At 50.7% G+C, this 574,550-nt stretch overlaps 2 non-coding genes across 2 annotated transcripts; one reads left to right on the forward strand and one right to left on the reverse strand.

Moving 5' to 3' along the window:
- Window positions 1-394,524: 394,524 nt before the first annotated feature.
- On the reverse strand, window positions 394,525-394,728 carry LOC134413870 (small nucleolar RNA SNORA74). The gene has a single exon (XR_010026602.1). It is a non-coding gene; the product is annotated as a small nucleolar RNA SNORA74 (small nucleolar RNA).
- A 45,214-nt stretch (window positions 394,729-439,942) lies between these two features.
- LOC134413871 (small nucleolar RNA SNORA74) lies at window positions 439,943-440,146 on the forward strand. The gene has a single exon (XR_010026603.1). It is a non-coding gene; the product is annotated as a small nucleolar RNA SNORA74 (small nucleolar RNA).
- Window positions 440,147-574,550: the final 134,404 nt, after the last annotated feature.

Raw genomic sequence — 574,550 nt, forward strand, 5'->3', positions numbered from 1 at the left:
GTCCATGCCACCAAGGGCACAGAGCAGCCTCCTCTCTGGGCCACTTGCCTGTTTGCAATGCCTTGCACAGGCACTGGCCCTGCCCCACAAGGCCTGGCCTGAGTCCTGCCCCTGCACACTCAGCCAGGCTGAGATGGACACTGATGGTTTCTGGGCCAGGCTCTCTGAGCCCAGCCCAGCTCCCTGCAAGCTCTTCCAGCTGCCCTGAACTCTGGGCAGCAGCAAGAGCCTCTCCCCAGCCCAGCCCAGCTGGCTCTGGCCCCACAGCTCTGCTCAGGCCAGGCTTTTCTGGGCACTGCCGCACAGCCTCAGCCCCTGGCAAGGGCACAGCAGCAGCTGCAGTTGCCGCAGGACTCAGCCCCAGCCATGGGGGAAGGTGCTGGGCCAAGGCCAAAGGAGGCTCTCTGGTGGCCCTGCTGCCCTCGGGCTGAGGTGCTGAGAGCTCTGCAGCCCCTGCTGCCATCCCATTTGCCCAGGGCAGCACAAGAGCCCCCTGGCCCTTGGGGCCCTCAAGAGCTGTTCCTGCTGCAGGCCCAGGGCCCATCCCAGAGCTGGGCAGCCAAAAAGCTGTGCCCATTTCTGTTCATTGCTGCTCTGATGGGGATGGATCCTCAGCCACTTTGAGGTTGCTGTTGAATTTTACTATTCCAGAGGCCCCTTCTTTCTAGAGCTCTTCAGTTCAGGAATTCAGTGGAAAAGGCTCATATATTTGTGATATGTCAACAAGCGAATAAGAAAATCATGAGGAAAACACCCAGAGGAGGGCAAGAACTAGCCTTATGTCCCTTTCCAATTATCCAAGTGGACTTTACTGAGCTTTCCCAGGTACAACAGTGGAAGATTTTTTCCAGTGATAGTAGATCATGTGACTCATTGGAAAGAGGTGCTACCCACTGTGAAAGCCAATGCCAATGTTGTGAGTAAAACAGTTCTACAACCAATCATTCCCTGATATGGGATGGCAAACAGGATTGATTCAGAGAGGAGAACTCATTGCACATTGAAGATATTGCAGAAAGTTGTTCTGGCCCTGGAGTTAAATAGGAATTACACACTCCATGGCATCCACAGAGTTCCAGTAGGGTTGAGAGAATGAGTCAAGCTCTTATGTTAGCTCTAGTTAAGCTAATGATTGAAACCCAAATGTCATGGATAAAATGTCTCCCTTTGGCCTTATTAAGAATTAGAACCCAACCCTAGTTAGATCTGAGGGTGTCATCCTATGAAATGGTGTTTGGGTTACCCTTCCTGACCTCACCCTAGAAGGTTGCCACCTATGAGGAAGGGGAAGCCAGTGCCAAGAAATAAGTTATGTCTATAGCACAAACCTTAGAAGGACTAAGACATAAAGGGGCAATTCCTCAAACTACCACCCTGGATTTCAGAATCCATAATATTAATCCTGGGGATTGGGTGATGATTAAGTCATGGAGAGATCAGCCACTAACTCCTCAGTGGGAAGGTCCCTTTCAGGTACTGCTCACCACTGAATTGGCTGTGCGAACTGCAGAGTGGGGATGGACTCATGCCAACAGAGGCAAAGGCCCACTAGAAGAACCCAAAGAGTGGACTGTAACATCCAGGCTGGGTGAAACAAGATTGACTCTCAAGCCGAGACTGAAAGACAACCAGAAAAACACCAAGACGCCCCAAAGCAGAGTCAAACTTCCCCCAACCAGCTTGAGAACTGTCTTCCTGTTTTCATGGGTGAGAATTACCAGCATGTGTTGAGGAGAAGTACACATGGGGATATAAAAGGTAATGGGACAGCTTCTTTAGGCAAAAAAGTAAAGGAAGACTGGGTTGGCCCCTTTGTTTGCTACCAAGAAGGTTCCATAGCCCTCCTGCGATCACCAAGCCCGTAGGCATGGTAAGATGGGGACAAAAGGCCATACCAGACCTCTGTCATTCATCAGTTGTTTTTTAATTCAACAGGGACTGAAGGACAAGACTGAGTTGGCCTCTGTACTGACCCCTAAGATACACTGACTATTGGTAGCAGCCACATAGACACAGTAGATGGGAGTCAAAGCCATACCGGACCTCCGTGATGCCCTTTTGTCCATTCCAATTAAGTGTGTCTAAGGAAAATTTGAGGTTTTTTCTCCTTTTCCCACTGTCCTTGCCCATATCAACAGATGCTGGTATGACTCATTCAAGAAAGAGAGAAAATTTTTTTGCTTCATTATTTGAGCAAAATGACTTAGAGAAAAAGAAAAGGGGGGGTTGTTATAGATGAGTAATCCTATGGTTGACTCTCACAATTAAGAGGTGAATATTGAGTATATGTTAAGAGAAGTTTTGTAGATGTATAGTTATCCTTCCCCTCCCCCTTGCATTGTTATCACAGGATGGCCTCAGTAGTTGGGACATTTGGGAGGGTCGGCTTGTTACTATGGCCGCACCTGACCTCCAATCAAGGTGTAAGACAATGATCTCCACCACTGGACAGTAAAGAAGTAGTTGATTGACAAGATTTTGGGAGGGGCTAGAGGTGTAAAAGACAGAGCATTCATTTTGTGGAAAACCACATGACGACTGAATCCTTTGCTTCTGGCGCTGTATCCTTTTCTGTATTCAGTATTCTGCTGTATTTTGATAAGGTCTTAATAAAGCATTTTTTTTGAAAGTAAAAATTGTTTCTCACGTGGGGTTGGGGAATGTGAGGCAAGGATGTTCACACTGGGTCAGCTCTCAAGGTAAAACTTCTCTGACCTGGCCAGACCTCCTTAGGTGTGGCCCTACATCAATATCAATCACAGCATGCTGAAATCACTTCTTCTCTAAAGAAAACAGTAATAAAATACACTGTTTAAAATAGGATTACATATTTTTTAGAACCTCTTTGAAATATTTCGCCATAACTATAAAAGGAAACCTTCCAAATGAACTACATGAGATCAGAGGAAAATCAAGGCAGAGCCATGGTTTGTCAGGACTTGCTTGATCCTAATGAGCCCCGTGGTGCATTTGGAGCTGAGCGCTGGAACTTCAGGGCCTGAGAGGAGATGGCACAAACCTTTCCAAAAGTCAAAGTCAGAAGAAAACCCCAAAGTGTCTCGAGGCATGAATGGGTCCCACTGAGGTCCATCCCCAACACAGGCTCCACATGGATTCCTTGGAGGAGAGAATTGGAGGCCAGGATTGCACAACAAGTCTCTCAGATACTCAGTGTGGAAAGAAAAATCCAAAGCACCTTAAAAACCTTGACTATCTTTAAGTATTAATGAGCCCCACTGAGTGTCAGTACAAAGCTCTCAAGGGACTCATTAAAGCAGATAATTGGGGCCATGATTTCACAAACATCTCACAGAGTCTGCATCAAAGGGGAAAAACCAAATACCTTAAAATAACTGGAGTACCTTGAAGCATTAATGAGACCACTGAGTGCCATTGCCTATAAAGCCTCTCCAGGGACTAATTACAGCAGATAATAGGAGGCTGTGGCGGCACAATCTTTCTCACAGAGTCTGTATCAAAAGGGAAACACCAAACACCTTAAAAACTGAAGTACCATGCAGAACTAATAAGCCCCACTGAGTGTTGTTACTGACAAAGCCTCTCCAGGGATTAATTACAGCAGATAATTGGAGGCTATGATTGCACAAATCTCTCAGAGACTCCAAGGCAAAAAAAAACCGCAAAAAAATTCTTTGAAAATGCTGCAGTCCCTGAGAGCATTAGGGAGCCCCCAGGGCCATTCCTGAGCAAGGCTCTCCAGGGACTCCTTCCAGCAGATCCTTGAGGCCATTGAGATGTGCGCTAGAAGGAGAATGCTGAGGGCAGGACAAGGGGCTGACAGTGCCCAGCCTGGCTGGGGCTGTGCCAGGAGGCCCTAGGGCCTCAGGACAAGGTGTCTCCTCACAGCCCTTGGTGGCACAGATCCTGCTGCTGTGCCCCAGAGCACCAAGACTTGGCTTCTCTTTGTCCCCAGCTGTCATCACTGCCTCCAGTTCTCTGCTCTGCCTGGGGCCTGGGGACACTTTCACAGTTGTGTCCCTTAGTGGGACCCATTAAAAGTCCATGAAAGTTTGGAGTTGTATTCTGACTTGGAGTTCTGGAGAAGTTTCTTCAGCTCCCTCTCAGGGACTGATGTTCAGGGCCACAAAGCCCCAAAGGCTCATTAAAGTCCTTGTGCTGTGTCTGTGCTGCTGAGCTGGGCTGGGCTTCTGGCACAGAGGCAGCTCCTGGTAACCAAGAAGAGCTTCAAAAGCACATTTCTCTTGATGAGAAGCTCTTCTGCCAGCCCAGCAAGGCTGGGACACTGCCTGCAACCACCCTGGGCACAGCACAGAGGCACAGAGAGCTTAAATCATTCAGGGCTGGGAAGGTGCTGAGAAGTGCCTGGGGCAGAATCACTGCCAGCCCTTGGCACAGGAACCTCTGGCTGCAAGACAATGCAGCTGCAGCTCCTGGAGCCATCTCCTAAAGCTGGAACACCCCAATGCCTACAGAGCCTGTGAGTACATTCTCTGATTGTCTCTTGTGCAGAGCAGCCAGGGGTGCCCGGGGCTGTCCTGCAGAGCAGGGTCCTGCAGCCGAGGGCGCTGTGCTGGGGCAGGGACTCTGCTGCCTGCCAGGGACAGCTCTCAGCCAGCCCTGGCAGCTGCTCCCAGCAGTGGGGGACAAGATCTGGGTGGAAGGAGAGAGCTCGTAAGGCTTGGTAGTGTTCTCCTTGTGTGTTGTGGATGCTGCATTGATCAGGACTGCTCCCAGCATGGCATTTAACTGCAGAACATTTTCAAGTAGATTTTAGAGGGGGCACAGCAAGGCAGAGGCTGCATAAAAGGGAAAATCCTGCTTTATTAATCTACTGCACTGGGTTGCATGGATGAGAAATTAAACATAGATATCCATCTCTCAGTTCAGGTTGAGAATTAAAAAAAAATAATCTCACAAATCTGAATGTTCCAGGCAGTGACAGAAATGAGCCCTTAGAGGCACCATCACTATTGCTTTTCCAGCCTCCTCAGGGGTGCTCTGATGTTGCCATCAGAGCCTGCAGAGCCAGAGCTGCCGCTGGTCAGTGCCAGAGCTGGGAGGGGTCTGCAGGGCAGAGCTGAGCTCCCAGGGCTGGGCTGGGCTCTGGCAGCACAGGCAGGGCCCATCCCTGGGCACAGGGAAGCAGCTGCTGGCAGGGACAGCTCCAGGCATCAGAGCCCTGGGCAGGCAGTAGGGGGAAAGTGACCCCAGGCTGAGCTGGGATATTTAAAGTCCTCTCCAAACCCAAATATTCCATGATTACTTTTTTTACAGATCCCCATGCCAAGGCACAGCAAATGTCCTACAACAGCTCCATCAGGCACTTCCTCCTGCTGGCATTGGAGACATGCGGCAGCTGCAGCTCCTGCACTTCTGCCTCTTGCTGGGCATCTCCCTGGCTGCCCTCCTGGGCAGTGGCCTCATCATCAGCGCCGTAGCCTGCGGCCACCACCTGCACATGCCCATGTTCTTCTTCCTGCTCAACCTGGCCCTCACTGACCTGGGCTCCATCTGCACCACTGTCCCCAAAGCCATGCACAATTCCCTCTAGGACACCAGGAACATCTCCTACACAGGATGTGCTGCACAGCTCTTTTTTTTTGTTTTCTATGCTATAACAGAATTTTATCTCCTGACGATCATGTGCTACGACCGCTATGTGTCCATCTGCAAACCCCTGCACTATGGGACCCTCCTGGGCAGAAGAGCTTGTGCCACCATGGCAGCAGCTGCCTGGGCCAGTGGCTTTCTCAATGCTTTGCTGCAAACAGCCAATACATTTTCCCTGCCCCTGTGCCGAGGCAATGCCCTTGGACAGTTTTCCTGTGAAATCCCACAGATCCTCAAGCTCTCCTGCTCAAAATCCTGTTTCAGGGAATTTGAGCTCGTCGTTGCAAGTGCCTGTTTATCATTTAGTTGTTTTGTGTTCATTGTTTTCTCCTATGTGCAGATCTTCAGGGCTGTGCTGACGATCCCCTCTGAGCATGGATGGCACAAAGCCTTTTCCACCTGCCTCCCTCACCTGGCCATGCTCTCCCTGTTCTTCAGCACTGCAGCAATTGCTCACCTGAAACCTTCGTCCATCTCCTCCCCATCCCTGGATCTGGCCTGTCATTTTTGTACTCTGTGGTGCCTCCAGCCCTGAACCCCCTTATCTACAGCCTGAGGAACCAGGAACTCAAGGCTGAAGTGAAGAGACTGACAAGTGGATGCTTTTGGAAACATTAAAATGCTGGTCAATTTCTGCAAAACACTTGAAATAAAAATCGTCTTTAATACTTCTTGTTGGTTTGGTTGTGGTGGTATTTTTTCCGTTGTTTTAGGTATTAATATTTTCCACCAAATTGTCACTGTTTTTACCGATTCTCATTTTGTTTCTCTCCACCTGCCCTGTGACAACAACCTGTGTCAATAAGGGGCTGCACTCTCAGTGGCTTTAAAGGAACTAAAGGAACTTCCAGCAGAGTTTTCTGCAGAAATTCCCATATGTTGGCTTCTCTGGAGCTGCAGCAGCAATGTCTGTGGGCAAATCTGGGGACAGATCAGGGCTGACACAGCAGCTGTGCACAGCAGCAGCTTGAACTTGGTGTTGCCAGTGCTGCTGCCGTGGCCCTGCCCCGCTGCCCTGGTGGCCCTGGTGTTTCTGTAGGGCCTGAGTGCTCTCAGGACTGGGCACAGCCGTGGGGGTGGCAGTGCCAACGCTGCAGCAGGGACAGGCCATGGACTCTGCTGGGGCAGCGCTGACGTCTCAGGCCAGGCCCTGGGGGCTCCAGGCTCCTTGCCCAGGCTCACTCAAGAACATGGAGAGGCCAATGCTCAGCACAGAAAAGCCCCATGAGCAGCCTCAGGCTGGCTGTGGGCAGGCTGGGGGCAAACAGCATGGCTGGGGCTCTGAAAGGGCCCTGGGTGAGATGAGAAGGAGCAGCAGAGCAGGGGCTGATCCATCCCCAGTGCGCTGGACAGCCTAGGGCAGCGTCCCAGACCATCCTCATGGAGCTGCCAACAACATCCCCCCTCTGCAGGCCTGGCATCTCCCCCAGCTCACACAGGTGCCCCATCCTTGCAGGCACCGACAAGGCAGCACTGGCTCAGCAGCCCCTGTTTGCATTGCACAGAGCAGGCAGGAGCAACCCCCATGCTGTTGGTGTGGGGACATGAACTTGAGGGAGCACAAATGCCATCAGCCCCTGGGGCCAGCAATGGCTGTGAGACACCAGGGAAACCACTCAGCTTTGTCCTGGCCTCTGCAGTCAGCCAGAAAGTTTGTTCCCATCAGCTGGGAGTTTCCTGTGCCACTGCAGATGCTGTTGCTCAGAGCCAGGGCTGCCTGGCAGCCACCCCGAAACAGCCCTGAGCATTTCCTTTGCTTCACCTTTGCTTTCTTTCTTCTTCCCTTGTCTAAATTTCTTCCTCTTGCCCATCCCTGTTCCCTCCTCTGCAAACAGGCCATCTCTGTTTGCCCTTTCCTCTCCGGCCCCACTCCCCATTGCAGTTCCTGACTTGGCACCATGGGAACGTCTCTTGGGGAGCAGGATCATCCTACAAGTGCTGCAGGAATTGTCTGCAGGCTCTTGCAGTGCCTGGTGCTGCTCCCTTGCCAGAGGCACCCCAGGCCAGGGGGGCACATCTGGGCTGCTGTGTCTGGCTCTGGGGCTCCCTGTTCTGGGCAGTGAGGAGGAGCTGCAGAGGCTCTGCAGGACTGACAGGATGGGCTTTGGGGCTGGCAGGAGAAGCTGAGGGACCTGGGCTGCTGGAGCTTCTGAAGAGGAGGCCCAGGGCTCATTGTGCAACTCTTCCAAGGGTCGTTCCAGAGAATCCCAGAATCAGCAAGGGTGGAACAGGCCATGGAGATCATCAAGTCCATCCTGTGCCCTGACATTTCCTTGTCTCTCCTGAGCCTTCTTTTCTCCAGGATAAACAACCCCAGCTCCCTCAGCCACTCCTCACAGGACTTGTGTTTCAGACTCCTCCCCAGACTTGTTTCCCTTCTCTGGACATGCTCCAGCCCCTCCATATCCTTCCTAAATTTGGGGGCCCAGAACTGCAAACAGCACTGGAGGTGCTGCCCAACCTGTGCTGAGCACAGGGGAAGAATCCCTACCCTGCTCCTGCTGGCCACACCATTCCTGATCCAGGCCAGTAGCCATTGGCCTTCTTGGCCCCCTGGGCACACTGCTGCCTCATGTCCAGCCTGCTGTCCATCAGTCCCTGCAGGTCCCTTTCTGCCTGGCTGCTCTCCAGCCACTCTGTCCTCAGCCTGTAGTGCTGCAGGGGTTGTTTTGGCCAAAGTGCAGGACCTGGCACTTGGACTTGTTAAACCTCACCTTTTTGGATTTGGGCCCTGTGCAGAGCCTACCTACCCTCCAGCAGATCAACACTCCTAGCCAGCTTGTTTTCACCACGGTTCCATGAGGCCCCAGAATGTTCCAATGGTCTCCATGATTCCATGAGGCTTCCCAGTGCCACAGTGTCACTTTGGTTCCATGGGAGCACCTTGGTGTCCCCAGGTCTCTTGAATCCTTGGGCCCTGCAGTGTCACAATGTTACCGTGGTCCTCCAAGACCCTGCAGTGTCACAGTGGTTCCTTGATTCCATGAAGTCTGGCAGTGCAACAATGCTCTCCTTGGTTCCACAGTCTCACAATGGCCCCTAGGTTCCAAAAGGCCCAGCAGGGTCACAGTAGCCTCCATGGTTCCAGGAGGACCCAGACTGTCACAATGGACTTCTTGGTTCTATTTAGCTCCACAGTGTCACAGTGGCCCCTTGCCTCTGTGCTGCCATGTCTTACACAGTGTCACCATGGTCCTCTTAGTGCCACCAGGCCCCACAGTGTCACAATGGCCCCTTGCTTCCCCAGGGCCCTGCAGTGTCACAATCATCAGGGAATCAACCAGGCTGGAAAAGACCTTGGAGAGCATCAAGTCAATCCTGGAACCCAACACCACCTTTTCACCCAGACCATGGCACTGGGTGCCAAATCCAGTCTTTCCTTAAACACTTCCAGGGATGGTGAGTCACTCACCTCTCTTGGCAGTTCATTGCAATGCCCAATCACCCTTTGTATGAAGAATATTTCCTAATGTCCAGTGTAAATGTCTCCTGGAGCAGCTGAAGGCTGTGTCTTGTTGTCCTGTCACTGTTCCCTGGGTAAAGAGCCTGATCCCTACCTGGCTGCATCCCCCTGTCAGGGAGTTGTACAGAGTGATGAGGTCTCCCCTGGGCCTCCTCTTCTCCAGGATAAACAACCCCAGCTCCCTCAGCTGCTCCTCACAGGACTTGTGTTCCAGACCCCTCCCCAGCCTTGTTGCCTTCTCTGGACAAACTCCAGCCCCTCCATGTCCTTCCTAAACTGCGGGGCCCAGACCTCGACAGAGCACTCGAGGTGCTGCCCAACCAGTGCTGAGCACAGGGGAAGATTCACTGCCCTGGTCCTGTGTGGTGGTGTTCGCAGTGGTCCCAGGACGAGGGAAGAGATGAGAATCTTGACTCCATATTTCAGAAGGCTGATTTATTATTGTATGATATATATTACAATAAAATAAAATGATATATTAAAACTAAACTAAAAGAATGGAAAAAGGATTTCATTGGATGTCTAGAAAGTAAAGGAATAGAATGTTATGAAAATCTTGTGACTGACCAGAGTCCAAACAAAACTGGACCTGTGATTGGTCATCAAGTAAGAACAGTTTCACCTGCTGCGTAAACAATTAGTCAAATCACATTCCAAAGCAGCAAAATGTGGAGAAGGTGAACCTTCTCAACTGCTCAGGAGAAAAGATCCTGGTGTGATGCTGGCCAAACAGTTCCTGATCAATAGGAGTGCCAGGGGCTGGATGAAGGAAATGATGGGGAGGGGGTGGGGACAAAATCTTGATTGGCAGCCATGAAAGGTTTGATCTTCTTATCTATTCAGATTACATTAGGAGTTGCTGGGGTCAATATCAATTGAATAATGCTGATACAAAAATATAAAAAGGAAAAGAAAATATGAGAAAGCAGTCCTCTTTGTTTGTTTTTTTTTTTAATATATAATATTCAACTTGTATACACTACTGCAATGTGTCTAATTTGCCACAGAAGAATTGAAAACTTCAGTTATACCCATGGGCTTTTCTTCTGCTGTTCTGAAGAAATGTTTCTGAGCCTTTTTCAGAGAATTCATGAAGTGAAGAGCTTAAGAAAGAACAGGCTTCTGGAATAGTAAAAACTCATCAACAACCTCCAAGTGGCTGAGGATCCATCCCCATCAGAGCAGCAATGAACAGAAATGGGCACAGTTTTTGGCTGCCCCAGCTCTGGCATGGGCCCTGGGCCTGGAGCAGGAGCAGCTCTTGAGGGCCCCAAGGGCCAGGGGGCTCTTGTGCTGCCCTGGGCAGATGGGATGGCAGCAGGGGCTGCAGAGCTCTCAGCACCTCAGCCCGAAGGCAGCAGGGCCGCCAGAGAGCCTCCTTTGGCCTTGGCCCAGCACCTTCCCCCATGGCTGGGGTTGAGTCCTGTGGCAGCTGCAGCTGCTGCTGTGCCCTTGCCAGGGGCTGAGGCTGTGCGGCAGTACCCAGAAAAGCCTGGCCTGAGCAGAGCTGTGGGGCCAGAGCCAGCTGGGCTGGGCTGGGCTGGGCTGGGGAGAGGCTCTTGCTGCTGCCCAGAGTTCAGGGCAGCTGGCAGAGCTTGCAGGGAGCTGGGCTGGGCTCAGAGAGCCTGGCCCAGAAACCATCAGTGTCCATCTCAGCCTGGCTGAGCGTGCAGGGGCAGGACTCAGGCCAGGCCTTGTGGGGCAGGGCCAGTGCCTGTGCAAGGCATTGCAAACAGGCAAGTGGCCCAGAGAGGAGGCTGCTCTGTGCCCTTGGTGGCATGGACAGAGCAGGGAGGGGGCCCAGGACATTTGTCAGCACCAGCTTCTGTGCCCATGTGTTGGCAGCCCTGGCAGCTGAGCCCAGCTTTGGCCTTGGTTGAGTTTGGCTGTGGCCCAGCTCCATCCTCCTGCAGGGCTCAGGGCCTGTTCTGGGCCATGGCCAGCCCTGGCTGCCTCTCTGCTGGCCCAGAGGCCAGCAGAGCCCGGGGCAGTTCTGTCTGTGCAGCCTCACAGGTGCCACAGGCTCTGCAGGAGCTAGCAGAGGCTGTCCAGCAGGGAGGCCATGGGGCATAGAGCCCCAAGGCTGCTGTGGGCACCACGGCACCGGGGCCGTTCCCAGCCGCAATGCTCCTGGCCTGGGCTGGGCCTTCACAGGGGCTGGGCCACCATGGCTGGGCCAGCACAGGGCCACAAAGGGGCCACGCAGCCACTGCCGGGGCTGACAGCAAGGCCAGGCACACACAAGCAATTGCTGAGCATGTCCTGTGCTGGCCAGGCCTGACTTTGCCAAAGGCAGAGCTCAGCTGCCCTTGGGTGCTGCAGGAACAGTCCAGAGCCCAAAGAGCCTCCATGGCTGTGCTGGAGACCAAGGCTGCAGGAGGGAAATGCAGGGCTGCTGTGGGATGAGAGAGCATTGAATTCCAGCACACACCTCGGCTCCCATGGGTTTGTTGGCTGACAATAAATGAACATCCCATTGTGTCTCGGGCAGCTCCTTCTCCAAGGAAAGCAGGTGGGAGTTGGAGCCAAGGAGCTGAAAGCTGCAGGTGCAGCCTGAACTGGAGGGAGCTCAGATTTGCACAAGGCTGCTCTGAGGGCCAGGGCTTGGATGGGGGAAATGGTGGGGTGGGGTTAGGGACAGAGTCTGATTGTCAGCCATGAAGGTTCTTGATTTTCATATCTATTCAAACTGCATGAGGAGGTACTTGGATTCAATGTCAGCTGGAGACTGCACATATCAATAAATTGACAGGGAAAAACCCCTAAACTTGAGCTAAGAAAACTTTTCTCACTATCTTTTTAAATAGAATCTATTTAGTTTGAATACACTACTGGAATTCATCTAATTAAGCACAAAAGATTTGAAAATTAGAATCGAATTATTCCCAGGGCCTTGGCTTTTTAAGGTGTTCTGAATGTTAATGATCCCTGGGACACTGAATTCCTGCACTGAAGAGCTGAAGACTGAAAAAGCCTCTGGAGCAGGAAAATTCAGCAGCAGCCTCCAAGTTGCTGAGGATGTCAGAATCCCCCACTGAGGCCATCCCTGCCCAGAGACCGTGGGGGAATGGGCAGACAAGGAGAGCGTCCCTGGGGCTGGGGCAGCACAACTCAGAGGCACCAGCGGCTCCAGCTGGAGAATGGAGTGTGGAATGTGGCTGGGAAAGCCCTGCCTGGGCTGTGCCAAGCAGGAGAGACAAGCCCTGATGCCCATCCACTAAAAAACTCTCTCAGGAGACATTTTAAAGGATTTACAATTGCTTGTGTACTGTGAGGCGGACTCCCTGGAGAAATATCAACTGGAGATTCTCAGGAGCTAAAAACAACAAAACAGCCTTAACTGGCAACTTTAGAAAATCAGAAAAACTTTGTCGAACGCTTGTTGTGACATTGTAATGTGTTTAATTTTTTAGTTTAAGATTTTTCCATTCTTGAGATTTCTTAATTAATAGATTGATGAGTGTGGTGGGTTTTACTGTCAATTAATTATGTATTATTTTGTTGTGAGATAGGATTAGAAGAAAGGTAAAGTAGGCTTAAATTTTTAAAAGGGTATAAAGAAAATTTTATTAAAAATAAATTAAAAAAGAAGAAAGTAGTAAGAATACTCTTTAATACACTTTTTTTTCTTTACAACTTTTTCTGACAATGTGAAGAAACTATATTTAAAATTTATAGTTAGTTTACTATTTCCAGAATAGTCTTTTTTCAGATTACTTTGGGAGAGAAGTTTTTCTTGTTAAACTTCTGGAGTTTTTTTACAAGAGGAAAAAGTAAGGTTTTTTTGTTTCTTAATTTTTTCATGGATACAGTTGTCTGGGAAACTTAGATATTGTAAAGTTGTTTTTATTGCTACAAGCCTTTTTACAGCTTGTTGATGGGTCATGCTGACTTATAAAGTATTGTTTTAAAGATTAATTGTTTAAAGGTAAAAGTTTTCATTATTTACTTTTAAAATTATTTTTATCTTCTGGAATGGAGTTTTTCTCTTGGAGGTATTGGATGATGGTTTTTTTCTTTTCCTTTTTAAACTTTTTATGAAATTACAGTAAGTTTAACATTTGTTTATTTTAGTATGCAGGTATTTGTTTGATATTAATTTGATTATTTTTTATATTTTTCTGTGTTATAAAAAAGAGGGGTTTTTTTATAATTTATAGGAGGATTTAAGATTTAAGGATAAGATATTTTTTCTTCTTTTTAATTTGGGATTGCATTTATTTTTTACTGACTTTGATGGGTTTTTTTTAATATGTTTGCATTTTGTTTTTTTTCTTGTACTCAATGGAGGATTGATGTATTAAAAGGAATAACACCTGACCTGCCAGTAACTTGTAGTGAGAGTCGGTTTTGGGCTGTCTTAGAATTGGTTTTATGGTTGGTTGGTTTTGTTTTGTTTAATTTTAGTTGTAGGGGTTTTTTTTTTTTTGATTATAGGTTGTAGGCGGTTTTGGTTTGAGTTGTGTTCGGAGGGGGAGGACAACGACTTGATGATAAGATTTTAAGAGCTGTGGCTGGCTTTGTTCTGGTTGGGGTTTTGTACCTTTTTTTGTTTTCCTGTTTGGTAATTGTTGGGGTTTGGTTTGGTTAGAACGGGGCCGATGGAGGAGGGCAGCCTGGGGAGAGGGGAAGGGGCTCGGCCCAGGGCAGGGTTTCTTGGTTTGGTTTGGTTTGGTTTGGTTTGGTTTGGTTTGGTTTGGTTTGGTTTGGTTTGGTTTGGTTTGGTTTGGTTTGGTTTGGTTTGGTTTGGTTTGGTTTGGTTTGGTGTGGTTTGGATGAAATGGGGGCTGGAGCTGGGGCCCGCTACTTATTTGTTGACTGAAAAAGAAAGAGGAGGTTCCTTGTTTTTTTCATCTTTAACATTTGTGTTTCACAGAGGCATGTTCAGTATCTAAGTGGTTTAACAGATTGTCAGCTACACAAAAAGTTTTATATTACTTTTTAAAATTCTTCTCATGTCAAAATACGACAGACATTCAATCAACAAAAAACACTTCTCAAAGCATTGACTTGGCCCATTCAACTTCACAAACTCTCAGCATGTTCAATGTAATGTTAATCAAAATTTGCAGGAGCACAGAAACAGAAGAAGAAGACACAGAAAGACAAAAAAGATACAGAGTCACACACACAGCTGCCAACTCCTGGATTCTATTACTGCGCCTGAGTGGGTCGCTGCTGGTGAGAGAGAGATGGTGAGTCTTGTTTCTTGAATCGGAAGGCTGAATTTATTATATATTATATAGAATACATTTTACTTATACTAAATAGAATAAGGAGATAGGTTTGCAGAGCAGCTAGGCTAGGCTAAGAACAGATAGAAAGAATCTATAACAAAGTTATCTCCAGGGACCCAGTCCCCTAGCTTGCACTGGTGATTGTCCCTTAATTATAAACATAGAAAATGAGCCAATCAAGAAACCCCTGTTATATGCCACAGCAGCTGATAATAATTGTTTACCTTCCCTTCTGAGGCTTCTACCCTCCAGAAGACGCAGAAATCCGAAAGAAAGGATTTCTGTGAAGAAATGTCTGCGACAGGATTCCAGCACTGTTCAGATGGAAATTCCAAGAGGAGGCAGGGTCAGGATGTGGGTTTGTCTTGTGGTCAGCCTTCAATACCCCTTGGTCTTCCTGGGCCCTTCCCCCAGGTGGGACTTGGGCTCATTTGGTCCCTCAGGAGTTGGCTGGGGGCTGCAGAGGTGGCTGTGGAGCATTGCCTGTGCTGTGCCAGGGACTGGCAGCCACTGCTGGGCTGGAATAGAGGCTCTGGGGGGATTGGGGTTCCAGGGCAGGGCAGGGCTGGCGTTCCATGGCAGGGCAAGGCTGGACCTGCCCCTTCCTCCTTTACACACAAAATGTTTCAAGCCAAGAATCTCCTCCAGTCTGTCACAATAGCGAATGTTGGAAGATGAAAATCCCAATTCTGGCCATGGGTGTCTGACCGAGTAGGACAGTTCTTTTCCATGGGAAGGAAAGCACAGGACCCCAGTGTTTGGAGAACCTCACTAGTCAAAGGCCAGCCTGACTTGTTAGGAATGGCAGATTTTGTCTGGAAGTAGTCTTTGGATTCAAGGAATTTTGTAGGTGGAACTGAATCCCAGCAATGGCTATCTGGAAAAGCAGGACAGTTCTTTCCCACAGGAAGGAAAGTACGGAGCCTTCCCCAATGTTTTGGGGACAGATGGAAAGTGACCTTTGTGAAACCACTCCAAGACAGACTTGTCCTGGCAATATTCCTATGGGAACAATCCCTGGATATAAAGAAACTTGGAGGTGAAATCCCAATTCAGGCCATGGGTGCCTGGAGGAGAAGAACAGTTATTTTCCATTGGGAAGGAAAGCACAGAGCCGTGGTGTTTCAATAGCAGATGAGAAGAGACCCTGAACATGAGCAAGGTCAGCTGGACCCACCAGGCAGTCCATGGGAGGCCAAACATGCCAGAGCTGTTCTGTCTTGCCTTGGTTTTATGGGGCCCCATGGTGTCAAAGTAGCCCATTGATTACAAGAAGACCTGCAGTGTCACAATGGACCCTTGGTTTGATGGGGTCCCAGAGTGTCACAGTGGCCCCTACGTTCCGGAAGGCCCCAAAGAGTCACAATGGTCCCAACAACTCGATGAGGCCTTGCAGTGTCACAATGGTCTCTGTGTTTCCATAGGCCCCACAATGGCACATGTCTCCTCTATTCCATGAGCACTACAATGTCACAATGGACCTTTGGACCCTGGGGGTTTACAGTGTCACAATGGTCTCCTGTGGCTCCACAGTGTCACAATGGACCATTGATGACTGGAGCCCTCTCTGTGTCAACCTGGACCTTTGGTTCCATGCATCCCTGCGTTGTCACAAAGGCCTCTGCGTTTCATCAGGCACCACAGTATCACCATGGTCCTCTTGATACTGTAGGAACCCCCAGTGTCACAATGGTCTGAGTGGTTCCATGGTGTCCCTCAGTGTCACAATGGCCCGTTGGTTCCATGAGGCTGTGAAGTGTCCTAACGGTGTCTCCACAGTTCCATGACACCTTGCAATGTCACAATGAACATTTGGCTCCATGGGGTCTCACAGTGTCACAATGGCCCCTTGGTTCCATTACACCCCAAAGTGCCATAACGGTCTAAACAGTTCCACAAGGCCCCGCAATGTCACAATGGACCCTTGGTTTGATGGGGCCTCTCAGTGTCACAATGAACCCTACATTCCATGGAGCCAACCAGCGTCAGTACGGTTCCCTTAGTTCCATGAGGCCCAGCAATATCACAGTGCTCTCCATGATTCCATGAGGCCCCACAGTGTCACCATGGTCCCTTGGTCTCACAAGGCCCCACAGTGTCACAATGGTCCCTTGGTCTCACAGACCCCGTAGTGTCACAATGGTCCCATGGTCTCACAGGGCCCCACAGTGTCACCATGGTCCCTTGGTCTCACAGGGCCCCACAGAGTCACAACGCTCCCTTGGTTCCATGGCCCTGTGCTGCTGCATTCCCCCCTCCCCTACTCAGCCGCCCTGCCAGCTGAGAAATGCTCCTTGGGCCTGGGCCTTGGCCAACAGCCCCTGGGCTCAGCTCCTCTGCAGCTCATCACAAACACTGTCTTCTCCAGGCACTGCTGATGCACAACCAGCTCCTGCTTTCTGTAGGAGCAGCCCTGGGAACTGTTTTTGTTTGGTTTTGTTGGTGCTTTGCTTCCTTGGTGTGCCTGAAGTGTCCACTCAGGAGCAGAGTGACTCTTGCCAAGGAACTTTGCCATGCTGTCCTTTAATATTAAATCTAGTTTTTGCTGATCTTTTGCTGGGGATTTTTGCAGCGCTCTCAAGGCCTCTTTGGTAGCACGGTGAAGGAGCCCTGGCCCAGGCTCTGGCCCTGGGGGACACAGAGATGCTGCCAGGCGTTCCCTGTCCCCCTGTGCCACCCCCAGGGCCCCGGCCCCCCATCCCCATGTCAGGCTCTGGGGTCGATCTCGTGGAACATCCTCTGGGGGAGGTTGCGGGTCCAGGGGCAGGGGGACCCAGGGGGACAGGGAACTTCGCTGTGCATGAGCAGGGTTGGACTGCTCTGGGGGGAGCTGTGAGGGGGGCCGGGTCAGAGTGACCTATCCAGTGACCTCACACAGCCCCTGTGATGTCGCACAGTCCCCTGTGGTGTCACACAGCCCCTGTGATCTCACATCCCCTATAATGTTACAGATTCCTGTGATGTCACTCAGTCCCTGTGATGTCATACAACCAACTCTACATCACATAGCTCTTGTGATGTCACACAGCCACCTGTTATGTCACACAGCCCCTGTGATGTCACAGAGCCAATTCTATGGTGTTACCCTTTGATGTCATGCAGCAATGCTGTGATGTCACAGAAGATGGTAATGCTGCAAAGTCACCCTGTGATATCACAGTCTTTTCTGTGATGCCACAGCCTTCTCTATGATGTTACACAGCCATCCAGGGATGTCACAACCCATTCTCTGATGCCACAGAGCCACCCTCTCTGATGGCAGAGTCTGCTCTATGGCCTCACATCCTGCTCTGTGATGTCACAGCCAGCTCTGTGATGTGACAAAACTCTCAAGAACTCAGTTTCATTGAAATACTGAAGTTTCTTGTACTTTGAAGAGATCCCTGTCAGAGACACAACTGACAAACTGTCCCCAGTGTCCAGTCAGAGCAGAACACTGGAGGCAGTGATGACAGCTGGGGACAAACAAGGCAAAGGTGTCTTTGGTGCTGAGCAAAGCTGGATGTGTTTCAGGAATGCAGTGGGCCAAGGCCTGAGCCCCAGCCCCTGGCCAGGCAGATCCTGTCTCTCCCTCCTTGCTCAGGGCTCTTCCCGGGATGGGCACTGGCATGTGGGGATGTGCAATGCCAAGGGCAGGAGCATGAGGCGGCCCCTGCCAGGCTGCTGAGCAGGGACAAGGAGGCAATGAGGCCCCAGGCCTGCAAGGATCACTTGTCCCCTCATGGCCTCAGGCCCAGGCCCAGCAGCCATGGCCAAAGTGCTGCCAAGTTGGCTCTGCCATCCCTGTGCCCTGTGCAGCCCAGGCTGTGCTACGGTGTCCCTGCCCTGCTCCTCTGTCCCTGCAGGCTGTTGGCATCCCCCGGCTGCCCCACCTGGCTGGGCCCTTCCTTTGCTGACAGCTCTGCCTCCTGCCTGACTTTACGTTCCCCCGAGGACCTCAAGTTGCGGCTCGGATGCAGAAGTGTCTCCCAAGAGCCTTCCCGGACCCCCAAACGCCCCGTTTGAGCCACTTCCGGGACTGCGGCTCCTGTCATGCCCCACGCCCCACCGAGAGCCATTGCAGCTGCGTCTCGAACTCCCATGATGCTCCACAGCCATGTTGAACTGTATTAGACCCATGCCTTCAACTCCCATCACCTCCTGCGACCCAGAGAGCCCCATCAGAGCCTCCCAAAGGCCCACCCGGACCCTGAAGCGCCCTAAATTTCCATCCCTGACCTCCAAGGGACCCCCAAGTGCTGCCCCAGACCCCGAACTGTCCCTCAGAATCCCTGAGTGCCCCTCTAAGATCTCACCTGCCTCTCCCAAGTGTCCTCCAGACCCTCAAGTTCTCTCTGAATTCCCTCCCCAGACCCAAAACTGCCCCAAATGTGCCCCAGAAATGTCTCCACGGACCCCAAAGTGGCCCCTTTTGTCCTGTCTGTGAAAATGATGAAAAAGCTGTCAAAAGGATTTAAAATAGGACTAATTAGCATAAAGAAGGAGAAATCAATAGCACACTGGTCAAAGAATAAATGAAGGGAATTGTGATACTTAGAACCAACGACCAATAAATTTTTTGCTTGCTAAATAGGTATTGATTTTTTAATATAAATAATAAAATTTGGTAATACAAATACAGAAGAATAATTTTATAAATAAGAAAAAATATTGATTATTTTATTAATTCAAGAATTTGTATTTTTAAGAGGAAATGCATAATTATTTTTATGTTTTGGGATGTCAGTCTTTAAGAGACGGTCCAAAGATCCCTCATCTGCCTCACAGCCACCGTCAAGGATGGATATTGAAGCCCTCCCCAAGGACTGAGACTGAGACCCTTCAAATTCTAACCCAGGGGTGCTGGCCTGACTGGAGCGAGATGTCTGCCATGGGAAGCAGGATGTTTCCCATAGGAACCAGTCCTGAAACAACGGGCCCCACTCACTCCTGGCACCATTTTGTGCTGTTCAGAACTGGACTGTCTGTACCTGTTCCCAATGGATTTATTCTCCACTGTTCCCTCCATGTGCCGTCCTGCTCCCCTCCCGGTGGCAGATTATAAAAGAGCCCCGAGTTAACCAAAGGCTTTGAGACTCTCCCCGAAGTGACCAGACGGATCTATTGGCCGGACCACGAGGATTTCATCTCTCTGTTGGTAGCTATTCCCCCCTCCTTTTCTCTGTCTCTCTATCCTTTATCTCCTTTCTAATCCTTCTGTTGCATCTGATGTGGCACTCCATAAAAAGTGCATTTGTTTTGGTTAATACTGAAAGTCTCCTGCTGTGTGTCTTTGCACCCTGAGATCAGTGAAACAAACCATCGTGACCCCCATTGTACCAGGGGATGGTGGCACGGCCTGAGGGGGTTGCTGCCCACAACCTGTGAACGTGATCTTCTTGGTGGTGACTGCACTGGTTCATCTGCTCTTGCTTTCTGGTCTCCCTATCCCAGAATTACCTGTGCCACCTAATTTTGTCACAGACATCTTTTCATAAAAATCCTTTCTTTAGGATTTTTCCCCCTTCTGAGAAGCTGTGGCCTCAGCAACAAAATGTAAACAATAGTTATTTGCTGCTGTGGAATGCAACAGGTGGATCCATGATTGGTCTCCTGTGGATGTGTGGATTTACTGACCACTCACGGCAGAGCTGGGACTCACTCTCTGCTGGGACACAGAACTTTGTTATTCATTCCGTTTCTATTCTTAGCTTAAGAGCTTCTGAGGAAACTTTTCCTTTCCTTTTCTTTTTAGTATAGTTATAATGTAATATATATATAATAAAATAATAAATCAAGCCTTCTGAACATGAGGTCAACATTCTCATCTCTCTCTTCACCCTGAAAACTCCTGCAGCCTTTGCAGGCTCTGTAACAATTGGTGAACCCTGAGTGAATGAGGAGGACAGAACCATCAATCGGTGACCCCTAGAGGAGCAATTGCTGCACTGGGTAAACCCCGAATGTATGGCCTTCATGGTTGCTACACAAGTGACCACAGCAGTGGATTCTAGCCGGGAGCTGAAGAACTGAAGATCCTGATTTGGACAGAGTTCACAGCAAGGCTGACCACAAAGAGAACCTTCTGAAAAGCCTCCAGGTAGATGTTTGGACAGCACAGCAGTACCTTGGAGCTGGCCAGAGCATGCTGTACTCTTTTTCAAGGTACTGTTGGCTTTTCCCTTCCTGAAAATGCAGCCCTTCATAGTTTGTGGCTGCTGATGTGGAGGATTTCTCCCACAGATGATGAGGTTCCTTTCTCTCCTTCAGAGGAGAACCTTATTGCCCTCTGGCAAAAATGGGATGAAGAGGACGGAATTCTCCTGTTGGAGACAGATTTCTATGAGATTTTTTGATGGGCAAAGCCTTTTGGGTTCTTTACAAATGTGCTATATGCCCTCGATGTTTTCGTATGTGAGTGCATGGACTCCATTTTCCAATTAATTTTGGACCGTGGGTATGGATATCCTGGGATCTATCCAGCATTCAGAATGCTCCTTCCAGTTTTGAAACAGAGAGCAGCTGTTTTTCCCTGGATTGCTAACTGCAAGGGGCAAGCTCCATTTCCCCTGGATTCAGCAGGAGAAGACCCTTTGGGGAATGATTTTCTGCTTTCCAGACCCCTGCATCCCAGCGAGGGGGCGAAGTTTCACCGCGAGCCGAAGAAGTTTTTTTACTGCGTCTTTGGAGCATGTTTAGATGGAGCCATCCCTTCCCCCCCCTTCTCTCTCTCCGGGGGAATGGGAGTGGGTGGCGCCGCCCCGGGCAGCCCCGCAAGCAGTGCCCCTGGCAGCCCTGCAGGGCCCGCCACAGCCGGCCTCTTGGAGCCCCACCCACTCAGAGATGGGGACGGCACTGGTCTCCGAGGCCCCCCTTGCCGGGACGGCGCAGCCGTCTCCGGACCCGCCCCCTGGCCGCCTCCCCCGGCGGTCCCGCCGGCACCTCTGACGGCTTCCCTGCCTGTGCCTGAGAGCTCAGAAACACCGCTCCCTGCGGCTGCGCCGATGTTGCTAAGCAACAGCGATCCTCCGCCGCTGCCCCTCCTGGCTGTTCCGCCTCTGCCCGTGCCAGCCCCACCGCCTCCCATGCGCACTCTGCCAGAGACTGCAACTGTGCCTCCGCAGCTGACCAGAGCCAGCGGCAGAAGACGCTGCCGACCCCGTGCTGTGCTTGCTGCCGCTCCCGGAGCCAAGGGACACAGCAGCAGCGTGTTCCCGCGTACCCCCACCACCTCCACCGGCCGTCCCAGCAGTTCTGCTGCCGTCAGGGACTTTGTCCTCCGTGTCTGCGTCAGAGGCTGTCCTGGAACCAGCCACAGGTTTGAGCTTGGACCATCCCGGGGTGGCTGCCTTTGCAGCAGTATCCCCGGTGGCCGCCCTCCCCTTCCGTGGAGGCGGGGTTCACCAGCTGGCTGTGGGTGCAGCCCGTCTGCCTGCGTTCAAGATCAGCGTTCTCAGTGGGTTAGGTGTGTTTGGTCAGTTGCTGTCCCTTGGAGGTTGCCATCTCTGCCGCCCCTCGTGCGCCCCAGCGGTGGGGGGCAGGTGGGTCCCGAGAGTTCTGCCTTTGATCCCCAGCCCAGAGGAGGTGGTGCCATGAGGCAGATGGGAGACACACCTGTTGCATTTGCATTGCAGAGGCAGAGGGCACAGTGGGAAGCAATCATGGCTTGCTTGCTGTGGGGAGCAAACATTCCTAGACCCGAGATGAGGTTGCTTGGGGCTTATATTCACCTGCTGCTGGCATCCCTCAGTGATTTTGGGGAAAAGAAGCGTGAGGCCACCGATTCTGCCATTGTACTGGCAGCAGAGTGCAGGCCTGTTATGGAGAGAGTCCCTGTAAGATCTATGTGTGGGTCCTGGTTACTCCAAACAAGCTACAGCTGCAAAGTCCTTAGTTAGGCAGCAGCTGTAGCTCGTGAAGGTAACTGGAATGAAAAGGGGTGGGCTGAGAGCCCAGGAGGAGCCCTTGAGAAGACAAGAAGAACTGTGCTGCAGAGAAGAACAGCTTGGTACAGTATGGGACTTGAGAAACATGAAGTACAATAAGAAATGCAACAGCCTGTGGCAAGGCAGAGCCTGCCTCGTGGTTTTGCCTGGGCTGTTGTCCCTGGGTCGGGGCCACCGCCCGGCCTCCTGATAGCTTTGGGGGTTTTGCTTTCTCCTTCTGGTCCTGGCCTGCCTTTTTTTGGGCCAGTTCTGGGGTTCCTGGTCCCTGTCCATGGGCTAGGGCCTCCCAGGGCCTTTCTCTCGCTGCTCTGCTGCTGCTACTCTTTTGGATCAAAAACCAGAAAAAAACCAAAAAACCAAACAAAAAAAAAATTAAATAAAGACAGTTGAACAGCTGGCAGCAGCTCTGAATCATTGAAGGCCCAAAAATTAGCTCCAGCAAAGTTGTTCAATAAATAAAAGGCTGTGGCAAGACATTCCAGAATTTGTAGTTGTCTCAAATAGTTTGAAATTGTTTGATGACTGTCAATGGACTTTTGATAACTATTGATGGACTTTTCTGCAGCAAGCTTGTTTCAGGACCAAAAAGGGACTTTCAGAGATGGCAAAGAGGAAGATCTTCAGCCCATGGACTGTTCCTGAAGCTCAGCTGCTTGGACTTGAATTTTCTTTGCATTGTTTTTGCATTTTCTTATATTGTAAGATTGTTTTAGTGATTTGTTAGAATTTTATGTTCTACAGGTGAAGAAATAACCTGTTCATTCCACAGCAGCACTTGAGTAAGGTTTTGATTTGCAATAGATAACCTGTCAAGTGTTTGTTCTTTCCTCTGCATGTGCTCAGCAGAGCAAATTACAAACACTTTTCTTTTTAATTAAACAAAATTAAAAAGCTGACATGGCACAGACATCTTTTCATAAAAATCCTTTCTTTAGGATTTTTCCCCCTTCTGAGAAGCTGTGGCCTCAGCAACAAAATGTAAACAATAGTTATCTGCTGCTGTGGAATGCAACAGGTGGATCCATGATTGGTCTCCTGTGGATGTGTGGATTTACTGACCACTCACGGCAGAGCTGGGACTCACTCTCTGCTGGGACACAGAACTTTGTTATTCATTCCTTTTCTATTCTTAGCTTAGGAGCTTCTGAGGAAACTTTTCCTTTCCTATTCTTTTTATTATAGTTATAATGTAATATATATATATAATAAAATAATAAATCAAGCCTTCTGAACATGAGGTCAACATTCTCATCTCTCTCTTCACCCTGGAAACTCCTGCAGCCCTTGCAGGCTCTGTAACAGCTTTTCTTATACTGTAGTTCTCTGCAGTTCCTTCAATACTCAGCCCTCCTTAAGTTCACTCTTGGAATAGGGGATCATGACCTCCCCATCATAGCGAGTGCATTCGAATGCATTTGAATGCATTTTGCCTGCTTTCAAAATATGGTCCCTGTTTTTGATTTGCTGTGGAATCTCTGTTTGTATTTTCTAATTCTGTCAAGGCTGGGATTGAATGTACTTGAGATGATATTTCGCATTCAGATTCAGGTGGTGTTTGTTTCTTATCAGTGACACAGCCTCACAACCATGAGTTCTGCAGCCTTTCATCTAAGGCACAAAATGGCTCCCTATCTCTTGCTACAAGGCCTGGATGGTACAAAGGAGAACATGGTGATACTGGGGATCCAAGGAGACCGTAGACACCATGGACACTCATGGAACCATGGGCATTGTGACACAGCAGGGCTTCATGGAACCAAGGAGTCAATTGGGATTCTACCAAACCTCGTGGAACCAAGGGCCCATTGTGACACGGAAGAACTTCAGGGAACCAAAACTCTCTTGTGACACAGGGGGTACTCATGAAACCATGGAGACCATTTTGAAACTTCAAGGCCTGATGGAACCAAAAGGTCATTCTGGCACTTCTGAGCCTTGGAACCAAAGAGACCACAGTGACACAGTGGGGCTCTGAGGAACCAAGGGGCCATGGTGACAGTGTGGAGTGTCATTGAACCAACTGTCCATGGTGACACTGCAGGGACTGATGGAATCATGGACACCATTGTGACACTACAGGGCGTCATGGAAGCAAGGGGCCATTGTCGCACTCAGGGGCCTATTGGGATCCAAGGGCAGTTGTGATACCATGGAAATTATGGCAACTGTGGCACCACGAAACCAAGGAGACCATTGTGACCCTACAGGACCCCATGGAACTAAGGATTCATGGAACCGTGCAGGACACATGGAACCGAGGGGCCATTGTGAAGCTGTAGAACCAAAAGAGCCCATTGTGACACTGTGGGCCCCCATGGATCCAAAGGTCCATTTTGACATTGCAGGGCCTCACGGAATCCTGGAGACCACTGTGAAACTTTGGGGCCTTGTTGAATTAAGTGGCCCAGCAGGGCCTGGTGGAACCAATGAGACCCCATAGAACCAAGGGTCCACTGTGACCCTGTGGTACCAAGGTGTCGTGGGTTGACCCAGGCCAAATGCCAGGCATCCATGTGGGCTGCTCACTCACTCCCCTCTGCAGCTGGACAAAGAAAATTTAATAAAGGGTTCATGGGTTGAGATAAGGACTGGGCGAGATCACTCATCAAATATTGTCCTGGGAAAAACAGGCTTAGCTTAGAGATGTGAAATTCATTTATTACTAACAAAGTGAGAGCAGGAAAAGGGGAAATAAAATAAGCCCCTCAGCTCCCTCCTTCCAGCTCTACCTCCCACCCCAGCAGTGCAGGGAGACAGGGAATGGGGGTTATGGTCAGTTCATCACCCATGGCTTCTGCCCCTGCTCAGGGAGAGGAGTGGTTCCCCTGCTGCACCGTGGGTGCCTCCCAAGGGAGACAGTTCTGCAGGAGCTTCTCCCATGTGAGTCCATTTCAGGGGCAGCAGCCCTCTGCAAACTGCTGCAGTGTGAGTCCATGCCAGGGACAACAGTCCTTCCCAAACTGCTGCAGCATGGGTCACTCTTCCAGGGGGTGCATTCCTCCAGGGACAGGCTGCTCCAGCCTGGGAACAGGGCCCCTCTCTCCATGGCTCTCCTGCAGGGTGCCTGGGTCTCCAGTGCCTGGAGCACCTCCTGCCCCTCCTTCTGCACTGACCTCGATGTCTGCAGAGTTGTTCTTCTCACATGTTCTCCCTCTGATCTCCTCTGACTGGAGTTTAAACTGCGTCACAATCTCTATTTTGATTTCTTTTTAAATCTGATATCACAGAGGCATTGCCACCATTTGTAACTGGCCCATCCTTTGCCAGCAGCATGTCCATCTTTGAAGCCACCAGGAATTGGCTGTGCCAGACACGGTGGAAGCTTCCAGCAGCTTTTCAAAGGAGCCATCTCTGTGCCCCCCTGTGAAATACAGAGCTGTGTTTCGTGCCAGGTACATACAGGCAACGTGTGTATTTGTGATTGTAATTTGTGTGGAAACTGACCATGGGACAGGTATAAAGACGAATTCTAATAATTACTGAGGAAAGCAAAGCTTGGAAGAAGGCCTTTGAACCTATCCTTTGTTTGTAATTGTCCTTGATAAGTCTTAAAGTGATATAGGAGCATTTGAATTAACACTTTTAGGATATTGCTTTTTGACAGGAACTTTCTGCTTGTAGATAAGCCTTAAAGAGTTTTGCAATAATAATACCCTTTTGAAGTATAATTTGAGAATACTGCTTGTAGTAAGGATCTTTAAAACTATAGCTTTAGAATATATAAAAGGGAACATGCTTATCACACACTTAAAACTGTGAAAAGCAGCATGAGAAAGGAAGATGAACATCAACTCAAGGATTTATGGTTTGGACCAAGGGTAGCTAGACATCACTGTTATGAGATTTATAGTCCTTGCAATTAAAAGGTGGACCCACATCACGAGAGCTGGACCACACCATCTGGGAGATTTCTTCCTTCTTTCGGAAACCAAACCACCACCGTCTGGGGATACTCCTTTCTGGGATGCATCCTGAGAAAAATTAATTCACAATAAGTATAGAATTGGGATGTAAAAATTGGGAATAGAAACTGCTGAGAAAGCTGATGAGTACCCACTAGAAATACCTGTAAGCCTCAACTATTGGTGTGCAGTTGGAGGGAAAACTTCCCCTACTGTAGCCAGTGCTGTATTGCTCATACTTTACCATATTAATTAATAAATTGATTGCTGCTTGAATATTGGCCCAGTCAAGCTTCTCATTTATAACACAGTGCCCAGTGGATGCTTGAGGGGTCTCTGTACCTCATGCCCTGGGAATGCTTGGGAGGGGCTGGAGGGGGTTGTCCCAGTCCCTGTCACCCCAGGCCATTCCCAGGGGGTCTCCATCGTTCTCACCCCAGGGAATGCCTGGGGGGTTTCCCTCCCCCTCATACCCTGTGCCAGGGGGTACTCAGGGCAGTCTCTGTCCCTCTCAGCCCAGGGGATGCTCGGGGGTCTCTGTCCCCTCACCCTGGGGGATGCCTGGGGGGTCTCCATCCCTCTGGCCTCAGGCAATGCCTGTGCAGGGCTGGGGACCAGGGGCTCTGTGTCCCTCTCACCGCTGAGGGTGCTGGGACTGGGGGCGTTCTCCAACCTTCTCACACCTGAGTGAAGGTGCAAATGAGATCATGGGAACGCAACCTGCGGATCTGCTCGAACTTGGATTGTACTGAACAAGAAATGAAAAGGAGGGAGGGAGAGAAATAAATCAGAAATGTTCTCAGAGAGAAAGAAATATGAAAAGGCTCCGGCCCCAACTCCGCGGCTCCCGGGGACACCCGCAGGGCGCAGCGCCTTTCAAAATTCCAGCCAATCAGAGGAGGCGCTAACCAAATTCCAGCCAACCAGAGCTTTTCTCGCCGATGACTCACCGGTTGCCAGGCGGGCCCGCAGAGCCCAGCGGCCCCGGAGCGGAATTTGGGGCTCGGGCCGGGGGGACGGATCCGCCCGGGGGGGTCCCCGAGCCCCTGCCCAGCCCTGGGGCCGATCGGGGGCTCCCCCACCCAGCAGCCGGTGCTGCGGGGCCGCGGGGCAGAGCGGTGGGAAAGGGGGGTCCGGGCTGGCAGCGGAGGAAATGCGGGAGGAAGAGGAGGGAGAGGAGGAGCAGGAGCAGGAGGGGGAGAATCGCGGCGCTCGCAGCGCCCGCACGCCGAGCCTGCAGCACCCCCTGCCCCGGGAGCATCGCCCCCAGCCCCGAGCCGCAGGTGAGGGCGGAGGCCGAGCTCGCCCCAGCTCCAGCCAGGGGTCTCCGGGAGGATTTTTTGGAGAGTGTTCGGAGCCGGCAGATCCCGCAGTCGAGCCCCGGGTATCTCCGGGCACCCTAAGAGGAGCTTTTTCGGGGAGAGAGGAGCCGCGATCGCCCCTCGGGGCGGGACACTGGTTTTGGGGATCCCCGTGAGAGCCGGGGCTGTGGAACGGGGGACCCCCGGGGCGGGGAGAGGGAAAGGGGCGATACCGGAGCTGGGGGACCCCCGGCAGCCCGGAGATGAGGCGGGGACGGGACCCCCTGACCCTGAGAGGGGCGTGTCCTGGGGTGACTTCATGATGCTCGTACCCCATCGGTCTGTTTAGCCCAGAAATGAGTTCTGCACCTTTCAGGCCGGTTCTGAGAGCGAAGGGGAGGAGGGAGAAGCTGCAGTTTGTTTTCAGACACTGCACTCACTCCTCCACATTCCTGCTCCTGGACTGTTGTGATGCCTTAAGGAGCTGGAACAGAGGCCAGACGGAGTTAAGAGGAATAAAGTTGATTTTTATTGAAGTGCCTTCAAAGGCCACACCCTGGCAGCAGAGGAGCCACAGCTGTGGCTCTGCCTGGATGGCTCCAAGATGGGAGCAAAAGAGGGCTTGGTCATGAGATCTCACATTTAAACAAGTTTTAGTCCATTTGTATATAGAAGTTAACTGCTCAATTAATAGTTTCAAATTATGAAGTTACATCTTCCTTGCTTGCATGCCTGCTGTCCTCTTTTCACATTGTTTATGCTTTGGGCCTGAAGTTTTAAGAGATTGTCCTTGAGTCTCCAGCTAGAACAGGATTGTTTTGTCTTCACCACCCTGTGAAAAGATCCCAGTAACGCTTAATATAAAGCTAAAAGCTGCACACCAAAACAGAATGGAAAAATTTAAAACCTAAGGTATCAGTTGTCTGCAGTTGGACAGACAGCAGGACAGAGCTCTCCTTTGCTTTTAGTTAGTTTTAACTCTCTGAGGCAGAGAAGTTCCCCCAACTGTGGTTTTTCTTTTTCTTTGGAGCTGTTTAAAGCTGCTCTGGACTGAACACCCAGAACACCACTGGCAGCTCCCACCTGTGGCCCACCAGGCTGAGCCTGGGCCGCGGCAGTTCCAGTGCTGGAGGGGCCCTTAACAGACTGATAAGAGACTGATAAGAGACTGAGTGAGCCGAGCTACAGCCTCCGGAGGGACTTTCTGAGTTTGTCATCTCTTTTGGAGCGGCAAGAGGTTTTAATTTTTAATATTGTTCATTTTTTTTGTGCTAGTGAATGCTGTGCCTGTTAAATAAATAGGTTTTTCCCCTTTTCTCCATGGAAATATTTTCTCGATCTGGTTGGAGAAGGGGCCGCTTGAATCTGCTTTCTAGAGGAAACGCTTTTGGAGATTTTCTTCCAAATTTGCCCTAAACCAGGAGAGGGTGGTGGGAAGAGGGGAGAGCCCCTAGTGACAGGACTGGGGTGAGGCTGGAGAAGGGGACCCCAAAACCCCCCAACATCCCTAAGCAGGACCCTGGAGAGGGGAGATCCCCAGTGTCCATGGAATCTCCAACAGCCCTGAGGCAGGGGATCATCAGAACCCCAGAGACTGGAAATGGGAAAATCCTGGTGGCTTTTTTTGATTCACTCTTGACTTTTCAAGGATTTTATGGACACCAGATGACTTCTAGTGATGGACTTGGGTGGGAAGAATCCCCAAACCAGAGCATTCACACTTTGTTTTTCCCCAGACCAGGATTTCCCATTCCCAAACCTTGGCAATATGGAGGAGGAGAAGGCTTGGAGCAAGAGGAAGATACCCCGGGACACCCAGGCAGGTGAGGAGGAAGTCAGAACCCCTTTCCCCTTCTCTCCTGCTCCATCTCCCAGCCCAGCAGAGCCCCCGGCTGCAGGACAACCCTGCTGCCAACACCATCCTGCTGGGGATGCACTGGGGGGGATCTCCTTCCCCTTCCCTCTGGCACGGAGGCAAATCCCATCCTCTCCTTGTCCTTCTTTCCTCAGGGAAGGAGCTGAGGATGGAGACCAGGGAGGACAAATCCCCAGGGATGAACCTCATGGAAGAGGCTGTTTTGAGTGACTCCACAGTGCAGGAACCCAATGGGGAGGAAAAGCCCCGGCAATTCCGCACAAGGAGGGGCTGCAAACCCAGCCCAGGGTGCTCTGAGGAGGAAAGACCCACCCTGAACCAGGAAGGTGGACAGAGCTTCAGCCAGAGCACAGAGCTGGGGGCCCATGAGCAGCTTCATGCCTGCGAGAGGCGCTATGAGTGCTTGGAGTGTGGGAAGAGCTTCAGGAAGAGATTCAACCTGATCAGCCACCAGAGGATCCACACTGGGGAACGGGCCTACGAGTGCTTGGAATGTGGGATGAACTTCAGCCACAGATCCGACCTGGTTGTCCACCAGAGGTTCCACACCGGGGAGAGGCCCTACGAGTGTCCCCGGTGTCAGAAGAGGTTTCACACCAGCACCCACCTCCTTGTACATGAGCGGATTCACAGGGATGAGAGGCCCTTCTGCTGCCCTGACTGCAGGATGGGCTTCAGGCACAACTCCAGCCTCGTCACCCACCGGCGCATCCACACCGGGGAGAGGCCCTACGAGTGTCCCCAGTGTGGGAAGAGCTTCTCAGACCGCTCGTTCTTTACCCGACACCAACGGAGGCACCGGTAAGGGCAGCCCTGTGAGTGCCCCAACTGCAGGGGGAGCTTCATGCACTGCTCCAGCTTCATCCCACATGGGAGGACCCACGTTGGTCAGAGCCCTGGCGATCCACATTCCTGGTGATCTGCATTGGGAAGGCGGTTGGACTTTCTTTTGTTTTGACCCTAATTTTCTTTGGATTCATCTTCATCCCTTTAAAACAGAGAAAATTGGGGTAAAACTCAATACATTCATCAAAGGCATCTAAAGCCTCACTTTTTACTTGTGTTTCAGGGCAATTTGGGATTCAGGGAGATAATTGGGAGAATTTGGGGGTATTTGATGTACTTGTTTCCCTTTCTTGGCACTGAAAGAGACAAGAGGGTTCAATCTGTCACCTCAATGCCACTGAAAACTACTCAATCCCACCCCAAAACTCCTTGATTCCACAGCTCTTTGGTGTGGAATGGGGTTGGAAGGGGATTGAGCAAAATGGTCTTCAAATCAGGAGGCTTGACATGGGCATTAGGTGGGGCAGGATGGGTGGGATGGGGTTTGGGAGGTGGGAAATGGGGGAAATATGGCTTGGGAAGGGGCTCATGATGTCCACGAGGGGTGGGATGAGTTTGGGTTGGGATTGGGGAGGTGGGCTGGGGTCTGGAATGAGACAGCCAAAGTTTGGGAATGATGAAGGGAAGGGGACCCCATTACTGAATGAGTTCTTGAATAATCCACATTCCTGAAGAGATTTTGGAGTATCTCATGTTTCTGAGGCAGTTTTGGGGCACTCCCCAGCTCTCAGGGTCTTTCCTGAGAGCAGCTCCATGGAGCCCCATTGCCAGGGGTAGTTGCCTTGGGCATGAGCTCAGAGCTGTAGCCAGAGTCCGTTGCCTCGGTGCTGGAGAGCAGAGAAATGATGAATGGCCCCAGACATCTCCAGTGTGTGTTTGGGGCAGGAAGAGTTCTGCATAGGTGGGGTGGTCACTACTCCACCCCAGCCACTGCAGCCTCTGCTGCAGCCCCAAAGTGGCTGCCAAGCCCCTGGCACCCCAAAAACCCCAATTGTTAGAGGGACCAGAGCAGGTCAGGCTGTGACACGGGTGTGACACTGACACATCCCACAGCCCCGGAGCTCACAGCAGCTGAGATCCAAGACTGACTGTGGATCTCTCTCTCCCTCTCTTTCTTCTCCTGACTTCCTCTTCTCGAAATCTGCATAACTTGAAGTTGGACAGGTTAGAGTTTGCTCAGTCAGTGCTTTGTCAAGTGATTTACTGTAATTCAATGCTGTTTAAGATTTCCCAAGTACCTCATTCTCTTAAGTTTGCAACTAAAAGTTTGTTCTCCACCCTCCTGAGCAGTTTGTTGTTTTCTCCCCCTGGCCATGTGTCCTGCAGGCTGCGCCCCCTGTGTGTGCTGCTCCTCTGCCCTGGCCGGCTGCACTCGCCCATCTCGCTGTGCCCCAGCATTTCTCACCCAGCGTTTCTGTGCCCTCCCTGGGCTCCCTGCACCCAGCGCTGCCGGCTCCTGGCACACAGAGCCAGGGCAGGAGCCCACCCTGCCAGGGGGCTCTGGAGCAGGGCGGGGGCTGCGATGGCTTCTGAGCTCAGCAGCTGCTCCTGGCATGGTTCCATGGAGACCGAGCACAGCAGCGCTGCTGAGCATTGTCCCTGCTGAAGGTCACACACTGCCGGGGCACATTCCCTGCCTGCAGGATTGCTGAGCATTGTCCCTGCTGAGGGTCACACACTGCCGGGGCACATTCCCTGCCTGCAGGATTGCTGAGCATTGTCCCTGCTGAGGGTCACACACTGCCAGGGCACATTCCCTGCCTGCAGGATTGCTGAGCATTGTCCCTGCTGAGGGTCACACACTGCCGGGGCACATTCCCTGCCTGCAGGATTCGTGCCCGAACCAAGCCCTGCACTGATGGCTCCAGTGCTGCTTTCCAAGAAAAACAGGGGAAGGCAAACTGTGTGCAGCTCATGGTATTTTAGAGTGTCTAAAACTCGCTAAGTCATTGATCTTAGAGGTGAGATGCATTTGGAACTCATGGCATGGAGAAGTAGTGCAAGATGGAAAAGGGGAGCATAGAAAAAAACTGAGGAAAACATTTCAGATGATTTCTTTCCATTTTCGTTGCACTTCTGGAAAGCTGGTTCAGTTTTCCAGGAATCTTCTCCACAGTCCTGTCTGCTCTTAAAAACTTTTCCTGAAGAATGAGGTCAAGCTCCTGTCACACGATGTGCCACCAACTGCAGCTTCTCTTGGTCTTCCACACTGTGCGTGCAGCAGGACTCTTGCAGCAAAGCAGGACAAATGTTTGGAGAATTTGACAACTTGTCCTTTCTTTTCCTGGTGGACTGGGGAGTTGTGCCATTGGTGAGGTTTTCATTGTGACTGTTCCACCCTTGGAAAACAGGACGTGGTACCAGGACTCGTTGGGGAATGCGACCCTGACTGAATTCAGAGAATTTCCAGAAGTTGCAGTCAGAAATGGAGAGTTGTGTGATAATCATTCACACATCTCCATAGACACCTGGAAAGTAATCTAGAACATGAAAATTGGTTGTCAGAGGCAGTTTCTTTCTGTTTTCAGTTTAGATGATTCTACATCTCTTGTGCTGGTATAAATCAAGAGCATGAAAACAATCAGTTCATGATAAGCAGCAGAACAAACTGCATCTCCCAGAGTAGAAGACTGAAAGAATCTGAAAAGGAGAAATGCAGGGAATGATTTGGTGAACTTTGTCTGTAAGAAGGGTAATTTTTTCTAAGAGTTTCTAATCCATTTCCTCTGCTTTTCTCCTTCTTAATGTGGCGATTTCCATCCCAGATTCCTCATGAAATGAGAAGCCTGAGCTTGCAGACGTGCATGAAAGATGTCCTGTTCCTCTGCAGGGACAGTCAGGCTGAAACAGGAAACAGTTTTGAAATAATTGTGTGATAGATGAGTAATGCAATGGCTGAGTCTCACAATTAAAAGGCAGATATTATGGATATCTTAAGACAAGTTTTATAGACTTATAGTTGTTTTACCCCCCCTTATATTGTTATCACAGGGTTACCTGGTAGTTGGGGTATTTGGGAGGGTTGGCTTGTTACTATGGCAACACCTGACTGCCAATCAAGATGTAAGGAAGTGACCTCCACCACTGGACAGTGAAGAAAGAGTTGATTAACAAGATTTTGAGAGGGGCTAAAGGGTTAAAAGGCGAAACATCCATTGTGTGGACGAGCATATGTTGGGAAAAATCCTTTGCTCCCTGTGCCATAATATTTCCTGTGTTCAGTCTTCTGTTGTACTTTTTGATAAGGTTTCAACAATCCTTTTAAATTTTTGGAAGTGAGCATAATTTCTTACAAATGGGGACTCGTCTGGGAAATACACATGGTGTCCTTAGGAATTTTCAAAAGGGTCACCCCCTGCCACAGATTTGGTGGAGTCTATCAGACTCTCCCAGTTCCACCAGTGATTGCAGGTTGGAAGCCCAAAGACACCAGGAGACTGGATAAAGAAAAGAGTGGAAGGGGGGTGAGCACCATCCACATAACTCTTTTGGCCAGACTGTGACTCTGTAATTCCAGTGTATGAAAGTGAGCTTCACATTAGTAATATCCTGGATCCATCTTGGTCCCTTAAGTGTCAGGATATTGAATGGTAGAAAGAAAAAAGGAACAGCGTGACGCATGGGAGGGAGGAAAGCGGGGATCCCATAGACAAGGACCCCATGGCCGGTAGGACATGTAGGATTGAAGGGTTTGTGGGGACTTGGGAACTGGGTTCACCCATTGGGGACCCACAGCGGGATTCCCATCCAGAGCACACCAAGAGAGCCGGTGAGCTTCAAATGGTGCGGTGGCTCCTGCATCGCTCAGAGCGGGGGCAGCCTCTGGGGTGCAGCCAGCGCTGTAATTTCCAGGGCCAGCCGAAGCCGGGGTGTAGTGGGCTGACTGCCGAGGGGTTTGCTGCAGGGGGTCATCCAGGAGCCGGTGCAGCAGTTCATGTGCTGCCGAGACAAGGGGGTCGGGGCAGTCCGGCCACCAAGCCAAGTCACGTCAGGGCAGAGCTGCCAAACCAAGGGGGTCAGGCTGGGCCGGCTGCTGAGCCGAGCCAAATCGGGGCAGGCAGAGCCGCTGAGGCTGAGCCGAGTCCGGCCAGGAGCAGGAACTCCTGAACTGGGGCAGGCTGAGCCTCTGAATTGAATTGTGGTAAGCGGAGCCACCGAAGCTGAATCAAGTTGAGTCAGCAGTTGGATGGAAGCCGCATAGTCGAATCGGGCCCTGCGGAGCTGCCGAAGCCGAGCCAGGTTGGCCCAGGGGTGGGACTGCAGCTACTGAGGGGAATTGGGCCGGGGCAGGCCACAGCCAAGCTGAGCCAGGTGGGACAGGGAGCAAAGTGCGACCGTGGGACCAGAGTATTGAACTGAGGAGAGGAAGGGCAGGGACCAATCCAGTGATATGGAAGCCCCTGGATTGTAAGATTTTTTTTACTTTTACTTGTTAAAAGAGAAGTACAGTTTTTTGGTTTTTCTCTCTCTCCCCTTTTATTCTCTTTCCTCTTTTCTTTGTTTCTTTTTTTCCCACTCCCCCTTCCCTTTTCCTTTCTGAGAGAGGCAGGCTCTGCCCGGAGGGCCTGTGGTTGGAAAGGTGGGCTCTGCCAGAGCAGGGCCTGTGATCGGCCAGTCAGGATGGGACTGTGGGCAAATAGAGAATCCCCAAGGGGAGGAGTAGAAATTGAAGAGGTACCAATAGGTATATCCCCAGATAGCCCACTGGGAAGGAAACTAGCCGGGTGGAAATATGACCCAAATACCACAGATAAGGATGAGCTAAAAATGAGCTCATTTTGAGCTCATCCTTATCTCTGGTATTGCATGGTAGAATGGATCAGAAGGGAAATGTATACTGGCTGAGATATGGGTCAGACAAAGGATGGATGTGTCAGGCATTAAACATCCATGTAAGAGCTAAGAGACTAATCAGGAAGAGAGTGACTACCCTGCCTGCTGGGAGGGGGAGAGTTCACCCTCAAAGGTGAGCATGTTTAAGGTATCAGAAAATAAAGAATGTGACCCATTAGAACACTTAGCCCCTCCAACTCCAATAGCCCCAGATGCACCTCCCTTACCCCTGATGGGCCTAGTGAAAACACCAGAAACAGGGTGGCACAATGAGAGGAAAGCAGATCAGGGGATGGGAACCAAGCAGTGGGATTATATTCCCTGAGGGAAGTACTCCTGTGTGGGATGCAGGGAGGAATTAGATTTGTAATCGTGCCTCTCAGTTCTTCTGATGTGAGAATGTTCAAGAAATAATTGAAAAGATTACTAGAGGACCTCACTGGATTAGTGGAACAGTTAGATCAGTTTCTGGGGCCCAATATTTATACATGGGAAGAGATGCAATCAATAATGACCATGCTATTCACACCAGAAGAAAGATGATCTGGGAAGCTGGGATATAGATATGGGAAAGGGAGCATGTGCAAGGACCACCTGGGGCTAGTACTCCATATGCTACCCCTCCTTCTACATCTATCTGAAAATGCCCATAGTGAACGCCACCTGGGACCACAACAGCACTGGGGGTAGGCAAGACATGGAGGAATATAGAACATTGATTATAAGAGGCATCAAAGAAGCAGCTCCACTTGACCAAAATGCCCAAATGCCTATGAGGTTCTCAATGAGCAGCAAAAGAGGGAAGAAACCCCCACAGAGGGTTTAGAAAGGTTGAGGAAAAATATAAGGCAGTATTCAGGAGTTGATCCTGACACAGTGACCAGACAGATCTTACTGAAGATAAATTTTGTCACTCATACCTGGCCAGATATAGGAGAAAGTTAGAAAAGTTAGATGGCTGGCAAGAAAGGAGGTTAGAGAAACTTTTAAGGGAAGCACAGAAGGTGTATGTAAAAAGGGACTAAGAGAAGGCCAAGGCAAAAGCCAAAGTAATGGTAACTGCCATTAGGGAAGGAAACCAGCATGTAAAGAACAACCCTGGTAAGATAGGAGGATTCAGAGTGCAGGAAGATAGATGGAGGGGGGATGCAGCTCCTTGGGTCTGGGCACAAAAAGGAGAGTTTGGGAAACAGGGGAACCTTTGACCAGTTTGGTTTTACTGTAAAGAGAGTGGGCATATCAGAAAGAATTGCCCCCACATGGAAAAGGAGCTGAGGGTCTACGAGATTGAGCAAAAAGGAGAAGTGGAAGACTAGGGGTGGCAGGGGGTCTACCTCCTGGGGACAGGATACCATCAGGAACCCTTGATAACTTTAAAAATAGATCCCCAGGAGGAAGCATTTGAATTCTTAGTAGACACAGGGGCTGAAAGAACTTGTGTTTGTAGAATCCCAAAGGGGGGCAAAAAAGGTAAAGATACTGTGCAAGTAGTAGGTGCTAAAGGGGAAGGGTTCAAAGCCTCAGTTATAAAGCAAATAAAGTTTGAAGGAACAAACAAAATAGGAATTGGGGATATTCTGTTAATTCCAGAAGCAGGGTGAAATTTATCAGGAAAGGATTTACAGGTGCAGTTTCACATTGGAATGCTTCCAGAGGAAGGGAAAATGGTAGTTAGGCTTCTCCAATTAAGGGAAGAAGATGAGGACAAAATTCATGAGATGAATTCTCGGCAAAACCAAAAGAACAAGGTAAATTGAACATGAAACCTATAGTAATAGAATAGTTAATGAGAACCATCCAGTTCGGGTATGACAATATCCACTCTCCCTGGAAGGGAGATGAGTGCTGCAGCCACTGATCCAGGACTTACTTGAGGACAGGACCTTAGAACCATGGATGTCCCCCCATACTACACCCATATTACCAGTAAAGAAGTCAGATGGGACTTACAGGCTTGTTCAAGATTTGAGAGAAGTGAACAAAAGAACAGTGAATCGGTACCCAGTAGTGCCTAACCCCTCTACAGTACTGAGTAACATCCCAGTGGTTTAGTGTGATAGACCTAAAAGATGCTTTTTGGGTGTGCTCACCGGCAGAGGAAAGTGGGATATATTTACCTTTGAATGGAAGGACCCCAGTTCTGGGAGGAAGCAACAGGTTTGGTGGACAAGTTTACCCCAAGGGGTTTCTGAATTCCCAAACCTCTTCAGTCAAGCCTTGAGAGAAGAACTACAACTCTTTTCCATTAAACCCGAGTTAAAGCTCATCCAATATGTAAATTATTTGCTTTTCTCAGGACAGGAAGAAAAAGAAATTTGGGAATCCACTATAGTATTGTTAAATTTTCTGGGGGATCAGGGACTTTGGGTATCAAAAGGGAAACTACAATTTGTAGAGTAGGAAGTAAAATTCCTAGGACATGTGATTTGTCAAGGGAGCTGGCAGCTGAACCCTGACAGAATTACAGGGATAGTCTCACTCCCATGACCAAAAACTAAGAGGAAAGTCAGAAGATTTTTAGGCCTGTTGGGATATTGTAGGCTATGGATTGAAGGATACATGCAGGCCATCCAGTTCTTGTATGAAAAGTTAGTTGAAGAAGAGATTAGGTGGGGAAAAGACGATGAACAAAAATTTGAAGCTTTAAAGCGAAAATTAGTCAGTGCACAAGCACTGAGTCTTCCTGCCTCAGACAAACCTTTCTATTGCTTGTGGCTATAGAAAAAGGGGTAGCACATGGAATATTAGCCCAGGACTGGGGAGGATCCAGGAAACCAGTGGCCAATTTATCAGAATTATAATATCACCACCCTGTCAGCCAGGGGTGGCCGAGCTGCATTCAGGCTGTGGCAGTGACTGCCCTACTCATAGCAGAAAGCAAAAATTTACACTTTTGGGGGAAAATTGAAGATATATATCCCAAACTCAGTAAGGAGTATCCTGAGCCAAAAGGCTGAGAAATCGCTCACTGACTCCCGAGTGCTTAAGTATGAAGACATCTTAATACAAAATGGTTTAGAGGTAATTGTGAGTAACCAACTCAACCCTGCCCAGTTTTTGTATGGAGAAATAGATGAGAAACTAATACATAATTGCCTAGAGGTTATAAATCATCAAACTAGAGTAGAAGAGAACCTAACAGATCAACCACTCCAAGGTGGAAAATGATTGTACCTCGATGGATCTTCCTGGGTAATAAAGGGGCACAGGATATCGGGGTACACTATAGTGCATGAAGGGTTAGTGGCCATAGAAAAGAGAAAGTCACCTTCCAAATGGTCAGTCCAAGTGTATGAGCTGTATGTCCTAAAACGATCTCTGGAAATATTAGCACAGAAAAGGGGAACAATAGATACAGACTGAAAATATGCTTTTGGCATATTTTGCATATCTTTGGAAAATTTTGGGAAGAGAGGGGGCTATTAAATTCAAAGCAAAGGGACTGATTAAAGTGTTAGAAATGTTACAATTAGCAGAGGAAGTAGCAGTGGTAAATGTTAAAGGACATAAAAAGGAGCAACTCAGCGGGCATGAGGGAACAATTTAGCTGATTTAGAAGCTTAAAACTGAATCAGAGACAGAAAAGCTAATAACAGTATTAGCACCCATGAGAGAAATGCAAAAAATCCCTGTATTCAGTGGGACAGAAAAGGAAGAACTCCTTAAAATAGGAGCCAAGAAAGATAACGAAGGGAAGTGGAGATTCGCAGATGGGAGGCAAACGTTGAATAAACACCTTGCCAGTAAAATGCTAGAAGGCATATGTGGAACAACACATTGGTGTACACAAGTGCTAAGTGATCAATTTCTAAGGGATTAGGGCTGCATAGGAATTTTCAGAATAGCTAAGCAAGTAATTAAACAGCGTATGATATGTCAACAAGCGAATAAGAAAATCATGAGGAAAACACCCAGAGGAGGTTGAGAACTAGCCTTAAGACCCTTTCAAAACATCCAAGTAGACTTTACTGAGCTCCCCCAGGTACAACGGTGGAAGTTTTTGCCAGTGATAGTAGATCACATGACTCATTGGGTAGAGCTGGTACCCACTGTTAAAGCCAGTGCCAATGCTGTGAGTAAAACACTTCTGGAATCAATTATTCCCCAATATGGGACAGCAAATATTGATTCAGACCAGGGAACTCATTTCATATCAAGGATATGAAAATCAAGACCCTTCGGTTGTAGTTTGATAAGGTCTTAATAAACCACTTAAATTTTTGAAAGTGAAAATGATTTCTCACAAGGGGTTAGGGAATGTGAGGAAAGGTTGTCCACACTGGGTCAGCTTAAAGGTACAACTTCTCTGACCTGGCCAGACCTCCTTAGGAGTGGCCCTACATCAATATGAAGCACAGAATGCTGCAATAACCTCTTCTCAAAAGAGAACATTAATAAAATACAATCTTTAAAATAGGATTGCACATTTCTTAGAAGCTCATTGAAATATTTCTCCATAACTGTAAAAGGAAAACTTCCTGATGAATAGGAAAAGACCAAAGGGAAATCAAGGCAGAGCCATGACTTTTCAGGACTTGCTTGATCCTAATGACCCCTATGGTGCATTTGGAGCTGAGCCCTTCAACATCAGGGCCTGAAAGGAGATTGCACAAAGCTTTCCAGTAGTCAAAGTCAGAAGAAAACCCCAAAGTGTCTCAAGGCATGAATGGGTCCCACTGAGGTCCATCGCGGCACAGGCTCCCCATGGACTCCTGGAAGAGAGAATTGGAGGCCAGGATAGCAGAAAAATCTTCTCAGAGAGTAGGTGTAGAAAGGAAAATCCAAAGTACCTTAAAAACCTTCAGTACCTCAAAGCATTAATGAGCCCCACTGAGTGTCAGTACAAAGCTCTCAAGGGACTTGTTAAAGCAGATAATTGGGGCCATGATTGCAAAAACATCTCACAGAGTCTGTATCAAAAGGGAATCACCAAGTACCTTAAAATAACTAAAGTACCTTGAAGCATTAATGAGCCCCACTGAATGTTGCTAGTGACTAAGAATCTCAAGGGACAAAGTACAGCTGATAATTGGAGGCCATCATTCCACAAATCTCTCAGAGACTCCAAGGCAAAAGCCAAACCTAAAGTCCTTTGAAAAACCTGCAGTCCCTGCAGGGAGCATGAAGGAGCCCCCAGGCCCATTCCTGAGCAAGGCTCCCCAGGGACTCCTTACAGCAGATCCTTGAGGCCACTGGGATGTGGGCTAGGGGGGGATGCTGAGGGCAGGACAAGGGGCTGACAGTGCCAGCCTGGCTGGGGCTGTGCCAGGAGGCCCCAGTGCCTCAGGACAAGGTGTCTCTTCACAGCCCTTGGTGGCACAGACCCTGCTGTGCCCCAGGGCACCAAGACTTGGCTTCTCTTTGTCCCCACCTGTCAGCACTGCCTCCAATTCTCTGCTATGCCTGGGGCCTGGGGACAATTTCTCAGTCGTGTCCTTCAGTGGGACCCATTAAAATCCAAGAAATTTTAGAGTTGGATTCTGCCTAGGAGTTCTGGAGAGGTTTCTTCAGCTCTCTCTCAGGGACTGATGTTCAGGGCCTGAGCACAAAGCCCCAGAGGCTCATTAAAATCCTTGTGCTGTGTCTGTGCTGATGAGCTGGGCAGGGCTAGTGGCACAGAGGCAGCTCCTGGTAACCAAGCAGAGCTTCAAAAGCACATTTCTCTTGATGAGCAGCTCTTCTTCCAGCCCAGCAGGGCTGGGACACTGCCTGCAGCCCCTGTGCGGATAGCACAGAGGCACAGAGATCTTCAATCAGTCAGGGCTGGGAAGGTGCTGAGAAGTGCCTGGGGCAGAATCACTGCCAGCCCTTGGCACAGGAACCTCTGGCTGCAGGACAATGCAGCTGCAGCTCTTGGAGCCATCTCGAAGAGCTGAAACATACCAATGCCTACAGGCTCTGTGAGTACAACTCTGAGTATTTCCGGTGCAGGGGAGGTGAAATGCTCATGAAGCTCTGATATGTTGAGGATTTCTGATCAGTCATAAAATATTTCTAATACAATGATTTTGATTAAGATGAGGAAATTTCCTAAGACTTTGTATTCAGTTTCGTACTATTGGAGAATGGCAGGGAGGGGGCATATAATATTAAGGTCTGAATATGAAATATTTATTAGGAATTTTGACAAGTGCCTGAGTAATCCAAACTGTTACTTTTAGTGATCAATAGGTTCACAGGAGATCCTAATGTGCTTTCAGCTACTCTGCCCATGGACAGCACCAGCATCACCTTTGCTGGAGCCATCAGGCTCAGTCTGAGCTGTCCTTTCTCCAAGCTGCAAACAGAAGATCCCTCAGCCAGTGTCCTGCAAACAGGCAGGGTTCTGTCAGGCCAAAGAGAGTGCACAGAGATTTGGGGTCTTTGAGTGCTGGCAGGGAGAGATCAGGCACAGGGAAAAACCTCCAGCAGGAAAATATGCAGAAAGCAGAGAGAAGATCAGGCAATGAGAGAAAACAAAACCCAGAATTGCTGTGGCAGGGAGAGTTTAGAGATGTCCACAGGATCCTCTCCAGTGCAGCCCCTCCCTCTGAACAAGCCCCCTCCCTCCTCTGTCCCCAGCCAAACCTCTGCCCTCGGGGCCGGGGCTCCAAGGCGTGCAGCCTCTCCTGGGCAGGCAGAGCTGTAGCAGAGCCGTGGGGCAGCTCTGCAGCCCTGGGCCTGTCGGTTTCTCGGCTGTTTAGATGACCTGGAAAGGCCCGGGGTGGTCTTGGACAGCCCGTGCTTCAAAGGACGAGAAAAGGCTTCAGATCTTTTCTCGGTCTTGGTGTTTATTAATTGTTTATCTAAAAGATTTTCTCTTGGCCCGACAGAGGTCTGCACAGCAGCCAGCCATGAGCACACTGAGAGCCCCCGGGGCGGTCACCTATCTTTATACTCAAAATTACGTATACAATATTTATAATTTTTCCCCGATACCTTTTACCCTCATTAACCAGTGCACTTTTAGTAATAACCAATCCCAAAGCGCCAACATCACCACAGAAGATGGAGGCCAAGAAGAAGAAGAAGAAGAAGAAGGACAGGACACGCCCCAATTCCTCCATCTTACTTCTTTAGACCCCCCTGTACAGAAATCTTAAACCCTGTGTTTCACTCTAACTAACTTATCCCTTCACCATTCACCCCAGTGAAATCCTCCCATCCTCATACAGGTGTCGTCTCCTGTGTAGGATCAAAGTCCAACCACCAGACACTTCTGGCAACATTCCAGGACTCCCGAGCCCCCCAAGGGTGGTCTTGGTCACTCTGCACCTCAGTCCTGAGGTGCTGAGATCCCACACGGGCCCAGTTCCCTCTGCAGAGCACAGAGCTGGGAGCAGCTGCCCAGCCCTGGGTGCTCTAGCAGGGGGCACAGCTGACTCAGGATGACGCTGTCCCCAGTGCCCGGCTCTGGGCAATGCTCTCAGTGCAGCCAGGGAAAGAGCTGCATCTCCCTCATCCAATGTCATCATAAGAACACTTGGAAGTCTCTCTGAGACTTAAGTCCAAGCTGGGAGCTTCAATTCAGGGTGCAAACCTGTCCTAGAGCATCTCTGAGTTATAAGATTGATGGGGAGAGGCAGAGGTGCTGTGACACTGAAAATGCTGCTGGGTTGGTGGAATGAGCAACGTGAGTCCTTGGCTACAAATGTGGAGCTGGCCTGTGTTGGATCCATCTGCTCTCAGCTGTGCCGGGTGACATTTTAGGGGAATCATTGGAAGGTGACCCCCCCTCCACCTGAGAAAGATTAAAGCCCAGAGAAACTCTAAACAGGTCAGAATGGGAGACCATCTACCCTCACTCTCCAGTCATCACTTTGCCTCACAGAACGCACTCTGTTTCCCTGGGGGCAACAGACATTCTGAGACTTTCTGATATCCAAGAACAGCAGCAGAGATAGGGGGAAGCTTTTTAAAAGAACCCCAGAACTCCTATAAATAAAAGAGAGAGAGAGAGAGAGTGTGTGTGTGTGTGTGTGTGTGTGTGTGTGTGTGTGTGTGTGTGTGTGTGTTCCAGGGGAGGGTATATAAGAAATAGATTTGATTTTGGTGACAGGCATCTCCTCTAAATCTTTGCTGTCCTTTCTTCATGAACAGGTGCCCATGTGCAGCCAGAACAAATGTCCAAAGGCAGCTCCATCAGGCACTTCCTCCTGCTGGCATTGGCAGACACGCGGCAGCTGCAGCTCCTGCACTTCTGCCTTTTGCTGGGCATCTCCCTGGCTGCCCTCCTGGGCAACGGCCTCATCATCAGCGCCGTAGCCTGCGGCCAGCACCTGCACACACCCATGTTCTTCTTCCTGCTCAACCTGGCCCTCACTGACCTGGGCTCCATCTGCACCACTGTCCCCAAAGCCATGCACAATTCCCCCTGGGACACCAGGAACATCTCCTACAAAGGATGTGTTGCTCAGGTCTTTCTGATTTTCTTTTTTCTTGCAACAGAGTTTTGCCTCCTGACCATCATGTGCTATGACCGCTACGTGTCCATCTGCAAACCCCTGCACTATGGGACCCTCCTGGGCAGCAGAGCTTGTGCCCACATGGCAGCAGCTGCCTGGGCCAGTGCCTTTTTCAATGCTCTGTTGCAAACAGCCAATACATTTTCCCTGCCCTTGTGCCATGGCAATGCCCTCGGCCAGTTCTTCTGTGAAATCCCCCAGATCCTCAAGCTCTCCTGCTCCAAATCCCACCTCAGGGAATTTGGGCTGCTTGCTGTTAGTGCCTGTTTATCATTGGGTTGTTTTGTGTTCATTGTTTTTACCTATGTACAGATCTTCAGGGCTGTGCTGAGGATCCCCTCTGAGCAGGGACGGCACAAAGCCTTTTCCACCTGCCTCCCTCACCTGGCCGTGGCCTCCCTGTTGCTCAGCACTGGCACATTTGCCTACCTGAAGCCCCCCTCCATGTCCTCCCCATCACTGGATCTGGCCCTGTCATTTCTGTACTCGGTGGTGCCTCCAGCCCTGAACCCCCTCATCTACAGCCTGAGGAACCAGGAGCTCAAGGCTGCAGTGTGGACACTGATGACTAGATGGTTTCAGGAACATTAAACTGCTGGCCAGTGTTCGCAAATCGCTTGTAATAAAAGTAATCTTTGATACTTCTTCTTGGTTTCATTTTAGAGTTTCTTTACCTTTGTTTTACTTTTTTCTTATTGTCCAAAAAGAAATGTCATTGTTTGTTCCATTGGTCATTTTGATCCTCTCCACCATTCCTGTGGCCACAGACTGTGGCAATGAGGGGCTGTGTTCTTGGTGCCCTTAAATGAAATGATGATCTCTACCAACAAAATTTTCAGCAGAAAATGGCAGAACTTTTCTGCCCTTTTGTTCCCTTCTCTGGAGCTGCAGCAGCAATGTCTACTGGGGGCAGATCAGTGCTGGCCCAGCAGCTGTGCCCAGCAGCAGCAGCAGCACTTGGTGTTGCCAGAGCTGCTGCCGTGGCCCTGCCCCGCTGCCCTGGTGGCCCTGGTGTTGCTGTAGGGCCTGAGTGCTCTCAGGGCCGGGCACAGCCCTGGGGGTGCCAGTGCTGGGGCTGCAGCAGGGACAGGCCATGGGCACTGCTGGGGCAGCGCTGACGCCTCAGCCCAGGGCCTGGGGGCTCCAGGCTCCTTGCCCAGGCTGTCTCAAGAACACACCCAGGCCAATGCTCAGCACAGAAAACCCCCGTGAGCAGCCCCAGCCTGGCCGTGGGCAGGCTGGGGGCAAACAGCATGGCTGGGGCTCTGCAAGGGCCTTGGGGCAGATGGGAAGGACCAGCAGAGCAGGGGCTGATCCATCCCCAGTGCGCTGGACAGCCCAGGGCAGCGTCCCAGAGCGTCCTCATGGAGCTGCCAACAACATCCCCCCTCTGCAGCCCTGGTCTCTCCCCCAGCTCACAGTGGTGCCCCATCCTTGCAGGCACAGACACGGCAGCACTGGCTCAGCAGCCCCTGTTTGCTGAGCATCTCACACAGCAGGCAGGAGCACCCCCATGCTGTTTGTGTGCGGACGTGAACCTGAGGGAGCACAAATTCCATCAGCCCCTGGGGCCAGCAAGGGCTGGGGGACACCAGGGAAACCACTTAGCTTTGTCCTGGCCTCTGCAGTCAGCCAGAAAGTTTGTTCCCATCAGCTGGGAGTTTGTTCCCATCAGTGGGAGTCCCACTGCAGACGCTGTTGCTCAGAGCCAGGGCTGCCTGGCAGCTACCCCAAAACTGCTCTGAGCATTTCCTTGGCTTCAGCTTTGCTTACTTTACTCTTCCTGCTACAAATTTCTTTCTATTGCCCACCCAAGGGAGCCTAGAATCGGACAGCACTGGAGGTGCTGCCCAACCAGTGCTGAGCACAGAGGAAGATTCACTGCCCTGTTCCTGCTGGCCAAACTATTCTTGATCCATAGGAATGCCAGGGGTTGGATGAGGAAAATGGTGGAGCGGGGGTAGGGACAAAATCTGATTGATTGTCAGCCATGTAGAGTCTTGATTTTCCTATCTCTTCAGGCTGCGTTAGAAGGTGTTGGGGGTCCATATAAATTTGACATTGTTGATATCTATTTATAAACCGGAAAATAAAGAGGACAAAACAGTTCTCTTTGCATTGTTCTCAATAGTGTATATTCAATTTGAATACACTTTGGAAATTTTTTTAGTTAACCACAGTAGAATTGAACATTTAGATAACTCTTTGAGGCTTTTATTCTTCGGGTGTTTTAGAACAAATGTTTATGACCCGTTTTTACTGAATTCCATAATTGAAGATCTCAAGAATGAAGGGGCCTCTGGAGTATTAAAATTCATCATCAACCTCCAAGTGGCTGAGGAGCCATCCTAATCAGAGCAGCAATGAACAGAAATGGGCACAGCTTTGTGACTGCCCCAGCTTTGGCACGGGCCCTGGGCCTGGAGCAGGACCAGCTCTTGAGGGCCCCAAGGCCAGGCTCTTGTGCTGCCCTGGGCAGGTGGGATGGCAGCAGGGGCTGCAGAGCTCTCAGCACCTCAGCCAGAGGGGAGCAGGGCAGCCAGGGAGCCTCCTTTGGCCTTGGCCAAGCACCTTCCCCCATGGCTGGGGCTGAGTCCTGTGGCAGCTGCAGCTGCTGCTGTGCCCTTGCCAGGGGCTGAGGCTGTGCAGCAGTGCCCACAGCAGCCTGGCCTGAGCAGAGCTGTGGGGCCAGAGCCGGCTGGGCTGGGCTGGGGAGAGGCCCTTGGTGCTGCCCAGAGCTCAGGGCAGCTGGCAGAGCTTGCAGGGAGCTGGGTGGGCTCAGAGAGCCTGGCCCAGAAACCATCAGTGTCCATCTCAGCCTGGCTGAGCGTGCAGGGGCAGGACTCAGGCCAGGCCTTGTGGGGCAGGGCCAGCACCTGTGCAAGGCATTGCAAACAGGCAAGTGGCCCAGAGAGAAGGCTGCTCTGTGTCCTTGGAGGCATGGACAAAGCAGGGAGGGGGCGCAGGACATTTGCCAGCGCCAGCCTCTGTCCCTATGTGTTGGCAGCCCTGGCTACTGAGCCCAGCTTTGGCCTGGGCTGAGTTTGGCTGTGGCCCAGCTCCATCCTCCTGCGTGGCTCAGGGCCTGTTCTGGGCCATGGCCAGCCCTGGCTGCCTCTCTGCTGGCCCAGAGGCTGGCAGAGCCCAGGGCAGGGCTGTCTGTGCAGCCCCACAGGAGCTGACAGAGGCTGCCCAGCAGGGAGGCCATGGGGCACAGAGCCCCAAGGCTGCTGTGGGCACCACGGCGCAGGGGCCGTTCCCAGCCGCAATGCTCCTGGCCTGGGCTGGGCCTGCACGGGGGCTGGGCCACCCTGGCTGGGCCAGCACAGGGCCACAAAGGGGCCACGCAGGCAGCAGGCAGGGGCAGACAGCAAGGCCAGGCTCACACAAACAATTGCTGAGCATGGCCTGCACTGGCCAGGCCTGACTGTGCCAAAGGCAGAGCTCAGCTGCCCTTGGGCGCTGCAGCAACAGTCCAGAGCCCAAAGAGTCTCCATGGCTGTGCTGGATACCAAGGCTGCAGGAGGGAAATGCAGGGCTGCTGCGGGATGGGGAAGGCATTGAATTCCATCACACACCTAAGATCTCTGATGAGCCTGGCTCTATGCTGGGCCCTGTTTCAGACTGGAACAAGAGTGACCTAAAACTACAAGTAAGATGTCTTTTTCTAAAATCCTTTCTGTATGGAAATCCCTCGTGGATGGTGCACATGTTATATGTTGCTGGAATGTCACAAGGAGAAGAGGGAAGGGTTTTGGTGTTTATTAAATTTTATCATGTTCACATCTTTATGTGTGCCATGGAGAGATACATTTCTGTGCCTCTGAGTCTCACCAGTTCCTAACCCTCAAAGGACACAAACCTGCTGAGTTGTGGTTCCCACTCCAGGGCTGCACTTAGACCGCTCTCCGTAGCCAGAGCAGAGCTCCCTTGTCCCACAAAATTCCTGCAAATGAGGGATGAAGTAAACAGGAGAGGCTGTGGGGATCAAGTGCAGGGCAGAGCCCAGCAGAGGAATGACTTTTGCATTTGATGGAGCTGTGCCTTGCCTTGGCTTTGTTGGCTGACAATAAATGAACATCCCTCTGCATCTCGGGCAGCTCCTTCTCCAAGGAAAGCAGGTGGGAGTTGGAGCCAAGGAGCTGAAAGCTGCAGGTGCAGCCTGGGCTGGAGGAAGCTCAGATTTGCACAAGGCTGCTCTGAGTGCCAGGGCTTGGATGGGGGAAATGGTGGGGTGGGGGTAGGGACAGAGTCTGATTGATTGTAAGCCATGAAGGGTCTTGATTTTCATATCTATTCAAACTGCATTAGGTGATAATTGGATTCGGTGTCAATTGGAGATTGCACATGTCAATGCATTAACAGGGGAAAAAAACTTAAACAGGACCTAAAACAAATATTTCTCACTGTCTTTGTAAATATAATATCTTCACTTTGAATACACTTATGAAATGTGTTGAATTAACCACAAAAGGTTTGGAAATTACATCACATTGTCGCCAGGGGCTTGGCTTGTTAAAGTGTTCAGAATGTTGATGAGCCCTGGGACACTGAATTCCTGCACTGAAGAGCTGAAGGCTGAACAAGCCTCTGCAGCAGTGAAATCCAGCAGCAGCCTCCAAGTTGCTGAGGATGTCAGCAGCCCCCACTGAGGCCATCCCTGCCCAGAGATCGCGGGGGAATGGGCAGACAAGGAGAGTTTCCCTGGGGCTGGGGCAGCACAACTCAGAGGCAGCAGCGGCTCCAGCAGGGAAATGGAGTGTGGAATGTGGCTGGGAAAGCCCTGCCTGGGCTGTGCCAAGCAGGACAGACAAGCCCTGACTCCCATCCCCCAAACAACTCTCTCAAGGAGACATTTAAAAGGAATTACAATTGTTTGTGTCCTCTGAGTTGGACTCCCTGGAGACGGACCAACAAGAGATTCTCAGGAGCGCAAAAGAATCAAACAGCATTTACTGGCAATTTTAGAAAATTAGAGGACCTTGGCCAAAGGTTTACTGCCACATTCCATTAGCATAAAACACTTCCCAAAGCATTACCTTGGCACATTCAACTTCACAAACTCTTAGCTCATTCAATTTTAAGTTAATCAAAATTTGCAAGAGGAGAGTATTAGAAGAAGACACAGAGAGAAAGTCAAAAACGATACAGAGAAGCATACACACAGCTTCCAAATCCTGGATTCCAGCAGTGTTCAGGTGGAAATTCCAAGAGGAGGTAGACTCAAGATGTGTGCTTGCCTTGTGGTCAGCCTTCAATACCCCTTGGTCTCCCTGGGCCCTTCCCCCAGGTGGGACTTGGGCTCATTTGGTCCCTCAGGAGCTAGGCTGGGGGCTGCAGAGGTGGCTGTGGAGCATTGCCTGTGCTGTGCCAGGGACTGGCAGCCACTGCTGGGCTGGGATAGAGGCTCTGGGGGGATTGGGGCTCCAGGGCAGGGCAGGGGTTCTAAGGCAGGACAGGGCTGGACCTTCCCTGTCGTCCCCCACACATGAAATGTTTTGAGCCAACAATCTTCTCCAACTCTCACAATAGGCAGTGTTGGAGGTGAAATCTCAATTCAGGCCATGGGCCCCTGGGGGAGAAGGACAGTTCTTTTCCATAGCAATGAAAGCATTGAGCCCCAGTGTTACAGTAGCAGATGAGAAGGGACCTTCAACATGCCAAGGTCAGCTGGACCAGTAAGGAGGCCCAGGAGGCCAAAGCAGCCAGATCTGTTCTGTGTTCCCTTAGTTTTATGCTGCCCTAAAGTGTCACAATGACACCTTGGTTCCATCAGGCCCTGCAGTGTCACAATGGTCTCTGTGGGTTCCCCAGGCCCCACAAATTCACAGGACTCCTCTCTTCCATGAGCCCTGCAATGTCACAATGGACTTTTGGACCCTGGGTGTTTGCAGTGTCACAATGGTCTCCTTTGGCTCCACAGTGTCATAATGGACCATGGATGATATGAGGCCCTGCAATGTCACAAGGAGCCTTGGTTCCATGCAGCACTAAGTGTCACAATGGCCTCTTGGTTTAAGAAGCCCCCACAGTATCACAATGGCCCTCTTGGATCTGTGGGGACCCCAGGGTCACAATGGTCTCACTGGTTCCATGAGGCCTCACAGTGTCACAATGCTTTGCTTATTCCGTGGGGCCTCATAGTGTCACCATGGTCTCCATGATTCCATGAGTCCCCTCAGTGTTACAATGGTCTCCTTGGTGCCATGGCGCTTCAAGGTGTCACAATAGTGCCTTGGTATCATAAGGCTGTGAAATGTCTTAATGGTCTCTCCATGTTTCCATGAGGCCTTCCAATCTCACAATGGACCTTTGGCTCCATGGGATCTCGCAGTGCCACAATTGTCCCATGGTCCCATGACACCCCAAAGTGTCACAATTGTCTCCATGGTTCCATGAGACCCCGTGTTGTCACAATGGACCCTTGGTTTGATGGGGCCTCTCAGTGTCACAGTGATCCCTACAATCCATGGAGCCACACAGCGTCAGTACAGTCGCCTTGGTTCCATGACACCCAGCAATGTCACAGTGCTCTCCATGATTCCATGAGGCCCCACAGTGTCACAATGGTCTCTTGGTCTCACAGGACCCCACAGAGTCACAATGGTCCCTTGGTCTCACAGGGCCCCACAGTGTCACAATGGTCCCTTGGTTCCATGGGCCCTGTGCTGCTGCATTCCCCCCTCCCCTTCTCAGGCAGCCCTGCCAGCTGAGAAATGCTCCTTGGGGCTCAGCCTTGGCCAACAGCCCCTGGGCTCAGCTCCTCTGCAGCTCATCACAAACACTGTCTGCCAAAGGCACTGCTGCTGCCCAACCAGCTCCTGGTTTCTGTAGGAGCATCACTGGGAACTGTTGTTGTTCCCTCAGTAGCACAACATCCCTGTTCTCACCGTGCCAAAGAAAGGTGCTGATGCCATGTGCGGCCAGGATGAACCATTGCTGGGACTGCAGCCCCTCCTTGGGGCCCTGCAAACAGCGCTCCAAAAGGAGCCCTTGGAGCTCTCCTGGGCCAGCGACTCCCTCTGAGCAGGGCCTCCCCCAGCCAGGAACTCTCCCGTTTGCTGCACTCAGGGATCCTGAACAACGACGGAGCCTGGGCCAATTCCCCCACTCCTACAGGCTCAACCCTTCACCTGCTGGGGAGATGCCAAAGGATCCACAGTGGGCATTTCCTGCCCTCAGGGGAATTTCTCACAGGTGCCTTGCACTGACTCTTTGTGTCTGTGTGCACACAGGAATGCCTGTGCTGGGGAAATGTGGCAGAAATGCTGCTCTCTGAGGGGTCTGAGTGCCTTGGATAGCTGAGTCAGTCAGGCCTGTAGGGAAGGTTAAGTCACAAGGTCTAAGTGAAGTTAAATGTTTCTAAGAGTTGTTCTTTTGTGAAGTTGTTATTTTTAATATTAGATGAGTCAAATACAGTTAGGTGTTATTCCTCTGTCAAATTAGTAAGTCATGGGTTATAAGGTAGGTCAAATACTGTTAAGTGCTGTTCTTTTAAGGTATCAGTTAGCGTTAAGTTCAGTTCTGTTAAGTTTGATCTCTGTTAAGCTTTTGGGCCATATTCCTTTCGTCCTTGTCCTTGTCCTTGTCCTTGTCCTTGTCCTTTTGTGTCACACATACATACATACATACACACACACACACGGAAAGTTCTTTGTTCATTTGTGGTTTGATTGCCTGGATTTGCTTTGGTTTTGTTGTTGCTTTGTTTCCTTGGTGTGCCTGAAGTGTCCACTCAGGAGCAGAGTGATTCTTGCCAAGGAACTTTGTGCTGCTATCCCTTAATATTCAATCTGGTTTTTGGTGATCCCTTGCTGGGGATTTTTTCAGGCTCTCAAGGCCTCGTTCGTAACAGGGTGAAGGAGCCCTGGCCCAGGCTCTGGGCCTGGGGGACACGGGGACGGTGCCAGGGGGTCCCTGTCCCCCTGTGCCACCCCCAGGGCCCCGGCCCCTCATCCCGGTGTCAGGCTCTGGGGTCGATCTCGTGGAACATCCTCTGGGGGAGGCTGCGGGGCCTGGGGGACCCAGGGGGACAGGGGACCCCACTGTGCACGAGCAGGGTCGAACTGTGCTGGGGGAAGCTGTGAGGGGGGCTGGGGCAGAGTGACCACCCCAATGACCTCACACAGCCCCTGTGATGTCACACAGCCCCCTGTTATGTCATACAGCCACCTGTGATGTCACACATCCCCTTATGATGCCACACAGCTCTTCTGCAATGTCACATAGACACCAAAGATGTCACAGTCCACTCTGGGATGTCACACATCACCCTTGTGATGCCACAGAACCAAATTTGGGATGCTGTCAAGTCCGCCCGAATGAACAGGTGATGGATGATTTTTTGGTGCAAAAAATAACCAACAAGGCACAGGGGCTTTGCAGTAACAAATCAACAAAATGCAATTTTATTGATAATAACCACAGCTGAATATGTGTTTGGTTAGGGGATCCAGGGAAGAGAAGGGTAAGACAAGGGAAAAGGGAGGTAAGAAGGTTAGGGAGGGGCTATAGCTACCGAAACGTGATGTCTTCGGGGTCCCGCTGCCGAAGCTCACTGGTGTATGTCTCGGTGAGATCTCAGAGGACGATCAGATCGCACCCCAAAATATACCGTTTTTCGTTGGGGGAAGGGTGGCTGAAATTAGGTTTCCATGGAGGGGAGAAGAATAGGAACAGTAAGAGGGGGATGTCATTCCATTGTTTTCATGGCCGAATGTTAGCAGGTACGTTTATTCTGGTCAGTTTTTCCCCCCTCCTCGAGCTGGGGGGGGGGGGTCAGTCCAGGGGATTGCCAGGAGGGTGCCAGGGGGGTGCCAAGAGGGTGCCAAGGGGGTTTCTTGTCTTGTCTTCGTTCCTTTATGAGAGGATTCGCATCTCTGTTTGTCTGTCACGATAGTTGAAGTCAGGCAAGAGGGGTCTTCTCTTGGAGGGGGGAGCCACCCCAGAGCTCAGACTGGGCAAGTCAGGAAGTATTGAGAAAGTCCAGTTCCATTGTTCAGAAAAGGGCAGCATGCCCCTTCGAGTTCAGCATGGCATGTTCTGCAAACACCACCTGTGAACACACTGAATACGCATGAGGCTTTCTTTCCCAATTGGCTCAACAGTTTTTAACCTTTCGGTGGTCTTTTCTCATGAAAATTGTGAGGCAAAAATGAAAGATTTTTGGATAGACTCTCACAGATGTCACCCTGCAATATCAGGCAGCTGCACTGTGATGTCACAGAAAACACTGTGATGTCAGAAAGGCACCCTGTGATGTCACTGTCTGTTCTGTGTTGACACCACCTGCTCTGTGATGTTACACAGCCAACCAGTGATGTGACAACCCATTCTCTGATGTCACAGAGACATCCTCCATGATGGCAGGATCTGCTCTATGGCCTCACACCCTACTCTTTATTGTCACAGGCAGCTGTGTGATATCACAACAGTCTCAGTGATGTCACAAAACCCACTCTGTGATTTCATACTGCAGCTCTGTAATGTCACAGCACATACTCTGACCTCACAGCCTGCTCAATGATGTCATACAGCCATACCATGATGTCACAACCTGCTCTGTGATGTCACACAATCCCCTCTGTGATCCTGTAGCTGCTCAATGACCTCACACAATAAACTCTGTGATGTCAGAGCCCAATCTGTGACCTCACACAGCGCACTCTGTGCTGTCACACAGCCCTTTGCTGACATCCCAGCTGCTCTGTGCCTCTGTGACACAGCCACAGAGGTGCTGCTGTGACACAGCCCCCTCGGGGCCATCCCACAGCCCCTGCCAGTGCTGAGCCCCTGTGAGCTCTGTCTGTGCCCTGCTGGTGTCCCTGAGGGGCCCTGGCAGTGCCCCAGCCCTGCTGGGCTGTGCACAGGAGCTGCTTCTGGCCAGAGCTGTCTCTCTGCAGAGCTGCCCTTGCCAGGAGCTGCCTCTGTGCCAGGAGCCCGGCCCAGCTCAGCAGCACAGACACAGCACAGGGACTTTAATGACCCTCTGGGGCTTTGCTGCTCTTTGCATCAGACCCATCACCCAGAATGTGCTCAAAGAACTTCTCAAGAGCTCAAAGTCAGATTGAAATACTGAAGTTTCTTGTACTTTAAGTAGATCCCTGTGAGGGACAGGACTGAGAAAGTGTCTCCAGGTTCCAGTTAAAGCAGAACACTGGAGGCAGTGATGACAGGTGGGGACAAGCAAGGCAAAGGTGTCCCAGTGCTGAGCAAAGCTGGATGTGTTTCAGGAATGCAAAGGGCCAAGGCCTGAGCCCCAGCCCCTGCCCAGGCAGAACCTTTCCCTCCCTCCTTGCTCAGGGCTATTCCTGGGATGGGCACTGGCATGTAGGGATGTGCAATGGCAAGGGCAGGAGCATGGGGTGCCCCCTGCCAGGCTGCTGAGCAGGGACAAGGAGGCAATGAGGCCCCAGCCCTGCAAGGGTCACTTGTCCCCTCATGGCCTCAAGCCCAGGCCCAGCAGCCATGGCCAAAGTGCTGCCCAAGTTGGCTCTGGCAGGGCTGTCTTGCAGCTGCTGCCCATCCCTGTGCCCTGTGCAGCCCAGGCTGTCCCACGGTGTCCCTGCCCTGCGCCTCTGTCCCTGCAGGCTGTCGGCATCCCCCAGCTGCCCCACCTGGCTGGCCCCTTCCTTTGCTGACAGCTCTGCCTCCTGCCTGCCCCTGCCTGCCCACACAGAGCCTTGGGCTGACCCAGACTCCTTCTGGGGGACCTGCTGCACCACAGCCCTGCCCTGCCAGGGAAATTCCTTTCTGCTGCTGCCCAGTCTGGGCCTGCACAGCTGCCCTTGGTGCCATTATTTCCTTCTCATGGTTATATCCTCTATGAAGAAAAGCTCCAGCCTCACTGAAACCACCATTTACCCCCTGCCAGGCTACTCCTGTTCTGTCCTCAGTTTCCACCCCACTGAGCCCAGAGTCTGCAGCCTCCACCTGCTAGTTATGTGATGAGGCCTCCAAACCCCATCTTGAGAGATGTTTGGGTCCTCTCCAAGGTTTGTGAAAATGGAAAAAAAGTGGTTAAAGGTATTTTCTCCCAAATCTTGCAGTGGCAGAACAAGGGTCAATATGTCTAAAGTGAATGAGGTTGTATTTACATTTGTTAGAAGGAGGAAATATTTTACAAAGTTGAGAGTGGAACGAAACTGCAACTGTTTCTCCAGAGAAGTGGATGCCGCATCCCAGGAATTGTCCAGGAGCAGGAGCTTTGTGCAACCTTACATAGGGAAACCCCATCCCCTCCCCAAGGATGGAATTCCTGTTGTGTGGATTCTTTGTTGTGTTCACAAGGCTTCTGGCCAGAATGTCAGCTGAGGGCAGCCAGGCTGCTGCAGCAATTCAGAGGCATCTCCCTAATAATTTTAATAACCAGATGATAACAACTGACTTAAACTGGAACAGAACTCATTCACGTTTAAACAGTTTAAGCAATCACTATAGGGAAAAAAATGTATAGACCAGTACATTTAGAAAATCTCGCATTTCTTCAGTGCAAAAAAAAGCACAATCAGTAGAGCATATATTGTTCATCCACTCAGATGTGCACAGCCCCCCTGTGATGGTGGGGCTGGGGGCTGAGTGCTGGTGCCCCCTGCCTGCAGCAGGTCCAGCGCTGAGGGGAGTTCGGGGGTCCCTCACCATTTGGGGTCCCCTGGGTGTTGGGGTGACCCCCAGGGCCCCCAGGATCCCCCTGAACATGCTGACGCTGCCTGTGCCCAGTTTTTACATCAGAGGGGCAGTGACCAGAATAGCTATCCTGCTGGGCTTGGTGGCAATGATTTGCAAGAAGTTTATAAACATGCTAGGGTCTGCTCCAGGTACGAAAGGTTCATGGCTGTGGTTATGCATCCAGTTTGTTAGAGGAGGAGCAGCAGGGAATGAGGTTTTTCAGCCTCTGCTTTCCTTCTTCTCCTATGAATCAGTTGCATCACTAGTGAAGGATGTTCAGTTTCCCCTCAATGTTAAAGAAACCATCTTTCTGGTATTCAATCTGGTAACCTTCCTCTATACAGCCTGCTGCTTCTCTAGAATGAGAGCTGAGATTTCTAGACAGGCTGATGAGACCTTTGACTCAGGAGTAGACCCCGGTGTGGAAAATCCTAAGTGGTGTGGAAAATGGGAGGATATGGGCCAAATCCTGAGGGAATTCTCTGACCCTATAGTCTGGGATTTTCCCGATGAACGAATTCAGAACCCAGCTGAGGTGGGGAAATATCTGAAAGAGAAGTACCAGGATGAGCCTAAGGAGAGGAAGGTCATTGCAGTGAGCTGGGCCCTGGCATATGTTTATCACACACTGCTAGATACTGTCAGGCAGCAGACAGAGGCAGGGGGGAAGGGAGATAAATCAGCAACTGTCCCGGTGACTCAGGCTGCAGCCAGCAGCCCAGGCTCTAAGCCAGCATCTAAACCCATGGCTGTTGCTACCAGCACTAGAAGTGGGAAATGCACGGACAAGACCAATCGACCAGTGGATGATGATGATGATGATGATGAAGGAGAAGGAACCTCGATGCCTCCTGACATAAAATCAGGAGTCAAAGCAGCAGGTGCAAGATCAGATGCAAATATTGAGTCCTTTTCCCTGAAGGACCTCCGTGGCCTACGGAAGGATTACACTCGAAGGTCTGATGAATCCATAATTAGTTGGCTGGTCCGTCTCTGTGATGCTGCAGGCGAGGCTACAATTCTGGACGGCACTGAAGCGAGGCATTTGGGATCCCTGTCACAGGATCCTGTCATAGACCAAGGAATGATGAGGGGGGCTAACTCTCACAGCCTCTGGGAATGGGTCCTAAGAAGTGTAGCAGAAAGATACCTGTGTGCAGACGATCTCTATATGCAGCAAACTCAGTGGAAGACAATAGAGAAAGGGATCCAACACCTGAGAGAAATGGCAGTGGCAGAGATTATCTTCTCAGATGATGTAACAACTAGGAACCCAGACTTAGTACCATGCACGTCTGTGATGTGCTGAAAACTCGTATGACTTGGGCCACATGAATATGCTTCCGCCTTAGCCATCATGAAGAGGAATGAGAGGGGTGAGACTGTGCTTGACAGGGCAAGGAAGCTCCGAGCATATGCAGATGCTGTACATGGCCCGACACATGCCAGAATCGCAGCGGTAGAAACACATCTGCAGAACTTAGAGGATAAGATAGAGGAGAACCATAAGAAGCTTAGAGAGGAGATTAAAGAAGACCTTCTCCAAATTTCAGCAGTACAGATCAGAGGTTCTGGTACCAAAGGCAGACGTTTCTCAGATGGTGGGAGAAGGTACACCCCATGAGCTGAGCTGTGGTTTTACCTGCGTGATTGTGGGGAAAACATGAGAAGGTGGGATAGGAAACCTACTACTGTTCTGGCACGATGGGTGCGTGAACTGAAGGAAACCACCAGGAGGAAAGCAGCTCCAGTTGCCTGTAGCTGAACGGCCAGGTATGATGATGATGACATGTCTGATCCCCTCAAAGAAACATCCAAAACATATGCCCAGGGAAAGAAGGATAACCAGGCTTAGAGGGGCCCTGCCTCTAGCCAGGTAGAGGCCAGGGAAAATCGTGTTTTCTGGTCTGTGTGGATTCGTTGGCCTGGCACATCGGAACCACAAGAGTACAAAGCTTTGGTCGATACTGGTGCGCAATGTACATTAATCATATCAAGACGTGGGGACAGAGTCTGTTTCTATTGTTGGTGTGACAGGGGGATCCTAGGATTTCACTTTGGTGGAAGCTGATGTGAGCCTAACGAGAAATGAGTGGAAGAAGCATCCTATTGTGACTGGCCCAGAGGCCCCATGTATTTTGGGCATCGACTACCTTCGGAGTGGGTACTTCAAAGACCCAAAAGGACTCAGATGGACATTTGGAATAGCTGCTGTAGAGACAGAGGTCATCCAGCAATTGAACACCTTGCCTGGGTTATCTGAGAATCCATCTGCAGTAGGATGCCTGACGGGAGAAGAGCAACGAGTGCCAATTGCCACTTCCATAGTGCATCGACGACAGTATAGGACCACTCGAGATGCTGTGATCCCCATCCATAAGATGATCCGAGAGCTGGAGAGCCAAGGGGTGGTCAGCAAGACCCACTCACCCTTCAACAGCCCCATCTGGCCTGTGCAAAAATCTGAAGGAGAATGGAGATTGACTGTGGACTACTGTGCATTGAATGAAGTGACTCCACCACTGAGTGCTGCCATGCCAGACATATTAGAATTCCAGTATGAGCTTGAGTCCAAGGCAGCAAAGTGGTATGCCACTATAGACATTGCCAATGCATTTTTCTCCATTCCTCTGGCAGCAGAATTCAGGCCTCAGTTTGCTATCACATGGATGGGAGTGCAGTACACCTGGAACCAACTGCCCCAGGTGGGGAACTACAGCCCCACCATCTGCCATGGACTGATCCAGACTGCACTAGAAAGGGGTGAGGCTCCAGAACATCTGCAGTATATTGATGACATCATTGTGTGTGGGAACACAGCTGCGGAAGTGTTTGAGAAAGGGAAGGAAATCATCCAGATCCTCCTGGGAGCTGGTTTCGCCATTAAAAAGAGCAAAGTAAAGGGACCAGCTTGTGAGTTTCAATTCCTGGGAGTGAAGTGTAGAAGTCCATCCGAAAATCCTTCATTTTTTGCCTCACAATTGTCATGAGGAAAAGACTACTGAAGGGTTAAAACTGTTGAGCCACTTGGGAAAGAAAGTCTCATGCTTATCTAGTGTGTTCACAAGTGATGTTTGCAGAACACGCCATGCTGTACTCGAAGGGGGCATGCTGCCCTTTTCTGGACAATTGAACTGGACTTCCAAACTCCTGGCCTGGCTGGACTGAGCTCTGGGGTGGCTCTCCCCCACTCCATGAGAAGACCCCTCTTGCCTGTCTTCAACCACCGTGACGGACCAACAGAGATGCAAATCCCCTCATCAAGGAACCAAGAACCCCTCTGTCACCCTATTGGCACCCCCATGGCAACCTCCTTCCAGAGACTGGGACTGTACCCCCTCCCAACTCAGGGAGGGGGGAAAAACCTGCCCAGGGTAAATGTACCTGTGAGCATTTGGCCATGAAAACAATGGAACTGTCTCACCCCCTCCTCCTGTTCCTCTTCTTCTCCCCTCCATGGAAACCTAATTTCAGCCGCCTTTCCCCCAACCAAGAAGAGTATATCTTGGGGTTCGGTTTGACTGCCCTTCGAGATCTCCCCAAAGTGTGCACCAGCGAGTTTCAGCGGCAGGACCCTGAAGACATCACGTTTTGGTAGCTATACCCCATTCCCTGACCTTCTTTCCTCCCTTTTTCCTTGTCCTACCCTTCTCTTCCCCGGATCCCCTAACCAAATGCATATTTAGCTGTGGTTATCATCAATAAAATTGCATTTTGTTGATTTGTTACTGAAAAACCCCTGTGCCTTTATTGGTTATTTTTGAACCCAAAAATCATTCATCACCCGTTAATTACGGGCAGACCTTCACATGAAGTGGCAAGATGGATGGCGTCAGATTCCTACAGATGTCATCAACAAGATCACAGCAATGTCTCCACCCACCAATAAGAAAGAGACACAAGCTTTCTTGGGTGCAATAGGTTTTTGGAGGATGCATATTCCTGAGTACAGTCAGATTGTGAGCCCTCTTTACCTGGTCACCCGCAAGAAGAATGATTTCCAGTGGGGCCCTGAGCAGCAACAAGCCTTTGTCCAGATCAAGCAGGAGATTGCTCATGCAGTAGCCCTTGGCCCAGTCAGGACAGGACCAGTGGTAAAGAACATGCTCTGCTCTGCAGCCGGGAACCATGGCTTGTCCTGGAGCGTTTGGCAGAAGGTGCCTGAGGAGACTCGGGGTCGACCACTGGGATTTTGGAGTCGAAGCTACAGAGGGTCTGAAGCCAACTATACTCCAACAGAGAAAGAAATCCTGGCTGCCTGTGAAGGAGTCCAGGCTGCCTCGGAGGTAATAGGCACTGAAGCAATACTCCTCCTGGCACTCCGACTACTGGTGCTGAGGTGGATGTTCAAAGGCAAGGTTCCTTCCACTCACCATGCCACCAGTGCTACATGGAGCAAGTGGATTGCTCTCATCACTCAGCGCGCCCGTATAGGTAAACTGAATCGCCCTGGGATTTTGGAGGTAATTACAAATTGGCCCGAAGGTGAGAATTTTGGTGTCACAGATGAAGAGGAACAAGAACCAGTGACACGTGCTGAAGAGGCTCCTCCCTATAACCAACTGCCACCAGAGGAAACACGCTACGCTCTTTTCACTGACGGTTCCTGTCGCATCGTAGGGATTAACCGGAAGTGGAAAGCAGCCGTATGGAGCCCCACAGGACAGGTTGCACAAGCTACCGAAGGAGAAGTTGGATCAAGCCAACTTGCTGAACTCAAAGCTGTTCAACTGGCCCTAGACATTGCTGAGAGAGAGAAGTGGCCAAAGCTCTGCCTCTACACTGATTCATGGATGGTAGCCAATGCTCTGTGGGGATGGCTGGAGAGGTGGAAAAAGGCTAACTGGCAACGTAGAGGGAAACCAATTTGGGCTGCTGATGAGTGGAAAGACATTGCTACCAGGGTAGGGAGGCTACCTGTGAAAGTCTGCCATGTTGATGCCCGTGTCCCCAAGAGTAGGGGCAATGAGGAGCACCAAACCAATGAGCAGGTAGACCAAGCTGCAAAGATAGGGGTGTCCAAAATACACCTAGATTGGGAACATAAGGGAGAGTTGTTCCTAGCTCGATGGGCCCATGATGCCTCAGGCCATCAGGGCAGAGATGCCACCTATAAATGGGCACGAGACCGAGGGATGGATCTAACCATGGACAGTATTTCTCAGGTTATCCATGACTGTGAGACGTGTGCTGCCATCAAGCAGGCCAAGCGAGTGAAGCCCCTCTGGTACGGTGGGTGGTGGTCGAAGTACAAGTATAGGAAGGCCTGGCAGATTGACTACATCACACTGTCCCAGACACGCCAGGGCAAACGCTACGTGCTGACCATGGTGGAAGCCACCACTGGATGGTTGGAAACCTACCCTGTGTCTCATGCTACAGCCCGGAACACCATCCTGGGCCTTGAAAAGCAAGTTCTGTGGAGACATGGCACCCCTGAGAGGATCGAGTCAGACAACAGGACTCATTTCAAGAACAGCCTTATCAACACCTTAGGCTAGGGAACATGGCATTGAGTGGGTGTACCATATCCCTTACCATGCACCAGCTGCAGGAAAAGTGGAGAGGTACAATGGACTACTAAAAACCCAGTTGAAAGCTTTGGGTGGGGGATCTTTCAAGAATTGGGAGCAGCATTTAGCAAAGGCCACCTGGTTAGTTAACACCCGAGGTTCCACCAACTGAGCAGGTCCTGCCCAGTCTGAGTCCCTGAATGCAATAGAAGGAGACAAAGTCCCAGTGGTACATATCAGAGTTTTGTTAGGGAAGACTGTGTGGATCAATTCGGCCTCGAGTACAGGCAAACCCATTCATGGGGTTGTCTTTGCTCAGGGACCAGGTTGCACGTGGTGTATAATGCAAAGAGATGGAACAACACGATGCGTACCTCCAGGAGATCTGATTGTGGGGTAAGAATGATATGCAATATCACTGTTCATTGGATGTTACTGCCATTGTCTGTACATTAAACCATACAGACATGAGATAGAAGGAAATGTGTAAGAGTTGAAGGTCTGGGCAAGTGGAAGATGGAGAAGGAAATGTGTAAGTGTCGAAGGTCTGAGCAAGTGATAGATGGATCTTTAAGTGACTAAAGTGACAAGGGGGAATCCTGCAGCTCTGTAATATAGGGCCTGGATTCAGTGGTCCAGTGTGGGGATGTGATGAAGGCATGATGGGTATTGCTTGTAATTTTGGGGAAACAGATGGAAATTTTGTATGAATAATGCATGATGTGTTGTAGTATGTTGATGATATGGGGATAAGGGGTGGAATGTCCTGGGGTGACGTTATGATGCTTGTATCCCCATTCATCTGTTCGGTGCCTTTAAGACCGGCTCTGAAGAGTGGAAGTTTTGTTTGGATTTCTCTTATCAGGGACACAGAGACAGGCAGTACATAGGGCTGTTTTTCACTTCTTGCTTGCAGCTTGCTGGTTTGCTTGCTTGCTTTTCTGCTCTCGCTTTTACTTCTGCTTATTAGCTAGTCTAGCTAAACAGTCCAAATTCCTTCCCGGACTGTTTCTCCTCTCCTGTTCCTGTGACCATCTCGAACCTGCCCCGGACTGGGACCCAGGAACACCGTTTGGCTGCAACAGTTGGCCCAGCGCTGGAGGGACTGAGAACAGAGCAACCACCCCCAGAAGAGACTTTCTGATTTGTCATCTTTCTCAGAGCGGTGTCATCGGGTATTGTTCATTTTGTGTGCTGGGGGGTGCTGTGCCTGAAATAAACAGGTTCTTTCCACCTCTCTCCAAGGAATTCTTTCCCGAACCGGTTGGGGGGAGGGGCTGTGTGGGTTTTGCTTTCTGGAGGGGCCCTCCTTTGCAGATTCTTTAACAAATTTGCCCTAAACCAGGACAGCCTCTGTTCCCAGCCTGGGCCAGTGTCTCAGTGGATCTAAGCAGCTTCCTTAGATCCAGCTTCAATCAATTGGCACTTGAAAGCCATCCCCCTTGTCCTGTAACCACAGGCCCTGTTGAACACTCTGTCCTCTTCTTTCCTGTGGGACTCTCCCAGTCCTGCACAGCCACAGTGGAGCCTCCCAGTGTCTCCTCTTTTCAGGCTGAGCATCCCCAGTCCCACTTGGACAGCAGTCAGTCAGATCAGGGGATGTCAAGGCTGAAGGGTAGCAAATAGCATCAGGAACTGAGAGATGGAAGTTTTAGACCCAGGTTTGCCTCTAAATGTACAAAATTAATAACAGTGGAGGGAAAGATGGTGGGACACTTGTTCTAACTGGTGAATTTTATTTTTTTCTTCTTCTCTGTCATGCTGATGGTTTTTCTGTTTGAAAGGAAGCTTGGCACAATGTCCACTGTCTTCTCCATTTGTGAAACACCAAGCAGAGTCTGGGCAGGCTGATGATGCAGAGCAAAACCTGCAAATATACTGGTGATCCTGAGTCTAGGGATGCAGTTAAACCCAGCCAAAATAATTTCTGGAAAGTTAAGCCTGGTTTACATTTTCTTGAGTTTGGCTATGCCAACTTAACCAGTCATTTATAAAAAAAAATAAATAAAAAGCCCAAACCAAAACAGACAAAAACCCAAATAAACAAACCCATGCAAACCAACCAAGCAAATAAAAAACCCCAAATAAAACCAAAGGATATGAGGAGTTAGTGTTAGTTGTGAGGATATCACAGCAGGCAAATGGCTGCTTCCCACAGGATCACCATAAAAAGCCACATAAAACAGCTGCTCTAAAATATACCCAACAGGAGAAAAATAAGAAGTGATACATGGCAACTTTGGGGGCAGCTCCACATGAAGGTGAAGGATGAGCAGTGGTTCAGACCCAGCATTCCCCATCCTCCAGGCTGCTGTTTGCTCCCGATAAAAGACTCTTGCAGGACTGTGGCCCCTCTCAGTGCAGTGTAAATCATCCCCACAGCTCTCAGCTGAGCCACTGGCATTTCCAGAGCAAGATCCAGGCACAGTCCTGAGCATCTGTGGAAGATCCTGAGCATCTTCATGCCTAGAACCACAAAACAGCTCAGGCTCTCCCTGGACTGGGTTTTCAGGGGAGGTTTCCATATGCCTGTGAGATCTGTTCATCCCTCAACACATCTGACTTTATGTACAATGATGCATTTTTGTTCCTTCCTTGCTCCTGTGTGCCAGAGAGGAAGCATCCATGTGAATGGAGGATGCTGTGCACAGGAACATTTATTCCTGGATTGCCATTTTGCTTCACTGTCACTCAGGTGAACATGGTCCTTTTCTAAGAAGGACTTAGAAGAAATGTGTAGGAATTTTGGCTCTGAGAGGAGCAGAAAGCACATTTTCTACACTCCATTCCCAGCAGATGCAGTTTCCCTGGCAGAACAGTGATTGCCATTCATCTTCCTGGGAAGATTGTGAAGACATTCAGAGATCACAGGTTCAGCTGGCTTTTGGCTTTGTGTCCCTCATTTCACATGGCCAGTTTCAAGGGCCATTAAAAGATGCTCATGTTTGCCTTGCTACCCAGAAGTGCTGTAGTTATTTCCAGGAGAAAACAATAAAATTGATTGTCCTCTGGTGTGGTAGAAATCCCACCACAATTGTGACTCTGTGAGCAAAGACAGCCTGTGCTTTTTGGGGCTGTAACAGCTGAGAGCGTGGCACAGCAGTTTTTATATTATTTTTAGAGTGCTGAAAACATTGTTCTTGTCGCAGTCAAGGTGGTCACGACATTAAAGCAGAGACCACAAGCAGTCTCAATCTCAGTCTCAGTCTCAGTCTCAGTCTCAGTCTCAGTCTCAGTCTCAGTCTCAGTCTCAGTCTCAGTCTCAGTCTCAGTTGTCAACCGTTAGCAACCTTTTTCAACCGTTGGCAACCATTGGCAACAGTTGGTAACACTTTATTAGTGAAAATGGCTGATCTTTTATACACTTTCCAGTTGTTTCCCATCCAGCTGCAGAATGCTCTTATCTTTCTTCTCTCGATCTCCTTGGTTCAGCTTCTTCTTCTTACTTCTCACTCCTTTAGCTAACAGGCCCACTGCTAGCCCCTTCCACAATTCCCCCTTTTTTTTGTTTTTTGAACTGTAAATACAGCTGCTATGGATTTTTGCAGGGCTCTTTGCAAAAACCCAAGCTGAGAGGGGACACACAAAATCACAATTACAACCATCAACAAAGTTCCCATTCTTAATACAATTGTTCCTGTCCTTCATCCATCTTTAAGTACTGATATATGGTCTTAGCCAGTGTCATCCGCACGTTCTGCTTCAGCTGCGGAACCATCGATCCTGTCCTTTCCCGCATGCTCTAGGTAAGGTTTAACACAGCGAGCAGGAACCTATCAAGGACCATTATCTGTCAAAACACAATCATAACCCCTTCCCCAGGTTACCAGTTCCACATGACCAGACCATATACCAGTAATCAAATCCTTGACCCATACCTTGACATTTCTATGAAAATTTGGTTGCTTAGAATTCAAAGAAGAAAAATGGCAAAAGATTGGAGATAACTGTGAGTCAGGTAAGGGACGCAAGAAGTTTAACACATAAACAGCTTTATCTAATCTCACTTGAGGTGACTTCTGTTGCATTCCCCCTTTTTGTTTTTGAACCTGACGTTTAAGAAGTCCATGAGCTCTTTCAATAATTGCTTGGCCCGTGGGGACATGTGGAATACCTGTTGAATGCTCAATGCCCCAGGCACGAAGGAATGCTTGCATTTTTTGCGAAGCATATGCTGGGCCGTTATCTGTTTTTACGTGACACGGAACACCTAAAATAGAAAAAGCATGATAAAAATGACGAATAGCATCTCGAATTTTTTCTCCCGTGAATGCTGAAGCAACCATTGCATGAGAAAAAGTATCAACTGTAACATGAACATACTTAAAGTGACCAAATTCTGGCATTTTTGTAACATCAGTTTGCCATTCTTCTAACGCAGAAAGACCTCTAGGGTTGGTACCATATTACTGAGTGACATGAGTCATATGACAGTCAGGACAAGAGGAAAGAATAGATTTTGCTTCAGCAGTAGACAATTTGAATTGCTGCTGTAAAGCTTGAGCTTTCTGATGAAAAAATTGATGGGATAAAATTGCCTGCTGCAACACATTGGGTATAGTTTTGATTGCAGCAGCAGCTACTAAAGAGTCTACATAGGCCTTGCCTTCAGCAAAAAATCCTGGCAAATGATGTATGGCTGCGAATGTGCATGATGAAGTAAGGATGTTTTCCAGCACCAATAACTGTCCATAACTTCACTAATATGGTAAATAATGGTTTCTCTTGAATATTGTACAGCACTGCTTGATCTAAATGCTTAACCAAATTGGCAACATAAACTGAATCAGTAACTATATTTACAGAACCAGGAAACAAAGTAAAAGCCAAAAGAACAGCAGAAAGTTCAACCAGTTGAGGAGATCCCTGCTGAATCACTGTCTGATATTCCCAGTGATCATCCTTTCTCCAAGCCACAGCTGCTTTTCCAGTTTTCCTGGACCCATCTGTAAAAACCGTTATACCTTCCACTGGAACAGGAGAACAAATTTGCTTGCCTTCAAAAGGAATCTCTTTAGTCAGTGTTAGAACAGGATGAGAAGGCAAATGATATGAGATTTGGCCTGTAAAACAAGATAAGGCAGATTGCAATTCATGATTATTTTGAAAGCACCATTCAAAATACCACTGTTGTACAGGTATCACAATGGTCACAGGGTCCCGTCCCAAAATCTCATGACAACGCCTGCGGCCCTTGATGATAATATATGCAAAAGGCTCATAAAGTCCTGGAGCTGTTTTCCGAGATCTGAAAGATAAAAATATCCATTCCAGAATATGCAATTGACCTTCCCAATTATCATTCCATTGACACAGTATTCCACATGGTATTTCATGGTCTTTCAAAATAAACGATTGAACACAAACAGAGGTATCTATCCTGTTAACAAATTTGTGTGCTAGGGCTAATTCAACTTCTTAGGTCTTTTTTGCTGCTGAGGTCAATTGCCTCTCATCAGTAGAGGAAGTGATGCCTGAAAGCAAATCAAACAATGGCTGCATCTGATGATTAGTTATGCCTAAATATGATCGAATACAACCTATTAAACCAACCAATTTCTGTACATCAGTAGATGTTTTAACATCAATGTCTAACTTTACAGGTTGAGGCATAACTTGAGTGTTGGTCACCAACATATCTAGGTATGTCAAAGGCATGTGTTCCTGCACTTTCTCTGGAGCAATGATCAGGCCAAAAGCTTTCAAATTTGTCACAGCACATTGTTTAAGAGCTGACAACTGTTGTTTGTTGTCAGATGCCAACAAGATATCATCCATGTAATGATAGCAGTAGCAGTTTTTAAATTGCTCCCGGACTTTCCACAAGGCCTGTGCCACAAACCATTGACAAATAGTTGGCAAATTTTTCATGCCTTGTGGGAGTACCTTCCATTAATCTTTAATCAGGTTCAGCATGATTTATAGAAGGCACCGTAAAAGCGAATTTTTCTTTGTCCTGCTCAGCCAACAGAATAGTGAAGAAACAATCTTTTAGGTCAATAACAACTATTTGCCATTCCTGTGGAATCATCATAGGTTTAGGAAGGCCTGGTTGTAAAGCTCCCATTGTTGCCATCACAGCATTTATCTGCCATAAATCATGTAAAAGTCTCCATTTTCCTGCTTTCTTTTTTATTACAAAAACAGGGGTGTTCAAGGGACTGAATGATTCCTCAATGTGTCCTGCTTGCAATTGTTCTGTAACTAATTCTTGAAGGGCAGTAAGCTTTTCAGTAGTCGGGGCCACTGGTGAACCCGGACAGGCTTATCTGTCAACCATGTCAGGGGTACAACTGGACGTTCATTGCCCTGCAACACAGTGGCCCCCATTAAAAATTCGTAGTAATTTTGACGCCCCATTGAGATAAACAATCTCGTCCCCACAAACTTTGAGGAGCATCAGCAACATAGGGTCTGATGTTAGCTTGTTGGCCATCAGGATGTTTCACATTAATTACAATGGCTGACAGGCCACCTGTTGTAGCACCACCCAATCCCAGGAGTTCAAAACTTGCATGAGTGAGAGGCCACGATTGAGGCCAGCAAAGTCACGAGAGTGTTGTGACATCTACTTCAGTGTCACTCAAACCTGTTACTGATATAGTTCCTGGATGACATCCACTGGCGGTGAGAGTGCATGTCTTTTCTGGACGGCTCTCTGTTACTTTCTCAGTCCAGAACACTTGAGGTACTCCTGTCGATCCAAAGCTTCCTGTGCCGTGACTTTGGTCCACTGTATTTGGAACAGAACTCACAAACAGTATAAGTTGAGCAATGCAAGTTCCTTTCTGAATAGTGACAGGAGGATCATCAATGGATACCATGGCATGAATCTGCCCTAAATAATCAGCATCAATAAGCCCTAGATGCACATGAATACCTCTAAGTGTAGTACTTGATCTCCCTATCAAAAATGCACTCAATCCCCATCCTATTGGAATATGAATCCCAATATTACCAGGTAGATAGTGCCTGGGCTAGTCTGACCCTTGCTGCTGGGCCAAAGGAAGCAACTGTGGTGTTTCACCCCAGAGACACCTTTAGCTTGCTGGAGGTTGCAGCTGGGCAGCTGAAAAAGTCCAGGCTTGTTAGGAACTCCGTTTACCTCAGGAGAGAAGGCTTCAGGCTATGGTGAGGAGGAAGGAGATGGATTCTGTCAGAGGGTTAATATCCAGAGTTTTATTCCATGGTCACAGAGGTCTGAATTGTAGTAACAGCTCCAACAGAATCCCGACTGCATGGCTTGATTGGGCTTTTAAGCTCCGGGACAGGGGGAGGGGAAGGGACAGGTGAGCCACCAACCAGGTGGGAGGGGCAGGGTCTCAGGGGAGGATGACACTCAGACAGGCCAATGACCTCTGGGCATAGGGGTATCTTTTGAACTTGACCAACCACAGGACGACCTTCCTGGAACGTTAAGCCTGATTTACAGGACTCACTCAGTCAGGGGGTGAGGGGGAAGGGAGAGAGGTATTGGCACACCTGGGGAAGGGACCCGGAAGTTTAAAACAGGATATTACAACACACTGCAACACCGTCCTATTGGACCATAGGCATCAAGGGGTACCTTACATATTTCTTTTGTTAAAATGGTTGCTGGGTCAGCAGTGGGTGTATCAATCTCTGCGGACCTGCTTGTTGCCCCTGAGTATTGTTCACAAATGGGTAGCTTTGCAGGGCTGGGAAGGCCTGCATTTGCTGTTGTGGTTGTTGGGGTATTTTTTTCCCCATGTGCCCCCTCACGCTCCTCTTTGGGTTTCCCAGCAATAGCTGACCATTTGCATGATATTTACTCCTGCATTGCTTAGCATAGTGCCCAGATTTAGCACAAGGATTGCATACAACATCGCTGCTTGCACTTGGCCTAAATGTTGTTTTCCGGACAGTGCACTGTGACTTTATGTGCCCCCGTTGTCCACAATTATAACACTTCGCTGGAGGTCTTAGCACTGCAGCAAAAGCTGCCATTTTATGCTCAACTGAACCAGCTTTCAAGCAAGCAGTAACCATTTCAGACAAGGTGGGTTCCCCAGGCAAAGTATCAATAATCTTTCTGCAATCTGGGTTTGCATTTTCCTTAGCCAATTGTACGCACAATTTGTCTCGCAAAGTTTCATCATCTACCTGTTTCTCAATAGCGGCAGCAGGTATTTCTGCAAACTGCAAAAATGGTTCTCTCATCCCTTGTTGTATAGTGATATATTTCTGTTTTGGAGCTGCCATTTCCATTGTTTTAGTTAAAGCACCCATGCCAATTTGCTGAGCTTGTGCCAAAATCGAAGGATCCCACCTTGCCTGTAAACAACACCCACAGCATGACGAGGGTCGTGTTGAGGCAACTGCATATTTGTTAAAGCGGTGTGCTCAGCCACTCGCCTCCAAGTTTCTTGAAATACACCATATTGTCCTGGCTGGAACAGAATTGTAGCAAGATGAGTGATGTCATAAGGTGCAAGCAAATCTGCATTAATTACACATATTAATTTCATTACCTCAGAGGAATTAATACCATACTGAGCTACTTTGGATTGGAGGTCTTGCGCAACCCTCCAGGCAAAGATGTGATGAATGTCGTTCTGTCCTGTTCCAGGAACTGCTTTGAAAACTTTCTATGATGTCCCAATTCTTTTCTTCAACTGCTTTCCTCCTAACAAATTCCCAAAACTCCTGAGGGTGTCGAGGAAGCACAGTTACTTGGCATGGAGGAAAGTCCATGGGGCAGTAAGACTAGAGCTCTTAGGAGATGAAGGGACCAGAGCTCCCTGCCCCAACTCAGGTGTTACTGCGGGCGACTCATCACTTGACTCACTGTTGCTGTCACTGTCAGGTAAAGAAGGATACGGTCTTACAGATTGTTCAAGCCACTCAGAGGGGAGCAGGGGGACAGGCGGCTGGACCAGAGAGGAGGGAAGCGGCGGGGCAGATGGCTGGGTTTCTCTCTCTGCTAAAGACATTTCAGCTAACTGGCGTAGCAGTGTAGTATATACAGGCACCATCATGAGCTGCTGTGCAGGTGTGAGATAAGGAGGCTTAGGGGTCTGATAAGAAGAGGCTAGGGAAGGTTGCCCAGAAGTTTTGGCAGCTTTCCCAGAAGCTTTGGCAGCGTGCCAGGTAACTCCCATGGCATCAGAACTCTCTTCACCAAGTTCCCCATCAGAGCCCCCTTCTACCTCAGAGGCCCCCCCGTCAGGTTCTGTTATCAGTCCTGACTCTTCGTCTGCATCTTGCTCCGTTTCTCTATTTTCCGTTCCTTTAAAGCCTCAAAGAGCAAGTTCCAAGTAACTGCTAAATCAACAGCTGTTTTATCTCCCGCTCAAATGACTTGCCAAAGTCTGTCCCTGACTTTTTTCCATGCCTTAACACTAAATGCTGTGTCGGGATCAGTGCCAAAATTCTGTGATTTAGCCCACAGCAATATATTACGAAGTGCATAGTCTGATGTATTAATTCCCTTATTTCTTAACAAAACATTCCATGCAGTCAGAACATTTTCTTCCTCTTTAGATAAATTTTGTCCCATTATTACTAGTGGGTGGCTCACCTACTTCCAGGTGTCTTGATTGGAGGGAATCAAGTCCGGACCTCCCTGTGGCTTACACCTGCCACTCTCAGCTGCACCAACGCCGCCTCCCCCACTACATCCCAGTGGGTCATGGTTGCCAATTGCTAGGACCCCGTATGGGCCCCCACCGACTATGTTCTTATCATGTTGGGGATCACCAAAATGTCGCAGTCGAGGCGGTCACGACATAAAGCAGAGACCACAAGCAATCTCAGTTGGCAACAGTTGGCAACATTTTATTAGTGAAAATTGCTGATCTTTTATACACTTTCCATTTGTTTACCCTTCTTCTACCTTAACTATTGGCCACAATAATTCAATACCATGCCATTGGTGAAAAGTTATTCTGACTCCACCTAACTTTCTAAAAATGCCTCATCCAGCTGCAGAATGCTCTTATCTTCCTTCTCTCGATCTCCTTGGTTACAGCCTTGGAGAAAGCTCCTTATCAGCTTCTTCTTACTTCTCACTCCTTTAGCTAACAGGCCTGCTGCTAGCCCCTTCCACATCTCTGCACCCTGACCATGCCCTATCTCTGCCGGTGCCCTCACGGGAGTGCAGGTGCTCTTGCCCTGACCACGCCTCCTCAGCGCTCGTCTCAGCGCAGGCGCAATCTTGGGAACACTCCTTCTGCCTGTGACCGACACTTGTGCTGCCCCAATCTCGATCTGGCTCCATCCCCGCTCAGCGGTGTCTGTGCCGGGTCTGCGAACTGGGGAAATCCCCTCCCCTCTTTCCTGCCCGCACGTGTCTGCAGTGTCCTGCAAACCTTCTCTATTCCCGCCGACTGCTTCCGCATTCCCCCGCCTCTGGGGTTCGCCACTCTGTGGGGCATAAAGTGGAGACCCTGTCCAGGCTCCCTTTGACTCCGGGCTAACGGCGGTGCCTCGCGCCTCCTCTGACAGCCAATCTCAAAACGGCTGCGCCTGCTCTTTTCCCTCAGCCAGCGCGCCTGGGCTCGGGAGCCGTGAAGAGCGTCCCTGTGGCTGTGAATCCCTGTATTTGGCAAAATCACAATCACCAGCAGTCTGTCCCCACCCCCAGCTGGGGCACGGGCAGCAAACAGTCCCACGCAGCTTTCCAGGTTTCCTGCACTTGCCCAACTTTTTGTAGAACCTGTATGACTCTCCTCCATGATTTGAGATTCTGCCTCAAGCCTGAGGACATGGTTTCTTCGGCTAGAGCCTTGGTAAACTTATCCCATATTTCCGGGTGGAGAATATCCACCGGCTGTTCAATAACCCCAATCTGCAGCAGCCTCGATACTACAAGGGTAAAATCTTTTGGCTTACAGTCAATACTCCACTGCCTGTGAATTTTAAAAACGACCTTCACTAGGGCTTCTATTCCTCTCTCTGGTCTGGGCGCGTCCTCCCTGCCAAGTTGGTCTAGCGCTACGGCTGCCGTTCACCCATCCAGGCGATTCCCGTCCCCCGGGCAGTGTCCCGGGTTTTGGCACCACTTTGTTGTCTCTGCTTGAGGCGTGATGACCTGGATCGGGAACAGCATGGCAGAAAGCCCCCTGCCGCTCGGGCCACGTACTCCCAGACACCAATATGGTGGACGGCAAATGGCGTTTATCAATGGTTACACAGGGTTATATATCCTTGCTTCTGCTTGCATCACAGAACGAGAGTTAACGGCCAACAAAACAGGGGGCTAAGTAACTTTAACAGTAAAGGTGAGGGGTTCTGTTTACCCGAACACCGCGAGAACTTGCAGTCTCCTGTCCCTAATCTCCCACACCCAGATAGTAAAAATGTGCTTGTATATTATGAGATGAATGGGTATTAACACCTGTGCCCCTTTCCAGGCAGGCATCAGCTGTGTGCCCATGAACAGGCAGTGCCACTTGTGCCCTTAGGTGCCCAGCTGCAATTGGATCTCTCAGAGAGCACCTGAGGGAGAGCAGAGCATCTTGCAAGCTGCAGGTCCCTAACAGACCCACAGGGCTCCTGTCCCATTAAGATCTGCTCTGCTCCAGTCTGAAAAAGGGCCCAGCATAGTGCCAGGATCATCAGAGAGCTGAGGTGTGTGCTGGAATTCAATGCCCTCCCCATCCTGCAGCAGCCCTGCATTTCCCTCCTGCAGCCTTGGTCTCCAGCACAGCCATGGAGGCTCTTTGGGCTCTGGACGGTTGCTGCAGCCCCCAAGGGCAGCTGAGCTCTGCCTTTGGCACAGTCAGGCCTGGCCAGTGCAGGCCATGCTCAGCAATTGCTTGTGTGTGCCTGGCCTTGCTTTCAGCCCCAGCAGCGGCTGCGTGGCCCCTTTGTGGCCCTTTGCTCAACCAGCCATGGTGGCCCAGACCCTGTGCAGGCCCAGCCCAGGCCAGAAGCAATGCGGCTGGGAACGGCCCCTGTGCCGTGGTGCCCACAGCAGCCTTGAGGCTCTGTGCCCCATGGCCTCCCTGCTGGGCAGCCTCTGCCAGCTGCTGCAGAGCCCCTGGCACCTGTGGGCCTGCACAGACAGCCCTGCCCTGGGCTCTACCAACCTCTAGGCCAGTAGAGAGGCAGCCAGGGCTGGCCATGTTTGGGAACAGGCCCTGAGCCACACAGGAGGATGGAGCTGGGCCACAGCCAAACTCAGCCCAGGCCAAAGCTGGGCTCAGCAGCCAGGGCTGCCAAGGGCTGGGCACAGAGGCTGGCGCTGACAGATGTCCTGGGCCCCCTCCCTGCTTAGTCCATGACACCAAGGGCACAGAGCAGCCTCCTCTCTGGGCCACCTGCCTGTTTGCAATGCCTTGCACAGGTGCTGGCCCTGCCCCACAAGGCCTGGCCTGAGTCCTGCCCCTGCACGCTCAGCCAGGCTGAGATGGACACTGATGGTTTCTGGGCCAGGTTCTCTGAGCCCAGCCCAGCTCCCTGCAAGCTCTGCCAGCTGCCCTGAGCTCTGAGCAGCACCAAGGGCCTCTCCCCAGCCCAGCCCAGCCGGCTCTGGCCCCACAGCTCTGCTCAGGCCAGGCTGCTCTGGCCACTGCCCCACGGCCTCAGCCCCTGGCAAGGGCACAGCAGCAGCTGCAGCTGCCACAGGACTCAGCCCCAGCCATGGGGGAAGGTGCTTGGCCAAGGCCAAAGGAGGCTCCCTGGCTGCCCTGCTCCCCACTGGCTGAGGTGCTGAGAGCTCTGCAGCCCCTGCTGCCGTCCCATCTGCCCAGGGCAGCACAAGAGCTCCAGCCTTGGAGCCCTCAAGAGCTGCTCCTGCTCAGGGCCCAGGGCCCATGCCAAAGCTGGGGCAGCCACAAAGCTGTGCCCATTTCTGTTCATTGCTGCTCTGATGGGGGTGGATCCTCAGCCACTTAGAGGCTGATGATGAATTTTAATCCTCCAGAGGGCTTTTCTTTCTTGAGTACTTCAGTTCAGGAATTCAGTGAGACAAGCTCACAAAAATTTGCTCAGAACACCAGAACAAGAAAAGCCAGTGGGAATAATTTTCGTTTTCAATTCTTCTGTGGTCAATTAGACAAATTTCAGAAATGTATTCAAAGTGAATCTGCTAAATTGAAAAAAAGAAAAATAGTGAGAATTATCCCGGTCTGTTAAATTTTTTTTCCTGTTTATAGATTGATATTAGCAATGTCCAATTGATATTGACCCCCAGCACCTTCTAATTCAGCCTGAATAGATATGAAAATCAAGACCCTTCATGGCTGACAATCAATCACACTTTGTCCCCACCTCCTCCTCACCATTTCCCTCATCCAACTCCTGGAACTCCAATGGATCAGGAATGGCGTGGGCAGCATGACCAGGGCACTGATTCTTCCCCTGTGCTCAGAACTTCTTGGGCAGCACCTCAACTTCTGTGTCCAGTTCTGGGCCCCTCAGTTTAGGAAGGACATGGAGGGGCTGGAGCATGTCCAGAGAAGGGCAACAAGGCTGGGGAGGGGTCTGGAACACAAGTCCTGTGAGGAGTGGCTGAGGGAGCTGGGGCTGTTTATCCTGGAGAAGAGGTTCAGGGGAGACAAGGTGGTGTCAGGGCACAGGTTGGACTTGATGATCTCCACGGCCTGTTCCACCCTTGCTGATTCTGGGATTCTTTGAAAGAACCCTTGGAGCAGTTGCAGGATGAGCCCTGGGCCTCCTCTGCAGAAGCTCCAGCAGCCCAGGTCCCTCAGCTTCTCCTGCCAGCCCCAAAGCCCATCCTGTCAGTCCTGCAGAGCCTCTGCAGCTCCTCCTCATTGCCCAGAACAAGGAGCCCCAGAGCCAGACACAGCAGCCCAGATGTGCCCCCCTGGCCTGGGGTGCCTCTGGCAAGGGAGCAGCACCAGGCACTGCAGGAGCCTGCAGACAATTCCTGCAGCACTTGTAGGATGATCCTGCTCCCCAAGGGACGTTCCCATAGTGCTAAGTCAGGAACTGCAATGGGGAGTGGGGCCAGAGAGGAAAGGGCAAACAGGGATGGGCTGTTTGCAGGGCAGTGAACAGAGGTGGGCAAGAGCAAGAAATTTATACTGGGGAAAGAGTAAAGAAAGCAAAGGTGAAGCCGAGGAAATGCTGAGGGCACTTCGGTGGTGGCTGCCACACAGCCCTGGCTCTAAGCAACAGCACCTGCAGTGGGACAGGAAACTCCCAGCTGATGGGAACAAACTTTCTGGCTGACTACAGGGGCCAGGACAAAGCTGAGTGGTTTCCCTGGTGTCCTCCAGCCCTTGCTGGCCCCAGGGGCTGATGGCATTTGTGCTCTCTCAGGTTCATGTCCCCACAGCAACAGCATGGGGGTGCTCCTGCCTGCTGTGTGCAATGCAAACAGGGGCTGCTGAGCCAGTGCTGCCGTGTCTGTGCCTGCAAGGATGGGGCACTTTTGTCAGTTGGGGGAGAGGCCAGGGCTGCAGAGGGGAGATGTTGTTGGCAGCTCCATCAGGACGCTCTGGGACGCTGCCCTGGGCTGTGCAGCGCACTGGGGATGGATCAGCCCCTGCTCTGCTGCTCCTTCCCATCTGCCCCAGGGCCCTTGCAGAGCCCCAGCCATGCTGTTTGCCCCCAGCCTGCCCACGGCCAGCCTGGGGCTGCTCACAGGGCTTTTCTGTGCTGAGCATTGGCCTGGGTGTGTTCTTGAGAGAGCCTGGGCAAGGAGCCTGGTGCTCCCAGACCCTGGCCTGAGGCCTCAGCGCTGTCCCAGCAGTGCCCATGGCCTGTCCCTGCTGCAGCCCTGGCACTGCCACCCCCAGGGCTGTGCCTGGCCCTGTGAGCACTCAGGCCTACAGAAACACCAGGGCCAGCAGGGCAGCGGGGCAGGGCCACGGCAGCAGCACTGGCAACACCAAGTGCTGCTGCTGCTGGGCACAGCTGCTGGGCCAGCACTGATCTGCCCCCAGCTCTGCACACAGACATTGCTGCTGCAGCTCCAGGGAAGGCAACAAAAGGGGGATCTTCAGTGAAAACTTTGCTGGGAGATCCTTTAGTTAATTTAAAGCCACCAAGAGTGCAGCCCCTCATCGACACAGTCTGTGGCCACAAGGAAGGTGGAGAGAAACAAAATGAGAAATGGCACGAGGAGTGGCTTTTCTTTGTTAATGTCACAGACATCTTTTGTGGAAAATCCTTTCTTTAGGATTTTTCCCCTACTGGGAGGCCCCAGAAAGAGAATATAAACAATTGCTGTCTGCTGCTGTGGAATGCAATAGCTGCACCTGTGATTGGCCCATGTTCCATGTTTACAATTAAGGGCCAATCAGAGACTGAGCTTTCTCTGGGACAGAATCAGAGAGAGCTCTTTTGTTTATTCTATTCCTATTCTATTCTTAACTTAGCAGCTTCTGAACTTTTCTCTCTATTCCTTTTAGTATAGTCATAATGTATCATATATATCATAATTAATAAATCCAGCCTTCTGATCATGAGTCAAGATTCTCGTCTATCTCTCTCACCCCTGAGGAACCCTTGCAAACCATGCAACATGTCGACAATATGAAAAAACTTAAACAAAGAAAAAGAACCTCCAAAATGAAACTAACAAAAAGTATCAAAGATTACAAGTGATTTGCAGAAATTGACCAGCAGTTTAATGTTTCTGAAACCATCCAGTCATCAGTGTCCACACTGCAGCCTTGTGCTCCTGGTTCCTCAGGCTGTAGATGAGGGGGTTCAGGGCTGGAGGCACCACTGAGTACAGAACTGACAGGGTCAGATCCAGGGATGGGGAGGAGATCCGGGAGGCCTTTAGGTGAGCAAACCTAAAGGAACAGGGAGAGCAGGTGAGGGAGGCAGGTGGAAAAGGCTTTGTGCTGTCCCTGCTCAGAGGGGATCCTCAGCACAGCCCTGAAGATCTGCACATAGGAGAAAACAATGAACTCAAACCAGACAAGTCCTAAACAGGCACAAACTGCAATGAGCCTTAAGATTCCACTCCATAATTCCTACAGGACATTGAAGCCCCTGCAAGGAGAAGGCACTTGCCTCATCAACCTGAAAAACATCTCCAACTGCAATCAGCAACAACCCATGGCTGAGGCAGCTCTCCTGTGCAGCACAGCTGGGCCCTCCTGGGGCTCCATGGTTGCACACCCCAGCTTAGCTCTGGTCTCAGAAGAGATTTCTGGGTGAGCAGCTGAATCCAGCACTTTCTGTCCTTCCCATGAACTCAGGAGAAGTGTCAAGAGAGCAAGAGGTTTAGGCTTAACACATCTTTCCTTTTCCAGTTTTAGGCTAAAAGACACTTGACTGAGATTGAATTGGTTCTGGTCATTGTTCCTTCTGCCTTGATGTTCTCCATGCCAGCTGTGTCCTCGCAGAGAGGAAAGAGTGCTTGTGAAGAGTTGGCAAAGAATGGCTTTTGCCTAGGAAGAGAGAAATGAAGGGCTGAGCTGTGATCAGAGATGGTTTGCAGTGTCCTGACCCTCCCCCTACCTCCCCCCAAACCAGTGGGACAACAGGTCTACCCCAAATGCAGAGGAACAACAGGTCTACCACAAATGCAGAGGGACAACAAGTCTACCCAAGCTCTGGGGGCACAACAGGTCTACCACAGCTATGGGGGAACAACAGGTCTACTCCAAATCTAGAGGGACAACAAGTCTACCTGGGCTCCAAAAGGACAACAGGTCTACCTCAGCTCTGGGGGGACAATAAGTCTACCCCAAATCCGGAGTGACAAAAGGTCTACCCCAAATCTTGAGGGACCACAGGTCTACGCCAGCTCCCAGGGGGACAACAGGTCTACCCTAAATCTGGAGAGACAACAGGTCTACCTCAGCTCCATAGAGACAACATGTCTACGCCAGCTCCATAGAGACAACAATTCTACCCCTGCTCCGTAGGGACAACAGGTTTACCCCAAATCTAGAGGGACAACAGGTCCACCCAAAACCCTGCTATATAACAGATATACCCCAGCTCCATAGGGACACCAGGTCTACCCTGGCTCCGGAGAGACACCAGGTCTACCCCAGTGACCGCAGACAGCAGCAAACGGGTTCCCTCGCACCCTGCTCCTGGCAATGGGAGAGCCAGGGCCGCTACCGGCTGCGTGGCCAAGCCCCCGGCCCGCGTCTCGGGCCTGGGGGCCGCGCAGAGGAGAGCGCCAAGGCAGAGCCCGCCGACAGAGACCTTGGAGCAGGAGGAGGAGGAGGCGGAGGAGGAGCGCACCACAGACCGGAGCAGCGGGCCGGCCGCTGGTGTGAGAGAGAGCGAGAAAAGCTTGTGTGGAGGGCTGATTGTCAATAGATAGCAGCGAGGGAGCTGCTGTGCTCCATCTGAAAGCCTGAGGCAGAATCAGGTGGTCTAGAATGATTTAGCACCAGGTGCCCCAGGATCATGTGGTCGGCGCCGGGAGAGAGGCAGCTCCACATTTGTCCAGCCCTGCGGTGCCAAGCAGGAGCGGCGCTCTTGAACATGTCATCCTAGGGCGGGTGGGCACCACGGGTGGGCTCTGGCCCTGAACAATTGTGTCCGCCAAGGCGGGTCCTCGACTTAAGGGCGGGCAGAAAAGGGACAAGGTGCCACCACCTCGGCCGACAGCAGTGCCCAGGGGGGCCAACCCCAATGCGAATGGGCTGGCAGAAGCCAGGCTGGAGTGAGACACGCTGGCGGCTTCTGTGTCCACCTGGCCTCAGCCAGCGAACAGCTCTGGGATGGTCTTTGGCCCTTCTCTCTTGACCTCTCAGGATCCTCTTTGGCTCCTCTCTCTCGGCCTCTCTGGATCCTCTTTCTCCCTTCTCTCTCGCCTCTCCAGATCCGCTCTTTCGCGCCCCCTTGGTGAACTTGCGGAGCCGGCCGTGACAATAGGTCTACCCATCACCTGCTGAAATTGCACCAAGTCCCGCCGGAGTGAGGTAGACCTGTTGTCGCTGGCCGGCACCCGCCACCCAGGGGCAAGGCTGACCCCCGGCGGCCCCGGAGCCGGGGTAGACCTGTTGTCCCACTGGAGCCAGGGTAGACCTGGTGTCTCTACAGAGCTGGGGTAGACTTGTTGTCCCTATGGAGCCAGGTTAGACCTGTTGCCCCTCCAGATTCTGGGTAGACCTCTTGTCCCCTGTGGCTGGGGTAGACCTGTTGTTTTGTTTGCGTGCTCAATTGTGCCAAAGTCTCCTGTCACCTGAATCATCTGCTGCAAGCGTGGGGTACCAGTGCAGAGCCTGAAAGGCCAAGAGGGGCAGGAGAGCTACTTGATGCCCTTGAGCATGCTGAGGGGGAGCCCAGGGACACTGCCATGTGGATCTCAGCATCCAAGCAAGAGTGACTTAGTGGGGAACTTTGTCCTCAGTGCTGCCCTGAATCCAAGTGTCCCAGGTGAGCTGTGGCACTGGGGCACATCGAGGAAACACTGCCAGGCCCCCCAGAGCCCCAGTGAGGCAGGGGAGCCTGGCCTGCCCCATGGCATGTGCCCGGGCAGTTGAGATGCTGGGGATGAGGGTGCACTTCAGCACAGCCTTTGTCAGCAGGGACACAGCTGCCAGTGCCACGAGAGCCTCCTGCTCCTCTCCTGGCCCAGCATGACAGAAAGGGGAGAGTGGTGCTGCCAGATGTGATGAACAGCCCCAGCTAAGCAGGGCATTCATGATGCATGGCTTTGAAAGGGTTCCTCAGGGTGAGAGAGATAGACAAGAATCTTGCTTCATGATCAGGAGGCTGGATTTATTAATTTATGATATAAAATACATTATGACTGTACTAATAGGAATAGAGAGAAAAGTTCACAAGCTGCTAAGCTAAGAAAAGAATAGCAAAAGAGACAATAAACAAGAGAGCTTTCTGTGAATCTGTCCCAGAGAAAGCTCAGTCTCTGATTGGCCCTTAATTGTAAACATGGAACATGGGCCAATCACAGATTCACCTGTTACATTCCACAGCAGCAGATAATATTTGTTTACATTCTTCTTCTAGGGCCTCAGCTTCCCAGAAGGGGAAAAATCCTAAAAGAAAGGATTTTTATGAAAGGATGTCGGTGATACATTCATTTATTGATCCTGGCAATAGACAGAGCGTGGAGCAGGGGGTGCCCACAGGGGATGAGTCTGTGCAGTCCCTGGGGCAGCTGCAGACTGTCTCCCTTTCATTTTCTCCTGCCAGACAGTGCATCCAGCTCCTAAGCAGGAACATGCACTGATGGGGAGTGATTCCCTCCCTGCACAGCCAGTGCCCATCAGCTTTGGGCCAAGGCTGCCCAGCTGCCAACACCATGACATGGAGAGTTTAAACAGACAGAATCTGGCTTGTCTCTAAGGGCCTATTCTGCTCCAAACTTCCCTTCTCCAGAATGTCCCTTTTCCCACAACAGCTTCTGTTTCTTCACTTACCAATCCTCCATGTTTCCACAAGTCTCACCAAGATATCGTGATAGAGTAGGTGGTCATCTTTCTCTTCCTCCTGGCTGCAAGGACCTCTTTGTTGCTGAGGGAAAGGTGAATGATTTCTGGAGATTGAGTGTGAAGTCGCACTCTGCTGCAGGGCTGTTGCTGTCTGACTCCTGCTTCTTTAGAATGGCCAGGTGCTTAGCCTATTTCCAAGGAAGCTGAGTCCCTCAGGCTTTTCTTTTCTCACCTGAGGAATGCAAAGCTGAGAAGATGATCAAGACTTTCTCCAAGGGGTGACTGCCCTTCAATCTCGGAGGTCTCTGTGGTCAGGATGACTCCATGATGTGTTAGAGAGTCTCTTTTCCCAGCTGAAGAATGACTCAGAATTCCTTGGCTCTCATTCTCAAGGTTGCTTATTATCTCTTATCTACATCCTTCTTTCTCCAACCCATGTAGGTCTGTCTGGCAGGTCAGGTTGAGGCACGCTGACCGCCTTCAGAGGTGGTGTTATCTTTTATACCAAAAACCATGTGTACATTATTTACAATAATTTCTGAATACCTATGTGGACAGTGTGTTTCTACTCTAAACCAATCTAAAAGTGCCAACATCACCCAGAAGATGCAGGCTAAGAAGAAGAAAGAAGAAGGTTCCTCCAGGCCCAGATTCCTCCAACTTGCTTCCTGAACCCCCATTCTAAGGATCTTAAAATTCTACTTTTCTATCTTGGAACAAACTAACTATCATTCTACTTAAACTTTCATGGCTTGTGATTCCTCATATAAGGTTGGTAATTGTTTTTTCCAAGGGCTAAAATCAAAGGCACAGGTTGTTTGGACTCTGTGCCAAGGTCTTTGAGCCCCCTGTCAGGGCCTTGAGTCCTGCAGGGCAGCCAGAGGAATTCCTGGGTTCCAACACTTTAACAGGAAAGTGGGGAGGAAGAGATCAAGTGCATCCCTGTGCCAGGCACACATTGGCTTCCATCCTGTGGGCACAACAAGTGAGGCTGTGAGCTGGCTTGAATGCAGCCAGCACAGCTCCTGCACACTCTGGCTGCGCACAGCAGCTGACAGCTCCTGGGAAAGGGCATTTGCAGTTCTTTCTGCTGGGCTTGAAGAATCCCTGTGCCAGTGAGGTGAGGAGGTTCAGCCCATCATCTTGACAGCAGAAGCTAGAGAAGAGAAGGGCAGTATTTTTTTTATCTATAAAATTCTTTCTCTTGGCCTGCTGAGGTCTGTTCAGGGCCACCCTCGGAGTGGTGTTATCTTTTTATACTAAAAACTACATGTACATTATTTACCATAACTTCCCAATACCTATCACCTATGTTAGACAGTGAGCTTCTACTCTAAACCAATCCAAAAGTGCCAGCATCACAGCAGAAGATGGAGGCCAAGAAGAAGAAGGAGAAAGACTGGACACACCCAGATTCCTCCATCTTGCCTCCTGAACCCCCATTCTAAAAACCCCAAAAATCTATTTTTCACCCCATGACAAACTATTGTTCTACTTAGAATTTCGTGGCTTGCAGATCCTCATATAAGGTTGGAAAGTTTTTTTTCCATGGATCAAAATCAAAGTCACAGGGGTCTTGGACTCTGTGCCAAGGTCTCTGAGCCCCCTGGGCAGGGGCTGCAGCCATCCAAGACAGCCAGAGGAATTTCCTGGGTTCTGACACTTACCAGTAACTCTATGTGGGGATTTGCATCCCTTGTCAATAACCCAAAGGAAAATAATTTAAATTCTGCCTTCACTTACACCAGGGATGTTGCCTCGAGTCCCTGAAGGTCTAAAGTTGAGGTTCTCCCTGAAAATTCCTCAGTGCTGGCTTGAGATCTGTAGATTCATTGAAGCTCTAGGCTGATCTTCTGGCTGCCACAAAAATTCCATATTGTTGGAACAAGCCTCCTTAACACTTATTTGGTTTAAACAGGCATAATTTATTCAGGACTGAGGTCACACAAAGGAAACTCCTAACCATTTGTGTACACACGATTTTACAAGTAAGCAATTTACATATCACAACTTATCCATTACCATAAAGCCCAGAATCAGTCCTTGTTTTGTTTATTTATTCTATTGCTACATTCTTGAGCTGGGTGTTTTCTTCTTCTCTTCCAACTGTTCTTGCTGGGAAAAGCAGTTTTTGTGTGCCTGGTTTCTCTGTTCACAAGCCCAGTAAAATTTAAATTAATTCCTTTGCTGTCACATAGCATGGAAGCCTCTCTCCAGCTTCCTTCCCTGAGCCCTCCTGCTCCTGCAGAACTACCCTGATAATGGACCTCCGTGTGTTGGACATGGTGGCTGTCACCTTGGCGTGGCCAACACTCACCTGGACGGGCTCCTGGCAGATGTCCAGGGTGACGTGGCAGCACGCAGTGCTCCCGTTGGTGGTGAAGGACGTCCTCATCTGGGACATGCGGCTGTAGGTGTCCTCCAAGCTGCCCAGGTGAGCTTTGACCAGGGACAGCTCCAGGCCCAGCTCCATGGCAAAGCGGTTGTAGTCCAGGGGGTTGGAGAAGAAGATGGCCATGGTGAAGGTGGTGGCCTCATAGACCAGGACTCCACAGCAGCCGCAGAACAGGGGGCTGGAGAACTGGCAGGTGTCAGAGGAGCCTGGGGGCACAGAAGGGCTGGGGGGGACGGAGCTGTGCCCGCTGTAGAAGTAGGTCCTGGGGAGGAGAAACAGGGCTGTGCCATCAGGGGAGCATGGTGAGACCACCAGTGCCACAGACATTTTTTAATTAAAAACTCTTTCTTTAGGATTTTTCCTCTTGAGACTAAACGAAATGTAAAATGTTCCTGAGAGGCCTCAGGAACAAAATGTAAACAATGGTTATCTGCTGCTGTGGGATGCAATAGGTGCATCTGTGATTGGTCTCATGTGGTTGTTTCTAATTAATGGCCAATCACAGTCAGCTGGCTCAGACTCTCTTTCTGAGACAGAACCTTTTGTTATTCATTCTTTCTTTTTCTATTCTTAGCTAGCCTTCTAATGAAATCCTTTCTTCTATTCTTTTAGTATAGTTTTAATATATTATATATCATAAAATAATAAATCAAGCCTTCTGAAACATGGAGTCAGATCCTCATCTCTTCCCTCATTCTTGGGCCCCTGTGAACACGGTCACACACCAGGAGATCATCATGGAGCAAGTGGCGAGTGCTGGAACTGGGAAGTGATGGGAGCACCACTGGGAGGTGCTGGGGGCATTGGGAGGTGATGGTGGCTCTGCTGGGAGGTGCTGGGAGCACTGGGAGGTGATGGGAGCACTGGTGGACAAGTATGAGATGGACCAAGCCCTAGGAGATGCTCCCATCGTGGAATGATGACACCACCCCGTGGTGATGTTTACAGGGGTCTCAGGACAAAGGAAGACATGAGAATGTTGACTTTATGTTTCAGAAGGCTGGTTTATTATTTTGTGATATATATTAAAAGAAAATTATATATTAAAACTTACTAAAATGATAGGAGAAAAGATTTTATCAGAAACTTGGCAGAAAATAGAAAAGAATAGAATGATAATAAAATCTTGTCTGAGATAGCTGGAATGTGATTAGCCATTAATTTAAAACAACTACATGAGACCAATCAAAGATGCACTTGTTGCATTCTACAGTAGCAAATTTATTATTTTATTATATATATTATATAAAAAGAAAATGATATATTAAAACTTACTAAAATAATAGGAGAAAAGATTTAATCAGAAAGCTAGCAAAGAATAGAAAAGGATAGAATGATAATAAAATCTTGTGACTGACTAGAGAGTCTGAGACAGCAGGACCATGATTAGCTATTAATTAAAACCAATGAGATGAAACCAAACAATGATGCACTTGCTGCATTTACAGCAGCAAATAATTATTGTTTACATTTAGTTTTTGAAGTCTCTCAACTTCTCAAGAGAAAAAATCTTAATGAAAAGATTTTTCATAAAATATGTCTGCGACACCACCCTGTCCTGGTTTGGAATGGGAGGAAAATTCAGGGAAGTGATGCAAAGCTTTTTGTGTAACTGACGGTCTGCTGAACCACTGAGAATGTGGGCACAACTCTGTGAAGCACACATGTTAAAAACCAAAAACCTCCAAAATTCTCTCTTTCCTTTCCAATCAACAAAAAAGCAGCAAACCCCAACCTCAACCCCCATCTCAGCCAAACCAAGCCAAACAGTGTCACTGTGATATTTTATGGAAAATCCCTTTGCCAGGATTTCTTCTCCTGGGAAGCTGGGAAGCCTCAGCTTCTCTCTGTTTTGCTGCTTTGGAATGTGATTTGGAGAATTGTTTACCCAGCATATGGATTGTTTTTAATAATGACCAATCCCAGTCCAGCTGGGTCAGGACTCTGGTCAGTCACGGGTTTTTATTATTCATTCTTTTACAGCCTTCTGATATCTCCTTTCTCTTTCTTTAGTGTAGTTTTAGTATATAATTTCTTTTAATATAATACTGAGGGAACCCAGGAAATTCCTCTGGCTGCCCTGGAGGGCTCCAGCCCCTGCATGGGGGGCTCAGAGACCTTGGCACAGAGCCCAAGACACCTGTGCCTTTGATTTAGCCCTTGGAAAAAACAATTACCAGCCTTTATAGGAAGGATTACAAGTCAAGAGAGTTTAGGTAGAATAATAGTTTGTCATGGGGCGAAAAATAGATTTTTGAGATTTTTAGAATGAGGGCTTGAAGTCCCAAGATAGAAGAATTTAAGCGTGCCTTGTCGATTTTCAGTGTTTCTCTTTGCCCTCTTAGGCTGATTTATGACTGTCGGTTTTCTGTTCTGTTTCTCCCGGCTGTTTTATGTCCGGAGATAGCTCAGGGATGCCACTTGCTCGGTTTCTCGGCTATTTCAAAGACCTGGAAAGGCCCAGGGTGGCCTTGGGCAGCCCGCGCTTCAAAGGACGAGGAGAGACTTCTGATCTTTTTTCAGTCTCGGTGTTTATTAATTGTTTATCTAAAAGATTTTCTTTCAGCCCGACAGAGGTCTGCACAGCAAGTCAGCCATGGGCACACTCCGCAGCCCCTGGGGCGGTCACTTATCTTTATACCCAAAGTTACGTGTACAATATTTATAATTTTTCTCCAATACCTTCTACTCTTATTAACCGGTGCACTTCTAGTAAAGACCAATCCCAAAGTGCCACCATCACCACAGAAGATGGAGGCCAAGAAGAAGAAGAAGAAGGACAGGACACGCCCCAATTCCTCCATCTTACTTCTCTAGACCCCCCTGTACAGAAATCCTAAACCCTGTGTTTTATACTCTAACTAACTTATCCCTTCACCATTCACCCAGTAAAATCCTCCCAGTCCTCATACAGGTGTCGTCTCCTGTGTAGGATCAAAGTCCTGTCACCAGACACTTCTGGCAACATTCCAGGACTCCCGAGCCCCCCAAGGGTGGTCTCGGTCACTCTGCACCTCCATCCTGAGGTGCTGAGATCCCACAGTGCCTTGTTCTTCCTTCCTTCCTTCACTTCCTTTCCTTCCTTTCCTTCCTTTCCTTGCTTTCCTTCCTTTCCTTCCTTTCCTTCTTCCTCCCTCTTTTAAGTGTTGTTGGCATATTTAGATTAGTTTAGAGTAAAAACTCACTGTCTAATATAGGTGATAAGTATTTAGAAGTTATTGTAAATATTTTACACGTAGTTTTTAGTATAAAAAGATAACACCACCTCAAGGACGGGCAATGTGCCTCAACCCAACCTGCCAGACAGACCTCAGTGAGTAAAAAAAAAATTATAGATAAAAAACCAATAAACAACCTTAAGAACAAGAATAGAAGAGTTCTGACTCCTTTTTCTAATGCCGGTCTGGGAAAAGAGACTTTCTGACACATCTTAGGGTCACTATGATCAGCAGAGATTCTGAGATAATATAATATAATATAATATCATAAAATAATAAATCAGCCTTCTGAGGACATGGAGTCAAATTCAACGTAATGTTAACCCTTCCAGTGCCTCAGTCCTCTCTCAAGTGAGAAAAAAACCCCAAAATACAAACATGTAAAAGCACAGCATAAAGACATCAAAGGTGGTGTAGAAGAAGTCCCAAATAAGAAAGAAAAAGAAATTATTTGCTTTTATGAGCTAAAATCCTCTTATAAGCTATAGATAAAAGACTGCTTTTCCTTACAGCACATAAAGCTATAAAGAAATAAGAGTGTAAAAAGTTGATAGCAAACAAAAGCCTCCATACTAGAATAAACAAATGCTAAATTAGTTGTAATCCTAGAAAAAGTTAAACAGAAAAAAAGCATATTCCTATGCTTCGGGGGAAAAAAAAGAAAATTTCTATTCCTAAAAACAAAAATAATTTTAAAAATAGACAATAAAGAGAATTTTCACCTTGAAACAACACATCTTCAAAACAATACCCCCTAAATCAACATAACCCATTAACAAGCTATAAAAATGCTTATAACAATAAGAAAAACTTCATCATAGCAAAATTCCCCAAACAACTGCTGTTTGTAACAAATTAAGAACCACAAAAAAACTGTTTCCTTTGTCTCTTATAACAAAGTCTCCATAACCTTAACAAAAAAGACTTCTCTCCCTCAATAAACTAAAGAAAAACTATTTTAAAAATTATAAACTAACTAAAAATCTTAAGTGTAATTTCTTCACATTATCAGTGAGGAAGAAAAGTTGTGAGAAGAAGAAAAGTGTTCTAAAAGGTTTGTTTTAGTTCTTACTACTTTTTTCCTTCTAATTACTTTTAATAACATTTTCTTTATACCCTCTTGAAGTTTTAAACCTGCTTTACCTTTCTCCTAATCCTATCTCACAACAAAAAGTAAGTGTATCAGGAATCAGCCAACACCAAACTTACCACATTCTTTAGTACATCAGCAAAAAAAAAAAAAAATTCAAATTAAAAAAATCTTAAATTAGCAAACCTAAACCACAACACAAAATTGGTGTTTCCACCCAATTTCAAACTAAAACTACCACACACCCTGCACCCCAGGGGTCCTCCTGCACCTTCCCCTCACCTGGGGTTCTCCAGGGTGACATTCTGGGTGCTGTTGGATATCTGGATCTCCACAGTCCTCTCCAGGAAATTCCACATCTTGGCACGCGATTGGCTGCTCCAGGGGGACAGAATCTATTCCTCCCGTCTGGGGTTTCCTCAGCTCTGGGATCTTGGCCTTGGAGACAGAATTTTCTCAGCTCTGAAGTCTCCTTGAATCCGTGATCTTCTCACTCCAAGGTCTCCTCCTCAGCTCCAGAGTCTCTTTGTTCCAGAATCTTCTTCTTCGATCCAGGATCTTTTCCTCAGCTCTGGGGTCTCCTTGGGTTCAGAATCTTCTCAGCTCTGGAATCTTGCTCCTATCTCTGTAAATTTATTGGATCTGGAATCCTCTCAGATTGGGTGTCTCTTTGGATCCAGGGTCTCCTCAGCACTGAAATCTTCTCCTCTGCTCTGGGATTTCCTCAGTCCCAGGCTCTCCTCAGTACTCCTTGGATCCAGAATCTCCACCTTGATCTCCTTTGATCCAGGTAGACCCTGGATCCAGCATCTCCAGCTCAGGCCCCAAATTTCCCTGTGGTCTCGCCCTCTGAGCACCTTCTGGGTCTCCACGCTGCTGGGAATGTCCCGGGGCAGGCAAATCCCTCCCCTGTCTGAAAAAATCCTAGATTACAACTTCCTGGTGGTTAAATAGAACCAACTTCCTGGTGGTGAATCCGGGGCAAAGTCCCCCAGGGCCTGGCACCTTTAGCTGGGGTAACTGGTTTAACTGGCTGAATTGTCTAATTGATTTCTCTAATTTATGTAATTTAATTCAGTCTATCTAACTCAGCTGGTTTAAATGTGTCACCGACATCTTTTCATAAAAATCCTTTCTTTCGGATTTTTTTCCCTTCTGAGAAGCTGTGGCCTCAGCAACAAAATGTAAACAATGGTTATCTGCTGCTGTGGAATGCAACAGGTGGATCCATGATTGGTCTCATGTGGATGTTTGGATTTACTGACGACTCACAGCAGAGCTGGGTCTCACTCCCTGCTGAGACACAGCCCTTTGTTATTCATTCCTTTTCTATTCTTAGCTTAGCTAGTCTTCTGAGAACTTTTCCTTCTATCCTATTAGTATAGTCATAATGTAATATATATCATAAAATAATAAATCAAGCCTTCTGAACATGAGGTCAACATTCTCGCGTCTCTCTCACCATGCAACCCTTTCAAGCCCTGTGACAATTGGTGAACCCTGAGTGAATGAGGAGGACAAAACCATCAATTGGTGACCCCAGAGGAGAAATTGCTGCACTGTGTAAACCCCGAATGTGTGACATTGATGGTTGCCTCACAAGTGACCACAGAAGTGGATTCTAGCCAGGAGCTGAAGAACTGAAGATCCTGATTTGGACAGAGTTCACAGCCAAGGCTGACCACAAAGAGAACCGCCTGAAAAGCCTCCAGGAAGATGTTCGGAAAATGCAGCAGCACAATGGAGCTGGCCAGAGCATGCTGGACTCTTTCAAAAGGTACTGTTGGCTTTTCCCTTCCTGACGATCCTGGCCTTCAAAGGTTGTCATAGGAAGGGGACCAGGACACCAGGTGGTTCATCACAGGTCCAGTTTATTAAAGAAAGCATCAAACACTTATACAGCAAATAATAAGCTTATGAATATTCTATAAGCCAAGCAATCTATTAGTTAAACTATACCATGAACTCTTCCTCATTCCTTAGGGGTTACATCTCTCTTTTCTCATGTCTCTTTCACTATTTGTTATCCTACAACAGCTAGGCCCAAGGACACGCTATCTCACAGGTGCAGGACTTGGAATTGGACACAGCTTTGTATTTTTCCAGTCTCTAGCAGCTAAATTCCCAACAACAGGTTATGGCTGCAAAGGTGGTGGGGCATTCCCACCAGGGCTGAGGTTCAATTCTCCCCTTCAGAGGAGAAGCTTATTGCCCTCTGGCACAAATGGAGTGAAGAGGATGGATTTTGCCTGTTGGAGACACATTTCCATGAGTTTTTTCAATGGGCAAAGCTCTTTGGGTTTTTCACGGATGTGCTGTATGCACTTGATATGTTCATATGAGAGTGCATTGAAACCATTTTCCAATTCGTTTGGGACCGTGGTTTGGGACACCCCCGTGTTTACCCAGTCTTCTGTGTACTCTTTTCTATCTTGAAATGGAGAGCAGTTGTTTTTCCCTGGATTGCTAAATGCAACGGGCAAGCCCCAGTTCCCCTGTCTCCAGCAGGAGAAGACCCTTTGCAGGGGGAAGACGATCCACTGCTTCAAAGCCCCCCTGCATCCCAATGGAGGGGGGATGTTTCAATCGGAGCCAAAGTTTTTTCTCTGCCTCTTTGGAGCATGCTCAGATGGAGCGGTCTTTCTCCCCCCCTTCTCTCTCTCTGGGGTAATGAAGAGTGAGTGGCTCTACCCCGGCCGGCACCACGAGCACCGCCCCGGCCAGTCCTGTGAGCACCGCTGGGACCCCCCCCGACAGCCGCCTCCTCGGGCGGTCCTGCCTGCCCCTTCACCGGCCTTGCCACCTCTGCCAGCCCCCTCTCTGCCCTTGCCGCCTCCGCAGCCGATCTCAGAGCCAGCAGAAGACGCTGCCGACCCCATACCTTGCCCGCCAGCCTCTCCCGCAGAGGCAGAGCAGCCTGCGGTCCCGCCGCTCCCAGCAGCAGCTGCTGCGGCGGCTCCTGCACCCAGCGAGATTTCCCCCCCAAGTTTTTCGGACTGTCCCGGGGCTGCCCCTGCGGGGGCAGCTGGGACAGGGGAAGAGGGTGTCGGCCTCTCCTTCCATGGAGGCATGGCCTGACATCTGGGCAGGGGCAGCCCATCTGCCGGCATTCAAAATCAGCATTCTCGGTGGGTTGGGGAGTGGTTGGTCAGTTGCTTTCCCTTGGAGGTTGCCATCTCTGCCGCCCATCGTGCGCCCCAGCGGCGAGGGGCAGGTGGGTCCCGAGAGTTCTGCCTTTTGTGGGCCAGATCTGGGGTTCCTGGTCCATCCACATGGGCCAGGGCCCCCAGGGCCTCTCTGGCTCCTCTACTGCTGCTTTTTCTGATTTAAAAAAAAAAATTAATTAAATAAAAAGACTTGAAATAGCTGGCAGCAGCTCTGAAGCATTGAAGGGCCAAAAACTTGGCTTCAGCCCAAAAGTGTTCAAAAAAGGGCTGTGGCGAAGACATTCCAGAAGTCTCAAAATTGTTTGAAATTGTTTTGTGGCTGTCAATGGACTTTTGATAACTATTGATGGACTTTTCTGCAGCAAGCCTGTTTCAGGACCAAAAGGGACTTTCAGATATGTCCAAGATGAATATCTTCAGTCCATGGACTTTTTCCTGAAACTCAGCTGTTTGGACTTGGACTCTCTTTGCATTGTTTTTTTGTATTTTCTTATACTGTAAGATTGTTTTAGTGATTTGATAGAATTGTATGTTCTACAGGTGAAGAAATTCCCTGTTCATTCCACACCAGCACTTGAGTGAGGTTTTGATTGGCAACAGATAACCTGTCAAGTGTTTGTACTTTCCTCGGCATGTGCCCAGCAGAGAAAATTACAAACACTTTTCTTTTTAATTAAACTAAATTTAAAAGGGTGACATGTCACAGACATCTTTTGTGAAAAATCCTTTCTTTAGGATTTTTTCCCCTTCTGGGAAACTGTGGCCTCAGCAACAAAATGAAAACAATGGTTATCTGCTGCTGTGGAATGCAACAGGTGGATGCGTGATTGGTCTTGGATGGATGTTTGGATTTACTGACCACTCACAGCAGAGCTGTTCTTGCTTTCTGCCTGGACACAGACCTTTGTTATTCATTCCTTTTCTATTCTTAGCTTAGCTAGCATTCTGAGAACTTTCTCTCTATTTCTTTTTAATATAGTTATAATGTCATATATATCATAAAATAATAAATCAAGTCTTCTGAACATGAGGTCAACATTCTCGTCTCTCTCTTCACCCTGAAAAACCCTTGCAAGCCCTGTAACAAATCTGCTATTACTGACAAGTCTAGCTGGCCTTGGCCTACTGAGGCTCTCACCTACCTTCAAAACCTTGGAGCTCTGTGCTTTCCTTCCTATGGAAAAGAACTGTCCTTCTCAGCCAGGTGCCCATGGCCACAATTGTGATTTCACTTCCAGCATTCCCTGTTGTGACACACTGGAGATTGTTGGCTCTAAACATTTTGTGTGTGAAGGAGGAAGGGGCAGGTCCAGCCTTGCCCTGCCCTGGAACCCCAATCCCCCCAGAGCCTCTATCCCAGCCCAGCAGTGGCTGCCAGTCCCTGGCACAGCACAGGCAATGCTCCACAGCCACCTTTGCAGCCCCAGCCCAGCTCCTGAGGGACCAAATGACCCACAGTCCCACCTGGGGGAAGGGCCCAGGGAGACCAAGGGGTATTTGAGGCTGACCACAAGGCAAGCAGACATCTTGACCCTACCTCCTCTTGGAATTTCTATCTGAACACTGCTGGAATCCAGGAATTGGTAGCTGTGTGTGTGCTCCTCTGTATCTTTTCAGCCAACAAAGCCAAGGGGAAGCACAGCTCCATCAAATGCAAAAGTCATTCCTCTGGTGGATATTAAATCCACTTTCCACAGCAGACAGTCTCAGAGCAATGGAAAACATCTTCTGTGCCCAGCACAGATCCCAAGGTCTCCCCAAACCCTCCCTGCACCAATTCTGCCCAGATTTGCTCTTTGCACACGAGTCACACACTGAAGTCAGGAGCTCCCTCCATGCCCAGAGGGAGGAAAAGAGAGAAAGGGGATGAAGAGCTCTCCTGTGCAGAGCCCAGGTCCAAGTGCTCTGGGATGTCCCAGCAGCATCTGACATGTCCACTATCCTCCAGAGATTTCTGTGCAGTAACAGTTTTAGACAAACACAAAAGAAAAGGCAATTCTGTGAGACAGAAACACAATTAAGATGTTGACTAATATGATATTTATTTGAGCTTCAGAAAGATTGAACAAGTCCCTGAAGCTCAAAGCATGAAACCAGTCAGCTGAAGGGCACTTCAATGACAAGAAAGCATTGGGAGGAGTGTTGAGGGGTTTTTGCAGGACAATGGACTATGCAACATATGCACAATCCAGCCTTCATAGAAACTGACTAAGGTCACCATGCCCTTGAAAGACACAAAAGAACAAGAACACGCTCAGCAGCAGATGGTTCAGGATGCAAAGGCAGACAAGAAAACCTGCAGCGAGATGCATGAAGAAGAAAGACCAACTAAAATTAACTGAAATGTCAAAATGCGAGCGTAAAAAGGATTTAACCAATCACGCATTAGCTTGAGGTGTGAACAATCGAGAACAGTATAAAAATGGCTTGCTTTTTGTAATAAATTGGCTTCACTTGATCATATTTATCATGGTGTGATGTCCCATTAATTATCCTCCGCACATAGGGACCAGAAATGCGTGCAAGCCTCCACCCCAAGAGACATTATGAATTCAAAAAACATGGCCATTAACTGCTTGATAACAACACAGAGTAATGGCAACCAAAATGCAGTCAGACCAAGGTTTTTTCCACTCTCTCTCAAGCCCCATGCGTTGGGCACCAAATTTTGTCCTGGTTTAAGGCAAATTTGGGAGAAAACCTCCAAAGGGGCCCCTCCAGAAAGCAAACCCACATGACCCCTCCTGCCAAACGGTTCGGGAAGGATTCCTTGGAGAGAAGTGGAAAGAACCTGTTCATTTTACAGGCAAAACACTCCCCAGCACACAAAATGATCAATACCGGGTGGCAACACTCTTTCACCACTCTGAAAAACATGACAAATTCAGAAAGTCTCTCTTGGGGTGGTCGCTCTGTTATCAGTCCCTCCGGTGCTGGGGCGGCTGCTGCAGCCACAAGGTGCAAACTCTCGGTGTTTCCCAGGTCCCAGTGCAGAGCAGGTTATAGTGGTTCCAACAAAGGGAAAGGAAAACCAGTCCAGGGAAAAATTCGGACTGCTTAGATAAACTAACTAATGAGCAGAAACAAAAGCAAGAGCAAAGTAAAAAGCCAAGCAAAAAGCAAAAGCAGCACCATGTACTGCCCTGTCTCTGTGTCCTGCCAGCCATGGGGGAGCAGGCTGATAAGAAAACCAAAAACAAAACTTCACTCTTCAGAGCCAGTCTTGAAGGCACGGAACATGATATCCAGCATAAACAGAACAGAGGGATGGGGATACAAGCATCATAACGTCACCTTAGGACAGTCCTGCACCCAAAATTCTGTCCTGCACCCACTGCTGCATCCTGAGTCCCGTCCTGCACCCCGAGTCCCATCTTGTACCCAAATTCTGTACTGTCCCATACCCCAAACACCAAGCTGCCCCCAAATCCCAACCCCACCCCTCGTTCATCACCACATCCCTGTTCTACACTCACTCCCCACTCTTCCCCCTCTCCCACTCCTGTCCCACCCCCCCATTTATACCCTCTCTCCTGTCCCTGATCCCCTCCCTGTTCCCTCCCCAACCCAGTCCTTCCCCACAGGCCAAGTGGGCAGCAGCAGCAGTGGCAGCTGGTGGGGGCCAGTGGAGTTGGAGGTGCTACAGCCCCTGAGCCTCCTCACCCTGGACACGCTCCAGAAGTGCATCTTCAGCTATGAGACCCACGGCTAGGAGTGATTGACACCTGTCCCCATTGATCATCTGTAAGAGACAGTCTGAAGTTTCCCTCATCTACCTCACGACCACTGTGATGGACGGAGACTGAAGCCCCCCCCCAATTGAGACCCCTATAACTCTAACACAGGGGGCTGGCCGGACTGAAGCCAGATGTTTGCCAAGTGTTGCCTGCAGGTGTGTTCCCTGGACCACGAAAACAATTGGTCTCGCTCACTGCTGAGAACGTGGACTGTCTGTAAATGTACCTGTTCCCTCTCGGTGGTTTCAATAGACTTACCTGTTCCCCCTTTGGTGGCGGACTAGAATAGAACCAAGACTTTGAGATTCTCCCTGACGTGACAAGACGGATCTATTGGCTGGACCATGAGGGTTTCGTCTCTCCATTGGTAGCTATTCCTCCCCTCTTTCTCTCTCCCTCTCTCTCTATCCTTTATTCTCCTTTCTAATCCTTCTATCACATCTGCTGTGGGAACTCAACAAGAGGTGGATTTGTTTTGATTATTTCCAAAATCCCCTTCCATGTTGCTTTTGCACTTAGATCAGTTAACGAACCATCATGACCCCTGCTTGTATGAGGGGATCATGACACCATCCTGGTGGCCCTGGTGACCCTACCATTGTCCCTGCTGGCCATCCTGGTGGCCCTGGTGACCCTACCATTGTCCCTGCTGGCCATCCTGGTGGCTGTGCTGGCTCTGCCATGGTCCCCACTGGCCATCCTTTCCCATCACTGTCCCTGTTGGCCACTCTGGTGGCCCCAATGGTCCTGCTATCATCCATGCTGGTGGCTACAGTGTCCCCCCATTGTCCCTGGTGCAGACGGCCCAGCAAGTACATCCTGCTGCTCACCAAGGTGGGGCTGGGGTGGTGGCCATTGAACATGGAAGTGATCAAGAGGGTGGTGGTGGCCATGGGGAGATGATGGTGACCATTAGAGGAAGGTGGTCAAGGGGATCGTAGTTGCCATGGAAGGGTTGGCCATAGAGGCCAGTACCATGGTGGTGGCCATGGGGGGTTGGGCATAGACAGGTGGCCACAGGGGAGCAGTGGTGGCCATGGGCAGCATTGACCATAGAGCTGGTGGCCAGTGGGATGGTGGTGCCATAGGGTGGTGGCCATGGATGGGATTTGGCCCCAGGGGGCCCACAGACTGGTGGCCCCAGTGGCCCGTGGCTCATCTTGCCTCTGCAGGCCACACCCTGTCGGAGGAGGACATCGTGGCTGAGGCTGACACCTTCATGTTTGAGGGTGAGCACGAGCTCCCAGGTGCCATTGGGGAGGAGCCACTCCAGTGTCCCCTCACTCACCCATTGTCCCCACAGGCCATGACACCACGGCCAGTGGCCTGGCATGGCTCTTCTACAACCTGGCCGGCCATCCTGAGCACCAGGAGCGATGCTGCCAGGAGGTCCATGAGCTCCTGGCTGGCCGGGACAGTGCAGACATTGAATGGTGAGATGTCCTGAGGGCCACCCCGGTCATGTGCCTTGGGAGCATGGTGCCACCCCCCGCTTGTCCCCAGGGAGGACCTGTCTCAGCTGCCCTTCACCACCATGTGCATCAAGGAGAGCCTGTGGCTGCACCCTCCTGTCACTGCTGTGTCCCGGCGCTGCACCGAGGACATCCCCCTGTGTGATGGCCGTGTCATCCCCAAGGGTATGGCATGGCCAGGGTGTCCCCAGTGTCACCACCCACCCTCATCTGCTGTCCCTAAAGTGGCCATTCCCATCCCACCAGGGGTCATCTTCCTGATGAGCACCTATGGGACCCACCACAACCCAGACCTCTGGCCCAAGCCTGAGGTAGGGCTATTCTATGAGGCGTCCCTGTCACCATGGTGGTGACAGCTGTGTCCCCTCGGTGTGACTGTGTCGGTGTCACCCCAGGTGTTCAGTCCTCTGAGGTTCAGTCTGGAAAACAGCAAGGAACAGTCCCCGTTGTCCTTCATCCCTTTTTCTGCTGGCCCCAGGTATGTGCTGGAGTGGGAACAGGAGTGTCCCCAAGTGCCACCCCTGTCCCTGGCTGGTTCACAGTGGGGTGACAGTGGGGAGGAGCAGGGAATAAATGGTAGCATGAAAGGGACGGTATCATGGTGGTGGTGGGGATGTGTTGTCCTTGGCCATGGGACACCACATGGCATGGACATGTCAACCCATGGACTTGTCTCTAGGTCACTTGTGTCACCATCCATGACCATGTCCCCCATGTCCTCTTCCATGGTCATAGAGCCCCATGTCAGCATCTCTATCTGTGACACCCTGTCCTGGTTTAGGACAAATTAGGGGAAATCTCCAAAAGGGAGCCCCCCAAACAAAACAAACCTCCAACCACCCCTCCCCCAACACCGGGTTCGGGAAGGAATTTCTCGGAGGAGCAAAGTGGAAAACAAAACCTATTTATTTACAAGTAACAAAAGAACACTCCCCAACACAAGAAAAGGAAAGAAACAGACTGTGTGTGGTGAGGGCGTCAAGCTTCTCTTGCAAGCTCCAGGTGTCCTGGACGTCTCAGGTCAGGTCCGGAGCCGGTCCAGTATCTTCAGGGGAGGGTAAGAAAGAGGGAACAAAAGAAAAGAAAAAAACCAGTGCAAAAAGCAGAAAGCAAGCAAGCAAAGCGGCTAGCCAAGCCAAGCAGCAAAAAGCCAAAAGCCAGAAAGGCCTGGTCAAACACTCCCCCCCTCTCTTCCCTGCCCCGCCGCAGCAAGACGGCCGGGGGGAGGGGGGAGGAAGAGAGAAAAGGCACAGCTGCCAGACACAACACACGATATTGGGATAAAGGCTGTCAACCTACGACACTCCACCCCTTATCCCATATCATGAATATACAATAAAAACTTTCATTTCACTTACTCACACCTTTGACACTTACGCATTCCTCTCATCTTACTTGCTCAGACCTTTGACACTTACAGTTTCCTTCTGTCTCACATTCAACAAACAATGACATTCATATATGAGTCTCATTCCCCAATCAGGTCTCCCTGAGGTACACACCGTGTTGTTCCATCTTTCTGCATTATCCACCATGTATAACCTGGTCCTTGAGCAAAGACAATCCCACGGATGGGTTTGTCTGTACTCGAGGCAGGGTTGATCCATACTGTCTTTCCCAACAAACCTCTGACATGGGCCACTGGGGCTTTATCCCCATCTACTATATTAAGGAGCTCAGACTGAGCAGGACCCGCTCAGTTGGTGGAACCTTGAGTGTTAACTAACCAGGTAGCCTTTGCCAAATGCTGCTCCCAGTTTTTTAAAGACCCCCCACCCAATGCTTTTAAGGTGGTTTTAACAATCCATTGTACCTTTCCACTTTCCCTGCAGCTGGTGCATGATAGGGGATATGGTATACCCACTCGATGCCATGTTCCCTAGCCCAAGTATTAATAAGATTGTTTTTAAAATGAGTCCCATTATCCGACTCAATTCTCTCGGGAGTACCGTGCCTCCAAAGGACCTGCTTTTCAAGGCCCAAGATAGTGTTACGGGCTGTAGCATGAGACACAGGATAGGTTTCCAACCATCCCATGGTGGCTTCTACCATGGTTAGTACATAGCGCTTGCCCTGGCGGGTTTAAGGCAGTGTGATGTAATCAATCTGCCAGGCCTCCCCGTATTTGTTCTTAGACCACCGCCCCCCATACCAGAGGGGCTTCACCCGCTTGGCCTGCTTAATGGCAGCACACGTCTCACAGTCACGAATAACCTGAGAGATACTGTCCATGGTTAGATCCACCCCTCGGTCTCGTGCCCACTTATAGGTGGCATCTCTACCCTGGTGGCCTGAGGCATCATGGGCCCATCGTGCTAAGAATAACTCTCCCTTATGCTCTCAGTCGAGATCTATCTTCAACTCCCCTATCTTTGCAGCCTGATGTACTTGCTGGTTGTTTTGCTGCTCTTCATTAGCTCTACTTCTGGGGACATGGGCATCTACATGGCGAACCTTCACAGGTAACTTCTCTAACCGAGTAGCGATATCTTTCCACTCTTCCGCAGCCCAAATTGGTTTTCCTCTTCGCTGCCAGTTCGCTTCTTTCCATCTCTTCAGCCATCCCCATAGAGCGTTGGCTACCATCTAAGAATCGGTATACAAATAGAGCCTTGGCCACTTCTCTCTCTCTGCAATACCTAGGGCCAGTTGAATAGCTTTGTTTTCAGCAAATTGACTGGATTCGCCTTCTCCTTCAGTAGCCTCTGCAACTCGTCGAGTGGGACTCCATACAGCTGCTTTCCACCTCCGTTTCATCCCTATGACGCGACAAGAACCATCGGTGAATAGAGCGTAACGTGTTTCTTCTGCTGGTAACTGATTGTATGGCGGAGCTTCCTCAACCCGGGTCACTGGCTCTTGTTCCTCATCCGCGACACTAAAGCTTTCACCTTCGGGCCAATTTGTAATTATTTCCAGGATCCCAGGGCGATTTAACTTCCCAATTCGAGCGCGCTGCGTAATGAGGGCAATCCACTTACTCCAAGTAGCATTGGTGGCATGGTGGGTAGAGGGAACCTTTCCTCTGAACATCCATCCCAGCACCGGTAGTCGGGGTGCCAGAAGGAGTTGTGCCTCTGTACCAATCACCTCCGAGGCGGCTTGGACTCCTTCATAGGCGGCCAAGATTTCTTTTTCTGTTGGGGTATAATTATCTTCAGACCCCCTGTAGCTCCGACTCCAAAATCCCAATGGCCGGCCTCAGGTCTCGCCAGGCACCTTCTGCCAAAGGCTCCAAGACAGACCATGGCTCCTGGCTGCAGAGTAGAGCACGTTCTTCACATCTGGTCCCGTCCTGACTGGACCAAGGGCTACAGCATGAGCGATCTCCTGCTTGATCTGGATGAAAGCTTGCTGCTGCTCAGGGCCCCAATGGAAGTTGTTCTTCTTGCGGGTAACCAGATAAAGGGGTCTCACAATCTGACTATACTCAGGGATGTGCATCCTCCAGAAACCTATAGCACCTAAGAAAGCTTGTGTTTCCTTCTTATCAGTTGGTGGGGACATAGCAGTGATTTTGTTAATAACTTCCGCAGGAATCTGACGCCGTCCATCTTGCCACTTCACCCCCAAAAACTGAATTTCTCGGGCAGGTCCCTTGACTTTGCTCTTCTTAATGGCAAATCCGGCTTCCAAGAGAATATGAATTATCTTCTCTCCTTTCTTGAACACTTCTATTGCCGTGTTCCCCCAAACAATGATATCATCAATATATTGTAAATGTTCTGGAGCCTCACCCTCTTCTAGTGCAGCCTGGATCAGTCCATGACAGATGGTAGAACTGTGTTTCCACCCCTGGGGCAGTCGGTTCCAGGTATACTGCACTCCCCTCCATGTAAAAGCAAACTGGGGCCTGCATTCTGCTGCCAGAGGGATGGAGAAAAACGCGTTAGCAATATCGATGGTCGCGTACCACTTGGCTGCCTTGGACTCCAGCTCGTACTGCAGTTGCAGTATGTCCGGTACAGCCGCACTCAGTGGTGGAGTCACTTCATTCAAGGCACGATAGTCCACAGTCAGTCTCCATTCTCCATCAGATTTTCGCACAGGCCAGATAGGGCTGTTGAAGGGTGAGTGGGTTTTACTGACCACCCCTTGGCTCTCCAGCTCTCGGATCATTTTGTGGATGGGGATCACAGCATCTCGATTCGTCCGGTACTGCCTGTGGTGCACTGTTGAGGTGGCAATTGGCACTCATTGTTCCTCTACCTTCAAGAGTCCTACTGCAGATGGGTTTTCTGATAGTCCAGACAAGGTATTCAATTGTTTAATACCCTCTATCTCCACTGCAGCTATTCCAAAAGCCCACCTGAATCCCTTAGGATCTTTGTAATAGCCATTCCGGAGGAAGTCTATGCCCAAAATACACGGAGCCTCTGGACCAGTCACAATCGGATGTTCCTGCCACTCCTTCCCAGTCAAGCTCACCTCAGCTTCCAACAAAGTCAACTGTTGTGATCCCCCCGTCACTCCAGCAATGGAAACAGGTTCTGTCCCCACGTGTTCCGATGGCATCAAGGTACACTGTGATCCAGTGTCAACCAATGCTTCATAGTCTTGTGGCTCTGATGTGCCAGGCCATCTGATCCACACCTTCCAGAAAACCCGGTTCTCCCGTGCCTCTTCCTGGCTGGAGGCAGGGCCCCTCTAAGCCAGATTGTCCTTCTTTCCTTGGGCATATGCCTTAGAAGTTCCTTCAAGGGGATCGGACATGTCATCGTCATCAGCATACTTAACATCTCGGCTACGAGCGACCGGAGCTGCTATCCTTTTGGTGATACTTTTTCTTTTCTTCAAATCACGCACCCGTTGTGCCAAAGCAGCGGTGGGTTTTCCATCCCATCTCCTCATGTCTTCTCCAGACTCACAAAGAAAAGCCCATAACTCAGCCCGTGGGATGTACCTTCTCTCCCCATCAAAGGAGCGCCAGCGTTGGACACCAGGGCCTCTAATTTGTACAGCTGAGATTTGAATAAGGTCCTCCTTAATCTCTTCCCGGAGTTTCTTATGATTCTCCTCTATTTTGTCCTCTAGTTTCTGCAGTCGGGTTTCCACTGCTGCAATTCTGGCATGAGTTGGGCCATGCACAGCATCTGCATACGCTCGAAGCTTCTTTGCCATATCGAGCACAGTCTCATATGTATCATCCCGCTTCATTATTGCTAGGGCAGAAGCGTATTCAGGTGGCCCAAGTCGCACAAGTTTCCTCCACATTACAGGTGTGCATGGTACCAAGTCCGGATTCCTAGTTGTTGTATCATCTGAGAAAATGAGCTCTGCCACCGCCATCTCTCTCAGGCGTTGGATCCCCTGTTCTATGGTCTTCCACCGTGTCTGCTGCATATAGAGATCATCTGTACACAGGTATCGTTCTGCTACGCTTCTTAGGACCTGTTCCCATAGGCTGTGAGGGTTATCCCCCCTCATCATACCTTGATCAATGACAGGATCATGTGACAGGGATCCCAAATGCCTCGCTTCAGTACCATCCAAAATCGTAACCTCCCCTGCAGCATCCCAAAGGCGGACTAACCAACTACTTATAGATTTGTCAGGTTGTCGTCTGTAATCCTTTCTTAGGCCTCTGAGGTTCTTCAGAGAAAAGGAGTCAATATTAGCTCCAGATTCTGTGCCCCTTGATGTGGCCTCTGATTTTGGTGAGGGTCCTTCTCCTGCATCATCATCATCATCCTCCACCTTTCGATCAGTCTTGCCTTTACACTTTCCACCTCTTGTATTAGCTGCAACAGCCATGGTTTGGGGCCTAATGTCTGATTCAGCTGCTAGCCTGGAGCCTGGGATGTTAGCTGCAGCCTGGGTCACTGGGATAGTAACTAACTTATCTCCCTGTTCCCTTTCTGCTATCTGCTGCTCCACAGTATCTAGCAGAGTACGGTAAACAAACACCAAGGCCCAGCTCACTGCAGTAACCCTTTCCTCCTTAGTATTACCATGGCACTTCTCCCTCAAATACTTTGCCACCTCTACTGGATCCTGAATTTGATTAGACGGAAAGTCCCAGTCTATAGGATCGGAAAATTCCTTTAAAGTCTGGCCCATGTCCTCCCATTTCCCACTCCAGTCAAGATTTTTCCTGCTTTGTTTTACTCCTAAGTCAGGAGTGTCTCTAAACCCTCTAGAAATCTCAGTCTTCATTTTATACACACTCCAGACAGTATAGAAAAGGCTTAATAAATTAAATGCCAGAAAGATGGTTTCTTTCAAACTCAGGGGAATTTCAGTATTTTCTAATAGAGATGTCAACAATTTGGAGGAGAAGAAGGAAGACAAAGGCTGAAAAGCCCCTTCCCCTTCTTCTCCCCAAACAAACTGAGTAAACAACCATAACAGCAATCCATACATTCTTGAAATAAAGTCCAGCATTTTTATCCGACACATCATCACACATAAGACCAGCACAATGACTATTCTAGTTAGTGCCCCCCGCTTACAAAAGCTACTTATTAGGGACAACATCAGAGCTATTTTTGGGTAAGGAAATAACCCCAGGGACCACAAAAGTATTAAAACTTCAAAAACCCCTAGGGACCAGAAATATCGGCAAGCTTCCACTCCAAAGGACATTATGAATCACCAATATGCCCACCAAAATAGCCAAAACCAAAATATTATTGTTATAGGGTTTTTTTCCACTGTTTTTTTTTTTTTTGGCCTCCGTTTCCCGGCCAACGCACCAAAAAGTATATTGTCCTGGTTTAGGACAAATTAGGGGAAATCTCCAAAAGGGAGCCCCCCAAACAAAACAAACCTCCAACCACCCCTCCCCCAACACCGGGTTCGGGAAGGAATTTCTCGGAGGAGCAAAGTGGAAAACAAAACCTATTTATTTACAAGTAACAAAAGAACACTCCCCAACACAAGAAAAGGAAAGAAACAGACTGTGTGTGGTGAGGGCGTCAAGCTTCTCTTGCAAGCTCCAGGTGTCCTGGACATCTCAGGTCAGGTCCGGAGCCGGTCCAGTATCTTCAGGGGAGGGTAAGAAAGAGGGTACAAAAGAAAAGAAAAAAACCAGCACAAAAAGCAGAAAGCAAGCAAGCAAAGCGGCTAGCCAAGCCAAGCAGCAAAAAGCCAAAAGCCAGAAAGGCCTGGTCAAACACTCCCCCCCTCTCTTTCCCGCCCCGCCGCAGCAAGACGGCCGGGGGGGGGGGGGGGGGGGGGGGAAGAGAGAAAAGGCACAGCTGCCAGACACAACACACGATATTGGGATAAAGGCTGTCAACCCACGACACACCCCCCCCTTCCCAATATCGCCATCCACACCCACGTCCTTGTCCCCATCCCCACCATGTCCCCACCCAGGTCCTTGTCCCCATGCCCACCATGTCCCCACCCATGTCCCACAATGTCACCATCCGTGTGTTAGTTAAATGTCTTTATATTTACCCCAATGTTGGATGAAGGATAATGAAAAATGAAAGAAAATAAAGGCCAAAATAAAAGCATTTACGTGTCCATGCTGGCTAAGTATCCATGTGCTTGGGTGGGTAGAAAGGACCTTTTTTAAGAGGAGTGTCCACTCCATTGTCTCCAAAATCCTGGTTTTTTGCCCCACTCCATCACCATTTGGCTGTGGAAGATGCCGGTGGGCCAGAGAGAATTAGAATCATGGAATGATTCAGGTTGGAAAAGACCTCCAACACCATTTGGAGTTCCTGGATGCCACCCGAAGAACGATAGGATGCAAAAGGTGAGACTTTTTTGGTGTCAAAAGTAAAAAACTGTGCTGTCCCCTGTGAAATTCTGATGTCGGTTTGCATTCCAATGAATTTTTCTCTGGCCGTGTCCAAGTGCCCAAGCGGAGCCAGGAAAACGTGGAGACCACCAGCCAGGTGTCTTCCCAACATGGATCACCAGGACCATGGATGACCAAGTCTCTGCCTAGCGAGGGTCGCTGTGGACCATCCAGTGGGGGTCCCCAATGGGGGATGGAGTTGAAGCAGCGCTCAAAGCTCTTCCTGTCACTGTAGGACACAAAACAACATGAGCGCACACACTGCTGCTCTCAAGGGGAAGAAAAGGGCAGTTTATTTCCTGACTCCAACATTCGTAATTTTCTAAAAGTGACCATGGATTGGAGGGTGAAAGTGCCACCTCTCCAATGACACTGGACAAACTAACAGTCCATCAAATTTTTCTTCTTCTATAAAAGAATGCAAAAAAAGTTATTTACAGAAAGTGTTTGAGAAAGTTTGCTACAAGAATGTAGACATCAGCAGGCTCAAAAAATCTTAAAAAATAAAGGCAACACTCTTCCTGCACACAGGGCACTTGTAGGGCATCCCTTACTGCTGCCTCCCTTGGTGTTGGGTCACGGCAGAGTTCTGGGAGAAGCTCTTCCCACACTTGGAACACTGTCAGGGCCTCTCCCCAGTGTGGATCTGCTGGTGGGTGACGAGGGTGGAGTTTTTCTAAAAGCCCTTCCTGCAGTCAGGGCAGCAGAAGGGCCTCTATTCTGTGTGAATCTGCTGATGCTTGAGGAGACGGTATCGGCTCTGAAACCTCTCCCCACACTAAGAACACTCATAGGGTCTCTCCCCAGTGTGGATCCTCTGGTTGGCAATCAGCCTAGAGTTCTGCCTGAAGCTTTTCCCACATCCCTCACACTTGTAGGGCCTCTCCCCAGTGTGGATCCTGTGGTGCAGAATCAGCCTAGTGCTCTGACTGAAGCTTTTCCCACAGTCCCCGCACTTGTAGGGCCTCTCCCCAGTGTGGATCTTCTGGTGGACACTCAGGCCGGAGGGGTCGATGAAGCTTTTCCCACATTCCCTGCACTTATAGGGCCTCTCCCCAGTGTGGATCCTCTGGTGCAGAATCAGGCTGGAGTTCTCAATGAAGCTCTTCCCACACTCTGAGCACGTGTAGGGGCATTCCCCAGTATGCATTGTCTGGTGGATGATCAGGCGGGAGCTGTCACAGAAGCCCTTCCCACATTCCCCACATACAAAGAGTCATATCCCAGTGTGGATCATCTGGTGGAGTTTCAGGCCGGAGCTCCTCCTGAAGCCCTTCCCACATTCTCCACATTTATAAGGCCGTTCATTAGTGTGGATCCTCTGGTGGACAATGAGGTGGAAGCTGAACTTGAAGCTCTTCCCACATTCCCCACACTCATAGGGCCGTTCCCCGGTGTGGGTCCTCTGGTGGATGAGCAGGTGGTCGCTCCTGCCGAAACTCTTCCCACATTCCAAGCACTGGTGGGGCTTCTTGCCATTGTCAATCTGCTCATGGACCACCACTTCAGAGATCTGGCCAGATCTCTGGCTGCCTTCCTGGCACAGGCTGAGTCTTTCCTCCTCAGAGCACCCTGGGCTGGGTTTGCAGCCTCTCCTCCTGAGGGATCTCTGTGGCTTTTCCTCCCCGTTGGATTCCTGTGCCCTGGAGCTGCTCAAAACAGCCTCTGCCACAAGGTTCTGCCGTGGGGATTTGTCCTCCCTGGTCTCCATCCTCAGCTCCTTCCCTGGGGGAGGAAGGACAAGGAAAGGATGAGATTTACCTCCGTGCCAAAGGGAAGGGGAACGAGATCCCCCCAGTGCATCCCTGGCTGGACAGCATCAGCAGTGGGGCTGTGCTGCAGCCGGGGACCATGCTGGGCTGGGAGATGGAGCAGGAGAGAGGGGGAAAGGGGCACTGACTTCCTCCTCACCTGCCTCAGTGCCCTGGGGCATCTTCCTCTTCTTCACAGCCCTCTCCATCCAGATGAGGTTTGGGAATGGGAAATCCTGGTTTGGGGAAAAAACAAGATGTGAGTGCATTGCCTTTGATGGTCCCACTGGCCAAGTCCATCTCTAGAAGTCACCGTGTGTCTGGTGGCCAGAAATACCTCCAAAAATCAAGGAGTCCAAAAACCTCTCCCAGGAGTTCCCTGTTTCCAGTGTCCTCACTTTGGGGTTATGGGGGTCCCTCTTCTCAGAGCTGCTGGGGGGCCCGTGGGTCCTGGGCATCCCCCCCTTCTCCCAGGTCCTGCTCAGATATGATGAGGGGGTTTTGGGGGGTCCCAGGGCTCACCCTCCCCTGATTCTGTGGAAATTGTTTTTGTGATTCTTGCCAATTGGCAATGGAATCAGCAAATGCTTCTATCTGCTGTGTCCAAAATAGACACAAAAAAAGGTTTTGAAACTTTCTGACCAAACAGCCAAAAAAAGCATCAAAATCAAAGAAGTATAGTAGAGCAAAAGAGATGAGGTAGAAAGATGACTGATGCTTAGAATAAATTAGAGGAAGTTGAGGTAAAGCTAAGAGATATTGCAACAAAGCAATTAAAAGCTTATGTATAATAAAAAGCTTGATGCACTACAAAATCATGTAGCAGACACCAGTGTAAGGCCTCCCTCCAGACAACCACAAGGATAGGAATCAAGGACAACCTAGAAATATTATGAAATTACTGCTCCCAGCTTATTGATATTTGCTAATTTGGACTAACCAAGCACATTAGAAACTGTTTCGTAGGCTTAAAAACAGTATATATACTTTACTGAACTGTGTGTGCTGTGAGTGGAGCAGTGACTTCCCGGCCACCCAGCGCTGCTTGCTCGCTTTAAAATAAAATGTATAGAAGTAAAATTTGGATTGACCATTGAAATTTTATATCAGGTATTCCAGGGTCTCCTTTCCTCAGCATCCCTCCACTCCAGGCACTCAACGCTTCCCCTGCTCCCCTTTGCATTCCTGAGAGATCCAAAAATATCCCCTCATCAAATGAATTAAAAATACCTCTCTCAGCGACACCAAAATATATTTGGGACTCAACTCCTGTGAAAAACGCCAATCACTTGTTTTAAAAATTTTAAAAGTTTATTAGTAATAAAATAGTTTTACAAATAGTAATACAATTAGAGTAATAATAATTTGGACAATTTGAATTAGGACAATACGAGACAACAAATATAAAGAGTTACGGACATCTGGGTACCTTTTTCTGGGCAGCACAAGCCTGAAAAAGGACACCCGTTAGCAAAGGATTAACCCTTAAAAACAATAACCCGTTGCATATTCATACACTTCACACATGATGCATAAATTCCATTCTAACACAGGATTCTGTCTGGCCATCATCAACCTCTTCTCTCTAATCCTAACAGCCCCTTTGAGGTGGGAAGAAGTTTTTTTCTTCTGATAAGAGAGCAATAAATTCTTTTCTCTGAATGATTTAGGTGTCCGGTGGCTGCTATCTGGTGCGAGTGCCTCATTCCTTTCTTTAAAAAACCCCACTAACATATTTCTTCTTTTAACTTCAAAAGTTACATTTAATTACAAGACTACATTTATTATTAAACTGTTAATACAGCACTACTGATCAATACATCAAAATACATATGGTAAATGTGAAAATGCCTGTATTTTATGATTGGCTTTTTGCAAATATTAAAATGAATATTATATGTGTTGTGTTAGAAAGTAATGCTGTATTAATTCTATTAAGTACCGTGTTAAATACAGTTTTAGGTTATAAAAATTGTTAACATAGAAACGATGCTATGTAGGATACTGTTTTAAAGAAAGGACTTGCAGCAATATAGCAGCCACAGGACACCTAAATCTTTCAGAGAAAAAGAATTTATTGCTCTCTTATCAGAAGAAACGAACTTCTTCCCGCCTCAAAGGCGCTGTTAGGATTCAGAGAAAGAAGCTGACACTGACCAGAACCACAGAATCCTGTGTTTGAATGGAATTTATGCATCATCTATGAGGTGTATGAATATGCAATGGGCTATTGTTTTTAAGGGTTAATCTTCGTTAGCGGGGGTCCTTTTTTGGGCTTGTGCTGCTCAGAAAAAGGAACCCAGACGTCCGTAACTCTTTATATTTGTTGTCTCGTATTGTCCTAATTCAAATTGTCCAAATTATTATTACTCTAATTGTATTACTATTTGTAGAACTATTTTATTACTATTAAACTTTTAAAATTTTAAAAACAAGTGATTGCCGTTTTTCACACACCATGTTTGCTTAAAACAATGCTTGCTTATTTCGAATACAATACCTGCTTGTAAGCCTTAAAACACAACGCACAGAGCTCCATTCTTAAGCTTCAACTTTCCTAATATCTTGCTAAATAAACTTTCTGCAGCTTAGAGAGCTATTCAGACAAGCGTTAATACACAGGTCATTGTTCTATTTGCCCTTGCTTTTTCTACAGTTTAAATAATTTTTCTGCTGACCTATCTCATGGCTGCGCTCTGCTCACAGTTCTGCTGTCTCTGAGGCCTGCCTTTTGCAGCTTTCCCAAAAGCCTCTGATTCTATGGATTCCCACAGTAAATATCTGCATAGAGCCCTACAATACGCACTTTTCACAATTCCGGAATCGGCAAGGTCCAAACCCCAGCAGAATCCCCCTCTTCCCCCAGAAAACCCTCCCGGAGCTGCCGCTTCCCCTCGGTGCTCACCTGTGGGACGCGGGGCAATGCGACGCTGCCGGGCCCAGCCGAGCTGCGGGCTCGCCATGGAACCCCGCAATGCTCCTTGCCCTGCTGCTGCTCCTCCTCGGGCTGCTCCCCTTCTTGCTGCTCCTGTTCCTGCTCCTCCCCTTCTCCTCTCTCTCCCCTTCCTCCCGCTCCAATGCCGGATCCCCCTTTCGCACCCCCTCTGCCCCACGGCCGCAGCAGCGCCGGCTCTGGGGTGTTGGGGAAGATGAAACAGGAAAGCCTTACAAATATGATTGTTTGGCAAAAGATTTTGAGAATATGGAAACTATAAGCGAGATTGAAATGAAAGCAAGCTTTGAGATCCCTCAGTTACTGAACAACGGGAAAATAACAGTGAGGCCGCTGAAAGTAATCCCCTTTTGATGAAACAATTCCCTCTGCTTGCAGGCAGGTCCCAGGGTCAGAGCAGCCTCTACAGAAGGGGTCCACAGAGGAGATTTTAGGGTTTAAAATGTAGCACTATATGGTAATGTAGTGATTCTTTCAGACGGTATGGAAATGCTGTAGGATTTCTATATTGTACTAGATTAGTTAGTGAGAATCAGAATATTCAACACAGAAGAAGATTTATTGTATTGAAACGGGAACTTCGCTGTCTTAGCTCTTACCTCTCTTACTCTTGCTCTTACCTCTTGTCTCTTAGCTCTTGCCTTTGATGCTCTTACCCCTTTTACTCTCTCATGCTTTTACTCTCTTACCCTCTCATCCTCTCTCCCCCTCTCTTCTCTCGGGCCTGCTCTGAGCTGTGGCTGCAGCTCCCAGTAGGGCCCTGCACCCAGGCCCTTTGCAATAAACCCCAAATCCCAAAAGGTCCCTGCACGCAGGCCCTTTGCAATACAACCCCAAATCCCAGCAGGGCCCTGCACCCAGGCCCTTTGCAATAAACCCCAAATCCCAGCAGGGCCCTGCACCCAGGCCCTTTGCAATACAACCCCAAATCCCAGCAGGACCCTGCACCCAGGCCCTCTGCAATAAACCCCAAATCCCAGCAGGGCCCTGCACCCAGGCCCTTTGCAATAAACCCCAAATCCCAGCAGGGCCCTGCACCCAGGCCCTTTGCAATAAACCCCAAATCCCAGCAGGGCCCTGCACCCAGGCCCTTTGCAATAAACCCCAAATCTCATCAGGGCCCTGCACCCAGGCCCTCTGCAATAAACCCCAAGTTCCAATGTTGTATTCATGTTGTTATATAATTATATTTCCTGAGTCTCATACCTTCTTTCGATGTTTTTCTCATGTCAGATCTTCACAGCAGTGATGCTGTTGCTTCTCGGTCAGGGCTCCTCTCCCCCCAGCTCTCAGGCTGCCATACATATATCTGTCCCAGCTCTCAGGCTGCCACAGCTCGCAGCTGTCCGGGGGATTCCATACCTTCCTTCGATGTTCGGCTGTCCTATCTTCTGTCCCAGCTCTCTGGCTGCCACAGCTCGCAGCTGTCCGGGGGATTCCATACCTTCCTTCGATGTTCGGCTGTCCTATCTTCTGTCCCAGCTCTCTGGCTGCCACAGCTCGCAGCTGTCCGGGGGATTCCATACCTTCTTTCGATGTTCGGCTGTCCTATCTTCTGTCCCAGCTCTCTGGCTGCCACAGCTCGCAGCTGTCCGGAGGATTCCATACCTTCTTTCGATGTTCGTTGTGGCTGCATGTTCTTAATCACGTCGGGGTCACCAGATGTTGTATTCATGTTGTTATATAATTATATTTCCTGAGTCTCATACCTTCTTTCGATGTTTTTCTCATGTCAGATCTTCACAGCAGTGATGCTGTTGCTTCTCGGTCAGGGCTCCTCTCCCCAGGCTCTCCCTGACCACCCCGCCCCCTTTTATCTCAGCTCTTTCCATGGGCTACAGCTGCTGCCCAATCAAGGACATCACAGCTGCAGCCCATTTACAATAACTAGAACCAGGGCGGGGTCACTAATACAATAGAGAGATCTTCAACTGCCATACATATACTTAGAGTACATAAGTTAACTCAGGCCCCCACATTTCCCCCTTTACTTTTACCAATTCTACAATTACAATATACATATCTGTCCCAGCTCTCAGGCTGCCACAGCTCGCAGCTGTCTAGTCCCAGCTCTCTGGCTGCCCCCTACATTTCCCCCTTTACTTTTACCAATTTTACAGTTACAATATACATATCTGTCCCAGCTCTCAGGCTGCCACAGCTCGCAGCTGTCTAGTCCCAGCTCTCTGGCTGCCTTTTCTTTTAGAGTCCCAGCTCTCAGGCTGCCACAGCTCATACATAGAATATATACATATCCTCCTTTTTCTTTTTTTTTCTTTTCTCTTTTTTTTCTCTTTTTTTTCTCTTTTTTTTTCTCTTTTTTTTCTCTTTTTTTTCTCTTTTTTTTTTTTCTCTTTTCTCTTTTTTTTTTCTTTTTTTTCCTTTTTTTTTTTTTTTTTTTTTTTTTTTTTTTTTTTTATATACATATCTGTCCCAGCTCTCAGGCTGCCATACATATATCTGTCCCAGCTCTCAGGCTGCCACAGCTCGCAGCTGTCCGGGGGATTCCATACCTTCTTTCGATGTTCGGCTGTCCTATCTTCTGTCCCAGCTCTCTGGCTGCCACAGCTCGCAGCTGTCCGGGGGATTCCATACCTTCTTTCGATGTTCGTTGTGGCTGCATGTTCTTAATCACGTCGGGGTCACCAGATGTTGTATTCATGTTGTTATATAATTATATTTCCTGAGTCTCATACCTTCTTTCGATGTTTTTCTCATGTCAGATCTTCACAGCAGTGATGCTGTTGCTTCTCGGTCAGGGCTCCTCTCCCAGGCTCTCCCTGACCACCCCGCCCCCTTTTATCTCAGCTACCTCCATGGGCTACAGCTGCTGCCCAATCAAGGACATCACAGCTGCAGCCCATTTACAATAACTAGAACCAGGGCGGGGTCACTAATACAATAGAGAGATCTTCAACTGCCATACATATACTTAGAGTACATAAGTTAACTCAGGCCCCCACATTTCCCCCTTTACTTTTACCAATTCTACAATTACAATATACATATCTGTCCCAGCTCTCAGGCTGCCACAGCTCGCAGCTGTCTAGTCCCAGCTCTCTGGCTGCCCCCTACATTCCAAGACCTGGCTGCAGTGTTCTCTCATCTCCATGCGTCCCGACCGTGCTACCCCCATCAGTCCTACACTGGGACAGGGGGAGAAACCCCCACAGCCCCCAGCGATGGGCAGGGGGCTCAGGGCTCGGGGATTAAGATGTACTTGTAGTTTTGTTGTTATGTCTAGTCTCTGAAGCAGGGTTTGTCATTGTTGTGAAACCAAGATTTGTCAGGACCCAGGACATCCCTCTGGCTGTCCTGAGCAGCCCAGACTCCTGCCAGGGGGCTCAGAGACCCTGACACAGAGCCCAGGATGCCCCTGTGGTTTTGATTATGACCCATGGAGCAAGTTACCAACCTTCTATGAAGATCAGCAAGCCACAACAGTTTAGGTAGCATATTAGTGAAGCTATTACGGGGTGAAAAAGTAGATTTTGGGGTTTCTGGTATGGGGGGTTCTGGTATGGGGGTTCAGGGGGCAAGATGGAGGGAACTATGTGTGTCCAGCTTTCTCCTTCTTCTTCTGCTGTGATGGTGGCACTTACAGATTGGTTTAGAGTAGAAGCTCACTGTCTAACATAGATGATAGGTATTGGAAAGTAATTGTAAACATTGTACACATAGTTTGTAGTATAAAGACATAACACTGCCCCGGGAGAGGCAGAATGCCTCAGACTGTCCTGCTGAGCTGACCTTGGCAGGGCAGGAGAAAACTTTTTACAGATAAGATAAATGAAACAACCTTGAGACTGAGAAATGAAGAGCCCTGACTCCTTCTTCAAGCGCCGGGCTGGGAAAAGAGACTTTGGAACTTTTCTCGGGGTCACTCTGACCAGCCAGAGACCCTGACACAGAGTAATCAAGGATTAATACAGAAATAGATGTTCTGATCTATCCTTGCACTTCTGCAGGTCCTAGGAAGGCTGGTGGGTGATTTCTGTCTGTGTTCAAATATTTAAAGCAACAACAAATAGTCCCACACTTTATATTTCAGATAAAGAATTTAATGGCATCTTAACATTGTTTTCACAATTTTATAATGTGCGTATTTTACTCCTTGTGAAGCTGAAATCTTTTTAAATACAAGTAATTCTACTGAAATTTTAGAAGTTTCAAAACCATTTTAACATAATGAAAACAAAACAGTGTAAAAAGACAGGTCTAACAGCCATTAAAATGCAGGAAAAAGCAAGAGGACTTCAGGTAAAAGAACATTCATTTAACAGCTACATTTCTTCCACTAAGTATTTATGTGTTAAGAAAAACAGAGCAAATGTAAAAGAACAGAAGTTTTTAAAACCAGAGTTTATAATGCCAGAAACAGCTTTGAAACAACTTTCCATGTAGTTCATTTATTTCAAAATTCAAAATTGGCTCATTTTTGTCCCAACATTTTGAAGTATTAAACACACTGAATATGACAGAAAAAAGCAACAAATTCCTAACTCTGAGAGAAGAACAACTGTGCAAGCAATGCCACAGCACTGGGCGTTTCTGCATTTTAAGCAAAGAGCATTACAGCATCTTTAATTTTCCTTCTCCTGCCCATTTTGGAGAGTGCAGTCCAGCCCGCCTCACGCATCCTCCTCATGGTTTTGAGTTTCAGAGCAGAGCCTGGAGATTTCACGCTGCATGGAGCTGGGCTCTGGGAAGGAAAATAAATCCATCCTTTAGTTTCTGTAAACAATCTGATTAACTGCTTGCTTTAATCTTAGGAAAGGCTAACATACCTTTTTTGGTGCTGTGGAATGTAACTGTGAAGCTTGTGGATAATATTTGTACAAATTTTTAAATGTTTCTTCTTCCGTGTCTATGCTCTATATGATTAAAAGTTGAAAGTTAAATTAAAAGTTACTTAGTCACTTTAACTATATTAAAATTACTTTTTCTTTCCGCCTAAGGATATTAAATTATGAAAAAGAAAAGATGTCATTATGAGGCATAACAGTTCAATAAAAAGAATGTTAATTATGTACATACAACTACGATTCCAGAAAGAACCAATGAATTAAAAATATACACAAATATTGGCTGGAATGTGGAAGTCCAAGCTCTTTATTTCCAATCTCAGCCCCAGCAGTGAGCACAAAGAGCTGCTCAGCACATGATTTGTTCTCTGGCTCTTACCAGGAGGTCAGTGTGCTCAGAGCTGTCTGACTGAGTGTCCAGCTGCACAAGCACTTTCTGCTTTTTCCTGCTGCTCTGCTCTGCAGGCAGGTTTGTGCTTCTTCCACTCTGCATTTTATCCACTGGAGGAGTCTTTATAACACATGTCTAGGAAAGAAAATGTTTCTATTTTTAGATCATATTTTATGGGGTAAATATGGAATCTAAAGCCAAAATCAGGACCCAGTTTACAGTCTGAATGTCCAAGAATTCACCTGAGAGAAATGGTGGAACTCTTCTCTTTCCATCCAAACAAGGAGTAAAGACCCAAACAAAGTGGGGTGGGATGGAAATATCATGTTTTATTCTATTTTTGTTGCCAAATGAGGAGAATGAAGGGGAAGCTATGGAAGAGCTGAGTTTCGTGGCATATTGTATTTAAGTTCTCCATGCTTATCTGCAGAAATTCAGATTATTCTGAACTGTAGCCACTACATTGGACTCTATCAAACATCAAAGAAAATGGGAACAAACAAAACTGCAGGAAAAGGCTTTCAGAGAAAGATTGATAGCTATATCAAGATTGGTGTTACTTAAAATAGTTTTTTCATTAGAAGTTAAACAGAGAAGCATTGAATGGTCTAGTGCAGTCCTTTTTTAGACAGGTAACATCAAAATGGTGCTGGATTCCATTGCTGCAATGTGAAAACCACAAGTGAACTCCTGACAGGAAGAAGGGTGAGTTCTGCAGTCAGGACTACTTTGACCATTTTTACAGCTATATCAGTTTTTTTCTCTACCATAGAGGAAATGTGCCTTTACAAATGGACACTTGTAAGCCTAAGTAAAACAATTCTAGAGACATAAAAAATCAGCAACTGAGCAAGAAAAATTACACACTGGGAGCCCTTCCAGAAACTGCTGTCTAATATCTCCATGGAATGGTGTGACCCTTTAAAATCCCTTCTTATCCCGGGGGGAAAAAAAAATAAATCATCTACAGAGAAGTAAGAAACACAGGCAGAAAAATGCAACAAGAAAAATTCACTGTTAGGAGTTACAAAACTTCAATTTTGGACTGTCCAAGGGACTTCCTGTTCTGAAGAACACATTTTTTATTTTTACTTTTTTTTAATTTTAGGAATATAATTTGGAGACTTTCTATTTTTTACATGAATAGATTCACTGTATAGATCTAAAAAAGGTTTAGGAGTCCCAGGAACATAAGTTTGTATTTTCTATAATTTAAAAAGTTTGAAGTCAAAAGCATTCCAATGTCTTTTGTTGAATGCAAATAAATTCTCATGGCACTTCAATTGATTCTACACATAAAAACACTCCCAAATTCTAAAAGCAATTAAAAAGTTAAAGTTACCTTGTGTTTCTTTTCACTTTCAGCAATCATACTGCCAGAGTGCTCTTTTACAAGATTCTCCTACAAAGAGTTATGTGACAGCAAGGAAATATTGATTTGAATTCAGTTGTTAAAAATCTTCTTGATGTAATGACAGAGCACAGTCTATAATCACAGACTGTTACAAAGTTCACACAAAAATATGACCAGGTTTGGTACAACCTCAGCATTCAAAAGTCACTGAAAAAAACTCTGCAGTTTAGGGAACTTTTTTGCTTTAGCTAGTTAAAATTACCAAAAATAAAGGAGAGTTTTGTTTTGTTGTTTATTTATTTATATATAATCTATAATCACAGACTGTTACAAAGTTCACACAAATACATGACCAGATTTAGCACAAGCCCGGCATTCCAAAGTCACTGTTTTTCTGTTCAGTTTCATTTCTTACCCAACTCCTCCCACAGCACAAGCCCAGGCCACACCTCTCACCCCCACTGCTCAGGGAATAAAAAACTCCACCTTTTCTTCCATTTCTGCTTTCAGTTGTTCCTTAAGGGAGGACAGTTCCCTTTTCAAACATGACAGCTCATTTTCCTAAAAAACAATTAAATAAAGGACAGGGTTAACTATGCACAGCCCAGAAAAAGGAAAACAGTCCCAAGTGAGGCAGTAATTAACAGGGACACTCATTAGATACACAAGATAATTCTATGTGCTTTTCAGCCTGATACTTGAAGCTTTGCTTTAGCTTGTTTAACAAAGACTGAAGCACTGTAAGAAACAGGTACTTGATCAGAAGTGTTCAAGGTAATACCTTATAACCCTTGGGAGAGCAGGGGTAAGAGGGCACAGTCTAAATATTTAAAACAGAAGTTTCCTAATCAAAATGGGAAGTCAGAACATGACACACTATCTGGAAGAGCAGACACAAACACACTGCTACTGCAATTTATTTTCAGAAACATTTTGAGTTTTTAGTGCCCAGAATAAGATCTGTTGCAGCAGGTTTCGTGGCACTGCTACTGGTAAAAATTCAAACCACACTGGAAAAGTTCCCAGAGAACTGTCTTGGTGGGAAAGACCCCAGAGCACAGCAGGAAAAGGAACTCTCTAAGCAAACTCAAAAAAGATTTTAGAAGTCACAGAGTGACTGAAGATCACATCTTTTGTCTCTCTGTGCTGTCTGTGGGCAAGAGAGAGGGACTGGGAAAAAAGATGTTTTAAAGGTTTATTTTAATTCTCATTACTCACTTTTAATTCTATTAATAATTATTATTTTATACTATTTAAGTTTCAATGTGCTTTACCCTCAAAGTGTTTTCCCCTAATCCTTATCTGAACTCAGTCCTTGAATTTTTCTTTCCCCTCCTCTGCTCAACTACAGCAGAGAAAAATGACTGAATGTTTTTTTGTGTGTGTGCCTGGCACTTAGCCAGTATAAAACCACTACACAAGGACATCAGCCCCTTCACTGAATTACTGACCATTGCAAAGTGCTCCTTACCAGGGCTCTTTCTGATGAGAACTGCTTTTGCTGTTTCATTTTATATACTTTTAACTCTGCATCTTTTTCTTCAACCATTTTATCATATTCATTCTGTGTTAAAAAAACCAAACCAACAACAAACTCGAAACATGTGACTAAATGTTGCAATTATAGAGTTATCCAGCCTTAAAACATTTTTTTCAAACCAGGCCCTTAAGATTCAGAAAGAAAAGATTCATTGATGCTTCTGCAGAAACTGTAAAACAGGAAATGCTCAATTCAAGTATTATTTTGTGGACTGGCAGAGAGTGCTTTATTTCTGTGCAGCAATATCTGCTCAGCGCTAAGAGCCAGCTGTGCCATCTTTATTAATGCATCTGCTAAAGATATTGCAAAATGAGGAATAGAAAGGTAAACTAAAATGTGTCAGGCTAAACTGCTGACAGTCACTAGGTAACCTCTGAGAAAGAGCCAAACTGATACTGAAATATATTGCATTCACATGGTATCAAAGGAAGCCTGAATTGAAAGAAAATATAAAAATCCCAGAAGTTTAGATGCCCATAGAAATGTGTTCGTAATCTTCAAATGAATTTGATTTTAGATGATGCAAAGTGCAGCATGTGTTCAGCTTCCTTTTCCCAGACTCAGACCTGTTTCTGCTTTTGAAAGGTCATTAACATGGTGTCACAAGTTATAAACATGGTATTGACATGGTATCACACATTGCAAACCACAGCAAGCAGGAAAATCTCTGACCTTGTGCTTTTCCATCAGTGCCACCATCTCAGTTATCTTGTGCTGACATCTGGCATCAGTTTCTCTCTGTATCATTGCAGTTTCATCACAAAGCAACCTCATCTTTTCTACCTGTCAGTAATAAATTGCATTTCATTCATCAACATAATAATATATTTCTTTTAAATCTTAATTTCTTCTTCCCCCTGTGGGTGCAAAGTTTGCAGTCCCACTTGGGCTTCGTTTGCTTTTAAGATCCCTTTCCAATCCCTCATCTTTTCTGCAGATTGTTAAAATGGGCAAGATCAAAGGTACAGCCGTGGCAGGCAAGCTCACTGCAAACCAAAAGGCCATTTCAAGCACTCTGCCCTAACATTTCTTAGCATTGCCATCAAAATATGTGTGGGCAAAAAAATACTAACATGGGAGAAGTTATAATCTAATTTAACTGGGCTGACCTTATACCAAGGGTGGAATTTCTTTGAACTATATCTTGAAAGAAAGAATTTTTAATGGAGTCCTCATTTTCAAAGACATATTCAAATACTTCAACCTAACCACCTAATGTACTAAAGCTTTGCTCTCAGGCAAACACAAGTTCCATTTATGTTAATAAGACTGAAATATGAGCAAGGACTCTGGCCAATAAAGCTTCATAAAAACATTTTAAATTTAAAAAAAAATTAAATTGCAGTAAAAATTAACACCTCTCACCTCTTCACAAAGTTTATTTTCATTTACTTTTCTTGTTTCTATGTCTTTTTTATAGATGTCAACTTCTTCCTTATGTTGCTTGTTCATCTTTTCCATCTCTAACTGCAATTTATTCACCTTTGGAGAATGCAGAATTGCTGCTGTTATTTGTTTAGGAATTACTATGTTAATGATTTTTTCTTACCTCTTATTTTTGAGCACAAACACTGTTACTTTTCAGGTATATGATTCAAGTGTTTCCTATTTAAAAGTTCAGTTGTTTTTTTTTTTTTTAATAAAGAGTTGAACTTTGGCCTGAAGTGAGTTAGAAAATACTCAAATGAACAATGTCAACAGCACAGTGGGGAAGACTGCCCTAAGCAGTCACCCTAAATGCTTTGAATGCCTCAGGAAAAAACAAACACAGATGTTTGTTTTTTCTCTCTTGTAAATCTGTATCAGATTTTCACAGGTTTTATGGTACATTTTTCTCCCAGCAGTGCATTTTGATTACAGTTTTTCCTTTTAAGTTTATCATATGAATATCCTCAAAAAAGTCCACTTTGCTCCAAGTGCAGTACACAAAGCTGGACACAGTATTCCCATCAGAGGGATTGCCACTGCAGAACACATTTAAAGAACAGCCTAAAAAGATATATATACACACACACATATATATATATATATATATACACATATATATATATATACACACACACATATACATATATGTCTTTTAAATGCTTTTCTGTTACAATGAGGTTGCTGAACCCTGTTCAGTCCACTATCAACAAAAGAAAAAAAAGTAAAGGAACAGATTGGAAACACCATTAATTGCAATGTGAATCCATCTCTTAAATGTCCAATAGTCAGCGCCCAATGATTAAAAATGGAAGCATCTTCTAAAAACTATGAGCTCATTCTGGCAAAGTCTGTATCCCAGATCCAAAAACCAGTTCAGAATGTATTTAATAAGTATTATCATTATTTACAGTGGGACTTAAAAACACTCACCTTGTCTTCTACATGATGTTATTTAAACCTACCTTCCCTTCATAAGTATTGCTTTTCTTGCTTTCTGCAGTAATTTTCTTCTTCAGCACCTTATTCTGTTGAAATTAAACAAAACAAGCACTGTATCTTAATAAATCAATAGAATTATGTCATGGTTTAACTGCATCAAGAAATTCCAGCTTTCATCGGGCAAATACCTCTCAGCTGTTGTGCAGCTCAGGTTCCAGAACAATTCTTCAAACAAATGAATGTTCAGCTAATTTCTGTGATAATTACTATTTCTTCATGGCCTTAAGAAAGGCTCCTCCTGAGCAGCAGCAGGGAATAACCAATAAGGTGCAGAATGGGAATTAAAACTAAGATGCTGCTGACAGAAGGTGTGAAGATGTTCATGACCAAAACCACAAGTTATTTATTTTTACAGTGAAGTTACTACAGTTTGTGCCAGTGCAGAATTCTTTTCTACTAGTGGTAACTGAGGTACTCATTACAAGTACATAAATAACACTATGCACTCAATGAAAAAGAGCAGAAGTTTATTAAAGATATTATTTTTGTAATTGCTTTTTTCAAATTAAGGCTCATTTAACAAATTAAGTGATCCCTAAGATGACTCCCTAGTTTGCTCAGGGTTGGGATAAGAAAGGAGAATTTTTAAATTACATAGGTGTATCTAAAGACATCACAGCAGACACAAACCTGCTGAAAAGCAACCCAAACTATAATGTGTTTATGTATTTGTGACATTTAAAATCTCAACACACCTCCTGCTGCAACTCTTCAATGCATTTGGTTTTATTTTCCATGTGTTTCTTTAAATTATTCATCTGAAAGAGATATTTCAGACATGAATTAGTAAGTTCTACAAATGGCTCCCTATGTGAGCAATTCCTGCAGATGTTCTCAAACCTGCCCTTGCACCAATCTGGTTTGTTCCAATGGGACTGAAACACCAGCTGACATGTTAGAATAATCAGAGTTTTAGCCATAAAGTACCATAAGATGTTAATTAATAGCAGTGAACCAGTTCCTTAGTGGTTATAGAGTTAAGAAAGAAGAAGAAAAAAACCCCAGTATCTTCACAATTTAAAAAATGCACTTGTATGAAGTTCCCTACATCCATGAAAAAATGAATTTTCCCAATTATTCTCTAGAATCTTCAATGGCTTTTCCTCTCTTGAAGTTTCATTTTCAATACTCTTAACCTGAAATGACAATTGTAAATCTTTGACTTTTACAATGAAATGTTGAAATTTGCTAAAAACCCCAGGTTGCTTTGAACCAATAGAAAGAAAAGTAAAAATGTTTGAATCTATTTAAGCTCAAACTCACACTACATATAAAAAGCTAATCCAGAGCCCATCCATCACTGAGTGGGTATATGAAAAAACAAAAGCAGGTTATCTGTTTGCCTGAAAACAAACAAATCTTTAATATTAAACTTTCAGCACAGAGTGAACATCCCAGTGACTGTGCTTGTCTTTTGAAATACCAGGGCTCACATGGGGACACACAAGGGCACAGCTGGCAGCAGCTGGGAAAGAAGAAACCTCTGGCAGAGATCACATCCCCCAGGCAGAGCTTTGCAGAAAAAACCCCAACAAAGATTTTACATTGAATGCTGCCCTGCAGGTTCTGTAAGATAGTTTCCTGACACATTACATACATTTTCTTCTCTTTCATCCAGTGTACTTTTCATCTCCTCACCTGTCTTTGCCATTTTCTCCTTCAAAGACTCCAGTTCATTTCTAAGTGCCAAATTAACAAGCATTAGTAAATATTTCCTTATTGCCTTTAACTTATTTTCAGTACTTCTAATAAACCCATATTTTATTTTCTGAAAAGAGCTGCTAATGTTGATGGGAACTTCATAACCTGCTCAACGAAAATGTTCTTAAAATGCAGCAACATGCCCAGTAAGTCAATATGTGAACTGTCCATACTTCTTTTAAGTAGGAAAAGATGTTCCAAGAACCCAAGGAAAATACATCCTGACCTGGACTATTGCAATGCAGCTGTGGAACATGGGAGCTGCCTGTCTGTTGAATTGGGGAGGATACAGAGAATAACTCTGATCCAGTTTTGCCTTGTCACATTTAATCCATAACCTTCAGCTTCCATTTGAATTTCCTTCACACCTGAGATGTCTAATGCAAAACAAGACAGCTCCTACCGTGTAATACAAAATGATGGCAAACATTGTTCCTGGAGCAATTGGTATTTCTAATCTGAGACAATTTGTACTTGGCCAACAGCAATTCTGAATAGTTTGTTTTGCTATGTAATCTAGAAAAGCATTAATCAAAAAATCCCAGAAAGCAGCATTTGAACAGAACAAACTGAGTCTACTTCCTTTAACAATATCAGTTATTATTATTTGTTTTTACTTGTCTTAGCTGGCTATTTGCCTCTTCTAGGTTTTCAACTAACTGCTTTGTATTTTCTTCTTCTTTCTTACTATCCTAAATAAAGACCCACGTGTCAGCAAAGAAATAAAATTCAAAGTGACTTCTTAAAAAATTCAAACACATCCAGAGCACACTGACCTGCCTTGTTCAGAAGTGTAATATACTTCCTTTCCAATTCAAATACAAAAAATAGCTCAGGTACTCTACAGACCCAAGTCATGTTGCAGCTCATCATCTAATTTGTGAAACTGAGTAATTTGTCAAATTGAATGTTGTGCTTTCAAGAAAGCTGGAAGTTTACAACTTGCCTCTTGTTGTTCTTGCAGCTTCTGGAGTTCTGCAGCCACAGCATTTTTCTCTTGTGCTGTTTGTTCTTTCTCTAGTGAAAGCTTACTGAGATACACTGTTAGCTGTTCATTCTTTAACCTAATTTAAACCAAATGGCCAAGAGGAATAAGAAGATGCATTTTGAATCTCCTTTTAAATTAAACTTACCCATTATCAAGTGTTATTCCATGCTGAAAAAAAGTCCAGGCCTTTATCTACAAATATAAGCTTTGCAGCAGAGTCAAAGAGATGTAAAAAGGGGACAGAAGAAGGAAAGAAACTCAGAGTCAACTTTTATATAAATATAATGGTTAGTGAAGGTGATGTAGTTCAAAGCAAGATTAGCAATGAATTCAGAAACTTGCTCTTCTTGTTAAATAAGTCAGAGAGATATGGAACAACTACATATGCCATAGAATATATACAAATAGAGAAAGTGGAATTTAGAAATGTAAGTATATAATTAATGGCACATACGTGGTTCAAAACTTCCATTAGAAAACAATCATAGTTCATTTCACTGTGGATTAAAGCAACTTCTATATTACACCAAAACTAATTCAATATTATATTTTCAAAATGGTCATACGGCTCTTGTTCAAGATCTGTTTTCAGAGTCGCAAGCTGCTTTAAATAATCTTGTTCCTTCTCAGCTGTACATGTCAGCTGTGCTTTCAAATCCTGCAATTCTTTCTGCAAAATGAAAAGGAAGAGTTTTCAGTATCCATGAGCAAACTCCAACTGCTGGAGGTTATCAGACATGAACTAAGAGCACAAGGCTTTCAGAAGAACTCAACAACATCCATGCCATGGATTATCCAGATTGGATCTTTGCAGTCTCTGCTGGGATCTGGAAGTGGTGTGAGACAGTGAACTGTGACACCAGTGCTGTTCATGTCTGTCCCCTGCTGTGAGTTTCATTACCTGGGCTGCAGAATTAGGGTGGGACCCTGCTCTGGGTGCTGTTTCTTATGTATAAACTTGAATCCAAGTCATGATGTGTAACTTCACTATTTCTAAAAACATGTTACTGTTGCCCTGCTTCAGACCTCTCTCATTTGGAGAGCATTTTCATTTCTCTCTCCACATTTTTCTCTCTCTGCATATTTTCTACAGTAGCCTCAAGATTCTTCTTCAATAAAAGTCCTCCAATTTACCCATTTTAGAAAATGAGTGAAACTCAGTTCAGAACACTCAATGCACAGATTATAACAACAAGCAGACACAGTAAAATGCACACATGATTTCAGACTATCTTAACTTTAGTTGATATGGATTCTTGTTAGGCTTGTAAATATAAAATCATAATGAAAATAAACCTCTGTTAAGAGTGTATTTCATATAGCTTAGACTGCTGTGACAGAAAATGGGCCTGTGTCACAGCACAGCAGGGTTCACAGAGGCAAGAGCTAATTACCTTCCTGGAAGGAAGAAAAAATGGGAAAACTTTATATGCAGAGAGAGTAGCATTTGAATGGGCATGAACAAAGAAGGAAATAACCAAAAACCTTGATAAGGAAAACCAAAAACATGGGAGACAAGAAAAACCAAAAGCACAGGAGACAAGAAAAACAGAGGCAATAAAGAAGTTCTTCAAAGAAAACACTGAAATTGTATGTGAGAAAGTTTAGTAGAAATGTTAAGGTTGACTAGATGGAGTTTATTTAAGGCATTTAAGATACTTACAAAGCAAGAGGAATTTCATATGAAGAGCAAATGCCATGAGATTAATAAAATGAACATTTACCAGAGTTTCTGACAGCTCTTCAAGTTGCACTTCTTTATCACATTTCACTTTAGTCATCTCTTCTACAGCACATGGAATGTAAAATGAACGGAACATAAATGATTTTTCATATTTAGCAGGCAGTATAAAACATTTCCCCTTTTGCAATACCCAGTTCTCAAAACTTGTTGGATTAAGTTAAGAAACTGAAAAGCTAATTTATGACTTAATCTAAATGTAGACTTGAGGAAATGATTCAGACATTAGCAAATCTATATCTGAAGAGAAACTAAATATTTATCCTAAATAAAATTTAGAGCCCATTATGTTTTCCACAAATATAGCTTCAAATAAACCATGGACTGTAAGACTAGAGTATTCTCCAAGTATTGATGCACCTGCATTGTTCCAGAAAAAAAATCTGAACTGCTGAAGGTATCAGATGGATATGCTGAGAAAGGAAACCAGTTGTTACTAACTTCCAGATGGTTTCTATGTGCACATCCACAATTCTGGTATTTTTTGCAAGTTCTCAACGGCAAGACAGAGCTCTTACTCTAGGGACTAAGGAGCACATCCCTAGAAACCACAGGATATCAAATTGATGATATTTAAAGACAATCCCTGCCAGCATCATTCCACTTCCAGCATGGGGAGGGTCACAGAAACCTCCATGGGTTTTATCTCTGCTGCAGAAGTCACTCTTGGCACCTGCAGTGCTGCTGCTCTGAGCTGCAAACCAAAATTACCTCCAGAGGAATTCATGCATGAATGGTCTGACTATTGGAGCTGTGCACAGCACTGCCCTTTGGCTGCTGCCAGCACCAACGACCCCCAAAGAAAACGGATCAGCTGAGTAAAAATAAATCCAGGCATTCCTGACAGGTACAGTACTGTAAAATCACTTCCCAACTACCAGAGACAGTCAATATCCAGAAAAGAGCAGAAAACATTTTTATTACTGCCCAGCTCATTTTCTGGCTTTCTACAAGCCTTACCCAGTTCAGCAGATTTATTCTGGAGCTCCAAGGTAAGTAGCTTTGAATCATCTTCAGATTTCTTTAATCTAAGAAAATGGTAAATTAAAAATCCCAGATGTAGAGTACAAAGCACTGCATTTGAAACTTCAAGGACAATAAGACAAAGTCTTACCACAAGCACTTTAAGAACATTTGCCTTTCAACAGACAGGTGATAGATCTGCCTGCAACACACATCAAATTTCACTTTTACAACCTCAGAACAGTAGACATAAAAGTAAACAAATATATACGTACAGAAATCTGTATTTCTTAAAGAGAGAATTGTGAAAATTGGAGGGGGCAAAAATTTACTTTTTATACAGTATCAACTATCACAAACAAAAAAAAAATTACATTAAACTCTCTGCATTTAGACCACTGTGGGGAAAAAACCTCCAAATTTCAGCTTCATTTCCAATTGTTCTTGGTTTTGTCATAGACTGCAACCTGTAAGATCCCTCTTGGAATTTAAACTCATTCATTTACCTATTTTGCTCTTCTTGCAGCAAGCTTTTCAAATTGGCAACAGAAGTCTCAAACTCCTCTGTCAGGGCTGCAAGCAAAGCCTTCAGTTTTTTACATTCTTCCTCCTGCTCTTCCTTTTCTCCAGTGACCTGAATTAATGTTTTCACTGTAGTTTGGAATTCAGTTTCCAAGTTCTTCTGAGCAACCTTCAAGATATCGTTTCTAAACATCTTTTGCAACAAACAGCTACAGCTGTTTCATGTCTAAACTATCCATAATTACTTATGCAAATACTCATCCAATCTATTTCTACTGTAAAACTATAAGCAAGGGGTACCTCTGCCTTTTGCAATGAAATTTTACCCTCTTCCAGCTCTGCCCTCAAATGTTCTTTACTGCCCTGGGATTCCTTTAACATTTCTTCATTATGTACTAAACAAAAAAAGATGTTTATATTTTAAAAAATAGGATATTTACTAAAAAATACTGCTAAAAATGGAAAATTACATACATTTAATGAATGTAACAAAGACCAATGGTACTAATATAATCTACTATGAAATAATATATAAAATTTGAATATAGATGGCTTGAAAATACTGACAATCAAGTTCTGAAAAGTAAGTTTCCTCAGTGACATCTGCCTGACTGTACATTTGCAAAACTGAAGCAACATATTTTCCCCTTGCAATTTTCAAAAGCTCTTAATGCTTGACTCACCCTAAAAACTGCCCTGCCAGTCCTGCTCCCACATGAGCAGCTCCTGCTCCAAACAAAAATAAGGCCTTCAAAGTCCCAAAATTCTGCTGCCAACCAGCAACAGAATAAGACTATCATGGCCCTGTTTCCTATGCTTCTATAAACAATTACATATAATAAATAAACAATCATAAACAATTACATTTAAATTCTATAAACAATTACATTTAAACAGGCAGAACTCTTACATTTTGCTTCCATTAAGTCAGCAATCTTATTTTGTGATGTCTGCAGCTGAGCCTCGATGTCTTTTATGACATCATCTTTTTCATCTCTCTGTATGGTAAGAGCTGAAATCTAGAAAAATGCAAGAAGTATCATTATTAAGTCTGGAAAAGGGACAGATATTAATTTTCATTTGTACCCAGGTATAAAAAGCAGCCATTTTGCTGTCATTCAAGTTAGATTAGACAGATAGATAGACAGAGATAGATAGATAGATAGACAGATAGATAGATAGATAGATAGATAGATAGATAGATAGATAGATAGATAGATAGATAGATAGACAGACAGAAAGACAGACAGACAGAAAGACAGACAGATAGATAATATTTGTTTAGATATAATCTTAGCCAAATATTGATCAAGTCACATAACTCTAAACAAAAAAGTTCTCCAATTCAAAATCAAACCATAAATTCCAGGAGACTAAAGGTACTGAAACACCACTAAACTTAGCAGAATTTGACTTAAATGCAGCTTCAGATGTTATTTTGTCTTTTTTACTAATACCCAGAAACACTTCTTGGCTCTTGCATTGCCCCTTTAGGCACAAATAAAGCTCTACATGTTAGATGGTAAAATGAGCAAACCTGCTTTTCCTTTTGACTGACTTCCAGTTTGCATTCTTTCTCAAACTTGTCCACTTTTTTTGCTTCTTCTTTTACTTTGGAGATACAGTAACATCCATAGTTAACATTCTAGCTGAAATATACTCCAAGTTCAATATAACTTCCACTTTAAGACTGCTTGGAATTGTACAGCTGTACCATTTGTTTCCCAAGAGTAATTGCTGAGGCAATGTTTGATTTTATAATCAAAATACAAACAGAAAAGAGCATGTGAAAATGAAACAGGAACATACCAGACTATACATACAGAGAGAGAGCATTTAGATAAAGTTTCTGTAGCTATACACTAGTGCATCGTCATTTAAATAAACAAACTATGGGAAGTAAGTATTGATCTTTAGACTGTACTTCACAGACAAAACTTCAATTTTGAGTGACTGTTTGAGAAATAAAATTCCAGCTTTGGCCCAGTGGAACAGCAACAGAAAGGGCCAGGCAGTGACCAAAGGCAGCATGAATAAAAGAAGGGTCCCAGTGTCTCAGTGTGAGCTGCTCACCATTCCAGCACTTAACATTTCTCTGCCCTGACACTGCATGAGTAACACAAGCTATGAAGTACAAAACTGAGCCAGCTGCATAAACTCAATAAACAGAATTCTCACATTTGAAACTCATTTCCAATCTGTCGTTCTCTGCTTGCACACGAAGCTCTTCAAATGCCACTGTCATTCTCTAAAAACAAAATTTAATATTTGAAGTTCAATACTGGAAACCCTGGAACTTCTCCAGGGGCTGCTGCCCACCTCAGCCATTCTAAGGAACCAGCAGGGAGATGAAACAGAGCCCAGAAAGAAGCCAGAAGTTGTGGCAGTGACCCAGCACTAAGCACACATCACCCAGATCACAGGATCTACATCCCACACACTGGCTGCACCTTCTCCATTGAATGTGTTTGATAGAACACAAAAATAATTCTTGAAAAGGGATTGAAAACCCAACTTCCTGCATCACACATGACATGATACCCACACAGGATGGATAAAAACAGTATCCCAACATAAACATGGAACTCAGCTCAGCTCACATAACTCACATTCCTTTCATCGAGCTTGGTAACTTACTTCTATGTTGCTGTGAAGTTCCTCATACAATTGTATTGTTGCTTCCTTTTCCTGTTCATCTATCAAAGCAAGAACATATGAGAAAGTTTTTCTTTTGAACAAGAATGCCAGCTGCCCAAGTCATTATACTTAATCAGCAAAATGAATTCAAAAAGGAATTCTCAGCTCCATTCTTATTAAATAAGTCATTATGAAACATGGTGCCAGAAGTTACAGAATCTAGGGAAAATATGTATTTCATTGAAACACTGAGCAAGCTCAGCTTTTAAATTTCCTTCCTAAGATATTTTTTTCTGTGAAAAGTGTAATTCTAGATCAGTTTACGTGACCATATTAATTATTATAGTATTAATGCTGTTTAATAATAATGTATCATAACTGTTAGTATTTATAAACTGTAATCTAGGGTTTAGCACGGAATTTCTTCCTATCCGCAGATACCTATAACCACAGAGCTGTCATTATAAAATTGCAACACTCCATGTCCATATTTTCCTTCTTTCCTTTCACTTTTGTAATTGATACTCTTTTTTCCTAAGAAAACAATTTAAAAGAGAACAGTAAAAGAAACAGCTATCAAAAAAGAACAGTACATCTATATACAATTGTTTCTAGAATTAAGGCTAAAAAGAATAGACATTTCTTAGTATCCAGGATCAAGTTAGTAAAATTCTAATTATCATAATAACAATTCAAAATTGCATATAAAGTAGAATTTCCAATCAAGAACATATTTAAAACCTCAAGAATTTAAACTTCAATAAGTTATCCAACTGACTTGGCTTGTTGAGTTTCATGAGAAGAATTCCAGTTACTCATTACACCTTGGGGTTCAGACCCTTTTTCCCCATAAATGTGTATGGCTGAAAACAGGAAATGTCAGCTCTGGAAATCCCAGAGTGCTGGGAATTCAGAGTAGATTCTACTGCCTAAAACCAGGCATGAAGTGTCACTTCTCATGTCTGAATATATTCCCAGAGTGTGGCTGGGACTGCAAAGCTTCAATGGGCTGGGCAGCCTTGGGGAGCCCTGCCCTGCTCTGCAGTGGCTCCAGTGCCAGTCGGGGCTGTGGGCACTGCCTCAAACCTGGAGCACTGTTTGGGCACCCAAAGAGCTCCCAGGCTGGCAACCTTGCAGCAAGCAATTTCACAGCCTTCAAAAGCCCTCTGCATTTAGCACTACAAACCACAAGTCTGTTAGACCTGGGGCTTCATTTCCAATTTTGTGAGCCACTTAAAATTCACTTTTCACTCTGAGAGCCACATCCAGTCAATCTCAGCTGGAGAACTTTTCTGAACAGCACGAGAATTTCTTCTTCTTGCTTCTGTTTGTGAATTTAGAGCAAGCTAGAAGCACATTTACTCTGATAAATAAAAACTAAAAAAGCATTTACATTTGCTGGTCTTCTCTGTGAGTACAGGTTTCCTTGAGCAGATTACACAGATGCCTCAAAGCAGCAGCTCTAAAGGAGGGAAAAATATCATGTTTGCACAGGAGTGCACAGTGCTTTGTTTACCTAAGGAGTAACAATGGAAATGACCTTCAAACTTTAACAGCTGCATAAAACTGCCCACATGGAAACTGATTATTTCCACCACAAAAATATATCCTTGGTTCTATTACTTACTCTTTCAAGATCTTTATTGTCACATATCTCATCTTCCAGTTTCAAATGGAGTTTTTCATTTTCAAACTGATTTCATAGGGAACAAATGCAAAAAGACGTTATTGAAAAATATATTAGAAATGCACTTTGACTTCTCAAATCCCTCATGAAAAAGTCATTTGGGGCATCAGTAGACAGAAATCTGTTTTATCTGGTATTACATGCTGAGTCATCTTTTGCATGAAAGATGTAATAATTAATGAACAATAATTTACCAGCAAATGAGACACTGACAGGTATATTCTTCATACACACCCTCACACAGGACAGGTGCTTGCAACTTCTCAAAATAATAATTTTCTCAAGGCACAAACCAAACTGCAACAGTCTTTAATATTTAATTGTATCAATAATAGTGTCATACTGAATCAGGAAGCACTGAACTTCATCTATTCAATGTACACTATACAATACTGGCCTGCAGTCCTTGAATGGCTTTATTCTGTGCTTCAATAATCTTTCTGTTCTCTTGGAGTTTTCTTTCTTTCTGGTTTAGTTCCGTTTCCACAGTCAGTTTCCACTGCTTGATCTTCTCAGCCTCTTTGTAGAGTTTTGAGAACAATTAATTCATTGTTTCTGGATTCTAATAAAACAGGTTCCACAATTTAATCTCGAATACTATCTAATTAATAAGATATAATATGTAATTAATACTGTTGTAGATAATGTATTTATCTCTTAGAAACATCACAAGAGTAATATTTTTCTACAGATGGTGATATAAGCTTAGATATGATCAGGAGCCCAAGTTTAAATCTTTGTGCCTCCTCTGTGTATGTATCAAAAGGCATTACAGAGCACATAGGAGAAACAATGAAATATCCCAAACCCCCTTCAGACATCACCAAATATATGGGCTTAAAGACACAGATAACTGCAGTCCACCAAAATCAATAAATGTTTTGCCAGAATTATCAGTGAAGCCAAAATTCCTTCTAGCAGGCTCTTCACACATTTCTGTCCTCTCCTTCTGACAGACACTGCTGAGTTAAGTAAAAGCAGCTTCAGAGACTTTGCCCAGGAGTATCTGTGATATTGCCATGGACACACACAGAATCACAGAATCACAGAATCACAGAATAATGAGGTTGGAAGAGACCTCTCAGATCATCGAGTCCAACCTATGCCCTGACACCTCAACTGCAGCACCAAGTGCCATGTCCAGGCTTTTTTAAACACATCCAGAGATGGAGATTCTACCACCTCCCTGGGAAGAGCATTCCAGTGCTTCATTATTCCTTTGGTGAAAATTTTTTCCCTAACATCCAACCTATCCCTTCCCTGCTGTAGCTTGAGACTGTGTCCTCTGGTTCTGTCAGTGCTGCCCAGTGGAAGAGACCAACCCCACCTGGCTCCAACCTCCCTGCAGGAAGCTGCAGAGAGCAATAAGGTCACCCCTGAGCCTCCTCTTCTCCAGGCTAAACAGCCCCAGCTCCTTCAAACGTTCCTCACAGGGCTTGTGTTCCAAACCCCTTACCAGCCTTGCTGCCCTCCTCTGGATGTGCTCCAGCATCTCAACGTCCTTCCTAAGCTGAGGGCCCAGAGCTGGACACAGCACTCAAGGTGCAGCCTCAGCAGTGCCCATACAGGGGCAGAGTGAGCTCCCTGCTCCTGCTGGCCACACCATTCCTGATCCAGGCCAGGAGCCATTGGCCTTCTTGGCCACCAGGGCACACTGCTGCCTCATGTTCAACCGGCTGTCACCAGCACCCCCAGGGCCCTTTCTGCCTGAGCACTGTCCAGACACACTGTCCCCAGCTTGGAACGTTGTAGGGGACTTCTGTGGCCAAAATGTGGAACTCAGCTCTTGGACTGATTAAACTTCATGCTGCTGAACTCTGCCCATCCATCCCACTGATCTAAGTCTCTCTGCAGAGCCCTCCTTCCTTCCAATAGATCAACACAAGCTCCCAGCTTAGTGTCCTCTGCAAATTTACTGATGAAGGACTCAATGCCCTCACCCATGTCGCCTATAAAAATATTGAACAGAACTGGTCCCAGTACAGCCCTGAGGGACAGCACTGGTGCCTGGCTGCCAGCTGGATGCAGCACCATTCACCATCACTCTCTGGGCCCATGAAGCCAGTTCTGAGCCCAGCACAGAGTGCTCCTGTCCCAGCCCTGGCTGCAGCTTCTCCAGGAGTGTGCTGTGGGAGACAGTGCCAAAGGCCTTGCTGGAGCCCAGATACACAACGCCCACAGCCTTTCCTGCATGCACCAGGCAGTCACCTGCTCACAGACGGAGCCCAGGTTGGTCAGACATGACCCACCCTTGGTAAAGCCCTGCTGCCTGGGTCTGATAGCCTGGCCATGATGGGAGTGCAGTGTGATAGCACTCACTATGAACTGCTCCATTATCTCACCTGCTACTGAGTCCAGGCTGACTGGCCTGGAATTACCAGGATCCTCCTTCCTACCTTTTCTGTACATGGGTGTCACACTGGCCAGTGTCCAATCATCTGGAACCTCACAGTGAGCCACAACTCCTGATGAAGAGAGGCTTGGCAAGCTCATCTGCCAGCTCCCTCATCACCCTGGCATGGATCCCATCTGGACCCATGGGTTCATAAATACCCAAGTGTCCCAGCAGTTCTCTGCTCACACATGGAGCAAGAAGGAAAACCACCACCCTTGGCACCCTTGTGCCCTTAGAACACCTTGAAAGTTCCCTACAAGCAGTGCTGGGCCAGTGGTTGAGGCAGGGAGAGCAACACACAAGCCCCAAGGGCCCTTTGGTTCACTTACAACAGCCCCAAACAACATCCTTGTTCTGGCTGCACCACAGTTTTGTTACAGTCCTGATGGTACTTTAATAGCTTAGGATTTAAAAAATCTAAAAAGTTGTCAGGGATATGAAAATCAGCAGAGAGAGCACAAGAAATGTGTTTTATTTTGTGCTAGCAAACAGTGTTTTGTAGCTGCAAAGTACAGAAGCTATTGCAAAAAAACTGAGCTGTACTGAGTTGTGCTAAAGCAGAGATCTGCTGGTAGAGACACTGTGAAAAGAACCCAGTACTTGAGGAAACTACTGAATTCATTGTTTTACAGATAAAATAAAGCCAGACAAGGCAATTGGGATAATCCACTTCAGTTTTCCAAAGAATACTCTGACTTCAACCCTTCTGCCCCTCAACAGAATATTCAGAACCAGTTCCACAAGGATATTTAAGTGTTTAAATCTTACTCTAATTAAAGCTCATAGGCTTTGCAGACACTTCAAACAAAGAAAAAAACAACAACAATATTGCAATCACCTTAATTTTTAAAGATTAATTTCCAGGCATGATCACTAAATCACAAGTATCTCCTCTAAGTGATTCAGCTTTAAACAGGAGACAGAAAACATTATTCCCTTCTGACTACTTCCTTTAGCCCTCAAATATCTACTGAATAATGCTTTAGGCACTGTTTGGGAACAAATTCAAAAGACCCCAAGGAATGAGATGTGCAGAGCTGATACTTAGCTGACCTCTTCATCTACTTCAGAGCAAAGTTTCACTTGCTGTCAAATTGTATCTGAAACATGAAGAGATTTTGATCAATTTATTTCTAAAAAAAGTAACAGTGAAACTGTATTTAACAGTTACAGATATGAAACTGTGGGACTACTCATGAAAATTAAAACTTGACAATATATACAAATCTAAAGAAGGTGCATGGCAAATATTCCAATCGTACTTGAATCAGTGATTTCGCCACGGCTCAACACATCGAATGGCAACTTAAAGTCATCATCTGAGCGCCTGTTAAAACCCTGCACAAATTTAAGAATTTTTAGTTTCTTAGTTTCTTATGGGTAAATTTGTAAAGAGGAATTATAAAATCCTGGGGAAAAAAATCCCTACAGATGATGTGAAAATAGAATTGTCATTAATAAAACAGCTGCCTACAATTTTCAAAGCCCAGGGGATTGGTAATGGCTTTGGAACTCACTTCTTACTTCCCAGTGGTTGATCAAACTGTTGGTGTCCTGCAGTTTGATTTACAGACTGTGGCCAAAGGGGAGCTTTCAATGCAGGGAACTCAGCAGCTCCTGCCTGTCTGGGCATTGCTGCATGGCAAAGGACTCAAGGAGATAAATTACTTTTTTGAAGACCAGTAGTTGATATTTCTTTGCTTTACTTCCAAGGGCACTTCTAAACCATATCTGGTTATGTTTCAGCATGAAAATACCCTTTTACAAGGTTTTTAAGTCACAGAAGTTCATCCTGTAAACAGCTAACTCATCTGCTGTCAGAATATCTCATCCCTAATCTCAAAATATTTCATTAGGAGCTTCGACATGAAAAAATAACTTGTTGAATTCCCATAACTCAGCATGGGGACAGAACATTTTCACTGCACACCTGATCCGATGAGACCAAGACACCAATGCCAGTGTGAGCATCTGAGTGGGGCCTGTGGGAATCCATAAAATCAGAAGGGTTTGGGAAAGCTGCAAAAGGCAGGCCTCAGAGAGAGCAGAACTGTGATTAGAGCCAAGCAGCAGCCATGAGATAGGTCAGCAGAAAAATTATGTAAAAAGTAGAAAAGCAAGGACAAATAGAACAATGGTCTGTGTATTAACGCTTGGCTAGAACAACTCCCTAAGTTACGGAAAAGTTCATCTAGCAAGGTATTAGGAAGTTTTAAGCTTAATAATGGAGCTCTGTGCATTGTGTTTTAAGGCTTACAAGCAGGTATTGTATTCAAAATAAGCAAGCATTGTTTTAACCAAAGGTATGTGTGCTTATAGTGGTTGGATAGAATTACTGTCAGTGTGCTTTTGCTTTGTGTGATTGGTCAAAAAACTTTTCAAGTAAGTTGTACCATTAAGTTCTTGGTCGGCTGCCTGGGATGTGAGCTGCTGGCATCTTCCCATTGTCATAACCATGTAATGAGACTGATGCTGGAAAATAAAACAGCTCAAGGCAGTTCCTCAGCAGTCCTGTCCCGTTGGTGATTTGTTAAGAGACCCTGGCCAGCGATAGAGCCCTGCTTGCTCTCTGGGCTGAATTACCCACAGCAAACGTAGACTTACAGCACAGAGCGGATGCTCCAGAAGATTATTCCCTTCAGTTTTGATAGAAAACAACAACAAAAGTCTTTAAAATTCAAACCGAAGATGTCTGTGCGCACGCCACTCAAGGCACACGCACAGAAATGAGTCGAGTGCAGGAGCCGTCCTGGCCTATGCAGGGGCAGGTGTGTGTCTGCTCCAGCTCGGGACAAGGGGACAGGTGTGTGTGTGTGTGCTCCAGCCCGGGGCTCTTTGGGGGCAAGGAGCAGGTGTGTGCGTGCTCCAGCCCGGGGCTGTGCCCATGCAAGGGGCAAGTGTGTGTGTGCTCCAGCCTGGGGCAAGGGGCAGGTGTGTGTGTGCTCCAGCTCGGGGCTGTGCCCATGCAAGGGGCAGGTGTGTGTGTGCTCCAGCCCGGGGCTCTGCCGGGGCACTCCCCGGGCCCAGCACTGTCCCCGTGTCCCCGGGGAAGGGCCCTGCGCTTTCCCCCCGTCCCCTCCTCAGCCGCGGCCTCCAGAGCAGCACAGCCCGAGGAGGCGGCTGGGGTCGGGGTGTGCGATATGGGCTGCCCTCAGCGGCCCCGCGGCCGAGCGCTCACCTGGGATGTGCCCGCAGACACCTGCCCAGCACTCAGGCGCGGCGGCATGAACAATTTAAAGCGGTTTTCCTTCTCCATGGCTCCGATAAAAGGGCAGCCGGGGCAGCCCCAGCTCCCGGCAGCCGCTGAGGGCGAGCGCGAAGGGCGGGAAGCGGCAGCGGCCCCTCAGCGCGGGAGAGCTCTGAGGGGAAGGGAGGGGTCCCGCCTGCACAGGGAATAACTGGGGGAGCCCAGTCCTCCCGTGGGAAAAATGTGTGTTTTATGATTGCCTTTTCGCAAATATTAAAATGAATATTATATGTGTTGTGTCAGAAAGTTATGCTGTATTAATTTTCTTAAGTAGTGTGTTAAATCTAGTTTTAGGGTATAACATAATGTTAAAATAAAAACTATGCTATGTGAGATACTTTTTTTAAAGAAAGGACTCGCAACGAGATAGCGGCCACAGGACACCTAAATCTTTCAGAGAAAGAGAATTTATTGCTCTCTTATCAGAAGAAACGAACTTCTTCCTGCCTGCTCTGCCATGAAGACGCCGTCAGGATTCAGAGGAAGAAGCTGACATTGATCAGACAGAATCCTGTGTTTGAATGGAATTTATGCATCGTGTATGAGGGGTATGAATATGCAACAGGCTGTTGTTTTTAAGGGTTAACCCTCTGTTAATGTGTGTCCTTTTTCAGGCTTATGCTGCCCAGAAGAAGTTACCCAGACGTCTGTAACTCTTTGTTTCTATTATCTCATATTGTCCTAATTCAAATTGTCCAAATTATTAATACTCTAAGTATAAAAGTATCTTACGTAGCATAGTTTCTATTTTAACATTATATTATAACCTAAAACTAGATTTAACACACTACTGAAGAAAATTAGTACAACATAACTGTCTAACACAACACATATAATATTCATTTTAATATTTGTGAAAAGCCAGTCATACAATATGCATTTTTCACACAGGTAATGCAGGCCCTGGAGGCATCTCCTGAACTGGCACAGCCCCAGCAGATGGCATCGGTGAGGAGGGGGCTGCTGGGGGTCAGTTTGGAGTAACTGTGCTGTCCTAGGGTGACATTAGGATGCTTGTATCCCTAGCTGTCTGTTCTGTTTGTGCTGGATATTATGTTCTGTGCCTTCAAGACTGGCTCTGAAGAGCGAAGTTTTGTTTTGGTTTTGTTATCAGCTGCTCCCCCATGGCTGGCAGGACACAGAGACAGGGCAGTACATGGTGCTGCTTTGGCTTTTTGTTTGGCTTTTTGCTTTGCTTTTGCTTTTGTTTCTGCTCATTAGTTAGTTTAGTTAAGCAGTCTGAATTTTTGCCTGGACTGTTTTTCTTTCCCTTTTTTGGAACCACTCAAGCCTGCTCTGGACTGGGACCTGGGAAACACCGAGAGTTTGCACCTTGTGGCTGCAGCAGCTGCCCCAGCACCGGAGGGACTGATAACAGAGCGACCACTCCCAAGAGAGACTTTCTGAATTTGTCATCTTTTTCAGAGTGGTGAAAGAGTGTTGTCCCCTGGTATTGTTCATTTTGTGTCCTGGGGGTGCTTTGCCTGTTAAATAAACAGGTTCTTTCCACTTCTCCCCAAGGAATCCTTCCCAACCCGGCTGGGGAGAGGGGCTGTGTGGGTTTCCTTTCTGGAGGGGCCCCTTTGGAGGTTTTCTCCCAAATTTGCCCTAAACCAGGACAAAATTTGGTGCCCAACGCATGGGGCTTGAGAGAGAGTGGAAAAACCCCTGGTCTGACTGCATTTTGGTTGCCATTACTCTGTGTTGGTATCAAGCAGTTAATGGCCATTTTTTCTGAATTCATAATGTCTCTCGGGGTGGAGGCTTGCATGCATTTCTGGTCCCCAGGTGCGGAGGATCATTGACGGGACATCACACAATGATCAATATGATCAAGTGAAGCCAATTTATTACAAAAAGCAAGCCATTTTTATACTGTTCTCTATTGTTCACACCTCAAGCTAATGCATGATTGGTTAAATCCTTTTTACGCATGCATTTTGACAGTTAATTTTAGTTAGTCTTTCTTCTTCGTGCATCTTGCTGCAGGTTTTCTTGTGTGCCTTTGCATCCTGAACCGTCGCTGCTGAGCATGTTCTTCTCCTTTTGTGTCCTTTAAGGGCATAGAGACCTTACTCAGTTTCTATGAAGGCTGGATTGTGCACATGTTGCATATGTCCATTGTCCTGCAAAAAACCCTCAGCACTTCTCCCAATGCTTTCTTGTCATTGAAGTGCCCTTCAGCTGACTGGTTTCATGCTTCAAGCTTCAGGGAATTGCCTAATATTTCTGAAGCTCAAATAAATATCATATTAGTCAACATCTTAATTGTGTTTATATCTCACAGAATTACCTTTTCTTTTGTCTTTGTCTGAAACTGTTGCTGTACGGAAATCTCTGGGGGATGGTGGACATATGGTTTTGGGACATCCCAGAGCACTTGGACCTGGGCTCTGCACAGGAGAGCTCTTCATCCCCTTTCTCTCTTTTCCTCCCTCTGGGCATGGAGGGAGCTCCTGACTTCAGCCTGTGACTCATGTGTGCAAAGAGCAAATCTGGGCAAAATTGGGGCAGGGAGGGTTTGGGGAGACCTTGGGATCTGTGCTGGGCACAGAAGGTGTTTTCCATTGCTCTGAGGCTGTCTGCAGTGGAAAGTGGATTTAATATCCAGCAGAGGAATGACTGTTGCATTTGATGGAGCTGTGCCTTCCCTTGGCTTTGTTGGCTGACAAGAAATGAACATCCCTCTGTGTCTCAGGCAGCTCCTTCTCCAAGGAAAGCAGGTGGGAGTTGAAGCCAAGGAGCTGAAAGCTGCAGGTGCAGCCTGGGCTGGAGGGAGCTCAGATTTGCACAAGGCTGCTCTGAGTGCCAGGGCTTGGATGGGGGAAATGGTGGGGTGGGAGTAGGGACAGAGTCTGATTGATTGTCAGCCATAAAGGGTCTTGATTTTCATATCTATTCAAACTGCACGAGGATGTACTTGGATTCAGTGTCAATTGAAGATTGCACATATCAATTTATTAACAGGGAATAAAACCTAAACGGGACCTAAGAAATCTTTTCTCACTGTTTTTTAAAATAGAATATATTCAGTTTGAATGCACTTCTGAAATCTGCCTAATTAACCACACAAGATTTGAAAACTGAAATCAAATTATCCCCAGAGGCTTGGCTTGTTAAAGTGTTCTGAATGTTAATGAGCCCTGGGACACTGAATTCCTGCACTGAAGAGCTGAAGGCTTAACAAGCCTCTGGAGCAGGAAAATTCAGCAGCAGCCTCCAAGTTGGTGAGGATGTCAGCAGCCCCCACTGAGGCCATCCCTGCCCAGAGATCGTGGGGGAATGAGCAGACAAGGAGAGCGTCCCTGGGGCTGGGGCAGCACAACTCAGAGGCACCAGCGGCTCCAGCTGGGAAATGGAGTGTGGAATGGGGCTGGGAGCTCAAAAGAACAAAACAGCCTTTACTGGGAACTTTAGAAAAATCAGAGAATCTTTGGCAAAAGGTTTAGTATGACATTCAATCAAAAAAAACCAATTCTCAAAGCACTGACTTGGCCCATTCACCTTCACAAACTCTTAGCTTGATCAATTTTAAGTTACTCAAATTTTACAAGAAGTGTGAATTAAAAAGAGAAAGACAAAAAAGATACAGAGAAGCACACACATAGCTACCAACTCCTGGATTCCAGCAGTGTTCAGATAGAAATTCCAAGAGGAGGTTGGGTCAAGATGTGTGCTTGCCTTGTGGTCAGCCTTAAATACCCCTTGGTCTGCCTGGGCCCTTCCCCCAGGTGGGCCTTGGGCTCATTTGGTCCCTCAGGAGCTGGGCTGGGGGCGGCAGAGGTGGGTGTGGAACATTGCCTGTGCTGTGCCAGGGACTGGCAGACACTGCTGGGCTGAGATAGAGGCTCTGGGGGGATTGGGGTTCCAGGGTAGGGCAGAGCTGGGCTTACAGGGCAGGGCAAGGCTGGACCTGCCCCTTCCTCCCCCCCATACAAAATGTTTCGAGCCAACAATCTCCTCCAGTCTGTCACAACAGGGAATGCTGGAAATCAAATCCCATTTGTGGTCATGGGCACCTGGTTCAGAAGGACAGTTCTTTTCCATAGGAAGGAAAGCACAGAGCTCCAAGGTTTGGAAGGCAGGTGAGAACCTCAGTAGGCCAAGGCCAGCCAGACGTGTCAGGAATGGCAGATTTTTTTTGGGAGCAGTCTTTGAATTTAGGGAATTTTGGGGGTGGAAACCAAATCTCGGCCATGGGCACCTGGAGAGGCAGGACAGTTCTTTCCCATGGGAAGGAGAGCATGGACCCTCCCTCAGTGTTTTGGGGACAGATGAGAAGTGACTATTGTGAAACCACTGCCAGCCAGACTTGTCCTGGCAATATTCCTATGGGAACAATCTCGGGATATAAGGAAATTTGGAGGTGAAATCCCAATTCTGGCAATGGGTGCCTGGAGCAGGACAGTTCTTTTCCATTGGGAAGGAAAGCACAGAGCCGCAGTGTTTCAGCAGCAGATGAGAAGTCACCCTCAACATACACAGGTCAGCTGGACCAGTCAGGCAGTCCATGGGAGGCCAAACCAGCCAGAGCTGTTCTGTGTTCCCTTGGTTTTATGGGGCTCCATAATGTCACAATGGTGCCTTGGATCCATGGGGCCCCGCAGTGTCATCATGGTGACTTGATTCCATGGTTTCCAGCAGTGTCACAATGGCCCCCTGATTACAAGAAGACCTGCAGTGCCACAATGGCCCCTAGGTTCCATGGGGTCCCACAATGTCACAGTGGCCCCTAGGTGTCATAAGGCCCCACAGTGTCACAATGGTCCCAAGGATTCCATGAGCCCTTGCAGTGTCACAATGGTCTCCATGGTTCCACAGGCCCCAAATGTCATGAGACTCCTCTGTTCCATGAGGTCTGCAATGTCACAATGGACCTTTGTATCCTGGGGCTTTGCTGTGTCATAATGGTCCCCTCTGGTATTACCGCGCCTGAGTGGGTCGCAGCTGGTGAGAGAGAGACAGTGAATCTTGTTTCTTGAATCAGAAGGCTTGATTTATTAATATAAGATATTATATATAATGCATTATTACTATACTAATAGAATAAGGAGAGAGGTTTGCAGAGCAGCTAGGCTAGGCTAAGAATAGAAAGAAAGAATCTAAAACAAAGTTGTGGCCAAGGACTCAGTCCCTAGCTTGTTCCTTGTGATTGGCCCTTAATTATAAACATGGGAACATGAACCAATCACCAATCAAAATAGGTGCCCCTGTTGCATTCCCCAGCAGCTGATAATAATTGTTTACCTTGTCTTCTGAGGCCTCCAGAAGACGCAGAAATCCGAAAGAAAGGATTTCTGTGGAGAAATATGTCTGAGACACTCTGGCTTCACAGTGTCACAATGGACCACTGATGACATGAGGCCACTCTGTGTTGCCCTGGAGCTTTAGTTCCATGCAGCCCTGCAGTGTCACAAAGGCCTCTTGATTTCATGAGGCCCCACAGTATCACAATGGTCCTCCCAGGGCCACCATGAGGAGGTCCATAGTATCACAATGGACTTCCTCATGGTCTCACTGGTTCCATGAAGCCTCATTGTGTCCCAATGGTTTGCTAATTCCACGGGGCCTCATAGTGTCACAATGGTCTCCATGTTTACATGAGGCCCAGCAATGTCACAGTGCTCTCCATGATTCCATGGTGCCCCACAGTGTCACAATGGTCCCTTGATGTCACAGGGCCCCACAGTGTTACACTGGCTCTTTGGTCTGACAGGGCCCCACAGTGTCGCAATGGTCCCATGGTCTCATAGGGCCCCACAATGTCACGGTGGCCCCTTGGTCTCACAGGGCACCACAGTATCACAATGGTCCCTTGGTCTCATGGGGCCCCACAGTGTCACAATGGTCCCTTGGTTCCATGGCCCTGTGCTGCTGCATTCCCCCCTCCCCTTCTCAGGCCACCCTGCCAGCTAAGAAATTCTTCTTGGGCCTGGGCCTTGGCCAACAGCCCCTGGGCTCAGCTCCTCTGCAGCTCATCACAAACACTGTCTGCTCCAGGCACTGCTGCTGCCCAACCAGCTCCTGGTTTCTCTAGGAACAGCCCTGGGAACTGTTTTTGTTCCCTCAGTGGCACAACATCCCTGTTCTCACACTGCCAAAGAAAGCTGTTGGTGCCAAGTGCGGCCAGGATGAGCCATTGCTGGGACTGCAGCCCCTCTCTTGGGGCCCTACAAACAGCGCTCCAAAAGGAGCCCTTGGAGCTCTCCTGGGCCAGCCACTCCCTCTGAGTGGGGCCTCTCCCAGCCGGGAACTCTCCCGTTTGCTGCACTCGGGGATCCTGAACAACGATGGAGCCTGGGCCGATCCCCCCACTCCTCCAGGCTCAACCCTTCACCTTTTGGGGAGATGCCAAAGGATCCACAGTGAGCATTTCCTGCCCTCAGGGGAATTTCTCACAGGTGCCTTGCCTTGACTCTTTGTGTCTGTGTGCGCACAGGAGTGCCTGTGCTGGGGAAATGTGGCAGAAATGCTGCTCTCTGAGGGGTTGGAGTGCTTTGGATAGCTGAGTCAGTAAGATATCCAGGTATCAGTAAGTAAGGTTTTGTCACAAGCTCTAAGCTAAGTTAAATGCTGCTAAGAGCTGTTCTTTTGCTAAGATATAAAGTTTATTTTAAGTTATTACCTAATTATTTAAAGTGGTATTCCTGTTTTAAATTGTTAAGTCATAAGTTATAAGTTAGGTTAAATAGTGTTAAGTAGCATTCTTCTGCCAAATTGTGAAGTTGAAGGTATCACTTAAGGTTAAGGTGTAAGTTAAATTCTGTTAGGTTTGAGCTCTATTAAGCTTTTAGGCTGTATCCCTTTTATCCTTGCCTTCACTGTGCTTGTGTCATAGACACACACAGGGACAGTTCTCAGCTCATTTCTGGTTTGATTGCCTGGACTTTGGTTTGGTTTTGTTGTTGCTTTGTTTCCTTGGTGTGCCTGAAGTGCCCAGTCAGGAGCAGAGTGACTCTTGCCAAGGAACTTTGTGCTGCTGTCCCTTAATATTAAATCTGATTTTTGCTGATCCCTTGCTGGGGATTTTTTTCAGCGCTCTCAAGGCCTTGTTTGTAACAGGGTAAAGGAGCCCTGGCCCAGGCTCTGGCCCTGGGGGACACGGGGACGCTGCTGGAGGGTCCCTGTCCCCCTGTGCCACCCCCAGGGCCCCGGCCCCCCATCCCCATGTCAGGATCTGGGGTCGATCTCGTGGAACATCCTCTGGGGGAGGCTGCGGGGCCGGGGGCAAGGGGACCTGGGGGGACAGGGGACCCCACTGTGCACGAGCAAGGTTGGACTGATCTTGGGGGGAACTGTGAGGGAGGCCACCTGTTCATGGAGAAAAGGATAGTGAAGGGTTAGAGGAGATCCCTGTATCCAAAATCAAAGCCAATTCCCATACACCCTCCTCTGTAATACACAGACAGTGTCTTTAGTTTTTTTTAGTTAGGAGGTTTTCTATATATGCTCCCCCATATCTCTGCTGCTGCTCCTGCATATCAGAAACCCTCAGCATTTCTGAGGGACTCAGGGAGAGCAGAGAAAGTGGAGACGGGGGGGGAGATGGTCTGTCACTTCATTCTGTTTGGAGTTTGTCTGGGCTTTCACTGTTCTCAAATGGAGGATGTTCACACTCCCACATTTTCCTTAAAATTCCTCAGGTACTGCAGAGAGCAGATGGATGCACCACAGCCCAGCTCCAGATTTGTAGACAAGGACTCACATTGCTCATTTCACCAACCCAGAAGCATTTCAGTGTCAGAACACCTCTGCCTTTCCTCATCAATCTTAAAACCCAGAGATGTTACAGGACAGGTTTGCACCCTGCTTAGAGCATTGAAGCTCCAAGCTTGGACTGAAATCTCAGAGGGACTTCCAAGTGTCCTTATGATGGCATTGGATGAAGGGAGATGCAGCTCCTTCCCTGGCTGCACTGACAGCATTGCCCAGAGCTGGGCACTGGGGACAGCATCATCCTGAGCCAGCTGTGCCCCCTCCAGAGCCCCCATGCCAGGCAGCTGCTCCCCGCCCTGTGCTCTGCAGAGGGAACTGGGCCCAGGGCTGCAGAGCTGCCCCATGGCTCTGCTGCAGCTCTGCCTGCACAGGAGGGGCTGCACGCCTTGGAGCCCCGGCCCTGAGGGCAGAGGCTTGACTGGGGCACAGGAGGGAGGGGGCTTGTTCAGAGGGAGGGGCTGCACTGGAGGGGATCCTGTGGACATCTCTAAACTCTCCCTGCCACAGCATTTCTGGGTTTTGTTTTCTCTCCTTGCCTGCTCTTCTCTCTGCTTCCTGGGGATTTTCCTCCTGCAGGTGTTCCCCTGTGCCTGATCTCTCCCTGTCAGCACTCACAGACCCCAAATCTCTGGGCACTCTCCCTGGCCTGACAGAACCCTGCCTCTTTGCAGGGCACTGGCTGGGAGCAGGTTCTGTTGGCAGCTTGGAGAAAGGACTGCACAGACTGAGACTGACGGGAACAGCAAAGGCGATGCTGGTGCTGTCCATGGGCAGAGTAGCTGAAAGAAAATTAGATATCTCCTACTAATCACTAAAACGTATAGTTTGCATTGTCTCAGGCACTTGTCAAAGTTAAAAATAAATATTAATAATCAACCTTTAATATTTATCTCCCCCTCCCTGCCATTGTCCAATATTAGGAAACTGAATACAATGTCTTAGGAAATTACCTCATTTTTTACAAAGTCCTTGTTTTGGAAATATTCTATGACTGATCAGAAACCGTCAGCATGTAAGAGATTCAAGAGCATTTCACCTCCCCCACACCAGAAATATTGAGAGTTGTACTCACAAAGTCTGTAGGCACTGGGATGTTCCAGCTTGAGGAGATGGCTCCAGGAGCTGCAGCTGCATTGTCCTGCAGCCAGAGGTTCCTGTGCCAAGGGCTGGCAGTGATTCTGCCCCAGGCACTTCTCAGCACCTTCCCAGCCCTGACTGATTGAAGCTCTCTGTGCCTCTGTGCTGTGCCCAGGCTGGCTGCAGGCAGTGCCCCAGCCCTGCTGGGCTGGCAGAAGAGCTGCTCATCAAGAGAAATGTGCTTTTGAAGTTCTTCTTGTTTATCAGGAGCTGCCTCTGTGCTGGGAGCCCAGCCCAGCTCAGCAGCACAGACACAAAACAAGGAATTTAATGAGCCTCTGGGGCTTTGTGCTCAGGCCCTGAACATCACTCCCTGAGAGGGAGCTGAAGAAACCTCTCCAGAGCTCCAAGTCAGAATCCAACTCCGAAGTTTCTTGGACTTTTAAAGGGTCCCACTGAGGGACACAACTGAGAAAGTGTCCCCAGGCCCCAGGAAGAGCAGAAAACTGGAGGCAGTGATGACAGGTGGGGACAAAGAGAAGCCAAGTCTTGGTGCCCTGAGGCACAGCAGAGTGTGTGCCACCAAGGGCTGTGAGGAGACACCTTGTCCTGAGGCCCTGGGGCCTCCTGGCACAGCCCCAGCCAGGCTGGGCACTGTCAGCCCCTTGTCCTGCCCTCAGCATCCCTCCCTAGCCCACATCCCAGTGGCCTCAAGGATCTGCTGGAAGGAGTCCCTGGGGAGCCTTGCTCAGCAATGGCCCTGGAGGCTCCTTCATGCACCCTGCAGGGACTGCAGGTTTTTCAAAGGCCTTGGGGTTTTGCTTTTGCCTTGGAGTCTCTGAGAGGTTTGTGCAATCCTGGCCTCCAATTATCTGCTGTAATTAGTCCCTGCAGAGGCTTTGTCAGTAACAATACTGAGCGGGGCTCATTAATACTTCAAGGTACTTCAGTTATTTTAAGGTACTTGGTGTTTCCCTTTTGATACAGACTCTGTGAGAGGTTTGTGCAATCATGGCCCCAATTATCTGCTTTAACCAGTCCCTTGAGGGCTTTGTACTGACACTCAGTGGGGCTCATTAATGCTTTGAGATACTCAAGGTTTTTAAGGTAGTATGGATTTTTCCTTTCTACACTGAATTTCTCAGAGATTTTTTTGCCATCCTGGCCTCAAGTTCTCTCCTTCAATGAGTCCATGAGGATCCTGTGTTGGGGATGGACCTCAATGAGACCCATTCATGCTTTGAGACACTTTGGGGTTTTTCTCTGACTTTGACTCCTGGCAAGGTTTGTGCAATCTCCTCTCAAGCCCTGATGTTCAAGGGCTCAGCTCCAAATGCACCACGGGGCTCATTAGGATCGAGCCTGTCCTGACAAACCATGGCTCTGCCTTGATTTCTCTCTTGTCTGGAGCAGTTCTTTAGGAAGTATTCCTTTTACAGTTATGGAGAATTATTTTAAACAGCTCCTAAGAAATATGTATTCCTGTCTTAAAGGGTGTCTTTTATTGCTGTTCTTACTATACAAGAGGTGATTGCAGCATTCTGTGATTGATATTGATCCAGGGTCTCTCCTAAGTTGGTCTGGCCAAGTCAGGGAAGTTGTACATTGGAGCTGACCCAGTGTGGACAACCTTGCCCTACATTCCCCAACCCCATGTGAGAAACAATTTTTAATTTCAAATATTTTAAATGGTTTATTAAGGCCATATCAAAATACAACAGAAGACTGAATAAAGAAAAGGATACAGCACCAGGAGCAAAAGATTCAGTCACTGTGTGCTCATCTACAAAATGGATGTTTTGTCTTTTACACCTCTAGCCCCTCCCAAGGTCATGTCAATCGACTCCTCCTCCACTGTCCAGTGGTGGAGATCACTGTCTAACACCTTGATTGGAGGTCAGGCACTGCCATAGTAACAAGCCCACCCTCCCAAATGCCCCAACTACTGAGGCCATCCTGTGATAACAATGCAAGGGGGAGGGGAAGGATAACTATACATCTAAAAAACTTTTCTTAACATATATTTAATATTCACCCCTTAATTATGATAGTCAACCATAGAATTACTCATCTATAACAAGCTCCCCTTTTCTTTTTCTGTAAGTCCTTTTGCTTGAACTATTAGGTAAAAACTTTCTCTCTCTCTTGAATGAGTCATACCAGCATCTGTTGATGTGGGCAAGGACAGTGGGACAGGAGAAAAAAATCTCAGTTTTTTCTTAGACACACTTATTTGGTATGGACAAAAGGGCATCACAGAGGTCCAGTATGGCTTTGACTCCCATCTGCCGTGCCTATGTGGCTGCTAGCCATAGTTAGTGTATCTTAGGGGTGAGTACAGAGGCCAACTTGGTCCTGCCCTCCAGTCCCTGGTAAATTAAAAGGCATCTGAGCAATGATAGAGGTCTGGTATGGCCTTTTGTCCCTTCCTTATCATGCCTTAGGGGTTGCTACCCACAGCAGAGCTATGGAGCCTTCTTGGTAGTGAACAAAGGGGCCAACCTGATCTTGCCCTCTATTCCTTGTCTTACTTATTAAAGATGCTGCCCCATTATGTTTTACAGTCCTTTGTGTACTTCTCCTCAACAGATGCTGGTAATTCTCACCCACTAAAACAGGAAGACAGCTCTCGAGCTGTTTGGTGGAAGCTTGACTCCACTTTTTGGGCATCTTGGTGTTTTTTTCTGGTTGTCTTTCAGTCTCTGCTTGAAAGTCAATCTTGTTTCACCCAGCCTGGAGGTTATACTCCATTCTTTGATTTCTTCTATGGGGCCTTTGACTCTGTTGCCATGAGTCCATGCCCGCTCTGCAGTTCACACGGCCAATTCGGTGGTGAGTGGTACCTGAAAGGGACCTTCCCACTCAGGAGTTAGAGGCTGATCTCTCCATGGCCTAATCAACACCCAATCCCCAGGATTAATATTATGGATTCTGAAATCCGGGGTGGTAGTTTGACGAATTGTCCCTTTATGTCTTAGCCCTTCTAAGGTTTGTGCTATAGACATAACATATTTCTTGGCGTTGGCTTCCCTTTCCTCATGGGTGGCAACCTTCTGGGGTGAGGTCAGGAATGGAAACTCAAACATCATTTCATAGGGTGACACCCCCAGATCTGACTGGGGGTGGCTTCTAATTCTTAATAAGGCCAAAGGGAGACATTTTATCCATGACATTTGGGTTTCAGTCATTAGCTTAACTAGAGCTCTTTTAAGAGTTTGAATCATTCTCTCAACCCAACCGGAGCTCTGTGGATGCCGTGGAGTGTGTAATTCCTAATTTTCTTCCAAGGCCTGAACAACTTTCTGCAATATCGTAGATATGAAATGTGTTCCCCGGTCTGAATCAATCCTGTTTGCCATCTCATATTGGGGAATGATTGATTCTAGAAGTGTTTTCCTCACAACATTTTGGCTTTCACAGTGGGTACCACCTCTACCCAATGAGTCACGTGATCTACTATCACTGGCAAAAACTTCCACCGTTTTTGAACTGGGGGAGCTCAGTAAAGTCTACTTGGATGTTTTGAAAGGGCTGTAAGGCAGTTCTCACCCTCCTCTGGGTGTTTTCCTCATGATTTTCTTATTCACTTGTTGACTTATCACAGACTGATCAGCTACTTGCTTAGCTATTCTGAAAATTCCTATGCATCCCCAGTCCCTCAGAAACCGATCACTTAGCGCTTCGGTCCTCCAATGTGTTGTTCCATGTATGCCTTCTAGCATTTTCCTGGCAAAAGGTTTATTCAACATTTGCCTCCCATCTGCTAATCTCCACTTCCCTTCATTATCTTTCTTCTCTCCTGTTTTGAGGAGCTCTTCCTTTTCTGTCCCACTCAATTCGGTGACTTTTTGCATATCTCTCATGGGTGTTAATACTAACCTTAGTTTTTATGTCTCTTAAAACTGGTGGCAGACCCAGAACTTCCCCAAATGTGCCCCAGAAATGTCACCAGGGACCCCAAAGCGGCCTCTTTTACCCTGTCTGTTAAAATGATATAAAAGATAACAAAAGGATTTAAAATAGGACTGATTAGCATAAAGAAGGAAAAATCAATAGCCACACTGCTCAATTAATTAATGAAGGGAATTGTGTTACTTAGAAACAATGACCAATAAATTTTTTGCTTGCTAAAAAGGTATGGACTTTATAATATTAAATATAAAATTTGGTAGTACAAATATCGAATTATACTATTATAAATAAGAAAAATAATTATAATTTTATCAATTCAGTAATTTTTTTTAAGGGGAAATGCATAATTATTTTTATGTTTTGGGATGTCAGTCTGTTAGAGACGGTCCAAAGATCCCTCATCTGCCTCACAGCCGCCATCAAGGATGGAGATTAAAGCCCTCCCCAAGGACTGAGACTGAGACCCTTCAAATTCTAACCCAGGGCGCTGGCCTGACTGGAGCGAGATGTCTGCCATGGGAAGCGGGATGTTTCCCATAGGAACCAGTCCTGAAACAACGGGCCCCGCTCACTGCTGGCACCGGTTTGTGCTGTTCAGAATTGAACTGTCTGTACCTGTTCCCAATGGATTTATTCTCCACTGTTCCCTCCACGTGCCGTCTTGCTCCCTCCCAGAGGTAGATTATAAAAGAGTCCTGAGTTAACCAAAGACTTTGAGACTCTCCCTGATGTGACCAGACGGATCTATTGGTCAGACCACGAGGATTTCATCTCTCTGTTGGCAGCCATTCCCCCCCTCCTTTTCTCTGTCTCTCTGTCCTTTATCTCCTTTCTAATCCTTGTGTTGCATCTGCTGTGGGCACTCAATAAAAGGTGCATTTGTTTTGGTTAATACTGAAAGTCCCCTGCTGTGTGTCTTTGCACCCTGAGATCAGTGAAACGAAACATCGTGACCCCCCTTGTACCAGGGGATTGTGACACGGCCTGATGGGGTGGCTGCCCACAGCATGTGAACGTGATCTTCTCGGTGGCGACTGCACTGGTTCATCTGCTCTTGCTTTCTGGTCTCCCTATCCCAGAATCACCTGTGCCACCTGCCTTTCTTATATTGTGGTTCTCTGAAGTTCCTTCCTAAGCTCATTCTTGGAATAGGGGATCATCACCTCCCCATCATAGCGAGTGCATTCGAATGCACTTGAATGCATTTTGCCTGCATTCCAAATATGGTCCCTGTTTTTGATTTACTGTAGAATCCCTGTTTGTATTTTCTACCTCTGTCGAGGCTGGGATTGAAGGTACTTGAGATGATATTTGGCGTTCAGATTCAGGTGGTTTTTGTTTCTTATCAGTGACACAGCCTCACAACCATGAGTGCTGCAGCTTTTCATCTAAGGCACAAAATGGCTCACTGTCTCTTGTTACAAGGCCTGCATGGTGCCAAGGAGACCATGGTGATACTGGGGATCCAAGGAGACCGTGGTGACACCATGGACACTCATGGAACTATGGGCATTGTGACACAGCAAGGCTTCATGGAACCAAGGAGTCAATTGGGATTCTACCAAACCTCATGGAAGCAAGGGCCCATTGTGACAGTGGAGAACTTCAGGGAACCAAGAGTCTCTTGTGACACAGGGGGTACTCATGAAACCGTGAAGACCATTTTGGAACTTCAAGGCCTGATGGAACCAAAGGGTCATTCTGGCACTTCTGAGTCTTGGAACCAAAGGGACCACAGTGACACAGTGGGGCTCTGGGGAACCATGGGGCCATGGTGCCATGGTGAAATTGTGGAGTGTCACTGAACCAACTGTCCATGGTGTCACTGCAGGGCCTGATGGAATCATGGACACTATTGTGACACTACAGGGTGTCATGGAAGCAAGAGGCCATTGTCACACTCTGGGGCCTCTTGGGATCCAAGGCCAGTTGTGATATCATGGAAATTATGGCAACTGTGGCACCACGAAACCAAGGAGACCATTGTGACACTACAGGACCCTGTGGAACTAGGGATTCATGGAACAGTGCAGGACACATGGAACCGAGGGGCCATTGTGAAGCTGTAGAACCAAAAGAGCCCATTGTGACACTCTGGGCCCCTGTGGATCCAAAGGTCTTTTTTGCCATTGCAGGGCCCCATGGAATCCTGGAGACCACTGTGAAACTTTGGGGCCTTGTTGAATTAAGTGTCCCTGCAGGGCCTGATGGAACCAATGAGACCCCATTGAACCAAGGCTCCATTGTGACCCTGTGGTACCAAGGTGTCGTGGGTTGACCCAGGCCAAATGCCAGGCATCCATGTGGGCTGCTCACTCACTCCCCTCTGCAGCTGGACAAAGAAAATTTAATAAAGGGTTTGTGGGTTGAGATAAGGACTGGGCGAGATCACTCATCAAATACTGTCCTGGGAAAAACACGCTTAGCTTAGAGATGTGAAATTCTTTTATTACTAACAAAGTCAGAGGAGGAAAAGGGGAAATAAAATAAGCCCCTCCCCTCTCTCCAGCTCTGCCTCCCACCCCAGCAGTGCAGGGAGTCAGGGAATGGGGGTTATGGTCAGTTCATCACCCATGGCTTCTGCCCCTGCTCAGGGAGCGGAGTGGTTCCCCTGCTGCACCGTGGGTCCCTCCCAAGGGAGACAGCTCTGCAGGAGCTTCTCCCATGTGAGTCCATTTCAGGGACAGCAGCCCTCTGCAAACTGCTGCAGTGTGAGTCCATGCCAGGGACAACAGTCCTTCCCAAACTGCTGCAGCATGGGTCACTCTTCCAGGGGGTGCATTCCTCCAGGGACAGGCTGCTCCAGCCTGGGAGCAGGGCCCCTCTCTCCATGGCTCTCCTGCAGGGTGCCTGGGTCTCCAGGGCCTGGAGCACCTCCTGCCCCTCCTTCTGCACTGACCTTGATGTCTGCAGAGTTGTTCTTCTCACATGTTCTCCCTCTGCTCTCCTCTGACTGGAGTTAAAACTGCCCCACAATCTCCATTTTGATTTCTTTTTAAATCTGTTATCACAGAGGCATTGCCACCATTTGTAACTGGCCCAGTCTTTGGCAACAGCAGGTCCATCTTTGAAGCCACCAGGAACTGGCTGTGCCAGACACAGTGGAAGCTTCCAGCAGCTTCTCACAGGAGCCGTCCCTGTGCCCCCCTGTGAAATACAAAGCTGTGTTTCGTGTCAGGTACATACTGGCAACGTGGTATTTGTGATTGTAATATGGGTGGAAACCGACCATGGGACAGGTATAAAGACAAATTCTAATAATTACTCAGGAAAGTAAAGCATGGAAGAAGGCCTTTGAGCCTATCTTTTGTTCGTAATTAACCTTTATAAGTCTTAAGTTGATTTAGGAGCGTTTTAAGGAGTTTTGCAATAATAACCTTTTGAAGTATAATTTTAGAATATTGCTTGTAGTAAGGGTCTTTGAAACTATAGCTTTAGAATATATGAAAGGAAACATGCTTATCTCACATCTTAACAAAACAGTGAAAAGCAGCTTGAGAAAGGAAGATTAACATCAACTCAAGGATTAATAGTTTCGACCAAGGGAAGCTGGACATCACTGTTTTGAGATTTATAGTCTCTGCAATTAAAAGGTGGACCCACATCTGGAATCTGGACCACACCATCTGGGAGATTAATTCCTTCTTTCGGAAACCGAACCACCACCATCTGGGGATACTCCTTTCTGAGATACATCCTGAGAAAAAATACATCACAATAGGTATAGAATTGTGACAAAAAATTGGGAATAGAAACTGCTGAGAAAGCTGAGTACCCCTATAAATACCTGTTTGCCTCAACTATCGGTGTGCAGTTGGAGTGAAAACATCCCCCACTGTACCCAGCGCTGTATTGCTCTTACTTTACCATATTAATTAATTAATTGCTGCTTGAATATTGGCCTAGTCAAGCTTCTCATATATAACACCCCTGTGGTGGGAGCTGGGAGACAAGAAGGGGACGCTGGCCTGTCCCTCAGGGGAGGCACGGCTCATTTGCTAACTGCCCGTGCCTCCCAGCTGAAAACTTTCAAACTCAGTGTTTTTCTGGGACATAACATTTTTCACAGGCTGATTCACGTTTGGTCAGGGGGTTTTCACTGGGATTTGGGGTGCCTGACTCCCCTCACGTGCGCCAGCGGTGTGGGGGATGTGGCTCCCAGAGGCGCTGCCTCTGGCCACAAGCCCGGAGGGGATGGGGGTGATGTTGAGGAGCAGAAAACAGGAACACGGGAATGTGAATCATGGGGTTCAGTGGGGGGGTGGACAGCGAGCATCGCTCACTTGTTCTGGGGAAAGAAGACCTGCAGATCCGGGATGGAGATCCCTGGGAAAGCTTCTCCTTCCCAGCTGCCAGTGTGCACTGGTGGTTCTGGGGGAAGAGGGAAAAAGCGTTCGGTCACTCCTGCTGCCGAGGCACTGGCAGCATGGTGGGGGTGGGCTGTGAGAACAAAGACCCTGCCCTGCAGGCCAGGTCTGGGCTGTTTGGCCTGCCCACCGCCAGGTTTGGGGGCTTTGATCCCCCTACTCAGACCTGGGGCTCTGTTCTGTGGGCCAGGTCTGGGGTCCTTGGTCTGCCCACTCGGACTGGGGCTAGGGACTCTGTCCCACCCAGTGGTGCAGGTCCAAAAAATCCTCTGCTGCTGCTGCTGCTGATCGTTCTGGAAAAAAAAAAAAAAAAAAAAAGAAAATAAAGAAAGAATAAAAAGGTGGTCAGAGCTACCAGCTCAAAGTACTGGAAAGCCACGAGTCAGACTCAGCCTAAGTGATTCAAGTAAGGGCTGTGGCCAAGGCATTCCAGAAATTTTCTCAATATTGTTTCATAAATATCAATGGATTTTTTTTTTTTTTTTTTTTTTTTTTTTTTTTAGTTATTGGTGATTTTTCTTTAGCAGTTCTTTGTTTCAGGATTCTGCAAGTCTGCTTCAGGACCAAAAGGGATCATTCAGGGATGTCAAAGATCAACATCTCCAATGACTGGGATTGTACTGGGATACTACACGGATCATACTGGGAGCAGCTGGGCCCATGCTGGGGCAGACTGTGGTCACACGGAGGGAGACTGGATCATACTGGGATCATACTGGGATCATACTGGGATGGAGTAGGAGCCTGCAGGGGGCAATTGAGACCATACTGGGGACAGATGGGATATACTGGGAGTGACTGGGATCATTCTGAGGGTGACCAGGAGCAGCTCTGAGCAACTGGGATCATGCAAGGAGCAACTGGGAGGAACTGGGAGTCACTGGGTGCATGTTGGGGGTGATTGAAAGCAACTGGACTTACACTGGGATGAACTGGGATCATGCTGGAGGTGACTGGGATCATACTGGTAGTGTGAGTGCAGCTACACTGAGGCTGACTGGGAGTGGTTGTGAGCAAATGGGATCATGCTGGAAGGAACTGGGAGTGACTGGGAACCTGCTGGGAGTAACTGGAATATGCTGGGAGAGATTGAAACCACAGTGGGGGGAAATGGGAGCAACTGGAACCACATTGGATGATGATGGGAGGAGCTGTGCCCGTGCTGGGGTCATACTGGAACTGACTGTGATCATACTTGGAGTGACTTGAAAAGTATTAGGGATATCTGAGAATGACTGGGATCCTACTGGAATCTGACTGGGAGTATCTAGAAAGGTGCTGGCTGTAACCGGAACCATGGTGGAGGTGAGTGGCAGCAACTGGGCGCATACTGGGAATGACAGAGGGTCACAGGGCAGGACTGGAATCATACTGGGAGAATCTGGGAGTGACTGGAGTCATACTGGGGGGGACTGGGTGCAACTGGGATCATCCTGAGAGCCGCTGGGATCCTGACTGGAGGGTACTGGGAGCTACTGGGCCCATGTTAAGAGGAAAATGTGGACATATTTTCAAAAGTTTGGAGCAACTGGGATCAACTGGAAGGTATTGGAACCATGTTAAGGGGACTAAGGACACAACTGGGGCAACTGGGTTCGTACTGGGAGCAACTGGGACCACACTTTGGGCAACTGCCAGAAACTGGGATCATGCTGGAGGCAACTGGGAGGAACTGGGAGTAACTGGGATCATTCTGAGCTAACCAAAACATCACTTGGCCATCTGGGATATACTGGGAGAGTCTGTGACCATACTGGGGGCACTGGAGCCACACTGCAAACAGCTGGGACCATGCTGGGGGCAACTGGGAGTGAGTGGGACCATGCTGAGAGGGACTGGAACTATTCTAGAGAAAACTGGGATCATACTGGGAGGAACTGGGAACAACTGGGACTATTCTGGCAGCAGCTGGGATCATACTGGGATAACAGTGGGAGCAGCTGGGTCCATGCTGGCTGAGACTGGGATCACACTGTGGGTGACTGGAATCGTACTGGGATTGACTGGGAGGGGCTGTGGGCAACTGGAATCATGCTGAAAGCAACTGGGAGGAAGTGGGAGTGACTGGGAGCATGCTGGGGGCAACTGGGATATACTGGGAGAGACTGGGAGTCATGAGGATCATACTGGGGTCCTGCTGGCATTGACAGGGAGCAACTGGGATCCCACTGGGGGCCACTGGCATCATACTGGGAGTGACTGGGATCCTACTGGGACTATAGTGGGTGTCAATAGACCCTGACTGGGGTTACTGGGAGCTACCAGGCCCATGTTGGGAGCTGCCTGCGCACACACTGGGAGGAACTGGGAACAACTGGGAATGACAGGATGCATGCTGGTGACAACTGGGATGTCCTGGCAGTGACTGGGATAAAACTGGGGCCAGCTGAACCACGCTCAGGTAACTGGGAGTGCCTGGCAATGACTGTGAGAATGTTCAGGCAACTGGGATATGCTGGGAGTGCCTGAGACCATGCAGGTGGTGACTGGGACCAAAGTGGGAGCCACTGGGAATGTGCTGGGGGAACTGGGACCATGCTGGCGGCAACTGGGGGCAAGTGTGAGTGACTGGGGTCCTGCTGGGAGAGACTGGGATCATACTGGGAGATACTGGGACTATACTAGGGGCAACTGGGAGAACTGGGAATACACTGGATGAAAGTGGGAGCAACTGGGAGAAACTGGGGTCATGTTGGGGACAAATTGCATCATAATTGGGAATGACTGTGGGTGCCTGGGTTCATACTGGGAAGAGGAGGGATCCTGCCAGGAGTGAGGGGAAGTGACCAGGATCATCCTGGGAGTGACAAGGAAACTGGAAGGACACAGGGGCAGCAACTGGGTTCATGCTGGGAGCAGGGCTCCTGGACATGATAGATGCAGGGGCCAAACCCAACAAGGTGAGGTTGAACAAGTCCAAGTGCCAGGTCCTGCACTTTGGCCACAGCAACCCCTGCAGTGCTACAGGCTGGGGACAGAGTGGCTGGAGAGCAGCCAGGCAGAAAGGGACCTGCAGGGACTGATGGACAGCAGGCTGGACATGAGCCAGCAGTGTGCCCGGGTGGGCAAGAAGGCCAATGGCTCCTGGCCTGGATCAGGAATGGTGTGGCCAGCAGGAGCAGGGCAGGGATTCTTCCCCTGCACTCAGTACTGCTTGAGCAGCACCTTGAGTGCTCTTTGCAGTTCTGGGGCCCCCAATTTAGGAAGGCCATGCAGGGGCTGGAGTGTGTCCAGAGAAGGGCAACAAGGCTCGGGAGGGGTCTGGAACACAAGTCCTGTGAGGAGCAGCTGAGGGAGTTGTGGTTGTTTATCCGGGGGAAGAAGAGGATCAGAGGGCGCAACGCAGTGCCAGGGCACAGGGTGGACTTGAGAATGTCCAAGGCCTTATCCAACCTTGCTGATTCTGGGATTCTCTGAAACCACACTTGGAGCAGTTGCAAGAGGAGCCCTGGGCCTCCTCTGCAGAAGCTCCAGCAGCCCAGGTCCCTCAGCTTCTCCTGCCAGCTCCAAAGCCCATCCTGTCAGTCCTGCAGAGCCTCTGCAGCTCCTCCTCACTGCCCAGAAAAGGGAGCCCCAGAGCCAGACACAGCAGCCCAGATGTACCCTCCTGGCCTGGGGTGCCTCTGGCAAGGGAGGAGCAGGAGGCACTGCAGACAGGAGCCTGCAGACAATTCCTGCAGGACTTGTAGGATGGTCCTGCTGCCCAAGGGACGTTCCCATGGTGCCAAGTCAGGAACTGCAAGGGGAGTGAGGCCAGAGAGGCAAGGGCAAACAGGGATGGGCTGTTTGCAGGGGAGGGGACAGCAATGGGCAACAGGAAGGAATCTGGAACAGGGACGAGGAAAGAAAGCAAAGGTGAAGCCAAGGAAATGCTGAGGGCAGTTTGGGAGTGGCTGCCAGGCAGCCCTGGCTCTGAGCAACAGCGTCTGCAGTGGGACAGGAAACTCCCAGCTGATGGGAACACACTTTCTGGCTGACTGCAGAGGGCAGGACAAAGCTAAGTGTTTTCCCTGGTGTCCCCCAGCCCTTGCTGGCCCCAGGGGCTGATGGCATTTGTGCTCCCTCAGGTTCATGTCTCCACACCAACAGCATGGGGGTGCTCCCCCTGCTCTGTGCAATGCAAACAGGGGCTGCTGAGCCAGTGCTGCTGTGTCTGTGCCTGCAAGGATGGGGCACCTGTGTGAGCTGGGAGAGAGGCCAGGGCTGCAGAGGGGGGATGTTGTTGGCAGCTCCATGAGGACGCTCTGGGACGCTGCCCTGGGCTGTGCAGCGCACTGCGGATGGATCAGCCCCTGCTCTGCTGCTCCTTCCCATCTGCCCCAGGGCCCTTGCAGAGCCCCAGCCATGCTGTTTGCCCCCAGCCTTCCCACGGCCAGCCTGGGGCTACTCACGGGGGTTTTCTGTGCTGAGCATTGGCCTGGGTGTGTTCTTGAGAGAGCCTGGGCAAGGAGTCTGGAGCCCCTAGGCCCTGGGCTGAGGCGTCAGCACTGCCCCAGCAGTGCCCATGGCCTGTCCCTGCTGCAGCCCCGGCACTGCCACCCCCAGGGCTGTGCCCGGCCCCGAGAGCACTCAGGCCCTGCAGCAACACCAGGGCCACCAGGGCAGCGGGGCAGGGCCACGGCAGCAGCACTGGCAACACCAAGTGCTGCTGCTGCTGCTGGGCACAGCTACTGGGCCAGCACTGCTCTGCCCCCAGCTCTGCACACCGACATTGCTGCTGCAGCTCCAGAGAAGGCAATAATAGGGGGATCTTCTGTGAAAACTGTGCTGTGAGACCGTTTAGCTCCTTTAAAGCCACCAAGAGACCAGCTTCTCATTGACACAGTATGAGGCCATAGTGAAGATTAGAGAAACAAAATAAGAAATTGCAGAAAAAATGGCCTTGGATTAGGGAGAATATTAAAAAATGAAAACAGAATAAAAACATAACCAATCCAACAAGTAGTATCAAAGATCACTTTTATTTCAAGAGATATGCAGAAATTGGCAACCACTTTAATGTTTCCTAAATGGTCCACTCATCAGTGTCCACACCGCCGCCTTGAGCTCCTGGTTCCTCAGGCTGTAGATGAGGGGGTTAAGTACTGGAGGCACCACCGAGTACAGAACTGACAGGGCGAGATCTAGGGGTGGGGAGGAGATGGAAGGGGGCTTCAGGTAGGCAAAAAAGGCACTGCTGAGGTACAGGGAGACCACAGCCAGGTGAGGGAGGCAGGTGGAAAAGGCTTTGTGCCTTCCCTGCTCAGAGGGGATCCTCAGCACAGCCCTGAAGATCTGCACATAGGAGAAAACAATGAACACAAAACAACCAAAACTTAAACAGACACCAAGCAATGAAATTCGAATATTTCGGAAGGTGGAGTGTGAGCAGGAGAGCTTGAGGATCTGGGGGATATCACAGAAGAACTGGCCCAGGGCATTGCCATGGCACAGGGGCAGGGAAAATGTATTGGCTGTATACAGCAGAGCATAGAGAAAGCCAGTGGCCCATGCAGCTGCTGCCATGTGGGCACAAGCTCTGCTGCCCAGGAGGGTCCCGTAGTGCAGGGGTTTGCAGATGGACACGTAGCGGTCGTAGCACATGACGGTCAGAAGGGAAAACTCTGCTGCAATGAAGAAGATAAAGAAAAACACCTGTGCAGCACATCCTTTGTAGGAGATGTCCCTGGTGTCCCAGAGGGAATTGTGCATGGCTTTGGGGACAGTGGTGCAGATGCAGCCCAGGTCACTGAGGGCCAGGTTTAGCAGGAAGAAGAACATGGGCGTGTGCAGGTGGTGGCTGCAGGCTACGGCGCTGATGATGAGGCCGTTGCCCAGGAGGGCAGCCAGGGAGATGCCCAGCAAGAGGCAGAAGTGCAGGAGCTGCAGCTGCCGCGTATCTGCCAATGCCAGCAGGAGGAAGTACCTGATGGAGCTGCTGTTCGACATTCCTAACTCTGGGCATTGTGGACTGTAGAAACGAGACATTGAAAAGCTGAGACCAAGCTCTTGGAATCAACCCTATAGGGTTATTTTAGGAATTCCCTCAAAACTACTTCTCTACCTGTAGGGATACTTCACTCAATATGTTTATTCTTGAGCTTGGGTTTATGCTCCTGAGTTACTGATTCATCTTAATCACTGCTCTCAGCCTGAACCCTGGGAAAGCCCACAGGGAAAACAGGGCTCCCTCTGCCCCATTGCAGTCAGACTTTCTGGTCCCCACACAGGTGCACTTTGCCCATTCCACCTCCCTCTCATTCAGGGTGATCCAACATAAACTGAGCTTGAAAAATAAGTCGAGTTTTTAAAGACTCCAGTTTAAAAGTCAATTTCTCTAAGCCCTTCTCTCTTTCTGACACAGCTGGACAGGGAGGGATGCCAAGGGTTGGTCTGGCTCTCTGCTGCCTCGAGTTGTGCCTACTGGGAGCTGTTTCTCTCTCTCTGTTTCTCTCCCTGCCAGTGCTGCCAGAGCCCAGCCCAGCCCTGGGGGCTCAGCTCTGCCCTGCAGACCCCTCCCAGCACAGGGCACTACCCAGGGGCATCACCCTGGCAGCAGGGCCTTAAGGGCAGGCCAGACAAACAGAGATGCAGCAAGCCAAGGAGCTGCTGCTTCTGTCTTTAGGGAGAGGAGGCTGAGGAGGCACTTTCTGATGAAGATGTGAGGCACATCTGCTGATGCCCAGGGTGACAGTGCAGGAGTATGTGACACAGCCAAAGCTGACAGCCCCTTTCCCTTCCCTTTAGGAGAAAGGTGAGAGCAGCCCTGGCCGTGCAGCACCATCTCCACAGCAGGAAGAATCTGCCCTGATGGGGGTGGCTCCTTCCACTTCCAGCTTCTCCCCAGCAGCGTCCATGGGGAGCTGCCAGGCAGGCTGAGAGCTGCCCCTGTCAGGTGGCACATGCCCTGGGCTGGCCAAGAGCCCTGAGGGCTGCAGGAGGTGCTCTGCAGGACAGCCCTGGGCAGCCCTGGCTGCAGACCCAGCTTCAGCCTCTGCAGCCCTCCCTGGCAGCAGGAGCTGTCCTGCCCTGTCCCTCTGACGGTGCCCAGGGCAGCCCCGCTCTGCAGCACATCCTCCTCCTGCTCTTCAGAAGATCCCTCCAGGAGCACAGGGGACATTGCCCTGCGCCCACACACTCACCATGCACAGGGCTGTGAAGATCTTTCCCCAGGTGAAGTCTCAGCTCAATGTCTTCCCAATCCTGATTGCCTTCAGCCTGTCTCAGCCTGGCTCCTGTCCCCTCAGTGTCTTCAGGCAGAGCCCTCAGCCCTGCTGGGCTGGGAGAGGAGCTGGCTCTGGGAAGAGCTGTTCCTTTAAAGCTCCGTAGCGCAGACACAGCACAAGAACTTTAATGAGCCTCTTGGGGATTTAGTGTTGTTTACATCAGACTCAGTCCCTGAGAGAGTGCTCAAAAACTTCTCAAGAACTCAAAATTAAATTGAAACTCTGAAACTTCTTGAAGTTTTAATGGTTCTCACTGAGGAAAATGACTGAGAAAGTGTTGCCAACTTCCAGTTAGTGCAGAACACTGGAGGCAGTGATGACAGCTGGGCACAAACAAGTCAGTGCTGTCTCTGGTGCTGAGCACACCTGGATGTGTTTTAGGAATGCCAAGGGCCAAGGCCTGAGCCCCAGCCCCTGGCCCGGGAGATCCTGTCCCTCCCTCCTTGCTCAGGGCTCTTCCCGGGATGGGCACTGGCATGTGGGGATGTGCAGTGCCAAGGGCAGGAGCATGGGGCGGCCCCGGCCAGGCTGCTGAGCAGGGACAAGGAGGCAATGAGGCCCCAGCCCTGCAAGGGTCACTTGTCTCCTGCTCCTGCCTCAGGCCCAGGGCCAGCAGCCATGGCCAAAGTGCTGCCCAAGTTGGCTCTGGCAGGGCTGTCTTGCAGCTGCTGCCCATTCCTGTGCCCTGTGCCGCCCAGGCTGTCCCACGGTGTCCCTGCCCTGCGCCTCTGTCCCTGCAGGCTGTCGGCATCCCCCGGCTGCCCCACCTGGCTGGACCCTTCCTTTGCTGCCAGCTCTGCCTCCTGCCTGCCTCTGCCTGCCCACACAAAGCCTTGAGCTGCTTCAGGCTCCTTCTGGGGGATGTGCTGCACCACAGCCCTGCCCTGGGAGGGAAATTCCTTTGTCCTTCTGTCCAGTCCTGATCTCCTCAGTGGCAATTTACTTTAAGTTTTTCCATTTTTCTTCCTGTTTACTATTATATTAATAAGATCCACATCTCTGAAGCCTCCCTTCAATGCCTCCCAGGGCTCTCCTCTGCTGTCCTCCGTCCCGACCCCACTGAGCACAGAGCTCCTCTGTCCCTTTACAGTGCTCATGTGCTCTAGGCCATGGGTGCCTGGACAAGAAGGATGGTTCTTTTCTACAAGAAGGAAACCACAGAGCACCAGAGTTTTGAAGGCCGATCAGAGGCAGCCTCAAGGAGGCCAAGGCCAGCCAGACCTGTTTGTCTTCAGAGCTTTTGTCTGGGAGCAATCCTTGGATAGACAGAGTTTGGGACGCCAAATCCTAGTTTTTTCCATGAGCACCTGGACAAGAAGGACAGTTCTTTTCCATAGGAAGGAAAGTACAGAGCTCAAGTATTTCACAGGCAGGTGAGAGCTGGCCCTCAGGAAGCCAAGGGAACCTAGACAGTCCTGGCAGCTTTTGTCTGGGAGCTATCCTTGGATATAAGGAATTTTGGAGGCAGATTCCCAATTTTGGTCAGAGACACCTGCATCGAAAGATGTTTTTTTCAATGGAAAGGGAAGCACATTCCTCCAGTGTTTTGAAGGCAGATGAGAGGTGGCCCCCAAGATGCCAAGGCCATCCAGAGGAGTCTGTTCTGGCACGTTTTATATAGAAAGAATCTTTGGATTTAATGAAATATAGAGATAAAATCCTAATTTTGGCTAAGAACACCTGGAGGAAAAGGAGAGTTCTTTCCCACAGGAAGGAAAGCACGGAACTCCAGAGTTTTAAGGGCAGATGAGAAGCAACCTTTAACATGCAAGGTCAGCTGGACCAGTCAGGCCAAGCCAACCAGACCTCCTTGGGGCCCTGCAGCACCACAATTGTCCCTGGGTTCCATAAGCCCCCATAGTATCAAAAAAGATCTTTGTTTTCATGAGGCCCAGTGACACCACAAGCAGAGGTCTTGGTTTTGAAGATGTGGGAATATGCTCTGAGCCCAGTGCCCATGGTGCTGGTCTCTTCCTGCCGAATTTTCTTGATGAATTGGCAAACCAGCTGTAGAAGAAGGGCAAGAAGCCAGGGATGTTGCAGGGAATGCTCCAAGCACGGTGCCAGCAGGCCCAGCCCAGGTGGGGATGGCTGCAGGTACCTGGGCTGTTCTGCGGAAGAGGCCACGGGCAGGGTCCTGCTCCAGTGTGCGCTACAGGGCTGCACCTGGCAAAGAGCGAGCGCATCCAGAGCTGAGGGGCTGCGGGAGAGGCCGGAGAACACAGCCCAGCCCTGCGCTCCCCAGGCAGGGACAGCCCCGGGATGCCCAAGGGGATGGAGCACGGCCCCTGTGGGGTGTCTGCCCGGCCCCTCTTCCGTCCTGTCCGTGGGAATGGGATGGGATTGGGTGGGATGGGATAAAATGGGGTGGGATGGAATGGTGCCAAGTTGGCTGCGGGCACCAACCCTGTGGCCCCCCTCTGCCACTCACCCTCCTGCGGCAGCTCAAACGGCACCACCTCTTTGGTTTCATGTGCTGAGGAAGCTCCAGGGCCTTCTTCCTCCTCTTCCCCCCAGGCCACCTTGGGCGCTTTCAGGAGTCTCTGCTCCATGATAATGACTGATTTTGTGCGGGCACCTGCAGAAGAGAAGCCTCGGGAAAGCCATGGGTCACCAAGTCCTGTAGTCTGGCCTCGAGGTCAGCTGCAGGAATAACGCCTTGGAAAGGCTCTGGGTCAGACAGGAACGAGTGCGCTGTGCGGGGGCTCCTCACAGCACCGCTTTGTCCCGTTCTGCCCCGTTGTGTGTTCCCAGCAGCTGGGCAAGCTTCTATTTCCCACGTGTAAAAAAAAGGGCCCTTGGTCACCGGGTTCCGTTCCATGGCACAGAGACCATGCTGCAGCGTGCCACCCAGGGCCCTCGCACACACTGCCTTCTGCCCTGGGCCTGCCCCCAGCCCAGCCAAAGTGGCCCAGCTTGGAAGGAATGCCTGGCCCCAGGTGTCTAAGACAGCCCGCACAGGATCTTTAGGAAGGGCTCAGACCATCAGCAAACGCTGCCTGGCTCTGCGGGCTCAGTCCTATCCCCATATCTTTCCCTGAGAGCATTTGAATTTCTAAATGAGAATCATTTGAAGGGAGGGCCTTCTGCCTTCATTAGCCAACACCTCTCTCTTCAAACCAAGACAATTGTTTACCATCTTGCAGATGCGCAGTTCCTGGGGAGCCCCGTTTTACACCAGGGACCTGGAGAACCATTCCCAGCAATTGGGAAAATCCTAGGTGGAACATCCACCCATAGACGAGGTCTCCAAATGTGCCCCGAAATTTGGTCCAGCTCTTAGAGGCCTAAAAGAGCAAGTCCAAGTGACTTGATGATATTTTTAGCTCAGAAAGCCCTGCAGCTGATGGCACACTTCACAGTCAGCAGGGGACACAGCTAGGCCAAAGCCCAGACCTCTGCTGGGAGCCTTTCTCCTCAAATACCCTTCAGACAAACCTCCATGCAAGTCAGTTGGGAAAGTTTCTTTAAACGATCCATTTCTGGCACATGACTACACAGGGTTATGGGAAAGATTCTAAAGCAGCTGCTCTGGAGTCAAAGAGCCAGCACTAAGAGTCCTTGTCATCTATTTGTAGCTAAATCCCACTTTGGGGGATTTGAGGGAGTTTGGAACAAGCTAGAGAGCACACCTCTGAGTTTTTTAGATGATGCCGTTGCATTTTCTTCTCTTCTACATAGACAGGAAGGGTGAGTTTGTCTCACATCTGCACTGCATGGCTCACAAGGCCGCAAGACTTGTAGTTACAAGAGCTTTGAAGGATTTCTTGGCCAAGAAGACACTGCCAACAAGGATATTTATGTTTTGCAGACAATCCTTCAATATTTCATCTTAGGGACTCATGCTACAGTGTAAGCTTCCTTAGCCAATCATGTTATGACACACAAACCTACAGCACTGCATCCTAAGCTTCTTGTTTACCATTGTAACTACTTGTATTTTTTCTAGATCTTCAGCCCTAAAACTCTAAACTTTCCTCCACTTCAACCTTCCTCCCCGTGTCTCTGCTATAATAAACTAGAAATCTTCATTCTCGCTTCTAGCACCTAAGTTTGGAAGCCCTTTCCAAGGTCTCCGATCAAATCCTGTGTTTCATTCTAAGCTTTGCTGACAAGACCAAAGGTCTGAGATTTCCCTGCATTTGCGTTTCCAACAACACTGATGCTGTTAGTTCCAGAGTGCCCAGGATCCCTCTTGCAAGTCAACTCTGGCAGGAACAAGGCGGCTGCCGGGGGGCTGCTTATGGCCTCTGACAGCCCATTGCTCAGGGCTTGCCAGCGCCCCAGCCCCTCAGGGGCTGCCCCAGCCCGACCAAGCTGCCCGGCAGCAGCGCCGCAGCCCCACAGCCGCTCCAGAGCAGCCCCATCCAGAGGCACCTGGGAGCCCTCAGCAAGGCAGCCAGCAGCACACGGGCAGGAGGACACGGAGGGTGGTTCCTTCCTGGCACAGGGCTTGTGGCCATCTCCAGGCACCACTCTGGCAGGGATCCCCGCAGCCCCGGGCCCTGCCCAGCTGCTCTGTCACCAGCACAAAGGCTTCAGCAGTACCACCACAGGACAAGGGGCTTCTGGCCATTTTCCTTTGACCACTGCATGCCTGGGCAGCTGGCTGAGCCAAGGTACCTTTCTCCCCCTCTTCCCCTATGCCCTGCAGACCCTGGGTAGCAAAAGAAAGCTCCTGGGAGTCTGTGTATTATAACACTCTATATTCATATACTAAAAAAAAAAAAAAAACAAAAAGAAGAAAAGAACAATCTTGAAGAAATGGAAAATTCCCGCTGGCTCAGGTGGCCCCAGCAGACAGAGCCTCTGGCATCAGCTCTCTGCAGAGCTGCAGCAGCGCAGCCAGCCGAGCCCCGACAGACGAGGCCGTGTCCTCCATGTCCTGCGGAGCTGATCTTGCAGCCTCTGGAAGAGGGAATATCGCTCATTCTGCAGTGCCTGGAGGCCATACAGTGTTTCTAGTGCCAGGTCCGACACGGCACTGCTGATGTCCTTGGTCAGAATTTCAAGGGCTGCAAGAGAGGGGGACAGAGCCACGGTCAGATCCCGGATCTGCGGGGAGCCGAGAAGAGCCCCCTGCCAGGGCCATCCCAGCCGGCTCTGGCCATGGCCAGGAGGGAGCAGGGACCAAGGGCTTCATTGCTTCCTTGGAGCAGCAGAAAATGGAGATGCCCAGAGGTATTTTGCACTGCTGCTGATCCCACTTGGAGCCCAGCCCTCTGCAGAGTCCCAGCGGGAACCTGAGCCCAGCCCAGGTACCTCCCAGAGTGTCCTGGAGATTCTCTCTGCATTTGATCAGGCTTGCATTCCCCAGCAAGTCCCCAACAAAACCTCCTGTTCTCTTGGGTTAGAACAGGCACAATGAAAAACTCAGCAATGGCACAACTGCCCAGCCCACAAGGAGAAGTAAGAACAAGTTGCCAAGGAATCCAAACATTTGTCTTGCTTTGCTGCAGAAGTCGTGCTTCACTCACAGTGTGGAAAGCCAAGAGAAGCTGCAGTTGGGGGCACATCTTGTGACAGAAGCTGCGCCTCGTTCTCCAGGAAAGGTTCTTGAAAAGGGCAGACAGGACTGTGGAGAAGATTCCTGGGGAATTGAAACAGCTTTCCAGAGGTGAAATGAAAATGGAAAGGAACAATCCGAGATGTTTTCCTCTATTTATTCCTATGCTCCCCCTTTCCATGTTGCACTGCTTCTCCATGCCATGAACTCCAAATGCATCTCACCTCTCAGATTGGTGACTTAGTGAGTTTTAGACACTGCAAAATACCATGAGCTACACCCAGTTTGCCTTGCCCTGGTTTTGTTGGAAAGCAATGCTGGAGCCATCAGTGCAGTGCTCGGGTCGGGCACGAATCCTGCAGGCAGGGAATGTGCCCGGCAGTGTCTGAGCCTCAGCAGGGACAGTGCATAGCAGCGAGCGGGGGATTTGCTGTGCCCTGTGCAGGAGTCAGGACTCTGGATCTGGGCTCAGCACGGCGAAGTTGCCGTGTTTGGACAGACTCAGGGGCTGCCCCGAGGGCAGCGAACGGGAGAGTTCCTGGCTGGGAGAGGCCCCAGCAAAGGAGGGGATCTTGTCCCTCCTCCAGGCCCTTTAAGGGTCTCCAGGCCCCTTTGAAGTGGAGGTTTTATCTTTTGAGGGTTTTTTTGGGGGGGATCCCACCACTCCAAGGGTGTTTTTTCCTTCCCATTTTAGGGTGTTTGTGGGGCCGCAGCCACACAAGCCCCTTTCAAGGGGGGATCATGACAGCTTTAATTGGCATTTTTATGGGGCCCCCACTCCAAGCCCCTGTAGGGGATGTTTTGCCTCCCAGGGTGGATTTTTGGGGTTCTCTCTACCATCGCCGCTTTAAGGGCCCCACTATGGTCGGGTCCCACTATAAGTCTCCTAGAAAGGGCAACACTGCTCCCATTGATTCCGACAGTGGAGCCTGGGAGGGGGAGTTGGAGATCCTGGGAATGTTGGGGGTCCCAAGGGGGTTTGGGGGTCCCGGGAGGGTTTGAGAGTCCCTGGGTGATGGCAATGGGGACTCAGTGCTGGGTATAAACTGTTGTGAGGGGTTCCTGGGGAGGTTTTGTGTATACCGGGGATTTTGGGGGGTCATGGTGGATTTTTGGGGGTTCCCAAGAAGGGGTTTTTGGGCGTCCAAAGGGGGGATTAGGCGATGCCAGGGGGAACCCAAGGCTGTTTTGGGGTACCTGCCAGTGACAGAGATGGGGATCCTGTGCCAGGTATGAACCTTCTCAGGGGGATCTGGAGGGATGTTGGGGGACCTCCTGTGGGAATTTTGATGTCCTGGGAGGGATTGGGGGGATCTGTATGGGGTTTTGTGGTGTTGGGGAGCTTTTGGAGAGCCCAGGGATGATTTTGGTGTGTTCCAGGGGGTATGGGGGTCCCAGGAGGTTTTGGGGGTACCTAGGCAATGCTGGTGACAGAGCTGGGACCCCGTGCTGGGAATGAGCCCCCTCACTGAGCACAGGCAGCGTCAGCGTGTTCAGGGGGATCCTGGGGGCCCGGGGGTCACCCCAAACCCCAGGGGACCCCAAATGCAAAGGGACCCCCGAACTCCCCTCAGCGCTGGACCTGCTGCAGGCAAGGGGCACCAGCACTCAGCCCCCAGCCCCACCATCACAGTGGGGCTGTGGAAGAAATCTGGGGGGGCACGGACAGGTCGGGGGGGACCCCCCCAAAATCCTGGGAATGGGGGAGCACTCGGGAACTCCCAGGAATCCCCATGTGTGGCTTATGGGGGACCCAGGAGGAGTTTAGGGGGGCTGGGTGGGACATGGGGGACCCCCAGAAGTCTTGGGAGGGTGAACCCCAGGAAGGGTTTGGGGGGAAGCGGATTGGAGCCTCCAGACGCCGAATCCCATGAGGAGAACAACGCCGATGGCAGCGCGGACAGACCCAGGGAGCACCAGGGTGAGATTCCCGCTGGATTCCGGCTCTGGGAAGCGCGGCATGGTGAGGCGGGGAGGGGAACCCCCATCCCGCTGCTCCACATTCCCAAAGGGAGGAATAGAGGTCCGGGGGGTCTCTGGGTGAAGGAAGATGGGGCTCTGGGGGCTGGGAGAGGGGGGATGGCCGGGAAGGGGGTGCAGGTTGTTGGTGCCGGATAAGGGGGCGCAGGGTGGAACCCATGCCCGGGAATGGGGGTGCGGGGGGATGGCGGCGCCAAGGAATGGGCGTTCAGGGGCCCCTCGGTGCTCCGGAACGGGCGATCACAGAGTCCCGGTGCCGGGGGTCCCCCTCAGCTCTCGCCGCCCCCCGGGGCCCAGGAGCGCCCCCAGCCCCAGCGCTGGAGCCATCGCGCTGCTCTGCTGCGGCCCCGCCCCCTGAGCCGCCTCCGGCCCCGCCATTGGCGCCGCTCTTTGCTGCCCGCCAATGGCGGCCCGAGGCTTTGGTGGCGTCACCGGTCGCCGGGCAAAGGGAGGCCTGGGGGTGAGGGGCCCCCGGCTGGCCGGGAATGGGGTCCGGGGGTCCTCGGGCTCATGGAAACGGGGGATCCAGGGGCTGCCAGAGGAGGATACCCGGGAAAGGGGGTGCAGGGGGTGTGGGGGCAGGATAAGGGAGTGCAGGGGGTCCTGCAGCTGTGGAAGGAGATGCGGGGGGTCCCAGTGCCCAGGAATGGGCATTCAAGGGGGTCCCCGGGGGGCTCCCCAAAGCCCCTCCCGGGGGGCAGCAGGAGCTGGCTCAGGAGCTCTGGGCAGAGAAAAGGGGGTGACCCCGGCTTGGGGGCACATTGGGGACTCACACACGCCCCCGGGGGTCGTGTCCCCCCCCTCACCTTGTCCCGCAGGGGAGGCCCAGCCCCAGCCCGGGCAGACGAAGCCCCCGAGCCCCGGCAGCATCTTGGGGAGCGTCCGGGGCCGGGAGGGGCAGGATCCGGGAAACGGCGGCGGCTGCCGGGGCCGCGGGTGCCTGGGAACCGCGAACGGGGCGGCGGCGTCTGCGACAGCGGCGCGGCCTCAGCTGCCCGAGAACGCGGCCCTGGCTGGGTGTGCGCAGCCTGGGCTCCTGCAGGCGGCTTCCCTGGGCGATTCGCCAAGGGAATTGTTCGCGGAGCATTGGCCTGCGCAGGGAATTCCTAAAGGTGCAGAGCATTGGCCTCTGCAAAGTTCTTACACCTGCAGAGCATTGGCCTCTGTGAAGATTTCATCAACGTGCAGAGCATTGGCCTCTGCCAAAGGTTCCCGAATTTCCTTTGAAGGTAAAGATTGACTCAAGTTGAACTTTTTGGTTTTGTGTCATCTGCACTCTGAGAGAGAATGGCAAAGGGAAGTATAGGATGGGATAGGGCCCGTCTTCTGGTGCAGCAGTTCAGTGGTTTGCCCAGCTGAGTGGATGAACAATATATGCTCTACTGATTGTGCTTTTTTTTTTTGCAATGAAGAAATGCAACATTTTCTAAATGTACTGGTCTATACATTTTTTTTTCCTATAGTGATTGCTTAACTGCTTAAATGTGAACGAGTTCTGTTCAAGTTTCAGTGGGTTGTTATCATCTGGTTATTAAAATTATTAGGGAGATGCCTCTGAATTGCTGCAGCAGCCTGGCTGCCCTCAGCTGACATTCTGACCAGAAGCCTTGTGAGCTCACCCAGCACATCAGAGAACCCACACAACAGGAATTCCATCCTTGGGTAGGGGATGGGGTTTCACTATGTCAGGTTGCACAAAGCTCCCGCTCCTGGACAATTCCTGGGATGGCACACCCACTTCTCTGAAGAAACAGTTTCAGTTTTGTTCCACTCTCATAATTGCAAATTATTTCCTCCTTCTAACAAATGTAAATCCCGCCTCGTTCACATTAGAGATATTGACCGTGTTCTGCCACTGCAAGATTTGCCTGAAAATAGCTTTGACCTCTATTTTCCCATTTTCACAGACCTTGGAGAGGACCCAAAAACCTCCCAAGATGGGATTTTGAGGCGTCATTACATAACCAGCAGGTGGAGGCTGCAGGCTCTGGGCTCAGTGGGGTGGAGACTGAGGACAGAACAGGAGTAGCCTGGCAGGGACTGAAGGGTGGTTTCAGAGAGGCTGGAGCTTTTCTTCCTGGAGGATATAAGCATGAGAAGGAAATAATGGCAGCAAGGGCAGCTGGGGAGGTCCAGCCTGGGCAGCAGCAGAAAGGAATTTCCCTGCCAGAGCCTGGAGCAGCCCCAGGCTCTGTGTGGGCAGGCAGGGGCAGGCAGGAGGCAGAGCTGTCAGCAAAGGAAGGGCCCAGCCAGGTGGGGCAGCCGGGGGATGCCGACAGCCTGCAGGGACAGAGGCGCAGGGCAGGGACACCGTGGGACAGCCTGGGCTGCACAGGGCACAGGGATGGGCAGCAGCTGCAAGACAGCCCTGCCAGAGCCAACTTGGGCAGCACTTTGGCCATGGCTGCTGGCCCTGGGGCCAGGAGGGGACAAGTGACCCTTGCAGGGCTGGGGCCTCATTGCCTCCTTGTCCCTGCTCAGCAGCCTGGCTGGGGCCGCCCCATGCTCCTGCCCTTGGCATTGCACGTGCCCACATGCCAGTGCCCATCCCGGGAAGAGCCCTGAGCAAGGAGGGAGGGACAGGATCTGCTTGCGGCTCTTTGCATTCCTGAAACACATCAAGCTTTGCTCAGCACCAGAGACACCTTTGCCTTGCTTGTCCCCAGCTGTCATCACTGCCTCCAGTGTTCTGCTCTACCTGGAACTTGGGGACACTTTCTCACTTGTGTCCCTGACAGGGATCTCTTCAAAGTCCAAGAGACTTCAGGGTTTCAATATAACTGAGTTCTTGAGTGTTCTATGAGATCACAGAGCTGCATGTGTCATCACATATTAGGATGTGAGGCCATAGAGCAGACTCTGCCATCATAGAGTGTGGCTCTGTGGCATCAGAGAGTGGGTTGTGACTTCACCGGGTGGCTGTGTAACATCATAGAGCAGGCTGTGACATCACAGAACAAACTGTGACATCACAGTCTTTTGTGACATCACAGCACTGCTGTATGACGTTACAGGGTAACTGAGTTAGCTGTGTGACATCACAGGAGCTGTGTGACATCACAGGAGCTGTGTGACATCACAGGTGATGTATGACATCACAGGGGCAGTGTGACATCACAAGGGGGCTATGTGACATTAAAGGAGCTGTGCGAAGTCACTGAGGATGTCAATCCTCCCCAGCCCCCCCCCCCACAGTTTACTCCAGAGAAATCCAACCCTGTTCATGCACAGTGGGGTCTCCTGTCCCCCCGGGTCCCCCTCCGCCAGTGTCACAATGATCCCTCCATTCCATGGAGCCACACACCTCTATTCCATGTGTGCAATGCCAGCTCTGTGGCCCCATGGAATGGACGGATCATTGTGACACTGAGAGGCCCCATGAAATCAAGGCTGCATTTTGACATTGCAGGGCCTCCTGTCATCAGTGGTCCATTGTGACGATTGGGAACCAAACAAGACCATTGTGACACTGCAAACCCCCTGTGCCCAAAGGTCCATTGTGACATTGCAGGGCTCATGGAATAGAAGAGTCACGTGACACTGTGGGGCCTGGGGAACCACGGAGACCATTGTGATACTGCAAGGCCTCATGGAATCCTTGGGACCATTGTGACACTGCAAGGCCTCATGGAATCCTTGGGACCATTGTGACACTGCAAGGCCTCATGGAATCCTTGGCACCATTGTGACACTGCAAGGCCTCATGGAATCCTTGGGACCATTGTGACACTGCAAGGCCTCATGGAATCCTTGGGACCATTGTGACACTGCAAGGCCTCATGGAATCCTTGGGACCACTGTGATACTGCAAGGCCTCATGGAATCCTTGGGACCATTGTGATACTGCAAGGCCTCATGGAATCCTTGGCACCATTGTGACACTGCAAGGCCTCATGGAATCCTTGGGACCATTGTGACACTGCAAGGCCTCATGGAATCCTTGGCACCATTGTGACACTGCAAGGCCTCATGGAATGCAGTGCCCCTTGGTGCCAAGATCATCAAGAATTCAGTTGTCTCTTCTGCTAATAAAACTTGGGGCTCCGTGCTTTCCTTCCTATAGAAAAAGAACTCTCCTTCTCCAAGCATCCATTTCCAAAACTGGGATTTCACCTCCAAATTTCCTTATGTCCAGGTATTGTTCCAATAGGAATGTTGCCAGGACAAGTCTGGCTGGCAGTGGTTTCACAAGGTTCAGCTCTCATCTGTCCCCAAAACAGTGGGGAAGGCTCCGTACTGTCTTTCCTATGGGAAAACAATGTCCTGATTCTTCAGGTGCCCATGACTGAGATTGAGCATCCACCTCCAAAATTCCCTAAGTCCAAAGACTGCTCCCAGACAAAATCTGCCATTCCAGTCTGACTGGCCTTGGCCTAGTGAGGCTCTCACCTGCCTTCTAAACACTGGGGCTCTGTGCTTTCCTTCCTATGGAAAAGAACTGTCCTTCTCAGCCAGGTGCCCATGGCTAGAATTGGGATTTCACTTCCAGCATTCACTGTTGTGACAGACTGGAGGAGATTGTTGGCTGGAAACATTTTGTGTGTGGGGAGGAAGGGGCAGGTCCAGCCCTGCCCTGCCCTGGAACACCAATCCCCCAGAGCCTCTATCCCAGCCCAGCAGTGTCTGCCAGTCCCTGGCACAGCACAGGCAATGCTCCACAGCCACCTCTGCAGCCCCAGCCCAGCTCCTGAGGGACCAAATGACCCACAGTCTATTACAGCATCCTGAGTGGGTCGCTGCTGGTGAGAGAAGGACGAGAATCTTGTTTCTTGATCAGAAGGCTGGATTTATTGATATATGCTATATAGTACATTATAACTATACTAAATAGAATATAGAGACAAGTTGCAGAGCTGCTGCTAGGCTAAGACTAGAAAAGAAAGAATCTATAACAAAATTGTGTCCAGGGACTCTGTCCCTAGCTTGCACTTTGTGATTGGCCCTTAATTATAAACAAGAAGCATGAGCCAATCAAGAAACCCCTGTTGCATTCCACAGCAGCTGATAATAATTGTCTTCTGAGGCCTCTGCCTTCCAGAAGACGCAGAAATCTGAAAGAAAGGATTTATGTGAAAAAATGTCTGCGACAACAGTCCCACCTGGGGGAAGGGCCCAGGAAGACCAAGGGGTATTGAAGGCTGACCACAAGGCAAGCACACATCTTGACCATACCTCTTCGTGGAATTTCCATCTGAACATAGCTGGACTCCATCGACTGGCAGCTGTGTGTGTGCTTCTCTAATATTTTTTGGTTTTTTTCTCTCTTTCTGTGTCTTCTTCTAATTTCCTCTTCTTGCAAATTTCGATTAACTTAAAATTGAATACGCTTAGAGTTCGTGAAGTTGAATGGGCCAAGTCAATGTAATGAGAAGTGTTTCTTTTTGATTGAATGTCATGTTAAAGATTTTGTCAAAGTTTCTCTGATTTTCTAAAGTTCCCAGTAAAGACTGTTTTGTTGTTTTGAGCTCCTGAGGATCTCTTGTTGGTATTTCTCCAGGAAGTCCAATTCAGAATACAGAAACAATTGTAATTCCTTTTAAATATCTCCTTGACAGTTTTCTACTGGATGGGAGTCAGGGCTTGTCTGTCCTGCTCGGCACAGCCCAGGCAGGGCTTTCCCAGCCCCATTCCACACTCCATTTTCCAGCTGGAGCCGCTGGTGCCTCTGAGTTGTGCTGCCCCAGCCCCAGGGACGCTCTCCTTGTCTGCCCATTCCCCCACGGTCTCTGGGCAGGGATGGCCTCAGTGGGGGCTGCTGACATCCTCAGCACCTTGGAGGCTGCTGCTGAATTTTCCTGCTCCAGGGGCTTGTTCAGCCTTCAGAGCTTCAGTGCAGGAATTCAGTGTCCCAGGGCTCATTAACATTCAGAACAGCTAAACAAACTAAGCTTCTCGGAATAATTTGATTTAAGCGTTCAAATCAAATGTGTGGTTAATTAGTCAGATTTCAGAAGCCAATTCAATGTGAATACCCTGAATTTAAAAAAACAGCAAGAAAATATTTTTTTAGGTGCTGTAATTTTTTTTTACTAGTAATTCATTGAAATGTGCAATCTCCAATTGACATTGAATCCAAGTACCTCCTCATGCAGTTTGACTGGGTATGAAAATCAGGACCTTTCATGGCTGACAATCAACCCCCACCCCACCATTTTCCCCATCCAAGGCTGGCACTCAGAGCAGCCTTGTGCAAATCTGAGCTCCCTCCAGCCCACACTGGACCTAGCCAACAGACCACAGTTGAACAGGTTATAACTTAATAAAAATTACACCATTAAAATAACAATCACACAATTACAAACTCTTCCCTGAGCTATGTGCAATGTCCCAGCATGTCTGATGAGTCCACTGTTAACAACTGATTTGCATACTAAAATTAATTTTTGACTAGTGTGGTTCTGTGATAGATATAAACACAATTAAGTTCTTGTATCAGGATTCTTGTCCTGGACTGAGGACAGAACAGCTCAAACAATTCCTGATTTGCAAATCTATCAGTGGTGGATGGAGAAGGGAGGTCAGGCTGCTCTTGGTGTTGAGGAAATGCTGAAAGCAGCCTGACTTATTTCATTTCCTCATGCCCTGGTGGATCTCCCCTCTCTCCCCTCCCACCCATTGGCTTTTGTCTCCCCCCAGCCCCCTGTGAAGAGCCTGGCTCTGTGTTCTCCATCCCCTCCTGGCTGGCACTGCCAGGCTGGGATGAGGAGCCCCTCAGCCTTCCCTGCTATGGGCTGGACCAGCCCAGCTCCCTCAGCCTCTGCTCACAGCCCAAGGGCTCCAGCCCCACCTTGGAGGCCCTTCCCAGACCCTGCTCCAGCTGCCAGACATCTTTCCTGCCCTGGGGAACCCAACCCAGGCCACAGTGACCTGGATAATCCCAGTCCTTGATGTCCTGGTCACACAGCCCTGGCCCCTTGTCCCCTGTCAGGCTCTGGGGTGGATCCTGTGGAACATCCTTTGGTGGAGGCTGTGGCTCCAGGTGGGCTGGGGGGATCCCGGGGACAGGGACCCTGCTGGGCATGAACAGCATTGGACTTGCTGGGAGAAACTGTGAGGGGGAGCTGGGGCAGAGTGACCAACCCAGTGACCTGACAGAGCCCTGCTGGGATGTCACACAGCCCCTCTGGGATGTCACAGCCTGCTCTGGGATGTCACAGCCCTTTCTCCAGTGTCACACAGCTGGTCTCTGATGTCACACCAGAGTCTGTGATGAAATAGTCTGCACTGTGATGGCAGACCTCTGCCCTGTGATGTCACAGCTGGATCTCTGATGTCACAAAGGCAGACTATGATGCCATGGCTGCTCGATGACCTCACATAACCCACTCTGTGATGTCATAGCCCACTCTGTGACCACATGGTACCAGATGATAAATTGTCTTCACCAGGTGAGCTCACACCTGGAGCTTGTTCTCCACAACCCCAGGCCTGTGGAAACCACACAGTGCCCATTGTGTGAGAAGGGGAACTGGAAGTTCAGCAGCCTCAGTGTCCTGCTAGCTCAGCCAGGCCCACGGGAACATTGGGGTCCACGACCACCAGAGACCACCAGGGAGACCCCCAGGACAGGAGAATGCATGGGTAAAGGGGAGGGGAAATATATTAATGATTTTGAGGAAATGATTATCATATGTATTTTTAGTCCAGGACAATCAATGAATATGTATGCAAAATACAGAATATAAACAGAAACTTTCCTGTACTCAGCATGCACAGCTTTGGGAGGAGCTCTCCCCCGTGCATCCAGCTGAATAAAGAATGCTACTTCTTAATGCTACATTGGGTTTAAGGAATTTTCTGTTTTACTAAATTTTTGGTAGCACTCCCACTGCCAAGGAAAGCTCTGTCTGCTGCTGTTCACAAACAGAGAAGGGCTGGTGGCAGATGTGGGGCTCAGAGGCTGCCTGGGGCACAGTGACCATGAAATAATTAAGTGTTCAATGTTCTGTGAAAGAGGGAGGGGCAGTAACAAAACTTCTGCACTGGAATTAGGAAGGGCAGACTTTGATCTATTTAGGCTGCAGATTTGGGGAATACATAATCAGGTACTGATTGCTTTCAGGGAAACAGCCATTAACAACAAAGGGATCCAGGAAGGATGGACACATTTCAAGAAAGTAATCATAAGGGGGAAGAAGCAGGCTGTCCCAGTGTGGCAGAAGATGAGCTAGTGAGGAAAATTACTGGCCTGGCTGCCCATGGAGCTTTTCTGGAGACTCAGGGGTGGAAAAAGGACCAGCAACTCAGGAAGTCTTTAAGGATGTTGCTGGGTCATACAGAAAAAAAAGCTGAGAGTTGAAAACTCTATTAAAACTTAACCTGGAGGGTTCTGCAAAAAGAATAAAAATGTTTTTATTAAAAAATAATAGCAAAAAGGAGGAGTAGGAGAACCTCTACTCTTTATTGGTTGCAGTGGAGAATATAGTAACACAAGATAAGGAAAAGGCTGAGCTACTTTACCCCTAGTTTGTTTCAATTTTCAATATTAGGGGAGGATATCCTCAGGACAAGTGTTCTCCTGAGCTGGTAGATGGGCACAGGGAGCAGAACAGCCCCTGGAATCCAGTAGGAAGCAGTGGGTGACCTGCTGAGCCACTCAGATGCTCACAGGTGAATGGGATCAGACAGGATCCATCCTAGGGCAATGAGGGAGCTGTAGATGAGCTCCCCAGGCTGCGCTCCATCATTTACCATCAGTGCTGGCTCAGCAGGGAGGGCCCAGAGCACTGGAGGTGCCAGTGTGAGCCCATCCTCAAGAAGGGCTGGAAGGAGGATCTGGGGACCTCGAGGCCTGTCAGCCTGACCTGGGTGCCCAGCAAGGTTATGGAACAGATCACCTTGAGTGCCATCCCAGGGCACCCACAGGATGGCACTCACAGGGCACTCCCAGCTGATGGGAACAAACTTTCTGGCTGAGTGCAGAGGCCAGGACAAAGCTGAGTGGTTTCCCTGCCATCCCCCAGCCCTTGCTGGCCCCAGGGGCTGATGGCATTTGTGCTCCCTCAGGTTCATGTCCCCACACCAACAGCATGGGGGTGCTCCCCCTGCTCTGTGCAACGCAAACAGGGGCTGCTGAGCCAGTGCTGCCGTGTCTGTGCCTGCAAGGATGGAGCACCTGTGTGAGCTGGGGAGAGGCCAGGGCTGCAGAGGGGGGATGTTGTTGGCAACTCCATGAGGACGCTCTGGGACGCTGCCCTGGGCTGTGCAGCGCAGTGGGGATGGATCAGCCCCTGCTCTGCTGCTCCTTCCCGTCTGCCCCAGGGCCCTTGCAGAGCACCAGCCATGCTGCCCTCAGCTGCCATGGCAACCCTGGGACAAAGCGCTGCCAGGGCTGTTCCAGGTACAATGGCAGTGACACTCCTTGGTGCCACCAGGTGCCATGGCAACAGCGATGGGGACGTGTTCCTTGGTTCGGTGCCATAGCAACCAATGCCCAGAGCCGTTGTGATGGTTGGTGGCCATGGAAAGCTGCCCTGGGCCCTTGCTCAGGGCTGGTGTCAGTGCCCAGAGCCAGAGGGGATTCCTTGCTGGGGGCTGTGCCATGGCCACCTGCCCTGTGCCGCGCTGGCCGCTCAGGCACCAGGAACCACCAGCCACCGGCACTGCCAGGGCCAAAGGCCAGGTCAGCCAGACAGAAAGGGGCAGGGCTGGGCACTGTTTCCATGGCAACCGGCACTGGGGGGACACCTGGGTCACCTGGCCTGGCAGTTGCCATGGAAACCCCTGGCAGGGACTGAGGGCACAGCCCCTGGCACTGAGACACTGCTGGGCCGGGTGCTGAGCACAGGGCTGAGCACGCAGAGATGGTTTTGTTCTTGCTGAGCTGCAGCACAGCCAAGGCCTGTCCTGCCCCTCGTCAGCCACGCTGGGCAGGGGCTGGGGCTGCGGGGGAGCTGGGCAGGGGACACAGCCAGGACAGGGGACCCCAACTGAGCCCGGGCACACCCCAGACCAGAGCACATCATGCTCAGGGTGTGAAGGGGGGAACAGGGAGGAAGGGGGGAATTTTGGAGGGAGGGCTTTTGCCTTCCCAGGGAACACTTAGGCAAGAGGGGGCCTTGTGTCCCCAGTGGGCAGGGTCATTACCAAAGATACAGACACCAACTGAAGGAATTGTAATTTATATCATGCACAGCTGCAAAGATTTACAAAAGGATAAGCTCAGCAATCCATCATAACTCATCATTACATTTTGATGACCAATCCCTTGGTGAAACACCAGAGGTGTTTGTGGCAGACAAAGATTCTGGCTGACTTTCAAGGTACACCTTACAGACATCAGTAGTACTTTAGTGACACCGTTCTTCATTCTTTTTTCTCAGTCTCATTCCAATTAGGAACAAGAATTCTGTTGTGCCTGGAGCTGGCACCTTTTTAATTCCAGAATAATGCCCCCAGGCCCTTTGCTGTTCAGCTTTACCATGCTGTCTGTGGCTGACAAGGCTTGGGGGGCCCTTTCCCCTCTGGCTGGAAGGGGTCGGGTCCCAGTCCCTGAGGGGCACTCAGGCTCCTGGATGGAATTCCTGTGCAAGTCCCTCAGTGTCACAGCAGCCTTCCCATGGAGCCCCGTGGATCAGAGCATGTTCCACAGGGGCCCTTGGGGCAAACAGGGAGATTTGGTCTGGCAGGATGTGTAAAACAATATCCTGTCAGATCTCCTTGTTCTCACACAGAATCCCTGGCTGCAGGGACACATTCCCATTGTTCCTGCCCAGGTTTCAGGACTCAGAGTTGTCTTTCCCAGGAGCTGCTCCTTCAGCTGCCTCGGAAGGGCCTTTTGGCCTCTGGACCCACACTCTGGCTTCATTATTAGGGCTGCTGCATCCAAACCCTTTATCTCCACAAACGGTGGTGATTGGAGGTGAATCTCCTTTTTTCAAAATCGTTCTTAAAATTGCAAGATCAATAATTGTCCTACCCTGTCATGGGGTTGAATAATCCAATCCTGGTCACTATAGTTTACCAGAATTACTGTAATTTCTCCTTGATATTCTGCATCAATTCCTCCTGCCATGACAGGAACACTTTGCAAGGCCAAGCTCCAAGGGAGCAGTCACCAAAGCAAAGTGTCCTGGAGGAATCTGAATTCCTGTTTCAGGATTGATAGCTCTCATTTGCTTTGAATTTCTCGACATTAATTCCAATGCATGGAGGCCCAGCCCTGCAGCCTCATGGCTGGCCCTGCCAGGGGCTATCACAGCCAGAACAATTTCCCAGGCAGCCCAAGTCTCACTGCCCATGGTTGGATTTGCAAACTGGGGGCAGCCGTGCACAGCCAGGGGGTTTCATTTCCCCAGTGGGACACTGCTAAGGGCATGGAGCACATCTGGGAGATGGGTTCACCGTGGACAAAGGTTCCCATCTCCTCATTTTTTACACTGCTCTTTAAACAACCTGTTCAACCAGTCCTGTAGCTTGTGCACAGTCTGGTACATGAAAAACCCTGCAGGCTTAATCACTGTATTTTTCATAGGAACAAACAAAGCACTCTGCATCACAGAATCAGCAAACCCTGTAAAAATAGCCAATTTCCTCCCTTCCTCCTTTTTCATTGTATACAATCTCACAAAGTTGGCCACTGACATTAGGGTCCTGGCCAATCCTGTTCTGTAGGGTATTTAGTGCTACATCCCTCAGCACCCAAAGCTACCAAATTAGCATTGTCAGCACTACTTCACATTATGATAATTTTACATGTAGACAGTGATAGAGAAATATAGATATAGATTGATATAGACATATATAAAAGATAAATATATATATTAAGGTATTATTATCCTATAAATATATATATATAGTTATTTATTATATTAATATTTCACTTGCACAAATGCATCTGAGCTCCAGATTAGAACCTTCTTCTGTTGCTCCATGTGGGAGCATTCCAACAATAATTGTTCCTTCTGAAGGTGCTGTTTCCAATGTACTCTTAACAAATTCATCTTTGTCTGCCCAAACCCACAAGGTCTTTTCCTTTTCCATTTGCAATTTTTGGATGCATTTGAAGCCATCCAGGGGTGCAGCTTCTTTTACCCGACTGCCCCACTGCTCCCACGGGGCTCCGACCTCAGCCTACTCCAGAGCCAGGGAACTCCATGGAAGGGCTTCCCAGCTGGGAATTTCTGATGGGACTGATTCCTCACATTGACACTGAACAAGTGACATTTTGTTGGGATCTGGTCAGACTGTGCCAGTTTTGTTTTACCAGTGGGCAGGGTCAGCACCAAAGACACAGACTCCAACTGAAGGAATCAGTGTCATTCACTGCAGCTCCAAGCAGCAAAGAATCACAAAAGGAGCAGCTCAGCAATGCACCCAACCATCCCCACCAAAGATTGCCTGCAGTGATTAAGAAAGATCCAGCAGCATTTACCCTCAGCCTTTACCATCCCGCAGACCCACACAGCAGCTGGGGAAGCTGTCACAGCCAAGGGCTGCAGAGCCACTCCTGGGCACTGGCAATTCCTGCAGGTGCCTCCAGCCCCAGGTGAGGCTCCAACCCCGCTGGGAGAGGGCCCAGCTCTGACAGTGCTGAATGAACAAACTGACAGCACTGCTAGTGTGGCAACATCTGCTTTCATCCTCCTCTTGGGTGCCTCCCAAAGCCTGGCCAGGGCTCAAGGAGGAACCAAGGGAGCTGACTTTGACCATACAGCCCCAAACAAGGCCAGATGTCAGATTTCATGGCCTTGTCTGGCTTCTAAATACACAAAGGTCAATACATGTCTCACTAATGAGTGGCTACATCTATTACAGGGCCTAATGACCATGCATATTTCATTAGGGAGCAGATACAAAGACAACCTTTGGTTGGAAGGTTCATCCAGAGGCCACCTTTGGCTCAGGGCCTGCTGTCCAGGCCTCACTCAGGGCTGGTGTCCAGGCCTTGGCACTCCAGGGACGTGGTTTAGTGCTGGGCATGGCACTGCTGGGTGACCAGCTGCACTGGGTGAGCTCAGAGGGCTTTTCCAACAGAAAGGATTCTGTGATTCCATGATTCTATCCACTGCATTCAGCTGGGGCTATTTTAACAGCATTACTTTGCTCCAAAAGCTCCCTCTTGCCCAGCTCCTGTGGCCTGAGGCTTCAGCTCCTTCAGCTCCTGGTGCTGAGCTGCTCATGCTGAACGAGACGGCTCGGAGAGAAGAACACAGTCCATGCAATTCCTTCTGGGACACGGAGAGGGGAGGCTGTGCAAGCAGGAGCATTGTTTGCTGTGGCCTCCTCTCTGCCCTTCACGCCTTTCAGCGCTTTGAACCAGCCAAGAGCTTTCTCCAAGAGTGCAATGGAGCAGCTGTTCCTGCTCCCAGGCCTGGCTCTCTCCAGTCTCTGCCCTTGCCTGGTTCTGTCCCTCTTGCTGTGCCCTCTGTTCCCCCAGGGCTCACTGGCTGCTGCTCAGGACTGTGGCACTGGCACAGATCCAGTGCTCCAGAGCCTCCTTTCTGTGCCCTTGCAGCTGCCTGGGCACAGCAGCCTTTTCCATCTGGAAGCTCCCCATGCACAGGGAGTGCCCAGCTCCGTTCCTTGCACAGCCTCCAGGAGCCCAGGGCTGCCCTCTCCAGTCCCTGCTGCCACTGGGGGCTCCCAGGTGCCTCAGGCTGCTGTGACACCGCTGCACATGGGAGGGAAGAGGGGCAGGGGCTGTGCTCAAAGTCAGCTCCATCTGCTGCTGCTGCTGTGGGGTCATTTGTGCAGCCCTGGCCCAGAGTCAGGGATCAGATCCTGACAGTCTCTTCCAGCCCTGGCTGCTCAGAGTTTGGGCCTTGGAGCCTCAGGTGGCCAAAGGCAGCTGCTGCTGGTCCCTCTGTGTGCCCGTGTTCAGCAGTGCTGCTCCATCAGTCTGTGCCCAGCAACGGGGAAAAGCCTCAGCCCTGCAGGGCCAGGAGCTGCCGGGCTCTGCCTGAGCAGCTCAGCCAGCAGGAAGGGAGCTGCTCCACACGGGAACCAGGAGCAAAGCACATTGCTTTGACAGGACATGTTTTCTAATGAAAGGAAAAAACAGGAAAAAAGAAAAAATTAGGTTAATTGTAAAAGATAAGAATAAAATCCAAGTTTTAGTGAAAAAACATAACATAATATTAGTGAAAAAACCAAAACATAAATGCAAAGTTACATTCTTTGCATTAAGAAGTAAATGATCTTTTGAAAAAGAGAACTCAGTTATTTCCATTGAAAATGTGCTGATGGCATGGATCCATCTTACTGACCTCAGCAACCTCTTAAAAGATTTTGGGCTTTGTTTCCAACATTGGTATTTGAAACTGTGGTCGAAGCAAGAGGAAATTGCTTTGTGCCCTTCCAGCTCCAAGCAGGACTGGGAATGGAAACTCTGTCAAAGCCCAAATCCCTTAGATGACCTTCCTTCTCAGCCTGGAAATGAGCTGCACATTCCCTTTGAAACTGTCAGGGATTTCAAAGAGAAACTAAGTCCCACTGACAGCTTTTTGCTCTGGTTTGGCAGTGCAGAAGGGCAATTCTCCATCCACCAGCTCCAGACTGCACTGCCTCAGGAGCACGGCCCACTCGCCAGCTTTGGCCCACTCGTGGCACTTCTAGAGGAGGAAGAAAGTGCAGTTGCACAATTCCAGCTAATCAAGAAGGAAGAATGGGACAGACAAAACATCCTGGGGAGATCCAGGTGTTCAGCTGGGACTGTGGAGAGTTTGGGTCCTTGCCAGTTGGATGTGTGTCCCCAGCTGCAATCTCTGGGCCTGCAGCAGAGTCTCACTCACCGACCAAAGCAGAAAGCTCAGGCGCTGTGCTCGCAACGGGCTCGTCTGATGCAGAGCTGTCAGAGCAATGTGAGGGCAGAGCCAGCCCAGCTGGGCCCAGGGCTGAGCCCAGCAGAGCCCTGGCAGAGCCCAGAGCAGCCTCAGCACCCGCAGAGCCCGGCTGCAAGGAGAGAAAGCAGAAAGCGCCCGTCAGCTGAGGGCTCCTGTGCCCTTGTGCCAAGGCCTGCAGTGCCCAGGCCATGCTGGCTGTGCCCAGAGCTGTGCCCAGAGCTGCCCATCCCTGCTGCCTTTGGCACAGAGCAGGAGGGCAGGGCATGTGCCCAGCCTGCAGCCAGCCACGGCACATCCAGCCCTCAGCAGCTGCCCAGAGCAGGATGCTCCTGTGCTCGCTGCCAGCCCCCAAAAGCTCTGATCTCACCCTGCCAAGCACACAGGGACCCACCTCACGCCAGCTACATCTGCAAGAAAAGCTGCTCCCAAACCATGGCCCCAGCCTTCTCCAAGGGCACGGCCCATCCACGCCACAGCTGCTCCCCAGCACTTCCCCTTCCACACTGGACCACCTGGAACGCTTCCTCTGGAAAAACAAACAACACATTATTGAAAAGAGATTAGATGCAAAAAGGGAAAACAAGGAAAAATGGAAAAACTCTTATCTCTGTCAGGGCCTTGAGGAAGGCCCAACTCCTACATGGTAGGGAAAAACCCAGCCATGGCTGAGGAAAGCCCACATTTTCTCTCTTCCCCCCTGCACTGCCCCGAAAATCACGGTGATCCCAAAGCAAACAAGGGCTGCTTATGGCCTCTGACAGCCCATTGCTCAGGGCTTGCCAGCGCCCCAGCCCCTCAGGGGCTGCCCCAGCCCGGCCAAGCTGCCCGGCAGCAGCGCCGCAGCCCCACAGCAGCTCCAGAGGAGCCCCATCCAGAGGCACCTGGGAGCCCTCAGCAAGGCAGCCGGCAGCACACGGGCAGGAGGATACAGAGGGTGGTTCCTGCCTGGCACAGGGCTTGTGGCCATCTCCAGGCACCGCTCTGGCTGGGATCCCCGCAGCCCCGGGCCCTGCCCAGCCGCTCTGTGGGCAGCACAAAGGCTTCAGCAGAACCACCACAGGCCAAGGGCCTTCTGGCCATTTCCCTTTACCCACTGCACGCCTGGGCAGCTGGCTGAGCGCAAGCACCCTTTTCCCCCTTCAGGGCCTCACCACCCCTCAGCCTGCTGTGCTGCTGAGCACAAGCTCCCTTTTCCCCCTTTCCTGCCTCTTGCCCTGCAGACCCTGAACAGCAAAGAAAAGCTCCTGGCAGTCTGTGTATCATAACACATTCTAGAATTGAGTTATTTACAATAATCTATAATATATACAAATATATATATAATGAAATATACTCTATATTATTTATTTACAATCTAGATAAAAAATGGAAAAGAAGAAAAGAAAAATCTTCAAGAAAAGGAAAATTACCCCTGGCTCAGGTTGCCCCAGCAAAGACAGCCTCCCAGATCAGCTCTCCTCCTCAGTCATCTGGCAGTGCAGCAGCCAAGCCCCGGCAGGCGAGGCCGAGTCCGCCATGCCCTGCGCAGCTGATTGTGCAGCCTCCAGATGGTGGAATATCGCCCACGCTGTATTGCCCGGAGGACATGCAGTGTTTCAAGTGCCAGCTGCGACACGGCACTGCTCGTGTCCTCTGTCAGGGGGTCCAGGGCTGCAAGAGAGGGAGACAGAGGCACGGTCAGAGCCGGATCTGCGGGGAGCCCAGGAGAGCCCCCTGCAAGGGCCATCCCAGCCCGGTCTTTCCATGGCCAGGAGGGAGCAGGGAGCAAGGGGATCAGCCCGAAGCTGCTGGCCACCAATGGCCCACGCGGCCCTGAAAGCTCCGTGTGCTCTGCCCACGGGAGCAGAGCCCTCTGCAGCTGGGGCAGGGCTTGCAGCTCCCCTCGGCAGCCCCCGCTGTCAGCCCGCTGCCCTCACTCACCAGTGCAGATCAGCTGCAGCTCCTGCTGCTGCCCTCTCAGGCGCCGCGCGGCCATGCCTGTGAACACAGAGCCTGTCACGGCCCCAGCGGCACAGCTCCCTGCCAGCGGCGCTGCCGGCGCTGTGGCCACACGGGCTGCTGGCCCGGCAGGGCTCAGCCCGGCCCCTGCCGCACGCTGCCGCCCCAGGGCACGGCTGCCAGAGGGCGGCAGCAGCAATGCCCAGGCCAGGCGGGGCTCCACGGCGCCCGAGGGCACGGCTGGCGCTGCCGGGGCAGCAGGCGGGGCTGGGGCCGAGCTGCGGCGGGCCGGGGAGGGGAGGGGCAGCCCGGGCTCGGGACTCACCCATGAACCTGATGGCCGCCTCTCGCAGGGGCTCCTGTGGGCTCTTCACGTAGGGCAGGGCCCGGAGCAGGTGCTCGGCCGCTCGGCTCCTGTCCTCTGCCAGCTGCAGAGAGCGGCAGGGAGGAAGGGTTGGCGCGGGCTCAGCCCCTGGGCCCGGCGCTGCCTGCGCCCAGCCCTGGCCTCCCCTGCCCGCACAGCCTTGAGGCGCGGCCAGCAGCCGCTGGCCAAGGGCTCCCGAGGGGAAGGGGCAGAGGGCCGGCTGCTGCCCGGGGAGCCGCGGTGCCGGCCCGCCCCCCAGCCCCGCCGGGCCGGGGCTCCATGGGCACCCGGCTCGGGCCCACGGGAGCCTGGAGAAGAGCCCGCGGGGCCTCTGCGTGCAGCACCGGGCCAGGGCACAGCTGCCAGCCCCGCACACTGAGCACCGCCCTCAGGGGCCTTCTCCAGAGTGAGGCTGGGGCTTGCAGGCCATCCTTACCAGGAGCTCAGTGAACTTTGAGAGTTTCTCTTTCTTCACAGTTTTTTCAAGAGCTTTCCTTTTCAGGAACTTGACCGCACAAAGCAGCGTTTCCCGAGAAGTCTGGAGAGCAGCAGAGATGCGGAGATGGCCCCAGAGCCCAAGGCACAGGAGCTGCAGCCTGGAGGAGGCTGCAGTCCAACAGCGCAGGGCAGGAGGCAGCTGAGCCCCCTGCCAGGGGGACAGCAGCAGCCCACGAGTCCTCACCTCTGCCACACGCAGATTCTCATTATGGCAGTGGAAGAGCAGTGGGAGCAGGCTCTCACACACTTGTGTCATCAGGGGCGTTTTTCCTTCTTCTTCTACAGCAGACATCAAGTTTTGAAAGACAGTCATGGAGAGCTGCTGCACCTGGCTGTCACCCTGTAGAACAGGAAGGCAGCAAGAGCTCAGCAGCAGCTGGTTCTGGTCCACATTGGCACAGGCCTGCATCTGCACAGGGCACCCAAGTGTCCGGGAGCAGCCAGTGGCCGTGGCTGGGGGCACAGAGCCTTACGTGGTCAAAGAGTGGCAGGAACACCTTAGCCAGCTGCAGGGCCATGGGGCTGGGTATTGGGGCACCGTTATCCAGGAACAGATAGTCCAGTAGCATGGTGGTCACCCTGACCTGCGGGAGCTCCACGAGCCCTTCAGTCAGGCCCCGCATTCTTTCGGCCTGCATGGAAGGCAAGTTTGTGAAAGGCCGCCCTGCTGCCGCAGGGCCCAGAGGCCAAAGGCCTGTCCTGAAGCACTTGGGCAGCTGAAGCGGGAGGCAGGAGAGCTGGGAGCAGCTGCCCCAGCGCCCAAAGCCCAGGCAGGGCCAAGCGACTGCGTGCCCAGCCCCACGCTGCCTGCACGGCTTCAGCCACTGCCCCCTTCTCACCAGCGGGGAATGGTCCCTGCGCGGGAGGAGGACCCTGAGCAGCTGGCTGCCAATGTCTGCACGCTCCCTCCGCAGCTCCCATGACAAGACATCCATGATGCTGTCCCTGCAGTCCCTCAAGTCCAGGCACTCGAGGACCTGCAAGGCACAGGGCAGTGACGGGGGAGCCGGCCGGCAGGAGCCCAGAGCCGCACGGGGCTGGGCCCAGGCAGCAGCGCAGGACATGGGCACCGTCCCAGGCATCTGAGAGGGCAGAGAGCTGGGAGGCAGCTCAGCCAGGTCATGCTGGCCTTCAGGCTCACCTCATCAAGGAATGCCAGGGCAGGGAAATCCCAGTATGGCATCTCTTCACTGAGCATGTCAAGGAGGCAGCATAAGATGCTTTTACACAAGGGCCTGGATGCATGGCGCATCTCCCTGCAAGGCAGAAAATGGCATTAAGATCCTGAGCTGGGGGGCGGGGGGGGGAGCCTCTCCCAGCACTGACTCACACGGTTCTTGTCTTTCCCCACCACCCACTGCCAGGGGACCTGGGCCCTTTGAGATGTGGCCGCTCCTAGGCAGCCTCCTTTCCCAGCCTTTTCCAGTCTGCTTGGCTGTCCCTCGTCCCTTTGGCCCCAGCCACGGGGACTGTGTGGGACAGCCCAGGCACAGGGCACAAATGCCAGGAGCAATGGGGAGAAGGGGGGTCTCACCCAGCCAGCAGAGCCACGGCAGAGTGGTGGGTATCAACGCAGAGCAGCGTGTCCCAGCCACGCTTGCCTTCCATGGACACCACCACCTGCTCACACTGAAGAAGGCAGAGCAGGGACTGCAGGGTCTGCACTGCAAACCTGTGGGCAGAGAGCAAAGCCCAGGTCACACTGGCAGCACTGGCTCCTTTGCAGGCCACATGGCAGGGACAGGAGGAGTGGGATGGAGCACCTGTTGGGGCTGGTGGCAAGGCCGTGCTCTTCCTGGCATTTCTTCCAGAAGGTATCCACCTCCTCTGGCATCTCTTCTGTGCTGAAGAACACTTGGAAGAGCAGATGCACAAACAGGTGGGGGAAATACAGCGTCACTACACGTGGGACACGGGGCTCCTGGAGGATCTTCCACATCACCACGGTTGCCTGCAATGGACAAAGCCCCACGAGACAGCGCTCAGTGCCCAGGTGTCTGTGTGGCAGAGCCTGAGCAGGGCAGGGAGAGACCCGGAGAGACCTTGGCAGGGGGAGCACGGGGCCTGGTGGGCCTGAAGCTGCCACTGGGGCAGGTTTCAGGCCAGCGCCTGAGGCAGGGAGATGCAGTGGGGGAAGGAGGAAGGAGAGCTGCTGGAGAGGCAGCCTTGGGGCCAGCAAAGGCCAGTGTCAGAAACTCACAGCCAGGCCAAAGACACCCGTTTCGTCCCCATCGGAGGTGCACGTGCTGCGCTCTGGCCAGCTCCCCAGCACATCCAGGAGTATCAGCTGCACTGGCTCTGCAGTCCTGGGTGAGCACATGATGGTCTTCCACATGGTGATGGCAGCTCTGCAGGGTTAGAGCTCTGTCTCAGGGCAGGTCTCAGACACAGCACCGTGGCCTGGGCATCCCTAGGGGCCTGGGCTGACCACCGGCTCTGCCTCTGCCCACTGGCCCTTGCCAGCAGCAGCCAGGCAGCCCAGCCCTGTGGGGACAGAGCCCTGAGGGGCGGCAAGGGAGCATGGCAGCAGGCTTGGGGGCTGATGTGCCAGGGCTAGGAAAGGCAGCAGCCAGAGGGCCCTGGAACTCTCTGTTGGTCACACACCTGGGCCAGGCCGTATAGGGTGATGGGCTGGGGAGGCCTGAGCCCTCTGGGCAGGTGACCCCATACCTGTTACAGGACGGGGCCACACGCAGGAGCGTCACCACTGCGTCATCCGGGTGTGCTCTGGTGAGATTCAGCAGGGCCTTGTCCAGCCTCTGCTCGGCAGAATCATTGGCCACAAGCCACTGGTGGATGTACCTCACCATGGCAGGCACCTGGAGAAGGCAGGGGAGACTTGGAAAGCTGCCAGAGGGAGTCATGTGCCCAGCTGCCCCAGAAAAGTGCTTCCCTTGCCACCACACTGCCATGGCCTCAAGGCTTACAGTAAGCAGCAGGCGTGGCTTGGGAGGCCAAGCAATTGTTGGGAGGATGGAAGTCAGGCCACAGGCTGCTTACTTGCTTTGCACGGGAAGGACCCTCCTCCACAAGCATATCCAGCAGGGCAGCACTGGTGTTGGTTTTGAAGATGGGAGGGTATGCTCTGAGCTCAGTGCCCATGACGCTGGTCTCTTCCTCCCGAATCCTCTTCAGGAATTTGCCAACAATCTGTAGCAGAAGGGCAAGAAGCCGGGGATGTTGCATGGAGTGCTGCACACACGGTGCTGGGCTGAGCAGGGACAACAAGCCCAGCCCAGGTGGGGGTGGCTGCAGGTACCTGGGCTGTGCTGCGGAAGAGGCCACGGGTGCGTTCCTGCTCCTGTGTGCGCTCCAGGGCTGCATCTGGCAAAGAGCGAGCGCAGCCAGAGCTGAGGGGCTGCAGGAGAGGCCGGAGAACACAGCCCAGCCCTGTGCTACCCCGGCAGGGAGAGCCCCGGGACGCCCCAGGGGATGGAGCACGGCCCCTGCAGGGTGTATGCCCGGCCCCTCTTCCGTTCTGTCCATGGGCATTTCCCCAGGGGATGGGATCGGATGGGATGGGGTGGGATGGGGCCAAGTTGGCTGCAGGCTCCAGCCCTGCAGCCCAGCTCTGCCACTCACCCTCCTGCGGTGGAATGAACGGCACCACCTCTTCAATCTCCTGCGCTGGGGTAGCTCCAGGGCCTTCTTCCTCCTCCTTCTCCACCCAGGCCAGCTTGGGCGCTCTCGGGGCTCTCTGCTCCATGGCTGTGCCTGGAGCGCGCCCCAGCAGCGAGCCCAGCCGGTGCCGCTCCTGCAGGGCCTCCTGCGCCTCACCTGCGGGAGGGACGCGGCGGTCAGCGCTCGGCCCGGGGCCAGCAACGGCCCCCGAGCGCCTCTCACCCGCCCCGGGCCGGCCATGCCCCGGCGTTCCATCTTCGGAACGCGGCACGGGAGGCTCGGGGCCGGCGGCCGCGCTGCCGAGCGGCGGAGCTCGGGCCGGGGAAGCCGCAGCGGAGGCGGCGGGAGCGGCCGCGCCGCGTGTGTGCTCCGCGGGCCCCGGGAGGAGCCGGGGCCGGGACCGGGACCGGGCCTGGAGCCTGCCTCGGGGCCGGGGCCGGGGCCGGGCTCGGGCCAGGCGGAGCCGAAGGGCGGCGGTGCCGCCCCGGCCCCCGGCACCGATGCTCGCCCGGCAACGCCACCGCCAGCACGGCCAGAGCCGGGAGGAGGCGAGACCGCGGCGGGACGGCCGGGGCCGGGCACGGAGCAGCCCCGCCCGGGGCCGGGGGCGGGCCGGCGGCATGGCCCGGCCCATCACGGGGAGAGGGAGGCGGGGAGAGGGGAGGGACGCCGGGCAAGGGACCCCGAGGGAGAAGGGTGCCCGACAGAGGCAAAGGGAGAGAAAGAGAAAGAAAGAGAATAAGAGAAAGAAAGAGAGAAAACGAATCTGTTTTTGCTGCTTCTTCCGCTGCTGCTGCCGCTGCTGCCGCCGCCGCTGCCGCCGCTGCAACTGAGGCACCGGGGCCGTTCGTCCCCGTGTCCGTTCCCCGCTCGCCCCACGAGCCCCACGTTCGAGCCCCGCGCGCCCCGGGGACAGCCCCTCCGTCTGCCCAAACACGGGAACTTTGCAGCGCTGAGCCCAGATGCAGAGCCCTGACTCCTGCACACTGGCACAGCGATCCCCTCGCTTGCTGCTGGGCATTGTCCTTGCTGAGGGGCAAACACTGTCGGGCCGCCTTCCCTTGGGGTAGGACTCCTACCTGACCCGAGCACTGCACTTACATCTCCAGTGTTGCTTTCCAGTAAAAACAGGGGAAGGAAAACTGTGTGTGGCTCATGGTATTTTAGTGCCTAAAAATCACTAAGTCACAGATCTTAGAGGTGCTATGCATCTGGAATTACTGGGATGGAGAAGTAGTGCAACATGGAAAAGGGGAGCATAGAATTTAATAGAGGAAAACATCTTGGATTGTTTGTTTCATTTTCATTTCCCTTCTGGAAAGCTGTTTCAGTTTTCCAGGAATCTTCTCCTGTCTGCTCTTCCCAAGAATCTGTCACGGAGAGCAAGGTCGAGCTTCGGTCACAGGACTTTCCATCAGGAAATTATGCCACTGGTGAAATTTTCATTGTGACTGTTTGTGCTGGTTTAGGGCAAATTTTGGGAGGAAACCTCCAAAAGGGGTCCGTCTAGAAAGCAAGTTCAAGCGGCCTCTCCCCCTACTAGTTCAGGAAAAGACTTCCCTGGAGAAAAGTGAAAAAACCCCAATTTATTTCACAAGTAAAGTATTCACAAGCATGAAAAATGAATAATATTAAATCAAACCTCTGACAGTGCTGAAGAGATGGCCAATTCAGAAAGTCCTTTTTGTGGGTTTTAGTTGGCTCACTCGGTCTCTTCTAAGTCCCTCTGGTGCTGGAATGCAGCGTCCCAGAGCTTGGGGGGCCACAGGTGTGAGCTGCTGCTGGTGTTTTTCTGGGTTTTCAGTCCAGAGCAGGTTTAAACAATTCCAAGAGAAAGCAAAGTCACAGTCCAAAGGAACTTCTCTGTCTAAGCTAGCTAAAACCAAATTGCTAGACCTGGGCTGTGAAGGCATCGGGAAATTTCCAAATCTGGGCACTGGCAGTCCCAGCAACCACCAGAGCTGGATGATGCTGGGGCCAGAACCTGCAGATTTCAAAATTATGGCTTTCTGTGCCAGCAAATCACTGGACTTGGGCTGTGCTGGCACCAGGTATTTTCCAAATCTGGGTACTGGGGCAGCAAACACAAGATGTGGTCGGTGCCAGACCCAGTAGCAGAAAGTTGCCGGGTTTTGGCTTTCTGTGCCAGCAAATTGCTGCACTTGGGCAATTTCCCAGCACTGGGAAATTTCCAGATCTGGGCACTTGTGCAGCAAACACCAAATCTGGGTGGTGCTGGTGGCAGCATTGGGAAGCTGCTGGGTTCTGGCTTTCTTTGCCAGAAAATTGCTGCATTTGGGTTGTGCTGGCACTGAGAAATTGCCAAATATTAACTTTCTGTGCCAGGAAATTGCTGGAATTATGCTGTGCAGGCATCTGAAAAATTCCAGATCTGGGCACTGACGGTGTCAGCAAACACAAGATCGGAGTAGTGTAGGCACCAGGTATTTGCCTGGTTTTGCTTTCTTTGCCAGCAAATTGCTGCACTTGGGCTGTGGCAGCACAGGGAAATATCCAGATCTGGGCATGGGCGGTGCCATCAAACACCAGGTCTGGGTGGTGACAGTCTTGGCACCAGGAAATTGCTGCCTTTTGTCTTCTTTTTCCAAAAAATTGCTGCACTTGGGCTGTGTTGGAATAAGAAATGTCCAGACTGGGGTACGGGCAGTGGCAGCAAACACCAGATCTTGGCATTGCCGGTGCCGGCAGCAGAAATTGCCAGATTTTGGCTTTCTTTACCAGAAAATTGCTGGACTTGGCTCTGCCAGAACAAGGGAATTTCCAGATCTGGGCACTGGTGGTGGCAGCAAACACCAGATCTGGGTGGTGCCAGGCCCAGTAATGTTGGAAATGAATTTGTAGAGAATTTTTAAGGTTTGATAGAAGGTTTCTATAGTATGTATACAAGTGTCACGATCCGTCCTTACGAACGGGTTTTGTGGTAGTTTGTGGGTTGATCTCAGAATGCAAAAAACACCGACACGGTGCAGGGAGTTGCTGCTATAACCAAAACAAATGTACCTTTATTGAATAGCCACAGCAAAATGCATTGAGGAGGAACTGGGGGAAAAGGGAAAAATAAGGAAAAAGAGGGAGGAAGAGAAAGGAAGGTATAGAGCTACCAACTGTTTTACTAGGCCAGGACTAGACCCAGAGCTAAGCAAACTCATTCAGCCAGGTGACATTCTGTAACAACAGAAGCTGGCAACCATGAGGACTTGGCTGCCAAAAGGTGACAGTTTGCACTGGGCCCAGAAGTCTTTTTCCCTAAGGCAAAGCAAATTGAAATGTGAAGTTTAAAATCTTCAAATGACTATGAAAGGAAACTGCAGAATAATTTCTGGAAGGGCATCATTGTCAATGATCATGCAGCCCACCAAGAGCTGGAGCTGAATCCAGAATTGCTTCTTCCAGCTGTGCAGGAATTCATTCCACTGGCAAGCACTGGTCCTTTGGAACACATGATCCCCTAGCTCTGGGCTGAATGGCAGCAAGGCTGCAGTGCAGATTGGAGGAGCCCTTGTCACTTGTTATTGGCCTCCCAGTGCACTCATCCTTCTGCAAACAAGGTGCAAACAACACAGCTGGACTGCTGTCCTGGGTAAATATACATACAGGTGATTGCCAAAGCAGTGCATCATTTCCCAGTGAAATCCATGACCTCGTCTTACCGGTGGAATTGTGATTGAAGACACCTGTGAGCCAGATCTGTGGGAGATTGCAAAGGAGCAAAGCTTTGGGATTTGGGCACACTTCTCTTGGTTTCTTTGCTCAGGCCTTTGGTGAGCACAGAACACACCTAGGTAGAAAACCTTTGACTAGACAGGATCTTTTGGATCCATTGTCCCCCAAACATGTCAATGTGTGGCCCTGTTACAATGACAAGTTGAAAACAGCAGCACAAATGACACAAAGAAACCATGGCCAAAGAGGAAGAGGAGAGGCCCAATGAGGAAAGGATGTGGTGAGACACTGGCACACTGAATGAGCTGCACTCCCATAATCTCTAGGCTAGCAGGTCATGGTCTCACATTCTCCTCCTGGTTTATTTAAATGTTATTTATTTTTTTTTGTTTTTCATCATCAAAATAAAATATATACCATTAAAAGTATGTCATCAAAAATTAAAGACAGAATCAAAAGACATTAATTCAAAATTACATCCAAAGATCAGAACATATGTACAGCTGTAACTATCAAGCCTAACGCATCAATCCTATTCTTCAAACACTCTTCATACAGGCAGCAGCTTCTTCCTGAGCTTGGAGGACAGAGAGCTCTTCTGGACGGGAGGCGAGGACTTTGTGGGTGAGGGAACATGGGAAGTGTCCGGAGAAAACTTCTCGGTAGGACTGTAACCAGCCAGATCTACAATATGGAGACACAAAGTTTAACAGAGAGGCAAAGTTTAACAGAGGCCACCATGTAAACCTTAAGCATCTGAAGCTCCATAATTCCTGGGACACATTTCCTGGAAATGTCCAAACAGCTGCACAGGGAAACATGCTCCTGCTGGCAGACACTGAGGCAGGCCAGGGCAAACCCTGAGCCACTTGCCCAGAGCTGGCACAGGCCCAGCCTGGCCCCTGGGCTGCCCTGGGACAGCAGGGAGCCCAGAGCCCTGTGCTCCCCAGGAATGGCTCAGCTGCACATGCACCCTCCTGCTCCTCTGCCTGCCCCACAGCTCAGCAGCCCCACAGCTCCAGGGGCACTGGCAGCAGCACAGCTCATTGCAGGGGCACATGCAGGGCACAGCTGTTCCCTGGCAATGTGCACAGCCTCTCTGGGCTGCCACAAGACCCTTCCTGCCAGCAGAGATTGGCCCAGCTCCCCCCTCACCTCTGTGTGAGGCTGAGCCATGACTGCCCTTCATCTTGTCCTCAATCTGGAGCTGCTTCAGGCCCCCCATGCCATGACTAGGAAATGTGGTGGAGAGAGTGGGGGCAGATGCACACCCTTCCTTAGGACTTTGTCATTTTTGGCACAGCACAAAAGGCAAATCCAGAGGTGTCCAACTCAGCGCTTCCTCAGCTTTCTGGAGAACATCTTGCCTTCACCAGCCCAGCATTTTGGAGAGGTTTTCCTGCACGTGTGGAGGCTTGCTGGCAGCACATTCCTTCAGCTGGGTGCCCATCACCTTGCAGAGGGCAGAGGCGAGCTTGGTGGCCACAGTGCGGATGTTGGCGCTCTGCACAGGCAGCGCCTTGTTCCCCAGGCAGGGCCAGAGCACGGGCAGGGCGTCGCGCTGGGTGACTTCAGGGCTCCTGGCATGAAGCCCCTGCACAAGCACTGCCGGGACAGAGACACAGCTCCTTATCCACCAGCCTCACTGCAAACAGGGATCTACCTCTGCTTCTGCTTCTTGCCAGCCTCTCTGGCCAAGAGCAGCAAAACAGCACCCAGAGCCCCTTGGTCCAGAAACGGGCAAAGCAGCTGAGCATCCTGGAAACAGAACCACCAACCCCTCAGCACTAATTTCTCCAACCAGAGCCTTGTCCCTGCAGCAGACTTCCTACCTTTACTAAATTATTTCACAATCTCTGCATGAACAATGAATGAAATGTCCAATTGCCTTTGATTTCCATTAAGAAGTTGTCTAAACCCGCACTGAAGATTTGGAAATGCACCATAGAGAGGAAATGGAGAGATTTCTAATAAAAGGGATGATTCAATTTTTGTAACTTTGATGTCAAGTGCCAGATGCTTAATCTGGCTCTTCCCTTTGCTCAGTGGCCCACAGCAAAGGACAGGATTAGAACACACCTCAAAACTCCAGCCCACCAGAGATGGCTGCTGCCTGACAGCTGGATGAGAAACATCAGTGACCAGCTGGGGTCTTTGGCAGAATGCTTTTGGGGCTTCCAACAAAGAGCTGTTTCAAACCTCAGGGCATCTCTAGAGAATTACCCAGACCCCATTGCCTTGGCATTTGGGCATCTCCACATTTTAATGCCACTTCCCCTCCCAATGTTAATGGCACTTTTTCTTATATGTCCACTGAAATAGGGGCATAGAGAAAGAAAAACGCTACACAGGGGACTGAAATGTAACTAAAACACGAGTGTTTTCTCATATTGTCTCTGAAATCTCTCTGCCCATTTTCTGAACTGAACTGTATCAAACACGGACAAATGTTTACTACCAACAGGCTCCTTGCAACAGGCAGATTTGGCTAAGAGATGAAAACCTGAAATGCTCTGGAGACCATTCTTATTTTCTGATCGGACAAAATGTTATTCAGCAGCAATTTAATATTCTGCGGCGGAAGAGACTTGATTTTCTCTATGCTGTTAATCCACCAGCAGACATCAACATTCAAAGAGCTCCTGCAAGTACCCAAAACCAATTCTGCTAAGCAAGAAAGGGTTATGGTACCCATTTTAAAATGGGAATTCATTTGAATTTAAATGCAATTAAAGACATCAGTGACTACTGAATGTGAGGAACAGCTGTCCGGTCCTGCTAAATCTCAGAGAGAACATCTGCTTTTTCTAAAGTAGTCCTAATTTATGGGTAATTCCTTTATTTGAAAAAGAGATCAAAAGAAGTGCTAAACTAAATGTCCTATTGCTGGAGATCTATATTTTTCAAATGCTCTTTAAAGGGCCTTTGACATTCCCAATCACTGAACATGCCCTTTTGAGATTCCTAATGAAGACACAAAGAGTATTAAACCTTGCATTCAAAGATGTTGGCATAATTAGCAGTGGATTTAGCCCCAGTTGAAGCAAGGCTATCAATCATCTTCTCTGCTATATATTGAGATTATCCTTTTTCCATTCCTTGGCTCTTGCTGACACAGCAAGCTCCTCTGAGGAATCAATTATCAGCTGCATTTGTAGCATTTTGGGCAGCGCTGACACAGGCAGACACTGTTTGCACACCCTGAAAGGCTCAGTCCAAGGCCCCTCTGACAGCACAGGCAGGGAGCCTCAGCACTCTGCTTCTGTCCCTGTGCCCAGAGGCTGCCTTGCACTGAACCCGTGCCTCTGGTACCTCTGTTGAGTTCTGGCCTAAGCTGTGACCCCCAGGCTCTGCATGGTTCAGCCTCAAAACTTTCCAAGAGTAAAACAAGAATTCTGTGAGGACAAAACAAAGTGATGCCCTGAAACAGCATTTGCCACCATTTCCCCTCAAAGATCACAGACGTCCCTGAGCTCCCCAGAGAGGAGCCAGCTGGGGCATTTTTAGCCCTCCCTTTGTTGGAGGTGGTTCTGAGATGCCCCAGTGAGAGCTCAGCCCCAGGCCGAGCGCCGCCCCCATCTCAGGTGCTGCCCAGCTCTGCAGCAGCCAGGGAAAACCTGCCAAACCCACCTGCCTTGGCCATGGGGCAGCAGGGACAAGCTCAGCACCTCCTGGTTTGGAGGAGCTGCTCTGCTGTCTGCTCACAGGCATTCCCTGTAAATGCTCCCTGGGAAGAGCTCTTGGCTCAGAAGGGGAGGCCAAACCTGTGATACGCTCGGTGACATCCAGCAGGGCTTGGCCACTCAGGTGATTCCATTGGTAGCTGAACTCTTTCAGCAGGGACACTTTATCTACAAGGGAAACACATGTTTCTGCTCACTTTCCTCAGGTCATAGGAGAAAGGGCAGGGCCAACTCCATTTTATAAAATCAAGCACACTTCTGCAGATGTTTGAATCCTATTCTTCTTTCCTTCCAGCATACGTGGCAGAGTTTTAAATTCCAAAAGAAAAGCTCTCCTCTCGCATTTGTAAATCCAAAGTTGTCTGCTGTAGCAGGAGCTGTGTTAAAACATTTCACATCAGGGACCTCAAGAGTTCAGTCACATGGAAGCAGTGAAAAGGTTTTGCATCCCAGAGCACAAAGGAAGAGCCCCACCCTTGGGTCACAGAAAGGCACTGAGTCAGACAGTTCCTGAGATCACAGAGCAGCTGGGGAGGAGAAAGTGGAAACTCCTCTTGAAGACCTGCCTCTTCAACACACCTTTTTTCAGGCATATTCCCCCAGTATGGAATTTTCAGAGCTGACATAAATGTGTGTGACAAAGGAATTTAGAGCAGCCCTTGCCTATGTAGTTAATTGCTGTGGCCATCTTGCCCCATGCAAAACAACAGGTGGAACAAGGCGTCATTGACAGCTGGGTTTATACCTGTTTGTTCTAAAGAAATTAACTTGGTGAATCACAAGTTCCCCTTTGAAAATAGAAGACAAAGAAGAAAAGTGGAAAATAGGCAGCTAATGCCTCTAATGTAGAGCCTCCCAGGTGGCTGCCCTGCAGAAGCTCTGATGGGTCAGTGTCCCTTCATGCCAACAGCAAAGCTGTTCATTTGGGAAGTCAGACGGGGCCCAAGCAAACTCCAAACCCCCTTTGCCTCTGAACTGTAGCAGAGCTGCAGTCCAGGATTTGCTCTTCAGACAAGCAGCACAGAGCCAAGGGCTCCTGGGCCTGTTGGGAAATGCTGATCCCATTCCAGCCTGTTGGGGATGGTGCATAAGGACTGCACCTGCACAGCCTCTGGTGGGTGTCAGCTGGAGTGTTCCACAGACAAGAGCAGCTGTCAAGGCACTCAGCGCTCTCTTGTGCAGGAGAGACAGAGACGAAGCTGAGGAGAGTCCCTGCCAGGGCTCAGCCTTACCCAAATGAGCAATGGATTCTCCCAGTGCTTTCACAGCTGCCCCACGAACCCTGGGATCCTTTGAGTTCAGGTTCTTTGTTATTCCCTCCACCAAACCAATGATCACCGGGTTCAAGGCATCTTTCAGGGCTCCTGTGATTTCAGCCAGCACGTCCAGCACCCTCTGCTTCACTTTCTTGTGGCTGTCAGATATTCTCAGGACAAAATAATCAAAAATCTGTGAAGAGAACAAGCAACGTGAAAGCTGGATTCAAATGTCCTTGTTTGAAGAGTGGATGGAGCAGTCACCAATAACAAAGATGAAAGTGATCCTTTCTGTCAGGTCAGCACTCATTTGCACAATTTCACTGTTTTCCTGTGGGCCACTCACTGCAATGGTGGCGCAACCTCATGCTGGTTGAAAGATTTTCTTCTGTTTTTAGGAGGTTTGGCTGGGGACTGAATGGTTCCTATGGTATTTCTCTCCATCTATAAATCATTAAATCAATTCCATTTATTAATGCTAAAGAGTACCTTTGCTTTGAATGGAATCAGGTGTTTACAATGCCTGGTTTTCTATACAGTTGCCTCAAGTACTGAGGGCAATTATGATTTTGCCAAAACTATGGCTGGAGGAGATCTAAGTTTTCTTTTTTTTGTCTCAGAGGCAATGTCTGGAGAATTGCAGGGCTCTGATCAACTCTTCCAGGATCCAGACCATTTCTGTAAGTAACAGGTGAACTCGGAAATGTAATGTGCTGTACAGCTCTCATTAGAGCAGGTTCAGTCCCTTGACAGCCTCATTATCAGGCAGCTTTCCCTGGAAAAAGGGAAAAAGCAGCTTCTGGGAGGAGAAGGCAGAGATGAGTCCTTAGCTGTTTTCCTCCTTTTCCAAAGAGAAAAAAAGACCCCCAGGAAGGGTGAGCAGTGTCTTTACCAAGAGGAATAGGAACAAGGATGGAAATGAGTAGCCAGAGCTGTGCCTGTGTAAGACAAGATGGAGTATATAGAAGTATTCTTAAAAAAATCAACAGGGTTTAAACCAACCCAGCCTGATACTTCTCTTCCCTATGCAAACCCATTTTTGGTCTAGAGAACAATTGCCATGCTTTCAGGGGCTGGATTCCCTTCACTTAACCCAACTGGGAGTAGGAGAGAGCAGCTGTTACACCAGCAGAAAATTCTGTCATCATCTGATGAACAGCAGCAATAGGCACCTGCCAGACAAATACAGCTGGACTGAAATAACTTGTCCTGAAGCCTGGACCTGAATTACATTTGTCTGGGTAAGAGGGACCAGCGTGTCCCAAACAGCCAGGACAGAGTGCCAAGACACTGAATTAACTTTGCTGCTACAGGCTTAGGAAAGGAGCCAAAGGAAAGGAGCAGTGAAGATACCCTACATACTTGGGCAATGTTAGTGGAGATGAGCTGGGGGCTGGTTTTGCACAGGTCTCAAAGGACTTCCACTCCTTCCATCCTGGTCTGAAACCCCTTGGCTTCCAGGAGATGGTAAAGCTTCTGGAGCAGCTCCGTTTCTTCCACAGCTGGAGGTGACGTGACCTGGGCTTTTGCACAGTGTAGGAGGTGTCCTTCAGAGGGAGATTTCACCCTGGAAAATAAAACCAAATGAGGACCTGTTGGTTATAATTATCGTAGCACGGCATCCCCGTCAAGGAAATAATTAGCATTGACTCCATAATTTCAGAAGGCTGATCAATCGCTATGCTATGCTATGCTATGCTAAAATTCATTGCCCTTAGAGACAGTCTGATAGAGACAGACCAGATTGGTCAATTGAATCCAAAACACTATCACCAGTGGCCAATTAAGAAATTACCCTTTGGTAAACAAATCTCCATATCACATTCCACATGTTCACAACAACAGGTGCAGCAAGTGAAGATAAGAATTGTTTCTCACTCTTTTCTCTGATCTTCTAACATCCTTCCCCAGGACAATGCCTGGCAAAGTTGTGCCTGCTGCTCTCTATGGAGAGAGCTGCAGCCACAGACAATACCTTCAGTTAATTGTGAGCAAAACATCTTGAGCAGCTTTCCTAATCATGTGATTTCAAGCTGGAAAATCATGAGGCTCTGATGAACAACGTGGACCTCAAGATAATCATTACAGCAGACAATCTGCAAGTGACATTCTCACCAGTGCTCACTCAGGAAAACCAAGGATGAGATGCATCTGATCTATCTTCAGATGGCTGCCAGGGCACACAGGTCACATTGCTTTGTGGAGAAAGAGAGACACTACTGCCAAGTTAAAATGCCTCCTCATATGGGACGTGTGTGTCTTAGAATAAGGGAACTCATCACTCTGGAGAAGTGTCTCTACAACCAGGCATGACAATCTGGAAAAGTAGCTCAGATGCATCTGAACAGATAAACAGGGCCATATTTGAAGGATTCAGAAAATCAGTAACAGAGATAAAAACAGAAGCCAAACATCCCAGACCTACGCTCACATTTCATTTGCTTCCCTGGAGATCAGATGCAAAGCTTCACAACCCCACTGGGAACAATTCTCCTGATCAACCTGTCTCTTCCATGAGCACAGGAAGATGCCAGCTGTGCTACTGAGGCATGTGGTCACTTTCCTGCCACTGCTGAGCAGTTCAGAGCTAAATAAATCCCCTCTGCTATCAAAGGAGAACGGGTACAAGCAGCTCTGCAACTGCCATGAAGAGACAGCAAGGAGCAAATTACTGTCTTAAATGCCGATTGCAGCACAGGGGGACATAAACCAAACATGCTGTCCATCAAGCAGATTACATGAAGAACAGGAATATCAAGGCATAAAGTCCACATTCAGACACCTGTTGACTGAAGTTGTTCAGGAATTGCCTTGCTACTTACTACTCAAACTTGGTACTGTTTAAAGGAAAGAGCCATGATTCAGCCAGGCCAAACCTCACAGATGAGAACTGCATCTTTGTGGAATGGCATCTTGCTTCCAAACTGAGATTTCTCATCAAAACACCCATCTGAAAATTACTCCACTCAGATGAAAAAAAAAAAAAAGCCCTGTTTTATAGGGGCCTGAGTAAATATACGTATGGCAGTAAAAGATCTCTGTATTGGATAAGTGACCCTGCCCTGATTCTAGTTATTGTAAATGGGCTGCAGTTGCAATGTCCTTGATTGGGCAGCAGCTTTGGCCCGTGGAGGTAGCTGGGATAAAAGGGGGTGAGGCATTCAGGGAGGGCTGCAGAGGAGCCCTGGCTGAGAAGCAACAACAACACTGCTGTGAGAAAACCACCCAGAAGATATGAGACTCTGGAAATATGATATACAACAATATGATTATAACACTGTTTGAATTTACTTGTCCCAAGTCAGGCAGCAGAAACTTGGCCCTCTCCCAGCCTCCACAACACTGCCCTTGCCACTGCACTGGATCGTCTGAGCTGCAGCCAATGGGTGTCTTTTTGTCTCTCCATTTTTGTGGACACCCCTCCAGAGAAGTTGTGTTCAGCACAATGCAGAAGTAGGCACTTTTTATCCTAGAGCATATCCTAGAGTAGGGAAAGGAAACAATCTGTGGCATTGGTCATCTCTGCCAGAAAGTTTTTCCTGAAGAAGAGGCATGTAAAGCCTGTCATGTGCTTTGTCACATCTAAGAAAAGTGCTCAGTACCTTTTGCAAGATGACAATGTGGCCTGGGGCTCCTCTGAGCCATCGTTCCTCTCCTCCACCGGCTCCTTGACAGATGGGCCTTCAGCCTTCTGGTTTTCCATCCCCTACAAAGACATAGAGAAACCTCATCAATCTTTAGAATATAAAACAGGAAATTCCCTGTTGAAAACATAAGTTAGAACCAGGATCACTGCTACCAAGGCTTAGGGAAACATTTCCTCACTTACAGATGGAAACACACCAGAGATTCAGTGATGCCAACTCTTTGTTTTCAATAGCCCAAGGCAGGTTATGGGTGCTACCAGAGTGAGCAGCAGTCTAAAACCCCAAATTCCTTAGTCTTGAGCATAAATGGGAGTAATGCAAACTGGTAGGCAACAAGTGTTTGTAAAGGAATCAACAGAATAAATTGGACTCTTTTGGGGGGGTTGGCCCATTGTGTTGGAAGTCAATTTGGTTCAACGCTCACTCTCCTTGCTCCTGCATAAAGGCAGGCTCACTTCTATAATGTCGATAACAAAATATAAAATCCTCCCCCAAACAAACAAAGGATTTTTCACTCGATGCTGCTGAATTCACCAAGCTTCTTCCAGCCCCACAGGGCTGCACAGCAGGGCAGTATTCTCAAAAGACAGACAGTCATTGTAGTAACTAGGATTGACTTGGATATCTTTTGTAAATTTGGGAATTTTCTTGGCACTACTACTTCCAGTGTCCTTTGCAAAGACTCTGTTATCTTCAGAAGCACAATTCTCACTTAATTGCTTTACAGGGGGCAGAGTAGGGCAAGCATGGTGGGGGCTTACACTTAAATGTAAACCCATTTTCTCCTCTTTCCCTTTCCTCTTTGTGACCGATATTGAAAATATTCAAAACCTCACTTTTTCCCTAATAATATCAGTTCCTTTGTGGTCTGCAGATGAACAGGCTGAGGATTAACAGCTCATTCCCAGGAGCAAAATGATTCAGCAGAAGAGGAATGAGCTAAAGACAGATTGGGTATCTTTGATTTCATATTAACAGAGGCAATACTTGCACAAAGGAGTAATTTCTCCTGCCAATCACTTACTTTCTTCTTAATTCTTGTCAGAATATCTTCCAGGTCACGGGGGGAAAGAGATTGTTCCAAAAGCATTTTAAATTGTTGATGATTGAGCAACATCTTCACCATCTCCTGTCCATAATGCCTAAGGAAGGAAGGCAGGAAGGGAGGAAACAAAAGTGAACTAACACAGGAAGAGTGTTAGCAGAAGGGGCTGATCCCTTAAACTCATCAGGTGCAATCCCTGCACGAGAAGGCATTACCTACTCAGCAAAGAGGGAGATTTACCTCACTGGACACTGCACAGTGCTGTCAGCTGAACACAAGAGGCAAGAGGAGAATATGGGGCAACAGAAAAATACCATTTCACTCTGAAACTGGGGGTGTGCTTCTGTGGCATCAAAGGATCCCAGGGAACAAGCAAAACACATCTGCTTTGTTGTCAAAGCTTATTAGCAGTGTCTTGCTGCCATTGCACAGTAATTTGCCTTTCTTTAACAGGCAGGGAAGCCAGGACAAAACACCTCATGCATCCTATTGATTATTCTATATTATGTGTATGCCCAGGGACACCTAGCTGCTCTGCTAGTTGCTCTGGGCAGCTATTAATTGGAATTTCATCACCAAAGGAAGGGGATTTTTGTGGTTTGGGTTGATTTTGCTACTAGGAAACCACAGTTTTCTTCAAGAAGAAATGTGGAGCTCACTGAGCCACAGATAACAGCGTTTTAGAAATCTGCAGAACAGGTTTAGAAAGACTGAATATGTTGGCTAAAGACCCCTGATATATTTCTAGGCAAGTCTGAAGTTAATGAGAAATGGATGTTTGGGATCCTTCAGTGATGAACATCAGCCAACACTTTGTCTTCTTCTTGTGCACCTAAGGCCAAACAAAAGTGTTGGACTGGCTGATCTGAGATCTTTTGATCTCAGTAAAGAATCCTTCAAGCCACAGGAAAAAGGTGGCAATGTTCCTTTTTGCTGGCCAACCCAAGGTTTCTCAGTACAGCCATTTGCCCAGGCAGCCCAGAGCAGTGATCACACTGCCAAGGCTGACAGAGCTCAAGAAGAGTTTGGACAATGCTCTCAAGCACATGGAGTGACTCTTGGGGTCACTGCACATGGCCAGGAGATGGACTTGATGATCCTGATGGGCCCCTTCCAACTCAGCATATTCCATGATTCTATGGCCCTTATTCACACGATGAGGTAACTTCATATTCCCTTTAGTTTCCACTCTTGTGTGGTTTCACCTTTATAGCCAGACACAAAGCGGTTTTCCTGTTCTGGGAGGTGAAATGAAGATCATTACCTTGTGTCCTTGTGGCAGTCCTGAGCAAGCTTCCCTGCCACGTGTGGCAGCCTCTCAGCCCTGGGGGTGCCTGCGAGCTGGGTGACTCCAATTCTCTCCACCAGGGACAGGAGGAGCTGGGCCGCACACTCGCGCACCGGGGCGGGGCGGCTGCTGGGGAGGAGGGAGCAAACCCTGGGCACAGGGACAAGGAGCAGCGGCAGCGCCGGCCTTGGCCAGAGCTGCTCCCTGCCCTTGCTGGGGGAAGGAGCCTGGGCTCTCCCTGCACCTTCAGACACCTGCACAAGGCTCTGTCCTCAGCTAAACACAAAGGCAGCATTGCACACTAGGCCTGCCTGCACGGAAGAGGGAGAATTCAGTCTCCCTGCACTGTCTGATACTCAGTTTCTTTCACAGTATTTACTCTGAGAAAGATTAAAGAAATAGATGACAGATTAGAATACTTAGAAATTAATTTAGAAATTAAGAACAATTGATGCTGACCCATCAGAGGGCACCCACTACACAGAGACCTGCAGCAGGACTGAGCCTCTTTCCACCCATGTATCCCTAAATCTGCAGAACTTTGGAAAACAACAAATGCAGGGAAAACACGTTGTGGGCCGTGAAGTTGCAGAATATCCAGCAATGCAGCCTGTTTCTTCTCTGGGGCTTGGCAATGGATCCATCTGAATGTTTTACCCTATTGCAAAGCTGAGGAAAGGGTGGCAGGCAGTTTAGCCAGGCTGTCCTGTTCTAGAGAGTGTCTCTTGGGAACTATCAGGCCCAGCACCAACATTTAAGGCAGCATTTGCTCCAACTGTCCCATGGCAGTCAGCCTGTGAAGGTGACTGTAAATTGATCCATCATCTCAAGGCTAACATGAAACATCAGTTTGGATAGAAAGTAGAGCTCTAAGGCCATGACAGTCATACAAGACTCCTTTGGCAGGAGCTGCACCTGCTGTGCAGGCTGTGCCACACCCAGCAGATTGTCCCCCATGTGCTCCATGCCCCAGCAAGGACCCTCCTCATTTCTCAAGTTAGTGGCATCATGAGGAGACGTGGTTTTCCCAGGGCCTCTGTGATTAGCACTGTGAAATACCAAACACTGCTCACAGCTGCAATTGCAATTGCCCCTCTGCCCACAGAAGCACAAGGCTCTATCCTTGGCCTTTGCAGGCACTTTCCCTTCCCCACTGATCACCACATCTAGGAAAATCTGACAGACTGGGAGAACCCCAGGAAGCAGCAGGAAGCTGAGTCAGAGGAGCTTTAGTTTGGATATCAGGAAAAAGGGTTTTTCACCCAGAGGGTGGTTGGGCACTGGAACAGGCTCCCCAGGGCAGTGGTCACAGCACCAAGCCTGACAGGGCTGAAGGAGCATTTGGACAGCAATCTCAGGCACTTGGTGTGACCCTTGGGCTGTTCTGGGCAAGGCCAGGAGCTGGACACGATGGTCCTGATGGGCCCATCCAACTCCCCATATTCTACACTTCTGTGATTCTGACAAGTAATGGGCTGCAGGAGGGCAGAAATAGGTGACAAGGGGAAAGAAGTGAGGTAGGTTAGAGAATCAAGTCACTGAGTTCACAGAAGATGCAGGATACAGGACCCTTCCCTCCCAGCATTCCCATTCTCTCTCTCATCCCTTCTCCCTCCCACACACACGAAGGTGAAGAATATCACTAAAAGAAGAAGAACCTACTTGACTCCCATGTCCATGAGAGCAGTCATTGCTCGTGCAGGAGTCACATTCTCCACCATGATCCCCAGGGTCTGACTGGCTGCTTTCTGAACAAATTCTGGGGACTTGGACACCATCTGGAGAAGGACCCGAGCAACCTCATCCACCTCAGAGTCCATGTCCTTCTTCAAGGTCACAGAGAGCTCTCCCAGAGTGACAGTGGCAGAGCAGGACAACTTGGAACGGAGGTTGGTCACCTGGGGAAGTTATGAGGAGAAACATAAGAATCACCTTGAAAAGAAAACCAGTTGCCTTCAACAGAAGTCCCAGGAAATGACAACACATCCCACTGTGTCCAGAGGAACATAAAATTACAAGCAGAGCAGAAGAGCACAAGCACAGAAAGGCACTTACTCTGGCACCAATTTCTGGACTCAGACCTGCTCACTGCAGGCCTAAAATAAAAATTTCATTCAGTGTTCTACTTAACCCTACTAAAATGTCCACAGCTTTGATTTTAGGCCCTTTTACTAGAAAATTAAAGCAAGGGCTGCTTTCAAATCATAAAGGCAAAAGTCATAAAGATAAAAGAGTCAGGTGCTCCTTTTCAAAAAGCCAACACCAGCAGTTGAAGCACTCAGCCAGGAAACAGAAAACACAGTCAGAGGTCTACAGAATAATTTGCAGTGTTGAATCACAGCTTGGGCAGAGATTGGGACTCTGGCAAATACCATGATCAGTGTCTCAGTTTCTGCATTTGCACATTGCATTATAAAGGCACCACAGTCAAAGATGAGTGTCAGATACCCGACCTGCCAGTAAATACAGCTGCATGTGCCCACAGATCCTACAGATAGCTGACAGACACTAGAAATATCAGGTCTAAAACCAGAAATGAAGGCAGACCCTGAGCACACATGGAGATGAGCAAGCACATACCTACTCTACACACCGTGTATGAAGTATGGGGGACAATTCAGAACAATGTTCTCACCTCGCTGGTAACTGCCAAGCAAACCTCACCAAGTCCACAAAGCAGGACCTCTGAATGGGACCCAGCCAGGTGTCTGATGGTGAAGAGTCCCTTCTCCTTCAGCTCCCGGAAAGGCAGAAGATTGATTTTTCTCTCCACCAAGGCAGCACCCTCTGAAATGACCAGGCTGGCAGCTCAGTTGAACAATGGGAGGTGCTTTTCAAGGAGAGCTTAATGAAATCATGGAATGCGTTGCCCCAGGATGCTGTGGCTGTCAAAAGCATTCACAAACCCAAGAGGCAAAGAGAGGGGTTTCAGAGTGGCCATTTGAGAAGACAGCCTTTCTGAAATCTCTGGCACATGAGGCCCCTCTGTCACTGCTTCCTAGAAGCTGTGAGACTGGGCCATGCTGCTGTTTGTTGTCACCTCCCTGTACCTGTCCCTGAGACACAGTGCCACCAGGCTGTTATTGGGGCATTTTCCAGCAGGCATTCAGCAGGCATTCAGCAGGGACAGTCTGCACTGCCTCTCTGGAGCTGAGTTTCCGCTCTATGATCTCGGCCTCTCTGTCTCCCCCTCCACTCCCCCTCACACATTCCCCAAAAAAGCAGCAGGATGTCTGCTTGGACCACCTCAGCCTGCAGGAAGGACAAGTGGGTCCTGGCCTCTCCTGACCCACAGCACAGCTTTCTTTCATCCCAGCATGGAAATATAAAAACTGTATTATCACATCACACAGAGGGCCAGCAGCTTTTTATTTTGGCTGCAAGTGTCCACAGGGCATTGGGGAAGAGGAGAAGAAGAGTGTTTTGCAGTAAGCAACCCAGCTACTCAGGCAGGGTGGTAGGAAAAGTGTCTGGAAGCTGCTTTTAGGACTTTGGTTGTTCTGCTGAAGCTTCTGACAGAGCTGATGGGCAGATCCCAGAGCTGTGGAGAGTTCCTGGGAAATTTGTCCTTGGATATGTCTAAGAATGCTCTCCCAGCCATGAACTGCCATGTGTGTCCTGTCCATATGTTACTGCCTTGACTGTTGAGTGTCTGAGGTGCCTCTTGAGGCTGCTATGGACCTCCTTCACCAAGGAATGGATTGTGATACAACATCCCTTTCTGCTTATGTTTGGGCACTGACAGAGTCTGGACCACTCTGCCTCGAGCTTGGGCTCTGGCCAAGCAAGATTGCTGATGAGAGCAGCTCATGGTCCTCAGCTCTTCCCTGCTGCTGTGACAGACAGACATGGCCATGGGGACAGAATGGAGCTGCCCCATCTGCCAGGTATCTAAGAAGGATGTGAATTTTTCTCTGCCCTGTCACCACCAGTTCTGCCTGGGCTGCATCCTGCAGTGGGCAAAGAGAAATCCAGTGTGACCACTCTGCAGAAGAATGATAGAAGCTGTCAGGTTTTCTGAGTAGGATGAACAGGACTACATACAATTTGCCATCAGCTCCCCCAAACAATTGCTAGAGTCCAGCAGGGAGAGAGCCTGGCCACCTTGCTGAAAGCAGCCCCCAAGACCCTGTGATGGCTGCTCCATCTTCCCCACAGGGAACACTGTCCCCAGCTGAGCAGGGGCTGCAGGACCAGAGCCTGTGGATGGCCTCCTGCCCAAGGAGTGGGCCAAATTTTTCAAATAACAATGTCATCTACTGGACCCAAGGTGGCCCTGGCTGCACCAGAAGCTGGAGGGAATATGCCAGCACCAGAGATGGCTGGTTAAGGAATTCATAGAGCAGCATCCTGCACGCCCTCTGTGCCTATGGTCAAGTTGCCAAAATCTTGGTGCCAGTACTGCAGCTTCTCCTCTGGAGCAGTCTGAATTGCTGCTAGCACAGTCCAGGGTAGAGAAGCAAAAAGGACCTTTGCATGATCTCCACAGATGTTTTATTCAGCTGTGCAGGGAGATGTTCAGGTCCCAGCATCCACACACAGAGGGTCTCACTTTGTCTCCACAGGGGCCTGGGGGCTGACCCTCATCTCGGGGCAGTACAAAGATAAGGGGGCCGATCAGGGAATAGGGAAGGTGTGGCTCAGGAACACAGGAACAGACACAGGAACAGGGGAAGGAGCCAATGGGGTCTAACAGCTTTTTGAGGGAAGCTTCTGGTGTCTCCCTAGACCAGGGAATGCCCCCCCAGGGTCTCCACAATTCCCTGTGTTTTATATTATTAGGAAAGCTTCTCTGAAGGATCAACTGAATCAACACAAAATGACAAAAACAATCAAAAGCACTCATAGGACAATTGTTCAAAATGCAAACAATTCTGAGCTCCCAAAGTGCCAACAGGTTTCTTGGAGTGTCTTAGATCTGGCAGGAGGGATGCAGGGTTTTCTTAGCACAGTTTATCAGGAAACTGAGTCATACATACTGAACCTCTGGTCCATGGCCTGCTCACTGCCATGGTGCAGCAAGGAGGCCCAGAGGCTGCTGTGCTCTGGGCCTGTCAGGGATGAACACAGCGGCTCTGTGGCCAGTGCCAGCTCCAGCTCCAGCAGCTCACAAGAGGAGACTCCTTCCAGGAGCTCTGCTGGCTCCAGTGTGGCAGACAAACAGAGCCCACTGGAAGCCCCCCTCCATTGCAGCCCCCCCAGCTGCGCCCATCATCGCTGCAGAGCAGGAGCTGCCCCAGAGGAGCCGTGGCAGGAGCTCATGGCAGTGGCAGGTCCCTGTGCCCGGGGCAGAGCCACAGAACCTCTGCTCCTGGCTGGGACAGGGGCTGCTCACCCTGGTGTCCCACCAAGAGGAGGGATCCTGGGCCCCAAACTCTGCCCAGCCCTGCCAAAGGCCACCCCGCCAGCAGTGCCAGCAAGGTTCCTGCAGCCATTCAGTCAAATCAGAGGAACAAATTTCTCTTCAGCTGACACAGTCTCTGCACACAGCTTCCTCCCCCTTCTCCTGGTGCCTTTCCCTGGCTCCAGCAAGAGCTGCAGGAAATGCTGTGTGAGCCATGATGATGGAAGAGCTACTGATAAAAACAATGGGGTGATGTTTTCAGAGGAGTCATGAATGGAAGATTGACCAACCTTCCAGCCAATGATATGCCAAAAGTTTCCATTCTTTAAATAATAGACTGCAATAAATTAGTAAAAAGAAAGATATGGAAACAAATCTCCCACAGCTGCTGGCTTTCCTCAGGCTCCATGGTCTATGTATTGCTAGACTTAGTTCATCTAGGCAGAATATTAACTACCCTCACTTGTTGGAGACTGACCACAAGGTCTCATCTGTGGTGAGCAGTCACTAAACTTAGCTCAGCAGAGGCATCTTCAGCTGTCCAAGTGTAGCAGAAATACATATTCTCTGCTTCATGGCTGTGTGGCAGCAGCTGCTGGTGTGGATTTGTCAGCGTTGCTTCATGGATTACTCCTGGGAAGGAATTGTGTGCACAGGCACAGTATGATGGCTTCCATCTCCTCTAATTACTCCAATCAGATGATGGCCAAAACTTTTAGGCAAAAAGCATCATAACAGAATAATTTACAATATTCTTCAAACTACTCCTGTGGTTTGGATTTTCTTACTGATTAGGTTCAGTGTCTGGCCTCAAGAAATCAGTCCAGAAAGAACAGGCAAACCTCAGCTTGCAAGCTAGAGTGCAAGTCTTTAATCTGCTGGTTTTGCAGCATGTACAAACAACCTTCCAGCATATTTGCAAAAAAACTCTTAGTTTTTGCTATACCTATCCAGAACCTGACTCTCTCCTCATTTTATTTTGATTTGAGATCCAAGCATGATTTTTTTATGGACAGGAAGGTAAGAACCAGCTGCACATACAGACTACAAGTGTGCATCTATACTGCAGGAACTGAGCTGTAGCTTGGAATTAAAGGCAAGAAGTGATGCCATGGTAAATGTGAACGTTTAGTGCTGGCATAGGAGCCTTCTGCAATGCCCCACCAACCCATGGTTCACATTGCTACAAATTCTCTTTCTGATGTTACAAAGAGTGTTGAAGAGCTGGTTGTAAGTAAAAAAAAAAAAACAGCCAGAATGTTAATTTTTGTTAATATGGCAAACAATGACTATCTAATACATCAGAGCTCATAGGAGTGAGTATTCAGATTTCCACTTAGTATGTGCTGGCAGTTTTAATTTGTAATCAACAGGTTTATCCAAATCAAGTTATCCATAGGAATTAATTTGCTCTTTGATCTACCTAAAAATGCCTCATTGTCTGATAAATTTAGTAGAAATTTGCAAAGTCAACAGTCCACAGATTTTCATTTCTTGTTTAGTGGCTATTCTGCAGGAAGGCTTTTACAGACTAATCAGTTTGGATGCAATTAAAATGCCAGTACATTTCATTTAGCCATCTTGGTATTAGAACAAAACCATATGACTGTGCAGCCTTTTAAAAATATTTTCAAATAAATTTTCAGATCAACAGTCTTAGTAGGACTCAGAATAAAATCTCTACCAAACTTCAACTCCATTGGAAGATTCCCTTGTCACCCTGTGAATCAGCTCTACATTCAGAAGATTAAAAGTCCCAATGATGGTGGTTTTGGTATGGTTAGGAATTGGGGAAGGGTCTTCTTCCTTCTCAGCTCCATGCTGCAGTGCCTTTGGGATGTGGCCTGCTGGCCGTTGTTTGTGCAGCCCTGGTGTTTCTCCATGAGGCAGAAAGTGCAATTGCATTTCCAGCCCAAAGCCCGTGAGGAGTGGGGCATGCAGAGCTGTGCCAGACCCAGGCCAGCAGCTGTGCCGCCAGAGGGATTTGGTTCCTGCCCAGTGCAGCTGGTGCATCTCTGCCGTGAGTGCCTCCCCTTGCCAGGTGCCCATGGACAGCAGGTGCAGGGTTCTGCAAGGGGCATGGAACAGGGTGGGGATGTCTGCTGGCAACAGAGTGCAGCGGAGAGCAAACAGTCCAGGATGGTCCTGCAGTGTGTGACAGAGAACTCCTGACACAGCTGGTGACTGAGCCAGTGAGGGAAGGCACTGCTGGGCCTGCTGTTTGTGAGGAGAGAAGGGCTGCTGGGTGACGGGAGGGTTGGAGGCAGCCTTGGGCTCAGGGATCATAAAATGCTTGTGTTTGATTCCCAGAGAAGGAACGAGAGACATTGGGGAAGTGTTGACCTGCAACAAATTGTGAATTTGTTAAGCTTTAACAGGCAGTGCTTAGTTGTACCTTCCCTCACACCAGTGGTTAATGTGTGCAAGTGGATGTCTTAGCCTTGAGAATAAAGACAGTGGGCCTACTGAGGAGGTAGCTGCAATGCATTCAAGCAGAAGAAGGCTCTTAACCATGGAAGGAGAATTTGAGGAACAGGATGTTCACCCCGTGACCACCAGAGACCCTCAAGAGACCCCTACTCTAAATGTCAGTAATTTTGGGGAAGTGATTTAAACATGTCAAACACTTTGTGCGAATGTTTAGCCTGTGAGTTTGAGCAAAGGAATGAATAAAAGTAATGAAAGTAATGTCTTAGTTCCGTGGATACTAACCCGTGGGTGTGCATGTTTCAGGGAAGTGATTCCTCACGCACCCAGCACTGAAATAAAGTAATGCCTCTTTTCTCACACTGAGCTGGCAGTGTGGATTGGGCCCTGCTCGGTGACGTTCATTTTGGTCATTTCTATTGAAGCATAAGGAATGGTTCAAATGAAATCTTTTCCAGCTGTTTCCCTTTGGTTTACCTGTTTGAGGGTTAAAATTGTGTGCTGCAGGTGTGCTGGGTGTGTGCAGAGCAGTGCAGCCCCAGAAACCCCTTGGCTTGCCCACAGGTTGTCATGCCTTGTTGCCAGGTGTGCCCAGCTGTGGCAGGAGAAGGAGCCCGCAGCGCAGTGGGCACCGTGCCCTGCCCAGCCGGGGCTCTCTGGCACAGAGCAGCAGCAGCGCCAGCACCGTTCAACCCGCTCCTGCCTTGGCTTCCCCTGGCACACAGAAGCCTCTGGAAATCACCACGGCCAGCGGCGTTCCCAGCTTGGAGCAGCTGCTGCTGGCGGGCAGATGGTGCCGGTTTGACCTCTGCCAAAGGGGAAGAAAGGCAGAGATGTACACGCACCGGAGCCCTGGGCATGTCCAATAAAGGTGCAAATATGTGGGGAGATTTGTTAGGAAACATTTCAGCTGTGATGCCAACAGTGGCTTCTCTCCTGGTTCTGTGTGTTCTAGACGAGTAATGCAATGGTTGGCTCTGACAATTAAGAAGCAGATGTTATGTGGATGTTCAAATGTGTAGTGATGGTATTGTAATATATCCTCCCATAGTCCTCTTTCCTGTCCCCCTTGTAATAGCCTTGGTAGTCAGGGCATTTGGGGAGGGCTGGCTTGTGACCAGCAGGCAGGGTGTAACAACACCTGACCTCCAGTCAGGATGCAAGAAAGTAATCTCCACCAATGGACAGCAGAGAAAGAGTTGACTGACAAAACTTTTGGAGGGGATAAGGGTATAAAAGGCAGAACATCCTTTTTGTAGATGAGAACGTGGCTACTAGTCACAGAGACTTCCAATGCTGCAATTTTTCCTTATTCAGTCCTTTGTTAAGGTTTACTAAACCTTTAAAATGTTAAAAGTGAGAGTCATTTCTCACATGTGCAATGCTGTGGGCCATTGTCTTGGTCTGGTTTCATTTGCTTGGGTCCCATCTGAGTGCTCAACTGGGGTACAGGCTGTAGGTGCTTGGGGCACCCTTGGAGTTCCTCTTGGATCCCCTGAACAATAGGGTTTGGCCCATGAGGGGAATTTGTGCTGCTTTGTGACAGAGAAGAACTTCCCAGGCTCTTTTGTGTTTGCTGTAGGGAAGGTTGATTATTGCTTTGCATAAATTCACAGATCAACATGCTTTGTGATGCTTTTCTTTGTCATACTTTGCTTTGTGATGTCACGGCATGGTTGCCACATCGTTGTGGTGACATCAGAAGGTTGCCTTGTGCACAGAAGGCCTGAGTGTCAGAGCAGCCTTGCTCACATCAGGAGAACCCTCCTGGCTGGAGCATTGGTCAGTGGGTAGTTGCACTCTGAGAGGCCATTTGTTTTTCTAGTGTTGGAGAAGACTGGCACAGCTCTGGGAATATGATCCACCATCTGGCCACAGCAGCTTTTGCTGCTTATGGTGTTTGTTTTTCCGCGTATTACGTTACACACTTTGCACGTAAGTAGAGTTTTCCATTCTACTTAGGTTAGGGTGTATCCTAACCTGGCTTTTGTATGTCTTCCTGCTGGTGGCTGAGTTTCTGATTTTGAAAGAGAAAGAGCATTAGGATGCCACTGGTGTGGTAAAGCTCCTGTCATGACGTTCAGCTAAAAAGGGGGTGTCTGCAGCCACAGGGGCAGCATTTGCAGGGGAACCTGCAGGGCTTCTGTTCCCTCCAGGGGAGAGTCTGTGGCAGCAGAGTCTGCCATTTCCTCAGTTTGCTGGGACAAGCAAGACACCTTTGAGATTGTAGACTGGCAGAGCTTCTTGGAAGGCCTTCTAAAAACTCTGAAGTTGTTCCCAGAATTCAGAGAAAGCTTATTTCTTTTTAAATTTTATCATGAAAGGATTTTACTGTCTAACTTGACCTTTTTCAAAGTACTAAAATAGTGATTCCCTTTGCAAGGAAATGCAAACTCCAAAGCAGTGAGTGTCTGCCACAGCTCAGGGGGATTTTAGGGAAGCTTTTCTGAGCAACTGTTTCAAGCAAGTTAATGAGAACCGGTGCATGCAACTGATTAAAAAAAAAAAAAAGAACCTCAAGGAGAGGATTTCAGAAGCTGTTTTATGTCTTTGGTAGAACAGGAGCACTGAGTGTTAAAGAACAATTTGCATTTTCTTGGTCATATTTGTGTTCATTTACTGGCAAAACAGGCCAAATTGTACGCACAAGCAAGAATATTGTCCTGATCCCTTGCTGGCTGTGTGAATGAAATGTGTCTGCTGGAGGGATGTTGTGAAACGGGAAATCATCTCTGTTTGGGTTGACTTGTTCTGTGGGATTCAGCAGCCCAGGCAGTTTTCTGACAGCATCTGGTTCATTTTCCCTTCCCACTACAGGTCACCTGAAGCGTGTATTCAGCAGTGCTGAAGATCCTGAGGTGAGTGAGAAAGGAACATTTCATGCTCCTGGTGTTTAAGAATTGTGGAGCAAGCTGAGAGCTTGGCCAGTAGCAACAGAGTGTAGAGAGCCAGCTAGGAAGGCTGAAAGAAAATCCATTTTCATGCCTGAAGAAAAATAACAAAGTGCGAAATGGATATTTTAAATTTCTATATCAGAGCCTTGAAGAACTACAAACCTAGTGTTGCAGAGAGAACCTTGCTTGCTGACGACAGATAGGGTGAAATATTTACTTAGGAGCAATTTCCTGTACAGTTGAATTAGACCATTTTAATTTAGTCAGAGTCCCTTAGAATTCTATTCCTATCAAACTTTATGATATCTACTTCGAAGATATTGTTGTAGAACAGGAAGGCCATCTTGCAATGGTGCCTGCAGTATCTGAAGTGCAATGGGCACCTCTGTGGCTGGGGAGCTGTGTGGGCCCAAAGGACGCAGGGCTGGCGGCCGTGAGCAGCTGAAGATGAGGCAGCGTGGGGCCAGGGGCCAAGAAGGCCAAAGGCACGGTGGCTGTGCCAGCAGCAGTGGGGCAGCAGGAGCAGGGCAGGGAGCGTGGCCCTGTGCTGGGCAGCGCTGCGGCCACAGCTGGAGTGCTGTGTGCAGCTGTGGGCCCTGGGAAGCAGAAAGTCATGGAGGGGCTGCAGCGTGGGCACAGAGGGACAGGGGAGCTGGGCAAGGGGTGCAGCACAAGGCCAGGGAGGAGGTGCTGAGGGAGCTTTAGCCTGGACAATGGGGGCTCATGAGGGACCTTCAGGCAGACTTCCATAGATCCCTGCAAGAGATCCATAGCGCCAATGCTCATCACAAGGCCTGTTTCCCTGCCAAACATCCCTTCACTGCATCCAAGTGCTTTAGACACTGGAGTGGGTAACACTTTCATATTTTGTTTGTTCATTTGTTTGTTTGTTTGCTAGAAGGGGAAGCCTTGTGTAATTTCTCCTTCTCCAGGGAGCTTTTTCTCAGTCTTTTCTGCCCTTTTCCAGCACTGGCAGAAACGCATCACTTTCAGGTTTACAGCTCCCGTCTCTTTTGGCAGCCCAGGGAATCAGTGTGTGTTGTGTTTGGGAACTGAGCAGGAAATCAATGCCCTGGCATTCCAGCTGGTGCTCAGAGATTAGAGGAGCTGGGAGGGGCTGGGCTGCATTTCTGATTCCAGCCACTTTACCACCATCAGTGTGGTCAAGTCCAAGAGAAGAACTTGTCGAGCACAGATGCACAAAGAGTGCAGTTCCCAGTGCAATGCTCTGGGTCTGATTGCATTTCCATAAGGACCAACACGCTCCAGATTCCCCAAGAGTGTGGGTTACTGAAGCAACATGAGAGCAAGTTCAGGATGGCTGCTGATTGGGACACTGCTACCGAGTGTGATGTGTGTAGCGACAGAAAGGACAGTATTGATTCAGGGTGACCCCCACGTGGCGAATAATGTGCTTTGACTCTATGATTTAGAAGGTTAAACAAATGCTTTCTTAACTATGTTATATTACACTAGTACTATATTAACACTATACTATAGAGATACTATACTAAAAAGCTACTAAAGAAAAACTCGTGACTGTCTCCAGACAGTCACAACACAGATTTTATCTTATTAGCTAATCAAGCTAAACAACTATCACTAAAATCCACTTAACAAATCACTTTCAGTAAACAATCACTATAACACATTCTACATGTACTAAACAACAAGAACAGCCAGTAGAGATAATTGTTTTCTCTTCTTCTCTAAGTTTCTCACTACCATCCTTTAAAAAAAACCTAGGAGAGAGAGAGGAACTATATCTCTCTGTATTCAAAGAATGTAAATGCCCCAGCACAGTAAAGAGAGATTAAAAAAGTGAGATCTGTCTATCTGTCTGTCTATTGAATCTTCCTGGCTCAGCTCCAAACCAGTGGAAGATGCAAAGTTCACCTAAAGGCATCCCTTCAGGAGAGAAGTAGAGACAAGTTCCATTGACTGATCCTGAGCAGACAGAGATGTTTCCCCCTCCAGAGATGGTTGTTTTTTCCCTTCATGTTTTCCTCCTCCAGCCTCTTGTGCCCTGAAGCCTTCTTTTTATCCTTTAAATTTTTGCATGTCCTAAGGGAGTGGAACTATCCCATGCTGTATCTGGGGTCTGGTGACTTTGCTCATACATGACACATGGTTTGCATTACATGACACATGGTTTCCTACGCTGGCATCCCCAGGACTGTGTGAGTGCATTCATTAATGGGGCCTTATGAGAAACTCTGTTAGTGCTGGTCAGAATTCTCCGTTGACAAAAGAGGGAGAAGAAACACCTTGGTCCTCCTCCATATAATGAGGTGGCCGTAGGGGTTCTCTGACTTCCATCAGAGATCTTTGCATGCATCCTTATCTCCTGAATGACCCGGTTTTCTAATGAGAGTGTGGATGTCAGGAGGGAGGAATGCTGGTGCAGGCCTGGAGAGAAGGTGAACTCCAGAAGTGTCTCTCACAAGGAGTGAGCTCACCCAGGAAGCCCCTGCAGAGCCAGGAGGGAGCTGTGGGACAGGGCGGGGTGTCAGTCACTACTGAGAGACAAACAGGACATGGCAGAAGCAGAGGGAGGCCCTCACCAGACCCTTGAGAAATGCCACCCCTTCCCTGTCAGCTGCCTGAGAGGCTGTTGGAGCTTCAGTCCCAGTGGCCCCTGATTGTAGGGCCAGGGTCACTTTGGAATCTGTGCCCCCCCTTGGGCAGAGAACGACCCAGGAGAGCAGCAGCACAGTGCTCTGGGAACGTGTGAGCCCAGCAGCCTTTGAGTCTTGGCCCACAAAGGGCGTATGGGAAGTTGAAACCCATCTTCTCTTGCTTTCTGTGCAGGTGCTTCTAGAGAAAGAGCAGGAGCACACTGCCTTATCTGAGATGCCATGCCAGACTCAGGGAGAGCTGTTCCCTGCCCGAGGGCAGGAAGAGCAGCTCAGGCAGCAGGTGGAAGAGCCACAGGAGAATGGCCAGGTGAGCCTGACTGGCCAGGGCACAGAGGGAAGGGCAGGAAGAGGGGCATAAACCAGAGCTCTTGGGACTGAGGAGGCCAGGAGTCCCACAGGCACTGGAAGCACAGAGCCTTGGAATCTGCAGAGATCAGCACCAGGACAGGAAGGTTACAATGGAAGCAGAGCTGAGTGGAAAAGCAGAAAGAAGGGGCTGAATAAATGTGATTTTGAGGCTAAAAGAGGGAAAAGCTGAGCTTGATGTCAGCTCTCAGTCACTGGCTCTGCTTTTGTGTGCACAGAATATCAAAGCAGAGCCACAAGCAGAGCTGCCTGAAGTTCAGAGTGCCATCATGGCAGTGAAGAGGAGGAATGAAGACATCCAAGAGGAGAAGAATCTCCCTATGCAGAGGGGCAATCAACAAAAACAGGTGAATGAAGGAATGGCAGCCACTCCACTCATGAAAGAGAGTCCTTTCCGTTGTTGTTTACAGAAAATTGACGAACAGATGGAGGCACAGCTGCAAGAAACTGAGACTAGGATAAAGACAAGGAAGAAGAGGCTAGATGAAAAAATTAAAATCGTCAAAGAGAAAATGAATCACCTCCTTCAGGAGCAAAAGGCTCTAGAAAAGCGAGTGAAATAGCACTAGGCACTGCAGTCACCCAAGGGGTGGTTTCTGCCTGCCCTGCCTTTCCAGTGCAGAGCAGCAGCAGGGGGTGGGTGATGCCTCTGAGTGCCATCCTGATGAGGCCTCTGTCAGAGCTGCTCTCAAGGACACTTCCTGCTCTGCTGGATCTCAGATGATGCTCTAGGCAGTGGCATTACTCCTCTGGCCATTTAGCCAGCAGTCACCCGAATGAACTCCTCCTGGCTTCTTCCAGGTGACCTTGTTTCTTGAGGTGTTTTTGCAGGTGAACATGGTCACTCACATAGATTTGGAATACGAGCTACAAGCTGTCTGTATTCCTTGCTAATCTGCTCCTGTCCTTTACTTTCTTCCCAGTCGATGACTCCTGGCTGACGGGCACAAGCTGTAGTCTCTGACTGCTTTGTTCTGTTTGACTTGAGGTGGAAGTGTCGCCATCCTACCTGGCAGCCTGCAGAGAGTTCCAGCAAATGACGGGCAACCAAGAGCCCCGAGGCTGGCATGAGGCTCAGGATATGACCCATCCAGAGATGCTGCAGGATAAGCACATCCCGAGGAAGGTGCAGAAAAAGAGAATTTCATGGCAGGAGGTAGAATATTAGAATGAGGAGCTGCAAATGTATCTGCAGACCTATGAGGGGGAAAGGAGTCTTTGGGAGAAGTGGAGCGGTCGTTGCTGCAGTCATCCTTCAGAACAAGAAACTGGCTATGAACTCGAGTCAAACCAGCCTTTGGTTTTGACCATTTGGTTTCACAAGTGGACATCCAAAGCAATCCAGTTGAAGAGCTCTGCATGTGGCTGACAGCAGCTTCCTTAGGGCTTGCATTTCAAATGGCAATCTCTCTTGCATTTCAGGGCAATCTCTGCCACACCTTCCTGACATCAACTCATTTCTTGTCTCAGATCTACACCGACTTTGACACTGAAGCTGCTGCAGAAGCAGCAGTGCCATCCCAAGGAGCTTTTGCTCTCCAGCTGAAGAAGTGGAGCCTGAGCCCTTGGTTTATCTCCCATGCTGACCCAGCTGCTGCTCAGCAACAGGAGATGGCGGGTGACTCTCTGGAGCAGCAGAGTACGTCTGGTATCTTTCTTATCTGAGGGACAGTGTGTTGTGTGCACGTGTCAGCACAGCTGTACCAAAGGGTTCTGCTCAGTTTAGTGTCACAGAAGTGCTGGCAGTGCTCCGAGGCAGCAAGAGAGAGCTCTGGGTGTTCCTGCTGCCTCTGAGGGCAGCTTAGACTGGCTGGAGTTTCCCTGGGTTTCCCTTCTCTCTCCCGAAGGCAGAAGCAGGGATTGTTCCTGGATCAGCAGAAGGCTGTGACTGCTTGAGTCCTAGCCATTGGCAGAAGCCCTGCTGAGATCAGTCTCTAGGAGAACACATCAAGCCCTTTGTGATTCTGCAGCACAACTCAATGAATCTGCTTCTTGCCCTTAACAGCTGCCAGTGCTGTGCTCTCAGATAAGATCTGGTAGGGTTGAGAACACAGCCCAGTGGATTCTGTGTCTACCATCACCTGTTGGGACAAAAAGGGCACTGATCTGCGCCTCGGCGTGGCTGATCTCAGAGCCCATCCTGTTGTATCCTGAATGGGGGCAACAGCTTGTCCGGGGCTCAGACTCACTCTGGCTTCTTCCCATCAGTGCCTGTCAGTGCTCATGCTTGGGCTTTGCCAGCCTTGTTGTGGTCGCTGCCCTGCCCCTGAGGGCTGTGGGAATGCAGAGGCTGGAGCCTTCCTTAGCTGGGAGGGTCCCGCTGCTGCCCGGCTGCTGCAGTGCGGAGCTGCCTGAGGCAGCAGCCCCTGCTCTGGGCCGGCTTCTGCCTCGCACATCCTGGACTCACAAGAGGGTCAGCATCTCCTCTGGGCAGCTCTCTGTGTCACAGGGACGCCTGAGGAGCACTGCTGTCCTCTGTGCCCGTGCCCGCCGTGCCGGGTTGGGAAGATGGGGACGTGTGCGGTGCCGAGAGGGCGAGTGCAATGGGAGCGACTGAGCCGCGCTGTCAGGGTGAAGAGAAGCGGCGCGGTTCTTCACGTGGGGCACGGGCAAGGGCGTCTTTGGGCTCAGCCTGCTCATAAAGGGTGAGGGTCCTGATGCTGAAAGCCCCGTGGGGATTGGTTCTAGCATGAGCTGCTCTGGTTTACAAACGCAGAGGCATTCTTCTGGCAAACTGCTGCAAGGTGGAAAAGATGGGAACACTTGGCAATATTCTGAACTTGGCATCTGTTCAGAGGAATTGATTCTAGATGTCCAGGTGCATTTAATCTTAGCAAGTAGGAAACCTTTTCTAAATCTCACAGTGTTTATTCCCAAGAAAACAAAGGCACTGTTAGTTCCAGCTCTCCTTAATGTTTCTAGATGACAAACTTACTTGCCTAGGTAGGTATTCTCTTCTGGTCTCAGTCTCCTCTGAATGTATCTCCCTGTGCTTCCCTGTGTGTCTGCTGTCAAGAGGTCTCTCCCTTCAAAGGATGCTGGAAATCAGTCTCTGTGCCAGTCACTTGTGCTGGGGGCCTGCTGTTCTTTTCTTGGTGTTCCAGTTGCTGTTCCTGTTGTTGGCCAGCTGTCCACCAAGGGAGGCTCAGAGCTCCAGACAGTGGGGCTGCCTTTTGTATCTCCTGGAAGCTGGGATCTCTGCTTTAAAGTGAACATCTTGCCTTTTGTTTCCCTCAGGGAGAATGGTGAAGATGGAAGGTCCTATTCTAAAATACATTGAACTGGAAAATATTGGCAGTGGGTGAGTCCAAGCAATGTTAATGGTACAAAACTATGCATCAGGTGTTTTGCTGGTGGAATAGGTATCAAGTGTGAAGTCAGACAAACTGCAAATGTGTTCAGGCACTGGGCTTAGATTGTCAGTGCTGATCAGAATTTCTAGGTGTGCTCAGAAGGCATTGTCAAAGACATCTTCATGCTTCCAGTGTCCTGCAGGCATTTACAGCAGAGATCTCCTGTGTGGGCTGGCTTTCACTGCAAGATCTAAATGGCTTCTCCTTTCTCTGCTTCTGTTTTGTTTCTAGGAGTTTTGGAGACGTTTATAGAGCGCTCGACACTGCCACAGGAGGAGAGGTAAATGTCAACAGCCCCTGCAGGCTCTGCTGCACTCGAGGGCTTTCCCCTCTGGTGTGAGCTGTGGCTGGAGCTCTGGGCAGAGCTGTGCTGAAAAGGCACAAGAAGCACAGACTGGTGCCAGCCCACAAAACACATTTGGGACTTTGTCCTCCTCAGCTGCCGGAAGGAAGGCACGGAGGGCAGCGGTTCCTTTCAGAGAAGGACGCGCTCACTCACTCTCCATTGCTAAAACAAAGGTGGTGCCTTCGAGCACCTCACTGCTCTTTGGGGCTACAGCTTCAGAGTCCTGAATTCTCATTTCTGGCTGCCAGCAAATCCATCTGAAAGTTACTGGCAGATCCTTAGCCACCTGCAGTGCTGCACTTGGGAACTGCACATAGGGAGAGATCTGCAAGGCGTCCCTGAAAGCCCTAAGCCCTGCCCATATCACAAGATGTATCCACAGAGTATTAAGGCATGGATTACTTCTTCTGAATCCCAAGCCAAGCAGCAGAGAGTGTGGTCAGAGCTTTGTGGGTGATAACTGAGACACTGCTGTTACCAAGTGGTCAAGGCAAAATGTCTGTGACCCCACGTGTCCTGTAACTGGCTCTCAAGGGAGCAGAGAAATGGGCTGTTGGAATGTCAGTTCCTGATTACTGCACTGCCTAATCACAAGGCAGTTTGGCAAAGCTCAGCTGTGTCATTGCAAAATCACTCGCTCCATGTGCCTTGTGGTCTTGTGCCACCAACTTCTCAAGTTACTGATTTTCAATGTCATTTTAGGTGGCCATAAAAAAAATACAGCTTCAAGGACTGAGAAAGGAGGAACTAAAAGTAAATGAACTCATGGTCATGAAGGTGAATAGAAATCCCAACCTGGTCAACTGTTTAGACAGGTGAGTTTTGCTTTTGTCCCATGAATGTTTGTTCACATATTGCAAACATGCAAGTTAAAATCCCACTTTGGTCACTGGCAGAAAATAGAGCTGTAATTATTGGCTAATTATTATTGCTCTTTTCATCTCCAGTGGGTGGGAAGAGATTGCATTTTGTCTGCATGGGTCTTCGCTGGCACATGGTATTTGAAAATTGTTCAAAAACCCGGATGAGTCGTGTCTTACTAAATCAATGATCTCTATATTCACAGCCACCACTTTGTTTTAGAGCTTGATTTTTTTCAAGTGTCTTCTTATGTCCAGGTAAACTAACAAGGATTTCCCTTGGATTGTTGCCACTGGTTTTCATTGCCATGCATGCCAGGAAGATTAGGTGCTTTTTTCCAGAAACACCATGCCTGACACGTTTTTTATCTGGGCTGTTACTAAACTGCACATTTTGCTTACTGCCCATCTAAGACATCTCCTTTTTTGCAGCTGTGCCTTTCTCCTTGAGACTGCACAGATGGCAAACAATGCACAGCGAAGAGGGAATGTCTATTCCTCTTTTTTGTCTTTGTCTCAAAGGGACCTGAAAAGAAGAATCAACCCATGTTTTCCAAACAGCAACCTAGCCATGTACATTCATCTCCACGCCCTTGTTTTCCCTCTTTCAGCTACCTTGTGGGTGAGGAACTGTCCCTGGTTATGGAGTACATGGATGGAGGCACTCTGAGCAATGTCATCAGCCAGGTCTACCTGTCGGAAGATGAGATGGCAGCCATCAGTCGGGAGGTCTGCAATCCCATCTGTGTTTCCAGGGCTTGGGCAGGATTGTCTGGGAAACGGGGGCTCAGAGCTGGAGTGATTTCCTGTGCCAAGCTTTGTTTCTGTGTTGCTGCTATTCTATGGGCAAGTAAAAGCATCTCAAGTGAAAGGCCTGCCAGTGCCCCTTCACTCCCTGTACTCAGTGCCAGTACTCTTATCTCCTGCTGTAATATTCTCACTCTGTCTCTTGTATTTTTATTTGCTGTTCTCCACCTTGCCTCTCTAAACATTTGCCTGGAGTCTGTCTTCACTCATTCCTTGCCTGTAAAAGCAAAGGTGCTGGTGGCAGTATTTGAAATGACCAGCAAAGAAAAAAGACTCATTTCTCATAGTCCTCAGCTGAAAAGAATAAAAGTGCAGCCAAAAATGCTCTTTGCTTCCACAAAGTGACTGGTGTGATACTTCCAAGCCTGTGCTGAGGCCAGCAAGAAAATCTTTTCCATGCAGCCTCCCACCCAAAAGTGATCCACTAAAGACCGAAGGGAGAGACTTTTCCTTTCCAAACCCCTCCTTTGTCCTCTGCATGGAAAAAGCACGTCCACTGCAGCAGGAGTCACCCTGGCTGGTTTGCAGGGGACAGCCTACAACAACAGGTGCTGTTGCTCTTTCAAAAGCTGACGTGCCTTTCCTCAGAAAGGTCCTGCTCTGAAAGTGTTGGAGCAGCAAGCTCTTCCTCTCAGTGGCCATTACTGTTCTGCCATTACTCCCCATTCCCCTGGAGAGGGAATCTTTTCGATTCTTTGTTTCCTTTCTTTTGTGATGAAATCACATCACTCATTTTTGCCCTCCTCTTTCTGTTTTCTCTCTCAGTGCCTGCAAGGACTGGATTTTCTTCATTCAAACCATGTCATCCACCAAGATGTGAAGAGCAGCAACATCCTTCTCAGAACTGACGGTTCTGTCAAGCTGGGTCAGTATATTCTTGGTCAGGTGCAGCGTTCCAGGGATGTGGGTGTGGGGCTGCTTGGAGTGACTGCCAGCTCCCCAAAAATGGTGCTGGTGGCAGTGCAGGGACCCCTGCTGCGAGCTGAGGGCACAGTTGCAACGTGCACAGAGGTATAAGGAACCACAAGCAGTCAAGAGTGGCCTTGCTCTGTGTGTGTCCCTTCTAGACAGAGGGAGCTACAATCTAAAGCTTCAGGGGAATGAAGTCCACTGCTGTGAGGAGCGTTAAGAAACCTAGGATTTTTTGGAAGTGGCCAATTCCATACTCCCTTGGCTAAATCCCCAAGGAAATCGAGCATGGACAGTTCTCCAGGAGATCCAACAGCACATTCTTAGCCGGAGAGTGGGGAATTCAGTTGCTTGGTTTCCTAACTGGAGCTGGCTTTCATGGTTTGTTGTTTTCTCCACAGCTGACTTTGGCCTCTTTGCTCAGCTCAGCCCTGAGCAGGGCAGACGGAGCTCCGTGGCCGGCGCTGCTGGGTGGCTGGCGCCTGAAGTGGTGACAGGTCAACCATGTGGCCCCAAAGTGGACATATGGTCTTTGGGAATCGTGGGCATCGAAATGGTGGAACGAGAAGTTCCTTCCTGGAATGCAACTCCTGTCTTGGTAAGGTGCAAATACTCACTGATCCCACTGTCTTTCTCACCTGTCCCGTGTTCTGTGTGCCATAGGACAAAATCCCATTGCCATCTGCTGGCACCACTTCCACCAAGGTCCCCTTCTAAAAATGCCCCTGCAGCACAACAGCATCTGCTGTAGCTGTGGTTGTATCAGAAAGGGAAGTGGCAGTTCAGAAACCTAACCAGTTCAGAAACCTGCCATTTTGGCCTCCAGCCATGCCTGACATTTCCCACTTGTTTTTTGAACAATGTTGGAACTCTGTTTCTGAAGGACAAGAATTTTTCAGTGGACAAGGTAGACATGTGATAAACATCCTGAGAAATGGAGGTTAGACCTTCCCAGTTTCAATTTTATAGAAAACATAGGAAAAAAGGAAAAAGAAAACTAAACAAAAAAGGAAAAGAGAAAAAAACCTACTACCAAAGCAATGCCCAAGCAGTTCTGCTTGCTTTTTCATTTTTTAAACACAGCTCTTCTCTTCCATTCTGTAGCACCTTTTCCAAATCCCGTGGTCGTTGAAACTTTCAGGCTTTCAAGTCATCTGTACATTCTTCAGTCACGTGTGTGAGTGGCCTGGATAAGTTTAGGATGTGTTTTTCTCCGACTGCAGTTAGAATTGTTTGCCAAACCCTTGGCTGTTTCTTGGTACTTTAACAAGTTGATGAGCTTGCAGGCAGGTGCCTGGGCTGGAATCCAACGTGGGCAGTTGACACCGGTGCTGTGTTTCTTTACCTCAGGAGCAGGGCCATCCCTGGCCTGCACAGTTCTAATGACAGGGAGGGCTCCAGCTCCCCACCATGGCCAGTGGCTGAGCTCAGCTGAGAGTCAGGATAAAACCCTCTTTGTCACCTCTGGTGATGTGGGAAAAGGACAGAAAGCCGCATCAATTATTTGTACACAAGGGGAGTGCATTGCCATTTCTGGCTTTGAAATTCTCCTTTGGCTTAAAGAGGATAATAGCAAAGTCACTTTGGTCACCATCTATTTCAGTGCCATGAGCACAGAGTTATCATTACAGTGGTGGGCATTTTTATGGAGACTCCAAGACCTCTTGCCACTGTTATTTTTGTCTATTTGAGATGGATTCTGCAAGTTGAGGTTTGAATAGTTCCAAGTCAGTGTCTTATGTTTCTAAATACCATCTTGCAAAAGCAGAATGAGCTCTCTCCCTCTGACTTGTCAGCGTGTTAGAGCTTGGTTCCACATGAACCACACTGGATAATGATCAGTCGATGTCTTGCCAATATATACTGTAATTCCTTGGCCTGTGGAGTATCAGAAAGACCTGCTGAGCTCCACGGACACTTTCAGCTGCATGGAAGTGAGCATCCTTGGCCTTGCTAACTGGAGCTCAGCTTAGGTTAGATGCTCTTGAGCAGGAGAAAGGCTGGAATCGTCAGGTGTTTCCAGAGGCCTGCGTGCCCAGAGGGACTGAGTTCTGGGGAGCAGCTGGATGTTTCTGCACATCATGGAAGGGGATTGCCAGACAGCTCAAGCCTCACCACAGGCAAACACTCCCCAGCTCTTCTCAGGCAACATTTGCTTTGGGTTTCAAGTTGTTCCCACTTGTCTGTCTGTGAAGATGCCCCTCAAACACAAGGCAAGCCTCTCAGAAGTGGTGTTACATTTCCAGAAATGAAGAAAAGAAGCCCAAACACAAGAAAGTTGATAAGGCACTGGTTTTTAGAGAGGAACTTAACCCCCTGTGCAGTTTCTTCTCACTGGGAAACGTGCCTGAAACCTGGGCATGAGGGTGTAAAGGCCACAGAGTCTCTTCTGCTTCTTGTGCAGTGCTGCTGAAACACTCAGTGACCACGTTTCTCTCCTAGCCCAAGCCACACCCTGCACGTCACCAAGCCAGAGCCTGGTGATGTGGAGAGCCTGCCAAAACCTCCCGTTTGTTTCCTGGCACTTTCTGGGATGGACCTACCATTCATGCATTCACTTGAGTGGCCAAAGGAGTAGAGGGTGACCATAGGGATGGAACCTCTCCTTCTGATTTGACCATGAAAGGTTTTACTTTTCCATGTAAGGAAAGCAGAAATTTTCAGACTGCTGAGAGACAGAGCTGCAGGTGGCTCCTGTGTGTCCAAGCAGGCATTTTCATCCCAGTACATTTGTGCATGGATCTTAATGTATCTGTATTGAAGCTGAGATTCCAAAGATTTGTTTCCTTACCTGAGGAATACCTGGTGGATTTCCTTTCTTTTTTTCCAATTCCCATTCTTTTCAAGAACAAAGCAAAAAGATTGTTTCGTTTTGTTTTATGGCAGCTGTGCTTAAGGGACAAGAAGCACTGCAGAAATACTTTTCATGTATTAACCCTTGGATAGAGTAGAGTTAGTATAGCAAAGTCCTTCTTCCAAAAAGCCTCTCAAGCTGGTGTGAATCCTCAAGGAAGGAAATGTGCTTGTGCTGATGTAGTTCCCACTAACTAGGTCAGTCAATGAAATCAGCTGCCAAGGCAAGATCTGTGGGATGTTGGAGAGGCTGTGCATCAGGGTTTGGGTTTTTGGTTGGTAAAGGAAAGTAATCTCTGGGTCTCTGCCAGGGCAGAAACTGCCACTGCAGAGTGGAGCTTAATCAATGGGATCTGGGAGAGCGGTTACAGGTGGGAAAGAAGCAGGTGGAGCCTGGTGTCTCCTTTTTCCCCAGCCCCAACTCCTGATAGCCACAGGAGGAAGACAAAAGCTGAAGCAGCCCAACCTATTTTCATCCTGCCTGTGTGACTTCCTCAGCTGCTGCCTGCAGAGAGACGAGGCGCGGCGCTGGTCTGCCAAGGAGCTCCTGCAGGTAAAATGTGAAGGGGCTGCAGGTGAAACAGGCTCTGAGGGATGGGCTCCTCCTCCACTCAAGCCCAAGGCATCAGATGAGCCCCCTTCCTCCTCACCTCCACTCTTGGTGCTCTTCAAATGAAAACAGTGAGGAATCCTAGACTGGGCTGGGCTGGCAGGGTCCTGTAAAGGTCCTCTGGTGCAAGTGTCCTGCAATGAGCAGGGACATCTTTAAAGAGATCAGGTTGCTCAGAGCCCTTTGCCACCGGAGCTGGAATGGTTGCAGGGATGGGGCTCCTACAAGCTCTTGGGGCAAGCTGTGCCAGGGTCACACCATGCTCCGAGTAAACAAGATCCTATTTGTGTTAAAAAATATTCACCCCCATCCTATTGTAACTGGCCCTGTTAAAAAAGATGTCCTCCACTTTCCTCAAAGCCACTCTGAAGTCTTGGAAATTGGCAATAAAGTCTCCCTGGGGCCTGTTCTTCACAAAACTGAATAACCTCACCTCTCTCTGCATTTCCTGAGTCAGAGAGGTCCTCTGGCTGTTTCTGTCACCTTCTTTTGTAATTTGGTGGGGTGTTCAATTTTATGTAATGGCAAAAGAATTGAAGTAGAGCAATGCAGGGTTCAGAGACATTAAATGGTGGTGGAGGAACCCAAGGAAGCCAGTCCCGGCCTAGGGGTCAGAGATTTGGCTGTGGGCAGGAGGGGCTGTGGGGGGCTCACTCTGAGGGGCCCTGGTTGGTGCCCCCCAGCCCACCCTCAGAGGTTTCTGCCATGCAAACAGGGACAGCTGGGAGGGACTTGTCCCAGCCCCATCTGCTGCCTGGCACGCTCAAGCAGACGGGAACTGTGCCAGGGTTACTGCCAGGTTGTGTGGCAGAGAGGGAACTGCAGGGCCCAGTGCCACTGGGCTGGCCCTGCTGGGAAGGAAGGTGCCATCCAGCACATGAGGGGCAAGGCATGGAATGGTAGACACTGCTCTGTCTCCCAGTAGAAATCAGCACAGTGCCTGTCTGTGGGAGGGACCAGTGTGAGGCTTTGGAGTTTCCTGAAAAGTAGAAACTCCAAGGACAAAGAAAGCACCATTTCTAGAGCACTGGCAGGACAAAAATCTCAGCAAGATGAAGACAACTGGATAAATGGATGAGTGGGATTCTGGGCCAGGTTTGCCTGTGATGGCAAATTCCTGCACATAAAGTTGGAGGTGTAGATGGTCCTCTTCCTGTATCCTTCTAGGAGCCAGAGGAATCCTGTGAAGCACTGAGCTTGGAAAGTCATGGTCCATTGTTTTTTGTTGATTTGTTTATTTTCCCTTTGGGCAGCATCCATTTGTAACATTTGCTGAGCCTGCGTCCAGCCTGGTGCCACTGATTGTTTCAGTGAAGAAGAGGAGGGAGACAAGAACGTGACAATCACATCAGGACCATTTATTCCTCAACCAGTTTAGAGTAGAATTGTAGGTTAGGACTAGGATTAGGATTAGGATTAGGATTAGGATTAGGATTAGGATTAGGATTAGGATTAGGATTAGGATTAGGATTAGGATTCAGGATAGGGTTAGGGTTAGGGTTAGAGTAGGATTGTCTAATAGGACTGCAGAGTAGGACTGGAAATGAATAAAGTTTCTGAAACCACACCTAACCTTGAAGATTCCCTTCCTTCTCACTCTGTGAATAAGCTCAAAAATTCCTTCTGAATTGTCTGTTGTTTCTTAAAGGTGGATAGTGACACAGTGTCTTTGGCATCGTGTCAAAGAGGGGAAGGATGTTCTTCATTCATCCTCTCCAGACCACACTGCCTTTGGAATATGGCCCACTAGTCTATTTTTGGCCAGCTTTGGTACTTCTATTTGAGGCAGAAAGGGCAATGGCATTTGAAGGCAAAACCAAAAGAAGAATGAGGCAGCCCAAACACCCTGTGCAGATGCAGGCCTTCAGCTGTGACTGGAGAGCATTGGGATTCCTGCCAGTTGTATTTGGATCCCTAAATGCAATAATCTCTTTGGCTGGAGGAAAGCCTTGCTCAAGTGAGAAAGCAGAAAGATCAGAGAGGGTGCTCGGAAAGGTCTCCTGTGGTGCAGAGCTGTTAGCACCTGTGAGGTGAGAGCGGGCCCGGCCTTGCCCGGGCTGGAGCCCCAGCAGAGCCCCGGCAGAGGCCGGAGCAGGCTGAGCCCCGGCAGAGGCAGGCTGGAAGGAGGCCCTTGGAGCTGCAAGAGGCAGCAGCCGGGCCCTGGGTGCCTCTTCCTGGGAGCTGGCAAATCCTCCGCCCTCAGAGCCCAGGTGGCAGCTGGCTGCTGCCAAGGGGAAGCGCAGCCGTGCTGGGCACAGCCCAGCCTGGAGGCCATGGCCGTCTGGAGTGTGCCCAGTGTGAAGGTCCGCCCGAAATGAATGGGTGACGAATGATTTTTGGGTGCAAAAATAACCAACACAAGGCACAGGGGTTTTGCAGTAACAAATCAACAAGGTGCAATTTTATTGATTATAACCACAGCTAAATATGAGTTTGGTTGAGGGATCAGGGGAAGAGAAGGGTAAGACAAGGAAAAAAGGGAGGAAAGAAGGTCCGGGAATGGGGTATAGCTACCAAAACGTGATGTCTTCGGGGTCCCGCCGCCGAAACTCGCTGGTACACATCTTGGGGAGATCTCAAAGGACAGTCGGGCTGAACCCCAATATATATACTGTTCTTGGTTGGGGGAAGGTAGCTGAAATTAGGTTTCCATGGAGGGGAGAAGTCCATTGTTTTCATGGCCGAATGCTCACAGGTACGTTAGGTTTTTCCCCCTCCCTGAGTGTGGAGGGAGAACAGTCCCAGTCTCTGGAAGGAGGTTACCATGGGGGTGCCATGGGGGTGCCAGGGGGGTGCCATGGGGGTGTCAATAGGGTGCCAGAGGGGTTCTTGGTTCCTTGATGAGGGGATTCGCATCTCTGTTGGTCTGTCACGGTGGTTGAAGACAGACAAGAGGGGTCTTCTTATGGAGCGGAGGGGAACCACCCCAGAGCTCAGTCCAGCCAGGTCAGGAGTTTGGAAGAAAGTCCAGTTCAATTGTCCAGAAAAGGGCAGCATGCCCCCTTTAAGTACAGCATGGCGTGTTCTGCAAACATCACTTGTGAACACACTAGATAAGCAGGAGACTTTCTTTCCCAACCGGCTCAGCAGCTTTAACCCTTCGGTAGTCTTTTCTCATGACAATTGTGAGGCAAAAAATGAAGGATTTTCGGATGGACTTCTACACCCAGGAGCAGAGAAAGGCCAAGGGCAGCCGCAGGCCGCTGGGCTGCCTGAGGATTCCTCCTCTTCTGCCGGCTGCCCTGCAACTCCTGGCAAAGGCCAGCAGTGTGTGCAGCACTCTGGGCACCGGGGCAGGGAGCTGGGCTGCTCGGCAGGCTGGAGCACAGGGCAGCTCCTTCAGGCCCAGCAATTGTGCCAGGGAAGCGAGGCCAGTGTGAGGCAGGGACAGCTTGGCAGGGCACATCTGCAGGAGCCAGTGCCTCACGCAGCTCTGGGAGGAAGCGCCTGCAATCCTGCAGTTCTGCACTGAGCCAGAGCAAAGGTGTGAGATTGAGACAGAGTAGGAATTTATTTTGAATTAGGTGAAGTGTTTGGAAGAGGTGAGGGGTCTGTGGGGCTAAAGTTGAAAGAAAAGCTGAATTTTAGAGACAATAAAGAGATAGAGAAAGAAAAACAGAAATGACTACAAAGTTAATCTGTTTTAGACTTAGAAATTTTTTTGATAAAGAAGAACTGGTGCTAAATGTCACGCAGAATGAATATGTATGAACTTATTTTGAAACTGCATGCATATGCATTTAGAAGGGAGATAAAAGAAGACCCGAGGTCTTCAGAGGTACGCTTGCCTTTATGGGGACTTGCGTCCAGCGTGCATCGTAATTAAAGCATACCGGGCTTTACAACTTTTACAAAGTTGTGAGGTTTCTTCTTTTCTCTGCAAAACATTCTTGGTGAGCCAGGCAGGAGAAAGAGATACTTTCCGTCTCCATCTCTGCCCCCACAGGGACAGGGGGGGACCGACGGACTCCTAGGCCCGCCCCAAGATTTTCCTGGAGGAGGCTCCGCTCCTCTCAACTTGCCTCCTGCTGGGACAGACAAGGACCTGCTGGCCTGCGGAGGAAGATACAGTATGTACTGAGGGGCCCCTGGGGGAGAGGAAGGAGAGCAAAGGAGTAAACCACCCAGAGATGTCTGGGTTCAGCTGATAGAGTAGCTGTATTAGAGACGGGGTTCATCGTTCGGATAGAGCGGAACCGCCAGCAGCTCTGGGGGGGAGCCGGGTGAACCCGTGTATGCGTGTATTAAGGTTCATTGTTCTGATAGGGTAGAGCTGAACCCGCGTATGTTTTCTTTGTTTGTGTGTGAGTGGTGTCCAGACACTGTGTTGCTGTATGTTGCATTGAGTGATCGGCGCGCTGTATTTGTAATTGTGCAAGTGTATAAAGTGTATGTTGTATAAAAGAGAGTAGATCCATAGTGCTCTACTGCACGGGGGGAGGAAGTCCTACCTGCCGCTGAAGAAGCTGAGTAAACACAGGCCGAGGCAAGCTGTGGGGGCGGGGAGCGCCTGACAGAGAAGACAGAGTAAACTGTAGAAAAGCGTAGGTGAAGACGTTTCTTGAGTAAAAGTAGTAAATTGTAGTGTAAGTTGTGCATACTTTCACCGTCGCTAGACGAACCCGAGGGGTTCCTCTGCCTCAGTGGTTTAGACTCGACCCCTGAGAGTTTGTGAATCCGGTAGATTATTGGATAGATAGGGGAGATGAACAAATTCATTTAAAAAAACTCTACCAGACTTCAGCTAACACTCTTGTAAGTCTAGACTGAGAACAACTTGCCGTAAAAGATTTAGAGCTCCCTGTAATAAATAGAATAGCTTGCCTTTGCGAAAAATTTCGGGTAGCCTTTGGTACATCAAGGGGCTGGCACGCTGCGTAAGTATTATTACAGTGTATAGTTTGTGAGAAACACTGGTATTGCTGTTCTAACAAGCGACAGAGCACGTGCCCCAAGTGTAGATTAGAAGTTTCTGATCAAGCTGATTCAGAGGCTAAGATCTTAAAACTTGTGTGTGGGAAATCGCATCTGATACCTGCCACTTGGAGTGTGTGGGAGGAAGATTGAGAAGCTACTGTGAAGTCCTCTGAAAAGAGGTTTGGGTGGGAGCGAGATAGGGCAAGAAGGAAATAATGAGAACTAACCAGAGCAAAAAAGTTCCACAGGCCAACCCCTTAGGGTGCATCTTAGCCCACTAGAAAGAAGTCACTAGCCGGGGGAGCTCTGAGAATAAAAAAATTCTAATCCAGTATTGCACACACTAATAACCCTTATACAAGTTAGAAGACAGAGCAAAGTGGCCACCCACTGGAACCCTAGACTATAATACTTTACTGCAGTTAATGTTGTTTTTAAGACGAGAAAGTTAATGAGATGAGGTCTCGTATGCTGATAAGTTTTTTGTTTTAGGAAATCACCAAGAGTAGCAAAAAGACTGTGAGATTAAATCACCCTCAGACCTACTGGTCTTAGCCCTTGAAAAAGATAACAAGGCAAAGAGAATGCAAATCAAACGCTGTTGTTCAGCATGCAGTATAGGACAACGGTGTATGAGATCAGATAAGGTCTATCGTTCTGAGGAGCAAGAACGAGACACATTTGAGTGAGTGAAAGCTCCTCCACCTCCTCCCCGAGGGGGGGAGGTTAGAGAAGTTGAAGCTGAAACTGAAGATGAAGAGGAAGAGTACTTCCCCAAAAAGGAGGAGGACTCAAGTAGAGAAAGCACATCTACTAGAACCCACCCCACCCGTGGGAGTCCAGTTGCATCTAGAACTAAGAAGCAAGTAGTGCTACAGGCCCCTCTGCGACAGGCAGTGGGACCAGAAGGAGCCAAATTAATGATTAAAGTGCCATTTACCACCCTTGATTTAGAAACATGAGAAAAGATTGCGAAGAATTATTGTGTTGACCTGATACTCACTGCCAAATGCCTATGATATGTTATCAAACAACACAATCCAGACTGGGCTGACATCCAGCTACTACTAGATGCTTTCACTGAAACAGAGAAACAGCTGATCCTAAAGACAGCAGAGAATTTGGCAGAAGATTACTGTAAAGCCACACAGCTAGATGTGAAAGAACATTTCCCCCTCCAAGACCCAGAATGAGATCCTAATGTGTCGGCAGAGGTAAAGAAATTAGCAGAGTATCAAGAGTAGATAGCAACAGGAGTAGAAAGAGCTATTCCAAAAACCATAAACTGGTCTGCCTTATATTCCCTTAAGCAGAAGCGTTCTGAGACTCCATCTGAATTTCTAGAGCGTTTAAGGAATACTATGCGTCGTCATACATCATTAGATCTGGAGTCTGAGATAGGGACAAATCAACTAGTTAATTCATTTTTAAAGCAGTCTGCTAGAGATATCAGGCATAAACTTCAGAAAATTCAGAGACCAGATGAGAAGAATCTTGAAGCCTTGTTAGAAGAAGCCTAGAGAGTATTTAGTAACCAAGAAGAAAGATATAAACAAAGAATGAAAAAGTTAGTGGCAGTAGTACAAGAAGAAAAGCAGAAGAAATACAACCAGAGACCGCCAAGACAAAGACCACCACAGCTGAGCAAGAACCAGTGTGCAATCTGCAAAAGAATTAGTCACTAGAAAAGCCAATGCCCAGAACGAAGAAGGAGTGACCAACAGATAGCTGCACACGTACAAAACAACTGAAGAGGACCGGGGGATTCTACGCCAGCAGATCCATAACAATGAAGCTAAGAGAAGAAAAGAGTAGGATTTTTAGTTGACACAAGAGCTACATATTCAGTCTTAAATAAAGCTTTAGTACCTGTAGAAAATGATTATGTTGTAGTGCAAAGAGCAACTAGCCAGTCTGAAAGGGCATATTTTTGTAAACCTTTGAAGTATAAATTGAGAAAACAATAGAGTATTCATAAATTCTTGTACATGCCTAATTTGGTGAATTAAGCACTTTTAGGGAGAGATTTATTGGAACAATTACAAGCAACCATTACATTCAAAAATGGGGAAATTACTCTGGAGGTGAATGATCAAAAGTACATGGAGGTATTAAGTTTAACTCTGACAGCTACTGGCATTAAGGAAGAAAGTGATGAAGAAATACTAGGTCAGGTATTTCCTGGGGTATGGGCCTCTGATGTGCCAGGGAGGGTGAAAAATGCCTTCCCCATAGTAATCAAACTCAAGGAGGGGGCGCAACCAGTGAGAATCAAGCAGTACCTCCTAAAGAAAGAGGATAGGAAAGGAATCAGCCCAATAATCGAAAATTTTCTGCAGTTAGGATTACTGAAAGAATGCCAATCTGATTTCAATACTCCAATTTTACCTGTTTGGAAATCTGATGGGTCATACCGGATAGTACAGGATTTGAGGGCTGTCAATAAAATAACAGAAGATCTGTATCCGGTGGTAGCCAATCCATACACTTTATTAACTTGCCTAACACCTGAACTAACCTGGTTTACTGTTTTAGATTTAAAGGATGCCTTCTTTTGCCTCCCCATCCATGAAGCCAGCCAAAAAATCTTTGCATTCAAATGGGAAAGCCCTAAAAGTGGGCTGTGGGTTTATAACTATGGACTGCTCATCAGACCCCTCTATGCTCTGATTGCCAATGGAAGCAGAGATCTCCAGTGGACAAAAGAAGCAACACGGGCCTTTCACCAGCTGAAGAATGCTCTCATGTCAGCTCCAGCTCTGGGACTTCCAGATGTGAGTAAACCATTCTTCCTATTTTCCCATGAGAAACAGGGAATTGCCCTGGGAATACTGGCTCAGGACTTGGGTCCATACCGGAGGGCAGTTGCTTACCTCTCTAAGCAGCTAGATGCAACAGCCAAAGGATGGCCAGGTTGCCTCAGAGCTGTAGCAGCAGTTGTGCTGAACATTCAAGAGGCACGCAAGTTTACTCTGGGACAAAAATTGACTGTGCTAGTGTCCCACACAGTGTCCGCAGTACTGGAAGTAAAGGGTGGCCACTGGCTTTCACCACAGAGGTTTCTGAAATACCAGGCCATCATGGTAGAGCAAGATGATGTAGAGATCGTGGTGACTAATATTGTCAACCCAGCTTCCTTTCTCAGTGGAAACCAAGGAGAAGCAGTACACCATGATTGCCTGGAGACCATTGAAGCTACCTACTCGAGCCACCCAGACTTAAAGGATACCCCTCTGGATGATGCAGAGACCTGGTTCACTGACAGGAGCAGCTATGTTGCCAATGGGAAGCGACATGCTGGGTATGCAGTGACCATCTGCAGAGAGGTAATGGAGTCTGGACCCTTACCAACAGGTTCCTCCGCGCAGAAGGCTGAGATAATTGCCCTGACCTGTGCCTTGAAAAGGGCAAAAGGGAGGAGAATAAACATCTACACAGACTCGAGGTATGCATTTGGAGTTGTACATGCACATGGGGCCATCTGGAAGGAGAGGGGACTGCTTACCTCACAGGGAAAGAACATCAAACATGCACAAGAGATAATCCAGCTGCTGGAAGCAGTTCAGCTGCCTGAAAAGGTAGCAATTATGCACATTAAGGCACACCAAAAAGTGAGCTCAGAATTGGAAGAAGGAAATGAGCTGGTGGATAGAGAGGCAAAAGAAGCAGCAAAAGGTGAGGTAGCTACTGAAGGAGTCCTTATTCCAGATGGACAAATCTCCCTTGAAGGTAAGCCAGAATACAACAAGAGAGATAGGAAATTAATTGAAGATCAAAAAGGGACGTATAACCAAGAAGGGTGGGCTACCATTGAAAAGAAACTGGTAATCCCTTCCCATTTATTGTGGTCACTAGTAAGGGAAGAACACCAGAAAACGCACTGGGGAATAAATGCCCTATACACATACCTGATTGAAAGAATTGTTGCTAGGAATTTATATGCCACTATTACTCAGGTGACCCGACAGTGTGATCTTTGCCTCCAGACTAATCCCAAAAATACCCCCAGACTGAAACTCGGTCAGAGTGGGAGAGGCCATGGGCCTGGACAGCAGTGGCAAATTGACTTTTCAGAACTCACAAGGAAAGGGGGGTATCGGTATTTGCTGGTATTGACAGATACATTTTCAGGGTGGCCGGAAGCGTTCCCCACCAGAACTGTCAAAGCTCGAGAAGTGACCAGAGTATTATTACAAGAAATAATACCGCACTTCGGAGTTCCAGCCACAATATCCTCAGATAGAGGATCACATTTCATTTCCAAGATAGTGCAACAGATTAGTAGCCACCTGGGCATAGACTGGTGTGAAGGTCCGCCCAAAATGAACGGGTGACGAATGATTTTTGGGTGCAAAAATAACCAACAAGAGGCACAGGGGTTTTGCAGTAACAAATCAACAATGTACAATTTATTGATTATAACCACAGCTAAATATGCGTTTGGTTAAGGGATCCAGGGAAGAGAAGGGTAAGACAAGGAAAAAGGGAGGAAAGGAGGTCCGGGAATGGGGTATAGCTACCAAAACGTGATGTCTTCGGGGTCCCACCGCCGAAACTCACTGGTACACGTCTTGGGGAGATCTCAAAGGACAGTTGGGCCGAACCCCAATATATATACTGTTCTTGGTTGGGGGAAGGTAACTGAAATTAGGTTTCCATGGAGGGGAGAAGTCCATTGTTTTCATGGCCGAATGCTCACATGTACGTTAAGTTTTCCCCCTCCCTGAGTGTGGAGGGAGTACAGTCCCAGTCTCTGGAAGGAGGTTGCCAGGGGGGTGCCATGGGGGTGCCATGGGGGTGCCATGGGGGTGTCAATAGGGTGCCAGAGGGGTTCTTGGTTCCTTGATGAGGGGATTCGCATCTCTGTTGGTCTGTCACGGTGGTTGAAGACAGGCAAGAGGGGTCTTCTCATGGAGCGGGGGAGGAGCCACCCCAGAGCTCAGTCCAGCCAGCTCAGGAGTTTGGAAGAAAGTCCAGTTCAATTGTCCAGAAAAGGGCAGCATGCCCCCTTCGAGTACAGCATGGCGTGTTCTGCAAACATCACTTGTGAACACACTAGATAAGCAGGAGACTTTCTTTCCCAACCGGCTTAGCAGCTTTAACCCTTCGGTAGTCTTTTCTCATGACAATTGTGAGGCAAAAAATGAAGGATTTTCGGATGGACTTCTACACGACCCCGTGACTCACGATTGTCTTGAGGAATCTTCATCAGCAGAGCTCTAGAGTGTCTTTGAAACTCGTTGCATGTCGGTAGCATAACCCCGGAAAAGTAGGGATGACAGGAGAGAGGGGATAAAAGGGGAAGAGAAGGAAAAGAAAGAGGGAAAAGGGGAACCAATAAACATAAACATAATTAATATTGATCATCATAACAACTTCACACGTGGTTATTTGTTATAACAATTTCAAAAATTATGATAATTTTAACAATTTCAAAAAATATTTATCAGTTAAAGCAATATCATTTAACAATTTCAAAATGATTAAAACAAATCACAACAAACAAATCATAATATTATCATCGTCTTTTAAAATTATTTTCTAAGAAGTAAAGTAACTTTCTGTAAGTCACACTTGATATTTAAGAAGTTGTTCTAGGGCACATATGCTTGATTCATAGCTGTTTCGTATCAAGTGTTTTGGGGACATCTATTGTATCGAGTACATCAGCTAAGCGGTGTGCATTGACTACAGCTGACAGTCTCTTAAGCTTTTTCATCATTCTCCAATTCAAAATGAATAGGGCTGCTGACAAGATAAAGCCAAGCGTAACTAGGATCAAAAGAACAACAATTGGATGGCACACACTGTTCAGAACACCTGTGGCAGTAGGTGACCACCCAAAAAGAGTATCCCTCCACCTATGCTCAACATCCTGCTTTGCCCTCTCCATAACCCGGTGTATTTGTTTCACATTGTGATGAACAGTCACCAGGGTCTTCTGTCCGCTCTCCTTGATTTTCTCGAGGATGTCCATCAGGTCCTGATGGAGCAATAGTTGTCTCACGAGGGTGAGGTTCATTCCGATAGGAGTGGGCATCAGCTTCTGGATCAGCGTGTAGTTGGATTGCAGTAGGTGGTGAGAAGTAACTGGAGCTTCATAAGAGAAATCGCGTTCTACTATCTTAGTAAAGTTACAAGCACAAAAATTTGAATGATTCTTTGCATCTACCACAACATCTTCTACAAAGACAGAATCACATGTCGTTCTAAAGCATGCACAGCCATTGCCTATGTATATAAGAGCTGTCTGGGTATCCTCATGTGGACGAATCTTGAAATGACAGATATTTTGCTCTACGTCTAAACAAATATTTGATCTATGATTGCATTGCTTTCACAGATGAACTCTTGTTGTTCTCGGACAACACAAGTTTCCAGGTTAACAGTTTGCCATTTGTCATCAACCTGACGGGCCCATCCCCTATGTTCAGTAGGATAGAGAACAGCTCCGTCATGGTTTAATCCTAATGCAATAACAGGGAAGACCAAATGTACAGAGGCATTGCGTATGGTTAGGACAAAAGCAGTGGCTATGTTTGAAATGGGATCATAGGTAAAGTTCACCAGGTTCCACCAGGATTGGAATTCTCTTTCAAATTCAGTGGCACTGTCCCAGATTATTTTCCGAATTTCTGTGGGGAAGGTGCCTTCCTCGCCCTCTCTTCGAATTGCAGCAGAGACAGATTGCATCTACAATTGTGCCTGGATACAGCTGAGGGCTAAGGAAACATTGTTCTGTGTAGCACTAAGTGCATCAATTACCAATTTGTGATCATCCACATTCACTCTTTCCCAATTTGGTAATATGCTTGATAGCAGCCACTGGTGTGTTCGCAAAAGCCAATAAGAATGACTGCAGTAGTTGCTGTAATTTGGTCAAATCTCTAATTGTGACAGCCAATTTATTCAAGTTCAATTAATTTACATGTTATGTATAATATCATCACCTGGTGTTACCATAAGGGGAAGGAAAAACATTATTTCTGTTATTCATCACTAGTGTTATCATGGTTTGTCAGGTCTTCATGTCCCTTGGAGTTCTTCTGAAAAAGTAAACACAACAGACTCTGCCACGAAGAGGCAGAAAAGGTTAGAACAATGGAATTGCCAGAGAGGTTTTGAACAGCAGTGGTACTTCCCCTACAGCAGCAGGGGGTCCACCAAAAACAGGTTGTCCAGGGTAATGCCCTGGGTTCTTGAAATCATCTGCTCCCTGTAGTGAAGGAATTGTGCTTGGAGCTGTCTGGCAAAAAGCAGTGATTTTGGAACACTGATTTACCCCCCATCTATAGTAAGAGGTGTGAGAAGTCCATTTAATCTTTTCACCTTCTGCCCTATCCTGCACACTTTTGACAGTAAAGTGAGAAACATTACCAGATTGAATTTCCTGTGGGTTTAGGAAAATCCCAAACCATCCCTGCATTGCTTTTACAGTATTATCTCCTGTAGCTCTTTTAAAAGCATCAGCCTGGAGCAACCCAAATATAAACATAGCATAGGACTTGGTGTTAATACAGACAAGAAAGTAATTCTGTCCCTCACTTTGGAAAATACTCCAAACAGTTAACAGTTCCCCAACCTGGGCATTGTCCTGTTCCTCTCTGTTAGCAGAAGTGGGGGAGAGAGGAGGGGTTGCTTTAGTCACAGAGGCAGGTTTATTTTGGCTGCTACCCAAGCTCCCAGTTTCTTGGATTGCCCAGTTCTCCTCCACCTCCCTGGGAGCCAAGCCAACCACAAACACCCCTTCCCAGGTAGTGTACCTTTTCTCAGCATCTTTGAAACCATAGGAATAAAACCCAACAGGCTTTGTCAGACCCTCGGGACCCTGCTGCCAAATGTTTACTGAAAGTTGTGAGGAGGCAAATCCCCACTCCACCTGAAAGGGGTCTGTAGGATAGATAGGGTCCAGTGCTTGGTGAGCTGTCACTTCAAGAATCAGCAATTGCAATGTTTCCTTCTGAGAAGAAGTCCAATCCCATTTTATTCTTTTTCTCAGCAAGTCATAAAGGGGAACAAAAGGGTCATTCTGGTTACTAAGAAGTTTATCTGGTCTTTCTATAGGAGACAGAGCTACTATGGTTTTCTGAAGGAGAATTGCTGTAGGTTTAAGTGTTCCCGGAAGCCTTTGAGTTAAAGAGGTCATAATTTCAGGCTTTACAGGTGATTGGATTGGAGATTCAAAACCAGGAATTAATTTCTTTTCATGAATCAATTGCAGGCAGCCAGATTTGTGAATGTTTTCCAGGAGTTGGTCAAGGATACCAACCAAAGGGTCTCTCCTTTCCAAGGGGTTAAGCCCCTCAGCCCAATGAGCTGTGTGCTGATTTGGGGACCATGGGATGCGTCTGTCTGCTGTTGTTAGGAACACCCCATGTCTCCAGCACCCTCCAGCTTCTTGTTCTGACAAAAGAATCTGATCTCTCCCAGTGAGAGACACTTGACAAATGTGTTCTGTTTCAGATTTTTGGGGGCGAAGCCCATACTGCTTTGCAAGTTTTGTTAATTCAGTAGCAGTGTACGGGATTTCTTTAGTGGTTTTGTGCGGGCTAAAATCTTCATTATTGATATAGTTGTATTCTGTTTTAATTAGAGGTTTTGTGTTGTTACAGCAGTGTTTCCCGCAATTTTTCATCAGGGTTAATTCTGTTTGAGAACAATTTTGACTAGTGTGAGGAGTTTCTTTCTCCTCTGTTTCTTTTGAGGAATCAGAGTTCTGTGAATTTTTAACATGTTCCTCTCTCAGGGCAGTCCGTAACAAGTTATTTACATTTCTTTCTTCATCCAATTGTTTTTGCAAAACTTCAACTAGGTTTTGGAGGGAGTCTATGATAGCATTTTCCTCACTTTTTTGCTTAAAGCGAGTTTCTATGGCTGCTGTGAGACAGGCACCCAAGACTGAGCAGAGGACGGTTTTATTTTTGCCCAGTTTAAATTTTGTTTCATGTTGCAAAGAAGATATTCTATCAATAACATTTTCTAAGTTAAACCAATTGCAGTTTGCCCATCCTTCTCCCTCCGGAGAAGGTGTGGCATTGTATTTAGCAAGCAGAGCATAAAATTCAGCTTTACCTTTTGCACTGAAGTTTTTAGTCATTTTGTGAGGGGAACAAAGCTACACCAGGGAGTTAACTTAAGTTACACAAATCACACAGCCTTTCCACTGTCCCCTGGCTTCCCTGGGTAGTTGAAGAGATAGAATCAGTCTGGGAGGCCCTGTGAGGTTGCTTCAAATTTGTCTCTTCCTTCCCAGACAGTACAGATACGCACTCACATGAACACAGGCACACACAAATGTTTTCTTTGTGAGGGGACCAGAACCTAGAACAGGGAAAAAGCCACTCAGCCTTCGCTGGGCCACCCCTCGCTCCCTGTGTAGGTGAAGTGACAATATCTGTCTAAAAGGCACTGCTTAATTACTTCAAGTCTGCCCCTTCCCTTTTAGACAGTCCAGGTACACAAAATACAGCAGTAAAAAACAGTTAACAGGTTCAAATTCACCTCAAAAACAACAGTAACAGGTTCAGATTCAATTCAAATACAACAACAACAACAACGGTATCAGTATCAGTATCAATATCAGTAAGAGCATCAATATCAGGATCAGGAGAAGTATCAGTGTCAGTGTCCGTGCCGGTAAAATCAGTAACAGAAATGACAGTAACAATTTCCCCTGCTTTTGCACCGAAAAATCTTTTGTGTCAATTCCGGAGCCTGTGTGCTCAATCGAGCATGAGATTTGGCTTTGGCGTGTGTAGTTTGTGAGAGGTTACAAACTACACAAAACCTGCAAAATCTCACTGGCTGCTGGAATCCTTGTCCGTGACGCCAATTATGTGAAGGTCCGCCCGAAATAAACGGGTGACGAATGATTTTTGGGTGCAAAAATAACCAACAAGAGGCACAGGGGTTTTGCAGTAACAAATCAACAAGGTGCAATTTATTGATTATAACCACAGTTAAATATGCATTTGCTTAAGGGATCCGGGGAAGAGAAGGGTAAGACAAGGAAAAAAAAAGGGAGGAAAGAAGGTCAGGGAATGGGGTATAGCTACCAAGACGTGATGTCTTCGGGGTCCCGCTGCCGAAACTCGCTGGTACACGTCTTGGGGAGATCTCAAAGGACAGTCGGGCCGAACCCCAATATATATACTGTTCTTGGTTGGGGGAAGGTAACTGAAATTCCATTGTTTTCATGGCCGAATGCTTCCCAGTCTCTGGGAGGAGGTTGCCAGGGGGGTGCCATGGGGGTGTCAATAGGGTGCCAGAGGGGTTCTTGGTTCCTTGATGAGGGGATTCGCATCTCTGTTGGTCTGTCACGGTGGTTTAAGACAGACAAGAGGGGTCTTCTTATGGAGCGGAGGGGAACCACCCCAGAGCTCAGTCCAGCCAGGTCAGGAGTTTGGAAGAAAGTCCAGTTCAATTGTCCAGAAAAGGGCAGCATGCCCCCTTCGAGTACAGCACGGCGTGTTCTGCAAACATCACTTGTGAACACACTAGATAAGCAGGAGACTTTCTTTCCCAACCGGCTCAGCACTTTTAACTCTTCGGTAGTCTTTTCTCATGACAATTGTGAGGCAAAAAATGAAGGATTTTCGGATGGACTTCTACAGCATGGCCTGCGCTGGCCAGGCCTGACTGTGCCAAAGGCAGAGCTCAGCTGCCCTTGGGGGCTGCAGGAACAGTCCTGAGCCCAAAGAGCCTCCATGGCTGTGCTGGAGACCAAGGCTGCAGGAGGGAAATGCAGGGCTGCTGCAGGATGGGGAGGGCATTGAATTCCAGCACACACCTCAGCTCTCTGATGATCCCGACACCATGCTGGGCTCTGTTTCAGACTGGAGCAGAGCAGATGATGATGGGTCAAGAGCCCTGCAGGGCCATCAGGGACCTGCAACTTACAAGGTGCTCTGTTCTCCCTCAAGTGCTCTCTGAGAGATCCAATCCCAGCTGGGCATCTCAGGGCACAAGTGGCACTGGCTGTTCATGGGCACATAACTGATGTCAGCCTGGATAGGGGCACAGCTTTTATTACCTGTTAGTTTCATAATATACAAGCAAATCTTTATTATCTGGATCATTTAAGTACTGTTAAGAAATGGCACAGTTTTCCCATCTGGAACAGGAATTTCCTGGAGGTGTACAGATGGCAGGAGGAAAAATACTGATCTTGCCTTCTACTGGTGTGACCAATATTTTGTCTATTACTTCCTCTCCATTTTTCTTCAGGTGTTTTCAGCTCTTCTGTTGAAATGGCCATGTCTAAGCACATCTCTTCCTTTACAGCAGGTGGATCTATGTACTTCTACTGCTCTCTGTTTTCCTCCTCTAGATGCTGTCTGGTCATTCAAGTGCCTCTCAATGACTGGCTTCATGCTTTGAGCTGGATGAAATTGCTCAATATTTCTGAAGTTCAAATAAATATATAATAAATATCATCTTAATTGTGTTTTTATCTATCACAGAATTACCTTATGTCTTTGTCTAAAACTGTTCCTGTACAGAAATCTCTTGGGGATGGTGGACATGTCAGATACCGCTGGGACATCACAGAGAGCTGAGGAAAGAGCTGTGATGGTTATTAAACTGTTCAAATACTTAATTTGTGTTTGTTTGCAAGAAACCTTTCTGTTCCTCTGAGTGTCACCAGTCCCTGACACCAAAGGACACAAACCTGCTGAGTTGTGGCTCCCACTGCAGGGGCACTTGGACCTTGGCTCTGCACAGGAGAGCTCTTCATCTCCTTTCCCTCATTTCCTCCCCCTGGGCATGGAGGGAGCTCCTGACTTCAGCCTGTGACTCGTGTGTGCAAAGAGCAAATCTGGGCAGAATTGGGGCAGGGAGGGTTTGGGGGGACCTTGGGATCTGTGCTGGGCACAGAAGGTGTTTTCCATTGCTCTGAGACTGTCTGCTGTAGAATGTGGATTTAATACCCAGCAGAGGAATGACTTTTGCATTTGATGGAGCTGTGGCTTGCCTTGGCTTTGTTGGCTGACAATAAATGAACATCCCTCTGTGTCTCAGGCAGCTCCTTCTCCAAGGAAAGCAGGTGGGAGTTGGAGCCAAGGAGCTGAAAGCTGCAGGTGCAGCCTGGGCTGGAGGGAGCTCAGATTTGCACAAGGCTGCTCTGAGTGCCAGGGCTTGGATGGGGGAAATGGTGGGGTGGGGGTATGGACAGAGTCTGATTGATTGTCAGCCATGAAGGGTCTTGATTTTCATATCTATTCAAACTGAATGAGGAACTACTTGGATTCACTGTCAATAAGAGACTGCACAGACTGATTTGTGAACAGGAAATGTCCCAAACAGGACCTTAAAAATCTTTTCTCACTGTCTTTTTAAATATAAGGCATTCACTTAGAACACACTACTGAAATCTATCAAATTAACCACAAACATTTGAACACTTAAATCAAATCAACACTTAAATCAAACTCCAGAGGCTTGGGTTCTTAAGGTGTTCTGAATGTTAATGATCTTTGGGACACTGAATTCCTGCACTGAAGAGCTGAAGGCTGAACAAGCATCTGCATCAGGAAAATTCAACCGCAGCCTCCAAGTTGCTGAGGATGTCAGCAGCCCCCACTGAGGCCATCCCTGCCCAGAGACCGTGGGGGAATGGGCAGACAAGGAGAGCGTCCCTGGGGCTGGGGCAGCACAACTCAGAGGCACCAGCGGCTCCAGCTGGAAAATGGAGTGTGGAATGTGGCTGGGGAAGCCCTGCCTGGGCTGTGCCAAGCAGGACAGACAAGCCCTGCTCCCATCCACTAAAAAACAACTCTCTCAATGAGATATTTAAAAGAAATTACAATTGTTTGTGTACTCTGAGATGGACTCTCGTGAGAAATACCAACAAGATATTCTCAGGAGCTTAAAACAACAAATCAGCCTTTACTGACAACTTTAGAAAATCAGACAAGCTTTGCCAAAAGATTTATTATGACAGTGTAGTGGTTTTTAGTTTGTTAATTTAAGATTTTTCTAACCTTGAGATTTTTTAATTAATTTATTGATGAGCGTTCTGGGTTTTAGTTTCAGTTAATTATTTATCAATTTACTTTTATTACTTTTTAAAACTCTTCTATGTCAAACTATGGCAGATATTTGATCAACAAAAAACACTTCTCAAAAGCATTGACTTGGCCCATTCAACTTCACACTCTAAGCCTGATTAACTTAATGTTAATCAAAATTTGCATGAGCACAGAAACAGAAGAAGAAGACATAGAATGAGAAAGACCAAAAAGATACTGAGAAGCACACAGACAGCTACCACCTCCTGGATTCCAGCACTGTTCAAATGGAAATTCCAAGAGGAGGTGGGATCAAGATGTGTGCTTGCCTTGTCATCAGCCTAAAATACCCCTTGATCTTGCTGGGCCCTTCCCCCAGGTGGGTCTTGGGGTCATTTGGTCCCTCAGGAGCTGGGCTGGGGCTGCAGAGGTGGCTGTGGAGCATTGCCTCTGCTGTGCCAGGGACTGGCAGACACTGCTGGGCTGGGATAGAGGCTCTGGGGGGATTGGGGTCACAGGGCAGGGCAGTGCTGGGGTTCCAGGGCAGGGCAAGGCTGGACCTGCCCCTTCCTCCCCCACACACTAAAAGTTTCAAGCCAAAAAATCTTCTCCAGTCTGCCACAGTAAGGCAATGTTGGACGTGAAATCCCTATTCTGGTCATGGGCACCTGGCCGAGAAGGACAGCTCTTTTCCATAGGAAGGAAAGCACAGAATCTTGCCAAGTGTTTTGCAAGATGAGAGGTGACCCTCATGAAACCACTGCCAGCCAGACTTTTCCTGGCAATATTCCTATGGGAACAATCCCTGGATATAAGGAAATTTGGAGGTGAAACTGCAATTCTGGCATACGTGCCTGGAGCAGCATGTCAGATCTTTTCCATAGGAAGGAAAGCACGGAGCACCACTGTTTCAATAGTGGATGAGACCCTCAACATGCCAAGGTCAGCCTGACCTCTTGGGCGGTCAAACCAGCCAGACCTGCACTGTATTCCTTTGTTTTTATGGGGCCCTGAAGTGCCACAATGGTGCCTTGGTTCTGTGGGGCTCCACACTGCCACAATGGCTCCTTGATTACAAGAAGATCTGAAATGTCACAATGGACCCCTTGTTTGATGGGATCCCACAGTGTCACAGTGGCTCCCAGGTTTCAAAATTGTCCCAATGATTCCATGAGGCCTTGCAGTGTCACAATGGTCTCCATGGTTCCCCAGGCCCCACAATGTCTCAGGACTCCTCTGTTCCATGAGCCCTGCAATGTCACAATGGAGCTTTAGACCCTGGAGTTTTGCAGTGTCACAATGGTCTCATTTTGGTTCCACAGTCTCACAATGGTCCATTGATGACAGGAGGTCCTGCAATGTCACAATAGACCTTTGGCTCCATGCAGCCGTGCAGTGTCACAAAGGCCTCTTGGTTTCACCAGGCCCCATAGTATCAAAATAGTCCTCTTGGTTTTGTGGTGACCCCCAGGGTCACAATGGTCTCACTGGTTCCATGAGGCCTCACAGTGTCGCAATGCTTTGCTTATGGATCCTCATAGTGTCACAATGATCTCCATGATTCCATGAGTCCCCTCAGTGTAACAATGATCTTCTTGGCTCCATGGTGCCCCACAGTGTCACAATGGCCCCTGGGTTCCATGAGGCTGTGAAGTGTCACAATGGCCTCTCCATGATTACATAAGGACTTGCAATGTCTCAATGAACCTTTGGCTCCATGGGGTCTTGCTGTATCACAATGATCCCTACATTCCATGGAGCCACACAGAGTCAGCACGATCCCCTTGGATCCATGAGGACCAGCAATGTCACGGTGCTCTCCATGATTCCATGAGGCCCCACAGTGTCACAGTGGTCCCTTGGTCTCACAGGCCCCACAGTGTCACAATGGTCCCTTGGTTCTATTTGCCCTGTGCTGCTGCATTCCCCCTTCCCCTTCTCAGGCCACCCTGCCAGCTGAGAAATGCTCCTTGGGTCTGGGCCTTGGCCAACAGCCCCTGGGCTCAGCTCCTCTGCAGCTCATCACAAACACTGTCTGCTCCAGGCACTGCCGCTGCCCAACCAGCTCCTGGTTCCTTAGCAGCAGCCCTGGGAAGTGTTTGTGTTCCCTCAGTGGCACAACATCCCTGTTCTCACACTGCCAAAGAAAGCTGTTGATGTCAAGTGTGGCCAGGATGAACCATTGCTGGGACTGAAGCCCCTCTCTTGGGGCCCTGCAAACAGCGCTCCAAAAGGAGCCCTTGGAGCTCTCCTGGGCCAGCCACTCCCTCTGAGTGGGGCCTCTCCCAGCTGGGAACTCTCCCGTTTGCTGCACTCGGGGATCCTGAACAACGACGGAGCCTGGGCCGATCCCCCCACTCCTCCAGGCTCAATCCTTGACCCACTGGAGAGATGCCAAAGGATCCCCAGTGAGCATTCTCTGCCCTCAGGGGAATTGCTCACAGGTGCCTTGCACTGACTCTTTGTGTCTGTGTGCACACAGGCGTGCCTGTGCTGGGGAAATGTGGCAGAAATGCTGCTCCCTGAGGGGTTTGAGTGCCTTTGATAGCTGAGCCACTCAGGCCTGTAAGGGTGAGTCACAAGCTGTAAGGTATGTTAAATGCTCCTAAGGGTTGTTCTTTTACTAAGTAATGAAGTTTAGTATAAGTTATAAGCTAAGCTGAATATTGTTAAGTGTTATTCAACTGTGAAATCATTAAGTCCTAGGTTATAAGTAAGGTTAAATACTGTCAAGTGCTGTTCTTTTGCTAAATGCTGAAGTCTAAGGTATCAGTCAAGATCTGTTAAGTTTGGGCTCTGTTTAGCTTTTTGGCTGCATTCCTTTTTTCCTTGCCCACACTGTCCTTTAGCCACACACACATGCATGCACACACACATGGACATTTCATGGTTCATTTCTGGTTTGGTTGCCTGAATTTTGTTTGGTTTTGTAGTTGCTTTGTTTCCTTGGTGTGCCTGAAGTGTCCAGTCAGGAGCAGAGTGACTCTTGCCAAGGAACTCTGTGGTGCTGTCCCTTAATATTAAATCTGCTTTTTGATGATCCCTTGCTGGGGATATTTTCAGCACTCTCAGCCCCTCGTTGGTAACAGGGTGAAGGAGCCCTGGCCCAGGCTCTGGCCCTGGGGGACACGGGGATGCTGCTGGGGGGTCCCTGTCCCCCTGTGCCACTCCCAGGGCCCCGGCCCCCCGTCCCCGTGTCAGGCTCTGGGGTTGGTCTTGTGGAACATCCTCTGGGGGAGGCTGTGGGGCCGGGGGAACCCGTGGGGACAGGGGACCCCGCTGTGCACAAGCAGGGTTGGACTGCTCTGGGGGGACCTGTGAGAGGGGCTGGGGCAGAGTGACCTCCCCAGTGACCTCACACAGCCCCTGTGATATCACACAGCCTCCTGTGATGTCACACTGCTACCTGTGATGTCACACAACCACTCTGTTATGTCACACACAGTCTCCATATGATGGCATTCAGCTGCTGTGTGATGTCAGAGAGCAGCTTTGTGATGTCAGTCACCCTGTGATGTCACAGCCTTCTCTGTAACATCACACAGCTGCTCTGTGATATCATACTCCATGTCACAACCCACACTGTGATGTCACAGAGCCGCCTTCTATGATGTCACAGCTAGCTCTGTGATGTCACACCTCCCTCAGTGCTGTCATACAGCCCCTTGCTGACATCCCAGCTGCTCTGTTGCCCCATGACATAGTCCCAGAGGTGCTGCTGTGAGACAGCCCCCTCTGGGACATGCCACAGCCCCTGCCAGTGCTGAGCCCCTGTGAGCTCTGTCTGTGCCCTGCTGGTGTCCCTGAGGGGCCCTGGCAGTGCCCCAGCCCTGCTGGGCTGTGCACAGGAGCTGCTCCTGGCCAGAGTTGTCTCTCTGCAGGGCTGCCCTTGCCAGGAGCTGCCTCTGGGCCAGGAGCCCGGCCCAGCTCAGCAGCACAGACACAGCACAGGGACTTTAATGACCCTCTGGGGCTTTGCTGCTCTTTGCATCAGACACAGTCCCTCAGAGTGTGCTCAAAGAACTTCTCAAGAGCTCAAAGGGAGACTGAAGCACTGAAGTTTCTTGTACTTTAAAGAGATCCCTTTGAGGGACAGGACTGAGAAAGTGTTCCCAGGTTCCAGGGAGAGCAGAACACTGGAGGCAGTGATGACAGCTGGGGACAAGCAAGGGAAACGTGTCTCTGTTCTGAGCACACCTGGATGTTTTTCAGGAATGCAAAGGGCCCAGGCCTGAGCCCCAGCCCCTGGCCAGGCAGATCCTGTCCCTCCCTCCTTGCTCAGGGCTCTTCCCGGGATGGGCACTGGCATGTGGGGATGTGAAATGGCAAAGGCAGGAGCATGGGGCGGCCCCTGCCAGGCTGCTGAGCAGGGACAAGGAGGCAATGAGGCCCCAGGCCTGCAAGGGTCACTTGTCCCCTCGTGGCCTCAGGCCCAGGCCCAGCAGCCATGGCCAAAGTGCTGTCCAAGTTGGCTCTGGCAGGGCTGTCTTGCAGCTGCTGCCCATCCCTGTGCCCTGTGCAGCCCAGGCTGTCCCACGGTGTCCCTGCCCTGCGCCTCTGTCCCTGCAGGCTGTCGGCATCCCCCGGCTGCCCCACCCGGCTGGGCCTTTCCTTTGCTGACAGCTCTGCCTCCTGCCTGCCTCTGCCTGCCCACACAGAGCCTTGGGCTGCTCCAGGCTCCTGCTGGGGACGTGCTGCACCACAGCCCTGCCCTGGCAGGGAAATTCCTTTTTCCTGGTGCCAGTCTGGGCCTTCCCAGCTGCCCTTAGCATTAATTCTTCGTCTCTCTGGGTGTTTTCCATTATATCAAAAGGATCCACCATCCCTGAAGTTGCTCTTTAAACACTCTCATGGCTCTGCTCCACTGTCCTCTGTCTCCAACCCACTGAGCACAGAGCTCCATTGTCCCTATACAGTGCTCATGTGCCCAAGGCCTCCAAACCCCTCCTTGGGACACCTCTGGGCCCTCTCCAAGGTGTTTCCAAATGAAGACATTCAGTTCATAGTCTAAAAAAATCACCAGAGGACAGGGCCAGCCTGACCTGTCTGTCCTGTCTACTTTTGTCTGGGAGCAATCCTTGGATATATGGAATTTGGGAGGCCAAATTCTAATTTTGGCCATGGTCCCTGGACAAGAAGGCTGGTTCTTTTCCAGAGGAATGAAGGAACAGAGACCCTCTGTTTCAGGGGCAGATGAGAAGTGACCACCAGAGGCCAAGGCCAGCCAGGGCTGGCAGGTTTTGTTTTGCAAGATACCCTTGCATAGAGGAAATTTTTTAGGGAGAGTACCAATTTTGGCAATGGGCATCTGAAAAGTGAGATAGTTCTTTTCCATAGCAAGGAAAGCATGAGCCCCAGTGCTCCAGGAGCTGATGAGAGGCAGCCCTTGACTTCCCAAGATCAGCCAGAGCTGTCATCACGTGGCCCCTGGGAGGCCAAGCCAGCCAGACCTGTTCCATGTTCCCTGGGTTCCATGGGGCCCCACAGTGTCCCAACGGTCCCTTGCTTCCAGGTGGCCCTTGGGGACGTGGTTTTGCGGTGATGATGGTGCTGCCAGGGTGCCGTGGCACTAGGTGAGCATCAGGGTCTCTTCCCACCTCGATGACTCTGGGATTCCCTGCTGAGCGCTCTGTCACCAATCGTGTCCCACGCGTGCTGTTTAGGGCCAGCCCCAGCAGTGACTGTGGGTGCTGGGGAGATGCTCCAGGCGGGCCGGGGCAGCTGAGGCTGTGGGGCCATGTCCAGGCCGAGGCTGCCCGTGTGGCTCCCTGGGGCCCCGCGCAGGGAGTAGCCGCCATCGGCTGGCCCAGGCTGGGCAGGGCCATGGGCACTGCTCCTGCAGCTGCCGCGCCAGGCAGGCCCAGCAGAGCAGCGCCCACAGTGCCCGCCTGAGGCGGCCGGGCCGTTTGCTCGGGGCAGCGCTGCTGCCTGTGGGCCTGCGCTCCCAGCTGGCCAGCTGAGGCGCCGCCAGGGCTCTGCGGGGCAGGTCCCTGGCTCTGTGGCCCTGCCTTGGGCCCCTGCTGGCCCACGGAGCCTTCGCTGCACAGGGAGGGAAGTGAGGCACACAGGGACTCCGCTGCCTGCTCCCCAACCCAGACCTCCTGAGGGATGGGTAGTGGTAGCCCATCTGCCACAAGATCTGCCAGCCTTTGGGCCCTGCCTTCTCCTTTGGACAGTTCGTGGATGCTGACTTCATCCCAGTCACTGTCCTCCTCCTCCTACAGCAAGGGAGTGGGCCCGAAGCTGAAGATGCTGTTACCTTCACAGCAGTCCTGTGGCAGGTCTGTGCTGCTGCTTTCTTCCTCCGTGGAATCATCTCGGAGTTCTCTGAGCTCTGGTTCACTGCAGTCTTCCCAGCTGGAGAGGTCTTGGGAGCTGCTGAACTCTCCTTGGGACAGCTCTGGCTCTGCCTCACCTTGGCAGTCTTGGGACAGCTCAGTCTGGCTGTGGGATTCCCAGTCTTCATCATTGCCAGCTGAGGTGCCCTCCTCACTCTCCTTCTCTGCCAGCACTGAGCTCTGCTCTGCCTCTTCCAGCTGCTCCCTGGGGGTTTGGACTCCCAGTGGACTGGGTGAGGGGCTGGAGGGCAGCAGGGGCTGTCTGGAGGAGCAACTGGGCTCTGTGTCCCTGCTGATGGCACCTCCTCCCTGGGGGCAGGAGAATGTGCCTGGTTCTCCTGGCTGTTCACACTTCCTTCCCCTCACTGGCTCAGCTTTGGCTCAGTCACCTCCTTTTCCATTGGGGGCAGCTCCTGGACTGTTGCCCTTTGTTGCCACTGGCGGGGCTGTTGCTGTGCCCGATCTCCCCACAGCACCCTCACAGCCACCTTCCACTGCTGCAACTCATGGGCACTCATTGCTCTGCATGGGGACGCTTCCTTGGCTGCCATTGCTGGCACCGACTGGGAGAATTCATAGCTTGTGGCCTCTTCCCTCAGGCCAAGCTCTCGGGCCCCAACATCTCCCCACTTGTTATCTCTCTCAGGTTTCTTCTCTTCCTCCTCCTCCTCAGTGTCTGACCGTGGCCACGCTGAGGCACCCACTGCCCCCACCAAGTGCCCGCTGAGGGCCTGGTCTTGCCCCCAGCTGGGCAGGGGGCTGGGTGACTGGAAGGAGTTGAGCTTTGTCTTGCTCTCTTCCATCTTGGAGCTCCTGTAGCACGGACAGATCCCGGGAGCTGCTTCCTTCCAAGAGAGCAGCTGTCACGGGACTGGGCACCCCAGGGCTCTGCGCCCCTTATATACACCCTCAGTCACGGTGGGGCTCTCTGATGTCACAATGGTCTCTGGGCACTACCATGTCCTACATCATCAAGGGCCCTGTGTGACAAAGGGCCACACCCAGCAACCCTTCAGCGGCTGAGCCCACTGGAAGCTGCATGGAGAAGCCCCTGGCCTTGGGCACTTGCAGCCCTTGCTGTGCCTAGGCCCTTCCCACAGTCCCACTGTGCACCCACTGTGTCATGGTCCTACTTGACAGCCTGACCTGCACCCTCAAAGCCCTGCCTTGGCAGAGTGGGCACGAGCCATTGGCCAGATGGACGCAGCCGGGCACTTGTGGGCAGTGGCTCCATGTGCAGCATCAGACTGAGTATGGGGGACTGTTGAGAGTTTTTTGCAGATTGAGGAGTTCTTGCTAGACAATGGCCATATTCAGCCGATGCACAATCCAGCCGGCTTGTACTAATGGACAATGGACACATCCACAAACAATGAATAATGGACATATTCAGAAATGGGGCCGGTACATCCTTGAAGAAGATACAAGAAGAAGAGTTGTTAAGACTCAGAAGGTTTGTCAGTGAGCTTGGGAAAGAAAGAAGAAAGTGAGCCATGGTTGGGCCAGATGACCACAGCAAGACACATGAAAAATTAGGTGATCCAAACAGCATTCTAATTTAGATGCGTGAGCAGCTAGGATTAACCAATCATGTATTAGCTAGAGACGCATGGACAGTAGAGATTTATTATAAATATAGTCTTTTTAGGGATAATAAATTTGGCTTCACTGGATCATATTGGTTATGGTGTGATGTCCCTGAACCTCCACACCGCACATTTCTAGTGAGAATGCAGGCAGGCCCAATGTCACAGCACTAAAGGGACTCAAGGTCGGCAATTTTGCTGATGTGCAGAGGATCGGAGCCAACGCTCGAGGAGTGGAGAAGCTGGTCGAAAGTATCCTCACTGTCCCAGGGAGAGGGAAAGGTTACTGGAGCTCCGGTCGTAGATGACTTGAATCTCACTCTGATCAAGGTGAGCGGCCGGGGAGGAGATGGGGTCTGAACATGAAAGGGAAGGTGTTCAGAAACTCCTCCAACATGTCCTCTCTAAGAGAGAACAAAAGTATGATGCTTCCAATTTGAAGGGACTACTGCACTGGGATTGGGACCATAATCTCATAGCAGGAGCACAAGTTTCTTTTGAGATTTCGACATGGGAAGCTGTGGGGCGGATGTTGTGGGATAGCATTGCATCTGGCAGGAGTGAGGCAAAAGAGGGGTCTAAATATGCTATTTTGGGGAAAATTATCATAGAGGTGTTGCAAGCCTTAAAGGCAGAGAGGAAAGCTGCTGCTGTGGCTTGCGGAGCCCTTGCCTCCGAGCCAGAACAGCCTCAGACATTTCCATAACTTCAGTTCAGCAACTGTTTTCTACCACCTTAGATATTCCCTCACACAGCCCACAACCCCTCAGCTCAGCATCGAGCATTACACCGACTGCGCCTCCAGCTCAGAGCAGGAATAAGGAAGCTGCTGCCTCTTTGGGGGGGTTAGCCTGCAGACCAAAGGACAGTTGTATTTAGAGTTTAACAGCTGTTGACCACAGAAACGAAACATGCTGTAAGGGAAAAGGATAAGGAAGGAGATGTTATTATGAATAGTGCTTCTATTGAAGAGGATTTAAAATCTTTAGTGGACAATTTGCAAAAAATGGTAATTCAACAAAAGGATTCAGTTGTCTCCAAAAGAGACTATTCTTTTGAGAAAATGGACTTGTCAATGACAGTGGGTTCAGACAGACAACCAGGAAAGTGGTTACCACCCTCTCAGTTTGTCTCTGAGCCAGCGTTCTTACCGGTTAAACGAAATCCTCCTTGTCATGCTGTAAAGAATGTGGAATTAGAGTTGGAATGTGACCCTGAAATTGAAGCAGCTCATAAACAAAAGTGAAAGGGAGTTATTACAGAAGCTATTGTAGAAGGGACTTTTCTCTCCAATGATGTAGAGGCTTTTCCTGTAGTAACTAATGCTGCAAGTAGAGTTTGAGAACCTTTCAACTGGAAGATTTTAGAAAAATTGAGAGCTGCAATTTCACAATTTGCTTGAAAATCCCAATGTGCACAGTCACTTCTGCAGTATATTTTTACAACTATCACATTAATTCCAGCTGATGTGCATACCCTAATAAGACTTAGAATGCCACCCCATCAGCAGGTGATGTTTCATAAAAGCTGGGAGGAAAAGTGTGCTCAAGAAGCAGCAAGACCTAGAGTGCAGGGTGATCCTCTGTATGGTTTAACAGCACAACAGTTACTTGTCAAGTGACCCTGGGCTACTGCCCCTGCCCAGGCTAGGAGCATTGATCAAGTCTTACAGATGAGCCAACAACTAGCATATAATGCTATCCTTGCACTTCCAGATAAGTTACACCCCATGTCTTTTACACAAATTCACCAAAGAAGAATGAAGACTTTGATAAATTTTTAGACAAATTGCATGAAGCTATCTATAATAATTCTGATTTAAATTCAGACACAAAGATACAATTGGATGGACTTTGGGATCATTTCTCCATTCCAAATGGCTTTCCCTTCAGTCACAAGAGCCTTCCATCTCTTCCAAAAATTGCCTGCTGAAACTCTTTTTCTCCCATCCAAATCAGTTCACTACTCCAGCATAACCCTTGAAGCATGGACAGACAACTCTTCAACAAATTATAGTAGAAAAGAAGGGTATTTATTGCAGCCCTGGTCACATGTGAACTAGTTTCCAAAGACATGTGCAAGGAGTTGCAGACTCCTGCTCTCTATTTCTACAGAAAAGGTTTTACATTAGGTTTCTAAGGACCCATAATACATAATTATTACCTGCCTGCTTCACATTTTTATCAGCTGAATATATATTACAGCTGCGCAATTGTATTCCCTTAACTGGATTGGTGGGATTTTGAAATGAGGGAGTGGTTGTATGGGAGGAAGAAAGAAGTCTTCCTCATGGTGAACTCTCCTCCCATGGCCAGTTGGCAAGGCCTTTTGACCTGCTGCTCATGGTCCAAGCCTCTCCTAACTGTTCAATTATTCTTAAGGCAAGGTCTTTCTATGGTCTCTGCTTCTTCACAATTGCTTCCTCTATCCCTGTCACGCCTAGCTTTATGTTCCTAATATATTTGGTACTCTTTAACTAAGGCACATGATTTCTGCTAGCTGTATTACTAACTTAGCTTCTTACCTCATTTTAAAATCTTAACTAAAATATGCAATCTTCTACTATCCCAATTCTATTCCCAGCTGGGCCCTCGACCCATCTGCACTTTTCAATTGTCCTCATTACACTTTCAGCTAACCCCTTGACTCACCTCAGGCCCATCCCCGACTGCCTCTCTCCCAGCAGCTCAGAGCTGCATTGCACAGCGCTTGCTGTGCACCACAGAGCACAAAGCAGGCTGGCCTGGTGGGCCTGAATATTTCTGCCAAACACTCTGCATCTCACACCTTTGCTCTGTCTCAGTGCAGAACTGCAGGATTGCAAGTGATTCCTCCCAGAGCTGCGTGAGGCACTGGCTCCTGCAGATGGGCCCTGCCAAGCTGTCCCTGCCTCACGCTGGCCTCGCTTCCCTGGCACAAGTGCTGGGCCTGAAGGAGCTGCCCTGTGCTCCAGCCTGCCGAGCAGCCCGGCTCCCTGCCCCGGTGCCCAGAGTGCTGCACACACTGCTGGCCTTTGCCAGGAGTTGCAGGGCAGCCGGCAGAAGAGGAGGAATCCTCAGGCAGCCCAGTGGCCCACGGCTGCCCTTGGCCTTTCTCTGCTCCTGGGCACACTCCAGACGGCCATGGCCTCCAGGCCGGGCTGTGCCCAGCACGGCTGCGCTTCCCCTCGGCAGCAGCCAGCTGCCACCTGGGCTCTGAGAGCAGAGGATTCACCCGCTCCCAGCAAGAGGCACCCAGGGCCCGGCTGCTGCCTCTTGCAGCTCCAAGGGCCTCCTTCCAGCCTGCCTCTGCCGGGGCTCAGGCTGCTCCAGCCTCTGCCGGGGCTCTGCTGGGGCTCCAGCCCGGGCAAGGCTGGGCCCGCTCTCACCTCACAGGCGCTGACAGCTCTGCACCACAGGAGACCTTCCCGAGCACCCTCTCTGATCTTTCTGCTTTCTCACTTGAGCAAGGCTCTCCTCCAGCCAAAGAGATTATTGCATTTAGGGATCCAAATCCAAGTGGCAGGAGCCCAAATGCTCTCCAGTCACAGCTGAAGGCCTGCATCTGCACAGGGTGTTTGGGATGCCTCATTCTTCTTTTGGTTTTGCTTTCAAATGCCATTGCCCTTTCTGCCTCAAATAGAAGTACCAAAGCTGGCCAAAAACAGACCAGTGGTCCATATTCCAAAGGCAGTGTGGTCTGGAGAGGATGAATGAAGAACATCCTTCCCCAGTTTCACACCATGCCAAAGACACTGTGTCACTTTCCACCTTTAAGAAACAACAGACAATTCAGAAGGAATTTTTGAGCTTATTCGCAGAGTGAGAAGGAAGGGAATCTTCAAGGTGAGGTGTGGTTTCAGAAACTTTATTCATTTCCAATCCTACTCTGCAGTCCTATTAGACAATCCTACTCTAACCCTAACCCTAAACCTATCCCAAATCCTAATCCTAATCCTAATCCTAATCCTAATCCTAATCCTAATCCTAATCCTAATCCTAATCCTAATCCTAATCCTAATCCTAATCCTAACCTACTCTAAACTGGTTGAGGAATAAATGGTCCTGATGGCATTGTCACGTTCTTGTCTCCCTCCTCTTCTTCACTGAAACAATCAGCGGCACCAGGCTGGACGCAGGCTCAGCAAATGTTACAAATGGATGCTGCCCAAAGGGAAAAAAAACAAATCAACAAAAAACAATGGACCATGACTTTCCAAGATCAGTGCTTCACAGGATTCCTCTGGCTCCTAGAAGGATACAGGAGGAGGACCAATGGGACCATCTACACCTCCAACTTTATGTGCAGGAATTTGCCATCACAGGCAAACCTGGTCCAGAATCCCACTCATCCATTTATCCAGGTGTCTTCATCTTGCTGAGATTTTTGCCTTGCCAGTGCTCTAGAAATTGTGCTTTCTTTGTCCTTGGAGTTTCAACTTTTCAGGAAACTCCAAAGCCTCACACTGGTCCCTCTCTTTGAAAGACAGGCACTGTGCTGATTTCCACAGGGAGACAGAGCAGTGTCTACCATTCCATGCCCTGCCCCTCGTGTGCTGGATGGCACCTTCCTTCCCAGCAGGGCCAGCCCAGTGGCACTGGGCCCTGCAGTTCCCTCTCTGCCACACAACCTGGCAGTAACCCTGGCACAGTTCCCGTCTGCTTGAGCGTGCCAGGCAGCAGATGGGGCTGGGCCAAGTCCCTCCCAGCTGTCCCTGTTTGCGTGGCAGAAACCTCTGAGGGTGGGCTGGGGGGCACAAACCAGGGCCCCTCAGAGTGAGCCCCCCACAGCCCCTCCTGCCCACAGCCAAATCTCTGACCCCTAGGCTGGGACTGGCTTCCTTGGGTTCCTTCACCACCATTTCATGTCTCTGAATCCTGCATTGCTCTACTTCAATTCTTTTGCCATTAGATAAAACTGAACACCCCACAAAATTACAAAAGAAGGTGACAGAAACAGCCAGAGGACCTCTCTGACTCAGGAAATGCAGAGGGAGCTGGAGTTATTCAGTTTTGTGAAGAACGGGCCCCAGGGAGACTTTATTGCCACTTTCCAAGACTTCAGAGTGGCTTTGAAGAAAGTGGGCGACACCTTTTTTAACAGGGCCAGACACAATAGGATGGGGGTGAATATTTTTAAACACAAATAGGATCTAATCAGAACTTGTTTACTCGGAGCATGGTGTGACCCTGGCACAGCTTGCCCCAAGAGCTTGTAGGAGCCCCATCCCTGCAACCATTCCGGCTCCGGTGGCAAAGGGCTCTGAGCAACCTGATCTCTATTTAAAGATGTCCCTGCTCATTGCAGGACACTTGCACCAGAGGACCTTTACAGGACCCTGCCAGCCCAGCCCAGTCTAGGATTCCTCACTGTTTTCATTTGAAGAGCACCAAGAGTGGAGGTGAGGAGGAAGGGGGCTCATCTGATGCCTTGGACTTGAGTGGAGGAGGAGCCCATCCCTCAGAGCCTGTTTCACCTGCAGCCCCTTCACATTTTACCTGCAGGAGCTCCTTGGCAGACCAGCGCCGCGCCTCGTCTCTCTGCAGGCAGCAGCTGAGGAAGTCACGCAGGCAGGATGAAAATAGGTTGGGCTGCTGCAGCTTTTGTCTTCCTCCTGTGGCTATCAGGAGTTGGGGCTGGGGGAAAAGGAGACACCAGGCTCCACCTGCTTCTTTCCCATCTGTCACTGCTTTCCCAGATCCCATTGATTAAGCTCCACTCTGCAGTGGCAGTTTCTGCCCTGGCAGAGACCCGGAGATGACTTTTCTTTACCAACCAAAACCCCAAACCCCGATGCACCACAGCCTCTCCAACATCCCACAGATCTTGCCTTGGCAGCTGATTTCATATACTGACCTAGTTAGTGGGAACTACATCATCACAATCACATTTCCTTCCCTGAGGATTCATATCAACTTGAGAGGCTTTTTGGAAGAAGGACTTTGCTATACTAACTCTACTCTATCCAAGGGTTAGTATACGAAAAGTATTTCTGCAGTGCTTCTTGGTCCCTTAAGCACAGCTGCCATAAAACAAAATGAATCAAGCTTTTTGCTTTGTTCTTGAAAACAATGGGAATTGGAAGGAAAGAAAGGAAATGCACCAGGTATTCCTCAGGTAAGGAAACAAACATTGGGAATCTCATCTTCAACACAGACACATTAAGATGCATACACAAATGTACTGGCATGAAAACACCTGCTTGGACATACAGGAGCCACCTGCAACTCTAACTCTCAGCAGTCTGAAAACTTCTGCTTTCCTTACATGGAAAAGAAAAACCTTTCATGGTCAAATCAGAAGGAGAGGTTCCATCCCTACAGTCACCCTCTGCTCAATTGGCTACTCAAGTCAATGCATGAATGCTAGGCCCATCCCAGAAAGTGCCAGGAAACAAATGGGGGGTTCTGACAGGCTCTCCACATCACCAGGCTCTGGCTTGGTGACGGGCAGAATGTGGCTTGGGCTAGGAGAGAAACACGGTCACTGAGTGTTTCAGCAGCACTGCACAAGAAGCAGAAGAGACTCTGTGGCCTTTACACCCTCATGCCCAGGTTTCAGGCACGTTTCCCAGTGAGAAGAAACTGCACAGGGGGTTAAGTTCCTCCCTAAAAACCAGTGCCTTATCAACTTTCTTGTGTTTGGGCTTCTTTTCTTCATTTCTGGAAATGTAACACCACTTCTGAGAGGCTTGCCTTGTGGTTTTAGGGGCATCTTCGCAGCCAGATAAGTGGGAACAACTTGAAACCCAAAGCAAATGTTGCCTGAGAAGAGCTGGGGAGTGTTTGCCTGTGGTGAGGCTTGAGCTGTCTGTCAGTCCCCTTCCATGATGTGCAGAAACATCCAGCTGCTCCCCAGAACTCAGTCCCTCTGGGCACGCAGGCCTCTGGAAACACCTGACGATTCCAGCCTTTCTCCTGCTCAAGAGCATCTAACGTAAACTGAGCTCCAGTTTCTTCAGCAAGGCCAAGGATGCTCACTTCCATGCAGCTGACAGTGTCCATGGAGCTCAGCAGGTCTTTCTGATACTCCTCAGGCCAAGGAATTACAGTGTAGATTGGCAAGACATCGACTGATCATTATCCAGTGTGGATCATGTGGAACCAAGCTCTAACACGCTGACAAGTCAGAAGGAGAGAGCTCATTCTGCTTTTGCAAGATGGTATTTAGAAACATAAGACACCGACTTGGAACTATTCAAACCTCAACTTGCAGAATCCATCTCAAATAGACAAAAATAGCAATGGCAAGAGGCCTTGCAGTCTCCATAAAAATGACCACCACTGTAATGATAACTCTGTGCTCATGGCGCTGAAATAGATGGTGACCAAAGTGACTTTGCTATTATCCTCTTTAAGCCAAAGGAGAATTTCAAAGCCAGAAATGGCAATGCACTCCCCTTGTGTACAAATAATTGATGCGGCTATCTGTCCTTTTCCCACATCACCAGAGGTGACAAAGAGGGTTTTATCCTGACTCTCAGCTGAGCTCAGCCACTGGCCATGGTGGGGAGCTGGAGCCCTCCCTGTCATTAGAACTGTGCAGGCCAGGGATGGCCCTGCTCCTGTGGTAAAGAAACACAGCACCGGTGTCAACTGCCCACGCTGGATCCCTGCCCAGGCACCTGCCTGCGAGCTCATCAACTTGTTAAAGTACCAAGAAACAGCCAAGGGTTTGGCAAACAATTCTAACTACAGTCGGAGAAAAACACATCCTACACTTATCCAGGCCACTCACACACGTGACTGAAGAATGTACAGATGACTTGAAAGCCTGAAAGTTTCAACGACCACAGGATTTGGAAAAGATGCTACAGAATGGAAGAGAAGAGCTGTGTTTAAAAAATGAAAAAGCAAGCAGAACTGCTTGGGCATTGCTTTGGTAGTAGGTTTTTTTCTCTTTTCCTTTTTTGTTTAGTTTTCTTTTTCCTTTTTTCCTATGTTTTCTATGAAATTTAAACTGGAAAGGTCTAACCTCTATTTCTCGGGATATTTATCGCATGTCTACCTTGTCCACTGAAAAATTCTTGTCCTTCAGAAACAGAGTTCCAACATTGTTCAAAAAACAAGTGGGAAATGTCAGGCATGGCTGGAGGCCAAAATGACAGGTTTCTGAACTGGTTAGGTTTCTGAACTGCCACTTCCCTTTCTGATACAACCACAGCTACAGCAGATGCTGCTGTGCTGCAGGGGCATTTTTAGAAGGGGACCTTGGTGGAAGTGGTGCCAGCAGATGGCAATGGGATTTTGTCCTATGGCACACAGAACACGGGACAGGTGAGAAAGACAGTGGGATCAGTGAGTATTTGCACCTTACCAAGACAGGAGTTGCATTCCAGGAAGGAACTTCTCGTTCCACCATTTCGATGCCCACGATTCCCAAAGACCATATGTCCACTTTGGGGCCACATGGTTGACCTGTCACCACTTCAGGTGCCAGCCACCCAGCAGCGCCGGCCACGGAGCTCCGTCTGTCCTGCTCAGGGCTGAGCTGAGCAAAGAGGCCAAAGTCAGCTGTGGAGAAAACAACAAACCATGAAACCAGCTCCAATTTGGAAACCAAGCAACTGAATTCCCCACTCTCAGGCTAAGAATGTGCTGTTGGATCTCCTGGAGAACTGTCCATGCTCGATTTCCTTGGGGCTTTCCAAAAAAACCCAGGTTTCTTAATGCTGCTCACAGCAGTGGACTTCTTTCCCCTGAAGCTTTAGATTGTAGCTCCCTCTGTCTGGAAGGGACACACACAGAGCAAGGCCACTCTTGACTGCTTGTGGTTCCTTATACCTCTGTGCACGTTGCAACTGTGCCCTCAGCTCGCAGCAGGGGTCCCTGCACTGCCACCAGCACCATTTCTGGGGAGCTGGCAGTCACTCCAAGCAGCCCCACACCCACATCCCTGGAACGCTGCACCTGACCAAGAATATACTGACCCAGCTTGACAGAACCGTCAGTTCTGAGAAGGATGTTGCTGCTTTTCACATCTTGGTGGATGATGTGGTTTGAATGAAGAAAATCCAGTCCTTGCAGGCACTGAGAGAGAAAACAGAAAGAGGAGGGCAAAAATGAGTGATGTGATTTCATCACAAAAGAAAGGAAACAAAGAATCTAAAAGATTCCCTCTCCAGGGGAATGGGGAGCAATGGCAGAACAGTAATGGCCACTGAGAGGAAGAGCTTGCTGCTCCAACACTTTCAGAGCAGGACCTTTCTGAGGAAAGGCACGTCAGCTTTTGAAAGAGCAACAGCACCTGTTGTTGTAGGCTGTGCCCTGCAAACCAGCCAGGATGACTCCTGCTGCAGTGGACGTGCTTTTCCCATGCAGAGGACAAAGGAGGGGTTTGGAAAGGAAAAGTCTCTCCCTTTGGTGTTTAGTGGATCACTTTTGGGTGGGAGGCTGCATGACAAAGATTTTCTTGCTGGCCTCAGCACAGGCTTGGATGTATCACACCAGTCACTTTCCAGAAGCAAAGAGCATTTTGGCTGCACTACTATCTTTTTCAGCTGAGGACTGTGAGAAATGAGTCTTTTTTCTTTGCTGATCATTTCAAATCCTTCCACCAGCACCTTTGCTTTCACAGGCAAGGAATGCAGTGAAGACAGACTCCAGGCAAACATTTAGAGAGGCAAGGTGGAGAACAGCAAATACAAATACATGAGACAGAGCGAGAATACAACAGCAGGAGATAAGAATACTGGCAGTGAGTACAGGGAGTGCAGAGGCACTGGCAGGCCTTTCCCTTGAGATGCTTTTACTTGCCCATAGAATAGCAGCAACACAGAAACAAAGCTTGGCACAGGAAATCACTCCAGCTCTGAGGCCCTGTTTCCCAGACAATGCTGCCCAAGCCCTTGGAAACACAGATGGGATTGCAGACCTCCCTACTGATGGCTGCCATCTCATCTTCCGACAGGTAGGTCTGGCTGATGACATTGCTCAGAGTGCCTCCATCCATGTACTCCATAACCAGGGACAATTCCTCACCCACAAAGTTGCTGAAAGAAGGAAACAAGGGCGTGGAGATGAATGTACATTGCTGGGTTGCTGTTTGGAAAAGACAGGTTGACTCTTTTTTCAGATCCCTTTGAGACAAAGACAAAATAAAGGAATATACATCCCCTCTTGGCTGTGCATTGTTTGCCATCTGTGCAGTCTCAAAGAGAAAGGTGCAGCTGCAAAAAAGGAGATGTCTTAGATGGGCAGCAAGCAAAATGTGCAGTTTAGTAACAGCCCAGATAAAAATCCTGTCACGCATGGTGTTTCTGGAAAAAAGCACCTAGTCTTCCTGGCAGGCATAGCAATGGAAAACAGTGGCAACAATCCAAGGGAAATCCTTGTTAGTTTACCTGGATGTAAGAAGACACTTGAATAAAATCAAGCTCCAAAACAAAGTGGTGGCTGTGAATATAGACATCATTGATTTAGTAAGACACGACTCATCGTGTCTTACTAAATCAATGATCTCTATATTCACAACAATTTTTTGAACAATTTTCAAATGCCATGTGCCAGCAAAGACTCATGCAGACAAAATGCAATCTCTTACCACCCACTTGAGATGAAAAGAGCAATAATAATTAGCCAATAATTACAGCTCTATTTTCTGCCAGTGACCAAAGTGGGATTTTACCTTGCATGTTTGCAATATGTGAACAAACATTCATTGGACAAAAGCACAACTCACCTGTCTAAACAGTTGACCAGGTTGGAATTTCTGTTCACCTTCAAGACCATGAGTTCATTGACTTTTAGTTCCTTCTTCCTCAGTCCTTGAAGACGTATTTTCTTGATGGCCACCTAAAATGACATTGAAAATCAGTAACTTGAGAGGTTGGTGGCACGAGACCACAAGGCACGTGGAGCGAGTGATTTTGCAATGGCACAGCTGAGCTGTGCCAAACTGCCTTGTGATCAGCCACTGCAGTAATTAGGAACTGACATTCCAACAGCCCATTTCTCTGCTCCCTTGAGAGCCAGTTACAGGACATGTGGGGCCACTGACATTTTGCCTTGACCACTTGGTAACAGCAGTGTCTCAGTTATCACCCACAAACCTCTGACCACACTCTCTGCTGCTTTGTTTGGGACTCAGAAGAAGTAATCCATGCCTTAATACTCTGTGGATACATCCTGGGCTATGGGCAGGGCTTAGGGCTTTCAGGGACGCCTTGCAGATCTCTCCCTATGTGCAGTTCCCAAGTGCAGCACTGCAGGTGGCTAAGGATCTGCCAGTAACTTTCAGATGGATTTGCTGGCAGCCAGAAATGAGAATTCAGGACTCTGAAGCTGTAGCCCCAAAGAGGAGTGAGGTGCTCGAAGGCACCACCTTTGTTTAAGCAATGGAGAGCGAGTGAGCGCGTCCTTCTCTGAAAGGAACCGCTGCCCTCCGTGCCTTCCTTCCGGCAGCTGAGGAGGACAAAGTCCCAAATGTGTTCTGTGGGCTGGCACCAGTCTCTGCTTCTTGTGCCTTTTCAGCACAGCTCTGGCCAAAGCTCCAGCCACAGCTCACACCAGAGGGGAAAGCCCTCAAGTGCAGCAGAGTCTGCAGGGGCTGTTCACATTTACCTCTCCTCCTGTGGCAGTGTCGAGTGCTTTACAAACATCTCCAAAAGTCCTAGGACCAAAACAGAAGCAGAGAAAGGAGAAGCCATTTAGATCTTGCAGTGAAAGCCAGCCCACACAGGAGATCTGTGCTGCCAATGCCTAAGACCTGCAGGATACTGGAAGCATGGAGATGTCTTTGACAATGACTTCTAAGCACACTTAGAAATTCTGATCAGCATTGACAATCTAAGCTCAGTGCCTGAACACATTTGCAGCTTGTCTGACTTCACACTTGATACCTATTCCACCAGCAAAACACCTGATGCATAGTTTTGTACAATTAACATTGCTTGGACTCACCCACTGCCAATATTTTCCAGTTCAATGTATTTTAGAATGGGATTTTCCATCTTCACCATTCTCCCTGAGGGAAACAAAATGCAAGATGTTCGCTTTAAAGCAGAGATCCCACCTTCTAGGAGATACAAAAGGCAGCCCCACTGTCTGGGGCTCTGAGCCCTCCCTTTGTGGACAGCTGGCTAACAACAACAGGAACAGCAACTGGAACAACAAGAAAAGAACAGCAGGCCCACAGCACAAGTAGCTGACACAGAGACTGATTTCCAGCATCCTTTGAATTGAGAGACCTCTTGAAAGCAGGCACACAGGGAAGCACAGGGAGATACATTCAGAGGACACTGAGACCAGAAGAGAATACCTACCAAGGCAAGTAAGTTTGTCACCTAGAAATATTAAGGAGAGCTGGAACTAACAGTGCCTTTGTTTTCTTGGGAATAAACACTGTGAGATTTAGAAAAGGTTTCCTACTTGCTAAGATTAAATGCACCTGGACATCTAGAATCAATTCCTCTGAACAGATGCCAAGTTCAGAATATTGCCAAGTGTTCCCATCTTTTCCACCTTGCAGCAGTTTGCCAGAAGAATGCCTCTGCGTTTGTAAACCAGAGCAGCTCATGCTAGAACCAATCCCCACGGGGCTTTCAGCATCAGGACCCTCACCCTTTATGAGCAGGCTGAGCCCAAAGACGCCCTTGCCCGTGCCCTGCGTGAAGAACCGCGCCGCTTCTCTTCACCCTGACAGCGCGGCTCAGTCGCTCCCATTGCACTCGCCCTCTCGGCACCGCACACGTCCCCATCTTCCCAACTCGGCACGGCAGGCACGGGCACAGAGGACAGCAGTGCTCCTCAGGCGTCCCTGTGACACAGAGAGCTGCCCAGAGGAGATGCTTAACCTCTTGTGAGTCCAGGCCGTGCGAGGCAGAAGCCGGCCCAGAGCAGGGGCTGCTGCCTCAGGCAGCTCCGCACTGCAGCAGCCGGGCAGCAGTGGGACCCTCCCAGCTAAGGAAGGCTCCAGCCTCTGCAGTCCCACCAGCCCTCAGGGGCAGGGCAGCGACCACAACAAGGCTGGCAAAGCCCAAGCATGAGCACTGACAGGCACTGATGGGAAGAAGCCAGAGTGAGCCTTAGCCCCGGACAAGCTGTTGCCCCCATTCAGGACACAACAGGATGGGCTTTGAGATCAGCTACGCCGAGGCGCAGATCAGTGCCTTTTTGTCCCAACTGGTGATGGTAGACACAGAATCCACTGGGCTCCCTTCTCAACCCTACCAGAACTTATCTGAGAGCACAGCACTGGCAGCTGTTCAGGGCAAGAAGCAGATTCATTGGGTTGTGCTGCAGAATCACAAAGGGCTTGATGTGTTCTCCTAGAGACTGATTTCAGCAGGGCTTCTGCCAGTGGCTAGGACTCAAGCAGTCACAGCCTTCTGCTGATCCAGGAACAATCCCTGCTTCTGCCTTCGGGAGAGAGAAGGGAAACCCAGGGAAACTCCAGCCAGTCTAAGCTGCCCTCAGAGGCAGCAGGAACACCCAGAGCTCTCTCTTGCTGCCTCGGAGCAATGCCAGCACTTCTGTGACACTAAACTGAGCAGAACCCTTGGTACAGCTATGCTGACACATGCACACAACACACTGTCCCTCAGATGAGAAAGATACCAGACGTACTCTGCTGCTCCAGGGAGTCACCCGCCGTCTCCTGTTGCTGAGCAGCAGCTGGGTCAGCACGGCAGGTGAACCAAGGGCTCAGGCTCCACTTCTTCAGCTGGAGAGCAAAGGCTCCTTTGGATGGCACTGCTGCTTCTGCAGCAGCTTCAGTGTCAGAGTCGATGTAGATCTGAGACAAGAAATGAGTTGATGTCAGAAAGGTGTGGCAGAGATTGCCCTGAAATGCAAGAGAGATTGCCATTTGAAATGCAAGCCCTTAGGAAGCTGCTGTCAGCCACATGCAGAGCTCCTCAACTGGATTGCTTTGGATGTCCACTTGTGAAACCAAATGGTCAAAAGCAAAGGCTGCTTTTACTCGAGTTCATAGCCAGTTTCTTGTACTGAAGGATGACTGCAGCAATGACTGCTCCACTTCCTCCCAAAGACTCCTTTCCCCCTCCTAGGTCTGCAGATACATTTGCAGCTCCTCATTCTAATGTTCTACCTCCTGCCATGAAATTCTCTTTTTCTGCACCTTCCTCGGGACGAGCTTATCCTGCAGCATCTCTGGATGGTTCAGTTCCTGGGCCTCATGCCAGCCTCGGGGCTCTTGGCTGCCCGTCATTTGCTGGAACTCTCTGCAGGCTGCCGGGTAGGATGGCGACACTTCCACCTCAAGTCAAACAGAACAAACAGTCAGAGACTACAGCTTGTCCCCGTCAGCCAGGAGTCATCGACTGGGAAGAAAGTAAAGAAAAGGACAGGAGCATTCACAAGGGATACAGACAGCTTGTAGCTCGTATTCCAAATCTATGTGAGTGACCATGTTCACCTGCAAAAACACCTCAAGAAACAAGGTCACCTGGAAGAAGCCAGAAGGAGTTCATTCAGATGACTGCTGGCTAAATGGCCAGAGGAGTAATGCCACTGTCTAGAGCATCAGCTGAGATCCAGCAGAGCAGGAAGTGTCCCTGAGAGCAGCTCTGACAGAGGCCTCATCAGGATGGCACTCAGAGGCATCACCCACCCCTGCTGCTCTGCACTGGAAAGGCAGGGCAGGCAGAAACCAACCCTTGGGTGACTGCAGTGCTGATTGCTATTTCCCTCACTTGCTTTTCTAGAGCCTTTTGCTCCTGAAGGAGGCGATTAATTTTCTCTTTGATGATTTTAATTTTTTCGTCTAGCCTCGTCTTCCTTACCTTGATCCTAGCCTCAGTTTCCTGCAGCTGGGCCTCCAGCTGTTCAGCAATTTTCTGTAAACAACAACGGAAAGGACTCTCTTTGATGAGTGGAGTGGCTGCCATTCCTTCATTCACCTGTTTTTGTTGATTGCCCCTCTGCATAGAGAGATTCTTCTCCTCTTGGATGTCTTCATTCCTCCTCTTCGCTGCCATGATGGCACTCTGAGCTTCAGGCAGCTCTGTTTGTGGCTCTGCCTTGATGTTCTGTGCACACAAATGCAGAGCAAGTGACTGAGAGCTGCCATCAGGCTCAGCTTTTCCCTCTTTTAGCCTCAAAATCACATTTATTCAGCCCCTTCTTTCTGCTTCCCTACCCAGCTCTGTTTCCACTGTAACCATCCTGTCCTGGTGCTGATCTCTGCAGATTCCAAGGCTCTGTGCTTCCAGTGTCTGTGGGACTCCTGGCCTCCTCAGTCCCAGGAGCTCTGGTTTATGCCCCTCTTCCTGCCCTTCCCTCTGTGCCCTGGCCAGTCAGGCTCACCTGGCCATTCTCCTGTGGCTCTTCCACCTGCTGCCTGAGCTGCTCTTCCTGCTCTCGGGCAGGGAACAGCTCTCCCTGAGTCTGGCATGGCAGCTCAGATGAGGCAGTGTGCTCCTGCTCTTTCCCTAGAAGCACCTGCACAGAAAGCAAGAGAAGATGGGTTTCAACTTCCCATACGCCCTTTGTGGGCCAAGACTCACAGACTGCTGGGCTCACACGTTCCCAAAGCACTGTGCTGCTGCTCTCCTGGGTCGTTCTCTGCCCAAGGGGAGGCACAGATTCCACAGTGACCCTGGCCCTACAATCAGGGGCCATCTAGGACTGAAGCTCCAGCAGCCTCTCAGGCAGCTGACAGGGAAGGGGTGGCATTTCTCAAGGGTCTGGTGAGGGCCTCCCTCTGCTTCTGCCATGTCCTGTTTGTCTCTCAGTAGTGACTGACACCCCGCCCTGTCCCACAGCTCCATCCTGGCTCTGCAGGGGCTTCCTGGGTGAGCTCACTCCTTGTGAGAGACACTTCTGGAGTTCACCTTCTCTTCAGGCCTGCACCAGCATTCCTTCTTCCTGACATCCACACTCTTGTTAGAAAACCAGGTCATCCAGGAGATGAGGATGCATGCAAAGATCTCTGATGGAAGTCAGAGAACCTCTATGGCCATCTCAGTATATGGAGGAGGACCAAGGTGTTTCTTCTCCCTCTTTTGTCAACTGAGAATTCTGACCAGCAGTAACAGAGTTTCTCATAAGGCCCCATTAATGAATGCACTCACACAGCCCTGGGGATGCCAGTGAAGGAAACCATGTGTCATGTAATGCGTGTATGAGCAAAGTCACCAGACCCCAGCTACAGCAGGGGATAGTTCCCTTAGGACATGCAAAAATTTAAAGGACAAATGAAGGCTTCAGGTCAGAAAAGGCTGGAGCAGGAAAGCTTTAGGGGAAAAAACAACCATCTCTGGAGGGGGAAACATCTCTGCCTGCTCAGGATCAGTCAGTGGAACATGTCACTACTCCTCTCCTGAAGGGATGGCTTTAGGTGAGCTTTGCATCTTCCACTGCTTTGGAGCAGAGCCAGAAAGATTCAAATAGATAGACAGACAGATCTCACTTTTATAATCTCTCTTTACTGTGCTGTGGTATTTACATTCTTTGAACACAGAGAGATATAATTCCCTCTCCTAGGTTTTTTTTAAGGCAAGGTAGTGAGAAACTTAGAGAAGAAGCGAAAACAATTATTATCTCTACTGGCTGTTCTTTTTGTTTAGTACATGTAGAATGTGTCACAGTGATTGTTTACTGAAAGTGATTTGTTAATTGGATTTTAGTGATAGTTGTTTAGCTTGATTAGCTAATTAGATAAAAGCTGTGTCATGACTTTCTGGAGACAGTCACGAGTTTTTCTTTAGTAGCTTTTTAGTATAGTATCTCTTTAGTATAGTTTTAATATAGTACTAGTGTAATATAACATAGCTTAAGAAAGCATTTCTTTAACCTTCTAAATCATAGAGTCAAAGCACATTATTCCCCACGTGAGGGTCACCCTGAATCAATTCTGTCCTTTCTGTCGCTACACACATCAGCACTCGGTAGCAGTGCCCCATTCAGCAGCCATCCTGAACTTGCTCTCATGTTGCTTCAGTAACCCACACTCTTGGGGAATCTGGAGCATGTGGGTCCCTATGGAATGCAACCAGACCCAGAGCATTGCACTGGGAACTGCACTCTTTGTGCATCTGTGCTTGGGCAAGTTCTTCTCTTGGACTCGGCCACACTGATGGTGCTAAAGTGGCTGGAATCAAAAATGCAGCCCAGCCCCTCCCAGCTCCTCTAATCTCTGAGCACCAGCTGGAATGCAAGGGCATTGATTTCCTGCTCAATTCCCAAACACAACACACACTGATTCCCTGGGCTGCCAAAAGACACAGGAGTCATTAACCTGAAAGTGATGTGTTTCTGTCAGTGCTGGAAAAGGGCAGGAAAGATTGAGAAAAAGCTCCCTTGCTCCCTGGAGAAGGAGAAATTACCCAAGGCTTGTCCTTCTAGCAAACAAACAAATAAACAAAATATGAAAGTGTTACCTACTCCAGTGTCTAAAGCACTTGGATGCAGTGAAGGGATGTTTGGCAGGGAAACAGCCCTCGTGCTGAGCACTGGCTCTATGGATCCAAGCCAGGGATCTATGGAAGTCTGCCTGAAGGTCCCTCAAGAGCCCCCATTTTCCAGGCTAAAGCTCCCTCAGCCCCTCCTCCCTGGCCTTGTGCTGCACCCCTTGCCCAGCTCCCCTGTCTGTCTGTGCCCACGCTGCAGCCCCTCCATGACTTTCTGCTTCCCAGGGCCCACAGCTGCACACAGCACTCCAGCTGTGGCCGCAGCGCTGCCCAGCACAGGGCCACACTCCCTGCCCTGCTCCTGCTGCCCCACTGCTGCTGGCACAGCCACCGTGCCCTTGGCCTTCTTGGCCCCCTGGCCCCACGCTGCCTCATCTTCAGCTGCTCACGGCCGCCAGCCCTGCGTCCTTTGGGCCCACGCAGCTCCCCAGCCACAAAGGTGCCCACTGCACTTCAGATACTGCAGGCACCATTGCAAGATGGCCTTCCTGTTCTATAACCACATCTTCTAAGTAGATATCATAAAGTTTGATAAGAATAGAATTGTAAGGCACTCTGACTAAATCAAAATGGTCTAACTCAACTGTACAGGAAATTGCTCTTAAGTAAATATTCCACTCTATCTGCCGTCAGCAAGCAAGGTTCTCTCTGCAAAACTGGATTTGTAGTTCTTCAAAGCTCTGAGATGGAAATTTTAAAATATCCACTTATGCCTTTGTTATTTTTGTTGCAGGCATGAAAATGGATTTTCTTTCAGCCTTCCTAGCTGGCTCTCTACACTCTGTTGCTACTGGCCAAGCTCTCAGCTTGCTCCACAATTCTTAAACACCAGGAGCATGAAATGTTCCTTTCTCACTCACCTCAGGATCTTCAGCACTGCTGAATACACGCTTCAGGTGACCTGTAGTGGGCAGGGAAAATGAACCAGATGGTGTGTGAAAACTGCTTGGGCTGCTGAATCCAACAGAAAAGTCAACCCAAACAGAGAAGATTTCCCATTTTGTAACATCCCTCCAGGAGGTATATTTCATTCACACAGCCAGCAAGGAATCAGGACAGTATTCTTGCTTTTGCCTATACTTCAACCTGTTTAGCCAGTAAATGAATACAAACATGACCAAGAAAATCCAAATTGTTCTTTAACACTCAATGCTCCTGTTCTAGAAAACACATAAAACAGCTTTTTAAATCCACTCCTTCAGGTCTTTTTTTTTGTTGTTTTTGTGTTTTTGGTTTTTTTAAATCAACTGCATGCACTAATTCTCTTTTATTTGCTGGAAATGCTTGCCCAGAAATGCTTCCCCAAAATCCCCCTGAGCTGTGGCAGACACTCACTGCTTTAGAGTTTGCATTTCCTTGCAAAGAGAATCACTAGTTAAGCACTTGGTAAAGGGTCAAGTTAGACAGTTAAATCCTTTCATGACAAAATTTAAACAGAAATAAGCTTTCCCTGAATTCTGGGAACAACTGCAGAGATTTTAAAAGGCATTCCAAGAAGGTCTGCCAGTCTGCATTTTCAAAGGTGTCTTGCTTGTCCCAGCAAACTGAGGAAATGACAGACTGTGCTGCCACAGACTCTCCCGTGCAGGGAACGGAAGCCCTGCAGGTTCCCCTGCAAATGCTGCCCCTGTGGCTACAGACACCCCCTTCTTAGCTGAACCTCTTGACAGGAGCTTTACCAAACCAGTGGCATCCTGATGCTCTTTCTGTTTCAAAATCAGAAACTCAGTCACTAAGAAAGAGCAGGAAGACATACAAAAGCCAGGTTAGTTTACACCCTAACCAAGCAGAAGGGAAACCTCTACTTACGTGCAAAGTGCGTTATATAATAAATAGAAAAGGAAACGCCATAAGCAGCAAAAGCTGCTTTGGCAAGGTGGTGAATCATGCTATTAGTGTTGTGCAAGTTTGCCCCAACACTAAAAGAACAAGCCTCTTGTCAGTGGGCAGCTTCCCACTGACAAACACCCAGACCAGGAGGGGACTCCTGCTCTCAGCAGGCCTTGGGCTGCTCTGACACTCAGGCCTTCCGTGCACCAAGGCAACCTTCTGATGCCACTATGACAACGTGGCAACCATGGCCTGACATCACAAAGGGACAGCTCTTTGTTGGTCTGTGAGTTTATGCACAGCAATAACTAACCTTCCCTACAGCAAACACAAAATAGCCTGGGAAGTTCTTCTCTGTCACAAAGCAGCACAAATTCCCCTCATGAGCCAAACCCTATTGTTCAGGGGATCCAAGAGGAACTCCAAGAGTGTCTCAAGCACCTACAGCCTGTACCCCAGCTGAGCACTCAGATGGGACACAAGCAAAGGAAACCAGACCAAGACAATGGGCCACAGCATTGCACATGTGAGAAATGACTCTCACTTTTAAAATTTTAAAGGTTTAGTAAACCTTAACAAAGGACTGAATAAGAAAAATTATGGCAATGGGAGACTCTGTGACTAGCAGCCACCTGGTCATTTACAAAAAGGACGCTCTGCCTTTCATACTCTCAGCTCCTCCAAAAGTTTTGTCAGTCAACTCTTTCTCTGCTGTCCATTGGTGGAGATTACATTCCTGCATCCTGACTGGAGGTCAGGTGTTGTTACACCCTGCCTGCTGGTCACAAGCCAGGGCTCTGGTGCATGTACATCTCTGCCTTTCTTCCCCTTTGGCAGCAGTTGAAATGGCAGCATTTGCCCGCCAGCAGCAGCTGCTCCCAGGTGGGAACGCCGCTGGCTGTGCTGATTTCCAGAGGCTTCTGTGTGCCAGGGGAAGCCAAGGAGGGAGTGGGTTGAACGGTGCTGGCGCTGCTGCTGCTCTGTGCCAGAGAGCCCCGGCTGGGCAGGGCACGGTGCCCACTGCGCTGCGGGCTCCTTCTCCTGCCACAGCCGGGCACACCTGGCAACCAGGCATGACAACCTGTGGGCAAGCCAAGGGGTTTCTGGGGCTGCACTGCTCTGCACACACCCAGCACACCTGCAGCACACAATTTTATTCCTCAAACAGGTAAACCAAAGGGAAACAGCTGGAAAAGATTTCATTTCAACCATTCCTTATGCTTCAATAGAAATGACCAAAATGAAGGTTACCGAGCAGGGCCCAATCCACACTGCCAGCTCAGTGTGAGAAAAGAGGCATTACTTTATTTCAGTGCTGGGTGCGTGAGGAATCACTTCCCTGAAACATGCACACCCACGTGTTAGTATCCATGGAACTAAGACATTACTTTCATTGCTTTTATTCATTACTTTGCTCAAACTCACAGGCTAAATATTCTCACAAAGTGTTTGACATGTTTAAATCACTTCCCCAAAATTACTGACATTTAGAGTAGGGGTCTCTTGCGGGTCTCTGGTGGTCATGTGGTGAACATCCCGTTCCTCAAATTCTCCTTCCATGGTTAAGAGCCTTCTTCTGCTTGAATGCATTGCAGCTACCTCCTCAGCAGGCCCACTGTCTTTATTCTCAAGGCTAAGACATCCACTTGCACACATTAACCACTGCTGTGAGGGAAGGTACGACTAAGCATTGCCTGTTAAAGCTTAACAAATTCACAATTTGTTGCAGGTCAACACTTCCCCAACATCTCTCGTTCCTTCTCTGGGAATCAAACACAAGCATTTTGTGATCCCTGAGTCCAAGGCCGCCTCCAGCCCTCCTGTCACCCAGCAGCCCTTCTCCCCTCACAAACAGCAGGCCCAGCAGTGCCTTCCCTCACTGGCTCAGTCACCAGCTGTGTCAGTGTGGGATCTCAGCACCTCAGGATGAGGGTGCAGAGTGACCGAGAGCACCATTGGGGGGCTCGGGAGTCCTGGAATGTTGCCAGAAGTGTCTGGTGACAGGACTTTGATCCTACACAGGAGATGACACCTGTATGAGGACTGGGAGGATTTCACTGGGTGAATGGTGAAGGGATAAGTTAATTAAGGTGTAGAACACAGGGTTTAGGATTTCTGTACAGGGGGGTCTAGAGAAGTAAGATGGAGGAATTGGGGCGTGTCCTGTCCTTCTTCTTCTTCTTCTTGGCCTCCATCTTCTGTGGTGATGGTGGCACTTTGGGATTGGTCTTTACTAGAAGTGCACCGGTTAATAAGAGTAGAAGGTATTGGAGAAAAATCATAAATATTGTACACGTAACTTCAAGTATAAAGATAAGTGACCGCCCCGGAGGCTGGGGAGTGTGCCCATGGCTGACTTGCTGTGCAGACCTCTGTTGGGCTGAAAGAAAATCTTTTAGATAAACAATTAATAAACACTAAGACCGAAACAAGATCAGAAGTCTCTCCTCGTCCTTTGAAGCGCGGGCTGTCCAAGGCCACTCTGGGCCTTTCCAGGTCTTTGAAACAGCCGAGAAACCGAGGAAGTGGCATCCCTGAGCTATCTCCGAACATAAAACAGCCGGGAAGAGAAACCGACAACCAGCAAACATAAATCAACCATAAAACTGAAGAGAAAGAGAAAAATGGGATCCGACATGTCAGGAGTTCTCTGTCACACACTCCAGGACCATCCTGGACTGTTTGCTCTCCGCTGCACTCTGTTGCCAGCAGACATCCCCACCCTGTTCCATGCCCCGTGCAGAACCCTGCACCTGCTATCCATGGGCACCTGGCAAGGGGAGGCACTCACGGCAGAGATGCACCAGCTGCCCTGGGCAGGAACCAAAACCCTCTGGCAGCACAGCTGCTGGCCTGGGTCTGGCACAGCCCTGCACGCCCCACTCCTCACGGGCTTTGGGCTGGAAATGCAATTGCACTTTCTGCCCCATGGAGAAACACCGGGGCTGCACAAACAACGGCCAGCAGGCCACATCCCAAAGGCACTGCAGCATGGAGCTGAGAAGGAAGAAGACCCTTCCCCAATTCCTAACCATACCAAAACCACCATAATGGGGACTTTAAATCTTCTGAATGTAGAGCTGATTCACAGGTGACAAGGGAATCTTCCAATGGAGTTGAAGTTTGGTAGAGTTTTTTTTCTGAGTCCTATTAAGACTGTTGATCTGAAAATTTATTTGAAAATATTTTTAAAAGGCTGCACAGTCATATGGTTTTGTTCTAATACCAAGATGGCTAAATGAAATGTACTGGCATTTTAATTGCATCCAAACTGATTAGTCTGTAAAAGCCTTCCTGCAGAATAGCCACTAAACAAGAAATGAAAATCTGTGGACTGTTGACTTTGCAAATTTCTACTAAATTTATCAGACAATGAGGCATTTTTAGGTAGATCAAAGAGCAAATTAATTCCTATGGATAACTTGATTTGGATAAACCTGTTGATTACAAATTAAAACTGCCAGCACGTACTAAGTGGAAATCTGAATACTCACTCCTATGAGCTCTGATGTATTAGATAGTCATTGTTTGCCATATTAACAAAAATTAACATTCTGGCTGTTTTTTTTTTTTTACTTACAACCAGCTCTTCAACACTCTTTGTAACATCAGAAAGAGAATTTGTAGCAATGTGAACCATGGGTTGGTGGGGCATTGCAGAAGGCTCCTATGCCAGCACTAAACGTTCACATTTACCATGGCATCACTTCTTGCCTTTAATTCCAAGCTACAGCTCAGTTCCTGCAGTATAGATTCACACTTGTAGTCTGTATTTGCAGCTGGTTCTTACCTTCCTGTCCATAAAAAAATCATGCTTGGATCTCAAATCAAAATAAAATGAGGAGAGAGTCAGGTTCTGGATAGGTATAGCAAAAACTAAGAGTTTTTTTGCAAATATGCTGGAAAGTTGTTTGCACATGCTGCAAAAACGGCAGATTAAAGACTTGCACTCTTACTTGCAAGCTGAGGTTTGCCTCTTCTTTCTGGACTGATTTCTTGAGGGCAGACACTGAATCTAATCAGTAAGAAAATCCAAACCACAGGAGCAGTTTGAAGAATATTGTAAATTATTCTGTTGTGATGCTTTTTGCCTAAAAGTTTTGGCCATCATCTGATTGGAGTAATTAGAGGAGATGGAAGCCATCACACTGTGCCTGTGCACACAATTCCTTCCCAGGAGTAATCCATGAAGCAACGCTGACAAACCCACACCAGCAGCTGCTGCCACACAGCCATGAAGCAGAGAATATGTATTTCTGCTACACTAGGACAGCTGAAGATGCCTCTGTTGAGCTAATTTTAGTGACTGCTCACCACAGATGAGACCTTGTGGTCAGTCTCCAACAAGTCAGGGCAGTTCATATTCTGCCTAGATGAAGTAAGTCTAGCCATGGAGCCTGAGGAAAGCCAGCAGCTGTGGGAGATTTGTTTCCATATCTTTCTTTTTACTAATTTATTGCAGTCTATTATTTAAAGAATGGAAACTTTTGGCATATCATTGGCTGGAAGGTTGGTCAATCTTCCATTCATGACTCCTCTGAAAGCATCACCGCTGTGTTTTTATCAGTAGCTCTTCCATCATCATGGCTCACACAGCATTTCCTGCAGCTCTTGCTGGAGTCAGGGAAAGGCACCAGGAGAAGGGGGAGAAAGCTGTGTGCAGAGACTGTGTCAGCTGAGGACACATTTGTTTCCACTGATTTGGCCGAATGGCTGCAGGAACCTTGCTGGCACTGCTGGCGGGGTGGCCTTTTGCAGGGCAGGGCAGAGTTTGGGGCCCAGGATCCCTCCTCTCGGTGGGACACCGGGGTGAGCAGCCCCTGTCCCAGCCAGGAGCAGAGGTTCTGTGGCTCTGCCCTGGGCACAGGGACCTGCCACTGCCACGAGCTCCTGCCGCGGCTCCTCTGGGGCAGCTCCTGCTCTGCAGCGATGATGGGCGCAGCTGGGGGGGCTGCAATGGAGGGGGGCTTCCAGTGGGCTCTGTTTGTCTGCCACACTGGAGCCAGCAGAGCTCCTGGAAGGAGTCTCCTCTTGTGAGCTGCTGGAGCTGGAGCTGGCACTGGCCACAGAGCCACTGTGTTCATCCCTGACAGGCCCAGAGCACAGCAGCCTCTGGGCCTCCTTGCTGCACGATGGCAGTGAGGAGGCCATGGACCAGAGGTTCAGTATGTGTGACTCAGTTTCCTGATAAACTGTGCTAAGAAAACCCTGCATCCGTTCTGCCAGATCTAAGACACTCCAAGAAATCTGTTGGCACATTGGGAACTCAGAATTGTTTGAATTTTGAACAGTTGTCCTGTGAGCGCTTTTGATGGTTTTTGTCATTTTGTGTTGATTCAGTTGATCCTTCAGAGAAGCTTTCCTAATAATATAAAACAGGAGAAATTGTGGAGACCCTGGGGGGGCATTCCCTGGTCTAGGGAGACACAAGAAGCTTCCCTCAAAAAGCTGTTAGACCCCATTGGCTCCTTCCCCTGTTCCTGTGTCTGTTCCTGCATTCCTGAGCCACACCTTCCCTATTCCCTGATTGACCCCCTTATCTTTGTACTGCCCCGAGATCAGGGTCAGCCCCCAGGCCCCTGTGGAGACAAAGTGAGACCCTCTGTGTGTGGGTGCTGGGAGCTGAACATCTCCCTGCACAGCTGAATAAAACATCTGTGGAGATTATGCAAAGGTCCTTTTTGCTTCTTTACCCTGGACTATGCTAGCAGCAATTCAGACTGCTACAGAGGAGAAGCTGCAGTACTGGCACCAAGGTTTTGGCAACTTGACCATAGGCACAGAGGGCGTGCAGGATGCTGCTCTATGAATTCCTTAACCAGCCATCTCTGGTGCTGGCATATTCCCTCCAGCTTCTGGTGCAGCCAGGGCCACCTTGGGTCCAGCAGATGACATTGTTATTTGAAAAATTCGGCCCACTCCTTGGGCAGGAGACCATCCACAGGCTCTGGTCCTGCAGCCCCCGGCTCAGCTGGGGACAGTGTTCCCTGTGGGGAAGATGGAGCAGCCATCACAGGGTCTGGGGGGCTGCTTTCAGCAAGGTGGCCAGGCTCTCTCCCTGCTGGACTCCAGCAATTGTTTGGGGGAGCTGATGGCACATTGTATGCAGTCCTGTTCATCCTACTCAGAAAACCTGACAGCTTCTATCATTCTTCTGCAGAGTGGGCACGCTGGATTTCTCTTTGCCCACTGCAGGATGCAGCCCAGGCAGAACTGGTGGTGACAGGGCAGAGAAAAATTCACATCCTTCTTAGTGCCCTGGCAGATGGGGCAGCTCCGTTCTGTCCCCATGGCCATGTCTGTGTGTCACAGCAGCAGGGAAGAGCTGAGGACCATGAGCTGCTCTCATTCGCAGTCTTGCTTGGCCAGAGCCCAAGCTCCAGCCAGAGTGGTCCAGGCTCTGTCAGTGCCCAAACATGAGCAGAAAGGGATGTTGTATCACAATGCATTCCTTGGTGAAGGAGGTCCATAGCAGCCTCAAGAGGCACCTCAGACACTCAACAGTCAAGGCAGTAACATATGGACAGGACACAGATGGCAGTTCATGGCTGGGAGAGTATTCGTAGGCATATCCAAGGACAAATTTCCCAGGAACTCTCCACAGCTCTGAGATCTGCCCATCAGCTCTGTCAGAAGCTTCAGCAGAACAACCAAAGTCCTAAAAAGCAGCTTCCAGAAACTTTTCCTACCATCCTGCCTGAGTAGCCTGGTTGCTTGCTGCAAAACACTCTTTTTCTCCTCTTCCCCAATGCCCTGTGGACACTTAAAGCCAAAATAAAAAGCTCCTGGCCCTCTGTGTGATGTGATAATACAGTTTTTATATTTCCATGCTGGGATGAAAGAAAGCTGTGCTGTGGGTCAGGAGAGGCCAGGACCCACTTGGCCTTCATACAGGCTGAGGTGGTCCCAGCAGACATCCTGCTGCTTTTTTGGGGAATGTGTGAGGGGGAGTGGAGGGGGTGACAGAGAGGCCGAGATCATAGAGTGGAAACTCAGCTCCAGAGTGGCAGTGCAGACTCTCCCTGCTGAATGCCTCCTGGGGCTGGCAAAGAAGGAAAATGCCCCAATAACAGCCCAGTGGCACTGTGTCTCAGGGACAGGTACAGGGAGGTGACAACAAACAGCAGCATGGCCCGGTCTCACAGCTCCTAGGAAGCAGTGACAGAGGGGCCTCATGTGCCAGAGATTTCAGAAAGGCTGTCTTCTCAAATGGCCACTCTGAAACCCCTCTCTTTGCCTCTTGAGTTTGTGAATGCTTTTGACAGCCACCGCATCCTGGGGCAACGCGTTCCACAATTTCATTAAGCGCTCCTTGAAAAGCACCTCCCATTGTTCAACTGAGCTGCCAGCCTGGTCATTTCAGAGGGTGCTGCCTTGGTGGAGAGAAAAATCAATCTTCTGCCTTTCAGGGAGCTGAAGGAGAAGGGACTCTGCACCATCAGACACCTGGCTGGGTCCCATTCAGAGCTCCTGCTTTGTAGACTTGGTGAGGTTTGCTTGGCAGTTACCAGTGAGGTGAGAACATTGTTCTGAATTGTCCCCCATACTTCATACACAGTGGGTAGAGTAGGTATGTGCTTGCTCACCTCCATGTGTGCTCAGGGTGTGCCTTCATTTCTGGTTTTAGACCTGATATTTCTAATGTCTGTCAGCTGTCTGTAGGATCTGTGGGTACATGCAGCTGTATTTACTGGCAGGTCGGGTATCTGACACTCATCTTTGACTGTGGTGCCTTTATAATGCAATGTGCAAATGCAGAAACTGAGACACTAATGATGTTATTTGCCAGAGTCCCAGTCTCTGCCCAAGCTGTGATTCAACACTGCAAATTATTCTGTAGACCTCTGACTGTGTTTTCTGTTTCCTGGCTGAGTGCTTCAACTGCTGGTGTTGGCTTTTTGAAAAGGAGCACCTGACTCTTTTATCTTTATCACTTGTCCCTTTATGATTTGAAAGCAGCCCTTGCTTTAATTTTCTAGTAAAAGGGCCTAAAATCAAAGCTGTGGACATTTTAGTAGGGTTAAGTAGAACACTGAATGAAACTTTTATTTTAGGCCTGCAGTGAGCAGGTCTGAGGCCAGAAATTGGTGGCAGAGTAAGTGCCTTTCTGTGCTTGTGCTCTCCTGCTCTTCTTGTAATTTTATGTTCCTCTGGACACGGTGGGATGTGTTGTCATTTCCTGGGACTTCTGTTGAAGGCAACTGGTTTTCTTTTCAAGGTGATTCTTATGTTTCCCCTCATGGCTTCCCCAGGTGACCAACCTCCGTTCCAAGGTGTCCTGCTCTGCCATTGTCACTCTGGGAGAGCTCTCTGTGACCTTGAAGAAGGACATGGACTCTGAGGTGGATGAGGTTGCTCGGGTCCTTCTCCAGATGGTGTCCAGCTCCCCAGAATTTGTTCAGAAGGCAGGCAGTCAGACCCTGGGGATCATGGTGGAGAATGTGACTCCTGCACGAGCAATGATTGCTCTCATGGACATGGGAGTCAAGTAGGTTCTTCTTCTTTTAGAAATTCTTCACCTTTGTGTGTGTGGGAGGGAGAAGGGATGAGACAGAGAATGGGAATGGTTGGAGGGAAGGGTCCTGTATCCTACATCTTCTGTGAACTCAGTGACTTAATTCTCCAACAAACCTCACTTCTTTCCTCTTGTCACCTATTTCTGCCCTCCTGCAGCCCATTACTTCTCAGAATCACAGAAGTGTAGAATATGGGGAGTTGGAAGGGGCCCATCAGGACCATCGAGTCCAGCTCCTGGCCTTGCCCAGAACAGCCCAAGGGTCACACCAAGTTCCTGAGACTGTTGCCCAAATGTTTCTTCAATTCTGTCAGGCTTGGTGCTGTGACCACTGCCCTGGGGAGCCCAATCACCCTCTGGGTGAAAAACCCTTTTTCCTGATGTCCAAACTAAAGCTCCTCTGACTCAGCTTCCTGCTGCTTCCTGGAGTTCTCCCAGTCTGTCAGATTTTCCTAGATGTGGTGATCAGTGGGAAAGGGAAAGTGCCTGCAAAGGCCAAGGATAGAGCCTTGTGCTTTTGTGGGCAGAGGGACAATTGCAATTGCAGCTGTGAGCAGTGTTTGCTATTTCACAGTGCTAACCACCGAGGCCCTGGGAAAACCATGTCTCCTCATGATGCCATTAACTTGAGAAATGAGGAGGGTCCTTGCGGGGGCGTGGAGCACATGGGGGACAATCTGCTGGGTGTGGCACAGCCTGCACAGCAGGTGCAGCTCCTGCCAAAGGAGTCTTGTATGACTGTGCTGGCCTTAGAGCTCTACTTTCTATTCAGACTGATGTTTCATGTTAGCCTTGAGATGATGAATCACTTTACAGGCACCTTCACAGGCTGACTGCCATGGGACAGTTGGAAAAAAAGCTGCCTTAAATGTTGGTGCTGGGCCTGATAGTTCCCAAGAGACACTCTCTAGAACAGGACAGCCTGGCTAAACTGCCTGCCACCCTTTCCTCAGCTTTGCAATAGGGTAAAAAATTCAGATGGATCCATTGCCAAGCCCCACGGAAGAAACAGGCTGCATTGTTGGATATTCTGAAACTTCACTGCCCACAACGTGTTTCCCCTTCAGTTGTTGTTTTCCAAAAGTCTGCAGATTTGGGGATAAATGGGTGGAAAGAGCCTCAATCCTGCTGCAGCTCTGTGTAGTGGGTGCCCTCTGATGGGTCAGCATCAATTGTTCTTAAATTCTAAATTATTCATCTGTCAACTATTTCTTTAATCTATCTCAGAGTAAATACTGTGAAAGAAATTGAGTATCAGACAGTGCAGGGAGATTGAATTCCCCCTCTTCCGTGCAGGCAGGCCTAGTGTGCAATGCTACCTTTGTGTTTAGCTGAGGACAGAGCCTTGTGCAGGTGTCTGAAGGTGCAGGGAGAGCCCAGGCTCCTTCCCCCAGCAAGGGCAGGGAGCAGCTCTGGCCAAGGCCGGCGCTGCCGCTGCTCCTTGTCCCTGTGCCCAGGGTTTGCTCTCTCCTCCCCAGCAGCCGCCCCGCCCCGGTGCGCGAGTGTGCGGCCCAACTCCTCCTGTCCCTGGTGGAGAGAATTGGAGTCACCCAGCTCGCAGGCACCCCCAGGGCTGAGAGGCTGCCACACGTGGCAGGGAAGCTTGCTCAGGACTGTCACAAGGACACAAGTAATGATCTTCATTTCACCTCACAAAACAGGAAAACCGTTTTGTGTCTGGCTGTAAAGGTGAAACCACGCAAGAGTGGAAACTAAAGGGAATATGAAGTTACCTCACAGTGTGAATAAGGGTCATAGAATCATGGAATATGCTGAGTTGGAAGGGGCCCATCAGGATCATCAAGTCCATCTCCTGGCCATGTGCAGTGACCCCAAGAGTCACTCCATGTGCTTGAGAGCATTGTCCAAACTCTTCTTGAGCTCTGTCAGCCTTGGCACTGTGACCACTGCTCTGGGCTGCCTGGGCAAATGGCTGTACTGGGAAACCCGAGGTCGGCCAGCAAAAGGAGCATTGCCAACTTTTTGCTGTGGCTTGAAGGATTCTTTACTGAGATCAAAAGATCTCAGATCTGCCAGTCCAACACTTTTGTTTGGCCTTAGGTGCACAAGAAAAAGACAAAGTGTTGGCTGATGTTCATCACTGAAGGATCCCAAACATCCATTTCTCCTTAACTTCAGACTTTCCTAGAAATATTTCAGGGGTCTTTAGCCAACATATTCAGTCTTTCTAAACCTGTTCTGCAGATTTCTAAAACGCTGTTATCTGTGGCTCAGTGAGCTCCACATTTCTTCTTGAAGAACACTGTGGTTTCCTAGTAGCAAAATCAACCCAAACCACAAAAATCCCCTTCCTTTGGTGATGAAATTCCAATTAATAGCTGCCAAGAGCAACTAGCAGAGCAACTAGGTGTCCCTGGGCATACACATAATATAGAATAATCAATAGGATGCATGAGGTGTTTTGTCCTGACTTCCCTGCCAGTTAAAGAAAGGCAAATTACTGTGCAATGGCAGCAAGACACTGCTAATAAGCTTTGACAACAAAGCAGATGTGTTTTGCTTGGTCCCTGGGATCCTTTGAAGCCACAGAAGCACACCCCCAGTTTCAGAGTGAAATGGTATTTTTCTGTTGCCCCATATTCTCCTCTTGCCTCTTGTGTTCAGCTGACAGCACTGTGCAGTGTCCAGTGGGGTAAATCTCCCTCTTTGCTGAGTAGGTAAGGCCTTCTCATGCAAAAATTGCACCTGATGAGTTTAAGGGATCAGCCCCTTCTGTTAACACTCTTCCTGTGTTTGTTCACTTTTCTTTTGTTTCCTTCCTTCCTGCCTTCCGTCCTTAGGCATTATGGACAGGAGATGGTGAAAATGTTGCACAATCATCAACAATTTAAAATGCTTTTGGAACAATCTCTTTCCACCCATGGCCTGGAAGATATTCTGACAAGAATTAAGAAGAAAGTAAGTGCTTGGCAAGAGAAATGTCTCCTTTGTGCAAGTATTGCCTCTGCTAATATGAGATCAAAGATACCCAATCTGTCTTTAGCTCATTCCTCTTCTGCTGAATCATTTTGCTCCTGGGAATGAGCTGTTAATCCTCAGCCTGTTCATCTGCAGACCACAAAGGAACTGATATTATTAGGGAAAAAGTGGGGTTTTGAATATTTTCAATATCAGTCACAAAAAGGAAAGGGAAAGAGGAGAAAATGGGTTTACATTTAAGTGTAAGCCCCCACCATGCTCTCCCTACTCTGCCCCCTGTAAAGCAATTAAGTGAGAATTGTGCTTCTGAAGATAACAGAGTCTTTGCAAAGGACACTGGAAGTAGTCGTGCCAAGAAAATTCCCAAATTTACAAAAGATGTCCAAGTCAATCCTAGTTACTACAATGACTGTCTGTCTTTTGGGAATACTGCCCTGCTGTCCAGCCCTGTGGAGCTGGAAGAAGCTTGGTGAATTCAGCAGCATCGAGTGAAAAATCCTTTGTTTGTTTGGGGGAGGATTTTATATTTTGTTATCGACATTACAGAAGGGAGCCTGCCTTTGTGCAGGAGCAAGGAGAGTGAGTGTTGAACCAAATTGACTTCCAACACAATGGGCCAACCCCCAAAAGAGTCCAATTTATTCTGTTGATTCCTTTACAAACACTTGTTGCCTACCTGTTTGCATTATTCCCATTTATGGTCAAGACTAAGGAATTTGGGATTTTAGACTGCTGCTCAGTCTGGTAGCACCCATAACCTGCCTTGGGCTATTGAAAACAAAGAGTTGGCATCGCTGAATCTCTGGTCTGTTTCCATCTGTAAGTTAGGAAATGTTTCCCTAAGCCTTGGTAGCAGTGATCCTGGTTCTAACTTATGTTATCAACAGGGAATTTCCTGTTTTATATTCTAAAGATTGATGAGGTTTCTCTATGTCTTTGTAGGGGATGGAAAACCAGAAGGCTGAAGGCCCATCTGTCAAGGAGCCAGTGAAGGAGAGGAAGGATGGCTCAAAGGAGCCTCAGGCCACATTGTCTGCTGGCAAACGGTACTGAGCACTTTTGTCAGATGTGACAAAGCACATGACAGGCTTTACATGTCTCTTCGTCAGGAAAAACTTTCTGGCAGAGATGATCAATGCCACAGATTGTTTCCTTTCCCTACTCTAGGATATGCTCTAGGATAAAAAATGTCTACTTCTGCATTGTGCTGAACACAACTTCTCTGGAGGGGTTTCCACAAAAATGGAGAGACAAAAAGACACCCATTGGTTGCAGCTCAGAGGATCCAGTGCAGTGGCAAGGGCAGTGTTGTGGAGGCTGGGAGAGGGCCAAGTTTCTGCTGCCTGACTTGGGACAAGTAAATTCAAACAGTGTTGTAATCATATTGTTGTATATCATATTTCCACAGTCTCATACCTTCTGGGTGGAACATGTGGAATGTGCTATGGAGATTTGTTTACCAAAGGGTAATTTCTTAATTGGCCACTGGTGATGGTGTTTTGGATTCAATTGACCAATCTGGTCTGTCTGTATCAGACTGTCTCTAAGGGCAATGAGTTTTAGCGTAGCATAGCGTAGCATAGCAATTGATCAGCCTTCTGGAATCATGGAGTCCATGCTAATTATTTCCTCGACAGGGATGCCATGCTACGATAATTATAACCAACAGGTCCTCATTTGGTTTTATTTTCCAGGGTGAAATCTCCCTCTGATGGACACCTCCTACCCCATGCAAAAGCTCAGGTCACGTCACATCCAGCTGTGGAAGAAACAGAGCTGCTCCAGAAGCTTCACCATCTCCTGGAAGCCAAGGAGTCTCAGACAAGGATGGAAGGAGTGGAACTCCTCCTAGACCTGTGCAAAAACAGCCCCCAGCTCATCTCCACTAACATTGCCCAAGTATCTTCACTGCTCCTTTCCTTTAGCTCCTTTCCTAAGCCTGTAGCAGCAAAGTTAATTCAGTGTGTCTTGGCACTCTGTCCTGGCTGTTTGGGACACGCTGGTCCCTCTTACCCAGAAGAAATTTAATTCAGGTCCAGGCTTCAGGACAAGTTGTTTCAGTCCAGCTGTATTTGTCTGGCGGGTGCCTATTGATGCTGTTTATCAGATGATGGCAGAATTTTCTGCTGGTGTAACTGCTGCTCTCTCCTACTCCCAGCTGGGTGAAGTGAAGGGAATCCAGCCCCTGAAAGCATGGCAATTGTTCTCTAGACCAAAAATGGGTTTGCACAGGGAAGAGAAGTATCAGGCTGGGTTGGTTTAAACCCAGCTGCTTTTTTTAAGAACACTTCTATATACTCCATTTTGTCTTACACAGGCACAGCTCTGGCTACTCATTTCCATCCTTGTTCCTATTCCTCTTGGTAAAGACAGTGCTCTCCCTTCTTGGGGGTCTCTTTTTCTCTTTGGAAAAGGAGAAAACACAGCTAAGGACTCATCTCTGCCTTCTCCTCCCAGTAGCTGCTTTTTCCCTTTTTCCAGGAAAAGGTGCCTGATAATGAGGCTGTCAAGGGACTGAACCTGCTCTAATGAGAGCTGTACAGCACATGACATTTCAGAAGTCTACTTGTTACTTAGAAAAATGGTCTGGATCCTGGAAGAGTTGATCAGAGCCCTGCTCTTCTCCAGACACTGGCTCAGAAACAAACAAAAGAAAACTTAGATCTCCTCCAGCCGTAGTTTTGGCAAAATCATAATTGCCGTCAGTACTTGAGGCAACTGTATAGAAAACCGGGCATTGTAAAAATCTGCTTCCATTCAAAGCAAAGGTACTCTTTAGCATTTAGAAATGGAATTGATTTAATGATTTATAGATGGAGAGAAATACCATAGGAACTATTCTGTCCCCAGCCAAACCTCTTAAAAACAGAAGAAAATCTTTCAACTAGCATGAGGTTGTGCCACCATTCCAGTGAGTTGCCCCCAGGAAAACAGTGAAATTGTGCAAGCGAGTGCTGACCTGACAGAAAGGATCACTCTCATCTTTGACATTGCTGACTGCTACATCCACTCTTCAAACAAGGACATTTCAATCCAGCCTTCACGTTGCTTGTTCTCTTCACAGATTTTTGAATATTTTGTCCTGAGAATATCTGACAGCCACAAGAAAGTGAAGCAGAGGGCACTGGATGTGCTGGCTGAAATCACAGGAGCCCTGAAAGATGCCTTGAACCCGGTGATCATTGGTTTGGTGGAGGGAATAACAAAGAACCTGAACTCAAAGGATCCCAGGGTTGGTGGGGCAGCTGTGAAAGCACTGGGAGAATCCATTGCTCATTTGGGTAAGGCTGAGCCCTGGCAGGGACTCTCCTCAGCTTCGTCTCTGTCTCTCCTGCACAAGAGAGCGCTGAGTGCCTCGACAGCTGCTCTTGTCTGTGGAACACTCCAGCTGACACCCACCAGAGGCTGTGCAGGTGCAGTCCTTATGCACCATCCCCAACTGGCTGGAATGGGATCAGCATTTCCCAACAGTCCCAGGAGCCCTTGGCTCTGTGCTGCTTGTCTGAAGAGCAAGTCCTGGGCTGCAGCTCTGCTACAGTTCAGAGGCAAAGGGGGTTTGGAGTTTGCTTGGGCCCCGTCTGACTTCCCAAATGAACAGCTTTGCTGTTGGCATGAAGGGACACTGACCCATCAGAGCTCCTGCAGAGCAGCCACCTGGGAGGCTCTACATTAGAGGCATTAGCTGCCTATTTTCCACTTTTCTTCTTTGTCTTCTATTTTCAAAGGGGAACTTGTGATTCACCAAGTTCATTTCTTTAGAACAAACAGGTATAAACCCAGCTGTCAATGATGCCTTGTTCCACCTGTTGTTTTGCATGGGGCAAGATGGCCACAGCAATTAACTACATAGGCAAGGGCTGCTCTAAATTCCTTTGCCACACACATTTATGTCAGTTCTGAAAATTCCATACTGGGGGAATATGCCTGAAAAAAGGAATGTTGAAGAGGCAGATCTTCAAGGGGAGTTTCCACTTTCTCCTCCCCAGCTGCTCTGTGATCTCAGGAACTGCCTGACTCAGTGCCTTTCTGTGTCCCAAGCATGGGGCTCTTCCTTTGTGCTCTGGGATGCAAAACCTTTCCACTGCTTCCATGTGACTGAACTCTCAAGGTCCCTGATGTGAAATGTTTTAACACAGCTCCTGCTACAGCAGACAACTTTGGATTTTCAAATGTGAAAGGAGAGTTTTTCTTTTGGAATTTAAAACCCTGCCAAGTATGCTGGAAGGAAAGAAGAATAGGATTCAAACATCTGCAGAAATGTGCTTGATTTTATAAAATGGGGTTGGCCCTGCCCTTCATCCTATGACCTGAGAAAAGTGAGCAGAAACGTGTGTTTCCCTTGTAGATAAAGTGTCCCTGCTGAAAGAGTTCAGCTACCAATGGAATCACCTGAGTGGCCAAGACCTGCTGGATGTCACCGAGCGTATCACAGGTTTGGCCTCCCCTTCTGAGCCCAGAGCTCTTCCCAGGGAGCATTTACAGGGAATGCCTGTGAGCAGACAGCAGAGCAGCTCCTCCAAACCAGGAGGTGCTGAGCTTGTCCCTGCTGCCCCATGGCCAAGGCAGGTGGGTTTGGCAGGTTTTCCCTGGCTGCTGCAGAGCTGGGCAGCACCTGAGATGGGGGCAGCGCTCGGCCTGGGGCTGAGCTCTCACTGGGGCATCTCAGAACCACCTCCAGCAAAGGGAGGGCTAAAAATGCCCCAGCTGGCTCCTCTCTGGGGAGCTCAGGGACATCTGTGATCTTTGAGGGGAAATGGTGGCAAATGCTGTTTCAGGGCATCAGTTTGTTTTGTCCTCACAGAATTCTTGTTTTCCTCTTTGAAAGTTTTGAGGCTGAACCGTGCAGAGCCTGGGGGTCACAGCTTAGGCCAGAACTCAACAGAGGTATCAGAGGCACGGGTTCAGTGCAAGGCAGCCTCTGGGGCACAGGGACAGAAGCAGAGTGCTGAGGCTCCCTGCCTGTGCTGTCAGAGGGGCCTTGGACTGAGCCTTTCAGGGTGTGCAAACAGTGTCTGCCCGTGTCAGCGCTATCTGAAATGCTACAAATGCAGCTGCTAATTGATTCCTCAGAGGAGCTTGCTGTGTCAGCAATAGCCAAGGAATGGAAAAAGGATAATCTCAATATATAGCAGAGAAGATGATTGATAGCCTTGCTTTAACTGGGGCTAAATCCACTGCTCATTATGCCAACATCTTTAAATGCAAGGCTTAATACACTTTGTGTCTTCATTAGGAATCTCAAAAGGGCATGTTCAGCGATTGGGAATGTCAAAGGCCCTTTAAAGAGCATTTGAAAAATATAGATCTCCAGCAATAGGACATTTAGTTTAGCACTTCTTTTGATCTCTTTTTCAAATAAAGGAATTAACCATAAATTAGGACTCCTTTAGAAAAAGCAGATGTTCTCTCTGAGATTTAGCAGGACCGGACAGCTGTTCCTCACATTCAGTAGTCACTGATGTCTTTAATTGCATTTAAATTCAAAGGAATTCCCATTTTAAAATGGGTACCTTTCTTGCTTAGCAGAATTGGTTTTGGGTACTTGCAGGACGACTTTCAATGTTGATGTCTGCTGGTGGATTAACAGCATAGAGAAAATCAAGTCTCTTCCGCCACAGAATATTAAATTGCTGCTGAATAACATTTTGTCCGATCAGAAAATAAGAATGGTCTCCAGAGCATTTCAGGTTTTCATCTCTTAGCCAAATCTGCCTGTTGCAAGGAGCCTGTTGCTAGTAAACATTTGTCCGTGTTTGATACAGTTCAGTTCACAAAATGGGCAGAGAGATTTCAGAGACAATATGAGAAAACACTCATGTTTTGGTTACATTTCAGTCCCCTGTGTAGCATTTTTCTTTCTCTATGCCCCTATTTCAGTGGACATATAAGAAAAAGTGCCATTACCATTGGGAGGGGAAGTGGCAATAAAATGTGGAGATGCCCAAATGCCAAGGCAATGGGGTCTGGGTAATTCTCTAGAGATGCCCTGAGGTTTGAAACAGCTCTTTGTTGGAAGCCCCAAAAGCATTCTGCCAAAGACCCCAGCTGGTCACTGATGTTTCTCATCCAGCTGTCAGGCAGCAGCCATCGCTGGTGGGCTGGAGTTTAGAGGTGTGTTCTAATCCTGCCCTTTGCTGTGTGCCACTGAGCAAAGGGAAGAGCCAGATTAGGCATCTGGCACTTGACATCAAAGTTACAAAAATTGAATCATCCCTTTTATTAGAAATCTCTCCATTTCCTCTCTATGGTACATTTCCAAATCTTCAGTGCGGGTTTAGACAACTTCTTAATGGAAATCAAAGGCAATTGGACATTTGATTCATTGTTCATGCAGAGATTGTGAAATAATTTAGTAAAGGTAGGAAGTCTGCCACGGGGACAAGGGCTCTGGTTGGAGCAATTAGTGCTGAGGGGTTGGTGGTTCTGTTTCCAGGATGCTCAGCTGCTTTTCCCGTTTCTGGATCAAGGGGCCCTGGGTGCTGTTTTGCTGCTCTTGGCCAGAGAGGCTGGCAAGAAGCAGAAGCAGAGGCAGATCCTTGTTGCAGTGAGGCTGGTGGGTAAGGAGCTGTGTCTCTGTCCCAGCAGTGCTTGTGCAGGGGGTTCATGCCAGGAGCCCTGAAGTCGTCCAGCGCGACGCCCTGCCCGTGCTCTGGCCCTGCCTGGGGAACAAGGCGCTGCCTGTGCGGAGCGCCAACGTCCGCACCGTGGCCACCAAGCTGGCCTCTGCCCTCTGCAAGGTGATGGGCACCCAGCTGAAGGAATGTGCTGCCAGCAAGCCTCCACATGTGCGGGAAAACCTCTCCAGAATGCTGGGCTGGTGAAGGAGAGATGTTCTCCAGAAGGCTGAGGAAGCACTGAGTTGGACACCTCTGGATTTGCCTTTTGAGCTGTGCCAAAAATGACAGAATCCTAAGGAAGGGTGTGCATCTGCCCCCACTCTCTCCACCACATTTCCTAGTCATGGCATGGGGGGCCTGAAGCAGCTCCAGATTGAGGACAAGATGAAGGGCAGTCATGGCTCAGCCTCACACAGAGGTGAGGGGGGAGCTGGGCTAATCTCTGCTGGCAGGAAGGGTCTTGTGGCAGCCCAGAGAGGCTGTGCACATTGCCAGGGAACAGCTGTGCCCAGCACGTGCCCCTGCAATGAGCTGTTCTGCTGCCAGTGCCCCTGGAGCTGTGGGGCTGCTGAGCTGTGGGGCAGGCAGAGGAGCAGGAGGGTGCATGTGCAGCTGAGCCATTCCTGGGGAGCACAGGGCTCTGGGCTCCCTGCTGTCCCAGGGCAGCCCAGAGGCCAGGCTGGGCCTGTGCCGGCTCTGGGCAAGTGGCTCAGGGTTTGCCCTGGCCTGCCTCAGTGTCTGCCAGCAGGAGCATGTTTCCCTGTGCAGCTGTTTGGACATTTCCAGGAAATGTGTCCCAGGAATTATGGAGCTTCAGATGCTTTAGATTTACATGGTGGCCTCTGTTAAACTTTGCCTCTCTGTTAAACTTTGTGTCTCCATTTTGCAGATCTGGCTGGTTACAGTCCTACCGAGAAGTTTTCTCCGGACACTTCCCATGTTCCCTCACCCACAAAGTCCTCGCCTCCCGTCCAGAAGAGCTCTCTTTCCTCCAAGCTCAGGAAGAAGCTGCCGCCTGTGTGAAGAGTGTTTGAAGATTAGGATTGATGCGTTAGGCTTGATAGTTATAGCTGTACATATGTTCTGATCTTTGGATGTAATTTTGAATTAATGTCTTTTGATTCTGTCTTTAAGTTTTGATGACATACTTTTAATGGTATATATTTTATTTTGATGATGAAAAACAAAAAAAAAATAAATAACATTTAAATAAACCAGGAGGAGAATGTGAGACCATGACCTGCTAGCCTAGAGATTATGGGAGTGCAGCTCATTCAGTGTGCCAGTGTCTCACCACATCCTTTCCTCATTGGGCCTCTCCTCTTCCTCTTTGGCCATGGTTTCTTTGTGTCATTTGTGCTGCTGTTTTCAACTTGTCATTGTAACAGTGCCACACATTGACATGTTTGGGAGACAATGGATCCAAAAGATCCTGTCTACTCAAAGGTTTTCTACCTAGGTGTGTTCTGTGCTCACCAAAGACCTGAGCAAAGAAACCAAGAGAAGTGTGCCCAGATCCCAAAGCTTTGCTCCTTTGCAATCTCCCACAGATCTGGCTCACAGGTGTCTTCAATCACAATTCCATAGGTAAGAAGAGGTCATGGATTTCACTGGGAAATGATGCACTGCTTTGGCAATCACCTGTATGTATATTTACCCAGGACAGCACTCCAGCTGTGTTGTTTGCCCCTTGTTTGCAGAAGGATGAGTGCACTGGGAGGCCAATAACAAGTGACAAGGGCTCCTCCAATCTGCACTGCAGCTTGGGCGCCATTCAGCCCAGAGCTAGGGGATCATTTGTTCCCATGGACCAGTGCTTGCCAGTGGAATGAATTCCTGCACAGCTGGAAGAAGCAATTCTGGATTCAGCTCCAGCTCTTGGTGGGCTGCATGATCATTGACAATGATGCCCTTCCAGAAATTATTCTGCAGTTTCCTTTCATAGTCATTTGAAGCTTTGAAACTTCACATTTCAATTTGCTTTGCCTTAGGGAAAAACACTTCTGGGCCCAGTGCAAACTGTAACCTTTTGGCAGCCAAGTCCTCATGGTTGCCAGCTTCTGTTGTTACAGAATGTCACCTGGCTGAATGAGTTTGCTTAGCTTTGGGTCTAGTCCTGGCCTAGTAAAACAGTTGGTAGCTCTATACCTTCCTTTCTCTTCCTCCCTCTTTTTCCTTATTTTTCCCTTTTCCCCCAGTTCCTCCTCAATGCATTTTGCTGTGGCTATTCAATAAAGGTACATTTGTTTTGGTTATAGCAGCAACTCCCTGCACCGTGTCGGTGTTTTTTGCATTCTGAGATCAACCCACAAACTACCACAAAACCCGTTCGTAAGGATGGATCATGACATTTGTATACATACTACAAAAACCTTCTATCAAACCTTAAAAATTCTCTACAAATTCATTTCCAACATTACTGGGCCTGGCACCGCCCAGATCTGGTGTTTGCTGCCACCACCAGTGCCCAGATCTGGAAATTCCCTTGTTCTGGCAGAGCCAAGTCCAGCAATTTTCTGGTAAAGAAAGCCAAAATCCGGCAATTTCTGCTGCCGGCACCGGCAATGCCAAGATCTGGTGTTTGCTGCCACTGCCCGTACCCCAGTCTGGACATTTCTTATTCCAACACAGCCCAAGTGCAGCAATTTTTTGGAAAAAGAAGACAAAAGGCAGCAATTTCCTGGTGCCAAGACTGTCACCACCCAGACCTGGTGTTTGATGGCACCGCCCATGCCCAGATCTGGACATTTCCCTGTGCCGCCACAGCCCAAGTGCAGCAATTTGCTGGCAAAGAAAGCAAAACCAGGCAAATACCTGGTGCCTACACTACTCCGATCTTGTGTTTGCTGACACCGTCAGTGCCCAGATCTGGAATTTTTCAGATGCCTGCACAGCATAATTCCAGCAATTTCCTGGCACAGAAAGTTAATATTTGGCAATTTCTCAGTGCCAGCAACACCCAAATGCAGCAATTTTCTGGCAAAGAAAGCCAGAACCCAGCAGCTTCCCAGTGCTGCCACCAGCACCACCCAGATCTGGTGTTTGCTGCGCAAGTGCCCAGATCTGGAAATTTCCCAGTGCTGGGAAATTGCCCAAGTGCAGCAATTTGCTGGCACAGAAAGCCAAAACCCGGCAAGTTTCTGCTACTGGGTCTGGCATTGACCACATCTTGTGTTTGCTGTCCCAGTACCCAGATTTGGAAAATACCTGGTGCCAGCACAGCCCAAGTGCAGTGATTTGCTGGCACAGAAAGCCATAATTTTGAAATTTGAAGGTTCTGGCTCCAGCACCATCCAGCTCTGGTGTTTGCTGGGACCGCCAGTGCCCAGATTTGGAAATTTCCCGATGCCTTCACAGCCCAGGTCTAGCAATTTGGTTTTAGCTAGCTTAGGCAGAGAAGTTCCTTTGGACTGTGACTTTCCTTTCTCTTGGAATTGTTTAAACCTGCTCTGGACTCAAAACCCAGAAAAACACCGGCAGCAGCTCACACCTGTGGCCCACCGAGCTCTGAGACACTGCATTCCAGCACCAGAGGGACTCAGGAGAGACCGAGTGAGCCAACTAAAACCCACAAAAAGGACTTTCTGAATTTGCCATCTCTTCAGCACTGTCAGAGGTTTGATTTAATATTATTCATTTTTCATGCTTGTGAATACTTTACTTGTGAAATAAACTGGGTTTTTTTCCACTTTTCTCAAGGGAAGTCTTTTCCTGAACTAGTAGGGGGAGAGGCCGCTTGAACTTGCTTTCTAGACGGACCCCTTTTGGAGATTTCCTCCCAAAATTTGCCCTAAACCAGCACAAACAGTCACAATGAAAATTTCACCAGTGCCATAATTTCCTGATGGAAAGTCCTGTGACCGAAGCTCGACCTTGCTCTCCGTGAAAGATTCTTGGGAAGAGCAGACAGGAGAAGATTCCTGGAAAACTGAAACAGCTTTCCAGAAGGGAAATGAAAATGAAACAAACAATCCAAGATGTTTTCCTCTATTAATTTCTATCCTCCCCTTTTCCATGTTGCACTACTTCTCCATCCCAGTAATTCCAGATGCACTGCACCTCTAAGATCTGTGACTTAGTGATTTTTAGACGCTCTAAAATACCATGAGCCACACACAGTTTTCCTTCCCCTGCTTTATTGGAAAGCAACACTGGAGGTGTAAGTGCAGTGCTGGGGTCAGGTAGGAATCCTACCCCAAGGGAAGGGGCCCCGACAGTGTTTGCCCCTCAGCAAGGACAATGCACAGCAGGAAGCGAGGGGATCGCTGTGCCAGTGTGCAGGAGTCAGGGCTCTGCATCCGGGCTCAGCGCTGCAAAGTTCCCGTGTTTGGGCAGACGGAGGGGCTGTCCCCGGGGCGCGCGGGGCTCGAACGTGGGGCTCGTGGGGCGAGCGGGGAACGGACACGGGGACGAACGGCCCCGGTGCTTCAGTTGCAGCGGCGGCAGCGGCAGCGGAAGAAGCAGCAAAAACAGATTCGTTTTCTCTCTTTCTTTCTCTTATTCTCTTTCTTTCTTTCTCTCTCTCTCCCTTTCCCTCTGTCGGGCACCCTTCCCTCGGGGTCCCTTGCCCGACGTCCCTCCCCTCTCCCCGCCTCCCTCTCCCCTGCAGGGCCGGGCCATGCCCCCGGCCCGCCCCCGGCCCCGGGCGGGGCTGCCCCGTGCCCGGCCCCGGCCGTCCCGCCGCGGTCTCGCCTCCGCCCGGCTCTGGCCGTGCTGGCGGTGGCGCTGCCGGGCGAGCATCGGTGCCGGGGGCCGGGGCGGCACCGCCACCCTTCGGCTCCGCCTGGCCCGAGCCCGGCCCCGGCCCCGAGGCAGGCTCCAGGCCCGGCCCCGGTCCCGGCCCCGGCTCCTCCCGGGGCCCGCGGAGGACACACGCGGCGGGGCCGCTCCCGCCGCCTCCGCTGCGGCTTTCCCGGCCCGAGCTCCCCCCCTCGGCAGCGCGGCCGCCGGCCCCGAGCCTCCCATGCCGCGTTCCGAAGATGGAACGCCTGGGCATGGCCGGCCCGGGGCGGGTGAGGGGCGCTCGGGGGCCGTTGCTGGCCCCGGGCCGAGCGCTGACCGCCGCGTCCCGCCCGCAGGGACGGCGCAGGAGGCCCTGCAGGAGCGGCACCGGCTGGGCTCGCTGCTGGGGCGCGCTCCAGGCACAGCCATGGAGCAGAGACCCCCGAGAGTGCCCAAGCTGGCCTGGGTGGAGGAGGAGGAGGAAGAAGGCCCTGGAGCTGCCCCAGTAGAGGAGACTGAAGAGGTGGTGCCGTTCCAACCACCGCAGGAGGGTGAGGGGCAGAGCTGGGCTGCAGGGCTGGAGCCTGCAGCCAACTTGGCCCCATCCCATCCCATCCCATCCCATCCCATCCCATCCCATCCCATCCCATCCCATCCCATCCCATCCCATCCCATCCCATCCCATCCCATCCCATCCCATCCCATCCCATCCCCTGGGGAAATGCCCACGGACAGGACGGAAGAGGGGCCTGGTAGACACCCCGCAGTGGCTGTGCTCCATCCCCTGGAGCACCCCGGGGCTCTCTCTGCCTGGGCAGCGCAGGGCTGGGCCGTGCTCTCCGGCCTCTCCCGCAGCCCCTCAGCTCTGGCTGCGCTTGCTCTTTGCCAGATGCAGCCCTGGAGCGCACACAAGAGCAGGAGTCCAGCCGTGGCCGTTTCCGCTGTACAGGGCAGGTACCTGCAGCCCCCCCGACCTGGGCCTGCTGTCCCTGCTCAGCCCAGCACTGTGTGTGCAGCACTCCATGCAACATCCCCGGTTTCTTGCCCTTCTGCTACAGATGGCTGGCAAATTCATGAAGAGGATTCAAGAGGAAGAGACCAGCGTCATGGGCACTGTGGTCAGAGCATACCCTCCCATCTTCAAAACCAAGAGCAGTGCTGCCCTGCTGGATATGCTTGTGGAGGAGGGTCCTTCCAGTCCAAAGCAAGTAAGCAGCCTGTGGCCTGGCATCCATCCTCCCAGCAATTGCTTGGCCTCCTAAACCACGCTTGCTGCTCACTGTAAGCCTTGAGGCCATGGCAGTGTGGTGGCAAGGGAAGCACTTTTCTGGGGCAGCTGGGCACATGACTCCCTCTGGCAGCTTTCCAAGTCTCCTCTCCCTTCTCCAGGTGCCTGCCATTGTCAGGTACATCCACCAGTGGCTTGTGGCCAGTGAGTTTCCTGAGTACAACCTGCACAGGCCCCTTCTGGATCTGACAGAGGCACAGCCCGCTGATGTGGTGATGGCTCTCCTGCGTGTGGCCCCATCATGTGACAGGTACAGGGCCCATGTGCCCACAAGGCTCAGGGCTCAGCAGCCCATCACCCTGTACAGCCTGTCCCAGTGGTCTGACACACAGAGAATTCCAGGGTCCTCTGGCTCCCCCCTTTGCCAGCCCGCAGCATGCTGCCATAGTCCCTCCCTGCTTCTCAGGGGCCAGTCCCCACGGGCTGGGCTGCCTGTGTGCTGAGGGCCAGTGGGCAGAGGCAGAGCTGGCAGTCAGCTCAGTTCCCCACTGCAGCCCAGGCCATAGTGCTGTGTCTGAGACCCCCCTGAGACAGAGCTCTAACCCCACAGAGCTGCTTTGACCATGTGGAAGAGCATCATGTGCTCGCCCCGGACTGCAGAGCCAGTGCAGCTGATACTCCTGGATGTGCTGGGGAGCTGGCCAGAGCACAGCACGCGCACCTCTGATGGGGACAGAACGGGTGTCTTTGGCCTGGCTGTGAGTTTCTGCAACTGGCCTTTGCTGGCCCTAAAGCCGGCCGCCTCTCCAGTAGCTCTCCATCCTCCTTCCCCCACTGCATCTCCCTGCCTCAGGTGCTGGCCTGAAACCTGGCCCAGGGGCAGCTTCAGGCCCACCAGGCCCCGTGCTCTCCCTGCCACGGTCTCTCCGGGCCTCTCCCTGCCACACTTGGGCCCTGCCACACGGACACCTCGGCACTGAGTGCTGTCTCGGGGGGCTTTGTCCTTTGCAGGCAACTGTGGTGATGTGGAAGATCCTCCAGGAGCCCCGTGTCCCACGTGTAGTGAGGCTGTATTTCCCTCGCCTATTTGTGCATCTGCTCTTCCAAGTGTTCTTCAGCACAGAAGAGATGGCAGAGGAGGTGGATACCTTCTGGAAGGGATGCCAGGAAGAGCACGGCCTTGCCACCAGCCCCAACAGGTGCTCCATCCCACTCCTCCTGTCCCTGCCACGTCCCTGGGCAGGAGCCCGTGTTCCCAGCATGACCTGGGCTTTGCTGTGCACACAGGTTTGCAGTGCAGACTCTGAAGTCCCTGCTCTGCCGAATGCAGCACGAGGATGTGGTGGTGTCAATGGAAGGCAAGCGTGCCTGGGACACGCTGCTGTGTGCTGACACCCACCACTATGCCGTGGGTCTGCTGGCCAGGTGAGACCCTCTTCTTCCCACTGCCTCTGACATTTGTGCTCTGTGCCCAGGGAGCACCACACGGTCCCCGAGGTCGTGGGCCAGAGGGCCTTGTCACTGAGGGATGGCCAAGCAGATTGGAAAAGGCTGGGAGAGGAGGGTGCCCACCAGGAGCTGCCTCCCAAATAGCCCAGGGCCCCTTGCAGGATGCTGGGGAAAGACCAGACCTGTGTGTGTAAGTCCTGGCAGAGGTTGGTCCCCCTGTCCCACAGTCTTGGTTACTTTATCTCCTGCCAGGAAGATGTGCTGTGTCTCCATCCCCTTGTGTTCCCGGATCGCTCGCTACCTGCTCCGGCTGCTCAGAACACAGGAGCCACGCTGGGAGCTGCCCGCCCTGGCGTTCCTTGTGGAGGTGAGCCTGATGGACAGCGCTGCCTGGCTGAGCTGCCTCCCAGTTCTCTGCCCTCTCGGAGCCGCAGCTGCCTGGCACGGTGCCCGCACCCTGTGCTGCTGCCTGGGCCCAGCCCCGTGCGGCTCCAGGCTCCTGCCAGCCGGGTCCCTGTCACTGCCCTGTGCCTTTCAGGTCCTTGAGTGCCTGGACTTGAGTGAACGCGGTGCTAAAAGAGTCCTGAAAATCTTGTCAAGGCAGCTGCAGAGCGAGTGCAGGGAGAGGCGTCGCCTGGCGCTCAGGGGCCTTCTCAAGCTCACTGATGATCCCTGCATGGTGAGAAGGGGTCAGCAGCTGAGGCTGAGCTGGGGAATGCAGTCACTTGGGCTTGGCAGGGCTTTGGGTGCTGGGGCAGCTGCTCCCAGCTCTCCTGCCTCCTGGTTCAGCTGCCCAAGTGCTTTAGGACAGGCCTTTGGCCTCCAGGCCCTGCGGCAGCAGGATGGCATTTCATAAACTTGTGTTCTGCACAGACCAAAAACATGCAGAGCCTGACTGAAAGTCTTGTGGAGCTCCTGTGGGATGGAGAGATAGTTATCATGACAGTCATGCTACTCAACTCTATCATCTTGGACAGTGACAGGCTGCTGCCCAGCCCCATCACACTGCAGCTCCTTGAGGCGCTGCTGCCACTCTTTGACCACGTAAGGCTCACTGCTCCCAGTCACAGCCACTGGGTGCTGCCCAGACACTTTATGCCCTGTGGATTTACAGGCTTGCGCCAAGCTGAGCTCCGTGCAGCCAATGCTGAGGTCTTTTTTTCTTCCTTTCATACAGGACAATAGCCAGGTGCAGCTGATCTCCATACTGCTCTTCCAAACATTGGTGACTCATCCAGAGGAAAAGGCAAAAAAGGACCTGAAGACACCCCTGCGCAAGAGCCTGCTGCCCCTGTTCTTCCACTGCCATGATGAGAATCAGCGTGTGGCAGAGGTGAGGACTCGTGGGCTGCTGCTGTCCCCCTGGCAGGGGACTCGGCTGCCTCCTGCCCTGTGCCTGCCGGGCTGCAGCCTCCTCAAGGCCTTGGCACAGGGACACGGGTGCTGTGTCCTGCACTGTGGAGCCATCTCCATGTCTCTACTGCTCTCCAGGCTTCTCAGGAAACGCTGCTTTGTGTGGCTGAGTTCCTGAAGAGGAGGGATTTTGAAAGACTGCTGAAGAACAAGAAGGTGTGGAAGTTCGCTGAGTTCCTGGTAAGGAGGGCCTGCAAGCCCCAGCCTCAGCCTGGAGAAGGCCCCTGAGGGAGGTGGTCTCAGGGGTGTGCGGGGCTGGCAGCTGTGCCCGCAGCTGCACCCAGAGGCCGCGCAGGCTGTTCTCCAGGCTCCCATGGGCCTGAGTCGGGTGCCCATGGAGCCACGGCCCAGCGGGGCTGTAGGGCGGCACCGCGGCTCCCCGGGCAGCAGCCGGCCCTTTGCCCCTTCCCCTCGGGAGCCCTTGGCCAGCGGCTGCTGGCTGCGCCTCAGGGCTGTGCGGGCAGGGAAGGCCGGGGATGGGCGCAGGCAGCGCCCGGCCCAGGGGCTGAGCCCGCGCCAACCCTTCCCTCCTGTCGCTCTCTGCAGCTGGCAGAGGACAGGAGCCGAGCGGCCGAGCACCTGCGCCGGGCCCTGCACTACCTGGAGAGCCCACAGGAGCCCCTGCGAGAGGCGGCCATCAGGTTCATGGGTGAGCCACGTGCCTGAGCTGCCCTTCCCCTCCCCTCCCCGGCCCGCCGCAGCTCGGCCCCAGCCCCGCCTGCTGCCCCGGCAGCGCCAGCCGTGCCCTGGGGCGCCGTGGAGCCCCGCCTGGCCTGGGCATTGCTGCTGCCGCCCTCTGGCAGCCGTGCCCTGGGGCGGCAGCGTGCGGCAATGGCCGGGCTGAGCCCTGCTGGGCCAGCAGCCTGTGTGGCCACAGCGCCGGCAGCGCCGCTGGCAGGGAGCTGTGCCGCTGGGGCCGTGACAGGCTCTGTGTTCACAGGCATGGCGGGGCGGCACCTGAGGGGGCAGCAGCAAGAGCTGCAGCTGATCTGCACTGGTGAGTGAGGGCAGCGGGCTGACAGCGGGGGCTGGAGGGGGCAGCTGCAAGCCCTGCCCCGGCTGCGGAGGGCTCTGCTCCCATGGGCAGAGCATGCGGAGCTTTCAGGGCCACGTGGGCCATTGGTGGCCAGCAGCTTCGGGCTGATCCCCTTCCTCCCTGCTCCCTCCTGGCCATGGAAAGACCCGGCTGGGATGGCCCTGACATGGGGCTCTCCTGGGCTCCCCGCAGATCTGGCTCTGACCGTGCCTCGGTCTCCCTCTCTTGCAGCCCTGGAACCCCTGACAGAGGACACGAGCAATGCCGTGTCGCAGCTGGCACTTGAAACACTGCATGTCCTCCGGGCAATACAGCGTGGGCGATATTCCACCATCTGGAGGCTGCACGATCAGCTGCGCAGGGCATGGCGGAGTCGGCCTCGCCTGCCGGGGCTTGGCTGCTGCACTGCCAGATGACTGAGGAGGAGAGCTGATCTGGGAGGCTGTCTTTGCTGGGGCAACCTGAGCCAGGGGTAATTTTCCTTTTCTTGAAGATTTTTCATTTCTTCTTTTCCATTTTTTATCTAGATTGTAAATAAATAATATAGAGTATATGTCATTATATATATATTTGTATATATTATAGATTATTGTAAATAACTCAATTCTAGAATGTGTTATGATACACAGACTGCCAGGAGCTTTTCTTTGCTGCCCAGGGTCTGCAGGGCAAGAGGCAGGAAAGGGTGAAAAGGGAGCTTGTGCTCAGCAGCACAGCAGGCTGAGGGGTGGTGAGGCCCTGAAGGGGGCAAAGGGTGCTTGCGCTCAGCCAGCTGCCCAGGCGTGCAGTGGGTAAAGGGAAATGGCCAGAAGGCCCTTGGCCTGTGGTGGTTCTGCTGAAGCCTTTGTGCTGCCCACAGAGCGGCTGGGAGGGGCCGGGGCTGCAGGGATCCCTGCCAGAGCGGTGCCTGGAGATGGCCACAAGCCCTGTGCCAGGCAGGAACCACCCTCTGTATCCTCCTGCCCGTGTGCTGCTGGCTGCCTTGCTGAGGGCTCCCAGGTGCCTCTGGATGGGGCTGCTCTGGAACTGCTGTGGGGCTGCGGCGCTGCTGCCGGGCAGCTTGGCCGGGCTGGGGCAGCCCCTGAGGGGCTGGGGTGCTGGCAAGCCCTGAGCAATGGGCTCTCAGAGGCCATAAGCAGCCCTTGTTTGCTTTGGGATCACCGTGATTTTGGGGGGCAGTGCAGGGGGGAAGAGAGAAAATGTGGGCTTTCCTCAGCCATGGCTGGGTTTTTCCCTACCATGTAGGAGTTGGGCCTTCCTCATGGCTCTGACAGAGATAAGAGTTTTTCCATTTTTCCTTGTTTTCCCTTTTTGCATCTAATCTCTTTTCAATAATGTGTTGTTTGTTTTTCCAGAGGAAGCGTTCCAGGTGGTCCAGTGTGGATGGGGAAGTGCTGGGGAGCAGCTGTGGCGTGGATGGGCCATGCCCTTGGAGAAGGCTGAGGCCATGGTTTGGGAGCAGCTTTTCTTGCAGATGTAGCTGGCATGAGGTGGGTCCCTGTGTGCTTGGCAGGGTGGGATCAGAGCTTTTGGGAGCTGGCAGTGAGCACAGGAGCATCCTGTTCTGGGCAGCTGCTGAGGGCTGGATGTGCCCGGCTGGCTGCAGGCTGAGCACATGCCCTGCCCTCCTGCTCTGTGCCAAAGGCATCAGGGATGGGCAGCTCTGGGCACAGCTCTGGGCACAGCCAGCATGGCCTGGGCACCGCAGGCCTTGGCACAAGGGCACAGGAGCCCTCAGCTGACGGGCGCTTTCTGCTTTCTCTCCTTGCAGCTGGGCTCTGCAGGTGCTGAGGCTGCTCTGGGCTCTTCCAGGGCTCTGCTGGGCTCAGCCCTGGGCCCAGCTGGGCTGGCTCTGCCCTCACATTGCTCTGACAGCTCTGCATCAGACGAGCCCCTTGCGAGCACAGCGCCTGAGCTTTCTGCTTTGGCAGGTGAGTGAGACTCTGCTGCAGGCCCAGAGATTGCAGCTGGGGACACACATCCAACTGGCAAGGACCCAAACTCTCCACAGTCCCGGCTGAACGCCTGGATCTCCCCAGGATGTTTTGTCTGTCCCATTCTTCCTTCTTGATTGGCTGGAATTGTGCTATTGCACTTTCTTCCTCCTCTAGAAGTGCCATGAGTGGGCCAAAGCTGGTGAGTGGGCCGTGCTCCTGAGGCAGTGCAGTCTGGAGCTGGTGGATGGAGAATTGCCCTTCTGCACTGCCAAGCCAGAGCAAAAAGCCGTAAGTGGGACTTTGTGTCTCTAAGAAATCCCTGACAGTTTCAAAGGGAATGTGCAGCTCATTTCCAGGCTGAGAAGGAAGGTCATCTAAGGGATTTGGGCTTTGACAGAGTTTCCATTCCCAGTCCTGCTTGGAGCTGGAAGGGCACAAAGCAATTTCCTCTTGCTTCGACCACAGTTTCAAATACCAATGTTGGAAACAAAGCCCAAAATCTTTTAAGAGGTTGCTGAGGTCAGTAAGATGGATCCATGCCATCAGCACATTTTCAATGGAAATAACTGAGTTCTCTTTTTCAAAAGATCATTTACTTCTTAATGCAAAGAATGTAACTTTGCATTTATGTTTTGGTTTTTTCACTAATATTATGTAATGTTTTTTCACTAAAACTTGGATTTTATTCTTATCTTTTACAATTAACCTAATTTTTTTTTTTTTCCTATTTTTTTCCTTTCAATAGAAAACATGTCCTGTCAAAGCAATGTGCTTTGCTCCTGGTTCCCGTGTGGAGCAGCTCCCTTCCTGCTGGCTGAACTGCTCAGGCAGAGCCCGGCAGCTCCTGGCCCTGCAGGGCTGAGGCTTTTCCCCATTGCTGGGCACAGACTGATGGAGCAGCACTGCTGAACACGGGCACACAGAGGGACCAGCAGCAGCTGCCTTTGGCCACCTGAGGCTCCAAGGCCCAAACTCTGAGCAGCCAGGGCTGGAAGAGACTGTCAGGATCTGATCCCTGACTCTGGGCCAGGGCTGCACAAATGACCCCACAGCAGCAGCAGCAGCAGATGGAGCTGACTTTGAGCACAGCCCCTGCCCCTCTTCCCTCCCGTGTGCAGCGGTGTCACAGCAGCCTGAGGCACCTGGGAGCCCCCAGTGCCAGCAGGGACTGGAGATGGCAGCCCTGGGCTCCTGGAGGCTGTGCAAGGAATGGAGCTGGGCACTCCCTGTCCATGGGGAGCTTCCAGATGGAAAAGGCTGCTGTGCCCAGGCAGCTGCAAGGGCACAGAAAGGAGGCTCTGGAGCACTGGATCTGTGCCAGTGCCACAGTCCTGGGCAGCAGCCAGCGAGCCCTGGGGGAACAGAGGGCACAGCAAGAGGGACAGAACCAGGCAAGGGCAGAGACTGGAGAGAGCCAGGCCTGGGAGCAGGAACAGCTGCTCCATTGCACTCTTGGAGAAAGCTCTTGGCTGGTTCGAAGCGCTGAAAGGCATGAAGGGCAGAGAGGAGGCCACAGCAAACAATGCTCCTGCTTGCACAGCCTCCCCTCTCCGTGTCCCAGAAGGAATTGCATGGACTGTGTTCTTCTCTCTGAGCCGTCTCGTTCAGCATGAGCAGCTCAGCACCAGGAGCTGAAGGAGCTGAAGCCTCAGGCCACAGGAGCTGGGCAAGAGGGAGCTTTTGGAGCAAAGTAATGCTGTTAAAATAGCCCCAGCTGAATGCAGTGGATATAATCATGGAATCACAGAATCCTTTCTGTTGGAAAAGCCCTCTGAGCTCACCCAGTGCAGCCGCTCACCCAGCAGTGCCAAGCCCAGCACTAAACCACGTCCCTGAAGTGCCAAGGCCTGGACACCAGCCCTGAGTGAGGCCTGGACAGCAGGCCCTGAGCCAAAGGTGGCCTCTGGATGAACCTTCCAAGCAAAGGTTATCTTTGTATCTGCTCCCTAATGAAATATGCATGGTCATTAGGCCCTGTAATAGATGTAGCCACTCATTAGTGAGACATGTATTGACCTTTGTGTATTTAGAAGCCAGACAAGGCCATGAAATCTGACATCTGGCCTTATTTGAGCCTGTATGGTCTAAGTCAGCTCCCTTGGTTCCTCCTTGAGTCCTGGCCAGGCTTTGGGAGGCACCCAAGAGGAGGATGAAAGCAGATGTTGCCACACTAGCAGTGCTCTCAGTTTGTTCATTCAGCAGTGTCAGAGCTTGGCCCTCTCCCAGCGGGGCTGGAGCCTCACCTGGGGCTGGAGGCACCTGCAGGAATTCCCAGTGCCCAGGAGTGGCTCTGCAGCCCTTGGCTGTGACAGCTTCCCCAGCTGCTGTGTGGGTCTGGGGGATGGTAAAGCCTGAGGGTAGATGCTGCTGGATCTTTCTTAATCACTGCAGGCAATCTGTGGTGGGGATGGTTGGGTGCATTGCTGAGTTGCTCCTTTTGTGATTCTTTGCTGCTTGGAGCTGCAGTGAATAACACTGTTTCCTTCAGTTGGAGTCTGTGTCTTTGGTGCTGACCCTGCCCACTGGTAAAACAAAACTGGCACAGTCTAGCCAGATGCCAACAAAATGTCACTTGTTCAGTGTCAATGTGAATAATCAGTCCCATCAGAAATTCCCAGCTGGGAAGCCCTTCCCTGGAGTTCCCTGGCTCTGGAGTGGGCTGAGGTCAGAGCCCCGTGGGAGCAGTGGGGCAGTCGGGTAAAAGAAGCTGCACCCCTGGATGGCTTCAAATGCATCCAAAAATTGCATATGTAATAGGAAAAGACCTTGTGGGTTTAGGCAGACAAAGATGAATTTGTTAAGAGTCCATTGGAAACAGCACCTTCAGAAGGAACAATTATTGTTGGAATGCTCCCACATGGAGCAACAGAAGAAGGTTTTAATCTTGAGCTCATATGCACCTGTGCAAGTGAAATAACAATATAATAAATAAGTATCTATATATTTATGGGATAATAAGACCTTCATGTTTATATTTATAGATTTTTATAGATATATGTGTCTATATCTACATATCTATATCTACATTTCTATATCACTATCTACATATAAAATAAGAATAATGTGAAATAGTGCTGACAATACTAATTTGGTAGCTTTGAGTGCTGAGGGATGTAGCACTAAATACCCTACAGAACAGGATTGGCCAGGACCCTAATGTCAGTGGTCAACTTTGTGAGATTGTATACAATGGAAAAGGAGGAAGAGATGAAATTGGCTATTTTTACAGGGTATGCTGAGTCTGTGATGCAGAGTGCTTTGTCTGTTCCTGTGAAAAATACAGTGATTAAGCCTGCAGGGTTTTTCATGTACCAGACTATGCACAAGCTGCAGGAATGGTTGCATGGGTGAAGGGGTTGTTAAAAGAGCAGTTGGAAAAATGAGGAGATGGGAACCTTTGCCCATGGAGAACCCATCTCCCAGATGTGCTCCATGGCCTTCACAATGGCCCACTGTGGAAATGGAAACCCCCTGGCTGTGCACGGCTGCCCCCAATTTGCAAATCCAGCCCTGGGCAGTGAGACTTGGGCTGCCTGGGAAATTGTTCTGGCTGTGATGGCCCCTGGCAGGGTCAGCCCAGAGGCTGCAGGGCTGGGCCTTCATGCATTGGAATTAATGAGGAGAAATTCAAAGCAAATGAGAGCTATCAGTACTGAAACAGGAATTCAGATTCCTCCAGGACACTTTGCTTTGGTAACTGCTCCCTTGGAGCTTGGCCTTGCAAAGTATTCCTGTCATGGCAGGAGGAACTGATGCAGAATATCAAGGAGAAATTACAGTAATTCTGTTAAACAATAGTGACCAGGATTGGATTATTCAACCCCATGACAGGGTAGCACAATTACTGATCTTGCAATATTAAGAACGATTCTGAAAAAAAGGAGATGCACCTCCAGTCACCACCGTTTGTGGAGATAAAGGGTTTGAATCCAGCAGCCCTAATAATGGAGCCAGAGTGTGAGTCCAGAGGCCAAATGGCCCTCCCGAGGCAGCTGAAGGAGCAGCTCCTAGGAGAGACAACTCTGAGTCCTGAACCCTGGGCAGGAACAATGGGAATGTGTCCCTGCAGCCAGGGATTCTGTGTGAGAACAAGTAGATCTGACGGGAGATTGTTTTACACATCCTGCCAGACCAAATCTCCCTGTTTGTCCCAAGGGTCCCTTTGGAACATGCTCTGATCCATGGGGCTCCATGTGAAGGCTGCTGTGACACTGAGGGACTTGCACAGGAATTCCATCCAGGAGCCTGGGTGCCCCTCAGGGACTGGGACCCGGCCCCTTCCAGCCAGAGGGGAAAGGGCCCCCCAAGCCTTGTTAGCCACAGACAGCATGGGAAAGCTGAACAGCAAAGGGCCTGGGGGCATTATTCTGGAATTAAAAAGGTGCCAGCTCCAGGCACAACAGAATTCTTGTTCCTAACTCAAATGGGATTGAGAAAAAAAAATGAAGAACGGTGTCACTAAAGTACTCCTGATGTCTGTAAGTTGTACCTTGATAGTCAGCCAGAATCTTTGTCTGTCACAAACACCTCCAGTGTTTCACCAAGGGATTGGTCATCAAAATGTAATAATGAGTTATGATGGATTGCTGAGCTTATCCTTTTGTAATTCTTTGCAGCTGTGCATGATATAAATGACACAATTCCTTAAGTTGGTGTCTGTGTTTTTGGTAGTGACCCTGCCCACTGGGGACACAGGGCCCCCTCTTGCCTAAGTGTTACCTGGGAAGGCAAAAGCCCTCCCTCCAAAATTCCCCCCTTCCTCCTTGTTCCCCCCTTCACACCCTGAGCATGATGTGCTCTGGTCTGGGCTATGCCCGGGGTCAGTTGGGGTCCCCTGTCCTGGCTGTGTCCCCTGCCCAGCTCCCCCACAGCCCCAGCCCCTCCCCAGCGTGGCTGGACGAGGGGCAGGACAGGCCTTGGCTGTGCTGCAGCTCAGCAAGAACAAAACCATCTCTGCGTGCCCAGCCCTGTGCTCAGCACCCGGCCCAGCAGTGTCTCAGTGCCAGGGGCTGTGCCCTCAGTCCCTGCCCGGGGTTTCTGTGGCAACTGCAGGCCAGGTGACCCAGGTGTCCCCCCAGTGCCGGTTGCCATGGAAACAGTGCCCAGCCCTGCCCCTTTCTGTCTGGCTGACCTGGCCTTTGGCCCTGGCAGTGCCGGTGGCTGCTGGTTCCTGGTGCCTGAGCGGCCAGCGCGGCACAGGGCAGGTGGCCATGGCACAGCCCCCAGCAAGGGATCCCCTCTGGCTCTGGGCACTGACACCAGCCCTGAGCACGGGGCCAGGGCAGCTTTCCATGGCCACCAACCATCACAACGGGTCCAGGCATTGGTTGCCATGGCACCAAACCAAGGAACGGGTCCCTGTGGCCATTGCTATGGCACCTGGTGGCACCAACGAGTGTCACTGCAATTGTACCTGGAGCAGCCCTGGCAGCGCTTTGTCCCAGGGTTGCCATGGCAGCTGGGGGCAAACAGCATGGCTGGGGCTCTGCAAGGGCCCTGGGGCAGACGGGAAGGAGCAGCAGAGCAGGGGCTGATCCATCCCCAGTGCGCGGCACAGCCCAGGGCAGCGTCCCAGAGCGTCCTCATGGAGCTGCCAACAACATCCTCCCTCTGCAGCCCTGGCCTCTCCCCAGCTCACACAGGTGCCCCATCCTTGCAGGCACAGACACGGCAGCACTGGCTCAGCAGCCCCTGTTTGCATTGCACAAAGCAGGGGGAGCACCCCCATGCTGTTGCTGTGGGGACATGAACCTGAGGGAGCACAAATGCCATCAGCCCTGGGGCCAGCAAGGGCTGGGGGATGGCAAGGAAACCACCCAGGTTTGTCCTGGCCTCTGCAGTCAGCCAGAAAGTTTGTTCCCATCAGCTGGGAGTGCCTGTGAGTGCCATCCTGTGGGTGCCCTGTGATGGCACTCAGGGTGATCTGTTCCATAACCTTGCCGGGCACCCAGGTCAGGCTGACAGGCCTGGAGGTCCCCAGATCCTCCTTCCAGCCCTTCTTGGGGATGGGCTCACACTGTCACCTCCAGTCCTCTGGGCCCTCCCTGCTGAGTCAGCACTGATGGTAAATGATGGAGCGCAGCTTGGGGAGCTCATCCACAGCTCCCTCATTGCCCTAGGATGGATCCTGTCTGCTCCCATTCACCTGTGAGCATCTGAGTGGCTCAGCAGGTCACCCACTGCTTCCTCCTGGATTCCAGGGGCTGTTCTGCTCCCTGTGCCCATCTACCAGCTCAGGAGAACACTTGTCCTGAGGATATCCTCCCCTAATATTGAAAATTGAAACAAACTAGGGGTAAAGTAGCTCAGCCTTTTCCTTATCTTGTGTTAGTATATTCTCCTCTGCAACCAATAAAGAGTAGAGGTTCTCCTACTCCTCCTTTTTGCTATTATTTTTTTATAAAAGCATTTTTATTCTTTTTGCAGAACCCTCCAGGTTAAGTTTTAATAGAGTTTTCAACTCTCAGCTTTTCTTTCTGTATGACCCAGCAACATCCTTAAAGACTTCCTGAGTTGCTGGTCCTTTTTCCACCCCTGAGTCTCCAGAAAAGCTCCACGGGCAGCCAGGCCAGTCATTTTCCTCACTAGCTCATCTTCTGCCGCACTGGGACAGGCTGCTTCTTCCCCCTTATGATTACTTTCTTGAAATGTGTCCATCCTTCCTGGATCCCTTTGTTGTTAAGGGCTGTTTCCCTTAAAGAATCAGTACCTGATTAGGTATTCCCCAAATCTGCAGCTTAAACAGGCCAAAGTCTGCCCTTCCTATTTCCAGTGCAGAAGTTTTGTTGCTGCCCCTTCCTCTTTCACAGAACATTGAACACTTCATTGTTTCATGGTCACTTTGCCCCAGGCAGCCTCTGAGCCCCACATCTGCCACCAGCCCTTCTCTGTTTGTGAACAGCAGCAGACAGAGCTTTCCTTGGCAGTGGGAGTGCTACTAAAAATTCAGTAAAACAGAAAATTCCTTAACCCCAATGTAGCATTAAGAAGCTGCATTCTTTATTCAGCTGGATGCACGGGGGAGAGCTCCTCCCAAATCTGTGCATGCTGAGTACAGGAAAGTTTCTGTTTATATTCTGTATTTTGCACACATATTCATTGATTGTCCTGGACTAAAAATACATATGATAATCATTTCCCCAAAATCATTAATATATTTCCCCTCCCCTTTACCCATGCATTCTCCTGTCCTGGGGGTCTCCCTGGTGGTCCCTGGTGGTCGTGGACCCCAATGTTCCCGTGGGCCTGGCTGAGCTGGCAGGACACTGAGGCTGCTGAACTTCCAGTTCCCCTTTGTCACACAATGGGCACTGTGTGGTTTCCACAGGCCTGGGGTTGTGGAGAACAAGCTCCAGGTGTGAGCTCACCTGGTGGAGACAATTTATCATCTGGTACCGTGTGGTCAGAGTGGGCTTGACATCACAGAGTGGGTTAGGTGAGGTCATCGAGCAGCCATGGCATCATAGTCTGCCTTTGTGACATCAGAGATCCAGCTATGACATCACAGGGCAGCGGTCTGACATCACAGTGCAGACTATGGCATCACAGACTCTGGTGTGACATCAGAGACCAGCTGTGTGACACTGGAGAATGGGCTGTGACATCCCAGAGGGCCTGTGTGACATCCCAGAGGGGCTGTGTGACATCCCAGCAGGGCTGTGTCAGGTCACTGGGATGGTCACTCTGCCCCAGCTCCCCCTCAGTTTCTCCCAACAACTCCAACGCTGTCCATGCCCAGCAGGGTCCCTGTCCCCCGGGATCCCCCCGGCCCACCTGGAGCCACAGCCTCCACCTAAGGATGTTCCACAGGATCCACCCCAGAGCCTGACAGGGGACAAGGGGCCAGGGCTGTGTGACCAGGACATTAAGGACTGGGATTATCCAGGTCCCTGTGGCCTGGTTTGGATTGCCCAGGGCAGGAAAGATGTCTGGCAGCTGGAGCAGGGTCTGGGAAGGGCCTCCAAGGTGGGGCTGGAGCCCCTGGGCTGTGAGCAGAGGCTGAGGGAGCTGGGCTGGTCCAGCCTGGAGCAGGGAAGGCTGAGGGGCTCCTCATCCCAGCCTGGCAGTGCCAGCAAGGAGGGGATGGAGAACACAGAGCCAGGCTCTTCACAGGGGGCTGGGGGGAGACAAAAGCCAATGGGTGGAAGGGGAAAGAGGGGAGATCAGCCAGGGCATGAGCAGATGAAATGAGTCAGGCTGCTTTCAGCATTTCCTCAACACCAAGAGCAGCCTGACCCGCTTCTCCATCCACCACTGATAGATTTGCAAATCAGGAATTGTTTAAACTGTTCTGTCCTCAGTCCAGGACAAGAATCCTGATACAAGAACTCAATTGTGTTTATATCTATCACAGAACCACAATAGTCAAAAATTAATTTTAGTATGCAAATCAGTTGTTAACAGTGGACTCATCAGACATGCTGGGACATTGCACATAGCTCAGGGAAGGGTTTCTAATTGTGTGATTGTTATTTTAATGGTGTAATTTTTATTAGAGTATATCCTGTTCAACTGTGGTCTGTTGGCTAGGTCCAGTGTGGGCTGGAGGGAGCTCAGATTTGCACAAGGCTGCTCTGAGTGCCAGCCTTGGATGGGGAAAATGGTGGGGTGGGGGTTGATTGATTGATTGTCAGCCATGAAAGGTCCTGATTTTCATACCCAGTCAAACTGCATGAGGAGGTACTTGGATTCAATGTCAATTGGAGATTGCACATTTCAATGAATTACTAGTAAAAAAAAATTAAAGGACCTAAAAAAATATTTTCTTGCTGTTTTTTTAAATTCAGGGTATACACATTGAATTGGCTTCTGAAATCTGACTAATTAACCACACATTTGATTTGAACGCTTAAATCAAATTATTCCCAGAAGCTTAGCTTGTTTAGCTGTTCTGAATGGTAATGAGTCCTGGGACACTGAATTCCTGCACTGAAGAGCTGAAGGCTGAACAAGCCTCTGCAGCAGGAAAATTCAGCAGCAGCCTCCAAGGTGCTGAGGATGTCAGCAGCCCCCACTGAGGCCATCCCTGCCCAGAGACCGTGGGGGAATGGGCAGACAAGGAGAGCGTCCCTGGGGCTGGGGCAGCACAACTCAGAGGCACCAGCGGCTCCAGCTGGGAAATGGAGTGTGGAATGTGGCTGGGAAAGCCCTGCCTGGGCTGTGCCAAGCAGGACACACAAGCCCTGACTTCCATCCAGTAGAAAACTCTGTCAAGGAGATATTTAAAAGGAATTGCAATTGTTTCTGTATTCTGAATTGGACTTCCTGGAGAAATACCAACAAGAGATACTCAGGAGCTCAAAACAACAAAACAGTCTTTACTGGGAACTTTAGAAAATCAGAGAAACTTTGGTAAAATCTTTAATATGACATTCAATCAAAAAGAAACACTTCTCATTACATTGACTTGGCCCATTCAACTTCACGAACTCTAAGCCTATTCAATTTTAGGTTAATCGAAATTTGCAAGAAGAGGAAATAAGAAGAAGACACAGAAAGAGAGAAAGAAACAAAAAATATTAGAGATGCACACACACAGCTGCCAGTTGATGGAGTCCAGCTATGTTCAGATGGAAATTTCACGAAGAGGTAGGGCCAAGATGTGTGCTTGCCTTGTGGTCAGCCTTCAATACCCCTTGGTCTTCCCGGGCCCTTCCCCTAGGTGGGACTGTTGTCGCAGACATTTTTTCACATAAATCCTTTCTTTCAGATTTCTGCGTCTTCTGGAAGGCAGAGGCCTCAGAAGACAATGTAAACAATTATTATCAGCTGCTGTGGAATGCAACAGGGGTTTCTTGATTGGCTCATGCTTCTTGTTTATAATTAAGGGCCAATCGCAAAGTGCAAGCTAGGGACAGAGTCCCTGGACACAACTTTGTTATAGATTCTTTCTTTTCTATTCTTAGCCTAGCAGCAGCTCTGCAACTTGTCTCTATATTCTATTTAGTATAGTTATAATGTACTATATAGCATATATCAATAAATCCAGCCTTCTGATCAAGAAACAAGATTCTTGTCCTTCTCTCTCCAGCAGCGACCCACTCAGGACGCTGTAATAGACTGTGGGTCATTTGGTCCCTCAGGAGCTGGGCTGGGGCTGCAGAGGTGGCTGTGGAGCATTGCCTGTGCTGTGCCAGGGACTGGCAGACACTGCTGGGCTGGGATAGAGGCTCTGGGGGGGATTGGGGTTCCAGGGCAGGGCAGGGCTGGACCTGCCCCTTCCTCCCCACACACAAAATGTTTCCAGCCAACAATCTCCTCCAGTCTGTCACAACAGTGAATGCTGGAAGTGAAATCCCAATTCTAGCCATGGACACCTGGCTGAGAAGGACAGTTCTTTTCCATAGGAAGGAAAGCACAGAGCCCCAGTGTTTAGAAGGCAGGTGAGAGCCTCACTAGGCCAAGGCCAATCAGACTGGAATGGCAGATTTTGTCTGGGAGCAGTCTTTGGATTTAGGGAATTTTGGAGGTGGATGCTCAATCTCAGCCATGGGCACCTGAAGAATCAGGACATTGTTTTCCCATAGGAAAGAGAGTACGGAGCCTTCCCCACTGTTTTGGGGACAGATGAGAGCTGAACCTTGTGAAACCACTGCCAGCCAGACTTGTCCTGGCAACATTCCTATTGGAACAATACCTGGACATAAGGAAATTTGGAGGTGAAATCCCAGTTTTGGAAATGGATGCTTGGAGAAGAAGGAGAGTTCTTTTTCTATAGGAAGGAAAGCACAGAGCCCCAAGTTTTATTAGCAGAAGAGACAACTGAATTCTTGATGATCTTGGCACCAAGGGGCACTGCATTCCATGAGCCCTTGCAGTGTCACAATGGTCCCAAGGATTCCATGAGGCCTTGCAGTGTCACAATGGTGTCAAGGATTCCATGAGGCCTTGCAGCGTCACAATGGTGCCAAGGATTCCATGAGGCCTTGCAGTGTCACAATGGTCCCAAGGATTCCATGAGGCCTTGCAGTGTCACAATGGTGCCAAGGATTCCATGAGGCCTTGCAGTGTCACAATGGTCTCCATGGTTCACCAGGCCCCACAGTGTCACGTGACTCTTCTATTCCATGAGCCCTGCAATGTCACAATGGACCTTTGGGCACAGGGGGTTTGCAGTGTCACAATGGTCTTGTTTGGTTCCCAATCATCACAATGGACCACTGATGACAGGAGGCCCTGCAATGTCACAATGCAGCCTTGATTTTATGGGGCCTCTCAGTGTCACAATGATCCCTCCATTCCATGGGGCCACAGAGCTGGCATTGCACACATGGAATAGAGGTGTGTGGCTCCATGGAATGTAGGGATCATTGTGACACTGGCGGGGGGGACCCGGGGGGCAGGGGACCCCACTGTGCATGAACAGGTTTGGATTTCTCTGGAGTAAACTGTGAGGGGAAGCTGGGGAGGATTGACCTCCTCAGTGACTTCAGACAGCTCCTTTGATGTCACATAGCCCCCTTGTGATGTCACACTGCCCCTGTGATGTCATACATCACCTGTGATGTCACACAGCTCCTGTGATGTCACACAGCTAACTCAGTTACCCTGTAACATCATACAGCAGTGCTGTGATGTCATAAAAGACTGTGATGTCACAGTCTGTTCTGTGATGTCACAGCCTGCTCTATGATGTTACACAGCCACCCGGTGAAGTCACAACCCACTCTCTGATGCCACAGAGCCACACTCTATGATGGTAGAGTCTGCTCTATGGTCAAACATCCTACTATGTGATGACACATCCAGCTCTGTGATCTCATAGAACACTCAAGAACTCAGTTACATTGAAACCCTGAAGTCTCTTGGACTTTGAAGAGATCCCTGTCAGGGACACAAGTGAGAAAGTGTCCCCAAATTCCAGGTAGAGCAGAACATTGGAGGCAGTGATGACAGCTGGGGACAAGCAAGGCAAAGGTGTCTGTGGTGCTGAGCAAAGCTGGATGTGTTTGAGGAATGCAAAGGGCCAAGGCCTGGGCCCCAGCCCCTGGCCAGGCAGATCCTGTCCCTCCCTCCTTGCTCAGGGCTCTTCCCAGGATGGGCACTGGCATGTGGGGATGTGCAATGGCAAGGGCAGGAGCATGGGGCGGCCCCTGCCAGGCTGCTGAGCAGGGACAAGGAGGCAATGAGGCCCCAGCCCTGCAAGGGTCACTTGTCCCCTCGTGGCCTCAGGCCCAGGCCCAGCAGCCATGGCCAAAGTGCTGCCCAAGTTGGCTCTGGCAGGGCTGTCTTGCAGCTGCTGCCCATCCCTGTGCCCTGTGCAGCCCAGGCTGTCCCACGGTGTCCCTGCCCTGCGCCTCTGTCCCTGCAGGCTGTCGGCATCCCCCGGCTGCCCCACCTGGCTGGGCCCTTCCTTTGCTGGCAGCTCTGCCTCCTGCCTGCCTCTGCCTGCCCACACAGAGCCTGGGGCTGCTCCAGGCTCTGGCAGGGAAATTCCTTTCTGCTGCTGCCCAGGCTGGACCTCCCCAGCTGCCCTTGCTGCCATTATTTCCTTCTCATGCTTACATCCTCCAGGAAGAAAAGCTCCAGCCTCTCTGAAACCACCCTTCAGTCCCTGCCAGGCTACTCCTGTTCTGTCCTCAGTCTCCACCCCACTGAGCCCAGAGCCTGCAGCCTCCACCTGCTGGTTATGTAATAAGGCCTCAAAACCCCATCTTGGGAGGTTTTTGCATCCTCTCCAAGGTCTGTGAAAATGGGAAAATAGAGGTCAAAGCTATTTTCAGGCAAATCTTGCAGTGGCAGAACACAGTCAATATCTCTAATGTGAATGAGGCGGGATTTACATTTGTTAGAAGGAGGAAATAATTTGCAATGATGACAGTGGAACAAAACTGAAACTGTTTCTTCAGAGAAGTGGATGTGCCATCCCAGGAATTGTCCAGGAGCGGGAGCTTTGTGCAACCTGACATAGTGAAACCCCATTCCCTACCCAAGGATGGAATTCCTGTTGTGTGGGTTCTCTGATGTGCTGGGTGAGCTCACAAGGCTTCTGGTCAGAATGTCAACTGAGGGCAGCAAGACTGCTGCAGCAATTCAGAGGCATCTCCCTAATAATTTTAATAACCAGATGATAACAACCCACTGAAACTTGAACAGAACTCGTTCACTCTTAAGCAGTTAAGCAATCACTATAGGGAAAAAAAATGTATAGACCAGTACATTTAGAAAATGTTGCATTTCTTCATTGCAAAAAAAAAGCACAATCAGTAGAGCATATATTGTTCATCCACTCAGCTGGGCAAACCACTAAACTGCTGCACCAGAAGACGGGCCCTATCCCATCCTATATTTCCCTTTGACATTCTCTCTCAGAGTGCAGATGAGACAAAACCAAAAAGTTCAACTTGAGTCAATCTTTACCTTCAAAGGAAATTCAGGAACCTTTGCCAGAGGCCAATGCTCTGCACGTTGATGAAATCTTCACAGAGGCCAATGCTCCGCAGGTGTAAGAACTTTGCAGAGGCCAATGCTCTGCACCTTTAGGAATTCTCTGCGCAGGCCAATGCTCCGCGAACAATTCCCTTGGCGAATCGCCCAGGGAAGCCGCCTGCAGGAGCCCAGGCTGCGCACACCCATCCAGGGCCGCGTTCTCGGGCAGCTGAGGCCGCGCCGCTGTCACAGACGCCGCCGCCGCGTTGGCGGTTCCCAGGCACCCGCGGCCCCGCAGCCGCCGCCGTTTCCCGGATCCTGCCCCTCCCGGCCCAGCACGGCCCCCCAAGATGCTGCCGGGGCTCGGGGGCTTCGTCTGCCCGGGCTGGGGCTGGGCCTCCCCTGCGGGACAAGGTGAGGGGGGGGACACGACCCCCGGGGGTATGTGTGTGTCCCCACTGTGCCCCCAAGCCGGGGTCACCCCCTTTTCTATACCCAGAGCTCCTGAGCCAGCTCCTGCTGCCCCCCGGGAGGGGCTTTGGGGAGCCTCCCGGGGACCCCCTTGAATGCCCATTCCTGGGCACTGGGACCCCCCGCATCTCCTTCCACAACTGCAGGACCACCTGCACCCCCTTATCCTGCCCCCACACCCCCTGCACCCCCTTTCCCGGGTATCCTCCTCTGGCAGCCCCTGGATCCCCCGTTTCCGTGAGCCCGGGGACCCCCGGACCCCATTCCCGGCCAGCCGGGGGCCCCTCACCCCCAGGCCTCCCTTTGCCCGGCGACCGGTGACGCCACCAAAGACTCGGGCCGCCATTGGCGGGCAGCAAAGAGCGGCGCCAATGGCGGGGCCGGAGGCGGCTCAGGGGGCGGGGCCGCAGGAGAGCAGCGCGATGGCTCCAGCGCTGGGGCTGGGGGCGCTCCTGGGCCCCGGGGGCCGGCGAGAGCTGAGGGGGACCCCCGGCACCGGGACTCTGTGATCGCCCGTTCCGGAGCACTGAGGGGCCCCTGAACCCCCATTCCTTGGCGCCGCCATCCCCCCGCACCCCCATTCCCGGGCATGGGTTCCACCCTGCGCCCCCTTATCCGGCACCAACAACCCCCGCACCCCCTTCCCGGCCATTCCCCCTCTCCCAGCCCCCAGAGCCCCATCTTCCTTCACCCAGAGACCCCCGGACCTCTATTCCTCCCTTTGGGAATGTGGAGCAGCGGGATGGGGGTTCCCCTCCCCACCTCACCATGCCGTGCTTCCCAGAGCCGGAATCCAGCGCGAATCTCACCCTGGTGCTCCCTGGGTCTGTCCGCGCTGCCATCGGCGTTGTTCTCCTCATCGGATTCGGCGTCTGGAGGCTCCAATCCGCTTCCCCCCATCCCTTCCTGGGGTTCACCCTCCCAAGACTTCTGGGGGTCCCCCATGTCCCACCCAGCCCTCCAAACTCCTCCTGGGTCCCCCATAAGCCACACATGGGGATTCCTGGGAGTTCCCCTGTGCTCCCCCATTCCCAGGATTTTGGGGGGTCCCCCCCGACCTGTCCGTGCCCCCCCAGATTTCTTCCACAGCCCCACTGTGATGGTGGGGCTGGGGGCTGACTGCTGGTGCCCCTTGCCTGCAGCAGATCCAGTGCTGAGGGCAGTTCGGGGGTCCCTTTGCATTTGGGGTCTCCTGGGGGTTGGGTGACCCGCCGGGCCCCCAGGATCCCCCTGAACACGCTGACGCTGCCTGTGCTCAGTGAGCAGGCTCATTCCCAGCACGGGATCCCAGCTCTGTCACCGGCATTGCCTAGGTACCCCCAAAACCTCCCGGGACCCCCAAACCCCCTGGAACACCCCAAAATCATCCCTGGGCTCTCCAAAAGCTCCCCAACACCACAAAACCCCATACAGATCCCCCCAAACCCTCCCAGGACATCAAAATTCCCACAGGAGGTCCCCCAACATCCCTCCAGATCCCCCTGAGAAGGTTCATACCTGGCATGGGATCCCCATCTCTGTCACTGGCAGGTACCCCAAAACAGCCTTGGGTTCCCCCTGGCATCGCCTAATCCCCCCTTTGGACGCCCAAAAACCCCTCCTTGGGAACCCCCAAAAATCCACCATGACCCCCCAAAATCCCCGGTATACACAAAACCTCCCCAGGAACCCCTCACAACAGTTTATACCCAGCACTGAGTCCCCATTGCCATCACCCAGGAACTCTCAAACCCTCCCGGGACCCCCAAACCCCCTTGGGACCCCCAACATTCCCAGGATCTCCAACTCCCCCTCCCAGGCTCCACTGTCGGAATCAATGGGAGCAGTGGTTTCCTTTCTAGGAGACTTATAGTGGGACCCGACCAAAGTGGGGCCCTTAAAGCGGTGATGGTAGAGAGAACCCCAAAAATCCACCCTGGGAGGCAAAACATCCCCTACAGGGGCTTGGAGTGGGGGCCCCATAAAAATGCCAATTAAAGCTGTCATGATCCCCCCTTGAAAGGGGCTTGTGTGGCTGCAGCCCCACAAACACCCTAAAATGGGAAGGAAAAAACACCCTTGGAGTGGTGGGATCCCCCCCAAAAAACCCTCAAAAGATAAAACCTCCACTTCAAAGGGGCCTGGAGACCCTTAAAGGGCCTTGAGGAGGGACAAGATCCCCTCCTTTGCTGGGGCCTCTCCCAGCCAGGAACTCTCCCGTTCGCTGCCCTCGGGGCAGCCCCTGAGTCTGTCCAAACACGAGAACTTCGCCGTGCTGAGCCCAGATCCAGAGTCCTGACTCCTGCACAGGGCACAGCAAATCCCCCGCTCGCTGCTGTGCACTGTCCCTGCTGAGGCTCAGACACTGCCGGGCACATTCCCTGCCTGCAGGATTCGTGCCCGACCCGAGCACTGCACTGATGGCTCCAGCATTGCTTTCCAACAAAACCAGGGCAAGGCAAACTGGGTGTAGCTCATGGTATTTTGCAGTGTCTAAAACTCGCTAAGTCACCAGTCTGAGAGGTGAGATGCATTTGGAGTTCATGGCATGGAGAAGCAGTGCAACATGGAAAGGGGGAGCACAGAATAAATAGAGGAAAACATCTCAGATTGTTCCTTTCCATTTTCATTTCACCTCTGGAAAGCTGTTTCAATTCCCCAGGAATCTTCTCCACAGTCCTGTCTGCCCTTTTCAAGAGCCTTTCCTGGAGAACGAGGCGCAGCTTCTGTCACAAGATGTGCCCCCAACTGCAGCTTCTCTTGGCTTTCCACACTGTGAGTGAAGCACGACTTCTGCAGCAAAGCAAGACAAATGTTTGGATTCCTTGGCAACTTGTTCTTACTTTTCCTTGTGGGCTGGGCAGTTGTGTCATTGCTGAGTTTTTCATTGTGCCTGTTCTAACCCAAGAGAACAGGAGGTTTTGTTGGGCACTTGCTGGGGAATGCAAGCCTGACCGAATGCAGAGAGAATCTCCAGGACACTCTGGGAGCTCCCTGGGCTGGGCTCGGGTTCCCGCTGGGACTCTGCAGAGGGCTGGGCTCCAAGTGGGATCAGCAGCAGTGCAAAATACCTCTGGGCATCTCCATTTTCTGCTGCTCCAAGGAAGCAATGAAGGCAGTCAAGTTCTGTTTTTTCCTTCTCCTGGTGGATTTTTTCATTTGATTTGCCACTCCAGAGGCAATTTCTGTGATGGTCTCTGTAGGTTGATTCTATTTCAACAGCACCAGCAGCAAGGTGGTGTTTGAGTGCTGCAAATGAGATCTGTGAGGCTTTCATTCCCCTCGACTTAATACTCAAGGACTTGTGAGCATTTCAGTCTCTGCTAATCATGATGCCTGTGACAAAAACACTGAGTTCACCATCACAAAAGCACAGTGGGCAGCAGTGATTGAAAGCGGGAAGTGCAGTTGTACTGGTAAAATTCAGGTGGCAAGCACAAGAGGGCCAAGAGCAGCCGTGATCTCCAATTGCCAAGGCAAAGGCACCAGCAGCCTCCTGCTGTCAGCTCAGGGTGAGTAAAAGAGAGCTGAAAACCGTGCTGGAACCCGATCCTTTCTTCCTCTGAGGGCTGCCTCAGGGCAGCAAAGGCGGGCCCTGAGCAGTCAGGGCTGTGTGTGGGTGTTGGCTGCTCTGCTCCAGAATAAAGCTGGAAAAAGCCCTTGGGAGCCGAGGCAGGAGCAGGGGGGAAGGGGCCGGCGCTGCTGCTGCTCCTGGCCGGGAGCCCCGGCTGGGCCGGGCCGGCGCCCCCTGCGCTGCCATTGCTGCTGTGAAGAGGCAGAAACTGTGGAAGTTCAGCGAATGTCTGGTAAGGACAGCCTGCGAGCCCCAGCCTCAGCCTGGAGAAGCCCCCCGAGCTCGGTGCTCACTGTGCGGGGCTGGCAGCTGTGCCCCCGCCCGGTGCTGCACGCAGAGGCCGCGCGGGCTCTTCTCCAGGCTCCCGTGGGCCCGAGCCGGGTGCCCATGGAGCCCCGGCCCGGCGGGGCTGCAGGGCGGCACCGCGGCTCCCCGGGCAGCAGCCGGCCCTCTGCCCCTTCCCCTCGGGAGCCCTTGGCCAGCGGCTGCTGGCCGCGCCTCAGGGCTGTGCGGGCAGGGAAGGCCGGGGATGGGCGCAGGCAGCGCCCGGCCCAGGAGCTGAGCCCGCGCCAACCCTTCCCTCCTGCCGCTCTCTGCAGCTGGCAGAGGACAGGAGCCGAGCGGCCGAGCACCTGCGCCGGGCCCTGCACTACCTGGAGAGCCCACAGGAGTCCCTGCGAGAGGCGGCCATCAGGTTCATGGGTGAGCCACGAGCCCGGGCTGCCCCTCCCCTCCCCGGCCCGCCGCAGCTCGGCCCCAGCCCCGCCTGCTGCCCCGGCAGCGCCAGCCGTGCCCTGGGGCGCCGTGGAGCCCCGCCTGGCCTGGGCATTGCTGCTGCCGCCCTCTGGCAGCCGTGCCCTGGGGCGGCAGCGTGCGGCAAGGGCCGGGCTGAGCCCTGCCGGGCCAGCAGCCCGTGTGGCCACAGCGCCGGCAGCGCCGCTGGCGGGGAGCTGTGCCGCTGGGGCCGTGACAGGCTCTGTGTTCACAGGCATGGCCGGGCGGCGCCTGAGGGGGCAGCAGCAGGAGCTGCAGCTGATCTGCACTGGTGAGTGAGGGCAGCGGGCTGGCAGCGGGGGCTGCCGGGGCAGCTGCAAGCCCTGCCCCGGCTGCAGAGCGCTCTGCTCCTTGTGCGGACATGGGGCGGCGTGGGCAGAGCACACAGAGATTTCAGGGCCACCTTGGGGATCCGTGGCCAGCAGCTTCGGGCCGGTGCCCTTGGTCCCTGCTCCCTCCTGGCCATGGCTAGAGCCGGCTGGGATGGCCCTGGCAGGGGGCTCTCCTCGGCTCCCCGCAGATCCGGGATCTGACCGTGGCTCTGTCCCCCTCTCTTGCAGCCCTTGAACTTCTGACCAAGGACATCAGCAGTGCCGTGTCGGATGTGGCACTAGAAACACTGTATGGCCTCCAGGCACTGCAGAGTGAGCGATATTCCCTCTTCCAGAGGCTGCAAGATCAGCTCCGCAGGACATGGAGGACACGGCCTCGTCTGTCGGGGCTCGGCTGGCTGCGCTGCTGCAGCTCTGCAGAGAGCTGATGCCAGAGGCTCTGTCTGCTGGGGCCACCTGAGCCAGCGGGAATTTTCCATTTCTTCAAGATTGTTCTTTTCTTCTTTTTGTTTTTTTTTTTTTTTTTTTTTTCCTTTGGTATATGAATATAGAGTGTGCTATAATACACAGACTCCCAGGAGCTTTCTTTTGCTACCCAGAATCTGCAGGGCATAGGGGAAGAGGGAGAGAAAGGTACCTTGACTCAGCCAGCTGCCCAGGCGTGCAGTGGTCAAGGGAAAATGGCCAGAAGCCCCTTGTCCTGTGGTGGTACTGCTGAAGCCTTTGGGCTGGTGACAGAGCGGGTGGGCAGGGCCCGGGGCTGCGGGGATCCCTGCCAGAGCGGAGCCTGGAGATGGCCACAAGCCCTGTGCCAGGCAGGAACCACCCTCTGTATCCTCCTGCCCGTGTGCTGCTGGCTGCCTTGCTGAGGGCTCCCAGGTGCCTCTGGATGGGGCTCCTCTGGAGCTGCTGTGGGGCTGCGGCGCTGCTGCCGGGCAGCTTGGCCGGGCTGGGGCAGCCCCTGAGGGGCTGGGGCGCTGGCAAGCCCTGAGCAATGGGCTGTCAGAGGCCACAAGCAGCCCCCCGGCAGCCGCCTTGTTCCTGCCAGAGCTGACTTGCAAGAGGGATCCTGGGCACTCTGGAACCAACAGCATCAGTGTTGTTGGAAACCCAAATGCAGGGAAATCTCAGACCTTTGGTCTTGTCAGCAAAGCTTAGAATTAAACACAGGATTTGATCGGAGACCTTGGAAAGGGCTTCCAAACTTAGGTGCTAGAAGCGACAATGAAGATTTCTAGTTTATTATAGCAGAGACACGGGGAGGAAAGTTGAAGTGGAGGAAAGTTTAGAGTTTTAGGGCTGAAGATCTAGAAAAAATACAAGTAGTTAGAATGGTAAACAAGAAGCTTAGGATGCAGTGCTGTAGGTTTGTGTGTCATAACATGATTGGCTAAGGAAGCTTACACTGTAGCATGAGTCCCTAAGATGAAATATTGAAGGATTGTCTGCAAAACATAAATGTCCTTGTTGGCAGTGTCTTCTTGGCCAAGAAATCCTTCAAAGCTCTTGTAACTACAAGTCTTGCGGCCTTGTGAGCCATGCAGTGCAGATGTGAGCCAAACTCACCCTTCCTGTCTCTGTAGAAGAGAAGAAAAAGCAATGGCATCATCTAAAACACTCAGAGGTGTGCTCTCTAGCTTGTTCCAAACTCCCTCAAATCCCCCAAAGTGGGATTTAGCTACAAAGAGATGACAAGGACTCTTAGTGCTGGCTCTTTGACTCCAGAGCAGCTGCTTTAGAATCTTTCCCATAACCCTGTGTAGTCATGTGCCAGAAATGGATCATTTGAAGAAACTTTCCCAACTGACTTGCATGGAGGTTTGTCTGAAGGGTATTTGAGGAGAAAGGCTCCCAGCAGAGGTCTGGGCTTTGGCCTAGCTGTGTCCCCTGCTGATTGTGAAGTGTGCCATCAGCTGCAGGGCTTTCTGGGCTAAAAATATCATCAAGTCACTTGGACTTGCTCTTTTAGGCCTCTGAGAGCTGGACCAAATTTCGGGGCACATTTGGAGACCTCGTCTATGGGTGGATGTTCCACATAGGATTTTCCCAATTGCTGGGAATGGTTCTCCAGGTCCCTAGTGTAAAACGGGGCTCCGCAGGAACTGCACATCTGCAAGATGGTAAACAATTGTCTTGGTTTGAAGAGAGAGGTGTTGGCTAATGAAGGCAGAAGGCTTCTCTGAAATGGAAAATGTAAATCCCCTCCCTTCAAATGATTCTCATTTAGAAATTCAAATGCTCTCAGGGAAAGATATGGGGATAGGACTGAGCCCGCAGAGGCGGGCAGCGTTTGCTGATGATCTGAGCCCTTCCTAAAGATCCTGTGCGGGCTGTCTTAGACACCTGGGGCCAGGCATTCCTTCCAGCCTGGGCCACTTTGGCTGGGCTGGGGGCGGCCCCAGGGCAGAAGGCAGTGTGTGCAAGGGCCCTGGGTGGAATGCTGCAGCACGGTCTCTGTGCCATGGAACGGAACCCGGTGACCAAGGGCCCTTTGTGACACGTGGGAAATAGAAGCTTGCCCAGTGCTGGGAACGCACAATGGGGCAGAACGGGACAGAGCCGTGCCGTGAGGAGCCCCCGCACAGCACACTCGTTCCCATCAGACCCGGAGCCTTTCGGAGGCGTTGTTCCTGCAGCTGAGCTCGAGGCCAGACCACAGGACTTGTTGACCCGTGGCCTTCCCGAGGCTTCTCTTCTGCAGGTGCCCTCACAAATCCCGTCATTAACATGGAGCAGAGACCCCTGAAAGTGCCCAAGGTGGCCTGGGGGGAAGAGGAGGAAGAAGGCCTTGGAGCTGTCCCAGCACATCAAACCAAAGAGGTGGTGCGGTTTGAGCTGCTGCAGGAGGGTGAGTGGCAGAGCTGGGCCACAGGGTCGGTGCCTGCAGCCAGCTTGGCGCCATTCCATTCCATCCCATCCCATCCCATTTTATCCCATCCCATCCAATCCCATCCCATTCCCATGGACAGGACAGAAGAGGGGCCGGGCAGACACCCCGCAGGGGCCGTGCTCCATCCCCTGGGGCATCCTGGGACTGTCCCTGCCTGGGGAGCACAGGGCTGGGCTGTGTTCTCTGGCCTCTCCCGCAGCCCCTCACCTCTGGCTGCGCTCGCTCTTTGCCAGGTGCAGCCCTGCAGCGCACACAAGAGCAGGAGTCCAGCCGTGGCCTCTTCCGCAGAAGAGCGCAGGTACCTGCAGCCGTCCCCACCTGGGCTGGGCCTGCTGGCACCGTGCTTTGTGCATTCCCTGCAACATCCCTGACTTCTTGCCCTCTCCTACAGCTGGTTTGCAAATTCATCAAGAAAATTCGGCAGGAAGAGACAAGCACCATGGGCACTGGGCTCAGAGCATATTCGCACATCTTCCAAACCAAGACCAGTGCTGCCCTGCTGGATATGCTCGTAGAGGAGGGCTTTTCCAATCCAAAGCAAGTAAGCAGCCAGTGGCCAGGGTTTGATCCTCCCAGCAATTGCTTGGTCTACCAAGCCATTCCCGCTGGTCACTGTAAGTCTTTGAGGCCATGGCAGTGTGCTGGGAAGGGAAGCACTTCTCTGGGGAAGCTGGGGACATTCCTCCCTCTGGCAGCTTTCCAAGTCTCCCCTGCCTTCTCCAGGTGCCCGCCCTGGTCAGGTACATCCACCAGTGGCTCCTGGCCAATCAGTTTGCCAAACACAGGCTGGACAGGACCCTGCTGGATCTCACCGAAGCACAGCCCGCTGATGTGGTCATGACGCTCTTGCGTGTGGCCCCGTCCTGTGACAGGTATGGGGCCAACCTGCCCAGAGGATTTTGTGGGTTTTATTGGGACTTTCACGACTTTTAAGGAGATTTTGGTGCCTCTGAGCCCTTCCCCTCACCCAGGCAATGTCCCAAAGTCCCCCTAAAATTCCACTAAAACCCCACAAAATCCTCCAAAATTACAAGAAAACCCTCAAAACCCCCACAGAATCTTCGAAAATCCCAGTGGAACTCACCAAAATTTTAAAAAACTCCCAAAAATTTTAATAAATCCCACCTCCCAAGAAACCCTTCACAACGCCAATAAAATGCCCTAAAATCCAAAACCCCCCAAATCACGTAGCTCCCACCAAAACCCAGTAATTCTCCCCCAAAAGCTCCAATAATTCCTCCTAAACTCAAAATAAAATCCCCCAAAGCCCAAAAAAGCCTCCCCAAAATCTCCAAAAAACCCCCAGAAGCCCCCCAGGCTCAGTGGGGATGTCCTGGCGGCAGGCATTGCTGAGGGGAGCCATGCTGTGATTGGTTATTTCAGGGACTTGCAGGGCGGTGGTTGGTTGGTTCGGGGCGGGGCGCTTTGCCATTCTTGAGAGTCCGCGCGCGCGGCAGGGGAGGGAGATTGTGAGGGGAGAGCGGAGCTGAGGTGGGGACGGGGGGAAACTGGGGCGGTTTGGGGCGGGTCTGAGGGGAAATTGGGAATTTTTGGGGGCATCGACGGGAAACACAGGGGTGTGCGATGGGTTTGGGGTGAATGAGGGAGTCTGAGGGGGCTTTGGTTGGTCAGAAGGAGCTTTAGGGAGGTTGGGGGGGAGCTTGAGATGGTCTGGAGCGTTCTCAGATGGGTTTAGGGGGATCTCAGGAGAATTGGGCGGGTCTGAGGGGATTTTGGGGGATTGTGAAAGGAACTGGGGTGTTGTGAGGGCATCTGGGGGGTTCTGAGGTGGCTCTAGAGTTAATTTTGGGGAGTCTGCAGGGGATTTCATAGGGTTTGGGAGGGGTCTGAGGGGGATGTGGGGCATTCTGATGGATTTGGGGGGGGTCTCAGGTGGGTCTGGGGTGAACTTTGGGGGAAATGGGGTGGTCTGAGAGTCCTGGGGAGGTTTTTGGGGTCCAGGGTGGTTCTGGGCCAACACTGGGGGAGCTCTGGGGGGTTTGGGGTTCCTGGAGGGGTCCTGGGGGAGATTTGAGGGTCCCAGGGGGTCCCAGGCCCACCCTGAACCGGGGTCTGGGGGTTTCGGGAGGAGGGGGCACAGCAATTGTTCCCCCCCCCCCGGTTTTTGGGGGGTCTCCCATGGTGCCCCCTCCCCAAAGAGCTCCGAGGGCCCCCTGAAGTGGCTCCTGTTCCACCGGCCGGTGCCCCCTGATCCAGGACGGCCCCACTGAGCCTGGGGGGCTTCTGGGGAATTTTGGGTTTTGAGAGGGTTTTTGGGGATTTCAGAGTTGCTGTTTTGGGCTTTGTGGGATTTTTTGGGGAGTTTGGGGGAAATTATTGGGGTTTTGGGGAGAATTATTGGGTTTTGGGATGGTTAGAGGATTTTTGGGGGTTTTGGATTTCTGGTGTTTTGTTGAGGTTGTAGGGGTTTTTTGGATGGGGAGGGGATTTATTGAAATTTTTGGGAGTTTTTTATAATTTTGGTGAGTTCCACTGGGATTTTTGGAGATTCTCTGGGGGTTTTGAGGGTTTTCTTGTGACTTTTGGGGATTTTGTGGGGTATTAGTGGAATTTTAGGGGGGCTGTGGGGCATTCCATGGGTGTGGGGAAGGGCTGAGATGCACCAAAATCTCCTTGAAACCCCTGAAAGTCCCAATAAAACCCAATAAATCCCAATTAAATCTCTCAAAATCTCATTAAAACACCCTAGAATCCCAATAACAGCCCACAAAATCATTTGAAATCCCAATAACCCCAAAAAACCTGATTAAACTCCACAAATCCCCCAAAAATGTCCTCAAAACCATAAAAGGTCCCACAAAATCTCCACCAAATCCAAAGAAATCCTGGCAACACCCAAAAAACCCCACTAAACCCTCCAAATCCCACCAAAAATCCAAACTCCCCAAATCCCCAACGAATCCCACTAAATACCACCACAATTCCAATAAAATCCCCACAAAATCTCCTAAAAATCCCAATAAAACCCCTGGAATTTCTGAGAATCCCAAAAATCCCCACAAAATCTCAGTAAAACCCCCAAAATTCAAAAAAAGCCACAAAAAATTCAATAAACCCGCAAACACCCCCAGAAAAACTCCCCCTCATACTGCCAATAGAATCCCCCAAAATCTAAACCCCCCAAAATCCACAAAACCAGCCACTCCCAGTCAATCCCAGTATGATTCCAGTCGCTCTCTATGTGATCCCAGTGTAACCCAGCATGGACTCAGCTGCTCTCACTGTGATCCCAGTTGCTCCCAGCATAATTCCAGTTGTTCCCAGTTCCTCCCATTATGATCCCAGTTGCTCCAAGAATACTCCCAGTCCCTCCCAGCAGGGTCCCAGTCGTGCCCAGTTGCCTCCAGGATAGATTCAGTTTCCCCCAGCATCATCCCAGTTGCTCCCAGCATGATCCCAGCTGTTCCCAGTGCCCCCAGGATGGTTAGAGACACTCCCAGTTTGTTTTAGTTACCTCAGAATGATCCCAGTCTTGCCCAGTTACTCCCAGTTTCCTCTAGCATAATCCCAGTTTCCATCTGTTGCTCAAAGGGTGGCCCCAGTTGCTCCCAGTATGGTCCCAGTTGCCCCAGTTATAGTCTCAGTCCTCTCAGCACGGTTCCAGTTCCTTCCAGCTGTTCCCAGTTGCTCCCAGTGTGTCACATTTTCCTCCCAACATGGCCCAGTAGCTCCCAGTAACCCCCAGTCAGGTTCCATTCACACCCAGTATAATCCCAGTATGAGTGCAGCCACTCCAGTATGAACCCAGTCACCTGCAGTCTAATCCCAGTGTCTCCCAGTCACTCCCAGTCTGATGCCAGTGCCCCCAGTGTGATCCCAGTTGCTCCCAGCATGGGCCCAGCTGTTCCCAGTGTGGTGCCATCACTCCCCTATGGTTACAGACACTCCCAGTATGGTCCCAGTTGAACCCAGTTGCCCCTGCTATAGTCCCAGTCACTCCCCAGATGATCCCAGTTGCTCCCAGCATGGTCCCACTCACTCCCAGTTGCCCCCAGTGTGGTTCTAGTCCCCCCAGAGTGGTTTCAGACACTCCCAGTATATCCCAGTTGTCCCCAGCATGTCTGTAGTCATTTCCAGGCACTGCCAGTGGCCCCAGTAAGGTGTCAGTTATCCCAGTATGATTCCCCAGTCATGCCCATTGTATCCCAGTTGCCTCCAGCATGCATCCAGTCCTTCCCAGTTCCTTCAGTTTGCTTGCAGCATCATCCCAGTTTCCCTCAGTTGCTCCCAGTAGCCCAAAGTGTGATCCCAGTTGCTCCCTTTCAACCCCAATATGATCCCAGTAAGCTCCAGTTTGAACCCAGTCACATGCCAGCCCTCCCAGTGTTGTGCCAGTATAATCCCAGTTGCTTCCAATCTCTCCCAGTATGGTCCCAGCTGCCTCCAGCATGGTTCCAGTTGCTTCCTAGATCAGCCCAGTCAGTCCCAGTATGATGCCATTTGCTCCCAGTTGCTCCCAGTCAGGCCCAGTATGGGGGATGATGTGCAGGGTGTGTTCCCAGTCGCTCTCAGATCCTCCCAGTATTAGTCCAGTCCCTCCCAGTATGATCCAAAGGTGAGCCCAGTGTGCTCCCAGTCCTTGCCACTATGAACCACTTGTGCTCCACATGGTTCCAGTTGCTCTCTTTCACCTTCACTTTTGTTCCAGTCACTCCCAGTATCTCCCAGTGTATCCCAGTTCCCTCCAGCATGTTCCCAGTCACTCCCAGTTGCTCCCAGTTGGGTTTTTGGGGGGATGTTTGGAGAATGAAGCAGTCCAAGGCTGAGCGGAAAAGGCCCCTTGGGGGGACATCGGGGGGTGGCGGTGGTGGCTGCCGGCAGAGGCAGCCTGGAGGAGCAGAGCCCTGTGTGCCCCAGGAGCCCAAAGTGGGGAGCCCAGAGAGGGGGGAGCGCCGCCATTGGCGGGAGCCTCAAGAGCCTGGAGAGGGACAGGGGGGACTCCTTGGAGCCGCTGCAGCCCAGAGCAGAGAATGAGGGGAGAAGGGAGCCCAGGAGCCCAAACAGCTGCGGCATCCCGGAATGGGGAGAGCGAAGAGGGGGGATCTTTGGGCATTGCTGGGACTGCCAGCAGCCTGGGCAGGGCGGGCACCGAGCACAAGGGGGACCCCGAATCCAAGCGTGACCCCAGCAGCTGGGACAGGGGGAACCCCCGAACACCAATGGGGAGGGACCAGAGATGGGGAGGCTTTTCCATGGCTGAATCTTGGTGTTTGAGAGGTTTTTATGGAGCTCAGATGGCCAGTGACTTGTAGAGATGGACTTGGGCAGAGGGAACTTCAAACTCAATGTGCCTATACCTTGTTGTCCTCAAACCAGGATTTCCCATTTGCAGTGCTTGGGAGGCTGCAAGAAACAGGAAAATTGTGCCCCTGCCCCGAGACACTGAGGCAGGTGAGGAGGAAGTCAGTGCCTCTTTCCCCTCTGTGCTGCTCCCTCTCCCAGCCCAGCACGGCCCTGGCTGCAGCTCAGCCCTGGGGGGATCTCCTTGCCCTTGCCTGTGGCATGGAGGCAAATCCCATCCTGTCCTTGTCCTTCCTCCCCCAGAGCAGGAGCTGAGCATGGAGAGCAGGGAGGACAAATGCCCGTGGCAGAACCTGGTGGAAGAGGCCGTTTTGAGTGGCTCCACGGTGCAGGATGCCAACGGGGAGGAAAAGGCCCGGAGATGCCGCACGAGGAGGGGCTGCAAACGCAGCTGGCGGGGATCTGAGGGGGAAAGAGCCAGCCTGGGCCGGGAAGGCGGCTGGAGATGGAGCCAGAGCTCGGAGCTGGTGCTCCATGAGCAGCTTCATGATGGGGAGAAGCCCCACACCTGCTTGGAGTGTGGGAAGAGCTTCAGGAGGAACTGCAACCTGATCAGGCACCAGAGGACCCACACTGGAGAACGGCCCTATGAGTGTGATCAGTGTAGAAGAGGTTTCAGACCAGCTCCAATCTCCTCGATCACCAGCGCACGCACACAAAGGAGAGGCCCTTCCGCTGCCCCTACTGCGGGCAGGGCTTCAGGTACAGCTCCTGTCTTGTTGTGCACCGACAGTCCCACACTGGGGATAGGCCCCACGAGTGTGAGGAATGTGGGAAGAGCTTCAGCCATAGCTCCCAACTGATCCGCCACCAAAAGATCCAAACGGGGGAGAGGCCCTACGAGTGTTCTAAGTGTGGGGAGGGTTTCGGATCAAGTCAGATCTCCTCCGGCACAATTGGATTCACACAGAGGAGAGGCCTTTCCAATGCCCCCGCTGTGGGAAGGGATTCCAGCACAACTACACAACTACACCCTCATCAAGCACCGGCGCATCCACACTGGGGAGAGGCCCTGCGAGTGTCCCCAGTGTGGGAAGAGCTTCTCCAGCAGCTCTAACTTGACCCAACACCAACGGAGGCACCGGTAAGGGAAGCCCTGCGAGTGCCCCGAGTGCGGCAGAGCTTCGTGTGCTGCTCCAGCTCCATCCCCCGCTGGAGGAGGCACTTTGGGCACAGCCCTGGTCACTCACATTCCCTGTGATCTGTTTTGGGAGCACACCTGGCTGCTTCTCCTTTTGGTTTGGCTTAAATTTTTTTCTCTTCTCCATGTCTTTGCACTCCAAAAGCCAAGAGGGATCAATCTGTCACCTCAAAACCACTCAAATCCCAATGAAAACAACTGCATTTTAACCCAACAGGGCTCAATCTCACCTCAAATTGCTGGTTCCCACCTCACAAAAACTCAATCCTGTGCCAGACTCACTCCATTCCACAGCCACCAGGGTGAGTTGGGGTTGGGAGGTGATTGGTAGAAATGGGATCCCAATTTGGAGCAGTGGGATGGGGATTGTGTGGGGTAGCTGGTGGGATGTATTTGACAGCAAATAAAACTTTCAGTTACTGATTTCTGTCCCATTCATTTTCAGTCACTTCTGTGTGCAGAGTGCTGCCTTCTCAGTGGTTTCAATTCCTATAAAAATCTCATTTTTTAAATCATCTAACCCAAACAATTCAAAAACCAATATCCAAATAAAACCACACACCTGAAATTAGAATTTTGAAAAAAAAAAAAATTTTTAGAGTACTTAAGGATGTTGATAAAGTTTAATTGTTTGGTTCAAATGTGTGAGAAATTATAGTGGTGTTTGGTTTTGTGTTTAGTATATTTGTAATAGGAATTTTTTACTAAGGTGTGTTAGATTTTATGATAGTTTTTTAGATATTTTTTATCTAAAGTATATTGGTTACTGAGTTAAAACTTACAAAAGGTATTTCTTTGTATATAATTTGTTTATTTATATTTTTTGGTAATGTATATAATTAGTTTACTGTTCTTTTGGCTTGAGTCATTATTGGAGTATTGTAAGGAAGAGTTGAAATTATATTTCATTTTTATATTTCATTTTTATTCTGATGTATTTCATTTTAATTATAATTTCTTGATTTTTAATTTATTGTAATTTGCTGAGAGAATAAGAAGGAAGTTCAAGGGCAGGAACATTTTTTCCTGGCTGGGAACTGGAATTCCAGACCCTGGGAGTGTGTGCTGGACCACACACACTGCAATCAAATATGGATTGGGATCAAATATGGACTGGGATCCTATGGGTTAGGACGGCACAGAATGGGACCATAGGGATCGGGACCACAGAACTTGGGATAAACTGGACTGGGATCAAATATGGGCTGGGACCATATGGAATGGGACCGTAGAGATCAGGATGAGACAGACTGGGATACACTGGGTTGAGATTATATGGACTGGGCCATATGGACTGGGATTGCACAGACTGGGATTGCACAGACTGGAATCACACGGACTGGGAAAAAGCTTTGCCTACCATAGGCTACCTTTGGCTGCCATGCACGTCTGAAGGCAGCCACATCAAGTTGGCCATATCCTGTTTGGGGGTCCCATCCCCCTCTTTCCCCCGCTCTCCCGCCCCTTCCCCATCGTTCCCTCAGTCCCCAGTCCCCTCCCCCGTGCTTGGTTTTGCGGGTTCCAGGCGCCTCCTGCTCCCTTTGGGGGTCCCGACCCCCCTTTGGGTTAATTTGGGGCCCTGCCCCCTTCTCACCGCGCCCTCCCCTCCCCCCGCGGCCGGGGGGCTCCGAGCACCCCCAGTGCCACCAGTGCGGCCCCGGCTGCCCCCGCACGCCCCATCCCCATCGCCGGGGTCACCTCCCCCCGCCCCAAATTCCGCTCCTGGCAACTGATGAGTCATCGGCGACAAACGCTCTGATTGCCTGGAAATGGCCCTGGAGCAGCGGGACAGGCACCTTTGCAGCCTGAGCTGCCCTTGTTCCTCTCTGTCCGTGCCCGGAACACAGCAGGCAGGAGAAGGGCAGCAGGGCCCTGCGTGTCCCCGGGCTCAGGTTTTGCGCCGCTTCAGCTCCACGGAGACGCGGGTCAAGTGAAAAACACAAACAGTTTATTAAGGGAAAGCGAAGGTAAGGGGTGAGCTGGGAGGCAGAAAAGGGGATGGGCAGGGCCTGAGGGCTGCAGGGAGGGAGGTGCCAAGAGGGAGAGAGATGGCAGGAGCTGCTGGAGCTTAACACAGGCTCAGCTGTGAGCAGCCAGAGCCGTGCGTGGAGCTCCAGCTGGTCACTTCTGCTCTGCAGGTGCTCCCATCTTCAATGGGCACTGGAAATCGCCGATGGATGCTGGTACATCTCATCCAGCTGATGAACAAAGTCGTGCACATCTTCTTTCAAAGGTCATCTAAAGCAGTTTGCTCATGTATGATGGATTCTCATCTTCCTTCAGGGCTTGAGGAGCTGGAAGAGTGGAACAGAGCCAAGGTCAGAGGCCAGATTGAGGGAATCCAAGGAAAGCCTCCTGCCAGGGCCATCCCAGCCGGCTCTTGCCATGGCCAGGAGGGAGCAGGAGACAAGGGCTTCGGCCGGAAGGTGCTGGCCACGGATCCCCCATGTGTTCCTGAAAGCTCTCCGGGCTGTGCCCCTGCCACCCCTGGTCCACACAGGCAGCAGAGCCCTGCGCAGCCCGGGCACAGATTGTAGCTGCAGGGCCGGCATTTGCAGCGGGCGTGGGCGGCCTCCCAGGCGGCTGCAGGTACCAGAGGCCCGAGAGCTGGTAGGCAGCTCAGCCAGGCAGCGCTGGCCATCAGGCTCACCTCCACAAAGAACGCCAGGGCAGGCAGATGCCAGCGGGGCTGCTTCCCAACGAGCAGGCTGAGCAGGTGCGAGGCCATGAAGGGACACAAGGGGGTCAAGCCACAGCGCATCTCCCTGCCAGGGGAAAAAGGCACCAAGGCCCTGAGCCGGGCGGGCAGACCTCTCCCAGGTGTGGTCTCACAGAGGTCTGATCTTTCCCCAGCACTCTGCAAGGGCACATGGGCCCCTTGGGAGGTGGCTTCTGCTGGGCATCCTCCTCTCCCAGCCTGTTGCAGTCTGCTCGGCCCTCCCTCGCTGACAAGGCCCTCTCGCTTACAGCCCCAGGGACTGTGTGGGCCACTCCGGGCAGGGGGCACAAATGCTGGTGGTGGCAGCGGGGACTAGGAGATCTCACCTGGCCAGCAGACCCGCTGCATAGTGCTGGGTGTCAGCACAGAGCAGGCTGTCCCAGAGCTGCTTGTGCTCCAGAGCCACCAGCTTCTTGTCAAAGCCCATGCGGGAGAGCAGAGCCTTCATGGTCTGCGCTGCAAACCTGCGTGCCGAGCCAAGGCCAGGTCACTCTGGGAGCACTGGCCCTGGCCGAAAGGGCGTGGGAAGGACAGGGCGACTGGCACCTGTTGGGCTTGCTGGGAAGGTCGTGTTCCTCCCGGCACGCTCTCCAGAAGCGCTGGGTCTCCACATCCTCTGGTCTCTGCTCCGTGGTGGTAAAAATTTGCAAGAACAGAGCCACGAGCAGGTGAGGAGAATGAAGGAGGATTGCGTAGTGCCACTCGGGCATGCTTGCAATCTTCCACAGCACCAGAGTTGCCTGCAAGAGACAAAGCAGCCCGAGGCAGGACTCAGTGCCGAGGTGTCCATGAGGCAGGGCCTGAGGGGAGAGGCAAGGGGAGCACCCAGCCTGCTGTCCCTAGCCCAGCTTTCAGCCCAGGCAGGGAGCTGCAGGCTAGGGAGAGCATGGAGAGCTTCTGAGAAGGTGACCTGGAGGGCGAGCATAGGCCAGCTCCAGAAACTCACAGCCAGGGCAAGGATGGCCTTCTTGTCCCCGCTGCAGAGGAAGCCGCCGTACGGTGGCTGCTCCTCTATCGCAGAAAGCAGCACTAGAAGCACCTCCTCCACGGCTGCTTCTGAGGTCCCCACGGCTCTCCAGATCAGCGCAGCAGCTCTGTGGGACCAGAGCTGTGCGTCAGTACCAAGCCCTGTGCAGCTGCATGGGGCCGCGAGGGAGCATGGCAGCAGGCTCAGGAAACAGAGGGGCCCGAGGGTGCCGGTGCTCTCCGCCTGTCTGGCAGAGCCCGCTGGACAGGCTGTACAGGGCAAGGGGCCCTACGGGCCGGTGAGCTCCGAGCTCTCGAGGCAGTTGTGCCCCGTACCTGTCACACGTTGGGGCACAGCGCAGGAGGCTCATCACCACGGGGGCAGGGTGTTCTTCAGTCAGGCTGACAATGGCCATTTGCAGCCCGGCATCCACAGACTCATGGGACGTGAGTCTCTGCAGCATGGCACTCACCACAGCTTGCACCTGGAGGAAGCATCATGGGGAAGACTTGGAGTGCTGTCCAGGGCAGCAACTTTCCCAGCTTCCCCCAAGAAGCTTTTGCCTTCCCAGCACACTGGGATGGGGCTGAGGGGGGCCAGGGGACATGGCTTGAGGGGCCACGTTATCCTGAGAGGCCTTCAGCCCTGGCCCCAGGCTGCTGCAGAGAATAAAAACCCTTCTGGAATAACTCCAGAGTGGGTCCAGCACTCACAGTGAACGTGGGCATGGCCTCAGTCTCTGGGATGCCCTGTGGGATGGTGTTGGTGGTGGCCATGCCCTCCGTCAGGGCCATGTCAGCCTCCTCCCAGCCCTCATCGGTTTCCCAGTCGGAGCTGGCAGCCAGGTCAGAGGAGCCTGTGCTGGCAGCAGCCTCTGCCCACAGCTCGCTGGGCCTGGGGTCGGGCTCGGCCTTGCCCTTGGGTGCGGAGCCGCTGGCCTTTGTGTGCCGAAGGCGCAGGAGCCTTCGCAGTGTCTGCAGCAGAAGGAAGGGCGGGAAGAAAGGGACGTTCCATGGCCTGCTCCAAGCGCAGGGCCTGGCCGAGCAGTGCCAGCAGGCCCGGCCCAGGTGGGGATGGCCACAGGTACCTGCGCGGCTCCATGGAAGGGGCCACAGCTGGGCTTCTGCTCTTGAGTTGGGTCCCTGGCTGCATCTGTTAAAGAGCAAGCGCATGCAGAGCTAAGGGGCTGCGGGAGAGGCTGGAGAACACAGCCCAGCCCTGTGCTGCCCAGGCAGGGAGAGCTCCACGGGAGCCCAGGGGATGGAGCACGGCCATTCGGGGGAGCAGCCCTGGCCTCTGTCCCATCTCGTCCATGGGCATGTCCACAGGGATGGGATGGGATGGGATGGGATGGGATGGGATGGGATGGGATGGGATGGGATGGGATGGGATGGGATGGGATGGGATGGGATGGGATGGGATGGGATGGGATGGGGCAGGGCCAGGCCAGCTGCAGGCACCAGCCCAGCAGCCCAGCTCCACCACTCACCGTCCTGCAGCATCTGCAACTGCTCTGGCTCTGCAGGCTTCTGCGCTGGGGCAGCTGCAGGGCCTTTGCTTTTCTTGCCCCCAAGCCCCTTGAACAGACTGAGCAGTCTGCCTGCTATCCTGCTGTCTAACCTTTCAAATGCCTTGGCAAAGGCCTGAGTAACCAGGGGCTGCACTCTTGCCTTGAAAGCATCTGCAACAGAGGAGCCTAAGAAGGCTACAGGACAGCAAGTCCTGCACTCGAAGACTCCTGCCACAATGACAGGAGACTCCTGGTGAACGATGGAGGTCACCAAGTCCCATGGCCTGGCAGAGAGGGCACCAGCCACAGGGATGGGAGATGCCTCGGAAAAGCTCCGAGTCACCAAATGCCGAGGTCTGGCCATGAGGCCAGCCGCAGGAGGAATGCCTTGGAAAAGCTCCAGGTCAGCAGCCAATGAGCCAGCTGTGCGGGGACACCTCACAGCACCGCTCTGTCACCTCCTGTCCCATCGCGTGCACTGAGCACTGTGGCGTGGCCTGCCTGCCTGCCCAGAACGCTCTTGGCACAGCAGAGCACAAGCTGGCCGGCTCTGGGCTCAGCACAGCCCAAACACAGGCACGGGAAGACACAGCTGCGGCTGTTTTGCAGCCATGCCCCAGAGGGATGGGAAGGGGCCCCTGCCTCTGGTCTCACTGCCCTCTTCCTGTCCCTGTGTAGGGATGGAGCATTGCTGTGCTTTCAGGAAGCTCTTTGTGGAAACTTCCGCCATTGCAGCTCCTTTGCCCTCCGTGGATGCCTGCACTGGAATCCCTCACAGCTGGGTTCAGAGCACACTCAAGCTGGCTCTTCTACAACTCAGGGTCCTTGTCCCCTTCAGCGTGCTCAGCACGCCCTTTACTCCACGCTGCTGTGCAACTGGAGCAGCGGGACAGGCACCTTTGCAGCCTGAGCTGCCCTTGTTCCTCTCTGTCCATGCCCAGAACACAGCAGGCAGGAGAAGGGCAGCAGGGCCCTGCGTGTCCCCGGGCTCAGGTTTTGCGCCGCTCCAGCTCCACGGAGACGCGGGTCAAGTGAAAAACACAAACAGTTTATTAAGGGGAAGCAAAGGGAAGGGGCGAACTGGGAGGTAAAATAGGGCATGGGCAGGGCCTGAGGGCTGCAGGGAGGTGCCAAGAGGGAGAGAGATGGCAGGAGCTGCTGGAGCTTAACACAGGCTCAGCTGTGAGCAGCCAGAGCTGTGCCTGGAGCTGCAGCTGGTCCCTTCTGCTCTGTAGATTCTCCCATCTTCGATGGGAACTGGAAATCATCGAAGGAGGCCGATACAGGTATATCTGATGCAGGAGACAAATGAAATTCTGCAGATCTTCCTTCGAATTTCATCTGAATCCATGTGTTCATGCAGGATGGGCTCTTGTCTTCCTGAGGGCTTGAAGAGCTGGAAGAGAGAGGAACAGAGCCACGGTCAGAGACCAGATTGAGGGAATCCAAGGAAAGCCTCCTGCCAGGGCCATCCCAGCCGGCTCTTGCCATGGCCAGGAGGGAGCAGCAGACAAGGGCTTCGGCCGGAAGGTGCTGGCCACGGATCCCCCATGTGTCCCCGAAAGCTCTCCGGGCTGTGCCCCTGCCACCCCTGGTCCGCACAGGCAGCAGAGCCCTGCGCAGCCTGGGCACGGATTGTAGCTGCGGAGCCGGGATGTGCAGCTGCCCCCGGCGGTGCTCGCTGCCACGCGGCTGCCCTGACTCACCCTCAGTGAGGACCTGGAGCTCCTCCTGCTGCCCCATCACGAGCACTCCGGCCACCCCTGGCAAGACAGAGCATGTGGCGGCGCCAGGCGGCATAGCTGCCCGACACGGGCTCTGCCAGCCCTGCAGCCGCACGCCCTCCTGGCGGGCAGGGCTGCTGCCGGGCCCCGCCGCACGCTGCCGCCCCATCCAGAGGGCACGGCTGCGGGAGGGCGGCGGCAGCAATGCCCAGGGCGGGCGGGGCTGCAGCGGCCCGGGCGCGGCTCCCGCTGTAGCCGGGGCAGCAGCCGGGCCGGGGGCAGGGAGGGGCGCGGGGCTGCCGGCTCACCCATGGACCTGACGGCCGCCTCTCGCAGGGGCCTCTGTGGGCTCTGCAGGTGCGGCAGGGCCCAGCGCAGGCGCTCGGCCGCTCGGCTCTCGTCCTGCAGCACTGCGGGGAGCGCCGGCAGGGAAGGCTCGGCGCGGGCTCTGCCCCTGGGCAGAGTACTATACAGTAAACAGTACTATAATGTTAGAAATGAGAAGCATGACTAGGTCATTATTCAAGCAGCAATCAATTTATTAATTATTTTGGTAAAGTATGAGCAATACAGCTCTGAGTACAGTGGGGGAAGTTTTCCCTCCAACTGCACACGGATAGTTGAGGCTCCCCAGTATTTATAGGGGCACTCCTAAGCTTTCTCAGCACTTTCTAGTCCAAATTTTTACTCATCAGTAGTTTCTCTGCCCAATTTTTACATCACAATTCTATACAGTATTGTGATCATTTTTTCTCAGGATGTATCCCAGAAAAGGAATATCCCAGGTGGTGGGGGGTCCAACTTCTGAACGAAGAAAGAAGTCTCCCAGCTGGTGGGGTCCAGATTCCATACATGGCTTTACCTTTTGATTGCAAGGACTATAAATCTCACAACAGTGATGTCCAGCTTCCCTTGGTCAAAATTGTTAGTCCTTGCGTTGATATTCATATTCATTTCTCAAGCTGCTTTTCACTGTTTTGTCAAGGCGTAAGATAGGCATATTTCCTTTTTATATATTCTAAAGCTATAGTTTCAAAGATCCTTACTACAAGCAATATTTGGAAATTATACTTCAAAAGGTTATTATTGCAAAACTCTTTAAGGCTTAGCTACAAGCAGAAAGTTCCTGTCAAAAAGCAACATTCTCAAAGCTTTAATTCAAATGCTTCTAAATCAACTTAAGACTTATAAAAGCTAATTAGGAACAAAGGATAGGTTCAAAGGCCTTCTTGCATGCTTTACTTTCCTCAGTTATATTAGAATTCGTCTTTATAAGTGTCCCAAGGTTGGTTTCCACACATATCAAAATCACAAATACGCACGTTGCCGCCATGTACCTGACACAAAATACAGCTTTGTATTTGACAAAAGGAGAGAAAGGAAAGCCATTTAGAAAGATGCATCACCAATTGCCTAAATTGTTTATCATCTCGCAGATCTGCACTTGCTGGGGAGCCTGATTTTACACCAAGGACCTGGGGAACCATTCCCAGCAATTGGGAAAATCCGAGGTCGTCCACCCGCTCATAGATGAGGTCTCCAAATTTGCCCCGAAAGTGGGTCCAGCTTTTATAGGCCAAAAAGAGGAAGTACAAATGACTCAATTATATTTTCAGCCCAGAAAGCCCTGCAGCTGATGGCACACTTCACAGTCAGCAGGGGACACAGCTAGGCCAAAGCCCAGACCTCTGCTGGGAGCCTTTCTCCTCAAACACCCTTCAGACAAACCTCCATGCAAGTCAATTGGGAAAGTTTCTTCAAATGATCCATTTCTGGCACATAACTACAGAGGGTTATGGGAAAGATGCTAAAGCAGCCACTCTGGAGTCAAAGAGCGAGCACTAAGAGTCCTTGTCATCTCTTTGTAGCTAAATCACAATTTCGGGAGTTGAAGGAGTTTCGAACAAGCTAGAGAGCACACCTCTGAGTGTTTTAGATTATGCCGTTTATGTTTCTTCTCTTCTACAGAGACAGGAAGGGTGAGTTTGGCTCACATCTCCACTGCATGGCTCAGAAGGTAACAAGACTTCAAGTTACAAGATCTTTAAATGATTTATTAGCCAATAAACATTGCAACAAAGATATGTATGTTTCTGACCCAATCCTTCAGTATTTCAACAGTGTAAGATTTTTCAGCCAATCATGTTCTGACACACAAACCTACAGCACTGCAGTCTAAACTAGGTGTTTACGGTTGCAACTACTTTTATTTTCTCTATAACTTAAACTCTAAAATGCTAAACTTTCCTCCAATTAGCTTAAGGTGTCTCTGTTTTATACTATGAATCTGCATTCTCGCTTCTAGCACCCAAGTTTGGAAACCCTTTCTAAGGTCTCCGATCAAATCCTGTGTTTCATTCTAAGCTTTGCTGACAAGACCAAAGGTCTGAGATTTCCCTGCATTTGGGTTTCCAACAACACTGATGCTGTTAGTTCCAGAGTGCCCAGGATCCCTCTTGCAAGTCAGCTCTGGCAGGATCAAGGCGGCTGCCGGGGGGCTGCTTGTGGCCTCTGCCAGCCCATTGCTCAGGGCTTGCCAGCGCCCAAGCCCCTCAGGGGCTGCCCCAGCTCGGCCAAGCTGCCCGGCAGCAGCGCCGCAGCCCCACAGCAGCTCCAGAGCAGCCCCATCCGGAGGCGCCTGGGAGCCCTCAGCAAGGCAGCCAGCAGCACCCGGGCAGGAGGATACAGAGGGTGATTCCTTCCTGGCACAGGGCTTGTGGCCATCTCCAGGCTCCACTCTGGCAGGGATCCCCGCAGCCCCGGACCCTGCCCAGCCGCTCTGTCACCAGCACAAAGGCTTCAGCAGAACCACCACAGGACAAGGGGCTTCTGGCCATTTTTCCTTGACCACTGCAGGCCTGGGCAGCTGGCTGAGCGAGGGTACCCTTCTCCCCCTCTTCTCCTATGCCCTGCAGATTCTGGGTAGCAAAAGAAAGCTCCTGGGAGTCTGTGTATTATAGCACACTCTATATTCATATACTAAAGAAAAAAAAACAAAAAGAAGAAAAGAACAATCTTGAAGAAATGGAAAATTCCCGCTGGCTCAGGTGGCCCCAGCAGACAGAGCCTCTGGCATCAGCTCTCTGCAGAGCTGCAGCAGCGCAGCCAGCCGAGCCCCGACAGACGAGGCCGTGTCCTCCATGTCCTGCGGAGCTGATCTTGCAGCCTCTGGAAGAGGGAATATCGCTCACTCTGCAGTGCCTGGAGGCCATACAGTGTTTCTAGTGCCACGTCCAACACGGCACTGCTGATGTCCGCTGTCAGCAGTTCAAGGGCTGCAAGAGAGAGGGACAGAGCCGCGGTCAGATCCCGGATCTGCGGGGAGCCGAGGAGAGCCCCCTGCCAGGGCCATCCCAGCCGGCTCTAGCCATGGCCAGGAGGGAGCAGGGACCAAGGGCACCGGCCCGAAGCTGCTGGCCATGGATCCCCAAGGTGGCCCTGAAATCTCTGTGTGCTCTGCCCACGCCGCCCCATGTCCGCACAAAGGAGCAGAGCCCTCTGCAGCCGGGGCAGGGCTTGCAGCTCCCCCGGCAGCCCCCGCTGTCAGCCCGCTGCCCTCACTCACCAGTGCAGATCAGCTGCAGCTCTTGCTGCTGCCCCCTCAGGTGCCGCCCGGCCATGCCTGTGAACACAGAGCCTGTCACGGCCCCAGCGGCACAGCTCCCTGCCAGCGGCGCTGCTGGCGCTGTGGCCACACGGGCTGCTGGCCCGGCAGGGCTCAGCCCGGCCCTTGCTGCACGCTGCTGCCCCAGGGCACGGCTGCCAGAGGGCGGCAGCAGCAATGCCCAGGCCAGGTGGGGCTCCACGGCGCCCCAGGGCACAGCTGCCAAAGGGCGGCAGCAGCAATGCCCAGGCCAGGCGGGGCTCCACGGACATTACAGAGTGGCAGTATGACATCACAGAGAGGGTTCTGTGATATTACTGAGGGTTTATGACATCACAGTTGTTGCTGTGACATCACAGAGTAGGGTATTAGGCCATACTGCAGACTCTATTATCATGGAGGGTGGCTCTGCGACATCAGAGAGTGGGTTGTGACATCACTGGGTGTCTGAGTGACATCACAGAACAGGCTGTGACATCCCAGGACAGTGACATCATTGTGTTCCTTTGTGATATCACAGAGCTTTCTGTGACATCACAGCACAGCTGTATGACATCAAAGAGGGATATGCCAGTGTTGGCTCTGTGACACAGGATGGCTTTGTGACATTCCACAGTGGGCTGTGGACATCACAGGAGGCTGTGTGACATCACAGGGGCAGTGTGACATCACAGGGGAGCTCTGCGACATCACAGGGACTGTGTGACATCACAGGGGCAGTGTGACATCACAGGGGTAGCGTGAGGGCACTGGGGAGGTCACTCTGCCCCGGCCCCCCTCACAGCTCCCCCCAGAGCAGTCCAACCCTGCTCGTGCACAGCAGGGTCCCCTGTCCCCCCGGGTCCCCCCTGCCCCCGGCCCCGCAGCCTCCCCCAGAGGATGTTCCACGAGATCGACCCCAGAGCCTGACACGGGGACGGGGGGCCGGGGCCATGGGGGTGGCACAGGGGGACAGGGACCCCCCGGCAGCGTCCCCATGTCCCCCAGGGCCAGAGCCTGGGCCAGGGCTCCTTCACCCTGCTACCAACGAGGCCTTGAGAGTGCTGAAAAAATCCCCAGCAAGTGAGCAGCAAAAACCAGACTGAATATTCAGGGACAGCAGCACAGAGTTTCATGGTAAGAGTCACTCTGCTCCTGACTGGACACTTCAGGCACACCAAGGAAACAAAGCAACAACAAAACCAATCAAAATCCAGGCAATCAAACCAGAAATTCGAACTAAGAGCTGTCGAAATTTGTGCACCTGAATGTGTGCCTAAAGGACAGTGAGGGCAAGGATAAAATGAATGCAGCCTAAAAGCGAAACAGAACTCAAATTTAACAGGCCTTGATTGATACCTTAGACTTCAGTATTTAGCAAAATAACAGCACTTGACAGTACTTAACCTTACTTATAACCTAGGACTTAATGATTTTACAGTGGAAAAACACTTAACAATATTCAGCTTAGCTTATAACTTATGTTAAACTTCACTACTTAGCAAAAGAAAAACTCTTAGTAGCATTTAACTTAGCTTACAGTTTGTCACTCACCCTTACCTACAGGCCTGACTGGCTCAGCCATCCAAGGCACTCAGACCCCTCAGAGAGCAGCATTTCTGCCACATTTCCCCAGCACAGGCACTCCTGTGTGCACACAGACACCAAGAGTCAGTGCAAGGCACCTGTGAGCAATTCCCCTGAGGGCAGGCAATGCTCCCTGTGGATCCTTTGGCATCTCCCCAGCAAAGGGCTGGAGGAGTGGGGGGATCGGCCCAGGCTCCGAGAGTTCCCGGCTGGGAGAGGCCCCACTCAGAGGGAGTCGCAGGCCCAGGAGAGCTCCAAGGGCTCCTTTTGGAGCGCTGTGTGCAGGGCCCCAAGAGAGGGGCTTCAGTCCCAGCAATGGTTCATCCTGGCCGCTCTTGGCACCAACAGCTTTCTTTGGCAGTGTGAGAACAGAGATCTTACGCCACTGAGGGAATAAAACCAGGTCCCAGGGCTGCTGCTAAAGGACCCAGGAGCTGGTTGGGCAGCAGCAGTGCCTGGAGCAGACAGTGTTTGTGATGAGCTGCAGAGGAGCTGAGCCCAGGGGCTGTTGGCCAAGGCACAGGCCCAAGGAGCATTTCTGAGCTGGCAGAGCAGCCTGAGAAGGGGAGGGGGAATGCAGCAGCACAGGGCCATGGAACCAAGGGACCATTGTGACACTGTGCGCCCTGTGAGACCAAGGGACCATTGTGAACACTGTGGGGCCTCATGGAACCATGGAGACCACGGTAACATTGCTGGGCCCCATGGAACCAAGGGGACAGTACTGACACTGTGTGACTCCATGGAATGTAGGGATCATTGTGACACTGAGGGGCCCCATCAAACCAAGGGTCCATTGTGACACCAAGGGGCCTCATGGAACTGTGGAGACCATTATGGCACTTTGGGGTGTCATGGAAACAAGGGGCCATTGTGACACTGTGAGACCCCATGGAACCAAATGTCCACTGTGACGTTGCAAGGCCTCATGCAACCATGGAACCATGGAAAGAGCATTAAGTCACTTCACAGCCTCATGGAACCAGGGAGCCATTGTGACACTGAGGGGACTCTTGGAATCCTGGAGACCATTGTGACACTGTGAGGCCTCATGGAATAAGCAAAGCATTGTGACACTGTGGGGCACCACAGAACCAAGGAGACTATTGTGACACTGTGGGGTACCATGAAACAAGAGGCCTTTGTGACACTGTAGGGCTGCATGGAACCAAGGGGCCATTGTGACATTGTCAGGCCTTCTGTCATCAGTGTTCCTGGGTCCCTGTGGTTCCATGAGGCCCCATGATGTCTCAAGGATCACTGGATACCACAAGGCCCTGAGGTATCCCAAAGGATCCTTGTTTCCAACTGGTCTCACTGAGTCAAAAGGGCCTCTGGATTCCATGAGAACCCACAGTGTCATAGTGTCCCTTTGGTTCCATTTCATCCTGTAGTGTCACGAGGATTCCTGGGAACCATGAGGCCCTGAGGTATCACAATGGATGGTTCCATGAAGCCCCAGAGTTTCACAGTCTCCTCTTGGTTCCATGGAGGACCATGGTCCCAAAGGAGTCTCTGGATTCTACAAGACCCTGGAGTGTCACACGGCCGCTATAGTCCCATGAGGGTTTGCAGTGTGACAATGTCCCCAGGAGACACTGCAATGTGACAATGTCCCCAGGAGGCCCTGCAGTGTCACAGAGGAGCAGCACTGGAGTGGGCAGAGCACCAGGGGAGGTTTGGCAGTGTTCCCGTGTCTGTGACACAACAGTGGTGGCAACATCAACGTTCCCCTCTCTATGATACCACAGCGGTTCAAGACTGAGCATTGCCCTGTCTGTGACACCACAGGGGTGGCAGCCACAGTGTTCCCCACTCTGTGACACCACGGCTCTGGCAGGACCATGTCCCCCTCTATGTGACACCACAGCAGTGACAATTCCAACGGTCCCCTCTCTGTCCCATAGGTGGCAATTCCTATGTTCTCCTCTCTGTGACACCATAGCTGTGGTAGCTCTAAAATTCCACTCTCTGTGACACCACAGCAGTGGCTGCCCTAAATTCCTTCTCTGTGACACCACAATAGTGAGAGCCACAATATTCTCCTCTCTGTGACACCACAGTGGTTGCAGCCCCTGTGTTCCTGTCTCTGTGACAACACAGCTGTGCCACCCCTCTTCCCCCTCTCTGTGACACCACAGAGGTGGCACCCCCAGCGTTCCCCTCTGTATGACACCAACACAGTGACAGATCAAATATTCCCCTTTCTATGAGAAAACAGTGCTGGCAGCACCAATGTTCCAATCTCTCTGACACCACATCGGTGGCACACCCAACATTGCCCTGTCTATGAAAACACAGTAGTAGCAGCCCCAACGTTCCCCTCTCTGTGACACCACAGCAGTTGAAGCCACAGCTTTCTCCTCTTTGTGACACTGCAGCTGTGGAAGCCCCACGTCCCTCTCTCTCTGACACCACAGCAGTGGCTGCCCCAACCTTCCCCTGTCTGTGATACCACAGTGGTGGCAGCCCCAAAGTTCTCCCAGTGACACCACCGCTGTGGCAGTCCCAATGTCCCCTTCTCTGTGGCACCGCAGCAGTGGAAGCCCCAAAGTTCCCCTCTCTATGACACTGCAGGGATGGCCGTCCAAAGTTCTACTCTCTATGGCAGCGCCACAGTGGCAGTTCCAACATTCCCCTCTCTGTGACTCCTCAACATTTGCAGCCCCAGTGTTTCCCTGTCAGTGACACCCCAGTGGTGGCAACTTCAAAGTTCCCCTGTTTGTGACATGACAGCAGTGGCAATACCAATGTCCCCCTGTCTATGACAGCAAAGCAATTGCAACTCCAGTGTTTCCCTGACAGTGACACCACAGAGGTGGCACCCACAGCGTTCTCCTCTCTATGACAGCACCACAGTGGCAGCCCCAACATTCCCCTCTCTATGACACTGCAGGGGTGGCAGCCCCAAATGCTCGCCTGTCTGTGACACCACAGCGGTGACTCCCCCAACATTCCCCTCTCTGTGATACCACTGAGTTGGCAGTCCCAACATTGACTTCTGTATGACACCACAGCGGTGGCAGCCCCAAGATTACCCTCTCTATGTAAAACAGGGATATGACAAAACAGGGGTAGCAGCCCCAAGGTTCCCCTGTCTTTGAGCCCACAAGGATGGCAGCCCAAACACTCCCCTCTCTATGATACCACAGCAGTGGGAGCCCCAGCATCCCCTGCCTGTGACACCACAGCTTTGACAGCCCCAACATTGCCCTGTCTGTGATATCACAGTGGTGGGAGCTCCAGCATCCCCTGTCTGTGACACCTCAGCTTTGGCAGCCCCAACATTGTCCTCTCTATGACTCCACAGCAGAGGCAGCACCAATATTCTCCTCTCAATGACAAGACAGCCCTGGAAGCCCCAGCGTTCCCATGTGTATGATACCACTGTGGTGTCAGCCATAAAGATCCCCTCACTATGGCACCACAGCAGCGGCAGCCCCAGTGTTCCCCTCTCTAAGAAACCACAGCTGTGCCAGTCCCATTTTCCCGGTCTCTGTGACACCACAGTGGTGCTGCCCGAATGTTCCCCACTCTGTGACTCTGCAGCTGTGGCAGCAGCACTAGAACAGAAGCAGCATCTGTGGAACACCAGGGGTGCAGGGGAGGAGCAGAGAAGGAGCAGTGGAACAGTGGGAGATGAGCAGTGTTGGAGCAGCAGTGGAGCAGCCGTGAAAGAGCAGAGGAACTGTGCTGAAACAGCACAGCACAGCTTCTGAGCAGCAGTGGAGTGAGCATAGAAAAGGAAGAACAGTGGTGGCACAGGAACTGCAGCCATGGAACAGTGGTGGCACAGGAACTGCAGCCATGGAACAGTGGTGGCACAGGAGCTACAGCCATGGAACAGTGGTGGCACAGGAACTGCAGCTATGGAACAGTGGTGGCACAGGAGCTTACAGCCATGGAACAGTGGTGGCACAGGAACTGCAGCCATGGAACAGTGGTGGCACAGGAGCTACAGTCATGGAACAGTGGTGGCACAGGAACTCCAGCCATGGAACAGTGGTGGCACAGCCCCACAGCTGTGGAGCGGCGCCTGAGATGCTGAAGCTGCGGGACACAGAGCGGCTCCCAGTGCTGTGTCCTGCAGGAGCCGGCCCCGCACACACCAGAGCGATGCCCCTCAGGCTGAGCCAGAGCTGTGGGCACAGGCAGGAATTGCTGCTGGGCTGTGCAAGGTGTGGATCGAGTGCATTTAATGGTGACCTGGGGATTTGATCCTGCTCATTGCAGCTGCTTTTGTGCTGTTGTGGCTGTTCCTGATCATCTGAAGTCATGAACTCAGGAGAAACTTGGGACAAAAGGAATCAAAGTGCCTTCTGTCCTGCTGTCTTGGTTTGGAAAGACAGGTGCCTGCTAAGGAAGGCAGGAGCCTCCCCTGAAATGGAGAATGTAAAATCCCCACCACCACCGAATTGCTAGAAATTTTAAATTAAGGGGAGCTCTCAGGCAAAAAATATGGGAAGAGGAAATAACAGTTCTTTCATAGAGAAGAAAATAAAAGGATAAAATAAACAATGCAGTAAACTAAAACAGCACTTAGAGAGTCAGAACACAACCTGACACCCTGTTGGTCAGGGTGTTGGTAGCAATCCAAGTGGAAATGTGGCTGTAGTCCTCCTGGAGTGTCAGGTTCTGTTGGAGCAGGGGGTCCTGTAGAAAAGGGTGTAGTCTTTCTCTGAGGATCCAGTGGAAGAAGAGGCAGCCGCTGTTCCTCTGGGAAATCCAGTGGAGAAGTGCTGCTATTCCAGAATCTCCAGATTCTAGCTGGCTAGAATGCTTGGCTCTTCCCTTTCGGCAGAGCATCTCCCAATGGGATGCTGTAGTTCTTATCAGTCATGCAGTGACATTCAATAGCCTGTTATCAGCAGATGTCCCCCCAGGAGGGAGGCGTGGTTGTGGAAGAGATAAGGAAAACTGCCATACAGATGGCAAATAGAATGCATCTTGCCTTGCAATCCGGGACACCTGCAGAGAAAGACATCTTGGTAGAATTTGAATGATTTCTGATTTGGGAAATCATTAAAAAAAAAGTGGGTCAGTTATTGGCCTGTGGTTTGTCCTCATCCAGAAAGATATTCCAAAGTACTGCAATTTGGCATTAAAAACCAGGAATGTGCCTCTTCATCTGGATATTGCACATGGACTACAGAGCTATTTGTCGTCATTATGATAGGAAAACAATTGGAGATCTTTTCCCAATTTAACTCTTTCTTCCTGTCTCTGGGATTAGGCCTCCAACACCCGCTGTTGGAGTCTTCTTTCCATAATCTGCTCCTTTGGAGTTGGGATGTGACAAATCAGTGGGAGGAGGGAGAGACCATTAAAACTGCAAACTCTGTTTTTATAGTCTCTGGATTTCCAGTGCTTAGAAATTGTCATGTTTTCAACTGTCTGAACAAATCCCACATTGCTTACTTTTTCTGTGGCAGGAAACCTTCCTTTGACCCCATTTAGGAACTGACCCTGGGAAACACCTCATTCCAGATGCTTTTTTGTTGGTTTTGCTAAGAGATGACAAGAAAATCAGCACACGGGGCAGGGATGAGAGAAAGGGAAGAAACAATTCCTTTCTTTATCTTCCTTGTGGGAACTCTCCTCTAGAGATTGTGCTCCAGCCAGAGACTTCCCAGGCCAAGGGTTGAGGGGATCAATTCAGCTGAGGCAGTTGAGGCATCTCCTCCCTGGTCTGTAGCCCTGGGGCTGGGAGGGGACACGGGTGCCCCCCTTACACCCCCTGGAATGGGGGATTCCTCCTGCCTCTGCCAGGTGCTCCTGATCCTGGCATTAGCCCCGGCCTGGCTGCTCCTGCTCTGAGCTCCCTGCCATGGTCATTGCTGGTGCTGGAGGGCAGGAGGGAGGGATTCAGTGCAAACCTGGGAGGCGCCAGGTGGGCTCAGAGATGTGTGGAGGTGACAGTGACAGAGTGACATAGGGAGGTGCAGATGGACACAGGGACAAGACAACACCCCTGGGAAAACTTCTTGGAAATTTGGGGGACTTTGAGTGTAAAATACACACGAACACAGAGACACAGACACAGAATGCTGCAAAGCATTTCCCAGCTATCTTAAGTTGAACATGGGGCGTGTATTCTATTCCTATCTGATGGGGCAGTTACCTTCTGTTAATTGGGAAGTTTTCTTTATCTCTTCCTGCAAAGCATTTCCCAGCTATCTTAAGTTGAACATGGGGCGTGTATTCTATTCCTATCTGATGGGGCAGTTACCTTCTGTTAATTGGGAAGTTTTCTTTATCTCTTCCAAAACCCATCCTCCCTCCCAGGAGATATCTTCTGTTAATGGGCCATTGAGTGCCACTGCATGACTGATAAAATCCCATCATCCCATTGTGAGAAGCTCCGCCCAGAGGGAGGAGCCAAGCATTCCTACCTGGATATAATCAGAGGGCTGGAAGACCAGAGTCAGCCTTTTCCACAGGATTCCCATAGGAAGACCAGGCCAAACACCACCACCACTGGATCTTTAGAGGAAAACGCCACCCTCCTACAGGATCCCTGCTTCAACAGAGCCACACCTGTCACTGCAGGCGGACTGTAGCCACCATTTATTGGGACTGCCACCGCCACTGTGACCCACAGGGTGTCAGGTCGTATTCTGAATCTGTTGGTGTTTTTTCTCTGTACTATTGCATTTATATTTTAATTTTCCGGCTACATAACTGTTATTCCTAGTCCCATATCTGTTGCCTTAGAGCCCCATAATTTCAAAATTATAACAGTTAGGAAGGAGGTTGTTTACTTTTTTCCATTTCAAGGGAGGCTCTTGCCTTTCTTAGCAGACACCTGTCTATTTAAAATGAGACAATGCCCCCGGACACCCAGGCAGGTGAGGAAGAAGTCAGTGCCCCTTTCCCCCTCTCTCCTGCTCCATCTCCCAGCCCAACATGGCCCCCGGCTGCAGGACAACCCTGCTGCCAATGCCATCCTGCCGGGGAAGCACTGGGGACATCTCCTTCTCCTTCCCTGTGGCACAGAGGCAAATCCCATCCTGTCCTTGTCCTTCCTCCTGCAGGCAAGAAGCAGAGGATGGAGACCAGGGAGGACAAATCCCCACAGCAGAACCTCATGGAAGAGGCCACTTTGAGTGGCTCTACTGTGCAGGAATCCAATGGAGAGGAAAAGTCCCAGAGGTCCCACAGGACGAGGGGCACCAAACCCAGCCTGGGTTGTTCTGAGGAGGAAAGACCCAGACTGGGCCAGGAAGGTGGACAGAGCTTCAGCCAGGGCTTGGAGCTGGTGGCCCAGGAGCAGCTTCACGATGGGGAGAAGCCCTACAAGTGTTCGGAGTGTGGGAAGGGCTTCAGGTGCAGCTCTGAGCTCGTCACCTACCAACACATCCACACCGGGCAACGGCCCTATGAGTGCCTCGAGTGTCCAAAAATGTTTCACACCATTTCCACTCTTGTCAGGCACCAGCAGATTTACACAGAGGAGAGGCCCTTCCACTGCACTGAGTGCGGGAAGGGCTTTAGAGAAAACATCAGCCTTGTTACCCACTGGTGCATCCAAACCAGGGAGAGGCTCTACGATTGTCCCAAGTCTGGGAAGAGCTTCACCCAGAGCTCTCATTTGACCAAACACCGAGGCATCGGTAAGGGAAGTCCTGCAAATGCCCCCACTGCAGGAAAAGCTTCTTGCACTGCTCCAGCTTCATCCCCCATTGGAAGATCCCCTTTGGGAAGACCCCTGGTGATCCATGTTCCCTGTCATCAATGCTGGGAAGACAGCTGTCCCTTTTCCTGTCCCTGCCAATGACATGATATGGGTCCAAGAACATGAGGGTCTGGCCATGGTTGTGTTTATTATATTCACTCCCACATCAGGTTATTGCTAGGGGCAGGAAAGGGACTGTCTCTCTCCCTCCCCTGAGGAGAAGGGCATCCTTTCCAGGCAGGAGTGAATATGTGGCTGGAAAGAGACAGTCAGTGGTGTTGTAGTTTTCCCTGTAAATAGTTTTTCTGATCCTTTCTGTTACCAGTGTTGTTGCTGTTCCAGTTTGTTCCTTATCTGGTTGCTGTTCCCAATAAATTGTTCTTATCCCATGCTGGGATCTTTGCCTTTTGTGCTTTCCATGGGAGGCGGCAGGGCAGCAAGGGCAGCGCGGTTTTAGCAAGAGCAGAAAATTGGGGAATCCCATTCCTGAATCCTGGCCCCTGGAAACTGAGCATCCCAGCTGGTCCCAGCCCTGGTGGCCACGGCAACAGCCTTGGGAGCGGGTCCCTGGCTGGGGCTGTGGGAACCTCTTCCCTCTGGTGCCCAGGGACAGGAGGGGAGGGAACGGCTGCAGCTGAGTCGGGGCAGGCTCCGGTTGGATGTCAGGGAAAGGTTTTTGGCCAGAGGCTGCTGGGGCCCTGCCCAGGCTCCCCAGGGAAGGGTCCCAGCTCCAGGGCTCTCTGAGCTGCAGCAGCATTTGGACAGCGCTGCCAGGCCCAGGCTGGCATTGTTGGGGTGTCCTGTGCAGGGCCAGCAGTTGGACTGGAGGATCCTGATGGGTCCCTCCCAGCTCAGCCAATTCTGTGGTTCTGGGACCCCATGAGCCTGGGGATGGGGCTGCCAATGGTTGCCATGGCAACTGGCTCTGGCTGCAGGCCTGAGCTGGTGTCCATGGCAACCACCCCTGGCATGGGGTCTCCATGGAGCTGCCAGGGGACTGAGCATAGCAACAGGGGGCTGGTGATGGTTGCCATGGAAACGGCACATAGCAACAGGGAGCTGGTGATGGTTGCCATGGAAACTGACCATAGCAACAGGGGGCTGGGGAGGGTTGCCATAGAAACTGTCCCGAGCAACAGGGGGCTGGGGAGGTTTGTCATGGAAACTGTCCAGAGCAATGGGTTCTGGTGATGGGTGCCTGCTAAGAACTGAGTTGCCACAGGCACTCAGAAGGGTTCCATGGAAAGTTCCCTGATTTTTTAAGACTTTCTAAGATATTGACATTCTTGTAGCGAACTTTCTCACACACTTGCTGTAAACAACTCATTGTTTTGCATTCCTTTATGGAGGAGGAGAAAGTTGATGGATTCTTAGTTCGTCCAGTGTCATTGGAGAGGTGGCACTGTCACCCTCCAATCCACTGTCACTCTTGGGAAACTATAAATGTTGCAGTCAGAAAATAAACTTCCTTTTTTTTTCACCATGAGAACAGTGGTGTGCGCTTGTGTTCTTTTGTGTCCTATAGCAACACATGGGGACATTCCAAGAGTCTCCAGCCTGTTCCAGAGCTGGAATGTCACACACAGAGACAGGGGCTCCATGGAGACCTCCCAGAGCTTTCTGGGGATGGTAAAGAGCCCTGTGCTCAGAGGCAGTCTCAGCCATTCCATGGTGACATCCGAGGCGACCTTGTGCTGCAAAGGCACTGATCTGTCACAGGCACTCACGGGGCTCCAGGGTGACATCCCAGGAGTCCCCAGGCTGCCAAAGGGCCAGGATGTCCCAGACACTCACAGGGGTTCCTGTCATGGGCCAAGTGGGAGCTTCAGGCAAAAGCTTTGTTTCTTCCTTGGAGAAACTCCTGCTGAGTCATGGGGTGGAGAAATGGCACACAGCAGCCACATAGAACTTATAAAACCCTCCAGAACCCCATGACTTCTAAAATTCCATCTCAGAGAGGAGACTGGGAGTGGCTGGATCCAATCCCAGCCCCAGACATTGACAAAGGTGCAAAAGATTGGACAGGGGGAATTGAACTTGTCCCACAGGATTAATGATGGTATACCAGACAGATTTCTAGAAATTCTGATCATGCTTAGACAGAAAGATCTTGATAAGAGTTATCTCCTCCACAGCATTGGAGCTCTAGCAATTAGAATATTCTTCCCTGGGAAGAAATTCTGAAGTCAACGGGGCCTTGCTGGAGTTGTTGGAGCCCATTGCAGGCAGAGCCTCCTGCTCCAGCAGGAACTGCCTTTCCTGTGCCATCAGCAGGGCAGGTCCCGCTGCAGGAAAAGCCCCAGACCAGCCCAAGTACAGGGAAGGGCTCGGGCACAAGGGCAGAGTGCCGTGCTGGGAGCTGTGCCAGGGAGAGCCTTAGGCACCAAAGGCACCTTGGCAGCAGCAGCTGCTTGCAGGCCATGGCCAGAAGCCTCCCTTGGCAGCCCGGCCTGGTGGCCACCACTGCAGAGCTGCTGCCTCAGGGCTCATTCCTGGCTTGGCTCTGAAAAGCCACTTCTGCTCCAGGAGCCTGACTGGGAAGCCACTGGCCCCAGCACCTCAGGGACAAGATATTAACGACAAAACTCTTCATGGCAGCAGAGCCAAGGCAGGGGCAGAGGAAAGGGCAGAGCCAGGCCCAGGGGACAGGGCTGCCATGGTGATGGCTTTGAGGTCACTGCCCCTGCAGCAGCCTGGCTGCCCTCAGCAGACATTCTGGCCAGAAGCCTTGTGAGGGCACCCAGCACATCAGAGAACCCACAATGCAGGAATTCTGTCACTGGGGATGAGAGGGTTTCAATGGGCAAGGCTACACAAATCTCCTGCTCTTGGACAATTCCTGGGATGGGGAATCCACTTCTCTGGAAAAACGGTTGCCATTTTGTGCCACTCTCGTAATTATAAAATATTTCCTCTTTCTAACAAATGTAAATCTACCCTCATTCAATTTAGAAACATTGAGCCTGTCACTGCAAGATTTGGGAGAAAAAGCCTTTGACCATATTTTTCCATTTTCACAGTCCTTCGAGAGGAAACAAAAATCTCCCAAGATGGGATTTGGAGGCCTCATCACATAACCAGCAGAGATGGGCTGATGGCTCTGGGGTTGCTCCAGATTGCAAGGCAAGACGTACTCTATTGCCATCTCTATGGCAGTTGTCTTGTCAAGTTGCCAGTTTTCCTTCTCTCTCTGACTGGACATCTGCTTATAATGGGCTATTGAATGTCACTGCATGACTGATAAGAACTACAGCATCCCATTGTGAGATGTAAGCCCAGAGGGAGGAGCCAAGCATTGCTACCCAGATATAATCTGGAGATTCTGGAATACCAGAACAGCTTTCTCCACTGGATTCCCCAGAGGAACAGCAGCTGTCTCTTCTTCCACTGGATTTTCAGAGGAAGAATACATCCTTTTCTACAGGACCGCCTGCTCCAACAGAACCACCCCTGACACTGCAGGAGGGCTGCAGCCACATTTCCAATTGGACTGCTGCCAACACCCTGACCCTCAGGGTGTCAGGTTGAGTTGTGACTCTATCAATGTTTTTCCAATGTACTGCATTGTTTATTTGTTTAATTTTCTTCCCTAATAAAGAAATGTTATTTCCTGCTCCCATATCTGTGCCTGAGAGCCCCCTATATTTCAAAATTATAACAATGTGGAGGGAAGAGGGCTTACATTTTCCATTTCAGGGGAGGCTCCTGCCTTCATTAGCTGACACCTGTCTTTTCAAACATTAACAAGGGGAAAGTTTCACAACCTCAGTTATAAAGCAAACAAAGTTTGGAGGAACAAATAAAATAGGAATTGGGGATGTTCTATAAGTTCCAGAAGCAGGATGAAATTTATTAGGACAGGATTTACAGGTGCATTTTGACATTCTCTGGAGTGCTCCCAGAGAAAGGGAAAATGGTAGTTAAGCTTCTCCAATTAAGGGAAGAAATCGAGGAGAAAATTCAAGAGATGAATTGGGCAAAACCAAAAAACTGAGGTAAATTGAACATGAAACCTATAGTAATAAAAATAGTTAATGCGAACCATCCAGTTCAGCTATGACAATATCCACTCGCCCTGGAGGGGAGATGGGGACTGCAGCCACTGATCCAGGACCTACTTGAGGACAGGATCTTAAAACCATGTATGTCCCCCCATAATACACCCATATTACCAGTAAAGAAGTCAGATGGGGCTTACAGGCTTGTCTAAGATTGGAGAGAAGTGAATAAAAGAACAGTGAATCGGTACCCAGTAGTGCCTAATCCCTATACACTCCTAAGTAACATCCCAGTGGTTTAGCGCGATAGACCTAAAAGATGCTTTTTGGGCATACCCACTGGCAGAGGAAAGTGGGTTATATGTGCTTTTGAATGGGAGGACCCCAATTCTGGGAGAAAGCAACAGCTTCGGTGGACTGGGTTACTCCAAGGGTTTTCTGAATACCCAAACTGTTGCTATCTTGTTGTATTTCATATTTCTAAAGTCCCATATTGTCACAAACATATTTCTGAAGTCTCATACCTTCTCAGTGATATTTCTTGGGGGCAGTTCTTCACATCACAGACTTCACCTTCTTCTTGTTGCTGCTTCTTAGTCAGGACTCCTTCCAGGGTCTCCCTGACTGGCCAAGCCCAGCCCCTTTTATCTCAGTTTTCTTCACTAGCTACAGCTGCAGCCCAATTAAGGACATCGCAGCTGCAGCCCATCAAGAACAACTGGGGCTTATTGGGGCAAGGCCTATATACAGATATTCAAATACAATACAGATATTTTACTAGGCCTCCTTCTATACCAAACCTCTTTGGTCAAGCCCTAGGAGAAGTAACACAACTCTACTCCATTAAACCTGAGCATTAAGGCACGCCCAGGGCCATTCCTGGCCAAGGCTCCCCCAGGAGTCCTTCCAGCAGATCCTTGAGGCCACTGGGATGTGGGCTAGGGGGGATGCTGAGGGCAGGACAAGGGGCTGACAGTGCCCAGCCTGGCTGGGGGTGTGCCAGGAGGCCCCAGGGCCTCAGGACAAGGTGTCTCCTCCCAGCCCTTGGTGGCACGGACCCTGCTGTGCCCCAGGGCACCAAGACTGGTCTTCTCTTTGTCCCCACCTGTCATCACTGCCTCCAGTTCTCTGCTCTGCCTGGGGCCTGGGGACACTTTCTCAGTCATGTCCCTCACTGGGACCCATTAAAAGTCTAAGAAAGTTTGGAGTTGGATTCTGACTTGGAGTTCTGGAGAGGTTTCTTCAGCTCCCTCTCAGGGACTGATGTTCAGGGCCTGAGCACAAAGCCCCAGAGGCTCATTAAAGTCCTGGTGCTGTGTCTGTGCTGCTGAGCTGGGCTGGGCTCCTGGCACAGAGGCAGCTCTTGGTAACCAAGAAGAGTTTCAAAAGCACATTTCTCTTAATGAGCAGCTCTTCTGCCAGCCCAGCAGGGCTGGGGCACTGCCTGCAGCCACCCTGGGCACAGCACAGAGGCACAGAGAGTTTCAATCAGTCAGGGCTGGGAAGAGGCTGAGAAGTGCCTGGGGCAGAATCACTGCCAGCCCTTGGCACAGGAACCTCTGGCTGCAGGACAATGCAGCTGCAGCTCCTGGAATGATCTCCTCAAGCTGGAACATCCCAATGCCTACACACCCTGTGAGTACATTCTCTGATTGTCTTTTGTGCAGAGCAGCCAGGGGTGCCCAGGGCCGTCCTGCAGAGCAGGGTCCTGCAGCCCAGGGCGCTGTGCTGGGTCAGGGACTCTGCTGCTGCCAGGGACAGCTGTCAGCCAGCCCTGGCAGCTGCTCCCAGCACTGCGGGACAAGATCTGGGTGGGAGGAGACAGCTGGTAAGGCTTGGAAGTGTTCTGCTTGTGTGGTGAGGATGCTGCATTGTTCAGGGCTGCTCTTAGCATGGCATTTAACTGCAGCACATTTCCAAGTATATTATACAGGGAGCATAGCAAGGCAGGGGCTGCATAAAAGTGAAAATCCTGCTTTTTTAATATACTGCTCTGGGTTGCCTGGATGGAGCCTATAGATTTTCATCTCTCAGTTCAGAATGGAATAATAAAAACATTTTGTCTCAGATCCGAATGAAGCAGGCAGTGACAAATATCTGCACAGGGCCCCTTTGAGGCAGCATCAGTGTTGCTTTTCCAGCCTCCTCAGGGTTGCTCTGAAATTCCTGTCAGAGCCTGCAGAGCCAGAGCATCCCCTGGGCAGTGCCAGAGCTGGGAAGGGTCTGCAGGGCAGAGCTGAGCCCCCAGGGCTGGGCTGGGCTCTGGCAGCACAGGCAGTGGGGGGAAAGTGACCCCAAGATGTGCTGGGATATTTAAAGTCCTCTCCAAACCCAACTATTCCTTGATTACTTTTCTTAAAGATCCCGATGCCAAGACAGCTCAAATGTCCAACAGCAGCTCCATCAGCCACTTCCTCCTGCTAGCATTGGCAAACACGCAGCAGCTGCAGTTCCTGCACTTCTGCCTCTTGCTGGGCATCTCCCTGGCTGCCCTCCTGGGCAACGGCCTCATCATCAGCGCCATAGCCTGCAGCCACCACCTGCACATGCCCGTGTTCTTCTTCCTGCTCAACCTGGCCCTTAGCGACCTGGGCTCCATCTGCACCATTGTCCCCAAAGCCATGCACAATTCCCTTTGGGACACCAGGAACATCTCCTACAAAGGATGTGCTACACAGCTCTTTTTCTTTCTCTTCTTTATTGTGGCAGAGTTTTATCTCCTGACCATCTTGTGCTACGACCGCTACGTGTCCATCTGCAAACCCCTGCACTACGGGACCCTCCTGGGCAGCAGAGCTTGTGCCCACATGGCAGCAGCTGCCTGGGCCAGTGCCTTTCTCTATTCGCTGCTGCACACAGCCAATACATTTTCCCTGCCCCTGTGCCATGGCAATGTCCTGGGCCAGTTCTTCTGTGAAATCCCACAGATCCTCAAGCTCTCCTGCTCAAATTCCTCACTCAGGGAACTGGGGCTAATTGCAGTTAGTGCCTGCTTTCTATTTGGTTGTTTTGTTTTCATTGTTTTCTCCTATGTGCAGATCTTCAGGGTCGTGCTGAGGATCCCCTCTGAGCAGGGACGGCATAAAGCCTTTTCCACCTGCCTCCCTCACCTGGCTGTGGTCGCTCTGTTCGTCAGCACTGGTGCATTTGCCTACCTGAAGCCCCCCTCCCTCTCCTCCCCATCCCTGGATCTGGCTGTGTCAGTTCTGTACTCAGTGGTGCCTCCAGCCCTGAACCCCCTCATCTACAGCCTGAGGAACCAGGAGCTCAAGGCTGCAGTGAGGAGAATGATGACTGGATGCTTTCAGGAACATTAAACTGCTGACCAATTGCTGCAAATGACTTGTAATAAAAGTCATCTTTGATGCTTCTTGTTGGTTTCATTTTCAAAGTTCTTTTTCTTTGTTTTACTTTTGAAATAACATCTACAAAAAAAGTCATTGTTTGTGCTATTTATAATTTTGTTCCTCTCTACCTTCCCTGTAACCACAGACTGTGTCAATGAGGGGCTGTCCACTCAGTGGCTTTAAAGGAACTAAAGGATTTCCCTGCAAAGTTTCCTGCAGAGATGCCCTTTTGTTGCCTTCTCTGGAGCTGCAGCAGCAATGTCTGTGTGCAGAGCTGGGGGCAGGTCAGTGCTGGCACAGCAGCTGTGCCCAGCAGCAGCAGCACTTGGTGTTGCCAGTGCTGCTGCCGTGGCCCTGCCCCGCTGCCCTGGTGGCCCTTGTGTTGCTGTAGGGCCTGAGTGCTCTCGGGGCCGGGCACAGCCCTAGGGGTGGCAGTGCCAGGGCTGCAGCAGGGACAGGCCATGGGCACTGCTGAGGCAGCGCTGACGCCTCAGGCCAGGGCCTGGGGGCTCCAGGCTCCTTGCCCAGGCTCTCTCAAGAACACAGCCAGGCCAATGCTCAGCACAGAAAACCCCCGTGAGCAGCCCCAGGCTGGCTGTGGGCAGGCTGGGGGCAAACAGCATGGCTGGGGCTCTGCAAGGGCCCTGGGGGAGATGGTAAGGAGCAGCAGAGCAGGGGCTGATCCATCCCCAGTGTGCTGGACAGTCCAGGGCAGCGTCCCAGAGCGTCCTGATGGAGCTGCCAACAACATCCCCTCTCTGCAGCCCTGGCCTCTCCCCCAGCTCACACAGGTGTCCCATCCTTGCAGGCACAGACACGGCAGCACTGGCTCAGCAGCCCCTGTTTGCATTGCACAGAGCAGGGGGAGCACTCTCCTGCTGTTGGTGTGGGGACATGAATCTGAGGGAGCACAAATGCCATCAGCCCCTGGGGCCAGCAAGGGCTGGGGAACACCAGGGAAACCACTCAGCTTTGTCCTGGCCTCTGCAGTCAGCCAGCAAGTTTGTTCCCATCAGCTGGGAGTTTCCTGTCCCACTGCAGACGCTGTTGCTCAGAGCCAGGGCTGCCTGGCAGCCACCCCCAAACTGCCCTGAGCATTTCCTGTGTTTCACCTTGGTTTTCTTTCCTCTTCCTGCTACAAATTTCTTCCTCTTGCCCACTTCAGTGGGCCCAGAACTGGACACAGCACTCGAGGTGCTGCCTAAGCAGTGCTGGGCTCAGGGGAAGAATCCCTGCCCTGCTCCTGCTGGCCACACCATTCCTGATCCAGGCCAGGAGCCATTGGCCTTCTTGGCCAGCTGGGCACACTGGCTGCCTCATGTCCAGCCTGCTGTCCATCAGTCTCTGCAGGTCCCTTTCTGCCTGGCTGCTCTCCAGCCACTCTGTCCCCAGTCTGTAGCACTGCAGGGGTTGTTGTGGCCAAAGTGCAGGACCCGGCACTTGGTCTTGTTAAACCTCAGCTTGTTGGATTTGGGCCCTGGATCCAGCCTGTCCAGCGCCCTCTGCAGAGCCCCCCTACCCTGCAGCAGATCCACACTCACACCCAGCTTGGTGTCATCTGCAAATTTGCTGATGCTGGACTCAATCCCCTCATCCAGATCATCAGTGCAAACATTGAAATTCACGCTGGCTGTTCTGCTCCCTGTGGACATCTACCAGCTCAGTTGAACTCTTGTCCTGAGGGCAACCTGTTCTAATATTGACAGTTGAGACAGACACTGTGTTTAGTAGCTTGGCCATTTCCTTATCTTTGGTTACTATGTTCTCCACTGCATCCAAAAAAGAGTACAGGTTCTCCTTGTCCCTACTTTTGCTATAATTTTTTCTTAATAAAACAATTTAATATTCTTTTTTTTTTACAGAGGTGGCCAGGTTACACTCTACTTGAGCTTTCACCTCTCAACTTTTTTTTCTGCATAACATAAGGACATCCTTAAAGACTTCCTGAGTTGCTGGTCCTTTTTACCCTGAGTTCCCAGAAAAGTTCCATGGGCAGCCAGGCCATATCGCTGGCCAGGGGCTATTTATAATTCACAAATGGGACGGGACTGCTAGGAACTTTCCTTGAGCTGTTTTAATTTTCATCACCAGTCTGATTACATGGTTATGGCAATGGGAAGATGCCATCAGCTCACAGCCCAGGCAGCAGACAAAGAACTTAATGTTACAACTTCTTTTAAAAGTTTTTTGAACCAATCACACAAAGCAAAAGCATATTGACAGTAGTTGTATCCAACCACTTTAAGCAGATGTACATTTGGTTAAAACAATGCTTGCTTATTTCGAATACAATACCTGCATGTAAGCCTTAAAACACAATGCATTTAGCTCCATTATTAAGCTTCAAACTTCCTAATATCTTGCTAGATAAACTTCTCTGCAGCTTGGGGAGTTATTCTAGATGAGCGTTAATACACAGACTATTGTTCTATTTGTCCTTAGTTTTCTACTTTTTACATAATTTTCCTGCTGACCTATCTCATGGCTACTGCTTAGCTCAAATCACAATTCCACTGTCTATGTGGCCTGCCTTTTGCAGCTTTCCAAAAACCCTCTGATTTTAAGGATTCCCACATGGCAGTAATATTCCTCACCAGCTCATCTTTTGCCACACTGGGACAGGCTGCTCCTTCCCCCTAAGATTACTTTCTTGAAATGTGTCCATCCTTCCTGGATCCCCCTTTGTTTTTAAGGGCTGTTTCCCTTCAAAAAATCAGGATCTGATTTGGTTCCCCCCAAATCTGCATCCTAAATAGGCCAAAGTCTGCCCTTCCTAATTCCAGTGTAGAAGCTTTGTTGCTGCCCCTCCTTCTTTCACAGAACATTGAAAACTTGATTATTTCATGGTCACTGTGTCCCAGGCAGCCTCTGAGCCCCACATCTGCCACCAGCCCTTCTCTGTTTGTGAACAACAGGAGACAGAGCTTTCCTTGGCAGTGGGAGTGTTACCAAAAATTTGGTAAAACAGAAAACTCCTTAACCCCAATGTAGCATTAAGAAGAAGCATTCTTTATTCATGGGGGATGCATGGGGGAGAGCTCCTCCCAAAGCCATGCATGCTGAGTGCAGGAAAGGTTCTGTTTATTTTCTGTATTTTGCACACATATTAATTGATTTTCCTTGACTAAACACACATATGATGATCATTTCCCCAAAATCATTAACATATTTCCTCTCCCCTTTACCCATGTGTTCTTCTCTCCTGGGGGTCTCTGGTGGTGCTTGGTGCTCATGGACCCCAATGTTCCAGTGGGCCTGGTTGAGCTGGCAGGACACTGAGGCTGCTGAACTTCCAGTTACCTTCTCACACAATGGGCACTGTGTAGTTTCCATAGGCCTGGGGCTGTGGAGAACAAGCTCCAGGTGTGAGCTCACCTGGTATACACAATTGATCATCTGGAAACATGAGGTCACAGAGTGGGCTATGACATCACAGAGTGGGTTATGTGAGGTCATCGAGAACTATGACCTCATAGACTGCATCTGTGACATCACATGGCAGAGATCTGATATCACAGAGAACGCTGTGACATCACAAAGTTGGCTGTGTCATCAGAGACCAATGTGTGACATTAGAGAAGGGGCTGTGACCTCACAGAGGGGCTATGTGACATCCCAGAGGGGCTGTGTGACATCCCAGCAGGGCTGTGTCAGGTCACGGGGTTGGTCACTCTGCCCCAGCTCCCCCTCACAATTTCTCCCAACAAGTCCAATGCTGTCCATGCCCAGCAGGGTCCCTGTGCCCCAGGATCCTCCCGGCCCACCTGGAGCCACAGCCTCCACCAAAGGATGTTCCACAGGATCCACCCCAGAGCCTGACATGGGGACAAGGTGCCAGGGCTGTGTGACCAGGACAGCAAGGACTGAGATTATCCAGGTCACTGTGGCCTGGGTTGGGTTCCCCAGGGCAGGAAAGATGTCTGGCAGCTGGAGCAGGGTCTGGGAAGGGCCTCCAAGGTGGGGCTGGAGCCCTTGGGCTGTGAGCAGAGGCTGAGGGAGCTGGGCTTGTCCAGCCTGGAGCAGGGAAGGCTGAGGGGCTCCTCATGCCAGCCTGGCAGTGCCAGCAAGGAGGGGATGGAGAACACAGAGCCAGGCTCTTCACAGGGGGCTGGGGGGAGACAAACACCAATGGATGGAAGGAGAAAGAGAAGAGATCAGCCAGGGCATGAGGAGATGAAAGGAGTCAGGCTGGTTTCAGCATTTCCTCAACACAAAAAGCAGCCTGACACCCCTTCTCCATCCACCACTGAAAGCTTTGCAAATCAGGAATTTTGGGCTCTTTTGCACCCACTCCAGAAGGAGCATCCTGATACAAGAACTTAATTGTGTTTATATCTATTACCACATATGTCTAAAATTACTTTTAGTATGGAAATCACTTGTGAATGGTGGACTCATCAGACACTGCTGGGACATTGCACATAGCTCAGGGAAGAGTGTGATTGTTATTAAATTGCGTCCTGTTCAACTGTGGTCTGTTGGCCATGAAGAGAAACTTTCTGTGCCTCAGAGTCCCACCAGTTCCTGACCCCCAAAGGACACAAACCTGATGAGTTGTGGTTCCCACTCCAGGGGTTGCACCTGGACCTCCTTCCACCCCAGAGCAGAGCTCCCTTGTCCCAGAAAGTCCCTGGCAATGCAGGGATGAAGGAGACAGAACAGGCTGTGGGGATCAGGGATTTGGGGTGGTTGTAAGCCGAGGGTAGGACTCAGCCCTTGGCTGTGGTGAACCTCATCCCATTGTCCTGGGCCCATGGCTCCAGCCTGGCCAGATCCCTCTGCAGAGCTTCCTGCCCCCCAGCACAGCCACACTGCCACCCAGCTTGGGCTCACCTGGGAACTGACTGAGGGTGCCCTCGATGGCCTCATCCAGATCAGCAATAAAGAGATTTCACTGACCTGGCCAAAATCCTGAGCCCTGGGGACACCCCTGGATGTGACTCCATTGCTCAGATGCTCTGAGTGCCAGGGGCTGGATGAGGGAAATGGTGGTGCGATAAATGAATAGGATTCATGCCAGCAATGGTAACTGTATCGATATTTTAGAAAAAAGTAATAGAGGAAAAGAATATATAATTAGTGTCACAAAACAGATGTTTTCAGATGTTCATGAGATTATAGGATCCAGGATGTAGATTGAGACAAGTAGCATCTGAAAACGGAGTATGTCTTGGGATAATTAGAGAATCAACCTTGAAATAAACAGAATTGAAATTATTTCAGGTGTCTATGAAATGAAAAGGCTTTCTTTTGGAATATAATGCTGGCTTCTACATGACTTGGGGCGCATCTGCAACATGTGGGGTTGTTCAAAGAATAGTGACAATAAAGAGAAGCCTTCATTGGATGTGACCACCAAAGAGCCAAAAGACCCCTTAGCAATAGTGCGAGCATGCGCTGTGAAGTACAGTGACATAGATTTCAAGAATCAAAAAGAGGAAGAGATTTATGGGAAAATATTGATGAATCTGTATTAGCATACAGTATATAGTATATAAACTTGTGTTTGGATTCCTGTGCTTTTTGTACAGGAGAGTGAGAAAAACCCTCCCCATATCCTGATTGATCAGTTTTGCTTATGCTTTATCAGAACCACTGAGAAATTTTTTGGTATCTGTTAGAGTTTATTTGACTGTAGTATTTTATATAAAATTGCTGCTCAGTTAAAATTGCTGCTAAATTCAACTTTGTTGTTTATTGAATTAGACGTGTAGAAATTCTTTCGTAACAGTGGGAAAGAGGTAGGGACAAAGTGTTATTCATAGCAATAAAAGGTGTTGATTTTCATATCTATTCTGACAGCATTAGAAGGTGCTTGGGGTCAGTATCAATTGGACATTGCTGATACCAATCTATAAAGAGGAAAAGAGAACTTAACAAGACAAAACAATTCTCTCCTAATTGTTTTCAATACAGTATATTCACTTTGAATACACTTCTGAAATTTGTCTAATTAACCGCAAAAGAATTTAGAACTTAAATGATTCTCAGGGGCTTTTCTTGGCATTTTGGGCAAATGTTTATGAGCCTTTGTCAGTGAATTCCTGAACTGAAGAGCTCAAGAAAGAAGAGGCCTCAGAAGGAGTAAAATTCATCAGCAACCTCCAAGTGGCTGAGGATCCATCCCCATAAGAGCAGCAATTTACAGAAAGGGGCACAGCTTTGTGGCTGCCCCAGCTCTGGCATGGGCCCTGGGCCTGGAGCAGGAGCAGCTCTTGAGGGCCCCAAGGCCGCGGCTCTTGTGCTGCCCTGGGCAGATGGGATGGCAGCAGGGGCTGCAGAGCTCTCAGTACCTCAGCCCGAGGGCAGCAGGGCAGCCAGGGAGCCTCCTTTGGCCTTGGCCAAGCACCTTTCCCCATGGCTGGGGCTGAGTCCTGTGGCAGCTGCAGCTGCTGCTGTGCCCTTGCCAGGGGCTGAGGCCGTGGGGCAGTGCCCAGAGCAGCCTGGCCTGAGCAGAGCTGTGGGGCCAGAGCCGGCTGGGCTGGGCTGGAGAGAGGCCCTTGGTGCTGCCCAGAGCTCAGGACAGCTGGCAGAGCTTGCAGGGAGCTGGGCTGGGCTCAGAGAGCCTGGCCCAGAAACCATCAGTGTCCATCTCAGCCTGGCTGAGCGTGCAGATACCAAGAAGAGCAGCCCAGAGTCCACAAGTTCTCTGGGTGGGAGCTGAGCTTGTGAGCCCCTGAGCCCTGCCAAGTGCTGGGGCTGCACCTCCATCTCCAGAGATGTGATAGATGGGAGCAGCGATAAATAATTCCTGCTGGATTGTTTCTTGTGTTTGCTTATACAGGTGACCTGCATCCATATGTAGAGGAGGAGTTTTGTGTCAGATACACTGGTAGAGTGATAAGATTAATATTTTTTAGCAGAATAAATTATTTAATGGATAATACACAATAAGGGAAAAAAAGACACATATGATGAGAAGAGCATCTGAGTTTTTAAGAGCATGAGACCCATTGATGTTCCAGCAGTCAAACCTGTTCAAATATTTTCCTCAGGGCTTCCTTGAGATGAGGATGACCACAAGAGGCCAAGGCCAGTCAGAGCTCTCTGTCCTGTCTCTCCTGGCAGCTTTTATCTGGGAGATACCCTTACATACAGGAAATTTTTCAGGGGGAGTATTCATTTTGGCTGTGGGCACCTGTAAAGATGGACAGTTCTTTTCCATAAGAAGGAAAGCATGGAGCCCCAGTTCTCCAGAGGCTGATGAGAGGCAGCCCTCAACATTCCAAGATCAGCTGGACCTGTCAGGTGGCTCCTGGGAGGCCAAGCTAGCCAGATCTGTTCCATGTTGCCTTGGTTTCATGGTGCTCTGCTGTATCACAATGTTCTCCTTGCTTCTGCAGTGTCACAATGGCCCCGTGCTTCCATGAGTCCCTGCAGGGTCACAGTGGCCCTTTCGTTCCCTGGGGCCCCACAGTGTCAAAATGGTCTCCATGATTCCATGGGGCCTTGCAATGCCACAATGCTCTCCATGGATCCACGGTGCCCCGCAGGATCACAATGGCCCTTTGGCTCCACGAGGCCCTGAAATGCAGCAATGGCCTCTTGGTTCCACAAAGCTCTGCTGTTTCACACTGGCCCCTTGGGACCATGCAGCCCAACAGAGTCCCAATGATGTCCTTGGTTCCATGAGGCCACACAGTGTCACAATGGTCCCTTGGATCCATGAGGCCCTGAAGTGTCATCATGGTTCCACAGGAAGGAAAGCAGGAAGGAAAGCGTGGAGCCCCAGTCTTCCAGGAGCTGATAAACAGCAGCCACTGGAGGCCAAGGCCAGCCAGATCTGTCTGTCCTGGCAGCTTTCACCTGGGAGCAACAGAATAAATATCTTGTATCTCAGATATAACTATTCTGTATCTCAGATTTACGGAATTTTGGGGGAAGAATCCCAATTTCAGCCCATGAGCACCTGGATGAGAAGGCCAGTTCTTTCCCTCAGGAAGGAAAGGACAGAGCCCCAGTGTTTAGATTAGAGGCAACCACCAGAGGCCAAATTGAGCCAGGCCTGTCTGTCCTTGCAGCTTTTGTCTGGGAGAAACCCTTGCATGTAGGGAATTATGGAGAAGTACCAATTTTGTCTGGAGCTGTGAGCAGAGGCTGAGGGAGCTGGGCTGGTCCAGCCTGGAGCAGGGAAGGCTGAGGGGCTCCTCATCCCAGCCTGGCAGTGCCAGCAAGGAGGGGATGGAGAACACAGAGCCAGGCTCTTCACGAGGGGGCCTGGTGGGAAAAAAAAGCCAATGGGTGGGAGGGGAAAGAGGGGAGATCAGCCAGGACAGGAGGAGATGAAAGGAGACAGGCTGGTTTCAGCATTTCCTCAACACCAAGAGCAGCCTGACCTCCCTTCTCCATCCACCACTGACAGCTTTGCAAATCAGGAATTGTTCAAGCTGTTCTGTCCTCACTCCAGAAGGGGCATCCTGATATAAGATCTTAATTGTGTTTATATCTATCACAGAACCACGTTTGTGTGAAATAAATTTTAGTATGGAAATCACTTGTGAATGGTGGACTCATCAGACCCTGCTGGGACATTGCACATGGCTCAGGGAAGAGTTTGTAATTGTGTGATTGTTATTTTAATTGTGTGATTGTTATTAAAATGTATCCTGTTCATCTGTGGTCAGTTGGCTAGGTCCAGTGTGGAGTGGAAGGAGCTCAGATTTGCACAAGGCTGCTCTGAGTCCCAGGGCTTGGATAGGGGAAATGGTGGGGTTGGGGTAGGCACAGAGTCTGATTGATTGTCAGCCATGAAGGGTCTTGATTTTCATATCCATTCAAACTGCATGAGGAGGTACAGGGATTCAGTCTGAACATTGCACATGTCAATGAATTACTAGTGAAAAAAAAATTATAGGACCTAAAAAAATATTTTCTTTCTGTCTTTTTAATCTCAGGGTATTCACATTGAATAGGCTTCTGAAATCTGACTAATCAACCACAAAAGATTAGAACACTTAAATCAAATGACTCCCAGAGGCTCGGGTTTTTCAGGTGTTCTGAATGTTAATGAGCCCTGGGACACTGAATTCCTGCACTCAAGAGCTGAAGGCTGAACAAGCCTCTGCAGCAGGAAAATTCAGCAGCAGCCTCCAAGCTGCTGAGGATGTCAGCAGCCCCCACTGAGGCCATCCCTGCCCAGAGACCGTGGGGGAATGGGCAGACAAGGAGAGCGTCCCTGGGGCTGGGGCAGCACAACTCAGAGGCAGCAGCAGCTCCAGCTGGGAAATGGAGTGTGGAATGTGGCTGGGAAAGCCCTGCCTGGGCTGTGCCCAGCAGGACAGTGAAGCCCTGACTGCCATCTCCCAAAACAACTCACTCAAGGAGACATTTAAAAGAAATCACAATTGTCTGTGTCTTCTGATTTGGATTCACTGGAGAAATACTATCAAGAGATTCTCAAGACCTCAAAAGAGGAAAACAGCCTTTACTGGGAACTTTAGAAATTCAGAGAAATTTTGGCAAAAGGTTTAATACAACATTCAATCAACAAGAAACACTTCTCAAACCATTACCTTGGCCCATTCAACTTCACAAACTCTAAGCCTGTTGCATTTTAAGTTAATAAAAATTTGCAAGAAGAGGGAATTAGAAAGAGGAAAATAAAAATAAGATTTAGAGAAGCACAGACAGAGTTACCAACTCCTGGATTCCAGCACAGTTCAGATGGAAATTCCAAGAGAAGGTAGGGCCAAGATGTGTGCTTGCCTTGTGGTCAACCTTCAATACCCCTTGGTCTCCCTGGGCCCTTCCCCCACGTGGGACTGTGGCTCATTTGATCCCTCAGGAGCTGGGCTGGGGGCTGCAGAGGTGGCTGTGGAGCATTGCCTGGGCTGTGCCAGGGACTGGCAGACACTGCTGGGCTGGGGTAGAGGCTCTGGGGGGATTGGGGTTCCAGGGTAGGGCAGGGCTGGCGTTCCAGGGCAAGGCAAGGCTGGACCTGCCCCTTACTGCCTGACACATGAAATGTTTGTAGCCAACAATCTCCTCCAGTCTGTCACAACAGGGAATGTTGGAGGTGGAACCCAAATTTGGCCATGGGCACCTGGAGGAGAAGGACAGTTCTTTTCCATAGCACAGATCCCCAGTGTTTGGAAGGCAGGTGAGAGCCTCACTAGTCCAAGGTCAGCCAGACTTATCAGGAATGGCAGATTTTGTCTGAGAGCAGTCTTTAGATTTATGGAATTTTGGAGGTAGAATCTCAATCTCAGCCATTGGCACCTGGAGAAGCAGCACAATTCTTTTCCATAGAAAGGAAAGCATGGAGCCTTCCCCTGTGTTTCGGGAGCAGATGGGAGGTGATCCTTGAGAAACCACTTCCAGAAAGACTTGTCCTGGCAATATTTCTATGGAAACAATCTTTGGAAATAAGGATATTTGTAGGTGAAATCCCAATTCTGGACATGGGTGCCTGGAGGAGAATGACAGATCTTTTCCATAGGAAGGTAAGAATGGAGCCCCAGTGTCATAGCAGCAGATGAGAAGAGACCCTCAACATGCCAAGGTCAGCTGGACCAGTCAGGCAGTCCATGGGAGGCCAAACCAGCCAGACCTGTTCTGTGTTCCCTTGGTTTTATGGTGCCCCGTATTTTCACAATGGCCACTTGATTCCATACAGCCCCTCAATGACCCTGGGGGTCCCAGCAATTCCATGAGGCCTTGCAGTGTCACAATGGTCTCCGTGGTTCCCCAGGCCCCACAATGTCATATGACTCCTCTGTTCCATGAGCCCGGCAATGTCACAATGGACCTTTGGACCCTGGAGGTTTGCAGTGTCACAATGGTCTCCTTTGGCTACACAATGTCTCAATGGACCATTGATGAAAGGAGGCCCTTCTGTGTCACCCTGGAGCTTTGGTTCCACGCAGCCCTGCAGTGTCACAAAAGCCTCTTGGTTTCATGAGGCCCCACAGTATCACCATGGTCCTCTAGGTTCTGTGGGGACTCCCAGGGCCACAATGGTCTCACTGGTTCCATGAGTCCTCTCAGTTTCACAATGGTCTCCATGATTCCATGAGTCTCCTCAGTGTCACAATGATCTCCTTGGTTCCATGGTGCCCAACGGTGTCACAATGGCCCCTTTGTTCCATGAGGCTGTGAAGTGTCTTAATGGTCTCTCCATGGTTCCATGAGGCCTTGAAACATCACAATGGACCTTTGACTCCATTGAGTATTGCAGTGTCACAATGGCCCCTTGGTTCCATAACACCCCAAAGTGTCCCAATGGTCTCCATGTCTCCATGAGGCCCCGTGGTGTCACAATGGACCCCTGGTTTGATGGGGCCTCTCAGTGTCACAATGATTCCTACACTCCATGGAGCCACACAGTGTCAGTACAGCCCCCTCAGTTCCATGAAGCCCAGAAATGTCACAGTGGTCTCCATGATTCCATGAGATACCACATTGTCAGATTGGTCCCTTGGTGTCACAGGGCCCCACAGTGTCACAATGGTCCCTTGGTTCCATGGGCCCTGTACTGCTGCATTCCCCCTCCCCTTCTCAGGCTGCCCTGCCAGCTGAGAAATGCTCCTTGGGCCTGTGCCTTGGCCAACAGCCCCTGGGCTCAGCTCCTCTGCAGCTCATCACAAACACTGTCTGCTCCAGGCACTGCTGCTGCCCAACCAGCTCCTGGTTTCTGGAGGAGCAGCCCTGGGAGCTGTTTGTGTTCCCTCAGTGGCACAACATCCCTGTTCTCACCCTGCCAAAGAAAGCTGTTGGTGCCAAGTGCGGCCAGGATGAACCACTGCTGGGACTGAAGCCCCTCTCTTGGGGCCCTGCAAACAGCGCTCCAAAAGGAGCCCTTGGAGCTCTTCTGGGCCAGCGACTCCCTCTGAGTGGGGCCTCTCCCAGCCGGGAACTCTCCCGTTTGCTGCACCCGGGGATCCTGAACAACCACAGAGCCTGGGCCAATGCCCCCACTCCTCCAGGCTCAACCCTTCACCCACTGGGGAGAAGCCAAAGGATCCACAGGGAGCATTCCCTGCCCTCAGGGGAATTGCTCACAGGTGCCCTGCACTGACTATTGGTGTCTGTGTGTACACAGGAGTGCCTGTGCTGGGGAAATGTGGCAGAAATGCTCCTTTCTGAGGAGTTGGAGTGCCTTGAATAGCTGAGTCAGTCCGGCCTGTAGGTAAGGTAAAGTCATGAAGTCTCAGCTAAGTCAAATGCTGCTAAGAGTTGTTCTTTTGCTAAGTTGTTATGCTTAATATAACTTATAAGCTAAGTTGAATATTGTGAAGTGTTATTCCTCTGTTAAATTTCTAACATAGGTTTTCAGTTAGGTTAAATACTGTTAAGTGCTTTTCTTTTGCTAAATTGTGAACTTGACTGTATCAGTTAAATATAAGGTATAAGATAAGTCCTGTTAAGCTTGAGGTCTGTTAAGCTTTTAAGCCATATTCCTTTTATCCTTGCCCTTACAGTGCTTGTGTCACACACACAGACAGGGACAGTTCTCAGTTCATTTCTGGTTTGATTGCCTGGATTATGTTTGGTTTTGTTGTTGCTTTGTTTCTTTCATGTGCCTGAAGTGTCCACTCAGGTGTAGAGTGACTCTTGGCAAGGAACTTTGTGCCGTGTCCCTTAATAATAAATCTGGTTTTTGCTGATCCCTTGCTGGGGATTTTTTCAGTGCTCTCAAGCCCTCGTTCATGATGGTGAAGGAGCCCTGGCCCAGGCTCTGGCCCTGGGGGACACGGGGACGCTGCCGGGGGGTCCCTGTCCCCCTGTGCCACCCCCAGGGCCCTGGCCCCCCGTCCCCATGTCAGGCTCTGGGGTCGATCTCGTGGAACATCCTCTGGGGGAGGCTGCGGGGCCGGGGGCGGGGGGACCCGGGGGGACAGGGGACCCCGCTGTGCACGAGCAGGGTTGGACTGCTCTGGGGGGAACTGTGAGGGGGGCCGGGGCAGAGTGACCTCCCCAGTGCCCTCACACAGCCCCTGTGATGTCACACAGCCCCTGTGATGTCATAGAACCACCTGTCATGTCACATCGCCTCCTGGGATTTCACATAGCTATCTCTGTGATATCATACTACCCCAGTGACATCACAATGCCCACCTTGATGTCACATGGACATCTCTGTGATGTCATACTGCCCCTTTGATGCCACAAAGCCTCCAGAGGTGACACAAAGCCCATGTGATGTCACAGAGCCAACTCTATGATGTCACCCTGTGATGTCATACAGCAGTGCTGCAATGTCACAGAAGACTTCTATGTCACAAAGTTACACTGTGATTTCACAGTCTGATCTGTGATGTCACAGCCTCCTCTATGATATTATGCAGCCACCTGGTGATGTTACAGCCCACTCTGATGCCACAGAGCCACCCTCTATGATGGCACACTCTGCTCTATGGCATTTCAACCTACTCTGTGACATCACAGCCAGTTCTGTGATCTCATAGAACACTCAAGAACATTAGTGACATTGAAACACTGAAGTTTTTTGTACTTTGAAGAGATCGCTTTCAGGGACACAACTGAGAAAGTGTCCCGAGGTTCCAGGTAGAGCACAACACTGGAGGCAGTGATGACAGCTGCGGACAAGTAAGACAAAGGGGTCTCTGATGCTGAGCAAAACCTGGCTGTGTTTGAGGAATGCAAAGGGCCAAGGCCTGAGCCCCAGGCCCTGGCCAGGCAGATCCTGTCCCTCCCTCCTTGCCCAGGGCTCTTCCCGGGATGGGCACTGGCATGTGGGGATGTGCAATGCCAAGGGCAGGAGCATGGGGCGGCCCCTGCCAGGCTGCTGAGCAGGGACAAGGAGGCAATGAGGCCCAGCCCTGCAAGGGTCACTTGTCCCCTCATGGCCTCAGGCCCAGGCCCAGCAGCCATGGCCAAAGTGCTGTCCAAGTTGGCTCTGGCAGGGCTGTCTTGCAGCTGCTGCCCATCCCTGTGCCCTGTGCAGCCCAGGCTGTCCCACGGTGTCCCTGCCCTGCGCCTCTGTCCCTGCAGGCTGTCGGCATCCCCCGGCTGCCCCACCTGGCTGGGCCCTTCCTTTGCTGACAGCTCTGCCTCCTGCCAGCCCCTGCCTGCCCACACAGAGCCTGGGGCTGCTCCAGGCTCCTGCTAGGGACGTGCTGCACCACAGCCCTGCCCTGCCAGGGAAATTCCTTTCTCCTGGTGCCAGTCTGGGCCTCCCTAGATGTACTTGTGCCATTATTTCCTTCTCATGGTTATATCCTCTATGAAGAAAAGCTCCAGCCCCTCAGAAACCACCCTCCAATCCCTCCCAAGCTACTCCTGTTCTGTCCTCAGTCTCCACTTTAGAGCCCAGAGCCATCAGACTTACCCTACTGGTTTTGTGATGAGGCCTCCAAACCCCATCTTGGGAGATTTTTAGTTCCTCTCCAAGGTCTGTGAAAATAGAAAAATAGTGGTCAAATTTATTTTCTGCTAAATCTTGCAGTGACAGAAGAAAGGTCAATACCTCTAAACAGAAGGAGGGTGGATTTACATTTATTAGAAGGAGGAAACATTTTACACTTATGAGAGTGTCACAAAATTGCAGCTTTTTTTCCAGAGAATTGGATGCCACATCCCAGGCATTGCCCAAGATCGGGAGCTTTGTGCAGCCTGACCCAATTAAACCCTCTCATTCCCAAGGACAGAATTCCTGTTGTGTGTGTTCTCTGATGTGCTGGGTGCCCTCCCAGAGCTTCTGGCCAGAATGTCTGCTGAGGGCAGCCAGGCTGCTGCTGGGGCAGTGGCCTCACAGCCATCACCATGGCAGCCCTGTCCCCTGGGCCTGGCTCTGCCCTTTCCTCTGTCCCTGCCTTGGCTCTGCTGCCATGAAGAGTTTTGTCATTAATATCTTGTCCCCAAGCTGCTGGGGCAAATGGCTTCCCAGTCAGGCTCCTGGGGCAGAAGTGGCTTTTCAGAGCCCAGCCAGGAATGAGCCCTGAGGCAGCAGCTCTGCAGTGGTGGCCACCAGGCCGGGCTGCCAAGGGAGGCTTCTGGCCATGGCCTGCAAGCAGCTGCTGCTGCCAAGGTGCCTTTGGTGCCTCAGGCTCTCCCTGGCACAGCTCCCAGCATGGCACTCTGCCCTTGTGCCCAAGGCCTTCCCTGTGCTGGGGCTGGCCTGGGGCTTTTCCTGCAGCGGGACCTGCCCTGCTCATGGCACAGGAAAGGCAGATCCTGCTGGAGCAGGAGGCTCTGCCTGCAATGGGCTCCAACAACTCCAGCAAGGCTCTGTTGACCTCAAAATTGCTTCATAGAACATTATATTCTAATAATTGTTATAGCACCTGTACTGTGGAGTAAATAACTCTGGTTAAGATCTTCTTGTAAAATCATGATCACAATCAATCAGAGCGGTATTTGTATAAATGTATCTGGTATTCTATCATTGATCCTGTGGGACAAATTGAGTTAAAGTTCAATTCTACCTGTCCAATCTTTTACACCTTTGAAAAAGTCTGGGGCTGGGATTGTATGCAGCCACTCCCATTCTCCTCTCTTAGAAGGAATTGTAGAAGTTGAGGGGTCCTGCAGGGGTAAAAGGATCCATGGTGGCTTTTGGATTTCATTTCTCCATCTCATGTCTCAGCAGAAGATTCTGTGGTAAAGAAATAAAGCTTTTGCCTGAAGCTCCCACTGTGCCCATGACAGGAACCCCTGTGAGTGTCTGGGACATCCCGGCTCTTTGGCAGCCTGGGGACTCCTGGGATGTCACTGTGGAGCCCCCGTGAGTGCCTGTGACAGACCGGTGCCTTTGCAGCCCAAGGTCCCCTGGGATGTCACCATAAAATGGCTGAGACTGCCTCTGACCACAGGGCTCTTTACCATCCCCAGAAAGCCCTGGGAGGTCTCCATGGAGCCCCTGTCTGTGCCTGTGACATTGCAGCTCCGGAAGAGCCTGGGGACTCCTGGAAAGTCCCCATGGAACCCCTCTGAGAGCCTGTGACAAATCTGATCCTTAGCAGGCAACCATCAGCAGAATGCTGTTGTTATGGTCAGCTTCCATAGCAACCATCACCAGCCCCCTGTTGCTATGCTCAGTTTCCATGGCAACCATCACCAGCCCCCTGTTGCTATGGTCAGTTTCCATGGCAACCATCACCAGCCCCCTGTTGCTATGTTCAGTCTCTTGGCAGCTCCATGGAGACCCCATGCCAGGGGTGGTTGCCATGGACACCAGCTCAGCCCTGCAGCCACAGCCCGTTGCCATGGCAACCATTGGCAGCCCCATCCCCAGGCTCATGGGATCCCAGAACCACAGAATTGGCTGAGCTGGGAGGGACCCATCAGGATCCTCCAGTCCAACTGCTGGCCCTGCACAGGACACCCCAACAATGCCAGTCTGGGTCTGGCAGCGCTGTCCAAACGCTGCTGCAGCTCAGAGAGCCCTGGAGCTGGGACCCTTCCCTGGGGAGCCTGGGCAGGGCCCCAGCAGCCTCTGGCCAAAAACCTTTTCCTGACATCCAACCGGAGCCTGCCCCGACGCAGCTGCAGCCGTTCCCTCCCCTCCTGTCCCTGGGCACCAGAGGGAAGAGGTTCCCACAGCCCCAGCCAGGGACCCGCTCCCAAGGCTGCTGCCATGGCCACCAGGGCTGGCACCAGCTGGGATGCTCGGTTTCCACGAGCCAGGATTCAGGAATTGGGTACCCCAATTTTCTGCTCCCACTAAAACTGCTCTGCCCTCACTGCCCTCCCACCTCCCCTGGAAAGCACAAAAGGGAAAGATCCTGGGCTGGGATAGGAACGATTTATTGGTAACAGCAACAAGATAAGGAACAAATGGAACAGAAATTTTATTGATAAGAGAAAAACTATTTACAGGGAAAACTAAACGCAATTCACTGGGTCTGCCTGGCCACAATTTCCCCTGCCTGGAAATTTCACCCTTCTGTTCAGGGAGAGAGAGAGTCCCTTTCCTGCCCTTAGCAATGACCTGAGGTGGGAGTAAATGTAATGACGGAGCCATGGCCAGACCCTCATGTTCTTCCATCCCACATCATATCATTGGCAGAGGCAGGAAAAGGTACAGCTGTCTTCCCAGCATGGATCACAGGGAAAATGGGTCCCCAGGGCTCTTCCCAACGTGAGTTCTCCCACGGGGGATAAAGCTGGAGCAGTGCATGAACTCTTCCTGCAGTTGGGGCATGTGCAGGGTTTCTTTTACTGGTGACTCTGTTGGTGTCTGGTCAAGTGAGAGCTGCTGGTGAAGCTCTTCCCACACTGAGGACCCTCATAGGGCCTCTCCCCAGTGTGGATGCGCTGCTGGGTCATCAGGGTGTAGTTGTGCTTGAAGCCCTTCCCGCAGTCAGGGCAGCGGAAGGGCCTCTCAACCGCGTGAATCCGCTGGTGCTGGACGAGATGAGAACTGGTGTGAAACTTCTTCTGACACTCAGGGCACTTGTGGGGCTTCTCCCCAGTGTGGGTCATTTGGTGGATGATCAGTGGGGGCCTCCTAGCAAAGGTCATCCCACATTCCCAAAACTTGTATGGCCTTTCCCCAGTGTGGATCCTCTGGTGGCAGCTCAAGAGAGACTTCAGACTGAAGCTCTTCCCACATTCCCCACATTCATAGGTCTGTTCTCTGGTGTGGGTCTTCTGGTGGGAGATCAGGTTAGAGTTATGGCTAAAGCTCATCCCACATTCCCCACACTCGTGGGGCCTCTCCCCAGTGTGGGTCCGCTTGTGCCTGATGAGGTGGGAGTTGCGCTTGAAGCCCTTCCCGCAGCTAGGGCAGAGGAAGAGTCTCTCATCCGTGTGAATCTGCTCATGCAGGAGGAGATCAGAGCTGGTGTGAAACCTCCTCTGACACTCAGGACACTCGTAGGGCCTCTCCCCAGTGTGGATGCGCCGGTGGCTGACAAGGGTGTAGTTGTGCTTGAAGCCTTTTCCACAGTCAGGGCAGCAGAAGGGCCTCTCATCTGTGTGAATCTGCTGATGCTGGAGGAGACTGGAGCTGGTCCGAAACCTCTTCTGACACTGGGCACACTTGTAGGGCTTCTCCCCAGTGTGGATGCGTTGGTGCCTGATAAGGGCGGAGCTGTAGCTGAAGCCCTTCCCACACTCCCCACACTCATAGGGCCATTCCCTGGTGTGGATCATCTGGTGGCTCATCAGGGTGCTGCTGTGCCTGAAGCTCTTCTTACACTCTGAGCACTTGTAGGGCTTCTTCTGATCATAAAGCTGCTCATGGACCACCAGCTCTGAGTTTTGGCTGAAGCTCTGTCCACCTTCATGGCTCAGGGTGGGTCTTTCCTCCTGAGAGCACCCTGGACTGGCTTTGGAGCCCCTCTTCCTTTGGGATCTCTGAGGCATTTTCCTCCCAGTTGGAATTCTGCACCGTGGCACTGCTCAAAACGGCTTCTTCCACGAGGTTCTGCTGTGGGGATTTGTCCTTCCTGGTCTCAATCCTCATCTCTTTGTCTGGGGGCAGAAGGACAAGGAGAGGATGGGATTTGCCTCCGTGCCAGAGGGAAGGGGAAGGAGATACCCCCAGTGCATCCCCGGCAGGACAGCATTGGCAGCAGGGTTGTCCTGCAGCCAGGGGCCGTGCTGGGCTGGGAGATGGAGCTGGAGAGAGGGGGAAAAGGGCACTGACTTCCTCTTCACCTGCCTGGGTATCCCGGGGCATCTTCCTCTTCCTCGCAGCCTCCTTCTCCATCTGACAAAGGTTTCAGGATGGGAAATCCTGTTTTGGGAGAATAACAAGGGATAAGCACTTTGAGTTTTTTTCTGGTTTGAAGGCAAACCTGGGAGACAGTCTAAGCTAGAATTACAATTTAATAAGAAAATGAAGATCAAGGCAATGATAAAGAAACACTGCCTTAAACTGACAGAGTCAGGATATAACCTGACACCCTGTTGGTCAGGGTGGTTGCAGCAGTCCCATTAAATGGTGGCTTCAGTCCTGTTGGAATGATGAACGTGATTCTGTCCAAGAAGTGATGCTGTAGAAGGGTCTGGTCTTCCTCTGAAGGTCCAGTGCTGGTTATGGAGCTCTTGTCCTCTGGCAATCCAGTAGGCAAGGTGCTGCTGGTGTTGCCAGCCTCAGCTTATATCCAGGTAGGAATGCTTGGATCCTCTCCCTGGGCGGAGCATCCCACAATGGGAGGATGGAATTTTATCAGTCCTGCAGTGACACTCAATGGCCCATTCACAGAAGATATCTCCCCTGGAGGGCATTATCAGGCCTGAGTCATGCAAGAGATAAAGAACACTGCCCCACCTGTTCATAGCAGTTGATGAAGATGGGGATTGAAAACATGCATTTGGTTACATCTTGCATGGCAACCTGAAACAGTGGGGTAATCCCTGCTCAGGGGGTGAACACCAACCCCCTTACCCAAACTGGCTCAAGTCTAAATCCCCCACCCCAGGAAGGCCACACACAGAGGGGACAATGTCACACTTTCCCTGCTCCAGGTGAGGTCTCTGTCCCTGTCACTCCCTTACTCTCCCCCCTTTTCTCTTTCTTTCCATCTCTCTCTCTACCTCACATTTACTGTTCAATAAAATCCACCTTGGATTTGGTCTTTTTAGGACCTTAATTGGGGCAGAGGCATCTCTCCAGCAATTTTCTTAACCAGATTGTGACATTATTTTGCCATAGTGGGTTCAGGGCACTGTTCTCTGACCCCAAGTGCCTTTGACAACAGCATGGTTCCCTCCTATGAGGAGGTTGTGGTTCTCTCTGGAGAAACTCTTGGAAACTTGGACACAGCTTCCTCTGAGCAACTTATGGGAGAACTGATGAGGAAAATGGCTGTTGTAGGTGGCCAGTGAAAAAGAAAATATTTTGTTGTCCTTCTTTGAAATGTTTGTAAAATCACTGGAGGAAAGGGAGCAAATAATACCAGCGAGACTGACAATGTTCATTCACCCCATGGTGAGGAACATAAGGCTGCTATAAATCCCACAAAAAGCCCAGCTCAAGTACCTAAATTCAAAAATAACTCTGGAATTCACAGGGTTGGGTTCTTTGCCAAATGTGAGAATCAGTATTCTCTTCATCCCTGTCACGTTTGTGACAGCTACAGAAAGTTTCCCCTTTCTTTTAATAATCTGTATTGGGCCTAATTTCCACTTTTCTTTTATTGGAACCTGCCAGCAGCTGAGCTGGAGCTGTGCAGGAACCAATGAAACTTGGAATTGCCACAGAATTTCTTCTATTGTCAGTTTATTCCTGTTTGGGAGTTGTTTGCATTTTCATCACATATGACTCTTGGGAAGATCAAATATTCATAAAAGTGTTTTATGTAGGATTAAGTTTGATTTCTGCCTAATTTATTTTGTCCAGTGCCCTGGGGATGCTCAAGGGGTCCCTGTGCCTCTTACCCTCGGGCACGCTCAGGAGGAATTTGTTGCGATTGTCCCCAGGGCCAATCACCCCAGGCCATTCCCCAGGGGGTCTCCATCATTCTTACCCCAGGGAATGCCTGGGGGGTCTCCCTCCCTCTCACCCCTGTGCCAGGGGGTGCTCGGGGCAGTCTCTTTCCCTCTCAGCTCAGGGGATGCTCGGGGCTCTCTGTCCCCTCACCCTGGGGGATGCTCGGGGGGTCTCCATCCCTCTGGCCTCAGGCAATGCCTGTGCAGGGCTTGGGACCAGGGGCTCTGTGTCCCTCTGACCGCTGAGGGTGCTCGGGGCTGGGGAGCTCTCCGACCTTCTCACACCTGGGGAGGCTGGGAGGGTCTCTATCCCTCTCTGGGGTGACAGAAACAAAGTAAAGTTTGTTTCTGATCAGAAATCAAACTTAACCGTCCAAAAAATGACTTGAATTTGCTTTTCCCACAAGACACTTTTGATGGAAATGCAAAAAAACCCCAAACTTTAATAAAATGACAAAAGAAGCAAATTCGTGGCAATTCCAAGTTCCATTAGTCCTGCTCAGCTCCAGTTTAGCTGCTGGCACATTCTGATAAAAGAAATGTGGAAATTTGGCCGAATTCACATTTTGAAAAGGAAGGTAAAGCTCTGTGTAGGTGTTAACAAGGTTTAGAGGGACAAAAAGACAAATTATTCCTATATTTGGCAAAGCCCCGCAGTCTGTGAAAGAGAAAAGGGGGGTGGGCAAGAGAGAGACAGAGACAGGGCAAGTGTGACATTGTCCCCTGTGTGTGTGGCCTTCCCAGGGTTGGGGTTTTAGACTTGAGCCAGTTTGGGTAAGGGGGTTGGTGTTCACCCCCTGAGCAGGGATTACCCCACTGTTTCAGGTTGCCATGCAAGATGTAACCAAATGCATGTTTTCAATCCCCATCTTCATCAACTGCTATGAATAGGTGGGGCAGTGTTCTTTATCTCTTGCATGACTCAGGCCTGATAATGCCCTCCAGGGGAGATATCTTCTGTGAATGGGCCATTGAGTGTCACTGCAGGACTGATAAAATTCCATCCTCCCATTGTGGGATGCTCCGCCCAGGGAGAGGATCCAAGCATTCCTACCTGGATATAAGCTGAGGCTGGCAACACCAGCAGCACCTTGCCTACTGGATTGCCAGAGGACAAGAGCTCCATAACCAGCACTGGACCTTCAGAGGAAGACCAGACCCTTCTACAGCATCACTTCTTGGACAGAATCACGTTCATCATTCCAACAGGACTGAAGCCACCATTTAATGGGACTGCTGCAACCACCCTGACCAACAGGGTGTCAGGTTATATCCTGACTCTGTCAGTTTAAGGCAGTGTTTCTTTATCGTTGCCTTGATCTTCATTTTCTTATTAAATTGTAATTCTAGCTTAGACTGTCTCCCAGGTTTGCCTTCAAACCAGAAAAAAACTCAAAGTGCTTATCCCTTGTTATTCTCCCAAAACAGGATTTCCCATCCTGAAACCTTTGTCAGATGGAGAAGGAGGCTGCGAGGAAGAGGAAGATGCCCGGGGATACCCAGGCAGGTGAAGAGGAAGTCAGTTCCTATTTCCCCCTCTCTCCAGCTCCATCTCCCAGCCCAGCACGGCCCCTGGCTGCAGGACAAACCCTGCTGCCAATGCTGTCCTGCCGGGGATGCACTGGGGGTATCTCCTTCCCCTTCCCTCTGGCACGGAGGCAAATCCCATCCTCTCCTTGTCCTTCTGCCCCCAGACAAAGAGATGAGGATTGAGACCAGGGAGGACAAATCCCCACAGCAGAACCTCGTGGAAGAAGCTGTTATGAGTGACTCCAGGGCACAGGAATCCAATAGGGAGGAAAAGCCCCAGCAATCCCGCACAAGGATGGGCTGCAAACCCAGCCCAGAGTGCTCTGTGTAGGAAAGACCCAGCCTGAGCCAGGAGGGTGCGCAGAGCTTCAGGCAGAGCAGCACCCTGATCTGTCATCACATGATCCACACTGGGGAATGGCCCCATGAGTGTGAGGAGTGTGGGAAAGGCTTTAGCTACAGATCCGCCCTCATCAGGCACCAACGCATCCACACCGGGGAGAGGCCCTACGAGTGTGGGGAGTGTCAGAAGAGGTTTCGGACCAGCTCCAGTCTCCTCCAGCACCAGTGGATTCACACAGAGGAGAAACCCTTCCGCTGCCCTGAGTGTGGAAAAGGCTTCAAGCAAAACTCCCACCTTGTCACCCATCTACACATCCACACTGGGGAGAGGCCCTACCACTGCGCCACATGTGGGAAGAGGTCCACCAGCAGCACTGACTTGACCAGACACCAACGCAGGCACCAGTAAAGGAAGCTGGAAATGCCCCAGCTGCAGGAGGAGCTTCATCCCCCAGGAGAAAACCGTGTTGGGAAGAGCTTGGGTGATCCATGTTTCCTGTGATCCATGCTGGGAAGACACCTGTCCCTATTCCTTCCCCTGTCAATGACATGGTGTGGAACTGAAGGGTCTGGCCATTGGCATGTCATTACATTCACTCCCACCTCAGGTCGCTGCCAGGGGCAGGAAAGGGACTGTCTCCCTCAGGAGCAGGGTGTCCTTTCCAGGTGGGAGATATATGTTGCTGGGAAGAGCCAGGCAGCTGTGTTGTAGTTTTCCCTGTAAACAGTTTCATTTATCCCTTCTGTTAGCAATATTGTTTCTGTTCTGTTTCTTCCTTATCTTGTTGCTGTTCCCAATGAATTGTTCTTATCCCAGCCCGGGATCTTTGCCTTTTGTGCTTTCCATGGGAGGCGGGAGGGCAGTGAGGGTAGCGCGGTTTTAGCGAAAGCAGGAAAATGGGGAATCCCATTCCTAAATTCTGGCCCATGGAAACCGAGCATCCCAGCTGGTCCCAGCCCTGGTGGCCATGGAAACAGCCTTGGGAGCAGGTCCCTGGTTGGGGCTGTGGGAACCTCTTCCCTCTGGTGCCAAAAGACAGCAGTGGAGGGAACGGCTGCAGCTGAGTCGGGGCAGGCTCCGGTTGGATGTCAGGGAAAGGTTTTTGGCCAGAGGCTGCTGGGGCCCTGCCCAGGCTCCCCAGGGAAGGGTCCCAGCTCCAGGGCTCTCTGAGCTGCAGCAGCGTTTGGACAGCGCTGCCAGGCCCAGGCTGGCATTGTTGGGGTGTCCTGTGCAGGGCCAGCAGTTGGACTGGAGGATCCTGATGGGTCCCTCCCAGCTCAGCCAATTCTGTGGTTCTGGGATCCCATGAGCCTGGGGATGGGGCTGCCAATGGTTGCCATGGCAACGGGCTGTGGCTGCAGGGCTGAGCTGGTGTCCATGGCAACCACCCCTGGCATGGGGTCTCCATGGAGCTGCCAAGAGACTGAGCATAGCAACAGGGGGCTGGTGATGGTTGCCATGGAAACTGACCATAGCAACAGGGGGCTGGTGATGGTTGCCATGGAAACTGACCATAGCAACAGGGCATCCTGGTGATGGTTGCCATGGAAACGGACCATAGCAACAGGATCCTGGTGATGGTTGCCTGCTAAGGATCAGATTTGTCACAGGCTCTCAGAGGGGTTCCATGGGGACTTTCCAAGAGTCTCCAAGCTCTTCCAGAGCTGGAATGTCACAGGCAGAGACAGGGGCTCCATGGAGACCTCCCAGAGCTTTCTGGGGATGGTAAAGAGCCCTGCGGTCAGAGGCAGTCTCAGCCATTCCATGGTGACATCCCAGGGGACCTTGGGCTGCAAAGGCACCGGTCTGTCACAGGCACTCACGGGGCTCCACAGTGACATCCCAGGAGTCCCCAGGCTGCCAAAGAGCCGGGATGTCCCAGACACTCACAGGGGTTCCTGTCATGGGCACAGTGGGAGCTTCAGGCAAAAGCTTTATTTCTTTACCACAGAATCTTCTGCTGAGACATGAGATGGAGAAATGAAATCCAAAAGCCACCATGGATCCTTTTACCCCTGCAGGACCCCTCAACTTCTACAATTCCTTCTAAGAGAGGAGAATGGGAGTGGCTGCATACAATCCCAGCCCCAGACTTTTTCAAAGGTGTAAAAGATTGGACAGGTAGAATTGAACTTTAACTCAATTTGTCCCACAGGATCAATGATAGAATACCAGATACATTTATACAAATACCGCTCTGATTGATTGTGATCATGATTTTACAAGAAGATCTTAACCAGAGTTATTTACTCCACAGTACAGGTGCTATAACAATTATTAGAATATAATGTTCTATGAAGCAATTTTGAGGTCAACAGAGCCTTGCTGGAGTTGTTGGAGCCCATTGCAGGCAGAGCCTCCTGCCCCAGCAGGAACTGCCTTGCCTGTGCCATGAGCAGGGCAGGTCCCGCTGCAGGAAAAGCCCCAGGCCAGCCCCAGCACAGGGAAGGGCTCGGGCACAAGGGCAGAGTGCCGTGCTGGGAGCTGTGCCAGGGAGAGCCTGAGGCACCAAAGGCACCTTGGCAGCAGCAGCTGCTTGCAGGCCATGGCCAGAAGCCTCCCTTGACAGCTCGGCCTGGTGGCCACCACTGCAGAGCTGCTGCCTCAGGGCTCATTCCTGGCTGGGCTCTGAAAAGCCACTTCTGCTCCAGGAGCCTGACTGGGAAGCCATTGGCCCCAGCAGCTTGGGGACAAGATATTAACGACAAAACTCTTCATGGCAGCAGAGCCAAGGCAGGGACAGAGGAAAGGGCAGAGCCAGGCCCAGGGGACAGGGCTGCCATGGTGATGGCTGTGAGGCCACTGCCCCAGCAAGCAGCCTGGCTGCCCTCAGCAGACATTCTGGCCAGAAGCTCTGGGAGGGCACCCAGCACATCAGAGAACACACACAACAGGAATTCTGTCCTTGGGAATGAGAGGGTTTAATTGGGTCAGGCTGCACAAAGCTCCCGATCTTGGGCAATGCCTGGGATGTGGCATCCAATTCTCTGGAAAAAAAGCTGCAATTTTGTGACACTCTCATAAGTGTAAAATGTTTCCTCCTTCTAATAAATGTAAATCCACCCTCCTTCTGTTTAGAGGTATTGACCTTTCTTCTGTCACTGCAAGATTTAGCAGAAAATAAATTTGACCACTATTTTTCTATTTTCACAGACCTTGGAGAGGAACTAAAAATCTCCCAAGATGGGGTTTGGAGGCCTCATCACAAAACCAGTAGGGTAAGTCTGATGGCTCTGGGCTCTGATGTGGAGACTGAGGACAGAACAGGAGTAGCTTGGGAGGGATTGGAGGGTGGTTTCTGAGGGGCTGGAGCTTTTCTTCATAGAGGGTATAACCATGAGAAGGAAATAATGGCACAAGTACATCCAGGGATGCCCAGACTGGCACCAGGAGAAAGGAATTTCCCTGGCAGGGCAGGGCTGTGGTGCAGCACGTCCCCAGCAGGAGCCTGGAGCAGCCCCAGGCTCTGTGTGGGCAGGCAGGGGCAGGCAGGAGGCAGAGATGTCAGCAAAGGAAAGGCCCAGCCGGGTGGGGCAGCCGGGGGATGCCGACAGCCTGCAGGGACAGAGGCGAAGGGCAGGGATACCGTGGGACAGCCTGGGCTGCACAGGGCACAGGGATGGGCAGCAGCTGCAAGACAGCCCTGCCAGAGCCAACTTGGGCAGCACTTTGGCCATGGCTGCTGGGCCTGGGCCTGAGGCCACGAGGGGATAAGTGACCCTTGCAGGGCTGGGGCCTCATTGCCTCCTTGTCCCTGCTCAGCAGCCTTGCAGGGGCTGCCGCATGCTCCTGCCCTTGCCATTTCACATCCCCACATGCCAGTGCCCATCCCAGGAAGAGCTCTGAGCAAGGAGGGAGGGACAGGATCTGCCTGGCCAGGGCCTGGAGCTCAGGCCTTGGCCCTTTGCATTCCTCAAACACATCCAGGTTTTACTCAGCATCAGAGACACCTTTCCCTTGCTTGTCCCCAGCTGCCATCACTTCCTCCAATGTTCTGTTCTGACTGGAAGCTGGCGACACTTTCTCAGTAGTGTCCCTGACAGAAATTCTTTCAAATACAAGAAACTTCAGGGTTTCAATAGAACCGAGTTCCTGAGGGTTTTGGGACATCACTGAGGGGGTGGTGACATCACAGACCTGGCTGTGCCGTCACAGAGTAGGGTGTGAGGCCATAGAGCAGATCCTGTCAACATAGAGGGTGGCTCTGTGGCATCAGAGAGTGGGTTGTGACATCACCTGGTGGCTGTGGAACATCACAGAGCTGGGTGTGATATTACAGAACAGATTGTGACATCACATGGGCAGTGTGACATCACAGGGGCAGTGTGACATCACAAAGATAGCTGTGTAACATCACAGGTATAGTGTGACATCACAGAGATGATTGCGTGATACCACAGGGGCTATGTGACATCACGGGGGCAGTGTGGCATCTCAGGAGCTGTGTGACATCACAGGGGCTGTGTGAGGTCACTGGGGAGGTCACTCTGCCTCAGCCCCCTCACAGCTCCCCCGAGAGCAGTCCAACCCTGCTCATGCACAGCGGGGTCCCCTGTCCCTCCGGGTCCCCCGGCCCCGGCCCCGCAGCCTCCCCCAGAGGATGTTCCACGAGATCGACCCCAGAGCCTGACACGGGGACCGGGGCCCGGGGCCCTGGGGGTGGCACAGGGGAACAGGGTCCCCCCGGCAGCGTCCCCGTGTCCCTCAGGGCCAGAGCCTGGGCCAGGGCTCCTTCACCCTGTTACCAACAAGGCCTTGAGAGCGCTGAAAAAATCCCCAGCAAGGGAGCAGCAAAAACAAGATTTAATATTAAGGGACAGCAGCACAAAGTTCCTTGGCAAGAGTCACTCTGCTCCTGACTGGGCACACCAGGGAAACCAGGGAAACCAGGCACACCAGGGAAACAAAGCAACAACAAAACCAAACCAAATCCAGGCAATCAAACCAGAAATTAACCAAGAACTGTCCCTGTGTGTCTGTGTGTGACACAAGGACAGCGAGGGCAAGGATAAAAGGAATACGGCCTGAAAGCTTAACAGAGCTCAAACTTAACAGGACTTAACTTATACCTTAACGTTAACTGATACTTTCAACTTCACAATTTAGCAAAAGAGCAGAGCGTAACAGCATTAGCATTTAATCTAACTCAAACCTATGACTTTGCAATTTAACAGAGGAATAACACTTTACAATATTTTGCTTAGCAGATAACTTATATTAAAGGTAACAACTTAGCAAAAGAACAACTCTTAGCAGCATTTATCTTCACCTAGGCCTTGTGACTTAACCTGACCTACAGGCCTGACTGACTCAGTTATTCAAGGCACTCAAACCCCTCAGACAGCAGCATTTCTGACACATTTCCCCAGCACAGGCACTCCTGTGTGCACACAGACACAAAGAGTCAGTGCAAGGCACCTGTGAGCAATTCCCCTGAGGGCAGTAAATGCTCCCTGTGGATCCTTTGGCATCTCCCCAGAGGGTGAAGGGTTGAGCCTGGAGGAGTGGGGGGATCGGCTCAGGCTCTGTGGTTGTTCAGGATCCCCGAGTGCAGCAAACGGGAGAGTTCCCGGCTGGGAGAGGCCCCACTCAGAGGGAGTCGCTGGCCCAGGAGAGCTCCAAGGGCTCTTTTTGGAGCACTGTTTGCAGGGCCCCAAGAGAGGGGCTTCAGTCCCAGCAATGGTTCATCCTGGCCGTACTTGGCATCAGCAGCTTTCTTTGGCAGTGTGAGAACAGGGATGTTGTGCCACTGAGGGAACAGAAACAGTTCCCAGAGCTGCTCCTACAGGAACCAGGAACTGGTTGGGCAGCAGCAGTTCCTGGAGCAGACAGTGTTTGTGATGAGCTGCAGAGGAGCTGAGCCCAGGGGCTGTTGGCCAAGGCCAAGGCCCAAGGAGCATTTGTCAGCTGGCAGGGCAGCCTGAGAAGGTGAGGGGGGAATGTACCAGCACAGGGCCATGGAACCAAGGGACCATTGCAATACTGTGGGCCCCTGTGAGACCAAGGGACCATTGTGACACTGTGGGGCCTCATGGAACCATGGAGACCACTGTGACATTGCTGGGTCTCATGGAACCAAGGGGAGTGTACTGACGCTGTGTGACTCCATTGAATGTAGGGGTCATTGTGACACTGAGAGACCCCATCAAACCAAGGATCCATTGGGACACCGTGAGGCCTCATGGAACCAAGGGGCCATTGTGACACTGTGGGGCACCACGGCACTGAGGGCTCCATTGTGATACTGAGGGGACTCATGGGATCATGGAGACTCTTGTGATGCTATGAGGTACCATGGAATAAGCAAAGCCTTGTGACACTGTGAGGCCTCATGGAACTAGAGAGACCATTGTGACCATGGGGATACCTACAGAACCAAGAGGACCATTGTGATACTGTGGGGCCTCGTGAAACCAAGAAGCCTTTGTGACACTGCAGGGCTGCATGGAACCAAAGGTCCATTGTGACATTTCAGGGCTCATGGAACAGAGGAGTCACATGACATTATGGGGCCTAGGAGCCACGGAGACCATTGTGACACTTCAGGGCCTTATCAAATGTAGGGGCCATTGTGACACTGCTGGACCCCATACACCCAAGGGTCCATTGTGACACCGCAGGTCTTCTCAAGGGACCATTGTGGGACCATTGTGACACTGCTGGACCCCATGGAATCAAGGCACTGTTGTGACACTGTTAGGCCCCATAAAACCAAGGGAACACGGAACATGTCTGTCTGGTTTGGCCTCCTTTTGACTTCCTGACTGATCCAACTGACCTTGGTATTTTGGGGATCTCTTCTTACCAGCTGCTGAAACACTGGGGCTCCATGCTTTCCTTCCTATGGAAAACAACTGTCCTTCTTAGCCCATGTCCTTCAGGTGCCCATGGCCAGAATTGGGATTTCCACCTCCAACATTGCCTGTTGTGAAAGACTGGAGGAGATTTTTGGCTGGAAAATTTTTATGTGTTGGGAAGGAAGGGGCAGGTCCAGCCTTGCCCTGCCCTGGAACCCCAGCCCTGCCGTGCCCTGGAATCCCATTTCCCCCAGAGCCTCCCTCCCAGCCCAGCTGTGCCTGCCAGTCCCTGACACAGCACAGGCAATGCTCCACAGCCACCTCTGCAGCCCCCAGCCCAGCTCCTGAGGGACCAAATGACCCCTAGTGCAACCTGGGGGAAGGGCCCAGGAAGACCAAGAGATATTGAAGGCTGACCACAAGGCAAGCACACATCTTGACCCTCCCTCCTCTTGGAATTTCCATCTGAGTACTGCCGGAATCCAGGAGTTGGTAGTTCTGTGTGTTTGTTTGTGTGTATGCTTCTCTGTATCTTTTCTGTCTGTCTCTCTCTCTTTGTGTGTCTACTTCTCGTATATATGTCCTCTTTCAAATTTTGAGTGACTTAAAATTGAACAGGCCTAGAGCTTATGAAGTTGAATAGCACAAGGTAATGCTTTGAGCTGTGTTTTTTGTTGATTTAATGTCATATTAAACATTTGCAAAAGTTTCTCTGATTTTCTAAAGTTGACAGTAAAGGTTGTTTTGCTCTTTTGAACTTTTTAGTCTCTTGTTGCTATTTCTTCAGCACATAAACTCAGAGGACACAAACAATTGAGTTTCCTTTTAAATGTCTCCTTGAGAGAGTTGTTTGGGGATGGCAGTCAGGGCTTGTCTGTACTGCTTGGCACAGCCCAGGCAGGGCTTTCCCAGACACATTCCACACTCCATTTCCCAGCTGGAGCCGCTGCTGCCTCTGAGTTTTGCTTCCCCAGCCCCAGGGATGCTCTCCTTGTCTGCCCATTCCCCCACGGCCTCTGGGCCGGGATGGCCTCAGTGGGGGCTGCTGACATCCTCAGCACCTTGGAGGCTGCTGCTGAATTTTCCTGCTCCAGAGGCTTGTTCAGCCTTCAGCTCTTCAGTGCAGGAATTCAGTGTCCCAGGGCTCATTAACATTCAGAACATCTCAACAAGCCAAGCCTTTGGGAACAATTTGATTTCAGTTTCCAAATATTTTGTAGTTAAGTAAATCTCAGTAGTGTATTCAAAGTGAACACATGATATTTAAAAAGACAGTGAGAAAATACTTTTTAGGTCCTGTTAATTTTGTTTTCCTGTTAATTCATTGATGTGTGCAATCTCCAATTGACACTGAATCCAAGTAGCTCGTCATGCAGTTTGCATAGATATGAAAATCAAGACCCTCCATGGCTGACAATCAATCAGACTCTGTCCCTACCCCCACCCCACCATTTCCCCCATCCAAGGCCTGGCCCTCAGAGCAGCCTTGTGCAAATCTGAGCTCCCTCCAGCCCAGGCTGCACCTGCAGCTTTCAGCTCCTTGGCTCCAACTCCCACCTGCTTTCCTTGGAGAAGGAGCTGCCCAAGACACAGAGGGATGTTCATTTCTTGTCAGCCAACAAAGCCAAGGGAAGGCACAGCTCTGTCACATGCAAAAGTAATTCCTCTGCTGGATATTAAATCTACTTTCCACAGCAGGCAGCCTCAGAGCAATGGAAAACACCTTCTGTGCCCAGCACAGATCCCAAGGTCCCCCCAAACCCTCCCTGCCCCAATTCTGCCCAGATTTGCTCTTTGCACACACGAGTCACACGCTGAAGTCAGGAGCTCCCTCTATGCCCAGTGGGAGGAAAAGAGAGAAAGGGGATGAAGAGCTCTCCTGTGCAGAGCCAAGGTCCAAGTGCAGCCCCTGCAGTGGGAACCACAACTCATCAGGTTTGTGTCCTTTGGGTTCAGGGCCTGGTGACACTCAGAGGCACAGAAACATTTCTTGCCAACAAACACAACAGGAATATTTGAAGAGTTGAATAACCATCACAGCTCTTCCCTCGGCTCCCTGTCATGTCCCAGCAGCATTTCACATGTCCACCATCCCGAAGGGATTTCTATACAGAAACAGTTCAAGACAAAGACATAAAAAAGGTAATACTGAGATAGATATAACCAGAATGACGTATTTAATTCATATTTATTTGAACTTCTTAAAGATTTGGCCACTCCTTGAGATTCAAAGCATGAAACCAGTCAGCTGAGAGGCACTTGAATGGCCAGAGAGCATATGGAAGAAGAAATGTGAGAGCAGCAGGAAGGACATGGATCCAGCTGGTCTAGTTAAGAGATGTAGTCAGACATAGCTATTTCAACAGGAGAGGTAGAAACACCAGATGCAAAAGAGAGATTAAATAATAGAATGAGTATTGGTGATACAAGTAGAGAGGAAGATCAGTACTGCTTCTCCTGCCATCAGTACACTTCCAGGAAATTCCCGTTCCTGGTGGGAAAATATTGCTATTTCTTAATAGTACTCAAATGACCAAGATAATAAAGATTCGCTTGTATATTATCAGATGTCTGCCCCTTTCCAGGCAGACATCAGTTGTGTGCCCATGAACAGGCAGTGCCACTTGTGCCCTGAGGTTCCCAGCTGGGGTTGGATCTCTCCGAGAGCACCTGAGGGAGAGCAGAGCACCTTGCAAGCTGCAGGTCCCTGACAGCCCCGCAGGGCTCCTGTCCTGTTAACATCTGCTCTGCTCCAGGCTGAAACAGGGCCCAGCATGGTGCCGGGATCATCAGAGAGCTGAGGTGTGTTCTGGAATTCAATGCCCTCCCTACCCTGCAGCAGCCCTGCATTTCTGCATTTCCCTTCTACAGCCTTGGTCTCCAGCACAGCCATGGAGGCTCTTTGGGCTCTGGACTGTTCCTGCAGCCCCCAAGGACAGCTGAGCTCTGCCTTTGGCACAGTCAGGCCTGGCCAGAGCAGGCCATGCTCAGCAATTGCTTGTGTGTGCCTGGCCTTGCTGTCAGCCCCGGCAGCGGCTGCGTGGCCCCTTTGTGGCCCTGTGCTGGACCAGCCATGGTGGCCCAGCCCCTGTGCAGGCCCAGCCCAGGCCAGGAGCATTGCGGCTGGGAACGGCCCCTGTGCCGTGGTGCCCACAGCAGCCTTGGGGCTCTGTGCCCCACGGCCTCCCTGCTGGGCAGCCTCTGCCAGCTCCTGCAGAGCCAGTGGCACCTGTGGGCCTTCACAGACAGCCCTGCCCTGGGCTCTGCAGGCCTCTGGGCCATCAGAGAGGCAGCCAGGGCTGGCCATGGCTGGGAACAATCCCTGAGCCCCACAGGAGGATGGAGATGGGCCACAGCCAAACTCAGCCCAAGCCAAAGCTGGGCTCAGCAGCCAGGGCTGCTAAGGCCTGGGCACAGAGGCTGGCACTGACAAATGTCCTGGGCCCCCTCCCTGCTCTGTCCATGCCACCAAGGCCACAGAGCAGCCTCCTCTCTGGGCCACTTGCCTGTTTGCAATGCCTTGCACAGGCGCTGGCCCTGCCCCACAAGGCCTGGCCTGGGTCCTGCCCCTGCACGCTCAGCCAGGCTGAGATGGACACTGATGGTTTCTGGACCAGGCTCTGGTGGTCACCTCTCATCTCAAGGAAGCCCTGAGGAAAGTATTTGAACAGGGTTGACTACTGGAACATCAATGGGTCTCTCATCCTCTGAAAAACTCAGACGATCTTCTGATCATATGTGCCTTTTTTCCCTCAGTGTGTATTATGCATGAAATATTATTTTCAGCTACATAATATTATTCTTCTCCCTTTACCAGTGTTATCTGACACAAAACACCTCCTCTACATATGGATCCAGGTGACCTGTATCAGACAACACAAGAAAGAATGCAGCAGGAATGATTTGTCTCTGCTCCCATCTGTCCCATCTCCTCTGGAGCTGGAGGCGCAGCCCCAGCACTTGGCAGGGCTCAAGAGCTCACAAGCTCAGCTCCCACCCAGAGAACTTGCAGACCCTGGGCTGCTCTTCTTGGCCCCTGCACGCTCAGCCAGGCTGAGATGGACACTGATGGTTTCTGGGCCAGGCTCTCTGAGCCCAGCCCAGCTCCCTGCAAACTCTGGCAACTGCCATGAGCTCTGGGCAGCACCAAGGGCCTCTCCCCAGCCCAGCCCAGCCGGCTCTGGCCCCACAGCTCTGCTCAGGCCAGGCTGCTCTGGGCACTGCCCCACGGCCTCAGTCCCTGGCAAGGGCACAGCAGCAGCTGCAGCTGCCACAGGACTCAGCCCCAGCCATGGGGAAAGGTGCCTGGCCAAGGGAAAGGAGGCTCCCTGGGTGCCCTGCTCCCCTCTGCAGGAGATGCTGAGAGCTCTGCAGCCCCTGCTGCCATCCCATCTGCCCAGGGCAGCACAAGAGCCCTGGCCTTGGGGCCCTCAAGAGCTGCTCCTGCTCCAGGCCCAGGGCCCATGCCAAAGCTGGGGCAGCCACAAAGCTGTGCCCATTTCTGTTCATTCCTACTGTGATAAGAATAGTATAAAATTTTTTACAAAGTGGTTGCATATTAATTTATTTCACCTAGATACAATGTGAGACTCCCTTCTTACACAATTTCTCTGGGTCACACAAGCAGGAGGGATAATTAAATTGAAGGGGGTGGATAAAAGCATTTCTTTTATTTATAACAGAATCAGAAGCAGAAAGCAATTTAAAATATACTTAAGGGCAGACTTGGCCTCTCATGATATGCACTGAGAGCTGCTGACAGAGGAAAGCAGGCCTTCTGTGGCTTGTTCTGGTAGGTTACCTCTGCTGAGTCCATGTGCCTCTCAAGCCACTCTAGCACTCCCCTCCTTGGCTGCACAGGGGAGAGAAAATGTTATGGGAGACAAATTGTGGACTGAGATAAGGCAAAAGAGGAAGTTTTTACAGGCACCAGCAATGAGGAAAAACCCCAATAATTTTGTTCTCTTCTTCTGTCAGCAAGTGATGTTCAGCCACTTCCCAGGAAGCAGAACTTCACCAGGTGGAGTGGTTTATCAAGAAGACAAACACTGTAAATAGGAAATGCCCCCTATTCTTCCTCCTTCCTTAGCTTTTATACCAGAACTGGTGCCATACAGTCTGGAATATCCCTTTGGTTAATTTGGGTCTATGACCTGCTGTCCGTTCCCAGGACCTGACCCACTTGAAGCCCCTTGAGGGAAAGAGAATTCTGAGAGACGGCAGGAGCCAAAGCAGGGGTGTGTTGCCAGGTCCTTTGTCGCTCCCAATGCAAAGCACTGTGAGGGCTCTTATGGGACAATGAAAAGGCTGAAAAGCATCCAGTCACAGCTTTCCTGAGAGATTCCTTGAGCTGCTGGTTCCTCAGGCTGTAGATGAGGGGGTTCAGGGCTGGGGGCACCACCGAGTACAGAACTGACACTGTCAGATCCAAGGATGGGGAAGAGACGGAGGGGGGCTTCAGGTGAGCAAATGTGTCAGTGCTGAGGAACAGGGAAAGCACGGTCAGGTGAGGGATGCAGGTGGAAAAGGCTTTGTGCCGTCCCTGCTCAGAGGGGATCCTCAGCACAGCCCTGAAGATCTGCACATAGGAAAAAACCATGAACACAAAACAACCAAAACCTAAACAAAAAGTGACCACAAGAGGCCCAACTTCCCTTAAGCTGGAATGTGAGCAGGAGAGTTTGAGGATCTGGGGAACTTCACAGAAGAACTGGCCTAGGCCATTGCCATGGCAGAGGGGGAGGGAAAATGTATTGGCTGTGTGCAGCAGAGCAAAGAGAAAGCCACTGGCCCAGGCAGCTGCTGCATGTGGGCACAAGCTCTGCTGCCCAGGAGGGTCCCGTAGTGCAGGGGTTTGCAGATGGACACGTAGCGGTCGTAGCACATGATGGTGAGAAATGCAAATTCTGATGCAATGAAAAAGACAAAGAAAAATACCTGTGCAGCACATCCTGAGTAGGAGATGGTCCTGGTGTGCCAGAGGGAATTGTGCATGGCTTTGGGGACAGTGGTGCAGATGGAGCCCAGGTCGCTGAGGGCCAGGTTGAGCAGGAAGAAGAACATGGGCGTGTGCAGGTGGTGACTGCAGGCTACGGCGCTGATGATGAGGCCGTTGCCCAGAAGGGCAGCCAGGGAGATGCCCAGCAAGAGGCAGAAGTGAAGGAGCTGCAGCTGCTGCGTGTCTGCCAGTGCCAGGAGGAGGAAGTGCCCACTGGAGCTGCTGTTAGACATTTCTTCACTCTGGGCATCATGGGCTGTTGAAAGAAGACACTGATAAGCTGGGAAAGAATTAACTGTGTTATACTTATCCTTTTTTGTTATGAATCCCCTCAAAATTACTTCCTTTTTGGGGGAACTTTGCTGAACATTTTTATCTCTGAGCTCAGGTTTAGGCTGCTGGCTCATCTTCAGCATTGCTCTCTGCCAGAGCACCGGGGAACCAAGAGGGAAAACAGGGCTCCCTGTGCCCCAGTGAAATCAGACCTACTCATCCCACACAGGTGCCCTTTGCTCATTTCACCTCTCTCTGTTGTGGGTGATTGCACTTATAACTTGATTGAACAATATTGTGCAATTTTTGAACACTTCAGTTTAAAAATAATTATCTCCAAATCCTTCTCTCTTTCCCTGTGCACCTGAAAAGGAAGGGATACCAAGGGTTGGTCTGGCTCTCTGCTGCCTGGAGTTGTGCCTACTGGGAGCTGTCTCTCTCTGTCCAAGCTTTGTCCCTGCCAGTGCTGCCCGAGCCCAGGCCAGCCCTGGGGGCTCAGCTCTGCCCTGCAGACCCCTCCCAGCACAGGGCACTGCCCAGGGGGCTCTCCCTGGCAGTAGGGCCTTAAGGGCAGGGCAGACAAACAGAGATGCTGCAAGCCAAGGTGCTGCTGCTGCTGTCTGTAGGGAGAGGAGGCTGAGGAGGTATTGTCTGAGGGAGATCTGAGGCACATCTGCTGATGCCCAGGCTGACAGTGCAGGAGTCTCCGTGACACAGCCAAAGCTGACAGCCCCTTTCCCTTCACTTTAGGAGAAAGCTGAGAGCAGCCCTGGCCATGCAGCACCATTTCCACAGCAGGAGGAATCTGCCCTGATGGGGGTGGCTCCCTCCACCTCCAGCTTCTCCCCTGCAGTGTCCATGGGGAGCTGCCAGGCAGGCTGAGAGCTGCCCCTGGCAGGTGGCACATGCCCTGGGCTGGCCAAGAGCCCTGAGGGCTGCAGGAGCTGCTCTGCAGGACAGCCCTGGAAAGCCCTGGCTGCAGTCCCAGCTTCACCCCCTGCAGCCGTCCCTGGAAGCAGGAGCCTTCCTGCCCTGTCCCTCTGACGGTGCCCAGGGCAGCCCCGCTCTGCAGCACATCCTCTTCCTCCTCCTGCTCCTGTGCCACAGAGAAACTGGGAGAGTCCTCCTGACACAACCCCCAGGCTCTGGGGTGTGCTGGCTTCAGGAGGTCCCTCCAGGAGCACAGGAGATATTGCCCTGCACCCACACACTCACCATGCACAGGGCTGTGAAGATCTTTCCCCAAGTGAAGTCTCAGCTCAATGTCATCCCAATCCTGATTGCCTTCAGCCTGTCTCTGCCTGGCTCCTGTCCCCTCAGTGCCTGCAGGCAGAGCCCTCAGCCCTGCTGGGCTGGGAGAGGAGCTGGTCCTGGGAAGAGCTGTTCCTTTAAAGCTCAGCAGCACAGACACAGCACAAGGACTTAAATGAGACTCTTGGGGATTTGGTGTTGTTTACATCAGACTCAGCCCCGGAGAGTGTCTTAAAAAAACTTCTCAAGAACTCAAAATTAAGTTTAAACTCTTAAGTTTCTAGAAGTTTTAATGGGTCCCACTGAAGAACGCAACTGGGAAAGTGTCCCCAGGTTGCAGTTAGAGCAGAACACTGGAGGCAGTGATGACAGCTGGGGACAAACAAGGCCAAGGTGCTTCTGGTGCTGAGCAAAGCTGGATGTGTTTGAGGAATGCAAAGGGCCAAGGCCTGAGCCCCATCCCCTGGCCAGGCAGATCCTATCCCTCCCTCCTTGCTCAGGGCTCTTGCCGGGATGGGCACTGGCATGTGGGCATGTGCAATGCCAAGGGCAGGAGCATGGGGCAGCCCCTGCCAGGCTGCTGAGCAGGGACAAGGAGGCAATGAGGCCCCAGCCCTGCAAGGGTCACTTGTCTCCTGCTCCTGCCTCAGACCCAGGCCCAGCAGCCATGGCCAAAGTGCTGCCCAAGTTGGCTCTGGCAGGGCTGTCTTGCAGCTGCTGCCCATCCCTGTGCCCTGTGCAGCCCAGGCTGTCCCACGGTGTCCCTGCCCTGCGCCTCTGTCCCTGCAGGCTGTCGGCATCCCCCAGCTGCCCCACCTGGCTGGGCCCTTCCTTTGCTGACAGCTCTGCCTCCTGCCTGCCCCTGCCTGCCCACACAGAGCCTTGGGCTGCTCCAGGCTCCTTCTGGGAGATGTGTTGTGCCACAGCCATGCTCTGGCAGGGAAATTAATCTCTCCTTGTTTCCATTCTGGGTCTTCACAGCTGCACTTGGTGACATTATTTCTATCTCAGGTTCATTTCCACTATGAACAAGAGGTCCAATATATTTGAATCCACCTTTGTCATCTTCACAGGCTGTTCTTGTTCTGCCCTCAGTCTCCACTGAACCCAGGACTTCCAGTTCCCATACAGTGATCATGTTCTTGGGGCCTCCAAATCCCATCCTGGGAGATCTCTGGGCCTTGTCAAAGGTGCTCAGCCCTGGAGATGTGATTTAAGTCCAGGAATGGCTGAGTACATTTTTGCCCAAGATTGTATTGGGGAATATAATACAGAATAATACACTGTATCTTTTAAGTGACTGAGGGCAGATTTAGATTTTCTGTAAGGATGAAATATTTTTTGATGATGGTGGCAGGACACTGGCATAGGCTGCCCTCAGAATTGAAACCCCATCACTGGATGTGTTTAAGGTCAGGGGCTTTGTACAACCTGAATGAGTGAAGGTGTTTCTGGGTAATGGGAGTTTTACCAGAGACTCTTTTCGGTCTCTTCTAACTCAAACCATTTTACATTTCTTTGGTTCTTATATCCCAACTCCAGGGATATAAGGGCTCCACAGGGCTGCAAATACCTATGCACACCCTGCCAGCATTTTAATGTGGCCTAATTCCCAACACTTTCATAAAAAGGAAAGAATTGCCATATTAGGGACATGAATTGTCATGTTTATGGAGGAATCATGAAAAGCCCCAAAAAGCAAAGAAACTGAAAGGAAGGACCAAAATCTCAGTGTGAAAGATTCACCAAGTGGGATACAGGCAGAGACTCTGACAGTGACCTCCCAGCTGACAATGGGGGTTTCTGTCTTGGGGTCTGAGTATCAGGATAGAAGGTCGCTCCCAGGAGGAGTCCCTGTGCATTTTCCTCCCCCATGGCTCTGCCCTTCCTGATCCAGCAGCTGTGGGGCAGCAGAGCGGGGGCAGTGCAGGAACAGGCCTGGTTCTGACAGGGCTGTTGTGGTTTAGGAATGGTGCTCCCAATTTACTACACCTACTACCAAGACCACATGTCGCCCCAGATTTATATTCCCACCATTCCCTCCCACACCACAGGGGCTTTGCCTGGCCTGGCCCTGATCGATCTCAGCCCATGTTTCACAGTCAGGGATAACCTGGAGATGGTGTCCAGGGTTCACCCTTGTGTGGCCAGTCCAAACCCCCCTGAGGCACTTTAATCCTGGCCGCCCCATCCTCCTGTCTGTTGTTGTGATGCTCTTCAGTGCCCAACTCTTGGGCACGTGAACATCCACAGGAGGGAGTTTCACAGCCAACTTCTCCCCCAGACAGAGATGTCTTACCCCAGTCCAGCAGCCCAGCTGGGTTTCCCTCTGTGCTCCCAACTGTCCTTTTTCCATGGTTCCAGCCACCCCAGAGAGCATCTCCTACCATCCCTGAGTCAGTGCAGAGGTGCAGCGCTGGTCATTTCTCTTGCTCAGAGCTCCAGGGATGGTCCCAGTGCTGCAGTGACTGCAGGAAAGGGGACCCCACAATGGGACATTTCTTGGTCAGATACAGACAGGAAGAGTGACAAACTGTCTGTGACTCGGGTTTTGGCCTCGCAGCCCCCGCCGTGGTTTGCAGGGAGCTGCAGTGTGGCTCGGCCCTGGCTGTACCCGGCAGTGCTGGCCTGGGAGAAGGTGTTGGTGCCAGCTGGCCCAGGGAGCTGCAGCGTGTGGGGAACGAGTTCCTCCTGGCCTCCTGCCCCAGGGTGGCACTGCAGGGCCTCATGGAGCCAAGGGGCCATTGTAGCTCTTCAGGACCCCAAGGAATTAAGGGGACTCTTTGGACATTGTGGGGCCTTGTGTGACTGAGGCCACTTTAGAACCAAGGGGCCACTGTGAAACTACAGGGCCTTGTGGAACTGACACTGAAATCACCCAAAAAGAAACTTTCTAACACAGTTTGAGTATCAAAAAGCATTCATTTTTATTGCAGCACTGATCACTTGGAGGATCCTTCCTCCATTCGAGTGCCCCAAACATCATGCGAACAGAGGTTTTATGACACACACAAGTTCCATATTTATGAGCTATAGAGGTTTTATGACACACATAAGTTCCATATTTATGAGCTATTCCTCTGTGATGCTCTACATCTGGCCTGTAGGCCACACAGTATAAATAATTCCAACTTCATAAGTGATTTATTATATAATTACCTTGCTTATGTAATTCGACCAGTAAGAGCAGGCCCAGGCCATTGGAGACTCAGGCTGCTATTGGCTGGTTAGCTGAGTAGTAGCTGGCTCAGCCAATGAGGATTACCTTCATGGGCCTTCTCATCTATATAAGGAAGTTAGATCTCAATAAAGCTGCCTGTTGCTGCATGAACATGTACAGTCTAGTCACCTGTCTCCACGGGCAGGAGTTACTCCACTCTCAGGCATGCAGAGTGCTGCCAAAACCTGGCACCACTGAGCACCAGGACGGCCTCGCTGGTGCCAGGAAAGCTCAGCAGCACCTTTCTCTCCCAGCAGCATAACACTGGCACAGGCACTGAGCAGCCATGAGCAGCTGACTACTGCTGGGAGACAAAAAACCCCAGAACTGGGGGGTTTACAGTGCAGAAAAAACGTGGAGGCACTTTTCTGATGATGCCTACTCTCATCAAGGCTTCATCCAGCAAGAGGAATAGATAAGCTAAACTTATTTCTGGATAAACCATGCTATTTCCACCCTGAGGACCTGAGGCTAGCACAGGAGGCAGCAGAGGCCTTTTAGACAGCAAAACATTTTTGCCCATTTTCCCAGGCTGGCTCACGGTCACACCTCACCCATGTGGCTCCAGAGCTCTTGCTGTGTCCCACGGGCAGGTTATCCCTTCACATCTGCTCTCGCAGGCTCCAGTGCCCTCCTGGAGCGCCTCCCCGGCTGTCCCAGCACAGCTCAGCACAGCTCAGCTCGGGGTTCCACACGCCACGGGGCCGGGGCACCTCAGAGCTGCTCCTTCGGGCGGGTCACCGCCATCGGTCATCGGCTGAAGGCCTAAAGAGAGGACAGCAGAAACATCACAAATAAGCCGATAGTTCCATCTGTATTCACAAAGCTCAACATCAGCGGCCTGGCTTGTGGCAGAGGACAAAAGCCAGCACACCGAGCGAAAGGCTGAGGAATTAATGCTGAACCGCACAGCCGAGCAACATCCCCAGTCCCCCGGCCGAACAGCTAAATAGGAGACAGTGAGTATTTCAGGTGGCGCCTTCCTGCCCCGGAGCCCCGGTCTCCAGCCCCGCTGCTGCCGCCACCCGTCCCTGTAACCCCTCCCCCCTCACCTCATGGCGGTGGTGGCCCCTCATGGCGAGGGAGCTCGGCCCGCCAGAGCCGCTCCTTGCCCTCACGGCGGCGAGCTGAACGAGCCTGGCCCGCCAGAGCTGCTCCTTGCCCTCACGGCAGCGAGCTGAACGAGCCCAGCCCGCCAGAGCCGCTCTTGGCCCTCATGGCGGCGAGCTGAAGGAACCCAGCCCGCCAGAGCCGCTCTTGGCCCTCATGGCGGCGAGCTGAAGAAACCCAGCCCGCCAGAGCCGCTCTTGGCCCTCATGGCGGCGAGGTGAAGGAGCCCAGCCCCCCAGAACCGCTTCATCTCCACACAGCGGCAGGGGCAGAAAAGGAGCAGGTCCGGCCACGCTGCCGAGGTGATTCCACAGACACCGCCCCGCTCGCTTCGGCCGCTCCCCCCGGGGCGGGGAAAAACCCTCGGTAATCAGGCACCGGGAGGGACTTTAAGATCGTCTCGTCCCACTCCCTGCCATGGGCAGGTACACCTTCCACTGTCCCAGGTTGCTCCAGTCCCTGTCCCCGACCTGGCCTTGGACACTTCCAGCATCCCTGACAGAGCCGGAGCAGGAACACGATCTGTGGAGCTGGGAAAACTGAACTCAAGCACCGGCTCATGGGAAGCAGAGGGCTGGTGAGCTGCCTCTGCTTGCCCCTGATGTGTCCCACTTCGGGCACAGGAGCTAGAAGTGTCAGCTCAGAAACAGCTGCCAGCAACAAAAATCCAGCCCTGAAATAAGCAGAGAAAAAGCTGTGGTACTGCCAAGTGCCTTGCTGGGAGAAGCACAATTCCACACCTTCCCTGGCCTCCACTGGATGCTGTAACATCAGCCCAGTGCTCTGTGTATCCATGTCTGGGCACAGCAGTGTAACTGTAACTCTTTCGCTGGGGATCCATTCAAAGGAAGTTTTTCTCTGTGCTTTGTGCTCCATTGAGACACTTGAAGGCCTTTCCAGAAAGCCTGGCATCCCTCCCCCATGCTCCTCATGTGCTTATGCTCTCAGAGCTCAGCAGTGAACTCAGCTGGAGCTGCGCCTTGCCTCAGGCAATCATCCACTCCAGCTCTGTCTTCTTCAAATGTTTCATGGTCTATTTTCAGCCCAAGCAGGCAGCTATTCTTCCTGGATGTGGGATGCTCCTCTCCAGCTCAGCCTGACGCTGCCTTGTCCTGGGAAGCTCTGAGCTTGTTGTGCTCAGGACACTGCTGTGTGCAGGGACAGAGGCTGGTGCTGAGCAGAAGGAGCTCGGTGCTTCCCCTGTCACTGATGAACCTGGTGAGGAACAGGTTTCCCAGCTATGCCCAGTGCAGCACAGCAAAACCTGTCTGGGGGAGAGACAGGTAAGAGCAGACACAGAACACTTCATGCTCTTGTTCCTGGGGGTCTCGCTGCCCATGGCCAAGGGCACGTGCCCACACAGGCATGGATGATGACTCTGCCAAGACCCTAAGCCACAGCTTCAGTTTAGAACTGTTTAATTCATTAGCCCAGCATGGGGCCCAAATTAATATGCTTTGTCTCTTTAATAAGACATTTTCAGCAGGATTGGGGAGATACTTCAAAAGCTTCCTGAATGCCAAATACCAGAACTCAGCAACTCTAAGTGCCAGGACCAGTCTCTCACTTCCCAGTACAGATTCCCTCTGTGTGCACAGCTTTGTCTCTGCTTGCTGGCCTTGGAGGGGGGCTCAAACAAAGGCCTGCACATCATTTGTGAACTTTGGGTGAAAAGCATCAAACCAGATGAAACACAGCAGAGCCGCTCTGCCATGGGGGTGAAGCCCTTTTCTGTAACAGGAATGCGTTCTCTGCATTAGCTGCAGCCAGTCCCTGTTGTTCATCTTGGCTTGCTGACCACTAAACAGAGCCTCCTTTTCTCCTGCAAGTGTCGTGGCAAGGCCTGAAAGGACTGAGAAGCTTTGTTCCAAGCCAGATTAGAGATATGAGTTACTACAAAACAAAAGCCCAGCAAGCCTCCTGGAGAGTTCCTCTAGTCTAGACACAGCCTCCCCTGAGCTCCCTGCATCCCAGCACAGCCCTGCAGCTTGTGTTCAAAGCAACTCAACTGGCTCCAGAAGCCTGGTTGACCTCTGTCGAGTGAATGTTCAGTTGCAGCATAAAGGAGGAATCACATCTGAGTGATTTTGCTCCCATAAATTAGCAGGATGGGTTAAACCAGGACATGAGCACTGTCTGCTGGCACAGTGCATCCACTCAAGAGATCTGCACTGGCATGGAGCTGTAGTGCTTCAAAAGACGTGTGCTCCAAGCCTGGGGTGGGACATCCCCCATGTAGCTGATGTCTGCAGCTCCTGTGGCAGCAAGGGAGATCCTTTACTGTCACCTCAGCCCTGAACACACCCGTGCCCAGGGCTCACTGCCTGCCCCCCGTCACTGCTCAGCTCTGGCACTGCAGGGCTGGTACTGTGATCCTTCTGTACCAATCAGATTTTGGCTCAACACCATTTGGCCACACTGTCAGTCACTGGAGAAAAAGACAGAGTAGTACTGTGGGAAGAGGAAGAAAATTCAGTAAACCTATGGAAGTAAAGATCTGTGGATGTACATCATCATTTACCATGGTGGTCACCTCCAGCCCCACAGCCAAGTACATTCAGGCTTTGGTGAGAACTTTTATCCCCCTGGTGTCTGTCATGGCTGGGGCCTGTGATGATGACACCTCATGGGTGTTGGTGCTTGCACTGACCTGTGAGTGACACCAGCCTTGCCTGGCTCCCACACAGCAGAAGGCAGGGCAGCCATGGCCTCGATGGTGCCTTTTCCTCTTTGAGGTGCTGCACCCAGGTCAGGGATACCCCACACATGAGCACAGACTGGGAGAAGAGCTCATTGACCAGCAAAGAAGGACTTGGAGGATATAATGGATGAAAAGCTGGACATGAGCCAACAGTGGCAGCCCAGAAACTCCCCTGTGCTGGGTTGCACCCACAGAGGAGTGGGCAGCTGTCGACGGAAGGAGACCAGGACATCAATTTGATCATCACAGGCCTAATTTTATTGATCAGTACGGCGGGTTAAATACAGTTCATAATGAGCTTCATACATATTGCAAAAGTTGAGCTCAGGATTGGTCAGTTACATATCAGCAACTACGCCTACTTCTGCATTCTTATGGTTCTACTTTTGATACTTTCTACATATTCTCAGGGAGAATCTCTCTTCCCTATCCTCATGTTGCGGCAAGGGCATTCTGTCCTTGCCTGTCATTGGTCACTGACTTCTCCTTTCAGCTTGCTGACTGCTGACTTCCCTCTTTCAGCTTAACCAGCGGCATTATGTCAGTATGGCCTTTCTCAGCTAACCAATTATTAATAATACTCTCCACATTTCCCCCGTTTTCTTCTTGAGCAAGGAGATTAGTTTGCCAGGTTTTTGCTATTGTACGGCTGACCATGTTCTGAATAAAATTAAAAATACAAGGCAAAATAAGCAATGTACGGCTGACCATGTTCTGAATACAATTAAAAATACAAGGCAAAATAAGCAAAAACATTAAAATTACACCCTGTAGCCCTATATCATATGTCACAAGGTTCCTCAGCCATGGCCCAAGTCTTAAGCTTTTAAGCCATTCGTCAATTCCTAAACCTTTTTCTTCCTTGAGATTGTGAAGTCCCTGTTGCAGTTCTTTTATCTTAGTGTGAATGGAAACCGAATGATCAGACAGATTCATGCAACACATTCCCTCAAACTCTTCACATCCATGCCCTTGTGCTAAGAGCAAAAAATCTACAGCAGCTCTATTTTGCAAAACAGCATGGTTAACACTCTGCACATCTGCAGTTAGCATGTCTAGAATTTGTGATGTCTTGTTCACCTCATCCTTTGCCCAGCATCCGAATTGTTTTGCTAAATTCATGGCTTTATTGGCAGATCCTCCTGGCAAGATAGTTGAAACCACTACCTGTTTGAATGTGCCCCAAAACCGTGGATCTCCTATCTGGCTGCAGTCCAAGTCATGGATGCTACGTCTTTTCCTGTTTGAATTTTGACTCAGCTGCATTAGCAAGGACACATTAGGGTGAAACAGTGACAATTTTCCCAAATAGCAGGGTCCACCCTGTGGTCTAGCTGGTATACCATTCCACGCCCTGTCTCCACAAATCAAAAATATTCCTGTGGGTAATTTCATTGGTGCCGTGATTTTTGTGCTGTTACATTTACTGTAATGCTGCGAAGAGATTCCACTCACATTCAGGAATGAATCTAGGGTGGCCCATGTTTCTTTAGGTCGGTTTGATTTCTGAGCATCCGAAAATTCGAAGCTAAACCATCCGCCTGCTGTAGTGTTAGATATGCTGGCATTTGTACTTCCAAAAAGATCCAATTCCTCAGGAGGAGAATGCAAAGAGGTGTTAAGTGATTGGATTAGTAAGCATTGACGATAGCCATCACTCTGACCTGCAGTATACCCTTGTTGCACTGGCAATGTGATGTTTGACATGTTAGACATACATAAGGTTTGATTGTTTATCAAACTGCAAAATTCTCCAGGAGACCACACCGGAAGTCCCACCAGGCATGTTCGAAATGGGTTAGTGACTCCTCCAAGACTAAGACAAAGTGATGATTGGTTAGTTTGATTAGCAAGTGTTACCCATAAATTTTCTCTTGGTTGACTAAAGTGTGTTACTCCTACTGCTTCACTTGCTACAGCATTGAGCAGTATAACAAAAACAAACCTCATTTTTCTTTCTGCTTGCTTTGCTTCTCCCTTTCTTCCTTCTGCTTACGTTGTTTTTCCTTTCTTCGCTGTCTTTTCCCTGGTTTGCTAGATTGTCTATTGTAAGGCTGAGTCAATTTTTGAATATACTGATCTAATTCTAAATCAGCATCCTTGCTCACAAGTATAGCACGAGGTAAGTTTGAAGGCAAATCAGCTTTGCAGCGAGCTGCTATGATGCATGAGGCTTTAGTAATTTCAAATATTCTAAGGTTTTCCTGTAACTTCCACCTAAGATATGCTATAACCACTTGTTCTGCACTCTCAAAGAGCTGTAATCCTGTCCGTCCTGGCAGGCCAGTACTTTGTTCAAGAGCTCTAACCCAGATATGATTTCGAATCCACTTTCCAAAACAAGATGTACACCATAAATATCCCAATGACTTCTGTGAATACCAATAAACCTGATTACAATCTGCACAATGCAAAGCTACCCATGCATAGCATTTATCTTTATCCTTTTTGCAAACATAACAAGGAAGCGAATGTAAGTAAGGACCAGTATAAAATTCTGTTTCTTCAACCCAATGCAACCAATTCAATGGTGGTGATCGCAAAGCCTCTTCAGCCTTTTTACTATATGAGGCTAACAGCTCAAGGTCTTTCTTTAACACAAGGTGTATCTTATTTCGTAATCGTAGTTCTTGTTCGTTATCCTCCTCAACAACTATATCCTCCCAAGGGTCCCACAACAGTAAAATTGTTCTAATCATAGAAAATTAATTAGCAATCACTGATACCCCTATTCAAATGAGACCGTTCCCTTTTTTGCCTTCTTTTTCTTATCTGTCTTCAATCTTGCTGCTCCTAGTTTCACTGGTCCTGCCACTTTCAAACTTAATTTTTGCAACTTATCAATGCAGCAATCTAATGCTCTATCAGGATCCCCTTGGAAGGGTCCTACAACTGAATGCTGTGTTAAAGGCACTAATTTCCTACACCTTATAGAAACTATACGTGATTTACTTTGAACCCTAATTCTATTTACAATACATTGTATTTCCCATTGATAATAAGCAAGAACCTTCTGTTCAGGAGACTCATAAAGATTTAAAGCTATATATGCGTTTTGCCCCGTTTGTCTCCACAATTCATCTTGCCAGCTTTTTCCCCACGTATGCTCGTGTTCACAAGTATGACACCACAAATCCCGTAATAATGATTGTTCTATCCAAAAAGTTCTTTTACAACCCCCACAACGTAGAGCTATCCAGGCAGCACAATGTGGATTGTGACAGTCAAGGCAATGTAGTTTCGCTGGATCTGTTAAATGAAAAGTTGATAATGAGTCAATGAAACGAATCAACTCCTGGACTGTCCGGTAGTGACATGTCAGTGCTCTGTCCACCGCTTCCGAGTACCCCTTCAATTGAAACAGTAGTGGTTGTAGGACTAGAAGCAGTTTCTTCCCCAGTCGCTCCTTGTCCTCCTCCATAAGACGATCCACCAGAGGCTGCATCAAAAACAGGTTTAGTCCACTTAGCAGGCACCCACAAAGGCCCTGTAGGTGAGGAAACACAAAGATACCCCCGACCCCAATATAATACTTTTGCAGGTTTTTCCCATAATCCTGTACTTGGGTTCTTATACTTAACCCAGACCTCTGTTTCCTTAGTATTTTCCTGACCTGACCTCGGATGATGTTTCATTGCAGGGGGGGTATCATCTTCCCCAGAAATGCATAAATGATTAATCACATACAAAACCTTAGCCAAACATGCTTGTGGATCTGTCAAATCTTGATGTTTTTCAATATACTGCTTAAGGGTACCGTTTGCTCTTTCCACTATTGCCTGTCCAGTAGAAGAGTGTGGAATACCTGTCACGTGCTTTACAGACCACTGATTCAAAAATTTCCGGACCCTAGCACTTACATAAGCTCGACCATTATCCGTTTTGATACTCTTTGGAACTCCCATAACAGCAAAACAACTTAACAGATGTCTGATAACATGTATAGCTTTCTGTCCTGCCTGAGCCGTAGCCCATATGTAATGACTATATGTATCTATGGTGACATGCACATGCTTGACTTTACCGAATCTAGCTATGTGTGTAACATCCATTTGCCATATCTCATTTATTTTTAAACCTCGAGGATTAACTCCAATGCCTAGACCTATCCCACCATTATGATAACTACATGTTGGACATGCTCTGACAATGGCCTTGGCTTGTGACAAACTCAGCTCAAAGTGTTTTGCTAAACCTCTTGCGTTTTGATGATATCTACTATGTGCTTCTCTGGCCAATGTGTGCTTGTCAATAGGACAAGAATTATCAATGGGTAGGGTAACCAATTTATCTGCACGTTCATTCCCTTCTCCTAAACCTTCAGACCACTTATGGCTCCTAATATGAATCACAGAATATGCTGCATTTCTTTCTCGTAAAGCCTTCCTTAACTGTATCGGTAACTCATACAATCGTTTATTATTCACTTCCTTAATTGCTGCTTCCTCTATTTGTTTGACTACTCCTGCAACATACATAGAGTCTGTGACCACATTTAAAGGCTCCTGTAAGTTGGACACCGCCCATACTACTGCTAACAATTCCAAAGTTTGTAAGCTATCTGCAGGGTCTGCTGTGAGGAGTTGATGCTTCCATTGTCCTTTTTCTTGCCAGGTAACAGCAGCACGCCTTGATTTCTTTCCTGCATCTGTAAAAACTGTAATAGCTCCTTCTATGGGGTTTTCTTCTCTCAAAGGTCGAGTGATCCAGTTCCATTCTGTCATCCATTGCAAAACTCTAGGCACTAATTTACTAGTCTCTACTTTAGCAGGTGACATCAATAATGCTTCTTGTAAATTCTTTGAATTTATCAAGTACCACCAGTCCAAGGTTTCTTTTTCCATAGGCAATCTAATAGTAGCAGGTTCTCTACCATCCATTTCAAGAATTCTGAGACGCCCCTTTTTGATTAATGCAGCCAATTGTTCAATTTTTGAAGATATTGTTTTCTTATGCTGTAGTGGTGGTGATAACCATTCCAACACCCGTATCTCCCCCGTTTTCTTTTGCAACTGAGAGAGAGCACCAAGCAAGTGGCAAGGGCTATTCCAAATAGTAAGGTCAATGGGGTGGTCGAGTTGTCGACGAGACACATACCCTTGCTGTACACAGTTACTAATTTGCTGCAAGGCAAGACGATGCTCCTTTGTCAGGTGTACAGGAGTAGTAGGGTCCACACCTTTTAACAAAGGCCGTAGGGCTTCTAATAAGTGATTTGGTATTCCCACAATAGGCTTCAGCCACTGTAAGTCTCCCAGCAACTTCTGTGCATCATGTAGAGTGTTAATGTCCAATTGTAATTCCAATTTTTGTGGTATGACTATTTGATCTGTCAAAGTCCATCCCAAATATTTCCAGGGCTTTATAGTCTGAATTTTCTCTGCAGCAATAACAAGTGAATATGCAGCAAGAGTATTTATAATGGTGTTAATCTGTAAAGAGGAGAATGGCTGTTGCTGTGCAAACAAAATATCGTCCATGTAATGATATACTATAGTTGCTGGCCATTTACGATGTAGTGGCTGTAATGCAGCATCAACATAAAGCTGACATAAAGTGGGAGAGTTGCGCATGCCCTGCGGAAGAGATGTCCATTCAAATCTTTTATCTGGTTCCCCACGATTTATTGCTGGTAAAGTAAAAGCAAATCTCTTCATGTCATCAGGATGCAGGCCAATAGTGAAAAAACAATCCTTTAGGTCAATAATTAAAAGTGGCCAGTGTTCTGGAATCATAGCTGGATTTGGAAGACCAGGCTGTAAGGCCCCCATTGGTTCCATTTGGTCATTTACAGCCCTCAAATCATGTATCAAACGATATTTCCCTGATTTCTTTTTGATTACAAAAATAGGTGTATTCCAAGGGCTTGTGGACAGTCGCAGGTGTCCCTTTGTATATTGTTCCTGTACCAATTCATGGGCATGCATAAGACTCTCCCCTTTTAATGGCCATTGCTTAACCATCACCGGTGTATCCGTTTTCCAGGTGAGTGGAATGGGGAAAGTCCAAGCAATGGCAATTACCCCAAAGGGTGCTGATTAGTTAACACCACTCCCAATTGTGTTAAAATGTCCCTTCCAATTAAACAGGAAACTGTAGGAGGCAGTTGAACAATTGAAAACACAGCAGATATTTGTTGATTCTCAATGCACACAGACAAAGACGGCGACCTGCTTGCCAATGTAAATCCTCCCACTCCTGTGAGCATGTTTGATGAGGGAAATAGAGGCCAATGTTGTGGCCATGCTTCTGGAGAAATGATGCTAGTATCTGCTCCTGTATCCATTAATCCATAAAGGGTTATGCTTTGATGCCCATAGGTAATTTCAACCTTTTGCTTTGGTCTATTTTGTAAATCCACAGTTAAAAGTGTAACACCAGTAGAGCCAAAACCTTTTTCATCCCGTGTTTGACCAGTAAATGATTGTATTCCTGATGTCATTTGTGACAGTGGTACCAATTGTGCAATGCGTTGTCCTTTTGTAATTTTAATCGGAGGATAAAGGGTGTAAGCCATAATTTGTATTTCCCCTGTAAAGTCCGCATCGATAACACCAGGCAAAACAAATAATCCCAACATAGTTATAGAGGAACGTCCCAGCAATAATGCTCCACATGTTTGTCCATTTAATATAAGAGGACCCTTTACTCCAGTGGGTATCCTCTCAGGCCGGTTTGTCATTAGTGTGACGTCTACTGCTGCTGATAAGTCCAAGCCGAGGCTCCCGGTTGTTGCGGGTTGCAGACAGGAGGTGGCAGCGATGTCACAGCAGCTGCTGGTGTCTCCGATGTCACGGCGGCAACTTGTGTCTGGGCTCGGCCCCCGAGATGCGCGCTCTGCGGATGGTTTCCCGACCGGCGCCTACAAGCCGTAGTGTTGTGGGAGCTGGATCGGCAGTGTTGGCACCATACGCCAGTTGCTCGGCACGTTCGGCGTGTATGTCCTTCGTTGCTGCATCGGTAACACTTGAGGAATGGCTTTGAACCTCCTTGAGTGAATGCCAAAGAGCCGTTTCGGAGAGGAGCAAGAGCAGCTAGCACCTGATTTTGAGTGGACTCTGCTTGCTTTTGCAACCCCAATCCTAATTCCTTTAAGGCTTCTGCTATAAATGCCTGTGAAGCTGTTGGCATTAATGCCATTCGCTCTAATGCTTCCTCAATAGTCCAATTTGCCCCTAAAGTAGCTAACACTCTCTGGGTTGCTGGATTGCTATTTTGCAAGGGACACTGCTTCAATAGCGCCCCCTTCATGTAGTCTGCCACACCAGCCCGATCTATAGCAGTAGCTGCTCTATCAATAAAATTTCCAAATGATTCTTCCCTTCCTTGCTTAATACCCATATAAGCTGGTAACCCTCCTGGCTCTTTAACCATGTCTATTGCAGCACGCACTAACCTCATAGACTCTCTAAGTTTATCAGCTCCCGATATCATCTGTGCCTCTGTACGCAAATATGCCCCTAAGCCCATCAGCTCCTCTACTGTCACCCCATGTAATGGGTCTCCCTGGGCTCGTTGTACAGCAACCGATTCATTTACCAACGCGTGCCAATGGGCGTTAAATAATAACTGCTGATGCTGAGTGAATATCAACCGAACTATTCCTCTTAAATCATTAGGACATAAAACCTGAGTATTAAAAAGATAATCTAACATTTGCTTAACAGGTTCACTTTTTACTCCAAACTGACTAACCGTAGAACGTAGCTGAGTTAACAGCTTCCAATCTAAGGGAGTATATTCTGCTATATTATGCGTAAGGTTCCCCTGTGCATCATACTGTGGTGTGTATGTAACTGGACATGCAAGACTAGAAGCTATTTCCACCGCCTCACCATCCCCCATTTGCATTACTTCTTTCGCCAAAGCAGCCCAAGCTTCCCTCCTCTGTTTAGCCATCTCCCCCCATGGATCACGGTGTGCCCCTGGGATGGGATCTGGCCCTTTAAGGGTGCTATGCTGCTGGCGCTTCAGTGCAGACACCGAGTTTTCGCACGGGGGGGGCAGTGAAGCAGGGGCTGGCTTGCGCGGGGGAAGCAAGGGCCCCGCTGGAGCTGGCAGTGAAACCGGAGCCGACTCACGCGGAGCCAGCCTGCGGGGGGCAATCAGCCCCCCCGCTGGAGCCGGCTCTGGCGGGGAAATGGGCCCTTCCCCCGCCGAAGCTGTAACCGGAGCCGGCTCACTGAGGGGAAGCGGCGGAGGCAAGGCTGGCGGCGGAGGCAAAGCTGGCTTGCTCCCACCCCCACCATCCGACCCGCCTGAAGCTGGTGGCGGAGGCAAAGCTGGCTTGCTCTTACCCCCACCATCCGACTCGCCCTCCCCCTCTGACAGGAAAGGTGCAGACGGTTCCACTGCGCCTATAGAAAAATCCTCCACACCACTTTGCTGGGGACTCTTAGGCATAAGTACCTTAGTTACAGAAGGTGCCAGGGGATCATCTTCACGACCATACCCTATATTCCTCTTATGAGCTTCTGTTGCCCTTTCTGCTGCCTTTCTCTCAGAGACCTGCTGAAGTAACGTGTTATACACCACCCGCCATAACTTCCCGAATTTCTTTGCTGACTTATCATCGTCTAACACTGTATCCCACAATATTTCTCCAAACTTCTTCCACTCTGATAACTCATGAACTGTATGAGGATTAGAAAAGATACCCTTAGCATGGCCATAAGCTAATAACCCTGGTAACTCCTTTTTTAAATCTATCCCTTTTATCCCACGCCGCTCTAAATAGGCGGTAAATAAATCATATGCCGCTTGCCTATCCATACCTATTAATCAGCGCGCGCTGTTGCAGCTCTCCAGGCTCCTGCGACACGTATTGGCTTAAGTCACAGTTGTGAACCTTAAGGGTGCTTCAAATTCCGGCACCGTCCCAGCTGCAAGGACCCAAACCCAACTTCCTCGACCGTGGCGTAATCCCTTTTTCTTTTAATCCGAGAAAAGGGGCAGAGATTCGGTTATGCCCGCATTCTCCACCATTTGTCGGCGGAAGGGAACCAGGACATCAATTTGATCACCACAGGCTCAATTTTATTGATCAGTACGGCGGGTTAAATACAGTTCATAATGAGCTTCATACATATTGCAAAAGTTGAGCTCAGGATTGGTCAGCTTACATATCAGCACCTACGCCTACTTCTACATTCCTATGGTTCTACTTTTGATACTTTCTACATATTCTTAGGATATATTCAGGACTAATCTCAACTCCCTATCCTCATGTTGCAGCAAGGTCGCTGCTGACTCTTCCTTTCAGCTTGCTGACTGCTGACTTTTCTCCTTCAGCTTAACCAGTGGCATTATATCAGTGTGGCCTTTCTCAGCTAACCAATTATTAATAATACTCTCCACATTGTTTGGTAACTGTCAATGGATTTTTGATAATTATTGATGATTTTTCTTCAGCAATTTGTTGTTTCAGGATTCTGCAAGCCTGTTTCAGGACCAAAAGGGACTTTCAGAAATGTCAAAGAGGAACATCTTCAGTCGATGGACTTTCTCCTGTAACTCAGCTCTTTGGAGTTGAAGCAATGAATTTCTTTGCATTGTTTAAGCATTTTCTTATGTTGTAAGATTGTTTTAGTGATATGATAGAATTTTATGTTCTACAAGTGAAGAATTTCCCTGATCATTCCACATCAGCACTTGATTGAGGTTTTTCATTGGCAACAGATAACCTGTCAAGTGTTTGTTCTTTCTTCTGCGTGGGTATAGCAGACAAAATGACAAACACTTTTCTTTTTAATTTAACTAAAATAAAAAGGGTGATATGTCACAGACATCTTTTATGAAAAATCCTTTCCTTAGGATTTTTCCTCCTGAGAAGCTGAGAGGCCTCAGGAACAAAATGTAAACAATGGTTATCTGCTGCTGTGGAATGCAACAGGTGGATCTTTGATTGGCCCATGTTGGTTGTTTCTAATTAATGGCCAATCACAGTGAGCTGGCTTGGACAGAGAGTTTGAGCCACAAGCCTTGGTTATCATTCTTTGCTATTCTATTCTTAGCTAACCTTCTGATGAAATCCTTTCTTTTATTCTTTCAGTATAGTTTTAATATAATAAATATAATTAAATAATAAATCAAGCCTTCTGAAACATGGAGTCAGATCCTCGTCTATTCCCTCATGCTAAGACCCCTGTGAACACGGCCACGGTGACAGGCTGCCAGGGAGACAGCGTGACCGGAGCTCCACCACCCCTACATCCCGGGCACAGGCGAATCGGGGGCATTTCCATGGCACCCCTGCCACACTTCCCCTTTCCCCTGCCGAACTCCCTTTGTCACTCCCTCAGGGTGGGGGACTTGGTGGAACTGCAGGACCCCTCTCTGTGCCATCCCTGAGGTGGCACCTGTGCTTTTTGTCACCACCACCCGCCAATTTGTCACCAGTGCCCCAAAACAGGGGGTGGCCCACATCCTATGGTGGGGGAGAAGGGACAGCAACATTTTTGGTGTCTCCCTAACCACTTCCATCCCCCCAAGGATGCTCTGTGACTCTGCACTGCCCCCCCCCCCCGCCCCTACCTCCTCCTCCTCCTTCACCTGTGCCCCAGGAGGTGATGCCGCTGCTCCCACTGGGGACGTGCCAGTGACACCGAGGGGACACCGTGGGTCACCCCCCAAAGGGGCTGCAGGGTCACAGTGGCTCCTGGAGTGACAGCTGGTGGCTCCTGCAGTGACAGCTGGAGGTCCCACCATGCTGTGGTGACAATTTGGGGGGTGGGTGCTCTTTTTGGGGTTCTCCAGGGTCGGTCCCAAAATCCCCTCCCATCACCACAAAGTCACCTCCCCAGGCCTCGCCTCAGTTTTCCTCTCGCTCTGCAGGGACCATGTGGAGCTGATGTGATAGCATTGGGTTTATTTGGGGGGATTTTGGGTTGGGGGCTACTGGGATGGACTGGTGGGACAGTGGGATGGGCCAGGCTGTGGGCAGGCTGGTGGTCATCTGGGCTGGGGGCAGGCCAGGCTGTGGGGCTGCAGGGCCAGGGGCTGTCCAGATCAGAATCCAGCTGGGATCCACGGCTCGGATGTCCATCTGGACCAGTGTCCATCCAGAGTGGGATCCATGGACTGGTGTCCATCTGGACCAGGCTCCAACCTCTCCTGCCCCCATCCATCCCATACTCTCCAGCCATGGCCACTTCTCACTGCAGAGTGGACAAGACCCTCGGTCAGTGCCAAGATGACCCCAAACCCTGTCCCAGCAACCCTGCCACCCACCCACCCCGAGCCCCAGTGCCACTGGTGTTCCCTGGAAGCCAGGCCAGATCTGGAACTCCTGGCAAAGGAGATCCAGAGTCCTGGGCTGGGGACTCAAGGGCATCCAGGATAGCGAGCACTGAGTCCATGTGGCATGGGGGGACAATTAGGAACACAGCTGGGGACATGCCTGGGTGGACAGGGGTGGGGGGTGAAGGGGGTTTAGGGGTGGGGAGAGGGTTGGAGGGCGGGATGCACCCAAAACTTCACCAAGTCAAAGGGGAGGATGTTCAAAACTAGAGGGGGGAAGGATGGAAAATAGGGAAAGGAGCCAAAAAGGGGGAAAAGAACCCCAAATAGGGGAAGAGTGACCCAAAATGGGGGGAGGACCCAAATGACAGAGAAAGGATCCAAAGTAGGGAGGAAAAGACACAAAATAGGGAGAAGGGACGCAAAAGACGGGAAAAGGATCCAATCTGGGGGAAACGTCTCAAAGGGGGAGGAAAGGACCCAAAATCAGAGGACAAAGGGTGTCACGGGAACAAAGCTCTTCCTGCACTTGGGGCACTCCCAGGGCTGCCCTTAGTGGTGGCTCTGTTGGTGTCTGGTCAAGATAGAGCTCTGAGAGAAGCTCTTCCTACACTCAGAACACTCGTAGGGCCTCTCCCCGGAGCGGATGCACCAGTGGCTGATGAGAGCAGCGTTCTGCTTGAAGCCCTTCCCGCAGTCAGGGCAGTTGAAGGGCCTCTCATCTGTATGAAGCGGCTGGTGCAGGAGGAGAAAGGAGCTGGTCTGAAACCTCTTCTTGCATTTAATACACTCATAGGGCCTCCCTCCAGTGTGGATCCTGTGGTGGCCAATCAGGTGGGACTTTGACATGAAGCTCTTCCCACACTGCCCGTATTTGTAGGGCTCTTCAAGACCTGTGTGGACTTCCATGTGGCGGGTCAGGTGGCTTCTCCTCTGGTAGCTATTCCCACATTCCCCACACTCAAAAGGCCATTCCCCAGTGTGGTTTCTCTGGTGGATGGTCAGTTCAGATGTCGTCCTGAAGCTCTTCCCACCCTCTGCATACTCATAGCTTTGTTCCTCCGTGTGGATCCTCAGGTGGGCAGTCAGGGTGGAGTTCTGGGTCAAGCTCTTTCCAAACTCAGGACACTCGTAGGGCCTCTCTCCGCTGTGGACACGCAGGTAGTGATGAGGCCGGAGTTGTACCTGAAGCCTTTTGCACAATGGTGGCAGCAGAAGGGCCTCTTGCCTTTGTGACTCTGCTGATGCCTGATGAGACAGGAACTCATCTGAAACCTCTTCCTGCATTTATCACACTCATCGGGACGTTCTTCTGTGTGGATTCTCATGTGGCAGATCAGGGAGGATCTCAGGGAGAAGCTCTTCCCACATTCTGAGGACTTGCGGGACTCCTCCCCATCCTGGAGCTGCTCATGGATCCCCAGCTCTGAGCTGCAGCTCCATCCCTGGCCCAGGGTGGGCCTTTCCCCCTCAGATCCCCGTGATCGGCGTTTGCAGCCCCTCCTCGTAAGGGATCTCTGGGGCTTTTCTTTCCCCTTTGATTCCTGTGCTGTGGAGCTGCACAAAACAGCCTCTTCTACAAGGTTCTCCTGTGGGGATTTGACCTCCCTGGTCTCTGGCCTAAGCTTCTTGTCTGGGGAAGGAAGGACAAGGAGAAGATGGGATTTGCCTCCGTGCCACAGGGAAGGACAAGGAGATCCTCCCAGTGCGTCCCCAGAAGGACAGCTTTGGCAGCAGGGTTGTCCTGCAGCCAGGGGCCGTGCTGGGGCGGGAGATGGAGCAGGAGAGAGGGGGAAAGGGGCACTGACTTCCTCCTCACCTGCCTGGGGCTCCTGGGCCATCTTCTTCCTCAGGGCGTCCTCCTTCTTCATCGGGCCAAGGTTTGGAAAAAGAAAATCCTGGTTTGGGGGAAAACAAGGGCTGAACGTGTTGGGTTTGATAGTCCTGTTGCCCAAGTGCAGCTGGAGAAGTCAATGCCCCTTTCAGCCTTGAGGGGCCTGGAGCCCGCTCATCCCCAGCCTCCCGCAGCCCTCCAGGCAGCCAGTTTGTCTCCCAGCTCCGGGATCGCCCCTCTGCGCTCTTCCCCACTCCAGGGCTCCCGAGCTCCCTTTTGCTCTCCTGGGCATCCCCCAGCCCGAGATCACCCCTGTGCCCATCGGTACCAGGCGAACGTGAGTCTGTTCCCTCCATGGGAAATTAACGGTTCAGGTTTGAGGTCCTGCAAGAGTCAAAGATCCCCTGCCCCATGAAAAAACCCTCCCAGAGACCCCCCGATGGATCTGATGCCAGCTCCCTCTCCCCACTCACCTGTGGCTTCTGGAGGGGGCAATGCAGCAGGAGTCAGGGGAGCTTCAGCCTGAGCGGCAGGGGAAGGCGGCGGGGAAACCAACGTGGTTGTGCTGCTCTTCTTCCTTCTGCTCCTCCACTTACTCCTCGTCTGTTCCTCCTCTTCCTTCCACTTTTCTTTCACTCCTAGACCGGCCCAGGCAATGCTGACACCCAAAAGCAGCCGCGCTCTGCCCTGGGCGGGTTCGGAAACAGCATGGCAGTAAAACTGGGGAGTGAAACTGGGAGCATTGGGAAAGATCATGAGAGCAGCGGAAAGGAATTGGGAGCGCTTTCCCTGCCAGTCCCGCTTTTCCTGGGAGAACTGAGAGGGAACTGGGAGCAAAGAGCACTCGGAGGCGGCTGCAGCGGGCAGCTAGTGGGGCCACGATAGAAGGCCTGGTTATGAGAATTAGAGAGCGATCACTCCCTGGGATTGGTGGGCGGGAGCAGCGCGGGGTTTGCTCGGTTATGTGAGGGCCGGGAGGGGCCGGAGCAATGGCGGCGGTGTCCAGTGAGAGGGGACAAGGAGCGGGAATGGGGACCGGGAGCGGGAATGGGGACGGCAATGAGGACAGGGAGTGGGTATAGGTATGGGGACAGGGAAGAGGCATGGGAATGGGGACATGATCGGAAATGGCACACGGAACTGGAATGGCACAGAGAATGGGGACAGGGACCGGGAATTGGAATATGGCTATGGGACGGGGAATATTGAAATGGAAATATGGGAACAGGAGCGGGACCGTGAATAACAGAAGGGGAACAGAGACTTGGAATATGGGAGACGGATAGGGAATGAGACTGGAATGAGATTCAGGCTGGGATGGCAGCGGAACGGTACCAGGGTGACATGGGAATGGGTGGGTGAGAGGGGGTGACAGCAGGGAGAGGGGGATCCTGAACAGGGACACTGGCAACCAGGACAGAGGGACATGGAGACAGTTCCAGGGCAGGGGGACCTTGATCAGCCACGCCATAACTTTCACCAGGGTCCCCAAACACTTTTGCAGCTACTCGGCCTGTTCTGCCCAAAGCCCTGAGCAACCCCCAAGTCCCTCCCAGGAACCCCCACCTCCCTCAAACCCAACATGCCCCCCATCCCCTGGCAGATCCCCCCATGTCCCCATCAATGGCTTATTCCAATGTCTTTTTTTTTACCCTAGTTTTGTGTGTTTTGAAGGGACCAACAGAAATGAAAGGAAAATCCAGTCCGCGGGGTGCAAGGAAGATGTGAAGCAGCTGGACAGGTGGTTTCTAAAATGGATAACCGGCAACAGGAATGGCCTGGGCTCTGCTTACCGGGGTTCCCTGGGGATTACCCAGGGTGGATGCCTCTGTGGCGGCTGGAGCTGGAGCAGCGCAGGAAGGTCTTCCTGCACTTGGGGCACTCACTGGGCTGCCCTTAGTGCTGGCTCTGTTGGTGTCTGCTCAAGATAGAGCTCTGAGAGAAGCTCTTCCCACACTCAGGACACTCATAGGGCCTCTCCCCACTGTGGATGCGCTGGTGGGTCACGAGGGTGGAGTTGTCCCTGAAGCCCTTCCCGCAGTCAGGGCAGCGAAAGGGCCGCTCCTCCGTGTGAATCCTCTGGTGCCTGACAAGATGAGAGCTGGTCTGAAACCTCTTCCTGCATTTATCACACTCATAGGGCTTCTCCCCAGTGTGGCTCCTCAGGTGGTAGATCAGGTGGGAGCGCTGGCAGAAGCTCTTCCCACACTCCCCACACTCGTAAGACCTCTCTCCAGTGTGAATCCTCTTGTGGACAATCAGGTTCGACTTGTGGGTGAATCTCTTCCCACACTCGGGACACTCATAGGGCCTCTCCTGGGTGTGCATGTGCTGGTGGCTGACAAGGGAGGAGTTGTACTTGAAGCCTTTCCCGCAGTCGGGGCAGAGGAAGGGCCTCTCCTCTGTGTGAGTGCGCTGGTGCCTGAGGAGATCAGAGCTGGTCTGAAACCCCTTTCTGCATTTATCACACTCATAGGGTTTCTCCCCGGTGTGCCTCCTCATGTGGACAGTCAGGTGGGAGATCCGGCTGAAACTCTTCCCACACTCCTCACACTTGTAACACCTCTCCTCGGTGTGCCTCCTCAGGTGGACAATCAGGCAGGAGATCCAGCTGAAGCTCTTCCCACACTCCTCACACTTGTAAGACCTCTCCTCGGTGTGGCTCCTCAAGTGGACAGTCAAGTTGGATCTCCGGCTGAAGCTCTTCCCACACTCCTCACATATATAGGGCCTCTCCCCCGTGTGGATTTTCATGTGGCAGATCAGGTTGGATTTCTGGCTGAAGCTCTTCCCACATTTCAAGCACTTCTGGGGCTTCTCCTTACCCTGAAGCTGCTCGTGGACCACGAGCTCTGAGCTCCAGGCGCCTCCCCGGTCCAGGGTGGGCCTTTCCCCCTCAGATGCCTGAGATCTGCGTTTGCAGCCCCTCCTCGTGCGGGATCTCTGGGGTTTTTCCTCCCCGTTGGATTCCTGTGCTGTGGAGCTGCTCAAAACAGCCTCTTCCACAAGGTTCTGCTGTGGGGATTTGTCCGCCCTGGTCTCCATCCTCAGCTCCTGGTCTGGGGGAGGAAGGACAAGGAGAGGATGGGATTTGCCTCCGTGCCACAGGGAAGGACAAGGAGATCCCCCCAGTGCGTCCCCAGCAGGACGGCTTTGGCAGCAGGGTTGTCCTGCAGCCGGGGGCCGTGCTGGGGCGGGAGATGGAGCAGGAGAGAGGGGGAAAGGGGCACTGAATTCCTCCTCACCTGCTTGGGGCTGCTGGGCCATCTTCTTCCTCTTCCTCACGACCTCCTCCTCTTCCATCGGGCCAAGGTTTAGAAACAGGAAATCCTGGCTTGGGGGAAAACAAGGGCTGGGCGCGTTGGTTTGATGGTCCCACTGCCTGTCTTGGTGTCTGCTAAGGAAGGCAGAGCCTCCCTTAAAATTGAAAATGTAAACCCCCTCCCTCCAAAGTACTATAATTTTGAAATTAAGGGGCTCTCAGGGAAAGATATGGAAATAGGAATAACAGTTCTTTCCTAGGAAAAATAAAATGAAAAATGTAATAGTAGAAAGAAAACCACTGACAGAGTCAGAATCCAAGCTGACACCCTGTTAGTCAGGGTGTTTGTTGCACTCCAAATAAATGGTGGCTGCAGTCCTCCTGGAGGGACAGATGTGGTTCTGTTGAAGCAGTGGTTCCTGCAGAAGGGTGTAGTTTTCCTCCAAAGGTCCAGTGGTGGTGTAGATAGGTCTGGTCTTCCTCGACGAATCCAGTGGAGAAGAAAAGCTGCTCCTCTGGGAATCCAGTGGAGAAGAAATGCTGCTCCTCTGGGAATCCAGTGGGAAAAGCCTGACTGTGGTGTTCCAAATCTCTGATTATATCCAGGTAGGAATGCCTGGCTCCTCCCCATGGGTGGAACATCTACCAATGGGGTGAGGTAATTTTATCAGTCCTGCAGTGAGGCTCAATGGCCCATTAACAGAAGATATCTCCCTGGAGGGCTTGTGGAAGAGATAAAGAAAACTGCCCAATTAACAGAAGATAACTGCCCCACCTCTAACAGATGGCAATAGATGACATACCCCCACCCACATCTTGCATTTCCAACCTCAGACACTCTCCGTTGCTCTCAGTAGCCCAAAGTGTGATCCCAGTTGCTCCCTTTTAACAGCAGTATGATCCCAGTAACTTCCAATATGATCCAAGTCATCTACCACTATTCCCAGTATGGTCCTAGTATAATCCTAGCTGCTTCCAGTCCATCCCAGTATGGTCCAAGCTGCCTCCAGCTACATCAACACAATCAGTCCCAGTATGATGCCATTTGCTACCAGCGTGCTCCCAGTTGCTCACAGCATCTCCCACTCACTCTCAGAATGATCCCAGTCATTCCCAGTATATCACATTTGCCCCTAACATGGTCTCAATTGGCCCAGCAGGTTCCTACTCACTTCCAAAATGATCCCAGGATGATCCCAGTACAGCCCAGTCCCTCCCAGCGATGCCACTCCTGGCATCCCCCAGCCCTGTCTGTGTTCCCTCCTCCCAGATTGCCTGATAGGAGCCCCAGGGGCTGGAAGGCCTCAACCAACATCCCCAGCAAGCCCCAGTGTGGATGTGCAGCCTCCAGTTTTCCCAGTTTGCCTCTCCTTCTCCCCAGGCAGGGTTCTCCTCCTCCTGCTCCTCCCGGCCCCAGCGGCTGGGAGCAGCTGAGAGCCCCGCACTGCCCATCCCGACGTGTCCCGGCTCCATCCCCATTCCTGCCGCGGGCTGCGAGGGCTGCAGGACCGGGGCAGGAGGAATGGGATGGTGGAGCAGGGAGGGAGAAGCAGCAGGACAAGGGCTGGAGGGAACAAGAGAAGGAGGAGGAGGAGGAGGTGTGGAGCAGGAAGAGGAGGAGGACGGGTGGGAGGAAGAGCTGGGTGAGAGGAGGAGGAGTGGGAAGTGGAAGCGGGGGGAACACAGGCTCCAGCCCTCGCTTTCTCCGCAGCACTCCCGGACCCTGGGGCATTTCCCCCCCATATCTCAGGTGATCACAGAGGGGGAGCTCAACCAAATATCCTGGGTGCTCCATAGGTGGGTATTTTTTTGGGGATGGGGGGATTTTTGGAGCTCAAAGGACTCCAAAGCTAAGCTGCAAATGCCCATTGGGGAGATTTTGGCGGTGTCCCGGCAGGTTGTTTCTTCGCGGGGGAGGGCAAGAGAGGGGAGAACACTGGGACACCGACGTGTGTAGCCCAGAGAGAGGAGACCGCCAGGATTCAGCCCAGAGAGGGGAACACCCTTGCGAGGGGGAAGCCCTGGAGCTCCCCACAGCCTGGAGCAGAGTCAGGGGAAACGGGAGTGCTGAGACACCAAGAGCCCCGGCATTGCTAAGAGGGAGCCCAGAGAGGGGGATCTGGGGAACCCCTGGGGGCTGCAGGGAACCCCCAGCAGCACAGAGAAGGGGGAGCCTCAGAAGCCCAAGGTCAGAAGAGCAGAGAGGGGGGACCCTGGGGATTCCCATGGCAGCCTGGACAGGGTGTGGACTCCTGGAGAGGAGAACGCTCAATAGATGCAGGACTCCAAGAAGTCCAAAGTGGAGAGACCAGAGAAGGACAATTCATGGGGAGCTCTTTTTTGGAATAATCATGAGACATTCAAGTCTTGGCAGGCTTAAGGATGGTATTTCTCAGGGTTTTCCAACTAATTTTTTTTGGTCTGGAGATTTTTATGGACACAAAATGTCTGGAGACTTCTAGAGATGGGTTGGGGCAGGAGGAATGCCCAACAAAATGCTCTCATACCTTGTTTTTCTCATTTCCAAACCTTAGCCCAGTCTGTGAGCTCCATTTCTGGGAACATCCACTGTTGATTAATTTTATCAGTCACTCAGTGAATCTCAATGGCCCATTAACAGAAGATATCTCCCTGGAGGGATGATGGGTTATGGAAGAGATAAAAATAAACCTGCCTCACCTGGTTTTAACAGCTTGCCCATTAATAGAGAATATCTGCCCTGGTGTTAGGAGGGATGTGTCATGGAAGTGATAAAGAACACTGCTCCTCCTGGTTTCAACAGATGGTGATAAAATACATACTGCTGGTTACATCTTGCATTGCAACATAAGACAAGATGGACATGGACCAGGGGTTGATGCCAGGCACGGTGGACACTAGGAATGGGATGACACAGGGAACAGACCAGAGAGCGACACCAGGCAGCGGGGACAATGTATCGAGGTGACACCAGCGGGTGTTCCCAGAGACAGGGCAACAGACTTGGCTGAGGTTTGGAAATGAGAAAAACAAGGTATGAGAGCATTTTGTTGGGCATTCCTCCTGCCCCAACCCATCTCTAGAAGTCTCCAGACATTTTGTGTCCATAAAAATCTCCAGACCACCAAGATCCTGCCCAAAAAAAAACTCCAGACCAAAAAAAATTAGTTGGAAAAACCCTGAGAAATACCATCCTTAAGCCTGCCAAGACTTGAATGTCTCATGATTATTCCAAAAAAGAGCTCCCCATGAATTGCCCTTCTCTGGTCTCTCCACTTTGGACTTCTTGGAGTCCTGCATCTATTGAGCGTTCTCCTCTCCAGGAGTCCACACCCTCTCCAGGCTGTCACGGGAATCCCCAGGGTCCCCCCCCTCTGCTCTTCTGACCTTGGGCTTCTGAGGCTCCCCCTTCTCTGTGCTGCTGGGGGTTCCCTGCAGCCCCCAGGGGTTCCCCAGATCCCCCTCTCTGGGCTCCCTCTTAGCAATGCCGGGGCTCTTGGTGTCTCAGTGCTCCCGTTTCCCCTGACTCTGCTTCAGGCTGTGGGGAGCTCCAGGGCTTCCCCCTCGCAAGGGTGTTCCCCTCTCTGGGCTGAATCCTGGCGGTCTCCTCTCTCTGGGCTACACACTTCGGTGTCCCAGTGTTCTCCCCTCTCTTGCCCTCCCCCGCGAAGAAACAACCTGCCGGGACACCGCCAAAATCTCCCCAATGGGCATTTGCAGCTTAGCTTTGGAGTCCTTTGAGCTCCAAAAATCTCCCCATCCCCAAAAAAATACCCACCTATGGAGCACCCAGGATATTTGGTTGAGCTCCCCCTCTGTGATCACCTGAGATATGGGGGGGAAATGCCCCAGGGTCCGGGAGTGCTGCGGAGAAAGCGAGGGCTGGAGCCTGTGTTCCCCCCGCTTCCACTTCCCACTCCTCCTCCTCTCACCCAGCTCTTCCTCCCACCCGTCCTCCTCCTCTTCCTGCTCCACACCTCCTCCTCCTCCTCCTTCTCTTGTTCCCTCCAGCCCTTGTCCTGCTGCTTCTCCCTCCCTGCTCCACCATCCCATTCCTCCTGCCCCGGTCCTGCAGCCCTCGCAGCCCGCGGCAGGAATGGGGATGGAGCCGGGACACGTCGGGATGGGCAGTGCGGGGCTCTCAGCTGCTCCCAGCCGCTGGGGCCGGGAGGAGCAGGAGGAGGAGAACCCTGCCTGGGGAGAAGGAGAGGCAAACTGGGAAAACTGGAGGCTGCACATCCACACTGGGGCTTGCTGGGGATGTTGGTTGAGGCCTTCCAGCCCCTGGGGCTCCTATCAGGCAATCTGGGAGGAGGGAACACAGACAGGGCTGGGGGATGCCAGGAGTGGCATCGCTGGGAGGGACTGGGCTGTACTGGGATCATCCTGGGATCATTTTGGAAGTGAGTAGGAACCTGCTGGGCCAATTGAGACCATGTTAGGGGCAAATGTGATATACTGGGAATGACTGGGATCATTCTGAGAGTGAGTGGGAGATGCTGTGAGCAACTGGGAGCACGCTGGTAGCAAATGGCATCATACTGGGACTGATTGTGTTGATGTAGCTGGAGGCAGCTTGGACCATACTGGGATGGACTGGAAGCAGCTAGGATTATACTAGGACCATACTGGGAATAGTGGTAGATGACTTGGATCATATTGGAAGTTACTGGGATCATACTGCTGTTAAAAGGGAGCAACTGGGATCACACTTTGGGCTACTGAGAGCAACGGAGAGTGTCTGAGGTTGGAAATGCAAGATGTGGGTGGGGGTATGTCATCTATTGCCATCTGTTAGAGGTGGGGCAGTTATCTTCTGTTAATTGGGCAGTTTTCTTTATCTCTTCCACAAGCCCTCCAGGGAGATATCTTCTGTTAATGGGCCATTGAGCCTCACTGCAGGACTGATAAAATTACCTCACCCCATTGGTAGATGTTCCACCCATGGGGAGGAGCCAGGCATTCCTACCTGGATATAATCAGAGATTTGGAACACCACAGTCAGGCTTTTCCCACTGGATTCCCAGAGGAGCCGCATTTCTTCTCCACTGGATTCCCAGAAGAGCAGCTTTTCTTCTCCACTGGATTCGTCGAGGAAGACCAGACCTATCTACACCACCACTGGACCTTTGGAGGAAAACTACACCCTTCTGCAGGAACCACTGCTTCAACAGAACCACATCTGTCCCTCCAGGAGGACTGCAGCCACCATTTAATTGGAGTGCAACAAACACCCTGACTAACAGGGTGTCAGCTTGGATTCTGACTCTGTCAGTGGTTTTCTTTCTACTATTACATTTTTCATTTTATTTTCCTAGCAAAGAACTGTTATTCCTATTTCCATATCTTTCCCTGAGAGCCCCTTAATTTCAAAATTATAGTACTTTGGAGGGAGGGGGTTTACATTTTCAATTTTAAGGGAGGCTCTGCCTTCCTTAGCAGACACCAAGACAGGCAGTGGGACCATCAAACCCAACGCGCCCAGCCCTTGTTTTCCCCCAAACCAGGATTTCCTGTTTCTAAACCTTGGCCCGATGCAAGAGGAGGAGGTCGTGAGGAAGAGGAAGAAGATGGCCCAGCAGCCCCAAGCAGGTGAGGAGGAATTCAGTGCCCCTTTCCCCCTCTCTCCTGCTCCATCTCCCGCCCCAGCACGGCCCCCGGCTGCAGGACAACCCTGCTGCCAAAGCCGTCCTGCTGGGGACGCACTGGGGGGATCTCCTTGTCCTTCCCTGTGGCACGGAGGCAAATCCCATCCTCTCCTTGTCCTTCCTCCCCCAGACCAGGAGCTGAGGATGGAGACCAGGGCGGACAAATCCCCACAGCAGAACCTTGTGGAAGAGGCTGTTTTGAGCAGCTCCACAGCACAGGAATCCAACGGGGAGGAAAAACCCCAGAGATCCCGCACAAGGAGGGGCTGCAAACGCAGATCTCAGGCATCTGAGGGGGAAAGGCCCACCCTGGACCGGGGAGGCGCCTGGAGCTCAGAGCTCATGGTCCACGAGCAGCTTCAGGGTAAGGAGAAGCCCCAGAAGTGCTTGAAATGTGGGAAGAGCTTCAGCCAGAAATCCAACCTGATCTGCCACATGAAAATCCACACGGGGGAGAGGCCCTATATATGTGAGGAGTGTGGGAAGAGCTTCAGCCGGAGATCCAACTTGACTGTCCACTTGAGGAGCCACACCGAGGAGAGGTCTTACAAGTGTGAGGAGTGTGGGAAGAGCTTCAGCTGGATCTCCTGCCTGATTGTCCACCTGAGGAGGCACACCGAGGAGAGGTGTTACAAGTGTGAGGAGTGTGGGAAGAGTTTCAGCCGGATCTCCCACCTGACTGTCCACATGAGGAGGCACACCGGGGAGAAACCCTATGAGTGTGATAAATGCAGAAAGGGGTTTCAGACCAGCTCTGATCTCCTCAGGCACCAGCGCACTCACACAGAGGAGAGGCCCTTCCTCTGCCCCGACTGCGGGAAAGGCTTCAAGTACAACTCCTCCCTTGTCAGCCACCAGCACATGCACACCCAGGAGAGGCCCTATGAGTGTCCCGAGTGTGGGAAGAGATTCACCCACAAGTCGAACCTGATTGTCCACAAGAGGATTCACACTGGAGAGAGGTCTTACGAGTGTGGGGAGTGTGGGAAGAGCTTCTGCCAGCGCTCCCACCTGATCTACCACCTGAGGAGCCACACTGGGGAGAAGCCCTATGAGTGTGATAAATGCAGGAAGAGGTTTCAGACCAGCTCTCATCTTGTCAGGCACCAGAGGATTCACACGGAGGAGCGGCCCTTTCGCTGCCCTGACTGCGGGAAGGGCTTCAGGGACAACTCCACCCTCGTGACCCACCAGCGCATCCACAGTGGGGAGAGGCCCTATGAGTGTCCTGAGTGTGGGAAGAGCTTCTCTCAGAGCTCTATCTTGAGCAGACACCAACAGAGCCAGCACTAAGGGCAGCCCAGTGAGTGCCCCAAGTGCAGGAAGACCTTCCTGCGCTGCTCCAGCTCCAGCCGCCACAGAGGCATCCACCCTGGGTAATCCCCAGGGAACCCCGGTAAGCAGAGCCCAGGCCATTCCTGTTGCCGGTTATCCATTTTAGAAACCACCTGTCCAGCTGCTTCACATCTTCCTTGCACCCCGCGGACTGGATTTTCCTTTCATTTCTGTTGGTCCCTTCAAAACACACAAAACTAGGGTAAAAAAAAAGACATTGGAATAAGCCATTGATGGGGACATGGGGGGATCTGCCAGGGGACGGGGGGCATGTTGGGTTTGAGGGAGGTGGGGGTTCCTGGGAGGGACTTGGGGGTTGCTCAGGGCTTTGGGCAGAACAGGCCGAGTAGCTGCAAAAGTGTTTGGGGACCCTGGTGAAAGTTATGGCGTGGCTGATCAAGGTCCCCCTGCCCTGGAACTGTCTCCATGTCCCTCTGTCCTGGTTGCCAGTGTCCCTGTTCAGGATCCCCCTCTCCCTGCTGTCACCCCCTCTCACCCACCCATTCCCATGTCACCCTGGTACCGTTCCGCTGCCATCCCAGCCTGAATCTCATTCCAGTCTCATTCCCTATCCGTCTCCCATATTCCAAGTCTCTGTTCCCCTTCTGTTATTCACGGTCCCGCTCCTGTTCCCATATTTCCATTTCAATATTCCCCGTCCCATAGCCATATTCCAATTCCCGGTCCCTGTCCCCATTCTCTGTGCCATTCCAGTTCCGTGTGCCATTTCCGATCATGTCCCCATTCCCATGCCTCTTCCCTGTCCCCATACCCACTCCCTGTCCTCATTGCCGTCCCCATTCCCGCTCCCGGTCCCTATTCCCGCTCCCTGTCCCCTCTCACCGGACGCTGCCGCCATTGCTCCGGCCCCTCCCGGTCCTCACATAACCAAGCAAACCCCGTGCTGCTCCCACCCACCAATCCCAGCGAGTGATCGCTCTCTAATTCTCATAACCAGGCCTTCTATCGTGGCCCCACTAGCTGCCCGCTGCAGCCGCCTCCGAGTGCTGTTTGCTCCCTGTTCCCTCTCAGTTCTCCCAGGAAAAGCGGGACTGGCAGGGAAAGCGCTCTCAATTCCTTTCCGCTGCTCTCATGATCTTTCCCAATGCTCCCAGTTTCACTCCCCAGTTTTACTGCCATGCTGTTTCCGAACCCGCCCAGGGCAGAGCGCGGCTGCTTTTGGGTGTCAGCATTGCCTGGGCCGGTCTAGGAGTGAAAGAAAAGTGGAAGGAAGAGGAGGAACAGACGAGGAGTAAGTGGAGGAGCAGAAGGAAGAAGAGCAGCACAACCACGTTGGTTTCCCCGCCGCCTTCCCCTGCCGCTCAGGCTGAAGCTCCCCTGACTCCTGCTGCATTGCCCCCTCCAGAAGCCACAGGTGAGTGGGGAGAGGGAGCTGGCATCAGATCCATCGGGGGGTCTCTGGGAGGGTTTTTTCATGGGGCAGGGGATCTTTGACTCTTGCAGGACCTCAAACCTGAACCGTTAATTTCCCATGGAGGGAACAGACTCACGTTCGCCTGGTACCGATGGGCACAGGGGTGATCTCGGGCTGGGGGATGCCCAGGAGAGCAAAAGGGAGCTCGGGAGCCCTGGAGTGGGGAAGAGCGCAGAGGGGCGATCCCGGAGCTGGGAGACAAACTGGCTGCCTGGAGGGCTGCGGGAGGCTGGGGATGAGCGGGCTCCAGGCCCCTCAAGGCTGAAAGGGGCATTGACTTCTCCAGCTGCACTTGGGCAACAGGACTATCAAACCCAACACGTTCAGCCCTTGTTTTCCCCCAAACCAGGATTTTCTTTTTCCAAACCTTGGCCCGATGAAGAAGGAGGACGCCCTGAGGAAGAAGATGGCCCAGGAGCCCCAGGCAGGTGAGGAGGAAGTCAGTGCCCCTTTCCCCCTCTCTCCTGCTCCATCTCCCGCCCCAGCACGGCCCCTGGCTGCAGGACAACCCTGCTGCCAAAGCTGTCCTTCTGGGGACGCACTGGGAGGATCTCCTTGTCCTTCCCTGTGGCACGGAGGCAAATCCCATCTTCTCCTTGTCCTTCCTTCCCCAGACAAGAAGCTTAGGCCAGAGACCAGGGAGGTCAAATCCCCACAGGAGAACCTTGTAGAAGAGGCTGTTTTGTGCAGCTCCACAGCACAGGAATCAAAGGGGAAAGAAAAGCCCCAGAGATCCCTTACGAGGAGGGGCTGCAAACGCCGATCATGGGGATCTGAGGGGGAAAGGCCCACCCTGGGCCAGGGATGGAGCTGCAGCTCAGAGCTGGGGATCCATGAGCAGCTCCAGGATGGGGAGGAGTCCCGCAAGTCCTCAGAATGTGGGAAGAGCTTCTCCCTGAGATCCTCCCTGATCTGCCACATGAGAATCCACACAGAAGAACGTCCCGATGAGTGTGATAAATGCAGGAAGAGGTTTCAGATGAGTTCCTGTCTCATCAGGCATCAGCAGAGTCACAAAGGCAAGAGGCCCTTCTGCTGCCACCATTGTGCAAAAGGCTTCAGGTACAACTCCGGCCTCATCACTACCTGCGTGTCCACAGCGGAGAGAGGCCCTACGAGTGTCCTGAGTTTGGAAAGAGCTTGACCCAGAACTCCACCCTGACTGCCCACCTGAGGATCCACACGGAGGAACAAAGCTATGAGTATGCAGAGGGTGGGAAGAGCTTCAGGACGACATCTGAACTGACCATCCACCAGAGAAACCACACTGGGGAATGGCCTTTTGAGTGTGGGGAATGTGGGAATAGCTACCAGAGGAGAAGCCACCTGACCCGCCACATGGAAGTCCACACAGGTCTTGAAGAGCCCTACAAATACGGGCAGTGTGGGAAGAGCTTCATGTCAAAGTCCCACCTGATTGGCCACCACAGGATCCACACTGGAGGGAGGCCCTATGAGTGTATTAAATGCAAGAAGAGGTTTCAGACCAGCTCCTTTCTCCTCCTGCACCAGCCGCTTCATACAGATGAGAGGCCCTTCAACTGCCCTGACTGCGGGAAGGGCTTCAAGCAGAACGCTGCTCTCATCACTGCCACTGGTGCATCCGCTCCGGGGAGAGGCCCTACGAGTGTTCTGAGTGTAGGAAGAGCTTCTCTCAGAGCTCTATCTTGACCAGACACCAACAGAGCCACCACTAAGGGCAGCCCTGGGAGTGCCCCAAGTGCAGGAAGAGCTTTGTTCCCGTGACACCCTTTGTCCTCTGATTTTGGGTCCTTTCCTCCCCCTTTGAGACGTTTCCCCCAGATTGGATCCTTTTCCCGTCTTTTGCGTCCCTTCTCCCTATTTTGTGTCTTTTCCTCCCTACTTTGGATCCTTTCTCTGTCATTTGGGTCCTCCCCCCATTTTGGGTCACTCTTCCCCTATTTGGGGTTCTTTTCCCCCTTTTTGGCTCCTTTCCCTATTTTCCATCCTTCCCCCCTCTAGTTTTGAACATCCTCCCCTTTGACTTGGTGAAGTTTTGGGTGCATCCCGCCCTCCAACCCTCTCCCCACCCCTAAACCCCCTTCACCCCCCACCCCTGTCCACCCAGGCATGTCCCCAGCTGTGTTCCTAATTGTCCCCCCATGCCACATGGACTCAGTGCTCGCTATCCTGGATGCCCTTGAGTCCCCAGCCCAGGACTCTGGATCTCCTTTGCCAGGAGTTCCAGATCTGGCCTGGCTTCCAGGGAACACCAGTGGCACTGGGGCTCGGGGTGGGTGGGTGGCAGGGTTGCTGGGACAGGGTTTGGGGTCATCTTGGCACTGACCGAGGGTCTTGTCCACTCTGCAGTGAGAAGTGGCCATGGCTGGAGAGTATGGGATGGATGGGGGCAGGAGAGGTTGGAGCCTGGTCCAGATGGACACCAGTCCATGGATCCCACTCTGGATGGACACTGGTCCAGATGGACATCCGAGCCGTGGATCCCAGCTGGATTCTGATCTGGACAGCCCCTGGCCCTGCAGCCCCACAGCCTGGCCTGCCCCCAGCCCAGATGACCACCAGCCTGCCCACAGCCTGGCCCATCCCACTGTCCCACCAGTCCATCCCAGTAGCCCCCAACCCAAAATCCCCCCAAATAAACCCAATGCTATCACATCAGCTCCACATGGTCCCTGCAGAGCGAGAGGAAAACTGAGGCGAGGCCTGGGGAGGTGACTTTGTGGTGATGGGAGGGGATTTTGGGACCAACCCTGGAGAACCCCAAAAAGAGCACCCACCCCCCAAATTGTCACCACAGCATGGTGGGACCTCCAGCTGTCACTGCAGGAGCCACCAGCTGTCACTCCAGGAGCCACTGTGACCCTGCAGCCCCTTTGGGGGGTGACCCACGGTGTCCCCTCGGTGTCACTGGCACGTCCCCAGTGGGAGCAGCAGCATCACCTCCTGGGGCACAGGTGAAGGAGGAGGAGGAGGTAGGGGCGGGGGGGGGGGCAGTGCAGAGTCACAGAGCATCCTTGGGGGGATGGAAGTGGTTAGGGAGACACCAAAAATGTTGCTGTCCCTTCTCCCCCCCCCATAGGATGTGGGCCACCCCCTGTTTTGGGGCACTGGTGACAAATTGGCGGGTGGTGGTGACAAAAAGCACAGGTGCTACCTCAGGGATGGCACAGAGAGGGGTCCTGCAGTGCCACCAAGTCCCCCACGCTGAGGGAGTGACAAAGGGAGTTCGGCAGGGGAAAGGGGAAGTGTGGCAGGGATGCCACGGAAATGCCCCCGATTCGCCTGTGCCCGGGATGTGGGGGTGGTGGAGCTCCGGTCACGCTGTCTCCCTGGCAGCCTGTCACCGTGGCCGTGTTCACAGGGGTCTTAGCATGAGGGAATAGACGAGGATCTGACTCCATGTTTCAGAAGGCTTGATTTATTATTTAATTATATTTATTATATTAAAACTATACTGAAAGAATAAAAGAAAGGATTTCATCAGAAGGTTAGCTAAGAATAGAATAGCAAAGAATGATAACCAAGGCTTGTGGCTCAAACTCTCTGTCCAAGCCAGCTCACTGTGATTGGCCATTAATTAGAAACAACCAACATGGGCCAATCAAAGATCCACCTGTTGCATTCCACAGCAGCAGATAACCATTGTTTACATTTTGTTCCTGAGGCCTCTCAGCTTCTCAGGAGGAAAAATCCTAAGGAAAGGATTTTTCATAAAAGATGTCTGTGACATATCACCCTTTTTATTTTAGTTAAATTAAAAAGAAAAGTGTTTGTCATTTTGTCTGCTATACCCACGCAGAAGAAAGAACAAACACTTGACAGGTTATCTGTTGCCAATGAAAAACCTCAATCAAGTGCTGATGTGGAATGATCAGGGAAATTCTTCACTTGTAGAACATAAAATTCTATCATATCACTAAAACAATCTTACAACATAAGAAAATGCTTAAACAATGCAAAGAAATTCATTGCTTCAACTCCAAAGAGCTGAGTTACAGGAGAAAGTCCATCGACTGAAGATGTTCCTCTTTGACATTTCTGAAAGTCCCTTTTGGTCCTGAAACAGGCTTGCAGAATCCTGAAACAACAAATTGCTGAAGAAAAATCATCAATAATTATCAAAAATCCATTGACAGTTACCAAACAATGTGGAGAGTATTATTAATAATTGGTTAGCTGAGAAAGGCCACACTGATATAATGCCACTGGTTAAGCTGAAGGAGAAAAGTCAGCAGTCAGCAAGCTGAAAGGAAGAGTCAGCAGCGACCTTGCTGCAACATGAGGATAGGGAGTTGAGATTAGTCCTGAATATATCCTAAGAATATGTAGAAAGTATCAAAAGTAGAACCATAGGAATGTAGAAGTAGGCGTAGGTGCTGATATGTAAGCTGACCAATCCTGAGCTCAACTTTTGCAATATGTATGAAGCTCATTATGAACTGTATTTAACCCGCCGTACTGATCAATAAAATTGAGCCTGTGATGATCAAATTGATGTCCTGGTTCCCTTCCGCCGACAAATGGTGGAGAATGCGGGCATAACCGAATCTCTGCCCCTTTTCTCGGATTAAAAGAAAAAGGGATTACGCCACGGTCGAGGAAGTTGGGTTTGGGTCCTTGCAGCTGGGACGGTGCCGGAATTTGAAGCACCCTTAAGGTTCACAACTGTGACTTAAGCCAATACGTGTCGCAGGAGCCTGGAGAGCTGCAACAGCGCGCGCTGATTAATAGGTATGGATAGGCAAGTGGCATATGATTTATTTACCGCCTATTTAGAGCGGCGTGGGATAAAAGGGATAGATTTAAAAAAGGAGTTACCAGGGTTATTAGCTTATGGCCATGCTAAGGGTATCTTTTCTAATCCTCATACAGTTCATGAGTTATCAGAGTGGAAGAAGTTTGGAGAAATATTGTGGGATACAGTGTTAGACGATGATAAGTCAGCAAAGAAATTCGGGAAGTTATGGCGGGTGGTGTATAACACGTTACTTCAGCAGGTCTCTGAGAGAAAGGCAGCAGAAAGGGCAACAGAAGCGCATAAGAGGAATATAGGGTATGGTCGTGAAGATGATCCCCTGGCACCTTCTGTAACTAAGGTACTTATGCCTAAGAGTCCCCAGCAAAGTGGTGTGGAGGATTTTTCTATAGGCGCAGTGGAACCGTCTGCACCTTTCCTGTCAGAGGGGGAGGGCGAGTCGGATGGTGGGGGTAAGAGCAAGCCAGCTTTGCCTCCGCCACCAGCTTCAGGCGGGTCGGATGGTGGGGGTGGGAGCAAGCCAGCTTTGCCTCCGCCGCCAGCCTTGCCTCCGCCGCTTCCCCTCAGTGAGCCGGCTCCAGTTACAGCTTCGGCGGGGGAAGGGCCCATTTCCCCGCCAGAGCCGGCTCCAGCGGGGGGGTTGATTGCCCCCCGCAGGCTGGCTCCGCGTGAGTCGGCTCCGGTTTCACTGCCAGCTCCAGCGGGGCCCTTGCTTCCCCCGCGCAAGCCAGCCCCTGCTTCACTGCCCCCCCCGTGCGAAAACTCGGTGTCTGCACTGAAGCGCCAGCAGCATAGCACCCTTAAAGGGCCAGATCCCATCCCAGGGGCACACCGTGATCCATGGGGGGAGATGGCTAAACAGAGGAGGGAAGCTTGGGCTGCTTTGGCGAAAGAAGTAATGCAAATGGGGGATGGTGAGGCGGTGGAAATAGCTTCTAGTCTTGCATGTCCAGTTACATAAACACCACAGTATGATGCACAGGGGAACCTTACGCATAATATAGCAGAATATACTCCCTTAGATTGGAAGCTGTTAACTCAGCTACGTTCTACGGTTAGTCAGTTTGGAGTAAAAAGTGAACCTGTTAAGCAAATGTTAGATTATCTTTTTAATACTCAGGTTTTATGTCCTAATGATTTAAGAGGAATAGTTCGGTTGATATTCACTCAGCATCAGCAGTTATTATTTAACGCCCATTGGCACGCGTTGGTAAATGAATCGGTTGCTGTACAACGAGCCCAGGGAGACCCATTACATGGGGTGACAGTAGAGGAGCTGATGGACTTAGGGGCATATTTGCGTACAGAGGCACAGATGATATCGGGAGCTGATAAACTTAGAGAGTCTATGAGGTTAGTGCGTGCTGCAATAGACATGGTTAAAGAGCCAGGAGGGTTACCAGCTTATATGGGTATTAAGCAAGGAAGGGAAGAATCATTTGGAAATTTTATTGATAGAGCAGCTACTGCTATAGATCGGGCTGGTGTGGCAGACTACATGAAGGGGGCGCTATTGAAGCAGTGTCCCTTGCAAAATAGCAATCCAGCAACCCAGAGAGTGTTAGCTACTTTAGGGGCAAATTGGACTATTGAGGAAGCATTAGAGCGAATGGCATTAATGCCAACAGCTTCACAGGCATTTATAGCAGAAGCCTTAAAGGAATTAGGATTGGGGTTGCAAAAGCAAGCAGAGTCCACTCAAAATCAGGTGCTAGCTGCTCTTGCTCCTCTCCGAAACGGCTCTCTAGCATTCACTCAAGGAGGTTCGAAGCCATTCCTCAAGTGTTACCGATGCAGCAACGAAGGACATACACGCCAAACGTGCCGAGCAACTGGCGTATGGTGCCAACACTGCCGATCCAGCTCCCACAACACTACGGCTTGTAGGCGCCGGTCGGGAAACCATCCGCAGAGCGCGCATCTCGGGGGCCGAGCCCAGACACAAGTTGCCGCCGTGACATCGGAGACACCAGCAGCTGCCGTGACATTGCTGCCACCTCCTGTCTGCAACCCGCAACAACCGGGAGCCTCGGCTTGGACTTATCAGCAGCAGTAGACGTCACACTAATGACAAACCGGCCTGAGAGGATACCCACTGGAGTAAAGGGTCCTCTTATATTAAATGGACAAACATGTGGAGCATTATTGCTGGGACGTTCCTCTATAACTATGTTGGGATTATTTGTTTTGCCTGGTGTTATCGATGCGGACTTTACAGGGGAAATACAAATTATGGCTTACACCCTTTATCCTCCGATTAAAATTACAAAAGGACAACGCATTGCACAATTGGTACCACTGTCACAAATGACATCAGGAATACAATCATTTACTGGTCAAACACGGGATGAAAAAGGTTTTGGCTCTACTGGTGTTACACTTTTAACTGTGGATTTACAAAATAGACCAAAGCAAAAGGTTGAAATTACCTATGGGCATCAAAGCATAACCCTTTATGGATTAATGGATACAGGAGCAGATACTAGCATCATTTCTCCAGAAGCATGGCCACAACATTGGCCTCTATTTCCCTCATCAAACATGCTCACAGGAGTGGGAGGATTTACATTGGCAAGCAGGTCGCCGTCTTTGTCTGTGTGCATTGAGAATCAACAAATATCTGCTGTGTTTTCAATTGTTCAACTGCCTCCTACAGTTTCCTGTTTAATTGGAAGGGACATTTTAACACAATTGGGAGTGGTGTTAACTAATCAGCACCCTTTGGGGTAATTGCCATTGCTTGGACTTTCCCCATTCCACTCACCTGGAAAACGGATACACCGGTGATGGTTAAGCAATGGCCATTAAAAGGGGAGAGTCTTATGCATGCCCATGAATTGGTACAGGAACAATATACAAAGGGACACCTGCGACTGTCCACAAGCCCTTGGAATACACCTATTTTTGTAATCAAAAAGAAATCAGGGAAATATCGTTTGATACATGATTTGAGGGCTGTAAATGACCAAATGGAACCAATGGGGGCCTTACAGCCTGGTCTTCCAAATCCAGCTATGATTCCAGAACACTGGCCACTTTTAATTATTGACCTAAAGGATTGTTTTTTCACTATTGGCCTGCATCCTGATGACATGAAGAGATTTGCTTTTACTTTACCAGCAATAAATCGTGGGGAACCAGATAAAAGATTTGAATGGACATCTCTTCCGCAGGGCATGCGCAACTCTCCCACTTTATGTCAGCTTTATGTTGATGCTGCATTACAGCCACTACGTCGTAAATGGCCAGCAACTATAGTATATCATTACATGGATGATATTTTGTTTGCACAGCAACAGCCATTCTCCTCTTTACAGATTAACACCATTATAAATACTCTTGCTGCATATTCACTTGTTATTGCTGCAGAGAAAATTCAGACTATAAAGCCCTGGAAATATTTGGGATGGACTTTGACAGATCAAATAGTCATACCACAAAAATTGGAATTACAATTGGACATTAACACTCTACATGATGCACAGAAGTTGCTGGGAGACTTACAGTGGCTGAAGCCTATTGTGCGAATACCAAATCACTTATTAGAAGCCCTACGGCCTTTGTTAAAAGGTGTGGACCCTACTACTCCTGTACACCTGACAAAGGAGCATCGTCTTGCCTTGCAGCAAATTAGTAACTGTGTACAGCAAGGGTATGTGTCTCGTCGACAACTCGACCACCCCATTGACCTTACTATTTGGAATAGCCCTTGCCACTTGCTTGGTGCTCTCTCTCAGTTGCAAAAGAAAACGGGGGAGATACGGGTGTTGGAATGGTTATCACCACCACTACAGCATAAGAAAACAATATCTTCAAAAATTGAACAATTGGCTGCATTAATCAAAAAGGGGCGTCTCAGAATTCTTGAAATGGATGGTAGAGAACCTGCTACTATTAGATTGCCTATGGAAAAAGAAACCTTGGACTGGTGGTACTTGATAAATTCAAAGAATTTACAAGAAGCATTATTGATGTCACCTGCTAAAGTAGAGACTAGTAAATTAGTGCCTAGAGTTTTGCAATGGATGACAGAATGGAACTGGATCACTCGACCTTTGAGAGAAGAAAACCCCATAGAAGGAGCTATTACAGTTTTTACAGATGCAGGAAAGAAATCAAGGCGTGCTGCTGTTACCTGGCAAGAAAAAGGACAATGGAAGCATCAACTCCTCACAGCAGACCCTGCAGATAGCTTACAAACTTTGGAATTGTTAGCAGTAGTATGGGCGGTGTCCAACTTACAGGAGCCTTTAAATGTGGTCACAGACTCTATGTATGTTGCAGGAGTAGTCAAACAAATAGAGGAAGCAGCAATTAAGGAAGTGAATAATAAACGATTGTATGAGTTACCGATACAGTTAAGGAAGGCTTTACGAGAAAGAAATGCAGCATATTCTGTGATTCATATTAGGAGCCATAAGTGGTCTGAAGGTTTAGGAGAAGGGAATGAACGTGCAGATAAATTGGTTACCCTACCCATTGATAATTCTTGTCCTATTGACAAGCACACATTGGCCAGAGAAGCACATAGTAGATATCATCAAAACGCAAGAGGTTTAGCAAAACACTTTGAGCTGAGTTTGTCACAAGCCAAGGCCATTGTCAGAGCATGTCCAACATGTAGTTATCATAATGGTGGGATAGGTCTAGGCATTGGAGTTAATCCTCGAGGTTTAAAAATAAATGAGATATGGCAAATGGATGTTACACACATAGCTAGATTCGGTAAAGTCAAGCATGTGCATGTCACCATAGATACATATAGTCATTACATATGGGCTACGGCTCAGGCAGGACAGAAAGCTATACATGTTATCAGACATCTGTTAAGTTGTTTTGCTGTTATGGGAGTTCCAAAGAGTATCAAAACGGATAATGGTCGAGCTTATGTAAGTGCTAGGGTCCGGAAATTTTTGAATCAGTGGTCTGTAAAGCACGTGACAGGTATTCCACACTCTTCTACTGGACAGGCAATAGTGGAAAGAGCAAACGGTACCCTTAAGCAGTATATTGAAAAACATCAAGATTTGACAGATCCACAAGCATGTTTGGCTAAGGTTTTGTATGTGATTAATCATTTATGCATTTCTGGGGAAGATGATACCCCCCCTGCAATGAAACATCATCCGAGGTCAGGTCAGGAAAATACTAAGGAAACAGAGGTCTGGGTTAAGTATAAGAACCCAAGTACAGGATTATGGGAAAAACCTGCAAAAGTATTATATTGGGGTCGGGGGTATCTTTGTGTTTCCTCACCTACAGGGCCTTTGTGGGTGCCTGCTAAGTGGACTAAACCTGTTTTTGATGCAGCCTCTGGTGGATCGTCTTATGGAGGAGGACAAGGAACGACTGGGGAAGAAACTGCTTCTAGTCCTACAACCACTACTGTTTCAATTGAAGGGGTACTCAGAAGCGGTGGACAGAGCACTGACATGTCACTACCGGACAGTCCAGGAGTTGATTCGTTTCATTGACTCATTATCAACTTTTCATTTAACAGATCCAGCGAAACTACATTGCCTTGACTGTCACAATCCACATTGTGCTGCCTGGATAGCTCTACGTTGTGGGGGTTGTAAAAGAACTTTTTGGATAGAACAATCATTATTACGGGATTTGTGGTGTCATACTTGTGAACACGAGCATACGTGGGGAAAAAGCTGGCAAGATGAATTGTGGAGACAAACGGGGCAAAACGCATATATAGCTTTAAATCTTTATGAGTCTCCTGAACAGAAGGTTCTTGCTTATTATCAATGGGAAATACAATGTATTGTAAATAGAATTAGGGTTCAAAGTAAATCACGTATAGTTTCTATAAGGTGTAGGAAATTAGTGCCTTTAACACAGCATTCAGTTGTAGGACCCTTCCAAGGGGATCCTGATAGAGCATTAGATTGCTGCATTGATAAGTTGCAAAAATTAAGTTTGAAAGTGGCAGGACCAGTGAAATTAGGAGCAGCAAGATTGAAGACAGATAAGAAAAAGAAGGAAAAAAAGGGAACGGTCTCATTTGAATAGGGGTATCAGTGATTGCTAATTAATTTTCTATGATTAGAACAATTTTACTGTTGTGGGACCCTTGGGAGGATATAGTTGTTGAGGAGGATAACGAACAAGAACTACGATTACGAAATAAGATACACCTTGTGTTAAAGAAAGACCTTGAGCTGTTAGCCTCATATAGTAAAAAGGCTGAAGAGGCTTTGCGATCACCACCATTGAATTGGTTGCATTGGGTTGAAGAAACAGAATTTTATACTGGTCCTTACTTACATTCGCTTCCTTGTTATGTTTGCAAAAAGGATAAAGATAAATGCTATGCATGGGTAGCTTTGCATTGTGCAGATTGTAATCAGGTTTATTGGTATTCACAGAAGTCATTGGGATATTTATGGTGTACATCTTGTTTTGGAAAGTGGATTCGAAATCATATCTGGGTTAGAGCTCTTGAACAAAGTACTGGCCTGCCAGGACGGACAGGATTACAGCTCTTTGAGAGTGCAGAACAAGTGGTTATAGCATATCTTAGGTGGAAGTTACAGGAAAACCTTAGAATATTTGAAATTACTAAAGCCTCATGCATCATAGCAGCTCGCTGCAAAGCTGATTTGCCTTCAAACTTACCTCGTGCTATACTTGTGAGCAAGGATGCTGATTTAGAATTAGATCAGTATATTCAAAAATTGACTCAGCCTTACAATAGACAATCTAGCAAACCAGGGAAAAGACAGCGAAGAAAGGAAAAACAACGTAAGCAGAAGGAAGAAAGGGAGAAGCAAAGCAAGCAGAAAGAAAAATGAGGTTTGTTTTTGTTATACTGCTCAATGCTGTAGCAAGTGAAGCAGTAGGAGTAACACACTTTAGTCAACCAAGAGAAAATTTATGGGTAACACTTGCTAATCAAACTAACCAATCATCACTTTGTCTTAGTCTTGGAGGAGTCACTAACCCATTTCGAACATGCCTGGTGGGACTTCCGGTGTGGTCTCCTGGAGAATTTTGCAGTTTGATAAACAATCAAACCTTATGTATGTCTAACATGTCAAACATCACATTGCCAGTGCAACAAGGGTATACTGCAGGTCAGAGTGATGGCTATCGTCAATGCTTACTAATCCAATCACTTAACACCTCTTTGCATTCTCCTCCTGAGGAATTGGATCTTTTTGGAAGTACAAATGCCAGCATATCTAACACTACAGCAGGCGGATGGTTTAGCTTCGAATTTTCGGATGCTCAGAAATCAAACCGACCTAAAGAAACATGGGCCACCCTAGATTCATTCCTGAATGTGAGTGGAATCTCTTCGCAGCATTACAGTAAATGTAACAGCACAAAAATCACGGCACCAATGAAATTACCCACAGGAATATTTTTGATTTGTGGAGACAGGGCGTGGAATGGTATACCAGCTAGACCACGGGGTGGACCCTGCTATTTGGGAAAATTGTCACTGTTTCACCCTAATGTGTCCTTGCTAATGCAGCTGAGTCAAAATTCAAACAGGAAAAGACGTAGCATCCATGACTTGGACTGCAGCCAGATAGGAGATCCACGGTTTTGGGGCACATTCAAACAGGTAGTGGTTTCAACTATCTTGCCAGGAGGATCTGCCAATAAAGCCATGAATTTAGCAAAACAATTCGGATGCTGGGCAAAGGATGAGGTGAACAAGACATCACAAATTCTAGACATGCTAACTGCAGATGTGCAGAGTGTTAACCATGCTGTTTTGCAAAATAGAGCTGCTGTAGATTTTTTGCTCTTAGCACAAGGGCATGGATGTGAAGAGTTTGAGGGAATGTGTTGCATGAATCTGTCTGATCATTCAGTTTCCATTCACACTAAGATAAAAGAACTGACACAGGGACTTCACAATCTCAAGGAAGAAGAAGGTTTAGGAATTGACGAATGGCTTAAAAGCTTAAGACTTGGGCCATGGCTGAGGAACCTTGTGACATATGATATAGGGCTACAGGGTGTAATTTTAATGTTTTTGCTTATTTTGCCTTGTATTTTTAATTGTATTCAGAACATGGTCAGCCGTACATTGCTTATTTTGCCTTGTATTTTTAATTTTATTCAGAACATGGTCAGCCGTACAATAGCAAAAACCTGGCAAACTAATCTCCTTGCTCAAGAAGAAAACGGGGGAAATGTGGAGAGTATTATTAATAATTGGTTAGCTGAGAAAGGCCATACTGACATAATGCCGCTGGTTAAGCTGAAAGAGGGAAGTCAGCAGTCAGCAAGCTGAAAGGAGAAGTCAGTGACCAATGACAGGCAAGGACAGAATGCCCTTGCCGCAACATGAGGATAGGGAAGAGAGATTCTCCCTGAGAATATGTAGAAAGTATCAAAAGTAGAACCATAAGAATGCAGAAGTAGGCGTAGTTGCTGATATGTAACTGACCAATCCTGAGCTCAACTTTTGCAATATGTATGAAGCTCATTATGAACTGTATTTAACCCGCCGTACTGATCAATAAAATTAGGCCTGTGATGATCAAATTGATGTCCTGGTCTCCTTCCGTCGACAGCTGCCCACTCCTCTGTGGGTGCAGCCCAGCACAGGGGAGTTTCTGGGCTGCCACTGTTGGCTCATGTCCAGCTTTTCATCCATTATATCCTCCAAGTCCTTCTTTGCTGGTCAATGAGCTCTTCTCCCAGTCTGTGCTCATGTGTGGGGTATCCCTGACCTGGGTGCAGCACCTCAAAGAGGAAAAGGCACCATCGAGGCCATGGCTGCCCTGCCTTCTGCTGTGTGGGAGCCAGGCAAGGCTGGTGTCACTCACAGGTCAGTGCAAGCACCAACACCCATGAGGTGTCATCATCACAGGCCCCAGCCATGACAGACACCAGGGGGATAAAAGTTCTCACCAAAGCCTGAATGTACTTGGCTGTGGGGCTGGAGGTGACCACCATGGTAAATGATGATGTACATCCACAGATCTTTACTTCCATAGGTTTACTGAATTTTCTTCCTCTTCCCACAGTACTACTCTGTCTTTTTCTCCAGTGACTGACAGTGTGGCCAAATGGTGTTGAGCCAAAATCTGATTGGTACAGAAGGATCACAGTACCAGCCCTGCAGTGCCAGAGCTGAGCAGTGACGGGGGGCAGGCAGTGAGCCCTGGGCACGGGTGTGTTCAGGGCTGAGGTGACAGTAAAGGATCTCCCTTGCTGCCACAGGAGCTGCAGACATCAGCTACATGGGGGATGTCCCACCCCAGGCTTGGAGCACACGTCTTTTGAAGCACTACAGCTCCATGCCAGTGCAGATCTCTTGAGTGGATGCACTGTGCCAGCAGACAGTGCTCATGTCCTGGTTTAACCCATCCTGCTAATTTATGGGAGCAAAATCACTCAGATGTGATTCCTCCTTTATGCTGCAACTGAACATTCACTCGACAGAGGTCAACCAGGCTTCTGGAGCCAGTTGAGTTGCTTTGAACACAAGCTGCAGGGCTGTGCTGGGATGCAGGGAGCTCAGGGGAGGCTGTGTCTAGACTAGAGGAACTCTCCAGGAGGCTTGCTGGGCTTTTGTTTTGTAGTAACTCATATCTCTAATCTGGCTTGGAACAAAGCTTCTCAGTCCTTTCAGGCCTTGCCACGACACTTGCAGGAGAAAAGGAGGCTCTGTTTAGTGGTCAGCAAGCCAAGATGAACAACAGGGACTGGCTGCAGCTAATGCAGAGAACGCATTCCTGTTACAGAAAAGGGCTTCACCCCCATGGCAGAGCGGCTCTGCTGTGTTTCATCTGGTTTGATGCTTTTCACCCAAAGTTCACAAATGATGTGCAGGCCTTTGTTTGAGCCCCCCTCCAAGGCCAGCAAGCAGAGACAAAGCTGTGCACACAGAGGGAATCTGTACTGGGAAGTGAGAGACTGGTCCTGGCACTTAGAGTTGCTGAGTTCTGGTATTTGGCATTCAGGAAGCTTTTGAAGTATCTCCCCAATCCTGCTGAAAATGTCTTATTAAAGAGACAAAGCATATTAATTTGGGCCCCATGCTGGGCTAATGAATTAAACAGTTCTAAACTGAAGCTGTGGCTTAGGGTCTTGGCAGAGTCATCATCCATGCCTGTGTGGGCACGTGCCCTTGGCCATGGGCAGCGAGACCCCCAGGAACAAGAGCATGAAGTGTTCTGTGTCTGCTCTTACCTGTCTCTCCCCCAGACAGGTTTTGCTGTGCTGCACTGGGCATAGCTGGGAAACCTGTTCCTCACCAGGTTCATCAGTGACAGGGGAAGCACCGAGCTCCTTCTGCTCAGCACCAGCCTCTGTCCCTGCACACAGCAGTGTCCTGAGCACAACAAGCTCAGAGCTTCCCAGGACAAGGCAGCGTCAGGCTGAGCTGGAGAGGAGCATCCCACATCCAGGAAGAATAGCTGCCTGCTTGGGCTGAAAATAGACCATGAAACATTTGAAGAAGACAGAGCTGGAGTGGATGATTGCCTGAGGCAAGGCGCAGCTCCAGCTGAGTTCACTGCTGAGCTCTGAGAGCATAAGCACATGAGGAGCATGGGGGAGGGATGCCAGGCTTTCTGGAAAGGCCTTCAAGTGTCTCAATGGAGCACAAAGCACAGAGAAAAACTTCCTTTGAATGGATCCCCAGCGAAAGAGTTACAGTTACACTGCTGTGCCCAGACATGGATACACAGAGCACTGGGCTGATGTTACAGCATCCAGTGGAGGCCAGGGAAGGTGTGGAATTGTGCTTCTCCCAGCAAGGCACTTGGCAGTACCACAGCTTTTTCTCTGCTTATTTCAGGGCTGGATTTTTGTTGCTGGCAGCTGTTTCTGAGCTGACACTTCTAGCTCCTGTGCCTGAAGTGGGACACATCAGGGGCAAGCAGAGGCAGCTCACCAGCCCTCTGCTTCCCATGAGCCGGTGCTTGAGTTCAGTTTTCCCAGCTCCACAGATCGTGTTCCTGCTCCGGCTCTGTCAGGGATGCTGGAAGTGTCCAAGGCCAGGTCGGACAGGGACTGGAGCAACCTGGGACAGTGGAAGGTGTACCTGCCCATGGCAGGGAGTGGGACGAGACGATCTTAAAGTCCCTCCCGGTGCCTGATTACCGAGGGTTTTTCCCCGCCCCGGGGGGAGCGGCCGAAGCGAGCGGGGCGGTGTCTGTGGAATCACCTCGGCAGCGTGGCCGGACCTGCTCCTTTTCTTCCCCTGCGTGGAGATGAAGCGGTTCTGGGGGGCTGGGCTCCTTCACCTCGCCGCCATGAGGGCCAAGAGCGGCTCTGGCGGGCTGGGTTTCTTCAGCTCGCCGCCATGAGGGCCAAGAGCGGCTCTGGCGGGCTGGGTTCCTTCAGCTCGCCGCCATGAGGGCCAAGAGCGGCTCTGGCGGGCTGGGCTCGTTCAGCTCGCTGCCGTGAGGGCAAGGAGCAGCTCTGGCGGGCCAGGCTCGTTCAGCTCGCCGCCGTGAGGGCAAGGAGCGGCTCTGGCGGGCTGAGCTCCCTCGCCATGAGGGGCCACCACCGCCATGAGGTGAGGGGGGAGGGGTTACAGGGACGGGTGGCGGCAGCAGCGGGGCTGGAGACCGGGGCTCCGGGGCAGGAAGGCACCACCTGAAATACTCACTGTCTCCTATTTAGCTGTTCGGCCGGGGGACTGGGGATGTTGCTCGGCTGTGCGGTTCAGCATTAATTCCTCAGCCTTTCGCTCGGTGTGCTGGCTTTTGTCCTCTGCCACAAGCCAGGCCGCTGATGTTGAGCTTTGTGAATACAGATGGAACTATCGGCTTATTTGTGATGTTTCTGCTGTCCTCTCTTTAGGCCTTCAGCCGATGACCGATGGCGGTGACCCGCCCGAAGGAGCAGCTCTGAGGTGCCCCGGCCCCGTGGCGTGTGGAACCCCGAGCTGAGCTGTGCTGAGCTGTGCTGGGACAGCCGGGGAGGCGCTCCAGGAGGGCACTGGAGCCTGCGAGAGCAGATGTGAAGGGATAACCTGCCCGTGGGACACAGCAAGAGCTCTGGAGCCACATGGGTGAGGTGTGACCGTGAGCCAGCCTGGGAAAATGGGCAAAAATGTTTTGCTGTCTAAAAGGCCTCTGCTGCCTCCTGTGCTAGCCTCAGGTCCTCAGGGTGGAAATAGCATGGTTTATCCAGAAATAAGTTTAGCTTATCTATTCCTCTTGCTGGATGAAGCCTTGATGAGAGTAGGCATCATCAGAAAAGTGCCTCCACGTTTTTTCTGCACTGTAAACCCCCCAGTTCTGGGGTTTTTTGTCTCCCAGCAGTAGTCAGCTGCTCATGGCTGCTCAGTGCCTGTGCCAGTGTTATGCTGCTGGGAGAGAAAGGTGCTGCTGAGCTTTCCTGGCACCAGCGAGGCCGTCCTGGTGCTCAGTGGTGCCAGGTTTTGGCAGCACTCTGCATGCCTGAGAGTGGAGTAACTCCTGCCCGTGGAGACAGGTGACTAGACTGTACATGTTCATGCAGCAACAGGCAGCTTTATTGAGATCTAACTTCCTTATATAGATGAGAAGGCCCATGAAGGTAATCCTCATTGGCTGAGCCAGCTACTACTCAGCTAACCAGCCAATAGCAGCCTGAGTCTCCAATGGCCTGGGCCTGCTCTTACTGGTCGAATTACATAAGCAAGGTAATTATATAATAAATCACTTATGAAGTTGGAATTATTTATACTGTGTGGCCTACAGGCCAGATGTAGAGCATCACAGAGGAATAGCTCATAAATATGGAACTTGTGTGTGTCATAAAACCTCTATAGCTCATAAATATGGAACTTGTGTGTGTCATAAAACCTCTGTTCGCATGATGTTTGGGGCACTCGAATGGAGGAAGGATCCTCCAAGTGATCAGTGCTGCAATAAAAATGAATGCTTTTTGATACTCAAACTGTGTTAGAAAGTTTCTTTTTGGGTGATTTCAGTGTCAGTTCCACAAGGCCCTGTAGTTTCACAGTGGCCCCTTGGTTCTAAAGTGGCCTCAGTCACACAAGGCCCCACAATGTCCAAAGAGTCCCCTTAATTCCTTGGGGTCCTGAAGAGCTACAATGGCCCCTTGACTCCATGAGGCCCTGCAGTGCCACCCTGGGGCAGGAGGCCAGGAGGAACTCGTTCCCCACACGCTGCAGCTCCCTGGGCCAGCTGGCACCAACACCTTCTCCCAGGCCAGCACTGCCGGGTACAGCCAGGGCCGAGCCACACTGCAGCTCCCTGCAAACCACGGCGGGGGCTGCGAGGCCAAAACCCGAGTCACAGACAGTTTGTCACTCTTCCTGTCTGTATCTGACCAAGAAATGTCCCATTGTGGGGTCCCCTTTCCTGCAGTCACTGCAGCACTGGGACCATCCCTGGAGCTCTGAGCAAGAGAAATGACCAGCGCTGCACCTCTGCACTGACTCAGGGATGGTAGGAGATGCTCTCTGGGGTGGCTGGAACCATGGAAAAAGGACAGTTGGGAGCACAGAGGGAAACCCAGCTGGGCTGCTGGACTGGGGTAAGACATCTCTGTCTGGGGGAGAAGTTGGCTGTGAAACTCCCTCCTGTGGATGCTCACGTGCCCAAGAGTTGGGCACTGAAGAGCATCACAACAACAGACAGGAGGATGGGGCGGCCAGGATTAAAGTGCCTCAGGGGGGTTTGGACTGGCCACACAAGGGTGAACCCTGGACACTATCTCCAGGTTATCCCTGACTGTGAAACATGGGCTGAGATCGATCAGGGCCAGGCCAGGCAAAGCCCCTGTGGTGTGGGAGGGAATGGTGGGAATATAAATCTGGGGCGACATGTGGTCTTGGTAGTAGGTGTAGTAAATTGGGAGCACCATTCCTAAACCACAACAGCCCTGTCAGAACCAGGCCTGTTCCTGCACTGCCCCCGCTCTGCTGCCCCACAGCTGCTGGATCAGGAAGGGCAGAGCCATGGGGGAGGAAAATGCACAGGGACTCCTCCTGGGAGCGACCTTCTATCCTGATACTCAGACCCCAAGACAGAAACCCCCATTGTCAGCTGGGAGGTCACTGTCAGAGTCTCTGCCTGTATCCCACTTGGTGAATCTTTCACACTGAGATTTTGGTCCTTCCTTTCAGTTTCTTTGCTTTTTGGGGCTTTTCATGATTCCTCCATAAACATGACAATTCATGTCCCTAATATGGCAATTCTTTCCTTTTTATGAAAGTGTTGGGAATTAGGCCACATTAAAATGCTGGCAGGGTGTGCATAGGTATTTGCAGCCCTGTGGAGCCCTTATATCCCTGGAGTTGGGATATAAGAACCAAAGAAATGTAAAATGGTTTGAGTTAGAAGAGACCGAAAAGAGTCTCTGGTAAAACTCCCATTACCCAGAAACACCTTCACTCATTCAGGTTGTACAAAGCCCCTGACCTTAAACACATCCAGTGATGGGGTTTCAATTCTGAGGGCAGCCTATGCCAGTGTCCTGCCACCATCATCAAAAAATATTTCATCCTTACAGAAAATCTAAATCTGCCCTCAGTCACTTAAAAGATACAGTGTATTATTCTGTATTATATTCCCCAATACAATCTTGGGCAAAAATGTACTCAGCCATTCCTGGACTTAAATCACATCTCCAGGGCTGAGCACCTTTGACAAGGCCCAGAGATCTCCCAGGATGGGATTTGGAGGCCCCAAGAACATGATCACTGTATGGGAACTGGAAGTCCTGGGTTCAGTGGAGACTGAGGGCAGAACAAGAACAGCCTGTGAAGATGACAAAGGTGGATTCAAATATATTGGACCTCTTGTTCATAGTGGAAATGAACCTGAGATAGAAATAATGTCACCAAGTGCAGCTGTGAAGACCCAGAATGGAAACAAGGAGAGATTAATTTCCCTGCCAGAGCATGGCTGTGGCACAACACATCTCCCAGAAGGAGCCTGGAGCAGCCCAAGGCTCTGTGTGGGCAGGCAGGGGCAGGCAGGAGGCAGAGATGTCAGCAAAGGAAGGGCCCAGCCAGGTGGGGCAGCTGGGGGATGCCGACAGCCTGCAGGGACAGAGGCGCAGGGCAGGGACACCGTGGGACAGCCTGGGCTGCACAGGGCACAGGGATGGGCAGCAGCTGCAAGACAGCCCTGCCAGAGCCAACTTGGGCAGCACTTTGGCCATGGCTGCTGGGCCTGGGCCTGAGGCAGGAGCAGGAGACAAGTGACCCTTGCAGGGCTGGGGCCTCATTGCCTCCTTGTCCCTGCTCAGCAGCCTGGCAGGGGCTGCCCCATGCTCCTGCCCTTGGCATTGCACATGCCCACATGCCAGTGCCCATCCCGGCAAGAGCCCTGAGCAAGGAGGGAGGGATAGGATCTGCCTGGCCAGGGGATGGGGCTCAGGCCTTGGCCCTTTGCATTCCTCAAACACATCCAGCTTTGCTCAGCACCAGAAGCACCTTGGCCTTGTTTGTCCCCAGCTGTCATCACTGCCTCCAGTGTTCTGCTCTAACTGCAACCTGGGGACACTTTCCCAGTTGCGTTCTTCAGTGGGACCCATTAAAACTTCTAGAAACTTAAGAGTTTAAACTTAATTTTGAGTTCTTGAGAAGTTTTTTTAAGACACTCTCCGGGGCTGAGTCTGATGTAAACAACACCAAATCCCCAAGAGTCTCATTTAAGTCCTTGTGCTGTGTCTGTGCTGCTGAGCTTTAAAGGAACAGGTCTTCCCAGGACCAGCTCCTCTCCCAGCCCAGCAGGGCTGAGGGCTCTGCCTGCAGGCACTGAGGGGACAGGAGCCAGGCAGAGACAGGCTGAAGGCAATCAGGATTGGGATGACATTGAGCTGAGACTTCACTTGGGGAAAGATCTTCACAGCCCTGTGCATGGTGAGTGTGTGGGTGCAGGGCAATATCTCCTGTGCTCCTGGAGGGACCTCCTGAAGCCAGCACATCCCAGAGCCTGGGGGTTGTGTCAGGAGGACTCTCCCAGTTTCTCTGTGGCACAGGAGCAGGAGGAGGAGGAGGTTGTGCTGCAGAGCGGGGCTGCCCTGGGCACCGTCAGAGGGACAGGGCAGGAAGGCTCCTGCTTCCAGGGACGGCTGCAGGGGGTGAAGCTGGGACTGCAGCCAGGGCTTTCCAGGGCTGTCCTGCAGAGCAGCTCCTGCAGCCCTCAGGGCTCTTGGCCAGCCCAGGGCATGTGCCACCTGCCAGGGGCAGCTCTCAGCCTGCCTGGCAGCTCCCCATGGACACTGCAGGGGAGAAGCTGGAGGTGGAGGGAGCCACCCCCATCAGGGCAGATTCCTCCTGCTGTGGAAATGGTGCTGCATGGCCAGGGCTGCTCTCAGCTTTCTCCTAAAGTGAAGGGAAAGGGGCTGTCAGCTTTGGCTGTGTCACGGAGACTCCTGCACTGTCAGCCTGGGCATCAGCAGATGTGCCTCAGATCTCCCTCAGACAATACCTCCTCAGCCTCCTCTCCCTACAGACAGCAGCAGCAGCACCTTGGCTTGCAGCATCTCTGTTTGTCTGCCCTGCCCTTAAGGCCCTACTGCCAGGGAGAGCCCCCTGGGCAGTGCCCTGTGCTGGGAGGGGTCTGCAGGGCAGAGCTGAGCCCCCAGGGCTGGCCTGGGCTCGGGCAGCACTGGCAGGGACAAAGCTTGGACAGAGAGAGACAGCTCCCAGTAGGCACAACTCCAGGCAGCAGAGAGCCAGACCAACCCTTGGTATCCCTTCCTTTTCAGGTGCACAGGGAAAGAGAGAAGGATTTGGAGATAATTATTTTTAAACTGAAGTGTTCAAAAATTGCACAATATTGTTCAATCAAGTTATAAGTGCAATCACCCACAACAGAGAGAGGTGAAATGAGCAAAGGGCACCTGTGTGGGATGAGTAGGTCTGATTTCACTGGGGCACAGGGAGCCCTGTTTTCCCTCTTGGTTCCCCGGTGCTCTGGCAGAGAGCAATGCTGAAGATGAGCCAGCAGCCTAAACCTGAGCTCAGAGATAAAAATGTTCAGCAAAGTTCCCCCAAAAAGGAAGTAATTTTGAGGGGATTCATAACAAAAAAGGATAAGTATAACACAGTTAATTCTTTCCCAGCTTATCAGTGTCTTCTTTCAACAGCCCATGATGCCCAGAGTGAAGAAATGTCTAACAGCAGCTCCAGTGGGCACTTCCTCCTCCTGGCATTGGCAGACACGCAGCAGCTGCAGCTCCTTCACTTCTGCCTCTTGCTGGGCATCTCCCTGGCTGCCCTTCTGGGCAACGGCCTCATCATCAGCGCCGTAGCCTGCAGTCACCACCTGCACACGCCCATGTTCTTCTTCCTGCTCAACCTGGCCCTCAGCGACCTGGGCTCCATCTGCACCACTGTCCCCAAAGCCATGCACAATTCCCTCTGGCACACCAGGACCATCTCCTACTCAGGATGTGCTGCACAGGTATTTTTCTTTGTCTTTTTCATTGCATCAGAATTTGCATTTCTCACCATCATGTGCTACGACCGCTACGTGTCCATCTGCAAACCCCTGCACTACGGGACCCTCCTGGGCAGCAGAGCTTGTGCCCACATGCAGCAGCTGCCTGGGCCAGTGGCTTTCTCTTTGCTCTGCTGCACACAGCCAATACATTTTCCCTCCCCCTCTGCCATGGCAATGGCCTAGGCCAGTTCTTCTGTGAAGTTCCCCAGATCCTCAAACTCTCCTGCTCACATTCCAGCTTAAGGGAAGTTGGGCCTCTTGTGGTCACTTTTTGTTTAGGTTTTGGTTGTTTTGTGTTCATGGTTTTTTCCTATGTGCAGATCTTCAGGGCTGTGCTGAGGATCCCCTCTGAGCAGGGACGGCACAAAGCCTTTTCCACCTGCATCCCTCACCTGACCGTGCTTTCCCTGTTCCTCAGCACTGACACATTTGCTCACCTGAAGCCCCCCTCCGTCTCTTCCCCATCCTTGGATCTGACAGTGTCAGTTCTGTACTCGGTGGTGCCCCCAGCCCTGAACCCCCTCATCTACAGCCTGAGGAACCAGCAGCTCAAGGAATCTCTCAGGAAAGCTGTGACTGGATGCTTTTCAGCCTTTTCATTGTCCCATAAGAGCCCTCACAGTGCTTTGCATTGGGAGCGACAAAGGACCTGGCAACACACCCCTGCTTTGGCTCCTGCCGTCTCTCAGAATTCTCTTTCCCTCAAGGGGCTTCAAGTGGGTCAGGTCCTGGGAACGGACAGCAGGTCATAGACCCAAATTAACCAAAGGGATATTCCAGACTGTATGGCACCAGTTCTGGTATAAAAGCTAAGGAAGGAGGAAGAATAGGGGGCATTTCCTATTTACAGTGTTTGTCTTCTTGATAAACCACTCCACCTGGTGAAGTTCTGCTTCCTGGGAAGTGGCTGAACATCACTTGCTGACAGAAGAAGAGAACAAAATTATTGGGGTTTTTCCTCATTGCTGGTGCCTGTAAAAACTTCCTCTTTTGCCTTATCTCAGTCCACAATTTGTCTCCCATAACATTTTCTCTCCCCTGTGCAGCCAAGGAGGGGAGTGCTAGAGTGGCTTGAGAGGCACATGGACTCAGCAGAGGTAACCTACCAGAACAAGCCACAGAAGGCCTGCTTTCCTCTGTCAGCAGCTCTCAGTGCATATCATGAGAGGCCAAGTCTGCCCTTAAGTATATTTTAAATTGCTTTCTGCTTCTGATTCTGTTATAAATAAAAGAAATGCTTTTATCCACCCCCTTCAATTTAATTATCCCTCCTGCTTGTGTGACCCAGAGAAATTGTGTAAGAAGGGAGTCTCACATTGTATCTAGGTGAAATAAATTAATATGCAACCACTTTGTAAAAAATTTTATACTATTCTCATCACAGTAGGAATGAACAGAAATGGGCACAGCTTTGTGGCTGCCCCAGCTTTGGCATGGGCCCTGGGCCTGGAGCAGGAGCAGCTCTTGAGGGCCCCAAGGCCGGGGCTCTTGTGCTGCCCTGGGCAGATGGGATGGCAGCAGGGGCTGCAGAGCTCTCAGCATCTCCTGCAGAGGGGAGCAGGGCACCCAGGGAGCCTCCTTTCCCTTGGCCAGGCACCTTTCCCCATGGCTGGGGCTGAGTCCTGTGGCAGCTGCAGCTGCTGCTGTGCCCTTGCCAGGGACTGAGGCCGTGGGGCAGTGCCCAGAGCAGCCTGGCCTGAGCAGAGCTGTGGGGCCAGAGCCGGCTGGGCTGGACTGGGGAGAGGCCCTTGGTGCTGCCCAGAGCTCAGGGCAGCTGGCAGAGCTTGCAGGGAGCTGGGCTGGGCTCAGAGAGCCTGGCCCAGAAACCATCAGTGTCCATCTCAGCCTGGCTGAGCGTGCAGGGGCCAAGAAGAGCAGCCCAGGGTCTGCAAGTTCTCTGGGTGGGAGCTGAGCTTGTGAGCTCTTGAGCCCTGCCAAGTGCTGGGGCTGCGCCTCCAGCTCCAGAGGAGATGGGACAGATGGGAGCAGAGACAAATCATTCCTGCTGCATTCTTTCTTGTGTTGTCTGATACAGGTCACCTGGATCCATATGTAGAGGAGGTGTTTTGTGTCAGATAACACTGGTAAAGGGAGAAGAATAATATTATGTAGCTGAAAATAATATTTCATGCATAATACACACTGAGGGAAAAAAGGCACATATGATCAGAAGATCGTCTGAGTTTTTCAGAGGATGAGAGACCCATTGATGTTCCAGTAGTCAACCCTGTTCAAATACTTTCCTCAGGGCTTCCTTGAGATGAGAGGTGACCACCAGAGCCTGGTCCAGAAACCATCAGTGTCCATCTCAGCCTGGCTGAGCATGCAGGGGCAGGACCCAGGCCAGGCCTTGTGGGGCAGGGCCAGCGCCTGTGCAAGGCATTGCAAACAGGCAAGTGGCCCAGAGAGGAGGCTGCTCTGTGGCCTTGGTGGCATGGACAGAGCAGGGAGGGGGCCCAGGACATTTGTCAGTGCCAGCCTCTGTGCCCAGGCCTTAGCAGCCCTGGCTGCTGAGCCCAGCTTTGGCTTGGGCTGAGTTTGGCTGTGGCCCATCTCCATCCTCCTGTGGGGCTCAGGGATTGTTCCCAGCCATGGCCAGCCCTGGCTGCCTCTCTGATGGCCCAGAGGCCTGCAGAGCCCAGGGCAGGGCTGTCTGTGAAGGCCCACAGGTGCCACTGGCTCTGCAGGAGCTGGCAGAGGCTGCCCAGCAGGGAGGCCGTGGGGCACAGAGCCCCAAGGCTGCTGTGGGCACCACGGCACAGGGGCCGTTCCCAGCCGCAATGCTCCTGGCCTGGGCTGGGCCTGAACAGGGGCTGGGCCACCATGGCTGGTCCAGCACAGGGCCACAAAGGGGCCACGCAGCCGCTGCCGGGGCTGACAGCAAGGCCAGGCACACACAAGCAATTGCTGAGCATGGCCTGCTCTGGCCAGGCCTGACTGTGCCAAAGGCAGAGCTCAGCTGTCCTTGGGGGCTGCAGGAACAGTCCAGAGCCCAAAGAGCCTCCATGGCTGTGCTGGAGACCAAGGCTGTAGAAGGGAAATGCAGAAATGCAGGGCTGCTGCAGGGTAGGGAGGGCATTGAATTCCAGAACACACCTCAGCTCTCTGATGATCCCGGCACCATGCTGGGCCCTGTTTCAGCCTGGAGCAGAGCAGATGTTAACAGGACAGGAGCCCTGCGGGGCTGTCAGGGACCTGCAGCTTGCAAGGTGCTCTGCTCTCCCTCAGGTGCTCTCGGAGAGATCCAACCCCAGCTGGGAACCTCAGGGCACAAGTGGCACTGCCTGTTCATGGGCACACAACTGATGTCTGCCTGGAAAGGGGCAGACATCTGATAATATACAAGCGAATCTTTATTATCTTGGTCATTTGAGTACTATTAAGAAATAGCAATATTTTCCCACCAGGAACGGGAATTTCCTGGAAGTGTACTGATGGCAGGAGAAGCAGTACTGATCTTCCTCTCTACTTGTATCACCAATACTCATTCTATTATTTAATCTCTCTTTTGCATCTGGTGTTTCTACCTCTCCTGTTGAAATAGCTATGTCTGACTACATCTCTTAACTAGACCAGCTGGATCCATGTCCTTCCTGCTGCTCTCACATTTCTTCTTCCATATGCTCTCTGGCCATTCAAGTGCCTCTCAGCTGACTGGTTTCATGCTTTGAATCTCAAGGAGTGGCCAAATCTTTAAGAAGTTCAAATAAATATGAATTAAATACGTCATTCTGGTTATATCTATCTCAGTATTACCTTTTTTATGTCTTTGTCTTGAACTGTTTCTGTATAGAAATCCCTTCGGGATGGTGGACATGTGAAATGCTGCTGGGACATGACAGGGAGCCGAGGGAAGAGCTGTGATGGTTATTCAACTCTTCAAATATTCCTGTTGTGTTTGTTGGCAAGAAATGTTTCTGTGCCTCTGAGTGTCACCAGGCCCTGAACCCAAAGGACACAAACCTGATGAGTTGTGGTTCCCACTGCAGGGGCTGCACTTGGACCTTGGCTCTGCACAGGAGAGCTCTTCATCCCCTTTCTCTCTTTTCCTCCCACTGGGCATAGAGGGAGCTCCTGACTTCAGCGTGTGACTCGTGTGTGCAAAGAGCAAATCTGGGCAGAATTGGGGCAGGGAGGGTTTGGGGGGACCTTGGGATCTGTGCTGGGCACAGAAGGTGTTTTCCATTGCTCTGAGGCTGCCTGCTGTGGAAAGTAGATTTAATATCCAGCAGAGGAATTACTTTTGCATGTGACAGAGCTGTGCCTTCCCTTGGCTTTGTTGGCTGACAAGAAATGAACATCCCTCTGTGTCTTGGGCAGCTCCTTCTCCAAGGAAAGCAGGTGGGAGTTGGAGCCAAGGAGCTGAAAGCTGCAGGTGCAGCCTGGGCTGGAGGGAGCTCAGATTTGCACAAGGCTGCTCTGAGGGCCAGGCCTTGGATGGGGGAAATGGTGGGGTGGGGGTAGGGACAGAGTCTGATTGATTGTCAGCCATGGAGGGTCTTGATTTTCATATCTATGCAAACTGCATGACGAGCTACTTGGATTCAGTGTCAATTGGAGATTGCACACATCAATGAATTAACAGGAAAACAAAATTAACAGGACCTAAAAAGTATTTTCTCACTGTCTTTTTAAATATCATGTGTTCACTTTGAATACACTACTGAGATTTACTTAACTACAAAATATTTGGAAACTGAAATCAAATTGTTCCCAAAGGCTTGGCTTGTTGAGATGTTCTGAATGTTAATGAGCCCTGGGACACTGAATTCCTGCACTGAAGAGCTGAAGGCTGAACAAGCCTCTGGAGCAGGAAAATTCAGCAGCAGCCTCCAAGGTGCTGAGGATGTCAGCAGCCCCCACTGAGGCCATCCCGGCCCAGAGGCCGTGGGGGAATGGGCAGACAAGGAGAGCATCCCTGGGGCTGGGGAAGCAAAACTCAGAGGCAGCAGCGGCTCCAGCTGGGAAATGGAGTGTGGAATGTGTCTGGGAAAGCCCTGCCTGGGCTGTGCCAAGCAGTACAGACAAGCCCTGACTGCCATCCCCAAACAACTCTCTCAAGGAGACATTTAAAAGGAAACTCAATTGTTTGTGTCCTCTGAGTTTATGTGCTGAAGAAATAGCAACAAGAGACTAAAAAGTTCAAAAGAGCAAAACAACCTTTACTGTCAACTTTAGAAAATCAGAGAAACTTTTGCAAATGTTTAATATGACATTAAATCAACAAAAAACACAGCTCAAAGCATTACCTTGTGCTATTCAACTTCATAAGCTCTAGGCCTGTTCAATTTTAAGTCACTCAAAATTTGAAAGAGGACATATATACGAGAAGTAGACACACAAAGAGAGAGAGACAGACAGAAAAGATACAGAGAAGCATACACACAAACAAACACACAGAACTACCAACTCCTGGATTCCGGCAGTACTCAGATGGAAATTCCAAGAGGAGGGAGGGTCAAGATGTGTGCTTGCCTTGTGGTCAGCCTTCAATATCTCTTGGTCTTCCTGGGCCCTTCCCCCAGGTTGCACTAGGGGTCATTTGGTCCCTCAGGAGCTGGGCTGGGGGCTGCAGAGGTGGCTGTGGAGCATTGCCTGTGCTGTGTCAGGGACTGGCAGGCACTGCTGGGCTGGGAGGGAGGCTCTGGGGGAAATGGGATTCCAGGGCACGGCAGGGCTGGGGTTCCAGGGCAGGGCAAGGCTGGACCTGCCCCTTCCTTCCCAACACATAAAAATTTTCCAGCCAAAAATCTCCTCCAGTCTTTCACAACAGGCAATGTTGGAGGTGGAAATCCCAATTCTGGCCATGGGCACCTGAAGGACATGGGCTAAGAAGGACAGTTGTTTTCCATAGGAAGGAAAGCATGGAGCCCCAGTGTTTCAGCAGCTGGTAAGAAGAGATCCCCAAAATACCAAGGTCAGTTGGATCAGTCAGGAAGTCAAAAGGAGGCCAAACCAGACAGACATGTTCCGTGTTCCCTTGGTTTTATGGGGCCTAACAGTGTCACAACAGTGCCTTGATTCCATGGGGTCCAGCAGTGTCACAATGGTCCCACAATGGTCCCTTGAGAAGACCTGCGGTGTCACAATGGACCCTTGGGTGTATGGGGTCCAGCAGTGTCACAATGGCCCCTACATTTGATAAGGCCCTGAAGTGTCACAATGGTCTCCGTGGCTCCTAGGCCCCATAATGTCATGTGACTCCTCTGTTCCATGAGCCCTGAAATGTCACAATGGACCTTTGGTTCCATGCAGCCCTGCAGTGTCACAAAGGCTTCTTGGTTTCACGAGGCCCCACAGTATCACAATGGTCCTCTTGGTTCTGTAGGTATCCCCATGGTCACAATGGTCTCTCTAGTTCCATGAGGCCTCACAGTGTCACAAGGCTTTGCTTATTCCATGGTACCTCATAGCATCACAAGAGTCTCCATGATCCCATGAGTCCCCTCAGTATCACAATGGAGCCCTCAGTGCCGTGGTGCCCCACAGTGTCACAATGGCCCCTTGGTTCCATGAGGCCTCACGGTGTCCCAATGGATCCTTGGTTTGATGGGGTCTCTCAGTGTCACAATGACCCCTACATTCAATGGAGTCACACAGCGTCAGTACACTCCCCTTGGTTCCATGAGACCCAGCAATGTCACAGTGGTCTCCATGGTTCCATGAGGCCCCACAGTGTCACAATGGTCCCTTGGTCTCACAGGGGCCCACAGTATTGCAATGGTCCCTTGGTTCCATGGCCCTGTGCTGGTACATTCCCCCCTCACCTTCTCAGGCTGCCCTGCCAGCTGACAAATGCTCCTTGGGCCTTGGCCTTGGCCAACAGCCCCTGGGCTCAGCTCCTCTGCAGCTCATCACAAACACTGTCTGCTCCAGGAACTGCTGCTGCCCAACCAGTTCCTGGTTCCTGTAGGAGCAGCTCTGGGAACTGTTTCTGTTCCCTCAGTGGCACAACATCCCTGTTCTCACACTGCCAAAGAAAGCTGCTGATGCCAAGTACGGCCAGGATGAACCATTGCTGGGACTGAAGCCCCTCTCTTGGGGCCCTGCAAACAGTGCTCCAAAAAGAGCCCTTGGAGCTCTCCTGGGCCAGCCACTCCCTCTGAGTGGGGCCTCTCCCAGCCGGGAACTCTCCCGTTTGCTGCACTCGGGGATCCTGAACAACCACAGAGCCTGAGCCGATCCCCCCACTCCTCCAGGCTCAACCCTTCACCCTCTGGGGAGATGCCAAAGGATCCACAGGGAGCATTTACTGCCCTCAGGGGAATTGCTCACAGGTGCCTTGCACTGACTCTTTGTGTCTGTGTGCACACAGGAGTGCCTGTGCTGGGGAAATGTGTCAGAAATGCTGCTGTCTGAGGGGTTTGAGTGCCTTGAATAACTGAGTCAGTCAGGCCTGTAGGTCAGGTTAAGTCACAAGGCCTAGGTGAAGATAAATGCTGCTAAGAGTTGTTCTTTTGCTAAGTTGTTACCTTTAATATAAGTTATCTGCTAAGCAAAATATTGTAAAGTGTTATTCCGCTGTTAAATTGCAAAGTCATAGGTTTGAGTTAGATTAAATGCTAATGCTGTTACGCTCTGCTCTTTTGCTAAATTGTGAAGTTGAAAGTATCAGTTAACGTTAAGGTATAAGTTAAGTCCTGTTAAGTTTGAGCTCTGTTAAGCTTTCAGGCCGTATTCCTTTTATCCTTGCCCTCGCTGTCCTTGTGTCACACACAGACACACAGGGACAGTTCTTGGTTAATTTCTGGTTTGATTGCCTGGATTTGGTTTGGTTTTGTTGTTGCTTTGTTTCCCTGGTGTGCCTGGTTTCCCTGGTTTCCCTGGTGTGCCCAGTCAGGAGCAGAGTGACTCTTGCCAAGGAACTTTGTGCTGCTGTCCCTTAATATTAAATCTTGTTTTTGCTGCTCCCTTGCTGGGGATTTTTTCAGCGCTCTCAAGGCCTTGTTGGTAACAGGGTGAAGGAGCCCTGGCCCAGGCTCTGGCCCTGAGGGACACGGGGACGCTGCCGGGGGGACCCTGTTCCCCTGTGCCACCCCCAGGGCCCCGGGCCCCGGTCCCCGTGTCAGGCTCTGGGGTCGATCTCGTGGAACATCCTCTGGGGGAGGCTGCGGGGCCGGGGCCGGGGGACCCGGAGGGACAGGGGACCCCGCTGTGCATGAGCAGGGTTGGACTGCTCTCGGGGGAGCTGTGAGGGGGCTGAGGCAGAGTGACCTCCCCAGTGACCTCACACAGCCCCTGTGATGTCACACAGCTCCTGAGATGCCACACTGCCCCCGTGATGTCACATAGCCCCTGTGGTATCACGCAATCATCTCTGTGATGTCACACTATACCTGTGATGTTACACAGCTATCTTTGTGATGTCACACTGCCCCTGTGATGTCACACTGCCAATGTGATGTCACAATCTGTTCTGTAATATCACACCCAGCTCTGTGATGTTCCACAGCCACCAGGTGATGTCACAACCCACTCTCTGATGCCACAGAGCCACCCTCTATGTTGACAGGATCTGCTCTATGGCCTCACACCCTACTCTGTGACGGCACAGCCAGGTCTGTGATGTCAGCACCCCCTCAGTGATGTCCCAAAACCCTCAGGAACTCGGTTCTATTGAAACCCTGAAGTTTCTTGTATTTGAAAGAATTTCTGTCAGGGACACTACTGAGAAAGTGTCGCCAGCTTCCAGTCAGAACAGAACATTGGAGGAAGTGATGGCAGCTGGGGACAAGCAAGGGAAAGGTGTCTCTGATGCTGAGTAAAACCTGGATGTGTTTGAGGAATGCAAAGGGCCAAGGCCTGAGCCCCATCCCCTGGCCAGGCAGATCCTGTCCCTCCCTCCTTGCTCAGAGCTCTTCCTGGGATGGGCACTGGCATGTGGGGATGTGCAATGGCAAGGGCAGGAGCATGGGGCAGCCCCTGCCAGGCTGCTGAGCAGGGACAAGGAGGCAATGAGGCCCCAGCCCTGCAAGGGTCACTTATCCCCTCGTGGCCTCAGGCCCAGGCCCAGCAGCCATGGCCAAAGTGCTGCCCAAGTTGGCTCTGGCAGGGCTGTCTTGCAGCTGCTGCCCATCCCTGTGCCCTGTGCAGCCCAGGCTGTCCCACGGTGTCCCTGCCCTGCGCCTCTGTCCCTGCAGGCTGTCGGCATCCCCCGGCTGCCCCACCCGGCTGGGCCTTTCCTTTGCTGACATCTCTGCCTCCTGCCTTGCCCCTGCCTGCCCACACAGAGCCTTGGGCTGCTCCAGGCTCCTGCTGGGGACATGATGCACCACAGCCCCGCCCTGCCAGGGAAATTCCTTTCTCCTGGTGCCAGTCTGGGCCTCCCTAGATGTACTTGTGCCATTATTTCCTTCTCATGGTTATATCCTCTATGAAGAAAAGCTCCAGCCCCTCAGAAACCACCCTCCAATCCCTCCCAAGCTACTCCTGTTCTGTCCTCAGTCTCCACATCAGAGCCCAGAGCCATCAGACTTACCCTACTGGTTTTGTGATGAGGCCTCCAAACCCCATCTTGGGAGATTTTTAGTTCCTCTCCAAGGTCTGTGAAGATAGAAAAATAGTGGTCAAATTTATTTTCTGCTAAATCTTGCAGTGACAGAAGAAAGGTCAATACCTCTAAACAGAAGGAGGGTGGATTTACATTTATTAGAAGGAGGAAACATTTTACACTTATGAGAGTGTCACAAAATTGCAGCTTTTTTTCCAGAGAATTGGATGCCACATCCCAGGCATTGCCCAAGATCGGGAGCTTTGTGCAGCCTGACCCAATTAAACCCTCTCATTCCCAAGGACAGAATTCCTGTTGTGTGTGTTCTCTGATGTGCTGGGTGCCCTCCCAGAGCTTCTGGCCAGAATGTCTGCTGAGGGCAGCCAGGCTGCTGCTGGGGCAGTGGCCTCACAGCCATCACCATGGCAGCCCTGTCCCCTGGGCCTGGCTCTGCCCTTTCCTCTGTCCCTGCCTTGGCTCTGCTGCCATGAAGAGTTTTGTCATTAATATCTTGTCCCCAAGCTGCTGGGGCCAATGGCTTCCCAGTCAGGCTCCTGGAGCAGAAGTGGCTTTTCAGAGCCCAGCCAGGAATGAGCCCTGAGGCAGCAGCTCTGCAGTGGTGGCCACCAGGCCGAGCTGTCAAGGGAGGCTTCTGGCCATGGCCTGCAAGCAGCTGCTGCTGCCAAGGTGCCTTTGGTGCCTCAGGCTCTCCCTGGCACAGCTCCCAGCACGGCACTCTGCCCTTGTGCCCGAGCCCTTCCCTGTGCTGGGGCTGGCCTGGGGCTTTTCCTGCAGCGGGACCTGCCCTGCTCATGGCACAGGCAAGGCAGTTCCTGCTGGGGCAGGAGGCTCTGCCTGCAATGGGCTCCAACAACTCCAGCAAGGCTCTGTTGACCTCAAAATTGCTTCATAGAACATTATATTCTAATAATTGTTATAGCACCTGTACTGTGGAGTAAATAACTCTGGTTAAGATCTTCTTGTAAAATCATGATCACAATCAATCAGAGCGGTATTTGTATAAATGTATCTGGTATTCTATCATTGATCCTGTGGGACAAATTGAGTTAAAGTTCAATTCTACCTGTCCAATCTTTTACACCTTTGAAAAAGTCTGGGGCTGGGATTGTTTGCAGCCACTCCCATTCTCCTCTCTTAGAAGGAATTGTAGAAGTTGAGGGGTCCTGCAGGGGTAAAAGGATCCATGGTGGCTTTTGGATTTCATTTCTCCATCTCATGTCTCAGCAGAAGATTCTGTGGTAAAGAAATAAAGCTTTTGCCTGAAGCTCCCACTGTGCCCATGACAGGAACCCCTGTGAGTGTCTGGGACATCCCGGCTCTTTGGCAGCCTGGGGACTCCTGGGATGTCACTGTGGAGCCCCGTGAGTGCCTGTGACAGACCGGTGCCTTTGCAGCCCAAGGTCCCCTGGGATGTCACCATGGAATGGCTGAGACTGCCTCTGACCGCAGGGCTCTTTACCATCCCCAGAAAGCTCTGGGAGGTCTCCATGGAGCCCCTGTCTCTGCCTGTGACATTCCAGCTCTGGAAGAGCTTGGAGACTCTTGGAAAGTCCCCATGGAACCCCTCTGAGAGCCTGTGACAAATCTGATCCTTAGCAGGCAACCATCACCAGGATCCTGTTGCTATGGTCCGTTTCCATGGCAACCATCACCAGGATGCCCTGTTGCTATGGTCAGTTTCCATGGCAACCATCACCAGCCCCCTGTTGCTATGGTCAGTTTCCATGGCAACCATCACCAGCCCCCTGTTGCTATGCTCAGTCTCTTGGCAGCTCCATGGAGACCCCATGCCAGGGGTGGTTGCCATGGACACCAGCTCAGGCCTGCAGCCAGAGCCCGTTGCCATGGAAACCATTGGCAGCCCCATCCCCAGGCTCATGGGGTCCCAGAACCACAGAATTGGCTGAGCTGGGAGGGACCCATCAGGATCCTCCAGTCCAACTGCTGGCCCTGCACAGGACACCCCAACAATGCCAGCCTGGGCCTGGCAGCGCTGTCCAAATGCTGCTGCAGCTCAGAGAGCCCTGGAGCTGGGACCCTTCCCTGGGGAGCCTGGGCAGGGCCCCAGCAGCCTCTGGCCAAAAACCTTTTCCTGACATCCAACCGGAGCCTGCCCCGACTCAGCTGCAGCCGTTCCCTCCCCTCCTGTCCCTGGGCACCAGAGGGAAGAGGTTCCCACAGCCCCAGCCAGGGACCCGCTCCCAAGGCTGTTGCCGTGGCCACCAGGGCTGGGACCAGCTGGGATGCTCAGTTTCCAGGGGCCAGGATTCAGGAATGGGATTCCCCAATTTTCTGCTCTTGCTAAAACCGCGCTGCCCTTGCTGCCCTGCCGCCTCCCATGGAAAGCACAAAAGGCAAAGATCCCAGCATGGGATAAGAACAATTTATTGGGAACAGCAACCAGATAAGGAACAAACTGGAACAGCAACAACACTGGTAACAGAAAGGATCAGAAAAACTATTTACAGGGAAAACTACAACACCACTGACTGTCTCTTTCCAGCCACATATTCACTCCTGCCTGGAAAGGATGCCCTTCTCCTCAGGGGAGGGAGAGAGACAGTCCCTTTCCTGCCCCTAGCAATAACCTGATGTGGGAGTGAATATAATAAACACAACCATGGCCAGACCCTCATGTTCTTGGACCCATATCATGTCATTGGCAGGGACAGGAAAAGGGACAGCTGTCTTCCCAGCATTGATGACAGGGAACATGGATCACCAGGGGTCTTCCCAAAGGGGATCTTCCAATGGGGGATGAAGCTGGAGCAGTGCAAGAAGCTTTTCCTGCAGTGGGGGCATTTGCAGGACTTCCCTTACCGATGCCTCGGTGTTTGGTCAAATGAGAGCTCTGGGTGAAGCTCTTCCCAGACTTGGGACAATCGTAGAGCCTCTCCCTGGTTTGGATGCACCAGTGGGTAACAAGGCTGATGTTTTCTCTAAAGCCCTTCCCGCACTCAGTGCAGTGGAAGGGCCTCTCCTCTGTGTAAATCTGCTGGTGCCTGACAAGAGTGGAAGTGGTGTGAAACATTTTTGGACACTCGAGGCACTCATAGGGCCGTTGCCCGGTGTGGATGTGTTGGTAGGTGACGAGCTCAGAGCTGCACCTGAAGCCCTTCCCACACTCCGAACACTTGTAGGGCTTCTCCCCATCGTGAAGCTGCTCCTGGGCCACCAGCTCCAAGCCCTGGCTGAAGCTCTGTCCACCTTCCTGGCCCAGTCTGGGTCTTTCCTCCTCAGAACAACCCAGGCTGGGTTTGGTGCCCCTCGTCCTGTGGGACCTCTGGGACTTTTCCTCTCCATTGGATTCCTGCACAGTAGAGCCACTCAAAGTGGCCTCTTCCATGAGGTTCTGCTGTGGGGATTTGTCCTCCCTGGTCTCCATCCTCTGCTTCTTGCCTGCAGGAGGAAGGACAAGGACAGGATGGGATTTGCCTCTGTGCCACAGGGAAGGAGAAGGAGATGTCCCCAGTGCTTCCCCGGCAGGATGGCATTGGCAGCAGGGTTGTCCTGCAGCCGGGGGCCATGTTGGGCTGGGAGATGGAGCAGGAGAGAGGGGGAAAGGGGCACTGACTTCTTCCTCACCTGCCTGGGTGTCCGGGGGCATTGTCTCATTTTAAATAGACAGGTGTCTGCTAAGAAAGGCAAGAGCCTCCCTTGAAATGGAAAAAAGTAAACAACCTCCTTCCTAACTGTTATAATTTTGAAATTATGGGGCTCTAAGGCAACAGATATGGGACTAGGAATAACAGTTATGTAGCCGGAAAATTAAAATATAAATGCAATAGTACAGAGAAAAAACACCAACAGATTCAGAATACGACCTGACACCCTGTGGGTCACAGTGGCGGTGGCAGTCCCAATAAATGGTGGCTACAGTCCGCCTGCAGTGACAGGTGTGGCTCTGTTGAAGCAGGGATCCTGTAGGAGGGTGGCGTTTTCCTCTAAAGATCCAGTGGTGGTGGTGTTTGGCCTGGTCTTCCTATGGGAATCCTGTGGAAAAGGCTGACTCTGGTCTTCCAGCCCTCTGATTATATCCAGGTAGGAATGCTTGGCTCCTCCCTCTGGGCGGAGCTTCTCACAATGGGATGATGGGATTTTATCAGTCATGCAGTGGCACTCAATGGCCCATTAACAGAAGATATCTCCTGGGAGGGAGGATGGGTTTTGGAAGAGATAAAGAAAACTTCCCAATTAACAGAAGGTAACTGCCCCATCAGATAGGAATAGAATACACGCCCCATGTTCAACTTAAGATAGCTGGGAAATGCTTTGCAGGAAGAGATAAAGAAAACTTCCCAATTAACAGAAGGTAACTGCCCCATCAGATAGGAATAGAATACACGCCCCATGTTCAACTTAAGATAGCTGGGAAATGCTTTGCAGCATTCTGTGTCTGTGTCTCTGTGTTCGTGTGTATTTTACACTCAAAGTCCCCCAAATTTCCAAGAAGTTTTCCCAGGGGTGTTGTCTTGTCCCTGTGTCCATCTGCACCTCCCTATGTCACTCTGTCACTGTCACCTCCACACATCTCTGAGCCCACCTGGCGCCTCCCAGGTTTGCACTGAATCCCTCCCTCCTGCCCTCCAGCACCAGCAATGACCATGGCAGGGAGCTCAGAGCAGGAGCAGCCAGGCCGGGGCTAATGCCAGGATCAGGAGCACCTGGCAGAGGCAGGAGGAATCCCCCATTCCAGGGGGTGTAAGGGGGGCACCCGTGTCCCCTCCCAGCCCCAGGGCTACAGACCAGGGAGGAGATGCCTCAACTGCCTCAGCTGAATTGATCCCCTCAACCCTTGGCCTGGGAAGTCTCTGGCTGGAGCACAATCTCTAGAGGAGAGTTCCCACAAGGAAGATAAAGAAAGGAATTGTTTCTTCCCTTTCTCTCATCCCTGCCCCGTGTGCTGATTTTCTTGTCATCTCTTAGCAAAACCAACAAAAAAGCATCTGGAATGAGGTGTTTCCCAGGGTCAGTTCCTAAATGGGGTCAAAGGAAGGTTTCCTGCCACAGAAAAAGTAAGCAATGTGGGATTTGTTCAGACAGTTGAAAACATGACAATTTCTAAGCACTGGAAATCCAGAGACTATAAAAACAGAGTTTGCAGTTTTAATGGTCTCTCCCTCCTCCCACTGATTTGTCACATCCCAACTCCAAAGGAGCAGATTATGGAAAGAAGACTCCAACAGCGGGTGTTGGAGGCCTAATCCCAGAGACAGGAAGAAAGAGTTAAATTGGGAAAAGATCTCCAATTGTTTTCCTATCATAATGACGACAAATAGCTCTGTAGTCCATGTGCAATATCCAGATGAAGAGGCACATTCCTGGTTTTTAATGCCAAATTGCAGTACTTTGGAACATCTTTCTGGATGAGGACAAACCACAGGCCAATAACTGACCCACTTTTTTTTTAATGATTTCCCAAATCAGAAATCATTCAAATTCTACCAAGATGTCTTTCTCTGCAGGTGTCCCGGATTGCAAGGCAAGATGCATTCTATTTGCCATCTGTATGGCAGTTTTCCTTATCTCTTCCACAACCACGCCTCCCTCCTGGGGGGACATCTGCTGATAACAGGCTATTGAATGTCACTGCATGACTGATAAGAACTACAGCATCCCATTGGGAGATGCTCTGCCGAAAGGGAAGAGCCAAGCATTCTAGCCAGCTAGAATCTGGAGATTCTGGAATAGCAGCACTTCTCCACTGGATTTCCCAGAGGAACAGCGGCTGCCTCTTCTTCCACTGGATCCTCAGAGAAAGACTACACCCTTTTCTACAGGACCCCCTGCTCCAACAGAACCTGACACTCCAGGAGGACTACAGCCACATTTCCACTTGGATTGCTACCAACACCCTGACCAACAGGGTGTCAGGTTGTGTTCTGACTCTCTAAGTGCTGTTTTAGTTTACTGCATTGTTTATTTTATCCTTTTATTTTCTTCTCTATGAAAGAACTGTTATTTCCTCTTCCCATATTTTTTGCCTGAGAGCTCCCCTTAATTTAAAATTTCTAGCAATTCGGTGGTGGTGGGGATTTTACATTCTCCATTTCAGGGGAGGCTCCTGCCTTCCTTAGCAGGCACCTGTCTTTCCAAACCAAGACAGCAGGACAGAAGGCACTTTGATTCCTTTTGTCCCAAGTTTCTCCTGAGTTCATGACTTCAGATGATCAGGAACAGCCACAACAGCACAAAAGCAGCTGCAATGAGCAGGATCAAATCCCCAGGTCACCATTAAATGCACTCGATCCACACCTTGCACAGCCCAGCAGCAATTCCTGCCTGTGCCCACAGCTCTGGCTCAGCCTGAGGGGCATCGCTCTGGTGTGTGCGGGGCCGGCTCCTGCAGGACACAGCACTGGGAGCCGCTCTGTGTCCCGCAGCTTCAGCATCTCAGGCGCCGCTCCACAGCTGTGGGGCTGTGCCACCACTGTTCCATGGCTGGAGTTCCTGTGCCACCACTGTTCCATGACTGTAGCTCCTGTGCCACCACTGTTCCATGGCTGCAGTTCCTGTGCCACCACTGTTCCATGGCTGTAAGCTCCTGTGCCACCACTGTTCCATAGCTGCAGTTCCTGTGCCACCACTGTTCCATGGCTGTAGCTCCTGTGCCACCACTGTTCCATGGCTGCAGTTCCTGTGCCACCACTGTTCCATGGCTGCAGTTCCTGTGCCACCACTGTTCTTCCTTTTCTATGCTCACTCCACTGCTGCTCAGAAGCTGTGCTGTGCTGTTTCAGCACAGTTCCTCTGCTCTTTCACGGCTGCTCCACTGCTGCTCCAACACTGCTCATCTCCCACTGTTCCACTGCTCCTTCTCTGCTCCTCCCCTGCACCCCTGGTGTTCCACAGATGCTGCTTCTGTTCTAGTGCTGCTGCCACAGCTGCAGAGTCACAGAGTGGGGAACATTCGGGCAGCACCACTGTGGTGTCACAGAGACCGGGAAAATGGGACTGGCACAGCTGTGGTTTCTTAGAGAGGGGAACACTGGGGCTGCCGCTGCTGTGGTGCCATAGTGAGGGGATCTTTATGGCTGACACCACAGTGGTATCATACACATGGGAACGCTGGGGCTTCCAGGGCTGTCTTGTCATTGAGAGGAGAATATTGGTGCTGCCTCTGCTGTGGAGTCATAGAGAGGACAATGTTGGGGCTGCCAAAGCTGAGGTGTCACAGACAGGGGATGCTGGAGCTCCCACCACTGTGATATCACAGACAGGGCAATGTTGGGGCTGTCAAAGCTGTGGTGTCACAGGCAGGGGATGCTGGGGCTCCCACTGCTGTGGTATCATAGAGAGGGGAGTGTTTGGGCTGCCATCCTTGTGGGCTCAAAGACAGGGGAACCTTGGGGCTGCTACCCCTGTTTTGTCATATCCCTGTTTTACATAGAGAGGGTAATCTTGGGGCTGCCACCGCTGTGGTGTCATACAGAAGTCAATGTTGGGACTGCCAACTCAGTGGTATCACAGAGAGGGGAATGTTGGGGGAGTCACCGCTGTGGTGTCACAGACAGGGGAGCATTTGGGGCTGCCACCCCTGCAGTGTCATAGAGAGGGGAATGTTGGGGCTTCCACTGTGGTGCTGTCATAGAGAGGAGAACGCTGTGGGTGCCACCTCTGTGGTGTCACTGTCAGGGAAACACTGGAGTTGCAATTGCTTTGCTGTCATAGACAGGGGGACATTGGTATTGCCACTGCTGTCATGTCACAAACAGGGGAACTTTGAAGTTGCCACCACTGGGGTGTCACTGACAGGGAAACACTGGGGCTGCAAATGTTGAGGAGTCACAGAGAGGGGAATGTTGGAACTGCCACTGTGGCGCTGCCATAGAGAGTAGAACTTTGGACGGCCATCCCTGCAGTGTCATAGAGAGGGGAACTTTGGGGCTTCCACTGCTGCGGTGCCACAGAGAAGGGGACATTGGGACTGCCACAGCGGTGGTGTCACTGGGAGAACTTTGGGGCTGCCACCACTGTGGTATCACAGACAGGGGAAGGTTGGGGCAGCCACTGCTGTGGTGTCAGAGAGAGAGGGACGTGGGGCTTCCACAGCTGCAGTGTCACAAAGAGGAGAAAGCTGTGGCTTCAACTGCTGTGGTGTCACAGAGAGGGGAACGTTGGGGCTGCTACTACTGTGTTTTCATAGACAGGGCAATGTTGGGTGTGCCACCGATGTGGTGTCAGAGAGATTGGAACATTGGTGCTGCCAGCACTGTTTTCTCATAGAAAGGGGAATATTTGATCTGTCACTGTGTTGGTGTCATACAGAGGGGAACGCTGGGGGTGCCACCTCTGTGGTGTCACAGAGAGGGGGAAGAGGGGTGGCACAGCTGTGTTGTCACAGAGACAGGAACACAGGGGCTGCAACCACTGTGGTGTCACAGAGAGGAGAATATTGTGGCTCTCACTATTGTGGTGTCACAGAGAAGGAATTTAGGGCAGCCACTGCTGTGGTGTCACAGAGAGTGGAATTTTAGAGCTACCACAGCTATGGTGTCACAGAGAGGAGAACATAGGAATTGCCACCTATGGGACAGAGAGGGGACCGTTGGAATTGTCACTGCTGTGGTGTCACATAGAGGGGGACATGGTCCTGCCAGAGCCGTGGTGTCACAGAGTGGGGAACACTGTGGCTGCCACCCCTGTGGTGTCACAGACAGGGCAATGCTCAGTCTTGAACCGCTGTGGTATCATAGAGAGGGGAACGTTGATGTTGCCACCACTGTTGTGTCACAGACACGGGAACACTGCCAAACCTCCCCTGGTGCTCTGCCCACTCCAGTGCTGCTCCTCTGTGACACTGCAGGGCCTCCTGGGGACATTGTCACACTGCAGTGTCTCCTGGGGACATTGTCACACTGCAAACCCTCATGGGACTATAGCGGCCGTGTGACACTCCAGGGTCTTGTAGAATCCAGAGACTCCTTTGGGACCATGGGCCTCCATGGAACCAAGAGGAGACTGTGAAACTCTGGGGCTTCATGGAACCATCCATTGTGATACCTCAGGGCCTCATGGTTCCCAGGAATCCTCGTGACACTACAGGATGAAATGGAACCAAAGGGACACTATGACACTGTGGGTTCTCATGGAATCCAGAGGCCCTTTTGACTCAGTGAGACCAGTTGGAAACAAGGATCCTTTGGGATACCTCAGGGCCTTGTGGTATCCAGTGATCCTTGAGACATCATGGGGCCTCATGGAACCACAGGGACCCAGGAACACTGATGACAGAAGGCCTGACAATGTCACAATGGCCCCTTGGTTCCATGCAGCCCTACAGTGTCACAAAGGCCTCTTGTTTCATGGTACCCCACAGTGTCACAATAGTCTCCTTGGTTCTGTGGTGCCCCACAGTGTCACAATGCTTTGCTTATTCCATGAGGCCTCACAGTGTCACAATGGTCTCCAGGATTCCAAGAGTCCCCTCAGTGTCACAATGGCTCCCTGGTTCCATGAGGCTGTGAAGTGACTTAATGCTCTTTCCATGGTTCCATGGTTGCATGAGGCCTTGCAACGTCACAGTGGACATTTGGTTCCATGGGGTCTCACAGTGTCACAATGGCCCCTTGTTTCCATGACACCCCAAAGTGCCATAATGGTCTCCACAGTTCCATGAGGCCCCTTGGTGTCACAATGGACCCTTGGTTTGATGGGGCCCCTCAGTGTCACAATGATCCCTACATTCCATGGAGTCACACAGTGTCAGTACTGTCCCCTTGGTTCCATGGGGCCCAGCAATGTTACCGTGGTCTCCATGGTTCCATGAGGCCCCACAGTGTTCACAATGGTCCCTTGGTCTCACAGGGCGCACAGTGTCACAATGGTCCCTTGGTTCCATGGCCCTGTGCTGCTGCATTCCCCCTCCCCTTCTCAGGCTGCTCTGCCAGCTGAGAAATGCTCCTTGGGCCTCAGCCTTGGCCAACAGCCCCTGGGCTCAGCTCCTCTGCAGCTCATCACAAACACTGTCTGCTCCAGGCACTGCTGCTGCCCAACCAGCTCCTGGGTCCTTTAGCAGCAGCCCTGGGACCTGGTTTTATTCCCTCAGTGGCACAAGATCTCTGTTCTCACACTGCCAAAGAAAGCTGTTGGTGCCAAGTGCGGCCAGGATGAACCATTGCTGGGACTGAAGCCCCTCTCTTGGGGCCCTGCAAACAGCGCTCCAAAAGGAGCCCTTGGAGCTCTCCTGGGCCTGCGACTCCCTCTGAGTGGGGCCTCTCCCAGCCGGGAACTCTCGGAGCCTGGGCCGATCCCCCCACTCCTCCAGCCCTTTGCTGGGGAGATGCCAAAGGATCCACAGGGAGCATTGCCTGCCCTCAGGGGAATTGCTCACAGGTGCCTTGCACTGATTCTTGGTGTCTGTGTGCACACAGGAGTGCCTGTGCTGGGGAAATGTGGCAGAAATGCTGCTCTCTGAGGGGTCTGAGTGCCTTGGATGGCTGAGCCAGTCAGGCCTGTAGGTAAGGGTGAGTGACAAACTGTAAACTAAGTTAAATGCTACTAAGAGTTTTTCTTTTGCTAAGTAGTGAAGTTTAACATAAGTTATAAGCTAAGCTGAATATTGTTAAGTGTTTTTCCACTGTAAAATCATTAAGTCCTAGGTTATAAGTAAGGTTAAGTACTGTCAAGTGCTGTTATTTTGCTAAATACTGAAGTCTAAGGTATCAATCAAGGCCTGTTAAATTTGAGTTCTGTTTAGCTTTTAGGCTGCATTCATTTTATCCTTGCCCTCACTGTCCTTTAGGCACACATTCAGGTGCACAAATTTCGACAGTTCTTAGTTCGAATTTCTGGTTTGATTGCCTGGATTTTGATTGGTTTTGTTGTTGCTTTGTTTCCTTGGTGTGCCTGAAGTGTCCAGTCAGGAGCAGAGTGACTCTTGCCAAGGAACTCTGTGCTGCTGTCCCTGAATATTCAGTCTGGTTTTTGCTGCTCCCTTGCTGGGGATTTTTTCAGCACTCTCAAGGCCTCGTTGGTAGCAGGGTGAAGGAGCCCTGGCCCAGGCTCTGGCCCTGGGGGACATGGGGACGCTGCCGGGGGGTCCCTGTCCCCCTTTGCCACCCCCAGGGCCCCGGCCCCCCATCCCCGTGTCAGGCTCTGGGGTTGATCTCGTGGAACATCCTCTGGGGGAGGCTGCGGGGCCGGGGGCAGGGGGGACCCGGGGGGACAGGGGACCCTGCTGTGCACGAGCAGGGTTGGACTGCTCTGGGGGGAACTGTGAGGGGGGCCGGGACAGAGTGACCTCCCCAGTGCCCTCACGCTACCCCTGTGATGTCACACTGCCCCTGTGATGTCACACAGTCCCTGTGATGTCGCAGAGCTCCCCTGTGATGTCACACTGCCCCTGTGATGTCACACAGCCTCCTGTGATGTCCACAGCCCACTGTGGAATGTCACAAAGCCATCCTGTGTCACAGAGCCAACACTGGCATATCCCTCTTTGATGTCATACAGCTGTGCTGTGATGTCACAGAAAGCTCTGTGATATCACAAAGGAACACAATGATGTCACTGTCCTGGGATTCACAGCCTGTTCTGTGATGTCACTCAGACACCCAGTGATGTCACAACCCACTCTCTGATGTCGCAGAGCCACCCTCCATGATAGTAGAGTCTGCAGTATGGCCTAATACCCTACTCTGTGATGTCACAGCAACCACTGTGATGTCATAACCCCTCAGTAATATCACAGAACCCTCTCTGTGATGTCATACTGCCACTCTGTAATGTCCGTGGAGCCCCGCCTGGCCTGGGCATTGCTGCTGCCGCCCTCTGACAGCCGTGCCCTGGGGCGGCAGCGTGCGGCAAGGGCCGGGCTGAGCCCTGCCGGGCCAGCAGCCCGTGTGGCCACAGCGCCGGCAGCGCCGCTGGCAGGGAGCTGTGCCGCTGGGGCCGTGACAGGCTCTGTGTTCACAGGCATGGCCGGGCGGCGCCTGAGGGGGCAGCAGCAAGAGCTGCAGCTGATCTGCACTGGTGAGTGAGGGCAGCGGGCTGACAGCGGGGGCTGCCGGGGGAGCTGCAAGCCCTGCCCCGGCTGCAGAGCGCTCTGCTCCTTTGTGCGGACATGGGGCGGCGTGGGCAGAGCACACAGAGATTTCAGGGCCACCTTGGGGATCCGTGGCCAGCAGCTTCGGGCCGGTGCCCTTGGTCCCTGCTCCCTCCTGGCCATGGCTAGAGCCGGCTGGGATGGCCCTGGCAGGGGGCTCTCCTCGGCTCCCCGCAGATCCGGGATCTGACCGCGGCTCTGTCCCTCTCTCTTGCAGCCCTTGAACTGCTGACATAGGACATCAGCAGTGCCGTGTCGGACGTGGCACTAGAAACACTGTATGGCCTCCAGGCACTGCAGAGTGAGCGATATTCCCTCTTCCAGAGGCTGCAAGATCAGCTCCGCAGGACATGGAGGACACGGCCTCGTCTGTCGGGGCTCGGCTGGCTGCGCTGCTGCAGCTCTGCAGAGAGCTGATGCCAGAGGCTCTGTCTGCTGGGGCCACCTGAGCCAGCGGGAATTTTCCATTTCTTCAAGATTGTTCTTTTCTTCTTTTTGTTTTTTTTTCTTTAGTATATGAATATAGAGTGTGCTATAATACACAGACTCCCAGGAGCTTTCTTTTGCTACCCAGAATCTGCAGGGCATAGGGGAAGAGGGGGAGAAGGGTACCCTCGCTCAGCCAGCTGCCCAGGCGTGCAGTGGTCAAGGAAAAATGGCCAGAAGCCCCTTGTCCTGTGGTGGTTCTGCTGAAGCCTTTGTGCTGGTGACAGAGCGGGTGGGCAGGGGCCGGGGCTGCAGGGATCCCTGCCAGAGTGGAGCCTGGAGATGGCCACAAGCCCTGTGCCAGGAAGGAATCACCCTCTGTATCCTCCTGCCCGGGTGCTGCTGGCTGCCTTGCTGAGGGCTCCCAGGTGCCTCCGGATGGGGCTGCTCTGGAGCTGCTGTGGGGCTGCGGCGCTGCTGCCAGGCAGCTTGGCCGGGCTGGGGCAGCCCCTGAGGGGCTGGGGCGCTGGCAAGCCCTGAGCAATGGGCTGTCAGAGGCCACAAGCAGCCCCCCGGCAGCCGCCTTGATCCTGCCACAGCTGACTTGCAAGAGGGATCCTGGGCACTCTGGAACTAACAGCATCAGTGTTGTTGGAAACCCAAATGCAGGGAAATCTCAGACCTTTGGTCTTGTCAGCAAAGCTTAGAATGAAACACAGGATTTGATCGGAGACCTTAGAAAGGGCTTCCAAACTTGGGTGCTAGAAGCGAGAATGTAGATTCATAGTATAAAACAGAGACACCTTAAGCTAATTGGAGGAAAGTTTAGCATTTTAGAGTTTAAGTTATAGAGAAAATAAAAGTAGTTGCAACCGTAAACACCTAGTTTAGACTGCAGTGCTGTAGGTTGGTGTGTCAGAACATGATTGGCTGAAAAATCTTACACTGTAGCATGAGTCCATGGGTTGAAATACTGAAGGATTGGGTCAGAAACATACATATCTTTGTTGCAATGTTTTATTGGCTAATAAATCATTTAAAGATCTTGTAACTTGAAGTCTTGTTACCTTCTGAGCCATGCAGTGGAGATGTGAGCCAAACTCACCCTTCCTGTCTGTGTAGAAGAGAAGAAACATAAACGGCATAATCTAAAACACTCAGAGGTGTGCTCTCTAGCTTGTTCGAAACTCCTTCAACTCCCGAAATTGTGATTTAGCTACAAAGAGATGACAAGGACTCTTAGTGCTGGCTCTTTGACTCCAGAGTGGCTGCTTTAGCATCTTTCCCATAACCCTCTGTAGTTATGTGCCAGAAATGGATCATTTGAAGAAACTTTCCCAATTGACTTGCATGGAGGTTTGTCTGAAGGGTGTTTGAGGAGAAAGGCTCCCAGCAGAGGTCTGGGCTTTGGCCTAGCTGTGTCCCCTGCTGACTGTGAAGTGTGCCATCAGCTGCAGGGCTTTCTGGGCTGAAAATATAATTGAGTCATTTGTACTTCCTCTTTTTGGCCTATAAAAGCTGGACCCACTTTCGGGGCAAATTTGGAGACCTCATCTATGAGCGGGTGGACGACCTCGGATTTTCCCAATTGCTGGGAATGGTTCCCCAGGTCCTTGGTGTAAAATCAGGCTCCCCAGCAAGTGCAGATCTGCGAGATGATAAACAATTTAGGCAATTGGTGATGCATCTTTCTAAATGGCTCTCCTTTCTCTCCTTTTGTCAAATACAAAGCTGTATTTTGTGTCAGGTACATGGCGGCAACGTGCGTATTTGTGATTTTGATATGTGTGGAAACCAACCTTGGGACACTTATAAAGACGAATTCTAATATAACTGAGGAAAGTAAAGCATGCAAGAAGGCCTTTGAACCTATCCTTTGTTCCTAATTAGCTTTTATAAGTCTTAAGTTGATTTAGAAGCATTTGAATTAAAGCTTTGAGAATGTTGCTTTTTGACAGGAACTTTCTGCTTGTAGCTAAGCCTTAAAGAGTTTTGCAATAATAACCTTTTGAAGTATAATTTCCAAATATTGCTTGTAGTAAGGATCTTTGAAACTATAGCTTTAGAATATATAAAAAGGAAATATGCCTATCTTACGCCTTGACAAAACAGTGAAAAGCAGCTTGAGAAATGAATATGAATATTAACGCAAGGAGTAACAATTTTGACCAAGGGAAGCTGGACATCACTGTTGTGAGATTTATAGTCCTTGCAATCAAAAGGTAAAGCCATGTATGGAATCTGGACCCCACCAGCTGGGAGACTTCTTTCTTCGTTCAGAAGTTGGACCCCCCACCACCTGGGATATTCCTTTTCTGGGATACATCCTGAGAAAAAATGATCACAATACTGTATAGAATTGTGATGTAAAAATTGGGCAGAGAAACTACTGATGAGTAAAAATTTGGACTAGAAAGTGCTGAGAAAGCTTAGGAGTGCCCCTATAAATACTGGGGAGCCTCAACTATCCGTGTGCAGTTGGAGGGAAAACTTCCCCCACTGTACTCAGCGCTGTATTGCTCATACTTTACCAAAATAATTAATAAATTGATTGCTGCTTGAATAATGACCTAGTCATGCTTCTCATTTCTAACATTATAGTACTGTTTACTGTATAGTACTCTGCCCAGGGGCAGAGCCCGCGCCGAGCCTTCCCTGCCGGCGCTCCCCGCAGTGCTGCAGGACGAGAGCCGAGCGGCCGAGTGCCTGCGCTGGGCCCTGCCGCACCTGCCAGCCCACAGAGGCCCCTGCGAGAGGCGGCCGTCAGGTCCATGGGTGAGCCGGCAGCCCCGCGCCCCTCCCTGCCCCCGGCCCGGCTGCTGCCCCGGCTACAGCGGGAGCCGCGCCCGGGCCGCTGCAGCCCCGCCCGCCCTGGGCATTGCTGCCGCCGCCCTCCCGCAGCCGTGCCCTCTGGATGGGGCGGCAGCGTGCGGCAGGGCCCGGCAGCAGCCCTGCCCGCCAGGAGGGCGTGCGGCTGCAGGGCTGGCAGAGCCCGTGTCGGGCAGCTATGCCGCCTGGCGCCGCCACATGCTCTGTCTTGCCAGGGGTGGCCGGAGTGCTTGTGATGGGGCAGCAGGAGGAGCTCCAGGTCCTCACTGAGGGTGAGTCAGGGCAGCCGCGTGGCAGCGAGCACCGCCGGGGGCAGCTGCACATCCCGGCTCCGCAGCTACAATCCGTGCCCAGGCTGCGCAGGGCTCTGCTGCCTGTGCGGACCAGGGGTGGCAGGGGCACAGCCCGGAGAGCTTTCGGGGACACATGGGGGATCCGTGGCCAGCACCTTCCGGCCGAAGCCCTTGTCTGCTGCTCCCTCCTGGCCATGGCAAGAGCCGGCTGGGATGGCCCTGGCAGGAGGCTTTCCTTGGATTCCCTCAATCTGGTCTCTGACCGTGGCTCTGTTCCTCTCTCTTCCAGCTCTTCAAGCCCTCAGGAAGACAAGAGCCCATCCTGCATGAACACATGGATTCAGATGAAATTCGAAGGAAGATCTGCAGAATTTCATTTGTCTCCTGCATCAGATATACCTGTATCGGCCTCCTTCGATGATTTCCAGTTCCCATCGAAGATGGGAGAATCTACAGAGCAGAAGGGACCAGCTGCAGCTCCAGGCACAGCTCTGGCTGCTCACAGCTGAGCCTGTGTTAAGCTCCAGCAGCTCCTGCCATCTCTCTCCCTCTTGGCACCTCCCTCCCTGCAGCCCTCAGGCCCTGCCCATGCCCTATTTTACCTCCCAGTTCGCCCCTTCCCTTTGCTTCCCCTTAATAAACTGTTTGTGTTTTTCACTTGACCCGCGTCTCCGTGGAGCTGGAGCAGCGCAAAACCTGAGCCCGGGGACACGCAGGGCCCTGCTGCCCTTCTCCTGCCTGCTGTGTTCTGGGCACGGACAGAGAGGAACAAGGGCAGCTCAGGCTGCAAAGGTGCCTGTCCCGCTGCTCCAGTTGCACAGCAGCGTGGAGTAAAGGGCGTGCTGAGCACGCTGAAGGGGACAAGGACCCTGAGTTGTAGAAGAGCCAGCTTGAGTGTGCTCTGAACCCAGCTGTGAGGGATTCCAGTGCAGGCATCCACGGAGGGCAAAGGAGCTGCAATGGTGGAAGTTTCCACAAAGAGCTTCCTGAAAGCACAGCAATGCTCCATCCCTACACAGGGACAGGAAGAGGGCAGTGAGACCAGAGGCAGGGGCCCCTTCCCATCCCTCTGGGGCATGGCTGCAAAACAGCCGCAGCTGTGTCTTCCCGTGCCTGTGTTTGGGCTGTGCTGAGCCCAGAGCCGGCCAGCTTGTGCTCTGCTGTGCCAAGAGCGTTCTGGGCAGGCAGGCAGGCCACGCCACAGTGCTCAGTGCACGCGATGGGACAGGAGGTGACAGAGCGGTGCTGTGAGGTGTCCCCGCACAGCCGGCTCATTGGCTGCTGACCTGGAGCTTTTCCAAGGCATTCCTCCTGCGGCTGGCCTCATGGCCAGACCTCGGCATTTGGTGACTCGGAGCTTTTCCGAGGCATCTCCCATCCCTGTGGCTGGTGCCCTCTCTGCCAGGCCATGGGACTTGGTGACCTCCATCGTTCACCAGGAGTCTCCTGTCATTGTGGCAGGAGTCTTCGAGTGCAGGACTTGCTGTCCTGTAGCCTTCTTAGGCTCCTCTGTTGCAGATGCCTTCAAGGCAAGAGTGCAGCCCCTGGTTACTCAGGCCTTTGCCAAGGCATTTGAAAGGTTAGACAGCAGGATAGCAGGCAGACTGCTCAGTCTGTTCAAGGGGCTTGGGGGCAAGAAAAGCAAAGGCCCTGCAGCTGCCCCAGCGCAGAAGCCTGCAGAGCCAGAGCAGTTGCAGATGCTGCAGGACGGTGAGTGGTGGAGCTGGGCTGCTGGGCTGGTGCCTGCAGCTGGCCTGGCCCTGCCCCATCCCATCCCATCCCATCCCATCCCATCCCATCCCATCCCATCCCATCCCATCCCATCCCATCCCATCCCATCCCATCCCATCCCATCCCATCCCATCCCATCCCATCCCATCCCTGTGGACATGCCCATGGACGAGATGGGACAGAGGCCAGGGCTGCTCCCCCGAATGGCCGTGCTCCATCCCCTGGGCTCCCGTGGAGCTCTCCCTGCCTGGGCAGCACAGGGCTGGGCTGTGTTCTCCAGCCTCTCCCGCAGCCCCTTAGCTCTGCATGCGCTTGCTCTTTAACAGATGCAGCCAGGGACCCAACTCAAGAGCAGAAGCCCAGCTGTGGCCCCTTCCATGGAGCCGCGCAGGTACCTGCGGCCATCCCCACCTGGGCCGGGCCTGCTGGCACTGCTCGGCCAGGCCCTGCGCTTGGAGCAGGCCATGGAACGTCCCTTTCTTCCCGCCCTTCCTTCTGCTGCAGACACTGCGGAGGCTCCTGCGCCTTCGGCACACAAAGGCCAGCGGCTCCGCACCCAAGGGCAAGGCCGAGCCCGACCCCAGGCCCAGCGAGCTGTGGGCAGAGGCTGCTGCCAGCACAGGCTCCTCTGACCTGGCTGCCAGCTCCGACTGGGAAACCGATGAGGGCTGGGAGGAGGCTGACATGGCCCTGACGGAGGGCATGGCCACCACCAACACCATCCCACAGGGCATCCCAGAGACTGAGGCCATGCCCACGTTCACTGTGAGTGCTGGACCCACTCTGGAGTTATTCCAGAAGGGTTTTTATTCTCTGCAGCAGCCTGGGGCCAGGGCTGAAGGCCTCTCAGGATAACGTGGCCCCTCAAGCCATGTCCCCTGGCCCCCCTCAGCCCCATCCCAGTGTGCTGGGAAGGCAAAAGCTTCTTGGGGGAAGCTGGGAAAGTTGCTGCCCTGGACAGCACTCCAAGTCTTCCCCATGCTGCTTCCTCCAGGTGCAAGCTGTGGTGAGTGCCATGCTGCAGAGACTCACGTCCCATGAGTCTGTGGATGCCGGGCTGCAAATGGCCATTGTCAGCCTGACTGAAGAACACCCTGCCCCCGTGGTGATGAGCCTCCTGCGCTGTGCCCCAACGTGTGACAGGTACGGGGCACAACTGCCTCGAGAGCTCGGAGCTCACCGGCCCGTAGGGCCCCTTGCCCTGTACAGCCTGTCCAGCGGGCTCTGCCAGACAGGCGGAGAGCACCGGCACCCTCGGGCCCCTCTGTTTCCTGAGCCTGCTGCCATGCTCCCTCGCGGCCCCATGCAGCTGCACAGGGCTTGGTACTGACGCACAGCTCTGGTCCCACAGAGCTGCTGCGCTGATCTGGAGAGCCGTGGGGACCTCAGAAGCAGCCGTGGAGGAGGTGCTTCTAGTGCTGCTTTCTGCGATAGAGGAGCAGCCACCGTACGGCGGCTTCCTCTGCAGCGGGGACAAGAAGGCCATCCTTGCCCTGGCTGTGAGTTTCTGGAGCTGGCCTATGCTCGCCCTCCAGGTCACCTTCTCAGAAGCTCTCCATGCTCTCCCTAGCCTGCAGCTCCCTGCCTGGGCTGAAAGCTGGGCTAGGGACAGCAGGCTGGGTGCTCCCCTTGCCTCTCCCCTCAGGCCCTGCCTCATGGACACCTCGGCACTGAGTCCTGCCTCGGGCTGCTTTGTCTCTTGCAGGCAACTCTGGTGCTGTGGAAGATTGCAAGCATGCCCGAGTGGCACTACGCAATCCTCCTTCATTCTCCTCACCTGCTCGTGGCTCTGTTCTTGCAAATTTTTACCACCGCGGAGCAGAGACCAGAGGATGTGGAGACCCAGCGCTTCTGGAGAGCGTGCCGGGAGGAACACGACCTTCCCAGCAAGCCCAACAGGTGCCAGTCGCCCTGTCCTTCCCACGCCCTTTCGGCCAGGGCCAGTGCTCCCAGAGTGACCTGGCCTTGGCTCGGCACGCAGGTTTGCAGCGCAGACCATGAAGGCTCTGCTCTCCCGCATGGGCTTTGACAAGAAGCTGGTGGCTCTGGAGCACAAGCAGCTCTGGGACAGCCTGCTCTGTGCTGACACCCAGCACTATGCAGCGGGTCTGCTGGCCAGGTGAGATCTCCTAGTCCCCGCTGCCACCACCAGCATTTGTGCCCCCTGCCCGGAGTGGCCCACACAGTCCCTGGGGCTGTAAGCGAGAGGGCCTTGTCAGCGAGGGAGGGCCGAGCAGACTGCAACAGGCTGGGAGAGGAGGATGCCCAGCAGAAGCCACCTCCCAAGGGGCCCATGTGCCCTTGCAGAGTGCTGGGGAAAGATCAGACCTCTGTGAGACCACACCTGGGAGAGGTCTGCCCGCCCGGCTCAGGGCCTTGGTGCCTTTTTCCCCTGGCAGGGAGATGCGCTGTGGCTTGACCCCCTTGTGTCCCTTCATGGCCTCGCACCTGCTCAGCCTGCTCGTTGGGAAGCAGCCCCGCTGGCATCTGCCTGCCCTGGCGTTCTTTGTGGAGGTGAGCCTGATGGCCAGCGCTGCCTGGCTGAGCTGCCTACCAGCTCTCAGGCCTCTGGTACCTGCAGCCGCCTGGGAGGCCGCCCACGCCCGCTGCAAATGCCGGCCCTGCAGCTACAATCTGTGCCCGGGCTGCGCAGGGCTCTGCTGCCTGTGCGGACCAGGGGTGGCAGGGGCACAGCCCGGAGAGCTTTCAGGAACAAATGGGGGATCCGTGGCCAGCACCTTCCGGCCGAAGCCCTTGTCTCCTGCTCCCTCCTGGCCATGGCAAGAGCCGGCTGGGATGGCCCTGGCAGGAGGCTTTCCTTGGATTCCCTCAATCTGGCCTCTGACCTTGGCTCTGTTCCACTCTTCCAGCTCCTCAAGCCCTGAAGGAAGATGAGAATCCATCATACATGAGCAAACTGCTTTAGATGACCTTTGAAAGAAGATGTGCACGACTTTGTTCATCAGCTGGATGAGATGTACCAGCATCCATCGGCGATTTCCAGTGCCCATTGAAGATGGGAGCACCTGCAGAGCAGAAGTGACCAGCTGGAGCTCCACGCACGGCTCTGGCTGCTCACAGCTGAGCCTGTGTTAAGCTCCAGCAGCTCCTGCCATCTCTCTCCCTCTTGGCACCTCCCTCCCTGCAGCCCTCAGGCCCTGCCCATCCCCTTTTCTGCCTCCCAGCTCACCCCTTACCTTCGCTTTCCCTTAATAAACTGTTTGTGTTTTTCACTTGACCCGCGTCTCCGTGGAGCTGAAGCGGCGCAAAACCTGAGCCCGGGGACACGCAGGGCCCTGCTGCCCTTCTCCTGCCTGCTGTGTTCCGGGCACGGACAGAGAGGAACAAGGGCAGCTCAGGCTGCAAAGGTGCCTGTGCCGCTGCTCCAGGGGCCATTTCCAGCCAATCAGAGCGTTTGTCGCTGATGACTCATCAGTTGCTAGGAGCGGAATTTGGGGCGGGGGGAGGTGACCCCGGCGATGGGGATGGGGCGTGCGGGGGCAGCCGGGGCCGCACTGGTGGCACTGGGGGTGCTCGGAGCCCCCCCGGCCGCGGGGGGAGGGGAGGGCGCGGTGAGAAGGGGGCAGGGCCCCAAATTAACCCAAAGGGGGGTCGGGACCCCCAAAGGGAGCAGGAGGCGCCTGGAACCCGCAAAACCAAGCACGGGGGAGGGGACTGGGGACTGAGGGAACGATGGGGAAGGGGCGGGAGAGCGGGGGAAAGAGGGGGATGGGACCCCCAAACAGGATATGGCCAACTTGATGTGGCTGCCTTCAGACGTGCATGGCAGCCAAAGGTAGCCTATGGTAGGCAAAGCTTTTTCCCAGTCCGTGTGATTCCAGTCTGTGCAATCCCAGTCTGTGCAATCCCAGTCCATATGGCCCAGTCCATATAATCTCAACCCAGTGTATCCCAGTCTGTCTCATCCTGATCTCTACGGTCCCATTCCATATGGTCCCAGCCCATATTTGATCCCAGTCCAGTTTATCCCAAGTTCTGTGGTCCCGATCCCTATGGTCCCATTCTGTGCCGTCCTAACCCATAGGATCCCAGTCCATATTTGATCCCAATCCATATTTGATTGCAGTGTGTGTGGTCCAGCACACACTCCCAGGGTCTGGAATTCCAGTTCCCAGCCAGGAAAAAATGTTCCTGCCCTTGAACTTCCTTCTTATTCTCTCAGCAAATTACAATAAATTAAAAATCAAGAAATTATAATTAAAATGAAATACATCAGAATAAAAATGAAATATAAAAATGAAATATAATTTCAACTCTTCCTTACAATACTCCAATAATGACTCAAGCCAAAAGAACAGTAAACTAATTATATACATTACCAAAAAATATAAATAAACAAATTATATACAAAGAAATACCTTTTGTAAGTTTTAACTCAGTAACCAATATACTTTAGATAAAAAATATCTAAAAAACTATCATAGAATCTAACACACCTTAGTAAAAAATTCCTATTACAAATATACTAAACACAAAACCAAACACCACTATAATTTCTCACACATTTGAACCAAACAATTAAACTTTATCAACATCCTTAAGTACTCTAAAAAATTTTTTTTTTTTCAAAATTCTAATTTCAGGTGTGTGGTTTTATTTGGATATTGGTTTTTGAATTGTTTGGGTTAGATGATTTAAAAAATGAGATTTTTATAGGAATTGAAACCACTGAGAAGGCAGCACTCTGCACACAGAAGTGACTGAAAATGAATGGGACAGAAATCAGTAACTCTGAAAGTTTTATTTGCTGTCAAATACATCCCACCAGCTACCCCACACAATCCCCATCCCACTGCTCCAAATTGGGATCCCATTTCTACCAATCACCTCCCAACCCCAACTCACCCTGGTGGCTGTGGAATGGAGTGAGTCTGGCACAGGATTGAGTTTTTGTGAGGTGGGAACCAGCAATTTGAGGTGAGATTGAGCCCTGTTGGGTTAAAATGCAGTTGTTTTCATTGGGATTTGAGTGGTTTTGAGGTGACAGATTGATCCCTCTTGGCTTTTGGAGTGCAAAGACATGGAGAAGAGAAAAAAATTTAAGCCAAACCAAAAGGAGAAGCAGCCAGGTGTGCTCCCAAAACAGATCACAGGGAATGTGAGTGACCAGGGCTGTGCCCAAAGTGCCTCCTCCAGCGGGGGATGGAGCTGGAGCAGCACACGAAGCTCTGCCGCACTCGGGGCACTCGCAGGGCTTCCCTTACCGGTGCCTCCGTTGGTGTTGGGTCAAGTTAGAGCTGCTGGAGAAGCTCTTCCCACACTGGGGACACTCGCAGGGCCTCTCCCCAGTGTGGATGCGCCGGTGCTTGATGAGGGTGTAGTTGTGTAGTTGTGCTGGAATCCCTTCCCACAGCGGGGGCATTGGAAAGGCCTCTCCTCTGTGTGAATCCAATTGTGCCGGAGGAGATCTGACTTGATCCGAAACCCTCCCCACACTTAGAACACTCGTAGGGCCTCTCCCCCGTTTGGATCTTTTGGTGGCGGATCAGTTGGGAGCTATGGCTGAAGCTCTTCCCACATTCCTCACACTCGTGGGGCCTATCCCCAGTGTGGGACTGTCGGTGCACAACAAGACAGGAGCTGTACCTGAAGCCCTGCCCGCAGTAGGGGCAGCGGAAGGGCCTCTCCTTTGTGTGCGTGCGCTGGTGATCGAGGAGATTGGAGCTGGTCTGAAACCTCTTCTACACTGATCACACTCATAGGGCCGTTCTCCAGTGTGGGTCCTCTGGTGCCTGATCAGGTTGCAGTTCCTCCTGAAGCTCTTCCCACACTCCAAGCAGGTGTGGGGCTTCTCCCCATCATGAAGCTGCTCATGGAGCACCAGCTCCGAGCTCTGGCTCCATCTCCAGCCGCCTTCCCGGCCCAGGCTGGCTCTTTCCCCCTCAGATCCCCGCCAGCTGCGTTTGCAGCCCCTCCTCGTGCGGCATCTCCGGGCCTTTTCCTCCCCGTTGGCATCCTGCACCGTGGAGCCACTCAAAACGGCCTCTTCCACCAGGTTCTGCCACGGGCATTTGTCCTCCCTGCTCTCCATGCTCAGCTCCTGCTCTGGGGGAGGAAGGACAAGGACAGGATGGGATTTGCCTCCATGCCACAGGCAAGGGCAAGGAGATCCCCCCAGGGCTGAGCTGCAGCCAGGGCCGTGCTGGGCTGGGAGAGGGAGCAGCACAGAGGGGAAAGAGGCACTGACTTCCTCCTCACCTGCCTCAGTGTCTCGGGGCAGGGGCACAATTTTCCTGTTTCTTGCAGCCTCCCAAGCACTGCAAATGGGAAATCCTGGTTTGAGGACAACAAGGTATAGGCACATTGAGTTTGAAGTTCCCTCTGCCCAAGTCCATCTCTACAAGTCACTGGCCATCTGAGCTCCATAAAAACCTCTCAAACACCAAGATTCAGCCATGGAAAAGCCTCCCCATCTCTGGTCCCTCCCCATTGGTGTTCGGGGGTTCCCCCTGTCCCAGCTGCTGGGGTCACGCTTGGATTCGGGGTCCCCCTTGTGCTCGGTGCCCGCCCTGCCCAGGCTGCTGGCAGTCCCAGCAATGCCCAAAGATCCCCCCTCTTGGCTCTCCCCATTTCGGGATGCCGGGGCTGTTTGGGCTCCTGGGCTCCCTTCTCCCCTCATTCTCTGCTCTGGGCTGCAGCGGCTCCAAGGAGTCCCCCCTGTCCCTCTCCAGGCTCTTGAGGCTCCCGCCAATGGCGGCGCTCTCCCCTCTCTGGGCTCCCCACTTTGGGCTCCTGGGGCACACAGGGCTCTGCTCCTCCAGGCTGCCTCTGCCGGCAGCCACCACCACCACCCCCAGATGTCCCCCCGAGGGGCCTTTTCCGCTCAGCCTTGGACTGCTTCATTCTCCAAACATCCCCCCAAAAACCCAACTGGGAGCAACTGGGAGTGACTGGGAACATGCTGGAGGGAACTGGGATACACTGGGAGATACTGGGAGTGACTGGAACAAAAGTGAAGGTGAAAGAGAGCAACTGGAACCATGTGGAGCACAAGTGGTTCATAGTGGCAAGGACTGGGAGCACACTGGGCTCACCTTTGGATCATACTGGGAGGGACTGGACTAATACTGGGAGGATCTGAGAGCGACTGGGAACACACCCTGCACATCATCCCCCATACTGGGCCTGACTGGGAGCAACTGGGAGCAAATGGCATCATACTGGGACTGACTGGGCTGATCTAGGAAGCAACTGGAACCATGCTGGAGGCAGCTGGGACCATACTGGGAGAGATTGGAAGCAACTGGGATTATACTGGCACAACACTGGGAGGGCTGGCATGTGACTGGGTTCAAACTGGAGCTTACTGGGATCATATTGGGGTTGAAAGGGAGCAACTGGGATCACACTTTGGGCTACTGGGAGCAACTGAGGGAAACTGGGATGATGCTGCAAGCAAACTGAAGGAACTGGGAAGGACTGGATGCATGCTGGAGGCAACTGGGATACAATGGGCATGACTGGGGAATCATACTGGGATAACTGACACCTTACTGGGGCCACTGGCAGTGCCTGGAAATGACTACAGACATGCTGGGGACAACTGGGATATACTGGGAGTGTCTGAAACCACTCTGGGGGGACTAGAACCACACTGGGGGCAACTGGGAGTGAGTGGGACCATGCTGGGAGCAACTGGGATCATCTGGGGAGTGACTGGGACTATAGCAGGGGCAACTGGGTTCAACTGGGACCATACTGGGAGTGTCTGTAACCATAGGGGAGTGATGGCACCACACTGGGAACAGCTGGGCCCATGCTGGGAGCAACTGGGATCACACTGGGGGCACTGGCATCAGACTGGGAGTGACTGGGAGACACTGGGATTAGACTGCAGGTGACTGGGTTCATACTGGAGTGGCTGCACTCATACTGGGATTATACTGGGTGTGAATGGAACCTGACTGGGGGTTACTGGGAGCTACTGGGCCATGTTGGGAGGAAAATGTGACACACTGGGAGCAACTGGGAACAGCTGGAAGGAACTGGAACCGTGCTGAGAGGACTGAGACTATAACTGGGGCAACTGGGACCATACTGGGAGCAACTGGGGCCACCCTTTGAGCAACAGATGGAAACTGGGATTATGCTAGAGGAAACTGGGAGTAACTGGGCAAGACTGGGATCATTCTGAGGTAACTAAAACAAACTGGGAGTGTCTCTAACCATCCTGGGGGCACTGGAACCACACTGGGAACAGCTGGGATCATGCTGGGAGCAACTGGGATGATGCTGGGGGAAACTGAATCTATCCTGGAGGCAACTGGGCACGACTGGGACCCTGCTGGGAGGGACTGGGAGTATTCTTGGAGCAACTGGGATCATAATGGGAGGAACTGGGAACAACTGGAATTATGCTGGGAGCAACTGGGATCACAGTGAGAGCAGCTGAGTCCATGCTGGGTTACACTGGGATCACATAGAGAGCGACTGGAATCATACTGGGATTGACTGGGAGTGGCTGGTTTTGTGGATTTTGGGGGGTTTAGATTTTGGGGGATTCTATTGGCAGTATGAGGGGGAGTTTTTCTGGGGGTGTTTGCGGGTTTATTGAATTTTTTGTGGCTTTTTTTGAATTTTGGGGGTTTTACTGAGATTTTGTGGGGATTTTTGGGATTCTCAGAAATTCCAGGGGTTTTATTGGGATTTTTAGGAGATTTTGTGGGGATTTTATTGGAATTGTGGTGGTATTTAGTGGGATTCGTTGGGGATTTGGGGAGTTTGGATTTTTGGTGGGATTTGGAGGGTTTAGTGGGGTTTTTTGGGTGTTGCCAGGATTTCTTTGGATTTGGTGGAGATTTTGTGGGACCTTTTATGGTTTTGAGGACATTTTTGGGGGATTTGTGGAGTTTAATCAGGTTTTTTGGGGTTATTGGGATTTCAAATGATTTTGTGGGCTGTTATTGGGATTCTAGGGTGTTTTAATGAGATTTTGAGAGATTTAATTGGGATTTACTGGGTTTTATTGGGACTTTCAGGGGTTTCAAGGAGATTTTGGTGCATCTCAGCCCTTCCCCACACCCATGGAATGCCCCACAGCCCCCCTAAAATTCCACTAATACCCCACAAAATCCCCAAAAGTCACAAGAAAACCCTCAAAACCCCCAGAGAATCTCCAAAAATCCCAGTGGAACTCACCAAAATTATAAAAAACTCCCAAAAATTTCAATAAATCCCCTCCCCATCCAAAAAACCCCTACAACCTCAACAAAACACCAGAAATCCAAAACCCCCAAAAATCCTCTAACCATCCCAAAACCCAATAATTCTCCCCAAAACCCCAATAATTTCCCCCAAACTCCCCAAAAAATCCCACAAAGCCCAAAACAGCAACTCTGAAATCCCCAAAAACCCTCTCAAAACCCAAAATTCCCCAGAAGCCCCCCAGGCTCAGTGGGGCCGTCCTGGATCAGGGGGCACCGGCCGGTGGAACAGGAGCCACTTCAGGGGGCCCTCGGAGCTCTTTGGGGAGGGGGCACCATGGGAGACCCCCCAAAAACCGGGGGGGGGGAACAATTGCTGTGCCCCCTCCTCCCAAAACCCCCAGACCCCGGTTCAGGGTGGGCCTGGGACCCCCTGGGACCCCCAAATCTCCCCCAGGACCCCTCCAGGAACCCCAAACCCCCCAGAGCTCCCCCAGTGTTGGCCCAGAACCACCCTGGACCCCAAAAACCTCCCCAGGACTCTCAGACCCCCCCATTTCCCCCAAAGTTCACCCCAGACCCACCTGAGACCCCCCCCAAATCCATCAGAATGCCCCACATCCCCCTCAGACCCCTCCCAAACCCTATGAAATCCCCTGCAGACTCCCCAAAATTAACTCTAGAGCCACCTCAGAACCCCCCAGATGCCCTCACAACACCCCAGTTCCTTTCACAATCCCCCAAAATCCCCTCAGACCCACCCAATTCTCCTGAGATCCCCCTAAACCCATCTGAGAACGCTCCAGACCATCTCAAGCTCCCCTCCAACCTCCCTAAAGCTCCTTCTGACCAACCAAAGCCCCCTCAGACTCCCTCATTCACCCCAAACCCATCGCACACCCCTGTGTTTCCCGTCGATGCCCCCAAAACTTCCCAATTTCCCCTCAGACCCGCCCCAAACCGCCCCAGTTTCCCCCCGTCCCCACCTCAGCTCCGCTCTCCCCTCACAATCTCCCTCCCCTGCCGCGCGCGCGGACTCTCAAGAATGGCAAAGCGCCCCGCCCCGAACCAACCAACCACCGCCCTGCAAGTCCCTGAAATAACCAATCACAGCATGGCTCCCCTCAGCAATGCCTGCCGCCAGGACATCCCCACTGAGCCTGGGGGGCTTCTGGGGGTTTTTTGGAGATTTTGGGGAGGCTTTTTTGGGCTTTGGGGGATTTTATTTTGAGTTTAGGAGGAATTATTGGAGCTTTTGGGGGAGAATTACTGGGTTTTGGTGGGAGCTACGTGATTTGGGGGGTTTTGGATTTTAGGGCATTTTATTGGCGTTGTGAAGGGTTTCTTGGGAGGTGGGATTTATTAAAATTTTTGGGAGTTTTTTAAAATTTTGGTGAGTTCCACTGGGATTTTCGAAGATTCTGTGGGGGTTTTGAGGGTTTTCTTGTAATTTTGGAGGATTTTGTGGGGTTTTAGTGGAATTTTAGGGGGACTTTGGGACATTGCCTGGGTGAGGGGAAGGGCTCAGAGGCACCAAAATCTCCTTAAAAGTCGTGAAAGTCCCAATAAAACCCACAAAATCCTCTGGGCAGGTTGGCCCCATACCTGTCACAGGACGGGGCCACACGCAAGAGCATCATGACCACATCAGCAGGCTGTGCTTCGGTGAGATCCAGCAGGGTCCTGTCCAGCCTGTGTTTGGCAAACTGATTGGCCAGGAGCCACTGGTGGATGTACCTGACCAGGGCGGGCACCTGGAGAAGGCAGGGGAGACTTGGAAAGCTGCCAGAGGGAGGAATGTCCCCAGCTTCCCCAGAGAAGTGCTTCCCTTCCCAGCACACTGCCATGGCCTCAAAGACTTACAGTGACCAGCGGGAATGGCTTGGTAGACCAAGCAATTGCTGGGAGGATCAAACCCTGGCCACTGGCTGCTTACTTGCTTTGGATTGGAAAAGCCCTCCTCTACGAGCATATCCAGCAGGGCAGCACTGGTCTTGGTTTGGAAGATGTGCGAATATGCTCTGAGCCCAGTGCCCATGGTGCTTGTCTCTTCCTGCCGAATTTTCTTGATGAATTTGCAAACCAGCTGTAGGAGAGGGCAAGAAGTCAGGGATGTTGCAGGGAATGCACAAAGCACGGTGCCAGCAGGCCCAGCCCAGGTGGGGACGGCTGCAGGTACCTGCGCTCTTCTGCGGAAGAGGCCACGGCTGGACTCCTGCTCTTGTGTGCGCTGCAGGGCTGCACCTGGCAAAGAGCGAGCGCAGCCAGAGGTGAGGGGCTGCGGGAGAGGCCAGAGAACACAGCCCAGCCCTGTGCTCCCCAGGCAGGGACAGTCCCAGGATGCCCCAGGGGATGGAGCACGGCCCCTGCGGGGTGTCTGCCCGGCCCCTCTTCTGTCCTGTCCATGGGAATGGGATGGGATTGGATGGGATGGGATAAAATGGGATGGGATGGGATGGAATGGAATGGCGCCAAGCTGGCTGCAGGCACCGACCCTGTGGCCCAGCTCTGCCACTCACCCTCCTGCAGCAGCTCAAACCGCACCACCTCTTTGGTTTGATGTGCTGGGACAGCTCCAAGGCCTTCTTCCTCCTCTTCCCCCCAGGCCACCTTGGGCACTTTCAGGGGTCTCTGCTCCATGTTAATGACGGGATTTGTGAGGGCACCTGCAGAAGAGAAGCCTCGGGAAGGCCACGGGTCAACAAGTCCTGTGGTCTGGCCTCGAACTCAGCTGCAGGAACAACGCCTCCGAAAGGCTCCGGGTCTGATGGGAACGAGTGTGCTGTGCGGGGGCTCCTCACGGCACGGCTCTGTCCTGTTCTGCCCCATTGTGCGTTCCCAGCACTGGGCAAGCTTCTATTTCCCACGTGTCACAAAGGGCCCTTGGTCACCGGGTTCCGTTCCATGGCACAGAGACCGTGCTGCAGCATTCCACCCAGGGCCCTTGCACACGCTGCCTTCTGCCCTGGGGCCGCCCCCAGCCCAGCCAAAGTGGCCCAGGCTGGAAGGAATGCCTGGCCCCAGGTGTCTAAGACAGCCCGCACAGGATCTTTAGGAAGGGCTCAGATCATCAGCAAACGCTGCCCGCCTCTGCGGGCTCAGTCCTATCCCCATATCTTTCCCTGAGAGCATTTGAATTTCTAAATGAGAATCATTTGAAGGGAGGGGATTTACATTTTCCATTTCAGAGAAGCCTTCTGCCTTCATTAGCCAACACCTCTCTCTTCAAACCAAGACAATTGTTTACCATCTTGCAGATGCGCAGTTCCTGCGGAGCCCCGTTTTACACTAGGGACCTGGAGAACCATTCCCAGCAATTGGGAAAATCCTATGTGGAACATCCACCCATAGACGAGGTCTCCAAATGTGCCCCGAAATTTGGTCCAGCTCTCAGAGGCCTAAAAGAGCAAGTCCAAGTGACTTGATGATATTTTTAGCCCAGAAAGCCCTGCAGCTGATGGCACACTTCACAATCAGCAGGGGACACAGCTAGGCCAAAGCACAGACCTCTGCTGGGAGCCTTTCTCCTCAAATACTCTTCAGACAAACCTCCATGCAAGTCAGTTGGGAAAGTTTCTTCAAATGATCCATTTCTGGCACATGACTACACAGGGTTATGGGAAAGATTCTAAAGCAGCTGCTCTGGAGTCAAAGAGCCAGCACTAAGAGTCCTTGTCATCTCTTTGTAGCTAAATCCCACTTTGGGGGATTTGAGGGAGTTTGGAACAAGCTAGAGAGCACACCTCTGAGTGTTTTAGATGATGCCATTGCTTTTTCTTCTCTTCTACAGAGACAGGAAGGGTGAGTTTGTCTCACATCTGCACTGCATGGCTCACAAGGCCGCAAGACTTGTAGTTACAAGAGCTTTGAAGGATTTCTTGGCCAAGAAGACACTGCCAACAAGTACATTTGTGTTTTGCAGACAATCCTTCAATATTTCATCTTAGGGACTCATGCTACAGTGTAAGCTTCCTTAGCCAATCATGTTATGACACACAAACCTACAGCACTGCATCCTAAGCTTCTTGTTTACCATTGTAACTACTTGTATTTTTTCTAGATCTTCAGCCCTAAAACTCTAAACTTTCCTCCACTTCAACTTTCCTCCCCGTGTCTCTGCTATAATAAACTAGAAATCTTCATTGTCGCTTCTAGCACCTAAGTTTGGAAGCCCTTTCCAAGGTCTCCGATCAAATCCTGTGTTTAATTCTAAGCTTTGCTGACAAGACCAAAGGTCTGAGATTTCCCTGCATTTGGGTTTCCAACAACACTGATGCTGTTGGTTCCAGAGTGCCCAGGATCCCTCTTGCAAGTCAGCTCTGGCAGGAACAAGGCGGCTGCCACGGGGCTGCTTGTGGTCTCTGCCAGCCCCTTGCTCAGGGCTTGCCAGCGCCCCAGCCCCTCAGGGGCTGCCCCAGCCCGGCCAAGCTGCCCGGCAGCAGCGCCGCAGCCCCACAGCAGCTCCAGAGCAGCCCCATCCAGAGGCACCTGGGAGCCCTCAGCAAGGCAGCCAGCAGCACACGGGCAGGAGGATACAGAGGGTGGTTCCTGCCTGGCACAGGGCTTGTGGCCATCTCCAGGCTCCGCTCTGGCAGGGATCCCCGCAGCCCCGGGCCCTGCCCACCCGCTCTGTCACCAGCCCAAAGGCTTCAGCAGTACCACCACAGGACAAGGGGCTTCTGGCCATTTTCCCTTGACCACTGCACGCCTGGGCAGCTGGCTGAGTCAAGGTACCTTTCTCTCCCTCTTCCCCTATGCCCTGCAGATTCTGGGTAGCAAAAGAAAGCTCCTGGGAGTCTGTGTATTATAACACACTCTATATTCATATACCAAAGGAAAAAAAAAAAAAAAAAAAAAACAAAAAGAAGAAAAGAACAATCTTGAAGAAGTGGAAAATTCCCGCTGGCTCAGGTGGCCCCAGCAGACAGAGCCTCTGGCATCAGCTCTCTGCAGAGCTGCAGCAGCGCAGCCAGCCGAGCCCCGACAGACGAGGCCGTGTCCTCCATGTCCTGCGGAGCTGATCTTGCAGCCTCTGGAAGAGGGAATATCGCTCACTCTGCAGTGCCTGGAGGCCATACAGTGTTTCTAGTGCCACATCCGACACGGCACTGCTGATGTCCTCTGTCAGAAGTTCAAGGGCTGCAAGAGAGAGGGACAGAGCCACGGTCAGATCCCGGATCTGCGGGGAGCCGAGGAGAGCCCCCTGCCAGGGCCATCCCAGCCGGCTCTAGCCATGGCCAGGAGGGAGCAGGGACCAAGGGCACCGGCCCGAAGCTGCTGGCCACGGATCCCCAAGGTGGCCCTGAAATCTCTGTGTGCTCTGCCCACGCCGCCCCATGTCCGCACAAGGAGCAGAGCGCTCTGCAGCCGGGGCAGGGCTTGCAGCTGCCCCGGCAGCCCCCGCTGCCAGCCCGCTGCCCTCACTCACCAGTGCAGATCAGCTGCAGCTCTTGCTGCTGCCCCCTCAGGCGCCGCCCGGCCATGCCTGTGAACACAGAGCCTGTCACGGCCCCAGCGGCACAGCTCCCTGCCAGCGGCACTGCCGGCGCTGTGGCCACACGGGCTGCTGGCCCGGCAGGGCTCAGCCCGGCCCTTGCCGCACGCTGCCGCCCCAGGGCACGGCTGCCAGAGGGCGGCAGCAGCAATGCCCAGGCCAGGCGGGGCTCCACGGCGCCCCAGGGCACGGCTGGCGCTGCCGGGGCAGCAGGCGGGGCTGGGGCCGAGCTGCGGCGGGCCGGGGAGGGGAGGGGCAGCCCGGGCTCGTGGCTCACCCATGAACCTGATGGCCGCCTCTCGCAGGGACTCCTGTGGGCTCTCCACGTAGCGCAGGGCCCGGCGCAGGTGCTCGGCAGCTCGGCTCCTGTCCTCTGCCAGCTGCAGAGAGCGGCAGGAGGGAAGGGTTGGCGCGGGCTCAGCTCCTGGGCCGGGCGCTGCCTGCGCCCATACCCGGCCTTCCCTGCCCGCACAGCCCTGAGGCGCGGCCAGCAGCCGCTGGCCAAGGGCTCCCGAGGGGAAGGGGCAGAGGGCCGGCTGCTGCCCGGGGAGCCGCGGTGCCGCCCTGCAGCCCCGCCGGGCCGGGGCTCCATGGGCACCCGGCTCGGGCCCACGGGAGCCTGGAGAAGAGCCCGCGCGGCCTCTGCGTGCAGCACCGGGCGGGGGCACAGCTGCCAGCCCCGCACAGTGAGCACCGAGCTCGGGGGGCTTCTCCAGGCTGAGGCTGGGGCTCGCAGGCTGTCCTTACCAGACATTCGCTGAACTTCCACAGTTTCTGCCTCTTCACAGCAGCAATGGCAGCGCAGGGGGCGCCGGCCCGGCCCAGCCGGGGCTCCCGGCCAGGAGCAGCAGCAGCGCCGGCCCCTTCCCCCCTGCTCCTGCCTCGGCTCCCAAGGGCTTTTTCCAGCTTTATTCTGGAGCAGAGCAGCCAGCACCCACACACAGCCCTGACTGCTCAGGGCCCGCCTTTGCTGCCCTGAGGCAGCCCTCAGAGGAAGAAAGGATCGGGTTCCAGCACGGTTTTCAGCTCTCTTTTACTCACCCTGAGCTGACAGCAGGAGGCTGCTGGTGCCTTTGCCTTGGCAATTGGAGATCACGGCTGCTCTTGGCCCTCTTGTGCTTGCCACCTGAATTTTATCAGTACAACTGCACTTCCCGCTTTCAATCACTGCTGCCCACTGTGCTTTTGTGATGGTGAACTCAGTGTTTTTGTCACAGGCATCATGATTAGCAGAGACTGAAATGCTCACAAGTCCTTGAGTATTAAGTCGAGGGGAATGAAAGCCTCACAGATCTCATTTGCAGCACTCAAACACCACCTTGCTGCTGGTGCTGTTGAAATAGAATCAACCTACAGAGACCATCACAGAAATTGCCTCTGGAGTGGCAAATCAAATGAAAAAATCCACCAGGAGAAGGAAAAAACAGAACTTGACTGCCTTCATTGCTTCCTTGGAGCAGCAGAAAATGGAGATGCCCAGAGGTATTTTGCACTGCTGCTGATCCCACTTGGAGCCCAGCCCTCTGCAGAGTCCCAGCGGGAACCCGAGCCCAGCCCAGGGAGCTCCCAGAGTGTCCTGGAGATTCTCTCTGCATTCGGTCAGGCTTGCATTCCCCAGCAAGTGCCCAACAAAACCTCCTGTTCTCTTGGGTTAGAACAGGCACAATGAAAAACTCAGCAATGACACAACTGCCCAGCCCACAAGGAAAAGTAAGAACAAGTTGCCAAGGAATCCAAACATTTGTCTTGCTTTGCTGCAGAAGTCGTGCTTCACTCACAGTGTGGAAAGCCAAGAGAAGCTGCAGTTGGGGGCACATCTTGTGACAGAAGCTGCGCCTCGTTCTCCAGGAAAGGCTCTTGAAAAGGGCAGACAGGACTGTGGAGAAGATTCCTGGGGAATTGAAACAGCTTTCCAGAGGTGAAATGAAAATGGAAAGGAACAATCTGAGATGTTTTCCTCTATTTATTCTGTGCTCCCCCTTTCCATGTTGCACTGCTTCTCCATGCCATGAACTCCAAATGCATCTCACCTCTCAGACTGGTGACTTAGCGAGTTTTAGACACTGCAAAATACCATGAGCTACACCCAGTTTGCCTTGCCCTGGTTTTGTTGGAAAGCAATGCTGGAGCCATCAGTGCAGTGCTCGGGTCGGGCACGAATCCTGCAGGCAGGGAATGTGCCCGGCAGTGTCTGAGCCTCAGCAGGGACAGTGCACAGCAGCGAGCGGGGGATTTGCTGTGCCCTGTGCAGGAGTCAGGACTCTGGATCTGGGCTCAGCACGGCGAAGTTCTCGTGTTTGGACAGACTCAGGGGCTGCCCCGAGGGCAGCGAACGGGAGAGTTCCTGGCTGGGAGAGGCCCCAGCAAAGGAGGGGATCTTGTCCCTCCTCAAGGCCCTTTAAGGGTCTCCAGGCCCCTTTGAAGTGGAGGTTTTATCTTTTGAGGGTTTTTTGGGGGGGATCCCACCACTCCAAGGGTGTTTTTTCCTTCCCATTTTAGGGTGTTTGTGGGGCTGCAGCCACACAAGCCCCTTTCAAGGGGGGATCATGACAGCTTTAATTGGCATTTTTATGGGGCCCCCACTCCAAGCCCCTGTAGGGGATGTTTTGCCTCCCAGGGTGGATTTTTGGGGTTCTCTCTACCATCGCCGCTTTAAGGGCCCCACTTTGGTCGGGTCCCACTATAAGTCTCCTAGAAAGGAAACCACTGCTCCCATTGATTCCGACAGTGGAGCCTGGGAGGGGGAGTTGGAGATCCTGGGAATGTTGGGGGTCCCAAGGGGGTTTGGGGGTCCCGGGAGGGTTTGAGAGTTCCTGGGTGATGGCAATGGGGACTCAGTGCTGGGTATAAACTGTTGTGAGGGGTTCCTGGGGAGGTTTTGTGTATACCGGGGATTTTGGGGGGTCATGGTGGATTTTTGGGGGTTCCCAAGGAGGGGTTTTTGGGCGTCCAAAGGGGGGATTAGGCGATGCCAGGGGGAACCCAAGGCTGTTTTGGGGTACCTGCCAGTGACAGAGATGGGGATCCCATGCCAGGTATGAACCTTCTCAGGGGGATCTGGAGGGATGTTGGGGGACCTCCTGTGGGAATTTTGATGTCCTGGGAGGGATCTGTATGGGGTTTTGTGGTGTTGGGGAGCTTTTGGAGAGCCCAGGGATGATTTTGGGGTGTTCCAGGGGGTTTGGGGGTCCCGGGAGGTTTTGGGGGTACCTAGGCAATGCCGGTGACAGAGCTGGGATCCCGTGCTGGGAATGAGCCTGCTCACTGAGCACAGGCAGCGTCAGCGTGTTCAGGGGGATCCTGGGGGCCCGGCGGGTCACCCAACCCCCAGGAGACCCCAAATGCAAAGGGACCCCCGAACTGCCCTCAGCACTGGATCTGCTGCAGGCAAGGGGCACCAGCAGTCAGCCCCCAGCCCCACCATCACAGTGGGGCTGTGGAAGAAATCTGGGGGGGCACGGACAGGTCGGGGGGGACCCCCCAAAATCCTGGGAATGGGGGAGCACAGGGGAACTCCCAGGAATCCCCATGTGTGGCTTATGGGGGACCCAGGAGGAGTTTGGAGGGCTGGGTGGGACATGGGGGACCCCCAGAAGTCTTGGGAGGGTGAACCCCAGGAAGGGATGGGGGGAAGCGGATTGGAGCCTCCAGACGCCGAATCCGATGAGGAGAACAACGCCGATGGCAGCGCGGACAGACCCAGGGAGCACCAGGGTGAGATTCGCGCTGGATTCCGGCTCTGGGAAGCACGGCATGGTGAGGTGGGGAGGGGAACCCCCATCCCGCTGCTCCACATTCCCAAAGGGAGGAATAGAGGTCCGGGGGTCTCTGGGTGAAGGAAGATGGGGCTCTGGGGGCTGGGAGAGGGGGAATGGCCGGGAAGGGGGTGCGGGGGTTGTTGGTGCCGGATAAGGGGGCGCAGGGTGGAACCCATGCCCGGGAATGGGGGTGCGGGGGGATGGCGGCGCCAAGGAATGGGGGTTCAGGGGCCCCTCAGTGCTCCGGAACGGGCGATCACAGAGTCCCGGTGCCGGGGGTCCCCCTCAGCTCTCGCCGGCCCCCGGGGCCCAGGAGCGCCCCCAGCCCCAGCGCTGGAGCCATCGCGCTGCTCTCCTGCGGCCCCGCCCCCTGAGCCGCCTCCGGCCCCGCCATTGGCGCCGCTCTTTGCTGCCCGCCAATGGCGGCCCGAGTCTTTGGTGGCGTCACCGGTCGCCGGGCAAAGGGAGGCCTGGGGGTGAGGGGCCCCCGGCTGGCCGGGAATGGGGTCCGGGGGTCCCCGGGCTCACGGAAACGGGGAATCCAGGGGCTGCCAGAGGAGGATACCCGGGAAAGGGGGTGCAGGGGGTGTGGGGGCAGGATAAGGGGGTGCAGGTGGTCCTGCAGTTGTGGAAGGAGATGCGGGGGGTCCCAGTGCCCAGGAATGGGCATTCAAGGGGGTCCCCGGGAGGCTCCCCAAAGCCCCTCCCGGGGGGCAGCAGGAGCTGGCTCAGGAGCTCTGGGTATAGAAAAGGGGGTGACCCCGGCTTGGGGGCACAGTGGGGACACACACATACCCCCGGGGGTCGTGTCCCCCCCCTCACCTTGTCCCGCAGGGGAGGCCCAGCCCCAGCCCGGGCAGACGAAGCCCCCGAGCCCCGGCAGCATCTTGGGGGGCCGTGCTGGGCCGGGAGGGGCAGGATCCGGGAAACGGCGGCGGCTGCGGGGCCGCCGGTGCCTGGGAACCGCGAACGCGGCGGCGGCGTCTGTGACAGCGGCGCGGCCTCAGCTGCCCGAGAACGCGGCCCTGGATGGGTGTGCGCAGCCTGGGCTCCTGCAGGCGGCTTCCCTGGGCGATTCGCCAAGGGAATTGTTCGCGGAGCATTGGCCTGCGCAGAGAATTCCTAAAGGTGCAGAGCATTGGCCTCTGCAAAGTTCTTACACCTGCGGAGCATTGGCCTCTGTGAAGATTTCATCAACGTGCAGAGCATTGGCCTCTGGCAAAGGTTCCTGAATTTCCTTTGAAGGTAAAGATTGACTCAAGTTGAACTTTTTGGTTTTGTCTCATCTGCACTCTGAGAGAGAATGTCAAAGGGAAATATAGGATGGGATAGGGCCCGTCTTCTGGTGCAGCAGTTTAGTGGTTTGCCCAGCTGAGTGGATGAACAATATATGCTCTACTGATTGTGCTTTTTTTTTGCAATGAAGAAATGCAACATTTTCTAAATGTACTGGTCTATACATTTTTTTTCCCTATAGTGATTGCTTAACTGCTTAAGAGTGAACGAGTTCTGTTCAAGTTTCAGTGGGTTGTTATCATCTGGTTATTAAAATTATTAGGGAGATGCCTCTGAATTGCTGCAGCAGTCTTGCTGCCCTCAGTTGACATTCTGACCAGAAGCCTTGTGAGCTCACCCAGCACATCAGAGAACCCACACAACAGGAATTCCATCCTTGGGTAGGGAATGGGGTTTCACTATGTCAGGTTGCACAAAGCTCCCGCTCCTGGACAATTCCTGGGATGGCACATCCACTTCTCTGAAGAAACAGTTTCAGTTTTGTTCCACTGTCATCATTGCAAATTATTTCCTCCTTCTAACAAATGTAAATCCCGCCTCATTCACATTAGAGATATTGACTGTGTTCTGCCACTGCAAGATTTGCCTGAAAATAGCTTTGACCTCTATTTTCCCATTTTCACAGACCTTGGAGAGGATGCAAAAACCTCCCAAGATGGGGTTTTGAGGCCTTATTACATAACCAGCAGGTGGAGGCTGCAGGCTCTGGGCTCAGTGGGGTGGAGACTGAGGACAGAACAGGAGTAGCCTGGCAGGGACTGAAGGGTGGTTTCAGAGAGGCTGGAGCTTTTCTTCCTGGAGGATGTAAGCATGAGAAGGAAATAATGGCAGCAAGGGCAGCTGGGGAGGTCCAGCCTGGGCAGCAGCAGAAAGGAATTTCCCTGCCAGAGCCTGGAGCAGCCCCAGGCTCTGTGTGGGCAGGCAGAGGCAGGCAGGAGGCAGAGCTGCCAGCAAAGGAAGGGCCCAGCCAGGTGGGGCAGCCGGGGGATGCCGACAGCCTGCAGGGACAGAGGCGCAGGGCAGGGACACCGTGGGACAGCCTGGGCTGCACAGGGCACAGGGATGGGCAGCAGCTGCAAGACAGCCCTGCCAGAGCCAACTTGGGCAGCACTTTGGCCATGGCTGCTGGGCCTGGGCCTGAGGCCACGAGGGGACAAGTGACCCTTGCAGGGCTGGGGCCTCATTGCCTCCTTGTCCCTGCTCAGCAGCCTGGCAGGGGCCGCCCCATGCTCCTGCCCTTGCCATTGCACATCCCCACATGCCAGTGCCCATCCTGGGAAGAGCCCTGAGCAAGGAGGGAGGGACAGGATCTGCCTGGCCAGGGGCTGGGGCCCAGGCCTTGGCCCTTTGCATTCCTCAAACACATCCAGCTTTGCTCAGCACCACAGACACCTTTGCCTTGCTTGTCCCCAGCTGCCATCACTTCCTCCAATGTTCTGCTCTACCTGGAATTTGGGGACACTTTCTCACTTGTGTCCCTGACAGGGATCTCTTCAAAGTCCAAGAGACTTCAGGGTTTCAATGTAACTGAGTTCTTGAGTGTTCTATGAGATCACAGAGCTGGATGTGTCATCACATAGTAGGATGTTTGACCATAGAGCAGACTCTACCATCATAGAGTGTGGCTCTGTGGCATCAGAGAGTGGGTTGTGACTTCACCGGGTGGCTGTGTAACATCATAGAGCAGGCTGTGACATCACAGAACAGACTGTGACATCACAGTCTTTTATGACATCACAGCACTGCTGTATGATGTTACAGGGTAACTGAGTTAGCTGTATGACATCACAGGAGCTGTGTGACATCACAGGTGATGTATGACATCACAGGGGCAGTGTGACATCACAAGGGGGCTATGTGACATCAAAGGAGCTGTCTGAAGTCACTGAGGAGGTCAATCCTCCCCAGCTTCCCCTCACAGTTTACTCCAGAGAAATCCAAACCTGTTCATGCACAGTGGGGTCCCCTGCCCCCCGGGTCCCCCCCGCCAGTGTCACAATGATCCCTACATTCCATGGAGCCACACACCTCTATTCCATGTGTGCAATGCCAGCTCTGTGGCCCCATGGAATGGAGGGATCATTGTGACACTGAGAGGCCCCATAAAATCAAGGCTGCATTGTGACATTGCAGGGCCTCCTGTCATCAGTGGTCCATTGTGATGATTGGGAACCAAACAAGACCATTGTGACACTGCAAACCCCCTGTGCCCAAAGGTCCATTGTGACATTGCAGGGCTCATGGAATAGAAGAGTCACGTGACACTGTGGGGCCTGGTGAACCATGGAGACCATTGTGACACTGCAAGGCCTCATGGAATCCTTGGCACCATTGTGACGCTGCAAGGCCTCATGGAATCCTTAGGACCATTGTGACACTGCAAGGCCTCATGGAATCCTTGGCACCGTTGTGACACTGCAAGGCCTCATGGAATCCTTGGGACCATTGTGACACTGCAAGGGCTCATGGAATGCAGTGCCCCTTGGTGCCAAGATCATCAAGAATTCAGTTGTCTCTTCTGCTAATAAAACTTGGGGCTCTGTGCTTTCCTTCCTATAGAAAAAGAACTCTCCTTCTTCTCCAAGCATCCATTTCCAAAACTGGGATTTCACCTCCAAATTTCCTTATGTCCAGGTATTGTTCCAATAGGAATGTTGCCAGGACAAGTCTGGCTGGCAGTGGTTTCACAAGGTTCAGCTCTCATCTGTCCCCAAAACAGTGGGGAAGGCTCCGTACTCTCTTTCCTATGGGAAAACAATGTCCTGATTCTTCAGGTGCCCATGGCTGAGATTGAGCATCCACCTCCAAAATTCCCTAAATCCAAAGACTGCTCCCAGACAAAATCTGCCATTCCAGTCTGATTGGCCTTGGCCTAGTGAGGCTCTCACCTGCCTTCTAAACACTGGGGCTCTGTGCTTTCCTTCCTATGGAAAAGAACTGTCCTTCTCAGCCAGGTGTCCATGGCTAGAATTGGGATTTCACTTCCAGCATTCACTGTTGTGACAGACTGGAGGAGATTGTTGGCTGGAAACATTTTGTGTGTGGGGAGGAAGGGGCAGGTCCAGCCCTGCCCTGCCCTGGAACCCCAATCCCCCCCAGAGCCTCTGTCCCAGCCCAGCAGTGTCTGCCAGTCCCTGGCACAGCACAGGCAATGCTCCACAGCCACCTCTGCAGCCCCAGCCCAGCTCCTGAGGGACCAAATGACCCACAGTCTATTACAGCGTCCTGAGTGGGTCGCTGCTGGAGAGAGAAGGACAAGAATCTTGTTTCTTGATCAGAAGGCTGGATTTATTGATATATGCTATATAGTACATTATAACTATACTAAATAGAATATAGAGACAAGTTGCAGAGCTGCTGCTAGGCTAAGAATAGAAAAGAAAGAATCTATAACAAAGTTGTGTCCAGGGACTCTGTCCCTAGCTTGCACTTTGCGATTGGCCCTTAATTATAAACAAGAAGCATGAGCCAATCAAGAAACCCCTGTTGCATTCCACAGCAGCTGATAATAATTGTTTACATTGTCTTCTGAGGCCTCTGCCTTCCAGAAGACGCAGAAATCTGAAAGAAAGGATTTATGTGAAAAAATGTCTGCGACAACAGTCCCACCTAGGGGAAGGGCCCGGGAAGACCAAGGGGTATTGAAGGCTGACCACAAGGCAAGCACACATCTTGGCCCTACCTCTTCGTGAAATTTCCATCTGAACATAGCTGGACTCCATCAACTGGCAGCTGTGTGTGTGCATCTCTAATATTTTTTGTTTCTTTCTCTCTTTCTGTGTCTTCTTCTTATTTCCTCTTCTTGCAAATTTCGATTAACCTAAAATTGAATAGGCTTAGAGTTCGTGAAGTTGAATGGGCCAAGTCAATGTAATGAGAAGTGTTTCTTTTTGATTGAATGTCATATTAAAGATTTTACCAAAGTTTCTCTGATTTTCTAAAGTTCCCAGTAAAGACTGTTTTGTTGTTTTGAGCTCCTGAGTATCTCTTGTTGGTATTTCTCCAGGAAGTCCAATTCAGAATACAGAAACAATTGCAATTCCTTTTAAATATCTCCTTGACAGAGTTTTCTACTGGATGGAAATCAGGGCTTGTGTGTCCTGCTTGGCACAGCCCAGGCAGGGCTTTCCCAGCCACATTCCACACTCCATTTCCCAGCTGGAGCCGCTGGTGCCTCTGAGTTGTTCTGCCCCAGCCCCAGGGACGCTCTCCTTGTCTGCCCATTCCCCCACGGTCTCTGGGCAGGGATGGCCTCAGTGGGGGCTGCTGACATTCTCAGCACCTTGGAGGCTGCTGCTGGATTTCACTGCTGCAGAGGCTTGTTCAGCCTTCAGCTCTTCAGTGCAGGAATTCAGTGTCCCAGGGCTCATTAACATTCAGAACAGCTAAACAAGCTAAGCTTCTGGGAATAATTTGATTTAAGCGTTCAAATCAAATGTGTGGTTAATTAGTCAGATTTCAGAAGCCAATTCAATGTGAATACCCTGAATTTAAAAAAACAGGAAGAAAATATTTTTTTAGGTCCTGTAATTTTTTTTTTTACTAGCAATTCATTGAAATGTGCAATCTCCAATTGACATTGAATCCAAGTACCTCCTCATGCAGTTTGACTGGGTATGAAAATCAGGACCTTTCATGGCTGACAATCAATCAGACTCTGTCCCTACCCCCACCTCACCATTTTCCCCATCCAAGGCTGGCACTCAGAGCAGCCTTGTGCAAATCTGAGCTCCCTCCAGCCCACACTGGACCTAGCCAACAGACCACAGCTGAACAGGATATAACTTAATAAAAATTACACCATTAAAATAACAATTACACAATTACAAACTCTTCCCTGAGCTATGTGCAATGTCCCAGTATGTCTGATGAGTCCACTGTTAACAACTGATATGCATACTAAAATTAATTTTTGACTAGTGTGGTTCTGTGATAGATATAAACACAATTACGTTCTTGTATCAGGATTCTTGTCCTGGACTGAGGACAGAACAGTTTAAACAATTCCTGATTTGCAAATCTATCAGTGGTGGATGGAGAAGCGGGTCAGGCTGCTCTTGGTGTTGATGAAATGCTGAAAGCAGCCTGACTCATTTCATTTCCTCATGCCCTGGCTGATCTCCCCTCTTTCCCCTTCCACCCATTGGCTTTTGTCTCCCCCCAGCCCCCTGTGAAGAGCCTGGCTCTGTATTCTCCATCCCCTCCTGGCTGGCACTGCCAGGCTGGGATGAGGAGCCCCTCAGCCTTCCCTGCTCCAGGCTGGACAAGCCCAGCTCCCTCAGCCTCTGCTCACAGCCCAAGGGCTCCAGCCCCACCTTGGAGGCCCTTCCCAGACCCTGCTCCAGCTGCCAGACATCTTTCCTGCCCTAGGGAACCCAACCCAGGCCACAGTGACCTGGATAATCTCCGTCCTTGATGTCCTGGTCACACAGCCCTGGCCCCTTGTCCCCATGTCAGGCTCTGGGGTGGATCCTGTGGAACATCCTTTGGGGAGGCTGTGGCTCCAGGTGGGCCGGGGGCATCCCAGGGGACAGGGACCCTGCTGGGCATGAACAGCATTGGAGTTGTTGGGAGAAACTGTGAGGGGGAGCTGGGGCAGAGTGACCAACCCAGTGACCTGACACAGCCTGCTGGGATGTCACACAGCCCCTCTGGGATGTCACAGCCTGCTCTGGGATGTCACAGACCATTCTCCAATGTCACACAGCTGGTCTCTGATGTCACACCAGAGTCTGTGATGCCATAGTCTGCACTGTGATGTCACACTTCTGCCCTGTGATGTCACAGCTGGATCTCTGATGTCACAAAGGCAGACTATGATGCCATGGCTGCTCGATGACCTCACCTAACCCACTCTGTGATGTCATAGCCCACTCTGTGACCACATGGTACCAGATGATAAATTGTCTTCACCAGCTGAGCTCACACCTGGAGCTTGTTCTCCACAACCCCAGGCCTGTGGAAACCACACAGTGCCCATTGTGTGAGAAGGGAACTGGAAGTTCAGCAGCCTCAGTGTCCTGCCAGCTCAGCCAGGCCAATGGGAACATTGGGGTCAATGAGCACCGGGGACCAGCAGAGAGCCCCCAGGACAGGAGAATGCATGGGTAAAGGGGAGGGGAAATATATTAATGATTTTGGGGAAATGATTATCATATGTATTTTTAGTCCAGGACAATCAATTAATATGTATGCAAAATACAGAATATAAACAGAAACTTTCCTGTACTCAGCATGCACATCTTTTGGAGGAGCTCTCCCCCGTGCATCCAGCTGAATAAAGAATGCTGCTTCTTAATGCTACATTGGGGTTAAGGAATTTTCTGTTTTACTAAATTTTTGGTAGCACTCCCACTGCCAAGGAAAGCTCTGTCTGCTGCTGTTCACAAACAGAGAAGGACTGGTGGCAGATGTGGGGCTCAGAGGCTGCCTGGGGCAAAGTGACCATGAAATAATGAAGTGTTCAATGTTCTGTGAAAGAGGGAGGGGCAGTAACAAAACTTCTGCACTGGAAATAGGAAGGGCAGACTTTGGCCTGTTTAGGCTGCAGATTTGGGGAATACATAATCAGGTACTGATTGCTTTAAGGGAAACAGCCCTTAACAACAAAGGGATCCAGGAAGGATGGAGACATTTCAAGAAAGTAATCATAAGGGGGAAGAAGCAGCCTGTCCCAGTGCGGCAGAAGATGAGCTAGTGAGGAAAATGACTGGCCTGGCTGCCCATGGAGCTTTTCTGGAGACTCAGGGGTGGAAAAAGGACCAGCAACTCAGGAAGTCTTTAAGGATGTTGCTGGGTCATACAGAAAGAAAAGCTGAGAGTTGAAAACTCTATTAAAACTTAACCTGAAGGGTTCTGCAAAAAGAATAAAAATGTTTTTATAAAAAAATAATAGTAAAAAGGAGGAGTAGGAGAACCTCTACTCTTTATTGGTTGCAGAGGAGAATATACTAACACAAGATAAGGAAAAGGATGAGCTACTTTACCCCTAGTATTTTTCAATTTTCGATATTAGGGGAGGATATCCTCAGGACAAGTGTTCTCCTGAGCTGGTAGATGGGCACAGGGAGCAGAACAGGCCCTGGAATCCAGGAGGAAGCAGTGGGTGACCTGCTGAGCCACTCAGATGCTCACAGGTGAATGGGAGCAGACAGGATCCATCCTAGGGCAATGAGGGAGCTGTAGATGAGCTCCCCAGGCTGCGCTCCATCATTTACCATCAGTGCTGGCTCAGCAGGGAGCTCCTAGAGGACTGGAGGTGCCAATGTGAGCCCATCCCCATGAAGGGCTGGAAGGAGGATCTGGGGACCTCCAGGCCTGTCAGCCTGACCTGGGTGCCCAGCAAGGTTACGGAACAGATCACCCTGAGTGCCATCACAGGGCACCCACAGGATGGCACTCACAGGCACTCCCAGCTGATGGGAACAAACTTTCTGGCTGAGTGCAGAGGCCAGGACAAACCCAGGTGGTTTCCTTGCCATCCCCCAGCCCTTGCTGGCCCCAGGGCTGATGGCATTTGTGCTCCCTCAGGTTCATGTCCCCACACCAACAGCATGGGGGTGCTCCCCCTGCTGTGTGCAATGCAAACAGGGGCTGCTGAGCCAGTGCTGCCGTGTCTGTGCCTGCAAGGATGGGGCACCTGTGTGACCTGGGGGAGAGGCCAGGGCTGCAGAGGGGGGATGTTGTTGGCAGCTCCATCAGGACGCTCTGGGATGCTGCCCTGGGCTGTGCAGCGCACTGGGGATGGATCAGCCCCTGCTCTGCTGCTCCTTCCCGTCTGCCCCAGGGCCCTTGCAGAGCCCCAGCCATGCTGTCCCCAGCTGCCATGGCAACCCTGGGACACAGCGATGCCAGGGCTGTTCCAGGTACAATTGCAGTGACACTGGTTGGTGCCACCAGGTGCCATGGCAACGGCCACAGGGACCCCTTCCTTGGTTTGGTGCCATGGCAACCAATGCCTGGACCCGTTGTGATGGTTGGTGGCCATGGAAAGCTGCCCTGGCCCCGTGCTCAGGGCTGGTGTCAGTGCCCAGAGCCAGAGGGGATCCCTTGCTGGGGGCTGTGCCATGGCCACCTGCCCTGTGCCGCGCTGGCCGCTCAGGCACCAGGAACCAGCAGCCACCGGCACTGCCAGGGCCAAAGGCCAGGTCAGCCAGACAGAAAGGGGCAGGGCTGGGCACTGTTTCCATGGCAACCGGCACTGGGGGGACACCTGGGTCACCTGGCCTGGCAGTTGCCATGGAAACCCCTGGCAGGGACTGAGGGCACAGCCCCTGGCACTGAGACACTGCTGGGCCGGGTGCTGAGCACAGGGCTGAGCACGCAGAGATGGTTTTGTTCTGGCTGAGCTGCAGCACAGCCAAGGCCTGTCCTGCCCCTCGTCCAGCCACGCTGGGGAGGGGCTGGGGCTGCGGGGGAGCTGGGCAGGGGACACAGCCAGGACAGGGGACCCCAACTGAGCCCAGGCATAGCCCAGACCAGAGCACATCATGCTCAGGGTGTGAAGGGGGGAACAGGGAGGAAGGGGGAAATTTTGGAGTGAGGGCTTTTGCCTTCCCAGGGAACACCTAGGCAAGAGGGGGCCCTGTGTCCCCAGTGGGCAGGGTCACTACCAAAGACACAGACACCAACTGAAGGAATTGTGTCATTTATATCATGCACAGTTGCAAAGAATTACAAAAGGATAAGTTCAGCAATCCATCATAACTCATCATTACATTTTGATGACCAATCCCTTGGTGAAACATGAGAGGTGTTTGTGACAGACAAAGATTCTGGCTGACTTTCAAGGTACACCTTACAGACATCAGCAGTACTTTAGTGACACCATTCTTCATTCTTTTTTCTCAATCCCATTGGAGTTAGGAACAAGAATTCTGTTGTGCCTGGAGCTGGCACCTTTTTAATTCCAGAATAATGCCCTGAGGCCCTTTGCTGTTCAGCTTTCCCATGCTGTCTGTGGCTAACAAGGCTTGGGGGGCCCTTTCCCCTCTGGCTGGAAGGGGCCGGGTCCCAGTTCCTGAGGGGCACCCAGGCTCCTGGATGGAATTCCTGTGCAAGTCCCTCAGTGTCACAGCAGCCTTCACATGGAGCCCCTTGGATCAGAGCATTTTCCACAGGGGCCCTTGGAGCAAACAGGGAGATTTGGTCTGGCAGGATGTGTAAAACAATCTCCTGTCAGATCTACTTGTTCTCACACAGAATCCTTGGCTGCAGGAACACATTCCCATTGTTCCTGCCCAGGGTTCAGGACTTAGAGTTGTCTTTCCTAGGAGCTGCTCCTTCAGCTGCCTCAGGAGGGCCTTTTGGCCTCTGGACCCACACTCTGGCTCCATTATTAGGGCTGCTGCATCCAAACCCTTTATCTCCACAAACGGTGGTGACTGGAGGTGGATCTCCTTTTAGCAAAATCGTTCTTAATATTGCAAGATCAGTAATTGTGCTACCCTGTCATGGGGTTGAATAATCCAATCCTGGTCACTATAGTTTAACAGAATTACTGTAATTTCTCCTGGATATTCTGCATCAATTCCTCCTGCCATGACAGGAACACTTTGCAAGGCCAAGCTCCAAGGGAGCAGTTACCAAAGCAAAGTGTCCTGGAGGAATCTGAATTCCTGTTTCAGGATTGATAGCTCTCATTTGCTTTGAATTTCTCCACATTAATTCCAATGCATGAAGGCCCAGCCCTGCAGCCTCTGGGCTGGCCCTGCCAGGGGCCATCACAGCCAGAACAATTTCCCAGGCAGCCCAAGTCTCACTGCCCAGGGTTGGATTTGCAAACTGGGGGCAGCCGTGCACAGCCAGGGGGTTTCATTTCCCCAGTGGGCCATTGTGAAGGGCATGGAGCACATCTGGGAGATGGGCTCTCCATGGGCAAAGGTTCCATCTCCTCATTTTTTACACTGCTCTTTAAACAACCTGTTCAACCAGTCCTGTAGCTTGTGCATAGTCTGGTACATGAAAAACCCTGCAGGCTTAATCACTGTATTTTTCATAGGAACAAACAAAGCACTCTGCATCACAGAATCAGCAAACCCTGTAAAAATAGCCAATTTCCTCCCTTCCTCCTATTTCATTGTATACAATCTCACAAAGTTGGCCACTGACATTAGGGTCCTGGCCAATCCTGTTCTGTAGGGTATTTAGTGTTACATCCCTCAGCACCCAAAGCTACCAAATTAGCATTGTCAGCACTACTTCACATTATGATAATTTTACATGTAGACAGTGATAGAGAAATAAAGATATAGATTGATATGGACATATATAAAAGATAAATATATATATTAAGGTATTATTATCCTATAAATATATATATATAGTTATTTATTATATTAATATTTCACTTGCACAAATGCATCTGAGCTCCAGATTAGAACCTTCTTCTGTTGCTCCATGTGGGAGCATTCCAACAATCATTGTTCCTTCTGAAGGTGCTGTTTCCAATGTACTCTTAACAAATTCATCTTTGTCTGCCCAAACCCACAAGGTCTTTTCCTTTTCCATTTGCAATTTTTGGATGCATTTGAAGCCATCCAGGGGTGCAGCTTCTTTTACCCGACTGCCCCAATGCCCACACAGGGATCCAACCTCAGCCCACTCCAGAGCCAGGGAACTCCAGGGAAGGGCTTCCCAGCTGGGAATTTCTGATGGGACTGATTCCTCACATTTACACTGAACAAGTGACATTTTGTTGGGATCTGGCCAGACTGTGACAGTTTTGTTTTACCAGTGGGCAGGGTCAGCACCAAAGCCACAGACTCCAACTGAAGGAATCAGTGTCATTCACTGCAGCTCCAAGCAGCAAAGAATGACAAAAGGAGCAGCTCAGCAATGCACCCAACCATCCCCACCAAAGATTGCCTGCAGTGATTAAGAAAGATCCAGCAGCATTTACCCTCAGCCTTTACCATCCCCCAGACCCACACAGCAGCTGGGGAAGCTGTCACAGCCAAGGGCTGCAGAGCCACTCCTGGGCACTGGGAATTCCTGCAGGTGCCTCCAGCCCCAGGTGAGGCTCCAACCCCGCTGGGAGAGGGCCCAGCTCTGACAGTACTGAATGAACAAACTGACAGCACTGCTAGTGTGGCAGCATCTGCTTTCATCCTCCTCTTGGGTCCCTCCCAAAGCCTGGCCAGGGCTCAAGGAGGAACCAAGGCAGCTGACTTTGACCATACAGCCCCAAACAAAGCCAGATGTCAGATTTCATGGCCTTGTCTGGCTTCTAAATACACAAAGGTCAATACATGTCTCACTAATGAGTGGCTACATCTATTACAGTGCTAATGACCATGCATATTTCATCAGGGAGCAGATACAAAGATAACCTTTGCTTGGAAGGTTCATCCAGAGGCCACCTTGGGCTCAGGGCCTGCTGTCCAGGCCTCACTCAGGGCTGGTGTCCAGGCCTTGGCACTTCAGGGACGTGGTTTAGTGCTGGGCTTGGCACTGCTGGGTGAGCGGCTGCACTGGCTGAGCTCAGAGAGCTTTTCCAAGAGAAAGGATTCTGTGATTCCATGATTATATCCACTGCATTCAGCTGGGGCTATTTTAACAGCATTCCTTTGCTCCAAAAGCTCCCTCTTGCCCAGCCCCTGTGGCCTGAGGCTTCAGCTCCTTCAGCTCCTGGTGCTGAGCTGCTCATGCTGAACGAGACGGCTTGGAGAGAAGAACACAGTCCATGCAATTCCTTCTGGGACACGGAGAGGGCAGGCTGTGCAAGCAGGAGCATTGTTTGCTGTGGCCTCCTCTCTGCCCTTCATGCCTTTCAGCGCTTTGAACCAGCCAAGAGCTTTCTCCAAGAGTGCAATGGAGCAGCTGTTCCTGCTCCCAGGCCTGGCTCTCTCCAGTCTCTGCCCTTGCCTGGTTCTGTCCCTCTTGCTGTGCCCTCTGTTCCCCCAGGGCTCGCCGGCTGCTGCCCAGGACTGTGGCACTGGCACAGATCCAGTGCTCCAGAGCCTCCTTTCTGTGCCCTTGCAGCTGCATGGGCACAGCAGCCTTTTCCATCTGGAAGCTCTCCATGCACAGGGCGTGCCCAGCTCCGTTCCTTGCACAGCCTCCAGGAGCCCAGGGCTGCCATCTCCAGTCCCTGCTGGCCCTGGGGGCTCCCAGGTGCCTCAGGCTGCTGTGACACCGCTGCACACGGGAGGCAAGAGGGGCAGGGGCTGTGCTCAAAGTCAGCTCCATCTGCTGCTGCTGCTGCTGCTGCTGCTGCTGCTGCTGCTGCCGTGGGGTCATTTGTGCAGCCCTGTCTACCCAGAGTCAGGGATCAGATCCTGCCAGTCTCTTCCAGCCCTGGCTGCTCAGAGTTTGGGCCTTGGAGCCTCAGGTGGCCAAAGGCAGCTGCTGCTGGTCCCTCTGTGTGCCCGAGTTCAGCAGTGCTGCTCCATCAGTCTGTGCCCAGCAACGGGGAAAAGCCTCAGCCCTGCAGGGCCAGGAGCTGCCGGGCTCTGCCTGAGCAGCTCAGCCAGCAGGAAGGGAGCTGCTCCACACGGGAACCAGGAGCAAAGCACATTGCTTTGACAGGACATGTTTTCTTTTGAAAGGAAAAAATAGGAAAAAAGAAAAAATTAGGTTAATTGTAAAAGATAAGAATAAAATCCAAGTTTTAGCGAAAAAACATAACATAATATTAGTGAAAAAACCAAAACATAAATGCAAAGTTACATTCTTTGCATTAAGAAGTAAATGATCTTTTTAAAAAGAGAACTCAGTTATTTCCATTGAAAATGTGCTGATGGCATGGATCCATCTTACTGACCTCAGCAACCTCTTAAAAGATTTTGGGCTTTGTTTCCAACATTGGTATTTGAAACTGTGGTCGAAGCAAGAGGAAATTGCTTTGTGCCCTTCCAGCTCCAAGCAGGACTGGGAATGGAAACTCTGTCAAAGCCCAAATCCCTTAGATGACCTTCCTTCTCAGCCTGGGAATGAGCTGCACATTCCTTTTGAAACTGTCAGGGATTTCAAAGAGAAACTAAGTCCCACTTATGTCTTTTTGCTCTGGTTTGGCAGTGCAGAAGGGCAATTCTCCATCCACCAGCTCCAGCCTGCACTGCCTCAGGAGCACGGCCCACTCGCCAGCTTTGGCCCACTCGTGGCACTTCTAGAGGAGGAAGAAAGTGCAGTTGCACAATTCCAGCCAATCAAGAAGGAAGAATGGGACAGACAAAACACCCTGTACAGATCCAGGCGCTCAGCCGGGACTGTGGAGAGTTTGGGTCCTTGCCAGTTGGATGTGTGTCCCCAGCTGCAATCTCTGGGCCTGCAGCACAGTCTCACTCACCTGCCAAAGCAGAAAGCTCAGGCGCTGTGCTCGCAAGGGGCTCGTCTGATGCAGAGCTGTCAGAGCAATGTGAGGGCAGAGCCAGCCCAGCAGGGCCCAGGGCTGAGCCCAGCAGAGCCCTGGCAGAGCCCAGAGCAGCCTCAGCACCCGCAGAGCCCGGCTGCAAGGAGAGAAAGCAGAAAGTGCCCATCAGCTGAGGGCTCCTGTGCCCTTGTGCCAAGGCCTGCAGTGCCCAGGCCATGCTGGCTGTGCCCAGAGCTGTGCCCAGAGCTGCCCATCCCTGCTGCCTTTGGCAAAGAGCAGGAGGGCAGCACATGTGCCCAGCCTGCAGCCAGCCACGGCACATCCATCCCTCAGCAGCTGCCCAGAGCAGGATGCTCCTGTGCTCGCTGCCAGCTCCCAAAAGCTCTGATCCCACCCTGCCAAGCACACAGGGACCCACCTCACGCCAGCCACGGCTGCAAGAAAAGCTGCTCCCAAACCATGGCCTCAGCCTTCTCCAATGGCACGGCCCATCCACGCCACAGCTGCTCCCCAGCACTTCCCCATCCACACTGGACCACCTGGAACGCTTCCTCTGGAAAAACAAACAACACATTATTGAAAAGAGATTAGATGCAAAAAGGGAAAACAAGGAAAAATGGAAAAACTCTTATCTCTGTCAGAGCCTTGAGGAAGGCCCAACTCCTACATGGTAGGGAAAAACCCAGCCATGGCTGAGGAAAGCCCACATTTTCTCTCTTCCCCCCTGCACTGCCCCCCAAAATCACGGTGATCCCAAAGCAAACAAGGGCTGCTTGTGGCCTCTGACAGCCCATTGCTCAGGGCTTGCCAGCGCCCCAGCCCCTCAGGGGCTGCCCCAGCCCGGCCAAGCTGCCCGGCAGCAGCGCCGCAGCCCCACAGCAGCTCCAGAGGAGCCCCATCCAGAGGCACCTGGGAGCCCTCAGCAAGGCAGCCAGCAGCACACGGGCAGGAGGATACAGAGGGTGGTTCCTGCCTGGCACAGGGCTTGTGGCCATCTCCAGGCACCGCTCTGGCAGGGATCCCCGCAGCCCTGGCCCCTGCCCAGCCGCTCTGTCACCAGCACGAAGGCTTCAGCAGAACCACCACAGGCCAAGGGCCTTCTGGCCATTTCCCTTTACCCACTGCACGCCTGGGCAGCTGGCTGAGCGCAAGCACCCTTTGCCCCCTTCAGGGCCTCACCACCCCTCAGCCTGCTTTGGTGCTGAGCACAAGCTCCCTTTTCACCCTTTCCTGCCTCTTGCCCTGCAGACCCTGGGCATCAAAGAAAAGCTCCTGGCAGTCTGTAGATCATAACACATTCCAGAATTGAGTTATTTACAATAATCTATAATATATACAAATATATATATAATGAAATATACTCTATATTATTTATTTACAATCTAGATAAAAAATGGAAAAGAAGAAAAGAAAAATCTTCAAGAAAAGGAAAATTACCCCTGGCTCAGGTTGCCCCAGCAAAGACAGCCTCCCAGATCAGCTCTCCTCCTCAGTCATCCGGCAGTGCAGCAGCCAAGCCCCGGCAGGCGAGGCCGACTCCGCCATGCCCTGCGCAGCTGATTGTGCAGCCTCCAGATGGTGGAATATCGCCCACGCTGTATTGCCCGGAGGACATGCAGTGTTTCAAGTGCCAGCTGTGACACGGCACTGCTCGTGTCCTCTGTCAGGGGTTCCAGGGCTGTAAGAGAGAGGAGCAGAGGCAAGGTCAGAGCCGGATCTGTGGGGAGCCCAGGAGAGCCCCCTGCCAGGGCCATCCCAGCCGGCTCTTGCCATGGCCAGGAGGGAGCAGGGAGGAAGGGGATCAGCCCAAAGCTGCTGGCCACCAATGGCCCACGTGGCCCTGAAAGCTCCGTGTACTCTGCCCACGGGAGCAGAGCCCTCTGCAGCTGGGGCAGGGCTTGCAGCTCCCCTCGGCAGGCCCCGCTGTCAGCCCGCTGCCCTCACTCACCAGTGCAGATCAGCTGCAGCTCTTGCTGCTGCCCCCTCAGGCGCCGCCCGGCCATGCCTGTGAACACAGAGCCTGTCACGGCCCCAGCGGCACAGCTCCCTGCCAGCGGCGCTGCCGGCGCTGTGGCCACCCGGGCTGCTGTCCCGGCAGGGCTCAGCCCGGGCCCTTGCCGCACGCTGCCGGCCCAGGGCACGGCTGCCAGAGGGCGGCAGCAGCAATGCCCAGGCCAGGCGGGGCTCCACGGCGCCCCAGGGCACGGCTGGCGCTGCCGGAGCAGCAGGCGGGGCTGGGGCCGAACTGCAGCGGGCCGGGGAGGGGAGGGGCAGCCCGGGCTTGGGACTCACCCATGAACCTGACGGCCGCCTCTCGCAGGGACTCCTGTGGACTCTGCAGGTAGGGCAGGGCCCGGAGCAGGTGCTCGGCCGCTCGGCTCCTGTCCTCTGCCAGCTGCAGAGAGCGGCAGGAGGGAAGGGTTGGCGCGGGCTCAGCCCCTGGGCTGGGCGCTGCCTGCACCCATCCCCGGCCTCCCCTGCCCGCACAGCCCTGAGGCGCGGCCAGCAGCCGCTGGCCAAGGGCTCCCGAGGGGAGGGGGCAGAGGGCCGGCTGCTGCCCGGGGAGCCGCGGTGCCGCCCCACAGCCCCGCCGGGCCAGGGCTCCATGGGCACCCGACTCGGGCCCACGGGAGCCTGGAGAAGAGCCCGCGCGGCCTCTGCGTGCAGCACCGGGCCAGGGCACAGCTGCCAGCCCCGCACACTGAGCACCGCCCTCAGGGGCCTTCTCCAGAGTGAGGCTGGGGCTTGCAGGCCCTCCTTACCAGGAGCTCAGTGAACTTTGAGAGTTTCTCTTTCTTCACAGTTTTTTCAAGAGCTTTCCTTTTCAGGAACTTGACCGCACAAAGCAGTGTTTCCGAGAAGTCTGGAGAGCAGCAGAGATGCGGACATGGCCCCAGAGCCCAAGGCACAGGAGCTGCAGCCTGGAGGAGGCTGCAGTCCAACAGCGCAGGGCAGGAGGCAGCCGAGCCCCTGCCAGGGGGACAGCAGCAGCCCACGAGTCCTCACCTCTGCCACACGCAGATTCTCATTATGGCAGTGAAGAGCAGTGGGAGCAGGCTCTCACACACTTGTGTCATCAGGGGCGTTTTTCCTTCTTCTTCTACAGCAGACATCAAGTTTGAAAGACAGTCATGGAGAGCTGCTGCACCTGGCTGTCACCCTGTAGAACAGGAAGGCAGCAAGAGCTCAGCAGCAGCTGATTCTGGTCCACAATGGCACAGGCCTGCATCTGCACAGGGCACCAAGTGTGCGGGCAGCAGCCAGTGGCCGTGGCTGGGGGCACAGAGCCTTACGTGGTCAGAGAGTGGCAGGAACACCTTAGCCAGCTGCAGGGCCATGGGGCTGGGTATCGGGGCACCATTATCCAGGAACAGATAGTCCAGTAGCATGGTGGTCACCCTGACCTGCGGGAGCTCCACAAGCCCTTCAGTCAGGCCCCGCATTCTTTCGGCCTGCGTGGAAGGCAAGTTTGTGAAAGGCCACCTTGCTGCCGCAGGGCCCAGAGGCCAAAGGCCTGTCCCGAAGCACTGGGGCAGCTGAAGCGGGAGGCAGGAGAGCTGGGAGCAGCTGCCCCAGCGCCCAAAGCCCAGGCAAGGCCAAGCGACTGCGTTGCCCAGCCCCACGCTGCCTGCACGGCTTCAGCCACTGCCCCCTTCTCACCAGTGGGGAATGGTCCCTGCGCGGGAGGAGAACCCTGAGCAGCTGGCTGCCAATGTCTGCACGCTCCCTCCGCAGCTCCCATGACAAGACATCCATGATGCTGTCCCTGCAGTCCCTCAAGTCCAGGCACTCGAGGACCTGCAAGGCACAGGGCAGTGACGGGGGAGCCGGCCGGCAGGAGCCCGGAGCCGCACGGGGCTGGGCCCAGCCAGCAGCGCAGGGCACGGGCGCCGTCCCAGGCATCTGAGAGGGCAGAGAGCTGGGAGGCAGCTCAGCCAGGTCATGCTGGCCTTCAGGCTCACCTCCGCAAGGAATGCCAGGGCAGGGAAATCCCAGTATGGCATCTCTTCACTGAGCATGTCAAGGAGGCAGCATAAGATGCTTTTACACAAGGGCCTGGATGCATGGCGCATCTCCCTGCAAGGCAGAAAATGGCATTAAGATCCTGAGCTGGGGGGCGGGGGGGAGCCTCTCCCAGCACTGACTCACACGGTTCTTGTCTTTCCCCACCACCCACTGCCAGGGGACCTGGGCCCTTTGAGGTGTGGCCGCTCCTGGGCACCCCCTTTCCCAGCCTTTTCCAGTCTGCTTGGCTTTCCCTCGTCCCTTTGGCCCCAGCCACGGGGACTGCTTGGGACAGCCCAGGCATGGGGCACAAATGCCAGGAGCAATGGGGAGAAGGGGGGTCTCACCCAGCCAGCAGAGCCACAGCAGAGTGGTGGGTATCAACGCAGAGCAGCGTGTCCCAGCCACGCTTGCCTTCCATTGACACCACCACCTGCTCACACTGGAGAAGGCAGAGCAGGGACTGCAGGGTCTGCACTGCAAACCTGTGGGCAGAGAGCAAAGCCCAGGTCACACTGGCAGCACTGGCTCCTTTGCAGGCCACATGGCAGGGACAGGAGGAGTGGGATGGAGCACCTGTTGGAGCTGGTGGCAAGGCCGTGCTCTTCCTGGCATTTCTTCCAGAAGGTATCAACCTCCTCTGGCATCTCTTCTGTGCTGAAGAACACTTGGAAGAGCAGATGCACAAACAGGTGGGGGAAATACAGCGTCACTACACGTGGGACACGGGGCTCCTGGAGGATCTTCCACATCACCACGGTTGCCTGCAAGGGACAAAGCCCCCCGAGACAGCGCTCAGTGCCCAGGTGTCTGTGTGGCAGAGCCCGAGCAGGGCAGGGAGAGACCCAGAGAGACCTTAGCAGGGGAGCACAGGGCCTGGTGGGCCTGAAGCTGCCCCTGGGCCAGGTTTCAGGCCAGTGCCTGAGGCAGGGAGATGCAGTGGAGGAAGGAGGAAGGACAGCTGCTGGAGAGGCAGCCTTGGGGCCAGCAAAGGCCAGTTACAGAAACTCACAGCCAGGCCAAAGACACCCGTTTCGTCCCCATCCGAGGTGCACGTGCTGCACTTTGGCCAGCTCCCCAGCACATGCAGGAGTATCAGCTGCACTGGCTCTGCAGTCCTGGGCGAGCACATGATGGTCTTCCACATGGTGATGGCAGCTCTGCAGGGTTAGAGCTCTGTCTCAGGGCGGGTCTCAGACACAGCACTGTGGCCTGGGCATCCCTAGGGGCCGGGGCTGAGCACCGGCGCTGCCTCTGCCCACTGGCCCTTGCCAGCAGCAGCCAGGCAGCCCAGCCCTGTGGGGACAGAGCCCTGAGGGGTGGCCAAGGGAGCATGGCAGCAGGCTTGGGGGCTGACGTTCCAGGGCTGGGAAAGGGAGCAGCCAGAGGGCCCTGGAACTCTCTGCTGGTCACACACCTGGGCCAGGCCGTACAGGGTGATGGGCTGGGGAGGCCTGAGCCCTCTGGGCAGGTGGGCCCCATACCTGTCACAGGACGGGGCCACACGTAGGAGCGTCACCACTGCGTCATCCGGGTGTTCTCTGGTGAGATTCAGCAGGGCCTTGTCCAGCCTGTGCTCGGCAGAATCATTGGCCACAAGCCACTGGTGGATGTACCTCACCATGGCGGGCACCTGGAGAAGGCAGGGGAGACTTGGAAAGCTGCCAGAGGGAGTCATGTGCCCAGCTGCCCCAGAAAAGTACTTCCTTGCCTCCACACTGCCATGGCCTCAAGGCTTACAGTAACCAGCAGGCGTGGCTTGGGAGGCCAAGCAATTGCTGGGAGGATGGATGCCAGGCCACAGGCTGCTTACTTGCTTTGCACTGGAAGGACCCTCCTCCACAAGCATATCCAGCAGGGCAGCACTGGTGTTGGTTTGGAAGATGGGAGGGTATGCTCTGAGCACAGTGCCCATGACGCTGGTCTCTTCCTCCCGAATCCTCTTCATGAATTTGCCAACCATCTGTAGCAGAAGGGCAAGAAGCCAGGGATGTTGCATGGAGTGCTGCACACACAGTGCTGGGCTGAGCAGGGACAACAAGCCCAGCCCAGGTGGGGGTGGCTGCAGGTACCTGCGCTGTGCTGCGGAAGAGGCCGCGGGTGCGTTCCTGCTCCTGTGTGCGCTCCAGGGCTGCATCTGGCAAAGAGCGAGCGCAGCCAGAGCTGAGGGGCTGCAGGAGAGGCCAGAGAACACAGCCCAGCCCTGTGCTACCCCGGCAGGGAGAGCCCCGGGATGCTCCAGGGCGATGGAGCACGGCCCCTGCAGGGTGTATGCCAGGCCCCTCTTCCGTCCTGTCCGTGGGCATTTCCCCAGGGGATGGGATGGGATGGGATGGGATGGGATGGGATGGGATGGGATGGGATGGCATGGGATGGGGCCAAGTTGGCTGCAGGCTCCAGCCCTGCAGCCCAGCTCTGCCACTCACCCTCCTGCGGTGGAATGAACGGCACCAGCTCTTCAATCTCCTGCGCTGGGGTAGCTCCAGGGCCTTCTTCCTCCTCCTTCTCCACCCAGGCCAGCTTGGGCACTCTCGGGCTCTCTGCTCCATGGCTGTGCCTGGAGCGCGCCCCAGCAGCGAGCCCAGCCGGTGCCGCTCCTGCCGGGCCTCCTGCGCCTCACCTGCGGACGGGACGCGGCGGTCAGCGCTCGGCCCGGGGCCAGCAACGGCCCCCGAGCGCCCCTCACCCGCCCCGGGCCGGCCATGCCCCGGCGTTCCATCTTCGGAACGCGGCACGGGAGGCTCGGGGCCGGCGGCCGCGCTGCCGAGGGGGGGAGCTCGGGCCGGGGAAGCCGCAGCGGAGGCGGCGGGAGCGGCCGCGCCGCGTGTGTCCTCCGCGGGCCCCGGGAGGAGCCGGGGCCGGGACCGGGGCCGGGCCTGGAGCCTGCCTCGGGGCCGGGGCCGGGCTCGGGCCAGGCGGAGCCGAAGGGCGGCGGTGCCATCCCGGCCCCCGGCACCGATGCCCGCCCGGCAGCGCCACCGCCAGCACGGCCAGAGCCGGGCGGAGGCGAGACCGCGGCGGGACGGCCGGGGCCGGGCACGGGGCAGCCCCGCCCGGGGCCGGGGGCGGGCCGGGGGCATGGCCCGGCCTATCACGGGGAGAGGGAGGCGGGGAGAGGGGAGGGACGTCGGGCGAGGGACTGCGGGAGGTGCCCGACAGCGGGAAAGGGAGAGAGAGAGAAAGAACGAGAATAAGAGAAAGAAAGCGAGAAAACGAATCTGTTTTTGCTGCTTCTTCCGCTGCTGCTGCCGCCGCTGCTGCCGCCGCCGCTGCTGCTGCCGCTGCCGCTGCTGCAACTGAGGCACCGGGGCCGTTCGTCCCCGTGTCCGTTCCCCGCTCGCCCCACGAGCCCCACGTTCGAGCCCCGCGCGCCCCGGGGACAGCCCCTCCGTCTGCCCAAACACGGGAACTTTGCAGCGCTGAGCCCGGATGCAGAGCCCTGACTGCTGCACACTGGCACAGCGATCCCCTCGCTTGCTGCTGGGCATTGTCCTTGCTGAGGGGCAAACACTGTCGGGCCGCCTTCCCTTGGGGTAGGATTCCTACCTGACCCCAGCACTGCACTTACACCTCCAGTGTTGCTTTCCAATAAAGCAGGGGAAGGAAAACTGTGTGTGGCTCATGGTATTTTAGACCATCTAAAAATCACTAAGTCACAGATATTAGAGGTGCAGTGCATCTGGAATTACTGGGGTGGAGAAGTAGTGCAACATGGAAAAGGGGAGCATAGAAATTAATAGAGGAAAACATCTTGGATTGTTTGTTTCATTTTCATTTCCCTTCTGGAAAGCTGTTTCAGTTTTCCAGGAATCTTCTCCTGTCTGCTCTTCCCAAGAATCTCTCACGGAGAGCAAGGTCGAGCTTCGGTCACAAGACTTTCCATCAGGAAATTATGCCACTGGTGAAATTTTCATTGTGACTCTTTTTGCTGGTTTAGGGCAAATTTGGGGAGGAAATCTCCAAAAGGGGTCTGTATAGAAAGCAAGTTCAAGCGGCCTCTCCCCCTACTAGTTCAGGAAAAGACTTCCCTTGAGAAAAGTGAAAAAACCCCAGTTTATTTCACAAGTGAAGTATTCACAAGCATGAAAAATGAATAATATTAAATCAAACCTCGGACAATGCTGAAGAGATGGCAAATTCAGAAAGTCCTTTTTGTGGGTTGTAGTTGGCTCACTCGGTCTCTCCTGAGTCCCTCTGGTGCTGGAATGCAGTGTCCCAGAGCTCGGTGGGCCACAAGTGTGAGCTGCTGCTGGTGTTTTTCTGGGTTTTGAGTCCAGAGCAGGTTTAAACAATTCCAAGAGAAAGGAAAGTCACAGTCCAAAGGAACTTCTCTGCCTAAGCTAGCTAAAACCAAATTGCTAGACCTGGGCTGTGAAGGCATCAGGAAAATTCCAAATCTGGGCACTGGCAGTCCCAGCAAACACCAGAGCTGGATGGTGCTGGAGCCAGAACCTGCAAATTTCAAAATTATGGCTTTCTGTGCCAGCAAATCACTGGACTTGGGCTGTGCTGGCACCAGGTATTTTCCAAATCTGGGTACTGGGGCAGCAAACACAAGATGTGGTCGGTGCCAGAGCCAGTAGCAGAAAGTTGCCGGGTTTTGGCTTTCTGTGCCAGCAAATTGCTGCACTTGGGCCGTTCTGGCACAGGGAAATATCCAGATCTGGGCATGGGCGGTGCCATCAAACACCAGGTCTGGGTGGTGACAGTCTTGGCACCAGGAAATTGCTGCCTTTTGTCTTCTTTTTCCAAAAAATTGCTGCACTTGGGCTGTGTTGGAATAAGAAATGTCCAGACTGGGGTACGGGCAGTGGCAGCAAACACCAGATCTTGGCATTGCCGGTGCCGGCAGCAGAAATTGCCAGATTTTGGCTTTCTTTACCAGAAAATTGCTGGACTTGGCTCTGCCAGAACAAGGGAATTTCCAGATCTGGGCACTGGTGGTGGCAGCAAACACCAGATCTGGGCAGTGCCAGGCCCAGTAATGTTGGAAATGAATTTGTAGAGAAATTTTAAGGTTTGATAGAAGGTTTCTATAGTATGTATACAAGTGTCACGATCCGTCCTTACGAACGGGTTTTGTGGTAGTTTGTGGGTTGATCTCAGAGTGCAAAAAACACCAACACGGTAGAGAGAGTTGCTGCTATAACCAAAACAAATGTACCTGTATTGAATAACCACAGCAAAATGCATTGAGGATGGACTGGGGGAAAAGGGAAAAATAAGGAAAAAGAGGGAGGAAGAGAAAGGAAGGTATAGAGCTACCAACTGTTTTACTAGGCTAGGACTAGACCCAGAGCTAAGCAAACTCATTCAGCCAGGTGACATTCTGTAACAACAGAAGCTGGCAACCATGAGGACTTTGCTGCCAAAAGGTTACAGTTTGCACTGGGCCCAGAAGTGTTTCTCCCTAAGGCAAAGCAAATTGAAATGTGAGGTTTAAAAGCTTCAAATGACTATGAAAGGAAACTGCAGAATAATTTCTGGAAGGGCATCATTGTCAATGATCATGCAGCCCACCAAGAGCTGGAGCTGAATCCAGAATTGCTTCTTCCAGCTGTGCAGGAATTCATTCCACTGGCAAGCACTGGTCCTTTGGAACACATGATCCCCTAGCTCTGCGCTGAATGGCACCCAGGCTGCAGTGAAGATTGGAGGAACCCTTGTCACTTGTTATTGGCCTCCCAGGGCACTCATCCTTCTGCAAACAAGGTGCAAACAACACAGCTGCACTGCTGTCCTGGGTAAATATACATACAGGTGATTGCCAAAGCAGTGCATCATTTCCCAGTGAAATCCATGACCTCTTCTTACCTATGGAATTGTGATTGAAGACACCTGTGAGCCAGATCTGTGGGAGATTGCAAAGGAGCAAAGCTTTGGGATTTGGGCACACTTCTCTTGGTTTCTTTGCTCAGCCCTTTGGTGAGCACAGAACACACCTAGGTAGAAAACCTTTGACTAGACAGGATCTTTTGGATCCATTGTCCCCCAAACATGTCAATGTGTGGCCCTGTTACAATGACAAGTTGAAAACAGCAGCACAAATGACACAAAGAAACCATGGCCAAAGAGGAAGAGGAGAGGCCCAATGAGGAAAGGATGTGGTGAGACACTGGCACATGGAGTGAGCTGCAATCCCATAATCTCTAGGCTAGCAGGTCATGGTCTCACATTCTCCTCCTGGTTTATTTAAATGTTATTTATTTATTTTTGTTTTTCATCATCAAAATAAGATATATACCATTAAAAGTATGTCATCAAAACTTAAAGACAGAATCAAAAGACATTATTTCAAAACTACATCCAAAGATCAGAACATATGTACCGCTGTAACTATCAGGCCTAACGCATCAATCCTATTCTTCAAACACTCTTCACACAGGCGGCAGCTTCTTCCTGAGCTTGGAGGAAAGAGAGCTCTTCTGGACGGGAGGCGAGGACTTTGTGGGTGAGGGAACATGGGAAGTGTCCAGAGAAAACTTCTCGGTAAGACTGTAACCAGCCAGATCTGCAAAATGGAGACACAAAGTTTAACAGCGGCCACCATGCAAACCTAAAGCAGCTGAAGCTCCATATTTCATGGGACACATTTCCTGGAAATGTCCAAACAGCTGCACAGGGAAACATGCTCCTGCTGGCAGACACTGAGGCAGGCCAGGGCAAACCCTGAGCCACTTGCCCAGAGCTGGCACAGGCCCAGCCTGGCCTCTGGGCTGCCCTGGGACAGCAGGGAGCCCAGAGCCCTGTGCTCCCCAGGAATGGCTCAGCTGCACATGCACCCTCCTGCTCCTCTGCCTGCCCCACAGCTCAGCAGCCCCACAGCTCTAGGGGCACTGGCCGCAGCACAGCTCATTGCAGGGGCACGTGCAGAGCACAGCTGTTCCCTGGCAATGTGCACAGCCTCTCTGGGCTGCCACAAGACCCTTCCTGCCAGCAGAGATTGGCCCAGCTCCCCCCTCACCTCTGCGTGCGGCTGAGCCATGACTGCCCTTCATCTTGTCCTCCATCTGGAGTTGCTTCAGGCCCCCCATGCCATGACTAGGAAATGTGGTGGAGAGAGTGGGGGCAGATGCACACCCTTCCTTAGGATTCTGTCATTTTTGGCACAGCTCAAAAGGAAAATCCAGAGGTGTCCAACTCAGCGCTTCCTCAGCTTTCTGGAGAACATCTCTCCTTCACCAGCCCAGCATTTTGGAGAGGTTTTCCCGCACATGTGGAGGCTTGCTGGCAGCACATTCCTTCAGCTGGGTGCCCATCACCTTGCAGTGGGCAGAGGCCAGCTTGGTGACCACGGTGCGGACGTTGGCGCTCCGCACAGGCAGCGCCTTGTTCCCCAGGCAGGGCCAGAGCACGGGCAGGGCGTCGCGCTGGGCGACTCCAGGGCTCCTGGCATGAACCCCCTGCACAAGCACTGCCGGGACAGAGACACAGCTCCTTACCCACCAGCCTCACTGCAAACAAGGATCTGCCTCTGCTTCTGCTTCGTGCCAGCCTCTCTGGCCAAGAGCAGCAAAACAGCACCCAGAGCCCCTTGGTCCAGAAATGGGCAAAGCAGCTGAGCATCCTGGAAACAGAACCACCAACCCCTCAGCACTAATTGCTCCAACCAGAGCCCTTGTCCCCGTGGCAGACTTCCTACCTTTACTAAATTATTTCACAATCTCTGCATGAGCAATGAATGAAATGTCAAATTGCCTTTGATTTCCATTAAGAAGTTGTCTAAACCCACACTGAAGATTTGGAAATGTACCATAGAGAGGAAATGGAGAGATTTCTAATAAAAGGGATGATTCAATTTTTGTAACTTTGATGTCAAGTGCCAGATGCTTAATCTGGCTCTTCCCTTTGCTCAGTGGCCCACAGCAAAGGACAGGATTAGAACACACCTCTAAACTCCAGCCCACCAGAGATGGCTGCTGCCTGACAGCTGGATGAGAAACATCAGTGACCAGCTGGGGTCTTTGACAGAATGCTTATGGGGCTTCCAACAAAGAGCTGTTTCAAACCTCAGGGCATCTCTAGAGAATTACCCAGACCCCATTGCCTTGGCATTTGGGCATCTCCACATTTTAATGCCACTTCCCCTCCCAATGTTAACGGCACTTTTTCTTATATGTCCACTGAAATAGGGGCATAGAGAAAGAAAAATGCTCCACAGGGGACTGAAAGGTAACCAAAACACGAGTGTTTTCTCATATTGTCTCTGAAATCTCTCTGCCCATTTTCTGAACTGAACTGTATCAAACATAGACAAATGTTTACTAGCAACAGACTCCTTGCAACAGGCAGATTTGGCTAAAATAAGAAAACCTGAAATGCTCTGGAGACCATTCTTATTTTCTGATCGGACAAAATGTTATTCAGCAGCAATTTAATATTCTGTGGCGGAAGAGACTTGATTTTCTCTATGCTGTTAATCCACCAGCAGACATCAACATTGAAAGAGCTCCTGCAAGTACCCAAAACCAATTCTGCTAAGCAAGAAAGGGTTATGGTACCCATTTTAAAATGGAAATTCATTTGAATTTAAATGCAATTAAAGACATCAGTGACTACTGAATGTGAGGAACAGCTGTCTGTTCCTACTAAATCTCAGAGAGAACATCTGCTTTTTCTAAAGTAGTCCTAATTTATGGTTAATTCCTTTATTTGAAAAAGAGATCAAAAGAAGTGCTAAACTAAATGTCCTATTGCTGGAGATCTATATTTTTCAAATGCTCTTTAAAGGGCCTTTGACATTCCCAATCGCTGAACATGCCCTTTTGAGATTCCTAATGAAGATACAAAGTGTATTAAACCTTGCATTTCAAGATGTTGGCATAATTAGCAGTGGATTTAGCCCCAGTTAAAGCAAGGCTATCAATCATCTTCTCTGCTATATATTGAGATTATCCTTTTTCCATTCCTTGGCTATTGCTGACACAGCAAGCTCCTCTGAGGAATCAATTATCAGCTGCATGTGTAGCATTTTGGGCAGTGCTGACACAGGCAGACACTGTTTGCACACCCTGAAAGGCTCAGTCCAAGGCCACTGTGACAGCACAGGCAGGAGCCTCAGCACTCTGCTTCTGTCCCTGTGCCCCAGAGGCTGCCTTGCACTAAACCTGTGCCTCTGGTACCTCTGTTGAGTTCTGGCCTAAGCTGTGACCCCCAGGCCCTGCACGGTTCAGCCTCAAAACTTTCCAAGAGAAAAACAAGAATTCTGTGAGGACAAAACAAACTGATGCCCTGAAACAGCATTTGCCACCATTTCCCCTCAAAGATCACAGATGTCCCTGAGCTCCCCAGAGAGGAGCCAGCTGGGGCATTTTTAGCCCTCCCTTTGCTGGAGGTGGTTCTGAGATGCCCCAGTGAGAGCTCAGCCCCAGGCCGAGCGCTGCCCCCATCTCAGGTGCTGCCCAGCTCTGCAGCAGCCAGGGAAAACCTGCCAAACCCACCTGCCTTGGCTATGGGGCAGCAGGGACACGCTCAGCACCTCCTGGTTTGGAGGAGCTGCTCTGCTGTCTGCTCACAGGCATTCCCTGTAAATGCTCCCTGGGAAGAGCTCTGGGCTCAGAAGGGGAGGCCATGCCTGTGATACGCTCGGTGACATCCAGCAGGGCTTGGCCACTCAGGTGATTCCATTGGTAGCTGAACTCTTTCAACAGGGACACTTTATCTACAAGGGAAACACATGTTTCTGCTCACTTTGCTCAGGTCATAGGAGAAAGGGCAGGGCCAACCCCATTTTATAAAATCAAGCACATTTCTGCAGATGTTTGAATCCTATTCTTCTTTCCTTCCAGCATACGTGGCAGAGTTTTAAATTCCAAAAGAAAAGCTCTCCTCTCGCATTTGTAAATCCAAAGTTGTCTGCTGTGTTAAAACATTTCACATCAGGGACCTCAGGAGTTCAGTCACATGGAAGCAGTGAAAAGGTTTTGCATCCCAGAGCAAAAAGGAAGAGCCCCATACTTGGGTCACAGAAAGGCACTGAGTCAGGCAGTTCCTGAGATCACAGAGCAGCTGGGGAGGAGAAAGTGGAAACTCCTCTTGAAGACCTGCCTCTTCAACACGCCTTTTTTCAGGCATATTCCTCCAGTATGGAATTTTCAGAGCTGACATAAATGTGTGTGACAAAGGAATTTAGAGCAGCCCTTGCCTATGTAGTTAATTGCTGTGGCCATCTTGCCCCATGCAAAACAACAGGTGGAACAATGCATCATTGACAGCTGGGTTTATACCTGTTTGTTCTAAAGAAATGAACTTGGTGAATCACAAGTTCCCCTTTGAAAATAGAAGACAAAGAAGAAAAGTGGAAAATAGGCAGCTAATGCCTCTAATGTAGAGCCTCCCAGGTGGCTGCTCTGCAGAAGCTCTGATGGGTCAGTGTCCCTTCATGCCAACAGCAAAGCTGTTCATTTGGGAAGTCAGACGGGGCCCAAGCACACTCCAAACCCCCTTTGCCCCTGAACTGTAGCAGAGCTGCAGTCCAGGACTTGCTCTTCAGACAAGCAGCACAGAGCCAAGGGCTCCTGGGACTGTTGGGAAATGCTGATCCCATTCCAGCCTGTTGGGGATGGTGCATAAGGACTGCACCTGCACAGCCTCTGGTGGCAGCTGCAGTGTTCCACAGACAAGAGCAGCTGTCAAGGCACTCAGCGCTCTCTTGTGCAGGAGAGACAGAGACGAAGCTGAGGAGAGTCCCTGCCAGGGCTCAGCCTTACCCAAATGAGCAATGGATTCTCCCAGTGCTTTCACAGCTGCCCCACCAACCCTGGGATCCTTTGAGTTCAGGCTCTTTGTTATTCCCTCCACCAAACCAATGATCACCGGGTTCAAGGCATCTTTCAGGGCTCGTGTGATTTCAGCCAGCACATCCAGCACCCTCTGCTTCACTTTCTTGTGGCTGTCAGATATTCTCAGGACAAAATATTTAAAAATCTGTGAAGAGAACAAGCAACTTGAAGGCTGGATTCAAATGTCCTTGTTTGAAGAGTGGATGTAGCAGTCAGCAATGTCAAAGATGAGAGTGATCCTTTCTGTCAGGTCAGCACTCGCTTGCACAATTTCACTGTTTTCCTGGGGGCAACTCACTGGAATGGTGGCACAACCTCATGCTGGTTGAAAGATTTTCTTCTGTTTTTAAGAGGTTTGGCTGGGGATAGAATAGTTCCTCTGGTATTTCTCTCCATCTATAAATCATTAAATTAATTCCATTTATTAATGCTAAAGAGTACCTTTGCTTTGAATGGAAGCAGATGTTTACAATGCCTATTTTTCTATACAGTTGCCTCAAGTACTGAGGGCAGTTTTGATTTTGCCAAAACTATGGCTGGAGGAGATCTAAGTTTTCTTTTGTTTGTTTCTGAGCCAGTGTCTGGAGAAGTGCAGGGCTCTGATCAACTCTTCCAGGATCCAGACCATTTCTCTAAGTAACAAGTAGACTTCTGAAATGTCATGTGCTGTACAGCTCTCATTAGAGCAGGTTCAGCCTCATTATCAGGCAGCTTTTCCTGGAAAAAGGGAAAAAGCAGCTACTGGGAGGAGAAGGCAGATATGAGTCCTTAGCTGTTTTCCTCCTTTTCCAAAGAGAAAAACAGACCCCCCAAGAAGGGAGAGCATTGTCTTTACCAAGAGGAATAGGAACAAGGAGGGAAATGAGTAGCCAGAGCTGTGCCTGTGTAAGACAAGATGGAGTATATAGAAGTGTTCTTAAAAAAGCAACTGGGTTTAAACCAACCGAGCGTGATACTTCTCTTCCCTATGCTAACCCATTTTTGGTCTAGAGAACAATTGCCATGCTTTCAGGGGCTGGATTCCCTTCACTGCACCCAGCTGGGAGCAGGAGAGAGCAGCAGTTACACCAGCAGAAAATTCTGTTCATCTGATGAACAGCATCAATAGGCACCTGCCAGACAAATACAGCTGGACTGAAATAACTTGTCCTGAAGCCTGGACCTGAATTAAATTTTTTCTGGGTAAGAGGGACCAGACCGTCCCAAACAGCCAGGATGGAGTGCCAAGACACACTGAATTACCTTTGCTACTACAGGCTTAGGAAAGGAGCTAAAGGAAAGGAGCAGTGAAGATACCCTACATACTTGGGCAATGTTAGTGGCAATGAGCTGGGGGCTGGTTTTGCACAGGTCTAGGAGCAGTTTCACTCCTTCCATCCTTGTCTGAGACCCCTTGGCTTCCAGGAGATGGTAAAGCTTCTGGAGCAGCTCCGTTTCTTCCACAGCTGGAGGTGACGTGACCTGGGCTTTTGCACGGTGTAGGAGGTGTCCATCAGAGGGAGATTTCACCCTGGAAAATAAAACCAAATGAGGACCTGGTGGTGATAATTATCGCAGCATGGCATCCCCATAGTGGAAATAATTAGCATTGACTCCATGATTCCAGAAGGCTGATCAATCGCTTTATTATACTATACTATACTATACTATACTATACTATACTATGCTATGCTATGCTATGCTATGCTATGCTATGCTATGCTATGCTATGCTATGCTATTCTGAAACTCCTCGCCGGTACAGTCTGATACAGACAGACCAGATTGGTCAATTGAATCCAAAACACCATCACCAGTGCCCAATTAAGAAATTACCCTTTGGTAAACAAATCTCCATAACACATTCCACGTGTTCACAACAACAGGTGCAGCAAGTGAAGATAGGAATTGTTTCTCATTCTTTTCTCTGATCTTCTAACATCCTTTCCCAGGACAATGCCTGGCAAAGTTGTTCCTGCTGCTGTCTATGGAGAGAGCTGCAGCCACAGACAATACCTTCAGTTAATTGTGAGCAAATCATCTTGAGCAGCTTTCCTAATTATGTGATTTCAAGCTGGAAAGTCATGAGGGTCTAAAGAACAACGTGGACCTCATGACAATCATTATGGGAGACAATCTGCAAGTGACATTCTCACCACTGCCCACTCAGGAAAGCCAAGGATGAGATGCATCTGATCTATCTTCAGATGGCTGTCAGGGCACACAGGTCACACTGCTTTGTGGAGAAAGAGAGACACTACTGCCAAGTTTAAATGCCTCCTCGTATGGGACGTGTGTGTCTTATAATAAGGGAACTCATCACTCTGGAGAAGTGTCTCTGCAACCAGGCATGACAATCTGAAAAAGTAGCTCAGATGCATCTGAACAGATAAACAGGGCCATATTTGAAGGATTCATAAAATCAGTAACAGAGACAAAAACAGAAGCCAGACATCCCAGACCTATGCTCACATTTCATCTGCTTCCCTGGAGACCAGATGCACAGCTTAACAACCCCACTGGGAACAATTCTCCTGGATCAACCTGTCTCTTCCATGAGCACAGGAAGATGCCAGCTGTGCTACTGAGGCATGTGGTCACTTTCCTGCCACTGCTGAGCAGGACAGAGCTAAATAAATCCCCTCTGCTATCAGAGGAGAACAGGTACAAGTAGCTCTGCAGCTGCCATGAAGAGACAGCAAGGAGCAATTCCTGTCTTAAATGCTGATTGCAGCACAGGGGGACATAAACCAAACATGCTGTCCATCAAGTAAATTACATGAAGGATAGGAATATCAAGGCATAAAGTCCACATTCAGACACCTGTAGAATGAAGTTGTTCAGGAATTGCCTTGCTACTTACAACTCAAACTTGGTACTGTTTGAACGTAAGAAAACCCTGATTCAGCCAGGCCAAAGCACATGGATGAGAACTGCATCTTTGTGGAATGGTATCTTGCTTCCAGACTGAGATTTCTCATCAAAACACCCATCTGAAAAAGACTCCACTCAAATGAAAACAAAAGCCCTGTTTGAATTTACTTGTCCCAAGTCATGCAGCAGAAACTTGGCCCTCTCCCAGCCTCCACAACACTGCCCTTGCCACTGCACTGGATCGTCTGAGCTGCAACCAATGGGTGTCTGTTTGTCTCTCCATTTTTGTGGACACCCCTTCAGAGAAGTTGTGTTCAGCACAATGCAGAAGTAGACATTTTTTATCCTAGAGCATATCCTAGAGTAGGGAAAGGAAACAATCTGTGGCATTGGTCATCTCTGCCAGAAAGTTTTTCCTGAGGAAGAGGCATGTAAAGCCTGTCATGTGCTTTGTCACATCTGACAAAAGTGCTCAGTACCGTTTGCCAGCAGACAATGTGGCCTGGGGCTCCTTTGAGCCATCGTTCCTCTCCTCCACCGGCTCCTTGACAGATGGGCCTTCAGCCTTCTGGTTTTCCATCCCCTACAAAGACACAGAGAAACCCCATTAATCTTTAGAATATAAACCAGGAAATTCCCTGTTGGAAACACAAGTTAGAACCAGGATCACTGCTGCCAAGGCTTAGGGAAACATTTCCTAACTTACAGATGGAAACCGACCAGAGATTCAGTGATGCCAACTCTTTGTTTTCAATAGCCCAAGGCAGGTTATGGGTGCTACCAGTCTGAGCAGCAGTCTAAAATCCCAAATTCCTTAGTCTTGAGCATAAATGGGAATAATGCAAACTGGCAGGAAAAGAGTGTTCATGAAGGAAGCATCAGAACAAACTGGACTCTTTGGGGGTTGGCCCATTGTGTTGGAAGTTGATTTGGTTCAACACTCACTTTCCCTGTGCCTGCACAAAGGCAGGCTCCCTTCTGTAATGTTGATAAAAAAAAAATAAAATCCTCCCTCAAACAAACAAAGGATTTTCCACTGGATGCTGTTAAATTCACCAAGCTTCTTCCAGCTCCACAGGGCTTGACAGCAGGGCAGTATTCCCAAAAGACAGTAATTGTAGTAACTAGGACTGACCTGGACATCTCTTGTAAATTTGGAAATTTTCTTGGCACTACTACTTCCAGTGTCCTTTGCAAAGACTCCGTTATCTTCAGAAGCACAATTGCTTTACAGGGGGCAGAGTAGGGAGAGCATGGTGGGGGCTTACACTTAAATGTAAACCCATTTTCTCCTCTTTCCCTTTCCTCTTTGTGACTGATATTGAAAATATTCAAAACCCCACTTTTTCCCTAATAATATCAGTTCCTTTGTGGTCTGCAGATGAACAGGCTGAGGATTAACAGCTCATTCCCAGGAGCAAAATGATTCAGCAGAAGAGGAATGAGCTAAAGACAGATTGGGTATCTTTGATTTCATATTAGCAGAGGCAATACTTGCACAAAGCAGACATTTCTCCTGGCAAGCACTTACTTTCTTCTTAATTCATGTCAGAATATCTTCCAGGTCACGGAGGGAAAGAGATTGTTCCAGAAGCATTTTAAATTTTTGATGATTGAGCAAAATCTTCACCATCTCCTGTCCATAATGTGGAAGGAAGGAAGGAAGGAAGGAAGGAAGGAAGGAAGGAAGGAAGGAAGGAAGGAAGGAAGGAAGGAAGGGAGGAAGGGAGGAAGGGAGGAAGGGAGGAAGGGAGGAAGGGAGGAAGGGAGGAAGGGAGGAAGGGAGGAAGGGAGGAAGGGAGGAAGGGAGGAAGGGAGGAAGGGAGGAAGGGAGGAAGGGAGGAAGGGAGGAAGGGAGGAAGGGAGGAAGGGAGGAAGGGAGGAAGGGAGGAAGGGAGGAAGGGAGGAAGGGAGGAAGGGAGGAAGGGAGGAAGGGAGGAAGGGAGGAAGGGAGGAAGGGAGGAAGGGAGGAAGGGAGGAAGGGAGGAAGGGAGGAAGGGAGGAAGGGAGGAAGGAAGGAAGGAAGGAAGGAAGGAAGGAAGGAAGGAAGGAAGGAAGGAAGGAAGGAAGGAAGGAAGGAAGGAAGGAAGGAAGGAAGGAAGGAAGGAAGGAAGGAAGGAAGGAAGGAAGGAAGGAAGGAAGGAAGGAAGGAAGTGAAAGAAAAGTGAACAAACACAGGAAGAGTGTTAACAGAAGAGGCTGATACCTTAAACTCATCAGGTGCAATCCTTGCACGAGAAGGCATTACCTACTCAGCACAGAAGGAGATTTACCTCACTTTACACTGCACAGTGCTGTCAGCTGAACACAAGAGGCAAGAGGAGAATGTGGGGCAACAGAAAAATACCATTTCATCATTTGGGGGTGTGCTTCTGTGGCATCAAAGGATCCCAGGGAGCCAGCAAAACACATCTGCTTTGTTGTCCGAGCCTGTTAGCAGTGTCTTGCTGCCATTGCACAATAATTTGCCTTTCTTTAACAGGCTGGGAAGCCAGGACAAAACACCTCATGCATCCTATTGATAATTCTATACTATGTGTATGCACTGGGACATCTAGTTTCTCTAGTGTTCTTGGCAGCTATTCATGAGAATTTAATCATCAAAGGAAGGCAATTTTGGTGGTTTGTGTTGATTTTTGCTGCTAGGAAACCACAGTTTTCTTCAAGAAGAAATTTGGAACCCACTGAGCCACAGATAACAGCAGTCTAAAAATCTGCAGAACAGGTTTAGAAAAACTGAATATGTTGGCTAAAGACCCCTGAAATATTTCTAGGCAAGTCTGAAGTTAATGAGAAATGGATCTTTGGGATCCTTCAGTGATGAACATTAGTGAACACTTTGGCTTTGTGTTGTGCACCTAAAGCCAAACAAAACTGTTGGACTGGCTGATCTGAGCTGTTTTGATCTAAGTAAAGAATCCTTCAAGCCACAGGAAAAAGGTGGCAATGCTCCTTTTTGCTGGCCAGCCTCAGGTTTCCCAGCACAGCCATTTGCCCAGGCAGCCCAGAGCAGTGGTCACAGTGCCAAGGCTGACAGAGCTCAAGAAGAGTTTGGACAATGCTCTCAAGCACACAGAGTGACTCTTGGGGTCACTGCACATGGCCAGGGGATGGACTCGATGACCCTGATGGGCCCTTCCAACTCAGCATATTCCATGATTCTATGGCTCTTATTCACACGATGAGGTAACTTCATATTCCCTTTGGTTTCCACTCTTGTGTGGTTTCACCTTTACAGCCAGACACAAAACGGTTTTCCTGTTTTGGGAGGTGAAATGAAGATCATTACTTGTGTCCTTGTGACAGTCCTGAGCAAGCTTCCCTGCCACGTGTGGCAGCCTCTCAGCCCTGGGGGTGCCTGCAAGCTGGGTGACTCCAATTCTCTCCACCAGGGACAGGAGGAGTTGGGCCGCACGCTCGCGCACTGGGGCGGGGCGGCTGCTGGGGAGGAGGGAGCAAACCCTGGGCACAGGGACAAGGAGCAGCGGCAGCGCCGGCCTTGGCCAGAGCCGCTCCCTGCCCTTGCTGGGGGAAGGAGCCTGGGCTCTCCCTGCACCTTCAGACACCTGCACAAGGCTCTGTCCTCAGCTAAACACAAAGGTAGCATTGCACACTAGGCCTGCCTGCACGGAAGAGGGAGGAATTCAGTCTCCCTGCACTGTCTGATACTCAATTTCTTTCACAGTATTTACTCTGAGAAAGATTAAAGAAATAGATGACATATGAATAATTTAGAAATTAGGAACAATTGATGCTGACCCATCAGAGGGCACCCACTACACAGAGCTGCAGCAAGATTGAGGCTCTTTCCACACATTTATCCCCAAATCTGCAGAACTTTGGAAAACAACAAATGCAGGGAAAATACCTTGTGGGCCGTGAAGTTGCAGAATACCCAGCAATGCAGCCTGTTTCTTCTGTGGGGCTTGGCAATGGATCCATCTGAATGTTTTACCCTATTGCAAAGCTGAGGAAAGGGTGGCAGGCAGTTTAGCCAGGCTGTCCTGTTCTAGAGAGTGTCTCTTGGGAGCTATCAGGCCCAGCACCAACATTTAAGGCAGCATTTGCTTCAACTGTCCCATGGCAGTCAGCCTGTGAAGGTGCCTGTAAAGTGATTCATCATCTCAAGGCTAACATGAAACATCAGTTTGGATAGAAAGTAGAGCTCTAAGGCCAGGACAGTCATACAAGACTCCTTTGGCAGGAGCTGCACCTGCTGTGCAGGCTGTGCCACACCCAGCAGATTGTCCCCCATGTGCCCACGCCCCAGCAAGGACCCTCCTCATTTCCCAAGTTAATGGCATCATGAGGAGACATGGTTTTCCCTGGGCCTCTGTGGTTAGCACTGTGAAATACCAAACACTGCTCACAGCTGCAATTGCAATTGTCCCTCTGCCCACAAAAGCACAAGGCTCTATCCTTGGCCTTTGCAGGCACTTTCCCTTCCCCATCAGTCACCACATCTAGGAAAATCTGACAGACTGGGAGAACTGCAGGAAGCAGCAGGAAGCTGAGTCAGAGGAGCTTTAGTTTGGATATCAGGAAAAAGGGTTTTTCACCCAGAGGGTGATTGGGCACTGGAACAGGCTCCCCAGGGCAGTGGTCACAGCACCAAGCCTGACAGGGCTGAAGAAGCGTTTGGACAGCAATCTCAGGCACTTGGTGTGACCCTTGGGCTGTTCTGGGCAAGGCCAGGAGCTGGACTCCATGGTCCTGATGGGCCCATCCAGCTCCCCATATTCTACACTTCTGTGATTCTGAGAACTGATGGGCTGCAGGAGGGCAGAAATAGGTGACAAGAGGAAAGAAGTGAGGTTGGTTGGAGAATCAAGTCACTGAGTCCACAGAAGATGCAGGATACAGGACCCTTCCCTCCCAGCATTCCCATTCTCTGTCTCATCCCTTCTCCCTCCCACACACACGAAGGTGAAGAATATCACTAAAAGAAGAAGAACCTGCTTGACTCTCATGTCCATGAGAGCAGTCATTGCTCATGCAGGAGTCACATTCTCCACCAGGATCCCCAGGGTCTTACTGGCTGCTTTCTGAACAAATTCTGGGGAGCTGGACACCATCTGGAGAAGGACCCGAGCAACCTCATCCACCTCAGAGTCCATGTCCTTCTTCAAGGTCACAGAGAGCTCTCCCAGAGTGACAATGGCAGAGCAGGACACCTTGGAACGGAGGTTGGTCACCTGGGGAAGTCAAGAGGGGAAACATAAGAATCACCTTGAAAAGAAAACCAGTTGCCTTCAACAGAAGTCCCAGGAAATGACAACACTTTCCATTGTGTCCAGAGGAACATAAAATTACAAGAAGAGCAGGAGAGCACAAGCACAGAAAGGCACTTACTCTGACACCAATTTCTGGCCTCAGACCTGCTCACTATGAGCCTAAAATAAAAATTTCATTCAGTGTTCTACTTAACCCTTCTAAAATGCCCACAGCTTTGATTTTAGGCCCTTTTACTAGAAAATTAAAGCAAGGGCTGCTTTCAAATCATAAAGGCACAAGTCATGAAGATAAAAGAGTCAGGTGCTCCTTTTCAAAAAGCAACACCAGCAGTTGAAGCACTCAGCCAGGAAACAGAAAACACAGGCTCAGGTCTACAGAATAATTTGCAGTGTTGAATTACAGCTTGGGCAGAAACTGGGACTCTGGCAAATAACATGATCAGTGTCTCAGTTTCTGCATTTGCACATTGCATGATGAAGGCACCACACTCAAAGATGAGTGTCAGATACCCGACCTGCCAGTAAATACAGCTGCATGTACGCACAGATCCTACAGACAGCTGACAGACACTAGAAATCTCAGATCTAAAACCAGAAATGAAGGCAGACCCTGAGCACACATGGAGATGAACAAGCACATACCTACTCTACACACCGTGTATGAGGTATGGGGGACAATTCAGAACAATGTTCTCACCTCGCTGGTAACTGCCAAGCAAACCTCACCAAGTCTACAAAGCAGGACCTCTGAATGGGACCCAGCCAGATGTTTGATGGTGAAGAGTCCCTTCTCCTTCAGCTCCCTGAAAGGCAGAAGATTGATTTTTCTCTCCACCAAGGCAGCACCCTCTGAAATGACCAGGCTGGCAGCTCATTTGAACAATGGGAGGTGCTTTTCAAGGAGTGCTTAATGAAATCGTGGAACGCGTTGCCCCAGGATGCTGTGGCTGTCAAAAGCATTCGCAAACCCAAGAGGCAAAGAGAGGGGTTTTAGAGTGGCCATTTGAGAAGACAGCCTTTCTGAAATCTCTGGCACATGAGGCCCCTCTTTCACTGCTTCCTAGAAGCTGTGAGACCGGGCCATGCTGCTGTTTGTTGTCACCTCCCTGTACCTGTCCCTGAGACACAGTGCCACCGGGCTGTTATCGGGGCATTTTCCTTCTTTGCCAGCCCCAGCAGGCATTCAGCAGGGAGAGTCTGCACTGCCACTCTGGAGCTGAGTTTCCACTCTGTGATCTCGGCCTCTCTGTCACCCCCTCCACTCCCCCTCACACACTCCCCAAAAAAGCAGCAGGATGTCTGCTGGGACCACCTCAGCCTGCAGGAAGGCCAAGTGGGTCCTGGCCTCTCCTGACCCACAGCACAGCTTTCTTTCATCCCAGCATGGAAATATAAAAACTGTATTATCACATCACACAGAAGGCCAGGAGCTTTTTATTTTGGCTGCAAGTGTCCACAGGGCATTGGGGAAGAGGAGAAAAAGAGTGTTTTGCAGCAAGCAACCCGGCTACTCAGGCAGGATGGTAGGAAAGTGTCTGGGAGCTGCTTTTTAGGACTTTGGTTGTTCTGCTGAAGCTTCTGACAGAGCTGATGGGCAGATCCCAGAGCTGTGGAGAGTTCCTGGGAAATTTGTCCTTGGATATGTCTACGAATGCTCTCCCAGCCTTGAACTGCCATCTGTGTCCTGTCCATATGTTACTGCCTTGACTGTTGAGTGTCTGAGGTGCCTCTTGGTGCTGCTATGGACCTCCTTCACCAAGGAATGGATTGTGATACAACATCCCTTCCTGCTCATGTTTGGGCACTGACAGAGCCTGGACCACTCTGGCTGGAGCTTGGGCTCTGGCCAAGCAAGATTGCAAATGAGAGCAGCTCATGGTCCTCAGCTCTTCCCTGCTGCTGGGACAGACAGACATGGCCATGGGGACAGAACAGAGCTGCCCCATCTGCCAGGGCACTAAGAAGGATGTGAATTTTTCTCTGCCCTGTCACCACCAGTTCTGCCTGGGCTGCATCCTGCAGTGGGCAAAGAGAAATCCAGCGTGCCCACTCTGCAGAAGAATGATAGAAGCTGTCAGGTTTTCTGAGTAGGATGAATAGGACTACATAAAATTTGCCATCAGCTCCCCCAAACAATTGCTAGAGTCCAGCAGGGAGAGAGCCTGGCCACCTTGCTGAAAGCAGCCCCCCAGACCCTGTGATGGCTGCTCCATCTTCCCCACAGGGAACACTGTCCCCAGCTGAGCAGGGGCTGCAGGGCCAGAGCCTGTGCATGGCCTCCTGCCCAAGGAGTGGGCCGAATTTTTCAAATAACAATGTCATCTACTGGACCAAAGGTGGCCCTGGCTGCACCAGAAGCTGGAGGGAATATGCCAGCACCAGAGATGGCTGGTTAAGGAATTCATAGAGCAGCATCCTGCACGCCCTCTGTGCCTATGGTCAAGTTGCCAAAACCTTGGTGCCAGTACTGCAGCTTCTCCTCTGGAGCAGTCTGAGTTGCTGCTAGCATAGTCCAGGGTAAAGAAGCAAAAAGGACCTTTGCATAATCTCCACAGATGTTTCATTCAGCTGTGCAGGGAGATGTTCAGGTCCCAGCACCCACACACAGAGGGTCTCACTTTGTCTCCACAGGGGCCTGGGGGCTGACCCTGATCTCGGGGCAGTACAAAGATAAGGGGGCCGATCAGGGAATAGGGAAGGTGTGGCTCAGGAATGCAGGAACAGACACAGGAACAGGGGAAGGAGCCAATGGGGTCTAACAGCTTTTTGAGGGGAGCTTCTTGTGTCTCCCTAGACCAGGGAATGCCCCCCCCAGGGTTTCCACAATTCCCTGTGTTTTATATTATTAGGAAAGCTTCTCTGAAGGGTCAACTGAATCAACACAAAATGACAAAAACAATCAAAAGCACTCACAGGACAACTGTTCAAAATTCAAACAATTCTGAGTTCCTAATGTGCCAACAGATTTCTTGAAGTGCCTTAGATCTGGCAGGAGGGATGCAGGGTTTTCTTAGCACAGTTTATCAGGAAACTGAGTCACACACACTGAACCTCTGGTCCATGGCCTCCTCACTGCCATCGTGCAGCAAGGAGGCCCAGAGGCTGCTGTGCTCTGGGCCTGTCAGGGATGAGCACAGCGGCTCTGTGGCCAGTGCCAGCTCCAGCTCCAGCAGCTCACAAGAGGAGACTCCTTCCAGAAGCTCTGCTGGCTCCAGTGTGGCAGACCAGCAGAGCCCACTGGAAGCCCCCCTCCATTGCAGCCACCCCCAGCTGCGCCCATCATCACTGCAGAGCAGGAGCTGCCCCAGAGGAGCCGCGGCAGGAGCTCATGGCAGTGGCAGGTCCCTGTGCCCAGGGCAGAGCCACAGAACCTCTGCTCCTGGCTGGGACAGGGGCTGCTCACCCCGGTGTCCCACCGAGAGGAGGGATCCTGGGCCCCAAACTCTGCCCAGCCCTGCAAAAGGCCACCCCACCAGCAGTGCCAGCAAGGTCCCTGCAGCCATTCAGTCAAATCAGAGGAAAAAAATGTCTCTGTAGCTGACACAGTCTCTGCACACAGCTTTCTCCCCCTTCTCCTGGTGCCTTTCCCTGACTCCAGCAAGAGCTGCAGGAAATGCTGTGTGAGCCATGATGATGGAAGAGCTACTGATAAAAACACTGGGGTGATGCTTTCAGAGGAGTCATGAATGGAAGACTGACCAACCTTCCAGCCAATGATATGCCAAAAGTTTCCATTCTTTAAATAATTGACTGCAATAAATTAGTAAAAAGAAAGATATGGAAAAAAAAATCTCCCACAGCTGCTGACTTTCCTCAGGCCCCATGGTCTATGTATTGCTAGACTTACTTCATTTAGGCAGAATATTAACTGTCCTGACTTGCTGGAGACTGACCACAAGGTCTCATCTGTGGTGGGCAGTCACTAAAATTAGCTCAGCAGAGGCATCTTCAGCTGTCCAAGTGTAGCAGAAATACATATTCTCTGCTTCATGACTGTGTGGCAGCAGCTGCTGGTGTGGGTTTGTCAGCGTTGCTTCATGGATTACTCCTGGGAAGGAATTGTGTGCACAGGCACAGTATGATGGCTTCGATCTCCTCTAATTGCTCCAATCGGATGATGGCCAGAACTTGTAGGCAAAATGCATCATGACAGAATAATTTACAATATTCTCCAAACTACTCCTGTGGTTTTGATTTTCTTACTGATTAGGTTCAGTGTCCGGCCTCAAGAAATCAGTCCAGAGAGAACAGGCAAACCTCAGCTTGCAAGTTGGAGTGCAAGTCTTTAATCTGCCATTTTTGCAGCATGTACAAACATCTTTTCAACATATTTGCAAAAAACTCTCTTAGTTCTTGCTATACCTATCCAGAACCTGAGTCTCTCCTCATTTTATTTTGATTTGAGATCTCAGCATGATTTTTTTCTGGACAGGGAAGTAAGAACCAGCTGCAAATACAGACTACAAGTGTGAATCTGTACTGCAGGAACTGAGCTGTAGCTTGGAATTAAAGGCAAGAAGGGATGCCACGGTAAATGTGAACGTTTAGTGCTGGCATAGGAGCCTTCTGCAAAGCCCCACCAACCCATGGTTCACATTGCTACGAACTCTCTTTCTGATGTTACAAAGAGTGTTGAAGATCTGGCTGTAAGTAAAAATATAGCCAGAATGTTAATTTTTGTTAATATGGCGAACAATGACTATCTAATAATTCAGAGCTCATAGAAGTGAGTATTCAGATTTCCACTTAGTATGTGCTGGCAGTTTTAATTTGAAATCAACAGGTTTATCCAAATCAAGTTATCCATAGGAATTAATTTTCTCTATGATCTACCTAAAAATGCCTCATTATCTCATAAGTTTAGTAGAAATTTGCAAAGTCAACTGTCCACAGATTTGAATTTCTTGTTTAGTGGCTATTCTGCAGGAAAGCTTTTACAGACTAATCAGTTTGGATGCAATTAAAATTCCAGTACATTTCATCTAGCCATTTTGGTATTAGAACAAAACCATACAACTGCACAGCCTTTTAAAAAATATTTTAAAATAAAATTTCAAATCAACAGTCTGAGTAGGACTCAGAATAAAAACTCTACCAAGCTTCAACTCCATTGGAAGATTCCCTTGTCACCCTGTGAATCAACTCTACATTCAGAGGATTAAAAGTCCCCATTATGGTGGTTTTGGTATGGTTAGGAATTGGGGAAGGGTCTTCTTCCTTCTCAGCTCCATGCTGCAGTGCCTTTGGGATGTGGCCTGCTGGTCATTGTTTGTGCAGCCCTGGTGTTTCTCCATGAGGCAGAAAGTGCAATTGCATTTCCAGCCCAGAGCCCGTGAGGAGTGGGGCGTGCAGGGCTGTGCCAGACACAGGCCAGCAGCTGTGCCGTCAGAGGGTTTTGGTTCCTGCCCAGTGCAGCTGGTGCCTCTCTGCCGTGAGTGCCTCCCCTTCCAGGTGCCCATGGACAGCAGGTGCAGGGTTCTGCACGGGGCATGGAACAGGGTGGGGATGTCTGCTGGCAACAGAGTGCAGCGGAGAGCAAACAGTCCAGGATGGTCCTGCAGTGTGTGACAGAGAACTCCTGACACAGCTGGGGACTGAGCCAGTGAGGGAAGGCACTGCTGGGCCTGCTGTTTGTGAGGAGAGAAGGGCTGCTGGGTGACAGGAGGGTTGGAGGCGGCCCTGGGCTCACTGATCACAAAATGCTTGTGTTTGGTTCCCAGAGAAGGAACGAGAGACGTTGGGGAAGTGTTGACCTGCAACAAATTGTGAATTTGTTAAGCTTTACCAGGCAGTGCTTAGTCGTACCTTCCCTCACAGCAGTGGTTAATGTGTGCAAGTGGATGTCTTAGCCTTGAGAATAAAGACAGCGGGCCTACTGAGGAGGTAGCTGCAATGCATTCAAGGAGAAGAAGGCTCCTAACCGTGGGAGGAGAATTTGAGGAACGGGATGTTCACCACATGGCCAGCAGAGACCCTCAAGAGACCCCTACTCTAAATGTCAGTAACTTTGGGGAAGTGATTTAAACATGTCAAATACTTTGTGAGAATGCTTAGCCTGCGACTTTGAGCAAAGTAATGAATAAAAGTAATGAAAGTAATGTCTTAGTTCCATGGATACTAACACGTGGATGTGCATGTTTCAGGGCAGTGATTCCCACGCACCCAGCACTGAAATAAAGTAATGCCTCTTTTCTCACACTGAGCTGGCAGTGTGGATCGGCCCTGCTCGGTAACTTTCATTTTGGTCATTTCTATTGAAGCATAAAGAATGGTTGAAATGAAATCTTTTCCAGCTGTTTCCCTTTGGTTTGCCTGTTTGAGGGTTAAAATTCTGTGCTGCAGGTGTGCTGGGTGTGTGCAGAGCAGTGCAGCCCCAGACACCCCTTGGCTTGTGTTGCAGAATGAGGCCTTTGTCGGGGATGAGCCATTTGTCAGGTGCAGGGAAAACTCAGGGCTCAATATGAGTCAACAGCAAGTTCTGTTTATTGAAGAGAGCATTAGACACTTATACAGCAAGTAATAAGCTTATGAATATTCTGTAAGCCAAGCGATCTATTGGTTAAACTATACCATCAACTATTCCTCATTCCTTTGGGCCTACATTCTCTATTTCTCACATCTCTCTGTCTACTTGTTATCATACCCAGCTAGGCCCAAGGACACGCTATCTTGCAGGTGCAAAAACTCAAACTAGCTGTGTTCGGTACTTGCCTAGCTCCTGGTTGGCTAACAAGCGAATGTCTACGTGATGTCTGTCATGTAGCCATTTCTCCAAAGGCTTGCCCACAGGTTGTCATGCCTGGTTGCCAGGTGTGCCCAGCTGTGGCAGGAGAAGGAGCCCGCAGCACAGTGGGCACCGTGCCCTGCCCAGCCGGGGCTCTCTGGCACAGAGCAGCAGCAGCGCCAGCACCGTTCAACCCGCTCCTGCCTTGGCTTCCCCTGGCACACAGAAGCCTCTGGAAATCAGCACCGCCAGTGGCGTTCCCAGCTTGGAGCAGCTGCTGCTGGCGGGCAGATGCTGCCAGTTCGACTGCTGCCAAAGGGGAAGAGAGGCAGAGATGTACACGCACCAGAGCCCTGGGCATGTCCAGTAAAGGTGCAAGGTGCAAATATGTGGGGAGATTTGTTAGGAAGGATTTCATCTGTGTTGCCAACAGTGGCTTCTCTCCTGGTTCTGTGTGTTCTGGATGAGGAATGCAATGGTTGGCTCTGACAATTAAGAAGTAGATGTTATGTGGATGTTCAAATGTGCAGTGATGGTATTGTAATATATCCTCCCATAGTCCTCTTTCCCGTCCCCCTTGTAACAGCCTGGGTAGTCAGGGCATTTGGGGAGGGCTGGCTTGTGACCAGCAGGCAGGGTGTAACAACAGCTGACCTCCAGTCAGGATGCAAGAAAGTAATATCCTCCAATGGATAGCAGAGAAAAAGTTGTCTGACAAAACTTTTAGAGGGGCTAAGGGTATAAAAGGCAGAGCATCATTTTTGCAGATGAGCACATGGCTGCTAGTCACAGAGACTCCCAATGCTGCAATTTTTCCTTATTCAGTCCTTTGTTAAGGTTTACTAAATGTTTACAATTTTAGAAGTGAGAGTCATTTCTCACATGTGCAATGCTGTGGGCCATTTTCTTGGTCTGGTTTCCTTGGCTTGTGTCCCATCTGAATGCTCAGTTGGGGTACAGGCTGTAGGTGCTTGGGGCACCCTTGGTGTTCCTCTTGGATCCCTGAACAACACGGTTCGGCCCATGAAGGCAATTTGTGCTGCTTTGTGACAGAGAAGAACTTCCCAGGCTCTTTTGTGTTTGCTGTAGGGAAGGTTGGTTATTGCTTTGCATAAATTCACAGACCAACATGGAGCGTTTGCTTTGTGATGTCAGGGCATGGTTGCCACATCGTCATAGTGGCATCAGAAGGTTGCCTTGGTGCATGGAAGGCCTGAGTGTCAGAGCAGCCCTAGTGCTTGCTCACATCAGGAGAACTTTTCTGGCTGGCGCCTTTGTCAGTGGGTAGCTGCCCTCTGACAAGAGCCTTGTTTTTCCTAGTTTAGGAAAAACTCATACAACACTGTTACAATGTTTCATCATCTGGCTAAAGCAGCATTTGCTGCCTATGGCGTTTCTTTTTCCGTGTATTACCTTACACATTTTGCATGTAAGTAGAGGTTTCCATTCTACTTAGGTTAGGGTGTATCCTAACCTGGCTTTTGTATGTCTTCCTGCTCTTTCTTGGTGGCTGAGTTTCTGATTTGGAAAGAGAAAGAGCATTAGGATGCCAGTGGTTTGGTAAAGCTCCTGTCAAGAGGTCCAGCTAAAAGGGGGTGTCTGTAGCCACAGGGGCAGCATTTGGAGGGGAACCTGCAGGGCTTCCGTTCCCTCCACAGGAGAGTCTGTGGCAGCAGAGTCAGTCATTTCCTCAGGTTGCTGGGACAAGCAGGACAACTTCCAAAATGCAGACTGGCAGAGCTTCTTGGAAGGCCTTCTAAAAACTCTTCAGTTGTTCCCAGGATTCAGAGAAAGCTTGTTTTCTTTTTAAATTTTGTCATGAAAGGATTCGACTGTCTAACTTAATAACCTTTTACTGAGTGCTAAAATAGTTATTACCTTTGAAAGGAAGTTCAAACTCTAAAGCAGTGAGGGTCTGCTCCTGAACCCTAGAGGTGCTGCTGTGCTCTTCCACAATAGAACTGTCACAGCTCAGCGGAATTTTGGGAAGCTTTTCTGGGCAACTCTTTCCTGCAAGTTAATGAGAATTAGTGCATGTAACTGAGTGGGGGAAAAAAAGAGTACCTGAAGGAGAGGATTTCAGAAGCTGTTTTATGTGTTTGGTAGAACAGGAGCATTGAGTGTTACAGAACAATTTGCATTTTCTTGATCATATTTGTATTCATTTACTGGCTAAACAGGCCAAAGTGTTGGCACAGCCATGAATATTGTCCTGATCTCTTGCTGGCTGTGTGAATGAAATGTGTCTCCAGGAGGGGTGTTGTGAAACAGGAAATCATCTCTGTTTGGGTTGACTTGTTCTGTGGGATTCAGCAGCCCAGGCAGTTTTCTGACAGCATCTGGTTCATTTTTCCTTCCCACTACAGGCCACCTGAAGTGTGTATTCAGCAGTGCTGAAGATCCTGAGGTGAGTGAGAAAGGAACATTTCATGTTCCTGGTGTTTAAAAATTGTAGAGGAAGATGAGAGCTTGGCCAGTAGCAGTAGACTGAAGAGGGCCAGCTAGGAAGGCCGAAAGAAAATCCATATTCATGCCTGAAACAAAAGTAACAAAGGCAGCCATAGATATTTTTAAATTTCCTTCTCAGAGTTTGAAGAACTAAAAACCTAGTTTTAAAAAGGGAACAATGCTTGCAGACAGCAGATAGGAAAATTTAATTAAGAGCAATTTCCTGTACAGTTGTATTAGATAATCTTAATTTAAACAGAGTGACTTAGAATCCTATTCCCTTCTAACTTTATGATATCCACTTGGAACATGAGGTGGTAGAACAGGAAGGCCATCTTGCAATTCTACCTGCTGTATCTGAAGTGCAATGGGCACCTTTGTGGCTGGGGAGCTGCGTGGGCCCAAAGGACGCAGGGCTGGCGGCCGTGAGCAGCTGAAGATGAGGCAGCGTGGGGCCAGGGGGCCAAGAAGGCCAAGGGCACGGTGGCTGTGCCAGCAGCAGTGGGGCAGCAGGAGCAGGGCAGGGAGCGTGGCCCTGTGCTGGGCAGCGCTGCGGCCACAGCTGGAGTGCTGTGTGCAGCTGTGGGCCCTGGGAAGCAGAAAGTCATGGAGGGGCTGCAGCGTGGGCACAGAGGGACAGGGGAGCTGGGCAAGGGGCGCAGCACAAGGCCAGGGAGGAGGTGCTGAGGGAGCTTTAGCCTGGACAATGGGGGCTCATGAGGGACCTTCAGGCAGACTGCCATAGATCCCTGCAAGAGATCCATAGAGCCAATGCTCAGCACAAGGGCTGTTTCCCTGCCAAACATCCCTTCACTGCATCCAAGTGCTTTAGACACTGGAGTGGGTAACACTTTCATATTTTGTTTGTTTATTTGTTTGTTTGTTTGCTCGAAGGAGAAGCCTTGTGTAATTTCTCTTTCTCCAGGGAGCTTTTTCTCAGTTTTTGCTGCCCTTTTCCAGCACTGGCAGAAACACATCACTTTCAGGTTAACGGCTCCTGTGTCTTTTGGCAGCCCAGGGAATCAGTGTGTGTTGTGTTTGGGAATTGAGCAGGAAATCAATGCCCTTGCATTCCAGCTGGTGCTCAGAGATTAGAGGAGCTGGAGGGGCTGGGCTGCATTTCTGATTCCAGCCACTTTAGCCCCATCAGTGTGGTCGAGTCCAAGAGAAGAACTTGCCCGAGCACAGATGCACAAAGAGTGCAGTTCCCAGTGCAATGCTCTGGGTCTGGTTGCATTCCATAGGGACCCACACGCTCCAGATTCCCCAAGAGTGTGGGTTACTGAAGCAACAGGAGAGCAAGTTCAGGATGGCTGCTGATCGGGGCACTGCTACCGAGTGCTGATGTGTGTAGTGACAGAAAGGACAGTATTGATTCCGGGTGACACCCCCGTGGGGAATAATGTGCTTTGGCTCTATGATTTAGAAGGTTAAAGAAATGCTTTCTTAAGCTATGTTATATTACACTAGTACTATATTAAAACTATACTATAGAGATACTGTACTAAAAAGCTGCTAAAGAAAAACTTGTGACTGTCTCCAGACAGTCACAACACAGCTTTTATCTAATTAGCTAATCAAGCTAAACAACTATCACTAAAATGCAATTAACAAATCACTTTCAGTAAACAATCACTATAACACATTCTACATGTACTAAACAACAAGAACAGCAAATAGAGATTATAATTGTTTTCTCTTCTTCTCTAAGTTTCTCACTACCTTCCCTTAAAAAAAACCTAGGAGAGAAAACTGTATCTCTCTGTGTTCAAAGAATGTAAATACCACAGCACAGTAAAGAGAGATTATAAAAGTGAGATCTGTCTATCTGTCTATTGAATCTTCCTGGCTCTGCTCCAAAGCAGTGGAAGATGCAAAGCTCACCTAAAGGCATCCCTTCAGGAGAGGAGTAGAGACAAATTCCATTGACTGATCCTGAATAGGCAGAGATGTTTCCCCATCCAGAGATGCTTGCTTTTTCCCCTCATGTTTTCCTCCTGCACCCTCTTGTGCCCTGAAGCCTTCTTTTTATCCTTTAAATTTTTACATGTCCTGAGACAGTGGAACTATCCCATGCTGTAGCTGGGGTCTGGTGACTTTGCTCATACACGCATTACATGACACATGGTTTCCTTCACTGGCATCCCCAGGGCTGTGTAAGTGCATTCATTAATGGGGCCTTATGAGAAACTCTGTTAGTGCTGGTCAGAATTCTCCGTTGACAAAAGAGGGAGAAGAAACACCTTGGTCCTCCTCCATATACTGAGATGGCCATAGAGGTTCTCTGACTTCCATCAGAGATCTTTGCATGCATCCTTATCTCCTGAATGACCTGGTTTTCTAACAAGAGTGTGGATGTCAGGAAGGAGGAATGCTGGTGCAGGCCTGTTATTGGACACTGACTACTGGCTTCTATGCTTGTCCCCTTCAAGCTTAACCAGCGCCATTATGTCGACGTGACCTTTCTCATCTAACCAACTGTCCACAAAGCTCTCCACACTTCCCCCGTTTTTCTGTTGGACAAGCATAGTCTGATTAAATGCAGTGGATATCAGCCTTTGCACCATGTTCTGTAAGCACATGCAAAAATATGGCAAAATTAACACTACTAACAGAGCTATAATGCCCACTATAATGCTAACTTTAACAACAGAATGTAACCATGATCCCAGGCCTAATGATGAGAGCCATCCATCAATACCGAAACCTGATTCTACCTGTAACTTTCCAGTCAACCTTCGCAATTCAGCGAGCTGGGCATGAATGGACTGCGAATGGTCAGAAAGATTCATGCAACACATGCCCTCAAATTTTTCACAGCCATGGCCTTGTGCAAGTAAAAGAAGGTCAATCGCAGCTCTATTTTGAAGCGTTGCATGACAAATAGAATCAACATCAAGCAAAAGGTTAGAAAGTGCCAAAGAGGTGGCATTGGTTTGCTTTGCAAGCCAGCATCCCAAATTATTTAGGGCACCATGGGCACCTGCAGCTGCCACCACTGGAGTCAGAAAGGATGCTGCAATTATGGCCCCTGGGAACCAAAATTTTACATCGTCTTTGCAGTCAGCAGTAAATGCATGGATCATTCTCTTATGTCGATAACGGTGGCGGCTCATGTTTAATATCATGGACGTATTGGTTGTAAGCAGAGATAGCCGTCCAATTGTACATGGCCCCCCGTGCAGCATCGATGGGACACCAGGCCAAGAACGGTCCCCACAGATTAAGAAGTAACCTGCTGGCAGTTGAATAGGATCATTTGATGAGATTGACACTTTCCCTGTGGTATAATTGCACCAAGCTGTTGCATTACGATACACAGCCAAGCTGGAAGTTACAACAGTGGAATGGGTTTTTGCTGAAAGCTGGCTTCTATGGTTAAAATTAATACATGCATCTGCCATCACTGAACGTAATAGCTCCAATTCTTGGGGTTCCTGTGGTGCTACGGGGAAGTGAGAAACCCATCGGTCCCAATTATCTACACTTGTCTTAGGATTGTCAGTTTTGCAGGTGGGTACACCTGAGGGACATGGCCAGGGATCTGCTGGTAGCCCTACCAAGCAAGTCGTAAATGGATTACTGGGAGAAGATAATGACAGGCAAATTGCCTCCTGGTTAGTTAAGTTTGCCAGGGCGACCCAAATGTTAGTCTTAGGCTGAGGTGGGGCGCATGCATGATGAGTTTTCACTTTTCCGGCAGCATCTGCACTGTCTGCCAAGAGGGTGAGGATTAGCAATGTAAAGCATAAATGTGCCACATCACCCTGGTCTCCCCAGGTGCTGCTTTGAACCACCCAGACATTTGGGAGATAAACATGTTTCCCACAAGTCATTAAGGATGTCTCTTCTTTCCTTTCCTCTTCTTTCTCCTTGATCTGCCCAGATTTAACCTCTTTAGGTCTCTCAGACAATTGTCCCATGTTTGGTTGGGATCTTGATCTGCAGAAATTGGACCTATTAAACTTGTCTGTGAAAGGGGAATACCCCTTACCACACTTAGTCTGAAAAATATGCAACTTGGACTATCCCAAGGCATGTTTAACTAAATGCTGAGTTTCCCATCTAAACCATGCAATAATTTTCTGTTCTGGTGACTCATACAACTGTAACCCTTGGTAGCCAGGTAATCCTGTAAAGGCCTGAAGTTCTGCTTGCCAGGAGCCCAACTGCCAATAAAATCCACAGATCCTGCACCACAAGTCAGGTAATTGAGTCTGATGTACCCACTTAGTTTGCTGACAACACCCGCAAAAAAACAATACCCATGCAGCTGTCTATCATGACAATCAATACAAGCTAGGTTCCTAAGCCCTCTAAATTCAAATGTAGAAAGCGCTTGAAGCAGGCTTAATATATAATCTAGGGATTTACAACGATCAATCGCTCGGTTGATAGCCAAAATACACTGTCCTTTCAGCTTAAGAAGTATTGGTCGAAGGATGATCAACAGCTTCGTCTCTATTCGCTGACAGTCTTCTGTGCTCAGTTGATGGAGTTCTGGTGGTTCCATCTAACACAGCTGCTCGGGTCCATTTAGCAGGTACCCATAAGGATCCCGTAGGGGTAGAGACACAAAGATATCCTCGGCCCCAATATAACACCTTAGCAGGACCTTGCCATTGTCCTGTTTTGGGATCTCTGTATTTTACCCATATGTCTTGCTTTACACTTTCTTTCTCCTGTACATAGTGGCGAATTACAGCAGGGACCTTGCTTTCCCCAAAAACACACAAGTGATTTAAAACAAATAAACACCTTAACAGTCTTTCTTGCGGTTCTCTAATATCCTTGTATTTACCTAGATATCTTTTCAAGGTACCATTAGCTCTTTCTACGATTGCTTGTCCTGTCGGGGAATTAGGAATGCCTGTCACATGTTCTATCCCCTACATTTGCATGAACTGCTTTATTCTTTTTCTGCAGCAGACAGGCCCGTTATCTGTCTTAATACAGCATGGCACTCCCATTACAGCAAAGCAGCTGCTGAGATGCCTCTCCACTTGTCCGGCTTTCTCACCAGACTGTGCTGTGGCCCATATAAAATGACTATAGGTGTCTGTAGTAACATGCACATACTTCATCCTACCAAACTCAGCAACATGTGTGACATCCATTTGCCAGGTCTCATTTGTATTCAACCCTCTTGGGTTAACTCCCAGACCTAACCTGCAGCCCCCATTATGATGACTACATATGGGACAGGCTTTGACTATTCCCCGTGCCTCTTCCATAGATATCTGAAATTCTCTATGGAGGCCCTTTGCATTTTGGTGAAACATGGAATGTGCCTCTCTGGCCATAGTCTGCCAGGGAATTGGAGTCACTTGTGTAATTGAGACTAACTTATCTGCTCATGCATTACCCTCTCCCAGACCAATATGCCATTTGTGACTTCTGATATGGATAACAGAAAAGGGATATTTTCTCAGCTTAATTGCCCTCTGTAACTGAATAAACAGCTCATGTAACCTCCTGTTTTGAACCTCTTTTATAGAGGCATCCTCTATCCACTCACACACTCCTGCAACATACAAAGAAACTGTCACTATGTTGAGGGCCCCAAAAAAGGCATCATGGCCCATACAACAGCCAATAGCTCCATCGTTTGTAAAGTATCCGACTCAGAAGCCTGGAGAATTTGATGGTGCCATTGTCCCTTTTCCTGCCAGGTCACTGCAGCAGTTCTTGATTTTCTTCCTGCATCCATGTAGGCTGTTATAGCATCCAACAGGGGCTTCTGTGATCTTTTTGGGCATTGAATCCAACCCCACTGCCCTACCCAGTTCAATGGTATATTGGGAATATCATCAGTGGCAATCACGCTTCCAGCTCCCAGCAGGGCCTCTTGTAATTCCATACTGTTTATCAGGTACCAGGTCAATGTATCTTTCTTCATTGGTATCCATATCTGATCAGGCTCCTTTCCCGTAATCTGTAATGCCTGTTTACGACCCTTCTTTAGCAGGTCAGCCAAAATTTCAATTTTTTGAAGAAGGGTTTTATGCTGTTGAAGTGGAGGAGATATCCATTCTAAGGCCCACGCCTCCCCCGTTTTACTGTCTTGCTGAATAAGTGCACCCAGTAAAAATTTAGTTCCACACCAAACTGTCAGCTGTATGGGGAGGTTAAGATCTCGTCTCCGGACACTGCCCTGTGTCACACAGTCCAATATCTGCTGAAGTGCTTTAACCTGCTCAGAGGTTATATGGACAGGTTGTGCTGGGTCAGTCCCTTTTAGTTAAGGTCGAAGTTCATCTAACAACTCATTTGGGATGCCCACAATAGGGCGCAGCCATTGCAGATCACCAAGTAACTTTTAAGCATCATGCAATGTATGTATTTTAATATTCAATTCCAATTTCTGGGGGGTAACAACCTGATCAGTAAGTGTCCATCCCAAATATTTCCAGGGTGCAGATAATTGAATTTTTTCAGGAGCTACAACTAAGCCATGTAGTTCCAGGGCCTTATGTATTTCTTGAATTTGTTGGCCTGTAAAAGGTTGCGGCTGCACAAATAAAATATCGTCCCTGTAATGATAAATGGTTGTTTTGGCCCAGGCCTGTCGCAAAGGTTGTAAAGCATTGTCAACATACAGCTGACACAAGGGTCACTGTTGCGCATTCCCTGTGGGAGAGTAAGCCATTCCAATCTCTTGTCTGGTTCTTCCCTGTTTAAAGCCGGTAAGGTAAATGCAAACCACCGAGTGTCTCGAGGGTGAAGAGCAATAGTAAAAAAGCAGTCCTTAAGATCCACAATTAACAGTGGCCAGTCCTTTGGCAACATGGCTGGGTTAGGCAAACTTGGTTGTAAGGTTCCCATAGGCTCCATTTGTTCATTTACAGCCCGTAAATCTTGTAGCAAACGATACTTTCCTGACTTCTTTTTAATAAAAAAAATAGGGGTATTGCATGGGCTTACTGACAACTGTAGATGACCCTGGTCATATTGTTCTTGTACTAGTACATGTGCTTGTTCCAGACTTTCCCTTTTTAATGGCCATTGCTTGACCCACACTGGTGTGTCCGTGGTCCAAATGAGTGGGATTGGGAAAGTCCACACAATGGCCATTAGCCCAAAGGGTACTCATTTGTCAGCACAACCCCCATTTGAGCCAAAATGTCCCGACCAATGAGGCTCTGCACAGTAGGGGGCAAAGGCACAACAGAGAAAACACTCCGTAAAATTTTTCCGTTGATAGTTACTGATAACATGGGTGATTTCCTTGCAAGCGTTAAGCCTCCAACCCCAGTAACTGCTACTGTGGTTGGCTGTAACGGCCAGTTGTGGGGCCAGCAATCCAGGCTGATAATGCTGGAGTCTGCACCAGTATCTAATAAACCTTCCAAGGTTTGCCTGTCACCCTGATACTTTATCAATACAGCACATTTTGGCCGATCGTTTAAATTAATTGTTAACAGAGTAAGTCCTCCAGTGGAGCCAAAGCCCCGTTCCCCCCTGGACTGTGATTGATGAGGGGGTAATGTTTTAGTCATTTGTTCCAATGGAACTAACTGAGCTATCCTCTGTCCTTTCTAGATTTGTATCAGTGGAAAAGGAGTATGTACCATAACACAAATTTCCCCAGTAAAATCAGCGTCTATTACCCCAGTTAAAACAAATAATCTCATCATGGTAGCTGATGATCGCCCCAGAAGCAAAGCTCCCATAGGCTGTCCATCAATGATGATTGGTCCCTTTATTGCAGTCGGGACCTTTTCCGGTTGGGTGGTCATCAATGTTACCGCTACTGAGGCTGCCACGTCCAGCCCGAGGCTCCCGGCGGTGGCTGGTTGAAGGGGGGCTGGGCTGAGGTGTTGACAGCTGCTACTTGTGTCTGGGCGCTGCGGCTGTTGGGTGCCCTGGGCCTCACATTTCCCAAGCGGCGTCAGCAGGCTCCGGTGTTGTGGGTATCCAAGCGACAACTGTGACACCAGACGCAAGCTGCTTGGCAGGCTCACCGGGTACGTTCCATGCCTCCGCACCAGTAACATTTAAATTGGCCAGTAGATGGAGATCGTGGACTATTTGTTGCTGCTGCCTGTAGGGGTGCAAGGGCAGCGAGGACTTGGCTCTGCAATGCTGCTGCCTGCTCCTTCAATCCTGTCCCTAGCTCTTTAATAGCTTCTACTAACATTGCCTGACTCCCTACGGGCACATTCGCCATGCGTTCTAAAGCTTCTTCTATAGTCCAATTAGCTCCTAGGGTATTTAACACATTTTTCGTAGCCTGGTTGCTATTTTGAAGCGCGCACTGCCTGAGTAAGGCCCCTTTCATGAAATCTGCTACTCCAGCTCGCTCGATAGCATCGGCCACCTTATCGATAAAAGATCCAAACAATTCATCCCTTCCTTGTTTTATACCCATGTATGAGGGAACCCTGCCTGGTTCTTTTATCCTGTCTATAGCCAGTCTCATAGCCTCTCAACTTTTATCAGGACCGATTAACGCTTGTGCTTCTGTTTGAGCAAAAACCCCTCTACCCAATAATTCATCTAAGGTTACCCCATGTAAAGGGTCACCAGGTTGCCGAACCACTGCTACGCACTCCTGGCAGAGTGCTTGCCAATGTGCATTAAACAGAAGCTGCTAAAGTTGAGTAAAAATAAGCTTCACTATTCCTCTACAATCGGCTGGCAATAACACCTGGGTCCCCCCAAAATAGTCAAGCATTTGCTTTGTGGGCTCACCGGTCACCCCAAATTGACTAACTTTGGACCGTAACTGCGACAACAGTTTCCAATCTAGAGCAGTAATTGCTGCCTGTAATCCACCCCCGTCCAGAGGAGTATACACCACCGGGCAAGCCACTTCCATAGCTGCTGCCATAGCCTCACTATCCCCCGAATCCATGATCTCTTTTGCTACCGCTGCCCATGCCTTCCTCCGCTCTTGTGCAATGGCCCCCGCTAGGTCCCTCTCTGCCCCAGGGATCGGCTCATTGCTAGGAGGGGGAGAGGGAGGGTCTGGCCAGGGCACAGGTGGTGCGGATGGTGCTGTTATGGGGGGTGAGTTGCTGCTTGAAGCAGGAGCTGATGTTGGTGGCAAGATAACTGTGGATGTGGCAGGGGGTAATGGGTAATCTGACCAATCTCCATAACTTTTATTCTTACTATGAGCAGCAGTAGCTTGCTGTGCAGCCTTCTTTTCTACCTGATATTGTTCTAACTCATTATGCACCACTCGCCATATCTTTCCTAACTTCTCTGAAGTTTTATCATCATCTAAAACCGCCTCCCACAGCTTATCTCCAAACTTTCGCCACTCACTTAATTCATGGACTGTATGAGGATTTTGGAAGAATCCCTGTGCATACCCATAAGCTAATAACCCATGAAGCTCTTTCTGCAAATCTATGCCCTTAACCTGTAGCTTTTTTAAAAAGCAAGTAAATAAATCATATGCTGCTTGCCTTTCCATTTTAAAAATGTCTACACTGTTGCAGCCCCACAAGGTCTCGGCAGCACGTATCGGCCGGGCCTTCCTTTGAAGTCACCCAGGGTGCAGCACCACCCCTGTTTTCAGTGGTGCTTTTTCGCCGTCCTTGTTGCAACAGGACCCGAACTCCTTCACCGATCCCCCGTGGTCGCCATTACCGGTATCACGTCGTTGGGGTCACCATGTTGTTGGGATCAGCGGGAGAAATGTGACACGCAATATGAGTGATCAGCAAATCTCAAACTTTATTGATAGGTACACATCTTTATGTCAATGTTAATGAGGCTCATACATATTGCAAAGGTGAGCTCACTATTCAAGGTCAGCAGCAGCAAGCAGAAAAAATGATTTATCTAATGGGAGATGGGGCTGCCTTTGACTCCTGCCTTAGCTGGAATGATTTGCCTGTTGGAAGATTCCCTGTCCCTGGCTGGATAGCCAGCTCAGGTGGAAACTCGTGTAGGAGCACTGAAGCTGGGTGACACAGATCCCATCTTCAGAGAGAGGGTGAAGGAAACACTTATGAATGCCTGAATCAAGCTCTCAAAGAGCCAAGATGATCGAGGTAGTTAACAAAATGCAGGAATAACTCAAAGGATTCATATGCAGGCGTAAGAAACAAGGCCATGGCAGGTACCAGAGCTGAACTGGGTGCTCAGGGAGAGTGGGAGCAGGGAGAGGAGCCCTTCCAGAAGGGAAGATTTTGCATAAAAGATGCAATGGAATAAGATAATTATGCAGGAAGAAGAGAATGTCAGCAATGTGCCCTACATCACTGATGGATGGAGAGAGCGGATACCTTGACAAAGAAAGCCAACGTGCTAATTAAGATTTAATGACCCTGAAGGCAAAGACAAAAAGCCCTCCTTTGCCACAGTGGAGGAGGGAGTGGACAGAAAGCCTCAGCCTGGCAAGGGAAGGGTTAGGAAAAGCCCAAAAGATCATGAGATGAACACCACCTCTGCAAGGGGGAGCATCCAGGCAGGTTCTGCCAGGCAGGAGAGAAGGGCTCTAGGGCAGAAAAAGCTCCGAGAGCTGAGCGTGGCTGCGGAAGCTGAGCTGCCTGCATCCAGGAGCAGCTTGAAGGTGAAGGAGGAAGTGGGTTTGATTCATTCCACACTCTGGAACTGTGGAAAGACATACACCAGGCAAATGTGAGTTGTGATGATCACTTCCCACTGCTAGACTCCGCTAGGAGGGGACAGGGAGGTGACACAACCAGGAGTTCACGCATGTGCTGCGAAGGCGCAGGAGCAGCCAGGGCTTGCCAGTAATTGCTGAGATGTAAAAGCCAGGCTGACTGCAGCCTTGTAAACAAACCTGGCTGTGCCTCCCCATGGCTCTGCTGCCCACGGGTCTGCCAGGGCCAGAGTGCACACCACGGGGCTGCCAGGGGGGTCTGGGTGCTGTCTCTGCCTTCAGAAGCTTCAGGAAATCACTCCAGAAATCACTGGTCCTGCACCAATGCTTCTTGCCCAGCTGGATGGCAGCAGGAGCAGCCTTTGCTGAGGTGGGGCAGAGCATCTCCAAGCTGAGTCCATCAGCAGGACTCAGACTGAGCCTGGGCCATGCACACCAGGGAGGTGGCCACGGCCTCCAGCTGACCACACAAACCCTGCAGGAGGGGGCTGAGAAGCCATGTGCTGTGTGATGAGTGAGGATATGAGTGCAGCGTGCTCCTCTGGCCAGCCCCTGGGCTGTGACACGCTGGCCTCTTCCCAAGCCGAGCCGCCGTTGCCTCCCGCTGACAACATCCACGACTGATTTGTGGCAATGACATCAGCGCCCACAAACATCCTGCCCTTCCTCACATCCTGCCCTTCCTGCTCTCCCAGCAGCAAGGACACCAGCCTGCCACCAGGCCAGGGTGGAGGAGCACAGCTGGGCTGGCTCCCACATCACCCCATGGCTGGTGGCACCCAATGGCACCAGCACAGCACGGTGACACCTTCCCCATGCTGGGCAGTGCAGAGTCCAGGTCACAGCACTTGTGGGTGATGTCTGGAAACCATCACCCCATGGAGAACAGCCATCACACTGACCTACCTCCTTTCCATTCTCTGCCTGTTGTGCAGAAGCAAGAAAAATCCTCTGCTTGATCTCAATCAGCCATTTTTAAGTTCCACAGTGGATAGCAGCTATTCCATGGATTCACCTCCACTCTGGAGACAGGCTGAAAGAGGTGGAGGGGAGAATGGAATGCTCTGAGGAAACCTCAGAGCCCCTTCCACTGCCTAGAAGGCTCCAGGAGAGCTGGAGAGGGACTTTGGACTAAGGCCTGGAGTGACAGGACGAGGGGGAATGGCTTCACACTGATGGGGGCAGGGTTAGATGGGATATTGGGAAGAAAATGAGAGCCTTGCACAAGGTTCCCAGAGCAGCTGTGGCTGCCCCTGGATCCCTGGCAGTGTCCCAGGCCAGGTTGGACACTGGGGCTTGGAGCTGCCTGGGACAGTGGAAGGTGTCCCTGTCCATGGCAGGGGGTGGAGAATGGGATTGGCTTTAAGGTCCCTTCCAACCCAAACCATTCTGGGATTCTGTGATTCTCCTCTCCCAAGAGGGCTGAGTGCCCAGAGGAGCTGGAGACAGACCAGTTCTCATGTTGGGAAGCAGGACTTGGACAGGCTTGGTTTAAGTCCATCTTGCAGAACCATTATGTTCAGTTCCAGTTCCCTTTCTTTTCTGTGTGTTCACTGTGAATTCCCCAAATGCAGCACAATCTTCCAGCATTCCTGCCATGGGATGAATCTGAGCAGGTTCCCGGGCCTCACTCGCTGCTCCCTGTTTATGTCCTTCACGCTGTGCTGTGACAGCCCGTGCCACAGGATGCCTTGGACAATCTGGGCCACACATTTATGGCCATGGACCTCTGTGGTTCACAGCACAAATTTGGGAACCCACAGCTGATCATGGACACATCGCTTATTCTTGAAATGTAGACCACAAAGCTACTTTAGTTCTGCTTTTGCTTGTAAATCAAGGGCTTACATATGTAATTGGCCCAACCTTAAGAGCAAACAACAGCAGTGGTAGCACCGTGCCAGCAATTATTCATGCCTGCAATAAACGGCTGTAAAATTGAAAGCCAGCCTTTAAAAATCTGGCTCCTCACTGCACAAACAACAAAAACTCATTTGCGAGGCTTGGCCAGGGGAGTTTTTAATTTGGGGAGAGAGATTGAGGTGGGTGAGGATTTATTTTTTTCTCTTTTCGTTCTCTAAAAACACTATTCATGACCATGTTTAGGTCACGGATTACCCTGGCTACATTTCAGCACTGTGGAATAAACCCAGTGAGAGGCACAGGGGACAAATCTGCCCTCTGCATTCCAAGGGCAGGGCCCTGGGAGCAGGCACAGCTGATCCCCTTCCCCTGGCACGTGGGAGCAGTGAATCCCTTCCTGCCTCCTGCTGAGCCAGCAGCGAGCCCGCAGATGAGCCACCATCCCTGGGGAAGGCACAGCCACAGCAAACCCCGTGCTGCTGTTCCACACCAGGACAGGGATGCTGAGCCTTGCACAGGCCCTGCCAGTTAACAAGAGCATCCTGGCTGATAAATCACTCCTCAGGGTCAAGCAGCAAACATCCCTCTGTCTCTTGTGCCCTCTTTAACCAACCGTGGCTGCCATGCAGCGCTCCTGGACTTGCAGGGGCAAAGGTGTGATGAGATCATTCCTTTTGCTATGCACATTTCTCACCCACAACGCCAGAGCAACTCCTTCTCTTCTAGCAACTCTTCAGAGCAACTCTTCTAGCACGTGGCTGAAAATCTCCTTGGTGGTGCCGAGCAATGGCACCAGAGCTGATCCCTGCTCCCAGCACGAGTAGATTTTTCCCACTCCAGCAGCAAATGACAGTAGCAGGCACCTTCCACATGCTCTGGACAAGATTAGAAGGTCTGAGGCACTGACAGACTTCCTTACTAGGGAATCAACTGTTTTACATCCTCCTTTGGCATTTCTGGTTGGCTTCCTCCTGCTTTAAGCAGTGGCAGAGCACGAATGGAAGAGCTCTGTGAGGACTGCTCTCTCTCTCTGCTGTGGAAAGCTTCCCTTGTCAGAAATCCCCTCTAACTAGCAAGTTGCAGTTTCTTCTGAAGGAAGCCACATTCATCACAGTTCAGAAGGGATCTTTTGGCCTAATCCCCACTGGAAAAACTGCCAAACTGATCCTCCCATCACACAATTAGCAGCCACGGAGACTTTGCTACACCGGGCGATGCGGTGCTGCTATGACAACAGGAACGGGAGCCTCATTAAGGGTCTCATCAAGAGGGATAATGAGCAATCACGGCTCCGAGAGGAGCAGGAATCAATGGGAGCTGTTGATACCAGCGCGTTTTGCTGCATCGGGCCAGGTACTCGGGAGCCCTGGAAGCCTGGCTCGCATTGTTACGGCACGGTCGCCTTGAGTACAACTTGTGAGGACAGGCAGATTCCTGGGGAGTAGAGATGAATATTCATGAAGGAGCTCAGTTTGGGAGAGGAAATGAATCAAGTGTGACAAATGCCGCCTATTAGGAAAAGAGGGTGGCGTCTATTTTTAGTGGAGTTAAGCAAACATTAAAGCTCACTCTCCAAGAACTCCAAATAATACCACTCCCTGCTCTGCCTCCCCATCCACAGATAAGAATTTAGCAGCACGTTCCCACCAGCCAAAACCCGCTCGCCTCAACAGAACTTTTCCAATTTAGCCCCCGTGAGTGTTTTATAAAAATACAAATTTTAATCTCTCATCTGCATAGGAAGATGTAACGGCTTCCACCAGGATTTATTTTTTCCCCCCCTTCTCTAGCATCATAAGGCTTGAAGGAACCTTTTTAGGACGGAAGAAAATGCTGCATTGAAATCTCCTACAAGAGCACTCACGTGGAGCTGTAATCACTTCAGATGCACAGAATTATCAGGAGGAGAAAATTCATCTCACTTAGAAACAAGCCCCAATTTGAAGCAGAAAGGAAGAGGCTTGGTTTGCCACCGTGCCAAGCACTCAGATTTTTCACTGAAGTCAAAGAAGCTACAGCTGCTCTGAGCCATTGAAAATCATGCCCAGAATCTCTAGGGAAACTTGTTTGCAGAGATGGCAGCAGGCTGATAAGGATGTTGACTATTCCAAATAGGCCCATGTTATTTTATATTTTTAGAGATACTTAGTCTGTCTATTATTATTATGAAGCAGAGGTGGAGTATTTACTGCCCTTTTCTAGAAATCTGTACAAATGCTGCTTTTCAGCAGGCTTCTCTGTTCTTCTGGTGAATGTTCCTTCTTTTACTTTTCAGGCTTATACATGTCCAGTTAAGGAAGACAACAATGAGACAATAGTGCCTAACAATAACACCACCATGCCCACAAAGCTACTTGAGAGGCCTTCAGCCCATAAGATAAGCTGCTCCCCAGCCAAGATTATGACCAGAGCATTTGGGGAGCAGTAGGACATGGGTGGTCCTAACAGTGATCCCTAGAGGACCCCTGGGTGGGATGGTGGGGAGATGAGCCAGGGGTGAAGGACTCTTGGCACAAACTCTCCAGGCTCAGTCCAGGCTCTGCTGGCTCCTCCATGCACCAAGGGCCAACTCTTCAAGGCAAATGCCCAAACTTCCCCACATGCAACACCACATGGCCTCTGTCACCCCTCCTGTAGAGCATCAAACACAGTCTCAGCATGTGTTTAAAAAGAAGTTGCTCTGAAATTAGACATGCCAAGTGTTTATTATCGATACCAGTCTCTGGCACCAACAGCAGAGAGACACAGCCTTTCCCAGAGCATCCAAACTCTGGGAAATCCTCTTTGGCTTTGGGATCACAGGTGGTGTCCCTCCCTGAGCTCCCCTCCTTGGCCCTTCCTTTCTGATTGAGCGTCCTCATGTTTCCCCCTCAGCTTTCAGGTTACAAGCTCCCCTTCCATGTGGAGGGGAAGACACCCATGGTTAACAAATTGTGACTTGTAACTGGGTGCACTGGGGCAGCCTGCATGCCCAGCACATCTGGGACCCCACCAGGACAACAGAGCTGTCCATACATCACCTCCTGGTGCTCAGCAGGGCTATTTGTCAGGGCAGTTGGGCCCAGAGTCCTTTGGAGAGCACATCTCCGTCCCTCACCATGCCAGCCCTCAGCAACTGTTGCCATGGTTATTTTATTGGAGTGCTTTTCATCAAGGAGATGCTGCAACTGCTGAATTGTCTCTTGCAAGAGTTATATAGGAATAACTAGCTGATAAGTAGGAATAACAGGTTCAGACTGCACACGGAAGCCAGCGATCCCAATTATTTTTGTTTTGATCCTGCCTTTCTTTTGGTCTCTGCCAGGCTCAGGTTTAAAGCGGGGGTTAGAGATAAGCAGCAGAGAAGGAACGCTTCCTGATGGGAAACGCACTTGGCTCTGCCAGGAGATGAAAGGTCTCTCCTCACACAAAGCCTCTGCTTTTCAATCAACCCTAAATAGGCTCTAACAAGGCACAGCAATCAGCCAGGCAACATATATCCATCCTCACCTGTTGGCTTGGGGCGAGGAACAAGATGTATTTCCCGGTTCCATCATGCTAATTGTTAATCAAGATATTATCAGCACGGCCCCAGAGCCGTCCGTCAGTGGGGCAGTGAGGGATGGCCGGGCTGTGCTCCTGCCCACAGTGGGAGCGGCTCTGCCGCCGGCCCACGGCTCTGCTGGGGCTCGTGGTGAGGCGGCCGCTTGCAGACCCACTTTCAGCATCACAGAATGCAGGAATAAAGCCTGCTCTGGAGAGCCAGGGCCGTTTTGTTTAGTGCTCATTGAAAGCTCTGGGTAATGATGGATCTGCTCTTCCCCCACTGACGGGGTCCCACAGCGCAGGCCGTTAGGCTTTGAGTGACAGAAATGCCTTTTTGTGCTCTCTGCTGTCCCTGGCACAGGGCTTGGGTAGGGAGGTGCTGCCTCAGACCTGGAGAGGCTCGTGGAGCCCACTGCAGCCTGCACAGCCACCAGCAGCACCCAAACCCCAGCCTGTGACAGTGGAGGGGCTGCCCAAGGAACAGGACTCTCCCCACAGATGGATGCAAAAGAGCAGGGGAAGATCTCAGCTTCCTTCACAGGAACGAGCCCAAGGGCAAACAAAATCTATTAGATTTTTCTTTCATCGTTTTTGGAGGCATCAGGGCCAGCATTGCCACACAGGCAAGGGAAGGGATTGTCCTGCTCTATTCTGCACTGGAGTGGCCTCACCTTGAGTTCTGAGACAGCTTTGGGTGCCACAACATCAGAGCCCCAAAGCTGTTCCAGATGCCCAAAGGAGAGGCCAGGCTGGGGAAGGCTCTGCAGGGGCCACCCGAGGAGGGCTGAGGGCACTGGGCTGGTTCAGCTGCAGAGAGGAGCCCAGGGCAGAGCTCAGGGAAGGAGGGAACGGCTGCAGGGGAGCTTTGGGATGGACACCAGGGAAAGGTTCTGCCCCAGAGGGTGCTGGCACTGCCCAGGCTGCCCAGGGAATGGGCACGGCCCTGAGGCTGCCAGAGCTCCAGGAGCCTTTGGGCACCAGGGATGCACAGGGGGCACTGCTGGGGGGTCTGGGCAGGGACAGGGGCTGGATGGGGTGATCCTGGTGGGTCCCTTCAGCTCAGGATAGTCTGACTCCAGATGTAAGCCAAGCACACCTCACACCTGGAGCTGGACAAACACTCGGTGCTGTGCCATGGAGGCACTCAGCAGAGCTATGGGGTTGGACAGGGTGTCTGCCTGGTAGAGACACCTGAGCTGCTACCAGTGGGCTCAGACAGCCAAGCTGGAGCCCCCAGACTGGTCCGGCCCCTCTCCCTCCCTGGGGCTGAGCTCCCCTCCTTGCACTGGCACAGGCAAACGTGGCTGCAGAGAGCCACAGCCCCTGGCAGCACCTGGACACTGCAACCACACATGAGGGATGGGCCCTTCCTGGAGAGTGCTCTGCACTTCTGGAACAGCTAAAGACAAAGAAGTGAATGTGGATGATGTGACCCCAGGGAGATCAGGATTCAGCCATTCTCAGGGTACCAGAAGAGACAGAAGACGACTTTGCCAATTCCAGCTGAAATAGCTGGATTTAAAGAAATTAAATTTGTCAGTTCATTAGTGTGTAACATAAGAATGAAAAAGGCATTTCTAATTCCTGATCCGCTAATCCACAATCCGCCGATCTGCAATCCCCAGAGTCCCCAGGGAAAGAAAAGAAAATCCACAGCAGCCTCATAGTGTCTCTCCACAACTTCTGGCCAGCTCCTGCAGAGAGAGCTCAGCTACAGAGCCTTCCTCCCTGTACAAAACCTACCTCAGCAAACCTGCTGCCAGCCTAGGGGGCTCAGGGGTAACAAAAATCAAACTGCACTTGTTGGAGTGAGCAAACACTGCATGTTTGGTGAGGTGCTGGGTATGATGTCCCAGGAGTTGGCTCAGCTCCCCACAGATCTGCAGGATCAGCTCATTTCCAGCTCATTTCCACTCATCAGGACAATTAGCAAGGTCTCAATCACCTTCTTAACTGGGAGGGCTGCTACTGCATCACAGGAAGGGGTGCTGGTGCCTGTTAAAACACTGTCCTGGCTGCATTTGGGAGATGCCCTCTGTACCTTGTGACCAGCTGATAGCCCCATGAATGCTATTTGTTATCCAGTTTGCCCAGCAAGACCAGTTCAGTGCACACACACCTGCTGAGCACACATAGCTGTGGGCCCCCAGCCATGTCCACATTTTAAACCATCATCTCCACAGCCAATTTCAACTTCCCACACCAAATCCTTCCTTAAATTATTGCCAGCACTCAACCCCATTCGGCTGCCTCAGGGGGAGGCACCCACAGGCCTCTCTTTGGCACGTGGGCCACGGCAGCACAGCCTGTGCACAGAGGCCAGACCAGCAGTGAGCACCAGGTGGGAAACTGGGAACCCCCTGGGGCCGCCACCACTGCCCTTGACCATCCCCTTCATGCCATTTCCAAAAAGAAGTGCAGACATAGCTCCAGAATTTGCCCTTGCAAAGCAACTTTGCCTTCACTTGCTGCATCTCCCCAGCTCAAGAGCTGCTCAGGACCTGCTGACCATGAAAGCACCACCATGAGCAGTAAAGCCAGGGAGGCCTGGCTCCCAAAACATGATGGAGAACTCTCCTTTCTGCAGCACCTTTTTCTCCTCCTATCCAGCAGAAAATGCTGTAAATGTCAGTGGCTACAAACCTCAGAAATATCCACTAATGCTAAAGCCACCACACATAACACCACGTGATATTTCTTCATTATTCCTTTCCCTCTCAAAGGCAAGGATGGGAAACCTGAGGAAACTGTGCAGGTCACACATGGAGCAGGAACCCAGAGCAGAGCTCAAATCCCCATTGCCCCACATTGCTGAGTTTTTTGGAGTGTGCCTCACAACACTCCCCTGCTCCCTGCTGAGCTCCCTGGACACGGGAGCCATCGTGCCCAGCCACGGGAGGCTCGAGGCAGGAACAGCAGCTCATTACCAAGCACATCATGCACACAAGGACCCCGACACACCACCATCCCTCCCTGCCCCCTGCCCACACCTGGGCCACCCTGCCCTCCTCCAGCCACAGGTCCCACCAGGAGGGCACAGCTCGGGGCTGGCTCTGCCGGGTGACAGCTGTGTGTCTCCCCCTGAGCTCTTCATGCCTGCTGAATTGATCCCCAGGTGCTGCCAGGGCAGGACCAAGCCCTGATTCCACTGCACTCTTGAAGGTTTCAATTAATCATAAAGCCAATTCCATTTTGGGCTCCATCTGTCTTTATTCCTTCAGGGACTAATAATGCCACACCATGTGTTTTCACACACTAGCTGAACTGAAATTAAGACAGATTTCAATATGAAGTACCTGAGAAGAAAATGCATTTTTTAAAAAGAAATCTCAGAGTCATTACTGTTCTCAGCTTGGAAAAAACACCTTGTTAAGTAAAACCAGCAGGGTATTAATTTGGAAAACAACTAAGGTGAGTTCCTGCTTATTGCAAGATATGCAAACAAACAAAAATCATATTTAGGGGCTTTTATGACAAAGTATGTATGGAAATATAACACAACCTGCTTCCAGAAGGAGAGGAGGAACATGCAGAGGAGCTCACACAGGCTCCCATGGGCAGCCCTGAGCAGAGGGATGCTGGCAGCAGCATCCAGGCATGGCCCAGCACCCAGGAACCCTCTCCAACCCTCCCTGTTGCAGTGAAAGAAATAGATAAAATCCAAGAACCCTTGTGGTTCATCGTGTATGGCAGGTTTAAGCTGCTAAAGGCTTCAGGAAACCTCATTTACATGTCAGCACACTGTTGGCACCTGGGTTTGGTGTTCCTTCCTCTGCAATCCCCCCACGGGGCCTTTCCAGCCAGCCAGGCCTGCATGTCCACTTCAATAAGGCAATTCCCATGTGGATCTGGGGGGTTTTACAAAACAACAGCCCTAATTATTGATCTCAGCAGATGCAGCTACAGATTAATGATCTGTCCCTTGGAACTGCCACTGCAGGGCTGTGCCCATTGTCCCCTGGCTGTCAGTCTGGCAGCACCCTCCTCATCCACATGGAGGTGTTGTCCCAGATGGTGACAGCTGAGGCTGGGATGCCCATGGGAGCCTGTGTGAGCTCCTCTGCATGTTCCTCCTCTCCTTCTGGAAGCAGGTTGTGTTATATTTCCATACATACTTTGTCATAAAAGCCCCTAAATATGATTTTTGTTTGCAGCAGTGACAGGACGTTTAGCATGACCCACATTCCGCCTGGGCTCCAGCTAACACCACCTCACTGCAGGAAGAGCCCTTCCTCTCTCTCATGTCCTGTGTTCAAGGCATTCAGGAAAAAAGGAGAGAGTCTGGAAAGGATGTTTGCAAGAAATTATACGATGTGCTCTGCGTTGAATTCATAAGAGACATGGGAGACATAAGAAGTGCAGAGCGCTGAGGGGCACGAGGATTCTGATGGAAGCCAAGATCCTTTGATGGCAGCCTTCTGGAACTGGCTGCAGTACCTTGGAAACTCATTAAATGCAGCAGAAAGGACAAGTGACGTACATCTATTGATGCTCTGAGCAGCAAATTAGTTTTCAAATCTATTAAGGGCTCCTGCAGTGGCACCGAGGGGCCGAGCCACGGTGGGGAGCAGCTGTGAGAGCGTTCCTCCAGCCCATGTGGGGACACAGCTGCCCTCAGGGAGGGGCTGCCACGGGCCCAGCTCCCCTGGGACATCAGGTGGCCACAGACAGCTGCCCTGAGCATCAGGGCCCAGAGGGCCATCAGGGCACGGCTGCCAGGGAGTCATCCCCTCCCAAAACATGCCTGGCTGCTCTGAGGGCCTCTGCTGGACATCTCCTTTCAAGCAGAAAAAAAGATTATCTAAAACAAAGGGGCATCAAAACCCAGCTCAGAAGACACAGAATGTCAGCACCTGAGGGAAGAGCAAGTAGTTAACAGTGATGAGGAGTTTCTTCAGAAAGAGATAATTTCCAGTAAGTTGTTGTTTTCTCTCATCATCCCGTGCAAACACCTGGAGAGCCTCAAAGCAGCTGAGGTTGGCAGCAGTCTGGTGGAAGGCCTGAGGAGCTGTCTGCATGGATGAATAATCACCTGTTTCAAGGAATCTTTAAGCACATGAATAGACAGATGAGAGAAAACTTGTCAAAGCACTGTATTGAGAGAACAGATAGGTTGGAAGATGCCAGTCTGGAAAAGAAGTTGATCTCTCTTCAGTCAGGACAGCCAAGGGCTGTTCTTGGATGCCATGGGAGCCTGCAGTTGCTGGTTTGTGTTATTTTGCCTCCTGTGAAAGATCTGCTGCCCTCTCCCTCAGCACAAGGAGAGGAATGGGAAAGAAAATATGGCTAAATCCAGAAGAGAGGCTACAAGAGGAATCGGCAGCCCCCCAACATCCCTCTGACAGCCCAGTTCTGCCAGTTGGCAATGAAATCCAACAAAAGCCACCATCAGAAAGGGCTAGGAGGGTGCAGGCAGCAGGACCTACAGAGGCAGAGATGGGATCTGCACCCTTCCATAGCAAAGAGCAAATGCAGGTGCCTCCTCTTGGTGAGTGCTCTACTCCTATTGCTTGGAGGGGATGCAGAGAACATGCCAAGACCTGGGAAAGTCACAGCAGGTCAGGAAAATAATGTAGGTGGTTAGGGAGGAAAATCTCTGAAGCCTGTGAAGGCATTAGCAGAGTGTACAGGCTGTAGTAAAAAGGATAAACAGAAAACATAGGATCACAAAATCATTTAGGCTGGAAAAGACATCCAAGATCATCAAGGCCAACCATTAATCTCACACCACCGTGTTCACGGCTAAGCTGTGTCCCTAAGTGCCAAATCTCTGCAGCTTTTCAACCCCTCCAGGGCTGCTCCAGTACTTCACAACCCTTTCAGTGAAAAAAAATTTCCCTAATCTAAACCTCCCCTGCCAGAACCTGAGGCTGTTTTCTCAGGTCCTACTGCTTGTTACTTGAGGGAAGAGACTGACCCCTGCCTGGCTCCACCCTCCTGCCAGGGAATTGTAGAGAACAAGAAGGATGAATGAATAGTGGCTGAAGAGACAGAGGAATACATGTTGTGTCCAGCTACAGAACCATGTCTGCACTGGGAAACAGCAAGTTTGGGCTGGTTTTTTTGGCAGAAAGTGATTAGGTAACCAGCCTGAACATGTATTTTAAATGGAAACCACCACAATAACTCAAAGGCTTCAGCAGAGAGCATTTACTAAACACGATGAGACAGAAACAACATGTTTTATATAATGCATGAGCTGGCTGTGATGAGTCTTTCCCTCCCTGCTGAAGCTCTGCTGGAGCAGCTTCCTGGTGCTCCCCATGCCTGTCACAGCCCTGGACAGCACTGGCTGTTCTGTGGGGCTGTGTTTGCAGGGCAGCACACCTCCCACAGCTCTCAGAGCACCAGCAGCTGTGGGCTTAGGAGACCCTGCAGGCTCTGGGAGCACCCAGTGCTGTGTGAAGGACTCAGGAGGACAAGGCCACCTGCCTGACCCTGGGTAAGGGGGAGAAGCCAGTGGAGCCCAGTGCTGGGGGAGTGTGTGGGAGCTCACTGCCTACACGGGGTGTGAGGCCAAACACACATTTCATCCCCACTGCTTGACCTCTGTGTCCTCTCACAGCACCAGCCCAAGTCAGAGAACTCACTGCAGAATTCCCCTGTTTTACAGAAAGGACAATGTCCTCAGCCTAAGCCCAGTCCCTCAGCTGAGGCCAAGGTGTCCATCCCCTCTCCAGCAGCCACAGGCACCTGGGAAAACACACCTGGCACAAGACAAGGGCCTGCCCCCAGCCCCTGCCACTCCCAGCCATCAGCATTGCCCCAAATATTTCTCCCTAAAAACCCAGGAGCAAACCTTGGATTCTAGACTTTTCCCTCCTTGTCTTCCTGAGAGCACAAGGATGGCAGTTTACTCTCTAATTGTTAATTACACTTCCTTGTTAGATTTCAGAGGCTGAAAAATTTTTAGGGATTTATTCTTCTGTGTAATTAACCACAATGATGAAACACCCATTTATACGGCACTGCAGTTTTTGTTAAAGTTATTCATAATGGGAAAAGGCTAAATAGGTTGAGTTCATTATCCTTACAGAAAAAAAATTGAGGTGACCCAATCAAATTAATTTGAAATTAAGTGCAGTGAGGCTGATAACTTCACACAAGTCAGGAGTTCGAATGAAAATAGAGGAGACAATCTACAAAGCAAGAAATTATAAGCAGTCAAAGAGTGGAGCTGGAATTACTGCAACTGGGAGATGGCAAACACATGGTGTGGGCAAACAGGGCCACTGAAAAAATCAGGGAAAGTGGATAAAGAGATGGGCAAATACTGCAGGATGTAAAAGGAAAAGCTGGAGGAGGAAGGGATGAAGATGGATTGGAAATAAATGGGTAGGAACAGTGCTTGTTAAGCTAACCAGATTTATTTCTCTGCACAGAAATTCTTATGTCCTTACAAGACAGCATTGAAGCAAGGTCTTTAATTTTACTTTTCCTGGGTTTATTGCTTGGGTCTCTGTGTTATTTAAGCAAGCACCAACCAGTTTCAGTGCACAGCTGGACCTAACTCAAACCCCTTAAATCTGGTGGAAGCTCTTTCCTCTTGTCAGAGGCATCCTGGAGGGGCTGCTGCTTCTCCAACAGAGCAGGGAAGTCTTGTGCTCTGGGAAAATGGGCACCACCAGGGGACTGCTGGATGGAGCAAGGAGACAGCATTGCCAGATCCCTCTTCCCTCAGAAAAAACAATGGAAAAGCAGAAGCAAAACGAGGTGGACCCCATGATGCTGAGCTCTGTTGGACACCCCGGCACAACAGCAGGAATCAGAGCCCATCACTCTAGGAGCTTCTCTGAGGTTTCTCTTGAGAAGTAAACACATGTTTTTTGCCTCTCTTGGCTTTACCAGAGTGGGGCAAGCTCTGAACAAGCCTCACAGTTGGTGATACAAATAATAGTAAATGGAGTATTCAGGATGCACATGATCATCCCTTAAGGGGTTTAATCTCTGGGAAACAGCTAAGACAATCCATGGAAAACTCTTGTGTGTGGCTACAGGATCACGCTTCAATTCTCACCAGTGATGAGTTTACTCCCAAGCCTTTACCAAGCCCTGTGACATTATTTTAGCACTCAGGGCCAAAAGGGAGCAGTGAGAGCCCAGCAGTGCTGGGCTTGTGGGCAGAGGCTGTGCTGTCCCTTCTAGGACACATGGTAGATGTCAGCTTGGACCATCAGTGGGACATCCTTGTCCCTGGCCACCCCACAGGGTGGGCTTTGGAAGGTCTCGCCAAAATGCCATGAGTCTCTCACTGCAGCTTCACAAGTGGCGGCCCTCCCAGTTCCCCACTCTGGCCAGGCCAAAATCTTACCTTCTGAGCCTTCTGCCTTGTCCCCATGAAATACAAACTGCTTCCCTTTGCCTTGAAGGTCCTACAGCTTAACTTCTCTCCATCCTCACCTCCAACTCATCCCTAAGTACACAGGGAGTGTTTGGGATAAAGCTTCAAGAAGTCATTCAACATAAATTATGAGACAGAGTAAAGATCCATTCTGAATTAGGTGAAGTGTCTGAGAAAGGTGAAAAGTCTGTGAGGCCAAAGCTGAAAGAAAAACTCGCATGCCGAGACAGCAAAGAGACAGAGAAAGAAAAACAGAAAAGACCACAAGGTCGATTTGCCCCCGACTTAGAAATTCCTTTAATAAAGAAGAACTAGTGCTAAATGTCACGCAGAATGAATATGTATGAACTTATTGTGAAACTGTATGCATATGCATTTAGAAGAGAGATAAAAGAAGACCCGAGGTCTTCAGAGGTACGCATGCCTTGTTGGGGGACTTGCGTCCGGCGCGCGTCGTAAATAAACATACCGGGCTTTACAACTTTTATAAAGTTGTGAGGTTTCTTCTTTTCTCCGCAAAACATTATGGCGAGCCAAGCCAGGGGTTCTCTGTCCCCGCAGGGGCAGGGGGGAGAGACGGACCTCCAAGGTGCGCCCTAGGATTTTTTCCTGGTGGGGCTCCGCACGTCTCAACTTGCCACCTGCGAGGACAGACAAGGACCTGCTGGCCTGCGGAGGAAGATACGGTATGTACTGAGGGGCCCCCGGGGGAGGGAAAGGAGAGCAAGGGAGTAAACCACCCAGAGACGTCTGGGTTCAGCTGATGGAGCAGCTGTATTAGAGACGGGGTTCATCGTTCTGATAGAGCAGACCGCAAGCGGTTCTGGGGCTGAGCCGGGTGAACCCGTGTATGTGTGTATTGGGGGTTCATAGTTCTGATAGAGCAGACCGCTAGTGGCTCTGGGGGTGAGCTGGGTGAACCCGTGTATGTGTGTTGGAGGTTCATAGTTCTGATGGAGCAGAACCGCTAGAGGCTCTAGAAGTGAGCCAAGTGAACCCGTGTATGTGTGTGTTGGAGGTTCATTGTTCTGATGGAGCAGGACCGCTGAGCCCGTGTGTGCTTTGTTTGTGTGTGTGTGATGTCCAGACACTGTGTTGCTGTATAGTTAATGTGTGCATTGTGTAGTCAGTGCACTGTGTTTGTAATCGTGCAAGTAATAAGTGTATAGTATATAAAAGAGAGTAAATCTACAGATCTACAGTGCCCTACAGTGCAGGGGTGGGGGTCAGTACTGCCCATGTTTGAAGCAGCCAAGTGAGGCCTGAGGCGCCGGCTGCAGCAGGCTGCGGGGGCAGGGACAGAAGTGCCCTGCAAAGAAGCGAGTAGAAGAATGTCAGTGATGGTATTTATCGTGTTTAAATGCAGTAATTTGTGTAGATTTAGTACATTTTAACCGTGAGTATGAGCTCAGAGAGTTCCTTTGCCTTAGATGTTTAGATTTGATCTCTAGACTGTGTGCTGCTATTTTGATTGTGTCCAAGAAAAATTGATGTGAGTAAATGCCGAATTATAGTATGCTGTGTTGTGTTGAGAAAAGTGAGCTACCATTGAAAGAAAGCTAGTAATCCCTTCCCATTTTCGTAGTTACTAGTGAAAGAAGAGCACTAAAAAGCACACTAAAGCCTAACTACTTAAAAGCCTTTTGTAGAGTGTAACTCCTTTAGCAAAATGACCAAAGCTGCGAGTGATACAAAGTGCATTGAAATGAAGTGTTGACTTTGAAGTAGTAATTTCCACAAGCTTTCTAGAACACACATCTGATTGAAACAATCGTTGTATCATTGTCAGGAATTTATATGCCACTATCACTCAAGTAAGCCAACAATGTGAACCTTGCCTCCAGACTAACCCCAAAATACCCCCCGGCTGAAACTCGGTCAGACTGAGAGAGGCCATGAGCCTGTACAGCAGTAGCAAATTAACTTTTCAGAACTCCCATGGAAAGGGGGGTATCAGTATTTACTAGTATTGATAGATACATTTTCAAAGTAGCCAGAAACATTCCCCACCAGAATTGTCAAAGCTCAACTTTTCAGAACTCCCAAGGAAAGGGGGGGTATCAGTATTTACTGGTATTGATAGATACATTTTCAAAGTAGCCAGAAACATTCCCCACCAGAATTGTCAAAGCTCAAGAAGTGACCAGATTATTTTCACAAGAAATAATACCACGCTTGAGAGTTCCAGCCACGATATCCTCAGATAAAGAATCACATTTCATTTCCAAAATAGTGCAACAGATTAGAGGCCACCTGGGCATAGATTAGGAACTTCACACCCCATACCGCCCCCAATTTGCTGATTAAGCAGCAAATCATAAGACTGAAGCAAGAAGTTAATCTACCCTAGCCCAAGCTTTTCCACTAGCACTATTGCAAATTCAAACTAAACCTTGAGCTAAAAGAATGCTGAATCCTTTTAGAATGCCTTATAGAAGACCATATAGAAAGCAAACAGCTCAAAGTAATTGAGAAACATAGGACTGGAACTCAGAGCAGAGAGTTAGATAGCCTAGAGATGATGTATATGTTAATTCTCTTACAGAAAAGACTTCAAAACCACAGTGGGACAGACCACTGCAAGTACTTCTCACCACCTTCACTGCAATCAAAATCAAAGAGCAGAATGCCTAAATCCATCACTCTTGAGTAAAGAAAGCCCAGAAGCCCCTTCAAGAGTGACACCAAGAGACAATGAACTGAGACGAGGATAAGCTTGAGATTATCTATTATATTGTTAATTTGAAACTAGAGAATGCTACAACAAATAGCTGTACTAACCTCTTTGTCAAACGTACATAGTGAAGCACTAAAAAACACTTACTGTTGTGAAAGTTTTCATTAAGTAAAAAAAATTACTTATTTCCTAGGAAAGGGGGGAATGAGACAGAGTAAAGATCCATTCTGAATTAGGTGAAGTGTCTAAGAAAGGTGAAAAGTCTGTGAGGCCAAAGCTGAAAGAAAAACTCGCATGCCGAGACAGCAAAGAGACAGAGAAAGAAAAACAGAAAAGACCACAAGGTCAATTTTCCCCCCACTTAGAAATTCCTTTAATAAAGAAGAACTAGTGCTAAATGTCACGCAGAATGAATATGTATGAACTTATTGTGAAACTGTATGCATATGCATTTAGAAGAGAGATAAAAGAAGACCCGAGGTCTTCAGAGGCACGCATGCCTTGTTGGGAGACTTGTGTCCGGCGTGCGTCGTAATAAAAACATACCAAGCTTTACAACTTTTATAAAGTTGTGAGGTTTCTTCTTTTCTCCGCAAAACATTTATTATTCCCCTTCTAAACAGATTACAAAAATCCTTTTATTACAAAATACTAAAATGTTCAAATTATTGGTGTGGAAAAATGTTTCCTGTCGGTAAAATTTTCAAAAATGGAGGTTTTAATCGCACACATAATCCTTTCTGGCTAACATTTCCACTCTTGTGAAACATGCAGATACAGATTGCACAGAGGCCTGGCTGTGTCACGAACAAAGGGAGATGCTGCCTGTAAATAGCTCAGAGGACATCAGAAGACACTTCTCTCATCAGCAATCTTTTTTAGCTTAATATAGCTCCTCTTTGCATAAAACATTGACATTTTTGTAATGTTTGGACCCAATGGTGCGAATGCTGATTGTCATGCGAAGATACTGGAGTTTACCTTCAAAATATGCAGGAACATTTTACAGACAGTAGTTTCACTTGCTTCCAAAATGCTGGATCTTAATATTTCATACTTATATATATTTAAATGTTAGTACCACAGGATAAATTCTAACATGCTTTTATGCTAATGCAATCATTGGAAATCCAGATAATGCTGTGTATTGGCATATACTGTTAGTGAATTATGGATACTTAAATGTACAACCCCACATGCCTAGCAATTATTTTTGTTAGTGCATTTAACTTTTATTTGCAATCAGAGCACTTGAGGATTGTTCAAATGAAGTTTACTTTTGCAAACTGCTGAATGGAAAAACATTTTGTTAAAGGCTTAAAAACAGTAAGAGTGTGATGAGGTTTTAGACTTGCAATAAGGGCACTGCTCAGAGAACTCCACCAGATGGAATGATGTTTGATTTGGTCACAGACTCAGCAATTAAAACCCAAATGCCTGAAGTGAAGGACATATAAGAGAAACATGAGATGAAACCTTGATTTCCTCCCTGTCAAGTGAAGATATCTGCCTCTCCTATGGCAGAGGCTCCCAGAGGTAGATGGATGCCAGGAGGTCAGACCCTGGCAGCTGGACCTGGGACCCTGTGCCCCGAGGTCCCAGTCATGCTGTGCTATAGCTGCTTTCAAGTCTGCTTTAAGCCAAATAAATAGGAGCGATAATATCAGAAGGGGAAATCCTGAGCTGGCCCTGTTGTGCCTTCTCCTCCTGCTGCCTTTGCTGATCCAAGTCTTGGCCAGCCCCCTGGCCTGTTGGCTCAAGATGCTGATCCCCTGGAAAACGTTTTTGTTCCAATGGGCTTCCAGCACAGCCAGAGCTCTGAGCCAGGTCCTGGCAGGGCCATGTGCAGGCAGGACCTGGGGGCTGCAGCTGTTTGTTCCATCCCTTACCTGCTTGACTACCTGAGCAGAGTTAAGGACAGTGCAAATCTGGAGAAGATCTGGGTATTTCTGAGAGCTGAAAAGTTCTGGATGTGTCCCAGGCATATCTGGAATCACTTTGTGTCCAGTGGTTTCCTCCTGTTTTAAACACTTGTCTACAGACAAGGCCAAACTCCCTCTTCCAGACTGAGCTGTGCCAGGAGTTACTGACCTCCTGTGCCAGGCTCTGGAGCTGCTCTCATCATGCCCAGATTTCCCTCTGGGAATGTTTGCCTGGCTTGAAACCACTGGCCTGAGCCAGCCTGGCTGAAGAGACCTGGGAGGTGGCCACAGACCCATTTGGTGAGCAGCAGACCATTGCCTCTTCCCAGGCTCAGCATCCAGCAGAGGATCTGACACCAGCCCCAGGCACACAAGCACAGAGCAGATCGTGTCCCTGCAGCCCAGCGAGCTGTGACACCTCTGGGAATTTACTGGAAAGCCCTACCACCTCTCTAAGGCTCTCAGGAACAACCATGAGGGAAGGAAATAAAAAACAAGCCCTCAGAAAAACACAAAATGCTGTGTGAAGTACCTGAAATGCCCCCAACAGTTTAACTAGAGAATGGAGTAAGCTGAGAAAATGTATGAACAAATGAATTAAACAAGTGAGCACACAGCAGACAAGTTGGCATGTAGGTGTCTACTGAGAAAGCTTAAGCACAGCAAGGGGAGAAAAAGCAAACTCAAACCAAGGCATAATATCCCTCACATTTTGGAGCAGAGCTCTCAGACCATGTATCATCCAAACCACTCCAAATTACCATCTGCCAGAATGTCCTTCAAAGAAAAAAGGTCCACAAGTTAGCAAAGCAGCAGTTTAATGTTGTCATATCAGATGAGAGGCTCTCTCCAAAGAAGATTTTTGCACTTGAGTAAGAAACACTACACAAAAGTGTGACTCTCGTGGCCACTGCTACACTGTCAGGTACCATGAGACAATGAATTTTTGGAGTTCTGGCCATGCCATGGCAGGTATATCTGGAAAGAAGCTCTTTAGCAGCCCCTGTCATTTCATAAGTTACCTGCAAATGTTTCCAGATCCTCTGCATGATCTTCTCGGTATGCAGAAAGAGTGTACATAAAGAACCTGAGCAAACCACTCTGGTATTGTTTCAGAGACAAAGATACACCAGAATATGAAGAGCAGGTTTTGTTTCTCATGTATCTTCCTGTCATCCCTAAATCAGGCTCTGTTTCAGACTAGAAGCTGGATCCTTCCCTGGTATAAACCTGGGTACCTGCTCCTGTCCACGAGGCCCATCACTCCACACACGCTGAGGGCCAACTGCATTGCATATGAGATTGCCAAGTAAATGCAGGTCTGTGCAGGCACCATGTGTTAGACTAGGCCGTATATAATTTATGATGCTGGAGAAGGTGACTGTATTTTTAGGTGTAGAAATATGCAGATAAAACAGTCCTGACCTTCAATTTTAACTCTGCACTTCTGATCCTGAATTTGAGTCCATCCAATGCATTTCTAAAGCCTCTGCACCTCTGAATGAGCAACACATCCCATTCAAAGCCCCAAAACCCATAAATCAAAAAAGGGGCACCAGGAAAACCCATGGAGCCCACAGGACACCTCCTGCAGCCAGCACTACACAGGATGCCCCAGCATAAGGAAGAGCAGGCTCCTTCCCCTGAACCTCAAACATTCTGCAGGTCAGTCTCCCCTGGATTCTGGCTGCTGACCCTTATTCCTGACCCCACATCTAATCAACACGCCTTTGATGTCAGAGGCACGTGTTCATGGGGCCCAAATCTCTCTCTAAAGACCACAGGAGCTGCTCAAATCAGCACCTTGCCATCCTGAGGCAGCCCAGGAGCAAGGATGAGGAAGGACAAAGGTGCTCACTGGGGTGCTTGTAACTGTACCCTGTGTTACATCTTCCCCCAGAGAGAGCTGTCAGTGGGACAGAAGGAGAATTATTCCTTCCTTGGACTTTGCAGAAACAGGGAGCCCAGGGAAACCAAGAAACAATCATAGATTTGACACCACATTACTTCTGGATGCGTCCAATGAGCAAGATAAGGACACACTGAGGAGAAGGGGAAATAGATGTTGCAAGGGCGAGGAAGGGGACAAGACAGTTTTGTGGTGTGTCACAACACAGCTTTTGGTCTCTGCTATCAGAAATAAACCAAGGGAGGTGGAGAGAGGCACAGAGCACAGGTGAGGGCAGGTCTCACCTGGACAGGGCAGCTCCCAGGACAAAGGCAGCGTGTTCCTTCAGCGAGGCCTCGCTGCTGTTCAGCCCCTCGATCACCAGCCGGAGCCCACCCATGGACAGGAAATCCTTGGCATTGTCCACCTGGGAGAGAGCAGCTTCCATCAGCACAAAGCCCCAGCCCCTGGAGAACACCTCCCTTCACACCCACAGCATCCCTTCCCTCCTGCTCTGCCCAGCAGGGAGTTTTACAAGAAATTAAAAATTCCAAGGGAACGGCTGTGGCTGAGCTTAGCACACCCCTGCCCACGAGCAGAGATGTCACAGCTGCCCAGGCACAGTGTCCTTGTGGGAGGACATTGTCACACTCAGAAGGCATCACTGGAAACTCAAATACGTTGATTACAGCTATCAAAACTGCTCTTGACATGTATTTTGGCAATTCAGGTGGTGTCAAAAACTCAATATATCTGCTGATGTCAAAAAACTCCAGCTCTTTGCTCTCCCCTGAGCAAGCCTTTACTAGGGATCCAGGGAATTGCATGTTTTGCAAATGAAGTTAATTAATTGATGCTGTAATTGTAGCACCAGGAGTCAGGGATGTTTAGGAGCCTGTCAGCACCAACAGGGTGCAAAGGGGGCATGGGAGTGAGTAGCATGGGCAGTTCTGGGAGTTCTCCATGAGTTCCATCAACAACTTCCCATGGACAAGGAAGGAAAAAGCCAGTCCCAGCTTGGAGGGGTCATCCAGGAGCTTCCCCAGGGAGCAGCCCCACAATGACTTTTCTAAGCAAACAATAATGGATTAACTGCCAGTAGGGAAAAGTTTGCACATTAGTGGGAATTCATCAGCCTCTGGCTCTAAGTGGATCAGGGGCTAGCCAGGCACAGTCCCAGCGGGCATCTGCTCTTGCAGAGGAGATCAGAAAAGGCTCTGAGTGCTCACAGACAAAATTTAGAGAAACAGCACAAACTACTTCAAGTACAAAATTCAGTCCAAAGTCAAATCAATGCATTTTGGTATTCAATGATTTTTTTTTTTCAGTTTAAAAGAGGATCTGATGACTGCTCAGAACTGCCTGCACAGAAAAATCAGTTTCTGCCTGCACAGAAAAATCAGGTTTAGAAATTCGACATATCTCTCTGAAAGACAGGGACACAACAGCAATTGTTGGCTGATGGAAACAGAATATAAAAATGAGTTATCAGCAGGGAAAGCCGACCCCCTGATGAGGTGGAATGGGACCACAAGCCATGCAGGGCATGTGGGACCCTCTTCTAGTCAATGACTTCATGCTCAGTGTTATATGTATCTCAACCATGTACCTTCATCAAAATTGGCCCTAAGTCAGATATTTCAGGTACCCAGGAGAAGAAGAGGTTTTGTGTCCTACAGGTCTGTCGTTACCAACCAAAGCAGGACCTGGGGAGCTCCAGCTCATCTCTGCTCCCCAGTGGGACAATACCCACCTGTCCCTCTGCAAAGCTGCTCTCTGCAGGTCTGCTGGGGCTGATTCAGGATTTGCAGCAACTTTTGTATCCTTTCAGATGCTGTTCTTTTAACTGTCCCTATAAACCAGGCCTGCCAGAGCTCTCACTTTTCTGCAGACCCATCTTTATCTACAAAGAAATCTATGCAGCAACGCAATTTCAGCTGCCAGTGGGTCTTTTTATTACTCAGCCTCTGTAAAAACTGGTTTAGTGCTGGAATCAGACATTGACTTCTGCATGAGAGGGAATATATGGACAGGCAGGAATTTGCATCCAGCAGCTGGAGTCGTAAAACCATCCCCTGCTGTAACCTCAGCAGCACCAGAGTCCTTTGTGCTGCCCCAGCGTCAGTGAGACACCACAACAGCAGAATGTAAATTGTGCTGTTGTGCTGTAAAGCTTATTCTGAAGATGTGTTTATCTTTTTGAACCAGAGTCTGTTGTGAGAGCTCCAGTTCTAAAACTAACAAAATCCCCAAACTTAACAACTTGAAGGTATTAACCTCTCTGGGGAGCAGTGTATGCTGCAAGGCAGCAGCTCCTACCTCACTTCAGTCCACTGAAATCAGCACAGAAGAAAAACCAAAGATCAAAAGAGCTCTTGAGTAAAGTACACAGGCAAAGCAGGCGAGGGGAGGGATGGGAGAAGAGCAAATATGACAGCAGTTATTCAGGGAGCAGGTTTGAATTGGAGGAGAAAGAAAATAGGGAGGGAAGGTGAGAGAGAAAATGTTAGTAAACAAGAGCGAGGGAAAGCAGCATGTCAACTGCACACGGTGAAGAGGAAATTAGCAGAGAGAGATGGTGTAGCATGTCAGAGCAGAGGAGAGGGGAAGATAAGCAGAGTGAATAATTGAGAGAAAGAGCCTGCAATGCCTGAGAACGGGTCTTGGCTCCATACACTGCTGTGCAAGCACCGTGAATGCTGTTTATGAGTTACGCTCTGCCCTCTTCGCATTTGCATTTGGGTTTTATGCATTACAGATAACCCAGCAAGCCAAACCTTCCTACTCCTTCTCCAAGACGGGTTCCCGAACATGCCAAGCTGAATCGTGGCTGAGGAGAAGCAAACCAGAGCTGGCAACCAAAAGCTGAGCAAAGGCAGAGCCCTTGGGCTGACTCTTCAAAGGCAGGAGAGAGCATCTCCCCGGGCTGGGCACCAGCCATGGCTCCCACGGCACGCTCCGAGGTATGAGCTGCCCCGCACCCACTGCTCCAGGGTACCATGGCACAGAGCAGGGAGCAGCCTTTGCTTGCACGCCCTCCAGGGCATGGCATTTTCCACTCCACAGGGCATCCCGTGTCCCGGAGACAGCAGCAGGATGGCTGGGAGCTGAACAGTTCTGAAAAGCCACGGCACGGCATGGTACTGCTCTGATGGAGGCTGGGGAAGGTGGGACTTGCAAAGTGGCCCTACACAAGTCCTTGGCCACCCACATCTGCAAGGATCCCCTGCTCCCACAGCAGGGCTGTGACTCGCTGCAGAGGAGTCCTGGCAGTTCAGCCCTTCCAGGGTTATGTGGCACCAGCGTCCTTTGGCTGCTCTTCAGTAATTACATTAAGCCACTGCTGCTAAAGTCAGTCCCAAGCAGAGATAATGCTCTGGACGCATTCAACTGACTGGAAGAAGAAAGAGGAGGAAAAGCCATGCTGGCTTAGAGACAAGTCATATTTCTTATCAGCTTCCTGCCTGATGAGAAGGTGCTGCCCAGCCATCTGCCCTGACAGCGCGGGCACAGAGCAGCGCTGTGATTGGCGCACAAAGGAGCCCCTGTGCTCCTGCCAGCCTCCTGCCATTCCCCCTCTCTGACCCCTTTGATGCTGCATGTGCTTCCCTTTGATGCTCCAGTCCCTGCTCTCTGCCATTCTGAAATTGTTTGCCCCATCCTGTGCTGCAGGGATTTTCTGCTGGAATAGTCCAGATCGCTATGCTGGAATTCAAGGCATGCCAGGGCATTTGGGGGTTGCTTTTTAGCACAATGGCCTGATGCTCTGGCACCCTTAATCAGGCAAGATTAGCCCTGAGTACAAATATGAAGCTCTTTGGGTGCCCATTGTTCACAGATATTCTCTGAGTCACACAGATGCTGTCAGTGACACAAAAGCAGGGAGAACAAATAGCAAGGAAGCCTCTGCATGGCCACAATGACAATTCAGAGTGGAAATTCAAGACAAAGAGCCCTGGAAATAACACTTGTATCAGCTGGCACATGGACTCTCTCTCTCACAGCAGCAACACTTCAGCTACCTGCCTCCAAACACCACATTTGGTTCAACAAGTGCTGTTCCAGTGAAAGGGCTTGCGCTGGCACCTCCCAAGAGTTGTCCTATTCACCCTCTGAAATGACAAAGTGCCATTTGAAACTCTCCCAGTGCACTCCAGACTCTCCCCAGTCACTGGGGAGGGAGAAGCCAAGTCCCTTCCCACATGGCAGAGCAGAGGCTGGATGCCCAGACACCCTCCCAGGGGTGGCACCAAGGCAGGCACCAAGCCCAGGGGAGCAGAGCCCTGTGCCTGCAGCTGCATCCAAGGGGAGGTAGGAATGTGTGAGCTGAAAGCAGAGGAAGAGAGATCAGAGAGAGGGGGGAAAAGTGTGAGCACAAACCCGAGGAAGCGAGATGCCAGGAAATATGTTCACCCTCACACAGAGCTAATTAGCACAGCAAGGCTCTGCTAGCCACTGCTTACTCACACCAAGACAAAATATGGGGTTTTGGGTGGCTGTCACCTTTCCTGGTACAAAAACGTTCTCTGTGAACTGATATAAAGGCACCTACCATCAACCACGGCAGCTTTCCATGGAAGCAGAGAGAAAATAATTATTTTCTGAGCAACCACCACTCTACTTACCCAAAAATGGCAGCTAAAACCCCATTTTGTAACATTAAGGAGATAAAAAAGGAAAAAGAGAGGATAAGAAAACCAGCCTGAGAACAGACAACAAATCAGGCAACCACCAGGATACTGCTGGCTCCTGGCACAAGCGATGATTAATTCCAACCTGGATATAAAACAAGCCTGCACTAGTCCTCTGCTGTCTGTTATTGTCCCAGGATTATGGTAATTAAGCAATTTGTATTACCTGATACTGATAAGAAAAATAAAGCCTCGTTTATGACACCGTATCCACTGGATTTTACATGGTAGTTACTGAGGCATTCTTGTTACCTGGTGAACATAATATTCGAGATCATAAAGTGCCGCGTCTTTCTCATCCAGCGTGGAGGCAGAGCTGTTGAATTTGCTGATTAATTTAACCATAATTTCATAATCTGTTTCTATCTTCATGTTCAGCTTTTCAAACTCCTCCTTCAGCTGCTCTATGGGCCAGAACTTCTTCCTCACGTCTTCCTCTCGGGCCTTGGAAACAAAAGGAGGAAAAACCAGATGTGAGATAACAAGATAGGAGATGAAGAGAGACAAGACAGACACAGAAAGGAATGCCAGCCCCAAAATTCACAAAGGGAACCTGGCTGTCTGTGCCAATGGATTTATTGCTCTACATCAGAGGTGCAGGGGCAGGGTCTTTCTGAGAAGCCCAGGAACCCAGTTAGCTGTGATATACCCACAATATGAGTGAACAGTAGAGCTCTGAGCACCACTTCTACATCTCTACAGCATTTGTGCACTATTTCTACATCCCATTTCCATCCAATTCAACACCAAGCCCACAGGCAGCAGTACTGCTGTTCTCTGCTTGCCTGCAAGTGGATCTTCTCAAAACCTGGCTGCAAAAAGCCCTGAGGCACCTCCCTGATCTTACAGCTGAACCTCTCTGGAACTGGACATGAGGCTGGAGAGCTCCAGAGGTCCCATCCAGCCCAAAGTGCCCAGTGATTCCAACGAGTTCTCAGACACAGACAAAGATGCTTTTGCCTTTCCAAGTGTTGAGCAAATTCCTGGAAGGGTCTATCTCCTAGGGAGAGGTGTGAGGACAGAAGCTGTCAAAAAGGGAGGCAGAAGGAGCAGTGATAAGCTGGGGGCAGCTGACGTGCTGTGTCATGGGGCTTGGCCAGCACACAGCCTGTCCTGAGCTCATCTCCCTCACAGTAACAGAACCCCAAGGGCTGCCCTGAGCAGAGACCTGACACAAAACATGTGGTGAGGAGGAAAGGCTCTGTCAGAGATCTCAAAGAGCCCCAGAGGTGCAGGAACATCAGCATTGGTGGCACTGGGGACAGAGCCTGCTGCTGCACGGGACAGAAGCAGCAGAGAGGCCATGCTGGAGAGCTGGGCTGCCCCAAGGACAGGAGAAAGGCAGAAAGCCCCTTTTGGAAGGCATTTGTCACAAATGCCAAGATGTGTTTGTATGTGGAGTGAGCCTCAACTGGAGGGTTTGCACTGTCCTGCTCCCCATGAGGGATCAGAGAGGGCTGGAGGAAAACCAAGTGAGCAATGGAGGTGAAAGCTGTGTCAATGGAATGATAAATTACCAGAGGTACCACACCCAACCCATCCCTCCCCGAGCTGCCTCTGCCGGAGCACAGAGAGGCTCGGTGTAACTCCATTTCCTCTGACACTGAGCCTTCAGGGATGGATTTGCTCTCTGCAGGAGTGACTGCAAATGGAATACTTTAGGTCCATTAGATGTAGCTGCTTTTAGCCCAGTTGCTGGGACAAAAGCTATTCTAACGGGGGGGGGGGGGGGGGTTAAAATATGGCTTATTTTCACCTAATAGAGTATCACTAATTTTTGCATTTCAATGATCCTCATTTCCAGCAGCCCTTTTCAGCCGCCCTGCAATCAATCAGCAATTCTGCTATGGAAATAATCTCCAGCAAATGAAATCATGCCATGCTGCCACATAAGGGAAGAAAAAGCCTTTCTGTGACACCAGAACTTTAGAGCCTTGACTCCCCTTTCAGTTTTTGTTTGAGTGAGCCAAGACCAAGGCAGCAGGAGGAGCGAGGGTTAAAGAAATACTGCTGAGGGGGAGAAGGGAAAGAGGCTCTGATGTACCTGATGAGTCACACATCT

The sequence above is a fragment of the Melospiza melodia genome, unplaced genomic scaffold (genome assembly GCF_035770615.1).
Source record: "Melospiza melodia melodia isolate bMelMel2 unplaced genomic scaffold, bMelMel2.pri scaffold_54, whole genome shotgun sequence".
Taxonomy (NCBI): Eukaryota; Metazoa; Chordata; class Aves; order Passeriformes; family Passerellidae; genus Melospiza; species Melospiza melodia.